The sequence below is a fragment of the Anabrus simplex genome, chromosome 1 (genome assembly GCF_040414725.1).
Source record: "Anabrus simplex isolate iqAnaSimp1 chromosome 1, ASM4041472v1, whole genome shotgun sequence".
Taxonomy (NCBI): Eukaryota; Metazoa; Arthropoda; class Insecta; order Orthoptera; family Tettigoniidae; genus Anabrus; species Anabrus simplex.
The window spans coordinates 256862188-257427035 of record NC_090265.1 but is presented as its reverse complement, the minus strand read 5'-3'; the positions used below and the strand labels follow the sequence as shown (position 1 = coordinate 257427035).

Here is a 564848-nt window from a genome sequence, read left to right as displayed (position 1 = left end):
CAGTCAAAAAAATAGTATTAATCGGTTCTGTCGGTCGGTTCTTTCACCAGCCTATCGAAGAAGATTCCAGAAAGGGTGTAAGGAAGACTTTTAGGTTGAAGTGAGGTAAATAAAACCGTAGTATATCTTCAAAGTCTGAATGTTGTGAAGTGTCATACGTTCTGGTAGTGCTGAATTGAAATTATTTGAGTTAGCGTTTGTTACGAATTAAAAATCAGTATTAAAATTGTGAAGATTTTTTATAAGGTCCATTTTAAGGGTCTAAATTTCGATCGGTCCGAAATAAATTGTTCGCAAAGCGAAGTCAACGGTATTACCCAACGAGCTAGAAAGAGGACTATAGAGTGGCTATTGGACCACCATATTTGAATCTACTTGAAAGCCACGTCCGCCATATTGTAAGCGATCAAATCGAGTGGGCTTGTGATGAAGCAAGTACAGAGGCTGCGGGAATAAATACCGTTTCACAGTTTTCTTTATTAGGGAAGCACTCAAAGATGCGCAATGTCTGTTTAAAAGGACATTAAAAATACAAGATACAGGCTACGCACTTACATATTGTATAAAGAAAGAAAATTAGCGCATTTCCAGTAGTCCGAATTACAATACAAATCACAAGACATTGCCAAAAATTTAGACCCACTTACAGGGAATGAAAATATAGAACAGAAAACCTTGAGCAAAGTAATATAACAACATCGAGAAATAATTAATATAACTTTAATAATAATAATAATAATAATAATAATAAATTCTAATATCTTTCCATTTACCTGGAATTGGAATTTTGTATGGATTTAGCCTAATTTTACGACCGGATGCCCTTCCTGACGACGCCAAACCTAAGTGGAGTGATGTATTTACTATTGCGTGTTTCTGTAGTGGTTTGTAGTATGTTCTGTTGTGTGTAGATGAAGGTTATCCAGTCCCGGATCCAGAGTAATGAATTGTCGACTACCCGGTTAAAATCCTCAACCCGGTCGAATCCGGTGCCCTCTGAACCAAAGGCCAGCACGCTGATCATTCTCTCAAGGAGCCGACACTAAACAACTTGGCAGGTTCGATCCTGGCTCAGTACGATAGTATTTGAAGGTGCTCATATCCCTCAGAACTCCTGCGGGACAACATTCCGGCACCTCGGCTTATCCGAAAAAGTAGTTAATAGGACGTAAAACTAATAATAATTTACGAAAAATAAGTATTCTAGAGCCGTGGGGTACAAGGTATGAAGTGAACAATGGTGTAATAATAATAATAATAATAATAATAATAATAATAATAATAATAATAATAATAAAATAACAAGAATTTGTAGGATAAACAATTTGAAATAATTGTTGAAAAAGAGAACAGTTCTTCTTGTGATAATGTTCTTAAATCACATAACTTTACTGAATAATTCACTTCGATTATCTTTGGAAGAAGATTATGGTAACGCCGATTTTTATTTGCCTTATGTAACACCCACTCAGACACGCCTTACAGCTACGATGCTAGGACTGCGAAGGAAGTGTCAGTGGCATTAAGGCACAGCAGCCCCCGTTTTTGCCTGATGTGAAAATGGGAACCATGGAAAACCAGCTATCAGTGCTGTCGGCAGTGGAATTAGAACTCACTATATCTCGAATGCAAGCTAAGAGCTATATACCGCGAAGCACGTAGCCAACTCGCTCAGTAGTAGTGGTGATGTAGGACTGAAAGTCCTCATATTACTCCGTATCGTTGGCAGAGGGGATGGGCTGACTAGGAAATTCTAAATATTGTAGGTGTGGCGTTGGACAGCAGGCGTCTTGTAACACCGTTGTTCACTTTATATTTATTTTCAAAATGCTGGGGAAATGTGCTCTGTAGGATACAATGTAATAATAAATAGTGGTCTTGGTTTTTCGTCGTACCGACTACTTAGTACGGTTTTCGGAGAAGCTGAAGTGCCGGAGTTTTGCCCCGGCGGAGTTCCCTTACTGGCTGGTAAATCTACTGACACAAAGGTGACCTATCTGAGCACCTTCAAATACCAAATATGGCAACTTGGCAATTTGAGCCACTTAGTCAGGCAGGATACATTTTTATCGTGTTTGGCTGCCAGTTCCTACAAGAAAATAAAAGTAGGCCTGATGTACACGTGCTGGATTGTGCTACACAGGCAACGTAATTCTGCTAATCGCCCAAAACTGTGTACTTTAGTAAAAAAAAATCTTATCTGAAATATGATATTTATTCTTCGTGTTTTCTCTACAATTTATGCAATTGCATGCCACACACGTAGAGAGCATAATTTCTTCGATCTAATCTGTTAAAAAGTATCGCACCGTATGCGGAAGAAATTATATGAATGGCGCTTAAACTATGGAGTCGCTATTTCGTCTTGGCACCACCCAGAGCGCTGTAGCAGCCATGTTAGCCACTCTATAGCCCTCTTTCTAGCTCGTTGGTATTACCCGAACAAGGCGAGTGGAGTCTGCACAGTACAACTACAGCGCCACCGCGCCACCCACTAGTAACGACAAATGCAGTAAAGACAATACGCGACACTTCCGGATTTAGCCTTGTTAATATGGGAGGCACTTCACAAGTGGCTCTCCTAGTGGCGTGACCTGGAAATTCGCGCTAAATTCAAATAGCAATGGAAAAACATATACGGAAATGGATAAATAAATTACGTCTAGAAATAAAGTGTTGCCAAAATATTAACTTCAAAGTTGGTAAAGCAATTCTGGATAAAGGAATGAAGAATTACTTAACAGGTTATTATTTAACGACTGAAATTATACATATAATCAAGATGGGAAATGGACTGGCGTGGAAGGGGTTGGTTTTTCATTTATGCATTCCTTTTTTTAGCTTTCGTATTCCTGTCTGAACTTTTACGGCTAGATTTGTCTTTTTTTCTCATTTAAAAAATATTGTATCATCACATTAAAATACTCGTCAATATAAATATCGGCACATTCCTTACAAACATGATTAAATGAATTAACATTTAAGAGTTGGACAATTTTCCTCTTAACTTGAAGCCTACTAAAACAAAAAATATATAAATTTAGCCTCAAAAAATTCAAAATTTCCCTGTAAGATATACTTGCCATTACATTAGGATAGAGCAAATTTGGATCATCATTTTGTATCAACAAAATATGGACATTTCTTAAGTCACCCATATTTTCTTCAGTGCTTGACAACGCATTACGGCATTCCAAATGGGATAACACTGAACAAAGGCAGCCACACACACATATGCACATGCATTATCCTGAATTAAATCAAAACCCACAGATCGCACCTACAACAACACGTCGGTATTGAAGGTTAACTGCAGCACTATACAATAAAATAAGCTTATCATATTTTAAGCCAGTTAAAATATGGGTCGCGCAGGTCAGAAGTTTAGGAAGTACTATAAAAATCTCGTGTCACTTGAAGAATACGTATGCAAACACAATATTTACTTACATTTTCTTCTCACAAGGAAAAAGGAAGAAATACCGCGAATCCTTCTGCAATTCATCATAGTTACTGTAGCCAAACACAACACATATCTTTCCACACATGTTGAGAGGAGATATAAAGGAATAACACACGCTTCGATTTACTTATGTCAACTTATTGTAAACGCATAAATATCGCCAAAAACTTCACAAACAAATAAACGTGCTCTTATGACAGAATCATTGGGTGATATGAATAAACCGGAGACGTAACTCTTGTCTCACAAATATTAAGACATGTCTCAAATGTATATGAATAAAAAAGCGATGTCTCAGCAGTGACCTTTGCTCCTTGAGACACAGCTCGTTAGCGGATTCTCTCGGAGACAAGTCTCCAAATGTATATGAATAAACTGGGGCTTAGTCTCTCTGAATGGAGACTAATCTCAGAATTTCTTGAGACTGCCCAGAAGGTGACTCAAGGCGATAGAATCAGGCTGAAAACGTGATGGCGGAGTTTATGATGGTTTTACAACGGAGAAGAAAAATGTACGAAGAGAGTCTCTCAAACTTGATTATAAAGATCTCTACTGTTTCCGGAAAGAAAATGTGGAATGGTTAGCACAACATTTTCTGGAGCCAATACACGAGAAATTCATATAACAATAATGATAAAGATGATAATGATAGCCATTAGCGATAGGATTTACATGCATCATAAAGTCTAAAAGTCCGCCTCTGTGGTGTAGTGGTTAGCGTGATTAGCTGCCACCCCCGGAGGTCCGGGTTCGATTCCCGACTCTGCCACGAAATTTGAAAAGTGGTACGAGGATTGGAACGGGGTCAACTCAGCCTCGCGATCAATTGAGTAGAGATGGGTTCGATTTCCATCTCAGCCATCCTGGAAGTGGTTTTCCGTGGTTTCCCACTTCTCCTCCAGGCAAATGCCGGGATGGTACCTCACTTAAGGCCACGGCCGCTTCCTTCCCTCTTCCCTGCTTGTCCCATCCAATCTTCCCATCCCTCTACAAGGCCCCTGTTCAGCATAGCAGGTGAGGCCACCTGGGTGAGGTACTGGTCATTCTCTCCAGTTGTATCCCCCGATCCAAAGTCTGAAACTCCAGGACACTGCCCTTGAGGCGGTAGAGGTGGGATCCCTCGCTGAGTCCGAGGGAAAAACCGACCCTGGAAGGTAAACAGATTAAGAAGAAGAAGAAGAAGATAAAGTCTAAAATGTTCAAAATCAAACCAGAAATATGCAAAATCATACAACATACAAATCTGAAAATTTTCTAAGTAATTATTAAATTAATTTAATTATTCTTAATCTATTCCACATTTGTGATTTTTTCTGTACGTTGAAATTTTTCCATTCACAAAATACGACTAACATTTTATAAATAAAACTAATTCACAATCACGGAACAGACCGAAACATAGGCTAGCTATGTTTAAGATATGACTTAAAATTACACAAGGCTTTCATTATTCACTTTGTCCTGCTCCTTAGCTGAATGGTCAGCGTAGTACTCATCGGTTCAGGGGCTCCCGGGTTCGATTCGCGGTCGGGTCAGAGATTTTAACCTTAAATCCTCAACATACATTCCTGCAACTCACACACAACACTATCCTCCACTACAATAATACGGCAGATGACACCCATCCTCTCAGAGGGTCTGCCTTACAAGGGCTGTACCAGGCTAGAAATTGTCACACGAAATTATTACCTTCTTCTTCTTCTTGCGTTCCGGCCTTCTAAGGACCACGTTACAATTTCAATTGTTCCTCCTTAGTTGTTCTTTCCTTTTCTTCCAGTATTCTTTCATTGTTTCACTGTGTTTCTTTTTCCTGTCTTCAGTCCACTTTGTGCCTGTTTTCTTTTCCTTCCTCCCTTGGAATCCTTCCATTTGTAAGACTTTCTTCCTAAAAATCTTTCTTTCCAATAATTCTTCTTCTCGTATGTTGTTCCTTTCCAGGTCTTTCTTGACTTCTTGAATCCAGGTGGTAGTTGATTTCTTTTCCCAAAGGTACTTGAAGATTCGTTTAGTTAGTCTATTGTCATCCATTCTGTAAATGTGTCCAAGAAATAGCAATCTCCTTTTTCTTATTGTTTCTGATATGTTTTCTACGTTCTGGTAAATTTCATTGTTACTTCTTAATTTCCAAAACTCTGCAATTCTTGGAGGACCTAATATTTTCCTTATAATTCTTCTTTCTAATATTTCTAATTTATCAAGCTTGTAGTTCAGTGCTAGACATTCGCTGGCATAAAGGCATTCTGGTTTCACTACTGTGTTGTAGTGCTTTATTTTAAGTTTCCTTGATAAGCACTTTTTGTTGTAAGTATTCTTAGTTATACCGTATGCTCTTTCCATCTTTTGTATCCTCTCCTCTATAGCAGATTTTTCTAAACCATTTTCTTGAATTGTCTCACCCAAATATTTGAATTTCTTTACCTTTTCTATTCGACCAATATCCGTTGCTAAAAACTTTGGGGCACTTTTTATATTCGTCAAAAATTTTGTTTTCTCGGCAGAGATTCTCAAGCCTGTCATGTTGGCTGTCTTTTCAAGGAGATTGACTTGCATTGCTGCATCTGTAAGGCTTTCTGAAAGTATGGCAAAGTCATCTGCAAATGCTAGGCAATTTATTGCAACACCCTTGTTCTTCTTCCCCAGCATGAGTGGCAATATTTTAGATTCTTTCACTTTTTCATTCCAAATTCTTACAATTTTCTCCATGACACAATTGAAAAGGAGTGGAGATAGACCATCGCCCTGCCTGACACCTGTATTTATTTTGAAAGGTCGAGATACTTCACCCATAAATTTTACTTTCGAGATAGTGTCTGTAAGTGTTTCACGAATTAGGTTTGCCAATTTAGTTTTAACTCCAAATTCACGGATTACTTTATCTAGGGTTTCCCTATCAACAGAGTCAAAGGCTTTTTTAAAGTCAATAAATGTTACAACTATGTCTTTGGAGTTTATTAATCTGTGTCGAATTATAGATTTCAGGTTGAAAATCTGTTCGGAGCAAGATCTTCCTTCTCTAAATCCACCTTGATATTCACCCAATTGACTGTCCAGTGTCGATTTTACTCTATTTAGTAGTATTGTTGAGAATATCTTGTAAGCAACTGGCAACTCTGCAGTTGTTGACATCCTGCTTGTTACCCTTCTTGTGTAATGGGTGTATTAGAGCCACTTTCCAATCCTCTGGGATCTTTTCTGTTTCCCAAATTTCTTCAAAGATTGTTTGTAGATCTTCTATAATTTTTGGTTCAGCCCATTTTAATAGTTCAGCTGTTATGGAGTCTTCCCCACTAGCTTTGTTATTTTTAAGATTTTTTATTGCTTCCTTTATTTCTTCCGCTCATGGAGGTGAATCAGCTTCTAGATTTTCCTGAATTTCTGAAAATTCTAATTTATTATTTGGCTCAGGGCAGTTCAGCAGGTGTTCGAAGTGTTTTGCCAGAATCTCACAATTCTCGGCATTGTTAAGGCCAATATTACCATTTGCATCTCTGAAGCAAATGCTCCGGGATTGATAACCTTTCAGGTTATTCTTAAAGGTCTGATAGAAATTTCGGGAGTTATTTCTTACAAAATTATTCTCAATTTCTAATAGCTGCGATTTTTCAAAAGATCTTTTAACCTGCCTTATTATTCTTGTTGTTTCCTTTCTTTGTTGTTTAAATAGCTCATAGTGTTCATTCTTTCCAGAACATTTCCATTTTTTCCACTTTTTCACTCTTTCCATAAGTGCTTCCTCACATACGTTATTCCACCATACTTTCTTTTTAGTTTTAACTAATCCAAATACTTTCTTCGCTGCACTATTAATCTGTTTAGATAATTCTGGCCATTTGCCATGCTGAGTTATTTTAATTTCTTCCTGAAAGTTTTCTATAGTTGCTTGTGTAATGTTGAGCCTATCTATGTTGTATTTCATTAATTTTCTCGGCCTTCTTTGATTCCTGCGAGGTAGAAGCTTTAGCTTAATTTTAGAGAGGTAATGATCGGAGTCAAACTCCCCACTTCTTATTACTTTAACATTCATAATTTCCTTAATACTTTCTTGAGAAATAGCTACATGGTCCAACTGAAACTCACCTAACATCGGATTTGGGGACACCCATGTTTTAGCCTTTCTTGGAAGTTTCTTAAAGAAGGTCGACATTAATTTTAGGTGAAAGGATTTACAGAGATTAATTAGTCTCATGCCATTTTTGTTTGTTCTTTTGTGTGCCGGATATGCCCCTACTGTTTTGCTGAAAACTTTTTCTTTGCCTACCTGTGCATTAAAATCACCGAGTAGAATAACAACATTTGATTTTGGAATTTTTGACATTTCATCATCTAGAAGACTCCAGAATTCTTCAGTTTTACTTGGGTTCTTGCTATTATCTTCATTTATTGGTGCATGACAGTTAACAAATGTATACTTTTTGTTCTTGCATTTAAGTGTGAGAAGAGATAACCTTTCTGAACTAGATTTAAATTCCATAACATTATCAACTATTGCTTTATGGACATAAAAGGCGGTACCTAGTAGTGGCATTCCTTTCATAATTTTGACTGCTGGTTTACCTTTAAAGATTCTATAATTTTTGGTTTCTGTTACATTCTCATCCATAAACCGTGTCTCTTGAGCTGCTAAGATCTGGATTTCATGTCTATCTAAGAAAATTTCCAGTTCTTTCTGTTTGCCGGTTTTTAGCAAGGAATTTACATTAAGAGTGCCTGCAAAGAATTTCCTCTTAAATTTAAGTCTGAAAGGATTCCAAGGATGCTCCGACTCACCCTTATTGCAGATGTTGGGACTCCCCAGAACCCTAGGTCCCGATGCATTGCATAACGCAATGGTGGATTTCTCTTCCGAGCTACCACCTGGGGTAGTGCTTTCATTCAGCGGACTTTCCATTCTGCAATTGAAATTGTACATTGTACAAGGTAGGAAATTAATTCCAAGATAAGATCGGATTGTTAGTCCGAAATGATTTTTTATTCGTGCTTTACTCCACTAGGTTCTTCCGCTCTCTCCGCCGTTGGGACATTAAATTCCTCATCCGCCTTCGAGACCGTTGACCAGGTTTCACCTGTAACCCTAGGCAGGGGCCCTTACAGGGTGCTACCATCCGGAGCCAGATGGACCCAGGTTTTTTTACGAGGTTGTTACTCCTCCCCCTCCTCCTTCCCCATCACTTGCAAGATGGGGCCCCGGGCTTGGGACCGGCAATGGCGGAGTTGAAATTATTACCTATTATTATTATTATTATTATTATTATTATTATTATTATTATTATTATTATTATTATTATTATTATTATTATTATTATTATTATTATTATTATTATTCACATTTTGATATCTGGAAGGATATTTATTCAAGTCTGAAAATTATCGCTCTCTATCACATGTAGGCCATATGGTACTGAACGAATGTGCAAGTATCTTTGGTCCTCGTGTAAGCTATCCCATTTATGTTTACTTCAAGTGCCGTAAAATTCCCTGCCCATGCCTTTTTCGATTGCACTGTTTCTAAGTTTATTTAAATGTTTCAACCGGCGGCTCGTGCCCTTGAAAAAACTATGCTGTAACTTGTTTCACAACATTTAACAGATTCGCATAATGACATTATTCGGCCAATGATTTGCTGCCTCTATGAATGCTGCTCTTTCTCAACCATCGCAGCAAAATCTCACTTGCGCCCAATACTACAAGGGAAGCTTTTGGTTTGGATCAGACAGATTTCGATGAAACTTCGACGAATTGTCAATCCACCTGTCTTAAATTTATTGATGATATTCACTTTGTCATTAAATCAATGACATTGTTATAATTAATTGCTAAAGAACAGCTGGGTGGTTTGCAGCTGTATTGACCTCGCGTATGCACTGTAGAAATGCACTGATAGTTCTATTTTAAAGTTACATTAAACAGTGCGCTTTAGAGTAAAAATTAGGTTTTGACAACGTGAACAGAATGTTTTGCTCGTCAAACCCATTTTACTAACATGCACAGTATATGAATATTTCAAAATATCAGGCTTTTAATACTTCTCTGTCGTTTACAATTGAAGCTAAAATATGTAATATGAAATCCTTGTCATTTGTATATAAACTTGCACGCTATGAATAGCCTTAAACTTTCGCATTCTTGCTTGAGAGTCATTCATTTTGTCACACTGCGAGTACTGTATATAACAACGTCAATCATGCAGCGATGTTCTGATGTCTTAATTGATCATCCTACCATATTTCATTGAAATCGCTGCCATCTACACACCACGTTCCATTTAAAACTGGAGCAAGAATCTACTGTCAATAAATACTGGTAGGAAAATATTATTTCACGGCAGAACAGTTATCACCATTGAGTTCCGGATATCTTAGCTCATCATGTTACTAAGTTTCATTGCAATTTGTCCGGTCCAAATCAATTAACTCCCTTGTTAGTTATATTCGTTTATGAATATGGATAGCATTTTGTATTATTTCTATGTTTTTAAAGTTTGAAATTTAGACAGTTTATGCAACAGTATATAGGTACTGGTTGTATACTACATACCAGGTGAGTTGGCCGTGCGGTTAGGGGCGCGCGGCTGTGAGTTTACATCCGGCAGGTAGTGGATTCAAGCCCCACTGTCGGCAACACTGAATATCGTTTTCTGTGGTTTCCCATTTTCACACCAGGCAAATGCTGGGACTGTACCTTAAGTAAGGCCACGGTCGCTTCCATCCCACTCCTAAACCTATACCATCGTCGCCGTAAGACCTATCTGTGTCGGTGCGACGTAAAACAATTGTAGAAAAAAGTACATTATATGCAGAAACACCCCTAGCTATGCACAAGTGTGATCAATAAACTCTTCGTATTCGTGAATAATGAAATACGAAGCGTGTTTAAAAAGTGTTTGAGTGACATTCAATGAGCGCAGAAAATTATGCATTTGAATGTGGATCCTAAATGTGATGATAAATACAATGTAACTTCTTACACAATATCTTGAAGGAAACTTACAAAAAAGAGAAACCTTAAATCAGTCGTTCCCAAGCTGGGGTCCAAGTATACCAAGTGTACGAGCCACTACGTTTACGTAAGGCTGGAAAGAATTGAAATAATAACTATAGTGATTATTGAATATTGATTAATACGAAAGGTGTAGTTAGCAGAATAGGCTCCCAAGTGAAACACAACTGAAGAAGAAAAGGCTGTCAAGAACTATTCTAAATGAAAAAAATATCGGTGGGTGTTCCATTTCGGTTGTACTTGTTTGTTCTGCTCTTTTCTCCCTTTCATGTAAAAGATTTTCCATTTGCAGTTGCAAAACCTGTTTTTTTCACTGAAATTTCTTCTGCTTGTTTCGAGAACACGCTGTCGCTTTTCAATCTTTTTCGCTTGTAAGTCTAACACTTTCATCTGTTCCAACAAAACCACTCTTTATAACTCTCCAGTAAATTGTTAATTCACTCGTCAGCTGACAGATACCACAGCCAGTGAGCGAGACTCGTCTCAAGCGGAAGGAGACAAGTCTCGTTAGCGAGAAACAAACTTTATTCATATACATGACGAGTTCTGTCTCGCAAGTGACTTCCGTCTCAATCCTCCTTTGAGACTTGTCTCCGAGTTACATCTCATTTTAATTCATATCACCCATTAACTCCAGGTCACTCCTCTGGACAGAGCTCTAAACGCTGTCCCTCGATATCTCGCAGAGTGTCGCGTATTGTCTCTACTGTATTTGGTAACGAGTAAGGCTAGTCTTAAGCGGTCCATAGACGTACAATATTATTGTGCAAAATGGATTGTACAATATGTTTTAGCTGCCCAAACACGTACAATATTATTGCATAACAACCGGGTTTGTGCAATGAATAGAATCGTGTGGAGATAATATTGATGGTTGTGCAATATACTGGGCAAAGCTGTCATAGACGTACAATATGCGTGGCAATATATAGTCAATCCACGCCAGTATTTTGCTTGGTGAACACTCTTTTGTGTATCACGAAGCCGCTTCACTTCCTTCCGGAAGAGAACTGATTTTAAAAAGAACTTGTTGCTTGTCGGTGTTCGGGTATTTCTTGGATATTTCCATAGAGCCGGAAGGCCATGGTACACTTCCATAAACTCCAAAATAAACATTTTCATCCCCTGTTTGTCTGCCATCACGATACGTTCTCCCACTCATGTTGACACCAACTGGCCGGAGGACGGGATATTGCACAATATAGCCAACACGCAACACAGTATTTTGCGATTTGCGCAATATAGTTCAAACGTTTTTGATTTCGTACAATATATTGCACAACCCTTCAATATTAAATACACACTATCAATAGTTTTGCATAAACCCCGATAATGCGCAATAATATTGCACGTCTATAGACCCCTTTAGAGAGCCCTAGTAACGAGCATGACGTCATCGCAGTACAGTCAGCCAAGGAGAACAACTGGAGCACTAACCAAGAGCGACTACAATACTCAGAACTTCAGGCAGGTTTCCATTAGCGGCAATATGGCCGCGAACGCGGGCCATGCATAGGTTGGTTGTATGTGATCGCGGTTACGTGTTTAAAGTAATCATTGTGAAACCATTCTTTCGAGTCTGCTTATGATCTACTTCGTATTACTTTTTTCGGTTTACGCTCCATCACTAGCCGATAACAGAACTTAACCGGAATGTTAGGACAGAAACAAAACTACCGGTTTAATTTTTCTTTATTCAAACACTACATAATTATATATCATATGCCTGGTCTTACAGTTAAAGAGATTCACAGGGGTTGAGCTAAATCAGTTTCAATGTTCTCCAAAGTTCTCAAGTTTTCCGAACAAACACAGCATATCAAAGACCGTCACAATGTAAATGTTGAGGCAACATATTGTAACGAGTTGGCGGGGTAGTAGGATCAAGTAACACTAGACTGGTAGCTTAAATACTAAGATTTATGAGCTACGCACTAAACTACACAAGACTACACACAATTTTTGCTCATAACACACACTTACACAGTTTGCGCGCGCTCTCTCCCTTAGTTTCTCGCTTGTTCTCACACTACACAGTTTTACACTCACACACAAAGTCCCACGTCGCACGGCTACACGTTCTCTCCTTCGCCGACAGTCCGCACTGTAGCACACTAGTCCGATAATCACGGAAGGTCACACATTTCACTACACTGGCAGTCACTCACGACTGAACCACACCAACTTCTAACCCAGTCTAACTCTCACTAACTCCAGGCAGGTCGTTCCTCTCTTATATACCTGCGCTGGCCCTTCTAGAATTGCCCGGATGCTCGATGGATCCAGGAACATCGCGAGATGGAAGACTCCATATTAATCGCGGAGTTATTTCCATACTCCTCTGCTACGGGACCGAGGGCGGAAGCGCGTGGGGCTGGCCTAGCACTTAAGCGCTGCTTGTGATTGACGCGGTTGAAGCGTAAGGGGTGGGCCTATACGGTGCCGGGCCGGGCCCATAGCCAGTTATCATGGCGGACGCTATATTCATTACAATATCATCCAACCGGACCTACGATCTAACGGTCTTTAATTTTGTACCAGTGATTCTATAATGCGCATTTCCCACATCAAACTATGAATCACTACTGACATGCATTTAGGGCAGTCGCCCAGGTGGCTGATTCCCTATCTGTTGTTTTCCTAGTATTTTCTTATATGATCGCAAATGTATTGGATATGTATTGAACATCTCCATTGGTAAGTCATTCCAATCTCTAACTCTCCAACCTATAAACGAATATTTGCCCCAATTTGTCCTCTTGAATTCCAGCTTTATCTTCATATTGTGATCTTTCATACTTTTAAAGACATTACACAAATATATTCGACTACTGATATCATTCCACGCCATCTCTCAATTGACAGCTCGGAACATACCACTTAGTCGAGAAGCTCGTTTCCTTTCTCTCAAGTCTTCCCACCCCAAACTTTGCAACATTTTTGTAACGCTACTCTTTTGTCGGAAATCTCCCAGAACAAATCGAGCTGCTTTTCTTTCGATTTTTTTTCATTTCTTGAATCAAGTAACCCTGGTGAGGGTTCCATACACTGGAACCATACTCTGTTTGGGGTCTTACCAGAGACTTATATGCCTTCTTCTTTACATCCTTACTACAACCTCTAAACACCATCATAACCATGTGCAGAAATCTGTACCCTTTATTAACAATCATATTTATGTGATTGCCCCAATGAAGATCTTTCCTTATATTAATACCTAGGTATTTACAATGATCCCCGAAGGGAACCTTCACCCCAGCACCGCAGTAATTAAAACTGAGAGGACTTTTCCTATTTATGAAACTCACAACCTTTCTTTTATCCCCGTTTATCATCATACCATTGCCTACAGTCCATCTCACAACATTATCGAGGTCATTTTGCAGTAGCTCACAATCGTGTAACTTTTTTATTACTCTGTACAGAATACTATCATCTGCGAAAAGCCTTATTTCTGATTCCACTTCTTTACACATATCATCTATATATATAAAATAAGAGTTTTGTCTGTACATTGCTCAGAATTTGAAAAGAATGGTATTTCTGTATCGATCATGTCCACACTAATAAGAAAATGAAGTTTTTACTTTTCCATAAATTCTGTCTGTCTGTCTGTCTGTCTGTCTGTCTGTCTGTCTGTCTGTCTGTCCGTGTGTATGTATGTACACGCATCACGAGAAAACGGCTGAAGAGAATTTAATAAAAATCGGTATGTAGAGTCAGGGGGTGAGCCGCTACAATCTAGGCTATAAATTATTTTATTCACGCTGAGTGAAATGGTAGTTTAGGGGAAGGCCTAAAAGTCAATTCTTAACTATTTATATTATTAGTGGTCATATCGGTAAATACTACGTAACTAAAGTTATATAGAATTCATTTTCTGATCATTTAAGTCTTATGCATTTTTACCGTACCGGCTATGATAACATAGATATTCATGAATTTGGATTTTTGTTGCTAAGTCCATATCAACGCCGAACCCCGACAAAATGGGTAAACAGAATTTAATGAAAATCGGTATATAGAGTCGGGGAATAAGAAACTACAGTTTAAGCTATAAATAATGTTATTCACCCTGGGTGAAATGGTAGTTTAGGGGAAGGCACCTAAAATTTAATTTTTAAATACCTATGTTCTTGGTCCTATGGAAAAGTATTACATAACAAAAGTTATAGAGAATATAATTTCCGATCATTTATGTTTTATTCAGTTTTATCGTACCGAGTATGATAAGAGTGGTATTTCAGAACCGGAAGACAATTAATAATGTGAAGGCCTACAATATCGAAAGCGCGTAACATAGATCAACAATAACATTACACTGACCGTTGTTTGTTGTAATGTTGTTTGTCTCTTATGCTGACATTCAACTCCGATAGATGGAATTACTGCTGCGTACCCAGTATAACAGCCTAACTGAATATTGGCGGGAAATAGCTGAGGAGTTAGATAACTTTCTTCTTTAGCATGCCGATCCTCTGGTTCATACATTTTCTGATACTGCTGGTACGTAACGCACTGCTTCGTCATAGTATGCCAGCTAATCGATACCTACTCTGACGCGCTGTTTTGAATGAGCAGTGTGCGCACTTAAGTCAGAGGCTCAGTTAGTAGTAGTAGGAGTAGTAGTATGAACTGGTCTGGAATTACAATTTAGCCCTATTCCAAATTACAGTACCACAATTCACTAAATAACTCAAAATTCAACCTTGAAAAGAGCCGTTTCTTAGGAAAAGCTTCTTCCTCTTCATTTTCATTAAATTTACATGAATTTTATTCCAAATTAGCAGCGAAGATGTGGTTTCTTCTCTGGCTTGGAGGAGAAATTGCCTCCACGTCAGAAAGTTCTTTCCCCGCCAGTGTGATGAATTGAGATTTTCCGACTCATCGGGTACTCCCAGGAAACAGATAAGTAAGCGGCATATATTTTGCCCTGGGACTATCCACTATTTGAAACCCCCATCTCCCCCGCCGAAAAAAGGACGAAGATTGTTCACGGATCACGGATGTCTGCGTCTTGGTCATTCCAGCTCTGTAGCTTTGGACTGTTAGTTCGGCAGCATAGTACTGTTCGTTAAAAGTGAGAAAACGTGTGGTTTTTCATTTGATCGAGTATTTCATATGAAGGCATTGCTTTTAATGGCGCCATTCCTACTGACGTCATTGTAATGACCCATGTTCATTTCAGTTGGGAAAACCACTAAGAGAGTCTTTCTGAGAATCTATGAAGGCAGGCGGAGAGTGAGTGTCTGCCATTATAATGAAAACTCCCCAACCTGATTGTGACTGACGGTAGACAAGCTGGACTACCATTACAATGAAAATTCCCTAACCCAGTCTTCATATGAGAAAAGACGTTGGTGACTTGCCCGTCGTGCTTCTAGGGCAACTTTAAGAGCTATGCAACTTAATACAATTTTGCTCACAACGCTTATACCACCTAACCTAGAATTCTGCATAAAATTTAGAATTCCGTAGCGAAGCACGGGTACATCAGCTTGTTGATATATATAAGAAAACATAAAGGTCCAATAATATTGCCTTGCGGAATTCCGCTCTTAATTGTTACAGGGTCAGATAAAACTTCACCTACTCTAATTCTCTGAGTTCTACTTTCTAGAAACAGAGACACCCATTCAGTCACCCTTTTGTCAAGTCCAATTGCACTCATTTTTGCCAGTAGTCTCCCATGATCTACCGTATGAAATGCCTTAGACAGGTCAATCGCGATACAGTTCAATTGACCTCATGAATCCAGGATATCTGCTATATCTTGCTGGAATCCTACAAGTTGGGCTTCAGTGAAATAACCTATCCTAAACCCAAACTGCCTTCTATCAAACCAGTTATTAATTTCGCAATCATGTCTTATATACTCAGAAATATTGTTTTCCCAAAGCTTACATACAATGCATGTCAAACAGACTGGCCTGTAATTTTCAGCTTTATGTCTATCACCCTTTCCTTTATATACAGGGGCTACTGTAGCAACTCTCCATTCATTTGGTAAAGTTCCTTCATGCAAACAATAATCAAACAAGTACTTCATATATGGTACTATATCCCAACCCATTATCTTTATTATATCCCCCGAAACCTTATCAATCCAGCTGCTTTTCTAGTTTTCAACTTTTGTATCTTGCTGTAAATGTCATTGCTGTCATAGGTAAGTTTCAATACTTCGTTAGTACTAGTCACCTCCTCTATCTGGACATTACCCTTGTAACCAACAATCTTTACATACTGCTGACTGAATACTTCGGCTTTTTGAAGATCCTCGCATACACACTGCCCTAGTTCATTAATGAATCCTGGAATGTCCTTCTTGGAACCTGTTTTAAATTTATTGAACATCTCCCTTGGTAAGTTATTCCAATACATAACTCCCCATCTTATAAAAGAATATCTGCCCCAATTTGTCCTCTTGAATTTCAACTTTATCTTCATTACCTTTCTTTCTGTTAAAGACGCCACTCAAACTTATTCGTCTACTAATGTCATTCCACGTCATCTCTCTGCTGACATGTCAGAACATACCACTTATATTAGCAGCTTTTCTTCTTTCTCTCAGTTCTTCCCAGCATCGCAACATTTTTGTAACGCCAGTCTTTTGTTGGAAATGACCCTGGACAAATCGAGCTGCTTTTCTTTGGATTTATCCAGTTCTTGAATCAAGTAATCCTGGCGAGAGTCCCATACACTGAAACCATACTCTAGTTGGGTTCTTACCATATGCCCACTTCTTTACATCCTTACTACGATCCCTAAACACCCGCATAACCATGTGCAGAGATCTGTACCCTTTATTTACAATCCCATTTATGTGAATACCCCAAAGAAGGTCTTTCCTTATACTAATATCTGAGTACTTACAATGATCCCCAAAAGGAACTTTCACCCCATCAACGCAGTAATTAAAACTGAGAGGACTTTTCGTATTTGTGAAACTCACAACCTGACTTTTAACCCCGTTTATCAACATACCATTTCTTGCTGTCCATCTCACAACATTATCGAGGTCACGTTGCAGTTGCTCACAATCTTGTAACTTATTTATTAATATATACAGAATAACATCATCCGCAAAAACCTCACCTCTGATTCCACTTGTTTACTCATATCTTTTATATATAATTATAAAAGCAAAGCAAAGTCATCTCCGTACAGACCATGAAGGCCCTTGGAGGGGTGGTACGTAAAGGCTTCCACTATCCGTAACTTCGGCACTTGATGGGGTAGAGCGGTTAGCTCTACGCCCGGCCGCCTAGTCCCCAGGAATTAACCTGGTACTCATTTTTTTGTGTAGGCTGAGTGAACTTCAGGGCCATGTGCACCTCATTTATACACTGACTGACAGAGCAAATGCAACACCAAGAAGGAGTGGTCAGAACTTTATGCCAATTGCAGGGTAGACTGACGTCACTGAGGTATGCTCATGATATGAAATGCGCCGCTGTGCTGCGCACGTAGCGAACGATAAATGGGACACGGCGTTGGCGAATGGCCCACTTCGTACCGTGATTTCTCAGCCAACAGTCATTGTAGAACGTGTTGTCGTGTGCCACAGGACACGTGTATAGCTAAGAATGCCAGGCCGCCGTCAACGGAGGCATTTCCAGCAGACAGACGACTTTACGAGGGGTATGGTGATCGGGCTGAGAAGGGCAGGTTGGTCGCTTCGTCAGATCGCAGCCGATGCCCATAGGGATGTGTCCACGGTGCAGCGCCTGTGGCGAAGATGGTTGGCGCAGGGACATGTGGCACGTGCGAGGGGTCCAGGCGCAGCCCGAGTGACGTCAGCACGCGAGGATCGGCGCATCCGCCGCCAAGCGGTGGCAGCCCCGCACGCCACGTCAACCGCCATTCTTCAGCATGTGCAAGACACCCTGGCTGTTCCAATATCGACCAGAACAATTTCCCGTCGATTGGTTGAAGGAGGCCTGCACTCCCGGCGTCCGCTCAGAAGACTGCCATTGACTCCACAGCATAGACGTGCACGCCTGGCATGGTGCCGGGCTAGAGCGACTTGGATGAGGGAATGGAGGAACGTCGTGTTCTTCGATGAGTCACGCTTCTGTTCTGTCAGTGATAGTCACCGCAGACGAGTGTGGCGTCGGCGTGGAGAAAGGTCAAATCCGGCAGTAACTGTGGAGCGCCCTACCGCTAGACAACGCGGCATCATGGTTTGGGGCGCTATTGCGTATGATTCCACGTCACCTCTAGTGCGTATTCAAGGCACGTTAAATGCCCACCGCTACGTGCAGCATGTGCTGCGGCCGGTGGCACTCCCGTACCCGTACCTTCAGGGGCTGCCCAATGCTCTGTTTCAGCAGGATAATGCCCGCCCACACACTGCTCGCATCTCCCAACAGGCTCTACGAGGTGTACAGATGCTTCCGTAGCCAGCGTACTCTCCGGATCTCTCACCAATCGAACACGTGTGGGATCTCATTGGACGCCGTTTGCAAACTCTGCCCCAGCCTCGTACGGACGACCAACTGTGGCAAATGGTTGACAGAGAATGGAGAACCATCCCTCAGGACACCATCCGCACTCTTATTGACTCTGTAGCTCGACGTGTTTCTGCGTGCATCGCCGCTCGCGGTGGTCCTACATCCTACTGAGTCGATGCCGTGCGGATTGTGTAACCTGCATATCGGTTTGAAATAAACATCAATTATTCGTCCGTGCCGTCTCTGTTTTTTCCCCAACTTTCATCCCTTTCGAACCACTCCTTCTTGGTGTTGCATTTGCTCTGTCAGTCAGTGTATATATAAGAAAATATAAAGGTCCAATAATACTGTCTTGAGGAATTCCCCGCTTAATTATTACAGGATCAGATAAAGCTTCACCTACTCTAATTTACTAAGATCAATTTTCTATAAATATAGCAACCCATTCATTCGCTCTTTTGTCTAGTCCAATTGGACTCATTTTTGCCAGTAGTCTCCCATGATCCACCCTATCAAATGCTTTAGACAAGTCAATCGGGATGCAGTTCATTTGACCTCCTGAATCGAAGATATCTGATATATCATGCTGGAATCCTGCAAGTTGAACTTCAGTGGAATAACCTTTCCTAAAACCGAACTGTCTTCTATCGAAACAGTTATTAATTTCGCAGACATGTCTAAAATAATCAGAAAGAATGCCTTCCTAAAGATTACATGCAACACATGTAACTTACTGGCCAGTAAATTTCGGCTTTATGTCTATCACCCTTTCCTCTATACACAGGGGCTACTATAGCAACTATCCATTCATTTGGTACAGCTCCTTTAACCAAACAATAATCAAATAAGTACTTCAGATATGTACAATATCCCAACCAATAGTCTTTAGTATATCCCAAGAAATCTTATCAATTCCGGCCGCTTTTCTAGTTTTCATCTTTTGTATCTTATTGTAAATGTCTTTGTTATCATATGTAAATTTTAATACTACTTTAGCATTAGTCTCCCCCTATATCTGGACATTATCCTTGTAACCAACACTCTTTACATACTACTGACTGTATACTTCTGCCTTTTGAATATCCTCACATACACACTCCCCTTGTTTATTAATAATTCCTTGAATGCCTTTCTTGGAACTTGATTCTGCCTTAAAATACCTATACATACCCTTCCATTTTTCACTAATATGTGTATGACTGCCAATTATGCTTGCCATCATGTTATCCTTAGCTGCCTTCTTTGCTAGATTCAATTTCCTAGTAAGTTCCTTCAATATCTCCTTCCACAGCCATTTATAACTCTATTTCTTTGCAATCTGCACCTCCTTCTTAGCCTCTTTATTTCTCTATTATAATAAGGTGCGTCTTTACCATCCCCTACTACCTTTAAATGTACAAACCTGTTTTCAAATTCCTCAAAAAATGCTTAAAACCCATCCCAGAGTCTGCTTACATTTTTATTTACGGTTTTCCACCGATCATAGTAACTTTTTAGAAACTGCCTCATGCCTGCTTTATCAGCCATATGGTACTGCCTAATAGTCCTACATTTAAGATCTTCCTTTCTATCACATTTATTTTTGACTACGACAAAAACAGCTTCATGATCACTAATGCCATCTATTACTGCCGTTTCTCCACAGAGCTCATCTGGTTTTACCAGTACCACATCCAGGATATTTTCCCCTCTAGTTGGTTCTATCACTTTATGAATCAGCTGTCCTTCCCATATTAGCTTATTTTCCATTTGTTGGTCATGTTTCGTGTCGTTCGCATTTCCTTCCCAATTTACATTTGGTAAATTCAGATCTCCCGCTACAATATAATTTCTTTCAATGTCGTTTCCCACATAGCTGAGTATCTTATCATATAATTCCGAATCCGTGTCAGCGATACCCTTTTCCGGTCTGTACACTCCAAAGACATCAAATTGCCTATTATCTTTAGAAATGAGCCTTGCACCTAGAATTTCATGTTTCTCATCTTTAACTTTTTCGTAGCTTACGAATTCTTCTTTCACCAGAATGAATACCCCCTCCCACCATTCCTATTCTATCTCTACGATACACTCCCCAGTTCCATGAGAAAATTTCTGCATCCATTATATCATTTCTCAGCCATGATTCAACTCCTATTACAATATCTGGTAAATACATATCTATTAAATTACTTAATTCTATTCCTTTCTTTACAATACTTCTACAGTTCAACACCAGCATTTTTATGTCATCCCTACTTGATTTCGAGATCTCTGTACCCTTATCACCGCTCCTTAGGCAACCCCGTTTCCCTGAATATACCTCCCTATTACCCTTCCGAACAAATTTCCTAACATACGTGCCACTGCGGTTTAAGTGAAGGCCATCTGAGCGCAGATCCCTTCTACCCACACATTAGGATCTAGAAATTTAATTCCCAGTTCCCACATACTCGATAGTCTCATTTAAATCCCCAATCACCCTCCAGTCAGTATCCCTCCTACACAGTATTCCACTGATAGCCTTCTCCGCTTCCTTAAACTTGCCCGTGCTGCATTTACCAGATCCCACACATCCTCAACTATGTTGGTACTTATATCAGCTTGCCTTACGTTATTGGTACCAACGTGAAACACTACCACCTTCTCCTTCCCCTCCTCCATCTCTTCTACTTTCCTCAACATCTGCCTCAACCTAATTCCTGGATAACACTTTAACCTGGTTCCCTTTCCTCCACACACTTTCCCCACATGTCTAATGATGGATTCCCCCATGACCAGAGCCTCAACCCTACCCAATTCATTTGATCCCCTCCCCTCCTGGTCAGCCCTATCTTTCCTGATATGTACAGGAGCTACTTCTTCCTCCCTTTTCTCCTTCCAATGACCCTGTTCCACCTGTCTTTTCCTATCCTCTACTCTACATTTCTCTTTCCTACCTTTTCCCTTCCTCCTACTTCCACACATCTCAGCAACAGTTCCCTGTTCCTCATCTTCGCTCTGTTGTTCTTCCAGGAGTGATTCGTACTGATTTCGCACAGACACCTGTCCTGAATTCTGATACTGAATAGAGCTCTTAGCCTGCAATCTCCTTCCCTTTAGAACATTAGACCACCTGTCTTCTACAACTCCCCTCTTTCCTTCCTCTCCCTCTTGTACACCTACTGTAACCTGTACATTGTTTGAGGGAGGCCTATCTTCCTTTCTGTCTTCTGTGAGAACCCTAATTATCTCCCTCAAAATCTCCAACTCCTCCCTCATATCCCTCAATGCCTCGCCAAACCCACAGTTCCTACACTTACACTCCTTATCCATTATTTACCGAAAAAAATTAAAAGAAAAAGAAAAATAACTTATGTGCACAAAAAAATGAATGGAGGGATATATGTCTGGAATAATACTCAAAGATCACACGACAGTAAGGTTATTAATATACGACTACACTAAAATACTACATAGACGAACTCTAATTTTATCCTACAACACCGTAACAGGATAAAAACTGCTGTTAATTACTGAATACCGAAAGGAATACACAAGAATTACACATTTCTAAACTGCAATTAAGCCAATCCTAATTACAACAACTGAATTTTAGTAAGAGAGTTTCTACGGGTACCTCTACTATACCGGTACTACACAATATTTTACAATAATAAAATAAGCACGCTAAATTCTAGTAAGATATTATTGTATCCTAACCTGAAGATAGAAACCACAATAAATTTGCAAGGTCATATGTTGTACCATACAGGATATTGGAAGACTTGGCGAATGGACCGCATAAATGAGTCAATTTGAATGGAAGAGAAGAAGGAATTTATCATGGTTCTAATCTCAAACTTTATTATCGGCAGAGAAGAGGAAACTCTTGGGGATGATTAAGAGTAAATTTTAATCATATCTGATTAATTCCGACGAAAGCGGCTATGTACCTAAAATGGTTACATGTATGAATCCATTCCAACGAGCTAGAAAGAGGACTATAGAGTGGCTATTAGACCGGCATATTTGGATCTACTTGAGTGCCACGTCCGCCATATTTTAAGCGATCAAATCAAGTGGGCGTGGCGATGAAGCAATTATAGAGGCTGCGAGAATAAATACCATTTCCCAGTGTTGGTAATTAAGAAATTTTACAGTCTTGTTTAATAGGGAAGCACTCAAAGATGCATAGGCTTAATGTCTGTTTAAAAGGACATTACAAATACAAGATACAGGATACAGGCTAGATACTTACATGTTGTATAAAGAAAGAAAATTAACGCATTTCCAGTTATTACAAAAGAAACACAAGACATTGCCATTAAACTAATTTAACCCTACTTACACAGAATGAATATATATAACAGCAAACCTTGAAAAAATAATATAACAAAACAACAACAACGACATAATAATAATAATAATAATAATAATAATAATAATAATAATAATAATAATAATAATAATAATAATAATAATAATAATAATTGTACCGGTTGGTACACCTATACGCCGCACATTTGAATTTCCACCTTAAGTAATCCCCTACAGGAGAAACTCTGAACTTTAAAATCTGAATCAATTCTACTGTTTCTTAAAATATGTCACTACTGTAAATTGTGTAATGTTGAAGTTTTCTGAACTGTGGCAATTGCGGCGTGTTTTTGTTTGCTATCTAGCAAAAAGTGTGGACATCCTCTTCTAGATGTCACTGCCTAAGAACTATAGTTGTGCACCCTGGTGCGAAGTGAAGGAACTGTATTTGAAGAAATTTGGTATTCATAAGTTTGTCCTTTGTTAAATTTCTTTCATTCATTTCTTGGGTTGGCAATATAACCCTTCTCTTTCCGCCAGTTTTGAATTTTACCAATCATAAATTTAGTTAATTTTTAACCAATGCTGTATGTCTTCTCCAATTTTGGATGTAACTTTTCCATCCACCAATAAACCGAGTGGGTGTGGCTGATTTCTTTCACGGAAGGTTTCGAATCTTCCACGACGGTATAAAACTGCTGACGTTCATGGCTCTTCGCCACTTCTTCGACATCTAGTTTAGTGTGTGAATATGTAGCAGGAGGCGGGATGCGCCTCTTTTCTTCAGTCACCAGCTCTACAAGGTAATGGCCGTTTAATTCCTTAATATTGCTAGCTCGGCAGTTTAACCCGCGGGGCAGGTTCGAACCTTTCTCATGTAACCTACCTTTCAAAATGTAAAATCACTTTGTAAAAACTCCCTATCTTTAACTGCAAATTGGGACAGAGAGTGCTTAACCCTCTCGAGCTCCCACGCATATTGGTTTGAGGTGACTACGTTTTCATAACCGTTTTTCTTCTCTCCTTAATGAAGTAAAGTTTTCTTATACGAGTCACCTCGCTAGTATGGGATTAGCCCCTGTGTAATAGGCCTAGTGCCACCTAGGTTTTAAGAAGTTACATTCGGGAGTGCAAGTATTCGCCTCCATTCATTTGGTATTTTGGGCCATTTAAATTAACTTATAATTTTTCTATTCAGGCTCCAGTAGGTTGGGTACAAGATACCCCTGTTCCTTTGAAAATGTGCCTTGAGAGGCAGTTGAAGGGAAAGTTTGTTGTAGCCTTTTGATAGGCGGGGAAAATTGAGAGCAGGTCAGCTCTTTTTCGAAAATTGTAAAATTGCCTTCGGAAGGTGATGATGTTAACTGGGAGCAATAGCTCCAGGTATGAAGGGATATCTGCCTTTCTAATACTTATGTCTTTTGTACAGCTCGAGGTTTAAACCAACCAAAAATTTGTAAAATTTGGGGCTGATAGCCCAAGTGTGTAAAAATCCCTAAAATTGGGATCCCTCTAGTCTTGCTTCTAATTTGGCATTGTACCTGATTTCATTGTTATTTCACCTAGTGAAAAGTTGTTAAATTGTCTCTAAATCTTGACCTTCCTGGTCTTGAACCTTATTGTTGTTTATTGGTTGACTTGTTAAAGTATAAAATGTTCAATCTTGTTAATTTTTGGCACTTTTGAAAAATATAACCTTTAGCAAAATTTTAATTCATATTTCGTCTTGGTAGTTAGACCCATTCCAGCCCGCACCTTCTTTCACCTCTGCTGTTCCACAGATACCTCGGAACAATAATAATAATAATAATAATAATAATAATAATAATAATAATAATAATAATAATAATAATAATAATAATAATAATAATAATAATAATAATTGTACTTGGAGGTTTACCTCAACCCCGCACATTTAAAAGAAGCGCCTTAAGAAACACTATCTATCGAACAACTCTTGAAAAATCTAATACATGAAGTTGGAACATTAATCAGAAGATGTCAGTACTGAATAACTGAGTAATATGTTGTTTTAAAGTTTCCTAAACTGATTGGATTTATTTATTTTGTTTTGGTGTACATCAAGTAGTTTGAACTTTTTTCCATTGATGTCTCTACAAAAAAAAAGCTGAGGTCATGCACTCTGGTACAAGGTGGAATAATTAGTGATTGGAAGAATTTTTGTGTTTATAGGTTTTCTCAACAGACTTGACTTTCATTTATTTTGGTACTTCAAGGTTTGCAACACTCCCTTCTCATCCCGCCAGCTTTCGAATCTGGCCAATAACAATTTTCTGTAATTATTTTTCAGCCAATCACAGGCTTCTTGTAGGTTTTTGGTTTATCCAATAGAAATGAAAGGGTGTGTCCGGATTTTGTCAAGAGCCTTCTTGAACCCTCCCCCCGGGTATATAATCTGCGACTTTTCCAAGTTACCTTGTATTATTGATCATCGTAGTTCTGAGAGTGTGCGTTAATACTGGAGGGGGGTGCCTCATTCTTGGGCAGGCAGAACATCAGCCCAGGTAATGGGCACCAATTTTATATCTCTGTAGCTATCTCCGCAGACTTACCCGAGGGGAAGATTCTAATTTCTAACTATGTAACCATCCGTTTCCTAAGAATGTAAACTACTTCTTCTCATGTAAAATTTCATAAAGACTTAAACTCTAAATTGGAGATAGAGAGTGCGTTACCCTCTCGAGTTCCCCTTCAATTTATCTTGAGGTGACTACGATTTTGTAACTGTTTCTCTTTCTGTGAAGCATCAAATAACCCTTCTTTCTAGTCACATCAGTAAGTTGGGATTAGCCTCTGTATCATCGGGCCGCGAGCCTAAGTAAGATTTATTCTTGGTTTTCTAGGAGCACAAGTATACGCCTCCATACATTTTGAGTTTGGGCCAGTAATGTTAACCCGTTCTTTTTTTTTCACGAAGGCCCAGTAGTATGGGTACTAGATACCCCTGTATTAACTGTATTAAGATTTTTGTAAAGTTGCCTTGCGTAGGCGGTAAGAAATTGGGAGCCAGTCTCCTTTGAATTCGGAGAGCATGTAATCTCTTTTCTGGTTTTAGTGTAATATTGTGTGGTGCCTTTGGAAGGCCGTAAATTGTATCGGTTGGAGCAATGTGCTCTGGATTTTTTTTGGCTAATTAAACGCTACTTGGCGACATTGTAAACTTGTAAATTTGCGGCTTGAAGCCCAAAACTGTTAAATTCCCTATTCTGGGGTTTTCTATTCTGGTATCAAAATTTTCATTTTATCTGATACATTAGTTTCTCTGCACTAAAGGGAAAATATTGTTAAGTTTGAGATTAAAAGGATATATAACCTTTATTTAAAGTTTTAAATTCATTTTTGATATCGTAGTTAGACCAATCCAAGCCCACACCTTCTTTCATCTCTCTGCGTTCCGCAGATACCCCGGAATAATAATAATAATAATAATAATAATAATAATAATAATAATAATAATAATAATAATAATAATAATAATAATAATAATGAAATCAGAACAAGAAGTTTCAGGATAAACAATTACAAACATATTTTTTAAAAGAGGACAGTCCTTGTGATGTTCTTAAATCACATAAGTTTACTTTCCTGAATAATTCGCTTCGATAATTTTGGACGAAGATTATGATAATGCCGATTTTTTATTTGCCTTATGTTGCAACCACTCAGACGCGTCTTATCGCTAGGATGGGACAAGACAAGGCTAGGACTGCGAAGGAAGTGGCAGTGACATAAATTAAGGCACAGCAGTCCCCTATTTGCTTAATGTGAAGGTGGGAACCGTGGAAAACCAGCTATCAGAGCTGTCGGCAGTGGGATTAAAATTCACTATATCCCGAATGCAAGCTAAGAACTACATGCCGCGAACCACGTAGCCACTCGCTCAGTAGTAGTGGTGATGCAGGACTGAAAATTCTCATATTACTCCGTATCGTTGCAAGGCGATGAGGTGACTAAGACATTCAAAACACTGTAGGTGTGGCCAGTGGTGGCTGGTGCAGAAAATCAGTTGTGTACTGTAACCCATCCCCATTCCAAAAAATATTTAGAAACATACAGGTATGTGGTTTTCAAGACGCTCTCCACTGTGTTTTCCACACTGAACGAACACGCAAACAACCCAACACATATACACATTCCTCATAAAAACTATAAAAGTATATAATAAATTAAACACACAATAACAATTGCAATGGTAAAATATTCACGAATTGAAACACTTGGTGTGAGCGCGCAAAAACAGAACTTCCCAATGTCACCAACATCATTGAAATAAAACCAGCAATGTCGAAATGCAAAATTATATGTTATGTTTTTATAGTATTATAAACTAGATATTTTTAATTAAAGAAAATCACAAAATCATGTCCTTATTTTGACAAAATAAAAAGTACAATTTTTATAGTTCATCGATTTACAAATGTCGCTATGGAATAGGCAAGTTGGTAGTATACTATCCTCTTTGGTATTAGAAGTCCTGGGGCGAACAGCTATGTAGTATTTTGTTCTCCCGTTTGCTTTGAGCGATCCGCTCTTAAATACTACCTCTGAGTCAATAGGGTGCCAGCTGCCACGTTCTCATATCGTTCGTAATGCAAGTGTGACTAGTGCAAGTGCTGCTTTTCTGTGGTCGAACGAAGAGTCGCTGTGAAGTGATGTCTTGGCTGTTGTTTCCACAGCCTATCGGAACACATTCTCTTTGTATCGGAAAAGTTTGGCACGCATGCGCAAAAGGCCGAGTTCCTGGTTTCTGGCTAAAACTCGCTGAGCTGTGATCGCACAGCACCCGGCGTGGAGCGCACCAGTAGTTACCTGGTTGTGAGGGGAGTTGAATAATTTCCTATTCGTTGGCTGACGTCTTTCTCAATGCATTGTATTTGATTGCAGATACTATTTTTTAAACTAATTTATTTTCCCAATAGACAATGTGCTGCAGCACTTCAGCATATAAGGTACGGCCGCCCCTGAGTGTGGCGTTGGACAGTAAGCGTGTTGTATCGTTGTTGTTCTCCATATATTTTTCAAAATGTCGGGGAACTGTGTTCTGTAGGATGTAATTTAATAATAAATAGTGTTATCGGTTTTTCTGCCTACCAACTACTTGTACGGTTTTCGGGGAAGCTGAGGTTACGGAGTTTTGTCTCTCCAGAGTTCCTTTACGGGCCGGTAAATCTTCTGACACAAGAGTGACGTATTTCAGCATCTTCAAATACCAAATATGCCAACTTGGGCTCAGAAAGCCAGCGCTCTACGATCTGAGCCACTCAACCAGGCAGGATACTGTTAATCGTGTTTCGCTGTTTGGTCAGATCCTACAAGAAAATAAAGGTAGGCCTACTCTACACGTGCTGGATTGTGCTACACAGGCAACGTAATTCTGATAATCACCCGGAATTGTGTACTTTAGTAAAATAAACTTATTTTAAATATGATGTAGTATCGTTCATGTTTTTTCTACTATTTATGCAAATGCATGCCGCACAAGTAGAGAACATAATTCGATCTAATCTATTAAAATTACGCACTGTAAGAGGAAGAAATGATATGGACGGCGCTTAAACTATGGAATCGCTATTTCGTCTTGGCACCACCCAGATCGCTGTAGCAGCAATTTTAGCCACTCAATAGTCTTCTTTCTAGCTCGCTGATCCACCCCGATGTTTTCCGGGCACATGTGTACCATCTTCATGACATGTTCTTTGGACCACACGGTATTACTGGAAAGTGATACATCTTTCCGCCTGACGTCTTTGGACAAGATTGTAGCACTTAGCGCAATTAATTACCCAATTACTCTAAGTGACAGCACAAATTCTCGCACCATACCTAAAAGGTACGGATCCGAGTTGTGGAAACGTGCAAAACCAAACAAAATCAAAGAGAAAAATGAACTAGAACTCACTGTTTAATGAACCGGTGACACCAGTGGGGTGGATTAAATGGAGACCTGGTCATCTAAAAATGTTTACCTTTTACAAATGAACACAACCACAACTTGGAAACAAAGATAGACTTAATGATAAAACGTAAGAACTTACGCATTTATTGAAAAATCCTCGCTGGAAATAAAAAATAAAACTTAGCACTTAAAAGTTGATTCAAGAAAAACCTACGGTCGACCGATTTGTTAGAAATCAATGGGATCAATAAATGAATAATTTTATTTAAAAAATAATTAATTAAGGCCATATGCCATATTAAAACACTTCTTTCATCTTTTACATATAGTGTAAAACCAATACACCTCACTCCAAATTTGATATAGCCCTAAATAACTTGTTTTGAAATTTTAAGAATCGAGTTCACTTAATTGCCTTTTCTTTTTTAGCAAAAATGATACTTAAGGTACATCCCAAGCAGTTCCTACAAGGAAAGGAGTAATGTCACAATCGAATGTCAAGCAAAGTTTTTCCACAAAATAATAATAATAATAATAATAATAATAATAATAATAATAATAATAATAATAATAATAATAATAATAATAATAATAATCAGGTCAGCGATACGGGGTGGGAACACATGCCAACCGGGAGAGTAAAGTGCCAAAATATAATTAAAGTGAACAGGTAGAACCACCCACAAAAACAATTTTATAACAGGAACATCAGTTCATTTCCATCAACATTAATCAACAATCAGGCCCCAGGGGCTCTGAACTTTGGAGCGTGGGTTGGCGACCACGGGGCCCTTAGCTGAGTCCTGGCATTGCTTCCACTTACTTGTGCCAGGCTCCTCACTTTCATTTATCCTATCTGACCTCTATTGATCAACCCTTGTTCTTTTCCGACCTCGACGGCATTACGTATGGAGTCCTAGGGAGTCTTTCATTTTCACGCCCTTCGTGGCCCTTGTCTTCCTTTGGCTGATATCTTCATTTTTCGAAGTTTCGGACCCCTTCCATTTTTTCTCTCTGATTAGTGTTATGTAGAGAATGGCTGCCCAGTTGTACTTCCTCTTAAAAGTAATCACCACCGCCACATCATCAACAATCAGTATTTTTCATAAGAACATTAGCGTTCCCATAGCAACGAACACACGCATTTCAGGGAAAGGGCCAATCACAGCCCACCAATCAACAATGGGTCAAAAATATCTTTAGAGACAAGATAAAATGCGACCCAAATAAATAATAATATTAGGTTAAGAAGCCAAAAAAGAAATTAGAAAGAAAATAGAAAACGAACGTAAACCCCATGTCCTTGTAGTAACTCGCTCGGTTAGTAACTTTGCCAAAACATTGCGTTAATCACTACCTATCGGGCCTAGAAAGGCCACCACGAAACGTTAAATATTAAATTTACAATTTAAGACGCAAGTCCTCAGTGAACATAACTAGTTGACACACAATTACTTCTTCTTTTTTTGGAACCAATAAAGGAAAAGTGTTCGAAAACCAATAAGGTTAATTTACAGAATTTATATGATGCAAAGCTTCATTATGTTCCGGAGTGCACTACATTTTCCGAAATTTTCAGTTCACCACACGGAATCAGGTAAAATGAGCGTAGTAAAACACTTACATAGTATTAGCTTGCTGCAGTAGAGAAGTTGTTCCAACCTCCAATCTTTACTCACATATGGCAGAGGGTATCTTTAAAAGCACACAGAATTTCCAGAGGAGGAAGATAATTAAAATAAAATCATGAGAAAAAACTTGAAGTTCATTAGGGCATAAGCCCAATCGAATTCACTTTAATCCGGTTCCATTTTAAAGATCGAACACATGCCGGCAGGCAGAGAGGCACGCCACTCAAGCATCCTGCTTCCCTCTCAGAACAATAATGGCGATTACCAAGGAGCCTTCAGTCAGTGCACAACCAATGATGGCGCGCACACACACGCCCAGTAGAGGGAGGCATGTAGCGAGGTAGTTCATAACTTCGACACTAGAATGCAGGAGAATACAGGGAAAAGGCACCGTCACGGCATACACAACAGATGGGTATCTTAACCTTTTAAGCCAGTCGAAGTTTCAGTTTATTAACTTTGAAAATCATGGTATCAGCAACCATGAATTATTTGTTGAATACGCAGCGGCGAACCCCTATAAGAACACAAATTTCAATAGCCATGAAGCCAGTCCGAAAATTTTTACGGAGAGGGTATAAATTATTACGCCTTTAATAGTCTCCCTCCCCGAAGTTTGACATACACAAATCATGATAACCTTCATAAGGCGGTGGTCTTGTAGCAAGCTAAGATTTTGGCGGAATAGTCCGGATAAGAAATGACCACCAGTCACAAGTCCCAGTTTTATGCACCATCAACGCGTTGAATCAAACAGTCATTAAGAACCAAAACAATGAATTGAGTAAAGAAACAATTGAGTTCACTCAGACGACACTAGTTGTCTAGTCACTTTCAACCATGTAACTTAATAATGTTCCTGAACAAAGATGGCACACATCCTCAAGATCACATGCTGAGTTTTAATTCCAATAAACCTGTCCTGCAAGTTCATATTCATCGACTTCTAAAAAATTACGTTACCTCTTGGTACACACCATTAGAACCATTTCTCAAATATTCACATGTAGAAGCTTATACCTTTTTGGTCTTAACTGCACGCGAACACCTACGTAGACTAAGACTCTTACATGTTAGACAAATAAGTATTATTTATCGGATTTGCTTTAGGTAAGAAACGCTTTCTTTTGGTTTCCACTTAATTTTTTTGATGCCAACAACAACATTTAAAAAGGAAAGACGCCCAGGAGGTAAAAAAGAGGTAAACAAAATTGGTGAGCATACAACAAGTTTACATAGCCCAACAGGAGATTACTTACTATTAACTTAAACTAGATTAACATGACTTAAGACTACGGTAATGCACAGGATAAAACTACAAGAGAAGGCGAAGAAGAACAGGATAACAATATCAAACATTAATTACTTAAACAAACCATGACCAGGTACAAGGATATACCTTACCATAGATATATCATGCCCAAAATTAAATATATGGGCAGAGATACTATGCACAACATATAAGGAAAACGATAAACTTGGAAAGATAGTCATCCCATCAAATTAGTTTTCTATACATATAACCAACCCTATCAGAATGCCACATAATAACGGCACCACCAACAAACGGAAAACAGGAAACTACCATTGCATAGACACAATATTTCAAACATACACCATACACCAAAATAAATTAAGCTTAGGAATAAGAATACTAACAGAATACAACAAACCGCAAGCAGGGTAAGTTTAATAAGCCCAGGCATTAACTAAGCAAGAACTAGTTGCGGACCATAATACCTGATTTAGCAATGCAAGATAACAACCCTGCAAGAAACACATCCATTAATGAACACAGCTAGACCGTAAGTACCCAACCAAAAGATGACCTACCCACAGATGGCGACAGGTTTCCAGAACCGAAAAACAGAGAGAGCACCAATCCACACATAACAATTTCAAAATAACTAGACGTTGACCAAGGGAGAACATGTTGCGAAGCAAAAACTCGTTACATAAAAATACAAGTTAATTAAAATCCCAATTTCCTCCTTTTTAAAAAATTTAGCGGATTTGAACTATTAATAAGTGAGCCAATAAATAAAATTTGTAAACCCTTAAATACACGTCTAAAATCTAGAAATAAATTTTGCAATTAATCAGTTTTAACAATACGTGTACTCTCCATGCATAACCCGGCCAAACAAGAAATAGGATCATGCATAGTCATACTCACAAATAAGGGAAACACCAAGAAAATGAACATAAGATACAGCTCAAAATCCATGGGTTACTATAAATAATTACGCAAGACAAGATGAATACATTAGCTGCAGTTGGAGACTTCAAGATCTTTCAGATGGTGGGTGCGCATATAGTTGGTCATCAGCAACGAGCTACACGCAACATCATGCCAAGAGTAATACTAATATCGAACTCAAAATAACACAATGGCAGAAAGAAAAAAGAAGTGTCACCCAATTTTAAATCATATTCCTCACAACTTTACCGAATTTTCAAAAATATACATCAACAACGGACTACTAAGTTAAATAAAAGGTTCAGTAAAACACCTCAATTGAGCAGTCACTTTGGATAAGTTAGAGCAGAGACGTGACAATGTTTACTACCGGATATCCACAAGAGATCTCGGACAAATCCGGACTAGAAATAAGTGATATCCGCAGACTCACACTGCAGCCACAGAGCCACGGGTACCTGACCAAATAAATATAGAACAAGGTAAATAAAATATAAATGGTAGCTCACAAACCAGGTCGATGGAAAACGCTCAAAATAACAGAGAAGAAGGAGGAAACTTCACTAAACGACCACTTTCATCGAATAGTGGGAGGCTGCAGTACCGCCTATGAAGCACTAGTTAATCCCATACTCAACTGGCGCACCGTAGAACGGCAAGATGACAAAACCAATAGCAATGGACAGTCACACTCCAGAGAGAAAAGGAGCCAATATGCTGGCAGGTTAATCCGAAATGAACTTTATAGTACAGGATAAATACATGATGACGTCAGATCACCAGGGTATGCAGGGAATTAAAACATAAGGACAGAGCAGGACATTCAGGAATGCCAAATTACATGCGAGCAGACAAGGTTATTCAAGAATGGGGGGAGAGAGAGAGATAGAGAGAGAGTTATTGCCCCATGCTAGAGTATAATTCCCAATCTACAGGACACAGGGGTAAATTAAAGGCAACACCGCCCATACCGAAGCGTCACAGCAATAAACGTTTACCATATGATAACAATACAATCATAATGGACCTCAACGAACATGCGTTAGCCCAAAGGAGAAAGTAGCACCAATTACCTTCAACGACATGCCGCGAAGTCATCATGCCACCTCACAAAGTAAGCCTAAAACCAAACCACGGTACCATTTACAACATTACTAACTCAGGACCAAAACCAATACCTACTAGGTTCGAAAGGAGATCGTGCTCCTCAGGTTGAGGACCCATAAGTGCAACTTGAGCCAAACAACACCACGATAACAAGTAGACTGGGGTAGGACGACATGGAACTACAGCTCAATAAAATAACACATTATAATAATAACACACTAAATTAGAGACAGAAGCCTGGCAAGAAAGGCCAGTAGAAGAGTGCAGAATAAACATCACATGCAACCCCCAAAATAATACAATTAGTAACCACCTAATTAACCACTACTACCAGGAAGGAAAACCGAGATGCAATTCGCGAAAGGTAGATGGGCAGGATTTTACTCGCCAGAAAATCAACAGGACAAGACTGATAAGGAATAGACTACTCAGTAAATGGGTAATTCACAACTGATTACAGAAATGACCCGAAGGAGGGCATCAGAACGATTGGAAATTAGGGAAGCGTGCCACCAGAAGTAGGAGACCGAAAGCACTGAAGACGTTTAAGTCCATGCCTTAAAGGCAAACAGCCAACCACCACCAGTTCTGATCGACAGGGTTCGGCAATAGCCAACATCTACAGGCGAAATCAAAACTTACCAAACAGAACCTAAGACCGGGTAATATTCAGTTCCAAGACAACCCACCCAAACAAAGTAATCTATAAGATAACTCGGTTCGTTTAATGCACACCTAACAACATCGCAATCGGAATAGTCAGTAAATATATTACCCCACTAGTGTCGGGTAATTAGGCTGAAAAAATACAAGAATTGTTAAGATAAATATAAGCTAGAACACCGTGACAGTTTTCATACCAGTTAACGACAGTGTACAGAGAAGAAATTGCATAAAGTTTTTCCAAAATGACAAGACCAGGGTTACTACAGCACAAAGCCAACAAATAAAGTTATGATCAAAATTTTCAATTATCAATGATCAAGATACAATCAATTTATGACGGACAGAGCAGGCATGCACCTAGACCAAGGAGCGGTGATATATTAACAATTAAATAATTAGGCGCTAATAGCGCAAGTGAAAGTACACACACTTCCCACGAACCACAATCACATTTTTAAAATACGATGCTAACAACAAGTACACTGTAGTAAGTTACTACACAGACATATTAAGATTCACCGGAGGCATGAATGCAGATTAGGTGCAGGTCTTAACACGTGGTAAATAATTCGCACCCTACTAAGCAACCTCTTTTTTGGGACAGAAAAGGTAGCTAAGGTCAAGAAGCAATGCCCAAAACACCCTAAAACAAATACAGTACATGAGGGAAAAATTACTAGATTAAATTCACACCCTACCAGAATAGTTACATAATAACCTAAAGGTAACCAAACAAATTTGCTCACTGAAATGCAGTTCTCATACGCTGATCCACATCCGTCTAATCCTCTTGGCGATGGGGTAACTCACCAGCACCGACACTGGAGATAAAAACTGTAAAATTGTACAGGGACCTTGGTAACTAGGAGTAAGTTTAGCAGAAAATGTGTTAATGGCCTTTGCTAATGGGATACTACCTGACAAAAACTTGATCACCAACCTTCAACCTAGGTGACTTTCTACCCTTGTTATACTTAACTCTGCCTCTCTCGTAGGATACAGACAGTTTCTTCTTGGCTTCGTCCCAGATTTTCTGAATGTCATTGGGCTTAGCCAAGTCTGGCAGAAGATCATCAATACCCAGTACGTTGGACATAGGAGAATACGGGGTGTAACGGAACATAAGAGACATGGGGGTTTTACCATGGGATTCGTGTGTTGCAGAATTGAAGGCGTGGGCCAATCAGTGTAGACCAGAATCCCATTTGGATTGGTTATTGTGATCATAAGCAATTAGAGCGGATTTTAGGTTCCTGTTCATTCTTTCGGCGTAAGAAGTGTTTGGATAGTATGGAGTAGTGGTGACATGGGAAATTCTCAACTCGAATACGTACTTCTTAAACAAGTGGCTAGTGAATGCACTGGCATTGTCAGAAACCACAAACTTGGGGGCCAAAGGATGCAAAGATAGAATTAAGGCAACTTATAGACGTACGAGAAGTCGTAGATCTAGTGGGAATAATCCAGGAAAACCGAGAAAACCCATCAATACCAACAAAGGTATGAGTATTCCCCAGGGTAGAGCGATGAATAACCGTTCCACCGGGCGAGAGGCTTGTGAAGATGATAATAAACCCACACGATTGTTCAAGTTAGGTTTGCTGATAGCACAAGTTTTACAGGACTTAACCTTGTTTCGAATATCACCATCCATTCTTTTCCAAATGAAGAATTGTCTAAATTTCTGCCTAGTTTTAAAGGTGCCTAAATGACCACCAATTTTACAAGAGTGACAGTACTTGAAGATGACTGGCACTAGGACCTTGGGAACAACAATTTTGAAATTAGCACCACTTCGGGCCTTACAACATAGGACACCCTTCACCAGAGAATAAGGTTTTACTACCATACCATCACTAATTTTGTCGATAATTTCTTTCAACTCAAGATCAGCTTTTTGATGATCACGTAACTCATGGTATAACAAAGACAGATCTGAACGAATGGCACCTACTCTAACAACATGGGTTTCATCAATTTCTTCGACCTCAGATTTTGCATCAGTACCGATACTCCCGTCAAACATTCTACTCAAGCTGTCAGCGATGGCATTCTCCGAACCTCTGGCATACTTAACTTGAAAACTGAAAGCGGAGATCCTAAGCGTCCATGTAGTGATTCTGCCCATTCTTTTGGGTCGGTTTAAGCCCCATGAGAGAGCCAATTATCTGTCTCAAGGTCGAAGTTTATATGTTCAATGAAAGGTCTGAATTTTTCGAGTGCAAACAGCACGGCCAAACATTCCAACTCATAGATGGAGTACTTACTCTCCAGCTTATTGAGGATCCTAGACACATAGGCAACGGGTCTACGACCGTCCTCATGTTCCTGTAAGAGTACACCGGCAACAGCTTTTCCTGAGGCATCAGTTTGTACAATGAAACGTTTACTAAAGTCGGGTATGGCCAACACAGGAGCATTCGACAAGGCAAGTTTCAGGGTTTCAAAGGCTTCTTGCAGGGAGGGGCCCCAGATGAACTTGACATCCTTACGCCTCAGATAGTTAAGTGGTGCAGCTGCCTCCGCAAAGTTTGGGATAGATTTGCGGAAGAAGTTCACCATGCCCTCAAAGCGAGCAACCCCTTCTACGTCCTTAGGTGGTTGGAATTCCCTGATAGCCTGTGTTCTTGAATGATCAACCGAGACTCCGTCAGGCGACACGACATGGCCAAGAAAGGACATACTCGGTTTGGCGAAGGTTACCTTGGATAGTTTCACAGTGAGACCGGCCCTTTTCAAACGCTCTAGGACTTCCCGGACATGATCCATATGTTCTTCAAAGGTGCTCGAGAAGATCACGAGGTCATCGAGATAGTTGAAAACGAACATAAATTTTATATCCCCAAGAATAGAATTCAGTAATCTGATCAAAACAGCTGCTCAACACAACAAACCGAACGGCAAATGGAGGAACTCGTAAAGATTCCAGTCCGTGATGAAGGCAGTCAGGGGAATAGAAACTTTAGAGAGCGGAATCTGATAATAGGCTTGATTGAGATCTAACACAGTTAAAATCTGGCTCCGGAGAACCACCCAAAACAAGTATGTAAATCAGGCAAGGGAATAGATTGCAACATGGTCTTGCGGTTAAGGGATCTGTAATCGATAACGGCACGATATCCTCCAGAGGGTTTAGGTACCAGAAAGACCGGAGATGCGTAAGGAGAAGTGGACGGTCTGATGACCCCATCGGCAAGCACCTGGTCGATAATCCTTTTGAGTTCTAACATCTTAGGAGGTTAAAGACGGTAAGGAGGGGATCTAACAGGTTGGTTGTCAGATAGTTCCATCTCGTACTCCAATACATCCGTCAGACCTAACTTGTTGGTGAACACCTCAGGAAATTGATGGCACAAGTTACGCACTTGATTAGCTTGCTGTAGTTCAAATGATTAAGATCCAACTGATCTATCTCATTGTTCTCCCCTGGTAACGACCTACCTGCACAAGAAACTCTGAAGGTACCAGAGGGAGCATCGACAATATCAAATTTTGAAGATGGGGAAATTTAAAGTAGAATTTTCTAGCCCGAAGATCTAAAATCAATCCGGTCCTTGTCAAGAAGTCAGTGCCCATAATCATACTACAAGATAGGTTCGGAGTTACCAAGCAATAAACCTTCCAAGTAAAATTACCAATACTCAATTTCACGTCAACAGATCCTAAAATTTCCATATTATGTTTATTAGCAGTGACACATGCAACTTTAACTTTCTGCAACTCAGGCAGTTTACAAGGGGACCTCATTTCATTATACCAACTGGCATCAATTAACGTGACGATACTACCCGAGTCAATTAGGGCAACAATCGGTTAATTATTCAGCTCGGCCTTCGCGAAAGTGCTTTTAGACCCAACCAAAGCAGATATTTTATTACATTCTTGCGGACAAATAACTCTTTCAGAGTTTACCAAAATTTCAGGGGCAAGAGATTCGCAAGTTGTGTTATTAACCTTTAATCATTGATTGCGTTTTTGGAAAGATGTTGGGCAATTATTCTTAAGATGCTGCCTTGACCCACACAAATAACAGCAAGGACCGGTACCACGGTTAACTGATGGGCACGCATTCCTAACATGATCAAGTGACCCACAATTGTAACATTTTTTAGAGTACCACTATCCCTAGGTTGAGCCGAAACTGGGTTCACAGGAGGAAGAGGATGGCAGATAGGTCTAGCAGCATCCCCGTGCTTCACATCTTCAGCAAAGGTACAAGTGACCTCTAATTCAACAAAATTAGTCGGACTCTTCGTGAGGGAGAGGTAGGACCGGTAGGCAGGGGAAATACTTTTCAAAATTCGAGAAACCATTTCTTCTTCCGACACAGAAATCCGAAATACTTTGCAATGAAACCTCAAATCTAAAATATAGTTTAAAACATTTTCGTTGAGAAGTTGAGTCCTAAAACAATATTGAGGAATATAAATTTGCAATGCCAAAGAAGGGATAAACTTCGATAATACAAGCACATGAAATTCCGTAATATTTAAGTTTCTTGAAATAGCTTAAGAAATTTCACGTTTCAAAATCCCTTCACATTGGGAGAACAATGCACGGAAAATTCCCAAGTCATCGGTGGAATAAACACTACCAGACTCGGTCATTTCTACCAAGAACCTCAGAACCCTGGTCCTTTCTTCGATTGAATTGACTGAAATTTTTTAATTCCATTTAAGAGGTCCTTTAATGAGGAGTGAGAAGGAGTGGAATTTAAACGGGCTAACAGATTCTCTAAAACTGGGGAGACTGAACAACATGCACCTTGATAATTAGAGGAGGCATCAACAGGATTAGCAGCATTACTAGAGGGAGGAAAGGAGCAGCTTCTCCTTTCAACAACCGATAAGTTCTCCATGTCGTTACTTGCTAACATTACGTTTAGTTCAGCAGAAATACTAAAAGCAACGGTCAACAGTTTAGTACATTTAGAAATAAAACTAGGTTCAAGACTCATAGTAATTAAATCTTGGATGCGACCTAAAAATGTCACACCCTAGACTTAAGCCGGTTAATCTGCCCCTTTGTGGGGAAGTTTCAGTGAATTCTTCACGAATTATCTCCATGTTAATTAAGGCATCAATAATAAAATTAAGTGACTCACCAAAGTTGCTCTTTTGACAAAATTGAAATTAATAGGAACCTGGACATGCAAGGTCAATAAAGTAGCACACCCCGCGACTGTATTAGCAGGTTTGACGCCTCGGATAGTTAGTTCGTAAACTAACTCGGATTTCCTGAGCTGATGAGGATACACAACCGCCCTCGACATTGTTGTGGCACATGAAACAACAAGTTAGCACATTAATCCAAATAAAAGCGTTCCTTTCATAGGAAGATACATTACAAGATTCAATTCTTACTCTCTTTGAATCCCTAACCAATTTAAAATTACACACGACCAGGTTTTTAAAGGCACAATGCAATTAACACACTGGTAGTCAGCACAAACAGAAAAGATAACAAGTTTAAAGAAAGGGTTATTAAAGCATATAGCACGCAGTTAGCTACGAGCACTGTAAAAACAAATGAATAAACCAGAGCTCGGCTACCACTGACTGTAGCACTTAGCGCAATTAATTACTCAATTACTGTAAGTTACAGCACAAATTCTCGGGCCATACCTAAAAGGTACGGATCCGAGTTGTGGAAACGTGCAAAACCAAAGAAAACCAAAGAGAAAAATGTACTAGAATTCACCGTTTAATGAACCGGTGACACCAGAGGGGTGGATTAAATGGAGACCTGGTCATCTAAAAATTTTTACGTTTTACAAATGAACACAACCACAACTTCGAAACAAAGATAGAATTATGATAAAGCGTAAGAAATTACACATTAATTGAAAAATCCTCGCTGGAAATAAAAAATAGAACTTAGCACTTAAATGTTCTTTTAAGAAAAACCTACGGTCAACCGATTTGTTAGAAATCAATAGGATAAATGAATTAGTCAATTAATTTAAAAAAATAATTAATTAAGGCCATATTAAAACACTTCTTCCATCTTTTACATATAGTGTAAAACCAATACACCTCACTCTAAATTTGATATAGCCCTAAATTACTTGTTTTGAAATTTTAAGAATCGAGTTCACTTAATTGCCTTTTCTCTTTTTTAGCAAAAATGTTTCTTAAGGTACATCCCAAGCAGTTCCTACCAGGAAAGGAGTAATGTCACAATCGAATGTCAAGAAAAGTTTTCCACAAAACAATAATATAATAATAATAATAATAATAATAATAATAATAATAATAATAATAATAATAATAATTGTACCGGGTGGTACACCTCCACGCCGCTAATTCAAATATTGCGCCAGTGGAAACACCTCTACAGGAGAAAGCCTGAACTTTAACAAACTGAATTAACTCAACGGTTTTTCGGAAGATGTCACTACTGTAAATTTGGTAATTTTGAAGTGTTCTGAAATGTGTCTATTTTGATTTGTGTTTGTTTGCTCCGTATCAAGAAGTTTGGACATTCTCTAACAGATGTCTCTACCAAAACTTTGATAACGCACTCTGGTGTAAAGGAATGAACTTTCGTGAAGAAATTTAGAATTTATAAGTTTTGTTTTTACTAAATTTTGTTCTGTGTTTTGGGGGTTGGCAACAGTTATCCTTCTTTCCGCCTGTTTTGAATTTAACCAATAACTAAATTTTGTAATTATTTTCTGACCAATAGTGTCTTTCCTTCTCCATGTTGATATGTAACTTTTATCCACCCAGTAAAATTGAGTGGGTGTGTCTACTCATTCTTGAGAGGTCTCAAATTCTCCACGAGGATATAAAAAACTGCTGATTTTCTTGTCTCGGGGCCACTTCAGTAACATTTTTCTTAGTGTGTGGATAGGTAGCAGGGGGCGGGAAGCGCCTCTTTCTCCAATGCAGCAGTTCATCTACAAGGTAATGGCCTGTTAACATTTTCATTTCTTGCTAGCTCAGCAGTTTAACTCTCGGGGAGGGTTCGAAACCTTTAGTATGTAACCTACCCTTTTAAAATATAAATACGTTTCTGTCTATCTACAAATTACAAATCTGTAAAGCGGGGATAGAGAGTGCTTCACCCTCTCGAACTCCCCTTCATTTTGAATTTGAGGTGATTATGTTTTCGTAACCGTTTTTCTCTTCCTTCTTAAAGTCTTAAACTTATTTTGCCGACTAGTCACCTCCATAGATTGGGATTAGCCCCTGTATCATCGGCCTAGCGCCACATAGGTTTTTAGACAAAACGTGGTGTAGGAGTGCAAGTTATCGCCTCCATTCATTTTGTATATTTTGCGCCATTTTTCTTAACCTGTTTGATTTCTTCATGCGAAGGCTCCGTTGGTTGGGTGTTAATTACCCCTGTTTCCTTGTGTGCCTTAAAGGCAGATAGAAATGTTTGTTGTAGCCTTTGATAGGCTTGTAAAATCGAGAGCCGGACAGCTCTTTATAGTGTTGTGGTAAAAGTGCCTTAGAGAGGCTTGAGATTTAAAATTGGGAGCTAATACTCCATGTAATTAAGGGTGTTCTGCCCTTTGGTATCTTGTTATTGTGAGCTGAGAGCTCAGAAATTATTTTTGGGGCTCGAAGCCCAGATCTTGTCATAACCCCCTAAATCTGGTGATTTCTTGGTATCTAATTTTGGCTTGTTGTTGACTAGTTTTTACAAATTCTATGTCATCATTGTTAAGTTTTGAAAATATAACCTTTGTTAAAGTTTTAAATTAACTTTAATTTTGTAGTTGAGACCTATTCCCGCCCGCACCTTCTTTCACCTCTAACTACCACGGATAACTCCGTAACAACAACAACAACAATAATAATAATAATAATAATAATAATAATAATAATAATAATAATAATAATAATCAGGTCAGCGATACGGGGTGGGAACACATGCCAACCGGGAGAGTAAAGTGCCAAAACATAATTAAAGGAAACGGGTAGAACCACCCACAAAACCAATTTTATAACAGGAACATCAATTCATTTCCATCAACATTCATCAACAATCAGCATTTGTCATAATAACATTAGCGTTCCCATAGCAACGAACACACGCTAGGTCAGTTCAGGGAAGGGGACAATCACAGGCCATCAATCAACAATGGGCCAAAAATATTTTTAGAGACAAGAGAAAATGCGACCCAAATAAAATAATATTAGGTTAAGAACCCGGAAAAGAAATTAGAAAGAAATTAGAAAACGAACGTAAACCCCATGTCCTTGTAGTAACTCGCTCGGTTAGTAACTTTGCCAAAACATTGCGTTAATCACTACCAATCGGGCCTGGAAAGGCCACCACCAAACGTTAAATATTGAATTTACTATTTAAGACGCAAGTCCTCAGTGAACATAACTAGTTGACACACAATTACTTCTTTTTTTTGGAACCAAAAAAGGAAAGGTGTTCGAAAACCAATAAGGTTAATTTACAGAATTTATATGATGCAAAGCTTCATTATGTTCCGGAGTGCACTACATTTTCCGAAATTTTCAGTTCATCACACGGAATCAGGTAAAATGAGCGTATCATAGTATCAGCTTGCTGCGGTAGAGAAGTTGTTCCAACCTCCAATCTTTACTACATATGGCAGAGGGTGTCGTTTAAAGCACACAGAATTTCCAGACGAGGAAGATAATTAAAATAAAATCATGAGAAAAAACTTGAAGTTCACTAGGGCGTAAGTCCAATCGATTTCACTTCAACCAGGTTCCATTTTAAAGATCAAACCCATGCCGACAGGCAGAGAGGCACGCCACTCAAGCATCCTGCTTCCCTTTCAGAACAATAATGGCGATTACCCAGGAGCCTTCAGTTAGTGCACAGCCGCAATGATGGCGCGCGCATACACGCCCAGTGGAGGGGGGCATGTGGAGAGGTAGTTCATACCTTCGACACTAGAATGCAGGAGAATACAGGGAAGAGGCACCGTCACGGCATACACAACAGATGGGTATCTTAACCTTTTAAGCCAGTCGAAGTTTCAGTTTATTAACTTTGAAAACTATGGTATCAGCAACCATGAATTAGTTGTTCATTACGCAGCGGCGAACCAAAATAAGAACACAAATTTCAATAGCCATGAAGGCAGTCCAAAAATGCTTACGGAGAGGGTATAAATTATTACGCCGGTAATAAAAATGGAGGGGAATAGAACGGACGCAGAGAAGAACTTTGTTCTCTTTACAATAAAGAACACCTTTTTTACAACAGCGAAGTGTCAGTTGTTCGAAGATTTAATTATGTGTTCGTGAAATTTACTTTGTTCGATATAGTACCAGCTGTCACGTCGAATTGGGCGCTTGGTTTTGAACACTTACCCACAATAATACGAGCATGCAAGCGCTATAGTTATAGTGTATAAATGTGTTGAAAATTTGTTCAATTGTTATGTTAAACAGTATTATTAAGTATGACAGTATAAGCCAACGCGCAATCGGTAGGACATCTTGGAACATTAATGCGAGTTATTTTGGAATGAACTGCCAAACGCAGAGAAATAACACAAAATTTGTGCAAATATCCGGTGATTTTGTTAGCAAAACAATATTCTGATGTTTCACAAACTGTGACATGTGCACATCAGTCCTTGTCACATGGTCAAGCTACATTTTCTTTAATGTGCAGTTCTACAAAGTGTGACATGTGCATGTCAATCCTTGACATATAGACAAGTTACATTTTCTTTTATGTGGTTCATCATGTTGAACTTGAGTGTGTTTAAACATGAATAGTTTATAATGCCAAGTGAAAATCAGATGTACATAATTATTTCAACGAAGAGGTTATCTTGTGTTAAAGTACAAACTCCAGGTTGACGGCTTACCGACTTAACCGTGGTGATAATATTTATTTTTTATTTCGATTTAATACTATACATTAAAACGTTCACCACCGGAGGAACGATAATTACACACACATATATATAATGAGAGTTTTGTCTGTACATTGCTCAGAATTTAAAAAGGATGGTATTTCTGTATCAGTCATGTCCATAGTAACAAGGAAATGCACTTTTTAATTTTCCGTAATTTCTGTCTGTCTGTCTGTCTGTATGTATGTATGCACACGCATCACGAGAAAACGGCTGAAGAGAATTTAATGAAAATCGGTACGTAAAGTCCGAGAATAAGTCGATACAATCTAGGCCATAAATAATATTATTCACGCTGAGATAAATGGTAGTTTAGGGTGAGGACTAAACTTAAATTCTCAATTATTAATTGTCCTATCTTAATCAAAATCAGTATGCAAAGTCCTGGAAATAAGTCCCTGCAAACTAGGCCATAAATAATTTTATTCACGCTGAGTGGAATGGTAGTTTAGGGGAAGGCTTAACATTTAATTCTCAAATATTTGTCTTATGAGTGGTTCTGTCGACAAATAGTAAATTGCTAAAGTTATATAGTATTAAATTTTTGATCGTTTATGTCTTATACATTTTTACCGTACCGGCTATGATAACAGAGATATTAATGAATTTGGATTTTTGTTGCTAAGTCCATATCAGCTCCAAGACACGAGAAAATGGGTAAACGGAATTTAATGAATATCGTTATGTAAAGTCGGGGAATAAGGAACTACAGTCTACGGTATACATAATTTTGTAAGATGCCCTAATATCACAGATGTAACTTTCCTAAATTGTCTCACTATTTTACAAACATATAAAACTGCATTTAAAATGGGAAATCTGAAAATTAATATTCATTAAATAAAATACACAGTCGTCGAACCTTGTACTCACACTTACTTGTTACCTGCTTACTTACACATACGTTATTTGAAGGGCGCCAGCTGCCACTCAGTGCAGCAATAATACAATGAGACTCTTGACTATCTCTAGGGTGTGGGGTAATAAGCTTACTTTTGACAACATACCATATAAGTTCTGGGAAAAGGAGATTGGCGTTCGGTTTCCCCATTAATTTTGAGGTTAAGATATTTTACTGTCAATGAAATGAAACTATGAATTCGTTTGATAGAACAATATATATTCTTTAAATAATATATCAAAAATAGTGAGTCTTGTTGCGATAAAACAGATGAGAATATGAAATTATGACATTGCAACTGAAAGAAACTAGGCATGAATTTGAATTCTTCTTGACCGGACATTTAACAATTTATACGAAATATTTCCCTCACTGATTCACTTGACTGTACCTTCAACACTTTGAGTGTAATTACGACGTATTCCTTTGATCTGGTGTTTACTGTAGATGTGTCACGCCTAACTTGGTGATACACCCTTGTGACTGCTTCCTCTCCATATCATCTGACTTCTTTGTAAGTCAATATGGTATTACCTCTTGGCAGGTCCAGGGTTGCCCTCTCTGACTCCATGGTAAGCCCTTGCGTCCGTGTCTTCCAGTAAGTGACGGACCAACCTTTTGGTCTCACTCTCTCAATGACCAATAATTAATGGCTCACTGAGTCTTCACCATCTCTCGTTCACACTCGTTGACTGACCAACTAAGGCCTCTTGATCTAGTAGACTTATTCACTGTACTGCTTCCGTTTAAGTAATGACTGACGCTACAATATGCACCCACCTTTTATAGACGTTGCTTGACACAGCTACGTAATCTCCAGAAATAACAATGACATACTCCCACCTACGCGACAGATATTACATCCAGTGGTGAAATAGCCCGGGGCGGCCGACTCTCTGAGCGCATATTCTAAAAGCTCACGATGAAGTAGCCATAAAGTGGCGATGACTTGGCAGAATCGCCACCAATCTTGCACAATGTACCAACGTCACATCCAATCTCTGATATATACAACAATTCTCACTGTACAGGTATTGAGTGTTATTCTACACATACGTATATATGCATACATCTAAATACAATCTTGCAAGCAACAGGCATTGCAAAATCGAATTGAATAAAACTGATAATTACAATAATAGTAACAATATCACAGATAACATAGTAATAATACGGACATAATAATAATTGTACCGGCCGGTACACCTCCACGCCGCTAATTTAAAATTTGCGCTAATTGAAACTCCTCTGCTGGAGGAAGTCTGAACTTTATCTACGGAATTAATTTTCAAGTTTCTCTGAAGATGTCACTACTGGGAAATGTTGTAGTTTCTGAACTGGGTCGTTTTCGACGCATTTTTGTTTCCCTATTGTAAGAAGTGTGAACTTTCTCTTCTAGAGGACACTACTGAAGATCAACAATAGTGCACCCTAGTGCGAAGTGAAAGAACTGTTTTTTGGAGAACATTTTATTTCAAAAGTTTGTTTCTTGTTAAATTTCTTTCTGTTATTGTTTAAGTTGGCTGTATACCCCTTTCTTTCCCCTTGTTTTGTATTTAGCCAATCCCGAATTTTTAAAATTAATTTCTAACCAATCAGGTGTATCTTCTCCAAAGGGGATATGTTGTTGTACCCTAGCCAATAAAGTGATTGTGGGCGGGTGTTTTCTTACCTGAAACGCCTCGAACTTTCCGCGAGAGTATATAAACTGCTGATTTTAGGGTCTCTGGGCCACTTCAGTACCATCTTTCAGTGGGTAAAGTACATAGCAGGGGGCGGGAAGCGCCTCTTTCTTCGGGGAGCAGTTCTACACCAAGGTAATGGCCTTTTAATAACTTCTTTTCTTGCTAGCTCAGCAGTTTAACTCTCGGGGCGGGTCCGAAGCGTTTCTACCATGTAACCTTTTCCTAAATGTAACTACTCTTAGCATCTATTATCTTTTAAAGCTACATATTGGGATAGAGAGTGCTTATCCCTCTCGAGCTCCCACTCATTTTGTTTTGAGGTGAACTTATTTCTCACAACCGATTCTTCCTTAATGTAAAGTAAATTGTTCTTTTCTAAAGTCACCTCTGTAGTATGGGATTAGCCCTTGCATTAGTGGCCTAGAGCCAGATTAGGTTTTAAAACAAATGCATTAGGAGTGCAGATCGCCTCCTCTCAAATTGTTATTTTAGAGGTCATGTTATTAACCTTCTTCTCATTTAATAGACCTCAGTAGGTTGGGTATTTTACCCCTGTGTTTACGTCCTTAGAGGACAGCTTGAAGGTGGAGTTTGGTGTGGCCTTTGATAGGCTTAAAGTTGAGAGCGAGTGGCTCTTTTTCGAAAACTGAGTGTTGTATGCCTCGAGGAGGCTTTACTGTGTAATTTGGAGCAAGTGCTCCTGGGCTTGATTGGGATCTTCTGCCCCTTTGTTGAATTCTGTATATCGTAAAGTTGGGCTAATTGCTCAGAATTGTGTGTCTGGCTCTCGGAGCCCAAATCCTGTAATTGTACATTCTCGATTAGTGGTTTTGCTACTCTGTCCCTGCCATTATCGTTATTTCTTGTTTTTTGCTAAGAAAATATAACCTTGTTAAATTTTTACATTAACTTTAATTTCGTAGTTTGAGACCCGTTCAAGCCCGCACCTTCTTTCACCTCTACCTACCGCAAAAACACGGTAACAAGTGGTAGCAGAGCGTGGTTGAATGGGTCTCAATTTAGCCCCTTTTGACGGCTAAATATTGCTTTGTTCCAAACTCTAACAATTTCCTCAGTTGCTGGAATTTTCTGATTTTTTCTAAATTGTTCTGTCATCATGCCCGGCCCTCGCGATGTTCTCCATCTTAACTATTTGCGCAAGGAGGAGTTATTCTATGAATTAACTATTAGAAATGTGCAATCTGGAGGCACGGTTGCGGTAGACACAAACAAGCTTAGAGAGTCCCTTGATTTGCCCATTTCCATCCCCACTTTGGGAGAGAAAGAAATTGACGACTCTCTTTCCACGATCACCGAGAATACTACTGGGCTAGCATCGGTAGTTAGTTTTTTTGATGAAAATGATCCTTCTCCTAATCAAATTAAGCGTGTGCAAGCCAGGGTATATCATTTTTCAAATAGAGTTAACGATCTGTTGTCTCTGAAGTTGAATGACGTTCAGAGGAAGGAAGCTAGTATGTTGCTTGAAAATATTTCTGAATTATCCAGTAAGGTTACCCAAATGTTAACTGGGGAAGTTCCTCCCAAAATCGATCAACCCACCACGATGAATGCAGGTAGCGAGGAAGAGCCTCCTAAGGGAGAAGTCAATAGGATAACCGTTGGAGCTCAAACGATCTCTGCCCCATTGGACAACGAGTCTGAACGCCGTAACTCATTGAATAATGTACGTTCTGAATTAACTTCTTTGCCACTTAAACCCTTACCGACTATGTCACCTGGGTTCAGCAGTTTGCCTCATCCATTGGCAATGTTGCTCAGAGGTATCTCGAAGTTTTCTGTCAACACCACCAGTGAAGTTATTTCCTTCTTAAGGTTTTTAGTTGAATTTCAGGATCATGCCCTGGTTTTTTCTCTTTCTCCATGTCAAATTTTGCAAATCATCTATCCTTATGCAATTGGTATTCTCTCTGACAAAATAGTAAGAGCCATAGCTGAACAGTCATCTATTGAAGATTTTCATGCACACTTGCTTGCAAATTTTATTCCGGCCCGCGCGAGGTCATCTCTGATTCAGAAGTACTATTATCGAGTACAGAGATTGGATGAATATCTGGCTGATTTCATACAAGACATTAAGTTTTATACTAGGGTGTTTGCTCTTCATTTTCCTGAAGATCAGATTGTACAGGCTATTGTAGAAGGAATTTCACCATCCTATAGGTCATATTTGTGTTTCGCGGCGTGCCCGCAAACCTTCTCTGAACTTGAAGTATTGGCCGTCTCAGCGGAAGGAGTTAGATACGCCGATTCCTTGCGTGTCGCGAAAGAACCCCTGCCTTCTTTTAGTAATACTCGGCCTCCACCTCGCCGATCAGCCACACCCCGTAAATGTTACGCTTGCGGGTCGCCTGACCATCTTCGGAACAAGTGTCCATTGATCAAATCTAGTAGGGCAAATAATGGAGCTGGCTCATCACAAGGCTGTTTTAAATTTGGGGCTTTCTCACATATCGTCAAAAATTGCCCAAATTCAAATAGCACCCCCTCCTGCTCAACTTCTGGTGCAAATTCCACCAATGCCAATAATAAAAAATGACTAGTGTTTTCGGCTGAGTCGACTAATCCATCTTTCCGAGGCTCAGCCCCTGGTAAACAGATCGAAAATTCAGGGAACGTTCAATCTGAAAATCCATCTTTTGAATGCCCCAAAGAGTGTCTTAGGATCGCGGCGGATTCCCCCGCACCTGTTCCTTTTCTTAAGATTGAGTTAAATAACGAGCCTATAACAGCTCTATTAGATTCAGGCAGTGTTTGTTCAATTATTTCGGACCAATGGTATTCAAAATTGAAATCTGTTTGTAAACTACCTGACTATGGCTCATCTCCTGTTCAATATGTTTCCGATAATTCATCTCCATTAGAAATTCTAGGTTCTTTACAGGTCAAAATTCGTATTTTTAAATTTACATGGAAAATCAAATTGTTTGTTGCCAAGCACTTGTCTTGCCCCATTATATTGGGAGCTGACTTTATTTCCCACACTGGTCTTGTGCTCGATCTTCAGAGTAAGTCGTGCACATTCAAATTTGCTTCCAATTGTAAAATCCCGTTGTTAAAATGTAATTCTGCATCATGTTCATCTATTTCGCCTACCCAGGATGAGATGTTGTTAGACCTTAGACATCTACCTGAGGAGCAGGCTGATAGTATTCGTAAGTTGTGTCAGTCGTTTCCAGAGGTGTTCTCTGATACTCTTGGTGTTTCTGACCTTATTGAATACAAAATTGAGGTCACGGATTCGATTCCTGTCCGTTTTCCACCTTATAGGCACTCTCCACCAAAAATGAAGGCTCTGAAAGAAATCATCGATCAGATGTTGAAGGATGGTATTATTAGGCCCTCGAAGTCGGCGTATTCTTCGCCTATTTTTCTAGTCCCGAAACCCCAAGGGGGCTTCAGGCCTGTCATTGATTATAGGGCTCTCAATCGGAAGGTGGTGTTACAATCTGTGCCCCTTCCTGACCTTCATTCTTGTTTTTCATGGTTTCGTAAGGCCAAGTTCTTTACTATCTTGGACCTGAATCAGGCCTACAACCAAATTCCCCTTGCGGAAGAGTCTAAACATCTTACAGCTTTTGCCACGGACTGGAATTTATACGAATACAACCGCGTGCCTTTCGGGCTCCCCACGGGAGCAGCTGTACTCACTAGGCTGCTAGATAGGGTCTTCTCCGACATCAAATTTGAGTACTTATATCACTACTTGGATGATGTCGTCGTATTTTCGGAGACCTTTGAAGAACATCTAGGTCATCTGCGAGAAGTTCTCAATCGCCTTCGTAAGGCGGGGTTAACTGTCAAGTTGTCCAAGGTTGCCTTTGCTAAGCCCTCTATGTCATTCCTAGGGCATATTGTGTCACCTGATGGTGTTGCCGTCGATCATTCTAGAACACAGGCCATCCGTGATTTTAAACCTCCCAAGGACATTAAAGGTATCGCCAGGTTCATTGGTATGGTGAATTTCTTCAGGAAGTTTATTCCTAACTTCGCTAATAGAGCGGCGCCCTTAAACCTTCTTCGTAGGAAAGGCATCAAATTCGAGTGGGGACCTTCTCAACAAGCCGCTTTTGAAGATCTTAAATTAGCTCTCTGTAATGCCCCTGTCCTTGCTATGCCTGATTTCTCAAAGAAATTCATCGTCCAAACCGACGCGTCGTCGTCAGCAGTAGCTGCAGTCCTTCTTCAAGAGACTGAACTAGGGAGGCGACCCATCGCCTATGCATCTAGGACCTTGTCGGCTCAAGAAGCCAAGTATTCCATCTATGAGCTCGAAGGGTTGGCAGTCTTATTTGCCTTAGAAAAGTTCCGTCTCTATCTGGAACATGTCAAATTCGACCTGGAGACAGATAATCAAGCCTTAAGCTGGGTCTTAGGTAGGCCGCGTCGTACTGGTCGTATAGCCCGTTGGGCCATCCGTATTTCTACCTTCCAATTTGATGTTAGGCATATCCGAGGTACCGAAAATGTTGTCGCTGATGGACTCAGCCGTATGTTTTCCAACGACGTCGAGACCCATGAACCGGTCGACAGTTCATCACCTCCCGAGTCCATACTATCTGATGTTAATGCCATCTTAACAGATGCTCCCATGCTCTTTCGGGATATCGAGAAATACCAACGTGAAGATCCGACGCTGGCTCCGATAATGGAAACCCTTTCTTCTGGGGAACATGTCGTCCCTTATGTTTTGAGGAATGGTGTTTTATGTTGCCCATCGAGGCATGATAAGATGATGAAAGTTGTCGTTCCAGCTGTTCTTGTACCTATGATCTTCAAGTATTATCATAAGACCCCATTAGGAGGGCATCTAGGCATCTTTAAAACTCGTGAGAAGATTCGTGAAAGGTTCATCTGGATGGGTATGGACGGTGAAATCCGTGAACTAGTAAAAGCTTGTAAATCTTGTTTGCTTAGTAAACCCACCATGTCCACCAAGGTAGGCCTTTTGTCTTCCCATCAAGCGTCGCGCCCCATGGAACGCCTGTATATTGATTATGTAGGACCCTTCCCCCAGTCGAAGGGAAATGCCAACAAGTTCATCTTTGTATGCGTAGATGGTTTTACAAGATTTTCCTGGTTATTTCCGACTAAGCTGGCTACCGCTCAGTCCACCATTACTTGCCTAAATTCTATTTTTGCGTCTTTTGGTCCGTGCCAATATATTGTGTCTGATAATGCTAAGGCGTTCACATCAAATCTTTTTCGTAAATTCTGTTTTGACTTGTCCATCTCTCATGTAACTACTTCTGCTTATTATCCTCAACCATCTCTGGCTGAACGGGTTAACCGTAATCTCAGGTCCGCGCTTATTGCCTATCATCATGAAGATCATTCCAGGTGGGACACGTCCCTGCATTGGTTAGCTTTTGCTTTGAATTCGGCGGTTCATGAATCACATAAATTTACTCCAGCCTCTTTGATGTTCAAGTTTGTTCCCAACACGCCGCTCTCTAACCTCTGGTCTCTGAGTGACATTCTACCTGAGACAATAGATCCGGATAATATCAAAGATCTTTGGAAGAAAGCTAAAGCCAATCTTAAGGTGTCTCATGAAAAGGTTAGGGAAAGATATGATCGTGGACGGAGACCCACCAATTTGAAGGCAGGTGACCAGGTGATGGTCAAGAACTTTGTTCCCGCGGGCAAGCTTGCCCCCAGATTTCATGGGCCGTGTATCATTCTCGATTTCCTTACGCCGGTTACGTTGTTATTAAGTAATCCAGCCACCGAGAATATATTTAGGGTTCACCTGTCACAGGTGAAACCGGTGTAATTTCTGTGTTAATTTGCTTCATATTATTTTGAAAGAAGTCGGAAGGTTATATTTTTTTTCCTCTTTCTCTGCCCTTGCAATCTGTTTCCCTTATGCGTAATTATTTTTGTAAACCTCCCCCGATCTGTTGAACTGCCATCCTGTCCTTGCCACGGCCATTACCACGCTCCCGTCCCCTGTTCCACTATACACAGTGGCTTGCTTATATTAAATGCCATGGATATCTGCACGCCGCTGGCCCCTCAACCTCTCCACAAAGCCTGTGCCCTCAAAAAAGATGATGGTCCAACAAAATTCTGCCGCCTAGCTTTAATGTTTCAGTGCCCCCGCAGCCGCGCGGCGCCGTACAGCTACTGGAATAGAGGAAGGGCTCCCTCTCCTCCAGCGAGGTCGACCAGTGTACGGCGAGCCGGAGCCCTCCTCCCGGCCAAGGCTGATGTGCGGCGCACGACCTGCTACTTGCCCGCAGCCTGTATATGTTCACCGCGGGCGCGGCGTGCTTCAACACTACTGCTCCCCTCATAGTGCGGGCGAGCGGTATCTCAGGGTACTTGAGGGGTCCGAGCGGCCACGTTTGGACGCGACTGCAACGGCCGGTCTGGCCATCCAACTTAATCAACACCGAAATATTTAATCAACTACTTGAACATTTACTATCAGCAATTACTACACTTGGGAATTCAACAGCAATATTTGGTGGACTTTGAAAATTTTTCTTCACCTTCAAGTATTAAAAGTTTTCTTCTGAATTCAATTCCTACATAAAGACATTACTTCCACAGTTACTACAAGTATTTTGGAAATGGATCAAATCATATCTCAACAATTTTGATAAATGCTTCTGCAATTAATCTCCATATCAACATCATAACTTGGACCTGGTTTTCAAACAAAAGGTTATGTTCTGTGTTACCCCTTGGAGGAACTTTTGGGGGGGGGGAGGTCTGTACCGGGCGGTACACCTCCACGCCGCTAATTTAAAATTTGCGCCAATTGAAACTCGTCTGCTGGAGGAAGTCTGAACTTTATCTACGGAATTAATTTTCAAGTTTCTCTGAAGATGTCACTACTGGGAAATGTTGTAGTTTCTGAACTGGGTCGTTTTCGACGCATTTTTGTTTCCCTATTGTAAGAAGTGTGAACTTTCTCTTCTAGAGGACACTACTGAAGATCAACAATAGTGCACCCTAGTGCGAAGTGAAAGAACTGTTTTTTGGAGAAAATTTTATTTCAAAAGTTTGTTTCTTGTTAAATTTCTTTCTGTTATTGTTTAAGTTGGCTGTATACCCCTTTCTTTCCCCTTGTTTTGTATTTAGCCAATCCCGAATTTTTAAAATTAATTTCTAACCAATCAGGTGTATCTTCTCCAAAGGGGATATGTTGCTGTACCCTAGCCAATAAAGTGATTGTGGGCGGGTGTTTTCTTACCTGAAACGCCTCGAACTTTCCGCGAGAGTATATAAACTGCTGATTTTAGGGTCTCTGGGCCACTTCAGTACCATCTTTCAGTGGGTAAAGTACATAGCAGGGGGCGGGAAGCGCCTCTTTCTTCGGGGAGCAGTTCTACACCAAGGTAATGGCCTTTTAATAACTTCTTTTCTTGCTAGCTCAGCAGTTTAACTCTCGGGGCGGGTCCGAAGCGTTTCTACCATGTAACCTTTTCCTAAATGTAACTACTCTTAGTATCTATTATCTTTTAAAGCTACATATTGGGATAGAGAGTGCTTATCCCTCTCGAGCTCCCACTCATTTTGTTTTGAGGTGAACTTATTTCACACAACCGATTCTTCCTTAATGTAAAGTAAATTATTCTTTTCTAAAGTCACCTCTGTAGTATGGGATTAGCCCTTGCATTAGTGGCCTAGAGCCAGATTAGGTTTTAAAACAAATGCATTAGGAGTGCAGATCGCCTCCCCTCAAATTGTTATTTTAGAGGTCATGTAATTAACCTTCTTCTCATTTAATAGACCTCAGTAGGTTGGGTATTTTACCCCTGTGTTTACGTCCTTAGAGGACAGCTTGAAGGTGGAGTTTGGTGTGGCCTTTGATAGGCTTAAAGTTGAGAGCGAGTGGCTCTTTTTCGAAAACTGAGTGTTGTATGCCTCGAGGAGGCTTTACTGTGTAATTTGGAGCAAGTGCTCCTGGGCTTGATTGGGATCTTCTGCCCCTTTGTTGAATTCTGTATATCGTAAAGTTGGGCTAATTGCTCAGAATTGTGTGTCTGGCTCTCGGAGCCCAAATCCTGTAATTGTACATTCTCGATTAGTGGTTTTGCTACTCTGTCCCTGCCATTATTGTTATTTCTTGTTTTTTGCTAAGAACATATAACCTTGTTAAATTTTTACATTAACTTTAATTTCGTAGTTTGAGACCCGTTCAAGCCCGCACCTTCTTTCACCTCTACCTACCGCAAAACACGGTAACAAATGGTAGCAGAGCGTGGTTGAATGGGTCTCAATTTAGCCCCTTTTGACGGCTAAATATTGTTTTGTTCCGAACTCTAACAATTTTCTCAGTTGCTGGAATTTTCTGATTTTTTCCAAATTGTTCTGTCATCATGCCCGGCCCTCGCGATGTTCTCCATCTTAACTATTTGCGCAAGGAGGAGTTAGTCTATGAGCTAGGAGTTGAAAGGAAGCGGCCCTGACGTTAATTATGGTAAAGCTCTAGCATTTGCCTGGTGTGAAAATGGGTGACCACGGAAAACCATTTTCAGGGTTATCGACAGTTATTTTCGAACCCACTACCTCCCAAATGCAAACTCACAGCTGCGCGCCCCTAACCGCGCGGCCAACTCGCCCGGTCGTACCGAGTATAACAGCCTGCCTGAATATTGGCGGGAAGTAGCTGGGGAGTTGGATAACTTCTTCTTAAGCATGCCATTCCTCTGGTTCTTAAATTTCCTGATACTACTGGCACGTAACACACTGGTTCATCATAGCATTCGAGCTAGGCAATCCCTACTCTGAGGCACTGATTGGAATGAGCAGTGTGTATATTTAACGGAACAATGGCAGAGGAGTGTTCATGGCTGTCTGCGGCCTGGTAATTCCAACACTGGAACTTTGGACTGTTAGATCCGCATCGTAGTACTGTTCGTTAAAAATTAGAAAATGTGCGGTTTTCCATTTGAGCGAGTGTTTTATAACATTGCTTTTAATCCCTATATTCCTACTGACGTTTTTGTAATGGCCTAAGTTAACTGTAGTTAGGAAAATCACAAAGATAGTCTTTCTGAGAATCCCGTGGCGAAGGACGGGTACATCAGCTAGTTATATGTATAAAATGAGATTTTTGTCTATACATCGCTCAGAATTTAAAGTTGTGTCCATATTAACAAGGGAATGCACTTTTTAATTTTCCGCAATTTCTGTCTGTCTCTCTATATGTATGTATTCTGCCCGCTTAAGCCCCGACTAACATATTAGAGGCATGAGACCCCCTCAGGGGTGCTCAGTAAGGGACTGACATGTTCCATAAAAATGGTGTGGATCGAGGAAATGGGCAGATATCCGTAAATAATGAACCATCGAAATACAAATTAATGGTGGATAATTTATTCCAAAATAATTCCGTCCTAAAATTATGATTGTGTGAGTTGATCACTAAAAGTTTAATCTTACGTTAAGTCTTGCTGTACATCCAATAATGAAAGCAAATGGGATGGGACAAGTTAATGAACTCTTATTAATTCTGACAAAAATTTGTTTTCATAAAAGTAACATTTTATCGAATATTATTTTGAATGTTATATTTGATTTTGCTTAGAGAATGATGCTCGTGCGCATGTCAAATCATGCCGGAAAATCTGGAACAAGATTTTAAATGCTTAAATTATATGACTGGTCAAAAGATGAAAATACAAGGAAAAATTTAATAAAATTATTTTTTAAAAAGAACTTATTTTCAGTTGCTAATTATTTCTCCAATTTAACTCGACCTTTCAGTGATTATCTGTTCAGCGTAACAGCATACACGTGACATTACGTGATAAAAGTAAGCAAGAAAGAGGAATGAAAAAATAATTTAAATTAAATCTTCAACCATGTGTCATGACCTTAACACAACGCCGAAAATCAAAACAACGATGGTAACACACACATCAATAATTCACAATAAAAGTAAAATCACTCAACCTGTGGAAAGAACAAAATAAAAATGCACGAAATAAGTCCCCCGTTACCATCATCCACCAAGGAAAGAATTGTAACCAACTACAATTAAGTATACTATTTTACAAATATACACACACGTCCACACGTTAGCCGTTCATTTCATGGGAATGGGAGACTCCCATAAATAATGATTTGCACCTATAAGTAATCCATCCGGTAAAAATAGTCTGGGTATTGATAACTAAAAATATCGCCAATATTTGCATCGAACTCAGGACGTCGCCAAAATTTAGCATATATCGAGGAGTTGAGTAATATTATACAGCTACGATTTGTTATTATTGCGATGGCGCTCATCCAATATGACAAAAATTCTCTAACAATCTCATACAATCAATTTAATTTTGTAGGAAGACATATTGTTTACCTCGTGGTTCAGTATTTTGTGAAGACGCTATCACCTATAGTTCTCTCACGAAAACAACAACTCGCACATACATCAAAATGACGATAAATTATTCCTAAATATCCATTCATCATAGCACGCAACATCGCAGAAAATAGATTACATGTGCTTCTGTTAGTAGTATCATACAGGGATTCTGGCGCCGCCACCGCCACCGGGCTCCCAGAGACCACCTCCACCACCACCACCACAGCCAGAGGCCTCCCAGAGGCCTCCTCCACCACCACCACAGCCAGAGGCCTCCCAGAGGCCTCCTTCACCACCCGCGGGAAATTTGAATTTGTAAACAAAGCCACGTGCTTTTTGACAGCTGTCATCGACAACAACGCATCGCTAACCTCAGTACTGCCATCTTGACGGACCTAAACCTCAGTAGTGCCCACTTAACCTAACTAGCGCGAGATAAACAAAGCCACGTGTTTTTTGTCATCCACGTGCTTTATGACAGACAACAACGCATCGCTAACCTCAGTACTGCCATCTTGACGGGCCTAAACCTCAGTAGTACCAACTTAACCTAACTAGCGCGTGGTAAACAAAGCCACGTGCTTTTTGACAGCCACGTGCTTTTTTGACAGCTGTCATCCGCCATCTTTAAACTACAGAGCACTGTGCTGCCCTCTTTATCGTAGTAGATGTAAAATTCGTCACCTGTCATCGGCAGTGCTGCCATCTTGGCGGGCCTAAACCTTAGTGCTACCAACTTAACCTCACTAGCGTGAGATAAACAAATCCACGTGCAGCTGTCATCCGCCATCTATAATCCATAGAGCACAGTGCTGCCCTCTTTAGCTACTTACCTTTGAAATGTGGTACGTCACAGCTGTCATCCGCCATCTTGCATCCGAAACGTCAGTGCTGCACTCTTTAGCTAGATACCTTTGAAATGTAGTGGTGGAAAATTCTTTATGATCTTGTTTGGAAACAAAGCCACGTGCTTTTTTGACAGCTGTCATCCGCCATCTTTAATCCAGAGAGCACCGTGCTGCCCTCTTTACCTACTTACCTTTGAAATGTGGTACGTCACAGCAGTCATCCGTCATCTTGCATCCGAAACCTCAGTGCTGCACTCTTTAGCTAGATACCTTTGAAATGTAGTGGCGGCAAATTCTTTATGCTCTTGTTTGGAAACAAAGCCACGTGCTTTTTTGACAGCTGTCATCCGCCATCTTTAATCCATAGAGCACCGTGCTGCCCTCTTTAGCTACTTACCTTTGAAATGTGGTACGTCACAGCTGTCATCCGCCATCTTGCATCGCAAACCTCAATGCTGCACTCTTTAGCTAGATACCTTTGAAATGTAGTGGCGGCAAATTCTACGTGCCCTTGTTTGGAAACAAAGCCACGTGCAGCTGTCAACCGCTATCTTTAATCCAGAGAGCACCGTGCTGCCCTCTTTAGCTACTTACCTTTGAAATGTGGTACGTCACAGCTGTCATCCGCCATCTTGCATCGCAAACCTCAGTGCTGCAGTCTTTAGCTAGATACCTTTGAAATGTAGTGGCGGCAATTTGAAAAATTCTTTATGCTCCTGTTTGGAAACAAACCTATGCGCTTTTTTGACATCTATCATCCGCCATCTTTAATCCAGAGAGCACCGTGCTGCCTCTATGTGGGGGTGGTAAACTTTACGCGCTCTTGTTTGGAAACAAACCCATGTGCTTTTCTGACAGCTGTCAACCGCCAGAGAGCACCGTGCTGCCCTCTTTATGCCGGTGGCAAATTCTACGTGCTTTTTGACAGCTGTCATCCGCCATCTTTAATCAAGAGAGCATCGTGCTGCCATCTTTAGCTAGATACCTTTGAAATGTGGTGGCGGCAAATTCCACGTGCTCTTGTTTAGTAAACAAAGCCACGTGCTTTTTTGACAGCTATCATCCGCCATCTTTAATCAATAGAGCACTGTGCTGCTATCATGCGGGTAATTTCGTCAGCTGTCATCCACCATCTTTAATCTACAGAGCGCCGTGCTGCTCTCTGTAGTAGCGGGCAATTTGAAAAGTTCTGTTACTTATCATCCGTCATCTTTAATCAACAAAGCTTCGTACTTCTATCTTTAGCTACATACATTTAACATGTGGTGGTGGATAATTTGAAAATAAATAAACCTTCCGTTAGCTATCATCCGCCATCTTTATTCAACAGAGCATCGTGCTACCATCTCTAGCTACATACATTTAACATGTGGTGACGGCAATTTGAAATTCTATCTAGATGCCATCTTTAATCAACAGAGCACCGTGCTGCTATCCCTTTGAATTGTGGTGACGGATAATTTGAAATTCCGTTAGCTATCATCATTAAACATTAGTGCATTCGCTAACCTAACCTCTCATCTACTATCTTGAAGGAGATTATACGACACCTCCTCTATCTCCTGCTCTTCCTCCTCCTCCTCCTCCTCCCCTACCACCTCCGCCTCCTCCTCCTCCTCTGTCAAGGCATAACTTTATCGAACACGCATCGCGAAGGCAAGAGTGTGCAGCGATATGCATGTTTAGACTTGCGGATTACGAAAGAAACATAACAAGACTTGAATCGAACACTGCACTCGATGTCGTTAACTTCAACATGTGATTAAAACATTGTCTGGTGTGTTCAGAACACTACATAAGTAGAATCGAACGCTGTACAACATGTTAGGGGATACCTTTGTTCTAAGAAGATCAGATTGAAACATAACAAGACTAGAATCGAACACTGCACTCGATGTCGTTAACCTTAACATGTGATCAGAACATTGATTGATGTGTTCAGATCACTAAACAAGTAGAACCGAACACTGTACAACATGTTAGGGGATACCTTTGTTCTAAGAAAATTAGATTGCAAAATAACAAGACTAGAATCGAACACTACACTCGATGTCGTTAACCTTAACATGTGATCAGAACATTGATCGATGTTTTCAGATCACTAAACAAGTAGAACCGAACACTGTACAACATGTCAGGGGATACCTTTGTTCTAAGAAAATTAGATTGAAACATAACAAGACTAGAACCGAACACTGTACAACATGTTAGGATATATATTTTTTCTAAGAAGATCAGATTGAAACATAACAAGACTAGAATTGAACACTGCACTCGATACAACATGTGATCAGAACATTGATTGATGTGTTCAGATCACTAAACAAGTAGAACCGAACACTGTACAACATGTTAGGGGATATCTTTGTTCTAAGAAGATCAGATTGAAACATAACAAGACTAGAATCGAACACTGTACTCGATGTCGTTAACCTTAACATGTGATCTGATACAACATGTTAGGGGATACCTTTGTTCTAAGAGAATTAGATTGAAACATAGCAAGACTAGAAGTGAACACTGTAAGAACATTGTTTGATGTGTTCAGAGCAAAAGTACAACTTCAATGATTTACCTAGTGTAAAAATCAAAAACACACACTGTGCACATATCGCATAGCTATCTCGCCTATCACTTACCTAGTATGAAAATCAAAAACACACTGTGCACATATCGCATAGCTAACTCGGCAACACTTCAAATGATTTGCTTAGTACGAAAATAAACAAATCTGTACCGCGTAGCTAACTCGTTCATCACACTGCTAAGACGCTTAGTAATTGCAAATACACTGATATATGTCATACGAAAATCAAGAAAGCACACTGCGTAGCCAACTCGCTCGGGTCACTCGCTTAGTAATTGCAACACGACTAGAACACTGATACACGTTACTCTTTTTTCTCGAAACACACACACACACGGATAAGAATGTTTCGAGATACTACATACTTACATGTTTTTTTAAAAAAAATAGGGGGATGAAAGATCATAAATTATATGTACACATGTTGTCTCCTCCAAGTTTTAAGACGAAATAGACGCAGTACTGCGAGTTTCCGCTCTAGCTGGCGAACGGAAGTAGCATGATATCTCAGCAAAAAAATACGCGTGAGCTTGCATACACGCAAGTCAGACACAATGATGGATACCGCGATTCAAATCCTGGCAACTTATGCCGTCAGGAAGGGCATCCGGCTAGATCATGTTATGACGATCGCGCAGGTCGCTCGCCTAGCATTTGCTATTTTTTTACGGCTTCCGACAGTAGGAGTTCGAACCTGCTATCTCCCGAAGTAGCGGGAATGATTGCGGGTACAAGAGTGTTGAGGGTGATTCATTTGTCGGATGGAGGCGTTAAGCTGTGTGCAGGCTTCTTCGGTAGGAGTAGGCTATGTGCCGGCACTGGGATATCTAGTTATAAAACCCGCTACAAAAAATTTATCGCGTATACTGCGATTTAAAATCCTAGTCAGGAAGGGTAACCGGTCGTAAAACTATGGTGTATGATCTAAGAGGCGGGGTGTGCAAAAAGCCAGCATTAAGTAAGGGCTGTTGATAGGGGGCGTTAAACCTTGTGCAGACTCCTTCGAAAATGATTTTGAGTACAAGACGTTGATGGTGATTCATCTGTGGGATGGAGGCAATAAGCCTTGTGCAGGCTTCTTCGGTAGGAGTAGGCTATGTGCTGGTACCGGTATATCTAGTTATAAAACCCGCTATAACAAATTTATCGCGTATACTGCGATTTAAATTCCTAGTCAGGAAGGGTAACCGGTCGTAAAACTATGGTGTATGATCTAAGAGGCGGGGTGTGCAAAAAAGCTAGCATTAAGTAAGGGCTGTTGATGGGGAATTTAAACCTTATGCAGACTCCTTCGAAAATGATTGTGAGTACAAGAGTGTTGAGGGTGATTCATTTGTCAGATGGAGGCGTTAAGCTGTGTGCAGGCTTCTTCGGTAGGAGTAGGCTATGTGCCGGCACCGGGTTTTACCCTCTCCCTACTGTTGTATATTACATTCTTAGGTAGTTTCAAGGGCGTGCAAAAAGCCAGCATTAAGTAAGGGCTGTTGATGGAGGGGTGTTAAACCTTGTACAGGCTCCTTCAACAGGAGTAGCCTACATGCCGGCGCCGTGCAGTCTCTTTCGATAGGAGTGAGCTATATGCTGGCTCTGTGTTTTAACCTCTCCGTACAATCATGATATTTTATGTTAGGAGCTTACACGGGCTGAATGCTACTCAGCTAAGAAGACGTTCCGTGAGTTACAAGTAGCTTATCACCACGCAGTGTCTTCGTTCAAGGTTACTACAGCCGGAAGATGCGTGTACAATTTCAGCCAACACATGCATTCCGTACCTCGCTCTGAATTACTGCGCCGATACAACTTCAAAGACTGTGGAAAAAAAATGTAACCTATAGCCTACAGTTTGGTTTAGTGTGCATGCCTCTCACCCGGCAGTCTCGGGTTCGATTCTCTTGGGAATAAAAATGTGTTTTACATATTTTAAATCGCAAGAATTTGTTTTAAGACTAGTTGCCCTTCCTGACGCAAAACTGGCAGTATCTAGCCTCTTACATCATACACTATTGTTTTCGACCCGTTGCCCTTCCTGACGTCAAGGAACTCGGATTAAGAATCTGTTTTACAACTAGATGATCTTTTTAACACGAGAATCGGCGTTTTACAGCTAGATGCTCTTCTTAGATTTTAAATCGCTGTATATCGAACTATTGTTTTACAGCCGGATGCCCTTCCTGACGCAAAACTAAGATTTTAAATCACAAGAATTTGTTTTAAGACTAGTTACCCTTCCTGACACAAAACTAGCAGTATCTAGCCTCTTACATCATATACTATTGTTTTCGACCGGTTGCCCTTCCTGACGTCAAAGAACTAGGATTAAGAATCTGTTTTGTTTTAAGACTAGTTGCCCTTCCTGACGCAAAACTGGCAGTATCTAGCCTCTTACATCATACACTATTGTTTTCGACCGGTTGCCCTTCCTGACGTCAAAGAACTAGGATTAAGAATCTGTTTTGTTTTAAGACTAGTTGCCCTTCCTGACGCGAAACTGGCAGTATCTAGCCTCTTACATCATACACTATTGTTTTCGACCAGTTGCCCTTCCTGACGTCAAAGAACTCGGATTAAGAATCTGTTTTACAACTACTTGCACTTTCTAACACGAGAATCGGGGATTTACAGCTAGTTGCACTTCTTAGATTTTAAATCGCTGTATCACGAACTATTGTTTTACAGCCGGATGCCCTTCCTGACGCAAAACTAAGATTTTAAATCGCAAGAATTTGTTTTAAGACTAGTTACCCTTCCTGACGCAAAACTGGCTGTATCTAGCCTCTTACATCATACACTATTGTTTTCGACCGGTTACCCTTCCTGACGTCAAAGAACTCGGATTAAGAATCTGTTTTACAACTAGATGCTCTTTTTAACGCGAGAATCGGGGTTTTACAGCTAGATGCACTTCTTAGATTTTAATTCGCTGTATCACGAACTATTGTTTTACAGCCGGATGCCCTTCCTGACGCAAAACTAAGATTTTTAAATCGCAAGAATTTGTTTTAAGACTAGTTGCCCTTCCTAACGCAAAAGTGGCAGTATCTAGCCTCTTACATCATACACTATTGTTTTCGACCGGTTGCCCTTCCTGACGCAAAACTGGCAGTATCTAGCCTCTTACATCATACACTGTTGTTTTCGACCGGTTGCCCTTCCTGACGTCAAAGAACTCCGATTAAGAATCTGTTTTACAACTACTTGAACTTTCTAACACGAGAATCGGGGATTTACAGCTAGTTGCACTTCTTAGATTTTTAATCGCTGTATCACGAACTATTGTTTTACAGCCGGATGCCCTTCCTGACGGAAAATAAGATTTTAAATCGCAAGAATTTGTTTTAAGACTAGTTACCCTTCCTGACGCAAAACTGGCAGCATCTAGCCTCTTACATCATACACTATTGTTTTCGACCGGTTACCCTTCCTGACGTCAAAGAACTCGGATTAAGAATCTGTTTTACAACTAGATGCTCTTTTTAACACGAGAATCGGGGTTTTACAGCTAGATGCACTTCTTAGATTTTAAATCGCTGTATCACGAACTATTGTTTTACAGCAGGATGCCCTTCCTGACGCAAAACTAAGATGTTTAAATCGCAAGAACGTGTTTTAAGACTAGTTGCCCTTCCTGACGCAAAACTGGCAGTATCTAGCCTCTTACATCATACACTATTGTTTTCGACCGGTTCCCCCTCCGGACGTCAAAGAACTAGGATTAAGAATCTGTTTTACAACTAGATGCTCTTTTTAATACGAGAATCGGGGTTTTGCAGCTAGACGCACTTCTTAGATTTTAAATCGCTGTATCACGAACTATTGTTTTACAGCCGGATGCCCTTCCTGACGCAAAACTAAGATTTTAAATCACAAGAATTTGTTTTAAGACTAGTTGCCCTTCCTGACGCAAAACTGGCAGTATCTAGCCTCTTACATCATACACTATTGTTTTCGACCGTTTGCCCTTGCTGACGTCAAAGAACTAGGATTAAGAATCTGTTTTGTTTTAAGACTAGTTGTCCTTCCTGACGCAAAACTGGCAGTATCTAGCCTCTTACATCATACACTATTGTTTTCGGCCTGTTGCCCTTCCTGACGTCAAGGGACTCGGATTAAGAATCTGTTTTACAACTACTTGCACTTTCTAACACGAGAATCGGGGATTTACAGCTATATGCACTTCTTAGATTTTAAATCGCTGTATCACGAACTATTGTTTTACAGCTGGATGCCCTTCCTGACGCAAAACTAAGATTTTAAATCGCAATATTTGTTTTAAGACTAGTTACCCTTCCTGACGCAAAACTGGCAGTATCTAGCCTCTTACATCATACACTATTGTTTTCGACCGGTTGCCCTTCCTGACGTCAAAGAACTAGGATTAAGAATCTGTTTTACAACTAGATGCTCTTTTTAACACGAGAATCGGGGTTTTACAGCTAGATGCACTTCTTAGATTTTAAATCGCTGTAGCACGAACTATTGTTTTACAGCCGGATGCCCTTCCTGACGCAAAACTAAGATTTTAAATCACAAGAATTTGTTTTAAGACTCGTTGCCCTTCCTGACGCAAAACTGGCAGTATCTAGCCTCTTACATCATACACTATTGTTTTCGGCCGGTTGCCCTTCCTGACGTCAAAGAACTCGGATTAAGAATCTGTTTTACAACTAGATGCTCTTTTTAACACGAGAATCGGGGATCTACAGCTAGATGCTCGCCGGATGCCCTTCCTGACGGCATAAGTTGCCAGGATTTGAATCGCGGTATCCATCATTGTGTCTGACTTGCGTGTATGCAAGCTCACGCGTATTTTTTTGCTGAGATATCATGTTACTTCCGTTCGCCAGCTAGAGCGGAAACTCGCAGAACTGCGTCTATTTCGTCTTACAACTTGGAGGAGACAACATGTGTACATATAATTTATGATCTTTCATCCCCCTATTTTTTTTTTAAAACATGTAAGTATGTAGTATCTCGGAACATTCTTATCCGTGTGTGTGTGTGTGTTTCGAGAAAAAAGAGTAACGTGTATCAGTGTTCTAGTCGTGTTGCAATTACTAAGCGAGTGACCCGAGCGAGTTGGCTACGCAGTGTGCTTTCTTGATTTTCGTATGACATATATCAGTGTATTTGCAATTACTAAGCGTCTTAGCAGTGTGATGAACGAGTTAGCTACGCGGTATAAATTTTTTATTTTCGTACTAAGCAAATCATTTGAAGTGTTGCCGAGTTAGCTATGCGATATGTGCACAGTGTGTTTTTGATTTTCATACTAGGTAAGTGATAGGCGAGATAGCTATGCGATATGTGCACAGTGTGTGTTTTTGATTTTTACACTAGGTAAATCATTGAAGTTGTACTTTTGCTCTGAACACATCAAACAATGTTCTTACAGTGTTCGATTCTAGTCTTGCTATGTTTCAATCTAATTTTCTTAGAACAAAGGTATCCCCTAACATGTTGTATCGGATCACATGTTAAGGTTAACGACATCGAGTGCAGTGTTCGATTCTAGTCTTGTTATGTTTCAATCTGATCTTCTTAGAACAAAGTATCCCCTAACATGTTGTACAGTGTTCGGTTCTACTTGTTTAGTGATCTGAACACATCAATCAATGTTCTGATCACATGTTGTATCGAGTGCAGTGTTCAATTCTAGTCTTGTTATGTTTCAATCTGATCTTCTTAGAACAAAGGTATCCCCTAACATGTTGTACAGTGTTCGGTTCTAGTCTTGTTATGTTTCAATCTAATTTTCTTAGAACAAAGGTATCCCCTGACATGTTGTACAGTGTTCGGTTCTACTTGTTTAGTGATCTGAACACATCAATCAATGTTCTGATCACATGTTGTATCGAGTGCAGTGTTCAATTCTAGTCTTGTTATATTTCAATCTGATCTTCTTAGAACAAAGGTATCCCCTAACATGTTGTACAGTGTTCGGTTCTAGTCTTGTTATGTTTCAATCTAATTTTCTTAGAACAAAGGTATCCCCTGACATGTTGTACAGTGTTCGGTTCTACTTGTTTAGTGATCTGAACACATCGATCAATGTTCTGATCACATGTTAAGGTTAACGACATCGAGTGTAGTGTTCGATTCTAGTCTTGTTATTTTGCAATCTAATTTTCTTAGAACAAAGGTATCCCCTAACATGTTGTACAGTGTTCGGTTCTACTTGTTTAGTGATCTGAACACATCAATCAATGTTCTGATCACATGTTAAGGTTAACGACATCGAGTGCAGTGTTCGATTCTAGTCTTGTTATGTTTCAATCTGATCTTCTTAGAACAAAGGTATCCCCTAACATGTTGTACAGCGTTCGATTCTACTTATGTAGTGTTCTGAACACACCAGACAATGTTTTAATCACATGTTGAAGTTAACGACATCGAGTGCAGTGTTCGATTCAAGTCTTGTTATGTTTCTTTCGTAATCCGCAAGTCTAAACATGCATATAGCTGCACACTCTTGCCTTCGCGATGCGTGTTCGATAAAGTTATGCCTTGACAGAGGAGGAGGAGGAGGCGGAGGTGGTAGGGGAGGAGGAGGAGGAGGAGGAAGAGCAGGAGGTAGAGGAGGTGTCGTATAATCTCCTTCAAGATAGTAGATGAGAGGTTAGGTTAGCGAATGCACTAATGTTTAATGATGATAGCTAACGGAATTTCAAATTATCCGTCACCACAATTCAAAGGGATAGCAGCACGGTGCTCTGTTGATTAAAGATGGCATCTAGATAGAATTTCAAATTGCCGTCACCACATGTTAAATGTATGTAGCTAGAGATAGTAGCACGATGCTCTGTTGAATAAAGATGGCGGATGATAGCTAACGGAAGGTTTTTTATTTTCAAATTATCCGCCACCACATGTTAAATGTATGTAGCTAAAGATAGCGGTACGAAGCTTTGTTGATTAAAGATGACGGATGATAAGTAACAGAACTTTCCAAATTGCCCGCTACTACAGAGAGCAGCACGGCGCTCTGTAGATTAAAGATGGTGGATGACAGCTGACGAAATTACCCGCATGATAGCAGCACAGTGCTCTATTGATTAAAGATGGCGGATGATAGCTGTCAAAAAAGCACGTGGCTTTGTTTACTAAACAAGAGCACGTGGAATTTGCCGCCACCACATTTCATAGGTATCTAGCTAAAGATGGCAGCACGGTGCTCTCTTGATTAAAGATGGCGGATGACAGCTGTCAAAAAGCACGTAGAATTTGCCACCGGCATAAAGAGGGCAGCACGGTGCTCTCTGGCGGTTGACAGCTGTCAGAAAAGCACATGGGTTTGTTTCCAAACAAGAGCGCGTAAAGTTTACCACCCCCACATAGAGGCAGCACGGTGCTCTCTGGATTAAAGATGGCGGATGATAGATGTCAAAAAAAGCGCATAGGTTTGTTTCCAAACAGGAGCATAAAGAATTTTTCAAATTGCCGCCACTACATTTCAAAGGTATCTAGCTAAAGAGTGCAGCACTGAGGTTTGCGATGCAAGATGGCGGATGACAGCTGTGACGTACCACATTTCAAAGGTAAGTAGCTAAAGAGGGCAGCAGGGTGCTCTCTGGATTAAAGATAGCCGTTGACAGCTGCACGTGGCTTTGTTTCCAAACAAGAGCACGTGGAATTTGCCGCCACTACATTTCAAAGGTATCTAGCTAAATAGTGCAGCACTGAGTTTAGCGATGCAAGATGGCGGATGACAGCTGTGACGTACCACATTTCAAAGGTAAGTAGCTAAAGAGGGCAGCACGGTGCTCTATGGATTAAAGATGGCGGATGACAGCTGTCAAAAAAGCACGTGGCTTTGTTTCCAAACAAGAGCATAAAGAATTTGCCGCCACTACATTTCAAAGGCATCTAGCTAAAGAGTGCAGCACTGAGGTTTCGGATGCAAGATGGCGGATGACTTCTGTGACGTACCACATTTCAAAGGTAAGTAGGTAAAGAGGGCAGCACGGTGCTCTCTGGATTAAAGATGGCGGATGACAGCTGTCAAAAAAGCACGTGGCTTTGTTTCCAAACAAGAGCATAAAGAATTTGCCACCACTACATTCAAAGGTATCTAGCTAAAGAGTGCAGCACTGAGGTTTCGGATGCAAGGTGGCGGATGACAGCTGTGACGTACCACATTTCAAAGGTAAGTAGCTAAAGAGGGCAGCACTGTGCTCTATGGATTAAAGATGGCGGATGACAGCTGCACGTGGATTTGTTTATCTCACGCTAGTGAAGTTAAGTTGGTAGCACTAAGGTTTAGGCCCGCCAAGATGGCAGCACTGCCGATGACAGGTGACGAATTTTACATCTACTACGATAAAGAGGGCAGCACAGTGCTCTGTAGTTTAAAGATGGCGGATGACAGCTGTCAAAAAAGCACGTGGCTGTCAAAAAGCACGTGGCTTTGTTTACCACGCGCTAGTTAGGTTAAGTTGGTACTACTGAGGTTTAGGCCCGTCAAGATGGCAGTACTGAGGTTAGCGATGCGTTGTTGTCTGTCAAAAAGCACGTGGCTGTCAAAAAACACGTGGCTTTGTTTATCTCGCGCTAGTTAGGTTAAGTTTACACTACTGAGGTTTAGGCCCGTCAAGATGGCAGTACTGAGGTTAGCGATGCGTTGTTGTCGATGACAGCTGTCAAAAAGCACGTGGCTTTGTTTACAAATTCAAATTTCCCGCGGGTGGTGGAGGAGGCCTCTGGGAGGCCTCTGGCTTTGGTGGTGGTGGAGGAGGCCTCTGGGAGGCCTCTGGCTGTGGTGGTGGTGGTGGAGGTGGCCTCTGGGAGCCCGGTGGCGGTGGCGGCGCCAGAATCCCTGTATTATACTACTTCTGTTCATAGAGACGCAAAAATTCGCCTCCAAATAGCACATGAATTCACCATAATCCCTACCACATTTCTCCACATGGCACAATGTGAGAGGTACAATAGCGGAAATAATTCGCAACATCCATCCAAAATAACACGGGAAAATTCTCATAAATGACTGGAACCACTTGTAAATATAATAATCAGACAATGTCCTCCCTTGAAAGTATGAAGTCGGATCCAAAAGAAAGCTATCCGTATCGTTAGCGTAGCGTTAATATATCAGATGAGTCTGCTCCCTCGTGCAAAATATAGCAAACACTTTTGGCAAAATATAATAGAAATACATTCCGAAAAATGAAAATATCACGCGCACACAATCCTCAATATTATAGTAATTGAATGTAAACGTAAATTCCTTAAAGGTTAGCTGATGACTGATATTTAAACTAGATACTTGTCTGATGACATGACTTATTGAATCCCGCGTGGTCGATGATATCGACATACAGTCATCACGCACCTTAAAATCACATAGTTCGTCGCCATAAGACCTATCTGTGTCGGTGCGACGTAAAGCCCCTAGCAAAAAAAAAATCACATAGTAAGAGAAACTACAAATCCAACGTCGTATAACACAAGAAATAACATGGTAAAGATACTAGAAATCTACTCAAACTACTGTCTAAGCAATAATCCCTTCAAGAAGAAAGTTAACTACATATTACAGCTACATAGAACAGATAATACCCAGTATAAATGAAATGTCGACTTAACTTGGATGTCTTGATGACCATGGTAGTCTTCTAGTCAGGATTCATGGCATTAGGACGCTGTTGGCCTTGGATCTCGCTTTTAGTACTGCATCCTGATCCAGGCGATGTCTCCAGGGCACACGAACAGCTTACTCTAGGTCTTCATAGTCTTGGCTGGTATCGAACTTGTATTGCTTGAGGTGCACTGAAACTTTCACAAAATTGTTAGTAGAAATTCCCCACTCGTGGTTTCACAATTGACATGTAATGATACATACTTTCTTCCCAGACACTATTGACGTCTGTTATGATTTTTAGATGGTCTGTTAAACTGCACAGAAATGACACTGATCTCCTCGTGGTGCGAGTAACAGCTGTCCAGGTCTGTAGACGACCTCCTTGCGTAGTAGTTCCCGAGCAACTCGCGCAGCCAGCAAAAACAAGAGAGAGTGAGAATATTCTAGTGCAGGTTCGCCACTTATCTTCTGAGCTCTGACGTCACACCTCGTGATTCATTTGACGTCCTGAATTCCTCGATGTTGTAATTAACATGTGCCCAATTTCTTGTTAATTAATTATATAATTAATTCCATAATTCATTTAATTACCAAATTTTATTATTCAGGCCTTCTTGAAATGGGATATCACAGCTTTTACGCACACTTGTTAGAGAATGTTTATTAGGACGTCGAATCTGAAGTTGTAATATGACGAAAGATTTTGAATGCAATACTTGTCGTGGGTGAAAAGTTCAACCGGATTAAAATTTTTCCCGTCTTCTCTTGCGGTGATAATATTGTCTCTCACCCCTCAACAGGTTACACAAAAGATAAACAAAAAAATCATCCCTTTGAATTCCCCTGCTGACACTCCGCGCGGGACACCTGGGGTACAGTCTGGTCTTATAAAATTCACTGCCAATTACAATAGACCTAAAATGTCACAGTATGTATGTATGTATGTATGTATGTATGTATGTATGTATGTATGTATGTATGTATGTATGTATGTATGTATGTATGTATGTATGCACACGCATCACGAGAAAAGGGGGTGAAGAGAATTTAATGAAAATCGGTATGTAAAGTCCGGCCATAAGTCGCTACAATCTAGGCCACAAATAATCATATTCACGCTGAGAGAAATGGTAGTTTAGGGGAGGCCTAACATTTAATTCTCAAATATTTATTTTATTAATGGCCCTGCTTTATTGAAAATCGGCATTAAAAGTCGGAGAATAAGTCGCTACAATTCAGGCTATAAAAATCATATTCACGCTGAGTGAAATGGCCGTTTAGGGGAAGGGCTAAAATTTAATTCCCAAATATTTGTGTTATTAATGGTCCTATCGACAAATAGTACATTGCTAAAGTTATATAGTATTAAATTTTCGATCATTTATGTCTTATACATTTTTACCGTACCGGCTATGATAACAGAGATATTAATGAATTTGGATTTTTGTTGCTAAGTCCATATCAGCTGCAAGTCACGAGAAAATGAGTAAACGGAATTTAATGAATATCGTTATGTAAGGTCGGGAAATAAGGATCTACGTTATAATTAATTTAGTAAGACGACCTAATATTACAGAGTCGAAAGAAAACAATGCCTACAACACAGAAAGTTCTTAACATTGATCAACTATAACATTATATTGACCATTGTTTGTTGCGATGTGATTTGTGTCTCTGTTGCCACTTATCTCCGATAGATTGGATTACTGCTGTATACCGATTTTTAAAAATTTATTTTACGTCGCACCGACACAGACGGGACACATGGCAACGATGGCATAGGAAAGGGCTAGGAGTGGGAAGGAAGCGACCTTTGCCTTAATTGCAGCACAAACCTAAGCATTTGCCCGGTGGGAGAACACGGAAAGCCATCTTTAGGGCTGTAGACAGTGGGATTCGAACCTACTACCTTCTGGATGCAAGCTCAGAGCGGGGCGCCCCTAACCGCATGGCCAACTCGCCCGGTCGTACCGAGTATACCAGCCTGCCTGAATGTTGGCGGGAAGTAGCTGGGGAGTTAAATAACGTTCTTCCTTAGCATGGCGTTCCTCTGGTTCATAAAATTACTGATACTACTGTTACGTAATAAACTGGTTCATCATAGTATTAGAGCTATTCAATCTCTACTCTTAAGCCCTGATTGGAATGAGCAGTGTGCATATTTAACGGGATAATGGCAGAGGGGTGTTCACGGTTCTATGCGGCCTGGTCATTCTAGCTCTGGAACTTCGGACTGTTAGATCGGCACCGTAGTACTGTTCGTTAAAAGTGAGAAAAAGTGCGGTTGATTATTTGATCGAGCATTTTATGTGATAACATTGCTTCTAATCGCTAATTTCCTACTGACGTTTTTGTAATGGCCTAAGTTGACTTCAGTTAGGAAAACCACAAAGACAGTCTTTCTGAGAATACCGTAGCGAAGCTCGGGTACATCAGCTAGTTATTAAATAGAAGTACGGCGTGATTATACAATTTAAAATCATTTAATATTTTAATGCACACTTAGAAACTAAAAAAAAACTAACAGACACTGAAGAGACTGCCAAACTAACAAATGTGCGCGGAAAGCAGGTGAATCATGCCGAAAGGTATAGAATCATCATAGGATCATACCTCACTGTCCATGACCTTGGAAAAAATATACCCGTGCTAGCTGTCCTGCAAATTTTCCACAACTTGCTGTGGCGCTGTGGTGCTATACAAATCAGTTGGCCACATGAACGATTTTTTTGCGTATTTCAGCTGATAATTTCGTTGGTAATAAAATAAAATAAAGGAAATAATTAGCTGATGAGACAACAGGGCTTGCACGAATTGCTTGTTTTAATAATTTCCATAGTTCCTTGTTTCAGCCAGCTAAAATGGAGTACAAAAGTAATTTTCTCCACAAAATGGGGAGTGGGAAATTGCCTCCCTCGCCTCCTTAATCGCCGCTACTGTATGGAACCCAGGAACGAAAGAAGAACAATACTTTTATATGTGGAGTAGAAGAAGCTATGAAAGAAATTAAAGTGACACTGGTGGTGGAGATGGTACAGAATAGAATTAAATTATACTTAAGTGAGGCGGATATTGATGAGGCCCAGAGAGTGGGAAGAGCGGAACGGAGTAGCGGTCTTAGGCCAATTAAGGAATGCAGGGAAGCTAAAAGAAGAGAAGATCTGGATGAAAGAAGATATAATGTAAGCATGGAAGCGAGTAGAGATTTTAAAGTATTGAGAAGACACATGGTGAGAGGGAGGCATCAAGGGCTGAGGGCGCTCATTAGAGGCCAACAGCTGGTGGTGGGGAACGGCAGATGGTCAAGAGAATGGTCGGTTGATAAGCTACAGGAAATAGACAAAAACTATCTACAGACTGTCATGCAAACGATAGCGAAAGGTGTAAGAAGAGACGTGGAGGGTCCGGCTGGTGATGACGGGGCAAAGGCTGAAGGTGATGAGAGGAGTAATGTCCAGGGCGAGGTAAGAAGTGTCAACAAAGAAGAACGGGACGACGTGGAAGCGGCAAGAGGAGGTGGCAGTGAAGCGACACTGGTGAGTGCTGTGAAGGTGGAGGAGGAGAGAAGCCGGAGAGACGTAATGAGCAGTGCTAGGAGCTTAACTCTAAAATATTTGAACGGGAAGACAAGCAACGGGCAGGAGGAGGGGCTAAATAATTGGCTAAGACTTCCCAAAAGGTAGAGAGCAGTGAGGAAAAAGAAGGAATGCGAAGAACTAGAAGCAAAATTTCAAATACAGGGGGGGGGGAATAAATAGAAGTAAGGGAGAAAAAGGGGGGACAAAAAGGGCAGCAGATAACTAGGGTGGAAGGTAGGCTTTGTAAATATTGAAGGGGTAGTAAGCAAGCTGGGTAATCAAGATGTAGGTAAGCTGGTCGACAGTTTCGATATAGTGACCCTCGTAGAGACATGACTCGAAGAGGGGCAAAATTTAACATGGAAGCGATTAGTGATAAGGAATACAAGGAGGAAGAAACAGGGAAGCAGGGGAAGAATTCCTGGGGTATATTGATACTTGTAAAGGAAGGAATAAGTTATATAATAGTAGATAATAGAAAATAAGATGGAAGAGGTGATGTGGGTTAGGTTTCTGATGGAGGGAGCAAAGGGGAAGATGGTGTGCCTAGGTTTTGTACACAACCATCCGAGGGTCTCGATATATGCGATTGTATATTTTTTGAAAAAAATGATGGAGGAAATAAATATGATTAGCGGGAAGTATGAAGAGGATGGATTAATTTAGTTTAGGGGATTGGAACTCGAGAATAGGGAGCTCTAGGCCAGTGTATAGCAAAGAGGGGTCGGATTTAAAGATGGATAGCAGGATAAGTGAAGACAAAGGGAGAAAAGGCTACGGTCAGAAGTTGCTAGAAGTATGTGGGGTGAGCATCTTCTACATTTTGAACGGGTGGTGGAAGGGTGTAGGTAAGGGAAGATGACATACATTACGAAAGAGGGAGGAAGTGTTATTGATTTGGTAATTAGCTCGGAAGATATGTCAGATAGAGTAAGCGAGGTTGATGTTTTTGACTGGGTGGAATCACACCATTCCCTAGTATATGTAATCGTGAACAGGAGAGGGACAGTAGAGGAGAGGGGAATAGGAGAAGAACGAAGGAGATAAGGGGAAGAATTTCCAAGCATGTATGAACAGAGGAGGTTAAATCAAAGTTAAATAACTGCTTTGACGTTACAGAATTTCAGATGTTTAGTATAGGGTTCGATGTAGCGTTAGATAGGACGTTAGAGCTACTGGAATATCCTTGCAGGAGTGTGGCGATGGAAAAAGCATGAAGGAAGACGATGAGATAAGAGGGAGAGGGCCAGTACAATAAAGAGTGTAGGAATAAGAGGAAACTAGTGATGAGAACTCTAGGTGAGTACAGGAAATATGGAGGGAGGGGTTTAAGGGAACAGTTTTTCAGGTCGAGAAAATAATTTAAGAAAATGCTAGTAGAGTAAAAAAGGCTTGGAAAAATGTCCAAACGGAAGCGATAAACAGGTAGTGTAAAGACAAGGAAGGAGATAAGGTGTGGTGAGAGTAACTAGAATTAATAGGGGTACTAGTAGAGCTTCAAAGTCAAAAATTGAGTTTGGAACATGGATGAAGTATTTCCAGAAACTCTTAGGGGAGGAGGAGGGGTGGGTAAGAGCAGAAGGAAGATATGAGGTTGAAAGGGGGTTAGAGGTGGGTAGTCCTGAATTCGATAAAGGAATAGAAGACGATAAGTTAGTGGAAGTGATAAGTAAATCAAAGAACAGGACAGCGGAAGGGGAAATGGGATAACTAAGTAATAAAGATTAGTCAGATGAGGGAGAGTTTGATTACATTTCTAAATAAGGTATTCGATGGAGCAAATTTCCCGAAAGAATGACAGAAGGGAATCTATGTCCTATTTATAAAAACAAAGGAGAGCGGGCCAATCCCAGCAATTATAGAGGTATGACCTTGCTGGACTCCCTGAGCAAGGTATTCACGGGTATTTTGGCAAATAGGGTGAGGAAGTGGGCGGAAGACTACTCTATTTTATCGATATTCCAGTGTGGTTTTAGAACAGGGAGGAGGACGACGGATAACTTAATGATAGAGCAATAATAGATAAATAGGTGAGTAAAGAGGATGCCACAGTCTTTATAGCATCTTTAGACTTTCAGAATGCGTTTGATAAGGTGAGCAGGGAGGCCTAGTTTGAAAGACTGGGGAGGGTAGGGGCGGGATAGAAGATGAGAAGAGCGATTCAACGCATTTATAAAAAAGTCTATTGCAGCATTATGGTAGAGAATGTGGTGGTTAATGGATTGATTGAATCGAAATTTGGGCTGAAGCAGGGGAGTAAATTGTCACCATTTCTTTTCTTGTTGTTCATAAACGATTTATTATGTGGCCATGGGTAGATAAAATGGGCCTGTCCAGTTGTAGGGGCACAGGAAATTCCAGCGTTGATTTTTGCTGATGATGTATTATTGATGACGTTGACAGCCAGGGGCTTGCAAAGGAGCTTAAATTAGGTTTGAAATTTTTCGAAGAAATGGTCCTAGAAGATAAACAGTAGCAAGACAAAGGTGTTGGTTTGTACGAAAGGTAACAGAAAGAAACCTTGGGAAAAAGTGGATAATAAATGGGGAGAATTTAGAGGTGGTGGATAAGATGGAGTAACTGGGGCTGATGACGAGTAGAAATGGTAGTTGGGCTGAACACATTAGGCGTGCCAAATGGGAAGGCCAAGCAGCACTCTCAGAAAGTAGGATATTAGAAAATAGATTTCATGGTGTAGATTATGGCATACAAAGAATAGTGTTCAAGTCAGTGGTGAAGAATCGAATGCTGTACGGTTCTGAATTTTTTGCCGGGGGAGGGGTTTAAGAAAGAATGCGGGATGTTAGAACAGTCAGGGAGTTAGTTTAGCAAGATTTTTATGGGGTTGCTGTTTTGCGCCGCGAACGCAGGAACAAGTGTTATGTGTAATGAGTATATAAAGATATATATTTTAAAAGGGTGCTTGGTTACTGGTGTAGATTGAGAAAATGTGAAGGGGGCCTAATTCTGCAGTCGGCGTACTAGTATCAAATAAAGAGCAATTATGGCAATTACTGGGTAGACAAGGTAAAAATACTTTAGATAGAATAGATTTAGGAGATTATTACGATACAGAATGGGAGAGGAGAAGAAATGTTTAATGGAAATATGTAATTAGGAGGGCAAGATAAATTGCAGAACAAGATCTATTGGCCGCATACAGAATGGGAGCTATCCTAAATATGTTTATGAGGCAAATCAGGTATTGAATTTTAAAGTGAAAAATGTGAATAGGAAGGTGAGAAGAGGCTTAATATGGTGGATGCATATGAATAGAGGATGGATGAAGTTAAATGAAAAACGATGTGTTTATTACGTGGTGATATGAGAGGGGATCTTATTTTATTGATAGTGTGTAAGGAAACGGTTGAAGAGAGACACATTTATGACGGAGGAGCAATTGAAGATGATCGCTCAACCGTGTAATGGAGATAAGCTTTTAAAGTGGTTAGTGGCAGAATTGAAGTGTGCGGGAAATTTATGAAAGTTTTTGAGCAGAATTAGGAGTAATTTTACAGTCGCGTTAAATAAAGCTAAATCTCTGGCATGTCTAGTGGAGAGAGACAACGAACTAGGGAGTGGGAAATCCTAACCCATGTAAGGTGAAGAAGATGACTCGACTCACTGCTTGAGAAGGAGGTCTTCCCCACTAGTGGCTATCAGTGGGAAGGGGAGGGGTGTGGTGAGCTCATGTGTTCCAATAGAGGGGGACTTAGCATACACGAGAAAGATTATCCTAGGTCAGGAGAGGGTAACACGTGTGACCACTCACCCAGGAAGTAGCTTAGAGTTGTCGTTAATCTTGTGTTGCTTTGTTTGCTATGTTGCCACTGTCCGACTCGTTGGCTGAATGGTCAGCGTACTGCCCTTCGTTTCATAGGGTCCCGAGTTCGATTCCCGGCCGCCTCAGGGATTTTAACCTTCATTGGTTAATTCCAATGGCTCGGTGGCTGGGTGTTTGTGCTGTCCCCAACATCCCTGAAACTCACACACCACAAATAATGTGATCCTCCACCACAATAACACGCAGTTACCTAGACATGGCAGATGCCGTCCACCCTCATCGGAGGGTCTGCCTTACAAGGGCTGCAGCCGGCTAGAAATAGCCACACGAAATAATATAATAATTATTATATTGCCATATTTTTGTTTTTGTGTTTTAGTTTTGTTTTTATTTGTAGAATATATGTATTTTCTCCGTAGAGATCATTAGGTTCAGTAACTGTACGGGTCTGAAGAAAATGAAAGTTATTATATTGTATAATAACTCTATCAACCTTCAGATATTGTAGCTCATGCAGTGTCAGATCTGCGATGAAAATATATTTAGGCTACATTTAGGGCATTAGCAATTAAACAAATTTTCGGACAAACATGAAAATGAGTAAATTGCATTGTAAATATACCACTTAAATCTGTTAGCATAAGTTATAAGCTTGTAGCTCGTGCAGAGAAAGAAAAACAGCGTCATTTGTGCTAAAAGAAAGACACAGGTTACATTTAAGCCCTAGAATTTAAACAAATTATCGTATAAACATGAAAGTTGATAATTCAGGTCGTAAACTCATCACTTGAAATTGTTGACATCGTTTCTAAGCTTGTAGCTCATGCGGAAAAGAAAAAGGTGGTATTAGTTCTGCCATAAGAAATACATAGGCTACATTTAAGCCCATGGCACATTTTCGGACAAAAATGTAAGTGAATAAATTGGATCGGAAACTCACCACTTGAATCTGTTTGCTTACGTTCTAAGCTTGGCTGACGCGGAACAGGAAAATAATCAGCGTCAGTTCTGCTACAAGGAGATCCATCAACCAAAGGTCTTAGATGTTGTAAATTAAGCTGTTACTCAATTCATTTGAAAGCTAACTAAACCCCAGAGCCAAAAGTTACTTCCTAACAGACAATCGAACTCACATCATTTCAAGTACTGTATACCGAGCTGTTAAACTTCATTCAGATTAAAAATAAATGCCTTCATTCTGATAACAATTCCAACCGCTATTAAATATCGAATTATGAATTTTCGAGATAAGAGAAAGAGTCTTGAAGCCCGTTCTATGTAAGCTGTGTATGTCTTACTTTGAGAATAATAATTCAGAATGCTGGCGATGTGGAAATTACGTATGTCCGCCGTTGTCACCTCTAGACTCGCGAAACCGTAAGTCAGCTATTTCTTAAGACAGGCGTATAGACTTTGGTAACTCGTTTCAAAACGACTTTGCAGTGCTGGCAATTATCCTCTTTACTAGTTCTCTTCTCCTGATACTAACTAATACGAACTTCCTTTGCGTTACACTTCCAACAATTCAAGCAGAACTGCATCCCCTCACCGTAGCACACTATACTCGAGAGAAGTGCCTAGTCCCCGAGAACGCTCTCTCTGTGTGGTTAGTCAGCATCTGCTTTGTATGGGAAACTGCTTGTTATTGTAGTAGAAAATTGTTCTCGAGCCAGAAGAGTTAAAATATACCACCCAACAGAACCCTAAAAGTAATGCCAGACTCACCTAAGGGTCCTGTAGCCGCCAACCCATGCTCCGAAGAGGAAAGTATTCTATTTTAGTCGCCTGTTGCCTACAGAGAAAGAAAGTGCTACAATTATTACACCATTCCACCAAGGACTTATGTTGGGAAGAACAGCTGATTAGGAAAATATGGCTGAGTAGGGACTCTTTCAAACTGATACAGTTAAGACAAAATGCCTGGGTGAAAGCAGACGGAATATAAGACGTGATGCTTTTGTCTGAGGAGTCCTGCCACGCCCTCTTGCTGATTAGCCCTGTGCCAGTACATACTATTTTACCCTACTAGTATACTTATAAGAATAAGAGTTCGTCAATTAAAATGTTGAATAAGAGAGAGAAACGCGAAGGACCAAGAGGAGGCGGGCTTGCTTGATAAGATAAGAAGTTAGGTACTTTGCCAACGCTTTTATCGCTTAATAAGAGGTAAGGATGATGATCTATTACTGATGAAAACATTTTAAATATTTTATTTATTTATAAAAATGGTTGAAATTGTTCACTAGCAATGTTCAGGGTTTTTATCTTTCTGTCTGCCCCAATGTTATGGGGTTGTCTTATTTATTTATTAGCTTATTTATTAGTATGTAAATCTGTCTTTGACATACAAAATTAGTATACAAAATATAATTGGCATATTGAAATGTACCTGGTAATGGTTGTATATCGTATGATATAAGTTACACTTTCCATGTTACATACATGCCTATTGTTCAAATTAATGACAGGTACCTGCTGTGAAATATTCTTATGGACTATGTTATTGTAATAGAAGTTGGTTTTTGACCACTGTGGATCTGAGAACTCTTGCGAAAGCTACACATAATAAATTGTTCATGACAAAACACCGGAATGGAGAGATTTATCTCAACTATACGAACATTTATCCCCGTGGCTTGTCGATTGTGACAGAAAAGGCTGAATTAAGAGGAAATTACCTCCGTTTAAGAACGAATGATATGTTAGAATTTCCAAACTTATCTGTAATGGAGTAAAACATGTTACGTTCTTCCTAAAGTTGAGTCCATCGCAATTTTTTCATGAACAATATTTTTGTCTAGATTTATCTCAGTCAATGTCGTTCTGTTGCACAAACCAGTATTAGTATTTAGATTTTGAAGAAGAATACTATGACGCACCCAAATTGTGTCTAATTTGTTCGATGACAAAGCTGAAGGTTGAAGAATGTTAAGAAATTTGATAGATTAATGTAAGTTACTACATCCTACACGTCTTCACATTCTATGGAGTCAATTGTAATATATAGCCACTCAAAATACAAGAGTGCGCTGTACTGCATGTTCCTCGCATTTAACAATCACAATTTTAATTACTATCAAAATATAACTTACATCCCACGTAGATGCAAACTCTGTGTATACCGACAACAAACATTATATCTATAAGTTCAGTTGTTTCTGAGAAAATTACCTGCGAGGAACTTATACATTTCCATGCATTATATTTTTATTTATATTTTTATTTTATTTTTATTATTTTATCACTTTTCAAAATGTTCAGAACATTTTGGTTGATGGTGTTAACTTGTTCTGTTATTTCCACACAAAATAACTTTATTCTCAATAGGATCTGTAGTAAACCCAAGCAAATATTCTTTACTAATTTTTGAAACCTAGTTTTGTGAAAACTGAATAATACCATTTGTCCTCAAGCAGAACTTCATCCTCTCACCGTAGCACACTATACTCGAGAGAAGTGCCTAGTCCCCGAGAACGCTCTCACCCAGGCATTTTGTCTTAACTGTATCAGTTTGAAGGAGTCCCTACTCAGCCATATTTTCCTAATCGGCTGTTCTTCCCAACATAAGTCCTTGGAGTTGGAAACTACAGTAATTTAAATTCTTCATTAGTTTAAAAATCTTTATTTTGGTCCACAGAGTAGAATATTTAAAAATTGACAGAACAGCGTTTGGGAACAGTGTAGTTATAAAGTTCTGCTGGCACTGACATTTGAAGTCGTTTGAAGTGGTTCAAAACATCTGTGTGAATTTGTATATGATGATGCTGTATTTAGAATGTTAAGCTAGTAGTATTTCTTGTAATATTTTCTTTCCATGGAATTGCTTGTTGTACTTTTGTCTTCGTAGTAGTTGTTGTTGTTATGTGATTATGTTTTAACTTTATTATGACTTGTAATGTTAAGCTAGCAGTAAGCTCAATCAATAGTATTGTAAGCCAAAGTGTTAAGCACTCGAAATACTTAAGTTGTGTGCGAATTTGTATAAGATGATGCTGGATTTAGAATGTTAAACTATTAGTAGTGTTTCTTGTAATAATTCCTTTCCATGGATTTGCATGTAATACTCTTGTTGTTGTTGTTGTTGTTGCGTAATTAAGTTTTACTTTAGTTTATTGTCACACCACTATAATTGACCATTGCCACCGGGATATTTCCCAATTGTGATGTATTTGTTAACAATAAAATAAATAATAAATGTAATTTTGTCTCTGTAGCTAACTTGACTGTCATTTACAATTTCCTGTCCTTCATATGTGCATTTCTGATTGCATTTCCTAAGTGCATATCTTCCTTTTTGTTGCAAGTCCTTTGAACACCTCAATAAATTCAAATCATAACACAGAATTCTTGTATTTGCTTTAAACGTTGTAAATTGATAACCGGTCTATAATGTTTCTGCTCAAACAATATGGCGGCCACACGAGTCCTTTTGCTTCAATTCTGGCAGCACATTGGTGATGTGTTGTATCTTGTTCTGTGACCGTTGATCGTTTTGCTGGCATGGTGATGGGAAAAAACTCGTCTTCTGCGAGCGAATTTACTGCAGAATGTGTCGTCTCTCTATGTTGTTCGGTGCTCATTGGGACCCACTTTCAACGAAACTTCATCCCGCATTTCTTAGATATCGCACTCCGTGTGTGATAATTTCAAAGCAGAAACTAGGACTTAGTTCAGTCTTATATCCGTAGATGATGTTAATACTGCTATGAGTAACAAAATAAAATGGTGTAAAATTTCCCTATGGGGAAATCAAATGATTATAAAGATAAGTACCTGTACCTCTTATATGTCTCTCGGTCAAGGCTGTCCATCAACGGTTGCTACTTTCAGGTGGTCGCCAGCAATGGCATCACGTGCTTAAAATCTTTTTGTTCACACAGAGCTGTCAGTCGGTCAGTACGTTAACAGGAGTTCAGTTAGCCTATATTATGTCGCGTCTTTAGTTCATTAAGCAATATTATGTTACACGTTCGACTGACAACAGCGCCATGCGGTTAGTCAGTTAACCACTCTGTGATAACAACTCTGTGCATTAACCACTGCCACGGACTACACGATACGTGCTGCCATCTTTGGGATTTTAAAATAAATTGTAGAGAAGGCATTGAAACCGGGTGAGAGGTCCGTAATCCACTGCCTGCTTGATATGAAGCAGCAATCGGATGCATAGGCTACGGAGCAGGCAGTGCCGTGATCACACAGTGTGATCATATTCGCCACACCCGCAGTCATTTCCCCTTCAAACTCTAGCTATGCAACACGCCGACATTTATAGTTCAAAACGAGGTTGTGATCGGCTGGGGTGGCCCGTGATTAGGGAATTCGATCCCGGCCCTTATTTCTAATCCCTGGATTTCGGGATTACACTTGGTCAGTCCCGGGATCCCGGGATTCTCCCGGGATTGAAAGTTACAAATAAAAAAAAACAAGATATTGTCACAGAAATCAGCTGTTTAATCAGAAAATCGAAATTTAGACAAAATAAACATATTTTACGGTATACACCTAGCTAATCTAATCACTCTAACTAATCAGACTTAGAGTCAGACTCACCAGATTTAAAGTCACTCAGTCTCTATGTTATAATTATTATTTTCCAAGAATCAATGAGATCTCTTTAAACTTAAAAGTTAAAAACCCCTATGTAACAAACTATGCAAATAAACTTTAGAAATTAACAACAATCTCTCTGAACATAGACTACTTTCATGTAACAACATAATAAGTAGGTAGAAAGTTTCTTAGCAAAAAGTATTTAAAAATATCATTAACCAGTCACATTTCAAATTTCTCGTAAATATAAAGAAAATTAATTTAATAGCAACATTCTAGTTTGAATTGCAAAAATATGATCTGAGAAATAACAATGCGTCCAGTGTCTCATCACCAAACCTGCTTCTCAATTTGTTGCACATATATTCAACTGCTGAGAAAGTGCGTTCAGGTTCGATGGAAGTTGGAGGAATCGTTAGTAATACTTATAAGCCTGCTCTAGGTTATAGCTCCGAGTAGAATTTGAAGACTCGTATAGGTTCATTTCTTTCTTAAGAATTCTGGAAAATTCATTTTCATTTAAGGCCTCAGGAGACATAATTTTCATGCTGTTTTCTATTTCCAACTGAAGTTTTTCTTTGAGCATCAAATCACTTTTTTCTGTATTTGTAGGCTCGACTTGCATATTTTTTCTTCCTCTTCGTCTTTTTTTAACCATTTAATCTCTGAATTAAAAAATGTGTTTTTTATCATCAGTGCGACAGAGTGCTTCTACAGTTAATTTGACTGGAGCCAAGACTTTAATTATTTCATCGATGAGCTCGAAATCGGACTCTTCCAACTGCACTGGATTATTCAAAGCTATAAGCGCCTTTTTGACGCAAAATTTCAAGAAGGCACTCACTCATCTCACTCACACGGGAGAGGTAATGTACCAATGCACGCAATTTTGGTCAGACTTTCACGCACAAAGGGGATGAACTCATGCGCTAAACGAGAACAGGCATTTACACACCGAAAAGACGCATAAATAACGCACTGAGAGTTTCGCTTCACGCAGTCTATTTTTCAAATTTTTAAAATGATGTCAATCCCGAAAATCCCGGGATCCTGAAAACGTAATCCCGAAATCTACGGGATTGAAAAGCGGTCGGGATCCGGGAATCGAATCCTCTACCCGTGATTCAAAGGGTAACGGAAAGAGAATCGGCATTTACAACTTCGTAAATACGTTCTCAACGTACAAAAAACTTATTCTCATCGTACAATATCGTGTAAATCTCAAGAGTTTTGGGAATACCAGGGCGTTCACGTGCTCGTGTGATCTTTAAGATGAGGCATCCCTGCTCGCCAGCCTGCGCTGTTGCTAAGCAACATTGTCTGGCCATTCATCCATACATTACATCACAGCCTGCACGGTTGCTAAGTTATACTTCCGCCACACATTTTGTTACATGACACTATTTCGTTACACATATTTTCGGATGACCCCCTGCTCTAAGACATATTTATGTCAAAATGAAACATTCGCCTCACTTGCCTATAACGGAGTAGCCACGATACAATATTTGTTAGTTTTGACTCCCCAATCTCGGCTGTAAGAGTTATATCTCGTGCTTGTAGATGGATGTTAGTATCGTTGCATACGGAAAAATGGTGGTGATGATTCATTTGCTTCACTGAAAAAAGGTACTCGGCGGTTCAGATGGTCTTCATTGTATTGTTTTCGTAACCTGTAAGGCCAGTAGCGGCGATTAGGTGCGGGTGAGGGGGGCAGTTGCCCCTCACTTTTCGGAGAACATATTACATATTTATTCGCATTTTTGCGGGCTGAAACTAGGAATTATAGGAATTATTTTAAAAAGCAATTTGTACAAGCTCTGTTCGTCTTATCAGTTACTTCTTTGCTTTATTTTCTTTAATCATTAAAAAAATTACTAGCAGAAATACGCACAAAATGTCGTTCGTCGCGGCTAACCGATTTGTATAGCGCCACAGCAGGTAGTGGAGACTTTGCACGTGCTGTAAAGGTAGCAGGGGTGTGTGTATATATATATATTTTTTTTTACCGAGGTCATGGGCACTGAGGAATAATTCATTCGCTTGCCGCGAGCATTCGTCAATCTGGCATTCTCTTCAGTCTTTGCTAGTTTCTTAGTGTGTAGTCAAATACTAATTGATTTTAATTGTATAATCATGTCGTACATCTATTTAATTGTAATAAATGTGTAATATTATTCCTTTAGTGAAAGTTTTATTGTACCGGTGTAGTATTGGATCAAAATCTTGAAAAAAAACCCAGACTATTATTACCGCACTTAAATTGGTAAACGCTCAACCTTTGCCCCACTCTCGAAATTCGCTCAGAGAGCATAAAAATTACCATTTTGTAGCTTGTTTCTTCAGTTTTGATGAACATAACCCCACCCCTACCCCCGTCCGCTATATCCCACAAACTGTTTGTTGTCTGTATATTTCCCCCCCCCCCTTTTAATCCCCAGTCGCCGCTACTGCCTGTATCCTAGGCCAGCTTCAACCTTCCAGACGTTCTTTTTTCTCATAATCGCAGTGGAGGGCGACAGAGCTCAAAGATGAACGTACTTTGACCTCATGTCGATAGGTGATGATGTGCCAGTCAACAAGGCGAATATGGCACAATCACTTCACTCAAGGAAACGTAATTGTCTTCAAAATACACTGACTGACAGAGCAAATGCAACACCAAGAAGGAGTGGTCAGAACTTTATGCCAATTGCAGGGTAGACTGACGTCACTGAGGTATGCTCATGATGTGAAATGCGCCGCTGTGCTGCGCACGTAGCGAACGATAAATGGGAGACGGCGTTGGCGAATGGCCCACTTCGTACCGTGATTTCTCAGCCGACAGTCATTGTAGAACGTGTTGTCGTGTGCCACAGGACACGTGTATAGCTAAGAACGCCAGGCCGCCGTCAACGGAGGCATTTCCAGCAGACAGACGACTTTACGAGGGGTATGGTGATCGGGCTGAGAAGGGCAGGTTGGTCGCTTCGTCAAATCGCAGCCGATACCCATAGGGATGTGTCCACGGTGCAGCGCCTGTGGCGAAGATGGTTGGCGCAGGGACATGTGGCACGTGCGAGGGGTCCAGGCGCAGCCCGAGTGACGTCAGCACGCGAGGATCGGCGCATCCGCCGCCAAGCGGTGGCAGCCCCGCACGCCACGTCAACCGCCATTCTTCAGCATGTGCAAGACACCCTGGCTGTTCCAATATCGACCAGAACAATTTCCCGTCGATTGGTTGAAGGAGGCCTGCACTCCCGACGTCCGCTCAGAAGACTACCATTGACTCCACAGCATAGACGTGCACGCCTGGCATGGTGCCGGGCTAGAGCGACTTGGATGAGGGAATGGCGGAACGTCGTGTTCTCCGATGAGTCACGTTTCTGTTCTGTCAGTGATAGTCACCGCAGACGAGTGTGGCGTCGGCGTGGAGAAAGGTCAAATCCGGCAGTAACTGTGGAGCGCCCTACCGCTAGACAACGCGGCATCATGGTTTGGGGCGCTATTGCGTATGATTCCACGTCACCTCTAGTGCGTATTCAAGGCACGTTAAATGCCCACCGCTACGTGCAGCATGTGCTGCGGCCGGTGGCACTCCCGTACCTTCAGGGGCTGCCCAATGCTCTGTTTCAGCAGGATAATGCCCGCCCACACACCGCTCGCATCTCCCAACAGGCTCCACGAGGTGTACAGATGCTTCCGTGGCCAGCGTACTCTCCGGATCTCTCACCAATCGAACACGTGTGGGATCTCATTGGACGCCGTTTGCAAACTCTGCCCCAGCCTCGTACGGACGACCAACTGTGGCAAATGGTTGACAGAGAATGGAGAACCATCCCTCAGGACACCATCCGCACTCTTATTGACTCTGTACCTCGACGTGTTTCTGCGTGCATTGCCGCTCGCGGTGGTCCTACATCCTACTGAGTCGATGCCGTGCGCATTGTGTAACCTGCATATCGGTTTGAAATAAACATCAATTATTCGTCCGTGCCGTCTCTGTTTTTTCCCCAACTTTCATCCCTTTCGAACCACTCCTTCTTGGTGTTGCATTTGCTCTGTCAGTCAGTGTATACAATTTGTGGTTTGAGAATTTAATTGTATTTGTCCTGTAAGATAAAATTATATATATTGACCGGGGTGTGTGCCATTCAGATAGTTGCGAACAACTACTAACGTGTGCGGTGGAGCTCCATCGTGTTAGTAACACGAGGTTACACTCGTCTAGGGGCATAATCATCTAACAACATTGCTAGGTGATCGCGAGAAACTGCAGATAGAGGGCTCCTGTCAAATGGCTCTCACAGAAACCTTCGCCAATTAGGTGGTCACCCAATATACCAGACCTGAAATTTACTCCGTATCGTCTGAAATGCTGCCACCCTTTTCAAAACTCCTGTAGTATATGTTACAGCATTCATTGGCCATTGTTATGAATTCGTAACTCATCCGAAAACAAGATTTTCGACACGAACGTTCGATCATTTGTAACCAACCAACCATCCAACCAACCAACCAACCAACCAACCAACCAACCAACCAACCAACCAACCAACCAACCAACCAACCAACCAACCAACCAACCAACCAACCAACCAACCAACCAACCAACCAACCAACCAACCAACCAACCAACCAACCAACCAACCAACCAACCAACCAACCAACCAACCAACCAACCAACCAACCAACCAACCAACCAACCAACCAACCAACCAACCAACCAACCAACCAACCGACTGACCGACCGACCAATCATATATTTAATTGAACCCATTTACGACTTTCGTATACCTAATCCGAGGTAAAAATGAAGTATTAGTGAAAAAATCGAGTGTATATTTTTGATGTAATTTTGAGATAATCCGTTCAAAATTTCAAAAGTTCTTTGCAGTTAGGTGTGTAGTGCAACGTGCATTAGATACATGACTACAGGTGCCTTACAAAAGCGCCAAATTTGGCATAATTTCGTTGAGAAAAGAAAGAATTTCATACAATTTTAAACTGAGTTTTTAACCACATACCATTTATCATCATCATCATCTGTTTACCCTCCAGGTTCGGTTTTTCCCTCGGACTTAGCGAGAGATCCCACCTCCACCGCCTCAACGGCAGTGTCCTGGAGCTTCAGACTCTTGGTCGGGGATACAACTGGGGAGTATGACCAGTACCTCGCCCAGGCGGCCTCACCTGCTATGCTGAACAGGGGCCTTGTGGAGGGATGGGAAGATTGGAAGGGATAGGCAAGGAAGAGGGAAGGAAGCGGCCGTGGCCTTAAGTCAGGTACCATCCCGGCATTCGCCTGGAGGAGAAGTGGGAAACCACGGAAAACCACTTCCAGGATGGCTGAGGTGGGAATCGAACCCACCTCTACTCAGTTGACCTCCCGAGGCTGAGTGGACCCCGTTCCAGCCCTCGTACCACTTTTCAAATTTCGTGGCAGAGCCGGGAATCGAACCCGGGCCTCCGGGGGTGGCAGCTAATCACGCTAACCACTACACCACAGAGGCGGACACATACCATTTATAGTGAAATAAAATTGAAATGGCGTATGGCTTTTAGTGCCGGGAGTGTCCGATGACAAGTTCGGCTCGCTAGATGCAGGTCTTTTGATTTGACCCCCGTAGGTGACCTGCACGTCGTGATGAGGATGAAATGATGAAGACGACACATACACCCAGCCCCCGTGTCAGCGAAATTAACCAATTAAGGTTAAAATTCTCGACCCTGCTGGGAATCGAACCTGGGACCCCTGTGGCCAAAGGCCAGCACGCTAACCTTTTAGCCATGGAGCCGGACACCATTTGTAGTGACTGTACACATATCTATTAGTCACAAAAATGGTATCTCTTAACCACCACCATCTGCATCTACATTCGGGACTGTCGCCCATGTGACAGATCAGTTCTTTACCTATTCTGTTCTTAAATGATTTCAAAGAAGTTGGAAAATTATCAAACACCTCCTCTGATAAATTATTCCAGTCCCTAATTTCTCTTCCTATGAACCAATAATTGCCCCAATTTGTCCTCTTGCACTGCAACTTTATCTTCATTTTATATTTCCTACTTTTAAAAACTTCACTCAAACTTATTCGTGTACTAATGTCATTCCAATCTATCTCTCCACTGACAGCTCGAAATATTCCGCGTAGTCGAACAACTCGTTCCTTTACTTCCAAGTCTTCCTAGCTCAAAGTTTGCAAACTTTTCGTAACACTACTCCTTTCTTTGAAATAATCCAGAACAAACCGTGCTGTTTTTCTTTGAATCATTTCCAGTTTTCGTATCAATTAATCCTGGTGAGTGTTCCATACACTACTCTAATTGGGGTCTTACGAATCACTTATATGCACTCTCCTTCACATCCTTACTACAACTATTAAATACCCTTTTAACCATATGAAAAGATCCGTAAACCTTATTTACAATCCCGTGTATGTGATTACCCCAATGAAGATCTTTCCCTGTATTAACCCCTAGAACCTTACAATGATCCGCCTGAGATACTGTCATGCCTTCAATACAGTAATTAAAATTGAGAGGACATCTTCTCTTTGTGAAACAGCCTGACTTTTCACCCTGTCGACCATCTTACCATTGTCTGCTCTCCAACTCACAACTTTGTCAACATCTTTTTCTAGTCGCTCACATTCGTAGAACTCCTCATTCTGAAGTGAAACTTTTGCCGATTTCTCTTACTATTGACCAATATATAGCGGCATTATATAACCGGAGATTCTCGTGAAGTACGAAAGTTGTAAAAATGAAAATTATTTGTACCGTTATTATTATTATTATTATTAATTAATGAAATCTATATATAAATAAAAGTCATTGTATACGTATGTATGCGGGTGGGTGGGTTTGTACCACATCTCCTCCTCAACCATTAGAGCGATTTTAACCAAATTTCGTACACTTATGACTTAGTATCAGGAGACAAACCGCGGTGGGGGTTAGACACCCCAAACACTCTCAGCGGCGAGGGAGGCGAGGGGGGTCATACATAAAAATAAACGAAAATAGTGTCGAATCTATACTTTTTGGGGTCTCTGAGATGTATAGTGACAGTCAGAATTTTTTAAAAGTCCAAGTTCAGCCCCCTTTGGGGTGGGTGGCGAGGGGCAGTGATATATAAAAATAATCGAAAATAGTGTCAAATATATAGTTTTCGGGGTCGCCAAAGTGAATAGTGACACTCCGGATTTTTAGTATCAGGAGACAAACCACGTAGGGATAAGACACCCCAAGAAACCTTAGAGGTGGGGGACGAGGGAGGTCATATATAAAAATAAACGAAAATAGTGTCGAATCCATATTTTTCGGGGTCGCCGAGATGGACAGTGACACTCCGAAATATTTTACAGTCCAAGTCAGCCCCCTTTGGGGTGGGGGGCGAGGGGAGAGTGATATATAAACATAATCAAAAATAGTGTCGGTATAGTTTTCGGGGTCGCCAAAGTGAATAGTGACACTCTGGGTTTTTAGTATCAGGAGACAAACCACGTAGGGGTAAGACACCCCAGGCACCCTTCGGGGGGGGGCGAGGGGGTGAGATATAAAAATCATCGAAAGTATTGTCGAATCCATACTTTTCGGGGTCACTGAGATGAACAGTGACACTTTGGAATTTTTTAAACGAAGTTCAGCCCCTTCGGGGTGGGGGGCGAAAGGGGAGTGATATATGAAAATAATCGAAAATAGTATCGAATCCATAGTTTTCGGGTCGCTGAGATGAATAGTGACACTCCGGATGTTTTGAAAGTCGAAGTTCAGCCCCCTTTGGGGTGGGGGACGAGGGGTGATAGGAATGCGTCACTCCGGATTTTTTAAAGTCCAAATTCAGGCCCTTTGTGGCGGGCGGTGAAGGGAGTTTAAGGTATAAAAATGAATCGAAAACAGTGTCGAATCCATAGTTTTCGGGGTAGCTGAGGTGAATTGAGACACTCCAGATTTTTTATAAGTCCAAGTTCAGCGCCCTTTGTGGTGGGGTGCTTGGGGGAGTGAAATATTAAAAATGATCGAAAATAATGTCGAATCCATACTCTTCGGGGTCGCTGAGTCTAATTTCACCCCTTTCGTGGTGGGGTGTGAGCGGGGAATTATATATAAAAATAATCGAAAATAGAGTCGAATCCATAGTTTTCGGGGTCGCCAAGATGAATATTAACAATGCCTATTTTAAAGTCTAAGATCATCCCCCTTTGTGGTGGTGGTTGAAGAGGGGTGACATATAAAAATAATCGAAAATAGTGTCGAATCCATAATTTTCGGGGTCACTGAGGTGAATAGTGACACTCTGCATTTTTTAAAGTCCAAGTTCAGCCCCCTTCGAGGTGGGGGGGGGGGTGATTGGAGAGTGATATATAAAAGTAATCGAAAATAGTGTTGTATCGGTAGTTTTCGGAGACACTGAGATAATTAGTTTCATTCCGAATATTGTATAAGTCCAAGTCCAGTCCCCATTGGGGTGGGCGGGGGGCGCCGGGGCATTGATAAATAAAAATAATCGAAAATAGTTAATGAACGTAGGTTTTCGTGGCTCATTGTATTAAAGAAATAAATGAACTGGATTAAAGCCACTATATATATATTTAGTAATAAAGCCAAGCTTTCAGCCAAATTGCATTGGCCTTCATCAGGGCATGTGAAGTTTTGCCTCCGACAGTGAGCAAAGAAATTCTCCGAAGGAACATGGAAGTCATGCCCGTACTATCCACGGCCTACCCCACTAACTGCACTCAAGGATCGTGGCGCTGTGCTGTGGTGGTTGGGAGGGAAGTTACTGATTCACCGCCCTCTGTAGACAGTTTGAGTGCGTCCCGCTGTGCCATGGTGGTGTTATGCATGAATTTCTGCAGTACAGGTCTCCATGTATTTGATAAGTTGAAGCCGTCTTCCCTGTTGATGTTATTGGGCGCAGCTCTATCTCTATGGCTTCCCTCACAAGACGAGGCGCGATTAACTTCGCCTGGTCAAAGAGGATTTCATGGTCTGTACTGTGAAACAGGGATTTGAGCTTCCGGTCTGCGGTGAAAACTGGAATTATATTGTACTTCTTAAGAATGCGCCTTATTCTGTCAGTTATACCTGCCGCGTAAGGAAGGAATACTTTTTTTGTTGTAGTCCTGGTTGGTACTATAACACGAGCTATGAAGATCAAAGAGCCTAACTTGGATAGCGGGATGCACTCAAACTGTTGACAGAGGGCGGTGAATCAGTAACTTCCCTCCCAACCACCACAGCACAGCACAACGATCCTCGAGTCCAGTTAGTGGGGGTAGGCCGTGGATAGTATGGGCATGACTTCCGCGTTCCTTCAGATAATTTCTTTGCTCACTGTCGGAGGCAAAACTTCACATGCCCTGATGAAGGCCAATGAAATTTGGCTGAAAGCTTGGCTTTATTATGAAATATATATATATATATAGTGGCTTTAATCCAGTTCATTTATTTCTTTATGTTAAACGAAAATCGTGTCGAATCCATAATTTTCGGGGTCGCTGAGATTAATAATGACACTCCGCATTTCTTATAAGGCCAATTTCATCCCCCTTTGACATGGGGGAGGTGGGGTAAAATAGAAATTATAAAAAATGACCGAGATAATGGACGTAGCCTATGTAAGTTCCAGCGTAGCTTTCAACCAAAATTGATACAAGTATGACTTACTATCTGGAGAAAGTACTTTCTAGGATAAGACACCCCCTAGAATCTCTAGAGGAGGGGTGATTTATATACGTAACTAAAAGCGAACAATAATAGTTTTCCGGACTAATGGAGCGATTCAAACAAAACCTGGTTCCTCTTATGACTTACTATCAAGAGATAAACTGCGTGGGGTATGACAAATTATCACCCCTAGAGGTAGGTGTTGGAGAGGGTGAGATAAAAAAAAATCGAAAATAGGGTCACATCCAAAATACCTCCTGTGGGTAGGGGACGCAGACGAGGAACACACCCACGGTATACGCTGCCTGTCGTAGGAGGCGACTAAAAGGGATGATTGAATTAGAATAATGAAACTACTCATGATTAGTTCAATTACGCGGGGAAAGACATGGGTCACCTTTACTTGCGAGTAGTACCACTATGTTAGGTACACAATAGGTTTGTGATTAGTAGCAGGAGAGAGCGGTTTACTGTGGGCTTCCAGTACCTGTGATTAATACCACTATATGCGGAACATCACGGGGTTACGTTGCCTGTGATTTGTACCATTATGTGAGAAACATCACGGGTCTGGGCGTTGCCTGTGATTAGTACCACTATATGAGCGACACTGTTGGTCTGCGTTGCCTGTGATTTGTACCCACTATGTGAGCGACACTGTTGGTCTGCGTTGCCTGTGATTTATACCCACTATGTGAGCGACACTGTTGGTCTGCGTTGCCTGTGATTAGTACCACTATATGAGCGACACTGTTGGTCTGCGTTGCCTGTGATTAGTACCACTATATGAGCGACACTGTTGGTCTGCGTTGCCTGTGATTTGTACCCACTATGTGAGCGACACTGTTGGTCTGCTTCCCTGTGATTTGTACCCACTATATGAGCGACACTGTTGGTCTGCTTCCCTGTGATTTGTACCCACTATGTGAGCGACACTGTTGGTCTGCTTCCCTGTGATTTGTACCCACTATATGAGCGACACTGTTGGTCTGCGTTGCCTGTGATTAGTACCACTATATGAGCGACACTGGTGGCCTGCGTTGCCTGTGATTAGTACCACTATATGAGCGACACTGGTGGTCTGCGTTGCCTGTGATTAGTACCACTATGTGAGCGACACTGTTGGTCTGCGTTGCCTGTGATTTGTACCCACTATATGAGCGACGCTGTTGGTCTGCTTCCCTGTGATTTGTACCCACTATGTGAGCGACACTGTTGGTCTGCGTTGCCTGTGATTTGTACCCACTATGTGAGCGACACTGTTGGTCTGCGTTGCCTGTGATTTGTACCCACTATATGAGCGACACTGTTGGTCTGCGTTGCCTGTGATTAGTACCACTATATGAGCGACACTGTTGGTCTGCGTTGCCTGTGATTTGTACCACTATGTGAGCGACACTGTTGGTCTGCGTTGCCTGTGATTTGTACCACTATATGAGCGACACTGTTGGTCTGCGTTGCCTGTGATTTGTACCCACTATGTGAGCGACACTGTTGGTCTGCGTTGCCTGTGATTAGTACCCACTATGTGAGCGACACTGTTGGTCTGCGTTGCCTGTGATTTGTACCACTATGTGAGCGACACTGTTGGTCTGCGTTGCCTGTGATTTGTACCCACTATATGAGCGACACTGTTGGTCTGCGTTGCCTGTGATTAGTACCCACTATGTGAGCGACACTGTTGGTCTGCGTTGCCTGTGATTTGTACCACTATATGAGCGACACTGTTGGTCTGCGTTGCCTGTGATTTGTACCCACTATGTGAGCGACACTGTTGGTCTGCGTTGCCTGTGATTTGTACCACTATATGAGCGACACTGTTGGTCTGCGTTGCCTGTGATTTGTACCCACTATGTGAGCGACACTGTTGGTCTGCGTTGCCTGTGATTTGTACCCACTATATGAGCGACACTGTTGGTCTGCGTTGCCTGTGATTTGTACCACTATGTGAGCGACACTGTTGGTCTGCGTTGCCTGTGATTTGTACCCACTATATGAGCGACACTGTTGGTCTGCGTTGCCTGTGATTTGTACCCACTATGTGAGCGACACTGTTGGTCTGCGTTGCCTGTGATTTGTACCCACTATGTGAGCGACACTGTTGGTCTGCGTTGCCTGTGATTTGTACCACTATATGAGCGACACTGTTGGTCTGCGTTGCCTGTGATTAGTACCACTATATGAGCGACACTGTTGGTCTGCTTCCCTGTGATTTGTACCCACTATGTGAGCGACACTGTTGGTCTGCGTTGCTTGTGATTTGTACCACTATGTGAGCGACACTGTTGGTCTGCTTCCCTGTGATTTGTACCCACTATGTGAGCGACACTGTTGGTCTGCGTTGCCTGTGATTTGTACCCACTATGTGAGCGACACTGTTGGTCTGCGTTGCCTGTGATTTGTACCCACTATGTGAGCGACACTGTTGGTCTGCGTTGCCTGTGATTAGTACCACTATATGAGCGACACTGTTGGTCTGCTTCCCTGTGATTTGTACCACTATATGAGCGACACTGTTGGTCTGCGTTGCTTGTGATTAGTACCACTATATGAGCGACACTGTTGGTCTGCGTTGCCTGTGATTTGTACCACTATATGAGCGACACTGTTGGTCTGCGTTGCCTGTGATTAGTACCACTATATGAGCGACACTGTTGGTCTGCGTTGCCTGTGATTAGTACCCACTATGTGAGCGACACTGTTGGTCTGCGTTGCCTGTGATTTGTACCCACTATATGAGCGACACTGTTGGTCTGCGTTGCCTGTGATTTGTACCCACTATGTGAGCGACACTGTTGGTCTGCGTTGCCTGTGATTTGTACCCACTATATGAGCGACACTGTTGGTCTGCGTTGCCTGTGATTAGTACCACTATATGAGCGACACTGTTGATCTGCGTTGCCTGTGATTAGTACCACTATATGAGCGACACTGTTGGTCTGCGTTGCCTGTGATTAGTACCACTATATGAGCGATACTGTTGGTCTGCGTTGCCTGTGATTTGTACCCACTATGTGAGCGACACTGTTGGTCTGCGTTGCCTGTGATTTGTACCCACTATATGAGCGACACTGTTGGTCTGCGTTGCCTGTTATTTGTACCACTATATGAGCGACATTGGTCTGCGTTGCCTGTGATTAGTACCACTATATGAGCGACACTGTTGGTCTGCGTTGCCTGTGATTTGTACCACTATATGAGCGACACTGTTGGTCTGCGTTGCCTGTGATTAGTACCACTATATGAGCGACACTGTTGGTCTGCGTTGCCTGTGATTTGTACCCACTATATGAGCGACACTGTTGGTCTGCGTTGCCTGTGATTTGTACCCACTATGTGAGCGACACTGTTGGTCTGCGTTGCCTGTGATTTGTACCCACTATATGAGCGACACTGTTGGTCTGCGTTGCCTGTGATTAGTACCACTATATGAGCGACACTGTTGGTCTGCGTTGCCTGTGATTAGTACCACTATATGAGCGACACTGTTGGTCTGCGTTGCCTGTGATTAGTACCACTATATGAGCGACACTGTTGGTCTGCGTTGCCTGTGATTTGTACCCACTATATGAGCGACACTGTTGGTCTGCGTTGCCTGTGATTAGTACCACTATATGAGCGACACTGTTGGTCTGCGTTGCCTGTGATTAGTACCACTATATGAGCGACACTGTTGGTCTGCGTTGCCTGTGATTTGTACCCACTATGTGAGCGACACTGTTGGTCTGCGTTGCCTGTGATTTGTACCCACTATATGAGCGACACTGTTGGTCTGCGTTGCCTGTTATTTGTACCACTATATGAGCGACATTGGTCTGCGTTGCCTGTGATTAGTACCACTATATGAGCGACACTGTTGGTCTGCGTTGCCTGTGATTAGTACCCACTATGTGAGCGACACTGTTGGTCTGCGTTGCCTGTGATTTGTACCCACTATATGAGCGACACTGTTGGTCTGCGTTGCCTGTGATTAGTACCACTATATGAGCGACACTGTTGGTCTGCGTTGCCTGTGATTTGTACCCACTATGTGAGCGACACTGTTGGTCTGCGTTGCCTGTGATTAGTACCCACTATATGAGCGACACTGTTGGTCTGCGTTGCCTGTGATTAGTACCACTATATGAGCGACACTGTTGGTCTGCGTTGCCTGTGATTAGTACCCACTATATGAGCGACACTGTTGGTCTGCGTTGCCTGTGATTTGTACCCACTATGTGAGCGACACTGTTGGTCTGCGTTGCCTGTGATTTGTACCCACTATATGAGCGACACTGTTGGTCTGCGTTGCCTGTGATTTGTACCCACTACAGGAGGAACAGAACGAGATAGTACGAGTCCCTGTGATTAGTACACCTATGTGAAGTGCACCATGGGTTTGCGTTGCCTAAGAGTGGCGAAATTAGTGAGAAACACCATAGGACCAGTACGACGTCCAATACTTGTGAGTAGTACCATAATGTTTGGAACACCGTGAGTTTACGCTACCTTTGATTAGTACTGCAACTTGAGAAATTCCTTGGTTCTACTTTACTAGCGATAAGTGTCATTATGAGAGACCGTTGACCTGGATATTGAACCCTTTTAGACAACAAGCATCATCGATTCAGGATTGTGCTTTGGAAGCGGTCCCTTGGTAAGTAATATAGTTTCTGGGAAGGTGAGAAATTGCGGGGTGGGATCCACTGATTGTTTTAAATTCATATTCATCCATTCATTCTTCATCATCATGTTGTGAATTTGTACTTTTAAACTGCCAATGCATTTCGTCTCATTTTGTACAATTAGGGGCCGATGACCTACATGTTAGGCCCTTTTAAACAACAAGCATCATCATCATCATCATCATCATCATCATCATTAACGTCCGACTCGTTGGCTGAATGGTCAGCGTACTGGCCTTCGGTTCAGGGGATATCGGGTTCGATTCCCGGCCGGGTCGGGGATTTTAACCTTCATTGGTCAATTCCAATGGCCCAGGGGCTGGGTGTTAGTGCTGTCCCCAACATCCCTGCAACTCACACACCACACACAACACTATCCTCCACCACAATAACACGCAGTTGCCTATATGTGGCAGATGCCGCCCACCCTCATCGGAGGGTCTGCATTGCAAGGGCTGCACTGGGCTAGAAATAGCCACACGAAATTATTATTATCATCATCATTAACATCCAAAGTTTTCGGGGTCGCTGAAATAAATAGTGACACTCTGGTTGTCGTTTAAGTTCAAGTTGATCCCCAATTGCCAGGCGGGTGAGGAGTGAAGAAAAGGAAATATCCAAATGGCCGAGATTAAGGATGTTTTTGTGTACGTTCCAGTATAACTGTCAGCTGAACTTGGTACAAATATTACCTACTATCTTAAAAAATACTGTGGGGGAAAGACACCCCTAGAAGCCTTAGATAAGGGGACAAATATAATTATGACTAAAAGCAACCGATATTAGTGTTGAGTCCATACTTTTCGAGCCTACAGGAACGATTTCAAAGAAACTTGGTCACTTATGACATATTACCAGGCAAGAAAACTGCGTGGAGGTATGACACCCCTAGCAAATCTACGAGGGAATGAGATGTAGAAATAATCTAAAATAGTGTCGAATCCATTCTTTTCGGGGTCGCTGAGATGAATAGTAACGCTCCAAACTTTTTAGAAGTCCAAGTTCTGCCTCCTTTCGCATAGCGGTGAGAAAAAGCGAAAAACAAAATTTCCAAAATGACCGTAATAATGGATGTATATGTGTGTATTCCAGCATAGCTCTCAACCCAATTGGACCTACTGTATGGATAAAATACCTTAGAGGTAAGAGAAGCCTAGCCTCTAAAGTAGGGGCGAAAACGACCGATATTTGTGTCTAATCCATAGTTTTCGGGGTCGCTGAGATGAACTGTGACACTATGGATGCCGTTTAAGGTAAAGTTCAATCCTATTCGGCAGGCGGGTGAGAAGTTGTAAAGAAAATAAAATGTTCAAAGGGACAGAGTTTAAGGACGTATGTGTGTATGTTCTAGCATACCTCTCAACCAAACTTGGTATACATATGACTTACTATATAGGAAACATTGCTGTCGGCGTCAGATACACCTAGGACCCCTAGGGGCGAGGGTGAATTATAAAAAGCACAGAAAGGCGGGTGAAATATAAAAAAAAAATAGACAACGACAAATATTCATGTACAGTCCATAGTTTTTGAGGTCGCTGAAGTGAATAATGACACACCGGATGTCGTTGTTCAGGCCTCATCGGCATGGATATGAGAAGGGATGGAAAAGAAAATCTTCAATATGACCGAAATTACGGATGTACAGTATGTGTTTTTCTTCCAGCAGAGCCCTCATATAAAATTGGTTCACGTATAACTTACTATCTGAAAAAGTACTGTTGGGGTAAAACATCCCTAGCACTCTTAGGGGGGATGGTGAAATATAAAAAGAAACGAAAATGACTGATATTAATGTCGAATACATTCTTTAAGAGGTCACTGAGTTGAACTGTGACACTCTGGATGAGTGAAAATGAATGTAAATATAATGGATGTATGTGGGTTTGTTCCAGAATAGCTCTCAACAAAACTTGGTACTCATGTGACTTACCATCTGAAAAATAATGCTATGGAGATCAAAAATCACAGCCCCCGACGGGAGTGGGGAATACGAGGGACTGACGTGTAAGAAATAATGGAAAATAACCGATATTATTGTCGAAATCCATTGTTTATGTGTCTCTGATACGAACTGTGACGCTCTGGATACCGTTTAAGTCCACGTACAGCCTCTATTGAGACAGGAGCTCAGAAGGGATTAAAACTAAATAATATAAAATGACCAAGATGGTATTGAATCCACTGCGTTTGGGGGTCACAAGGCTGTTTGTGACAGTCTCAAAGACAGCTGAAATCGTGTGCATCATATGGATAGTGCGACGGGTAAATACATTTCGTAGTTATCACTTATTATTTGTTTGAAATAATCAAGCACATTCCAGTAATTTCTAGCTTCCACAAGGACACAGTTTTACTCGAAAATTAAATAATAAAACATTTGAAATCAGATACATCTAAATAACTCTAAAACTACATAATAGGTCCCAAAATCAACACCCCAGAAAGAAGTCTATAAGCATTACTTCACACTTATCTAACTGATAATACAAATATTAAAGGTAAACATTCAAAAATTATCCGGGCAACGCCGGGTACTACAGCTAGTCAATGTAATAAAATAATATTGCACTTCGTATTGCGATAGTATTTTGTAGCAAACATCGAAAAAAATAATGTAACGAAGTCATTCAGATTTCACAGTGTTTGGTTACACAGAATTTAATAAAACACAACTCTCCACAAGTAACAATCACTTCAAAATCAGTTATTCCTGTCTGATTATTACACGCCAACATTTATAGTTGGGGCGCAACCCTGAATTTCGGAAGAACATTCTGATAATACGAAACTTTACCAATCTCAACATACTCCTGTCACAATTAGTTCAGATTAACTGGACTCTGCTGTAATTATTATTCTATAAGTTCGGTTTTCCGAGTACGACGCCTCCAGACACGGCAACCCGCCATACAACTTATGTGTCGAAGCTGCAGAGCGCAACCGACAACCCATTCTTCTCACATTTGTTGTGGTTGCTGCTGCCATTTTTGCTGTTTATTATTCGTGCAGGGAGCACAAGAAGTTTTTTGTTAATATCTTCGTGTGTATAATAATAATAATAATTTGTGTCCACTAGTGTGGTGTAATTTATTAGAGATAGGGTACAGAAAGAATGTTTTGTGGCCTTAAAACATTCAGAAGTCCCCTGTTAGATGGTTGAAGGTGGGATTTCAACTCAATTTTTATTTTTTTACAAATTGCTTTACGTTGTACTGAAACAGATATGTCTTATAGTGACGATGGGATAGAAAAGGACTTTTTTTTTTGCTAGTTGCTTTAAGTCGCACCGACACAGATAGGTCTTATGGCGACGATGGGATAGGAAAGGGCTAGGAATGGGAAAGAAGCGACCGCGGCCTTAATTATGGTAAAGTCCCGACATTCGTCTGGTGTGCAAAAGGAAAACCACTGAAAACTATCTCCAGGGCTGCCGACAGCGGGCTACGAATCCACCATCTCCGGAATGCAAGCTCACAGCTGCCCCTAACCGCAGGGCCTACTCGCTTGGTATTTTCATTCCTATCCAGGCATGTAAACAGTGCTAAATTCATGAAAGTGCTGAGATTATAACCTCTTTTATCCCAGCAATAGTTTGACATTTTAGAGAAAAAAGTTTTCTCAGAGGACATACTTGGTCAAAGGCGACAAATAGACAACTTCTTCAACAGCCGTATCACACATGCGGTATTTTGCTGTGGTCAACGGGGCAAAGGCAGCCAGGCGTAGAGCTAACCACTCTACCCAACCATGTGCCGAATTTCCGGATAATTCCCCTCCGAGGGCCTTCACGGTCTGTATGGAGATAACTTTTCTTTAATTTTTAAATAGGTTCATTTCATTTTGACTAACTTCACTTATTTCTCCTAAAATGTAAATGCTATCGAAATAGGGTGAATTTATCTGTACCTGAGAGCTAAACCAATGTAAGTCACATTTGATGAAAATTAGAGCCATATAAACGTAGGTCTACTGTCATTTTATTTATATGGAAATAAAATAATAATTAAGCATGTTAAGTGTAAATTATATTAGCGAATGTGTTTAGTGATTAAAAATAAAAAAATATCAAGAATAATGAAGAACATTTATTGCCTAAGTCACAATGCAGCAAAAATGCTCTTCATTTGACGTTTTTCCTCTCTCCTGTAAAATTACTATTTAGTTTCTATCTTCAATAATAATAATAATAATAATAATAATAATAATAATAATAATAATAATAATAATAATAATAATAATAATAATAATATTTGGGTCACGTAGCTGTCAGCTTGCATTCCGGAGATAGTTGATTCGAATCCCACTGTCGGCAGATCTGTATATTCTGTATCCGAGAGCTAAACCAACGTAAGTCACATTTTAGTCATTTTGCAGGAGGGAGGAAAAAGGGCAGTTGTAAAGCATTTTTGCTGCATTGTGCCTAGGCAATAAATTTTCATCATTGTTCTTTACAAGTTTTGTGTAATTTTCATCACTGAACACATTCATTAATTTACATTTAAATTTGTTAATTATTATTTCATTGCCATAAAAATAAAATACCAGTGGACTTACGTTCATATGGCTGTAAGTTTCATGAAATGACTAAAATGTTTTCTCAGGTACAAATATTAAAATTACACATTAAATATGTTGTTTAAGCACCTATGGTTTACGGCTAAATCTTATCGGGATCCCGGGTTCGATGCCTGATCCTAACCAAGATCTAAGATTGATATGTGGACTCGAACGGGATTGGCTCAGTCTCATATGGACGATAGGAAGCTGCATTACACAAGACGCAATACTCCAAGTTGAGAATATGATGAAGTACTGAGAAGTGATTGCGATCTCCAGTACATCTCACAATTCGACTGGGTGGGAGGTGACGCCGGTGATGACCTGCATAAGTCACAGTTTAAATTTCATACACTCTGTCCCGTGGTGCTAAATGTGTGATAACGGCTGCTACGTACTGAGGGTAATCTCATATACAACTGGTACATCAACAGAGAAATAAATCGTGCCCTTCCTTCAGAGCATTCCCGAAGCTCTATTCCAGAAAGACAACACTTGTTGCCAGGAATATACAACAAGCAAAGGTGTAGTTTAAGACTAGAGAAGAGTCATCACCGTCCAATTTCTACCATGCATCGTTATCGAAAAGTGCTACGAGAGGAATAGATAGTGTACCTGTGCCTCATATAAATCTGAAGAAAGGCGTGTAATAGTGTACGAAGAGAAATGTTGTGGGCCATACTGAGACGATACTGCTGTGCTACATACGGTACTGGCCTGCTAGGAGGAATACTGCCCTAGCAGATGACCACAAAATTTTGAGAGCGTCACGGGGTCAGGGTGAGAAGTTCCTCATCCTCTCCTCACGAGCGGTAGGAGCCGAACACTCCATGTCGTACGATGTCGACATGTAAAAGATCTCTGGTGATGCGATTGGTGTTTATATGACAGAATTAGTTACCCACCCCTCGGTCGTCCAAAGAGTTCTGATTCTTTGTCATGTTGAGGTGGTGCGTTACCGGGCAAGACTTCTTATTTCAAAATTAATCCAGTAAGTTCCCTCTACAACCCCCAGAACAGGAATTCAGAATCATCCGTTCAAATTAAATGAGAAAATATCTTGTGCTGGATAATCGGGCTCGTTGAGTGAATGGCCATTATACTGATCTGCGGTTCAGAGGGAGCCGGGTTAGAATCCGGATATTCATTGCGTGTGATTAATTCCTCTGACTCAGGGAATGCGTTTTAATGTTTGTTTTAATGCACGTTTATTCATTCACACACAACACATTTCTAACTAGCATAGAAACCCGCAATAGTGAATACATACCTCCACTTAGGGTTGACGCCAGGACGAGCATACGACCGCAAAACTGGGGCAAATATAGATCAGATGACTACAAAAACAACAACAACAATTATTATTATTATTATTATTATTATTATTATTATTATTATTATTATTAATCTGTTTACCCTCCAGGGTCGGTTTTTCCCTCGGACTCAGCGAGGGATCCCACCTCTACTGCCTCACGGGCAGTGTCCTGGAGCTTCAGACTTTGGGACGGCGGATACAACTGGGGAGAATGACCAGTACCTCGCCCAGGCGGCCTCACCTGCTATGCTGAACAGGGGCCTTGGTGGGGGATGGGAAGATCGGAAAGGATAGGCAAGGAAGAGGGAAGGAAGCGGCCATTGCCTTAAGTTAGGTGCCATCCCGGCATTTGCCTGGAGGAGAAGTGGGAAACCACGGAAAACCACTTCCAGGTTGGCTGAGGTGGGAATCGAACCCACCTCTACTCAGTTGACCTCCCGAGGCTGAGTGGACCCCGTTGCAGCCCTCATACCACTTTTCAAATTTCGTGGCAGAGCCGGAAATCAAACCCGGACCTCCGCGGGTGGCAGCTAATCACGCTAACCACTACACCACACAGGCGGACATTATTATTATTATTATTATTATTATTATTATTATTATTATTATTATAATATTGTACTAGATCTATTAGAATCTAGCTTGCTTGGAGAAGTGCTGGTTGGTGAAAAGAATACTTCATTTCCGCTTGTGCGTACGACGCACGTAGCTGGAACCTCGTTTTCCCAATAAGCCTCGTTTCCTTACGTAAGCGATGTGTAGAGATAAGTGGGATAAGACAGTTGGACTGATGAGCAGCATCAGCACTCGGTGCTGTGAGCTGAGTGCAATAGGACGTCGTCAGCCGCGTCTCACATATGTAGCCTACTCTACATTTTATCGTTACTGTTCACTTGTTTAGCTCCAACAGGTAAGTTCGTAATTTTCCTTGCCTCTTACAAGAGGTAATAGCTTTTTTTTACAAGTTGCTTTACGTCGCACCGACACAGATAAGTCTTATGGCGACGATGGGACAGGGAAGGGCTAGGAGTGTGAACGAAGCAGCTGTGGCCTTAATTAAGGTACATATCCAGCATTTGCCTGGTGTGAAAATGGGAAACCACGGAAAACCATGTTCAGGGCTGCCGACAGTGTGGTTCGAAGCCACTATCTCCAGAATACTGGATAATGGCCGCACTTAAGCGACTGCAGCTATCGAGCTCGGTGGGGATAATCACATATGGAGTCACTTCATAGGGTAGATGAGCAAAAAAAAGCTATTATAGTGTAATATGATACAATAGGTTGAGTTCTTCCATATATTTTTTCTTTTCCACTTTAATCTAATGTAGGAAATTAGTTTCTCCCACTACTCCAAAGGATGTGCATGTATTTGAATTTTTTAAAATATGAAAATGCTATTTCTTCGGGGCATCGACCTATAGAGATCTTTTGCCCCTACTTGCACCATGTGATATGAACCTGCGTGTAATTGAAATGGAGGACGTGTAGAGTGTTGAATGTGAGGAAAGAGACGTTAAGGGCGACACAAACACCCAGTCCCCAGGCCAGGGATATTAATCATTTACAATTAAAAGCCCCTGACCCAGCCGGGAATCGAACCCGGGGCGTCGGGTGACAGGCAGACGCGTTGCCCCCTACACTGCGAGGCCGGATTTGTAATTGACTTACTACGTCCCTCTGTGTCATATCGTCGTTGCGCCTGCGAAAACCGCTATGTGATAATACAGTGGGAGAAATACTGACCCGCTGCACATATATTACTCACCCACTATTGAACCTTATGTGACAGAGCTTTACCGGTCAAACTTCTAATTTGAAATGCAGTATTTCACACAACGATTTTCGCAGGCGCAACAACGATATGTTTGTTGTTCATTCTCGATAACATTCAATTTAATACAATTTTATCATAATTCTAAAACATTATTTCATTCTTAATCCGTTTACCCTCCAGGGTTGGTTTTCCCTCGGACCTTTGCACCCAGGAATTAACCTGGTACTCATTTTTGGTGTAGGCTGAGTGAACCTCAGGACAATGTGCACCTCCGAAAATGGAAATCTCGTTTATTAAATTTTATGACTTCCTGACGGGGAATTGAACCCACGTCCTTCCGATTGCACCGAGCACGGCTTTATCGCACGGCCAGGCAGCCCATTAATTTAGGCAGGCCTAGTAATATAAAAAAAATAAGTGTAACAAACCATGAATGCATCAAATCATTCGGATTGCTATCTGGCGGTGAGATGGCGGCCCCAGTCTCAAAAGCCCAGAATAACGGCTAAGAGGATGCGTCGTGCTGACCACACAACCGCTCGTAATCTGCAGGCCTTCGGGCTGAGCAGCGGTCGCTGGGCAGGCCTAGGCCCTTTCAAGGGCGTTAAGTGCCGTGGGTTTTTTTAGTGGTCTTGAAACCATACACTCCTAAGGGTTTTTAACTTTAGGGCGGTGGGTGGGGGTGGGGTGTGAGGCCTGATGACAATATAAATTTCTCTTAAAGCGTTTGACATACGATGTTAAAATTTCCCATGATGGTTGTTTTTCTATATTTTAGATTTTAAGCAAGTTGTGGTCTTAAAAATAGACATCCTTAAGGGATTTTGACTGGAGGGTGAATACTGATGACAAAATTATTCATTCTTCCAAACTCTTCGATATAATACGTTGTAATTTTACAAGAAGGTTGTTCTTTCATGTTGTAGGCGTCAAATATGTTATAATTCAAATTATTTCATGTATATAAGGATTGCAATCATGCGGAGGTTGTCGAAGTTCTAAAACTAAACATGGCTTCACAAAAGCCAAGACAATGGATCGAATTTCCGACTCTTTTTCTCCACTGCCAACAAAATCTTTTTGCTTAACTGAAATAAGCATAGTATACGAGTGGAGGAAAATTTATTGAGACTCTATATCATTAATTGCCCCTAAATATTCTTGCCCACATGAAATGTCCATATAATGAAAGATTCAAAACTCTCAAATTACTAATCAATTTGCCGCAAACTTAATGCATATAGTAATTATTAAAGGAGGTTCATCCCGATTTTTATCAGAGTAATTGGTGCTGGGGTACTGCCTCCTATAAACATAAACGTCTATGTCTTAGATTTTAAATACGAATTGGTCTTATAACAATACACACCTGAGCGGTTTTGGCGGGGGTGGGGAGGCCTGGTGAAAAAAGTATTCATTTCTCTAAACTTACGAAGTTAAAGTTTCAAATGATATCCTAAGCGATAAATAACAGAAGGTTTGAATAAATTAACCCCTCATGAAGTTAAATGGGTGTTTAGATCTGAAAACACAAATATTAATTCCTCCGAAACCGTTAATGTACGAAGACAATATTCCATATGGCGGTATATATTTTAAATCCTAGTTGTTAAATAGGAAATATTTTTAAACATTCCACCCTTAATGGGATATATGGGGTTAGCTCCGGAAACGAAATTTTTGATCCACCCAAAACCGTTAGACGTACGAAGTTATAATATTATGGGAAGGTTATTCTTTTATGTTCTAGGTATCAAATGTCATATACTTAAAAATCTCTTATCTAACAGATTATTCCCAGTTGTTCTCAACCTTTCGTAACATCCCGATCAGAGCTGCAGCTGACGTAACCCTCAAAATACTAAATCACAGATCCACCCTCCACAATAATTCTTTTGTAGTTAGTATAATTCCAACATGGTTGCCCAATGACCTAAGGGACACCCTATCTGAACCGGTACTTGAAAAGAAATGTTGGTAATCGTAATTGGACGGATCAAGTTGAGTGTAAATATATGAATTCTGCTTTCCTGTTTTGTTATTTTATTCTGTGGGTCACGTTTACTAAATTTGTTTTTATTGATGTATTAGGACAATTTTATTTGTCCTGGTTTATTTTACATACGTTTTATTTTTCTTCCCTTTAATGTTATTTTGTACCTATGTGTCAAGTTTGGTATTTCAGTGTGTGTGTTTGTGTGTGAAATATATTGTTGAACTATATGCTCATTATAAGACGTGGTCTGGCAGAATAACAGGCTTCATAACCTGAGTCACGCCATGTAAATAAATAAATAAATAAATAAATAAATAAATAAATAAATAAATAAATAAATAAATAAATAAATAAATAAATAAATAAATAAATAAATACATAAATAAATAAATAAATAAATAAATAAATAAATAAATAAATACATTTTTCTTCCCTAAGGGTGTAGATGGGGTTTGACTCTGAAAATCACAATATTAAATGTTCCTAAACCGTGCCACGTAAGAACTTAAAATTTACATGAAGGTTGGTCTTCTATGTCCTAGATGTTAAATAAGATATATTTTTAAAACATTCTATTCTTGAAAAGGAAACATCCATTCCTCCATTACTGTTCGACGTACGAAGTCAAAATTTCACAGGCTGGTCGCTTCTAAGTACTAGATGTTAAATAAGACAGGGGTTTGAAACATTCCAATCTTATGGGGTTCAAATGAGTGTTAGATCTGGAAGTAAATAATCTTTCTTACAAAATCATTTGGCGTACTAGCTGAGGGTATATTTTACAGGCTCAGCCGACAGTGGATTCTCCAAACTTTACAACATTGAAAGATAAATTTGTATCTTGTTAGTTATTTATAAATTGATTTTACTGTATAGGCTATCCAAGTGTACATGGAACTCGAGTTTGGAACTCTGGCACTGTGTGGATCCCGCACTGTATTTTTGTTCTTATTGCACTTAAATGTTGCAAATATACCGTATTTATTGACCCAGAGCTCGTTTAATAAACCAATTCAATTAAAAACTTCAACCACACCACATCAAAATATGCATGTAACAATACTGTAAAATTTATGAGAGAAGATTCACAAATTCGACAGATGGAACTCATAATGTACATATTCATAGGTAATAAGTCATTTATTTATTTATTTATTTATTTATTTATTTATTTATTTATTGATTGATTGATTGATTGATTGACTGATTGATTGATTGATTGATTGATTGATTGATTGATTGGGTGGTTGGTTGACTTAAATGTATTTATTTACGATTCAGTTCAAGAAAACTTAAAATATAAGATATTAACAAAGTTCATATAGGCTATGAAGTAGCAACATCAGTAAAATCCTCGAACCTTCAGTCTCTGAACAGTGTAAGTTTCAAAACATGAAAAAATGATCAGAGACCTTGGAGTTCAGTGCAAAACTTATCTCTCCCTTGTTTGTGACAGCCTCCCCTCAGTTGTTCTTCAGCTTCATTAGGTTAAATCTTGCTTTCTTTGAGTTCCACGGTACTAGATTCTCTAGGGCTAGAGTGCCATTCGTGTCCTCATTAAGCCTTTCATATCCTTGCATGCCTTCTATTTCGATAGCTACAAGTTCTAATTATTCTTATTATATCGCTGATGCCGGCCCCGCGGTGTAGGGGTACCGTGCCTGCCTCTTACCCGGAGAGCCCACGTTCGATTTCCGGCCAGGTCAAGGATTTTTACCTGGATCTGGCGGCTGGTTCTAGGTCCACTCAGCCTACGCGATTACAATTGAGGAGCTATCTGACGGTGAGATAGTGACCCCGGTCTATATAGTCATGAATAAAGGCCGAGAGGATTCGTCGTGCTGAGCAAACGACATCTCATAATTTGCAAGCCTTGGCCCTTGGGGGCTGTTGCACCTTGGGGTATGGTTTTTCGTTTCCTTAGGCCTATATCGCTGATAAGATGGTTGTTGGTAAGACCAGACATTGTCAAAATATTAACAGATTCATAAGTAAGTGCGATGTGACTCTATGTTACTTCGTATGCTTCTGGTAATAGCTCAGCCCATGGAAATGTTAACGTAATAAAATTCATTATTTGAATTTAGGACATGTTCAGTAATTAAACATGTGTGACTTCACGTGAAGAAACTGTCTGGTAACCTGCATTTTATGCGGACTTCAACAGTTTTAAATTAATTATTTAACTCTAGTAGTGGAGTAGCTGGACCTAGACTTGTAATGGGTGGAGGAAACAAATAATTTTATCTGCAGTGAAAAGTAATTAGTGTAATGAATTTTAATTTATTTGGCGTGACATATTAATTTCGTTGTTAAATTAGAAATAATATTCAGAACTAAATCCTGATCTTTCACATACCCCCTCCTTTATTGGTGCTTTGTATAGATTACTCTAATTAAAATTGGAAAGTATGAAATGTACTGTAATACTTAGTGTATTCGAAGTGAAATTAATCATCAAGTAACTCAGTGCTGGGATGCTTCCACTGCATCGAAGTAGAGCTGAGGCACAGACTGAAAAATGCCAGTGGCGGCTGGTGGTATCTGAAACTGGGTGTTGCACAAAATTTTCTATGTTGCATTTTTATATGAGAAGCTTACATAAATAACAAGAAGCCCTAGTATCCTTAAATAATGAAGTGCATTTCTATTAAAACTGAAATATATCCAGCAATTAAAACACAGGAAATAAGAGGCTAATTATACAGTATAACTACAGTTATTCTTACCTTACTTGAATTAAAAATTTGCCCTCCTGTTTTTCATCGATGCAAACTTGTCAGTCACCCGTTGATTGAAGTCTGGGATTTCCACCACCAGATCTATTTCTATAGAAAGCATTGCCAAGGCTCACAATCTTTCCTAGGTCGTAGAGTTCCTTAAGAAAGTGTTTATTCTCTTAAAAGTAGAAAAAAAACTTTCTGCTTCGACAGACGTCATAGAGATTGTAAGAATTAACTTCAACAGTTTCGAGCACTCGGTGAACGTCCTCTCTAGGTTGTTAGTTATTATATACTCCGATAGACTAGGAGCACCCGACAATGAACATAATTCTTGTGCTAAACAGATGAAAATTAATGGCGTTGTTTCAGTTTGGTCAAAAACGTATACACTGAACATACTGTCTGTAAGGAACCTCCAGGGAACTTAAAACAGTACAAGGAGAACTTCTCTGGAAGAAAGAATGATGAAGTTACAAGATGACCTGAGAAGCTAAAACAATTTTTTAGCCTGGAAATTATCATATCGCACACTTCTTTTGCTTCTCTTGTCCAATTTCTTTTTCTTCAATCTTCAATTGTCACCTGACAATATAACTTCGATTTGACATACGCTGAGTAGCTAAGGTCTCAAGGTATGCTGTACGACCATTGGAACAGCATCTACTAAATTAACGTTCACATACTAGACGTTACAAGACATGTTCTCTAATTTTTGAACTGTGTATTTTTCAGATAATAAGTTACATGTGTGCCAAATTCGGTTGAGAGCTATGCTGGAACATACACACATACATCCATAATCTCAGTCATTCTGGACACATTCCTTTTCACTCCCTCTAACTCCCATGCTAATGGATACTGAACTTGTATTTAAACGGCATCCAGGGTATCACTAATCATTTCAGCGACCCCGAAAACTATGGATTCAACACTATTTTCGGTTATTTCTAGATGTCACTCCTCGTAATACCCATCCCTAAGAGGTACTAGGGGTGTCTTACCCCTACATTATATTTTTCCAGATAGTAAGTCATATGTGCACCAAGTTTGGGCAAAATCGATCCAAACATTGACCTATCATAAAACGTATGTGGCGGAAAGCCACTTTCAGAACGGCTGAGGTGGGAATCGAACCCACCTCTACTCAGTTGACCTCCCGAGGCTGAGTGGACCCCATTCCAGCCCTCGTACCACTTTTCAAATTTCGTGGCAGAGCCGGGAATCGAATCTGGGCCTAACCACTCGGCCTAACACTAACCACTACACCACAGAGGCTGACTGCTATTTGTTTCACATCCAAAATATAGCACCTCGCAGCGCTCTTTTATGAACCAGCGATTAGGCATCCCGTTCATCATTACTGCATGTGGGACACTTATAAGTAGAACGTACGGGGCTGGAGGGCCACCTGGTATATTATAATTATATCTAGGGCTTAAAAATCTACTAATGTGTAATATGGGTATAAAGCAATCCATTAATAGATTTAATTATAATGTTTGATGCAGTTACAGGAAAACTGACTGTAATCTGTATCAAACTATTTGGTTTACAATACACGAATACTCTTTCCTTAGTTTCAGATGATCCGTAACTGGGGGAAGAGAGTATTGTGTTTTTCTTATCTACTTCTTGATGTAAAAACGCGCGTGTGTGTGTGTTTTTTTGTTTGGTCCAGTTTTACGAAAGGGCGCCCTTCCTGACGCCAATTCTATATGAAGGGTTGTAATCACTTTTGGGTTTTTCTTTGGTGGTTGGTAGTGTGGTGTCTTCCGTGTAGATGAATGTATGTATTAAGACGATCAAGAACACCCAGGCCCTAGCCATACGAACTAACGATACACATTTAAAATCACCGACCTGATCAAGAATCCAACCCGGGGACCTATGAAACAAAGGCTATTACGCTGACTATTCAGCCAAGGAGCCAGTCAAGTGAGTATTCTGTTCTATTCTTGACGAAAAATGCATTTCATTATCCACCCTTAAGTAAATTAAATTTAAATTAAATTTGTTTGCGACAGTTTACCTCGTCTAAGTAACTAAGCCTTGGCCCACTTTGATCTACCCCTATTCTTTCTTAACATTTGTCTGATAACAAAATGGAAATTCTGTGCCCTCTTCCACGTTCAGCCTTACCTGTCATCTTCGAACTGTGCAGGAAAAATGAACGCTAACCCGGAGGGGCTCTTTGGTAGTGATCTCGGCAACTTCTCTGTTCGGCTGTAACGTGAGTGTACAAATTCGTCGGACGAATATTCGTAGCTGCGTGTAATGAACTTACTTCTCCACCCAATATCTACGGCAAGATTGAAACGTAAGAAAATGCAAGCCATTCATAAAACCTAGTTTGGCATATGCAGGAGAAACAAGGAAATAAAACACACTCATTACCAGCTGGAATTTGTCGAAATATCTTGAGGAAAGTCAGTAATCCCTCCAAATTAAGCCAATCACGGAATATGTTCCTTCACGTAGAGAAAGTGTAATGCGTGTTCAATAGAATGAACAAGGAATGAATTCTAATAATAGCAATAGATAAAAGACCAAGAGGGAAGGGAAGGACTGGAGGACCGAAGTGAAAATGGAAGAATATTCCTTAAATTATTGAGGACAAACAGATGTATCGTTTACAGCAAAGAAGCTGATGATGATGCTTGTTGTTTTAAGGGGCCTAACATCGAAGGTCATCGGCCCCACAGCAAAGAAGAAGAAGGCATCAGATATTACGGATTGCGAATGTAAATGCTTAACGAAATCCTCAAGACGACCAATGGAAAATAAATTGACCGTTTAGGAAGGTGGGTCAAATACATTTTTTTTACTCTCGGCCATTACTATATCTATTTAAACAATTATTTACATATGCTAATTCAACGAATGCAACGAATTTGATGCCAATGTGGTGGCTATATTGAAAAATTGAATTCTTAACGTTTACTAAATTATGTAGCATTGGATGCAGTAATCATTTTTTGCCATTCAGCAGAGGGGGAGCAGAAAGGATGTAGCCGCCCTACAGTAGAGACCTACGCGGATCTGCAAAGTATTATTGCGATTAATTGCGGGCAGGAGCCAGTTAGGCTACGGTCAGATTTACGGCTTTATGATCTCAAGGCTGTTTATACATCACCATTTTCCCATACCACTGTCAAGGGTCTAATAACCACAAGCGAAAATAGGAGAATAATTGTGTGAAAATTAATAAACATTATTTAGAAATTATCAGCAAAATTGTCCGCAATTCTATTCAGTTTGCATCTGCCAAAACAATAAATCCTTGGATATCCGTATTCTTGCAGGGCTCTACCCCACAGTAAGTCATTTCTGAGTGAAAGTGACCGATCTTCTAGGCCACCTCGTCGAAGTTTAGATTAATGCAGTAGCTTTGGCTTTCTTAGCAGCATTGGAGAAGAATGCTTCGTGCATATCACAATCATTCTTTTGCATATTATTTAATATAGTTTCATATGGACACCAGTGGAGCCTCCGTGGCTCAGACGGCAGCGCGTCGGCCTCTCACCGCTGGATATCGTGGTTCAAATCCCGGTCACTCCACGTGAGCTTTGTGCTGGACAGAGCGGAGGCGGGACAGGTTTTTCTCCGGGTACTCCGGTTTTCCCTGTCATCTTTAATTCCAGCAACACTGTCCATTCTAATTTCATAGCAATTATCACTCATTAATAAATCACTTTGGGAGTGGCGACCCCATCGTACTAATAGCCTATATCTGCTTCATTCGTTACATCCCTGACCCGGTCATTGACTGGAAAACAGGTTGTAGGTTTTCATTTTTTCAAGGACACCAGTATAAACATTTTGTTCAAAATCACACTTTAATTATGTTTATTAAGTCATCAGTTTGGCTGGTGGCTGGATCCTCAAACAGCACCACTCAAGGTATGATATGCATCATAGAAACACGTGAAACATAAACATACCTGACAGCTATTAAACGACTTTTTCGCATGCACTCCTCATGGACACTTCCAGTAACAATGAGATGCGGTATATTATTGCAATGTAATATTACAGGTATTAACGAATGCAGACCAGATGGGACTTCCATTTTATAGTGACGTGCTTGGAGGCAATGTATACTGATTACCTGCATCTACCTATATGTCTCGGATACCATCCAGCAACGTCTGCAAAAATCGCAGTCAACATGCAGATTAACATCCTATTCATTGCTAGAAAACTAGACTGTTCGTATGTCCCATATGATTTTCTTGCTCTAACACAGCAAAGGTTTCCGTCGACGCAAGGGGAGAGAATTAATAGAACTGGGAAGGAAGCGGCCGTGGCTTAATTAAGGTACAATCCCAGGACTTACCTGGTGTGTCAATGGGAAACCGCGGAAACCCATCTTCAGAGCTGTCGACGATGGGATTTAACCCATCATCACCTCAATGCAAGCTCACAGCTACGATGGGATTTAACCCATCATCACCTCAATGCAAGCTCACAGCTATGCGACCCTAACCGTGCAGGCACTCGCTCGGTATTTCATGTATGTACTGTACCTTTATCATTTTTATAACCGTTTATATGTCTTCCGCATTATAAACATCAATATTTTAACATTCATCCACAAGAGTACATATCTTTCGTTACAATGTGTGCGTGATATGATGCTACACAAACATAAACCAAATGAAATGAAATGAAATGGCGTATGGCTTTTAGTGCCGGGATGTGTCCGAGGACTTCGGCTCACCAGGTGAAGGCCTTTTTGATTTGACTTCCGTAGGCGACCTGCGTGTCGTCATAAGGATGAAATGATGATGAAGACGACAAATGCACCCAGTCTACGTGCCATGGGAATTAACCAATTATGGTTAAAATTCCAGACCCTGCCGGGAATCGAACCCGGGACCCCTGTGTCCAAAGGCCAGCACCCTAACCATTTAGCCTTGGAGTCGGACATAAAACAAATGACTCTAGCTTGGTTTAAATCCGGGATCCTCCACTTTCTAGTCCCACGCCTTACGCACTCGATCGCGGTGCGGGACGTTTAGCTTTGTGCATAGAGCAGTATAGGTTGTGGTCACCGTTTGTATGACGTACCGGTATCTTCATTTCTTGAACTATGGTGTAGTGACCAGACTTCAGGGTCATTTGATACCTTTGTCCATTACTTGATGCGAGTTTCGTCACATTTCATGCTATCTACGTGATGGCCTCCTCTTGTTAGTATACTATAAGGCGTGATCAAGAAGTTTCCATTTGAGGGCGTTCCTACAGCGTACATGCAACGTAGCGCGACTTCGATGCGGGTACATAAGCACGGGCATGTAGGCAAAGGGATTAATGTGGCAGTTGTGTCGTTCTGAGGTGCGTGCGTTAAATGCAGCCACGTGAACTATGGCGATGTTTTTACCAAATACGTCCAAACAGGACCAACGTGCTGTTATTCTGTTCTTGACTGCCAAAGGACAAACACTGGTGGACATCCATCGGAGAACGAAGCCTGTGTATGGGGCAGCATGTCTGTCGAAACCACCGTTGTGGAATGATGCACCAAGTTCCGTGCGGGTCGCGTTTCGACACAACGTGCCGGTCGATCTGGGAGGCCAGCCTCATCAACAAGAAGCGGGCGGTGTATTAAGTGATTAGGACCCTATAGTCCTGACCTCTCCCCATGCGATTATCTTGCCTTCGGTCCCTTCAGAAAAGGTCCTCAAGGGTCGACGCTTCCTGTCGTACGAAGATGTGCAGCAGAAGGTTACGGACTTCTCACAGCAGGGCACGGTGTTTACCACACGGAGATCTTCAACCGGTACATCGGTGGGATGAGTGCCTCTATGCTCACGGCAATTTTGCCTGATTTGCATCCCGATTCAGGACTGTAAGGCCGTCGAACGGAAACTTTTTGATCACTCATTATACTACCATGAGAAAATACATATCCTAATTACCGGTACCTGAAATGATCCACCTGTTCCAATTTTGTATTCACTGCATGGAATTTATCCTCCTAAGTGTTCCCCTTCTGAGTTCATTGTAATCTTGGAAATGATTTTCAAATCACATTCGGTGAACCGTTTCTTGAAAAAGTGAAAATAAAGTTGTAGCTTCGAGTATCTGTTGATGTCATCATCATAGCCATGGGAATGCAAACCACAGGGACATGCCTTTTCATTTGCAAAGAGAAGCTATTCGGATATCACGTCCTTAATCTTATAATTCACGAGCTAGAATTCTAAGCTTGGTGATACTAGAAGGCGCTAGACGGTGTTGTAATGTCATGTTAATCTAGTAGTAAGTTCCACCTATAGTATTGTAAGCCGTAGTGTTGAGGATTAGGAATAGTTAAGTTGTGTGTGAATTTGTGTACGATGATGATGGATTTAGAATGTTAAACTAGTAGTATTTCTTGTAATATTTTCTCTCCATGGAATTGCTTGTTGTACTCTTGTAGTAGTAGTAGTAATTGTTGTTGTTGTTGGGTAATTATGTGTTAATTTACTTTATTGTCATACTACTAAAAGAGATCATTTCCATCGGGATATTTCCCAATTGCGATGTATATGTTAATAATAATAATAATAATAATAATAATAATAATAATAATAATAATAATAATAATAATAATGAAAATGAAAACCGACAACCTGTTTTCCAGTCATTGACCGGGTCAGGGATGTAATGAATGAAACATACATAGGCTGTTATTACAGTGGGGTAGCCACTCCCAAGGTGATTTATTAATGAGTGATAATTATTATGAAATGAGAATGGAGAGTGTTGCTGGAATGAAAGATGACAGGGAAAACCGGAGTACCCGGAGAAAAACTGCCCCGCCTTCGCTTTGTCCAGCAAGAATCTCACATGGAGTCACTGGGATTTGAACCACGGTATCCAGCGATAAGAGGCCGACGCGCTGCCGTCTGAGCAACGGAGAACTCAATAATAATAATATTAATAATAATTAATAAAAAATAATAATCATATCTTAGTACAAATGGCTGAATATAATCCCTGAGATCTTCATTTTCACTCTCAACAGTTTTAATCTAGTGACTACGGCGTGACTGACTAAGCTGTTTGTGTCACTTGCATTGGGGAGATAGTGGGTTAGAATTCTACTATCGGCAGCCTTGAAAATGTTTTTTTTACCGAGCTCGATAGCTGCAGTCGCTTAAGTGCGGCCAGTATCCAGTATTCGGGAGATAGTAGGTTCGAACCCCACTGTCGGCAGCCCTGAAGATGGTTTTCCGTGGTTTCCCATTTTCACACCAGGAAAATGCTGGGGCTGTACCTTAATTAAGGCCATGGCTGCTCCTAGCCCGTTCCTGTCCCATCGTCGCCATAAGACCTATCTATGTTGGTGCGACGTAAAGCAAATAGAAAAAAAAAAAAGAAGATGGTTTTAGCGGTTTCCCATTTTCACAGAAAAGGAATATGGGGTTGTATTTTAATTAAGGCTATAAACTCCTCCTCTACAGTTCTAGAGTTTTGCTATCGAGTCGTCGCCATAACATCTGTCCGTGTCGGTGAGACGTAGAACAAACAGTAATCTTGGGAAGCGGTTTGGTTCCCACTGGTGTCCGATTGGCCATTTTCGTTCTGTATTTAACATCTCTTCGGCATGTGCTATATGTAGTCAACATTTACATCACTTGAAATGGTCAACAGCAGGTGACAAGTGCGCACTCCACGTTTGTGCTGTTACTCATATCCTTTCCAACAGACTAAATATAACCTGGGCCACAATTTCTCAGTTGGTAAAGCATCCGATATGAAACCAGAATATTTTGGGTTCGATTCCCACTGGTGTCCGTTTGGCTATATTTATTCTGTACGTTAATCTTCCTGGGCATACATTATATGTACGTAATGCAACCGAATAAGCTGAAAGTTTATTTCTGGTACAATGCGAATAAATACTCACTTTACCAAGCCTGTCTAAGGCGTAACATAGAACACTTCCAGTTTAAAATAACAGATTGTTTCTTCAGAAAAGAGTTAGTCGCCTTGTAGAGGAAAGAAATGGTTTGCGGATTCGTGAATATAAATCAGTTTCAAGAAGCATAGTTGGTTTACACAAGTGGTCTCCAGGAGAGATTTTAATATAGTCTACTTGCTCTATCCGTTTAAATAAATATGAAATAACACTAAGTGCTGTATACTAATTTCGAATATATTTCTAATACGATGGATACAGCTTCATTTAGTAAATAAGTCGTCAAGGAACGTGCAGGTTGCAGAAAGTAAAGGAGCCGTTGTTCTAGGTAATTCCTCTTGTTCCGTTGAATCACGAAACCGGATCAATTAAACCGAATCATACACAAACGTCAAATGTAAAAGTTAAACACACACACACACACACACAGAGAGAGAGAGAGAGAGAGAGAGAGAGAGAGAGAGAGAGAGAGAGAGAGAGAGAAAGAAATTATAAGTCTGCCTGAACAGACTTGTCACAGACAATGGTGGGCTTCTCAAAAATTTCAAACCCAGGATATTCGGTTATATGAAAATAAAATACTGAAGGCTAAATATATCTTACTAACTAGTGCGCAAGCAAATAGATTGAAAACATTTTCATTACCTAGGAAGTAACAATTAATGGCATTTTTAATATAAAGGTTGACGTAAGACATGCACATGTAGCATATCCATTGGTCTCTAGTAGATAAGAACAGAATGTTCGTTTCTCAGTATACGTTGTGCTTACGGAGTTCAGAATATTTAATACCAGGCATTTCGTCATGTTTTATCTTTCTTGACATCCAGCAACCTACGAAATATGTATGGATACTCCAAACTGAATAATCTAATAGGACGTCTAACTTGATTTGATCGATCCCAGGCATATTCAATAGGTTTCGTATCTGGAGGCCAATCCTTGAGTTTGCCATAAATAACTTGGAGTGGAGTGCGGTAACTGCACATGGTGTCACCTAAAAATATCACATACAACTTGCTTAGCTCAAGGTACCGGGTGCTTGGGATACATACTCCGTAGTAGAGTGGGTGACATATCTGGTCCGTAGTAGTGAGGCAGGAGCACTCATTATCATTCGCAAAATGGCTACACGCGACAACGTGAAATAAGGCCTCTCGTCCTTTGGATGCGTAATCATGCGACACGTAGCGATGAAGTGTCGTCTGTATACGCACGACAACGCAGGACTGTTCCAAACAGATGGAGAGGGGTGGGAAGCGGGTTGGTAGTACGTACACGTGCGACGCCGCTTGTCATCCAGTCCAGTTTGGATTTTCTGTGCGACAACACACGACAGCAATGGATTGTGAGAAACTCATTAATTTAATTCAAGAAAGGAAATGTCTGTGGGACCAGAAGGAGCCTCAGTATCACATGAGGAATGTGCAATTGAAGTTGTGGAAGGAAGTTGCACTTGAAATGGAAGAATCAGGTACATTATATTATGTAATTACCATGTTATTAATTTCATATTTATATTTATTTACATTATTACGTTTGTATTTAACAACTCTGATTCAAGTAGGCTTACAGTTGCGATCATATATTTACGACCTCAGATTAACAGTTTTTGTTAACATTCATGATCATTATGGGTTATTAGCAAAATCGGTCTTTAATTTTTCCCTCACATCAGTAGCTGCAGGACTGCTCCTATTGTCACCCCTGCTAGCAAACCTAGAGTGGTTGTTAGTCGATTTTGTTGAAGGATGTATTTCTGGTGAGCCTTCTCTGTCTATTATCACATTGTGTAATAAACAAATACATTTCACAATGTTTTCTGCTCTCTCGGGGGTAACTTCTATTGCTTTCATTAATATGCGCCATTTATTGCTTATTATACCGAAGGCACACTCGACCACTTGTCTTGCATGCGATAAACGTTTATTAAACATGTCTTGTTCGGGTGTTAAATGTCTCATAGGATAAGGGCGCATCAAATAGGGCTTCAGGGGATATCCTCCTTCCCCTATCAGAAGATGTGGTACAGTTACATCACTACCAGGAAGTTCTTTCAAGCATTTCACCTTTAACACACCATGATCCAGCTGTTTATTCAAGTTTGAGTACCCGAAAATCCCACTATCACTCTGTTTCCCATAGGCCCCTATATCAATACAAATGAATTTGTAGTCTGCTCCTACCACTGCTTGCAGTACGATAGAGAAAAATGTTTTGTAGTTGTAATACATACTTCCAGATTGCTTCGGACACTTAATTCTTACGTGTTTACCGTCTATACACCCAAAACAATTAGGACATTTCCATTTTTTCCAAAACTGTGATTCAATCTCATCAATTTGCTCGCCAGAAGGGAATGGGATATGGTCACTGTGTAATGTTTCCCATAACACAGAACACGTTTCGTGAATAATTCTTCCGACTGTAGCATCTGATATCCGATAAGAATAACCCAGTGCTTTGAAAGATGAACCAGTTGCTAAGTACCTGCAAAATACAAAGCACGTGGTTATGTTGTAACAAAATGCATCCACAGTGAACTAGTTACAACATAATTTAATTAAAAACTTAACGGCTATTATTTAAAAATTAGTATGTTCAATGTTTTCATTAGTTTTTCTTGTGATTCAATGAAATCAATAGATTTGATTTTATTTCTGTCGATGATTAGCATAGAAGTTTGAATTGTAATAAAGTAAATTTCAGGACCTCAAAGGATCTGTTACAACAGTTCCTTTATCTTTTCACTTGACTGTTGTATAATTTCGCTGCGTTTTCCTTTCTATTGCAGTTGACGAACTTAAGAAAAGATGGAGGAATCTCAGGGATTCGTTTAGGAGAGAATTGAAAAAAAATGAACGAAACAAAATCTGGCAGTGGTAGAGAATCGTCATATACATGGGCTTTCTTCAACCAAATGAGTTTTCTTACTGATACTATGCAACCAAAAAGCATGCAAAGCAGCGTTCCTGATATTACAAACAACACAATAAATGAAATGTTCGACGGTCCTAGTATCTCCAATACAGCCCATACAGACTCAAATCAGGAGGATAATGCACAACCGGATGCCAATGATCGCGAAGGAGAATGTTCAAAATCGAGTAAAGAAACAACCAAAATTACAGGAAATAGAACATTTCAGAGCCCTCGTAAGAAGAAGAATAAAAAATTAATTACGACGAAAAACTTCTTGAGATTGAAAACAAGAAACTGTCTTTCTTTCAGACAAGAGCACAAAATGATGGAGACAGTGACTACCAGTTTTTGGTTAGTCTTCTCCCACATTTACGTGAAGTACCACCGGAAAACAAGTTACGTATACGGATGGAATTAATGAATATTCTCTTAATAATAATAATAATAATGTTATTTATTTTACGTCCCACTAACTACTTTTTAAGGTCTTCGGAGACGCCGAGGTGCCGGAATTTAGTCCCGCAGGAGTTCTTTTACGTGCCAGTAAATCTACCGACACGGGGCTGTTGTATTTGAGCACCTTCAAATACCACCGGACTGAGCCAGGATCGAACCTGCCAAGTTGGGGTTAGAAGGCCAGCGCCTTAACCGTCTGAGCCACTCAGCCCGGCGAATGTTCTCTTGGTAGAACAGGCAGAAAGACAGACACGTAATCAATCTTCAACAGGTTCATCATCTCAATCTTCATATTGTCAAATTAATGATTTCACTTTCACTGATTCTAGCACTGCTTCGTACTATGAGAATTTTGATCCTCGGCAATAGGGCATAGGTTGTTTCAACTGTTTATTTTTCAGTGACATGCTTTCTTAATTAATGTATTAGTTATCGCATTAATTGCATCTTGTAATGATTTATTGTATGATTCCGATTTGTAATACAGGTACTTACTTTTCTCCTGTCTTGTATAAATACTTTTAAATTATCCCTACCTTAATGTTAGTGCTAGACGCTCTGCGGGTGCAATGGTGTCCCTGAAATTACTGTGCTTCTGCAGACGATCCTCCACCTTGGATAATATGTACTGAAAAGTTTCTTTCCTCATCCGAAAATAACCAAAATGTTGAGCTTCATTAACTTGAAGATCGTCATATAAGTGGGAAAATTCGCCAAATCGACTCATTTTGCTTAAAATTTCATTTACCCCCTTCTTTTTCCTCTTTCGGGCTCTTCGCCTCGCAAGCAAAGGCATCTCCAAAGCATACAGTAAAAATGCATCATCATGGAAGGCCATGATCACATCACAGAGCTATGACTGACTCCGCTGCTATCAGGCGAAAAACGCGTGCAAAGGACGATGCACTGTCGTACGACACTGGACTGCTTTACGTCGCGCGTACACGCTCAACGTCGCAGTCGCAGATATACGCATCCAGTGGACGAGAAGCCTGACAGAAGTTGCCGGGTGTTGTAGGGACTGGAGGCTCAGCGGAGGTCACACACCGAATAATCGTTCAGAGTACAATCAGCTCTAGCAGGTAAACAGTCTAGTTAAATGCATGGCAATGTAACGGACATGTTATACGAGAAACGAATTTGTGGGTATGCTGCTTATGCATCGCCGTTACGCCTCAAAATACTGCCATGTGACTATGTATAGGGGAGAAATACTAACACGCAGCACATGTTACACTTAGATCGAAAATTCGTTGATATAGTTCGTGCAATACTGAACCTTAGATGACATAACCTTTCTGTTCAGAATTCTAAGTTGAAATATTATCACATAGCGGTTTTTCTAGGAGCAACGACGATATGTAGAAAGCCATCGCAATGTACGACAAGCAGCTGCGCATTATGCACAGCAATATCCAAACAGACGACATCCAAATCATACTATGTAAAGAAGAGACTACTCCAGAACGCTTCATATGACAATTCAACCATCGAGGACACTACAAAGGTATACGGCGAGAGAAACGGTTGCTGCGAAACGTCATACAAGTAGTATTCTAGAGTTGTGGCCTACACACTGGGATTACGCCATGTTTAAGTGCAGATAATTATGAATAATACTCTACGCTGGCATCCATTCAAACGGCACACAACTCAGCTCGTCGCGACTCTTTCTGCGAGTGGATCGCTGAGCAAGCGGGAGGGCCGAGCATAAATGTAGATTTGTAGTGTCTCGCATTTTTTTGGAAAAGGTTACGTCTCTAAGATTGCCCGATTTAATCCTACGGACACTTTTGAAGGGCTATTTGCGCGATCAAATTTCTGCTACATTGCCTAAGCTTATATCAAGGCTGACCTTGTGTGTTAATTTCGAACAAGAGCAGTTCATTTTATACCTGAAATGTTAGAAAGAGTGCGGGAAAGCATAATAAGAAAAGTAGCATTGTATGTGGGGGGATTTATTTTGAACATTTGTAGTGATAAAACGTGTAAAATGTTTCACACATACTGCTATTTTTCTTTCGTCCGGTTCCTTAGATGCTAGCGTACTGGCCTTCGGTTCAGAGGGCCTCTGGTTAATTCCTTTGGTTCGGGGACTGGGTGTTCATGTTCTTCTTAATACACTTCTCTTCATCTACATACAGCACACCACACTGCCAACCATCACAGTGAAAACATCCCATCAAATAAGGTTAGCATCTGGCCTTAAAACTGGGCCAATTCCACAAGACGTGTTGACCACAATCAATTTTTGAAAAGGCCAGGAAGACTAGAAGATGATTGTTAATTTATTTTCACTTTCCCTTCCATACGAATGTGCCTACCATGTGCGACAATCCAACACACTCTGAAGTACGTACCTGTCAGGTACAACAACCCAACATACTGCGGAGTATGTATCTGAAACGCTCGGTACAATGCCCAGAGACTAGCGGCAATCCGGATACCGAAAAATGAACACCTTCTGCCTGTTCTCAATAATTCGACCCGATCAGGAATGGAATGAATGAAGCCTCCATCTAGCGGCGAGGATAGGAAATGTGCCGGCTGCCGAAGCCTGTCGCACTCCTCTGGGGTAATGATTAATGACTGACAGATGAATATATATATATAAATCCAAAGCCTGTTTCCAGTCGTTTGACCGCGTGAGGAATGGAATGAATGAAGCCCCCATCTAGCGGCTAGGCTAGGAAATGTGTCGGCTGCCGAAGCCTCTCGCATTCCTCTGGAGCAATGATAAATGACTGACAGATGAAATGAAATATTAGTGGAGAGTGTCGCTGGAATTAAAATGACAGGGTAAACCGGAGTAGCCGGAGAGAAACCTATCCCGCCTCCGCTTTGTCCAGCACAAATCTTACCTAGAGTGACCGGGATATGAACCACGGAACCCAGTGGTGAGAGATCGGCACGCAGTCCGGATACCGACGTTTGTCATAAAATATATTCTACATTCATTGGTAAACAATCCTTACATGACATCGTTTAACGCAACTAATGATATCGAGGAGTGAGAAGTGGATCTCGAGAGTACTGGAGATTTCGGCATCATGCAGTCGCTTATTAGTTCCAGTAGACACACAACGTCCTTTGGTTGCAAAGAAATAATTATATAGCAGAGTTGCTTCTGCCTCGTAGTTACTTCAAGCCGAAAGTCACAAATACTTAGTTCACAATTAATTCTGTCGTGGTATACGTTTCAGTTCACCTGTTTACGGAAAATGTAAACTATAATTTTGACTCGCTTGATGTATGTGAGTGGCTGGGGAATTGAATTCAAACTTTGGGAATCCTTACTGCAACCAGCCCGAAAACAGAGTAAGTTCATATGACCCACTACCACCTTTCTCCTGGAGGGCAATGACTGGCTGGTCATAGGTAATTAACATTGTCACTAGGATTAGCATCATTTGTTTTAGCTTATCAGTTTTCCTCATGAAGAATTTGAACTCGAGGTTATCTGGAAAGCTGTAAATGCTGGGCGGTCGTCGTAATTCAATTATAAGAAAAATGTTATCTATTGCGGTCATCCTGATAGTGAAATGGGCTATAGATTTTGACCTTGTCTGTTTTCACGAACCTAGATCATATGAAAGTCAACATTCCTGGCACTATTAGCACTTCCCGTGGAGACCGGCTCTTGGCTGCCCCTGTATGAAGAAACGAGACTAAGAGGTAGACATGCATATAGCGGTAATGCTATCTAGCCGAGATAGTGGCAGCAGAAGAGGAAAGAACACATCTGAGTTAACAACAGTCAGTAAATGCTATTGTAGGTCAGTTTTATAGGGCATTGTAGGCCATTGCATTCTTCCGGCTTGAAACCAAGTGAGTCTTTCAGTTCCTTCTACTTTCATAACTCCTTTTTCTCGTATTATCATTTTCATTTCAATATTTACCTTCATTCATTTTCAATAGTATTTCTTTTTTGCTATCTACTTAACGTCGTACCGACACATATAGGTCTTATGGCGACGACGGGAAAGAAAAGGCCTACGAATGGGAAGGAAGCGGCCGTGGCCTTAATTGAGGTGCAGCCCCAGCATTTGCCTGGTGTGAAAATGGAAAACCACGGAAAACCATCTTCAGGGATGCCGACAGTTGGATTCGAACCCACTATCTCCCGAATGCGAGCTCACAGCTGCGCGCCCCTAACCGCACGGCCAACTCGCCCGATTTTCAATAGTAAGAGAACAATAATAACTGAGATATTAATGATTATTACTTTTTCACAAACTTCTGAGTTACCTAGTGATGGTAAAGAACAATTGTTTTAAATTGACTGGCGATAATTAGCTGAGATATTCTCTATTTCTAGCAGTAGAAGAGACAGAGAATATTTTAGCTACTGTAACTATTGTCAGTCAATCGCTTCCGCTGGATGACGTTACAGCTGAAGGGATGCTAAAGATGAGTTTTCTGTAAACTAATTCGGTTTCTGGAGTCACTCTTGTGCTACTGTGGTGCATTTTAGGTTTCAGTCGAGGGTTTAAGACCAGAGCTATTTCCAAATGACCGACCGGGAATCGAAACTCGTACCGGTACATCTGAATGGAAAACCAGCAGCAAAATTACTGCGTAATTCATGAGCCTCTCACCTCATTCAATAATTCTTTGATTTCACCTCAACCTTTCCAGCCAGATTTGTAATTGTGAACTTTCACAACGCGGCTTTTACAGGCACAACTCCGACTTATCGACCAATATAGCTAGGGAAAATGTTACTGAACTATCGTATCCGGAAATAATATCAACTCAGCATTTGCCTGGAATTGACATCGTGAAACTTCAATAACCCGTTTAAAGGAGGGCCTACGAATACTCCAGAGTCCGCGAATAACAGAGTTCATCTCACGCTGACAGCAGACCATGATACTATCAGCTAGTGCACTACACCATCTCATACCCTAACATCTGATTAGGAATGGTCAAAACCACTCCTGAAAACTTTCATTGATTGAATCGATAAGCTATACAAATGTGATCGTCGTGGATTGTCTACCACACAGGAAGAGTTCGCTGTTGATATATCTGGTGCGGACAAAAATTTGACGTATCACAATTTAAAACGCCTGGAAGATATGCATATCCACTTAACGGCGTAATTGACAAGTTGCTGGCTTAACTCCTAGACATTCCGTGCAGAGACACCTGTGTTATCGCTTCTGTAGAGCGGGTTGTGTCCTCTCCAGGCTGAATATTCCTGCTGGATGGATTCATGCGAACGGATAGATAGAGTGAACTTTTCATATTACTGCAGTGACCCGTTGTCAATTCACCGCTCATGGCTCCTTTAGGCATTTTGTGAGCTGTAACGATGACTACTTTGTGAAATACAATTTTAAAACTTTTCAGTCTGTCGGAACACTATTGCATACCTGTAAAAAAACACACTTATTTTGTGTTCTTTATTTATTTTCCAGGATCCTCCATGGCTCAGGTGGCATCGCGCCGGCCTGCCACCGCTGGGTTCAGTGGTTCAAATTCCGGTCACTCCATGTGAGATTTGTGCCGTACAAAGCGGAGACGGGACAGGATTTTCTCCGGGTACTCCGGTTTTCCATATTAGCTTTTAATCCAGTATCACTCTCAAATACCATTTCATTTCATCTCTCAGTCATTAATCATTGCCTCAGAGTAGTGCGACAGGCTTCGGCAGTTGGCACAATTTCTATCCTCGCGCTAAATAGGGGCTTTATTCATTCCATTCCTGACCCGGTCGAATGACTGGAAACAGGCTGTGGATTTTTTAAATTTAATTTACAGCTACCTACCTTATAGTGTTATGTGTGTTATTTTCAATACACTGAAAATCTTTAAAGTGAATTAAATGAATAGACACTGAAAAAGTATGGCTTTCTTCTTAAGAAAGTACTTTATGAAATGTTATGCCTATCTTCCTGTGGATGAGTGGTGGAATGTCGGCCTCATGATCCCCAGAACCCGGCAGAGGTTGTTGAATTTATGAAGGTTCATTAGACACACTACGGCGTACGATGTCGGATGTAAAATATTTATGATACATACGGTGTTTGCCGAACAGAATTGATTGAAACAACAATAGATCATACGGCATATGAATGGAGACAATATAATAAAAATTAATGTAATCTCCCGACAAATAGTCACCAGATTCTGGTTCAATCATTAAATCTGCCATTATAGTGCGAGCAAATTTAGATGATGTCTACAACTCAGACACTTAAATGCAAAGAACACAAATATATTAAATACTTAATTATTGCCATTAGTTAAGATCGCTGTATGTAATGCGAAGACATCAAAGCAGAAGGACTTGGTCCAGTCTTATGACATTTGATGATGCTAATGTTGCTACTTGCCTTAAAATGACAACATCACTGCACTGAATGAGAAGCATCAACGATTGCTATCTGTTATCGCACTGAATACGCAAAAATGTCAAAGCAGAGCGCAGAAATTGGTTCAATCTTATGCAAATATGCCAATAGATGACGTTAGTGTTATTTTGTGCAACAAAATATCAATCTCACCTCGTTGAATGAGGGGAATTTTGTCGAGAAATAACCAACCATACGATATTCCATCTCAATCGAATCATGTCTCCACCATAGAAACACATAAAACGAAAAGTTCAAGATCACAATTTGTTAAGATGCTATTCCTCACACTTAGCGTAAAGCGTTATATCTCGTGCTTGTATGCCTAACACTTGTTCCGCTTCTCTACGGGGCGGGGGATGAAGTGAGGTAAATATTCTTAGCGAGGTTTTACGGCCGGATGCCCTTCCTGACGTCAACTTCCTCAGAGGTGTTTATGAGGTGAAATAAATGACGTGATATAAGACAGTAGGAGGGGAGAGGGTGAATCCCGGTGCCGGGCACATAGCCTACTCCTGTCGAATAGTGCAAAGGGGTCTGCTCAAGGCTTCACTTTCCCATTCGACGGTCGAATCGCCATCTACAACGTCATATGGCCTCGCTCCCTATGATCACTGTGGGGAGATTTTGAATTTGATCTAGTCTTTTTGCACGCATTATAGTGATTAGATATTGTAAAACACTACCTCCCTTACCCTGCCGGCCAACATTCTGATGGTAGAAATATTTTCAGAGAAAATGAAACGCACCGGCTGAGCCCGGTGTTAGACCATATAGACTTCATGCTTTAACGATCATGGCCACCAGGCGGGCTGTTCTATCTCGTGTTTACCGAGAGAGATAAACCCCAGAATGAAAAAAAATCATTCATTTGTTTCACTGAAATAGAGTATGTGTCACTGAAGAGTTCAAGTATGATGGTCGTCATTGCATTTTGCTTGTAACCCATATTTGGTACAAGTGTAAGTCTCTCAAACGTTCCCGCACCGATCTCGATAGCTGCAGTCGCTTAAGTGCGGCCAGTATCCAGTATTCGGGAGATAGTAGGTTCGAATCCCACTGTCGGCAGCCCTGAAAATGGTTTTCCGTGGTTTCCCATTTTCACACCAGTCAAATGCTGGGGCTGTACCTTAATTAAGGCCACGGCCGCTTCCTTCCCATTCCTAGGCCTTTCCTGTCCCATCGTCGCCATAAGACCTATCTGTGTCGGTGCGACGTAAAGCAACTAGCAAAAAACAAAAAAAAACCGTTCCCGCTTTCTAAATATGTCTATGGAGGGCAACAGAAGCCTGGATGTACGTACTTCGGACTCATGCTGATAGATATCTGTGTGCCTATGTCGTTATGGTGAATATGAGACAATAACTTCGCTGATAGAAACGCATTTTCTAAAAAAAAAGTACAAACGTCGTGGTCGTGAGAGGTTCATTTTATTTTTCTTGTAAAGTGTAACTGGGACTAATTTCAGCTGTTGAAACACTCTCGCGTTCTCAATATCACTGTGAATAACAGAATAATTTTATTGTTTTAACGTGCAGTAACTATTTTTGAAGGTTTTCGGAGACATCGAGGTGCCAGAATTTTGTCGCGCGGGAGTTCTTTTACGTGCCAGTAAATATATTGTCACGAGGCTGGCGTATTTGAGAACCTTCAAAGCCACTAAGCCCGGTGTGAATGGCATACATAATATAGTGAAAAAATAATATAATCTCCCGATAAATATCCACCAGATTCTGGTTCAGTCATTAAATCTGATGTTATAGTGACAGCAAATTTAGATGGTGTCTAGTACTCAGACATTTAAATGCACAGAACATAAATATATAAACTATTGAATTATTGCCATTCGTTAATATCATTGTCTGTAATGTGAACACATCAAAGCAGGACTTGGTCCAGTCTAATGGCATTGTTAATGTTGCTACTTGCGTTAAAATGACAACCTCACTGCACTGAATGAGAAGCATCAACGATTGCTATCTGTTATCGCATTGCATACACAAAACCTTCAAAACAGAGCGTAGAACTTGGTTCAGTCCCGTTTTCTCAATATGTCAATATGAAACGAATGTGTTGAAATCGAGGAACATCACTTCAGTTATGTAGCTATCGGAGCTGTCGGAACCTGGTATCTGAATATGAATGGAGATACAGTGGAACCCAGGATTGCGAGTAACTTGGTCTACGAGTGTTTTGTAAGACGAGAAAATATTTTAAATAAATTGTGACTTGATAAGCGAGTGAGATTTCGCAATACGAGCGTCACGTCTACGTACGTTTCCACCTCCCCTGTGCCTTTGTTTTCCCCTCCCCCTGCCACTCTCTTTCCTGGGAAGGTGTGTGTAATCATTTCACGCGCTGGACTTCAGTTGGCGTGCCTCGCTCGCATAGTCAACACCGTACGAGTGTACATGTTTTGTTTCTGTCATCTGTGATATAACTGTTCTGCAACGATGGGCCCTGTGAACGAAAAGAAGGCTAAAAAGGAATTCTGTCGGAAGAAGGAGATGATTACAGTGGATGAATCTGTTCAATGACAATGCAATGTCACATTTTCGTGAAATCCTCAAAAAGAGGCAAAAACAACGGTCATTGGACAGGTTCCTCGTTAAAGTTTCACGAAAAGAAAACACTTCCAATGAGCCAACCGGTAGCAGTGATTCCGTTAGTGAAATTCGTGCTACACAGTAACTCTTCTCATGTCATCTCTCGTCTCCCTCTCACCAACAATGATTCTATTGTAAGATAAAGTGCAGTTTAATTGTTTTACGTTATATTTTGTTTTAGAAATGTTATGCGAATAAATTTTTTTGTGTTGTGGACGAATCATCCGAGTTTCAATAGTTTCTTATGAGAAAATTTGCTTTGATATACGAGCGATTTGGATTACGAGCATGTTGCCGGAACGAATTATGTTTGCAATCCAAGGTTCTACTGTATTAAAGTTTAATAGTCTATCAACCTTATGAAAGGTATTCCTAACTGTCTTTTTCTCTTTGTAGAAACTAGTGATATAGTGTACCGTTCACGTCTAAAATACAGTCTACCTGCGCCATTCGGAGAGCTGCGTGTACGGTTCGAAAAAAAATATGATCGGGGCAAAAATAAATTTAAGATCTCAGGAAAAAATATACCATGGGTCTGTGAACGGGAAACAGTAACATAATTCCGAGATAAAATTCAAAATAAGGGGTAAGATGAATTTATTATCAGAAAAAGCATTATTGAAAATCGAAATAAACAAATTAATATGAAAACGATAAAACAATAATGGCTCAAATAAATGCCAGAAATTTCAATATGTGCCGTGCACATAATTTGCACAAATATTGTTACATGTTACAAAAGGACGGGCAATTTCCCGTTTTTTAAAACGTTATTTACAAAATATAAAAACGACCTGGAGAAGAAATACACACTTCGCATCGATTCAAAGCAGTTAAGTTCATCTTATCGAATCCTGACGGATATCGTTCAATTTACTATTATAGAACATACCGCGACAGAATAAAATTATGCTAAATCCAATCCAGAATTAAAAATTATATGTACAGCATTTATCAACAAATCAATGTTTCAGGGTACCTAACTTATATCTACACTGAATTTACTAACATACCGCTCTGTTACAAATTGGATGGCTTAAAAGCCTACTTCCCAATAAAATGAGCACGGCCTCATATTTAAGAACAAGTCTTTATCAACGATAACAATGACATGATAAGCAATAAAACATGTATCACAGTTCAATAAAAACAAAACACTTCAAAGAAACCTGTAAAATTCATGCAAATAAAACAAAGAAAAATCTGTGTATCCGTTATCTGAAATACGAGCAATAAGATGCTAAACTCCTTCATATTAAAAAGAACACGGAACTCCTGGCTCAGCTGTCCATATGTTGGTCTCCACTTGACACGCCATATTATAACTCAAGTAACACTTCTGACCCAGCTATGAAGCATCCTGCTTCGCAAGAAAAATAAACTAACTAATTGGATTGGTAATTCCTGCCTGAGAGATTTTAATATATCAGGGAATATAAATTAACGCTACCATTCACTTCTCTGTTCATTAAACTAACACAAGGCCTTGAACTCAACTTAAGGCACCACAATTCACATTCATATGGCCTTAAATACATATTCCAATTTAACACAGCTATCAGATACACGACACATCTGGCCTAACACTTCGAAGTCCATGAGTTCGACTCTCATAATAATAATAATGAACACTCAAGGAAAATCAAGCCTCTCTCTCTTATCGTGCAGCTAACACCATGATATTTTCCCCTATACATTACTAGGCACTTCCGTCCTGTATTAACACACATTGTAATCCCAGTATCTGGCTAATCTTGCCTTTTTCTCGTATATTCATAACACAATACCAATTAGCTAGTCTTCTTTGTCGATCTAAAAGATACTAGTTCAACGGTGCATTTTAATGCTGGTTACAACTGCCATCCACTCCTATAAACATGCTACATGCTCTTAAAAAGAAATGTTCCCTACTGAAATTTATCCCAAAATAAGCTTTAGGCTATGCAGCCTTCTTAATAAACGAGTCTAGATCTTGTTACAAAAAAATGGAATACACAGTTACCTCTTGACATACATATCCTCATCTACATCTAATTAATTCCTTCTTTCCCATATAATAAAAGGAAATAAAATAAAATATAAAACTCAGGGTTAAAACATGCATCTTCCCTGAAACATAACATTAATGTATAAAAAGAAATTATGGCTCAGCCACTAAAGGACTGGCATTTATAGCTAAATTACTATAGGATCGAATTAGCCTAATTTCTTCTATCTAAACATGCCCAGAAGGTTTGAAAATGAACTTATCTGTTTGTCTCAGCTTCTTCATGACTCCAGGCCGCTTGTGTCTACAAAATTACGCCATTATAGAAACAAACTGCATGGCGTTACCAAATACACTGCAGGTCCTTACTTCTTCCATCATCTTTGAAATGTGGTGCTTCGCACACACCATTAAATTGAACCGAAACGATAACGACGATTCGCACACGTTCTTTGCGTTACCGGACGCGTACCGATCACGGTATTTGCACAATCCAAATGCAAATTACATATACGGGTTCGGAAATATCGATAGTAACTATCGTCTTAGTTATATTCAATCCCGTGCCACACCCGCACTATGGCACATATTATCATCATACGTGATCTTATATGTAAATAGCAAAGGTAATTGCTTTGTTACTGTACAATACACTTTCATAATTACATTATAATCACTTGCATTTAGGTAATGTATTCTCATGAAATAACATTTCAGCTTTCACAAAAATATATGTATACTTGTTTGATTAAGAATCGTCACTGAAAAAGGTTACTTTTATACAACAGTGGCTGAATGTAAAGAACACCGACCCGCACGGTTATCACCTTCAAGATAGGGTGAGATTCCCATCTCCAGAAGCTACTACGTTCACCAAAATTTCGGTATTAGTCGTATCATCGGGGATTCCACTGATGCGATGACGCCATGGTTCGTCCATTTGCTCTGCAAAAGCGCTGATTCAATAGAAATGCATCCAGGAAACCAAGTGGAAAGGTTCAAAGGCAAAAGAAATCGGAGATGGCTACAAACTCATCTATCATGGTACCAGTACACGAAATGGTGTAGCAATAGTCGTCGACCAGAACTACTGCAACAATGTCACCAGTGTCAACAGGGTGTCAGATAGGCTTATGTCTATCAAGATTGACTCAACTTCCATCACTGCCCACATTGTATCTTGCTATGCACCTCAAACTGGATGCACTGAGGATGAGAAGGATGAATTTTGGAACAGTCTGGATGCCCTCCTTCGAGCAATTCCCCAGGATGAGTCCATTATTCTTGGAGGAGATTTAAATGGACATGTCGGGTCTCACAAAGAAGGATATATGCGATGCCATGGAGGACATGGGTTTGGTGTGCGAAACGATGACGGATGTCGGATACTCGATTGCGCAGAGGCTCATGATCTGATTGTTACCAACACATATTTTAAAAAGAGGCCAACACATCTGGCTACTTATACAAGCGGTGGTCATGCTACTCAGATTGATTATTGGCTAATCCGTAAACAAGATTTTAAGCTGGTAACGGACACTAAAGTAATTCCGTATGACAGCATTGCCCCTCAACACCGATTGCTTGTCCTCGATATTCATAGCAATGTTACACAACCCAAACCTAAACCTAAGACTGGGCCTGACCGAATTAAGTGGTGGCGGATGAATGCCCAACGAAACGAGTTGATGACAGCCTTGGCAAACTTCTCCGTGAAGTCCGATCAATCGGTTCAAGACATGTGGAAAGATGCTGTGGAACAAATACATCAGGCGGCGACAAAAACGTTGGGAAAAACCATACCCGGACGAAAATATATTGATAAACAAACCTGGTGGTGGACAGACGAAGTCAAGCAAGCAATCAAGGAGAAAAAGATAGCCTACAAGACTTGGTGGAACTCACGTCTTGATACTGATCTTCAGCAATATCGCGACCTGAAATCTGCAGCAAAAAGAGCTGTAGCTGCAGCAAAGGACCATTATTACCAGTCACTATACGACCAGCTTGACACACCATCAGGAGAAAACAATATATATCGTCTTGCTAAGTCCCGTCACCGTTCAACTCAGGACATTGGACACGTAATGCACATCAAGGGAGCCGACGCCAAACTGCTACGAGATCAACAATCCATTCTCCAGCGTTGGGCAGATTACTTTAATAACATCAGCAACAAAGAATTTACGCATCCACCAATTTCTAGTCCTGATCCTATCGTAGGCCCTGTTCCCTCAATTACATCCGAGGAAGTAATGCTTGCCATTAGCAAAATGAAAAATGGAAAAGCAACTGGTCCAGATGACTTACCAGCGGAAATCTGGAAAATGCTCGGAAAGCCTGCTTCAGAGTTCCTTGTCTCACTCTTCAACCGAATCATCGCCGAGAAACAGCTTCCACACACATGGACAACTAGCATAACAGTTCCAATCTGGAAGGGAAAAGGAGATGTGAGTGATTGCTCGACCTATCGCCCTATACGACTCCTCTGTCACACTTTCAAGATCTTTGAACGTGTACTTGACAGCAGACTCAGATGTATTGTCTCTGTAACACCAAACCAGTGTGGATTTATTAAGGGATGCAGTACCATCGATGCAATCCATGCCACACGCCTCTTGATGGAAAAGCACAGAGAGAGACAGAAGAGTGTACACATGGCATTTCTAGACCTAGAAAAGGCTTTTGACCGTATCCCACACGAACTTATTTGGCGAGCTCTTCGCTGTCATGGCGTCCCTGAAGAGTATGTAAGCTGGGTGCAACTTCTGTATCGCAATTCCACTAGTGTTGTCCGGAGTCCTGCTGGAATCTCTCCGCCTTTCGATATCACTGTGGGTGTTCATCAAGGTTCTGCCCTTTCACCATTGCTATTCATCCTCTGCATGGATACGGCAACAGCTGACATACAGACTTCACATCCCTGGACCCTTCTTTATGCCGATGATGTGGTACTTGCACAAGAAACCCGTCCTGAACTCCAGCATCAGGTTCAAACGTGGAAGGACAGACTGGCTGAAAATGGACTGCACCTCAATATCCAGAAGACAGAATACCTGGAATGTGGCCCCCAAACCAGAGGTACCATAAGTATCAGTGAAGAAGACCTGCAGAAGACCATGCAATTTAAGTACTTAGGATCCGTCGTCACCTCAAACTGTGACACCACTCCTGATACTCGGATGAGGGTAAATGCAGCTTGGCTCAAGTGGAGACAGGTCACTGGAGTCCTCTGTGATAAAAAGATGCCTCAATATCTAAAGGCAAAAGTTTATAAGAGTGTAGTACGGCCAGCAGCGATCTATGGGACTGAATGTCGCCCCATGACGAAACAACAGGAGCAAATGTTGACAACCATGGAGATGAAGATGCTTCGATGGTCCATGGGGCTGACCCGATGTGACCACATAAGGAACACGGACGTCCGGCAAAGGTTTGGTGTCGCGCCCATCATAGACAAAGTGAGGGAAGCCCGTCTCCGCTGGTACGGCCACGTCATGAGAAAACAGGACGACTCAGTTGCCAAAACAGCGCTCCACATCAACCCAGAGGGAACAAGACCACGAGGAAGACCGGCAAAGAGATGGACTGACAACATCAGGGCAGACATGCACAGTGTTGGCTTAACACCAGAAGATGTCAACGACAGACAGAAATGGAGGAGATGTAGCAAAGCAGCAGACCCTGCAAGTCGGGATTAATGCTAAGAAAGAGAGAGATATTTATAACTTTATTAATCCAGAATTAAGAACTGTAACTGTCTACAGGTAGTTTTTAACGGCTAATTTGCATCTATTTCATATCAAAAACGTGGAGTATGGCTTTATAACAGATTGCCTAATAAAATTAAGAGTAGTGCAGCACTATAAATCTCAAAGTTGGTAAGACTGACTTCATTAGTTTTGTAGATCCCTTCATTCCACAATATCGCTTCCAGGGCTGTGATTGATCTTTTTGAATCGGCCGCTCTCAAACGCTTTCGTAAATTCCCCGATTGAATCATACGGAATCCCCAAGATGCTCGCTGTTGCTACGAAAGATAAGAAGTTATTTCTAAAGCCACGCGCTGCCGAGATACTGTATTACGCAACTTCTATATTGCACCATGACTCCTTGTATTAAATGCACAATATTACACCATATTACATAATTACTATTTGGGGCATATATGATATGGCACAATAGGAATAGTGTTTTGTCGCCTAGCAAAGGCGCGTTGATCAGATTACTGTTGACAGAGGAAAATATACTAAAAGCCTTCTACCACTTTTTTCACAATTGGCGAGATGGCGGATGCATCCTGTGTCACATGTGTGATACCCCAACCTGATCTAGAGGAATGTATTCACTATTACCTAGCTAGTGGCTGCGTGGTTTTGGTCACGTAGCTGTCAGCTTGCATATCGGAGGTAGTGGTTTCGAACCCCACTGTCGGCAGCCCTGAAGATGACTTTCCGTGGTGTACCACTTTCACACCAGGCAAATGCTGTAGACTGTGCATTAACCAAGGCCACGGTTGATTCTTTCTCACTCCTAGCCCTTTCCTATCCCGTCATCGCCATAAAACCTGTCTGTGTCGGTGTAACGTAAAGCAAATTGTAAAAAATTAAAATAAATAAATCACTGTTGCGTGTTTCTGTAGTGGCTAGTTGTGTGTTGTGTTGTGTGTATGAAGAGGAGTGTTTTGGATAAAACACAGACATCTTGTCCTCGAGCCAGAGGAATTAACCAGACATGGTTAAAATTTCCATTCAATCGAGGATCACACCTGGGACTCTATGAACCAAAGGCCTTGACGTGATTATTTAGACAAGGGCCGGTCGAAATATTACTCTTCAAAGAATGGTATTCATATCAATAATTTGATTTGAAATCAAACTCTTGAGCCAAAAAGTGAGGAACCGCTTTAAAGAATAAGGATACAGTTACTCAATATTCAGCTAGCTTTTCATCCGCACCTTCACCCACATTACCAGGTTTTGCGAGTCCAAACGATTGTGTCCTTCGAGATTGGTAGAAAAAAGTGACAAGTGGAAAACAGTGGTGTACCAATTTTAGTTAATACAGTGGAATGGATTTGAATAAAAGTTAAGCAAACCTTAAGTGTCAGGGGTTAGATTAAAAACTTCTGGGCCGTAACACCTCCAGTGCTGACTAATGTTATCACTACGGCTCGGATGTTTAGGGTCATATTTTTTCTCTATCTCTATTTTCTTGTATGATTGGATTGTGGTGCAAACCAGGTGATTATCGTCAGAATTAAGTGATTGTTATTTGTCATATAAATGCATATTTTAGTTATATTTTGTCATAAGGTCATATTTTGATCTATTTTCGTAGAAGCATCATATTTCGTACATATCGGCGGTCTGGTGACAGCTATAGCTGTGCAAAATCGTCAACTTTCCGAATGGCAACTAGTATTCACAAAACTGCTTTTCCGTATCACATCTGTAGTTAATCCAAGTGGAATACTCTGCCTCTTCTATCAAAATTGCACAAGAATTGTTTTTCAACAGTTTGTCAGAAAGTCTGGCACATATTAAGTCGAACTTTCGAATTATATCGAGTGCAATTACTCCTTTACAAGCTGCTAGCTTAGAAATAAAATTCATGCAAGTATTGAAATTGTGAGAACTGTTGAACATTCAGCGCAACAATCACATGGAATAGTTGGCGTCAGGGTAAAATGAAAACTTCAAAACGTGCTTAATCGAAGTGACGGTTTTCGCTGTGAGTGCAAGATAAATGATGTTCTTAGAGGAGAAACTAAACTAGATAAAACTACACAATAATACATAGCAGTCATACACTCACTACAGACTGACAGAGGAGCGCGGAATAGCGCACCGTTATCGGTACGTCCAGAGATATAGGTGGAACATACAGATCACCAGGGTAAGGTAGGCCTTCCAGTACATTTCAAGATGAGTGCATACTCGACAACAGTGATTTAATATTATTTAAATATGCACCAATAACGTCTTGTGACGTAGAATGGAGCTTCTCTTCTTACAATGATGTGTTAAGTGATAATTGGAGATCTTTCGCGCCTAATGCTTTGAAGATGAATCTTGACACACACATCAATACCATCCACGGAGGAGAATGAAAAATGTATGTGAGTTTGCACTATTTGCCCTGCCACCCTACCATAATGTATCAAAGACATCTACTTAATTCGTTTCGTGGTGCTCAATTTAAACTTTAACGCGTTTGAGTACTATTAATGTAATCTTGGCTTAAACGCTCCAAAATATTTAAAAAAAAGATTGATTTCCAGTATTCTCACATTTCAAACCACCGTATGAAGGGTGCAGACATGTTTTTCATTTTAAAATGTTGTGTGATCTGATAATCTTAGTGAACTTAGTACTTTATAGGTATGGATTCACAAATGTTTGATAAGAGAATCGAGGACAATAGACTGTGAATAACTGCTAAACATGTATATTTAGAAAATTAATATGAGCGTAAGAATAAAGAATTTAGTTAACAAACATGTATTAAAGGAATTACCGTTTCGATTTATAACTTATGTTATAATGGCCATATTTAGATCAATAATCATTTAATCATATTTTGTAAGTTTTACGTCATATTTCGTCACTTTTGAGGTCATATTTCGTCACTTTTGAGGTAATATTTGCTTGCTTATTTGGGATATTTTTAGGTCTTAAACACCCGAGCCTTAGTTATCACATTCGCTCGCATATCCGATCATGCTCGAATTAGGTTTCTTCTTATTATTATTAATCGGTTTACCCTCCAGGGTTGGATTTTCTCTCGGACTCAGCGAGGGAACCCACCTCTACCGCCTCAAGGGCAGTGTCCTGGAGCGTGAGGCATTAGGTCGGGGGATACAACTGGCGAGAATGACCAGTACCTCGCTCAGGCGGCCTCACATGCTATGCTCAACAGGGGCCTTGGGGTGGGTGGGGAGATTGGAAGGGATAGACAAGGAAGAGGGATGGAAGCGGCCGTGGCCTTAAGTTAGGTTCCATCCCGCCCTTTGCCTGGAGAAGTGGGAAACCACGGAAAACCACTTGCAGGATGGCTGAGGTGGGAATAGAACCGACCTCTAGTCAGTTGACCTCCCGAGGTTGCGTGGACCCCGTTCCAGTCCTCGTACCACTTTTCAAATTTCGTGGCAGAGCCGGGAATCGAACCCGGGCCTCTGAGGGTGGCAGCTAACCACACTAACCACTACACCACAGAGGCGGCCAGAATTAGGTTTCACGTGTCTAAAATACCGTATTCGATCTTAGTCGGATTTGAATTCGCGCCAACATTTTTGCGTTCAAATGTACTTTAGATGGCACAGTATACCACTTTTGCGCTAGATAGCGGGTAGATGAACAATTTGGCTACAGCTTGGGGTAATTACCCGTATTGTGGGATGTGTGATGTAAATGAACGCGTGCCAGTCCCGCGGTCTCTGAAGTGAGCAGTTAGAATTCAAGTGGCGCCGAGTGATGAAACGGACATCGTACTATGTAGTCTTGTGAAGGTAGGTACAAAGGTTAAAGCCATGCATTACATGTTACCTAGCGAATCAGGGTGGGATTGAAAGTTCGCTGAGCTGCATGGTTAAATACCTGCGGATGGGGCTTGGAGTGAATGTGTTAAATACGAGTTTTCGCAGCTGGTTTTGTTTGTGCATATTTATTTTACACTCAGTGATGTATTGCTATATTTCCAAAAAATATAGAAGTTGAAGTGGTATTAATTTCAGTTTATTAATATTAGATTCAGACCTCGTCTCCGTTTGCATGGAGAAAATAATCCTTCTCCCATCATGGTTTTAAAACAGAGATTCGCAAACCAATTTAGTTCACATTGGCGAAGACGTTGAGAAATGTAGCTACGGTCTATAGTCGAGGGCCTCACGTGGTATCATGGGCTTGCTCGTTGAACTTTTTACACTCGACAATTTTTATAGGTATAGTCTGAGGATATCTTTAGCGGAATAGGCAAGAGTGCTCTTCCGGTACCTAGTGGAGGAATTATATTGTTATATAAAACTGTTAGAGTCGGCGACATTTTGAAGATAGCTAGGCGGCCCAATTTTTTTTGTAGAAGTCGTTATGCTCTACAGTTCTTTCTATTAATAATAATAATAATAATAATAATAATAATAATAATAATAATAATAATAATAATAATAATAATAATAATAATAATGCTATTTGCTTTACGTCCCACTAACTACTTTTACGGTTTTTGGAGTCGCCGAGGTGCCGGAATTTAGTACCGCAGGAGTTCTTTTACGTGCCAGTAAATCTACCGACACGAGGCTGACGTATTTGAGCACCTTCAAATACCACCAGACTGATCGAGGATCGAACCTGCCAAGTTGGGGTCACAAGGCCAGCGCCTCAACCGTCTGAGCCACTCAGCCCGGCGGTTCTTTCTTTGTTTCTTAATCTGTTTACCCTCCGGGGTCGGTTTTTCCCTCGGACTCAACTAGGGCAGTGTCCTGGAGCGTGAGACTTTGGGTCGGAGGATACAACTGGGGAGGAGGGCCAGTACCTCTCCCAGGTGGCCTTACCTGTTATGCTGAACAGGGGCCTTGTGGGGGGATGGGAAGATTGGAAGAGATAGAAAAACAAGAAGAGGGTAGGAAGCGGCCGTGGGCTTAAGTTAGATTCCATCCCGGTATTTGCTGGAGGAGAAGTGGGAAACCACGGAAAACTTCCAAGATGGCTGAGATGGGAATCGAACTCTACTCAGTTGACCTTCCGAGTCTGAGTGGACTCCGTTCCAGCCATCGTACAACTTTTCAAATTTCGTGCCAGTGTCAGGAATCGAACCCGAGCCTCTGGGGTTGGCAGCCTAATACGCTAACTACTATGCCACAGAGACGGACCTCTACAGTTCTTACGTGCATAATTTAGTATACAGCGTGATCCAGCCGCCCCTTCTAATGTAATTTTATGCAACTCACTTTATTCATTCCGTCCTGAAAAAATGTGCACTGCAGGTATGCTGAGACAACACAGATGGATTTCTTGGTATTGACCACCTCACCATGACAGAACGCCCTAATGTTATACTCGTATTTCTTTTTTTTTTCTTTGCTAGTTGCTTTACGTCGCATCGACACAGACAGGTCTCATGGCGACGATGGGACAGGGAAGGCCTAGAAATGGGAAGGAAGCGGCCGTGGCCTTAATTAAGGTACAGCCCCAGTATTTGCCTGGTGTGAAAATAGGAAACCACGGAAGACCATTTTCAGGGCTGCCGACAGTGGGGTTCGAACCCACTATCTCCCGGATCCGAGCTCACAGCCGCGCTCTCCTAACCGCACGCCAACTCGCCCGGTTATACTCGTATTAAACACTGGAAGACATGCATGTGCCTTCTAGATCATATGAACCTGACACGCCGGCGAAACACTAAATTGATGTTGTGACCGCAGTAAACCTAATACTTTCTATAACCTGCCCAATGCGCCGTGCGGGAACCGTAGTGTAGTTGGTAAGGACGTGGCGGATCGGGCTTGCATTTCAGGTGGGATGTTCGAGTCCGGGGCGAAGATTACAAATATTTAAAATATTTGTTTAATACGTACCGCACGCAATGCAAGTTCAATACCTGCTTTCATGCAAATTGTGTGTGAATGAATGTGTTTGTGGCCATAAGAAGGGCCGAATAGTTAGCAGGCTGGACACATACAGACCGCAAATAGTAGGAACATAACTGTCCTGACAATGTTTTATCGCAGCAAATGCTCGATGGGATGATCGTTTTGGTTTATGCACATTCAGGCCCGGTGTTCAATAGATCGTCTTGCGCGCTAAAGCATTCCAGGTGTAATTGCTCTGCAGGCGTCCATGATGAGATGCCGGTGCTGGTCGGGGTTTTCCGACCCTTGAGTGTAAACGACGTTCTTCTAATGTCCCCTCAAGGACTAGTCTAACGGCGTTGAATCCGGTGATCTGGCGGGCGAAAAAACAGGGCTTCTTCGTCCTATCCATTTCCCTGGCAGTTCCTCGTTCAGATTGTTACGCAGATGGTTACGAACGGGCAAAGTTGACTGTGGTGGAGCTCCATCCTGTTGCCACAACATCGTCAAACGATCGTGCAAGGGCACCTCCTCCAGCAGCAGTGGGAGTTCCTGACGCATAAAGTGCAGGTAGCGTGGGCCCGTTTAATGGCCCTCAAAGAAATAGGGTTCAATCAGGCGATCTCCCAAGAATCCACACCAAACATTCACTCCCCATCGTACTTGATGGGCCGCCTGTCGCACCCAGTGAGAATTGTCCGGACTCTAATAGTGCATGTTGTGGCGATTGACGTTCCCATTATTGTGGAAGCGCGATTCATCCGAGAACAAGATATGCGATACGAAATGCTGCATCATTATCCAGCCTGCCTAATAGCCACCGACATAATTCCATTCGAGCTTCGAAATTCCGCTCATGGTGCTCTTGGTGTAGCTCAAGATGGTATGGGTGAAATTTATTTTCATACAGTATTCGCCAGACGGACGGCTGGCTGGTGTTCACCTGTCGTGCAGTCGCCCTTGTACTGATGTATGGCTTATTACGAGCTGCCTCCAGAACGGCCTCTTCTGTTTCACCCGAAGTAACGGGTCTTTCACGGACTGGTGGCTGGTTGGAAATCACGCCTGTTGTCCTTAGGCGTCTTTCAACACGGCGGAATGTCGTAGCAGCCGGGTGTCGCCTGTCGGGATACGGTTCCTGGTACAGACGTAGTGTCTCGCACGCGTTTATTCATGCTTTCCCATAAATGAGCAGCATGTCAACGCATTTCTTAGTGGAAAACATGCCGAATGACAGCGGAAATTACAGTAAATTCAGGCCCTAACCACCAGAGTATGGCGCAGGACACAAGATAAATAACAACGTCATACTACTGTTTGAATGTGGCGAACGTGGGTCTGTGTTTACGTATTCAAATATCATACCGATGCAAATATACTTGAACGATGCAGGATTCGAACCTCCGCTGGCACATTCCGTCGAATACTAGGCGAACCCCTATCCACATCCGTTACGCTATACTGCTGGAAACATGCTGGTGGTACGACGAGAGCTGCGTACATACGCCATCCGGTTCGGTTTTTAAGACATTAATTACTGCACTTTTACCTAGTTTTCTGCATTGATTCCTCTCTTCGTTACACCCGGTCACGAGGCACGACACATTAACACAGTTACATGGTAAAAGGACGTTGCTGCATGATTTCAAGGCGTCATGTTTTGCGAATGGATGATATAACATTTCGATAGGGTTCAGAATCGTGTGCAAAATGTGCTCACTGAACATTAGTTACACCTGCAGGGGAATAGCGCCCCTATAACCATGTGCACGTTTGTTGGGCTGCAGCCAATGATATTGGAAGGGGCTGCTGAATCACACTGTATATTGAACAGTTGGGCAGCACAAGCCGAGAAACTGGTCCCGTGTCAAGATTTTCTTCGAGGTTTTTACACACATCGTTACTGATCCGCTTTATTTCATCAGATTTCAACATTTAATACATGAAAACCTTACTCTGTACAACCGTTAGGTAACAGCGAAAACCGCACAGAAATCTGTCTTGCAGTTATCGAGTTATAACACAGACAGACAGACAGACAGACAGACAGACAGACAGACAGACAGACAGACAGACAGACAGACAGACAGACAGACAGACAGACAGACAGACAGACAGACAGACATCGTTCCGTTTCATAAATGCAGAGACTACTATAACAGTATTAGTGCGATAAACTGTCTCCTAAAACAGAAACTACCGAGCTCGATAGCTGCAGTCACTTAAGTGCGGCCAGTATCCAGTAATCGGGAGATAGTGGGTTCGAGCCCCACTGTCGGCAGCCCTGAAGATGGTTTTCCGTGGTTTCCCATTTTCACACCAGGCAAATGCCGGGGCTGTACCTTAATTAAGGCCACGGCCGCTTCCTTCCAATTCCTAGGCCTTTCCTATCCCATCGTCGCCATAAGACATATCTGTGTCGGTGCGACGTAAAGCAAATAGGAAAAAAAACAGAAACTGTAATAAGTTTAGAAATAATTAAAACATATATTAATGAACGGGATATTAACTCAAGAACTCAGAGTAATAATTCCGAATATCATTCAAAGTTCATCTTGTGATTTTTCAGTTAACGTAAATAAGAGGTCACAACTTGGCCACATTTTATTTGGCATACGACTGTTCACTGTTAAATACGGCACCAAGGTCGTGCTGTAACTTGTTAAAGAAACCTTAGGATGGTTCGAGATAAACAGTAATCTTTGCATTGTGGAAAAGCATTGTGTAGTCACCGTGACTGGCTTCTCGGTTCAAATCCCAGTAATTGCATTTGAAATTTTTGAAATGTGAAGTTACGTTCCTGTGGTTCGGATTCCACGTAAAACTGGAGGTTTTGTGGCTATGATCACGACATCCTTCATATGTGCACCAGGCACTACGATGTCTCTTCAACAATAACAGGAGGAGTTATTATACGAGTACATGACATCACCCACTCGTGACCAGGAGAACCTCCAGGCACACGTACGGGTGGTCATCATACGTTGACCTTCCAGACACTTTAATAAATTGAATTTCCGCGTCCCATCAAACAGTTAGACGGCAGAAATGCACTGTCTTGGTCCAAGAAGCGCTTAAGACACTGTGTCTTTGCAGCAAGGTCATCATATCATTGCTATGCTACCGTGTTCACATCAGTCCACACTCTTCTTATTCCTCCTGACCAGCAGTTCGTGCGGATTAAACCGATTATTATTATTATTATTATTATTATTATTATTATTATTATTATTATTATCATCTTCTTCTTAATCTGTTTACCATCCAGGGTTGGTTTTTCCCTCGGACTCAGTGAGGGATCTCACCTCTACCGCCTCAAGGGCAGTGTCCTGGAGCTTGAGACTTTGGGTCGGGCAATACAACTGGGGAGGACGACCAGTACCTCGCCCAGGCGGCCTCACATGGTATGTTGAACAGGGGCCTTGTCGGGGGATGGGAAGAATAGAAGGGATATACAAGAAAGAGGGAAGGAAGCGGCCGTGGTTTTAAGTTAGATACCATCCCGGCATTTGCCTGGAGGATAAGTGGGAAACCACGGAAAAACACTTGGAGGATGGATGAGGAGGGAATAGAACTCCCCTCCACTCAGCTGACCTCCCGAGGCTGAGTGGACCTCGTTACAGCCCTCATACCACATTTCAAATTTCTTGGCAGAGCCGAGAATCGAACCCGAACCTCCGGGGGTGGCAGATAATCACACTAACCACTAAACCACACAGGCGGACATTATTATTGTTATTATTATTATTATTATTATTATTATTATTATTATTATTATTATTATTATTATCATTGAGTTCGGTGGAAGTAAAGGGGAAGAAGTAGGCAGGGCCGTGTGATATGGAATAATGACCACACAAAACTGTGTATATAGAATGTGTTCCCAACATTATCTTTCTTTTCTTTTTTAAAGCAAAAACAAAAATGTATAGAGTGAATAAGGTATTAAAAAGATAAAGCTGCTGCACTGGCTCGCTGTAGTTAAAACTACCTCGAGGGAATCCCTTTTTCCAACTCCGTTGTCCCGAGTGTGACGATATTTCAATATGTTTCCCTGCAGTCTAAAAAGTTCCTACCTAGCAAGTGCATGTGCGGTTTGGGTCACGTAGCTACCAGCTTGTATTCGGGAGATAGTGAGTTCGAACCCCACTGTTGGCAGCCCTGAAGATTATTTTCCGTATTTTCTAATTTGCACACCAGGCAAATGCAGGAGCTGTACCTTAATTAAGGCCACGGTCGGTTCTTTCCACCTGCTAGCCCTTCCCTATTCCATCGTCGCCATAAGAGCCATATGTGTCGGTGCGACGTAAAGCAGATTGTATATTTAAGAAAAAAGCCTATAAATGTTTTAGGACAAATGTCGTCCAATAGCCACACGTGCTCATAGAGAGCATCAGAGCAATTCAAATGAGGTTAGGAATCAAACTTTTGACTCACCATTTTCATCCAGGGTCAACTGAGGGACAGTAACGTTATGTAGTTTTGTAATCATTTCTTATCAGGTCTCTGCAGTCATTCGTCTTGACAACAGTTCCATTTCTTTACTTCAGAACGCTTATTGTATACTTACGAGATAGTTATCCTCAGTAGCCTCGTATGTTGTGAAAAAAAATGAATAGGAAGTGTTGAATAAAGGTGTTTCTTTCTTTCTTAATTCGTTTGCACTCTAGGGTTGGTTTTTCCCTTGTACTCACCGAGGGAATCCACTCTTGCCGGCTCAAGGTCAGTGTCCTGGAGCGTGAAACGTTTGGTCGGGAGGATACAACTGGGGGGAAACCAGTACTTCGCTCAGGCGGACTCACCTTCTTGGGGATGGGAAGATCGGAAGGGATAGACGAGGAAGAGGGCAGGAAGCGACCGTGGTCTTCAGTTAGGTACCATCCCGGCATTTGCCTGGAGGAAAACCACTTCGAGGATGGCTGAGGTGGGAATCGAAGCCCCCCCCTCGCCACAACTCAGTTGACCTCCCGAGGCTGAGTGGACTCCGTTCCAGCCCTCATACCACTTTTCAAATTTCGTGGCAGAGTCGAGAATCGAATCCGGTCTTCAGGGGTGGTAGCTAATCACACTGACAAATACACCACATAGGCGGAAACTGGAACTTAGAGATAGTTATGCTCAGTAGCCTGGTATGTTGAGAATAACAAGAACATGAAGTGATAAATACGGCTAACACGTCTTATTAATAGCCGGTAAGTGTTGGAAGCAGTGATATTTGGACGATGCAAACATCCTGTATTCTGATAAAATAGAGTATATTTGGATTCCATGGAACTGCGTTTGCAGCGGGGCTTCGATTTGAATAAGAAGTAAGGGTGCGGGAATCTCTATGCTATAGTTTCGTATTTTTGATATAAATATATCTTATGACTGGGTGTCGTCTGAAATTAGCGATACACAATGTGTGACGGGATGTTACCGAGCATGCTGTGATGTGAAGTATTCATGGATGACCATGACTGATGTATATATAGGATGATCTTTTATCAAAGAGGACTTATCTCCTTATGCTCCATGGAATTGATTATTTCATTGGAGGTAGTTTCATAGGTTCTGAGTCGGTTTCCCCTGGTCGTCTCTTGTCGACACTTGTCGTCTCCAAATTCCATACAGATATCTCTCTAAAACGATTCGAAAGATGCAAATAAACGAATCCTCATCAATTTGAGTTTAATTTACTGAAAGATGTATTATGATCACCTGATTTTCTCCGAGGGAAATTCGACACCATTTTCACTTTGGACTTAGTTAGTATATCACTTTTAAGTTTTCCAGTTCGTCGTAACTTCTGCAAAATTAAAAAGTAATTGACCACCTCTGGGGTGTAGTGGTTAGCGTGATTAGCTGCCAACCCCAGAGGCCGGAGTTCGATTCCCGGCTCTGTCACGAAATTTGAAAAGTGGTACGAGAGCTGGAATGGGGTCCACTCAGCCTCGGGAGGTCAACTGAGTAGAAGGGGTTCGATTCCCATCTCAGCCATCCTCGAAGTGGTTTTCCGTGGTTTCCCACTTCTCCTCCAAGCAAATGCCGGGAGGTACCTAATTTAAGGCAACGGTCGCTTCCTTCCCTTTTCCTAATGTATCCCTTCCAATCTTCTCATCTCCCACTAGGACCCTGTTCAGCATAACAGGTGAGGCTGCCTGGGCGAGGTACTGGTCATACTCCCCAGTTGTATCCCCAACCCAAAGTCTGAAGCTCCAGGACACTACCCTTGAGGCGGTAGAGGTGGGATCCCTGGCTGAGTCCGAGGGAAAAACCAACCCTGGAGGATAAACAGATTAAGAAAGAAAGAATAAATATTTGAAAAACCTGAAAAAGAAAAAGAAATATTTAATAAGAGACTGATATATTTCTTTCTTGAAAGCACGTCATATTCTATACTCGTGGTCCCGTGTTCGATTCCCGATACTGTCAAAAAGTGAAGAATTGCAGGAGGGCTGGTATTTGGTTAAAATAGTACATGCAGCTCGCCTCCATTGGGGGTGCGCACCGCCTCGGGCTGAGGACAATAGTCTACTTTGGTTGTTTTGTTTCCGAATGTGGCCAACTAGCCTATGGACCGCATGAAACTTAAGGACCCTTGCCCTTACTTTTCTTATCTTCCCAAAAACCTCTTCAGTTTTTTTTTCGCTTTATCGTCGCCATAAGACCTACCTGTGTCGGTGTGACGTAAAGCCCCTAGCAAAAAAAAAAGTTTTTCGCTTTTTATCTTTCCCTCTTCGGAAATGATCTGTTTTTTAAAAGTGGCATCTCTTCAAATCATTTTATACTGTCGATTCTTCTTCTGAACTCTTTTCTATTGTGGATCATCGGCAGTGTGATTCCAACTTCTTCTACATACCTCATGACATCTACTACCCACTTGATGTACCTCATGATGTATTTGAAGATCTGTTTTGGTCAGTCGATTCTTACTAGGTGTCCGTAGATTTTCAACCTTCGTTTCCACATTGTGCTCGTCGTGATCTTTTCAATGTACTTCCAGAGCTCCACATTTATCCTTTTCTTTGAAGTCCCATTAGTAGTCTGCGTTCCCAGAATTTACCTCAGAATCTTCCTGACCTTCTTCTCGAGTTCTTGCAACTCCCCTATTTTAAAATTTAAAATAAAGTACTTTGAAGCTTGCGTTCCTTCCGGTTTTATTCATCTTTCTTTCTTTCTTTCTTTCTTTCTTTCTTTCTTTCTTTCTTTCTTTCTTTCTTTCTTTCTTAAACTGTTTACCCTTCAGGGTTGGTTGGACTCAGCGAGGGATCCCACCTCTATCGCCTCAAGGGAACCGTCCTAGAGCGTCATACATCGGGTCGTGAATACAACTGGAGAGGAGGACCAGTACCTCGCCCAGGTGGCCTCACCTGTTATACTGAACAGGTGTCTAGTGGTGGATGGTAAGATTGGAAAGGATAGACAAGGAAGAGGATAAGAAGTGGCCGTGGCCCTAAGTTAGGTACCATCCCGGCATTTGCCTGGAGGAGAAGTGGGAAAGCACGGAAAACCACTTCGAGGATGGCTGAGGTGGGAATCGAATCTACCTCTACTCGGTTGACCTCCCGAGGCTGAGTGGATCCCGTTCCAGCCCTCGTACCACTTTTTCAAATTTCGGGGGCAGAGCCGGAAATCGAACCCGGGCCTCCGGGGGTGGCAGCTAATCACGCTAACCAATACACCACAGAGGTGCGGATTTTGGCCTTATAGGTTATTGCCCGTTTGTTTTACCTGTTCTGTGTTAGCTTGTAGGCCAGATCTAATTTTTAGTTACAATTTCCTTCACGTTGCACTTTCACAGGCGGGTCTTATGACGACGATGTGATAGGAAAGGGGTAGGAGTGGGAATAATGAGGCAGTGGCCTTAATTAAGGCACGGTCCCAGCATTTTCCTGGTGTGAAAATGGGAAACCACGGAAAACCATCTTCAGGGCTGCCGACAGTGGGGTTCGAAATCACTGTCTCCTGGATGCAAGCTCACAGCTGCGCGCCCCTAACCGCACGGTCAACTCGCCCGGTGATCTGATTTTCTGGCTCTTGCCTTTTTTCTCTCTTTATCCAGACGGTTGGGATAGATCCATTCACCCAGGTATTTGAAAGGTTTTGGTCCTTTAAATGTTGGTGCTTGTACTCCATATATTCCGCCTTTTCATAAGAGAATTTAAGACCACTTTTGTCGGCCATTTCACGCAGGCTCTCCAGTATTTTTGGAGCGTCTTCTCGGTTTTTGGCTAAGATGGCAAGACCATCTTCAGAAAGCTAAACACTTGATCTATAGGTTCTGTCCTTTATTTTCCACGTGTATTTCACTTATTCCCTCCAATTTCAGAGCTTCTTCCCAGGTTTTTATTATTTTCCCCAGTACGATGAAAAGTCGTATGGCTTTCAGTGCCGGGATATCCCAGGACGGGTTCGGCTCGCCAGGTGCAGGTCTTTTTTATTTGACTCCCTGAGGAGACCTGCGCGTCGTGATGAGGATGAAATGATGATGAAGACAACACATACACCCAGCCCCCATGCCATTGGAATTAACCAATTAAGGTTAAAATCCCCGACCCGACCGAGAATCGAACCCGGGAACCTCTGAACCGAAGGCCAGTACCGTTCAGTCGGACGCCAGTACGATGTGGAAGAGGATCGGGAATAGTCCGTCTCGTTGTCTGACCCCTATAGTTATTTTAAATGGAGCAGAGTTTTCTCCTAAGAACTTTACTTTCGAGATGGTGTCCGTAAGCGTTAGTTTTATAATTTCGTTTTCTTGTCAATTCAGAATTCTTTTAAGATACTAAAAAAAAGTCTATCAATCGAGTCGTATGCTTTTTGAAGTCCACAAAGATGAGCACGGTGTTCTGGGTCCTTATCGCTCTTGTTCTCAGAATGCTTTTAAGGTCACGAGTTTACTTTTACACTTCTTACTTTTTTAAAGAATGTGTGAATATTATGAACAGGTGCAAACATATTTATGTTAAAATTATGTCTTCGTTGTCTTACTGGTCTGTGCAGTCCGTTTATTGTATTTCCACTCCTCTCAGCAGCCAGTATGATTTGATAGAATCTGGTGATATTCTGTCAAGAACTAAACATGTGTATCTATTAATTAAATGTTCCATTTGCAGGTATTTATTTATCTTGCATTAGTTTCAACCGACTGGAAAACTTAAGGTTGTATAAGAAGTATCGTGTTCATTCAAATATTTTATCTTAGATTTTTGACAGCTCTTGACGTTTCATGGACCCCCTCCCACACACACACAACTGGAGGAGGGGTTGAGACATCACTTGATCTCCTTTTGAGGCATTTTAAGGGTCATTTTGTTCATAGACCTCGTATAAAGCGACATTATATTACTCATCTCAGTTGCTACTTTTGTTTTGGAGAACTGGAATACGCCATCAAGATGTGAAAGAACAGAAAATCGCCTGGTCTAGACGACATTTTTATAGAGAAAATTAAACATTTTGGAAATGCTACCAAAGAATGGATACTCCAACTCTTCGATAAGTGCTTGGAGCGCTGTCACATTCCAAAAATCTGGAGGAAGGCCAGAGTAGTTGCTATCCTTAAACCCGGCAAGGACCCCAATGACCCAAAGAACTTTCATTCGATCTCCCTTTTGTGTCAACTCTACAAGATTTTTGAAAGTATGCTTCTTAACTGTCTTGCACCACCTGTGGAGCCTTTGTTAATCCCAGAGAAAGCTGGTTTTAGGCCAGGCATGAACTGTACCTGCACAAGTAGTAAACCTAACACAGTATATAGAAGATGGCTTTCAATCCCGAAAAGTCACAGGAGTAGTGTTTGTAGATCCTTCTTTTGCCTATGACACCATACAACATCAAATCATGTTACAAAAACAGTGCAGCCTTACAAAGGATTTGAAGCTTACCAGAATTGTTGCTGGTATTTTACAGAAGTGACGATTCTTTGTTGACTTTCAGGGTCAGCGAAGTCGATGGAGGACGCAAAAGAATGATCTTCCACGAGGAAGTGTGCTAGCTCCCTTACTTTTCAATATATACACCAACGACCAGCCAAATTCACCTCATACTAAAAGCTTCCTCTACGCTGATGAACTGGCCCTGGCTACTCAGAGTGAATGCTTTGAAAGAATAGAAAACAAACTGATGATGATGATGCTTGTTGTTTTAAGGGGCCTAACTTCGAAGGTCATCGGCCCCAGACAATCTTACTTCAGCATTCGATATTTCGTCTTACTACTATGAGACCAATAATATCAAACCAAACCCATAAAAAACTCGAGTATGTGCTTTCCATCTGAAGAACAAACAATCCTCAAGAAGCTGCAAGTGAAGTGGAAGTACAAAGTTTTAGAACATAATTACACAACGAAATACTTGGGTGTTAATTTGGATCGTTCTCTAACTTACAGGGAGCACTGTTCAAACATCAAGGCAAAGGTCTCCTCTCGGAACTCCCTGGTCCGTAAAGTGACAGGTTCAAAGCGGGGTGCCCATCCTGCCTTAGCACTTCGTTACTCAGCAGGGGAGTACGATAGTGCAGTTTGGCATAAATCTACACGTACCAAAAAGGTCGATGTCACCCTGAATGAAACATGCAGGCATATTACAGGATGACTGAAACCAACACCAACAGACAAACTGTACTCCCTTGCGAAAATAGCCCCTCCTGAGATCAGATGCGAAGTAACTGCAAGTATTGAGAGGTCAAGGGCTTTTACAGGCTCAGCCCACCCCCTACATGGACGCAAACTGTCACCAACTCGATTGAAGTTCAGGAACAGTTTCATACAATTCCCATCCCCCCTAGTGCAGAGTAAAGAAGACCTGACTTCTACTCTGGAATCAGAAGATCCCTTTTCGTCCAGAACGCTTAAAATTGGAGGAAAATCTTCCCCCTGGTCATGAAGAAACCTGGACTACATGGAAGACACTGAACATATTAAGAGCAGGCGTTGGAAGTTCCAAGGACAATATAAAGAAATGGGGCCTCCTGAATGTGGCCTCCTGAATGGGGGTCAGACCCTATGTCTGAGCTTGTAGAAGCCCTTGTCCTCTCAACACGAATTCACTAATTGTTCACGTTTTCCACCAACGTCGAAGTATTTGTCCCCAACTTATCGAACACTCATTCAAGAAGTCAGGACTTTTAATACTGTCATCAAAGCGGCCTGCCTGATCTCAGCTCTACTAACAATGACCAACAACCGGATCGAGCTTCGTCAAATCCACTCTGCCTTCAAGAAAATGTAACACCCATCCACGATCACTGGGCATTTTCAGGTGATCGACTAAAAGTTTTGCATTCCCTGAATACAAGGATGACCGAAAGAAAGGTGCACGCTATCACAGAGATATCGTGGAGAGGTAATACTCGGAGGTTTATCTGCGCTTTGAAAATTAAAAATGCACTTCTAATATCTCTTATTTTTCTGCAAATAACACCATTCTAGAAGACTGAAAGCAACACTCGCAACTCGTATGTCAATAACTCAAAATGAAATTATTATTATTATTATTATTATTATTATTATTATTATTATTATTATTATTAATTATTATTCGTTTAGGCCTAAGATGGACCACGTTGTTCTTAACTCTGGTGACCTCTTTTCTTCCTCTTAGCTCAGTATTCCTTCATTCTAGCGCTATGGATGTCCTTTCTTTCTCGAGTCCATTTCACTCCTACTCCTGGACGCAGTGATTTAGCTGTTGGTGACGGGAGAGAGTCAGATTTCTTCACTAACTTTCTGAACTTATCTCGGTTGTAAATGTCAATGTGATCAATGTTTAGGTATTTTAGGTCTTTCCGAACTAAATTCGTCCATTTGGCATTTGTTGCTTTCCCTCTAGATACAGTGTTGAAGATCCTTGAAGTGAGTCTCTGGCTGTCCATCCTGACTACCTGACTATAGAACATTAGTCTTCTCTTCCTCATAGCTGTTGTAATGCTCTCTATTTTACTGTACAGTTCCTTGTTGTGCCTGATTCTGTACCCATCTCCTTCTTTAATGGGACCCATAACCCTTCTGAGGATATTTTGCTCTTTCAGTTCCAGTTTTCTGAGTTGTCCTTTCCGGGTCATGTTTAGACATTCTGAGGCGTACAGTACAGGTGGTCTTACTACGGTGTTGTAGTGTCTAAGATTCAAGGAGAGGGATTTGGACTTGTATATGTTCTTACAAAGATGATAAGCTCTTTCTAATTCAGTGCATCTACTCTTCACTGCAAGGTCCTCATTATCATTTGGGGTTATCCATTCTCCAATATACTTGAATGGGTTGGCCTTGTGTATTATTTTGTCCCCCAAAGAAATGAAGTTGGATGCTTCTCTGATGTTGGTCAGAAATTCTGTTTTATTGACAGCGATCTTCAGCCCTACTTTAGCTGTTATGCGTTCTAGGGATAATAGCTGGTACGTAGCTTCTTCCGTGCTTAAAGCTAAGAGTATGAGGTCATCTGCGAAGGCTAAGCAAGTGACTGTTAACTTGTCGTTTGTGTAGCAGATTTTTAATCCAGAGTTGTCAGCTAGTGTGTTCGTCCATTCCCGAATGACCTTCTCTAGCAGATAGTTAAACAGCATGGGGGACAAACCATCTCCTTGCCTAACATCTGTTTTGATCTCGAAGCTTTTTGATAATACCCCTCTGAATTTGACTTTGGACATGGTGTTCGTTAGAGTAGCCTTCACCAATTCAAAGTCTTCTTATCCATAATGATAATTATTTGGGGATATTAGGTCGTGTAATATTCAATACCAGCTGACGCGTTTCGATCCTGCGACCGGGATCGTCTTCAGAGCAATAATAATGCGAAATGGCAACTGTCACTCCATAGTAACCAGACTCAAAATAGAGAGACCCTGTTAGAAATATAGTTCATTCCAGGGCCTCCAGAGTCACGGAGAAAGATGTTGACGAGTTAACTATTGAGGGTAGCCATGATCTACTCAGTATATCCACTCGGCTCGGCTCGGACCAACGCTTCGTCTCTGGGATACTGGGCTAAGCTCGGCTCAACTCGGCTCAACTCGGCTGGGATTTGGAGCGCTAAGGAGCAAGTGAGGAAGAGGGAGACAGGGGGAGCGAGCGAGACAGGCGTGGGGAAAGAGAGAGACAGCGCTATTGCTCCAAATCGAGGAGTGGGGGTCTGCACTCTGGGCAACCAAGCGAAGTCGTCTTTTGCACCGTGCACAGTGCATGGACCAGGCGCATGCGCCCTGAGAGGCTCTGCTCTAAGCCTCCACCGCGCTAAGTTCAATTTATAACGTAACATGTACTCACTGTTAGCATTACATTACAATGCCCAGCTCCAGTCAGACACCGCGTTCGATTTTTATGATCAAGGTCGTGTAATCGAATCCCAGTGCATTCGGTTGCATTTGAGAGTGACACCATATCAGTAGATTTACCGTCATATTAAATCAAGATGTGACAATTACAGAGTAATCTAATTAATTTGTAAATTAATTAAGAACTGTGAAGGAATTATAGGCCAACAGGCATTCCTTTTCGAATATTGCGATACAAATTAAATCAAGCCGGGGGGTTTGAGTCTGCCTCGTACCCTGAGGCATCGCGTTTGATTCCCGGACTGGTCACAGATTTTTACCTGATTCTGAGAGCTGCTTCGAGGTCCACTCAGTCTACATCATTATTGCACCCCTCACGGACGGGTCATCGCTTGGGGCATCACAAGCTCCAGTACTATCAGAAACTACATTGCTGATAAAAGGCTGCTGATTGCCACTTCTATTCGAATCGAAGACACAGAATCTTCCACCTGACAAGTGCATGCACTGTACATGCCCTCGATGTGGTTAATTATATTCTTTAAAGTGGAGGTTATATACGAATGTAAACACATAATATAGGAAAGAGAAAATACAGTAATGAAGTACAATACAATTTAACAAGTTCTAAATAATCCAAAAAATGAATCAAGGTGTAGTAAAGCTAACGCAGTGAGCTCGCAGGTGCGATCAACAGTGTTCTGTAAGAAGAAAGTCAGCTCCCAGACGAAACTATCTTTACATCGGTCTGTTTTCAGACCAACTTTGCTTTACGGAAGCAAAAGCTGGGTGGACTCAGGATATCTTATTCATAAGTTAGAAGTAACAGACATGAAAGTAGCAAGAATGATTGCTGGTACAAACAGGTGGGAACAATGGCAGGAGGGTACTCGGAATGAGGAGATAAAGGCTAATTTAGGAATGAACTCGATGGATGAAGCTGTACGCGTAAACCGGCTTCCGTGGTGGGGTCATGTGAGGCGAATGGAGGGGGATAGGTTACCTAGGAGAATAATGGACTCTGTCATGGAGGGTAAGATAAGTAGAGGGAGACCAAGACGACGATGGTTAGACTCGGTTTCTAACGATTTAAAGATAAGAGGTATAGAACTAAATGAGGCCACAACACTAGTTGCAAATCGAGGATTGTGGCGAAGTTTAGTAAATTCTCAGAGGCTTGCAGACTGAACGCTGAAAGGCGTAACAGTCTATAATGATAATGTATGTATGTAAATAATCCAATGGCATTACAGTTCTCTTTCGGGACAATCACGCTTCCGCTCACTTTTTAACTTATTATATGGATGAGAAATTATGTTTGCTTCGTTGTGGTAGACAATATGATGAAATACCTGGCGCGCACAGTAATCATATTTGAAACGTAAATAAAACTTCGCGCGCTCTGTTTGGTAGCAATCTATCTCAATGATTGCGTCGGATTACTTATCTTATCGCAACACTACTTTGATAACTGACTTCATCGGGATCATCTTCTCATGCAGAGAACAATGACGAGATAATTTATCGGTCCTTATGGAGCTTGTTTGTAAATACTTACCCCAAAGTGCGTAATCTCTCTTCACACAGTTAAGTTCATACGAACAGATTTTTAGATGAATAGAGAGAGAACCTCATGCACAGAATGCACCTGGCGATACGACACAAGAAGACTTAAATAACGTTTTTGGATTAAAACTAAGTAGAACCCGCAAGAGACTTTCATGACAACAGACGTGTCTCGTACGTATAAGACCTTGTCTTCCCTTACATGTAGTATTTGATTGTTCATGCCGTCCGCTTAAAGAAATTCAACATATTTCTCAACAAATTTACTAAACTTACCTCAGTGATGTTGACAGTTAACGTTCTGTTTTCACGATAGCGTGTCTGATAATGGCCGAAGTTGGCAGCACTTAAGGACGTTTACTTGTAACAGCTACACGTTGCTAACTTTCGGTACTTGAATGAACTCCTGACGGACAAAATCAGTCATACTGCAGCATAAATTTTTTGTTTGTAACATTAGTTACTTTCAATATGAGTTTTTAAATCAGACACTTTTATAAATGTAAATAATAGGACATGGAAATTATATGGTAAACTTTTATCTGTCATTATGTACATGTATAATGGTTTTTGATTTTAATATTTGAGCTGAAGATGACTCCATGCTGAGATGAAACTGGTCCTCTAGTGTAATAAAACTAGTTCAGTACATAACAAGTGTTGATTTGGTAGAACATATTTTTTTATGGTAGTGAAGTAAGTTAACATCAGCACGGACATGAAAATTATTCATCAACGTTATCAGGATGTTATTTTCTTTGACTCCCTCCCACGGCGTTAAATGCCTTGGAGACTACCTGTTCGATGTATGTATAGTATTGTATGTTCCTCGCATTTAATATTTGATTAGACTTCATTTTAATTTTTATCGAAGTATAATTCACCTGTCATAAAGGTAAAAACTCGTGGATACTCACAGTAAACATGATTGTTTCTGAGGAAAGTATATCTGCGAGGAATTTATCAAATATCATGCGTTTATTCTCTTTTACGAGCGACTATACAGTATGTATGTACGTATAGATAGATACGACAATCACATGAAAACTACCGGGAAATTTTTTTTTGAAGTTCGGAATATATTTTACAATTGCGTTGATTTAGATTTTAGCCTCGCAGTATAGGGGTAGTGAGCCTGCCTTTTATACAGGAGTCCTGGGTCGATTCCAGGCCAAGTATGGAATTTTAAGTCGATCTGTGAGCTGTTTTGAGGTCTACTCAGCCTGTCTGAGAACAATTGAAGAAGTACCTGATGGCGATGTAGTGGCCCCGGACTAAAAAGCCAAGATATATCGGTTGAGAAGAACCGTCACCCTAATCACGCATCACCTCGTAATCTGCAGGCATTTGGGCTGAAAAGCGGCCGTTTGGTAGGCCAAGGCCCATCAAGGCTGTAACGTCATGGCGTTTGGTTTGATTTGATTAATTGAAATACTGGGATAATTAGCATTATCATATACAAATGAGGAAGAAGTAAGATGGAAATGAAGTGCTGTTTGCTCACAGTTTACGAACGGTTGATTTTATTTAGGAAAATTTCTTACAAAAGTTAACTTTAGAACAGTTTATATTATTGCAACTTTTTTGATAGAATCACCCTGGCAGTTGTTTGGGTATAACTGTCTGGATCAAAAGAGAGGAAAATTTCTAAGTTTTTCCAAGATCTACCCGTAACTATACCTAAAAGCGGTCTGTAAAACAAGACATTTCATATAAATAAAATATTTATTTCAGTCATGTCCATGAAAAGTGCTTCTTTGGCAAATGAAACTTAAAATACTCAACTATTCTTGTGGCAGGAGTCGAAAAGTCAATCCGAAGGAAACTGCAACCCGTCCAGTTTGTTTTGACATTGCTAGTAAACAAATTCCAACAATCTTACCACGGCCGGCTCCACAGCTAAATGGTTAGCGTGCTAATGTTTGGTCACAGGGGACCCGGGTTCGATTGCCGGCAGGGTCGGGAATTTCAACCATAATTGGTTAATTTCGCTGGCAGGGGGGCTGGATTTATATGTCGTCGTCATCATCATTTCATCCCCATCACGACGAGCAGGTCGCCTACGAGAGTCAAATCCAAGACCTGCATCTGGCGAGCCGAACTTGTCCTCGGACACTCCAGGCACTAAAAGCCATACGCCATTTAATTTCAAATTTACCATGAAACCGAGCAACTTTATGTGATAATAGCAGTTACCCGCGACTTCGCTCGAGTGGATTTCGCAGTTTTTACATATCGTCGTTGCCGGGACAAAACCTCCTCTGTGATAATATTTTTGGAGATATACTGACCCGCAGCACATATATTATGTAGAGCGAAAATGCCTTGACCATATTCACACAATATTGCACCTTAGATGACAGAACCTTACCGGCCAATGTTCTAAGCTAAAATATTTCACATAGGAGGTTTTGTACCGGCAGCGACGATATACTGTATATATACCGATACTCATTTTAAAAATTCGCCCACTTTTTCAATTCCTTTCAGACTCGGTCTTGTACTAAAACATTATCTGAAAATTCCTAAGTATGAAAACTCACCGGAAATTGAGTTTCATTTACCCCAGAAAATCTTTGTAAACCACGTTTGTAGTTTTGCCTTTCGGGGCTAAGGTGACCATGCAACATAGAACTGTACATGTGAGAAACTGCCGAAAAAATAACTGTTTCTTTTTTTAAAATGATATTCAAGAAACCTATTTCCACGTCTGTAATCTCTTCAATTTTTTAGATATATGTATCCTCTTAAACAGAATTCAATTCCATCTTTACTTATTTTAAACCCCATCCAAATCGATTTTCCGAAAAAGTATGTGTTACTTCATTTTGAGAGGAGATTCCACATACCAATTTTCACGTCTGTAACATCTTTTGATTTTCTAGATATAAGTATCCTCATACCAATAATTCAACTATTTTTCAATTATTTCACCCCTTAAGTGGATTTTTCGAAAACAAAAGAAATGTTTCTTAATTTTAAAGGAGATTCCAAGTACCAATTTTCATCTTTAGTTTTTGAGATATACCTATCCTTACACAAAGAATTCAAGTAACTTTTCAATTCATTCACCCTGCTTAAGTGGATTTTCCGAAAACAAAAGAATACCTACATGTTTCTTTACTTTGAAAGAAAATTCCAAAAACAAATTTTCATGTATGTAATATCTTCAGGTTTTAGATATGAATATCCTCATAAAAATAAATCAACTGTCTTTTCACCCCACGCCCGTTAAGTTGATCCGCCACCCCAAAAATTGTGTGTTCCTTTACTTTTAAAGGAGATTCCAAATGCCATTTTTCACGTTTGTAACCTTCACTTTTTGAGATGTAATTATCCCCATAAAAAGAATTCACCTTTTTCACTTTCTTTCACCCTCCCCCTTAAGTGAATTTTCCAAAAAAAAAAAAAACACGCGTTTCTTATTTATAAAGGAGCTTCCCAATACCAGTTATCATGGCTGTAATATCTTCAGTTTTTGAGATTTATGTGTCCTCATGAAAAGAATTCAACTCCTATTTAACCCCCTCCCCAAGCTGATTTTCCCCACAACAATGCATGTTTCTTTATTTTTAGAGGAGATTGCAAATGCCAATTTTCACGTATATAACAACTTAAGTTTTTATTAAATATAAGTATCCTCATATAAATAGTTCGATTAATTGTTCAAATATTTCACCCGCACACTGGATTTTCCGAAATCAAAGAAATACGTGTTTCGTTACGTTGAAAGGAGATCCAAATACCAATTTTCACGTCTGCAGCATCTTTAGTTTTTGAAATATAAGTATCCACTCGCAAATAATTCAACTGTTTTTTCATTCCTTTCATCCACCTTAACTGGATTTTTCCAAAAACAAGTATTTCTTTATTTTTAAAAGAGTTTCCAAATACCAATTTTCACGCCTGTAATATCTTCAGGTTTTGAGATATCAGTACTCTAATAAAAAGAAAACAAACCCTTTTCAGTCATTCCCCCAAGTGGTTTTTCCGAAAACAAAAAATGCATGTATTTATTTTTAAAAGAGATTAAAAATACCAGTTTTCAGTTCTGTAACAAATGCATTTATTTATTTTTAAAAGAGATTAAAAATACCAATTTTCAGTTCTGTAACATGTTAAGTTGTGAGATATATTGCAGGTATGCTTATTTAAAAATTCACCCCCTTTTTTAAATCCCAGTAAGTGGATTTTCTGAAAACAAATTATCTTTCTTTAATTTTACAGGAGATTCCAAATACTAATTTTTACGTCTGTAACATGTTGAAAATCGGAGATATACTGTAGATATAATCCTTCTAAAAATTCACCCTATTTTTCACTACTGTTCACCCCCATTAATTGGATTTTCCAAAAACAAAAGTACGTGTTTCTTTATTTTTACAGGAGATTCCAAATACCAATTTTTACTCCTATTATGCCTCCCTTAGTGATCACCTACACTATATTATAAATGCATTCCCAAAATTTCCTTTCTTTACGTCCAGTAGTTTTAGCTCGGCGATGATGAGTCAGTCAGTCAGTCAGTCAGTCAGTCAGTCAGTCAGTCAGTCAGTCAGTCAGTCAGGACATGTTATTTTATATATGTAGATTAATCTGTCAGTAGGAATGTGAACTCACAAACGACGTGGCTACTTCAGTAAATCAAGCTCACATTTTTTCACCTTAAAACGTCCCTCTCAGTTTTAACTTTTCTGAAGTTTTCCAGAAATGTTACGTTCTTCCTGAACAAACAACTTAAAACAGTGCAACCTGTAGCAGCTACATTCTTAACATAGAACACTGTTAAAAGCGTGCAGGTTCAGTTCTAAATAATTTGCTTGATACGAATCAATCATAATATTTTCTGCTTGTTGTATAGGCTATTATAATGAGGTTGGAATTACGTTTCGACCGTTTCGTATAGGCCTACTTAATGCCTATGAAATCTGTCCTATAACCTGCATGACCGTGGAAACTTTACTGGAATGGATATTTGCCATTAGTTGGTGCAAGAACTGGGAAGAAGGAGGTCGTAGCTTGTGTGTTAGGCACTAATCCGATATTCAACTGGAGCTGGAGATGAAAGAAATTGAAAAATACTTTAAAGATTTTGGATATAAAAAATCTCAAAAGATTTGATTCTGTAAGTGACCACTTTGCATCCAGAGAAAATAATTTTCATTTGTTTTGTACTTTACTACAGACGAAGACATTGCCCGGTAATTCTGAAACCTTCGTTTTACGAATATGAGTTCAAAAACGCACTCACATAATTACAGAAAGTCATATTCGAATGGCATGTGCATACGTATACAGGGTGTAAAAATTCAGGGATGCACTTCGTGTTATGTTAAGAACGATGGTGCAATCGGATTGGTGGAGAAAATCTTTCTTTTTGTGAAAGTGAGGTTATTTTTTTATTTCCAGGCGCGCGATTCAAATTGACGAATTTGCCGTGTTTGCTGTGTCAGAGCACAAGCCGCTGCCTGTTGCTGTGCGTCAGGGGAGGGAAGGAAAGCGATCGTAAGTGGGAAGGGAAAAACAGAGGCAATGCTCTTTGCGAATGCATAAGTTTATCTTTCGTTTCGCATAGTCGCTTCCGATCTCCAGTAAGCAGTGTACAGTTTGTTCTGCACAGTTGAATATGCGAACCCCGTAGGAAGAGAAGAACAAGTTGTTCTAAGAATACAGGCAGCTTTTCAGGTCATTAGCGACACACCACACATCCTGAACAGAGTCCAAAGGTCACTACACCGTTGTGAACTGTGCATCAAAGTAGGAGGGGAGAGGGAGCATATTGAATATATACTGTAATCAAACCATTGGGCGTATAGTTTCTTTCGTTCAGCATGTCATTCCATTTATTTACAATATTGTGAGTGAAGGAATACACAATCGTAGAGTGGCAGCGTTACATATCTCGCTCGCTTTCATTCCCCACACTTCTACAGGAAGTTTATTTGATTTTATTGATTGGCCACAGAGTGTACCGTGGAGTTCTTTAATATATCAAAAATATAATTGTGACAGAATGCCAAGATTTTTGTACGCCCTAAAAATATGGGCAACTTCAGCAGAGAGTGATCCTGAGATCACGCGTTGGACACACTATCTGAGGTCCAGTGAGGCAACTGATCGGAAGTGGTCGGATGTGAAGGAGACGAACAGCGTTTACTAAACCTGGAAACGTCCTCTCATTTCTGATTGCGTTTAATTACTGAAAAAACACTACCATAAACTTCGCAAGCGAATGTTGTTGGTAGTATTGCATCTGATTTGCCGAACAAATCACATAGCTCATTCAGTACTTCTATGTGAATAAAGTGCACTTACATCACTGGACTGACACCGGTAAACAGAACATCTTAAGCTCCAGGTGCTTGAGCTTGAGAAAGCTTGAGGACAGATTAATTATCAAGAATGCAAACAGCGCTATTCTTACGTAAAATTTAAACCACGTGTGAAGAATATTTTCCATTCGACACAGATATAAAGATAAGGCACGGGATTTAAGACAGAAATGTTGAAACAGTGCCTGAAAGAAATATAATGGGCTTTATTGCCTTTACAGTATTCCATCTTCTTCCCAGGCATAAGAATAACCTGCGTTACATAATAATACAACGTCCGATATATAATAAAGACAGTCCTTTCTCAGATCTTGCAACATTACTAGCTAATATTATATCATCATCAGTCAGTGAAGTATTAGACCAGGTGACCTTTTACTGTCTCAGTTCATTTTTTAGCTGGACGTCCCCCTAGGGTGGTATTGTACGATCTACTTTGAGAATCATTCACGAAGCTTTATGCTGACGTGATCTCCCCGTTGTTTCCCCAGATTCCTATGTACTTTAATACAGATTCTGTCTTTAGTTATTTCATCACATCTAATACTATATGACAATGCAATGACCGAGAGAGTTGGCTACGCGGTTTGGGTGACGTAGCTGTGAGCTTGCATTAGGGAGATAGTGAATTCGAATCCCACATCATCTTAATTAAGGCCTCGGGCGCTTCCTTACCGATCCTAGCCCTTTCCTATCCCATCGTCGCCATAAAACCTATCTGTGTCGGTGTGACGTAAAGAGAATGCCAGCTTATTCCAGTTATTTATGGGCTTGCTGGAGCCACCAGGCTCATCTCGGTTTAGGCCGGAGGTTTAAGGCCGCATGCCCTTCTTGACGCCAGGTGATATTTTAGTGAAATTAAAATCCAGGATCGACATAGATCCGACCTTCGGCCTTGGGTGTTAAGCCAGCAGGTAAGCCACTGTACACAGCACTCACAAAACGAATTTCATTCTCTAAGTAAAATAAATAGAAACAAATTCTTAGGTGAAATCCACATTGGAATCAGTGAACATTGATCAGTTTATTACTGTGAGTTATCAAAACAAATTGAACCCTGGCGGTAGAACTTTTTCTTCAAACTAGGAACAGTGAGAGGACGGAATCCTTGAATTTTAAACATCAGTTAAGATTCAGTGTTGTACATATATATTGGGTTATCTAGTCGAAACAGTACAGACGTGTCTGACTCCATGGCTAAGTGGGCAGCGTCTTGAATTTCGGTCCTCGGAGCACCGAATTTAACTTTAAGCTTAAACGGTCAATTCCCTTTGCTTGGGGTTGGGTGTTTGTGTTGTCCCCAACATTCCTGCAACTCATTCTGAGCCTACAGCACTATCATCGACCCTACCACAATGCAGTTTCCCTTACACAGCAGACGCAGCCCACGCTCGTCGGAGGGTCAGACTTACAAGGACGACACCAGGTTAAAAATATCCACACGAAGTTAAAAAAAAGCAAAGTCGTGCTTGGATATGAGTTCAATTCTTGATCAGAAAAGGTGATCAAAAAGTTGAGACTTCCACTTCTGAAAAGTGCCATGGGCCTGGGGCTCACTCAGCCTACAACAGAAATGAGATTTACCTAAAAACTACCACGTTAATTCTTGAAGTCCTGGGGGCAAAGTCGGGGTGTAGAGCTAACCACTCAATCCCGTCAATGCATAAATGCCTCGCCAAGATAAAGCGCAAACTTACCAAAGGTTTCAAGGAGTCGGCAAAAAACAGGGTAAAAGAAATCAGCATTCTTTAAAGAAAGTACGAAGAGTATATGAGAAGAGAAATTAACGGAGTGAAATTTATGGCCTTTAGTGCCGGGATATCCCAGGATGGGTTCGGCTCGCCAGGTGTAGGTCTTTCTATTTGACTCTCGTAGGCGACCTGCGCGTCGTTATGAGGATAAAATGATGATGAAGACAACACATACACCCAGCCCACGAGCCATTGGAATTAACCAATTAAGGTTATTAAAATCCCCGACCCGGCCGGGAATCGAACCCGTGACCCTCTGAAGCGAAGGCCAGTACGCTGACCGTTCAGCCAACGAGTCGGACAATTAACAGAGTGATGTTTCTAAATGAGGTCGATTTGCCCAACTTACCTAAACAGTGATATCACTAACAATAGTCAAATTAAATTTTTGCTAGTGGTTTAACGTCGCACAAACACAAAGGTTTTCAGTGGCGTAAGGATGGAAAAGCTAGTTGCTCTGCCTTTAATTGAGGTACACCTCCATCATTTGGCTGACCTCCATCATTTGGCTGTTCTGAAGATGGGAAACCAGGAAAAACCATCTTAAGCGATGCCAACGGTGCGATTCGAACCCACCACCTCCCGCAAATGCAAGCTTACAGCTTGCTACTTTCACCGCACGGCCAAATAGCTCGACTTTTCAACTTATATTACAAATTATAATATTGAGAAACTCTAATACAAGAGAGTTAAAAGAGCGTTCACAATTTTTTAACCACTCGTATTGGCAACTACACTTCGTAAATACGTACGTAAGCAGCAATAGACAACCCTAAGTCCGTAGAAGTGGCAAGAAAATTTCGTATGTGCTTTTCATATAGCCTATTGAGAGGGACACTTATTTTATATTGTTTGGCTTTACATGATGAGCGTTTTTGTAACAGAAAGAAGGACCAATCTGCGCTTTTGATGATTACTATCACCCTAGCGTTCGCCCGCAGATGAGATGGGGAACAACGGGAAGAGGTTCACATAAAGCAATAGTAAACATCACAATAGTTACACATACACCAGGCGAGTTGGCCGTCCGGTTAGGAGCGCACAGCTGTGAGCTCGCATCCGGGAGATAGTGCGTTCGAACCCCACTGTCGGCAGCCCCGAAGATGGTTTTCCGTGGTTTCCCATTTTCACACCAGGCAAATGCAGGGGCTGTACCTTAATTAAGGCCACGGCCACTTCCTTCCCATTCCTACGCCTTTCCTGTCCCATCGTCGCCATAAGACCTATCTGTGTCGGTGCGACGTAAAGCAACTAGCAAAAAAAAAAAGTTACAGGTTTCAAACAACATGGCTTCTTAGATTGATATTTTAATCCATTTTCTTTGTTTCGCTTCCGAAGTCCAGTGTTACAAATTTAAAATCTTCAAGCGAATTAAAAATTTGTGACAGAGCCGGATAATGGAATTCGGGCCAGCTGAGTCAGAATCGAACTCAAGGTCTCTTTGTAGAGTCTGACGAAGGGGGGGGGGGTCGTAAATGTTTTAATTATAATTTATAAACATTCTATTTTTGTCAATATTCACTCTGCTTCATTAGTAGTGCATGGAATGTCAGCGATAGGAAGAGACCACTGTACACCGAGCTCGATAGCTGCAGTCGCTTAATTGCGGCCAGTATCCAGTATTCGGGAGACAGTAGGTTCGAACCCCACTATCGGCAGCCCTGAAAATGGTTTTCCGTGGTTTCCCATTTTCACACCAGGCAAATGCTGGGGCTGTACCTTAATTAAGGCCACGGCCGATTCCTTCCCACTCCTAGCCCTATCCTGTCCCATCGTCGCCATAAGACCTATCTGAGTCGGTACGACGTAAAGCAACTAGCAAAAAAAAAAAAAAAAAAAAAAAAAGACCACTGTACAGGAGAATGGAAGTATTTTAGGCCACGTAAGATTCCGAAAGATTATCACCGAATTTTTCCGTTTCTGGGGCAACACTAGTAAGTTCCACAAGCATTCTTCGAATAAATTTGACATCAAATAATGCAATCATGCAATCCATAGAACGATTTCGACCATTCACTGATCTCACCTTCACTCTCATAGAGATAAGCAAATCTTGCACCAATAAATCTGTGTGCTGATAAAAGTGATTCACTTTTGTGCAGTTTCAGAACGTTATGAAACAGTTGAAATACCAAGCTTTTGTGCTCGCGGTAACGAATCCGATGTGGTACGTAGTATGTAGACTACAGCTGCTTCATTCTACACCCTAGCGTCAATTAATTATGAATAAAGAAACCAGTATAGACACAATGGCTATATAAGGTATCAGAGCGACTTCTCACTTGTTTTGTACGTACAATGGGAAGGGCTGGTATTTTCATAGTGTTGACCTTGAAAGCAGCACGGGTTGGTGATCGATATCTCAAACCCCAGAATTGAAGCAACGAATAGATTGTAATTATCAGACTGAACGATTTGGCCGCGTGGTTAGGGGCGCGCAGCAGTCAGCTTGCATTCGAGGGATAGTGGGTTCGAACTACACTGTCGGCAGCCCTGAAGATGGTTTTCAGTGGTTTCCCATTTTCACACCAGGCAAATGCTTGGGCTGTACCTTAATTAAGGTCACGACCGCTTTTTTTCACTCCTAGCCCTCATCGTCGCCACAAGACCTATCTGTATCGGTGCGACGTAAAGCAACTTGGAATAAAATAGTTATTATTTCACTCGGGCACACTTCAGTAACCTCCGAAGTGTGGCTATGTTTATTACAATTTTAACAATTTTGCTACTGGAGTTCTAAAGGTTTATATAACGCAAAATTGAAGTCTTGTAGAAAGTAATTATACCTATGTCTAAATATGTCTTACGCACGGTTCCCGAGAAATAATTTCTCTTTATAATCGGAAAGTCCGGTTCTATTCAGGTCTCATATATCGATCCTCGTCATGGACTAAGGGCTGAAACGCAATACATTGAATTTTGTAAGGTCAACTGAGCAGTTGTTGATAGGAAATGCAATGGGCCTGGTCAGAAACCCAATCAGTTAGCTGACCATGTGTCACTAAAATATCCCCATGCCTTGTATCTGGCCAATAGTCGTCATGGCTAGCCAAGGCCCTCAGTGGGGACTGCCGAGTCGGGATGGTAGAAGCGTGGCCGACTCGCCTTTAAGGACGTTTGTCCTTTTTCCTGAGATTTCCATTTTTGGAGAGGCACGTGGCCCTGTAGTTCACTGAGTCTACAGTGGGAACTGAGAACCAAGTTAATTTCTTAGGGGAAAGTTGACCGGGCATACAGCTAACTACTCTATCTCACTTAGCGGCTAGGTTAATTCCCTCTCCTCCGTAGAGGCGATCAGGACTGGTACGAAAATTGTTTTCCTGAGTTGTATTTCTCATTAATTTAATTTTCTTTAGAGTTTTCTTGGCGGCCTTGCCGATTTTCTCTTGAATGTGTTAGGTCACACTGGGTTCTTCTGGTGAAGTCACGGGAGCCTTGTACTCTTAAACCTTTTCTCGCCATTTTGATTTCTGTTGTCATTATACTGGATGAATATGTGAAAAACACTTATCTAATTTGTAACAAATGAGTTAAACTTCTTGAAATAAAATGTGGTTTAATATGCAGTTGCTCGGTGGCAATTCCATCATACGCTTTATACCGTAAAGTAATATAGTCGTTGCGCCTGAGAAAACCGCTGTGTGATTATGTTGTGGGAGAAATACTGTCCCGCAACACATATACCTCCAAAAGCGAGAATTCGCAGGATATTGAACTTTAGATGATAGAACTTTACCGGCCAAAGTTCTAAGCTGAAATATTTCACATAGAGGATTTCGCTGGCGGAACGTTGATATACTTCTTTACACCTTCATTTTTCATGCTTTATGTCAACCCCCATATATTGCAGGTGTTGCTGACAACTGAAGTGAGGCACGATGACAGTCCCCGATGAGGAGGAGGCGCTGTTCGACGAGTTGATGAAGCACGTCGGGACGCGTGGCAAGTTTCAGACGCGGTTCAACCTGACGTTCAACCTCGTTTTCACCACTCTTGTCGCCATGCCCTTCCTCAACTTCGTGCTTGCCATGGCCGTCCCCAACCACTGGTGCCATGTGCCTGGAAGAGAGAAGACTAATTATACACATGAACGATGGTTGGAGCTCAATATACCCAGGTACACTTACAATGGAGTGCCATGTTGTCTAAACTTTGAGCGTATAACAGTAATGAGGCCAAAGTACAATGCAACATGTACAATCTCTTTATTCACTTGACGTCTAGATAGAGAGATAGGATAGATGGACAGATTGATATATGATGTTTATTTCTGTCAAACTTAGGGATATAAGCCCTCTGTTACCCTTTGCCATTACGATGTACAGTGTTAGAATTATTAAATAATATAATAATGGTAAAAATAAAAATGAACGTGCACAACTGTAGCAATGTATATCATGAGTAAATGAAAAATAATATAGAGATGTTATAGCAATAAAATAGACTGAATTTAAACTATTAATAATAATTAAAAGCCGCTAGGTATATTAAATTAACATAATACAAATAACAATAGCGGTAATAACATTATACTGGATTACTGAAGTTAAAAACACATTTATAATATTTAAAATAAATACGTTCATTCACTCGTCATTAAAGACAACTGGCTGCATTCAGTGTGTGTTTTCGCCAATCCGTTTTATATTTCCGCAAATCTCACATTATGAAGTTTAGTTTACATATTTACTTTCCTTCTAAAGTTGTCATTTGAACTAATTCGATTTTATATTCATATTTCTGCAATTCGTTCAGAGCGCCAAGAGGGTCTGATAATGCTGGTTGTTCCCCCTCCCACCTTTACGTAACGATCATCACAATAGGTGTAAAATTCTAGAATTAAAAAAAGACTTAGCCCGTGATGCAAAGATCAGAAGTTTAGCGAGAGGCGTTTATGACGCATAAAACGAATCCTCCAAAGAAACTATTTACAGCACATGTTTTATAATGGTTGGAAAGGTACATCGACGGTTCAGAGCAATTCTATCGTAACTAGCATTTTTAGATGTTACATAAAAGCAAATTCAATGTTCGTGTATGCCAGAAATCACCATGGAGACTTGTGGCTGATGATGTTCTAGGCAACACTGACAGGTGTTTGAAATAGAGATTTTATTATCATACACCTAAGAATGAACTTATTAGCAAAAGGAGTTTCAAGAACTCAGAAGATCTTTAATCACTGAATTCTTTCTCTCATTTTAGTTTCGTTTTCAATATACTTTACTTCACTTGAGGTAATGCAGTGTAAATATACAACGGAAATATTTGCTCACAAGTTTACTTAGTGTCCTAAATTTCAAGTCAGTTTTAGTACATCGTTTCACAACAATTTTAAAAGATGACAGGTACCAAAACAATTTTACAGGACGGACAAGAAACTCCCCTTTATAAGTTGCATATTTATGTTTTTACATTAGTCAGTTAATCCCAAAGTTTACAATGCGGTCTTTGCTATTAACTCTACTGCCTGAAGTTTTCAAGAGTTAGCAAGTACCTTATGATCGCATGCAGGCGTCACATACTAAATGAAGTCCTTCCAAGCAAAAACGAGTTGCAAGAACTCGTAAGGTCTTATAATCACTGAATTCTTTCTCTAATTCTATATTCATTTATTTCGATATACTTTATTCTAAGTGATTCTACGGATTCTTGACAAATTGCCTATTTCACTGTTTCTCTGGACAAAAAAGTAACGATTCTTGTCACGTTTCCAAGATCCATAAAAGGATGTCCACAATAACATACGGTCCCATCAAAATCGTCCATATGCTAAACTGTCCAACATTTAATGGTCTACGTACAATTGGTTCACAATATGAAAAGCTCGACAAGGAAGTTATCTGCCAGACAATAATGTCCAGCATATGAAAATATCCAGAATGTAAAAATGTCCAATAAACTAAAATGGTCCAACAATAATTTATCGTTACTCTGCAATATTATGAAATATAATACAATTATTTATGAAATGGATGTAATGCCCCAAGTGATCTAAAGCCAGAAGAACAAGCCCATATTGTTACATGGAGATACCATTATGGAATCCGTGGGGTGGAGGGTGGTGGTGGGGAAATGTCGGCAATATTCTGACCGGAAGACCTGTATACAAGATGTACAGCGAATGCTGACTTCAAAAAGTTTAGAATTATGACTAGTGGTATAGGGAAAGATTTTAATTGTCCAAACGTAAAAGAAACAAAGGGTTAGAGGAATAGTGAACAGAATAAGAAATAAGGCAAGGGAAGATCCATTCGAACCACCAAGCACCGTTGTAAGACAAGTACTTACCGGAGTTAGTAATGAAGACATTTTAGTAAGTATTCTGCAACGAGATGCAGTATCAGAATGGTTTCTTTAGCAGCAAAATCAAAATAGCCCTCCACTTCCGCACTTAAGGAAGGGCATTGTGATTATTGAACTTAACAACAAGACATTGACAGGATAAAATTTTCTGTGGTTTGATTCAGGTATAAACGATAAGTCAGGAGTGCTATTTTTTTTTCCACCGATATAAACATATAACACATGGTTGAAAGTGACAATATTCAGTAATGGAACGTTTTAAACAGTTCCAAATCAATTATTTCAATTTTTCACAGTACATGGGAACGTTTTTGGATTTGGATTTTCTTTGGTGTTTTGTTTGACAGTTTGTAAGAATGAAGTGGTTAAAAATTACTCGGTACATCTAAATCGCACATGTAATTTTACTTATGTAATGCGCGATTTTGAACTCATCAATATGAACGCTTTTCGATTGGCATACCCTCAGGTATTAGCCAGTGGGCGTCTCTTCCACTTTAATAAAGGCATATGGAGAAAATGTATTCAACAGAGGTTTGAGGGTACATTATTTGGACAGTGACCACCCTGAAATAAGAAACCAAGTACAGGACATTACTGGACTGTCGGTCATTCCACTAAATGACTTGCAAATGGTTTGGGATTTATTAAATGACATATTTATTGAAGATGTCTTGCAACTTACATCTTATGCTAAAGTGAAATCTATTAATGGCCGTATATAACGAGGACAAAGGCGAGCAGTTCCTCCTGGATTCCCTCCTGAGGTAAGGGAGGTATATCATTTAGTACTAAATGAATGGCAGCGCACCAATAATATGGTGAAAGGACTTCACCCTCAGTTTAAGAGACTTCTCGTCTCACATCACGTAAACATTTGGCGATGCATTATACACCGTCAGGAACAACAGTTGAAAACAAAACAATTAATCATTCAAGTCTTGGCCTGCTAACCAAAAATCAAGCAGCCTATAAATCTACGGTACGTGAATAACTAAAATAGGATATTTTAACAATAACGGAAATTACCAGTATTACAAAGGTGGCAAATGAAAAACTACAAGTCAACTGGGTCGGATGAATTTAATTTCGAGATAATCAATGCACTTGGAGAGGTTGGACAACAGAGGACGTACAGAATACTGCACAGAATTTGAAAAGAGAATGTAATACCCAACGACTGGAAGCAGGGAGTCATCATCCCATTGTCGAAACAAAGGTGATAGAAAGAAATGTACCAACTACAGAGGTGTAAATCTAGTCACATGGCCTCAAAATCTACGAATCCATTCTTGAGAGCAGGATTAAAAAATGCTTTGAATGTACGTTGAAGAGGAGCAACATGGATTTAGACCTCACAGATCAACTATAGACTTCATTTTTGCCAACAGAATGCTTTATGATAAGTATTGGGAGAAAGGTAAAACACGTATAACTGTTTTTCTGAACATCGGGTAAGCATATGATCCTGGACCACGCAGGCGCATGCCTGGGAATGTTTGAGACCTGGGGAGTGCCTGACGACATTGTTGCACGAGTACAACCATTATATGATAAAACCAAGAGCTGCGTCCAGGCCCAGGATGGAGCGGCAGCGAAGAGTGGAGTCCAGCAAGGACTCCTCTTCATAATCATAATGGATGAAGTTTTAAAAGCGGTTAGAAAGGATCCAACAACTATTTTCCTGATTTTTTCTGATTATAAATTAACTAATAATTGTATGGGGTGAGACTGGAGCGGAAGTACAAGCTAGACTAGATCTTTGGCATGAAGCGTTTACAACCTCAGGTCTTAAAATCAACAAATCCAAGACAGTTTGCTTGGTGATAAGTAGAAACTCTCCAACTGTTCATCTAAGAATTTGAGATGAGGAGATATATATTGTAGATAACTTCCAGTACTTAGGTAATATTTTTTATTCAGACAACACACGTCAAGAGATTAGCAACAGAATACAGAAAGCTTCCAATCATGCTGTACGTCAAATAATTTGGGATAAAACAATTCCGTTAGTCTAGAAAGATCAGCTCGTATAAATTATACCTGGTATCTATACAGTCGTACAGTCTGGAAGTAGCTACACTTATTGGATTAAAAAGAGTCGTCTTCAGGCAACAGAAATAAAGTTCCGCCGTTCTTGTCTACAAAAACAGCAATGGACAAAATAAAGAATGTGGATATGCGACAACAGCTTGGATTGAATAAAAAGCCTGCTGGATACCCTAATACTGAAAAGATTACAGTGGTACGGTCACATGAAAAGAATGGATCCCTGCAGAATTTCTCGAGCATACTTCGACCGCAGTTTTCCTGGGACGAGACCAAGAGAAGAAGATTTTCAAGGACATTCAAATTAGAGATATAAAATTGGGTCGCATATATGAACAACATCTGTGGATGTAGAGGGCAAACTGCAGGGGGCTTTTACACAACCGCACCCGGCTTGCTGGAGCGAAGAAATAAAGATCATGACGATAACAAAGATGATATCCCTGGCGATCTTGGAGCCATATCATATCATGACCTTTAAAAAGACGATCCACAAGATGACCAATAGACAATTGCGTTGTATTAAAGTTTAATATCATAATACCTTTCATAAGAAGTTTCCAGGAGTTCCTCTGTATTTTAATTTCGTTTAGGGTAGACATTTTCTTAAGAACCATGGATGTGGACATTTTGTTTCATGGACGTTCAACTGAATGGACCTTGTAAGGTTGAGGATGTTTGGACATTTCTGAACAAGGACATTTGAGAGAAATGGGCTTTTTCATAGGTAGACGTTATCGAACGTTGAATGCTTTCGTATTGTGGACCTTTTAAATGTGGACCATATCTGTATATCCCTTATCGTTCACTCTTTGACCATTATTCTTGTGTAAACCTATTAACTATCACACTATGCGCTTACTTCTCTATTTGCCTTTCTTTCTTCCTTTTTTCATAATTTTGTTATTTCTGAGAATTGTACATTATATTCTGATGTAATCATCTGTTTTTCAATCTTTTTCAGTTACCTTTTCAATCACTGGATGTACTATATCTGTTTTGATGGACGAAACGCGAGTTCATTTATACATCCAATACTTATGATATCGTCGCTTCACCGGTAAAACGTTGTATCCCACAATACTCTTCCTATCCATTATACTCCTTATGACTGGTCACGCCTCCCAGCCATATATGGATCCGCAGTCCATCAGAACAATGTCCGTTGTGTTCGTTTTCCTATGTCGACGATTAAACGAAAATGAACCTTACACTAGGAGTGCGTAAATACGTAATGCAAACGTACATTCCTACAGTACGGTACTGTAAGGTTCATTTTCCTTCACACATGGGCATAGGAAAATGAACACAACAAAATTTGTTCTGATGGACTGCATATCCATACGTGGCTGGGAGGCGTGACCACTCTTAAGGAGAATAATTGATAGGAAGAGCTTTGTGGAATACAACCTTTTACCGGTCGAGCGACGATATATTTAGGGGGTTCAAAATGATTGGCACTCCCTCCATAATTCTGGAAAAGTAGCAGTTTGAAATACGTGCCTAGTGTATGCGGGAAGACATAGTTTAGAGTAGAACTATGTTAAACGACGTTTAGACTCGCTCAAACGCATTTGCAAGAAATGAGTCCTACTCAGTCTAGACTGATTCAAAACTTCCTGCTCGAGCACTCAGTTCAACGAGTCTTTGGACGGACTCATCTCGAAAAGGTGTTCAACTTCACCGAACAAATGAGTCTACCGAACTCTCCGTGCTGTCTTATCACAATGAGTGGAAATGAGTCTAGACATATCTAGCAGCACGGAAACTCGGAAGGTCAAGTGACTCCCTCATTAGTACATTGTTGCCACATGTATTGGTTCTCCGAACATCTTTCTCGTACAGCCACTCGTAACGCTCTCTCACATGTGAAGCAAAAACAAGACAACAACTCACAGTTTGATCACTCATATCAACTGAGTAGTCTGGTATACCAAGCCTGTTATCCACTTTTGAGTTTAGTTTGATTCACGCAGTTGACTCTTCAAATATAGCCTACGTTGACTGAGCAGCAATGAGTCTAGTTCGAGTCTGTCCAGACTCGTTCATTTATGAATTTTCTCTGTTCTTTCTACCAGTAGGCTCGTTCTCTGACCAAACGAGCAGAGTAGGGGTACAACCTGATAGATTCGCTCATTGTACGGCTCTGGTATGGAGCTCTATGGCGATCAGATGACGTTTCTACTGCACGCAAGTAGGTGCTGTGTCATTCATGTCGGTACGCGGGTGCATCCCTGTAAACGCTCAGACAACATAGAAACAGAGAATCACGGGCGATAGTGAACTATGTGGTGCCTCGGGAGGGAAGGGGAGGCTGCTTCACACACTCACACTAGATTAGAAGTCGTATGTTGGGGAGCAGCACCAAGTCGCAGAACAGTGACAATACGTGGCCACATAGCTGTCGGCAGATTACTGCTTGTTCTAGGATACACCGTGCTGCCTCATCCTCCATACTCGCCAGACCTTGCCCCTAGTCTTGTGAGATAAGAAGTTTACCTCCCACAATGAGCTTCAGATGGTTGTCTAGCAGTGGCGCCGGGATGCATCCAAAGAATGATTTTCTGGGCACCGAGCTCGATAGCTGCAGTCGCTTAATGCGGCCAGTATCCAGTATTCGGGTGATAGTAGGTTCGAACCCCACTGTCGGCAGCCCTGAAAATGGTTTTCCGTGATTTTCCATTTTCACACCAGGCAAATGCTGGGGCTGTACCTTAATTAAGGCCACGGCCGCTTCCTTCCCACTCCTAGCCCTTCCCTGTCCCATCGTCGCCATAACACCTATCTGTGCCGGTGCGACGTAAAGTAACTAGCAAAAAAAAAAAAATTCTGGGCCAAATACGGAAACTGATGGAATGATGGCAAAGGTGCATAGACATTGGTGGGGAATATCTCTGGTGTAAACTATATTTATTCTATTTAAATAAATGGTTACTGTAAAGGAAAAGTATTTTGTATCATTCTTGTATTGACATATATTTCTATTTGTGTTTAGAGAGGAGGGAAATATGGAGGTGCCCACGTTCAGCAAGTGTCATATGTACAACAGAACATGGCTGGATGACGGTCTCAACACTACTGAAGGTGGATGGGAAAAAGTTAGTAAGTAAAAGCAGTTATATATCAGCCAGTAAAGAAAAATGTCATAAGAGAAAACATTCCTCAAGTAAGTCCCATCACTTGACTGAATATTCTTCATCATCATTATATTCTTCCACCAATTCTTCCCACACCCTGAAGGGATCACGGTTTCCATATCACACATGTGACTTGGCCCAGTTTGCCCATCCTGACGCCAACCCCATTTAGAGGGATTCTAATGTTGGATATTTTTGTAATGGTTGACAATGTGATATACCATAATATGTAATGAAAAGGTATGTATTAGGATAAGCGCATTCACTCAGGCTTGTAGTTAGAGGCATTAATAAGACGTAGATAAAATTCCCGACTAAGCCGGGAATCGGACCCGGAACCTTGTGAACCGAAGGGAACTGCGCTAACAATTTAGTGAAGGAGGCGGAACCAGCATTTGACTGAATGATATATAAATTCTATTACTTGGGTAATATTCAATAGCTGATCGTTATGTCTATGTACAAAAGAAGTAGGAAGCATGATATAGGCTTTTGGGCTTTCTCTGCGAAACGTGAAGAATTTCACCTTACCTTCTTGACACGGCATACGGCCAGAAAGCCTGTATCATGTCTGTAAGTATGGGCCTTAAAAGCATCAATGGTAACAAGTAGGAACCAGATTGCTGCCTTTGATGTACATGAACGAACTAGTGTATCCTCGCCTAGGATATCTACGCGCTCTGTGTTATACGATTAGGAAATGAAGTACATAACATTAACCAAGTAGGTAGTAAATTTTACTATAAGATTCTAACTTTTGTCTTATTCCCTTTGAAGATGCAAACAACGTTTGAAACTTGACTTACAATCACATTCCGTCCTAGCAATGTTCAGTTAATATTTTTTAACTCCAAAATCACCAATCCTCTGCATTGCTGGGAGATTGTTGCTAGTTCGGTCTACTATCATTATTTCTTTCCAGCATTCATTTATACTTAGGCCCAAGATTTCACTTGTTGTACTTCCTCTTAAAACATCACCACTAACATTAGTATGTTTTGAAAACAAAAGAAAGAAAAAGAGTACAATTTCAATTTTGTTTCAGCGTGCCAGCACGGCTGGGAGTACGACCAGACTTGGTACAGGATGACAGCACCTACCCAGGAGGACTGGGTGTGTGACAAGGAGCTGTACGTCACCAACGTCTTTGTCTTTGGTCAGGTCGGGGAGGTGGTCGGTACCTTCATCTTCGGACAGCTTGGAGATGTGTAAGAATCAACACCAACAAAGTATCTTAAGTGATTTAACCACATTGCTTGCTTATGACAGTAAGTATGTGATGAAATTCGTATTCCCAATTCTTCTCCTTCCTTCAAGGATTAGAGGATATCTGTTCCGTTACTGTGGAGCCCGCGCTTGTGGGGACTTCGAATCTCAATTTCTTTTAGATTTATAGAACATGATTTGTTTTGGAAGTCTTCCTTCTTTCATTATATCTACCAGCTACTTACATTTTCCTGATATTCTACACAGTGTAAGTATTCTGAATGTTCTGTATCAACTGTGGACAAACGTAGACTTGTAAACAGTGGTGTTGATGTGCTTGTGTCACCGGAGCGGTACCATACGGTGTCATCCCCCGCAAAAAGAAAATAAGTTTTTCTAATTCCTGTCAAATTGTTAAAATGTTTAATGTGTTTACCAAATGCATAACATAAAACGAAATGGTTACAGTTCCATTTCAATGAAAATCATCAAATCTTTACATCATTTTTTAATCCTAAATACATTCAGAAACACATGAACAGATATACACATAGCGACGCAAACACTCAGATATTCTCTAGCTGGACTTCCTGATCCTTTCCCCTGTTGTTTAATCCACAGTGAAATATTACAAATACATATGATTGTTGGATCGTCATAACAGTCAAGGGACGTCCATTTTTACGTGGAATCTGTACCATTACGATGCTACTTTTCATTTCGAAATTTCTACATGCGTTGGCCGGAATTCAAATCACGGCTCTCTTGATAAGATGCCAGTGACTATACCACTCGGCTATCTCGCCCCCAGTTTGTAATTCTGAACGAATACTACTGGGATAGCTTGTCTCAACGAAGAAGGTAGGATATAAACTAACATTTCTACTTCATGAAATGTACCATGCTATTCTTGGTAGATATGATGACAGTTGTTGTGTTGAGCAACAATTATTACAACAGTATTCTTGGTTTTAGGTCCCACTAAGGTGCCAAAGTGGCGAAGTTTTGTCCTTCCGGATTTCCTTTGCCTGTCAGTAAATTTACCGATTGGAGGCAGGCTATTTCAGCAGCCTCAAACATCAGTGGATCGGAGCCGGAATTGAAACCATCAACTAAGGCTTAGAAGGCCAGCGCTCTATCTCATGAGCCACTCCGCCCGTACCGAGAAACAGATATACAATAAAACTTTTTTTTGCAAGTTGCTTTACGTCGCACCGACACAGACAGGTCTCATGGCGGCGATGGGAGAGGAAAGGGCTAGGAGTGTGAAGGAAGCGGCCGTAGCCTTAATTAAGGTACAGCCCCAGCATTTGCTTGGTGTGAAAATGGGGAAACCACGGAAAACCATCTTGAGGGCTACCGACAGTGGGGTTCGAACCCATCTCCCGAATACTGGACACTGGCCGCACTTAAACGACTGCAGCTATCGAGCTCGGTACATAAAAATAAAATAAAAAACTAGTCACTATCTTATAAACATTGCAATGTAGACTGTATACAATAATGCAGAAAATCCTGTCTAAAATGGACCCTACATAGACTGGAATCCTGTCTTAATTCTTTTTTTTTTTACAGTTTCATGCGGGCACTTCCATACAGCCAAACAAGCTCAATACCGTAAAGGAACTGTATTTACAGGCCCGTGGAAGAAAAAAATTAATAAAGTACAGTAGAACCAGTAAAAAATATAATTATTGATTTAAAAAAAATATATGGTATATGTTCGTGGCGTCGATCTCTATAGATCTTTTGCCACTACTTTCACCATATGATAGGAGCCTGTGTAAGTGGAATTGCAGAAGTATAGTGTGTTGAATGTGAGGAAAGGAACGTTAAGGACAACACAAACACCTAGTCCCCAGGACAGGGATATTAATCATTTACAATTAAACACCCCTGACCCGGCCGGAAATCGAACCTAGGGCCGCCGGGTGACAGGAGGACGCGTTGCCCCCTTCACCGCGGGGCCGGACTAATTATTGGTTACTTAAAAAGGAAACTGCAGGCAAGGAATGGTATCATACATTCGATTTTTGTTCTTGTTGTTCTTGTTAACCAATTTAGGGACATGGACCACCTTCGGTCATATGCCTCCTATAATGAAAACTGTCTGACAATCTGTGTTATTTTGAGGTCTGTAATAGAAGAATGTGATCAACATTTACTTGGATTTACTCTGTATTACATTTACATTTTCGGTAAGCATAGAATTGTTTTTTAACTTTTATTTATATCGTGTCAGAAGCATACATGCGTTTTAAATTAAATAGGAGGAAAGATCATAAAACATAATATAAATTCTTCAGTGACGAAGAACCACATTAAACTATGTGAGCCCAAAACTTTGCGACATCAAGTACATTTGGCTTCACTTTAACCAGGTTTTTTGTTGTGCAACTGAATGGGCATGAACTGCTTTGCAGCAAATGGGCCGTGGTCTGCTCTTCTCCACATACACACAAGGTACTGTCCACTTCGAAACCCCATTTCTTCTGGTTGACCCTGCACCGCGTAACACCAGAGCGCAGTGTATTCAGTGCTCTTCAATTCATCCAATCTGTAACATGGCCGGAAGGGAGTTCCTCTTTTGGGGTCATGCATTGAATGATACTCATATGTTGACTCCTGGCGCGCCATTCTTGAATTCTTTCTTGCTGCGCTGTTCCTGCAAGTGTTTCGGTTAGTCTCAAGAAGCTTTTCCTAGACTTAAGGCGCTGGCGTGGTGGCTCATATCCGAACAAAGGGTGGGCTTCAGGTATCAACGTCTTTCTCTTTTCTTTCTTGGCTGCCACTTCACGGCGGATATCGGGAGGTGCTGTCCCTGCAAGGCAATACACTTTTTCAAAAGATGTAGGTCTGAAACATCTAGTAATAATACGGCAGGTCTCGTTGTGTGCTATATTAACTGCTTTGGCATGGCAAGATTTGTACCACACCCGGCATGCGTGTTCAGCTGCGGAATAGCAGAGCGAAAGGGCAGATGTCCTCACTGTGTCTAGTTGTGCTCCCCAAGATGTTCCAGTTAGCTTCCGCACAATATTGTTTCTAGCAGCCACTTTCTGCTTGATGTTCAAACAATGCTTTCTGTAGGTTAAGGCACGATCCAGAGTGACTCCGAGGTACTTCGGGGTAGGACAGTGTTGTAATGCTATGCCTTGCCAAGTGACCTTCCGAATTCGGGAAGCTTCTCTGTTTTTTAGATGGAAAACACAGGTTTGCGTCTTGGTTGGGTTTGGTGTTAGTTGATTCTTCTTGTAATAGCCAGCGAGAATGTCTAGAGATTTTGGCAATGTTTGTTCAGTCGTCTCAAAGTTATCCCCCTGAGAAGTGATGACACAGTCATCAGCATAGATGAAACTGTTCGTTCCGGCGGGAAGAGGCTGATCATTGGTGTAAATATTGAAAAGCATTGGTGCCAACACGCTTTCCTGAGGTAGTCCGTTCTTCTGTATCCTCCACCTACTTCTTTCTCCATGAAACTCAACGAAGAATTTTGAAGTAGGTCTCTAATGGTACAAGTCAGGTGAAGGTCCTTTGTCACGCTATATACCTTTCCTAGGATAATTTGGTGATTAACAGTATCATATGCTGCCCAAAAAGATCTATAAATGCAGCTCCTGTGATTTTCCGGCTTTCAAAACCATCTTCTATGTGTTGACAATTTTAACACTTGCGATGTGCAGCTTTTCCCTCTCCTGAAACCAGCTTGCTGTGGAATTAAAAGTGGCTCGATTTTATCAGTCAACCTATTGAGGATAAGTCTCTCCAGAATCTTAAAAAGTTGACACAATAAGGAGATTGGTCTGTAACTTCTAGGGTCATTTTTATCTTTGCCTGGCTTTAGAAAGGTTGTGACCCTAGCCTTCCTCCATATTTTAGGTATGATGGTAGACTCAACGCAGTTGTTCATGAGTTCTACCATCCAACACATCGCAGTAGGACCGAAGTTAAGTTGTTCCATTCGATTGTCGTAAGTCCTGTTGACTTCCCAAAAAATATTTCTTCATCTTTTCCTGGCTGTTGGCTACTGTCTCTCTCTTCAATTTAAACACATCCTCTTCCAAATTTTTGACCTTCTCTCTTAACACCTGCATCTCTTTCTCGTTACTTCCCATCTTTGTCTCAACCTCCACCTTATTCTCTTTAATCCAATCTCTCAGATCCCCTTGCTCTTGTGCATAGCGTCCATTCTCTCTGTGAACTTATCAAAAGGGCAGAGTTCTTTTACCACTTCTTTCACCACCTCCCGAATCTTCCCCATATCTTCCCAACTCATGTTTCCGCTGGCGTTCGGGCCGGGGTTCAATTCCACCCTCCGCTCCCCGATCACCAGTAGCACAGTTATCACCGCCGCCACCAGTAGCACCTCGCCCGTCTTCCCCTTCACATATTTTCTTGCCGTCTGCTTCGTAGTCATCCTCCACCTCCTCAGCCAGCTCCCGATAGCCGCCCGGTACTGTTCCACTCCCACCATGACTCTCCGCACTCACTACTCCACACGTCTGCACCTGTCGCTTGCTTACATTGGACTGAAAACACACAGTAACAGAATGCAGCAGCATATCACATGAAACTCTTTCTTACATGAAATGTTAAAAATGTGCTCTGTTAGCATGGATACTTGCATCAACCCGCCGCCGCATTAATAATTAATTAATATTTACCAAACATATGTAAGAGATATTATAATTAATTATGATCAACAAAGAAAAGAATTCGGCGCAGATCCAGTCCGATGTTCTCGTTAAAAAGCAGAGAAAAATTTAATATAATTTTGAAATATATTAGCCTATGAGGACAACAATAAAGTATTTTCCACGGTAGAAATAAAAAATATGAAATAAAACTGCTTTAAGTATTTTGTGTCAATTAACAGAAACAGAATTATTTTGAGGGAATAGAGTATGTGTATACATTTTAAGGCAATATGTTGAAATTTTTTTATAATAGAAGCAAGGATTGTATTTTTCTATTTAATTCCATAAAATCATTCAAATTTCCAGCCAAAATTTAATTTTTAATATCTGAATTTCAATTCTAATATTTTCAATACATGAGTTGTTTTATTCATTAACATACAGCATATAAAAATTCCATGTAGTTACATGATTAATAAGTTTATAAAAAGTTAGGAGATTTTCAATTTTTTCAGTATGTCCCACCACTTCAAAAATTCTGAAATAATCAGGATTATAGGGCATTTATATTTTTCAATCTGAGATTTCTTCAATTGAGCAACGTTGTTATAACTATGCTAAAAATACACTTTTTCGGAAAATCATTAGAAAGTCATTTTAATTTTAATTTGCGCCAAAAATGTTGAAAACATATTTTTGAGTAAAAACTGATAACTTTTCAACTTTCAGATGAAAGAAGGCCTCTTAATCATCATCATCATCATCTGTTTACCCTCTAGGTTCGGCTTTTCCCTCGGACTCAGCGAGGGATTCCACCTTTACCGCCTCAAGCATGCTCTTGGTCGGGGGATACAACTGGGGAGAATGACCAGTACCTCGCCAAAGCGGCCTCACCTGCTATGCTGAACAGGGGCCTTGTGGAGGGATGGCAAGATTGGGAGGGATAGGCAAGGAAGAGGGAAGGAAACGGCCGTGGCCTTAAGTTAGGTACCATCCCGGCATTCGCCTGGAGGAGAAGTGGGAAACCACGGAAAACCACTTCCAGGATGGCTGAGGTGGGAATTGAACCCACCGCTTCTCAGTTGACCTCCCGAGGCTGAGTGGACCCCGTTCCAGCCCTTGTACCACTTTTCAAATTTCGTGGCAGAGCCGAGAATCGAACCCGGACCTCCGGGGTGGCAGCTAATCACGCTAACCACTACACCACAGAGGCGGACAGGCCTCTTAATAGCAACATATAAGCATAGAAAACTATTTTTTGCAAAAATTAACTTTTTGAAGATAGAGCGGTCGGGCGAGGGAACCTTCTTCTTCTTCTTCTTCTTCTTCTTCTTCTTCTAAGTGTTTGAAACAATATTCAAGTACCTAGGCGCAGGGCACTTTTAACCACTTTACCCGACTAGAGCCTTTGTGTTCATCCAGACTTTTAGAGTAGCTGTTCCACTCGTTGCCGGCCCCGTGGTGTAGGGTTAGCGTGCCTGCCTCTTACCTGGAGGCCCCGGGTTCGATTCCCGGGCAGATCAGGGATTTTTACCTGGACCTGAGTGCTAGTTCAAGGTTCACTCAGCCTACGTGATTAGAATTGAGGAGCTATCTGACGGTGAGATAGCGGTCCCGGTCTAGAAAGTCAAGAATAACGGCCGAGAGGATTCGTCGTGCTGACCACACGAGACCTCGTAATCTGCAGGCCTTTGGGCTGAGCAGCGGTCGCTTGGTAGGCCAAGGCCCTTCAAGGGCTGTAGTGCCATGGGGTTTGGAGTTTTCTGTTCCACTCGTCGTTGACGGGTTAACTTCAGTAAAATGCAGCGGTATTCTCATGTAGTGGAGATAATAATAATAATTTCGTGTGGCTATTTCTAACCGAGTGCAGCCCTTCTAAGGCAGACCCTCCGATTGAGGGTGGGCGGCATGATGATGATTAAGAGGCCTTCTTTCATCTGAAAGTTGAAAAGTTAACAGTTTTTACTCAAAAATATGTTTTCAACATTTTTGGCGCAAATTAAAATTGAAATGACTTTCTAATGATTTTCCGAAAAAGTGTATTTTTAGCATAGTTATAACAACGTTGCTCAATTGAAGAAATCTCAGATAGAAAAATATAAATGCCCTATAATCCTGATTATTTCAGAATTTTTGGAGTGGTGGGACATACTGAAAAAATTGAAAATCTCCTAACTTTTTATAAAAACTGCGTGTTATTGTGGTGGAGGATAGTATTATGTGTGGTGTGTGAGTAGCAGGGATGTTGGGAACAGCACAAACACCCAGCCCCCGGGCCATTGGCATTAACCAATGAAGGTTAAAACCCCCGACTGGGTCGAGAATTGAACCTGGGACCCTCTGAACCGAAGGCCAGTACGCTGAACATTTAGTCAACGGCTCGGATCTAGTGGAGATGAGTGGGAGCAGAAGAGATAGAGGCAGACTAACAATAGCTTGTCAGGGTAACGTTAGAGGCTTACGACACTATCGATCATCACAGTATTTTCTTGTGATCGGATAATATTAGGGTATCAGAGACTTAGGGAATCTTTTCTTCTCCCAATTCCTTTTCTTACTCATTATTCTAGTTAACTTGTTACCATGACAACTAAACAATATTCCTATGTCAGTGATGCTCGCTGTTGATGGACTTGGCAAGAACAATCTACTGTAAATTCATTAATAACTTATCTCCGATATCATGCCTGGCACGGTAAAAATGAATGATAAAATATCGGGAATGGCATTTTCTACAACGTTAGTTATTTCGAACCCACTATCTTCCGAGTTGCAAGCTGACAGCTACGTGATTCAAACCGTACCGCCATTCGCTGCGTATTTCCCATTTGACCACTTTAATATAGCTATGCTACTGTATACTAATGAGATAACATAAAGCCTAGTACGCATGGTGGCTATTTCTGAACTTAACAAAACTGAGAGTCGAGAAATTCTATCAACGCGTTTTCTGTTATGTCGCAACAAACAAACAGAAAAAATTAACTGAACGTAATTTCGAATGAAGACTTCACATGAGGAAGAAAAGTACGAAACATGAGGCAGCAATTTGATATTTACGGCCAAAACTCTAATTGTATTTGTGTTTGAAGTATTACTTTTAATTGTATAGATGTGCCTGAAGTATTAATTGCTTTGTAAAAAGAAAATATTTTTGTTTCTCTTTCAGCATCGGACGACGTCCTAATTTCTTCATCTCGATCGTTGTGACGTCCATCGGACGATGCTTGCTTGTTGTCAGTGCATCCATCTACCCCGTCTTCCTAACAATATCCATCTTGGGCAGCTCGGCCGTTGCCGCTGCCTTCCAGTCTCCTCTCGCACTCAGTGAGTATTTCTACTTGTTTACTGATTAGACTTCTACTCCCTCCTAACGAACACGCAAATGGCGTGCGTGAGGATTCAGCGCTGCATCCGAATGGCTTCACCTTCTACTGTTAGACCTCCCTACCTTTTGCAGTCCTTCAGTTCAACGATACTAACATTTTCAATATAAATCGATACTTTCTACGTATACGTTTAAATACTTTATATATTTTAAAACTTTTTTTTTTGCTAGGGGCTTTACGTGGCACCGAAACAGATAGGTATTATGGCGACGATGGGATAGGAAAGGCCTAGGAGTTGGAAGGAAGCGGCCGTGGCCTTAATTAAGGTACAGCCCCAGCATTTGCCTGGTGTGAAAATGGGAAACCACGGAAAACCATTTTCAGGGCTGCCGATAGTGGGATTCGAACCTACTATCTCCCGAATGCAAGCTCACAGCCGCGCGCCTTTACACGCACGGCCAACTCGCCCGGTATATTAAAAAAAAACTAGGATCCTACGAGGCTTAGATCTCTGCTTCCTGTGTTTAAATCAAATGGAATTTTTGCCACGCGACAAGTTCTTTTTCCTGGATCACTTGATAACATTCTCAATGACATTCAATTAACCTCATAGTTATTACCGGATTATCCCTCAATAATAATAATAATAATAATAATAATAATAATAATAATAATAACAATAATAATAATAATAATAATAGTTATTTATTTTTTATTAATTAATTAATTATTTTATTTATTTATAACTTATCTAAAATACATTTGCAAATGTGTAGTAGGATATTATACATCATCTTTGCAATTATTTAAATCTGCCAGTGAAATTGTGTTGCAATCCTTACTGTTTACAACATTAATAGGGTTTGTACTTTCACATTGGCATAATTAGCATGGACATTTTGTCCTGTGGTGTGGGTTTCTCTCAATCCGTGAAAGTATAATTCAAAATAGATAAATCTGTGGTACATTTTTCATACATGAGCAAATATTTAAACTGAAATTTTATTTCCTACAATCCATAGTTTAACATGTTTCTTTATAGTTCATATGTTACCGAGCTCGATAGCTGCAGTCGCTTAAGTGCGGCCAGTATCCAGTATTCGGAAGATAGTAGGTTCGAACCCCACTGTCGGCAGCCCTGAAGATGGTTTTCCGTGGTTTCCCATTTTCACACCAGGCAAATCCTGGGGCTGTACCTTAATTAAGGGCACGGCCGCTTCCTTCCTACTCCTAGCCCTTTCCTGTCCCATCGTCGCCATAAGACCTATCTGTGTCGGTGCGACGTAAAGCAACTTGCAAAATGTTGGTTTCAAGTGTATCAATTCTGAGGGAAACTTGTTAAAAAATTAGGAACCACAACTTGTAGTGTTATGGATCCAAATTTGTTGTAGTACCTGATGATCTGAAAATAACTTCTGTGCCTCAGTCTTGTTCCATATGTATGTTCATTTATTTCTTCGGTTAGAGATCATTCAAATCCCTATTCAGCATTTTGCTCATAATGCTGCTCTTTTCTTCTGAAGCTTAATGTCGGTGTTCTGCGTAGTGCATCGTATAGCCGGTGGGGAATCTGTGGTAGTGCTTCCATTACTAATGTAACAACAAATGTATCCTGATCTCTTTTATTTCACTTGTCAGAGGCAGGTACTTATATGTCTTTTCGCCTGAGTTTCTTTTGGATGTTCTCAGGATCTAGGATTGTAAAATCGATCAGATATATGACCTTTGACTCCCTATGTGTCATTACAATAGGCTGTCAGGTTGGTTGTGACTCTTTGCTCTGTTTGTCTATCTCTGTATTTTCTGGTTCCAGTACACTTTCCACTCCTAGTTATCGTAAACTGATTGCGGATGGTATTCATAGTTCCCAGTAGGATGTATGCTCCATGATAAGACCTTTGTCTGAACATACCCGGTGAAAATGAAATGGTTATTAGAGCTAGGAGTGTCCGAGGTCATGCTCGGCTCGCCAGGTGCAAGTCTTTTGATTTGACGCGCGTAGGTGACCTACGCGTCGTGTTGAGGGATAATAATAATAACAATAATAATAGTAATAATAATAATGTCGGTTTAGAACTGCAACGTTACTTCCCTGCAATATTGGTTTTAAGATAACCCGGAGGATTCCCTAAACTTGTCCCTAAATCTATTGGGCGATGTTCGGGATATGATGATAATAATGATGAAGATGGTGATACGATGGCCTGAATAGCTCAGAAGGTAGAAAGCTGGCCTTCTGAGCTCAAGTTGGCGAGTTCGACTGCGGCTCAGTCTGGTGCTGTTTGCAGGTGTTCAAATACGTCAGCTCCGTGTGGGCGGATTTATCTGCTCGTAAAAGAATTTCTGACGGAAAAACTCTGGCACCACGGCATATCCAAAAGCTGTAAAAAGTTGGTTTGTGGGACATAACTTATTATTATTATTATTATTATTATTATTATTATTATTATTATTATTTCTTAATCAATTTAGCCTCCAGGGTTGATTTTCCTTCGGACTTAGTGAGGGATCACACTCCTGCAGCCTCAAGGGCAGTGTCCTGGAGTGTGAGGCTTTGAGTCGGGGGATACAACTGGGAAGGATGACCAGTACCTCGCCCAGGCAGCCTCACCTGCTATGCTGAATAGGGGCCTTATGGGGAATGTGAGGATTAGAAGTGATAGGCATGGAAGAGGGAATAAAATGGCCGTGGCCTTAGGTACCATGCCGACATTTGCCTGGGGGAGAAGTGGGAAACCACGGAAAACCACCTCCAGGATGGCTGAGGTGGGAATCGAAACCCCCTCTACTCAGTTGATCTCCCGAGGCTGAGTGGACCCCGCTCCAGCCCTCGTACCACTTTTCAAATTTCGTGGCAGAGCCGGTAATCGAACCCGGGACTCCGGGGGGTTGCAGCTAATCACACTAACCACTACACCACAGAGGCGGATTATTATTATTATTATTATTATTATTATTATTATTATTATTATTATTATTATTATTATTATTATTATTATAGCAGTGGTTTAGGTGCCTGTTTTCCACTCGGATGGGCGAGATTCGGGTTAGAATTTCCACCTCATCTAGTCCTGAAACCTCAGACTAAGAAACAACATGTACTCTAATAGACAAAGAATGACATTACAACATTTGAAACAGTGCTTTGTCAATAGGAAAACTTGAACTAGTTGAGACAGAATCCTCATATGTACTCCGTTAGAATATACCATATGTATGATATTTGACGACTTTAGTGAAACGCGTCTGGCTCTTTAGTTGAATGGTCAGCGTAGTGGCCTTCGGTTTATAGGGCTACGGGTTCGATTCTTTTCAGGGCCGGGGGATTTTAGCCTCGTTTGGTTAATTCCTAGAAATTCTTTGAGCTCGGGAAATGGATGTTTGTGATCATTTCGATACGCATATCCATTTACACACAACATATCACACTATTAACCACCACAGATAGTGAACACATTCCTTCACATCAGGTTAGCATCGGGAAGGGCATCTAGGCGTAAAAGCAAGTTTATTTCACATTAGTTACGACCCATATATTAATGGGTATACGTCCATTTTAAGAGGTTACAATATAATACGCAAAGAATGACATTTTAACATCTGAAACAGTGCTTTGGCGATAGGTGATAACTTCAATCACATGAGTACGTATGATGATTGTAACTGGTAAAATGGACAGGTAAGTGGGAGACGATTTTAGTATTGTTGCCTTGTTCAGCTAAATCTTAACGTGACTGTTCCAGGCATGGAGGTATCAGACAGCAACCAAAGGGCCCATATTGCCATGCTTCAATGCTTGGGCTGGACGACAGGGATGTGTATCATGCCCATGATCGCCTGGGCTACTGGAGAGTGGAGAGCCTTCATCTTGATAACATCCATACCCTGCGCATTATTCATTTTCCTTCACCGGTATGTTCCTGAATATTCTACTGTTATTGCTAACCCCATTGCTACTGTAGATTTAGTGGCTAAGTTTGACACATCACCAATTCCATGCTTTCAATCCAGTTTGCCTTAGAATTTAGCAACAGTTTTTTATGTAATCCAGTTGTTAAAATTTGTTTGGGTGAAGATAATAATAATAATAATAATAATAATAATAATAATAATAATAATAATAATAATAATAATAATAATAATACAGTAAAGAAGATCACGGGGAAAGAGTGACAGGGGTTGGTATGGATAAGCAAACGGGACCATCAAGTCAATAAATATTTATTTGAAATAAACCACCACAGTGAAACAGTCCCTGATTGATGGATTAATGGACAGCTCATAAGTCCGCCTTTTAATTGGAATTTGTAATTAAACTTAGAACGGCCTTATTTTATCCGTTTAGTGATCTATACTGTCTTTTATGCAACTTCCGGTTATTTCTGATGTAACTTTTTGGTTTTAAGTCTATGCTACACAATTTTACAAGTTGGAATTTAACATTACTGAATGGTCATTTATGTTGTCCACTTAATCAACAGCTAATCACATGCTACACAATATTTTAAGCTAAATAGACAACAAAAAGAAAATATACAAGACTGAAATTCAGTTGAATATTAAGGCAATGCTTAATTTTATAAACGAAAAAAAAAATACAATATTGGAGAAACACTGAACTTAGTTTACATGGTTTCGTTAACTTCTAACTCCCCTATTCCCCTTGGATATGGTGTGAATAGGAAATGTATAAAGTAAGTTCAGCTGCCTAAAAGGCCTAAAATATCGCCTCGAATCTGTCTGCTTTGCTTCCATTGGACAAATATGCGGCCAAGCAAACTCCTGCAGTAGGCGAGTGGCGAAGGAGGTGGGAACAAGGGGAAAATAACATAATCAGCAACTTGTCTACTTGGCTACTAATCTACCCTTACTACATTAAAGACATTTAGTTGAACAGAGGAGAAATGCTGGGTTCAGTGAGTTCTAGAAGTCACCGTACGATGTCAGCATGGTGGTAGAACATAAGATCATGGCGGCACTAACAAGTTCACCGGTCCTTTGACAGGCCGGGAGAAATTCAATTTACACTTTTCGTAATTCACCTCACAGTTTATTGTTTTCGTATTTCCTTGTCCTAAAGTATGTACGATGCAATATTGTATCAGTGAAAAGGTAAGGGTGTGCCACGTTCACCCAAGACTGTGGATTATATTTCGCTTTAGTAATCTGAGAAATTTAGATGTAAAACTTCCACTTCCGAAGAAACACATGGGTTTGAAATTCACTTAACTGTCAACAGAAATGGGTACCAGGTACTTAATATTAAATTATTAATTTGACCGTGTTCATGTAATGTAACTGAGAAATCCTTACTCTGAGATAAGTCAAAACATATTTACAGCATTCTTCTATATTTTGATTAAAGTGTAGTCTACAGCATACTTGGCGTTGTTCATGGTTTCGAGATAATCATTCGCTACCAGGTGACTCTGAACACTGCAAGGTAAACTGCTATAATACCTCACGACATTCTAGAGAAAGTTTAGTTCTATGAAAAATACTAAGATCTTTATGCAATATGTCATAACTGGACTGAAAAGGGTTAATATTGTCTGATTAATTAATTATGTTACCTTGTCGTTGTGTTATGTAAATTATTGCAAATTTTGAATAATTTATGGCCTGTATCATATTGATGTATTCCATACGAGTTCACACACTAAAGGCACTTTTTAATTGTCACCAGATTCTCATCTAGGTGAGAGCGGTTTGAATCCAGGCCAATGCAAACACATTTCTTCTCCTTGTTATACAGAGCATGATCTCTCTCAAATCGAATGCTCTTCAAAACCTCATTGCTTTTAATCATATTCCTTCAGTTTATTTTTAACAGTTGCCTGTAGTACCAGAATTCAAACTGTCTCCCTTCCTGTACGAGAATTAGCCACGTTTCGAGCCCGTACAGTGTCACACTCCACACGCAGGAACTTAAAAATTTGCTTCTGAATTTCCTCGAATATGTCTTCTGATATTAAAAAGGACTGCCATTTATTGAAAGCCACTTTGTATCCATGATCTCATTTCTCTCGATTATCTGTCACTCTTTGGTATTGCTCTCTAGATAGCTGAATTTCATCTAATGTTTGATTTCCTAGTTAAATGCTTGTTCGTTGTTTCTCTTCTTTGAAACATACCACACTCACTAACATTCGTTTCATTGGTTTTCATTCCATGCGTTCCATCTGTTTCATGGAATTTTAATTTTCTTTCTACAATTTTCTTTACGTCACACCGACACAGAGAGGACTTTTGGCGACGATGGGATGGGAGACGGCTAGAAGGGGGAAAGAAGCAGCCATGGCCTTAGTTAAGGTACAGCCCCAGCATTTTTCTGGTGTGAAAATGGGGAACCATGGAAAACCACCTTCAGGGCTGCTGATAGAGGGGTTTGAACCCACTTTCTCTCGAATGCAAGTTGGCAGCTTTGTGTGACACAATCCATGCAGCCACTCGCTCGGTTTTTGAGTTTCTATCAATACAAGAATATCTATATTAAGAACACTATTTTTTAAATGGGTAGACAATTTTTTTTGTTGATTTTATTTATGGTAACTTGAAAAGTAAATACTGTAAAATATAGCAGTGCAAAGCAACTGAATTGGAATTATTGAAGCTACAGCAGGTTACCACAAAGACAATAATCTGCTAATTAGTTGACGATAAGAGATGGTTTCAGGCTTACACTTCTTCTTCTTATTCTTTTTTTGCAAGTTGCTTGACGTCGCACGGACACAGACAGGTCTTACGGCGACGATGGACAAGAAAGGGCTAGGAGTTGGAAGGAAGCGGCCATGGCCTTAATTAAGGTACAGCCCCAGCATTTGCCTGGTGTGAAAATGGGAAACCACGGAAAACCATCTTCAGGTCTGCCGACAGTGGGATTCGAACCTACTATCTCCCGAATAATGGATTCTGGCCGCAATTAAGCGACTGCAGGTATCGAGCTCGGTGGCTTACACTTCATGAATGATAGCTTACAGTTACACGATCCATACTACATAGTCATTTTGGCAATATTTTGGAGGTTCCTAATGCATATTTTCATCTTTTGAAAGTAATATTTACCCGAATTTTGCGGGCATTTTTTTTGTGGTGGTGGTGTGAGGCGTGGATTGCCTTGTACTGAGTCTGAAGTAAATGGCATGTATCTAAGCGTCTCAGGTGTGAAGTTTTACCTATTCATCACAGGTTTGGATCCCTCCTCACAAGAATTTGTTGCAGAGAAAGCACGGGGGAGTAACATCAGTTCAGTTATTTCCCTGTATAAACATGACCAAATTTTGCGTTGTATCTTCGCATTGTTAATTTATTTCCTCGCCCTCTCCGTAAAAAACACATCAAATAGGTGTACTAAACAGATTTCGTATCCATATTAATCGGGCCACAAGCTTGATTTCTCATGCAGCCAGTTGTCCTACTGCATATCCTAAAGAGGAGACTGGAAAGAAAGGTAAATGATTTCATCACAAAAACGCAGTTTGCCTTCCGCAGGGGAGTGGGCACACAGGACACTACAGGCTGACTAAGAATCATCGCTGAACTCAACATGACAGGAAAAGGAGTTTGTATGTCAATTTTTTAGACTAAGAAAAGCCTTGCGATAGGTATCTTGGCACAAACCTTTACATCTTCGCGAGATAGGCGTAGGAGAACAGCTATGATTCTAATCAGGGACTTGTGCGATGACCATAAGACTGTTTTTTCAATTAAGCAAGGTCACTCGAACCCAGTAACCAACATGAAATGTGTAAGACAGGGATGTTACTTCTCACTAGCCCTCTTCAATTCTTTTGGAGATCTGGTGATGGAAGAACCATTAAAAGGTACGAAGATGGGTGTGAAAGTGAATAGAATAATGGTCAGAATAATTAAGTTTGCCAATGATCACGATATATCGGGAGGAAGTCTATCTTGTATACAGTTCATGATTTCCATAATGGCATCTATAGTGGAAAAAATTGGAATGAGGATTAAGATCCCAAAGACCCAATGCATTATCATCTCACAATCTCCAAAAATTCTGCACCTAACAATACAGGGTACGACATTCGAACAAGTCAAAACATTCACCTACTTAGGTCAGAAGGTATTTGACGGAAATCAAGAGCCGATTTGCTTTAAAGGAAGGTTCATTTTTATACAGGGGACTGTGTGTACCAACAAGTTCCATGTTCGTGTAAGGATCCCATACATATCGTCTGGATCGTAATACTATTTGCCTCAGAAACATGAACGGCAAATAAAAGTGATAAAACGTGCATTGACGCTTTTGAAATGTGGTTTCTGCGGAAAATGTTTAAAGATGAGGGAGAGATGAGATGACAAATGTGGAGGTTTTGAGTACAGTTAGGCAATAATGATCTCTGCTAAAATGAATTCGCAAACGATGCCTTCCCTGGAGTATAAGGCTTATATTTCTGGAAAGAGGCCTCGGGAACTACCTAGAATATCATTCATAAAACGGATCTTGGAAGACATCGGATCGGAAATGTATGTAGGAACAATCATAAGTTGGGCATGGAACTTTTTCGTGGCAAGAGACCAGTCCACGGAGCGAATACTTGATAATGATGATTCACTGGACCGAGCTAAGTGAAGTACGCGCTTCCCTTAGAACTCATCTTCTTTATCGTGCGTACGTACCAGATGAGTCTGTGTAAGTTCTTACTGTTATGTCAAGAAGAGAATAAACACCAGGGCCTGTATTTAGATAATGTGTTTACAAACCCTCACCGTATCAGAGGCCGCCGGCGCGGCAGGCCGCGTGGGCCACAATCACCGTCGCACTATCTTCAGTTTCAGACACTGTATATTTTCTTACAGATCTGTTTCACTGGAGATTAACGATTTCGTGGTAGAATGTTTACAGAGTGCGTTTCCTGCTTAGACTTCAGTCCTATGAAAGTCCCACCATGTTTCATATTATACATTCTAGCCAGATTCAACATCCCTTTTCATTTTGTTTAAAACAGTCAGCGGTGTACTTGATGGCCCCTAATTTCTTGGAAAATTCAGTTTTAACATAAAGAAATCTAATTTAGGAGTGCATCAATTATTGCATTGCCAACAGTGAAATTCCATGTTTTAAAAGAAATTATCGTTGATTGGAATGTGCAGAACCTATAACATTCAATGTTTGACAAGGAATGCACTCACTTGATAGCATTTACTAAGAAAAATATGGTTAAGTGAGATCATTTGATAAAGTAATAGTATTATTACTCGAGTTATATTAGTATTATATGTACCGAAGAGCTTCTTGTTTAATCCTTTAAGTATATAAAATTATGCTCTGTTTGAAAGTTTAATTATTGTTTAGTTTAATCATTTAATGCAATGTTTGTATGAAAATGCCTTTGCACATGGTATGATTTATTTTTAATTTATTTTCAACCTTTTCCTTGCTATTTTATCAGTTCTTTTGTTGCTAGTTTTACCAGTTTTTCTCATTTGTGAACTGCATGTTTGAATGTAATGGTACGTCTATCATGATTGGAGCTGGTCTCTGTTAGAGAATAAATAAATAAATAAAAAAACAAACAAACAAACAAATAAATAAATAAATAAATAAATAAATAAATAAATAAATAAATAAATAAATAAACGAAACGTAGAAACTAGTGATTCATATTTTACTATCTGTTCCTGACTTCAAAGAGTCGGCGTCGCCGAAAACCGTAAAACGTACTTAGTGAGACGTAAAGCAAATAACATTATTATTAGAAAGACTAACAATTTCTCTCTTCATTTCTTTATTAATTTGCCTGAAATTACAGGTGACCATGAGGATCCGGAATACTATAACAAGTTAATGAAAATAGCCTACAGCAGGTACGACCAAAGGAAATGAAATGCAAATACCAAAAAGGAAATTTGTGTTTTGTGGCGCACTGAGTTCGTTAGCATGAGGACGAATTGTAAATGGCGTACCAATACCCCGATGGATCCTTTCAGTGCTACGAGGCATAGATAACATTCTCAGTGTGTTGCAGAAGTCGACAAAGGTGGATGCTTCTGGGTCGGACTATAAGTCCCACGACTTCAAAGTTCTTTAGTTATTAAGATAGTAGAGGATGCACAGGTAGTGTTTATCCTTTCTCTCTTCTACTGGCTGTGTTGAATCAGTTTCGAATCTGATGGTTGGGTCAATTATAAACCCGCTTCTAGTTTGTTCATCAAAGGTGGTGTCTGTTCAACAAGTGCTACCAGTAGTAGAAACGCCGTGAACTTCTTCATGGATAACCATACTTTAATCCTTCAAACCCTTGGTCAGGATGGAACGAATGCTGTTTCATATGACCTAAGAGGTGAGGGAGAGTTTTGATTTCGTTGTGACAACATTGTCATAGATCCGGTGTGGAACAATTCGTACTACTTCTACGTTGCCAACACTTTTGAGGCCTTCACACCATTCGCTCCTATTGAATCCTTGGTCGGTAGATGTAGAGTGGGTTGTTGTCCAATAAGCTCTGTACTCTGACCGGCCAACCGAGCAGAGGAGAGGTGGTCACGGCTCTACCGTGGCTCTACGCCTCTGCATTCGGGAGACGGATCTGGGGCACAGTGCTGCATTTCTCGCCTGGCCTCGCCCGTCGGCTGTCCTGAGAATGGTTTTCCGTGGTTTTCCATTCTCCTGCACTAAGGAGAATGCGGGGACAGTTCCTAGTACAGGCCACGGCCACAAATCCCCTCACCTTCTCCGCACATCTCATTCACCGTAACAAATCTCCCGGCCTGAGAGACGGCGTCACCGTCTTAGAGGCCCGCCTCCCCCTTCAGGGGAGGAATGAAAACGTTTCGTAGTAGTAGTAGTAGTAGTAGTAGTAGTAGTAGTAGTTGAATCCTTGGTGGTTTCGAACTATCTTGTTAACTTGGATGTTTTGCTTAAAATACTAAACCCTTTACCTTTTAGAGGGAGATGGTACCACTCTTCATACTCCACAGCTCTCAGTGCTTTGAGTACTGTACTAGCATAAAGGGAGTTTATTTTCTTATAATGAAAATTTTCAATGTGTTGTACCTGTATATTCAGTTCCTAGAGGTAATTAAAGCCTTCCTCGTTAAGTCGACTTGTGTTGCTAACGGAAGCGTTATTGGCTGTGTGAAATATTTGAGTGAATTTATCTGTTTTAGGATGCTATTGTAGTTACCTTTCATGAATAGCTGAAGGGAATATTTTAATAGTTTTCTAAGAGAAACTCGAATTAAAGCAATGTTTCTTTTTTTTTTTTTCAGAATGTTCCCGGAGTCTCCACGGTGGTTGGCTGCAATGGGAAAACCAGAAAAATGTCTCAAAGTCCTTCGTTATATTGCCAGTGTGAACGGAACATCGCTGCCACACGACACTATGTCCATTCTCAAAAGACTAGCTTCACGGAAGGAGCAGGTGTATGGAATAGCGTCCCTCTTCACAGGATGGAGGCTCGTCATGAACACCTTCTTCCTCGCCACCTGCAGGTTACTATATACTTCTTACTTCTTCTCATTATTATTATTATTATAATTATTATTATTATTATTATTATTATTATTTACTTACTCCAAATCTTATTCGGATTATTCTTATCACCAAGAGTTTACATTTTTAGGGACAAACCATTTTTTAGTTAACAAGTTTGTTCGGCCTCAGTAAGGTACCATAAATATGTCTTAATTTATCAGATTAATACGAGCTAATGTGAATTTGAATGTGTTACATTCCGCTACTCCATCGCCAAGAATAATCGAATACTACACGGTCAAGGGGACTAAACCCCTCCTATATTTCGAATGTTAAATTGCTGAATTTCTAGTATGCTCAGCTCCTGAAATACCGAAGCCAGACGAAAGGTTTATGTTCTGTTGTTTGTATAACTTACATATTAAACTTAATGAAGAACGTTTTAGAACTTTTTGTAAACGTTCAGAATATTTTTCTTATTTACATTTACAACAACATGAAGAACAGAGACGTGATATCTATGTGCTGAAAATTTGAAGGTTTTACCACCGTATGAGTTGAGCGTATCAAACTAAACCTGAAAATTACAGACTGAAAGAAATAAGCTTAAAATGAAGGCACACAGAAACGTACACCGTATGTTGATCGGAATTCTCATTCAAATTACGTTGTTTAATCTTTCGTCTGAGTTCTGCAAGTACTTGACAGTGCAGCCAACGGGATGAATGGAGTTTCCATTCATATGGCTACTAGTGCTACTAATAATCATGTTTTCATTCTTTACCTTGATGGGATACGGTGGGCCATCTCTCAGGCCAGGAGATGTGTTGCGGTGATTTGGGGTGCGAACAAGGTGAGAGGGGAGGGGCCATGGCCTACAAAATATACTGTCCCGGCGTTCACCCTAATGAAGGGAATGGAAAACCATTCTCAGGGCAGCCGACAGTGGCGCCATCCCACCGCCTCCCGAACGCAGAATTGTAAGGCTACAGTAAAGCCGTGGCCACTGTTAGTCGAAGCTTTCCTGCTCGGCCTTTCAAATGATTATTACTCGGGTTTCCATTCCGTCCCTGGTGGGGATCGCGGTGTCTCCTAGACGATAACGCCATCTTCCGCGTCAGCAATGCTCGCAGTTGATCAACTAGGCAATAAAAGCTTAAATTCGTGGAATATCTCCATTATTATAGCTTGGACGGTAAAATATTATCAGATATTATTAGATTTACCATACTACAATTTTTGTTATGTACTCTTTTAAATAGAACAAATATTTATGGAGATATTTAGAAGTTCGTGAAAATGTAATAATAATAATAATAATAATAATAATAATAATAATAATAATAATAATAATAATAATAATAATAATAATAATATAGACTAGAATGGACTAGAATAGAATATGGAATATAGAATCTTGGATACCTTTTTTAGGCTTGGAGGACTTGATATTTTTTTACAATTTGTTTTACGTCATACCTTATGGCGATGATGGGATAGGGAAGGCTTGGGAATGGGAAGGAAGCGGCCGTGGGCTTAATTAAGGTGCGTCTCAGCATTTGCCTGGTGTGAAAATGGGAAGCCACGAAAAACCATCTTCAGGGCTGTCACAGTGGGGTTCGAACCCAATATCTCCCGGATGCTAGCTCACAGCTGTGCGCCCCTATCCGCACGGCCAACTCGCGCGGTATAAGATTTCACAGCGAGTATGGTTGTTCTCTTCGTGACCGGGCGAGTTGGCCGTGCGTGTAGAGGCGCGCGGCTGTGAGCTTGCATCCGGGAGATAGTAGGTTCGAATCCCACTATCGGCAGCCCTGAAAATGGTTTTCCGTGGTTTCCCATTTTCACACCAGGCAAATGCTGGGGCTGTACCTTAATTAAGGCCACGGCCGCTTCCTTCCAACTCCTAGGCCTTTCCTATCCCATCGTCGCCATAAGACCTATCTGTGTCGGTGCGACGTAAAGCCCCTAGCAAAAAAAAAAAAAAAAAAAAAAAGGTTCTCTTCGTGCCGCTTACGACATGCTGCAGGGGTAGAGATAATGAATGCATCATTTTTCTTTTTCTTTTCTTTGCAAGTTGCTTTACGTCGCATCGACACAGTTAGGTCTTATGGCGACAATGGGACAGGAAACGGCTAGAAGTGGGAAGGAAGCGACCGTGACCTTATTTAAGGTACAGCCCCAGCATTTTCCTGGTGTAAATATGGGAAACCACGGAAAACCATCTTCAGGCCTGCCGACAGTGGGGCTCGAACCCACTATCTGCTGAATAATGGATACTGGCCGGACGTTAGCGACTGCAGCTATCGAGCTCGGTATGCCCCCTTTCATTCCACCCACAGGGGACATGAAGAGTTCCAAGAAATCGAAATAAATAAATCATTCTCTCTCTTCCTTCCACAGTGTTCAGCATTTTAATTGATGTTTTCCCGTGAAAACTATTCACCATTGCTAAACCGTCCGTCATGAACATCGTCCAAGAAAGATGCCTTTCTGACCAAAATGGAGTCGTTCTTCCATTTATATGACGTACAGTGGTTACCTGATTACGGTGTTTTTTTTTTTTTTTTTTGCCAACGCTAAATAATTACTTAGGCCAATTCTATATAGACCCCCCTGTGCCAAAAACATGTATAGAATTTGTTTCACGTCCCTCCGACACAAATAGGTCCTACGGCGACCATGGCATAATAAAAATGCTAGGAGTGGGAAGGAAGCGACCGTGGCCTTAATTAGAGCCCCAGTATTTGCAAAATGGGAAACCACGGGAAACCATCTTCAGAGCTGCCGACAATGGGGAGATCGAACACACTATCTCCCGAATGCAAGCTGACAGGCATAGTTCCATAGGCGATATTAGGGCATTTTGAGTTCAACGGAGTTTCCTTTCCACTTCCCTTCATGTCTCGCTCTTCTCGTATTCATCTCGTCTGTATTTTCTATCTCGTGGTTATATTAATTTTATTTCTGATCAATCTGGGGTGATGATCACGAAATTTTGAAAAAAAGAAAATGAAATAAGAAAGGCAACGTCATCTCCGAACAGGCCATGAAACCATTGAAAGAGTGGAAGGTAAATGTTTCCACTATCCGTAATCTGGGCACTAAATGGGATAGAGTGGTCAGCTCTACATCCGGCCGCCTCCGCCCCCAGGAATTAACTGGTACTCAGTTTTGGTGTAGGCTGAGTGAACCTTACGGTCATATGCACATCCGAAAGTAGAAATCTCATTTCTGAAATTTTCCGACTTGTCGACGGGGAAGCGAACCCACGTCCTCCCGGGCGAACCGAGAACGCATTTGCCACCTCGGCTAGGCATCCCAATTGTTGTTATGTACACTGGTTAGATATAATTACTATTTTCGGATATTTCTGGAAGTTTGTGAATATGTATGAATCGCATATACTCTACCTCCGTTATTATTATTATTATTATTATTATTATTATTATTATTATTATTATTATTATTATTATTATTACTACGGAGATCTCCGTGGTAGTTAGAGGTGAAAGAAGGTGCGGGCTGGAATAGGTCTCAACTACAAAATTAAAGTTAATTTAAAACTTTATTTTTTTGCTAGGGGCTTTACGTCGCACCACACAGATAGGTCTTATGGCGACGATGGGATAGGAAAGGCCTAGGAGTTGGAAGGAAGCAGCCGTGGCCTTAATTAAGGTACAGCCCCAGCATTTGCCTGGTGTGAAAATGGGAAACCACGGAAAACCATCTTCAGGGCTGCCGATAGTGGGATTCGAACCTACTATCTCCCGGATGCAAGCTCACAGCCGCGCGCCTCTACGCGCACGGCCAACTCGCCCGGTAATTTAAAACTTTAACAAAGGTTATATTTTCTTTTCAAAATCAACAAATAACAGAGTATAACAGGTACCAAGTAGCAGATGAACAATTAACAAATTACAGCTCATTACAAAATTTGGGCTTCGAGCCCCAAGTTTACTTTCTGAGCTCTCAGCTCACGATCACAATTGCTAAAGGGCAGAAAACCCCTAAGTACAAGGAGCACTTGCTCCTAATTACAATGTTAAGGAAAAGAGCAGACCCGCTCTCAATATGACAAGCCTCTCAAAGGCCGCAACAACTTTCACTTCAGACTGTCCTCAAGGCACACCAGGAAACAGGGGTATTAGATACCCAACCTACAGGGCCTTTACATGAGGAAAATAAACATCAGGTTAAGTTACTGGCCCATTATGCAAAATAGAATGGAGGCGATAACTTGCACACCTACACAACGTTTTTGTCTAAAAACCTATGTGGCGCTAGGCCGATAATACAGGGGCTAATCCCAATCTATGGAGGTGACTAGTCGGCAAAATAAGTTTAAGACTTTAAGAAGGAAGAGAAAAACGGTTACGAAAACATAGTCACCTCAAATTCACAATGAAGGGGAGTTCGAGAGGGTGAAGCACTCTCTATCCCCGCTTTATAGTAAAAGAGATTTGAAGTTTTTACATACACAGAAAGGAAATTTACATTTTAAAGGAATAGGTTACATATTAAAAGCTTCGAACCCTCCCCGAGAGTTAAACTGCTGAGCTAGCGAGAAATAAAGATGTTAACAGGCCATTACCTTGTTGAAGAACTTCTGCTTGAAGAAAGAGGCGCTTACTGAAGTGGCACCGAGACAAGAAAATCAGCAGTTTTTCAACCCTCGTGGAGAATTCGAGGCCTTTCAGGAATAAGTAGACACACCCACACGATTTTATTGGGTAGCTAATAGCAGCATATTCATATCGACGAAGACATACATGATTGGCTGAAAATTAATTAAAGAATTTCGGGAATGGCTGAGTTCAAAACTGGCGGACAGAAGGATTAATATTGCCAACCCAAAGAATAAAAGAAAGAAATTTAACAAAGAACAACTTATGAATACAAAGTTTCTTCAAGAACAGTCCCTTCACTTCGCACCAGAGTGCACAATCGTACTCTTTTCTCTGTAGAGACATCTAGAGGAGAATGTCCACACTTCTTGATACGGAATAAACAAACACAAATCGAAATAGACACAGTTCAGAACACTTCAAAATTACCAAATTTACAATAGTGACATCTTCCGAGAAACCGTTGAGTTAATACAGTTTGTTAAAGTTCAGGCTTTCTCCTGTAGAGGAGTTTTTCAACTGGCGCAATATTTAAATTTGCGGGGTCGGGGTGTACCAACCGGTACAATTATTATTATTATTATTATTATTATTATTATTATTATTATTAATCGTAACGTAAACGTGCGTAACACATAAAAGGTAGAAATGTGTATTTTATACAACTTTTATAATTTACAATATTTCGATAATGCTAATATTAACGGAAATTTTTTTATATTTCCTGTTTTGTTGTCGCTAATATTGCTACGCCAATGTATACAAATCGAACAATATACAGCCTAGAGCACTCTACGGATATTTCTGAACTTAAATGGAGAGTTTCAAGAAATTCTGTCCAGCGGTTTTCTTGTGATGTTGAGACAAACATCCAGACGGACAAAAACTGAACTGAACCTATTTTCACCTTTTGTATACCTAATCCGAGATAAATACAAAGTAAGCAACCGCAGAATATATCAAACTCTTGTTCCGTTTCTCTTCGTAGCAAGTTTGTACGGCCGGATGCCCTTCCTGATGTCATCCTCGTCAGAGGAGTTCATGAGATGACGTGATATATTATAGTAAGAAGGGAGAGGGTGAAACCCAGTGCCGCCACATAGTCTACTTCGGTCGAATAGCAGTAAGGAGTCTGCTCAAGGCTTAACGTCTCCATCCGACGGACGAATCATCAACAGCGTCATATGCCCTCACTCCACATGGGCACTGCGGAGAGGTTTGGAATGAAATCCAAGCTTTTGGCACGCAATCTAGTCCCCTTAAGGTTTTTTTTTAACTATTTGTTTACGTACCACCGACACAGACAGGTCTTATGGGGATGGGGTAGAAAAGGGTTAGAAATGGGAAGGAAGCGGCCGTGGCCTTAATTAAGGTACAGGTGATTAAGGCGATTTGCCATTGATCAGTAGCCGTGGAACTAGACCAAAGGCATTTCTAAATCTCTGCAAGTTATTTTCGATTTCTAAGCAATTAAGCCAAGAAGTGGCTGTTCTCTCACTGAAAACTTCAATACAAATTCTTTGGAGTCTGTATATTATTTATGAACATAACTAGGTGTCGATACAGAAAACTTCATTTTATCAAACAGTTTATGATGTAAATTATGTTATAACTTCTTGTTTTGCAAATACTGTAGTATTCTTTGTTTTACGGCAATCTACAGCGGTGTAAATAAATAAATAAATAAATAAATAAATAAATAAATAAATAAATAAATAAATAAATAAATAAATAAATAAAAAAGTACAAATCAATAATGCAAGTTGACAAATCTTTCGAGAAAATAAAGTGCATGGCAAACATTATGTTACAATTAGTGGAAGGCTTTGCCTTGCTCTCTTTCATAATCTGTAATAAGATGACTTAGTTTTTGTGTATATCTCTATTAAGAAACCTAGAATTAATTAGCCATATATTACAGTTCAGCCTATCTGACAGCCACGATGTTCCTCATAAAAGTTGTAAAGTAATGAACATACAATTTGCATAGAGGTTTCAATGGTACTGATAGGTCTAGTTTCAAATATAACTTAATGGTAAAAAATTGAAGTATTTTACAAATTTAAACAAGCCATTTTCTGTAAAGTATTGACAATGAATGAGAGTAATATTGTGATCCTTCTGCTTAAATCTTGTTAATATGAAACGCAATTTTTCTTTAACAGCTCAATCGCTACTGCTAATAATTACATTTTGAACGGTTTTACTTTAAAAATATGTGTATACACTTAAATATTTATTTATTAGGAAGTGCTGAAGTTCTCTTTAGCATTTTATATGTATAAGTGGTAGCAGGATGATTATTGGTTCTTTCAACTTAGTGTGTAATTTTGCAGGACCATCGGTGTGCTGACCTACTATACTCTTGTTCTCAATGTCAGCAACATGTCAGGAAATCCTTTCCTCAACTTCTTATGGCAGTCCATGGTGGAGCTGCCGGGTTTTGTACTTGGTCGTTACTTAGGCGATAAACTTGGACGTCGGTGGACTCAAACTGGAGTGCTACTGGTCGTATCTGCCGCCAACTTCGTTATTGTGGCAACCGTAACCGGTAAGTATTGTACCGCAATGGCTTTAATGACAGTTCACTCTAGAATTCAGCTCCATTTCAAATAATTTCAATCTCAAAAGACTTGAAGTAGAAAGGTACATAGTATCAAAATGAAACATTTAAGATAGTGTTAAATAATTGTACTTTAAGAATAGTTTTACTTAGATTGGATTGGTATACTAGGGTCGCCCAAATAAAACAGACTTTAGCACGAGCGTTGTTATTCGAAGAAAGTCAATTGCGCACCCGTACATGGATGGCTACGTATCTCAGGAAGAAGTGGAACATGCTAGCGTACTGTTTGTACGTGAGGAAGCAACATGACTCGGTGCTGTTTTACCATGAATTCATCCAGAATTGCTCAGAGTCGGCTATTCGGCTTGTGGTGGCAGGTGTTAGCGGAGCTGACTTTTACCGTCGTATGAAGGATGTGTATGGGAATGAAAGTGTATCGAGCTGTAGAGTGTTCAGATAGTGCTGGGAATTTCATCATGGACGAATAAGGACGTGCAAAAGCCAGTTCAGACGCAATGGGCAGCCTAGAGAGAAACAAAATCAAGGGGGGCCGGTTCGAATGCAATGGTGAGTCCGAGACGCCGTTGAAGAATGGTTCCACCGCCAGTCATGCAAGTTGTTCGCTCGGGGTATACGTCATCAAGTGGAACGCTGGTTACACGTATTCCAAAATAAACCCTTACAGAAACCAACAAAGGTCTCAGCTTCATTGGGCAGCCTTTATATAAGTTACTTTATATAAGTTACTGATAGACTGATAGACACAGATATATGTAGCTGATCTTTGTTTAGACCCGTTTATATGACACAACTTGTGAAAAGAGAAATTACGGGGACTGTTACAGTCCAATGGTGCTAAGCTCATAAGCCCCGATGCACTGCTTACTCTTACAGATCTGCCAATGGAACTGCCTGTACGCATCATTTGACTGCAAGGAATCAATGTCAGTAAATACCTCTCGGCTTTTTGTTTTGTTGCAGTGATTGCAATTTGTGATGTTGAACTTCCAGAGATGTAGACTGCACATCGTCCATTGTTCAACATTTTTTCAGTACCACGCTGGTAGAGTCCTTACTTCAAGGTCATTATTCTCGTGTTTCACATCAATATTGCCTGAATTATTACAGTATTAATATAATAGTGAATGCAACACGGTTTAGACATTTATTTAATTAATTAATTAATTAATTTATTTATTTATTTATTTAACGTGTGGCTACATCACTAAAATAATATTTACAATTATCTCATAATGAAATTACAAACTAATATCCAGGCCACGAATAGTCTATTGATCTCTCCGTCATAACTAGGAACTCTGTTGGATCGCCAGGGAAAGCTCTCAGATGATATTCTTGGACTATATGATGAACAGTCTGCTTTTCAGCGCCACGGTCAAAACTTGGAGAAGTTATTTTCTTACACTTATGCAGGAGATCGGTACAACTGCCAGTGTTGCTTCCTATTCGGTTAAGAACCGACAAGATCTTGCGTGGCAATTCAAAACCAGGTGGTTAGGGCAATATGCACACCATCTTACGTAGTTCCTCCATTCTACTAATCTGCCATGTCTGTCTCAAGCAGTCATTAATATTAAACCCGTTGTCAACTAACATTCTTCGAGTTTCCAGGGGTGAGTGACGAAAGCGAAGTCTTCCTTTACTGATGGTTGGGATGTCTGAGTGAGCAGGGATCTGTAGTTTTTTATATTCCCGTACAAGTGCCCTTTCCCGCCGCATAGAAGGTGGTGGTGTATGCGTATCCAGAAAGTAGGTGTAGTTCTGAATGTGGTCAGTTATAAGGTGCATTAGTATGGTTGAGCTGTATGTCAACAAATCTTGTGTGAGTATTATTCACCCAAGCTGGAGAGCAATATTCCGCAACAAGGTAAACCAACTCCAGGACCCCCATGATGCGCCACTGAGTGTCTGGAGAATGTTATTTCGAGTTTTTATTTTGGAAGCTGTTCTTAATAAGTATTGTTTGTAGCTGAGTGTTATATCAAACGTAACCCCTAGATATTTAGGGTTTGTGTTATGTCTAAAAGTAGCCTTCCTTCAAAGTAGACCGTGAGCTTTTTGTTGGCCAACTTGTTATTTAGCAGAAACTATGAGTCCTCTGTCTTAGCAACCCTTGGCTGCAATCTATATTTGCAGAAATCTTTATCAATAATTGTTAAACCATTTGTCAATATGAACTCGGTAACTTCAAGATATCTATTCTTCACTGCGAGTACCCAGGTGTCAGCATACCCAAACTTTCTCGTTGTGGTTTCAGGCATATCTTATATGTACAAACTGAACAGGAAAGGGTCCAGGACATATCCTTGTGGCAGTCAGTTGTTTAGCTTCATCTGTGAACTCATCTCGTTGCCATTAGTACTTGGAAATAACCGTTACTGAGAATTTAACTGATGAGATTGCGCAGTTTTAGGCGTGGGGGATGACTTACGAAAGTTTCAGTGTGACTCCTTGCCTCCAGACAGTATGATATGCAGCTGTCAGATCAATGAATACGACATTCGAGAAATCCGAGATGACCTTAATGGACGACATAAAAGTGTTGGAACAGTACTTTAAATTGTGGAGACTTACACTTAATGCCAATAAAACAGAAGTATGCTGTTTCCATCTAAACAGCAAGATGGCTAACAAACAATTGCAGGTGTACATTGGAAATCAGTTATTGAGACATAATAGATTCCCTAAATACCTAGGAGTTACCTTAGATAGAACACTCTCCTTTAGACAACACCTTCGTAACGTCCAATCCAAAGTAAGAACTCGCAACAACGTAATTCAAAAATTATGTGGTACAACTTGGGGTTCAACAGCAACTTTACTCCGATGCACCGCCTTGGGACTTGTGTTCTCGGCTGCTGAGTACTGCGCTCCTGTTTGGCTGAATAGCCCTCACACCAACCTCATAGATACGCAGCTCAACACCACGATGCGACTTGTCACTGGCACAATAAGGTCTACACCCACATATTGTCTACCTATTCTCAGCCATATCTCCCCACCAGACCTTCGACGTAAAAACGCTCTCTTCAGTAAATTTAAGAAACTAATAAATAATCCCCAATTACCAATACATGACGACATCGCCGATGTTCATCTGAATCGTTTAAGGTCCCGATATCTACCAATAAGAATTGCAATAGAACTGAAAAATACCAACTTCAATATTAATAAGGAATGCCAGAGAAGACAAGATACTAGGCCTGAATCAACTTTGCCACACATAGGATCGCCACTACCACCTAGATTTGAGCTTCCTCGGAAAACCTGGTCTACTCTTAACAGGATACGATCGGCCATGGTAACTGCGCAGATTTCCACTACAAGTGGAAAATAATTCCTACGCCTAACTGCGACTGTGGTGACTCCAAACAGACCATCCTGCACATTATCAGCGAATGTCCAAAAAGAAAGTACAGTGGTGATATCAGTGACTTTGCCCATGCGCTTCCAGAGACAGTTAGCTATATAAATAACCTGGATATAAATATATAGTTTGTCTTTCAAAATCATTGTGTGTTGTATCTGTAAAGCCATACGCTAAATAAATAAATAAATAAATAAATAAATAAATAAATAAATAAATAAATAAATAAATAAATAAATAAATAAATAAATAAATAAATAAATACGACTGATGATTTCTCTTGATTCTGGAAACCAGCTTCTATGAAGGTTATTAGGGAGAGAACTTTATCTGTGCAGCTTTGATTAGGTCTGAATCGTGCCTGTTCGACCGGTATATTTTCAAAGATCTTAGGATATATTCTATTGTACACAATTCTTTCCAGTTTATATAAAATACTAAGTAAAGCTATGGGTCAATAACTTTCTGGCCTGTCATTATTTACCTGGTTTTAGTAAGGTTATGATTTTTTCTCGCTTCATTTCATATGGTATGTTTCCCGTTTGCAGAATGTTTGTGAAGAACTTTTTCACATACTTGTCACAGTGAAAAAGGAATTCTGCGTTAATGCCATCAAAGCCCGGGGATTTCCCTGGTTTCATACCTTTTACGGCAGTTTTTACTTCTAAAATGCTGAATGGTAGGGAATATTCAATTTCAAGCTATTTTAGTGCCTTTAATTCCTTCCTAGCCACAATAGTACGTTCTCAGACTTGTGGAGATCTGGAAGTGTTCATGATGTTGGCTGCAACTCATCTGCTATTTCATGAACGTTACTTTCAGAGAATTCTTTCTATAGGTTCCGACACTCTTCTGTCCAGTCAGGAATATATATCTTACGGGATCTTCTTGGAATACCCTTATTTGTTGCACTAACTACAGCTTCGGCAAACCGCTTGTAGTTTGAACTTGGTGGTGGGATCCATCCTATACATTTATCCCGATTTTCTGAGAAGGTATCCCAATCGGCCTGTCGGAATTCCATCTGGGCCTAGGAAATGCTCATATTAAAGGGGTACTAGTCCCAAATTCAAGAAAAATTGGACGGTGTTGACTGTGTGGGAAGTCTCCAACGACTTTCTTTGATGGTGGAAGTGGCTGGTTTCTACTATCAGATGAGACAAAGCAAAGATAAGGATTGCGGTCTGTTTTCCAGGTGCCAGATCTGAAAATGTCCCCATCCTTAGTATCAAAGATAAGATGAATATCATATTCTTCGGCCTAGTCCACCAAATCGTATCCACTTTCATTACTGTGCCTGTATTTCTACAGTTCATGATGGCTACTGAATTCCACCAGATACCCTGTAGGGTGATGGTGAGTAGATAGAAGGCAAATTGATCCGTGGAGGCTTATAAATATTAACTACAGTCATTTCGCCTACTCTTGTGACATCTTCATGAATATCATCAGCATAGCTTATATAAATAAGGCATGCGTTTTCTATATTTTGTCTCATGTACTGTATGTTGCCATATCATAAACACCATAAGTAGCACCCCGTAAGTCATACTCAGGTATTTTTCTTCTTGAAGTAAGTTGAGCTTCGTTTGTTGCGTGGGTTTCCTGGATTGAAACTAAATACATTTTGTTGTCGACTAAGATCTTATGCAGCGGTAGGCATTTTTCTCTACTAATGCCTTCGATATTCAACTGACAAACTATTACACATTTTCCTACACTCGTTTTTCTCATTGTGATCACTGTTCATGCAGCATGGACTGTTCGGTGAAGTTCGTCTTTTTGAGTTTGGTTCTTCCAAGCACTCATCGAAAAGAGTGCTTGAGCAGGAAGCTTTGAACGAGTCTAAAAAGAACGAGACCCATATCTTTAAATGAGTTTGAACGAGTCAACATGTCGCTCTGCCCAGCTATAATGCCTATCTTTATACATCGTTACATATATTAGTGTTGATTGTTGACGTTGTTTTCTGATTTTTACTATCATATTCCAGTACCAGGCATCGAGAACTTCACAATCGCCGCAGTGGTGTTCATCCGCTTCTGCACCACGATCGTCAACTACATTGGCTACTTGCAGAGCATGGAGATGTATCCTACTTGTATCCGTCAGACTGGTACTGCTGTGGGGAACGTTGCGGCAGGTGGACTGGCTATTGTAGGGCCTTACATCGTCTACTTGGTACAGTATCATTCAAGTATAATTAATATGGATAACCTTAGTATAAGAGTAGGTTCCGTGTTAAAGAGAACATCTATTTATGGACCCTAGATTGTACTCGCAAACTCTGATGCAAGTCATTACTTAAGACTGAACAACTAGAACATTTTCAGCCCCGTGGTGTAGGGCTTGCGTGCCTCCTCTTACATGGAGGTCCCGGTTTCGAGTCCTATAGAGTTGAAGGATTTCAGTTCTGAGATACTGAAGAGATGTCAGATTTGATAAGCAGTGAACCTGATTACGAATGACAAGCAATTGAGAATGTTCACAGGTCGACCACGTGACAGTCCAATACCTGCAGGGTATCCGCCAGGGCAGATGTCGTTTACTAAGTCAATGACTATAGTAGGCTGTATGTGCCACACGTTGTTCTTTTTAAATATAAATTTAAACTAAACGTCTTGCATCATACCACCAATTACTGGCTTTGAGCCTACCGAGACGAATGTTGTCCATATCGGATGAGGCCTGCTACATGGTCACCGTGACCACACTATCAGCATATTATTTTGTTTACTTAACCAGTTCTGTTTCTCATATCAGATACGTCCCCAGTTGGCCACACAGGAATATTATCGTTGGCATAAATTGAAGGGCCCGCTGCAAAAACGTAAAGTCTAGGCTCCTAAGGCAACAAACCCTAACTCTAGTCTCACATGTTATTTCTTCACTCACACTCATTATCACTCTCGGATGTTGCGTCATTTGTGTCTTCTACTGAAGTAAGCGCCCTGTAGAAAGGAAATTCATTTGGCGATAAATATTTGTTTGCCAGCTTAAGGACACCGTTAAGTTTTACAGGAGCTATTGGCAGAGGTACTTAGCACAGTCTCAATTTCGGAAGCGTTGTGTTGTCCGGACGTTCTAAATGGAATGGTTGGTAGACAAGACACGATAGAGTTGTGGCTTGCACTGTATTCAAAGTTACGGTATGTGTTACTTTGAAGCGCTCCTTGGACTTGTTCTTAACAATTGTTAGGAAATATAGTGATCCTTACAATTGAGAAACCTATCTTGAGTTACAGTGATTACATTGCATTTTATGGACGTATTAGCTACTTGGAAGTTCATCCACAGCAAAAACGACGTAGCTCCAGGAGCCACATCCCTTTTGCACTAAACATACCAGTGGGTTAGGCCCCATCACATAATAACGCACGAACGAATAGTCGGAGCGACACAGTTTTTGCACCAAAAAGTCCGGGGAAGTTTATAGTACACGAAAGCATTAAAATATTATTTTGTCCAAAAAGTGGTTTTTGCAGCGGACCCTGCAATTATTGAACATATTCCATTACCTTCAATAACAAACTATTCCCTTGAATGCCGTTATTTATAACTCTAGGATTCAGAGGTCCATACTATTAGATATTTTTGTAAAAGTTCACATACATAATGTTTGTCAATTGTTATGCCTTTTCAGCCATTTTATAACTTTAGATATCGAATGTGCACAAAAGCAAAGGCCCGTCTGCTTGTCATTTTGTAGGTTTATGACTCGAGAACAGCTCGGCGGACTGAGTTATTTAGGAACTATTCAAATCATACACACATACATACATACCTACCTACATACATACATACATACATACATACATACATACATACATACATACATACATACATACATACATACATACATACATACATACATACATACATACATACATACATTATCATTATAGACCGTTATGCCTTTCAGCGTTCATTCTGCAAGCCTCTGTGAATTTACTATACGTCGCCACAATCCTCTATTTGTAACTAGTGCTGTGGCCTCATTTAGTTCTATACCTCTTATATTTAAATCATTAGAAACTGAGTCAACCCATCGTCGTCTTGGTATCCCTCTACTCATCTTACCCTCCATAACAGAGTCCATTATCATCCTAGGTAATCTATCCTCCTCCATTCGTCTCACACGACCCCACCACCGAAGCCGGTTTATGTGTACAGATTCATCCATCGAGTTCATTCCTAACTTAGCCTTTATCTCCTCGGTCCGAGTACCCTCCTGCCATTGTTCCCACCTATGTGTACCAGCAATCATTCTCGCTACTTTCATATCTGTTACTTCTAACTTATGAATAAGATATCCTGAGTCCACCAAGCTTTCGCACCCGTAAAGCAAAGTTGGTCTGAAAACAGACCGATGTAAAGATAGTTTCGTCCGGGAGCTGACTTTCTTCTTACAGAACACTGTTGATCGCACCTGCGAACTCACTGCATTAGCTTTACTACACTTTGACTCAAACTCACTTACTCTATTACCATCCTGGGAGAATACACAACCTAAATACTTAAAATTTTCTACCTATTCAAGCTGTGTATCACCAATCTGATATTCAATTCTGCTGAATTTCTTGCCTACTGACATCAATTTTGTCTTCGAGAGGCTAATTTTCATACCATACTCATTGAACCTATTTTCAAGTTCCAAGATATTAGACTGCAGGCTTTTGGCACAATCTGCTATTAAGACCAAGTCGTCAGCATAGGCCAGACTGCTTACTACATTTCCACCTAACTGAATTCCTCCCTGCCACTTTATACCTTTCAGCAGATGATCCATGTAAACTACGAACAGCAAAGGTGAAATATGACAGCCTTTTCTAAACCCTGTAAGTACGCTGAACCAAGAACTCATTCTACCATCAATTCTCACACCAGCCCAATTGTCAACATAAATGTCTTTCATTGATTTTAATAATCCACCCTTAATTCCATTGTCCCCCAGTATGGCGAACATCTTTTCCCTTGGTACCCTGTCATATGCTTTCTCTAGACCTACGAAACATAAACAAAACATTTTTCACTTACCTGGCGCATACCGAAAATCTGATCATGACAGCCCCTCTGTGGTCTGAAGCCACACTGATTTTCATCCAACATCCTCTCAACTACTGATCGCACCCTTCCTTCCAACATGCCACTGAATACTTTTCCCGGTACACTAGTCAGTGAGATACCTCGATATATTGTTGCAATCCTTCCTGTTACCTTGCTTATAGATAGGTGCAATTACTGCTTTTGTCCAATCTGAAGGTACCTTACCAAAACTCCATGGTAATCTTACTACTCTATGAAGCTATTTCATCCCTACGTTCCCACTATACTTCACCATTTCAGGTCTAATTTCATCTATTCCTGCTGCTTTATGACAATGGGGTTTATTAACCATCCTTCCCACTTCCTCAAGCGTAATTTCACCAACATCATTTTATTCCTCCCCATGAGGTTGGTTGTTCGTGACACCACCAGGAAGATTTCCTTTTACGTTGAGAAGATTTTCAAAATATTTCCCCCACCTGTCGAGTTATTTCCTGGGATCTACTATGAGATCATTTGAATTATTCAAAACACTGTCCATTTCCTTTTTCCGTCCCTCCATAAGATTCTTTTTTACTGTCCAGAGAGGTTTCCCTGCTGCTTGACCTAGCGTTTCCAGGTTATTACCAAAATCTTCCCGCGAGTTCTTTTTGGATTCAACAAGTATTTGTTTTGCTCTGTTCCTTTCGTCTACGTACAATTCCCTGTTTGCATCGGCCCTTGTTTGGAGCCATTTCTGATGAGCGTTCTTTTTACGTTTACAAGCTGCTCTCACTTCATTCCACCAAGATGTTCGCTTTTTTTTCCGTCTTTACACACAGTAGTTCCTAGGAATTCCCTTGCTGTTCTACTACAGTATCCCTGTATACCACCCATTCTCTTTCTATATCCTGTACCTGCTTACTGGCACTGTTAGAAACTTTTCACTAATCATATCCATGTGCTTCTGTCTAATTTCTTCATCCTGGAGATTTTCTACCTTTATTCGTTTGCAGACAGATTTCACTTCCTCAATCCTAGGCCTAGAGATACTTAGTTCAATACATTCCTAACAATTTCCTGAATTCGAACTCGGTTAAGATGTAGTCTATTATGGATCTGGTACCCCTGTGTAATGGTGAATATTCTTAGGCTTGAAGTATGTCTTCGTAACTGCTAAACCCATACTAGCACAGAATTCCAGCAAACGATTCCCATTCCCATTAGCTTCCATATCTTCCCCGCGTTTACCATCACCCTTTCGTATCCTTCAGTTCTATTTTCAACTGTCACATTGAAATCGTCCATTAGCACTGCCCTATCCTTGCTGTTCACCCTGACTACGATGTTACTCAATGCTTCATAAAACTTGTCAACTTCATCCTCATCTGCACCCCCGTATGGTGAATACACTGAGGCAATTCTCGTCCTAATTCCTACAACTGACAAATCTACTCACATCATTCGCTCATTTACATGCCTAACAGAAACTATGTTGCGTGCAATAGCATTCCTGATGAACAGTCCTACCTCGTACTCCGCCCTTCCCTTTTTAACACCCGTCAAGTACACTTTATAATCTCCTATCTCTTCCTCGTTATCTCCCCTTACCCGAATATCACTTACTCCTTGTACATCCAGATGCATCCTCTTTGCTGACTCAGCCAGTTCTACATTCTTTCTTCCACAAACCCCATTAATATTGATAGCTCCCCATCGAATTCCATTTCGCTCGTCAAGTTGTTTCCAAGGAATCCCTCGCCTGTCAAATGGGAGTGGGACTCCGTTACTCCCGTAGGTCCGAGGCTTGCCTAGAATGTTCTGAGCTCGTTAAATTCATGAAGCAGGATGATACTCTGCTTGCACATAGTCCAAGTGGGGGTCTCTCCTCTAACGGGTTAGGGACCATCGGTGGATTGTATAGCCCTAGCCGCCTGAGCACAAGCAAGGCTACGACTCAGAATATGTCCCAGATGCCCACTCCCATTCCATAGCAACTGGTATCCCGACTCTCAGGACCACTTACTAAGCCACTCTGCCGTTGCCCATGATTCACGAACTAGGACGTGACTACGGTAACCCACACCATGAACCAAATCATAGTTATATAGTTGGGACAAATCATGGCGACCTCGCCTCACACGACTACTTTCCAGCGGCAGCTCGGTGTCTATTAGCGACTTATAGGATTTACTACCTCTACTGCATCCAGAGTTGCCAAATCGGCTACTGCACTCTACACGAAGAAAGGGTGATTACTACAGATAGTGAGGAAGAAAGTGGTTTGGAAGCCTCTCCAAAACAAACAAGGATCACTTAGAATTCGTTAACTCAGCAGGGTGCAGGGTGTGATTGACTACTGGCATCCAGCTCGCTTCTAGGAACTGAGGCCGTCATGTTTTGTCCCCAATTATACAAGCTCTTTAGGCTCCAACGTGGCAACAGGCTAGTCACATGGGTCGCACATCCTTCCTGAACGAGAGATGCGTACCTGAACCAACACCACCTATAGAGAAGGCCTCGCAATAAGATTCGTGACGTCACAGCTCTAAGGCCGAGAACGGGCCTTGGGCGTATGTCATGATATTCGCAACTTAAACACTTAGACCGCATTATTTCAATTCGAATCTACAGTTCAGTCTTTATTTCTACCGAGCAGTTACCATACCAAAACATGTAAGATGTATTACTGATCATTTCTAACGTAAGGATTATTCGGCAAAAAACAACCAATGTTTAAATAACGAAATTTTACGCAAATAGTATCAGGCTATCCCTATACTTCGTTTGGTAGTTTCCAAAATATTCATACTCTGTTCAAGAGAAAAGTGAAATAATTAGTAACACACAGATTCTGCAGTAGGTACAGATGAATTCATAGGCTAAGATATTTTATAAAGCAATTTCCAAACAAGAGCAGCATCATCTTAAAACACACCAACTATAAGAATGGTATGCACACTCAATGACTCCACCTTATTTGACGTAATAACAAAATACAGTACATGACACACAAGCTTACCACTAAAACATGAACAATTTAAAACACACCAACTAAAAACATTTACTATGTCCCACCACGTAGAGATTATTTCTATAAAATTTGCTGTACTTTCCCAGCATTCCAAGTTCTTCTTAGGTCCTATTTCCTTCAGGACAATAGCTAATGGATGATTAAACATTTTTAATGCCAAAGAAACATTTTGACGTTCCAAATTTGTTGGATACCAAGCTTTAAGTGTCAGGGAGAACCCATGTTTTAGAAGATTCTTCTTTTCTAATGAATGCAGACGTTTCAACACACTAAAACATGCAACATGCATCTTCTCATAGTCAGTTATGTCTGGGAAATAGAGTTGCTGGTCCTTTACATTTAACCAGTTATTTCGAACACATTTTAAAATGTGGACGGTGTCTATGATAAAGAAGAGCTTTCTGTTCTTGTCACTGGAATGGTTGTAAACATGCTTCAATTCAGGGGGATCACTAAGAAGAGAGACTGCTCTCCTGTTCAGAGCACTGTTCTCTGCAATAACTGCTACTACTTCAAAGCCTATTTCTTCCAAACCAAGGATTATTGTTTTCATAATGTTAAATAGTTCCTCACCATGAATATTAGTGACAGGTACAATCTGAGCAACATCTTTATAATGTGAAAGTACAGTATGGACCATGAAAACATATGCACTTGTGGCACATTCATCCCTGTTCATCGCAGTACCTACTACCCTGCCCTGTTTGAAATATAACTGGGGTTTGATATGAACCTCATCCATTGACAATAGAACTAATTTGTCTTCTGCAGAGAGTAAAGGAAATTTACTCTTCATATATAGCAGATAATTGTCATTCTTTTCCTGCAGAGGGTTTGTTACAAGCTTTGAGCATATTATTTGCAACGTACGTGGAGCAGGAAGAGTTAAGTTAGCAGATCCTCGAATAGATTTGTAACAATGGGGAGAAATTGAATGAGCTAATGAAGAAAATACCATTAACTCCCAGGAATAATTCTTCACCCTTTTCTTAGATAAGAAGAATAACTGTTCTTTTAAGAAATTCAACATATTTTTCTTCTCAGGAAACTTATTTTCTAAGTGTTGCAATAAACCATCAAGAACAGTCAAAGTTTCTTCTATATCCTGGCTGCTAGACATAGTAGAAGATACATACGGAGAATGCGCATTCTGTACTAATGTTCAATTTCTGTAAGATTCTTAACATGCTTGGGCAATGACACCTCTTTACAGCGTTTAACTTCTACATTATTGACAAATAATGAAGCATGTAAATCTTGTGTTATTTTAACACAACAACAAATATGAGGGAAGGGTTCTTCTTTCATTAAAATGAAATATAAACCTGATTCTATCTTGAGGAAGTCCTACAGTATTAAATGTAATGTCATTCACTTTCAGCGTTAATTTCTCAAAGTCTTTAAATGTTACTGCTTCAGCATGTTCACTATATGTACGTAAACTGACAGTAATAGCATTTTCTAAACACTGGTTTTCCACTCTACGCCGCCTGTTTTCTGGATCTTCACGGGAGGCAGTAGTGGTTCCTGAGAGATATTGAAGGCAGTTTGGAAACTGTGATGGAACTGCATAAAAAATTTTAAAATTAGTTGTTACACAGTTGTACTGAAACTGGCATTCTATTAAGAAACAAAGCATAAGACTGAAACATCATTGTGTTCTATCTAGGAATGATGAACTAACCTTTCACCAATCTGGGATTTGACAAAGGAGCAGTCAGTAACCTCCCGCTCTTTTTATCGACCATGCTCGTGGATCTTTCAATCTCGTCATCTTTAAAATGAAGTTCGCATACACATGTTCGTAAACTGTGCTGTTCGTAATTTCTTAATGTAATTTCCGTGCCAAAGGGATTTAGTAAACAAAAACTGTACATACCCCAGAGTGTTTCGTAGGAATAAAATACTCCGATGAATAGCTCTTATCCATTTTAACCTCAATTCCTCATTAGCAGGGAAAGAGAACACACTCACTTTTGGACCGTTTAAATAATTGCCTTTACAATTTGGCACACTGCACTTATGAGGCATTATGCCTTTTACTATGATAGGTAAGCCTACCACCATGTAAAGTACATAAATTCACATGCACTAGTCAAAAACTACACTTGTTCACACATCCAACAAAAATAGCATTCAAAACACGCTGCCAGCTGTTTACAGCTCGGATAGGACGTAGCAGCATGATGTCACACGAGGACCGTATTTGTATTGCTAGGCCTTCTCTATAGGTGGTGTTGCCTGAACTTGTATAAATGCCTACATTTGGCTTTTATGGGGGCTTCCAGTGATGTATCACCGAGCGAGTTGGCCGTGCGGCTAGGGGAGCGCAACGGTTAGCTTGTATGCGGGATATATTGGGTTCAAATCCCACCGTCGGCAACCCTGAAGGTGGTTTTCCGTGGTTCCCTATTTTCATTCCAGGAAAATGCTGAGGTTTCACCTTCATTGAGGCCACGGTCGCTACCTTTTCAGTCCTAGCCCTTTCCCAACTTTTCGTCACCGAAAACCTTGATAAGTCAGTGCGACGTTAAAAAAAAGTAAAGGAAAAGGTGGTCTTGGAGCTGTTTGGCAATCTAACTGATAATCCCGCAATTACATTAGGGCGAAACCCGGTAATTTCTCAATTGAGAAGGTCTAGAGAGCGTGTATAGTTTAATATTCACAATAGGTGGAACTAAAATCATGTTTATAGTTTGTGGAATAATGTTAAGAGGTTGTGGTTGTGGTGATTATTGTTTTAAGAGGAAGAACAACTGGACAACCATCCTTTATATAACACTCATCAGAGAGGAAAATGGAAGGGATCCGACACTTCGAAAAACGAAGGTATAGGCCAAAGAAAGACAAGGTCCACGAAGGGAGTGAAAATGAAAGACTCCCTCGTCCTCGAATGCTCTAGTACCGTCGGGATCGGAAAAGAACAAGAGTTGTCCAAGGGAGATCGGTTACAATAGGTGAAATTGAGGAGTCTGGCATAAGTAAGTAGAAGCAATTCCAGGACTCAGCTATGGGTCCCGTGGTTGCAAACCCACACTACCAAGTTAAGAGACCCTGAGGACCCTTTTAGTTACGTCTTACGACATGCAGGAGATATTGTGGGTGTTATTCTACCGCCCCCACTCCGCCCTCACTCCGTGAAAATAATGTGTACAATGGGCGTAATCGAGGGGTTGCCACATCTAGGTGGCAAAGGAAGGACGTGGATTTGATTCCCGACACGACGTCGAAAAGTTTAGAAACGAGACTTCCATTTCTGGAGGGACCTATGGCTCTTGGATTCACTCAGCCAACAGCAGAAACGAGTATCTGATTAATTCTTGTGGTAGAGATGACTGGCATAGGGGTACCATTCTGTCCAACTTAGCACCGAATTTATGGTTTGTGGAAACTTTCCCTACCTTCCACTCCCCCAAGAAATGTAGAGATGCCTTTGTTTGACTGTCAGTATTTTACGAAACCTTTTACATACACAACCACATGATTATATTACTTAAAAGGTAGTAGTAAAAAAAAACCCGAATCATTTGAAAGAACCTATGGTTGATTGGACGCAAAATTAGGAATTCCTACTGACATATCACTGTGCTTTTATATCAAGGTCACTAAGTTAAAAAATAATGGCGAATCGCTTCCAGTGCCGGGAGTGTCCGAGGGCAAGTTCGGCTCGCCAGATGAAGGTCTTTTGATCTGATGCCCGAAGGTGACCTGCGCGTGGTGATGAGGATGAAATGATGATGAAGACGACACATACACCCCCGTGCCAGTGGAATGAACCAATTATGATTAAAATTTCCTACCCTGCCGGGAATCGAACTCGCGACCCCTGGGACCAAAGGCCAGCATGATAACCATGGAGCCATGGAGCCGGACAAGGTCGCTAAGTGACGTTGAATCATAGACCTATGCACTTCATCTGACTCCATTCTAAATGTGTAAATGTAGAGCCTGGTAAAACAATCACGTTATTTGCTCCATGTCATCCATCCCATTTATAGTATCATCAGTTTATTCTGCTCAAATGACTGAAAATACGTTCCTGATGAAACGTAGTATGAAAATCTATACTTTACATACATAAATGTATTGCACCCGTCTCTCTTTTTCTTCTTCCCCTCCTCGGCTGGTTATGGGTAAATAACTTGACAGTAATCTCAAGGTGTGCAGTATCGGACGGGTTCTGACGGGTAGATTCTTTTCTTCTAGATGTAGACCCTTAAATAAGTATGAAAGCATGGTTTACCTGCTTGGCGTCCCACAACTGCGGAGAACATGAGCAGGCTGCAGAGAGTACAGCGCCGCGCTGAAAGGCTAATTAACCATCACTCCCCTCGCATCCAATAAGGTTACCTTCCATTGAGACAACAGCCAAACAAACTGACCTGATCTTTCTCCTGAAATCCCTCTCTACTTCTATAGAAATCGATCCCATCAAACGTCTTTCGCTTGTTAATCGCTCAGCTCAGAGAGGCGAAGGAGTTAACCCTTTGTCCGCCTTACGCCCGTGCCTCTGCCTTTCAGAGGGGTTTCTATTGACGTTCTGCAAAGCTGTAGAACTCATGGTCAGGAATTATCAAGAACTTGCCACTTCCGAAATTTCAGATGTACTATAAAGAAAAACGTAATTTAATTGAATTTCTGCATGCGTCTGTGAGTGTATGAGTGAATAATAGTTTGGTAGAGTGTCAGGATGCCTTTGCTGGCAGGACCTAGTGTTTACAGTGCACTATGTCTTCTGGTATGGGCTAGAGCAATTATGTTACTTTCATTGATCTGTCTCTGTCTTATCCTAGGCTTTGACAATATGAATGTGACTGAGGTATGAGTGATGCTAGTAATGCCATTCCTTGTGTAGCCAGTCCCTGCTATGAATGGTATGAAAACGTTGCTCATAGGGTCAGTTGGTGCATGCATTTCAGTGGGCCTGACATTATAATGATAACGGCACAACTCAATTTCGACTGTTAGTAGGGTAGTTGTCTGCCATTATAATAAATCTCCTCAACTGTTATCTTTCTGAAAGTAGGAAAGGGGGTTGCCATTGTAACGAAAACTCCCCAAATCGATTGAGACCGCGCAGTAGGCAATGGGGCCTGCAATTATAATGTAAACTTCCCAACTCGATTGTGAATGGCAGTAGGCAAGTTAGCCTGCCGTTATATCTCAACAAACACTTTACATTGGAAACAACGTATGGGGCCTCCCCATGCTGTTTCTCGGATAACGCTAAGAGACATGGAATTTTAAAACAATATTATTTACTGCATGTAGAGTATTTACTTCTATATTTGAATACAATGTAGAATACCGTAGCGAAGCATGGGTACATTTGCTAGTTAATAATAATTATATGTAATGAGAATCTAAATACTCCCAGAGGTGGGGTGACGGAACACTGACTATTAAGTACGCACTAACTTGGAAATTAAGGATCGTTAATAATAATTTCTGCAATAACCAATTAAATAACTATTTATCAGGATGTAAAACTTGACGGCGCATATACGAACTCTGAACTTACGGAAGCAAAATAAAAACTGAATGAAATGAAATTTAATAAACTGAACTGTTGCGCAGAGACTTTCAGTAATTTATGCCATTAGCTCACCATTTGTAGACTCTGTTATCTGGACACGATCTATGTAGCAGCTGATGTTTGATGGACCTCTCGTGCTGGCTTTGTTATCTCTCGTTGTAGAAACGAGTCCTATTTCTGATTCGTGTATAGCTCACTCACTGAACAATGACTTTCCTGACTTTTACACATCCTACAGTACTCCTTACATTAAAAATATAATGAGTCCTAATTTTAATAGAAAATCCACCTTGGGTTATGTTCATGGAGAGAGAACACTTGTATTCTTCCGTATTACAGAACTGTAGCGTAACTAAATACATAACAACATTTGTCCTATCCTATACCAGTCAAAACCGGTCTCCCGTTGACTTTAACTCTCGTCATCGAGATAATCAGGTCTTAATGAGAGTAATTTTGAGTAGTGCTCTACTCAGATGTGAAGTGAACTAAGTTAAGATCTTCAGCAATTAAGACTTTCTCCGATGTCAAGACGCACAGCCCTCCTCCTATGTAATGATAGAATAGATTAAAATTGACCGACAGACCCTCTCCAGCTCTTGTCGTTGATGTATATAGGCTCCAAAGTCGCCTTCCATCTACCATATCACATGTTCCAGTAAGATCTGATGTACTATACCTTCTCCTATCCATCGTTGTATATCCATAATCTTGTTCCATAACGTCCATTCACATAGGTTGAAATTTTCCGGGCAATCAAAGCGTCATGTAGCGAACTTCAAAAAGTAGGCGTTAACAAGTCTTTAACTGTCTCTTCAGAGTATGGAATGGGTAAAGACTCTTGCAAGCTTGATAACGTCTTTTTCATGATAAAGGGCTAAAATGATCATGGTGAGTCTGGTCACCTGACCTCGGTTACTGGAAATTTACTCCAAGCTATAAAAACGATCGATCTTGTAATACCTTACTCAAGAAGTCGTTCGTTCAGAATACGTTATAGCCGTGATACAAAGAAATGAAATGTTGATGTGAAATGAATGACTAAAAACTCTATATATAAACATAATAATAAAAATGACCTACCACTAGTTAAATATATACACCGTTCCAATTAATTACACAGTTCGGTAATTTTGTACATGCTGTAATGTTCCAAACATCACAGCCTTTTGAGAAATGATAAGCGAAAGAGTAGAACGTTTCCGCCAGAGAAGGTCAGTGAGTGTGCGTGTAATCACGAGTCAACATTTGTCCTTTTCTGTAGTAGATAATATATATAAATTAATGAAAGAAGTTTGTTCAAGAAAAACTTATATCTGTCGTTATAGAAATAGGAAAATATTCCTCACTTTTATAGGAAACGTAATTTTAATCCTTATATGTTTCAGGGCACTTCTCAGGATGTCAGGTATCCCTATGCCATTTTGGGTGGCATAACGCTAATGGGCAGCATTATGGCCTCCTTCCTACCAGAAACACTCTACGAGAAACTTCCAGAAACTCTGCACGAAGCTCAGCACTTCGGAAGGAATCAGAGGTTTTGGAGTCGAATACATAAGCCGGTGGAAGATAAGGTCCCGCAAAATGGAGTAAACTCGTAGCGAAGGCTGCACTTATCAGAACATTTTAATGTGAATATTTGGAGTGTTATGGCACAGTTATATTGTGCTCACAGTTAGGATATCTAAAATGTACCATATATGACGAGTTGAGCGCGTAATTATGTTTCTGTTCTACAACGTGCGGGTTCTCGAAGTTACATCGTGTTGGATCTCGAAAATAAATCTCATATTACTGGTATTGTTATATAAATGTTATAAATCTCTGTTAAAGTGAAAAATATTGGAGGAGGGAAGAAGGAAAAGAAGAGAGTGCAAGAAAGGAAGAAAGAAAAGAGTAATTCACTCCTTCAAAATTGATTATTACGGTGTAGAATCCTTCAATAAATTAACGTTAAAAATGCATAATTGTGTTACTTTTCACATTACCTATCCTTGTGTACATTATATAATGGGGAATATACAATGTATTGTAAGTCTGGAGTGGTTATTACAGTTTTAACAATGTCTTCAGTATTGTATTTAATATGGATTCTATACACTTTGTAATTAACTTTTCTGCAACCAGAAGTTTATAGATAACCTAAAAATATCGGTCCCTGTTTGTATTCATAATTAGTACCACAATACGTTGGGTTTAAGTTGGACAATTCAGACGAAATTATTAGCGCCAATGGTAACTGAGTGGGAGAAACTGTAATGAACGCATGAAACGATGACAGCTGCGAGTAACACTCTCTTTTAGAACAGGAAGCGTACGTTAAACATATAAGTACCATCTGGAGAATGAGTTCCTGATGAATGCTGGGCCTCGTCTAAGTTAAGGTGGCAAAGCAAGCACCTCACTGGTTAAGAAACCAGGCCGTGCAGAAATAGGTTCAAATCCCAGCCAGTACCTATTTTTACTATCTACTAATACTACTCTTAAGGCCTCAGGTACCATGTGCAGACACTTTTATTTGACACTCTCTAGGCTGCCTCCGCGTCAATTTTCACGTTCAGATTTATCATACAACAGAGTAAATCGGATCTCTTTGCGGCGATCTATGGCTGCATTTTCATTAATTTTATCAGTGAACAACAAGTTCTAAATAATCCAATGGCATTTCAGTTCTCTTTCTGTACAATCGGGCTCCTGCTCACTTTTTAACTTATTTTATGGATGAGAAATTGTCTTTGCTTCATTGTGGTAGACAATATGATGAAATACCTGGCGATCACAGTAATCATATTTGAAACGTAAGTAAAACTTCGCGCGCTCTGTTTGGTAGCAATCTATCTCAATGATTGTGTCGGATTACTTATCTTATCGCAACATTACTTTGATATGTGACTTTATCGGGATCATCTTCTCATCCAGAGAACAATGACGAGATAATTTATCGGTCCTTGTGGAGCTTGTTTGTAAATACTTACCCCAAATTGCGTAATCTCTCTTCACACAGTTAAGTTTATACGAACAGATTTTTAGATGAATAGAGAGGGAACCTCATGCGCAGAATGAACATGGCGATACGACACTAGAAGACTTAAATAATGTTTTTGGATTAAAACTAAGTAGAGCACGCAAGAGACTTTCATGACAACAGACGTGTCTGGTACGTATAACATCTTGTCTTCCGTTACATATAGTATTTGATTGTTCATGATGTCCGCTTAAAGAAATTCAACATATTTCTTAACAAATTTACTAAACTTACCTCAGTGACGACGACAGCGGACGTTCTGTTTCCATGATAGCGTGTCTGATAATGGCTGAAGTTGGCAGTACTTAAGGACGTTTACATGTAACAGCTACACCCTGCTAACTTTCGGTACTTGAATGAACTCCTGACGGACAAAATCAGTCATACTGCAACATAACTTTATTGTTTGTAATATTAGTTGCTTTCAATATGAGTTTTTTTAATCAGACACTTTTACAAATGTAAATAATAGGACATGGAGGAATAATTTTCCAGAACCCTCGACGGTTTGATATTACGTAACATATGGCATTTTATGATTACTTTTTATCTGTAATTATGTACATGTATAGTGGTTTTTTATTTTAATATTTGAGCTGAAGATGACTCCATGATGAGTTGAAACTGGTCCTCTAGTGTAATAAAACTAGTTCAGTACATAACAAGTGTTGATTTGGTGGAACATATTTTTATAGTATTGAAGTAAGTTAACATCAACACAGAAATGAACATTATTTATCAACGTTATCGAGATGTTATTTTCTTTGACTACATATCTCTTCCACGGCGTTAAATGCCTTGGAGACTACCGGTTCGATGTATGTATAGTATTGTATGTTCCTCGCATTTAATATTTGATTAGACTTCATTTTAATTTTTATCGAAGTATAATTCACCTCTCATAAAGGTAATTCCAATAAAAGAGATAGTTGACCCTAGGCTTGAAACAATATTTCAAGATGTGTAACTGTCTGGATAATCAGAGTATCGACGTGGTATGCCAGCTAGTCCCGTGGATACTCACCGTAAACATGATTGTTTCTGAGGAAAGTGTATCTGCGAGGAATTTATCAATCATCGTGTGTTTATTCTTTTTTACGAGCGACAGTACAGTATGTATGTACTGTACCGGTTACGACCTGTACATGCCGTATTTTTTTACTATTAATTGTACTTCTTCGTCACGCATGACGTTCAGAGCGAACTTGATTTGTTTACTTTCGGAGGAGCGAGGAGGCGAGTCAGCGACAGCTGTGTGTGTGACGTAGCTGCAGGGACAGTTAGACCACCCGCCTGACACAACGTGTAGCCTGCATGGCCTGGTATATTCTGGACTAGCGAATGTACACGTGCTTCGCTACGGTATTCTACATTGTATTCGAATATCGAAGTAAAAAGTGTGCATGCAGTAAATAAGATTGTTTTAAAATTGCATGTCTCTTAGCGTTATCCGAGAAAGAGCATGGGGAGGTCCCCGTACGTTGTTTCCAATGTAAAGTGTTTGTTACGGATTTGTGATATAACGGCAGGCTCACTTGCCTACTGCCATTCACAATCGAGTTGGGAAGTTTACATTATAATTGCAGGCCCCATTGCCTACTATGCGGACAGAATCGATTTGGGGAGTTTTCGTTAAAATGGCAGCCCCCCTTTCCTACTTCCAGACAGATTACAGTTTTTATTATAATGGCAGGCAATTACCCTACTATCACTCGAAATTGAGTTGTGCAGTTATCATTATAATGCCAGGCCCATTTTCCTACTTCCAGCCAGCTTACTGCCAGTCACACCAAATTGGTGAGTTTCCATCAAAATAGCAGGCCACTATGCCTAATGCCAGTCACATTTTAGATGAGGACATTTCTTTATAATGGCGGGCACCCTTGCCTACTGCCAAACGCAATCGGGTAGGGGAGTTTTAAACAAAACTGCATGCTCACTTGCCTTCTGCAAGTCAAATCGAGAAGTGAACTATTCATTACAATTGTAGACCTTCCTTACTAATGACAGTTACACAGGAGGTGGAGAAGGAACCCTTTCATACTGCCAGTCAAAGTCGGTGTGGGGAGTACTGATTACAATAGCAGACCCACCCTTTCTCGATCGCTACAAATCGACATCAGTGAATATATATAGATCGACATACGAAAGTATATGCGTGTTTACAATATTGAAGACCTTCATTTACAGATTAACTGCTACTAAACGTACGTCATATCGACAAAGGATTATACCATAAGACACGCCGGATTTAGTGGCCTAAATGGCTGGTCCTATGATATGTCATCTATTCTTGGGTCAGATTGAGTTAGAAACGTGGAACAGGGTAAAAGTTTTGTAAGATTATCTCACATTACATTACTTTTCGGATAATTATGTGACAGCTACATACATAGCATTTGGCTCATATATGGCTACTGGGTGGGCCAATTTTCGTGAAGAGTTTGATGATTCTGTATTTCATATAAGTAATCGAAGGTATGAATTATGCATGTGAAAATTCCAAATTGACTTAACATCCATTAATAGAGAAAAATCAAACGTAAAAGGGATACAGATACGGCAAAAAGTCATAAGACCAAGGTTGTAGATCATTCCAAATTGAACGGAGATTGTGCAATCTGTTATGTGATAGGAATTTCCGAAGGTCTGCACCATCATTAAAATTGCCTGCATATTTCGATATTCTTCAGGGATAAAAAGTGAAAAATTTAATGATCTTGGAGGTCTTCCGTTCGTTACAGGCTAAAACGTATAATTTTGTCAAATTTCAATTATCTTCTTTTTCTTCTGGCAGATTAAGCCGAAATCTGGATTTCGGGCGAGGCGGGTAAAAATTAGGACTTTCAGGAAACTAAACCAAAAATTATGCAGATGGTCATTATTACCCTTAAACGGAAAGCTGTACGAAAATTTCGCCAAAATAGTCAGTGTAGAGGCACACAGTCGTTACGATTTGATTTATATAGATAAGGAATCTGCTCCATGTAAAACACCCTTTTGGCTATGTCCGCTGGACTTAACCTGCAAAAGTGACCATTCATGATATCTCCCTTATTAATCCTCCTGACGAAAAAATGCACATGAAAAAAAGGTTTAGAGGTGGAATTCCATCACGTTTGGTCGATTTCCAGTCAGGTTGGTCTTGTTCTGTATATATTGTGGAAGAGTAAAATCACCATTTCGGTTCCCTATAAACCGCCAGTCCATTCCCGAACATGAAATGTTATTTACGTTTAAAACCTACCTTTGGACAGGTGGATGCTAAATATGAATTTTGGTTCGAATGTCTTCAGTAGTTTTCAAGTTGTAAGGAATACGCTTTACACGCACCCGCTCGTGAGTTAAGTCCGATGGGACTTGTACAAAAAAACGGTCCGTTCATAATATTTCCCTTATTAATCCTCGTATCGAAATGATGCACATGAGAAAAAAAGTTTAGAAATTAATTTCTACCAAGGCAGGTAGATTTAAATTAACGTTGGTTGTGTATATTTTGTGGAAGTGAAAAATCACTGTTTCGGTTTCGTATAAATCCCCAGTAAGTTCAGGGATTTAGAAACAATATTTGCCCTAAAACCTATCAAGGACAGGTGTATTCTAAATATGAGTATTGGTGGAAATACATCCAGTAGTTTGTAGCACTCGCGTACATACGGCGTAATTAAGGAAGAAATTAATACAGTTAAGAAAGTTGAAAGTAATAGAAAATGGATTATAACTGAGGACAGCCGGATAACGACAAATATGTAAATGCCAAGTTAATGTATTGGAAAATCAAATGCCCCTCAATAAATTATGCTAGTGTGAGTTATGGATATAATAAAGCGGTAACAGAGGAGAAATTTAGGTGCATTGATTCCTAGGTAAACAAATAATAAGATGACTAATGGTGTTATTACTTAATCTATTCGAAGGCGGTTATAACATCCAACGATATTCCGCCAATATCCTGCAGATAGGCCGATTGACGCCTCTCTTGTCTTCTACCCAAGGAACAACCACGAATTTAAAAGCATGATGAGGAAAATGGCAATACGTTACTTCCCTGCTGGCATGCAGTCAGAGACGTTGCCATGGTAACCTGTAGGTTCGTTGTCGGTCTGTCGGTCACTCAATGCAGAGCATGGTACCAGCAGAAAATTGTAAATTTCTTCGTCATGTAAAGAGTAAGGTAAATTATGAACATAACGAAAGTTGTTTATAATGAAGAGACGTTTCACGTACGGTAAACGAAGTTTACAGAAAATCAATAGTATAAGAGAAAATGGAGGAAAACCATTCTGGATTTCCTATAAACCCCCCGTGTATTCAAAGATTTTAAAATGATATGCATATCGAAACCTTCCCCGGGATGAGTATACTCTAAATATGAAGTTTAGTTGAGATCTATCGAGCCGTTTCGACGTGATGGTGCAACAACCATTCTGGTTTTCCTATAAACCCCCGTGTATTCAAAGATTTTAAAATGATATGCATATCGAAACCTTCCCCGGGATGAGTATACTCTAAATATGAAATTTGGTTGAGATCTATCCAGCCGTTTCGACGTCATGGTGGAAAAACCATTCTGGTTTTCCTATAAACCCCCGTGTATTCAAAGATTTTAAAATGGTATGCATATCGAAACCTTCCCCGGGAGGAGTATACTCTAAATATGATGTTTGGTTGAGATCTATCCAGCCGTTTCGACGTGATGGTGCAAAAACCATTCTGGTTTTCCTATATACCCCCGTGTATTCAAAGATTTTAAAATGATATGCATATCGAAACCTTCCCCGGGAGGAGTACACTCTAAATATGAAGTTTAGTTGAGATCTATCGAGCCGTTTCGACGTGATGGTGGAAAAACCATTCTGGTTTTCCTATAAACCCCCCGTGTATTCAAAGATTTTAAAATGATATGCATATCGAAACCTTCCCCGGGAGGAGTATACTCTAAATATGAAGTTTGGTTGAGATCTATCCAGCCGTTTCGACGTGATGGTGGAAAACCCACTCTGGTTTTCCTATAAACCCGCCGTGTATTCAAAGATTTTAAAATGATATGCATATCGAAACCTTCCCCGGGATGAGTATACTCTAAATATGAAGTTTGGTTGAGATCTATCCAGCCGTTTCGACGTGATGGTGGAACAGACAAACAGACACACAAACAGACACAAACAATTTTATTGATATAGATATGAACATCACGCCTTCGCGAACATTCCATTGAAAAAAAATTCAAAACTTTTCTAATAGTAATCGCAGCGACTAGAGCGATACGTCATTTTGAAGAGGATAACATAAACGTCTCAAATTTCGAACTTCAAGGAAATCCGTCGAGGGATTCGCGAGATAATCAGCCTCAAAAAGATCACGTTATATATGATGACGTAGGAGCCCAAAATGAATGAGCTCACTAGACCCGATCTCACAGTCATAGTTGGGTGTCCAGCCTGACTCTCAACGCTGCAGTGTTCGTCGAAGTGCTGACAGAGACTATCTTCGAATATTCAAAGTCTTCATGTGGGACTTAAACTCTGACAGGCGTGTTAAACTTACAATTTGTGCGCGTGTTAAACTACAAAAAGTAACAAAGACTTTATGATGGACATTGAGTCTATTAGTCGAAGCTGAATATAGAATTTGGCGTGTGTTGAAGTTCTAATTATTCAAAGTCTTTTTATAGTAGACTTGGATTATATCCGTCAAGTTGAACTTATCATCCGTGCGCGTGTTTGAACTCTGATTATGACAAGTCATGTATTGGACTTAGGTGACAACAGTTAAATTGAACTTATATTCTGTGCGCTTGTAGAAACGTCTCGATATAACTTACTTTCGTTCTTGTAGAACTGAGTTTATTACCACGTTACCTGTGTGAAATTTAGTTTCAGAATCAATATTAATTTCAATTTGTCACTACTGCTATATACTAGGAACTATGATATTTCTTTTTAAATATCAGTCAGCAGAACTTAATCTCTGAACAAACATATCATTAATTTCAGTGTGACAATACTACGTTATACTATTAACTGTGACATTTTGTTAAATCTCAGTCAGCATAATTTTAGTTATAAACAAGGGTGTTTATGATAGTGTTCGAAATTTCACATGAACGTTAACGCAAGCGATTACCATAATCTTGTGCTACGACACCAATGTTTCACTCCGAACTTAAACTGTGTTCTTTATCCAATTCTAACAAAATTGTGTATTATTTCTTCTGAACAGCGTGTAAATCATTTGTGTGTGACTGAAAGCAGTATCTTTGATAAACTCTCGAACAGTCACCTATTTTTTATGTCAAGTGCACCTAACAACGAACTGTACTTTTCATTTCAACCTTAGCTCTTCGTCAAACTGTTTAGTATTATTTCATGACTGACAGCAGTGTCTTTGATAAACTCTAGAGCAGTCATATATTTCTTTCAATGTCAAGTGCTACTTTATTTAGTGGAAAATCACCACGAACTGTGCCAAGTGCGTGAATAATTTTCAGTTTCGTTATTTCTATTCATGAACTTTGCTTTATTTTCTTCTAATCTCGATGCTACTCGCATCTACATCGTTAGTGAACTTATAAATTCTATCTGCAAGATTAAGAGTGAATTCGACGGCATATTTCAACCATATTAAATGAAACAATGCTATTAAACCAAAGTGTCGGGGGACTGTGTAATTCTGGACACTCGTATAAGTTATGCGACGAGTGATTACCCCGCAACATCGTTGGAGATCGTCGGAGATCGTCGGAGAACGTCGGAGATCGTCCAGAACGTTGAAGGTTCGAGACTCGAACCCATATAAAACCAACCTTGTTGTTTCGGCCTTATCTCAGCGTAATATTGGCAACTTCCAGAACGTGTTCCAGCCCCATTCAGCCTGGTGAACTGGGAGCACGGGTCATGAAAAGGCGATGTTGAAGACAGCGACTATCAACAGTAAGGTGATGTGCACTTTGAAATGCATTTTGTGAATAAAAACTATTATTCAATCTAATTAAAAAATTTCTCGTAGATAGGACCCTGCCTACTGTACTAAACCCTAGTTAGAAATCACCCAGTTGCCCTGAGAACTACTTCGTGCTAACTTTAAAATTAATTCATAAAGTCGGGCTACTTTACTGGTACAGTACGTACAGATGGATACGACAATCACATGAAAACGACTAGGGAAAATTCTTTTTGAAGTTCGGAATATATTTTACAATTGCGTTGATTTAGATTTTAGCCTCGCAGTCTAGGGGTACTGAGCCTGCCTTTTATCCAGGAGTCCTGGGTCGATTCCCGGTCAAGTATGGAATTTTACGTAGATCTGTGAGCTGTTGTAAGGTCCACTCAGCCTGCCTGAGAACAATTGAAGATGGCGATGTAGCGACTCCGGACTAAAAAGCCAAGAAATATCGGTGGAGAAGATCCGTCACCCTAATCACGCATCACCTCGTAATCTGCAGGCATTTGGGCTCGAAAGCGGTCGTTTGGTAGGTCAAGGCCTATCAAGGCTGTAGCGTCATGGGATTTGGTTTGAATTGATTAATTGAAATACTGGGATAATTAGCATTATCATATTCAAATGAGGAAGGAGTAGGATGGAAATGAAGTGCGGTTTGCTCACAGTTTAAAACCGGTTGATTTAATTTAGGAACATTTCTTACAAAAATTAACTTCAAAACAGTTTATGTTATTGCAACCTTTTTGATAGAATCACCCTGACAGTTGTTTGGGTATAACCGTCTGGATCAAAAGAGAGGAAAATTTCTAAGTTTTTCCAAGATCTACCAGTAACTATATCAAAAAGAGGTCTGTAAAACAAGACATTTGTTTGTTTGTCCAACCCTTGTCCCGTTTCCCTACGGGGTCGGGTATGAGGTGAGATGAATTTGTCGTGGCGGTTTTTTATGACCGGATGCCCTTCCTGACGTCAACCTCATCAGAGGAGTTAATGAGAGATGAAATGAATGACGTGATATATGATAGTAGGGAGAGGGTGAAACCCGGTGCCGGCACATAGCCTACTCCTGTCGAATAGCACCAAGGGGTCTGCTCAAGGCTTAACGTCCCCATCCGACGGACGAATCACCATCAACAGCGTCATATGCCCTCACTCCATATGAGCACTGCGGAGAGGTTTGGAATTTAATCCAGGCTTTTGGCACGCAATCTAGTGATTAGAAATTGTATACCACCACCTCCCCTACCCTGCCGGCCAACATTCTGATGGTGAAAATTTTTTCGACCAACGGGACTCGAACCGGCTAACCTCGGTGTTAGACCGTTTTAGACTTCAGCGCCTTAACGATCATGGCCACCAGGCGGGCTAAAACAAGACATTTCATATAAATAAAATATTTATTTCAATCATGTCCATGAAAAGTGCTCCTGTGGCAAATGAAACCTAAAGTACTCAACTACTCTTGTGGCAGGATTCGAGAAGTCAATCCGAAGGAAACTACAACCCGTCCAGTTTGTTTTGACATTGCTAGTAAACAAATTCCCTATGTTAGATACACAATATTACCATGGCCGGTTCCACGGCAAAATGGTTAGCGTGCTGGTGTTTGGTCACAGGGGACCCTGGTTCGATTCCCGGCAAGGTCGGGAATTTCAACAATAATTGGTTAATTTCGCTGGCAAGGCGGCTGGGTTTATATATCGTCGTCATCATCATTTCATCCCCATCACGACGAGCAGGTCGCCTACGGGAGTCAAATCAAAAGACCTGCATCTGGCGAGCCGAACTTGTCCTCGCACACTCCAAGCACTAAAAGCCATACGCCATTTAATTTCAAATTTACCATGAAACCGAGCAACTTTATGTGATAATAGCAGTTACCCGCGGCTTCGCTCGAGTGGATTTCGCAGTTTTTACATATACTGTATATATACCGATACTCATTTTAAAAATTCGCCCACTTTTTCAATTCCTTTTAGTCTCGGTCCTGTACTAAAACGTTATCTGAAAATTCCTAAGTATGAAAACTCACCGGAAAATTGAGTTTCATTTACCCCAGAAACTCTTTGTAAACCACGTTTGCGGTGTTGCCTTTCGGAGCTAAGGTGACCATGCAACATAGAACTGTACCTGTGAGAAACAGCCGAAAAAGTAACTTTGTTTCTTTTTTAAAATGAGATTCCAAAAACCTATTCCTACGTCTGTATCATCTTCAGTTTTAGAAAGATAAGCATCCTCATAAAAATTATTCAACTACTTTTTCACTTCTTTTCACCCCCGTTAAAGTGCCTTTTTCGAAAACAAAAAGTACATGTTCCTGTATTTTTAATGGACTTTCCAAATACAAAGTAACCTGTTACGTTTTTGACATATAATGTATATATACCGATACTCATTTTAAAAATTCACCCACATTTTCAATTCTTTTCAGCCCCTTAAGTGGATTTTCCGAAAACAAAAAATACATGTTTCTTTATTTTTGGAGGAGATTCAAAATACTAAGTTTCACGTCTGTAACATCTTCACTTATTTAGATATAAGTATCCTCTTAAACAGAATTCAATTCCATCTTTAGTTATTTTCAACCCCCTCCAAATCGATTTTCCGAAAACAAAAAAGTATGTGTTCATTTATTTTGAAAGGAGATTCCAAATACCAATTTTCACGTCTGTAAAATCTTTAGCTTGTCTAGATATAAGTATCCTCATACCAATAATTCAACTATTTTTTCAATTCTTTCAACCCTTAAGTAGATTTTTCGAAAACAAAAGAAATGTTTCTTAATTTTAAAGAAGATTCCAAGTACCAATTTTCATCTTTAGTTTTGAGATATACCTATCCTTATACAAAGAATTCAACTAACTTTTCAATTCATTCACCCCGCTTAAGTAGATTTTCCGAAAACGAAAGAATTCATGTTTCTTTACATTGAAAGAAAATTCCAAAAACAAATTTTCATGTATGTAACCTTCAGTTTTTGAGATATAACTATCCTCATAAAATAATTCAACAGTTTTTTTCACCCCACCCCCGTTAAGTTGATCCTCCTCCCCAAAAAATTGTGTCTCTCTTTATTTTTAAAGGAGATTCCAAATGCCATTTTTCACGTTTGTAACCTTAATTTTTTGAGATGTAATTATCCACATAAAAGTAATTCAATTCTTTCACTTTCTTTCACCCTCCCGATTAAGTGAATTTTCCGAAAACAAAAAACACGAGTTTCTTATTTATAAAGGAGCTTCCCAATACCAGTCATCATGACTGTAACATCTTCAGTTTTTGAGATATATGTGTCCTCATAAACGGAATTCAACTCCTATTTAACCCCCCCCCCAAGCTGGTTTTCCCCACAAAAAGCATGCTTCTTTATTTTTAGAGGACCGAACTCGATAGCTGCAGTCGCTTAAGTGCGGGCAGTATCCAGTATTCGGGAGATAGTAGGTTCGAACCCCACTGTCGGCAGCCCTGAAAAAGGTTTTCCGTGGTTTCCCATTTTCACACCAGGCAAATGCTGGGGCTGTACCTTAATTAAGGCCACGGCCGCTTTCTTCCCACTCCTAGCCCTTTCCCGTCCCATCGTCGCCATAAGACCTATCTGTGTCGGTGCGACGTAAAGCAAATAGCAAAAAAAAAAAAAAAAAAAAAAAAAAAATTTAGAGGAGGTTGCAAATGCCAATTTTCACGTCTATAACAACTTTAATTTTTATTAAATATACGTATCCTCATACAAATAGTTCAATTAATTGTTCAAACCTTTCAAACCCACACTGGATTTTTCGAAATCAAAGAAATACGTGTTTCTTTACGTTGAAAGGAGATCCGAATACCAATTTTCATGTCTGCAGCATCTTTAGTTTTTGAAATATAAGTATCCACTTGCAAATAATTCAACTAATTTTTCAATTCTTTCATCCACCTTAAGTGGATTTTTCAAAAAAAATACGGATTTCTTTATTTTTAAAGGGGATTCCTAATATCAATTTTCACGCCTGTAACATCTTCAGTTTTTGAGATATCAGTACTCTAATAAAAAGAAAACAAACCCTTTCCAGTCATTTTTAACCCCCCAAGTGGTTTTTCCGAAAACAAAAAATGCAGTTATTATTTTTAAAAGAGATTAAAACTCCCAATTTCACTATCCTGCAAAAAGAATTTTTTGTGCGGTAAAAACGAAAATAGGTGGGTTTTATGAATTTCTTAACGCAGAATTCGAGAAAAAAATTAGTTTTTGCGTATCACGTCTGGTTTAGTGTCAATTTTATAAAATGTTATTTTGTTCTTACGTAAATTTGTTGATATTTAGTATTGATTAAATTTGAGGTATTAATGTAAATTTCAGCTTGCAAAACGTAATCATATTTTGCATGCGTTAAATACATATAAATGCTGCTTTGTAAGTAAGTAGATGGTTTGTATTATATTTTTAATGTATATTGAAATTCGTAAAACTGAAGCATAAAGCGCCTTTTTAGTTTCGGCTGTACAGTTTCTTTTAAATTAATATAGCCGTGCCTTGAATAAAAATTACATGGTTAAACATACACAGTTTTTTACTTACATTATGTGCAGGTTAGATTCACAACTCCGTCTTTTCCCGTTTTCCGTGGAATTTCCGAGTTTTTGAAGTTCCTGAATGATCTCTACAAGGGTCATCTCGTGCAATCGACCAACAGTAATCGGCCATCATATTCACATCCCAACGTCCCTGATAGCGTCGTTCTGCATCTTTGAGGTCCTGGTGAAACCTTTCACCTTGATTTTCACTGACAGCTCCTAAATTTGGAGAGAAATAATCCAGATGCGAAGCTAAGAAATGAAGCTTAAGGCTCATATTACAACTGAGTTCCTTAAACATTACCAACATTTTCCTTACAATTTCTTTGTATTGACGGTCCTTAATGTTGCCAAGGAATTTAGTTACTACATCTTTGAATGCGTTCCATGCCTCTTTCTCGATTTTGGTCATCGTGTCCGTGAAATTGTTTTCCTTCATCAGTCTACGAATCTGTGGTTCATCAAATACGCTTTCTTTGATTTTTGCATCTGATAATGAGGGTAATTTAGTGGATAAATATTGGAAGCATAGGCTACTTTTATCTAATGCCTTGACATACTGTTTCATCAATCCTTATTTGATGTGCAAGGGTGAAAGTAGAATTTTTTCACGGTCAATAAGACTTACATTTAAGACATTTTTGGATCCTGGTTGTAGTTGTTTCCTTTCTGGCCAATTCACTATATCCCAATGTTTATCCCATGCTTTGATATTCCATTCGCTTAGGAAACAGGCAAATTTTGTATAGCCTTTTTGTTGTCCCAGCAAAAATCCAATGATCTTCAAATCACCGCAAATTTGCCACCCTTGCTCGTGATATTTAATTTTTTCAAGCACCAACTTTAAGGTCTCGTGTGTTTCAGACATTTTTGTGGAGTGTGCAAGTGATACGGATGCCAGAACATTTGTATTATAAGGCAAAACAGCCTTTAAACTTCTTCTGGAAGAGTCAATAAAACCACACCAGTTACTGGGATCATACTCTTTCACTCCCAGTTGACGTAGAAGATTTGAAACATCCGTACAAAATACAAGTTCGTCCTCGTGAGTATAATACTTTTCGACTGTTATCTTTGCAAGGAAACTGCTTTATCAGTCCATCATAAACATTACATAAGGGCTGGGGCTTTTAACACGTCTGTTCATTCAAGTGGTCTAAGATGAAAGACAAACGCTCAACTGTCTTATCTTCAATCCTACATACCTCGCGGTCTATTACGTATCTGGGGGAGTTTGTTATGAATTTACCAGGAAACCCCCAACTACAAAATGAAAATTTACACAGCAATAAACCTATAATAAAATGCTAACAATAACAAATCAAATGACATCATTGTATTCTAAAAAAATCGTTGCGCGACATCTCTCAACATTACATCTTAACGAATTCATGCAGATACTAAAACACTGAATTGCGTCAAAACTAGACGTGATAGAAACAATACAGCATCATTTTCGGAATCAGGGCAGCGATTTCTATAAGAATTACATATTTTCTATTTTACCGCAAAATCATGTTGGCTAGTGTTTTCAGTTCTGTAACATGTTAAGTTATGAGATATGCTGCAGATATGCTTATGTCAAAATTAACCCCCTTTTAAATCCCCGTAAGTGGATTTTCTGAAAACAAATTATCTTTCTTTACATTTACAGGAGATTCCAAATACTTTTTTTTTACGTCTGTAACATGTTACGAGTCGGAGATATACTGCAGATATAATTCTTCAAAAAAATTCATCCTATTTGTCACTACTGTTACCGAGCTCGATAGCTTCAGTCGCTTAAGTGCGGCCAGTATCCAGTATTCGAGAGATAGTAGGTTCGAATCCCACTGTCGGCAGCCCTGAAGATGGTTTTCCGTGGTTTCCCATTTTCACACCAGGCAAATGCTGGAGCTGTACCTTAATTAAGGCCACGGCCGCTTCCTTCCCACTCCTAGCACTTCCCTGTCCCATCGTCGCCATAAGACCTATCTGTGTCGGTGCGACGTAAAGCAACTAGCCAAAAAAAAAAAAAAAAGTCGCTACTGTTCACCCCCCATTAATTGGATTTTCCAAAACAAAAGTACGTGTTTTTTTTTTAAAGGAGATTCCAAATACCAATTTTAACGGATATTATGCCTACCCTAGTGAGCACCTACACTCTATTATAAATGCATTCCCAAAATTTCCTTTCTATATGTCCAGTAGTTTTAGCTCGGCGATGATGGGTCCGTCAGTCAGTCAGTCAGTCAGTCAGTCAGTCAGTCAGTCAGTGAGGACATGTTATTTTATATATGTAGATTAATCTGTCAGTAGGGAGGTGAAATCACAAACGACGTGCCTACTTCAGTAAATCAAGCTGACATTTTTTTCACCTTAAAACATCCCTCTCGATTTTAACTTTTCTAAAGTTCTCCATAAATGTTTCTTTTTTTCTGAACAAACAACTTAAAACAGTGCAGCCTTTAACAGCTACTTTCTTAACATAGAACACTGTTAAAAGCGTGGAGGTCCAGTTGTAAATGATTTACTTGATACGAATCAATCGTCATATTTTGTGCTTGTTGTATAGGCTACTATAATGCGCTTGGAATTACATGTTCGACAGTTTCGAATACTTAATGCTTGTTAAATCTGTTCTATAACTGTGTGACTGTCGAAACTGTACTGGAATGGATATTTGCCATCAATTGGTGCAAGGATTGGCAAGAAGGAGGTAAGGAGGTCATAGCTTGTGCTTTAGGCACTAATCCTATATTCAACTGGAGCTGGAGCTGAAAGGAATTGAAAAATACTTTGATAAACATTTTGGATATAAAAAAATCTCAAGATATTCGATTCTGTAAGTGACCACTTTGCAACCAGAGAAAGTAATTTTCATTTGTTTTGTACTGTACTACAGACGAAGACATATACCACTTATTCTGCCACCTTCGTTTTTGAATATGAGTTCAAAAACCCACTCACATAATTACAGAAAGTCATATTCGAATGGCATGTTCATACGTATACAGGGTGTAAAAAATCAGGGATGCACTTCGTGTTATGTTAAGAACGATGGTGCCATCGGATTGGCGGAGAAAATCTGTATTTTTGTGAAAGTGAGGTTATTTTGTTACTTCCGGCGCGGGATTCAAATGTACGAACTAGTGTTTGCGTATTGTTTACTTCGTTCAGCATGCCATTCCATTTACAAGGTTGTGAGTGAAGGAATGCACAATCGTGGAGCGGCAGCGTTGCATCTCTCGCTCGCTCGCTTTCATTCCCCACCCTGAAGGGGTGGGGCGGGCCACCTAGAGGGTGTCGCCTTCTCCCTGGCCAGGGATCTGGACGGGGTTGTTTTGGATTGGAGGAAGAGGGAGATGGGGAATAAAAGGAATAGTGGTTTTGAGGTTGCATCTTCCAGCATGTTAAATAATAAAGAACGTTACTGCGACCAACAGACGGGAGGAGAAACGATCTGCTACATTCCTTGACTGATACGTGTGCCTTAGTTACAATGTGTCCTTGTACTGTGTGTACAGTGACATCTGTTTAGTAAACAAATTGTGGATATTGCCTGTAAGATACAAGGACAATCCAGTGCGAGGTGAGCGAGGAAACTAGGGCATACGCGCGGAACTTTATCTCTGTCTCCATCATACACTCCACTTCCCTCCTTCCCTTTCTCTTCCCGGAAGCACAGCAGCGGCTTGTGCTCTGGCATAGCAAATACGGCAAGTTCGTTAATTTGAATTGCGCGCTCGGAAGGAACAAATTAACCTCATGTTCTCGGAAGGAAACATGTTCTCCGCCAATCCGATTGCACCATCTTTCTTAACACAACACGAAGAGCATCCCTGATTTCTTTTGTCGGTATAGTTTAGATAGATCCTCTATAATCTGCTTCATTATTGATTGTGGGTGGGCGGCATCTGCCATGTGTAGGTAATTGCGTGTTATTGTGGTGGAGGATTGTGTTATGTGTGGTGTGTGAGTTACAGGGATGTTGGGGACAGCACAAACACCCAGCACCCGGGGCGTTGGAATTAACCAAGGAAGGTTAAAATCCCCGACCCGGCCGGGAATCGAACTCGGGACCCTCTGAACCCGAGGCCAGTACGCTGACCATTCAGCCAATGAGTTGGACAGTCAGGCGATGCAGGAAAGATTAAATTAGGAAATGAAGTCTTAAAGGAAGTAGATGTACAAATATTGTTACTTGGGTAGTAAAATGAACGGCCCCGAGGTGTAGGGGGCAACGCATCCTCCTGTCACCCGGCGGCCCAGGGTTCGATTCCCGGCCGGGCCAGGGGTTTTTAATTGTAAGTGATTAATATCCCGTTCCTTTCCTCACATTCAACACTGCACTTCCGCAATTCCAATTACGCGCAGTCTCACATCGTATGGTGCAAGTAGGGGCAAAAGATCTCTATAGGTCGACGCCTCGAACAAATAGTATTTTAATGAAAAGAAAATGAAATGGATAGTAAAATAACTAACGATGGCAGAAGTAAGGGGGACGTAAAATGCAGACTAGCGCAAGCAAGGTAGACCTTTCTTAATAAAAGAAATCTGCTCACTTCGAACATTGATATAGGAATTAGAAAAAAAAGTTTTTGAAGACTTTCGTCTGGAGCGTGGCATTGTATGGAAGTGAAACATGGACAATAAAGTAGCTCAGACAGGAAGAGGGTAGAAGCTTTCGAAATGTGGTGTTACAGAAGAATGCTGTCGGTGAGATGGGTAGATCGAATCACGAATGAAGAGATACTGAATCGAATTGGTGAGAAGAGATTGTTGAGGCTAAATTTGAAATCTTAAGACACCCAGGACTAGTTCAGTTGGTTTTTGAGGGACGTATAGAGGGTGTTAGGGATTGAGACACCCTCTATGTCCTCTATCGGTTTATCATTATGTGATCGAGACTATCAGATACTTATATATCTGTAAAACCAGTGAGTATGTACTAACAATAATAAAAGGATTTATTTATCGCTTGTAAAAGTTCGTTACTCCCGTGGAACAAAATATAATACTGGTGGCGAAAACATCGGGAAAGAAAAACCATCAACACTACCTTTAAAGAAGATCACACTGAACGGATATCTCCGAGAGATTTTTCTTTTTTTTCTTCACGCCGCGAGTATCCACATCACAAGAGAGTATCAACATCACGACAAACGGTAGATGAGTAGATCATATTATATTTATTCTGAAATAGTTAATTAGGAAGGTTGTTGTAAAAGAAAGAATGTTGAATGAAAATGACAGGGAAACAGAAAAACAAAACAAGTGTACTTAGAGTTAGTTGGGATAAACCGATAGTGGGCATAGAGGGCATATAGGGCGTCTGAATCCTTAACAGGGCGTAAGAACGGTAGCGGTAGACCAAGGTATGAATATGACAAGCAGATTAAAGCACATGTAGGATGCAGCAGTTATGTAGAAATGAAAAGGTTAGCACAGGATAGGGTGACATGGAGAGCTGAATCAAACCAGTCTATGGACTGATGAGCCAGACAACAACGGGCAGAATTATTCTTCTTCATACGATATGTTTATTATTAAGAAATAATATCGTGATATTTAGCCTGCTGAAATACTTTCTCAATAGCTCAACAAAATTATATGTTATACATAGGTACTTTAATGCTAAACACATTCATTTTTATGCTGGTGATTCACTTAACACCAACCATTTCATAGAAAGCCGCTACATAGGCGTTCCTATTCATGTTCGACTTCCTTTCTAATACTGTTCAGAGAGCTAAGATGGCTTCCCTTTTTTTCCCATCCATGTCCTAAAGTCGAACTGGTCCTGATCAATTTGTAAATTGAATTTGTTATTTATCCTATTTGTTATTAGCGAATGTACCCGTGCTTCGCTACGGTATTCTACATTGTATTCGAATATCGAAGTAAATAGTGTACATGCAGTAAATAAGATCGTTTTAAAATTGCATGTCTCTTAGCGTCATCCGAGAAAAGTCATGGGGAGGTCCCCGTACGTTGTTTCCAATGTAAAGTGTTTGTTACGGATTTGTGATATAACGGCAGGCTCACTTGCCTACTGCCATTCACAATCGAGTTGGGAAGTTTACATTATAATTGCAGGCCCCATTGCCTACTACGCGGACAGAATGATTTGGGGAGTTTTCGTTAAAATGGCAGCCCCCCTTTCCTACTTCCAGACAGATTACAGTTGAGAGTTTCTATTATAATGGCAGGCAATTACCCTACTATCACTCGAAATTGAGTTGTGCAGTTATCATTATAATGCCAGGTCTATTTTCCTACTTCCAGCCAGCTTATTGCCAGTCACACCAAGTTGGTGAGTTTCCATCAAAATAGCAGGCCACTATGCCTAATACCAGTCACATTTTAGATGAGGACATTTCTTTATGATGGCGGGCACCCTTGCCTACTGCCAAACACAATCGGGTAGGGGAGTTTTAAACAAAACTGCATGCTCACTTGCCTTCTGCAAGTCAAATCGAGAAGTGAACTATTCATTACAATTGTAGGCCTTCCTTACTAATGACAGTTACACAGGAGTTGGAGAAGGAACCCTTTCCTACTGCCAGTCAAAGTCGGTGTGGGGAGTACTGATTACAATAGCAGACCCACCCTTTCTCGATCGCTACAAATCGACATCAGTGAATATATATAGATCGACATACGAAAGTATATGCGTGTTTACAATATTGAATACCTTTATTTACAGATTAACTGCTACTAAACGTACGTCATATCGACAAAGGATTATACCATAAGACACGCCACATTTAGTGGCCTAAATGGCTGGTCCTATGATATGTCATCTATTCTTGGGTCAGATTGAGTTAGAAACGTGGAACAGGGTAAAAGTTTTGTAAGATTATCTCACATTACATTACTTTTCGGATAATTATGTGACAGCTACATACATAGCATTTGGCTCACATATGGCTACTGGGTGGGCCAATTTCCGTGAAGAGTTTGATGATTCTGTATTTGATATAAGTAAATGAAAGTATGAATTATGCATGTGGAAATTCCAAATCGACTTAACATCGATTAATAGAGAAAAATCAAACGTAAAAGGGATACAGATACGGCAAAAGTCATAAGACCAAGGTTGTAGATCATTCCAAATTGAACGGAGATTGTGCAATCCGTTATGTGATAGGAATTTCCGAAGGTCTGCACCATCATTAAAATTGCCTGCATATTTCGATATTCTTCGCGGATAAAAAGTGAAAAATTTAATGATCTTGGATGTTTTCCGTTCGTTACAGGCTAAAACGTATAATTTTGTCAAATTTCAATTATCTTCTTTTTCTTTTGGCAGATTATGCCGCAATCTGGATTTTGGGCGAGGCGGGTAAAAATTAGGACTTTCAGGAAACTAAACCAAGAATTATGGAGATGGTCATTATTACCCCTTAAACGGAAAGCTCTACGAAAATTTCGCCTAAATTGTCAGTGTAGAGGCACACAGTCGTTACGATTTGATTTATATACATAAGAAATCTGCTCCATGTAAAACACCTTTTGGGCTATGTCCGCTGGACTTAACCTGCAAAAGTGACCATTCATGATATCTCCCTTATTAATCCTCCTGACGAAAAAATGCACATGAAAAAAAGTTTAGAGGTGGAATTCCATCACGTTTGGTCGATTTCCAGTCAGGTTGGTCTTGTTCTGTATATATTGTGGAAGAGTAAAATCACCATTTCGGTTCCCTATAAACCGCCAGCCCATTCCGGAACATGAAATGTTATTTACGTTTAAAACCTACCTTTGGACAGGTGGATGCTAAATATAAATTTTGGTTCAAATGTCTTCAGTAGTTTTCGAGTTGTAAGGAATACGCTTTACACGCACCCGCTCGTGAGTTAAGTCTCCCTTATTAATCCTCGTATCGAAATGTTGCACATGAGAAAAAAGGTTTAGAAATTAATTTCTACCAAGGTAGGTAGATTTCCATTAAGTTTGGTTGTGTATATTTTGTGGAAGTGCAAAATCACTGTTTCGGTTTCGTATAAACCCCCAGTAAGTTCAGGGATTTAGAAACAATATTTGCCCTAAAACCTATCAGGGACAGGAGTATTCTAAATATGAATCTTGGTGGAAATACATCCAATAGTTTCAAGCACTTGCGTACATACGGCGTTATTAAGGAAGAAAATAATACAGTTAAGAAAGTCGAAAGTAATAGAAAATGGATTATAACTGAGGACAGCCGGATAACGACAAATATGTAAATGCCAAGTGAATGTATTGAAAAATCAAATGCCCCTCAATAAATTATGCTAGTGTGAGTTATGAATATAATAAAGCGGTAACAGAGGAGAAATTTAGGTCCAGTGATTCTTAGGTAAACAAATAATAATAAGATGACTAATAGTGTTATTACTTAATCTACTCGAGGGCGGTTATAACCTCCAACGATATCCCGCCAATATCCCGCAGATAGGCCGATTGACGCCTCTATTGCCTTCTACCCAAGGAACAACCACAAATTTAAAAGCATGATGAGGAAAATGGCAATACGTTACTTCCCTGCTGGCATGCCATGGCAACCTGTAGGTTCGTTGTCGGTCTGTCGGTCACTCAATGCAGAGCATGGTACCAGCAGAAAATTGTAAATTTCTCCGTCATGTGAAGAGTAAGGTAAATTATGAACAAAACAAAAGTTGTTTATAATGAAGAGACGTTTCGCGTACGGTAAACGAAGTTTACAGAAAATCAATAGTCTATTCAAAGATTTTAAAATGATATGTATATAGAAACCTTCCACGGGTTGAGTATACTCTAAATATGAAGCTTGGTTGAGATCTATCCAGTCGTTTCGACGTGATGGTGGAAAAACCATTCTGGTTTTCTTATAAACCACCCGTCTATTCCAAGATTTTAAAATAATATGCATATCGAAACCTTCCCCGGGATGAGTATACTCTAAATATGAAGTCAGGTTGAGATCTATCCAGCCGTTTCGACGTGATGGTGGAACAGACAAACAGACACGAAAAGTAAAAACCACCGATTCGGTCTTGAGTTGACCTAAAACGGATAAATATCTGAAAAATTGGCAAAACAAACGAATTACAGACAGCGGACCCCCTACAATTTTATTTATATAGATTATTGATAGTATTTTGGATGTGTGAGAGAGCAGAGTTATGGTTCTGCGATCGAAACATTCTATACTACATCCCTTCTTTGGTATCATAACCATTTTGCTGTTGATGAAGTCTTATGGAATTTCACTATCATCATGGCATCTGTATATCATGGCATATAGAAGTTCTTTCAATTTCTCTCCCATATTCTTTAGCAGTTCTCCGAGTACGTTATCTGGACCGGTAGCTTTATTTTCATGTAATCGCTGAAGCGCTGATTCAAACCCCCTCCTTATTATCTTCCTCTGCTTCATACTATGGTTCATTACACCTTAGATCATTCAGAATATTTCTTCCTTCATACAGTTGTTCAAAGTATTCCTTCCACTGTACACTAATGCCATCTTTGTCTATTAATATTTTCCCATTTTTATCTCTTACTACGCAGCCTTTTCGCTTTGGGTTCCGGTTTAACATTTTAATGCTCCTATTTGCTCTGTCCGTCCTTCCTTCAGCCATATATTTCCTGCTATTCTCAGTTACGTCGACCATCCACGCTTCTTTCGCTTTTCTACGTAGAGTTGTAATTTGATTGTTGACTCGTCTGTGTTGTTCTTGGCTTTCTATCGTGTACCTTCTCCTGTACTGATTTCTCTTCACTATCAGATCCAATATTTTTCTGGTAATCCACAGTTTTCTTGATTCCGGTCTTCTTGTTCCCAATGTTTAATAATAATAATAATAATAATAATAATAATAATAATAATAATAATAATAATAATAATAATAATAATAATAATAATAATAATAATAATAATAACAATAATAATAATAATAATAACAATAATAATAATAATAATAATAATAATAATAATAATAATAATAATAATAATATCTATTGCCCCAGTTACTGACTACCACGTGTTCCAAAGTAGTACCGTTTACAAAGCCTTTTTCACTAATATGCCAACGACCGTAGCCATGTTGAAACACCGGATCCCGTGAGATCTCCGAAGTTAAGCAACATTGGGCGTGGTCAGGAGTTTACGGGTTGCCACGCGGTGTTGGCGGGGGGGGGGTGTAAGGGAATGGGGGAGCGGAAAGGAACTGGCCACCCTACCGCACGTAAACTCCGGCTCAGGAACACCTCTGCGGAGGTTCGGACCTGCCTTCGGGCAGAATAACCCTTACCTACCTACCTACCTTTCACCAATATCAATGATCCGATTTCGTTACCATATAGCAGCGAATTATTTTCGAAGTATGAGGAAATTTACTTGCTTTTATTGATTGGCCAGAGAGTGTACCCCCGGAGTTCTTTAATACACTGACTGACAGAGCAAATGCAACACCAAGAAGGAGTGGTTCGAAAGGGATGAAAGTTAGGGAAAAAACAGAGACGGCACGGACGAATAATTGATGTTTATTTCAAACCGATATGCAGGTTACACAATGCGCACGGCATCGACTCAGTAGGGTGTAGGACCACCGCGAGCGGCGATGCACGCAGAAACACGTCGAGGTACAGAGTCAATAAGAGTGCGGATGGTGTCCTGAGGGATGGTTCTCCATTCTCTGTCAACCATTTGCCACAGTTGGTCGTCCGTACGAGGCTGGGGCAGAGTTTGCAAACGGCGTCCAATGAGATTCCACACGTGTTCGATTGGTGAGAGATCCGGAGAGTACGCTGGCCACAGAAGTATCTGTACACCTCGTAGAGCCTGTTGGGAGATGCGAGCAGTGTGTGGGCGGGCATTATCCTGCTGAAACAGAGCATTGGGCAGCCCCTGAAGGTACGGGAGTGCCACCGGCCGCAGCACATGCTGCACGTAGCGGTGGGCATTTAACGTGCCTTGAATACGCACTAGTGACGTGGAATCATACGCAATAGCGCCCCAAACCATGATGCCGCGTTGTCTAGCGGTAGGGCGCTCCACAGTTACTGCCGGATTTGACCTTTCTCCACGCCGACGCCACACTCGTCTGCGGTGACTATCACTGACAGAACAGAAGCGTGACTCATCGGAGAACACGACGTTCCGCCATTCCCTCATCCAAGTCGCTCTAGCCCGGCACCATGCCAGGCGTGCACGTCTATGCTGTGGAGTCAATGGTAGTCTTCTGAGCGGACGCCGGGAGTGCAGGCCTCCTTCAACCAATCGACGGGAAATTGTTCTGGTCGATATTGGAACAGCCAGGGTGTCTTGCACATGCTGAAGAATGGCGGTTGACGTGGCGTGCGGGGCTGCCACCGCTTGGCGGCGGATGCGCCGATCCTCGCGTGCTGACGTCACTCGGGCTGCGCCTGGACCCCTCGCACGTGCCACATGTCCCTGCGCCAACCATCTTCGCCACAGGCGCTGCACCGTGGACACATCCCTATGGGTATCGGCTGCGATTTGACGAAGCGACAAACCTGCTCTTCTCAGCCCGATCACCATACCCCTCGTAAAGTCGTCTGTCTGCTGGAAATGCCTCCGTTGACGGCGGCCTGGCATTCTTAGCTATACACGTGTCCTGTGGCACACGACAACACGTTCTACAATGACTGTCGGCTGAGAAATCACGGTACGAAGTGGGCCATTCGCCAACGCCGTGTCCCATTTATCGTTCGCTACGTGCGCAGCACAGCGGCGCATTTCACATCATGAGCATACCTCAGTGACGTCAGTCTACCCTGCAATTGGCATAAAGTTCTGACCACTCCTTCTTGGTGTTGCATTTGCTCTGTCAGTCAGTGTATATCAAAAATATAATTGTAACAGGATGTCAAGATTTTTGTACGCTCTAAAATTATGGGCAACCTCGGCCGAGATTGATCCTGAGACCAAGCGTCGGACACACTATCTCAGGTCCAGTGAGGCAACTGATCGGAAGTGATCGGATGTGAAGGCGATAAACAGCGCTTACTAAACTTGGAAACGTCCTCTCATTTCTGATTGCGTTTAATTACTGAAAAAGCACTACCATAAATTTTGCAAGCGAATGTTGCTAGTAGTATTGTATCTGAATTGCCAAGCAAATCGCATAGCTCATTCAGCCCTTCTGTGTGAGTAAAGTCTACTTACGTCACTGGATTGATACCGATAAACACAACATCGCAGGATTGAGGTGCTTGAGCTTCAGGAAGCTTGAGGATAGAGTAATTATCAGGAATGCAAACAGTGCTATTCTTACGTAAAATTTAAACCACGTGTGAAGAATATTTCCCATTCCACACAGATATACATATAAGGCACGGGATTTAAGACAGAAATGTTGAAACAATGTCTGAAAGAAATATAATGGGCTTTATTGCTTTTACAGAGTTCCATCTTCTTCCCAGGTATAAGTTTAACCTGCGTTACATAATAATACAACGTCCGATATATAATAAAGACAGTCCTTTCTGAGATCTTGCAACATTACTAGCTAATATTATATGATCATCAGTCAGTGAAGTATTAGACCAGGTGACCTTTTACTGTCTCAGCCCATCTTTTAGCTGGACGTCCCCCTAGGGTGGTATTGTACGATCTACTTTGAGACTCATTCACGAAGCTTTATGCTGACGTGATCTCCCCGTTGTTTCCCCAGATTCCTATGTACTTTAATACAGATTCTGTCTTTAGTTATTCCATCACATCTAATACTATATGACAATGCAATGACCGAGAGAGTTGGCTACGCGGTTTGGGTGACGTATCTGTGAGCTTGCATTAGGGAGATAGTGAATTCGAATCCCACATCATCTTAATTAAGACCACGGCCGCTTCCATACCTATCCTAGCCCTTTCCTATCCCATCGTCGCCATAAGACCTCTGTGTCGGTGTGACGTAAAGCGAATGCCAGCTTATTTCAGTTACTTCTGGGCTCGCTGGAGCCACCAGGCTCATCTCGGTTTAGGCCGGAGGTTTAAGGCCGCATGCCCTTCATGATGCCACCTGATATTTTAGTGAAATTAAAATCCAGGATCGACATAGGTCCGAACTTCGGCCTTCCTGGTGTTAAACCGGCAGGTAAGCCACTGGACACGGCACTCACAAAACGAATTTCATTCTCTAAGTAAAATAAATAGAAACAAATTCTTAGATGCAATCCACATCGGAATCTGTGAACATTGATCAGTTTATTACTGTGAGTTATCCATACAAATTGAACCCTGGCTGTAGAACTTATTCTTCAAACTATGAATAGTGAGAGGACGGAATCCTTGAATTTTAAACTTCAGTTGTACATATAAACTGGATTATCTAGTCGAGACAATACAGACGTGTCTGGCTTCATGACTAAGTGGACAGCGTTTTGACTTTCGGTCCTCGGAGCACCGGATCCTATTTTAAGCTTAAACGGTCAATTCCCGTTGCTTGGGGGTTGGGTGTTTGTGTTGTCCCCAACATTCCTGCAAGTTATTCTGAGCCTACAGCACTATCATCGACCCTACCACCATGCAGTTTCCCTTACACAGCAGACGCAGCCCACCCTCGTCGGAGGGTCAGCCTTACAAGGACGACACCATGTTAAAATATCCACACTAAATTAAAAAAGTAAAGTCGTGCTTGGATATGTGTTCAATTCTTGATCAGAAAAGCTGATCAAAAAGTAGAGACTTCCACTTTTGAAAAGTGCCATGGGCCTGGGGCTCACTCAGCCTACAAAAGAAATGAGATTAACCTCAAAACTACCACGCTAATTCCTGAACTCCTGGGGGTTGGGCAAAATCGGGGCGTAGAGCTAACCCCTCAATCCCGTCAATGCTTAAAGCGCAAACTTACCAAAAGTTTCAAGGAGTCGGCAAAGAACATAGTAAAAGAAATCAGGAGATAACACACGCATTCTTTAAAGATAGTAGGAAGAGTATATGAGAAGAGAAATAAACAGAGTGATGTTTCTAAAGAGGTCGATTTGCCCAACTTACCTAAACACTGATATCACTAACAAGAAATAGTCAAATTATATTTTTGCTAGTGGTTTAAAGTCACACTAACACAAAGGTTTTTGGTGACGTATAAGGATGGAAAAGCTAGTGGCCGTGCCTTTAATTGAGTTACACCCCCAGCATATGGCTGGTCTGAAAATGGGAAACCAGCAAAATCCATCTTAAGCTATGCCAACGGCGCGATTCGAACCCACCATCTCCCGGGAATGCAAGCTTATTTCTACGCTACCCTCACCGCACGGCCAACTAGCTCGGTTTTATATTACAAATTATAATATTAAGAAACTCTAATACAAGAGAGTTAAAAGAGCGTTCACAATTTTTTAACCACTCCTGTTGGGAACTAAACTTCGTAAATACGTACGTAAGCGGCAATAGACAACCCCAAGTCCGTAGAAGTGGCAAGGAAATTTCGTATGAGCTTTTCATATAGCCTATTGAGAGGGACGCTTATTTTATATTGTTTGGCTTTACATGATGAGCGCTTTTGTAATAAAAAGAAGGAATAATGTGCACTTTTGATGATTACTATCACCCTGGCGTTCGCCCGTAGATAAGATGGGGAACGACGGGAAGAGATTTACATAAAGCAATAATAAACATCAAAGTAGTTACAGGTATCGCTTCCGAAGTCCAGTGTTATAAATTTAAAATCTTCACGCTAATTAAAACTTTGTGACAGAGCCGGATAGTGGAATTCGGGCCAGCGGGGTCAGAACCGAACTCAAGGTCTCTTGGTAGAGTCTGCAGAGTGGAGGTAAATGTTTTAACTATAATTTATAAACATTCTATTTATGATGTTTGAGCCATGCCTGCATGGCAAATTCATAAATGCAACTATCCTGTTATTGCTAATGGCCTCTTCCGGCCTCACCTTGAGTGACTTAACTATTTCCATGATTGTACTAGAGAGGGCAGCTCCCTCGATGGTGAACACGGATGGTCGATCTTTCCGACGAGATACTAATTTTATCTTTTTGACTCGAATCTTTGTTTTGGTTTAGAGAGAAGAATCAAAATGGACCCCACGCAGATCGGAGTAGCGTTTTTGACTTGCAAAAGGGTTTTTGAACGATTCAAACTTAGCCTATACTACCATACTTCTTCTTACTTTGCTGGTTAATATATTCCAGGTATGGTAATTCTTTCATATTATTATTTGTTCGACTGTTCTTTCGTAATATTTATTCTATTATTCATAGCTGATTGATATGCGTCTTGTCGCTCCGCAGTATAAATGGGCTGCATGTTTTCTTGTGGTTATTGAGATTATGAGATATTGATACTTGGGTCTCATATTACTTCTTTTCAGGTGCACTGCATTCTAATGTAATTCGCCATCTAATGACTGTTTGCCCTTCGTGTCAGCGCGAGCTTCCACTCGTGTCGTACGAAGTGCGAACCCTGATGGGTTTGTGCATGACTACGGGATTTCTCTGATCCCACTGCTAAATTCCTTTGTGCCGTGCACGCGACTTATGATATTAAAGCGACCTCGTTTGTTACCTTGGAGTCATGCTTTATGAAATTGAGTTCGCCGTTTAACTGGCGGTGGTGCTCATATTGGTTGCCGATCCCGGCTGTGTCTGAATGTGTGCACGTATGTTGGTATGAGAGGGGAGTGAAAGAATGACGTATCGGTCAGCTAAATTTACATTTTAATCTTGTTTCTGTACCTTATTTTTGTATTTACGTACGGTGCTATTTCTCTTGCCTCCGCACCTGTCTTGGCCGCTCGCTTACCCATGGGGCCGCCATGTTTATGTTTCTTATATTTAGGCTATGCGCTTGCCTGGAATTTTCCCTTTGGTTATTTATATTGTTTCCGTGGTCCAGAGATGTTTCTCTTGGTGCCATGCTGATATCTTACGTATTTTTATTTTTTCCTGCTGGATGCGTGGCATTTTGACGATCTATGGTGATTGTTGGTATGAGGGTGGAGTTGAAACGATGTGTGTGATAAATGATACGTGGAAAGAACGATCTGCTTGACCTACGACACTAATATTAATACTGGCATATTCAATAATGATATTGTATTTAACTGAGTGAGCTCGCCGAAAGTTTAATTTTACCTTGGGGTTTGATAACGTTATGCTCACATAACAATGTTATGCCATCAACTGGACCAAGTTTACTCGTGTATGTACCCGTTCTTATCCTTGTAATTGATTTCCTTTGTTCATTCCTTCTATCTTTATGATATTAATAAACCCTCATTAAGTGTACTTGAATTTTATTACTTGTAGTATTAGTCTCTTACTACTTTTAATGGGTAATGAGGCTCCTTTCCAGTTCAAGGCTGTTTTTCTTTGGCCTTTCCTAGTCGCGATCTACGCCTCAAAACTTTCTCGGTATTTATTTGTGCTGGGAATGTTTCCGCGATGGGAGGGGGTGTGGCTCATGTTTGTCAATATTCACTCTGCTTCATTACCAATGCATGGAATGTCAGCGATAGGAAGATACAACTGTACAGGGGAATGGAACTGTCTTAGGCCACGAAGCTTCCAAAAGATTATCACATAACTTTTCCGTTTCTGGGGCAACACTAGTAAGTTCCACAAGCATTCTTCGATTAAATTTGACATCAAATAATGCAATCATGCAACCCATAGAACGATTTCGACCATTCACTGATCTCACCTTCACTCTCGTATAGATAAGCAAATCTTGCACCAATAAATCTGTGTGCTGATAAAAGTGATCCACTTTTGTGCAATTTCAGAACGTTATGAAATGGCTGAAATACCAAGCTTTTGTGCTCGGGGTAACGAATCCTATGTGGTACGTAGTATGTAGACTACAGCAGCTTCATTCTTTACCCTAGCGTCAATTAATTATGAATAAATGTACCAGTATAGACACAATGGCTATACAAGTTATCAGACCGACTTTTCACTTGCTTTGTAGGTATACATACATTGGGGAGGGCTGGTATTCTCATAGTGTTGACCTTGAAAGCAGCACGGGTTGCTGATCGATATCTCAAACCGCAGAAATGAAGCAACGAATAGATTGTAATTATCAGACCGAGCGAGTTGGCCGTGTGGTTAGGGGCGCGCAGCAGTGAACTTGCATTCGGGGGATAGTGGGCTCAAACTCCACTGTCGGCAGCCCTGAAGATGGTTTTCCGTAGTTTTCCATTTTCACACCAGGCAAATGCTGGGGCTGTACCTTAATTAAAGCCACGACCGCTTCCTTTCCACTCCTAGCCCCTTCTTATCTCATCGTCGCCATAAGACCTAGCTGTATCGGTTCGACGTAAAGCAACTTGGAATAAAATAGTAATTATTAGTTCAATTTCACTTGGGCACACTTCAGTAGCCTCCGAAGTGTTGCAATGTTCATCACAATTTTAACTGTTTCTATTTTGCTACTGGAGTTATAAAGGTTTACGTAACGCAACATTGAAGTCTTGTAGAAATTAATTATACCTATATCTAAATATGTCTTACGCACGGTTCCCGAGAAACAGTTTCTCTTCATAATCGGAGTCCGGTTCGATTCAGGTCTCATATATTGATGTTCATCATGGACTAAGGGATGAAACACAATACAGTGAACTTTGTAAGGTCAACTGTGCAGTTGTTGATAGGTAAGGCAATGCGCCTAGTCAGGAAACCCAATCAGTTAGCTGACCATGTGACACTAAAATATCCCCATGCCTTGTATCTGGCCAATATTCGTCATGGCTAGCCAAGGCCCTCAATGGGGACTGCCGAATCGGGATGGTAGAAGCGTGGCCGACTCGCCTTTAAGGACGTTTGTCCTCTTTCCTGAGATTTCCATTTTTGGAGGGGCACGTGGCCCTGTAGTACAAGGAGTCTACAGTGGGAACTGAGAACCAAGTCAGTTTCTTAGGGGAAAGTTGACCGAGCATACAGCTAACTACTCTATCTCACTTAGTGGCTAGGTTAATTCCCTCTCCTCCGTATAGGCGATCAGGACTGGTACGAAAATTGTTTTCCAGAGTTGTACTTCTCAGTAATTTAATTCTCTTTAGATTTTTCTTGGCGGCCTTGCCGATTTTCTTTTGAATGTGTTAGGTCACACTGGGTTTTGGTGAAGTAACAGGAGCCTTGTACTCTTAAAACTTTTCTCGCCATTTTGGTTTCTGTGGTCATTATACTGGATGATTATGTGAAAAACACTTATCTAATTTGTAACAAATGAGTTAAACTTCTCGAAATAAAATGTGGTTTTATATGCAGTTGCTCGGTGGCAATTCCACCATGTACACGCTTTATACCGTAAAGTAATATCGCCGTTACGCCTGCGAAAACCGCTGTGTGATTATGTTGTGGGAGAAATACTGTCCCGCAACACATATACCTCCAAGAGCGAGAATTCGCAGGATATTGAACTTTAGATGATAGAACTTTACCGGCCAAAGTTCTAAGCTGAAATATTTCACATAGAGGATTTCGCTGGCGGAACGTTGATATACTTCTTTACACCTTCATTTTTCATGCTTTATGTCAACCCCCATATATTGCAGGTGTTGCTGACAACTGAAGTGAGGCACGATGACAGTCCCCGATGAGGAGGAGGCGCTGTTCGACGAGCTGATGAAGCACGTCGGGACGCGTGGCAAGTTTCAGAAGCGGTTCAACCTGACGTTCAACCTCGTTTTCAGCACTCTTGTCGCCATGCCCTTCCTCAACTTCGTGCTAGCCATGGCCGTCCCCAACCACTGGTGCCATGTGCCTGGAAGAGAGAAGACCAACTATACACATGAACGATGGTTGGAGCTCAATATACCCAGGTACACTTACAATGGAGTGCCATGTTGTATAAACTTTCAGCGTATAACAGTAATGAGGCCAAAGTACAATGCAACATGTACAGTCTCTTTATTCACTAACCGGGCGAGTTGGCCGTGCGCGTACAGGCGCGCGGCTGTGAGCTTGCATCCGGGAGATAGTAGGTTCCAATCCCACTATCGGCAGCCCTGAAGATGGTTTTCCGTGGTTTCCCATTTTCACACCAGGCAAATGCTGGGGATGTACCTTAATTAAGGCCACGGCCGCTTCCTTCCAACTCCTAGGCCTTTCCTATCCCATCGTCGCCATAAGACCTATCTGTGTTGGTGCGACGTAAAGCCCATAGCAAACAAAAAATCTTTATTCACTTGACGTGTAGATAGAGAGATAGGATAGATGGACAGATTGATAGATGATGTTTATTTCTGTCAAAATTAGGGATCTAAGCCCTCTGTTACACTTGACCACTGCCATTACGACGTACGGCGTTAGAATTATTAGATAATATAATAATGGTAAAAATAAAAAATTACTTGTACAATTGTAGCAATGTATATTGTTACGGAGTTTGCCGTGGTAGTTAGAGGTGAAAGAAGGTGCAGGGATGAACAGGTGTCAACTTACGAAATTAAAGTTAATTTAAAATTTAACAAGGTTATATTTTCTTTTCAAGATCAAGAAATAACAAATATAACAGGTACTCAGTAGCCTGACAACAAATCGAGAGTGTACAATTACAGTGATACAGGATTTGGGCTCCGAGAGCCAGACACATAATTCTTGAGCAATTAGCCCAACTTTTGCCAGATACCAGGTTTGACAAAGGGGCAGAAAACCCCAATCATTCCCAGGAGCTCTTGCTCCCTATTACTCAGTAAAGCCTGCTCGAGGCACACAGAAATCAAAATTTTAAGAAAGAGCAACCCGCTCTTAAAGTTCAAGCCTATCAAAGGCCACACCAAACTCCACTTTCAAGCTGACCTCCAAGCACATGAAAACAGAGGTAAAAATACCCAACCTACTGAGGCCTATTCAATAAAGAAACAGGACAATTACAATGGCCTCCAAAATACCAAGTTGAGAGGAGGAGAAACTGCACTCCTAATACATTTCTGTAAAACCTATTTGGCACTAGGCCGCCTATGCAAGGGCTAATCCCATACTAAAGAGGTGACTTATATAAGAAAATAATTTATATTACATTAAGAAGGGAAGAAACGGCTGTGAAAATAAGTTCACCTCAAAGCAATAGGAGTGGGAGCTCGAGAGGGTGAAGCACTCTCTATCCCAATATGTAGTTTAAAGAGATAGAATCTATACCAAGTGTCTTTTACATTTTAGAGGAAAGTTACATGGTAAAAGGTATCGAACCTGCCCCGAGAGGTAAACTGCTGAGCTAGCAAGAAAATAAGTTATTAAAAGGCCATTACCTTATTGAAGAACTGCTGCCCGACGAAAGAGGCGCTTCCCGCCCCCTGCTACATAATTTACACTATGATAGGTGTTACTGAAGTGGCGCAGAGACCCGAAAATCAGCAGTTTATATACCCTCGCGGAACATTCGAGACCTTTCATGAATGAGAACACCCGCCCACAAGCTTTTTATTGGACGACCAAAAGAGTACATGTCCAAGCTGAAGAAGAAAAAAAAGGATTGGTGGAAAATTAATTACAGAAAATTATGATTGGCCAGTTTCAAAACTGGCGGAAAGAAAGGGTTAACATTGCCAACTTAAACAAAAGCTGAAAGGAATTTAATAAGGAACAAACTTATAAATACTAAATTTCTTCAAAAAAGGTTTCCCTCACTTCGCACTAGGGTGGACAATTGTAGTTCGTAAGTAGTGTCATCTAGAAGAGAATGTTCACACTTCTTGCTACAGAGAAAACAACATTGAATCGAAATTGACATAGTTCAGAACACTTCAAAATTTACAAGTAGTGACATCTTCTGATAAACTTGAGAATTAACCTGGTAGTTAAAGTTCAAGCTTCCTCCAGTAGAGGAGTTTCAACTGGCGCAAGTTTTGAATTAGCGGCGTGGAGGTGTACCACCCGGTACATATATCATGACTAAATTAAAATCAATACAGAAATGTTATAGCAATAAAATAGAACTAATAATAATAATAATAATAATAAAGCCGCTACGTATATTAAGTTAAAATAATACAAATAACAATAGCGGTAATAAAATGATACTGAAGTACGTACGTTCATTCACTCATTCAAACTTCACTCGTCATAAAAGACAACTGGCTGCATTCAGTGTGTATGTTTTTGCCAATCTGTTTTATATTTCCGCAAATATCACATTATGAAGTTTAGTTTGCATATTTACTTTTCTTCTAAAGTTGTCCTTTGAATTTCGATTTTATATTCATATTTCTGTAATTCGTTCAGAGCGTCAAGAGAGTCTGATAATGCCGGTTATCTCCCCCCTCACACACACAACTTTACGCAAGAATCATCACAATAGGTGTAAAGTTCTGGACTTAAAACCCCGGTGGCCCCTGATTCAAAGATCAGAAGTTGAGTGAGAGCCGTTTATGATGCATGAAACAACCCTCCAAAGAAACTATTTCGAGCAAATATTTTATAATGGCTGGAAAAATACATCGACGGTTCAGAGCAATACTATCGTGACTAGCATTTTTCAGATGTTATATAAAAGCAAATTGAAAGTTCGTATATGTCAGAAATCACCATGGAGACTTATACCTGTCAGTGTTGCCTAGAACGCCGTCTGCCATAAGTCTCCATGGTGATTTCTGGCATACACGAACTTTGAATTTGCTTTTATGTAACACCTAAACAATGCTAGTTACGATAGCATTGCTCTGAAGCGTGTCTGTTTGAAATAGAGATGTTATTATCATTCGCCGAAGAATGAACTTATTAGCAGAACGAGTTTCAAGAACTCAGAAGACCTTTAATCACTGAATTCTTTCTCTCATTCTATTTTAGATTCGTTTTCAATATTCTTTAAGCCAATTGGGGTAATGCAGTGTAAATATACAATGGAAATATGTGATCACAAGTTTCCTTAGTGTCCTAAATGTCAAGTCCATTTTAGTACATCGTTTCACAGCAATTTTAAAAGATGACACGTACCAAAACAATTTTACAGGAAGGACAAGGAACTCCCCTTTATAAGTCGTACACTTAGGTTTTTATATTAGACAGTCAATGCCAAAGTTTACAATACGTTATTTGTTATTAACACTACTGCCTGAAGCTTTAAAGAATTAGCAGGTACATTATGATCGCATGCAGGCGTCACATACTAAATGAAGTAGTTCCAAGCAAAATCGAGTTGCAAGAACTCGTAAGTCCTTATAATCACTGAATTCTTTCTCTAATTCTATATTAATCTTTTCAATATAAAAGTGATTCTACGGATTATTGACAAATTGCCTATTTCACTGCTTCTCTGCACAAAATAGTAACGATTCTTGTCATGTTTCCAAGATCCATAAAAGGATGTCCACAGTAACAAAAGGTCACATCAAAATCGTCCACATGCTAAACTGTTCAACATTTAATGCTCTACGTACAATTGGTTCACAATATGAAAAACTCGACAAGGAAGTTATCTGCCAGACAATAACGTCCAGCATGTAAAAATGTCTAATAAACGAAAATGGTCCAACAATAATTTATCTTTACTCTGCAATATTATGAAATATAATACAATTATTTATGAAATGGATGCAATGCCTCTAGTGATCTATAGCCAGAAGAACAAGCCCATTTTGTTACATGGAGATACCATTCTGGAATCTGTGGGGTGAAGGGTGGTGGGTGGGAAATATTGGCAATATTTTGACCGGAAGACCTGTACACAAGATGTACAGCGAATGCTAACTTCAAAAATTTTAGAATTATGACTGGTGGTATAGGGAACGATTTTAATTGTACAAATGTAAAAGAAACAAAGGGTTAGATGGATAGTGAACAGAATAAGAAATAAGGCAAGGGAAGATCCAACCGAACCACCAAGCACTGTTGTAAGACAAGTACTTACCGGAGTTAGTAATGAAGACATTTTAGTAAGTATTCTGCAACGAGATGCAGTATCAGAATGGTTTCTTTAGCAGCAAAATCAAAATAGCCCTCCACTTCCGCACTTAAGGAAGGGCATTGTGATTATTGAACCAAACAACAAGACATTGACAGAAGAAAATTTTCTGTGGTTTGATTCAGGTATAAACGATAAGTCAGGAGTGCTAATTTTTTTCCACCGATATTAACATATAACGCATGGTTGAAAGTGACAATATTCAGTAAAGGAACATTTTAAACAGTTCCAAATCAATTATTTCAATTTTTCACAGTACATGGGAACGTTTTTGGATTTGGATTTCCTCTTTTTTTTGCTATGGGCTTTACGTCGCACCGACACAGATAGGTCTTATGGCGACGATGGGATAGGAAAGGCCTAGGAGTTGGAAGGAAGCGGCCGTGGCCTTAATAAAGGTACAGCCCCAGCATTTGCCTGGTGTGAAAATGGGAAACCACGGAAAACTATTTTCAGGACTGCCGATAGTGGGATTCGAACCTACTATCTCCCGGATGCAAGCTCACAGCCGCGCTCCTCTACGCGCACGGCCAACTCGCCCGGTGGGATTTCCTCTGGTGTTTTGTTTGACAGTTCGGAAGAACTTATTGGATAATATATAATGAAATTAAAAATTGCATCTAAATCTCACATGTAATTTTACTCTTGCAATGTGCAATTTTGAGCTGATCAATATGAAAGTTTTTCGAGTGGCATTCCCTCAGTCATTAGTCAGTGGGCGTCTCTTCATCATTAATAAATAAATCCATATGGAGGAAAATGTATTCAATAGAGGTTTGAGGGCACATTATTTGGACACTGATGACCCTGAAACAAGAAACCAAATACAGGAAGTTATTGGGCTGCCGGTCTTTCCACTAAATGACTTGCAAATGGTATGGAATTTATTAAATGACATATTTTTTGAAGATGTCTTGCAACTTACATTTTATGCTAAAGTGAAATGTATTAATGGCCGTGCAGAATCAGGACAAAGGCGGGCAGTTACTCCTAGATTCCCTCCTGAGGATTTCAGAGACTTTTCGTCTCACATCACGTAAACATTTGGCGATGCATTATCCACCTTCAAGTACAACAGTCGTAAACAAAACAATCACTCAAGTCTTGGCCTGGCATCCAAAAATTAAGCAGCCTGTAAATGAACGGTACCTGAATAACTAAAGTAGGATATTTTTAACATTAACGGAAATTACCAGTATTACAAAGACGGCAAATGAAAAACTACAAGACAATTGGATCAGATGCATTTAATATCGAGATGATAAAAGCACTTGGAGAGGTTGGACAACATTGAACGTACACAATACTGAACGGAATTTGGGAAGAGAATGTAATACCCAACGGCTGGAAGCAGGGTGTCATTATCCCATTGTCGAAAAGAAAAGTGATAGGAAGAGATGTACCAACTACAGAGGTGTAACTCTATTGTCACATGCTCTCAAAATCTACGAATCCATTCTTGAGAGCAGGATGCTGAACCTACGTTGAAGGGCAACAACATGGACTCAGACCTCAGAGATCAACTATAGACCTCATTTCTGCCACCACAGTGATCTATGAGAAGTATTGTGAGAAAGGTAAAACACTTATAACTGTTTTTCTGGATATCGGGAAAGCATATGGCCCTGGACCATGCAGGCATATATGGGAATGTTTGAGACATAGGAAAGTGCCTGACGACATCATAGCATAAGTACAATGATTATATGATGAAACCAAGAGCTGCATTCAGGTCCAGGATGGAGAGTCAGGGTCGTTCGAGGCGAAGAGTGGAGTACAGCAAGGAAGTTGTCTTTCACCACCATTCTTCATAATCATAATGGATGAAGTTTTAAATGCGGTTAGAAAGGATCCAGCAACTAATTCCCTGATTTTTGCTGATGGTATAATTTACAAATAATGGTATGGGGTGAGACTGAAGCAGAAGTACAAGCTAGATTAGATCTTTGGCATGAAGCTTTTACAACCTCAGGTCTTAAAACCAGCAAAACCAAGACAGTTGGCTTGGTGATGAGTAGAAACTCTCCAACTGTTCATCTAAGAATTGGAGATGAGGAGATATATATTGTAGAAAACTTCCAGTACTTAGGTAGTGTTCTGTACTCAGACAATATCATACGTCAAGAGATTAGCAACAGAATTCAGAAAGATTCCAAATTATATCATGCTGTACGTCAAATACTTTGGATGAAACTTTTCCGTTGGTCTCCAAAGATCAGCTCGTATAAAATACATCTGGTACCTATACTGACGCATGGTCTGGAAGTAGCTACACTTACTGGATCAACAAAGAGTCGTCTTCAGGCAACAGAATTGAAGTTGCTTCGTTCTTGTCTACAAAACACAAACGGATAAAATAAAGAATGTGGATATCCGACAGCAGGTTGGATTGGAAAGAAGCCTGCTGGAGATCTTAAACTGAAGGTATTGCAATGGTACGGTCACATGAAAATAATGGATTCCCACAGGACTCCTCGAGCATCCTTCGAACGCAGTGTTCCTGGGATGAGGCCAAGAGGAAGACCTCTTAATGTTTTTGAGAAGAAGATTTTTAAGGACATTGAAATTGGATATATAAACTGGCGTCGCATATATGAACAACATCTGTGTATTGACAGGGCAAACTGGAGGAGGCTTGTACACAACCGCACCCGACTTGCTGGAGCGAAGAAATAATGACGATGACGATGACAGAGATGATATCCCTCGCCATCTTGGAACCATATCATATCATGACCCTTAAAAAGACAACCCACAAGATGATCAAGAGACAATTGCGCTGTATTAAAGTTTAATATCAGAATTCCTTTCATAGGAAGTTTCCAAGAGTTCCTCTGCATTTTCATTTCGTTCAGGTTGGTCATTCTCTTAAGAACCATGGATGTGGGCGTTTTGTTTCATGGACGTTTCAATTGGATGGACCTTATATGATTGAGGATGTTTTAAATATGGACATTTATGAACAAGGTCATTTCAGAGAAATGGGCTTTTTCCTAGGTGGACGTCATCGAACCTTGAATATTTTCGTATTGTGAACCTTTTGAATATGGACCATATCTCCGTAACACTTATCGTTCACTCTTTGACCTTTATTCTTGTGTAAACTTATTATCTACCACACTAAACGCTTACTTCTCTGTTTGTCTTTCTTCCTTTCTTCATTTTTCATCTTTTTGTTATTTCTCAGAATTCTAGTTAATGTTCTTATAGTTTTACATTATATTCTGACGTAATCATCTGTTTTTCAACTTCTTTCATTTATCTATTCAATCACTGAATGTAGTATATCTGTACTGATAGATGAAACGCGAGTATATATACATCCAGTATTTGTGATATATTTAGGGCGTTCAAAAGTGATTGGCACTCCCTCCATAACTCTGGAAAAGTAGCAGTTTGAAATACGTGCTTAGTGTGCGCGGGAAGACATGGTATGGAGTAGAACTATGCTAAACGACGTGTAGACTCTCTCAAACGTATTTGTAAGAAATAGGTCCTACTCAGTTTAGACTCGTTCAGAACTTCCTGGTCGAGCACTCATTTCAACGAGTGTTTGGAAGGACCCAACTCGAAAAGGTGTTCAACTTCACTGAACAAATGAGTCTACCGAACTCTCCATGCTGTCTGATCTCAACGAGTAGAAATGAGTCTGGACATATCGAGCAGCTCGGGAATTTGGAAGGTCAAGTGACTATCGCATTGGTGTATTGTTGGTTCTCCGAACATCTTTCTCGTACAGCCGCTGCAGATAACACTCGTAACGCTTAATCACATGTGAAGCAAAAACAAGACAACAACTCACAGTTTGATCACTCATAGTGTGACTGTATAACTGAGTGGTCTGGTACACCAAGCCTGTTATCAACTTTTGAGTTTAGGTTGATTCACACAGTTCACTCTTTAAATATAGCCTATGTTGACTGAACAGCAATGAGTCTAGTTCGAGTCTGTCCAGACTCGTTCATTTATGAGTCTTCTCTGTTCGTTCTAGCAGCAAGCTCGTTCTTTGACCAAACGAGCAGAGTAGGGGTACAGCCTGATAGATTCGCTCATTGCACGGCTCTGGTATAGATCCCTATGGCGATCAGATGACGTTTTTACTGGACGCAAGTACAGTAGAACAGTTCTGCGTCATTCATGTCGGTACGCGGGTGCATCCCTGTAAACGCTCAGAAAACATAGAAACAGAGAACCATGGGCGATATTGGACTATGTGGTGCCTCGGGAGGGAAGGAGAGGCTGCTTCACACACTCACACTAGATTAGAAGTCGTATGTTGGGGAGCAGCACCAAGTCGCAGAACAGTGACAATACGTGGCCACATAGCTGTCGGCAGATTACTGCTTGTTCTAGAATACACCGTGCTGCCTCATCCTCCATACTCGCCAGATCTTGCCCCTAGTCATGTGAGGTAAGACGTTTACTTCCCACGATGAGCTTCAGATGGTTGTCTAGCAGTGGCGCCGGGATGCATCCAAAGAATGATTTGCTGGAAACTGATGGGATGATGGCAAAGGTGCATAGACATTGGTGGAGAATATCTCCAATGTAAACTGTATTTACTCTCTTTAAATAAATGATTACTGTGAAGGAAAAGTATTTTGTGTCATTTTTGTATTAACATGTATTTCTGTTTGTGTTCAGGGAGGAGGGAAATATGGAGGTGCCCACGTTCAGCAAGTGTCATATGTACAATAGAACATGGCTAGATGACGGTCTCAACACTACTGAAGGTGGATGGGAAAAAGTTGGTAAGTAAAAGCAGTTTTATATCAGCCAGTAAAGAAATGTCATAAGAGAAAACATTCCTCAATTAAGTCTCATTATTTGACTGAATATTCTTTATTATCATCATATTCTTCCTTCGATTCTTTCCACACCCTGAAGGTATCACAGTTGCCATGTCACACATGTGGACTTGACCAAGTTTGCCCATCCTGACGCCAACCCCATTTAGAGGGATGTATTCTAATGTTGGAATATTTTGTAATGGTTGACATTGTGATATATCGTATGTAATGAAAAGGTATGTATTAGGATGAGCGTATTCACTCAGGCTTACAGTTAGAGGTATTAATAAGACGTAGATAAAATCCCCGACTCGGCCGGGAATCGAAACCGGAACCTTCTGAACCGAATGCAGTTACGCTGACCATTTAGTGAAGGAGGTGGACCATCATTTTACTGAATTATTAAACATACCTATATAAATTCGATTAATGGCATAATATTCAATAGATGATCCTTATGTCTATATACAAAAGAAGTAGGAAGCGTGATATAGGCTTTTTGGGCTTTCTCTGCAAAACGTAAAGAATTTCACCTTATTTTCTTGGCACGGCATAAGCCCAAAAATGTCTATAAGTACGGGCCTTAACCCTGTGCCCGTTCGCATCTCGTAGACCATTTACAAAATGGCGGCGTAGGAAGATATGGCCCATGCGATCTATTAAGGCAGTGAACTTCTCATTAATACGGTATATAGGAGACCATGCACGTCACGGAACGGACTGTTTTGGAAGACACTGCAGGACAGTAGAGGCTCAGTTGAATTGTTTTATAAAAAATATAGCAGCGGACTAATTGTTAAAAAAATATACTCTAAAAATTTCAACGGCAGAAGAAAGACGCAAGTACAAGCTAAGCTTTACATCTGAAGATTATCCTAAACTTCTGAAGAAGATATTGACTATTTTACGATCGACGATCAAATCTGACAAAATAATTCACCGGCGTACATTATAAAAGAGACGAGATATTATAAAAATAAGTAAATCGCGGTGAGATACATCTGACTTGGATCCGGTGAGCAACCACTCTGCGATTGGCGAAGAAGGACTCACTATATCGGAGGACCGATAATTTCGTATGGGAAGAAAGTTACCCCTGTTGTTATAAATTAATATATATATATACGGAGAACTTATCCCAACTGAAGAAAATTTCGTCATTAAGAATAAGCAGTAGAACAATGGAATATATCATGACTGATTGCCCCGCAAAAGGAACTTTCTACGCTGTCTGCAGATTTGGAATGATGACTGCTTGCTAAATCTACATGATGGACTGAACTGGGGATAGGCACCGGCCAGCCAGGTGACCAGCCGATGAGGAATGGACCGGCCAGCCAGATGACAAGCCGATGAGGAATGGACCGGCCAGCCAGATGACCAGCCGATGAGGAATGGACCGGCCAGCCAGATGACCAGCCGATGAGGAATGGACCAGCCAGCCATATGACCAGTCGATGACCGGGAAGACGTTGTCCAACCGGAGATCCAGATCCTAACAGAGGGTCTAAGCACAACCAAGGAATGGAGCGACAACCAGACCAAACATAACATCTGATGAGCTAAGTTTTTACATTTTTAGTAGAGTAGTTTCTTGTAATCTACACCCTCACTCTAACTTCGGTATGTGCGGATTAATTGGTGATATTTATGAATTAGTTAAGAACGTGTGTGAATCATAAAGTGAAGTGTGAGATATTTAAGGCTATAAGATAAGATGGCAGTGTAGAATTAGAATTCTATTATATCATATACATGCTACCGCACTTGCATACATGCAGTAGAAACTAGCATGAGTAAATGAAAGAAGTGTTACTTGTGAAGATCTAATAGCAATGAGTCTATACAACTAGTGAAACTTCGATTAATCTCGTATTACTTGTACAATGATTACGTCACGAATTTACCTGCGCGACACAGATGAATATAGTTAAGTTTCGTATTCCTTTCTTTATAGAAAGAGGGCATTGAACTCCAACTGCTGTTAAAAGATAAGAGATTATTAAAATGCGTTTATAATAAGGCAATTCTAAAATGTTTGGCATATAGCTTTAAGAGTAATCGGCGATATGCGTACGGCAATAAGTATGCCAGTGGAATGATAATGTATATTGGAATGGTGTTAAAATATGGTTATTTCTCGGAGTATATTAAGGAATATTTGAAATGAAGATGTTTGTTTATGTTCTGCGGTATGAGAAAGAATTGCTATTCGCCGAGGAAACGTTGTGTTAGATTAACATGAGGTGAGTTTCTGTGTCATATGGAAAGAGTATGTCAAAAGAGTGAACATCGCGCAGATGACCCATTTTAAGGTAAGATTGACATGTATTATGGTAGAATTGTGAATCGTGACAGTTTTTATCTGACATTGGTAAATGGTATGTAGCGAATACAAGAGAGTTCTTTAACATACGGTTTAACTAGGCTCATGACTAAGTACACATGTGATATTCTTTGGTGCGGTGACATTTCAATATAATACGTATTAATTTCATTCTGTACTGACCATACGAGTTGAGTAGCTCGTACACATGAGAGATATTGAGTAATAGGAGATAGCTAAAGCACATTGAGCCGTTGGTGGAGGAGTGTGTGGATCGGAAACTACCTAAACAGTTAGATAGATATTCATTTCTTTTCACGCAGTTATGATTTGAGTTGAAGTGTATAAAATATAAAGAATAGGAAAATGGTTAGTTAGGAGCCATATGTCGTAGGCTCTAGGGAGGTATTGTCTTAGCCCGTGAGTTGTTATTTATGCGTATTCTAGATGAAGGACCAAATAATCAGAGTTCAGATTTATGAATGGAAAATTTGGAGAGCAGTTTTACGATTTCATACTCACGCAAGAGTTTGTTTGGGAGATACATACGCAAAGATATGATCAGATTTACATTCGCAATCTGACTTTATCCCATTTAATTTTTATTATGTTTCAATTTAGCAAACCATCCATTTTTATCACAGTGAATTGACTTAAATGTGGTGAGAATAATTAATATAATTATCGTGACAGTATTCACATCGAGTATTTATATGGAGACCGTGATTGCTCAGTGATCTCTTAAATATAATTAGAGTAAATCAAATACACTTCGGAACATGGCTACGAATATAGAAGTAAATAACTAATATGAACTTGAACATTGAATGAGAATGAGTGTAAATAATTTAAAATCTTAATTATTTTACTTTATTTGAGCCAGCGCTGACTCTAATCCTTTATACATAAATGTTATTAAGATAATACTACCCAGAATTCACATTTAACTTTACATTGAACATGATTTATTCCAATAAATTTTCTTATACTATTCTTTTAGAAATTGTCTGTGTTATGAATTCCTTTTGGGTAACAGCTAGTTTGTAAGTTAGCTAATAAGTTTAGTAGATATAAGTAACTGATGAATTTGACAAAAGAGAGAGATTCTTTTTGAGGTTTTCGGCCGCAGGTCCTTACTTGAGTGAATAGGTTCCCCCATGATGCGTGTCTCAGCAGACCGAGTCTCTTCCGAAACCACGTTAAAAACAAACACATATAAAATCTCAGATTTTAAGAGCGATAGATAGAATACCCTGAGAAGAAACCGAGTTACCGGGAGAACATTGCACTGACCGCTCGACTGTCGGGTGCAACCCTTTGTAGGGAAAAACCCTGGGGAACGAAATATATTACTTATTTGATTAAATGCCATGTCATTGGGGTCTACTGTTTAGGTTTTGACCAAAATCTGAGTCAATACATTGTTTGATTATGCAATATGGGGTTGTAAGTATTTTTACCAGAGAGCATTTAGGATTTTTTCCCACTGACTGTGCACTGGTAAATATATTTACCACTTTGCTTATATGACTACTTTCTACTGTGTTTTGCAAATAATAGGTGGAAAATGCAGATGGAAAGCATGGAACAAGAAGTACATATAATTATAAATGTCACACTGGCTCTGAAAATTGCACTAGAAACATGGGTCATGGAGTCTGTGATGAAATTGATGATAGCCTCTTCTGAGAGGCCTTTGCTTATAATAGACATTGCTGGAACAATATCACAGATATAGAACTAAGGCATATAGTTCTCCTTACAAACTATACGATTCAAACCAAGTCATCGTCTAAAATTAATTTCTAAGATCGTATAAGAATATCTTACAAAATAGCATAAATATCCGTTCAGGCAGGCAAGTGCCTAGGGGACCGAGGGAAATTTTGGGATATATATACCCCCAATATACGTCTGATTTGTCAACCCCTCCCCTGTGGGAAATCCTGATGTTAGTCACTGCATGAGGTAGCCTATTCTTACATTCCTAATTACCCTGAAAATGTATTTATTATTATTATTATTATTATTATTATTATTATTATTATTATTATTATTATTATTATTATTATTATTATTATTATTATTATTATTATTATTATTATTATCTTCTATATACGCCCCTGAACTCAGAGGAACTGAATACCATAAAGATGGACTAAATTTATGTTTTTCCGAAATAAACTTGAAGTGTTGTTTGGATATCAATCCATTTGTCATAATTTGGGATCCTAATACATCTTGTGACTGATAAAACGTACATCCATATACTTACATTCTTGCTGCATGTTTTCATATTAGTGAATATAACTTGTTGACCAGAATATTGTAGGAAAGAGCATATGCAAAGCATGTAACTAGAAGCTATGAAGTCTATTATCTGATATTTATATTACCAATTGCATTGAAAATGAGTACGTTATCAATATGCAAAACGAGCACACTATTTCGCCTTTCTTGGTACTTTTATGTGTAGACCAATGACAATTTGGATAAAATCTTTCAAAGTTAACCGCAAAAGATGCAATCTATGTTCACAAAATAATCAAAATATTCAAAAATATATATTGTTGCCTTATATAAATCAGGGAAATCCAGTATCTCGCTTAAAATGAGCTGTATTTTACGGTCAACACAATGCTTACACGAGTGAAGTTCAAGTGGCGCTCTCTGGTAAACATATGTACCACTTCCCGAAGTGGAACGATTCAAATAGCTGTGAAGCGCGAGTTTCGGAAAAAGTGGTAAATATTCTTACCAGAGAGCGTTACTAGACTAGAAAGCAGACAGTTACGGCCACTTAGGGTATTACCATCTGAACAGTTTCTATGGAAACCCAAGTGGTAAATATATTTACCAGCAACCTATAAAGGGTTAAAAGCACCAATGGTAACAAGTAGGAGCAGATTGCTGCCTTTGATGTACATGAACGAACTAGTGTATCCTCGCCTAGGATATCTACGCGCTATGTGTTATACGATTAGGAAATGAAGTTCCAAAGGAAGCACATAACATTACCTAAATAGGTAGTAAATGTTCCTATAAGAGATTCTAACTTTTGTCTTCTTATTCCCTTTGAAGATGCAAACAACGTTTGAAGCAATCCTAGCAATTTTCAGTTAATATATTTTAACACCAAAATCACCAACTCTCTGTATTGTTGGGAGGTTGTCACTAGTTCGGTCTACTATAATTGTTTCGTTCCAACATTCATTTATACAAAATACAGTAGAGACAACACGCGAGACACTGCGAGATATCGAGGGACAGTGATTAGAGCTCTCTCTCTAGCGGAACGACTTGAGAGTTACTGATTCTGTCATAAGAGCACGTGTATTTGTTTGTGAAGTTTTTGGCGTTATTTATGCGTTTGCATTAAATTGACATAAGTAAATAGTAGCGTGTGTCATTCCTTTACATCTCCTCTCAACATGAGTGGAAAGATATGTGCTGTGTTTGGCTGCAATAACTCTGAAGTGCAGAAGGATTCGCGGTCTTTCTTCCGTTTCCCTCGTGACAAAAAAATGTAAGTAAATATTGTGTTTGCATATATATTCTTCCAGTTATAAAGATATTTTTTGTACTTCCTAAACTTCTGACCTGCGCGACCCACATTTTAACTGTCTTAAAATATAATAAGCTTATTTTATTGTATAGTGCAGCAGTTAGCCTTCAGTACCGATGTGTTGTTGTAGGTGTGATCTGTGGGTTTGATTTAATTCAGGAAAATACACATGCATATGTGTGTGGCTGGTTGTGTTCCAAGTTACCCCATTTGGAATGCCGTAATGCGTTGTCAAGCACTGAAGAAAATATGGCTGATTTAAAAAATGTACATATTTTGTTGAAACAATATGATGATGCAAATTTGCTTTACCCTAATGTAATATCATTATGGCAAGTATTGCTTATAGGGAAAGTTCGAATGTTTTTGAGGCTAAATTTATAGATTTTCTTTCTGTTAGGAGGCTTCAAGTTAAAAGGGAAATTGTCCAGCTCTTAAATGTAAATTCAATGAATCGTGTGTAAGGAATGTGCCGATATTTTTGTTGACAAGTGTTTTAATGTGATGATACAATGCTTTCAAAGAGTAAAAATACAAACCTTGCCGTGAACGTTCAGGCAGGAATTCTAAAGCTAAAAAAATAATGCATAAATGAAAGATCAAGCCCTTTCACAGCAGTCCATTTCACATCTTGATTATGTGTCTATTTTCAATCTTTAAATAATAACCTGTTCATTAATTCTTCATTCGTTTATCCAGAATTACCTTAGCAACTTTGAAGTTAATATCTTAGTAACACTTTCTTTCTAGACGTAGTTTATTTAACCATTTCCGTATATACATTTCCATTGATATTTGGATTTAGCGCGAATTTTCAGATCACGCCACTAGGAGCGCCACTTGCGACTTGTCTCGCATTTTAACAAGGCTAAATCCGGAAGAGTCGCGTATTGTCTCTACTGTATTTGTTTATACTTAAACCCAAGATTTCACTTGTTGTACTTCCTCTTAAAACATCACCACTAACATTAGTATGTTTTGAAAACAAAAGAAAGAAAAAGAGTACAATTTCAATTTTGTTTCAGCGTGCCAGCACGGCTGGGAGTACGACCAGACTTGGTACAGGATGACAGCACCTACCCAGGAGGACTGGGTGTGTGACAAGGAGCTGTACGTCACCAACGTCTTTGTTTTTGGTCAGGTCGGGGACGTGGTCGGTACCTTCATCTTCGGACAGCTTGGAGATATGTAAGAATCAACACCAACAAAGTATCTTAAAGTGATTTAACCGCATTGCTTGCTTATGACAGTAAGTATTCGTATTCCAAATTCTTCTTCTTCCTTCAAGGATTAGAGGATATCTGTTCCGTTACTGTGGAGCCGGCGCTTGTGGGGACTTCGAATCTCAATTTATTTTAGGTTTATAGAACAGGATTTGTTTTGGAAGTCTCCCTTCTTTCATTCTATCTACCAGCTACTTACATTTTCCTGATATTCTACACAGTGTAAGTATTCTGAATGTTCTGTATCAACTGTGGACAAACGTTGACTTGTAAACAGTGGTTTCGATGTGCTTGCGTCAATGGAGCGGTACCATACGGTGTCATCCTCCCACCCTCCCACCCTCCCACCCCAAAAATGTTTTTACTAATTTCTGTCAAATTTTTAAAATGTCTAATGTGTTTACCAAATACATAACATAAAACGAAAGGGTTACAGTTTCATTTAAATTAAAATCATCAAATTAATTATGATCAGCAAAGAAAAGAATTCGGCGCAGATCCAGTCCGAATTTCTCGTTAAAAAGCAGAGAAAAAATGTAAATATAATTTTGAAATATATTAGCCTATGAGGACAACAATTGAAAATCTCCTAACTTTTTATGAGATTATTAATCATGCAACTACGTGAAATGTTGATATACTGTACATTAATGAATACAACAAATCATGTATTGAAAATAATAGAATTATAGTTCAGATATTAAAAATTAAATTTTGGCTGGAAATTTGAACAATTTTACGCAGTTAAATAAAAAAATACAACCTTTGTTTTTATTCCGAAAATGTTTCAACATATCGCCTTAAAATGTATACACATACTCTATTCCCTCAAAATGTTTCTGTTCCTTTTAATTGACACAAAATACTTAAAGCATTTTAATCTCAGATTTTTTTTTCTACTGTTGAAAAACTTTATTGTTGTCCAAAGAATCTGAAAAAATCAGGAGTATAGAGCATTTATATCTTTCAATCTGAAATTCCTTCAATTGAGAAACGTTGTTATAACTATACTAAAAATATAATTTTTCGGAAAATCATTAAAAAGTCATTTTAATTTGAATTTGCGCCAAAAATATTGAAAACATATTTTTGAGTAAAAACTGTTATTTTTAACTTGCAGATGAAAGAAGGTCTTTTAATACCAACATATAAGTATAGAGAACTATTTTTCGCAAAAATTAAGTTTTTGAAGATTGAGCGGTTGGACGAGGGGACCTAGGGCCTACTTCTTTTTCTTCTTTTGTAAATGTTTCAAACAATATTCAAGTACCTAGACAGTATTACACGCGGGACACTTTTGACCACTTTATCCGGCTAGAGCCTCTGTGTTCAGCCGTACTTTACTCTTATATTATAGAATAGCTGTTGCACTCAGTGTTGACGGGTTCATTTTTGTAAAATCTACTGGAGATGAGTGGGAGCAGACGAGATAGAGAAAGACTAACAAGAGCTGGTCAGTGTAACGTTAGAGCCTTAGGACATTGCCGGTCATCACAATATTTTCTTGTAGTCTGGTAATATTAAGATATCGGAGACCTAGCGAGTCTTTTCTTCCCCAAATTCCTTTTCTTCCTCGTTATTCTCGTTAACTTGTTACCATAACAACTGAATAATATCAGTCATGCTCACCGTTGATGGACTTGGCAAGAAGAATTTAAAACCATTCATATCTCTGATATCATGCCTGGCACGGTAAAAATGAATGATAACATATCGGAAATTGCATTTTCTACAATGTTAGTTATTCTGAACCCAGTATCTTCCGAGTGCAAGCTGACAGCTACGTGAATCAAACCGCGCCACCACTCGCTCGCTATTTCCCATTTATCCACTTTAATATAGCTATGCTACTGTATACTAATGAGATAATATAAAGCCTAGTACACATGGTGACTATTCCTGAACTTAATAATACTGAGAGTCGAGACATTCTATCAACGCGTTTTCTGTTATGTCGTAACAAACAGGAAAAAAAATTAACGTAATTTCGAATAAACACCCCACCTGAAGAAGAAATGAACGAAATATGAGGCAAAAATTTTATGTCTACGACAAAATTCTATTTGTATTTGTGCCTGGAGTATTACTTTCAATTATATAGATGTGCCTGAAGTATTCATTGTTTTGTAAAAGAAAATATTTTCATTTCTCTTTCAGCATCGGACGACGTCCTAATTTCTTCATCTCGATCATAGTGACGTCCATCGGACATTGCTTGCTTGTTGTCAGTGCATCCATCTACCCCGTCTTCCTAACAATATACATCTTGGGCAGCTCGGCCGGCGCCGCTGCCTTCCAGTCTCCTCTCGCACTCAGTGAGTATTTCTACTTGTTTATTGATTAGAGAGACTTATACTCCCTCCTAAGGAATACGCAAATGGCGTGCGTGAGGATCCAGGAGGGGAAGGGATTAAATGAGATGGGTAGGGTTGAGACTGTGGTCATGGAGGACTCCATTGTCGGACATATCGCTAAAGAGTTTGGGACCGGGCGAGTTGGCCGTGCGCGTAGAGGCGCGCGGCTGTGAGCTTGCATCCGGGAGATAGAAGGTTCGAATCCCACTATCGGCAGCCCTGAAGATGGTTTTCCGTGGTTTCCCATTTTCACACCAGGAAAATGCTGGGGCTGTACCTTAATTAAGGCCACGGCCGCTTCCTTCCAACTCCTAGGCCTTTCCTATCCCATCGTCGCCATAAGACCTATCTGTGTCGGTGTGACGTAAAGCCCCTAGCAAAAAAAAAAAAGAGTTTGGAGGAAAGGGTACCAGACTAGAGTGTTATCCAGGAATTAGGTTAAGGCAGATGTTGAGGAAAGTAGAAGATAAGGAGGAGAGAAAGGAGAAGGTGGTAGTGTTTCACGTCGGTACCAACAACGTAAGATAAGCAGGTAAAAATACCAACATAGTTGGGCTGTGTGGGATCTGGTAAACGCAGCACGGGTGAAGTTTTAGGAAGCGGAGATTGTTGTCAGTGGAATACTGTGTAGGAGAGACACTGACTGGAAGGTGATTGGGGATTTAAATGAGACTATGGAGTGGGTATGTGGGGAACTGGGAGTGAGATTTCTAGATCCTAATGGGTAGGTAGGAGATAGGGATCTGTCCTCAGATGGCCTTTACTTAAACCGCAGTGGTACATATAAGTTAGGAAATTTGTTTAGAAGGGTTAGAGGGAGGTCCATTCAGGGAAACGGGGTGGCCAAGGGAGCGGTGATAAGGGAACAGGAAACTGGAAATCAAGTAGGGATGACATAAAATTGTTAGTGTTGAACTGTAGAAGTATTGTAAAGAAAGGAATAGAATTAAGTAACTTAATAGATATACATTTACCAGATATTGTAATAGGAGTTGAATCATGGCTGAGAAATGATATAATGGATGCAGAAATTTTCTCATGGAACTGGAGTATGTATCGTAGAGATAGGATAGGAATGGTAGGAGGGGAAGTATTCATTCTGGTGAAAGAAGAATTTGTAAGCTACGAAAAAGTTAAAGATATGACACATGAAATTCTAGGTGTAAGGCTCATATCTAAAGATAATAGGCAACTTGATGTCTTTGGAGTGTACAGACCGGGAAAGGGTAGCGCAGGCGCTGATTCATAATTATTTGATAAGATAATCAGCTATGTGGAAAACGATAAGGAAAGGAACGTCATTGTAGTGGGTGATCTCAATTTACCAAATGCCAATTGGGAAGGTAATGCGAACGACAGGAAGCATGAACAACAAATGGCAAATAAGCTAGTATGGGAAGGGCAGCTGATTCAGAAAGTGATGGAACCAACTAGAGGGAAGAATATTCTGGGTGTGTTGCTGGTAAAACCAGATGAGCTCTATAGAGAAACCGAAGTAATAGATGGTATTAGTGATCACGAAGCTGTTTTTGTTTTAGTTAAAAATAAATGTGTAAGAAAGGAAGATATTAAAATGAGGACTATTAGGCAGTACCATATGGTTGATAAAACGAGCATGAGGGAGTTTAAAAAAGTAACTATAATGGGCGAGAAACGGTAAATAAAGATGTAAACAGACTCTGGGATGGGTTTAAAGTAATTGTTGAGGAATGTGAAAATAGGTTTGTACCTTTAAAGGTAGTAAGGAATGGTAAAGATCCACTATATTATAACAGAGAAGTAAAGAGACTAAGAAGGAGGTGCAGGTTGGAAAGAAATAGAGTTAGAAATGACTATGGAAGTAAGGAGAAATTGAAGGAACTTACTTGGAAACTGAATCTAGCATAGAAGTCAGCTAAGGATAACAGGATGGCAAGCATAATTGGCGGTCATACAAATTTTAGTGAAAAATGGAAGAGTATGTATAGGTAGGTTACTTTAAGGCAGAAACAGGCTCCAAGAAGGACATTCCAGGAATAATTAACGAACAAGGGGAGTGTGCATGCGAAGATATTCAAAAGGCAGAAGTATTCAGTCAGGAGTATATAAAGATTGTTGGTTACAAGGGTAATGTCCAGAAAGAGGAGGAGACTAGTGCTAAAGAAGTATTAAAATTTACATATGATAACAATGACATTTACAATAAGATACAAAAGTTGAAATCTGGAAAAGCGGCTGGAATTGATAAGATTTCTGGGGATATACTAAAGACAATGGGTTGGGATATAGTACCATATCTGAAGTACTTATTTGATTATTGTTTGATGAAGGAGCTATACCAAATGACTGGAGATTTGCTATAGTAGCCCCTGTGTATAAAGGATAGGGTGATAGATATAAAGCTGAAAATTACAGGCCAGTCAGTTTGACATGCATTGCATGTAAGCTTTGGGAAAGCATTCTTTCTGATTATATTAGACATGTTTGCGAAATTAATAACTGGTTTGATAGAAGGCAGTTTGGGTTTAGGAAAGGTTATGCCACTGAAGCTCAACTTGTAGGATTCCAGCAAGATATAGCAGATATCCTGGATTCAGGAGGTCAAATGGACTGTAGCGCTCCCTAAACTAGTCCCTAAATATTTGGGCGATGTTTGGGATATGATGATGATACGCTGGCCTGAATAGCTCAGAAGGTAGAAAACTGGCCTTCTGAGCTCAAGTTGGCGAGTTCGACTGCGGCTCAGTCCGGTGCTGTTTGCAGGTGTTCAAATACGGCAGATTTACCAGCTCGTAAAAGAATTTCTGAAGGACAAAATTCTGGCACCTCGGCATATACGAAAACAGTAAAAAGGTGGTTGGTGTGAGTAAATTATTATTATTATTATTATTATTATTATTATTATTATTATTATTATTATTATTATTATTTACCCTCCAGTTTTGGTTTTCACTCGGACTCAGCGAGGGAACACACCCCTGCAGCCTCAAGGGCAGTGTCCTGGAGCGTGAGAAATTTGGTCGGGGATACAAATGGGAAGAAGGACCAGTACCTCTCCCAGACAGCCTCACCTGCTATGCTGAATAGGGGCCTTGTGGGGGACGGGAAGATTAGAATGGTTAGGCAAGGAAGAGAGAAGGAAGCGGCCGTGGACTTAAGTTAGGTACCACGCCAACATTTGCCTGGGGGAGAAGTGGAAAACCACGGAAAACCACTTCCATTATGGCTGAGGTGGGAATCGAACTCCCATCTACTCAGCTGATCTTTCGAGGCTGAGTGGACCCCGTTCCAGCCCTCGTACCACTTTTCAAATTGCGTGGCAGAGGCGGGAATCCAACCCGTGCCTCCGGGGGTGGCAGCTGATCACACTAACCACTACACCACAGAGGCGGATTATTATTATTATTATTATTATTATTATTATTATTATTATTATTATTATTATTATTATTATTATTATTATTATTATTATAGCAGTAGTTTAGCTGCCTGTTTTCCACTCTAATGGGCGAGATCCGGGTTAGAATGTCCACCTTAAAAGTCACATGGCAACAGGAAGAACATCTATTCTCAAACCCCGGACTAAGAAACAGAATATACTGTAATATGCAAAGAATGACATTTCAACATTTGAAACAATGCTTTGTCAATAGGAGAAAACTTGAACTTGTTGAGACAGAATCTTCATGTGTACTCCGTTCGAATATACCATCTGTATGATATTTGACGATTTCAGTGAAACGCGCCTGGCTCTTTAGCAGAATGGTTAGCGTAGTGGCTTCGATTTATAGGGCTACGGTTCCATTCCTTGAGCTCGGAAAGTGGATATTTGTGATCATTTCGATACACATCTCAATTTACACACAACATATCACACTATTAACCACCACAGATAGTGAATAAATTCCTTCACATAAGGTTGGCGTCGGGAAGGGCATCTAGGCGTAAATCTAAGCTTATTTCATATTAGTTACGACCCAGATATTAATGGGTGTACGCGCATTTTAAGAGGATAAAATATAATAGGCAAAGTGACATTTCAACATCTGAAACAGTGCTTTGGCGATAGGTGAAAACTTGAATCACATGAGTACGTTTGATGATTGTAACTGGTAAAATGGACAGGTAAAAGGGAGACGATTTTAGTTCTGTTGCCTTGTTCAGCTAAATCTTGACCTGACTGTCCGGCTCCATGGCTAAATGGTTAGCGTGCTGGCCTTTGGCCACAGGGGTCCCGGGTTCGATTCCCGGTAGGGTCAGGAATTTTAACCATCATGGTTAATTTCGCTGGCACGAGGGCTGGGTGTATGTGTCGTCTTCATCATCATTTCATCTTCATCACGACGCGCAGGTCGCCTACGGGTGTCAAATCAAAAGACCTGCACTTGGCGAGCCGGACATATCCTCGGACACTCCCGGCACTAAAAGCCATACGCCATTTCATTTCATTTGACGTGACTGTTCCAGGCATGGAGGTATCAGACAGCAACCAAAGCGCCCATATTGCCATGCTTCAATGCTTGGGCTGGACGACAGGGATGTGTATCATGCCCATGATCGCCTGGGCCACTGGAGAGTGGAGAACCTTCATCTTGATAACATCCATACCCTGCGCATTATTCATTTTCCTACACCGGTATGTTCTTGGATATTCTACTGTTATTGCTAACCTCATTGCTACTGTAGATTTAGTGGCTAGGCTCGACATATCACCAGTTCCATGCTTTTAATCTAGTTTGACTTAGCATTTAGCAACCGTTTTTTTATGTAATCCAGTGGTCAAAATATGTTTGGGTGAAGATGATAATAATAATAATAATAATAATAATAATAATAATAATAATAATAATAATAATAATAATAATAATAATAATAATAATAATAATAATAATAATAATAATACAGTAAGGAAGATCGTGAAGAAAGAGTGCCAGGGGTTGGTATGGATAACCAAATAGGACCAACAAGTCAATAAATATTAATTTTAAATTAAATATATTGAAAAGAAAAAAGTTACATCAGAAATAAACAGAAGTTGCATAAATGACAGTATAGATCACTAAACGGCTGAAATAACGCTGTGCGAATTACAAATTCCGATTAAAAGGCGGACATATGAACTGTCCATTAAGCCATTAATCAGGGACTAAAGTCCATGCTACATAATTTTACATGTTGGAATTAAACATTACTGGATGGTCATTTAAGTTGTTCACTTAATCAAGAGCTAATCACATCCTACACAATATTTTAAGCTAAATAGACAACGAAAAGAAAGAAAAACTGTACAAGACTGAAATTCAGTTGAATATTAAGGCATTACTTAATTTTATAAACGAATAAAATTACAGTATTGGGGAAACCCTGAACTTAGTTTACATGGTTTCGTTAACTTCTAACTCCCCTATTCCCCTTCGACATGGCGTGAATAGGAAATTTATAAAGGAAGTACAGCTGCCTAAAAGGCCGAAAATATCGCCTCGAATCTGTCTGCCTCGGTTTCATTGGACAAATACCCAAGCATGCTTCTGCAGTAGGCGAGTGGCGAAGGAGGTGGGGGAAGGGGTGAATAACATAATCAGCAACTTGTCATATCAAAGTACAATCATTGGCTACTAATCTACCCTAACTACATTAAAGACATCTAGTTGAGCAGAGGAGAAATGCTGGGTTCAGTGAGTTCTAGAAGTCACCGTACGATGTCAGCATGGTGGTAGAGCAGAAAATCACGGCGCGACTAACAAGTTCACCGGTAGTTTGACAGGCCGGGAGAAATTCAATTTACAGTTTTCGTAATTTATCTCACAGTTTATTGTTTTCGTATTTCCTTGTCCTAAGGTATATGTGATACCACATGGTATCAATGAAACAGTGAGGGTATGCTCCGTTCACCCAAGTCTGTGGGTTACCGGGCGAGTTGGCCGTGCGTTTAGGAGCGCGCAGCTGTGAGCTTGCATCCGGGAGATAGTGGGTTCGAACCCCCTTTGTCGGCAGCCCTGAAGATTGTTTTCTCTGTTTTCCCATTTTGATACCAGGCAAATGCTGGGGCTGTACCTTAATTAAAGCCACGGCCGCTTCTTTCCCATTCGTAGGCCTTTCCTATCCCCTCGTCGCCATAAGACCTGTCTGTGTCGGTGCGACGTAAAACAAATAGCAAGAGTGTGGGTTACATTTCGCTTTAGTAATCTGATACATTTAGATGTAAAACTTCCACTTCTGAAGAAACGCATGGGTTTGGAATTCCCTTAACTTTCAACAGAAATGGGTACCAGGTACTTAATTCTTTCTTAATCTGCTTACCTTCCAGGGTTGGTTTTTCCATCGGACTCAGCGAGGGATCCCACCTCTACCGCCTCAAGGGCAGTGTCCTGGAGCTTCAGACTCTGGGTCGGGGGATACAACTGGGGAGAATGACCAGTAACTCGCCCAGGCGGCCTCACCTGCTAATCTGAACAGGGGCCTTGGTGGGGGATGGGAAGATTGGAAGGGATAGACAAGGAAGAGGGAAGGAAGCGGCCATGGCCTTAGTTAAGGTACAGCTCCAGCATTTTCCTGGTGTAAAGTTGGGGAACCACGGAAAACCATCTTCAGGGCTGCCGATAGAGAGGTTTGAACCCACTTTCTCCCGGATGCAAGTTGACAGCTTCGTTACCCAATCCATGCAGCCACTCGCTCGGTTTTTGAGTTTTTACTAATACCAGAATATCTATATGAAGAACACTATTTTTCAAATGGGGAGTTTTTTTGCTGTTTTTGTTTATATGGTAACTTCGTTCGTTTGTAATCTGTTTACCCTCCACGGTCGTTTTTTCCCTCGGACTCAGCGAGGGATCCCACCTCTACCGCTTCAAGGGCAGTGTCCTGGAGATTCAGACTTTGGGTCATGGATACAACTGGGGAGAATGACCAGTACCTCGCCCAGGCGGCCTCGCCTGCTATGTTGAACACCGGCCTTGTGGAGAGATGGGAAATTTGGATGGGACAGGCAAGGAAGAGGGAAGGAAGCGGCCGTGGCCTTAAGTTAGGTACCATCCCGGCATTTGCCTGGAGGAGAAGTGGGAAACCACGGAAAACCACTTCTAGGATGGCCGAGGTGGGAATCGAACCCACCTCTACTCAGTTGACCTCCCGAGGCTTAGTGGACCCCGTTCCAGCCCTCGTACCACTTTTTCAAGTTTCGTGGCACAGTCTAGCTCGAACAGCTGAGGAGCGAGGTCGTGTGGTGAAGTGTGTGCCGCGAACATGGTCGGTATTGAGCAGTACCGGGCCGCGATTGGGAGATAGCAGGTGAAGAAGAAGGAGACCAAGAATGGACGGGTGCTTAGAAAAGAAGGAGTAATAATGAGTGAAGCGGTGCTGGTAGTGACGGTGATAGCGGTGTTGCTGGTTATTGGGTGGGGTGGAATTAAACCCAGGCCCAAATACCAGCGGAAAATTTAGCATGGAGGACTTGGCAGCACTCAAGGTGGTAGTGAGTGAGGTAATTCAGGAAAAGTGTCAATGGGATAAGGTGCAGGAAATAATGGACTTGATGGAGGAGCAGAGAAAGGAGTTAGGGGACATGAAGAAATGGCTTGAAACGAAGACAGGGGAATCGAGCAGGAGAGTGGATAATAATGAGAAGGAAATCGAGTTATTGAGAGGGGAAGTGAAACATTTGAAAGATGAGGTGATGAAGATGAAGAAAGAAGTGGAGGGGAACAGGCAGGAGAGATTGAAGAAAGCCATATTTATATATGGAGTTGAGGAAGGTGGGAGGGAGGACAAGGTTGACCTGATATCCAAGGTGGTGGAAGTCATACGAGACAGAATGAAGATAAACTTCAGTGAAGTAGACATTGATGATGTAGAGAGAGTTGGAAAAACCAGAGGTCGGAGGCCTATTAGGGTAACATTTTTTTCAACCTTAATGGCAGATATTGTGTCATGTAATAGTAATAATTTACAGGGACAGAAAGTAGGAGTGAAAAGAGACTTAGCAAGGGAAGGAAGTGAAAATATGAAGATCCTGAACAGGCACTTATGGAGAGCGAGGAATCAGGGGCTAAAGGCCCGAATAAGAGGTCAGAGGTTGGTGGTGACAAACGGACGATGGATAAGGGAGCATTCAGTGGCGAAACTAAAGGAGATGGACGATAGCGCTACTTCCGAGGGAGGAGAGATGACAAGGCAAGATGGAAAGAAGAAGGAAGTAACAAAGAGGAGGGGAGACGTGGAAGGAGAGGAGATCAGCGCAGACGAGAACGGACAGTGCAGTGTGGATTCAGAAGACCAAAATAGTGATGGGGTGAGTGGGGGTGAGCAGCAAGAATCGGTGAGAGCTGAGTGCAGTGGTGTAGTGAGCAAGAAAGGACACGAGGAGACTGATCGACAGGAAGGTAAAAAATTATGAGTAAAGGAAAAAGTAGGAGTTTAAAAGACATCTGGGGAAAAGTACTGAAAGGGTTGGAAGATACAGAGGACATGGAACGGAATAGGGTGGTTAAAAAAGGAGGATTGGAGATAAGGGATGAGAGGTCGATAACTACAAGAAGTAAGAATAGATGGGGAGACTTAGAAGGGAGGGAGGGAAAGTTATAACTATATTGGAAAATAGGATGTGTGAATATTGAGGGACTAAGGAACAAATTAGGAAATAAGAAAGTTCGGGAAGTAATAGAAAGTTTCGATGTTGTGGCACTCTTAAAGACGTGGCTGGAAACAGGGAGGGAGATATCATGGAAGGGGTTTGTGATAAAATATAAATATAGAGGAAAAGAGAAGAATAAGGGACGAGCTCCAGGAGGGATGATAGTTCTAATTAGGGCAGAAATTAGGGAAATGGTAGAAGATATAGAGACCGATATGAAAGAAACCATGTGGTTCAGATTGAATATGGGAGGGGATGAGGGAAGGAGGAAGAAAATAAATCTAGCTTTTGTTTACTGCCATCCGAGCAATTCAGCTTATGCAAATAAATATTTTTTGAAGAGTTATTGGTAGATATTGGTAGGATAAGAGGAATGTTTCCAGGGGAAGAGGATATGCTGTTATTCGGGGATTGGAACGCGAGAATAGGGGAACAGAGCCCAGTATATAGTAGGGAGGATGGAATGTGTTTGTTGAAAAGTAGAAGGAGTGAGGACAAAATTATCAACAGTTATGGAGAGAAGCTCCTAGAGATGTGTGCTGTGGGAAATTTGTATATTCTGAATGGGTGGATAGAAGGTGAAAGGAAATTGACATATGTTACTGAGAAGGGTGGTAGTGTGATAGATATGGTTTTGAGTTCGGAAGGGGTGATTGAGAATATTGTAAGAATGGAAATAATAGATTGGATTGAATCACACCATTTCCCGGTGAGGGTTATGCTGAAAAGAGGGGTAGAGAAGTGTACAAGGAAGGAGGATGAGACGAATGATAAACGAGGGGGTAGTTACAATAAGTATAAATGGTCAGAGAAGGTGGGCCGGGATTGGAATAGGGTAGTAAAAGAGGAGTTACAACTTCTGAAATATGGGTGGGAAGGGGCGTTAGAAGAGAATGATACTGATAAAGCCTTGGAATTGCTGCTACATCCAATAAAGATAATAGCGCAGAAGGCGAAAGCTAGAAAGAGAAATAAGAAAGAGGGAGAAGAATGGTTTAATAGGGAGTGCGAAAGAATGCAGGGGAAGGTGATGGACGCGTTAGGAGAATATAGAAGGAAAGGTGGGGGCCAAGAAAGGGAGATTTTCTGTGAATTGAGGAAGGAGTATAAAAAGAAAATTCGTGAGACAAAAAAGGCGTGGCTAGAGGAACAAATTGAAGCCATAAATAATGATTGCAAGGCAAATAATTTTGAGAGAGTTTGGGACAAGATTAATAAAATTATTAAGGGTGGGAGGAATATAGAGAAAACGAGTATTGAGGAAGTGCAATGGGTCAGACACTTTGATGAATTACTAGGGGAAAAGGGGGAAGAAGGATGGAGAGGGATGGGGAAAGAGGTAATTTGGAGGAATAGGAGAGTGGCAATTTATGGTCTGGACAAAGAAATCACAAGAGAGGAAATCATGAGAGTGATAAGCAGAGTCAGAGCGAAGTCGGCCGGGGGATGTAATGGTATAAATAACAAGTTTTGGAAGGAAATTAGCAAAAATGAGATAATGATAGGGGGCATAGTTAAACTATTCAATAAGATATTTGAGGGAGGTACGTACCCGAAGGAATGGGAAACAGGAATTATATGCCCTATATACAAGGGGAAGGGTAGCAGGAACAGTGTGAACAGTTATAGAGGTATATCGCTGTTGGATTCCTTGAGTAAAATATACACTGGAGTGTTAGCGAACATATTAAGCGGGTGGGCGGAAGAGAGTAAATAAGGATAAGTTGCAACATGAGAGGTATTAATGTGTTGAAAGAAAAGTGGTATTTAAGGTAAGTGTGGAGGGAGACCAGTGTTGAAATTTGATTGTAAGTTATTATTATTTTCTACTGTGTTATGATTGTGTTATTTATTGTTGTGAACGTGGAGGACTTTTGTTTCTGTTATGGCTGGTTAGAATGTAAGTGCTGACTGTCGATGTTTTGGTATTGATCGGGAATAGGTCAGGGAAAATGAATGTGACGAAAGTTGCTGTAGGCATAAGGACAAGTGATGAGTTTGCTGGATCCTCGAGCCGATGACTGCTACAGAATTGCTATCATTTTTGTTATTATTTACTCCTATTATCTCTATTATTATTATTATTATTATATTATTATGTATTTAGTTAAATATAATAATAATAATTATTATTATTATATTATTATCATTATTTTATTATTAATTTTATTATTATTTTTTATTATAATTATTAATATTGTGTCTTATTGCTTTGTGAACATGTAATGGGGCGGAAAGCCTGTTTGTTCATAAATAAATACTATACTATACTAAATTTCGTGGCAGAGCCGGGAATCGAATCCGGATCTCCGGGGGTGGTAGCTAATCACACTAACCATTACACCACAGAGGCGGACTATATGGTAACTTGAAAAGTAAAGACTGTAAAATACACCAGTACACAATAACTGAACTGGAATTATTGAAGCTATAGCAGGTTATCAAAAAGACAATAATCTGTTGATTAGATGACTATAAGAGATGGGTTCAGACGTACACTTCATGAATGAAAGCTTACAGTTACACGATCCATACTACATAGTTATTTTGGTAATATTTTGGAGGTTTCTAATGCATATTTTCATCTTTGAAAATAATATTTACCCGAATTTTGTAGGTATTTTTGATGGTGGTGGTGTGAGGCGTGGATTGCCTTGTACTGTGTCTGAAGTAAATGACATGTATCTAATCGTCTCAGGTGTGAAGTTTTACCTATTCATCAGAGGTTTGGATCCCTCCTCACAAGAATTTGTTGCAGAGAAAGGACGGGGGTTTAACATCAGTTCAATTATTTCCCTGTATAAACATGACCAAGTTTTGCGTTGCATCTCCGCACTGTTAATTTATTTCCTCACCCCTCCGAAAAAACATCAAATAGCTGTACTAAACAGATTTCGTATCCCATATTAATCGGGCCACAAGCTTGATTTCTCATGCACCCAGTTGTCCTATTGCATATCCTAAAGAGGAGACGGGCAAGAAAGGTAAATGGTTACATCACAGAAACGCAGTTTGGCTTCCGCAGGGGAGTGGGCACACAAGATACTATAGACTGACTAAGAATCCTCGCTGAACTCAACATTACAGTAAAAGGAGTTTGTATGTCAATTTCGTAGACTAAGAAAACCTTTCGATAGGTATCCTGGCACAAACCTTTACCACATCCTCGCGATATAGGCGAAGGAGAACAGCTATGATTCTAATCAGGGACCTGTGCGATGACCATAAGACTGTTGTTTCAATTAAGCAAGGTCACTCGAGCCCAGTAACCATCATGACATGTGTAAGACAGGGATGTTTCCTCTCACCAACGCTCTTCAATTCTTTTGGAGATCTGGTGATGGAAGAACCACTAAGAAATACAGTGGCTCAAAAAAGTATTGGTCTGCCCATAGCCGTGGTATGAACGGAACTGTATGGTACAAATAATGGTTCATATAATGGAATTATACTGTACATATGCAGATATGTAAGGCAGTCAAGTACATCAGTAGGTTGAATATAGAGCCAAGAAGATTCACGCTGTTTGCAAACTGACTAGTAATACAAAGGCGTGCGTCATTACACGCCAAACAAGTATTGGTCTAATACACAATATCATCGTGACATCGTACTGTCTGCCGCATCTGGCTCATTGTGTCTGTGCCGACACGTTGGAAAGTAATATTCAGCACTGTTTCCGTGCTCAGCTAGCAATGGGAAGGAAAATGAAAGAAACAACCGTGGAAGAAAGGAGGATTGTAGTGCGACAATTTCAGGAAGGTATATCTTTCAAGGGCATAAGTGAAATTATTGGAAGAGCTGTTACAACTGTTAAAAATATTGTGTACAGGTACAAACGGACAAAGACAATGGAAAATAGACCAAGAAGTGGCCGTCCCTCAAAGTTATCAGTACAAGACAAACGGCAAATTGTGCGTAAAGTGGCCCAAAATCCTCCGCTAAGTGCGCCGAAGATAGCAGCTACGTTACAACAAGATGCAGGAGTTCAAGTGTCATCTGAAACCATCCGAAATATGCTACGCGAAAGAGGATATTCTGGCAGAACAGCCCGTAGAAAGCCGTACATCAGAAAGGCTAACAGAAAGAAGAGACTTGCATACGCTAACGAGCACATAAATGACAGCTATGAGGATTGGAAGACAGCCGTTTTTACTGACGAGAGTAAATTTACTCTCTTCAGGTCAGACAGACGAGTGACTGCGTGGAGGAAAACGAATTCTGAACTTGAAGAGAAGAACCTGACAGCTACTGTGAAACATGGAGGTGGTTGCCTTATGGTGTAGGGTTGCATGAGTGCGAATGGTGTAGGTGAATTAGCCTTTATTGAAGGAACTATGGATCACAAAGCATACATTAACATCCTCAAGATACATCTTCCATCAAGTGTACAAAAAACGGGACTCTCAGCAAAGTGTACGTTTACGCAAGATAACGACCCCAAACAGACAGCTCTGAACACGAAGTCATGGCTGTTTTATAATACACCGTGTTGGATGAAAACTCCACCACAGTCTTCCGACATCAATCCCATCGAGAATTTGTGGCACTATTTGGAGCAAAATGTGAGAAAGTATGCAATATCAAACAAAGCTGACCTGAAAGAAGCCTTAGGGCCTACTCACCGAATGGAATAACATACCAACGAAAACTACGGAAACCTTGGTCCGATCGATGACAAATAGGTTAGCGGAGATTATAAAGAGGAAAGAAGGACCTACCAAGTACTGAAACTCTCAAGAAGGATCAAGAAATTGCGTTATGTTAATTCAGACCAATACATTTTTGGTGGCAAGTGAAAATGAATGTTTTAAGTCATGGCTTTTTAGTTATATGGGCATGGAAGAATTATGTTTTTCTTACAATGTACATGTTATACAAGATGATAAATAATCAGGGATTCTAGTATATGTGAATTTTCATCATCATTCCCTTAGATTCCTCGTCCTCATATGGAGCATATCTCGACAGACCAATACTTTTTTGAGCCACTGTACGAAGATGGGTGTGAAAGTGAATAGAACAATGGTCAGAATAATTAAGTTTGCCAATGATCACGGTATATTGGGAGGAAATCTATCTTCTATACAGTTCATGATTTCCATAATAGCATCTACAGGGTGAACAAAAAATGCCGCACTTGGAGGTTGGCATGCGATTCCTCATCACATTGCAAAACAAAAGTTTCTATAGCCAAAACGGATCTGGTGCTGTTGGAAAACAAGTCGAAAACGAGAAGCTGGCAACACTGTCACATCCTGCAGCGCATCGGAATGTAATAGAGAAACGTGCATCATCCCGCTCTACCGTACCCGCCGTCGCAGCTCACTGAGTAGACTGCTGGGTTATTAAACCCACATGCACCATGGAGCTACGGCTCGAATCTACGTCAGGTTTCCTTTTTCCTTTTGTTTGTGTGACGTCAGGTCCCTAGTTCCGTCGTGTAACTGCGTTTATTAGCAAGACATCCTGTTGTCACATGACAATCGTCGAACACATGCCAGTGTTATCCATTGAATTGAATGCATGAATCGACTAACCACGCAGAACACAACCATAACTGGTCCTGTCAAGTGCATGTAGGGCGGCATGGAGTACACAAATGGCGAATACGTCGATATGCTTCTAGTGTAGGGTGCATCCGATAACCAAGCTTCTGCTGCTGCTTGTAAGTATGCAGCACGGTATCCTCAAAGGCGCCATCCCGGTAAGAATGTTTTTCGTCGCCTTGAGTAACGCCTGCGGGAAACCGGTAATCTTCGTCCACAAGCAGTGGGCAGAGGTTGTCCAAGGACTAGACGTACTCCACAAACAGAGGACGACATTCTTAACGCCGTTCACCAATCACCTCTGTCAAGTAGGTAATTCCAGGTATCTCAAACACTGGTCGTTGACGTGTTGCACGACAAAAAACTGTATCCATATCATTACACGTTAACTCAACACCAGCGGCCAGAAGACCGCATTCAACGAGTACAGTTCTATGAATGGTTTTTGCAAAAAGTTAAAGATAACGAACATTTTATAAAGAATGTGATATGGAGTGACGAATGTAGCTTCACTCGGGAAGGTATTTTCAACCATCACAACAGCCATTATTGGTCTGACCACAACCCACATGTCACCCGTGAACGTGGCTTTCAGGCACGCTTTGGCATAAACCTGTGGGATGGAATCGTAGGAGGAGTGCTTTTAGGCTCTTACCTATTGCAGAACAAGTTGAATGCGCCACGCCATCGTACGTTTCTGCGCATTACTTTGCCTGACTCTTTAGAAAACGTTCCACTTGGTGTTCGGCGACAGCTATGGTTTCTGCATGATGGTGCACCGCCATACTTTGGAATGACTGTGCGTAAGTGGTTAAATGAAGCGTTTTCCGGGAAATGGATTGGTGGTGGAGGTCCAATGTTCTGGCCTCCACGTTCGCCGGACCTTAATCCACTAGATTTTTATTTGTGGGGACACTCAAAGGAACATGTTTATAGTACTCTACCCATGGATGTACAAGGCCTAATAGTTCGCATGCGTGCTGCATCGGCAATGGTGTATGCAGGTGTGTTGCGTAGGTTCCGCTAAAGTATGCTCCAGCGAGTGGCGAAGTGTTTGCAAATGCAAGGTGGTCGCTTTGAACATCTGCTGTAAAGTGAACGTACCGGCTCTGTGAAAATAAGACTGGACGCCACACTTACACTATGATATCGTTGTGCGTAGCATAATGGGCAATCCAGTGTAGCCTACCTACTGTACTCTATTGTGTTTCCTTGTACCGCATTGGATAGAGACGATGTTACTGTATCCTCTAATATGTTCTACGTATTGGCTTCATTTGTGCCATGGACGAAACAAAGTTGTCGTTTGCGTCTGTAAGAAATTCATGTTATGTTTGAATGTTTAAATAAAGATAACTGTAACGGTAAGACAGGTTGTAGTGTATTGCATAGTGGAGGTGTACATTGGATACAATTTGATACATTAACTGAAAAAACTGGCGCGAACGCGACTCGAACTTCGGCACGTCCGTACAACCGCAATTTATGGCATTACCTCGTCTCACTGAGCTAATGAGACAGCTCCGGCAGAGCGCCGAGTTCATGCGACCTCTGCTTGGCCACGCTGCACGTCGTTACAGCGTTGCCAGAGCCTCGTTTCTTAACTCGCATTTCTGTTAAACCTATTGGTGGGACTAGGTTTTGCAAGATAAACTTTTGTCGTGAATTTCGACGAGGAACTAAATGCTGACCTCCACGTGCGACATTTTTTGTTCACCCTGTATAGTGGAAAAAAATTGTAATGAAGATTAAGATGCCAAAGACCCAATGCATTATCATCTCACAATCTCCAAAGATTCTGCTGCTAACAATACAGGTTACCACATTTGAACAAGTCAAAACATTCACCTACTTAGGTCAGAAGAAGGTATTTGACGGAAATCAAGAGCCGGATTGCTTTAAAGCAAGATTCGCTTTTTATACAGGGACTGTGTGTACCAACAGTTCAAGCTCCATGTTCGTGTAAGGATCCCATATATATATCGTCCGGATCGTAATACTATTTGCCTCAAAAACATGAACGGCAAATAAAAGAGATAAAATTGCAGGGAGGCTTTTGAAATGTGGTGTCTGCGCAAAATGTTTAAATATGCGGGAGAGATGAGGTGATAAATGTGGAGGATTTGAGTACAGTTAGGCAATAGTGATCTCCACTGAAATGAATACGCAAACGGCGCCTTTCTGGTGTAGAAGGCTTATATATCTGGAAAGAGGCCTCGGGAACTACCCAGGATATCATTCATAAAACAGATCTTGGAAGACATCGGATCGGAAATGTATGTAGGAACAACCATAAGTCGGGTGGCATGGAACTTTTTCGTGGCAAGAGACCAGTCCACGGAGCGAATACTTGATAATGATGATTCACCGTACCGAGCTAAGTGAAGTACGCGCTTCCCTTAGAACTCATCTTCTTTATCGTGCGTACCAGAGGAGTCCGTGTAAGTTCTTACTGTTATGTCAAGAAGAGAATAAACACCAGGGCCTGTATTTAGATAATGTGTTTACTAACGCTCCCCGTATCAGAGGCCGCCGGCGCATCGGGTTGCGTGAGCCACAATCACCGTCGCACTATCTTCAATCTCAGACACTGTATATTTTCTTACTGTTCTGTTCCACTGGAGATAAACGATTTCGTGGTAGCATGTTTACAAAGTGTGTTTCCTGCCTTAGATTTCAGTCCTTTGAAAGTTCCAACATGTTTCATATTATACATTCTAGCCAGATTCAATATGTCTTTTGATTTTGTTTAAAACAGTCAGCGGTGTATTGATGTCTCAACATTTCTTGGATAATTCAGTTTTAACATAAAGAAATCTAATTTACGAGTGCATCAATTATTGTATTGCCAACAGTGAAATTCCATGTTTTAAAAGAAATTATCGCTGATTAGAATGTGCAGAATCTATAACATTCAATGTTTGACAAGGAATGCACTTGACTTGACGATAGCATTTACTAACAAAAATATGGTTAAGTGAGATCATTTGATAAAGTAATAGTATTAGTCGACTTACATTAGTATTAGTCACAGTGTTAGTATTATAGTTATGAATAGTAAGAATATTAGTATTATATTTATCGAAGAGCTTCCTGTTTAATCCCTTAAGTATATAAAATTATGCTCTGTTTGAAAGTTTAATTATTGTTTAGTCTAATCATTTAATGCAATGTTTGTATGAAAATGCCTTTGCACATGGTATGATTTATTTTTAAATTTATTTTCAACCTTTCCCTTGCTATTTTATCCGTTCTTTTGTTGCTAGTTTTTCCAGTTTTCTCATTTGTAAACTGCATATTTGAATGTAATGGTACGTCAGCCGTGATTGGAGCTAGTCTCTGACATAGAAGAGGAAACCAAAGTCATCTCCGTACAGGCCATGAAGGCCCCTGGAGAGGTGGAAGGTAAAGGCTTCTACTATCCCTAACCTCGGCATTTGGTGGGGTACGGTGGTTAGCTCTACGCCCGGCCGCCTTTGCCCCGAGGAATTAACCTAGTACTCATTTTTGGTGTAGGCTGAGTGAACCTCAGGGCCATATGCACCTCCGTAAGTGGAAATCTCGTTTCTTAAATTTTACGACTTCCTGACAGGGAATGGATCCTACGTCCTTTCGGGTGAACCGAGCACGCCTTTACCGCCTCGGCCAGACAGTCCCTAGTCCCTGTTAGAGAAGAATAAATAAATAAATAAATAAATAAATAAATAAATAAATAAATAAATAAATAAATGAAACGTATAGGCTAGTGATTCCAGACTGCAAAGTGTCGGTGTCTCCGAAAACCGTAAAAAGTAGTCAGTGACACGTAAAGCCAATGACATTATTATTAGAAATCACTAATAATACTCGTTGGCTGATTGGTAAGCGTACTGGCCTTCGGTTCAGAGGGTCCAGGGTTCGATTCCCGGCCGGGTCGGGGATTTTAATCGCTTCTGATTAATTCTTCTGGTTCGGGGACTAGGTGTATGTGTCCGTCCCAACACTCCCCTCATCATATTCAGACAACATACCACACTACCAATCACCACAGAAACATGCAATAGTGATTACATCCCATACAGGGACAAATCCACATGTGCGACGCAGTTCGCACCCGCGAACCCACTGGTGTGGGGAAAAAGCGGTAGCAAAACAAGAAGAATAAAATAATAATTTCTCTCTTCATTTCTTTATTAATATGCCTGAAATTACAGGTGACCATGAGTATCCGGAATACTATAACAAGTTAATGAAATAATAGCCTACAGCAGGTATGACCAAAGGAAATGAAATGCAAACACCAAAAAGGATATTTGTGTTTTGTGGCGCACTGACTTTGTTAGCATGAGGACGAATTGTAAATGGCGTCCCAATACCCTAATGGATATTTTCTGTGCTACGAGGCATAGATGACTAAGGCTAATACTTACTCCTTGACGCTACGGTCCTTGCAGTACCTTGGTCTCCGTAACAATCTTCTTCCAAAGCTCTCTGTCGATTGCCTTGGTCCTCCATCTCCGGACTCCCATGGTACGTAGATCAGCCTCAACCTCTTCTATCCATCACTTTCTTGGTCTACCTCTACATCGTCTTCCACCTGGATGCCCCTTCAGTACTTTCTTAGGTTCTCTTGTAGTCTCCATTCGATGGACATGTCCTAGCCAACGCACTCTAGCAGTCTTCATCAAAGATACTATATCCTGCTCTTGGTACAGGTCTCTAAGCTCCTGATTAGATCTAATACACCATCCAAGTTCAGTTTTAACTGGCCCAAAAATCTTCCCCAATACCTTTCTTTCCCATGCCATGAAGTGAACTCGTGTCCTCGCCCCGAGGAGGTGCAGCTCGTTTTAGGCACACCCCCATTGGAGGTGAGCTGCATGTACCATTTTCACCACATACCAGCCCTTCTGCCACTTAAATTTCTGGCAGTACCGGGAATCGAACCCGGGCCCCCGAGGACGGCAGCTAATAGTGCTAACCGTTACGCTACGGAGGCGGACTTCCCATGCCATTAACCTACAGTATATTCTTCTGTTTTATTTAATATCCAGGTCTCAGCTCCATATGTAACCACTGGTCTAATGAAAGTCGTATAAATGGTCAACTTAGCTTTCCTGGATATTTGTTTGGACTTAAGGCAGCATAGCATCGCTTTCCTGCAGCCAGTCCAGAGCTTATTTCCTTTTTTGTTTTATTTTGTGAAGTAATCAGAGAGCCTAGATATCTAAATTCCTGTACCCCTTCAAAACACTTTTCTCCACACCTAAGTGCATTTGGAGGTTGACTAGATCTGGAACTCACTAGGAACTTAGTTTTGTCGTTATTCACTACCAGTCCAATTTGCTGTGCTCCCCTTTCCAATTCTTCATAGGTTTCAAGAAGTACATTCGTTGTACGAGAAATTATGGCCACATCATTTGAATATGCCAATATTTGAATTAATCTATGACATATGTTCCTTTCACGATTTGCAGTGATGGTACGCACAGCTGTTTCTAAAGCAATATTGAAGAGGACAGCAGACATTGGATCTCCTTGCCTCAAACCCACTTTTACATCGAAGGTTCGCGATACTTTCCCTTGTACGCATACCTTAGATTTACTTCCGCTCGAAGCTGTTTTTACCAACCTAATCAGCTTCCCAGGATAACTAAGGGCTTTCATTTCGATGAGTAGTTTTCCTCTTTGCACTGAATCGTACGCTTGTTTAAAATCAACGTACAGTTGATACAGTGGTATATTATATTCATAGCACCTCTCCAGGATGATCCTCATTGTAAAGATATGATCTATTGTTGAACGGTTTGCACGAAATCCACACTGATATTCTCCAAGATCCTGTTCTGCTTTGTGTGTTAGACGCTTAGCTATTATTATGGTAAAGATCTTGTACCCTATGCAACGCAGAGATATCCCTCTGTAATTTTCACATTTCAATTTATTTCCCTTCTTAAGAATTGGATACACCAAAGCTGTTTCCCATTCTTCTGGTAATTTCTCTGTTCGTTAGATTTCCAGTATCAACTTATACAATGTTTGTATCAATACCGTTCCACCATATTTTAGCAACTCAGCTGTTATTCCATCGTCTCCTGGTGAATTATTATTCTTCATCGATAAGAGGACACATTTTACTTCTTCCAAAGTGGGTGGTTCACTATTCCATTCCTCAGATTCATCTTCATTAGATTCACTATTTGGCAATTCTAATTCATATTCTTCATTTTGTATTTTAACTGGATTCAAAACCTCCTCAAAATATTCTGCCCATCTATATAATATTTCCTGGGTATTTCCAAGTAGTTGCCCGTTCTTATTTTGTATGCAGCTTACTCTTGGTTGAAATCCACTTTTTCTCTGCTTTACGTTTCTATAAAACTTTCTACTTCTCTTATGCTCATAATCTTGTTGCATCCCTTTTATCAGATGTTTTTTCCATTTCTCTTTTCTTTTTTCTACAAAGATTCTTGGCTTCCTTTCTGCATTCCACATATGTTTGGTGAGTAGTTCTTGTTGCCCGTTGCATTGTATATCATCCTTGCTTTATTTCTTTTCTCCAAGGCTAGCTTTACTTCCTCATATACCAATTTTTCTTTGGCTGTTTCTTTCTTTCTCCTAGTTACTCCTGGGCTGCATTCGTGATGGCTTCTTTAATCACCCGCCATGATTCATCCACTGTTACTGCATTTTTATGGTTTTTCAAACCTTCTTCAACCTGTCTTTCATACTCCTTCCTCCTTTCATCATCATTAAGTTGTTCTTGGTTAAATCATTTCCTCCTTTCTGCTTTACCTCTGACTCTTACCGCAAGCTTTTGTTTCAATTTAGCTTTCACCAAATAGGGTCTGAATCTATATCCGCACCTCTATAAGTACGCACATCCTGTACATCTGACGCATATCTTTTATCAATTAGTATGTGGTCGATTTGATTCTTGGTGTTCCCATCTAGTGCCTCCCAAGTTTCTTTACGAATTCTCTTGTGTTCAAATGTAGTGCTACTGATTACCATATCCTTCGCTGTAGTGAAGTCAATAAGCCGTAACCCATTGTTGTTACTTTCCAAATGTAAACACTGTGCTCCTATTGTGGGTCTAAATTCTTCCTCTTATCCCATTTTTGCGTTGAAGTCCCAAATTACTATTTTAATATCATGTCTAGGTGCCTCATCGTACTGTTTCCCTAGTTCTTCATAAAACTTATCCTTTAGTTCATCCTCCTTTTCTTCCGTAGGTGCATGTACGCTTATAAGTGTATAATTGAAGAAACGGGCCCTGATTCTCATGATACAGATTCTTTCATTTACTGCCTTGTAAGACATTAAGGTATGCTTCAGTTGTTTAGATATCATAAAGCCTGTTCCACAGATGTTCTCGCTATTACCACTATTGATTAAAGTATAATCCTGTAAATCGAACATCTCAATTTCCCGCCATCTAATTTCTTGTAGAGCAGCGATTTCAACATTATACATTCTTAGTTCCTCTTCTAGTTTTCTGCTTTTCCCTGGCTGGAGTAGGCTTCTCACATTCCAAGTCGCTAATAATAATCCATAACCATTTCCTCACCAAGGTCGTTTTTCAATTTTATCCGTCCGGTTTGTTCTTACTCTTTGCGGCTTCTCAACAGTTTTTTAACGGAATACAGTTGTCAACCCTATGCCCAACCCCCAACCTGGAAGACCAGGGTATCCCTTTTAGTCTGGATCATCACCTTCGACCTACCGCCGGCATAGCTCTCAGGATCTTTTGACCACACAAGCCTCACCACCACGACAAGGTAAAGATACCATCGATAGAGGGCATAGATGACATCTTTCCTTATTCTCACTCTGTTGCAGAAGTCGCCAAAGAAAGATGCTTCTGGGTCCGACTACAAGTCCCACGACTTCAAAGTTCTTTAGGTGATATTTATTAAGACAGTAGAGGATGCACAGGTAGATTCTATCCTTTCTCTCTTACCGATTTCTACTGGCTGTGTTGAATCAGTTTCGAATCTGATGGTTGGATCAACTTATAAACCCGCTTCTCGTTTCTTCATCGAAGACGATGGTGTCTGTTCGAGAAGTGCTACCAGTAGTAGAGACGCCGTGAACTTCTTCATGTACAACCATACTTTAATCCTTCAAACCCTTTGTCAGGATGGATTGAATACTGTGATGTCTGTTTCATTTTACGAGCACTGACCTAAGAGGTGAGGGAGCGTTTTGATTTCGTTGTGACAACATTGACAACGGTTACTGTCATAGATCCGGTGTGGAATAATTGGCACTACTTCTACCTTGCCAACAATTTTGAGGCCTTCACACAATTCGCTGCTATTTAATCCTCGGCGGTTTAGAAACACCTTATTAACTTGGGTGTTTTGCTTAAAAATAAAAACCCCTTTCCCTTTTGGAGGGAGACGGCATTCTCAGCGCATTGAGTATTGTACTAACATCAAGGGAGTTTTCTTATAATGAAGATTTTCATTGTGTTGTACCTATATATTCAGTTCCTAGATGGAATTGATGCTTTCCTCGTTAAGTCGACTTGTGTTGCTGAAGTAAACGTTTTTGGCTGTGTGAAAATATTTGAGTGAATGTATCTGTTTTAGGATGCTATTGTAGTTACCTTTCATGAATAGCTGAAGGAAATATTTTAATAGTTTGCTAAGAGAAACTCGCATTAAAGCAATGTTTCTTTTTTTTTTCAGAATGTTCCCGGAGTCCCCACGGTGGTTGGCTGCAATGGGAAAACCAGAAGAATGTCTCAAAGTCCTTCGTTATATTGCCAGTGTGAACGGAACATCGCTGCCACACGACACTATGTCCATTCTCAAAAGACTAGCGTCACGGAAGGAGCAAGTGTATGGAATAGCGTCCCTCTTCACAGGTTGGAGGCTCGTCATGAACACCTTCTTCCTCGCCACCTGCAGGTTACTATATACTTCTTATTCTTATTCTTATTTACTTACTTCAAATCTTATTCGGATTATTCTTATCCCCAACATTTTACATTTTTAGGAACAAATTATTTTTTAGTTAACAAGTTTGTTCGGCCTCAGTAAGGAACATATTTGTATATGTCTTTGTTTATATATGTCTTAATTTATCAGATTAGTACGAGCTAATGTGAATTTGAATGTGTTATATTCCGCCACTCCATCGCCAAGAATAATCGAATACTACACGGTCATGGGGACTAAAACCCCCTATATTTCGAATGTTAAATTGGTGAATTTCTGGTACGCTCAGCTCCTGAGCTACTGAAGACAGACGAAAGGTTTATGTTCTGTTGTTTGTATAAATTACATGTTAAACTTAATGAAGAACTTTTCAGAACTTTTTGTAAACATTCAGAATATTTTTTGTTATTTACAACCAACATTTACAACAACATGATGAACAGAGACTGGAATATATATATGCTGAAAATTTGAAGGTTATACCACCGTATGAGTTGAGCGTATCAACCAAACCTGAAAATTACAGACTGAGAGAAATAAGCTTAAAATGAAGGCACACAGAAACACACATCGTATGTTGATCGGAATTCTCATCCAAATCACGTTGTTTAATCTTTCGTCTGGGTTCTACAAATGTTTGATAGTGCTGCCAACGGGAAGAATGGAGCTTGTCTTTCATATCGCTACTACTGCTACTAATAGCAGTGTTTTCATTCTTTATCTTGATGGGGTACGGCGGGCCTCCTAGAGGGTAACGCCATCTCTCTGGCCAGGAGATGTGTTGCGGTGATTTGGGGTGCGAACAAGGTGAGAGGGGAGGGGCTATGGCCTACAAAATGTAATGTCCTGGCATTCACCTTGGTGAAGGAAATGGAAAACCATTCTCAGGGCAGCCGACAGTGGCACCGTCCCACCACCTCCTGAATGCAGAATTGTAAGGCTACAGTAAAGCCGTGGCCACTGTTAGTCGAAGCTTTTCTGCTCGGCCTTTCAAATGATTATTACTCGGGTTTCTATTCCGTCCCTGATGGGGATGGCGGGCCTCCTACACGATAACGCCATCTTCCGCGTCAGCAATGCTCGCAGTTGATCAACTAGACAATAAAAGCTGAAATTCGTGGAATATCTCCATTATTATAGGTTGGGCGGTAAAATATTATCACCGGGCGAGTTGGCCGTGCGCGTAGAGGCGCGCGGCTGTGAGCTTGCATCCGGGAGATAGTAGGTTCGAATCGCACTATCGGCAGCCCTGAAAATGGTTTTCCGTGGTTTCCCATTTTCACACCAGGCAAATGCTGGGGATGTACCTTACTTAAGGCCACGGCCGCTTCCTTCCAACTCCTAAGCCTTTCCTATCCCATCGTCGCCATAAGACCTATTTGTGTCGGTGCGACGTAAAGCCAATAGCAAAAAAAAAAATATTATCAGACTTAAAATTTTGAAAACCAGATTTACCATACTATATATTTTGTTATGTACTCTTTTAAATAGACCTAATATTTATGGAGATATTTGGAAGTTCGTGAAAATGTAATTATTATTATTATTATTATTATTATTATTATTATTATTATTATTATTATTATTATTATTATTATTATTATTATTATTTCCATATAGAATAGAATAGAATAGAATAGACTAGAATAGAATACAGAATCCTGGATATGTTTTTTGGGCTTTGAATACTTTATTTTTTATTTTTTACAATTTGCTTTACTTCGAACCGACACAGATAGGTCTTATGGCGATGTTGGGATATGGAAGGCTTGAGAATGGGAAGGAAGCAGCCGTAGCCTTAATTAAGGTACAGCTCAGCATATTCCTGGTGTGAAAATGGGAAGCCACGGAAAACCGTCTTCAGGGCTGCCACAGTGGTATTCGAACCCACTATCTCCTGGATGACAGCTCACAGCTGTGCGCCCCTATCGTCAAGGCAAACTCGCGCGGTACAAGACTTCAGAGCGAGTACAGATTCTTTGGTTGTTCTCTTAGTAGCCACTTACGACATGCAAGGGTACAAATAATGAATACACCTTTTCACTCCACCCAGTGGGGAGATGAAGAGTTCCAATAAATCGAAATAAATAAATCATTTTCTCTCTTCCATCCACAGAGTTCAGCATTTTAATTGATGATTTCCCGTTAAAATTATTCACCATTGCTTTGTTCACGGCCTCTCTTTATAGGTCTAAAACGTCCATCATGAACATCTTCCAAGAAAGACGCCTTTCCGTCAACCAAAATGGAGTCGTTCTAACATCTACATGACGTACACTGGTTGCCTGATCACGGTGTTTGCTTTTCCTTTTCGTAGACGCTAAATAATTGCATACGCTAATTCTATATACACCCCCCAGCCCACAAACGTCTTGTACCCTTTTCGTGGTATAACTACATCAATTAGATTTAAACAGTCCTGCAACATGACACTGGAATGGAGTAGCTAGGATGAGATCTTCGAACTAGGCCCGGGATCGAAATCTCATCTCCCCTACTGGAATAACACGCTAGCTGTATCGGTAGAGCAAACGGGTCAGTGAAACGTGCTGAAGGGTAGTAAACTATTTATACAGTAGGGGAACCTTAACTATGAGAGGAATGTTATTTACCTATGAAATGAGAAGAATGAATAATTTTTTTTTTTTTAATTTTAATGCCTGAGAAAGCACACGGATAATTTATGCATGGATATGACACCATATTAAACCTATAAATTAGACACTGTAAATTTTCTTGAGTGTGTGACTGTCCTCTTTAGTCCTTTCCCTAGATTTGCAATTCACTCTGAAGATATTCAAAACACTTTATGCACTAGTACCGTTGTACACAGAAATAACTGGATGATGGCATATCTTGTATTACTCGCCTTATTTACACGATTAAATCATATATTCAATTAACAAGTCGTCGTCCTATCGGCGAGAATTTACATTAGCTGTCGAATGAACCAGGTGAGACATATTTTAATATATGAGCTTGTTTAAAATATCTGAAAGTCGTATCACTTATTAGAAAAACCTATCTCGCTATCTCATGAAATGAGCAAACATTATACATCGTATGTTCCAATGGGATATCACTTCAATATACACATGAATTGGACATTTGTACAACGATGGTCCCTGTAACGAATCATATTTAACGAACCAAAGACCAACACAGTATTCGAATAAATATCACTGCTGTAAATATAAGACAATAAATACACTCGACATTCACAAGATAGATCATGGACGCAGGCATCCGCCCGTAGTTGGTGGCAGCAGCATAACCGCCTGTGGTGCTGCTGAGACACGAACTCGTGTCCTGTGACAATAGTGAAGCGTGACGTCAGTCCTGAAATCCCTAGTCGTTTCAATTAACATAAAGATATGGGGGGGAGTTCACTCATTGATTGGAATTTTAGATTTACACAACGGTGTTTATTTCTGACTGGATGCATGTAATATCGATGCCGGAGAAGAGGAATGAGCCCCCCCACAGCGGCGATAGTATTCCACACCCCTCCATACCTGGCTGGGTTTTAGATCTCACCGGCCAGCTGTTTACACTGTCCTCGTCTTGCACTCTCAATTTCAACACAAGGGAACTCTGTCAGTCACGTTTTCTAGCCATCTCGGCGCTTCGCTTTAAATCTCATTATTCCTTGGATGCCATTCGCATCGATTAAACACATCGGCTTACATCTAGCCTAATTTATACCATTAGCGCGGAATAAACAACCTCGCCCATATCATTTACTCATGTGGGGAGAGGCTCATATTTCATCAACACCGCACTCGATCTATTCCTCATCTGCCTGAGTAGCTCGGTCCCCCTTCTCGGCATAATCAATACACGCATATTATAGAAGAAAGAAAAGCCCTATCACTCGGGACAAAATGTGTTAACACTTATGTTCTAAATAAATTCAAACATTATCACACTTCACTTGTCACATCGAGGTTTCTTCTTCACCATACTTAATTTATACAAGGGAATGACCTAACACATTACGTGAAGCATCTACTACAGAAAACGTTGAAATTTATAGATGACTCCTATTACTCGTATTTATTATCGATGATACATTGAGTGATTTTACGTGAATATTTAAAATCCCTTTAATTCCCAGAATGCTTCAAATTAATCAATCTAGGGTCTTAAATGTATCATGCACTAATCCCCATTATAACTAAAGAAATACGGTCACTGACCGCGAAGAAAAATCAGTACTAACCTATCAAGTAACTACTACCATCCCTTTGAGAACAACGAAATCCTACCCTACATTTCTAAAGAATTGGCATGCATTAAATATTTACATTTTTAGAGGAAATAGACTTTCAAATATTTTTACAGTACTCATCTGTCTGGATCACCCCACAGCTCACCCAAGAAGGCACATCTAGTCACTTAGCCGCACATCACGACCGCATTAGCAACCTGAAGTCCTGTGTTCGGCTGCCGTTGGGTTGATGGCATGATGTCTTGACCTCTTATACAATGTAGGACGTTCTCGATGTTCGACGGCGTCTTGACTGGATACAGGCCTTCCGTTCGATCCTCTTCTTCCTCGGGGAATGATACCACTGGCGCACAACACAGTGAGGGAATCTGACTTAATTATCATTGTGATAAATGGCAACACATTATAATTTCTACGATCAGAGAGACTCATAAGCTTGAGCCCTCCAATCAAGCATCGGTAATGTCTTGTAGCCCGCTGCTTTTCCTATTGGCTTTCTATTCCACTGTCGGCAGTGTAGGCCCTAATTATAGACGTCGGCGCGTTCACTGTTATTAGAAACCTGAAGCTGTCCTCACGAACGTGGTTTGACTTTGTCTAATTCGGCACTAATTTATGTTGGAGTACATATTAGCTACTGCGTCTGGGATTTCTTAGCCGATATCGCCCTGAGTTTATACATCGCCACTGAGCCGCACTTTCTGCTACAACTGATCATTCATGATTACACGGTTATTTGAGCTCCCATGTTATTTCATCGGCAGTTAATACGCTCGTGAACTTACTTACACAATTGCACAGCCTACTAGCGTTTGATTTTACGTTCTGTTTACTCACATATTTGTGCACTTAAGCATTCCGCATAACATATGACCATCATAGTTAGGATTAAATGCCGTGCTCCGTTAATATCAATAAACTTTCACTCCACTGTTACATAATCATATCACTGATAGAACTTCAGCTATGTAAACACTATTTAAACGATTACTGACTGGTCACACTTTGTAATATTGAAACAAAGAATACTGAAGAGTCACTCACATTAGGTACCACCTCACCATGCAACTGGTAGAATCGAACAAGATGCTTACCTCAGTTCGCACCCCCTTTTTATAATGAAAACGTGTCAGACTCGAGAGTGAGAGAGAGAGAGAGAGAGGGTAATACTCCTCCTACCTGCAGAAATCGCTCCGGTAGCACGTAGTTCGCGGGATCGATCAATGCATCAAATTAAAGCTTGATAACCCAAGTTTCCACTGATCGATTATCATTTTGCTCGCTTTACGCATTTTGCTCTAATATTGAAAGCGTCCTTTGATATCCCAATGAGGGAGGGTCTTGTGATTTGGCGGTTCTGTGGCTTCGTTCTCGATGACAGCTTTCTCCAGGTGGTGAACGCCTGTAGGATGTCCGTGAACTGCGTAGATTATCCCATTAGAATCATGTAAAGAACTTCTTGGTGTTAAAATTCTGATGGTGAATGGTTTTTTTCGACCAACGGGACTTGAACCGACTATCCACGGTGTCATTCTATATAGACTTGACTCCTTAACGATCATGGCCACAAGGCCGGCTCAACAACAACAACACCACCACCACCACCAACAACAACAATAACAAAATGCGAAAATTTTATTCCTGCCTTGATTTGGTCCCCTTAAGGTTTTCTTTCTTTCTTTTTTACTATTTGCTTTACGTCGCTCCGATACAGACAGGTCTTATGGCGGCGATGGGATAGAAAAGGGCTAGGAGTGGGAAGGAAGCGGCCGTGGCCTTAATTAACGTACAAGTGATTAAGGTGATTTGCCAATGATCGGTAGCCGTGGAACTAGACCAAAGACATTTCTAAACCTCTGCAAGTTATTTTCAATTTCTAAGCAATTAAGCCTGAAAACAATACAAATTCTTTGGAGTCATTTATATTATTTATGAACATTACTAGGTGTCGATACAGAAAACCTCAATTTGTCAAACAGTTTCTTATGTAAATTATATTATAACTTCTAGTTTTGCAAATACTGTAGTATACTTTGTCTTACGGCAATCTGCAGCGGCATAAATAAATAAATAAATAAATAAATAAATAAATAAATAAATAAATAAATAAATAAAAGTACAAGTCAATAATGCAAGTTTACAAATCTTTTGAGAAAATAAAGTGCATGGCAAACATTATGTTACAATTAGTGGAAGGCTTTGCCTTGCTCTCTTTCATAATCTGTAATAAGATGACTTTGCTTTTAGTGTACCGTATATTTCTCCTAAGAATTCTAGAATGAATTAACCACATATTACAGTGTAGCCTATCTGACAGCCACGATGTTCCTAATAAAAATTGTAAATTAATGAACATAAAATTTGCATAGAGGTTTCAATGGTACTGATAGGTCTAGTTTTATATATAACTTCATGCTAAAAAATGAAGTATTTTACAAATTTAAAAAGCCATTTTCTGTAAAGTGTTGTCAATGAACGTGGAAACTTACTAAAATTAATATAGTGATCCTTCTGCTTAAATCTTGTTAATATGAAACGCAATTTTCCTTTAACAGCTCAATCGGTACTGCTACCAATTACATTTTGAATGTTTTTATTTTTAAAATATGTGTATACACTGTAATATTTATTTATTAGGAAGTGATGAAGATCTCTTTAGCATTTTGTATGTATAAGTGGTAGCAGGATCTTTCAACTTAGTGTGTAATTTTGCAGGACCATCGGTGTGCTGACCTACTATACTCTTGTTCTCAATGTTAGCAACATGTCAGGAAATCCTTTCCTCAACTTCTTATGGCAGTCCATGGTGGAGCTGCCGGGTTTTGTACTTGGTCGTTACTTAGGCGATAAACTTGGGCGTCGGTGGACTCAAGCTGGAGTGCTACTGGTCGTATCTGTCGCCAACTTCGTTATTGTGGCAACCGTAACCGGTAAGTATTGTACCGCAATGGCCTAAACGGCGGTTCACTTCAGAATTCAGTTCCATTTCAAATAATTTCAATCTCAAAAACTTGAAGTAGAAAGGTACAAAGTGTAAAAATGAAACATTTAAGACAGTGTAAAAAAATGTTTACTTTAAGAACACATTTACTTAGATTGGATTGATATACGAGGGTCGCCCAAGTGAAACAGACTTTAGCACGAACGTTGTTATTCGAAGAAAGCCCATTGCGCATCCGTCCATGGATGGCTACGTATCTCAGGAATAAATCTGGTATCGTCGGAAAATGTTAGCGTACTGTTTGTACGTGAGGAAGCAACATTACTCGGTGTTGTCTTACCATGAATGCGTCCAGAAGTGCTCAGCGTCGGCTATTCGGTTTATGGTGGCGGGTGTTACCGTAGTATGAAGGATGTGTATGGGAACGAGAGTGTATCGCGCTGAACGGTGTTCAAGATAGTGTTGGGAATTTCATCATGGGCAAGTAAGGACATGAAAAAGCCGGGCCAAGCACAATGAGCAGCCTAGGGAGAAACCAAATCAAGGGATATCGATTCGAAAGCAATGGCGAGTCCGAGACGCCGTTGAAGAATGGTTCCACCGCCAGCCATGGACGTTGTTCGCTTGGGGTATACGTCAACAAGTGGAACTTGTTTGAACCACCAAGGCGACTGTACTTACACGTATTCCAAAAAATAAACCGTTACAGAAACCAACAAAAGTCTCAGCTTCATTGGGCATGTTATTGATAGACAACAGCACGTGTACACGAGCAATGCTTTAATAACACAGATATATGGAGCTAATCTTTGTTTAGACCCGTTTATACGACACAACTTGTGAAAAGAGAAATTACGGGGACTGTTACAGTTCAATGGTGCTAAGCTCATACGCCCCGATGCACTGCTCACTCTTACAGTTCTGCCTGTACACATAATTTGACTGCAAGAAATCAATGTCAGTATATACCTCTTCATTTTTGTTTTGTTGCAGTGATTACAATTTGTGAAGTTGAACCTCCAGAAATGTAGACAGCACATCGTCCATTGTTCAACCTTTTTTTCAACACCACAATGGTAGAGTCCCTACTTCAAGGTTATTATACTCGTGCTTCACATCAACATTGTCTGAATTATTACAGTATTAATATAATAGTGAATCCAACATGCTTTAGAGATGTATTTATTTATTTATGTATTTATTTATTTAATTTATTTATTTATTTCTTTATTTATTTAGTTAACGTATGGCTACGTTCACTAAAAATAATATTTACAATTATCTCATATTAAAACTACAAACTAATATCCAGGCCACGAATGCAGTCTATTGATCTCTCCGTCATAAATAGGAGCGCTGTTGGATCGCCAGGGAAAGCTCTCAGAGGACATTCTTGGACTATATGATGAACAGTCTGCCTTTCAGAGCCACTGTCACAACTTGGAGAATTTATTTTCTTCCACTTATGCAGGAGATCGGTACAACTGCCAGATTTGCTTTCTATTCGGTTAAGAACCGACAAGATCTTGCGTGGCAATTCAAAACCAGGTGGTTAGGGCAATATGCACACCATCTTACGTAGTTCTTTCCATTCCATTAATCTGCCATGTCTGTCTCAAGCAGTCATTAATATTAAACCCGTTGTCAACTAACATCCTTGGAGTTTCCAGGGGTGGGTGACGAGAGCGAAGCCTTCCTTTACTGATGGTTGCGATGTCTGCGTGAGCAGGGATCTGTAGTTTTTTTATATTCCCGTACAAGTGTCCTTTCCCGTGGTGGTGTATGGCTAAATATGGAGAGCCAGAAAGTAGGCGTAGGTCTGATTGTGCCATTTATAAGGCGCATAATATGCTGTAGCTGTATGTCAAGTCTTGTGGGAGTATTATTCATGCAAGCTGGAGAGCAATATTCCGCAACTGGGTAAACCAACGCCAGGATCCTTATGATGTGCCACAGAGTGTCTGGAGAATTTTATTTCGAGCTTTTAATTTTGCAGCTGTTCGTAATAAGTGTTGTTTGTAACTGAGCGTTGTATTAAGCGTGATTCCTAGATATTTCGGGTTTGTGTTATGTCTGAGTAGCCTTTCTTCAAAGTAGACTGTGAGCTCTTTGTTGGCCAACTTGTTATTTAGGTGAAACATTGAGTCCCTTGTCTTAGCGACACTTGGCTGCAATCTCTATTTGCAGAAATATTCATCAATAATAGTTAAAACATTGGTCAATATAGACTCGGTAACTTCGAGATACATATGCCGCACTGCGAGTGCCCAGGCATCAGCATACCCAAACTTTCTTGTTGTGGTTTCAGGTGTATCTGATATGTACAAACTGAACAGGAGAGGGCCCAGGACAGATCCTTGTGACAGTCCGTTGTTTAGCTTCATCTGTGAACTCATCTTGTTGCCCATTAGTACTTGAAAACAACTGTTAATGAGCATTTCACTTATGAGATTGTCAATTTTTAGGCTCGGGGGATGACTTATGAAAGTGTCAGTATGACACCTTACCTCCAGACAGTATCATATGCAGCTGTCAGATCAATGAATACGACTGATGACTCCTCTTGAATCTGGAAGCCAGCTTCTATGAAGGTTGTTAGGGAGATGACTTGATCTGTGCAGCTGCGATTAGGTCTGGATCGTGCCTGTTCGACCAGTATAATTCCAAAGATCTTGTGACATATTTTATTGTACATCATTCTTTCCAGTGGTTTATATAAGATACTAAGTAAAGCTATGGGTCGGTAACTTTCTGGCTTATTATTTCCTTTACCTGGTTTCAGTAAGGTTATGATTTTTGCTAGTTTCATTTCATGTGATATGTTGCCCGTTTACAGAATGGTTGTGAAGAACTCAGCCAGCTACTTTTTCACATACTTGCCACAGTGCAAAAGGAATTCTGCGTTAATGCCATCAAAGCACGGGACTTACCCTGATTTCATATCTTTTATGGCAGCTGTTACTTCCACAATGCTAAATGGTAGAGAATATTCAATTTCAGCTTTGCAAGCTGTTTTGAGTGCCTTTAATTTCTTCTTAGCCGCAGTAGTATGTGCTCGGACTTGTGGAGTTCTTGAAATGGTCGTGATGTTGGCTGCAACTCATCTGCTATTTCATAAACGTTACTTTCACAGAATTTTTAATAAGTTTTCACACTCTTCTGTCCAGCGAGGAATATATATCTTACGGGATCTTCTTGGAATACCCTTATTTGTTGTACTAACTACAGCTTCGACAAATCGCTTGTAGTTTGAACTTGGTGGTGGGATCCATCCTATACATTTATCCCCATTTTCTGAGAAGGTATCCCAATCGGCTTGTTGGAATTCCATCTGGGCCTAGGAAATGCTCATATTAAAGGGGTACTAGTCCCTAATTCAAGAAAAATTGGACGGTGTTGACTGTGTGGGAAGTCTCCAACGACTTTCTTTGATGGTGGAAGTGGTTGGTTTCTACTATCAGATGAGACAAAGCAAAGATAAGGATTGCGGTCTGTTTTCCATGTGCCAGATCTGAAAATGTCCCTATCTTTAGTATCAAAGATACGATGAATATCATGTTCTTCGGCCTAGTCCACCAAAGCGTATCCACTTTCTTTACTGTGCCTGTATTTCCGCAGTTCATTATGGCTACTGAAGTCCACCAGATACGCTGTAGGGTGACGGTGCGTAGTTAGAAGGCAAATTGATTCGTGGAGGCTTATAAATATTAACTACAGTCATTTCGCATACTCTTGTGACATCTTCATGAATATCATCAGCATAGCTTATATAAATAAGGCATGCGTTTTCTATGTTTTGTCTCATGAATGTTGTCATATCATGAACACCATAAGTAGCACCCACTAAGTCATACTCAGGTATTTATCTTCTTGAAGTAAGTTGAGCTTCGTTTGTTGCGTGGGTTTCCTGGATTGAAACTAAATAAATTTTGTTGTCGACTAAGATCTTATGCAGCGGTAGGCATTTTTCTCTACTAATGTCTTCGATATTCAACTGACAAACTATTACACATTGTCCTACACTCGTTTTTCTCATTGTGATCACTGTTCATACAGCATGGACTGTTCGGTGAAGTTCGTCTTTTTGAGTTTGGTTCTTCCAAGCACTCATTGAAAAGAGTGCTTGAGCAGGAAGCTTTGAACGAGTCTAAAAAGAACGAGACCCATATCTTTAAATGAGTTTGAACGAGTCAACATGTCACTCTGCCGAGCTATAATGCCTATCTTTATACATCGTTACATATATTTGTGTTGATTGTTGGCGTTGTTTTCTGATTTTTACTATCATATTCCAGTACCAGGCATCGAGAACTTCACAATCGCCGCAGTGGTGTTCATCCGCTTCTGCACCACGATCGTCAACTACATTGGCTACTTGCAGAGCATGGAGATGTATCCTACTTGTATCCGGCAGACTGGTACTGCTGTGGGGAACGTTGCGGCAGGTGGACTGGCTATTATAGGGCCTTACATCGTCTACTTGGTACAGTATCATTCAAGTATAATTAATATGGATAAGCTTAGTATAAGAGTAGGTTCCGTATTAAAGAGAACATCTATTTATGGTCACTAGATTGTACTCCCAAACTCTGATGCAAGTCATTACTTAAGACTGAACAACTAGAACATTTTCAGTCCCGTGGTGTAGGGCTTGCGTGCCTCCTCGTACATGGAGGCCCCGGTTTCGAGTCCTATAGAGTTGAAGGATTTCAGTTCTGAGATACTGAAGAGATGTCAGATTTGATAAGCAGTGAACCTGATTACGAATGACAAGCAATTGAGAATGTCCACAGGTCGACCACGTGACAGTCCAATACCTGCAGGGTATCCGCCAGGGCAGATGTCGTTTACTAAGTCAATGACTATAGTAGGCTGTATGTGCCACACGTTGTTCTTTTTAAATATAAATTTAAACTAAACGTCTTGCATCATACCACCAATTACTGGCTTTGAGCCTACCGAGACGAATGTTGTCCATATCGGATGAGACCTGCTACATGGTCACCGTGACCACACTATCAGCATATTATTTTGTTTCCTTAACCAGTTCTGTTTCTCATATCAGACACGTCCCCAGTTGGCCACACGGGAATATTATCGTTGGCATAAATTGAAGGGCCCGCTGCAAAAACGGGGTGGTTCCATTTTCGTAAAGTTGTGGAAAACAACAAAAAAACCTGCCCAAAACTCCGAATGCTAACCAAACGTTCCTTTAATTTTTTTACAGCACATAGTACCTACGTAGACCTTTTATTTCAGAAACATACTAATTTATGACAACATAGATGTAATTGTTATAATAGAAAATAAATGTCGGAGCTGCATCCTTTTTGCACTAACAAGGGCGAGATCTGAGAATATATAAAATGAATACAGATATAGTATACTCGATTGTGATAGTCATATTCTATAAACTCCAGGTGGGGATAATGACCATTATTATTTACAGTCTAGGCTCCTAAGGCAACAAACCCCAACTTCCTAGTCTCACATGTTATTTCTTCACTCACACTCATTGTCACTCTCGGATGTTGCGTCATTTGGGTCTTCTACTGAAGTAAGCGCCCTGTAGAAAGGAAATTCATTTGGCGATAAATATTTGTTTGCCAGCTTAAGGACACCGTTAAGTTTTGCAGGAGCTATTGGCAGAGGTACTTAGCACAGTCTCAATTTCGGAAGTGTTAAGTTGTCCGAACGTTCTAAATGGAATGGTTGGTAGACAAGACACGATACAGTTGTGGCTTGCACTGTATTCTTAGTTACGGTATGTGTTACTTTGAAGCGCTCCTTGGACTTGTTCTTAACAATTGTTAGGTATAGTGATCCTTACAACTGAGAAACGTATCTCGAGTTACAGTGATTGCAATGCAATTTATGGAAGTATTAGCTACTTGGAAGTTCATCCACAGCAAAAACGACGTAGCTCCAGAAGCCACATCCCTTTTGCACTAAACCTATCAGTCGGTTAGATCCCATCACATAATAACGCACGAACAAACAGTCGGAGCGACACAGTTTTTGCACCAAAAAGTCCGGGGAAGTTTATAGTACACGAAAGCATTAAAACATGATTTTGTCCAAAAAGTGGTTTTTGCTGCGGACCCTGCAATTATTGAACATATTCTATTACCTTCAATAACAAACTATTCCCTTGAATGCCGTTATTTATAACTCTAGGATTCAGAGGTCCCTACTATTAGATATTCTTCTAAAAGTTCACATACATAATGTTTGTCAATTGGTTTGCCTTTTCAGCCGTTTCAGGACTTTAGATATCGAATGTGCACAAAAGCAAAGGCCCGTCTGTTTGTCGTTTTGTAGGTTTATGACTCGAGAACAGCTCGACGGACTGAGTTATTTAGGAACTATTCAAATCATACATACATACATACATACATACATACATTACCATTATAGACCGTTATGTCTTTCAGCGTTCAATCTGCAAGCCTCTGTGAATTTAATGAACGTCGCCATAATCCTCTATATGTAACTAGTGCTGTGGCCTCATTTAGTTCTATACCTCTTATATTTAAATCGTTAGAAACTGAATCTAACTATCGTCGTCTTGGTCTCCCTCTACTTACCCTCCAGAACAGAGCCCATTATCATCCTAGGAAACCTATCCTCCTCCATTCGTCTCACATGACCCCACCACCGAAGCCAGTTTATGTATACAGCTTCATCCATCGAGTTCATTCCTAACTTAGCCTTTATCTCCTCGTTCCGAGTACCCTCCTGCCATTGTTCCCACCTGTTTGTACCAGCAATCATTCTCGATAATTTCATGTCTGTTACTTCTAACTTATGAATATCTTAAGTCCACCCAGCTTTCGCACCCGTAAAGCAAAGTTGGTCTGAAAACAGACCGATGTAAAGATAGTTTCGTCTGGGAGCTGACTTCCTTCTTACAGAATACTGCTGATCGCAACTGCGAACTCACTGCCTTAGCTTTACTACATCTTGATTCAAACTCACGTACTCTATTATCATCCTGGGAGAATACCCAACCTAAATACTTAAAATTTTCTACCTATTCAAGCTTTGTATCACCAATCTGACATCCAATTCTGCTGAATTTCCTGCCTACTGACATCAATTTAGTCTTCGAGAGGCTAATTTTCATACCATACTCATTGAACTTATTTTCAAGTACCAAGATATTAGACTGCAGACTTTCGGCACAATCTGCCATTAAGACCAAGTCGTCTGCATAGGCCAGGCTGCTTACTACATTTCCACCTAACTAAATCCGTCCCTGCCACTTTATACCTTTCAGCAGATGATCCATGTAAACTACGAACAGCAGAGGTGAAAGATTACAGCCTTTTCTAAACCCTGTAAGTATCCTAAACAAAGAACTCATTCTACCATCAATTCTCACTGCAGCCCAATTGTCAACATAAATGTCTTTGATTGATTTTAATAATCTACCCTTAATTCCATAGTCCCGCAGTATGGCGGACATCTTTTCCCTCGGTACCCTGTCATATGCTTTCTCTAGATCTACGAAACATAAACACAACTGTATATTCCTCTCATAACATTTTTCAATTACCTGGCGCATACCGAAAATCTGATCCTGACAGCCTCTCTGTGGTCTGAAAACACACTGGTTTTCATCCAACTTCCTCTCAACTACTGATCGCACCCTTCCTTCCAACATGCCAGTGAATACTTTGCCTGGTATACAATCAGTGAGATACCTCGATATATTGTTGCAATCCTTCCTGTTATCTTGCTTATAGATAGGTGCAATTACTGCTTTTGTCCAATCTGAAGGTACCTTACCAACACTCCATGCTAATCTTACTACTCTATGAAGCTATTTCTTCCCTACCTTCCCACTATACTTCACCATTGCAGGTCTAATTTCATCTATTTCTGCTGCTTTATAAAAATGGAGTTTATTAACCATCCTTTCTACTTCCTCAAGCGTAATTTCTCCAACATAATTTTCTTCCTCCCCATGAGCATGGTTGTTCGAGACACCACCAGGGAGATTTCCTTGTACGTTGAGAAGATTTTCAAAATATTTCCCCTACCTCTCCAGTGATTCCCTGGGATCTATTATCATCTGAATTATTCAAAACACTGTCCATTTCCCTTTTCCCTCCCTTCCTAATATTCTTTATTACTGTCCAGAAAGGTTTCCCTGCTGCTTGACCTAGCCTCTCCAGGTTATTACCAAAGTCTTCCCACGACTTCTTTTTGGATTCAACAAGCATTTGTTTCGCTCTGCTTGTTTCATCTACGTACAATTCCCTGTTTGCATCGGCCCTTGTTTGGAACCATTTCTGATAAGCCTTCTTTTTACGTTTACAAGCTGCTCTCACTTTATCATTCCACTAAGATATTCGCTTTTTTCCGTCTTTACACACAGTAGTTACTAGACATTCGCTTGCTGTTTCTACTACAGTATCCATGTATACGACCCAATCTCTTTCTATATCCTGTACCTGCTTACTGCCACTGTTAGAAACTTCTCACTAATCATATCCATGTACTTCTGTCTAATTACTTCATTCTGGAGATTTCCTACCCTTATTCGTTTGCAGACAGATTTCACTTTCTCTTTCCTAGGCCTAGTGATACTTAGTTCATTGCATTCCTAACAGACTTCCTGAATTCGAAGTCGGTTAAGATATAGTCTGTTATGGATCTGATACCCCTGGCCTCCAATGTGTAGTGGTGAATATTCGTAGGCTTGAAGAATGTATTCGTAACTGCTAAACCCATACTAGCACAGAATTCCAGCAAACGATTCCCATTCCCATTAGTTTACATATCTCCCCACATTTACCATCACCCTTTCGTATCCTTCAGTTCTATTTCCAACTCTCACATTGAAATCGTCCATTAGCACTGTCCTATCCTTGCTGTTCACCCTGACTACGATGTCACTCAATGCTTCATAAAAACTTGTCAACTTCATCCTCATCTGCACCCCCACATGGTGAATACACTGAGGCAATTCTAGTCCCAATTGCTCCAACTGACAAATCTACCAACATCATTCGCTCATTTATGTGCCTAACAGAAACTATGTTGCGTGCAATAGCATTCCTGATGAACAGTCCTACCCCAGACTCTGCCCTTCCCGTTTTAACACCCGTCAAGTACACTTTATAATCTCCTATCTCTTGGTCGTTATCTCCCCTTACCCGAATATCACTTACTCCTTGTACATCCACCCAGTTCTACTTTCTTTCTTCCACAAGCCCCATTAATATTGATAGCTCCCAATCGAATTCCATTTCGCTCATCAAGTTGTTTCCAAGGAATCCCTCGCCTATCAAATGAGAGTGGAACTCCTTTACTCCCGTAGGTCCGAGGCTTGCTTAAAATGTTCTGAGCTCGGCAAATTCATGAAGCGGGTTGCTACTCTGCTTGCACATAGTCCAAGTGAGGGTCTCTCCTCTAACGGGTTAGGGACCATCGGTGGATTGTATAGCCCTAGCCGCCTGAGCACAAGGATGGCCACGACTCAGAATATGTCCGAGATGCCCACTTCCATTCCATAGCAACTGGTATCCCGACTCTCAGGTCCACTTACTAAGACACTCAGCCGTTACCCATGGTTCACGAACTAGGACGTGACTACTGTAACCCACACCACGAACCAAATCATAGTTATACAAGCTCTTTAGGCTCCAACGTGGCAACAGGCTCGTCACATGTGTCACACATCCTTCCTGAACGAGAGATGCGTACCTGAACTTGTATAAATGCCTGCATTTGGCTTTTATGGGGGCTTCTAGTGATGTATCACCGAGCGAGTTGGCCGTGCGATCAGGGGCGCGCAACTTTAGCTTCTATTCGAGAGATAGTGGGTTCGAATCCCACCGTTGGCAACCCTGAAGATGATTTTCCGTGGTTCCTTATTTTCACTCCAGGAAAATGCTAAGGTTGTACCTTCATTGAGGCCACGGCCGCTACTTTTTCAATCACAGCCCTTTCCCATCCTTTGGTCACCGAAAACCCAGATATGTTCGTGCGACGTTGGAAAGAAAAGTAAAGGAAAACAGTGATCTTGGAGTTGTTTGGCAATCTAACTGATGATTCCGAAATTACATTAGGGCGAAACCCGGTAATTTCTCGATTGAGAAGGTCTAGAGAGCTTGTATAGTTTAATATTCACAATAGGTGGAACTAAATTAAATCATGTTTATAGTTTGTGGAATAATGTTAAGAGGTCGTGGTGGTGGTTAATATTGTTTTAAGAGGAAGTACAACTGGACAACCATCCTTTATATAACACTCATCAGAGAGGAAAATGGAAGGGATCCGACACTTCTCAAAGAGAAGGTATTAGCCAAAGAAAGACAAGGTCCACGAAGGCGTGAAAATGAAAGACCTCGAGTGCTCTAGTACCGTCAGGATATGAAAAGAACAAGAGTTGGCCAAGGGAGATCGGATAGAATAGATGAAAGTGAAGAGTTTGGCACAAGTAAGTGGCAGCAATGCCAGGACTCAGCTAAGAGTCCCGTGGTCGCCAACCCACACTTCCAAGTTAAGAGTCCCTGAGGACCCTTTTAGTCGCGTCTTACGACATGCAGGAGATATCGTGGGTGTTATTCTTCCCCCCCCCCCCTCACTGTCAATACATCCTTCCCGTTCCTGCGCCTGTTCTATTTCCCCCTCTACATGTCCTACGGCACCCTCACATTTTCCCAGGGTTACCTGACCAACGCCCTCAACGACAAGCCTTGCAACCTCTGCCAGGGTGAATGTTTTCTTGTTGCTGGCAACATAATTTTTTACTTGAGCCGATATCAGTTCTATGGGACTGAAGTGGCAGTGGTAAGGTGGTAGCTTAATGACTTCGTGGCCATGCTTCCTAGCAAGTTCTTCCACATAATACCGAAGAAGCCTGGGTTTAACGTTATAAATGATACTCAAAAGAATTCCCTTCCTCATAATGCCATGCCTAACGAGCCACTCGATCATTTCATCCTTTCTACACGACAATGAACAGAGTGATATGGGGCATTGTTCATTATAATGACACTGTTGGACTTCATGTTTGGCAGTAAACACCTTAAAACGTATCGTGGTCCATCTCTTCATGGTAATCTGCAGTACTTTTCGATTTAAATAGAAGGAGAACGTTGGTTACAAAACCGTCAGATGTTCCTCAATGCATCATTATAAATCTTCCTCCTTTCCGGGAAGCACCAACTATAGTCCCTAGCAACGTGCCATCAGTCCATCCCTTTGACTTCGTGTGTCCAGCATTCACCCAAGTTTCGTCTAGCCATACGATATGCCTAAAATTTTTGCCCCGAATTTTCTTTAAAAATTCACATCGTTTGGAAACAATGTCGCCTATTTCGATTAAACTAATCCTTCCATTAATTCACCTGTACTCGAAACCAATTTTGTGTAATAAACTCTGCAGAGACGTTCTTCTTCTACGAAATAACTTGCTCCGTTTCAGAGAGAAAATAAATTTCCTAACAGTGGGATGCTCCCGCCTAATATAATCATAAACATAGCGACGAATATCATCCTCCTGGAATGAATCAATGCTCGTAATATTCGCGCACCTAGGCCTAATTTTAGCTGGAGTTGTTAACTTCTCTTCTGGGGTAGTGAATTTCTCCTTTGAGACCCTCCAAACAGTACTTTTGGTAACTCCCATGGCTCTAGCAGTACGCTCCTGAACTTCGTTGAAAGTTATTAGAGGAGATCCTGTTTCCTTAATACTGTCTGCTTCCCCTTCAAAGAAATCACGCACTGACACAATAATTTCTCTTCCTTGGCTTCGAACAGACACACCTCGGCCAGTTGTATTTTTCAGCTTTTCTCTTGACTTAGAAGTCATTGTTAAACACTCAAAACAACAGATAAAATAAAACTACACGAATTCTTAATGAATAATGGAGCACTTAAAACTAACACTATAGTCACACTATAAGACCGCTAAAATCTACAGATGAACAAAACTATGAAAATGAACAACTGGCCACTGACAAACTTAAAAAAATAAACTAACACCTAAAATAATACTCAGAAAACAAACACGTAAATACATTAAGCAGCAACAACTAGCACAGATAACACAGTACCACTCCGAATAACACAAAAGCGACTGAGAGTGAACCAACCCACATTGTGATAGCGTCCTAAAATATTGCAACTCTGTTATCGTTGCCATAGTAACAGGCCATTTTCGAGCAGCGTTAGTCAACGTTTTCTCGCCGGTGGCGCCAAACGTTCGACCGTGGGCCCAACTACAGTATGATACTACTCGGAAATAAAGAATTAAATGAAAACTTCATAAATATAAATTAATATCAACTATCGACTGAGATACTATTGAATCATGTTAGCAAACCCCTTTCTACAGTACATTTAAGCGTGTATTACTGGTGCACTATCAAGCTTTCCAGGTTCGCGTCACCGTGCTATTTTTTTCTTTATTTTGAGGCCTCGGTTAGATTCAGAAAGTCTGGGGTTTGATTCCCGGCCGGGTCGGAGATTTGAATCGCGTCATTAATTTTTCTGTGTCGGGGACTGGGTGTTAGTCCCAACACTTTCGTATTCATATTCGCACAAGACACTACACCACCAAACACCACAGAAACACGCAATGGTGAATACATCCCTCCATATAGGGTTGGCGTCAGGAAGGGCATCCGGTCGTGAAACAGGGCAAAATACACTTGTGTTACACAGGTCGCGTCCACGACCCTACAGACGTGGGTAAAGCGGCGGAGACGATTTTATAGAGTCGGTTTAGCAGTGATGTTTCGTTTGGGGATGTCCTAGTTATTTCGTTTTCGTATGTGACGTGTTTCTTGAATTGAATCCCTGTACATGAGCATGAGCAAATGAACGCAAGTATTCTTGTTCTTAGATTGTGGTGTATTTCTGACAACGAATTCCTATGTTTCATATTTATCACCTGCAAGTTTACATAGTTTTGAAATGAGTCACTTGAAACTGACATCACTCGACCCAACATAATTCGGTATAGGGGAGGAGGGAGGAACCTACCTCACGCACTTCCACTGCCTCTTTTCGAAGATTGACGTTAAAGACCAGGGTCATTAGTGAAGCTTGGGCGCTGGCCTTCTAACCCCAACTTGGCAGGTTCGATCCTGGCTCAGTCCGCTGGTATTTGAAAGTGCTCAAATACGTCAGCTTCGTGTCGGTAGATTTACTGGCACATAGAATAACTCCTGCGGGACAAAATTTCGGCACCTCCGCGTCTCCGAAAGTAGTTAGTGAAAGGTAAAGTCAATGTCATTGTTATTGAAACTGATAAACATATGTAAACAGATGCACCTTTTCAAGTGTATTATGCTCTCTTCAATTTAAGATCAACAGAGCGAGTTGGCCGTGCGGTTAGGGTCGCGTAGCTCTGAGCTTGCATTCGGGAGATGGTGGGTTCGAATCGTACCATCATCAAACCCGAGGATGCTTTTCCGTGGTTTCCCATTTCAACACCAGGCTGTACCTTAAAATTAAGCCCATGGCCGCTGACTTTTGAATTCTAGCCCTTTTCCATTCTTGCGTCACAGAAAACCTTCGATGTGTTGGTGCGACGTTAAACCACTAGCAAAAATTTAAGATAACTCCCCTCACGCGTCTGTTTCTCATACCATTTGCAAGCATATCATTAAAATGTACTGCTCCATTAAGCAAGTATCGTTTTGCACGCTCATGCTAATACTTCATTACTATTTGCGTTGAGATACACCGTCTATTCTTCAGTTACTATATCAGTGTAGCGTTGAGCAGCTCATTTCATTTTGTGACAATTGAAATAGATTCTCATCCCTAGGTGATATTCCGAAACTTCTTTACCATAATACGTTATTCTTCCTGCCTCATTAAATTCGAAGGCTAGTGCTGCCGTTTTCAAACATATAAATAGCCCAGATTATTTTGTGTAATATATATTTTCATTATCGATTGTTATGCCTTTCAGAGTTCAGTCTAAAAGCCCCTCTGATTTTACTAAACTCCGCCACAATCCTCTATTCGTAACTAAGGAAAATCACGTCGTCAGCATGATCGGTAAGACGACCAAAATTGCTGCCCTCCTAACGTGAAAGACTACTAGTAAATTCGCAGGGAGCACAGTTATTCCGCTAAGACAGTTCAGAACGAGACGAGTGATAACAGAGGGGGAGGTTCAACAGATATTGCCTGCGAGGCAGTTTGCAGCTATAAGGAAACCCTTCCTTCTGTAAGTCTCCGATCTGATTAACATTTGTTACAACGACTTCATTAGGAATGCTTTATTCAGCCATATCAAAATTTGATGCTCAGTCGTATATTTAGCGCCTTTTTAAGGCGTCAAAATGTGCTCATTTAACCACCGCATAGACTGGAATGAGCGGCGGGAAGCAGGTCGAGGTGGGGCAGCCGGCCAGTTCATGTGTCTCTCGCACACACACATTACATCTCCACCTATACCTCCTTCACGCCGCTCACTGCTGTCTACGTGGTGCTTAAATGAGGAAACTTTGACGCCCCAAAACAGGTGCTAAACATACGAGCGGGCATCTAATTTTGATATGGTTGAATAAAGCATCCCTACCGAAGTCTTTGTACCAAATCGCGATCAATTCGGAGACTTACAGTTGGAAGGGTTTCCTTGTAAACCATAGAGGAGCTGCGAAGATGAAGAGCGAACTCAACATGGGAAAATTTCTTATTTAACTTTTAAAATTAGAAATCATGGAGAACAATAATGTGAATGAACCTTATTGAATTCGCACTTCTTTCCTTTTTGTTGAAGAAAGCCGAGCAAAGATTTTGAGAGTTGTGGCTGCGAGTACGAAGAGTGGACTCACCAGCACTCCTTGTTTACGTAAGTGTCTATTCGTTCCCAAGTGAACCCATCCCTGATCAAGCCAGCATATGCCAACGAATATCATTTCTCTATGTCCCGTTACAGAGGAGAAAGGTTTTAACACAGGAACAAGAGAATGACAATAGTCACAACGGCGTGACTGACTACGATAGAGACATCATTTCAGTTTTCTTTTCTTTCTTGCAATAGAAGATCTGGCTGGAGAAAATATGTGTTGAAGCTTCCTGATTTGTTCATTGTAGATGTTCAGATATTGAAAATATAAAAACATGTAGAAAAGAGACCACAAAAAATTTCAGTTGTACGTTTTCTGAATAAGTATTTGTATCCGAAAAAGAACCAAAACATTCATTATTTTCGTTGAGTTCACCCGAATGGAATGATTTTTTTTCTCATAAAGTAAATTTGGTGAGTTCACCCTTTGTATTCGCAAAGCACTGAGTGTGTGTGTGTGATGTCGCTCAAAATAGAATTCGCGCATGGTACCGTATAAGTTCCTCTCAGGTACACTTCTCCCCAGAAACCATTGTACATATAGATATAATGTCGGTGAATGCATAGAAGTTGTATCCACATGGGACGTGAATTATAACTTGATAATAATTAAAATGAAGTCTGAAATAATATAACATGCAAGGAACATTTAAAACCACGACCTCATCCTTTTCTTGAACTACTGTGTATTATATGCGTATATTTTCTTCACCTTTTGAGAAGTGATAAGGGAAAGAGTAGGGCATTTCAGCCAGAAAAGGTCAGTGAGTGTGCATGTAATCACGAGTGGTAGATAATAAATGGAAATTCATGAAAGACGTTTGTTCAAGAAAAACTTGTATCTGTCGTTATAGAAATAGGAAAATATTCCTCACTTTTATAGGAAAAGTAATTTTAATCCTTATATGTTTCAGGGCACTTCTCAGGACGTCAGGTATCCCTATGCCATTTTGGGTGGCATAACGCTAATGGGCAGCATTATGGCCTCCTTCCTACCAGAAACACTCTACGAGAAACTTCCAGAAACTCTGCACGAAGCTCAGCAGTTCGGAAGGAATCAGAGGTTTTGGAGTCGAATACATAAGCCAGTGGAAGACAAGGTCTCACAAAATGGAGTAAACTCGTAGCGAAGGCTGCACTTATCAGAACATTCTAATGTGAAAATTTGGAGTGTTATGGCACAGTTATATTGTGCCCACAGTTAGGATATCTAAAATGTACCATATATAACGCGTTGAGCGCGTAGTTATGTTTCTGTTCTACAACGTGCGGGTTCTCGAAGTTACAGCGTGTTATTTCTCGAAAATAAATCTCATATTTCTGGTATTACTATATAAATGTTATAAATCTCTGTTTAAGAGAAAAATATTGGAAGAGGGAAGAAGGAAAGAAAGAGAGAGCAAGAAAGGAAGAAAGAAAAGAGTAATTTACTCCTCAAAATTGATTATTACGGTGTAGAATCCTTCAATAAATTCACGTTTCAAAAATGCATAATTGTGTTACTTTTCACATAACCTCTCCCTGTGTAAATTATATGATGGGGAGAATATCCAAAGTACTGTAGGTCTGGAGTGGTTATTGAAATTTGAACAATATCTTCTGTATTATATTGAGTATAGATTGGATTCTATACACTTTTCTGCAACCCGAATTTTATAGACAACCTAAAATCGGCCCCTGTTTGTATTCATAATTAGTACAACAATACGTTGGGTTCAAGTTCGACAATTCAGACGGAATTGTTAGCGCCTATGGTAACTTAGTGGGAGAAACTATATTGAACGCATGAAACGATGACAGCTGCAACACTCTCTCTTAGAACAGGAAGCGTACATTAAACATATAAACAAGTACCATCTGGAGAATGAGTTTCTTATGAATGCTAGCCTCATCTAAGTCAAGGTGGCAAAGCATGCACCTCATTGTTTAAGAACCAGGCTGTACAGAAGTAGGTTCAAATCCTAGCCAGCGCCTATTTTTACTATCTACTAATACTACGCTTATGGCCTCAGGTACCGTGTGCAGACACTTTTACTTGACATTATCTAGGCTGCCTCGGCGTCAATTTTTACGTTCAGCTTTATCATACAACAGAGTAAATCGGATCTCTTTGTGGCGATCTATGGCTGCGTTTTCATTAATTTTATCAGGTAGACACCAAGCGGCCCGCCTCTGTGGTGTAGTGGTTAGTGTGATTAGCTGCCATCCCCAAAGGCTCGGGTTCGATTCCCGGCTCTGCCATAAAATTTGAAAAGTGGCACGAGGGCTGGAACGGGGTCCACTTAGCCTCTGGAGGTCAAATGAGTGGAGGTGGGTTCGATTCCCACCTCAGCCATCCTGAAAGTTGTGTTCCGTGGTTTCCCACTTCTCCTCCAGGTAAATGCCGGATTGGTACCTAACTTAAGGCCACGGCCGCTTCCTTGTCTATACCTTCCAATCTTCTCACCCCCCCCCCACATGGCCCCTATTCAGCATAGCAGGTGAGGCCGTCTGGGCGAGGTACTGGTCATTCTCCCCAGTTGTATTTCCCGACCCAATGTCTCACGCTCCAGGACACTGCCCTTGAGGCGGTAGAGGTGGGATCCCTCGCTGAATCCGAGGGGAAAACCAGCCCTGGAGGGTAAACAGATTAAGAAAGAAAGAAAGAAAGAAAGAAAGAAAGAAACACCAAGCGTATCTCCAGAGATCTTCTATACGCCAACATTGTCGAATGGACTTCAAGCATTTGACCACCTCTTCCGGGTTTGAACGCGCAATCTTGGGAACTGGTGATCGAGACTCTACCACTGATCCTTAGAGAGAGAGAGAGAGAGTACCTCTTACTGAGGACATGGTATGGGGCGCATTTCCACAGAATGTTGTTTAATTTGGCCCTGAAAAGGTCTGTTTGTATTGAATGTTACGTAGCATATTTTCTGATATAGTAATTCATCCGAAAAAGAGAAACACTAAGGAAAAGGTTGGTTTACTGCTCATTCTGTGTAATACCCATTGACAAAATATTCTTCAAGCGTCGAAGTCAGATCATGAAGTTTCCGATGTAATTGGAGAAGATGGGGCTGGAACTTATTGTTAGGTAATACTCACACAACAGATGACTGGCTGATGCTGGTCTGCTGTACAGGTGCCTGCACCAAAATGAGGAACATTCCAGACAGCGTCGGAAAGAACCTCTTCATTACGAATAGACTTTATAGGAATAACCCAAGTTGAACACAAACATCGTTCAAGGCTCCAGACTGTCGGTTTTCTTATGACAGGATATCGCTTCTAATATTGGCGTTGCGACTATGGTGACTTCTATCACGTATCCCCATAGTTGGTTAACAAATCGACGTATCCAGCACTGGAATACGCTTTGTGTTGTGACTCTTTTGTTTGCTGTGAAGTTCAGGCAGCACTCATGCTTAACATAACACTGTGTTATCTTATTGTACCTATTCTGCCATAAATAGGTACAATGAAGAAGTAAATATCTTCAACACTATCTGCATAGACAAGGATTCGGACCGTGGATCTATTTTCAGGTTTCGAAGGCCTTACCGTTTCAGCCACAGTGACAATACATTTCTTGTTTGCAGGAAGCATGTTATTTACGCTTTCTCTCTTGATTTGGACATTTAATTTTCGTGTCATATCTCCGATTCGTCTTTTACAGTGTTTATCTAGGTGCTATCACAACAGATCATTTTGCACATCCTATTAACTCGATCGTATTAATAGTACTTGTACTGTAACAGCTCTCAATAAACAGCCTTTTTGGACTAGTACTTTCAACTTGGTGCGAATATCGCCCCGTAGTCGTTTTTTCTGTGCAAGGATGGCTCGTTTTATGGTGCTGGTAAATGTAGATAGCAAGTAGAACAATATCAACCCAGTGTTCGATAGGCTGCAAATCTTTATGAATTATAAGGGGCTGGTGGACCTCTCTGTGAATCTAAACCTACCTTTACACATAGTTTCTAACGTTATCAAGACCCCTATAAGAATATAGACACAGGCTTTATATGTTTACGAGTAAAAAATGTCGTCAAATTGTTTGGTGGGGACGTAAGTCCGTTCGCATTGTAATCCATACAGCAGGAATGTTCAGCCTAGAAAGGCCACAACCCGCTCTGCAGCAGCGATAGAGAATAGGGAACATGCATGATTCGGAGTTTTAATTAAAAATATGCTAATCTGATTCAAAATTGCATGCAGAATTCAAAAATGTGATCAGAATGTACAAATAATAACTCCAAACATGATAAAAATCTACGAAAATGTCACGTCACGCAAGTACGCGATCTCATTGGCCTGACGTCATCGTACAGGTTGGCTGAATTAGCAGACGAAATAACACATAGTGTGCTGTGAGAAGCAGGATACACTTCGCGTATTTCTACTTAACGTTAGTGTCTAGTATGGTTAAATTCGAGGTCTATACATTGGATAATAATCTGAGTGGTATATTTTAGACTTAAAATGAAACCTGCGCAGACAGTGAGGCAGAAAACTTATAAATGGTGTAGAGTTCCGATGTGCAATAGCACATCGCATACCATAAACAAATTGTTTATAAACGTTCCAAAGACGATAAAACTAGGGAGAAATGGATTTTGGCGAGCTGGAGAAATGCTGGTGATATATCGGAAAAGTCTACAGTTTATTTTTTTTGAAGATTTTAACGTAAGATGAATTTGTTTGAATTTTCAAACCACTTTTCTATGTCAGGTGTTCCAGTGGTAAAACTTTAAATTTTAATGTATGATGATTTATTTAAATGCTTCAATTACATCTTGGAATATGAAAGTAACAAACAGTGCATTAAATAATGCTGATTATTAAAGTATTCTCCAAACCTAACCTATGTTTTGGTGATCCATATCAAGATAATAAATCAAAGGGGTTATGAACCATTTGACAGCTCTAATTCTACCAATATATCTTGGCATGGGACAGTTGTGTATGTCTTTATTGAAGAGCTTAATTGGTAAAGAAATTTAGGCTATATCTAAATACTCTATAATGTAACAAAGAATAGGCGTGTACATCATTAAAGGAAACAACGTGAATTTAACAAATGTATAACTCTACACAAAACCAATGCTTCTCTGTTGGGGCCTTATAAGTTAACAATGCTCAATTATAATAATTATCATAATATTAATGAAATAAATAACATAATTGCACACAGGTGAAAATAGTGATGTAGGTGTTTAAAATATTATCCAACTTAGCCTAAGTTTTAGGTTATACAAGCCAAGTCATAAACCGAAGGGTAAAAATACCGCGCGAGTTGGCCGTGCGGTTAGGAGCGCGCAGCTGTGAGCTCGCATCCGGGAGATAGTGGATTGTGAACCCCACTGCCGGCAGCCCTGAAGATGGTTTTCCGTGGTTTCCCATTTTCACATCAGGCAAATGCTGAGGCTGTACCTAAGGCCACGGCCGCTTTGTTCCCATTCCTAGGCCTTTCCTGTCCCGTCGTCGCCATAAGACCTATATGTGACGGTGTGACGTAAAGCAAAAAAAAAAAAGTAAAAGTCGCAGCACCCAAAGACATTCCTGTATTGAGCGACTAAAATGTCACCAGGACACTTTTCTTTCCTGATATGCTCAACTTGTTAAAAGCCAAATGTAATTAATGTTATTGGTTTCACGCCCCGCTAACTACTTCTACGATTTTCGGAGACGCCGATGTGCAGGAATTTAGTCCTGCAGGAGTTATTTTACGTGCCAGTAAATCTACCGACACGAGGCTGACGTATTTGAGCACCTTCAACTACCACCGGACTGAACCAGGATCGAACCTGCCAAGTTGGGGTCAGAAGGCCAGCACCTCAACAGTCTGAACCACTCAGCCCGACTTGTGAAAACTAGATGAAGTCATATTTATCTTTATCATGTTTAACTTTTTCCCTCCACAAAGATATTTAATTCTATTTCATGGGCCCTGGAAGACGGTAGGCCAGTTGTCCCAACCATAAATATATATTTTTTGGGGAATGATAGATTATAGCCCTATAGTACTATGATCTTTCTTTCTTTCCTTATTTCTTTCTTTCTTAATCAGTTTATCCTTCAGGGTTGGTTTTCTCTCGGACTCAGCGAGGGATTTCACCTCTACCACTTCAAGGGCAGTGTCCTGGAACGTGAGACTTTGAGTATGGTGATGAAACTGGTGAGGAGGGCCATTACCTCGCCCAGGCGGCCTCACCTGTTATGCTCAACAGGGGCCTTGTTGGAGGATGGGAGGATCGGAAGGGATAGACAAGGAAGAGGGAAGGAAACGGCCGTGGCCTTAGGTGCCTGGAGGAGAAGTAGGAAAATACGAAAAACCACTTCGAGGATGGCTGAGGTGGGATTCGAAACCCTTCTACTCAGTTGACCTCCCGAGGCTGAATAGACCCCGTTCCAGCCCTCGTACTATTTGTTTTCAACTTTCATGGTAGAGCCGGGAATCGAAACCGGGCCTCCACTACACCACAGAAGCGGACTAGTACTATAATACAACCTATATGTTTATGTTAGTGCTGAAATCCGATTTCTTACTTTACTAATACTGAAAGCCCGAAAATGTAATGTTATTCTTTAATAGGGGAATCAGTCTAGAAGGAAATGTTGAAAGTGATGCGATACCTATCCAGGTTCGTTGTTATCCTAATACTATGGGTTACAGTACATTGCACGTATATAAAAGACGCCACTTACAAACTTGCTTGTTATCCGCGAATTTCTGCGGCCACAAAAGTCACTATTTTTCAAGATAGATTGTCTGATTGTGCTGTTTTGAACCTTTCTTCTGTCATTTTGAAGTTATTCGCGATCATGAATAATAAACAATCGGCTTTTAGCAACTGCTGATGCACAACGGCTGGTAGAGATCCATGCGGTACTGGATCGTGACGTCACAGCGCGCCGCTTACGTCAGAGGCCGTTTCACTCGCCTTGCGGAAAGGCACTATTAAATATTTTTTTAATGGTAGAAAACAAGACAACATACCACAATGTAATACGTTTACGTACTATTTCATTGGTGTACTTTTCAAAAAACATATTTTTGAAAATGATGCATGTTCCCAATTGCCGCATCACGCATTCACGTAGGTGTTCAGTGTGTACCTGGCTGTCGGTCACCTCACTAGTATCTGCTGCAGTTTGTGTGAGCTAGGATTTATTTTCATGGAAAATTTTAATAAGCACTTCACACACCTAATGCTCTTTTATTATCGAAAAGGAAAAATGGTTTCACAAACTTGCAGGAAGATTTGTGCTGTTTACGGTGGAGATGCGGTAACAGATCGGAAATGCCAGAAATGGTTTTCTAGCTTTCAATCTGGAATTCGCTCCTTAAAGGACAAACCTCGTACCGGAAGATTCATTATTACAGACAAAGAAAGACTCAAGTACAGTAGTTGGTTCAAACTAACTCAAGGGTGACAGCGGGAGAGATGCTGAATATATCATCCAGTAATGAGAGGAAACTCCTGAAGAGGCTTGGTTACATACTTCGTTGCGATGTTTGGGTGACATATGAACTCAGTGAACGGAATTTGGTACAGCGCATGTCGATTTCTGATTCCTTACACCGGAAACCGTAAAAGTAGTTAGTGGGACGTTAAGCCAATAACATTATTATTGTGATTCCTTAGTAAGTTGCTATGAACATGATGCATTGCTGAAACGTTTGGTGTCGGGTGATGAGAAGAGGATTATATATGACAACATTGTAAGGAAAAAGTAATGGCGAAAAAGAAGCGAAGCTCCACTCACAGTTGTCAAATCAAATCTCCGTTACGGAAAAGTACTGTATTGCATTTGGTGGGATTAGAAAGGGATTCTCTACTACGAATTTCTTCCTAATGGACAGACCATCAACTCAGTGAGATATTGTTCTCAACTGGGCGTCCTGAAAGAAACCATTGAAGAGAAACGTCCAGAATTAACAAACAGTGAAGTGGTGTTCCATCATGACAACGTGCGACAACACGTGCCTGCTGCGACTCGTCAGAAGTTGTGGCCTTTTGGCTAGAAAGTGTTACCTCACCCGCCCTACTGCCCTGATACCGCTCCATCAGATTACTGTCTATTTCATTCTCTGCAATATTTTCTGAATGGCTGCTTCGTTAGAGTACTACAGAAGGATCATCGAGCAGTTCATCCAACAAAAATGTTCAACATTTAGCGAAAGTGGTATTTTTAAGCTACCGGGAAATGGCAAAAAGTCATTGATAATAATGGAAAGTACTGTACAAAATGAGATTTGGGCGATGAATTAATGCAGGTTTAGAGAATTAGAAGTAATTTTGATTACATCCTTATGTAGATGTCAACAAATGCATTTATGTTTCATTTTACCAGCTTCCCTGACAATCGATTGAAATAAAGTTTACTTTGGTAGATATCAATGTTTTCCATTGCACCGATGGTGTTGCGCTACTAACCTACTTCCTTATATCCTATTAACATAGAGAAAATGTAAACATACACAAGTACTTGTACTTGGTTACATACTTCGTTGCGATGTTTGGGTGACATATGAACTCAGTGAACGGAATTTGGTACAGCGCATGTCGATGGCTGGTAGTTACGTCAGCCACTTGTCTCTACACGCTGTTAAGTGGGCATGCATACCTTTCAGGCGTACTAAATGGTGATACGAACGGACTTAAGTTGGCATTCTGGTCTTCATGGACACGGCGCCGCCACCAAGACACACCGGAACGAATGAGTTTCACTTGACGGTAAGTCTGGTCCTCGGAGGGCAGAAAGGGAAGGGAGAGGGAATGGCAGATGCTGAATTCCTTCCTAGTCTAATTTCTTGAGGAGGATGTTGTGGCAGTGCACAGCTGCAGACTACGCATTGTTTGATAAGTAAGCCACATTTGCATTTGTTGATTTCACGATGCAGTTCTTTTGTGTTGCGATTGATAGCCTGTGGGTAAGTATTTAACAAGTTAAACAAACTGTTTTGTCCAGTATGATCTTGTGGGTAGATGTGATAAACCCGAATTTATTTTTCTTGGTGATAACACGTTTTATCAGACCATGGACTGCTACTCTGATTTCAAGAGTCATAAATGGCACCCATATTTAGTCGCTTGAAGCGATATGAATAAAATTCATATCTTCGTATATCTTACCAAGATTATTTGATCGATTTAATAATGTTATTTGCTTTACGTTCCACTAACTACTTTTACGGTTTCGGAGACGCCGAGGTGCCGGAATTTAGTCCCGCTGGAGTTCTTTTACGTGCCAGTAAATCTACCGACACGAGGCTGACGTATTTGAGCACCTTCAAATACCACCGGACTGAGCCAGAATCGAACCTGCCAAGTTGGGGTCAGAAGGCCAGCGCTTCAACCGTCTGAGCCCCTCAGCCCGGCGTTTGAACGATTTTAGGGGGAGACCCAGCTTAACAAAGGAAAAAATGGTTAATATTCATTCGATTGTTAAATATGCTACAATTGTTGTTGACAATTGCTGCACATATCCCAGTATTGGCATGCTTCCTGGCAACCAGAAGCAACTTTAATCATGTCAGAGTTTTAATAATTTTAATATTTTAAAATAAAATGTTCAAAATTTCTCGCCTTTTTAACAATATATCACCGTTTCCCTTATAAATTCCAAGTTTATAAGAATTTTCGTGTGTATCAAAACTCCAGCTACAAAATGAACCTCAATCATTAACATAGACTGTGTTTGGATTTTTTGTCACGTTTTCATTCCGAGCACCAGGAAATATTCATAGTTTTTTAAATAAGAATGTTATATAAAATCTAATTTAAATCCTATTGATCTGAACGAGGTACAGATTGTAGTACAACACTATGGGAGGAAACTCTGAAAAATTCATAATTATCCGTGAATCAGTAAGAGGATTATGAAGGAAACCGTGATATATTGTTAAAAAGGCGGGAAATTTTGAACATTTTATTTGAAAATGCTATAATTAGAATTTTGACATTATTGAAGTTGCTTCTGATTGCTCTTAAACAAGCCAATACTGGGATATGTGCAGCATTTGTCAACAACGTTTGTAGCATATATAACAATCGAATGAATATTGGCCTATCTTCCCCGTGTTAAACTAGGTCTCCCCCCTTGAACTTGTCACTGTAGTACAGAAGGTACAAACGGTCAGATCATTAATTTGGGCAGGACATATTATGGAAGGTAATTTCTTGTATATATTCTTTCTTTCTTCCTTAGGCCTAATCTTTTTACCCTTCAGGGTTGGTTTTTCCCTCGGGATCAGCGACGGGTCCCAACTCTACCACCTTAAGGGCAGTGTCCTGAAGCACGGGACGTTTGGATTGTGGATACAATTGAGAAGGAGGACCAGTATCTCGCTCAGGTAACCTCACCTGCTATGCTGAACAAGGGTCTTGTGGGAGATGGGAAGATCAGAAGGGATAAACAAGGAAGCGGGAAGGAAGCGGCCGTAGTCTTAAGTTAGGTTACATCCCGGCATTTGCCTGGAGAAGAAGTGGGAAACCACAGAAAACCACTTCGAAGATGGATGAGGTGGAAATCGACACCCCCTCCCCTATACTCAGTTTACCTTCCGAGGCTGAGTGGACCCAGTTCCAGTCCTTGTACCACTTTTCAAATTTCGTAGCAGGGCCAAGAACCGAACCCTCGCCTACAGGGGTGGCAGCTAATCACACTAACCACTAGATCACAGAGGTGGACTATTTTCTTTGTTACCAAGCCAAATTGCCGTGATCACTTATTGTATTTTCTGCACACCACCGCAAAGTTGACGACGATGAATGCCTTTCAGCTTCACATTTTAGGCTACCAAGATCCATATCAAAGATGGTGATTGATAGTTTGTCTTGAACTGTTAATACTTGGAACGATGCTTGAACATGACAGAATCATCTACAGGGTGCACTTATTACAAGTTGTCCATTTCATGACCGTATCGATGAATATAATCAAGAAGTTAGTAAAATAACCACCTAATCGATACTTTATTATTGCCTCAGGTAAAACTGAATATAAATTAGCACTTACAGGACATGTTTCGACCAATTAGTGGTCCTCTTCAGCTGTATAAAGAAAGAATTGAGAAGAAAAAACATTAGGGCAATAAGCACAAATAATAAAAGTTCTTTGGAGACTCCTTTGTTAAAAAATGGAGGTCATCAGAACAGGACATCTTGCCTCTCGTTCTTGTTTGGAAAAGATGTTTATTCTGCGCTGTCTAGATGGTTTGTCTTTGAGCGCGACCTGGTGAAGTAACGATGTGACACAGTCTGACAGATCTCTGGAGAGAAGGGAAGTAGAGTTTTGTCGTCATCTAAAATATCATGTGAGGGAGGAGGGAGATTGGGCTGTGCTTCTGCGATGTCGTGTTTGATTATATCTCTTGTCCGTCTTGTCTGTTTTAAGTCTACCCATTCCAAGTATTTACTAATGTTCTCGTATAAGATGTCTTTTTGTTCGTTGTTTTCGTTAAGATTCTCCTCACCGTTTTCTAATTTATCAAGAACGATGTGGATGTTTTCAAGGTTGTTCATTAGATTTCCTTTATTTATCATACAGATAATTTGAAGGTCCTGTCTGATATTGGTGAATTTGTGGTTGGACCCTTTCATATGGGATCCCATGGCAGAGAATCTTTTGTATTTTTAAGTATTGACGTGTTCTTAATATCTAATTAAGAAGTTCCTTCCAGATTGTCCCACGTAAGTTTTTTTTTTTACATTGAGTACAAGTTAGCTTATAAATACCAGATTCCTGGAATTCGTCTTCTTTAAGTTTATTAGCTTTATTGTGACTAAAGAACCTATGTTTCGTGTTGTTGTTGGTTGAGAAGGCTACTTTGGTGTTGTGTTTCTTGAATAAGTTGGTGATTTCGTAAATCTTTGGGTTATTAAAGGTGAATTTGACATATCCTTTTTCTTTTTCTGAATGCTGTTTAAGTTGTTATTGGTATTTGCATTTAGTAATGATTTTATTGATGACTTTTAAACTGAAACCGTTATGTAGAGCTTGCTGACGAATGAAAGATAGTTCCTTCTTTCTGTCTGTTTCTGCTAGCGGAATTTCAAAGGCTATGTTGACGAAACTATAATAAGCAGATTTCTTTTGTGAGATGGGATGTAAAGAATCACTTTTGATTGTGGTCGGTGTAAAAGTGGGTTTCCTGTATATTTTAAATTGGAAATGGTTGTGTTTCCGAATTGTTTGGATATCTAGAAAATTGAGTATGCCAATCTCTTCTTCTTCAGCTGTAAATTTTATGTTTGGGTCTAAATTATTCAAAGTATCTAGAATACTGTGACTGTCGTTATTATAGTTTCGTGCACTTATGTTTGGAGTACCTACAATAATTGATTTCAGCAAGGTTTATTATTTATCAGATCAATTTCTCTAATGTATATATGCGTGTGAGGAAGGTGAGAAAGTCGAATTTTAAAATAATAACAACTGCATGTCACTGGAACTGAAAAATCCCTTATGGAACGCCTACATAGGGTAACATACAGTGTTAATCCGGGCCTAACTACTCAGTGTCTTGGCCTCCGAGTCCCAGGTTCGATTCCCAGTGTGGTCTCTGTATTCTAATCGTGAACGGTTCGTTCTCATGACTCGAGAGTTGTACCCAACACATCTACTACTCGCATACGACACCATCTCTAAGATACAGTTTCTTTTAGGTACACTGAAGACGCCGCACACGATTGTCGAAGGGTCTGTATTATCATTATTATTATTATTATTATTATTATTATTATTATTATTATTATTATTATTTTGCCCGACTCCTTGACTGAATGGTCAGCGTACTGGCCTTCGGTTCTGAGGGTCACGGGTTCGATTCCCGACCAGGTCGGGGATTTTTATCGCTTCTGCTTAATACTTCTGGCTCGGGGACAGGGTGTTTGTGTCCTCCCACACTACTAACCACCACAGAAACACGCAATAGTGATTACATCCCTCCATGTATGGTTGGGGTCAGGAATGGCATCCGGCCGTAAAACAGGGCCAGATCCACATGTGCGACGCAGTTCGCACCCGCGATCCCACGGGTGTGGGAAAAAGCAGTAGGAAAAGAAGATTATTATAATATTATAATTATAATTTTATTATTATTACAGATCTAAACATATGTTTTCAACAATATTAACTAAATCAACACACTGACCACATGCTGGTCGAATATCGGCAGGGCATTAAGTTGGGCAGCAGTCGTTTTGGTAGACTGTATGATAAAAAATCAAAGTTAAAGTAGGTCGTTATTAGCATTGTTCTTCTATTAATACCAATTAAACTTGAATAAGAACGTAATTTCTTCAGTAAGCTGAAAATAAGATCATGACTACAATTTCCTTTGAGGTACAAGGACTTATCACAGTATTAATAAAAATGATTTTTTTAAATATCCGAATATTTGATTGTGAAATCTCGCTGTGAGTTTCTCCAGAAATAAATAAATTAACCTTCAATGCTCAATTTATTATTTCCTTCAAATATTAACTAATTTTCCAAGAGGTAATGCATATTCACCCCCCCCCCCCCCATGGCGTAACAGCCCAAAGGGCCATGGCCTACCAAGCGACCGATGCTCAGCCCGAAGGCCTGCAGATTACGAGGTGTTGTGTGGTCAGCACAACGGATCCTTGCGGCCGTTATTCTTAGCTTTCTAGAACAGAGCCGCTATCTCACCGTCATATAGCTTCTCAACTGTAATCACGTAGGCTGAGTGGACCTTGAACCAGCCCTCAGATGCAGGTAAAAATCCCTGACCTGGTCGGGAATCGAACCCGGGGCCTCCGAGTAAGAGGCAGGCACGCTACCCCTACACCGCGGGACCAGCGATGCATATTCATTAGGGAAGTATTTTTAAACTCATTTGTCATATTAAAGTCAAAACATGATGGACATTCAATGTATTGCATATATCCGAAGTTGTTCAGTTAACTACGGAAGCTACTACCATACTTCAGCCGTAGCGAATGTCCATGGTTTAAGAGACAACATTTTAGTGTTGATTTTTACTTTCAATGATCAAAATTTACACTTTACTCCAACTGATTAGAATGAACAATCTTAAGAAAAAAACAGTCTATTGTTGCTACAATTGCGGCACCTGACGAGAACATCGGCAAGGTAGAAGTAAATACACACTTTTGCAAACTTGTGAAGCAGAAATAGCCACACTCAACTATCTAACAGAATATACTGGGAGCAGGTCAATTCTGCTGCGCATTTAAGGTTTAAGGGGTGATTTTGAAGAGGACAATTCACACTATTCATGAAAAGATTGAAGTTGGAGCCGTTCAAGATGAAAGAGAATGTGAATATTAATTTCGTCACTGTTCTAATCTTGTTAAAAAAACCTGGTATGTTGGAAGTATTGCTTCCAGACATTTGACTTCTTTCCTTCTCACTTAGTCCAGTGCTGCTGGCTGCAAATAATAAGCGATTTTCCTTTCCTTTTTCAGATGTTATCAGTGGGATACTGAGCAGAAAGTTGATTGTGGATTTACATAAGACTGGACTAGTATGCCCAGACATGAATCAGTGGTATTCTCAAAATGATTTGTAGGTTGCCAGTACCAGACATGTTCTCGCTGCTGAGTTCTGGAAGAATTGCGTTTGATCCGGACAACTTTCGATCGTGAGAGATTAGAGTGTCGTCCGCACAATGGATATGTGAGTCGGTTAGTTACAAAACTCAACATGTCCATATTAAAGAGGATTGAGAAGAAATGAAGAAATTTTTATTAATATTAATATCGAGATGAAAACGATGAGAATGTGTATTGTACAGTGAAATGCACTCATATCCAAAAAAACTAGAACACCTCGAAGGACTAGAGATAGGAAGTTCATATTCACATAACATGTGCACTAGTATGTTCAGAAGAAATGATTAGCATTTGAAGCATATCGGTCCTCAGGTTCAAGGTCCATATTTCGGTGCACCACCACCGACTAGTAAAATGTGCTTGCGGATCTCGTTGTCGGTATAACCTCAAGGTAATGGATCAATGTGACTTGAAAAGACGTGCAGGATGCCTCGCAGACGTATGCGAGAACCGTACCGTCAAATGAGTGAGTTTGAAAGAGGGCGCATTATTGGCATAAGAGAACGTGATGCATCCATCCGGCAAATTGCTGCTTGTGTGGGACGTAGTGTGTCGGCAGTGCATCGGGTGTGTACAGAATTGTTTACAAAAGGCCGTAGAACACGAAGAGATGGGTCTGGTAGCACCATCCAGACCACCCCTCGAGAAGATCGACACCTCACCCGAGTGACATTGCAGGGCAGATCTGCGTCCTCCTCGGCTCTTGCGGAACAGTGGAACCATGTAACACATTGTACACTATCAGGAGTGACAGCCCGTCGCCGATTATTATGGTCTGTGTTATCGGCGCTTCGTCTACTTCTCCATCTACCTTTAACTAATGTGCATAAACATGCTAGACTGCAATGGTGTATGGAACGACGTCACTAGGCACAGGAATGGCAGCAGATAGTGTTTTCGGGCGAATCCAGGTTCTGTTTGTTTGAAAATGATGGTCGCATTTTAGTTCGACGCAGACAGGGGTAGATGCATCACTTTGACTGCATTCGCACAAGACATACAGCGCCAACGCAGGCCTTAAGGTGTGGGGTACTATGGGGTACAACAACAAATCACAGTTGGTGTATGTCAGGGCACTGTGACCAGTTTGACCTACGTGAATGGCATCCTGTAACCCGTAGCCATACCCTTTCTCCACGACACCCCAGATGCCATATTTGAGCGGAACAATGCGCGACCACATGTTGTTGCACGAACACGTGCCTTCTTGTCGTCACAGGCTGTCAGCCTGTTGCCCTGGCCCGCCCGATCACCGGACTTGTCGCCAATCGAAAATGTGTGGGATATGGTGAAATGACGGGTGCGGCGCTGTGACACAATGCCAACCACCAAAAATGAACTGTGGAATCAGGTGAATGCAGCGTGAATGGTTATACCCCAGGATGCCCTTCGCCGAGGTCTGGATTAAATTCCCATGCTTTTTGAGTTGATTTAGTCCGTCATTGACTTTTCTAACTTTAGGTAAAACACCATGCTGTATTGGTTCACTAAATATTTGGTTTATGTTCTTGCCTCTTCTGCAAACACTTTGTGAAATATGTTGCTTCACCCCGAAGCAAGCCTGTTCAGTCTTTTTCCTTTGTCTAATGAATCTTTTCGTGGGTGCAAATTTGAAATGCCAGTTAGTAGGAGGTTTTAAAACTTCACTGACTGTTTTTTTAATTTAAAAAAAAATGTTATCAGGACGGCGTAATTTCCAAATTTCTGAAAAATGTCTTTCTAATCTTTCTCCGAATTTACTTTTCACGCGACTAAATCTCTGTCTGGGGTATAAAAGAATGCCCTGCTACTGAAAAACTACATGTACTGTTTTTATTTGATTTGGAGTGCTACTTTTCAACCACTTAATTAACATACCCATCATAATTTGACGTGGTTTGCTGTAGGCCCGATATATCTATGCTGATGTACAGACATCTCTTGATCCTTTCTTACTACGTCCTGGGTCGGCAGCTATAATGCTGTTTACACAGACTCTAATCTCTTGTTTTCACTAATAAAAAGTACGTGTGTATGCACACTGGCTTCTCTCTAGAAAGTAGTCACTGCCGATACATTGAACTACATTATAAACAACAAACCTTTCTTACAACAATAAGTTTACTTCTCTTACCAGGTTACTTAGGACATGCCAAGTTATGGAACAGAACATGTTGCGGACATTAATTTAAGGTTTAATATCTAAGGAATAAGAAGTGTTAGGAAACAAAACATTATCACATATTAAATAGAGAGCTGAAGATTATGAGGAATAAAATATCTCATTTTTTCATTTTTGTGGATATGTTGAGTTTTTGAACTACCCGACTCATATCACATTATGTCATAAAAGGTATCCCTCCTTCTTGCATTTCTTTAAAATTTCTTTAGTCACATCTCCAACATTGTAAATCACTACTTCCCCACTTTAAATTTTTGGTCGCAACGGGCGTGAAGTTACATCTGGTTTCCGATTCAGAGAGTATTTCCATTTGCAAAGATTTCTTGCTTTTCTGATTGGTCGGACTATTACCAAAACTTCTCTCTGCCTCTTCTTCACTTCTAGGAAGCCTAATGTTACACTGTGCTACACTGATTTCACAATAACTAGCCCTAAATGTTTTTTATTATCATAGTTCACGCCTATCCGTATCTCATCGCCTAGCAATGCTTCTCCATGGCCAGCGATTTGTGTCTTTGAAATGTTATTAAGGGTTTCACCAACATCTTGAAAAACAGAATTTTCGTCAGACAACTCGTGCTAATCTAGAGATTCTATGTACAGTTTGTCCAAGTCCAGCTCGTTTCTTCTAAAAGTGTTGCTATTTCCGCTACTGCCAACGTATGATAAAAAGAGTAAAGGTAGATGCCGTAACAAAAATGTAAGATCACTACATTATATGATTTGGTGTTGTGTATTATGATGTTAACATTCGTAAATATTTGGATTTATGTTCATGCCCGGTTAATCCTTCATAATTACCGAATGAAGGTTAAATTAGAAATAAATTAGGCAATGACAGGTCTTTTCAATGTCTTATGTTAGGGAAACAATGCTGTGAAACAATAGAGCATAATTATGTTACTCTAGCTCAGGGCCTCTCAGAGTGCATGCGCCCGTGCACTGCACGGCGCAAGGTGCAGGAGACGACTTCACTAGGTTGACCAGAGTGCAAACTCCTACTCCACTTCCCTTACACATGTCTCACCCGTTCCACCTTCCCTGCTGTTTCTCCCCTCACTGCGAAATATTTATGTGCGGTGAGCGGTGACACTGTTGTGTGGGGCAATGTTACCCGTATTAAAACACTCTTCTTTCAATTTGATTTAAGCAGACAATAATTTATCTTCTCTAGCTCTTCTTTTCCTTTATCTTTGCAAAGATAGCAGTTATGCCTGGAACAAGGGACCGGCTGACAGCAATTCTGAGAGCCTTCTTTAAATTACAATCAAATATAGGCCTACTCGCACGCAATCTAGTTTACGTACAAGTCAAAACAGGAAAAAATAGCCTTTCACCTATGCATGTGGAACTAAACATAGAAATAATCTTAGCTGCTTCTCGATGCAGCTTAGGAAAATCTTCCTTCGACAAATTCTCGTAGAAATTGAGCAAAGCCTTTGTATTGGAAAATAGATCTTTTTGATTAACTTATCACCTAATTATTATCCCACGGATTAAGCATTTGAGGTCCGCCTCTGTGGTGTAGTGGTTAGCGTGATTAGCTGCCACCCCTGGAGGCCCGGGTTCGATTCCCGGCTCTGCCACGAAATTTGAAAAGTGGTACGAGGGCTGGAACGGGGTCCACTCAGCCTCAGGAGGTCAACTGAGTAGAGGTGGGTTCGATTCCCACCTCAGCCATCCTGGAAGTGGTTTTCCGTGGTTTCCCACTTCTCCTCCAGGCGAATGCCGGGATGGTACCTAACTTAAAGCCACGGCCGCTTCCTTCCCTCTTCCTTGCCTATCCCTTCCAATCTTCCCATCCCTCCACAAGGCCCCTGTTCAGCATAGCAGGTGAGGCCGCCTGGGCGAGGTACTGGTCATACTCCCCAGTTGTATCCCCCGACCAAGAGTCTGAAGCTCCAGGACACTGCCCTTGAGGCGGTAGAGGTGGGATCCCTCGCTGAGTCCGAGGGAAAAACCGAACCTGGAGGGTAAACAGATGATGATGATGATGATGATTAAGCATTTGGCTTTATCGTCACGACCGACAAAAAAATACGAAAGTTCCCAGTTCGATTGAAATGGACTTTCGGAAGTCTTTGTTTTCTTCGAAACACGTTGCTCGATTATTATGTTGTTGTCTTGCGCTTATCTATTTCACTGATAAACAAGCCGTCTATCAGTGAACGCTTCGTCGCTCTGAGCACACTACACCATCCGAGTCAAGCCGGGTTGAGCCGAGTAGGACCGATGCACAGTGCACGGAGTCTCAGCACCTCGATTTGCACGCGTGAAATTTTGGGCGTTTGAGAGGCCCTGCTCTAGCTGGAAAGCCTAATGGTTCAACAAGGTACCACTAACGTTCAGTATGATTTCTTAACAATATCAAGTTCAAATGATTAAAAATTGCGTTCATTGCATGTTTTGTGGACACATTAGGTGGATGGATTATATTTATGGCAGAAAAATGTGAAGACGTAATACCTACCAGTGCATTTATGCACCAATGGACTTCAAGTTCCTTACAGCATTCAGCATTCGGGAGATAGTGGGTTCGAACCCCACTGTCGGCAGCCCTGAAGATGGTTTTCCATGGTTTCCCATTTTCACACCAGGCAAATTAATTAATTAATTAATTAATTTAATGCCACGGCTGTTTCCTTCCCACTCCTAGCCCTTTCCTATCCCATCGTCGCCATAAGACCTATCTCTGTCGGTGTGACGTAAAGCAACTTGCATTGCATGTTCCTTAATTTTCTCTAGTGTGTTATTCCATAGGATTGTTTTAAAATTTGCTTTATTCGTACCGACACATTTTACGAGGTGATGGGATAAGAAATGGCTAGGAGTGGGAAGGAAGCGGTTGCGGCCTTAATTGAGGTACAGCCTCAGCATTTGCCTGGTGTGAAAATGGGAAACGGCGGAAAACCATCTTCAGAGCTGCCAACAGTGGGGTTCGAGCTACTATTTCCCGAATGCAAGCTCACAGCTGAGCGCCCCTAATCGCACGGCCAACTCACTCGGTAGGAATGTTCTGTTTAGGAGCAGACAGCCACGATTTCTTCACATAACTGAGTCTGCTGCTGTTGGGGGACCAATAACGGAGAACGGACAAAATCAGTGTCTTTTTATAAGACACGGTTTTCTCAAAACCCTAGATTTATTTGTTTGATGAAATGAACAGGTAACGAGATTATAGCATCAACATTAAAACAAATGCATCGGCCGGGAATCGAACCCGGGCCGCCCGCGTGGCAGGCGAGCATTCTACCACTGAACCACCGATGCTTATAACAACTGACTGTATTTAACCAAGAAGTAGGACATGAAGACGTTTCGTTCGAGAAAGTGCTTACTCGGCTGGCTGGATTCCTGCAGCAACAGGCGAGCTGTGCAGGAAATTCGGTAGATGGCAGAGAGAGAACAGAGAAGCACCTATACCATCCATTCAGTAGGTTGGCGAAATTAAGCACTGAGAGAGGTATGTCTCCCGCAATCGGGTGAAGATGTATTATTTTCTAGTGGTTTAACGTCACGTCCGCCTCTGTGGTGTAGTGGTTAATATGATTAGCTGCCACCCCCGGAGGCCCGGTTTCGATTCCCGGCTCTGCCACGAAATTTGAAAAGAGTAATACGAGGCCTCGGGAGGTCAAATGAGTAGAGGTGTGTTCGATTCCCACCTCAGCCATCCTCAAAGTGTTTTCCCGTGGTTTCTCACTTCTCCTCCAGGCAAATGCCGGGATTGTACCTAACTTAAGGCCACGGCCGCTTCCTTCTCTTTTCCTTGTCTATGCCTTCCAATCTTCCCATCCCCCACAAGGCCCCTGTTCAGCATAGCAGGTGAGGCCGCCTGGACGAGGTACTGGTCATACTTCCCAGTTGAATCCCCAAACCCAAAGTCTCACGCTTCAGTACTCTGCCCGTGAGGCGGTCGAGGTGGGATACCTCGTTGAGTCCGAGGGAGAAACCAACCCTAGAGGGTAAACATTAAGAAAGAAAGATGGGAAGAAATTGTAAAATGTTTTTTAAAAATTCCTGTTTCATGGTTTCCTTTACCTCGCACCGTCACAGGGAGGTCATACGGCGACGATAGAATAGAAAATGGCTAGAGGTGGGAAGTAAGGTACAACCCGAGCATTTGCCCGGTGTGAAAATGGGAAACCACGGAATACCATCTTCAGGCCTGCCGACAGTGGGGTTCGAACGCACGCCTCCCGAATGCAAGCTGACAGCTACGTGACCCAAACCGTGAAGACACTCGTTCGGTAAAGTGTAAAGGTATTGCACATTTTACTTACTTCTTTTTCTCCGCCCCTGAGCAAAACTTCATCATTCCTAGCGTGCTTCTTTTTGAAAAAAACTTTTTCTTTCTTTCTTTCTTTCTTTCTTTCTTAATCTGCTTTCCCTCCTGGGTTGGTTTTTCCCTCGGACACAGCGTGGGATCCCACCTCTACCGCCTCAAGGGCAGTGTCCTGTAATGTCGGGATACAACTGGGGAGGATGACCAGTACCTCGCCCAGGCGGCCTCAACTGCTATGCTGAACAGGGGCCTTGGAGGGGGATGAAAGATTGGAAGGCATAGACAAGGAAGAGGGAAGGAATTGGCCGTGGCCTTAAGTATCATCCCGACATTTGCCTGGAGGAGAAGTGGTAAACCACGGAAAACCACTTCTAGGATGGCTGAGGAGGGAATCGAACCCCCTCTCTACTCAGTTGACCTCCCGAGGCTGAGTGGATCCCGTTCTAGCCCTCGTACCACTTTTCAAATTCGTAGCTGAGCCGAGAATCGAACCCCGGTCTCCAGAGTTGGCAGCTAATCACTCTAACCACTACACCACAGAGGTGGACTGATAAAATTCTGTATGTTATATTTTCCCAACTCCTGCAATATTATGAGATGACCATTCAAATCGCCTCTGTCTTGAGATATACTGTAGTTGCTGTTTCTTATCAAATCTCCTCCATACTGGAATGCAGTTCCATTTTCTTGTTCAATCTCCTCCACTTTGGGATGTAGTTATATTCACTTTCTAAACCTTCTCTCTCTTGGGATGTAATCCATTCACCTATAAAGAAAAGAAGAACATGTAAGTTCGTTCCAAGAATGAAGGCATCAGTTTAAGGAGGGGAAGGACCATAAGAAGACAATGAAATTTTCCTCGCGTCTCACCAACGCATTATCATCAGGATGGGAAGAAAGCATGAGTTGGCCGACGAGGGCCAAATAGGAAAACGTATGATTTGTGGAACCTAGTGGAAGTAAGTGGAAGTAATGTCAGCGTCTGTTAACATCCCGTAGTCAGTAGATGTAGTAAAAATGTGTAGATAAATGCAATGATTTTTGTTGCTAATTGCAGAATGACAGGTTACATTCAATGAACTGGATATCATCAGTTTCCTCGAATCATGTCAATATATATATCAAAATACATTGAGACTAGTTTGCCACTGTAGCGTAACGGTTAGTGCTATTCGCTGCCGTCCTCGGTGGCCCGGGTTTGATTCCCGGTACTTTCAGAGGTTTAAGAATGGCTGGAGGGCTGTATGTTGTCAAAAAGGCACATACAGTTCACTTCCATTGGGGGTGTGCCTGAAAACAGCTGCGCCACCTCGGGACGCGGACAGGAGTGTACTTTACCTTGAGATTATAACAAATACGTCAACGGTAGCAGAGTAGGTTTCGGCCTACAAGTGCCATGGCTCGTCCGTGGCCCGACATTTCTGCCGAGTAGGCTTCGGCCTACAAGTGACCATGGCTGGTCCGTGGTCCGACAGCTCTGCAGAGTAGGCTTCGGCCTACAAGTGACCATGGCTGGTCCGTGGTCCGACAGCTCTGCAGAGTAGGCTTCGGCCTAAAATTGGCCATGGCTGGCCCGTGATCCGACAGCTCTGCAGAGTAGGCTTCGGCCTACAAGTGGCCATGGGTGGTCCGTGGTCCGACAGCTCTACAGAGTAGGCTTCGGCCTACAAGTGACCACTGCTGGTCCGTGGTCCAGCAGCTCTGCAGAGTAGGCTTCGGGCTACAAGTGGCCATGGCTGGTCCGTGGTCCGGCAGCTCTGCAGAGTAGGCTTCGGCCTACAAGTGACCACTGCTGGTCCGTGGTCCGACAGGTCTGCAGAGTAGGCTTCGGCCTACAAGTGGCCATGGCTGGTCCGTGGTCCGACAGCTCTGCAGAGTAGGCTTCGGCCTACAAGTGGCCATGGCTGGTCGGTGGTCCGACAGCTCTGCAGAGTAGGCTTCGGCCTACAAGTTGCCATGGCTGGTCCGTGGTCCGGCAGCTCTGCAGAGTAGGCTTCGTTCTACAAGTGGCCATGGCTGGTCCGTGGTCTTACAGCTCTGCAGAGTAGGCTTCGTTCTACAAGTGGCCATGGCTGGTCCGTGGTCTTACAGCTCTGCAGAGTAGGCTTCGGCCTACAAGTGGCCATGGCTGGTCCGTGGTCCGACAGCTCTGCAGAGTAGGCTTCGGTCTACAAGTGGCCATGGCTGGTCCGTGGTCCGACAGCTCTGCAGAGTAGGCTTCGGTCTACAAGTGGCCATGGCTGGTACGTGGTCCGACAGCTCTGCAGAGTACACTTCGGCCTACAAGTTGCCATGGCTGGTCCGTGGTCCGACAGCTCTGCAGAGTAGGCTTAGATCTACAAGTGGCCATGGCTGGTCCGTGGTCCGGCAGCTCTGCAGAGTAGGCTTCGGTCTACAAGTGACCACGGCTCGTACGTGGCCCGACAGCTCTGCAGAGTAGGCTTCGGCCTACAAGTGGCCATGGCTGGTCCGTGGTCTGACAGCTCTGCAGAGTAGGCTTCGGTCTACAAGTGACCACTGCTGGTCCCTGGTCCGACAGGTCTGCAGAGTAGGCTTCGGCCTACAAGTAGCCATGGCTGGTCCGTGGTCCGGCAGCTCTGCACGGTAGGCTTCGGCCTACAAGTGGCCATGGCTGGTCCGTGGTCCGGCAGCTCTGCAGAGTAGGCTTCGATCTACAAGTGACCACTGCTGGTCCCTGGTCCGGCAGCTCTGCAGAGTAGGCTTCGGCCTACAAGTGGCCATGGCTGGTCCGTGGTCCGGCAGTTCTGCAGAGTAGGCTTCGGTCTACAAGTGGCCATGGCTGGTCCGTGGTCCGACTGCTCTGCAGAGTAGGCTTCGGCCTACAAGTGGCCATTGCTGGTTCGTGGTCCGGCAGCTCTGCAGAGTAGGCTTCGGCCTACAAGTGGCCATGGCTGGTCCGTGGTCCGGCAGCTCTGCAGAGTAGGCTTCGGCCTACAAGTGACCACTGCTGGTCCCTGCTCCGACAGCTCTGCAGAGTAGGCTTCGGCCTACAAGTGGTCACGGCTGGTCGGTGGCCCGACAGTTCTGCAGAGTAGGCTTCGGTCTACAAGTGACCATGGCCGGTCCGTGGTCCGACAGCTCTGCAGAGTAGGTTTCGGTCTACAAGTGACCATTGCTGGCCCCTGGTCCGACAGCTCTGCAGAATAGGCTTCGGTCTACAAGTGGTCACGGCTGGTCGGTGGCCCGACAGCTCTGCAGAGTAGGCTTTGGCCTACAAGTGGTCACGGCTGTTTGGTGGGCCAACAGCTCTGCAGAGTAGGCTTCGACCTACAAGTGGTCACGGCTGCCCCATGGTCCGAGAGCTCTACACTCCGATCGACCAACCGAGCAGATCAAGGATGGCCGTGGCTCTACGGCATTGCATTCGGGAGACGGAGATGGGCTGGTACTCACCGTCGGATATCCTGAGAATGATTTTCCCTGGTTTTCCAATGTCCGGCATTGAAGTGAACGCCGGGACCGTTCCTAGTATAGGCCACGGCCGCCAACCCCCTCACCTCCACCGAACATCTCATTCACCGTATCACATTTCCCTGTTTTGAGAGACGGCATTACCGATTAGGAGGCCCGCCATTCCCTTCAGGGATGTTTTTAGTAATAGTAGTAATCCATATCATTCTCTTTCTTGCTAGCTGTTGAACACCTCATTTTTATAAAATTGCAGCAGTTACGGCATCTGGTGGAGATGAATGGTAACGGAAATGTCATAACGTACCGCAATTATCAAGTAAGAGAAATGCTATTGTTAATTGTTGTTATTGTTGATTAAGCCATCACATTTAACTTTTATTTGCTTCGGGCTGATATGAAAGCATCTTTCATTCCCCCTCACACTCTCGTATCCAGTTTTCTTCTCCATCTTATTCCCTTCTCATTTCGATGGTCATCTCCATCAAACTCCAATTCAATGTGGGCTGATGACCACACAGTTTTGCACTTTATAAAAGCAATCACGACAACAGCGACCGTCATCGCCATTTAACTTAGCATGAAGATTGAACAATATTTCCATATCAGCGATATTCGGCGTTGATGTACTTAAAATTATATCTTGAATATACCCGTTATTATAACCAATGCCGTAAAAACGTATGAGAAATGGTTGGAAATTGTAGTTCTGTAACTTCTATTATTCTCAGGTTTTATATGAGCAAACATTTCTGAAGATATTTGTAAGTTTGTGAAAATGTAATAATCGCGAATATCTCCGTTATTAATTCGAAAAGAAAAAGTGAATTATATTTCACAAAACTTTTATAATCTACAGTTTTTCGATACAACTAATATAAACGAAGAAGTCTGAAATTTATTGTCCTGGTCCTCTTAATATTCCTACGCCACTGACTACTAATCAAATAGAATATAGCCTAGTGTATTCTCTGGATATCTTACATACTTACTTTCTTACTTACTTAATCTGTTTACCCTCCAGGGTTGGTTTTTCCCTCGGACTCAGCGAGGGATCCCACATCTACCGCCTCAAGGGCAGTGTCCTGGAGCTTCTGACCTTGGATCTGGGATACAACTGGGGAGGATGACCAGTACCTCGCCCAGGCTGCCTCACCTGCTCTGCTGAACAGGGGATGGGAAGTTTGGAAAGGAAGGAGGCGGCCGTGGCCTTAAGTTAGGTACCATCCCGGCATTTGCCTGGAGGAGAAGTGGTAAACCACGGAAAACCACTTCCAGGATGGCTGAGGTGGGAATCGAACCCACCTCTAATCAGTTGACCTCCCGAGGATGAGTGGACCCCGTTCCAGCCCTCGTAGCACTTTTCAAATTTTCGTGGCAGAGCCGGAAATCGAACCTGGACCTCCGGGGGTGGCAGCTAATCACACTAACCACTACACCATTGAGGCGGACATTCTCTGGATATCTCTAAATTAAATACCGAATTTCAAAGCAGCCGCTTTTCCGAGATGTTCACAAAAACATCTAGACAGACAGACAGACAGACAGACAGACAGACAGACAGACAGACAGACAGACAGACAGACAGACATTTAACTGAAACCACTTTCGACTTTTTTTATGCTTAATAATACAAGCTAAAAGAAAAGTGTGAGGAAAAAATTGAAGTGTACAGAAACTGAATATCCAGAGCCTGTTTCCGGTCAGGAATGGAAGAATGAACCCCAATGTAGCGGCGAGTATAGGAATTATGCTGGCTGTCGAAGCCTGCCGCACCCCCTTGGGGTAATGATTAATGAATGACAGATAAAAAGAAACATCTGCCGTCTGTCACAGAAATGGGGGTCGTATGAGAGACCATGAAGGCTGCTATAATAATTATTAGTCTTACTCTTATCGATGGGAGGTAGAACTGTGAAGAAAATGACCATAGCTTATGCATGACCATGTATTCCCAGGACTTGAAAGTAAAATGCCTCATGAGCACAACAGAAACCAGGTGAGTTGAAAAATACCAATCCTCGACCATCTTCAGAGTTGATTTGTGTGGTTTCTGTGTTCAAACTTAATACAAATGTTGGAATGGTGCCTAATTTAGGGCCAAGACCGCTTCCTTACAAATTTCAGCCTATTCCCTCATAATTCTGAAGTTAAACGAATACTCGATTTGTTAAAGAATATTAAACATTCTTACCGAATTGTGACATTTTATAACTTCTAAACTTCTGAATTTGTGAAGAATTAGGGACACTGGCTACAATAAATGAGAAGTAGATGTTCTTCTTGTTATCATTCCGTTCACCATCAAGAGTTGTTTTTCCCTCGGACTCACCTTTACCGCCTCAAGGGCAATGTCCTGTAGTGTGAGACTTTGGGTCAGTGGAATACAGCTGAGAAGGAGGACCAGTATCTTGCCCTGGCGGCTTCACCTGCGATGCTAAACAGGGGCCTTGTGAAGGGAAGGAAAGATTGGAAGGGATAGACAAGGAAGAGGGAAGGAAGCGGCCTTGTCCTTAAGTTAGGTACCATCGCAGCATTTGCCTGGAGGAGAAGTGGGAAACCACAGAAAACCCCTTCGAGGAAGGCTGAGGTTGGAATAGAACACCCCCTCTACTCAGTTTACCTTCCGAGGCTAAGTGAAACCCTTTCCAGCCCTCGTACCACTTTTCAAATTTCGTGGCAGAGCCGGGAAACGAACAAGGGCCTCCGGGGTTGGCAGCTGAGCAGGTTTATTAAGGAAGATTAAACATTCTTGTCGACTTCTGTTATTTTATCACTTGTAAATTTGTTGGCGTGAAGAATCAGGGACACTGGAAACAATAAATTGAAAGTAGATACAATTGGTATTATTATTTGTGCAGCCATAGTAGAACTAAAAATGCATATTTTTTTAAACATCGAATTCTCGATAACTCGAAGCAATTTATGCCTCCTAAAACATTTCGAGATATCGAAGTTTGACTGTTATTGAGGTCACTCCTCGAGAGTCTAATTGTTTATATACAGCACCGGAGCGATCTGAAGAGCACAGACCCACTTTCTCGAAACTTCAGGACTGGTTATCATTCGCTTTCTCTGCTAAGAATCATGTTGCTTTACACCACCACTGTTTGTGCCAGCTTCGGGAAGCATCGGTGGTTCAGTGGTAGAATGCTCGCCTGCCACGCGGGCGGCCCGGGTTCGATTCCCGGCCGATGCAACCAAATTTTATTCTTACCTGTGCCTCACCCTGAGTATAAATTTCAAAAGACATTACATTTCAATTAACTGTGATGTGTCTTAAAATACTAATATGGTATTCAATAGTGTAAAATTTTTAAGTAACTTTATAATCGTTCGACTGAATTCACCCCGATCCTGAACGCAAGCCAGATTTTAGATATCTGGAGGAGTCTAGAATCGAACCTGTAACTTGTGGGATACGTGCCACGAGCCAAGGAGCTAAATTCATCATTCTTAGTCAGATTTTGTATTGTATGACCCATTGAAGTCCGCCTCTGTGGTGTAGTGGTTAGGGTGATTAGTTGCCACCCCCGGAGGCCCGGGTTGGATTCCCAGCTCTGCCACGAAATTTGAAAAGGTGTACGAGGGCTGGAACGGGGTCCACTCGGCCTCGGGAGGTCAACTGACTAGAGGGGGGTTCGATTCCCTCCTCAGCCATCCTCGAAGTGGTTTTCCGTGGTTTCGCAATTCTCCTCCAGGCAAACGCCAGGATAGTACCTAACTTAAAGCCACGGCCGCTTCCTTACCTCTTCCTTGTCTATCCCTTCCGATCTTTCCACCCCCTCCCCTCGCAAGCCCCCTGTTCGGCATAGCAAGTGAGGCCACCTGGACGAAGTACTGGCACACCTCCCCAGCTGTATCCGCCGACCCAATGTCTCAGGCTCCAGGACACTGCCCTTGAGGTAGAGGTGGGATCCCTCGCTGAGTCCGAGGGAAAAGACAACCCTGGAAGGTAAACAGATTAAGAAAGAAAGAAAGGAAGAAGGAAAGAAAGAAAGAAAGAAAGAAATGAAGGAAGATGGCCCATTGAATATTTAATACGGAAAAGGAATGCAATGAATTCTTAGTCTTGCCGAGCGAGTTGGTACACAGTTCGAGGCGTGCTGCTAAGAGCTTACATTCGGAGTTGGAGTCCCACAATACATACGAGGCAAATTTTGGGTATGTACCTTATTTAAGGCCACGGTCACTTAATAAACTCGCCCTATCCCATCGTCACAGTAAGACCTCTCTGAGCGACGTAAAATACAAGATAAAATATAAAAAATTGCTTGCCTCTGTGGTGTAGTGGTAAGTGAGATTAGCTGCCACCCCCTGAGACCCGGGTTCGATTTCCGGCTCTGCCACTCAGCCTCAGGAGGTCAACGGAGTAGAGGGGGTTCAATTCTCGCCTGAGCTGTCCTCGAAGTGGTTTTCCGTGGTTTCCCACTTCTCCTCCAGGCAAATGCCGGGATGTTAACTAACTTAAGGCCACGGCCGCTTCCTTCCCTCTTCCTTGTCTATCCCTTCCTGTCTTCCCATCCCCGCCACAAGGTCCCTGATCAGCATATTAGGCAGGCGAGGCCGTCTGGGCAAGACACTGGTCCTCCTTCCCAGTTGTATAGCCCCGACCCAGATTCTCACGCTCTAAGACACTGCCCTTGAGGCAGTAGAGGCGGGATCCCTCGCTGAGTCCGCGGGAAAAACCAACGCTGGAAGGTAAACGGATTAAGGAAGAAAAAAGAAAGAAAGAAAGAAAGAAAGAAAGAAAAATACACTGACTGACAGAGCAAATGCAACACCAAGAAGGAGTGTTCAGAACTTTATGCCAATTGCAGGGTAGACTGACGTCACTGAGGTATGCTCATGATGTGAAATGCGCCGCTGTGTTGCGCACGTAGCGAACGATAAATGGGACACGGCGTTGGCGAATGGCCCACTTCGTACCGTGATTTCTCAGCCGACTGTCATTGTAGAACGTGTTGTCGTGTGCCACAGGACACGTGTATAGCTAAGAATGCCAGGCCGCCGTCAACGGAGGCATTTCCAGCAGACAGACGACTTTACGAGGGGTATGGTGATCGGGCTGAGAAGGGCAGGTTGGTCGCTTCGTCAAATCGCAGCCGATACCCATAGGGATGTGTCCACGGTGCAGCGCCTGTGGCGAAGATGGTTGGCGCAGGGACATGTGGCACGTGCGAGGGGTCCAGGCGCAGCCCGAGTGACGTCAGCACGCGAGAATCGGCGCATCCGCCGCCAAGCGGTGGCAGCCCCGCACGCCACGCACGCCACGTCAACCGCCATTCTTCAGCATGTGCAAGATACCCTGGCTGTTCCAATATCGACCAGAACAATTTCCCGTCGATTGGTTGAAGGAGGCCTGCACTCCCGGCGTCCGCTCAGAAGACTACCATCGACTCCACAGCATAGACGTGCACGCCTGGCATGGTGCCGGGCTAGAACGACGTGGATGAGGGTGGCGGAACGTCGTGTTCTCCGATGAGTCACGCTTCTGTTCTGTCAGTGATAGTCACCGCAGACGAGTGTGGCGTCGGCGTGGAGAAAGGTCAAATCCGGCAGTAACTGTGGAGCGCCCTACCGCTAGACAACGCGGCATCATGGTTTGGGGCGCTATTGCGTATGATTCCACGTCACCTCTAGTGCGTATTCAAGGCACGTTAAATGCCCACCGCTACGTGCAGCATGTGCTGCGGCCGGTGGCACTCCCGTACCCTCAGGGGCTGCCCAGTGCTCTGTTTCAGCAGGATAATGCCCGCCCACACACTGCTCGCATCTCCCAACAGGCTCTACGAGGTGTACAGATGCTTCCGTGGCCAGCGTACTCTCCGGATCTCTCACCAATCGAACACGTGTGGGATCTCATTGGACGCCGTTTGCAAACTCTGCCCCAGCCTCGTACGGACGACCAACTGTGGCAAATGGTTGACAGAGAATGGAGAACCATCCCTCAGGACACCATCCGCACTCTTATTGACTCTGTACCTCGACGTGTTTCTGCGTGCATCGCCGCTCGCGGTGGTCCTACATCCTACTGAGTCGATGCCGTGCGCATTGTGTAACCTGCATATCGGTTTGAAATAAACATCAATTATTCGTCCGTGCCGTCTCTGTTTTTTCCCCAACTTTCATCCCTTTCGAACCACTCCTTCTTGGTGTTGCATTTGCTCTGTCAGTCAGTGTACAAAATTCATAGATATTCGTAAACACTGTGAACAGTTTTCCGATCACTGTCCTACTGACTCGCTTAGACACAGAACCTCGTTTCTAGACTCGGGAAACGGCAAGGAACGTCGGCTGTCTTTCAAATATTATTTTCTTTCCTCCAAATATTATTTTATTTTTCTTTGAGTTTAAGAAGTGTTAAAAACTTCATAATTGGTCCGTATTGAAAAAACATTTACAATTAAGAGATGAAAGTATATGATTTTCCACCTGTTCAATACAAATTCAAATGTGACATACAATGAAATGTCACATTTTATTCATAAATATTAGGGACCGGTTTCGGCATGTCTATGCCATCATCAGCCTAAAGGTAGATACACAAGGACACAAGTAAATTACACGTGTCAATACACAAATAAATTTTCTAACATATTGGCGATTCATAATAGCGTTGATACATACACAATTTTGAATGTAAAAAAACTCTCAATTATACCTCTTATAAAATTTACGATAAAGGGAAAAGGATCTATTTACAATTCTGTGATATCTATTACCTAGCGATGTTTTGTGTTACAACTGTGTGTTAAATAACAAAAGATGTCTTAAAACCTTTCTGTTGAACAGCTTATACACCTAATAAAAATTTGGGGTATTGACATTCCTATAGTATTAAAATTTAAGACGTTCTATCACGTAAAAATACTCATGTAAATAAAATTAGTAACGGTGTCCAGTATTGTTACATTGTAAAAGAGAATAGCTGTTCGTTATTTAATGTTTGTTAAAATAGTTCCTCATTAGAATATAGGCGGTAAGCCAAGTTAAATTGAGCGGCTTTAAAAATCAAATAATCTTGTTTGAAATAGCTGTAGCTTAGTTGTCAGATTGCCAGATGGTTTTAAGTTTCTAAATCTCAGAAGTACAAAGAACATTTGAGTGGCTGAGGCCGTAGTTGACGAGTATGAGTTCACAAAGCACTATGTCATCAGGTGGTGAAATGCAATTCTAGAGATCTTGTTTCAAAGACACAACACAGTACATTTCAATACTTTGTATGAAGTCCCTGTTGCTTTATTACTTGCTCCAAGCGCTTAGACATGCTGTGCGTTTTCTCGTGTAATCTGGACTTATTTGTCTCCATTCTTTCATTAATCTATCCTTTAAAGCTTGCCTTGATGTCACTGGCGTTTGTCTTAACTTTTCTCTTCAGTTCATCCCATAGATTTTCAATACGGTTTAAGTTCGGACTCTGAGAAAGTGTATCCAACCCTTTTAGGGCCATTATACAGCGTCCATACCCTCACAATATCCGATTTATGTTTCGGGTCATTGTCGTGATATAATTTGACCTTGCCCGAAAGCCCTAAATTGTCATCACGTTTCGGTCAGTTCTCCTTTAGAATATTCAGGTACTTATGCTTGTCCAGTTTACATTCATTGAATACTAATTCGCCCACCCCAGATGAAAACATGGCGCTGCAAATCATGATATCTAATCTAATCTAATTGAACTTTCATTCCTCCCCTGAGGGGGGAGGCGGGCCACCTAGTAGGGAACACCTACTCTCTGACCAAGAATCATGCATGACACCTCCACCTCCGTGTTTAACTGTAGGTTGCAGATTCTTCATTCGAAGCTCTTCATTTGGTTTCTTCCAAACCATAGTTCTTCTGTTTGAAGAGAACGTCTGCACTTGACTTTAATCTACAAAACTTACTTCGTCCCACCAACCGACAGGTTTATTTATGTGCTGATTTACGAAGTCCAATCTATTTCTCTCATTTATCATGGGTTTCTTTCTGCTCACTCTGCCACCATACCCTTCTCTTCTGATAATTCTCCTTACAGTTTCGGATGAACTTCCTTCCCATATTCCTGCAGCAGAAAATTTCGTTGCTGGTAACTTTGGATTTTTCTTCATCATCATCATCATCATCATCATCATCTGTTTACCCTCCAGGTTCGGTTTTCCCTCGGACTTGGCGAGGGATCCCACCTCTACCGCCTCAAGGGCAGTGTCCTGGAGCTTCAGACTCTTGGTCGGGGGATACAACTGGGGAGTATGACCAGTACCTCGCCCAGGCGGCCTCACCAGCTATGCTGAACAGGGGCCTTTTGGAGGGATGGGAAGATTGGAAGGGATAGGCAAGGAAGAGGGAAGGAAGCGGCCGTGGCCTTAAGTTAGGTACTATCCCGTAATTCGCCTGGAGGAGAAGTGGGAAACCACGGAAAACCACTTCCAGGATGGCTGAGGCGGGAATCGAACTCTCCTCTACTCAGTTGACCTCCCGAGGCTGAGCGGACACCGTTCCAGCCCTCGTACCACTTTTCAAATTTCGTGGCAGAGCCGGGAATCGAACCCGGGCCTCCGGGGGTGGCAGCTAATCACGCTAACCACTACACCACAGAGGCGGTGGATTTTTCTTAATTTTTCTTATTACTCCAGTTTCCTCTCTTCTACTCAGCTTCCTTGATCGCCCTGTTTAGGTTTGTCTTTAATTCTATCATCTCTGTTGAATCTTCTTATATCACCTACAGTACTCTTACTTATTTGTAACAATGCGGCAATATCTCTTTCTGTGCTATTGGCTTTACGTCGCACCGACACAGATATGTTTTATGGCGACGATGGGATAGGAAGGCCTAGGAATTGGAAGGAAGCGGCCGTGGCCTTAATTAAGGTACAGCCCCGGCATTTGCCTGGTGTGAAAATAGGAAACCACGGAAAACCATCTTCAGGGCTGCCGACAGTGGGGCTCGAACCCACTATCTCCCGGTTACTGGATACTGGCCGCACTTTATATCTCTTTCAGAACGCCCTTTAGCATGATGGAGAATAACAAGTTATCTCCTTTCAAATGATGTATTTCTTTTTCTTTTCCGGCCTATCGCACTGTAAAACGCTCGTGTTTATAGAATAGGAACGAAGAACATAATGAGCTTGTTCTGCGTACTATTACCCCTCACTCCCACCTGTTCCTGTCTGCGCGACAAGTGTCCGAATATTTACGTGGCTGCATAGTGTGGTGTCTTATAACTAAAATTAAAATTGCATACAGTTAATTACATGCTACGGGTACTTGTGTGTGCTACATTTTAAATCAATATTCACATTACTAAATGGCCTGGCAATTGTTTCTTTTCGACTTCAAATGTTGGAAGAGTACTTCAAATTTAAAACAAAGACATAATAGGGTGGTCGAGTACTTTTGTAATTCAGTGTACCTAGAATAATGAACTTAGCTATGGAGGATAAGAGAAGCAGAGGGGAACCAAGATGACGATTGCTAAACTATATTTTTCATACTTGAAGTTAAGAAGTGTAGAACAAAATAAGGCGACAGAGTCAATTGCAAATAGAGGATTGTGGAGGCACGAACAATAGTTCACTCACAGAAATTTGCAAACTGAACATGCCAGTCTAATGATGATGTATGAACGGTACTGGTTTAACGCCGCAACAACACGTACAGGTTTTCGGCGGCGGTGGAATGGGGAAGGTTTAGGACTGTGAAAGTAATGGTTGTGATCTTAACTAAGATACATGCAGACCACTGCATTTGCATGATGTGCAAATGGGAAGCCATGAAAAACCACCTTCAAGCTTGCCGACAGTAGAATTCATCCCACCATTTCCGGTTCCACAAGACCGCACAAGTTCGCACTGTCTTGAATGCTGTCTATCTGTCGTATTCTGAGACGCCCTCTTCTCCATTTTCTTCGGTGACAACATTTCGGCATCATCCTAACAGTCTCGGTGGATCAGTAGTAGAGTGCTGAACCCATGATCCCAAGCTTGCGAGTTCGATCCCAGCTGAGGTAGTTCAGGGACGGTCAAAAATCTTGGCACTCCATGCCATTGTTCCTGGCATGTTAAAGACCTCTGGTGGCGCACTCAGTGTCACCCGACACAATTAAATTAACTCAGCCACAGTACCCAGTTCATTGCTAGATAGCAGCTCATTAGAGTGTCGAAGATGCTAGTAAGGCTACTTAGATGGCACTAATTCGGAAAGTCTGCACCTCGTCGCTGATGCCATACGATTATTATTCACCTTTGTTGTAGTTTTCATAGAACATTTACTAAAAGATGTAAAATGGCAGGAAGGGATTCAATTAGGTGGAAATGTAGTAAGAAGTTTGGAGTCTGTCTTAATTGTAGACTGTACTGAAAACCTGCAGTTTAATATATTGGAACTTGAAAAATAACAAATGATAATGTTATTGTTTTTAGTCCGCCTCTGTGGTGTAGTGGTCAGTGTGATTAGCTGCAACCCCCGGAGGCCCGGTTTCGATTCCCCGCTGTGCCACGAAATTTGAAAAGTGATACGAGGGCTGGAACGGGGTCCACTGAGCCTTGGAAGGTCAACTGAGTAGAGGTGGGTTCTATTCCCACCTCAGCCATCCTGGAAGTGGTTTTCTGTGGTTTCCCACTTTTCCTCCAGGTAAATGCCCGGATGGTACCTAACTTAAGACCACGGCCGCTTCCTTCCCTCTTCCTTGTCTATCCCTTCCAATCTTTCCATCCCGCCGCAAGGCCCCTGTTCAGCATAGCAGGTGAGGCCGTCTGGGCGAGGTTCTGGTCATCCTCACCAGTTGTATCCTCAACCCAGAGTCTGAAGCTCCAGGACACTGCCCTTGAGGTGGTAGAGGTGGGATCCTTCGCTGAGTCCGAGGGAGAAACCGACCCTGGAGGGTAAAGAGATAAAGAGAAGAAAAATAAAAATAACAAATGATAATGTTATTGTTTTTATGTCCCACTAACTACTTTGACGGTTTTCAGAGACATCGATGTGCCAGAATTTTGTCTCACAGGAATTCTTTCACGTACCACGAGGCTGACGTACTGTATTTTGAGCAACTTCAAGTCAAATTGGAGTCAAAAGGCCAGCGCCTCAACTGTCTGAGCCACTCAGCCTGGCAGGAATTTGAAAATAGGTGCAACAGATATAATAAGAAAATTATAATTACCAAGACTAAAGTTATGTCAATAGGTAAGAAACCTAAGAGAACTGAATGCCAGATTGAGAATACCGAGCGGGAACAGATAGCCCATTTAAAATATATAGGATGTGTATTCTCCCAGGTATAGTGAGACTGGATTAAGGTGCAGCAAAGCTGATGCAGTGAACTCGCAGTTGCGATTAACAGTGTTCTGTAAGAAGGAAGTCAGCTCCCAGACGAAACTATCTTTACACCGGTCTGTTTTCAAACCAACTCTGCTTTACGGGAGTGAAAGGTGGGTGGACACACGGTATCTTATTCACAAGTTAAAAGTAACTGACATGAAAGTAGTGAGAATGATCGTAGGTACAAACAGGTGGGAATAATGGTAGGAAGGTACTAGGAATGAAGAGATAACGGCTAAGTTAGGAGTGAACTCGGTTGATGAAGTTGTATGCATAAACCGGCTTCGGTGGTGCGAATGGAGGAGGATAGGTTATAGAGGAATAATGGACTCTGTTATGGAGGATAGGTAGGACACCAAGACGACGATGGTTAGACTCACTTTATAATGATTCAAAGATAAGAATTATGGAACAACGAGTCCACAGAGTTTGTTACAAATAGAGGATTGTGGCGACGTTTAGTAAATTCACGGAGCCTTATAAACTGAGCGCTGAAAGGCGTAACAGTCTATAATGAAAATGTATGAATTGCACTCATATGCTTAAGTTGTGAGGTTACAGTAAGTATGTTTATGTATGATTAATATTATTATTGCTGTTTAAGCAACCTCCTTCCAGAACTTTTGCTTAATTTCTTAATGACTAATGATCTAATTATTAACTCTCCTTAGCCAGAATCAACCTGTCAACTAATCAATCAATTGGCCGATCAGTGAAGTCCACTAAATTGATTGGATATCAGAGCCCACTTAGGTATTACTGGTTGATATTTCTGGGAACTTCTTTTAAGGTCTGTCCAAATGGCTGGGTAGTGTTCGCCTTCTTGTGCTGGGTTGTTGATGAGTTTATCAGATCATTTAAAAATAATTTAAAATCAAGCAACAACAAGCCACAGCTAATCCGCTTTACTCCTTGTTATAGCCTACAGCAGGGCCTCTCAGGGTGCATGCACTGTGCACGGTGCAAAAGACGACTTGGCTTGGTTGACCAGAGTGCAGACCCCCCACTCCTCGATTTGGAGCAATAGCGCTAACTCTCTCTTTCCTCACGCCTCTCTCGCTCGCTCAGCCTGTCTCCCTCTCCCCCACTTGCGCCGTAGCGCTCCAAATCCGGGCTGAGTTGAGCCGAGTATAGCCGAGTAGAGCCGAGCATAGCCGAGTAGCCCAGAGACGAAGCGTTGATCCGAGCCATACCGAGCGGCACCGAGCGACACCGATGCACAGTGCACGAAGCTCTTGCGCCTCGCTCTGCACGCGTGAGATTTTGGGCGTTTGAGAGGCCCTGGCCTACAGTATCTCGAATGTTTCTGAAGCATACTTCTCTTAAAACATAATAGAAAAATTGTAATTCATTGTGTAGGATACAAAAATATTTTGAGGGTCCGGTAAACTCTTTATTTATACGTAACCAGAACACAAAAAGAAACTAATTTCTTACAGCGTAGTTATATTGAAAATTACTTGGATTACTGTTCACTGGAAATAAAATGAATAACACTCTTCCCTAATTACTCAAATGAACATTCAGCGTGCACTGATCTTCACGGCATGTGACGTAATCACAACGTTGGTGTCGCTGAAGCGCACACACAGATCGCTCGTCCGCTCGCCCGCCCACTTATTACATGGTGTCGGCCCAGGAGGCTCTCTATAACATCATCTGCAGAAAGCCTTACATGTGATTCCAGGTCTTTACTCATATCATTTGTACATATAAGTAAACATAAAGGCCCAGTACCACTTCCCTGCGGAAACCCTTCTAATCGTTCTAGGATCAGTAATGGTTCACTTACTCTAATTCTCTGAATTCTGTTTTCTAGAAATTTAGTCACCCATTCAACTACTCTTCTGTCTAGTTCAATAGCCCTCGTTTTAGTCAGTAGTCTCCCATGATCCACCCTATCAAAAAAGTTGGATAAGTCAATAGCGACACAGTCTATTTGACTTCTTGAATCTATATCTGCTATATCTTTGTGGAATCCTACAAGTTGAACCTCACTGGAATAACCTTTCCTAAATACTAACTGGCTTCTATCAAACCAGTTAGTAATTTCTCACCCGTATCTAATATACTGTAAGAAGCATTCGTCATGAAGAGGAGGATGGAAGTGGAGTGCCAATATTAAGGTATTGTTACTAGGTTTGACATAAGCATGTCTTAGAGCTGGGGTCAGGCGAAAATGTGTGTAATGAATTGTGTCATGCAATAAATTGCGATGTTACCTAGCAACAGTATCTTGAAAGCTGCATAGGCTATGGATCTGTATAAGAGGAGAGCTGGACAGGCCGTGGATCCATATGTCATGGCCATCCATCAATACTTCACATCAGATCCTGCACGGTTGCTGCATATTTTATTGAGAGACATATTTTATTTTCCTAGAGGGAAATATAATATTATTTTTTCAGTTAATGTTTGTTAGTTATAACAATGAAGTCTCATATTTTGTAATATTTATACAATGTGTAATATAATACTAACATAAATAATACCAGATAAATTGTAATCCAGCATCAACTTTGAAACAAAGATAGTAATGATACAGCTTATCTTCGAATTTTTTGGCAAGCATATCAGGTATTAGCTGAAAACCCATGACAAATAACGACAACGTGCTCGAGTAAAAATATTTGTTACAAAATGTAGATTATATTCAACATTTCAAGAAACTACGATAATGACAAATTGCAAAACGAATGGTGCTGATTTTTTCTAGTACACAGTTTTAAGCTTTTCTTTTGCGTAGCGAAGTCTTCCTACTATGGCACTGCACATTCACCAGCGAAGTAAGTGAGATATCTAATTGCAATTTTCTTTAGCTGTCAAATAAGGAGCTTGACGTGCATTTCATCTCATTTTCTAGCCAATTAGTATTTGACTTTGTTTGATGAGAAGTCACATTCTCAGAATCACAGATGTTATCCGAAATATAACATACTCTTTTACGCATAGAAAAGTTAAGTAGTACACAAAAAGCCATCACAGAGTTGTGAATCTTTTCAGCGGCTATGTTTGTAGCAGTATGCAATCTGGCTGCAATCAAACCAAATACATTCTCAACTACGTTCCGTCCTTTCGATTATCTGTAGTTTTATTTGCGTTCTGTGGTTATATATGCGCCATTCATGCGTAAGTATTCTTTGGGATAAAGGTTTTTAACACTTAATCGTGAAAATAAAATACTTCATCGCCTAATAAACACGAAACTTAACTCTGCAATGTTATCATCACTTTTATACAAGTGAAGTTGATGCGATATTAAAAGCAGGAAAAAAATGTGTTGTGCAGGTGATCCACTACTCCACCATATCATAATCTGCCGTTTTTCACCATATCGACATACATGATCTTATAGTAAGCCTTCGCGACAGGAAAAACTATATTGAGAAGTTCTTATCATTGTAATACAGTACTTCTTTATGTGGTAATCGTACGATGCAAATATATTTCCATCAATGGCACATTTAGGCACTTGTCAGAGTACATTGAAGCGTTCAGCAACAACTTTCCATTCTTCTTCATTTGACGTGTGTGTCCCTTTTCTCTACGGGATCGGTTATGAAGTGAGAAGAATCTTCGTAGCGTGTTTTTATCATCAGACGCCCTTCCTGAGTTAATGAGATTGAATTAATGATATCAGGAAAGGAAAGGGTGAAACCAACGTTCCCTGCTAAAACCCGGTGTTAGCACTTAGCCTGTACGTATGTTGGGTATTCAGTCCGAAAGCTGGTTTGATCCCCCACAGTTCCGCCAACAACTGTCATAGATAGCCTAGGTGTCACTGAAGAGGCATACTAGGGAAATGAGGTGTGAGGTAGTTTTCCGTTGCTTTCCTCACAGAGCCAGAAGTTGCTATTACCTATCAGTCTTCCAAGCTCACTGTAATGCATGCACCAACCGACACTATGAGCATAGCAGGGACTGGCTGCGTAAGGAATAGAGATTTGGAATTGAATCCAGGCTTTTGGCACGCAGTCTAGTGACTATGAATTGTATACCACTACCTGTCCTGTCCTGCTTGCCAACATTTTGACGGTGAAAAGTTTATTCAACCAACGGGACTCGAACCGGCTAACCACGGTGTCACACCATATAGACTTGACGCCTGAATTATCATATCCACCAAGTGGGCTATTCTTCTTCTTTTTCTTTATCTGTTTACCCTCCAGGGTCGGTTTTTCTCTCAGACTCAGCGAGGGATCCCACCTCTACCGCCTCAAGGGCAGTGTCCTGGAGCTTCAGACTCTGGGTAAGGCTATACAACTGGGGAGGAGGACCAGTACCTCGTCCATGCAGCCTCACCTGCTATGCTGAACAGGGGCCTTGCGGGGAGATGAGAAGATTGGAAGGGATACACCCCATATCAGCTTTAGCGTCTGTACTCCAGAGGAGCGGCTACAAAAGGCGTCTGTTCTCTACGTTGGGAGCGGCCCACAAGTTTCGGCTGGCAGTAGCTCTAAAATCCCTTTGGGAGTGGCAAACCCATCGCAATAAAAGCCTATGTGAAGACAAGTGTACTGAAGCCTCGCAAAATGCTAGGGCGTTCACCACAACGACGTGAAAATGCTAGGGCGTTCCCCACAAGTGACGTGAAATTCTTGTGATGCTGGGAGAAATATGAGAAATGGGCGACCAGCAACCAAATACATCAAGATAAACACTAACAGGGAAAGTGGGAGAAATTGTAGATTTTATGGTTGACAAAGATATAGCATTGCTGGAATCGGTGAGACCAAATGGAAAGGAAGAGGTGAGAGGAAACTAAAGAAAGAATACGGCTTATACTATAATGGAGGAAGAGAAGTAAAAAATGGTGTAGGTCTCATAATTAGAAAAGACCTAAAGGAATACCTAGAATATGTGGAAAATATAAATGACAGGTTGATTAAGGTCAGATTGGGACTTGAAACTGGTGTTGTAGATATAATTCAAGGGTATACTCCACAAACAGGAAATACAGATACGGATCTAGAGGTATACCTTGAATATTTGGAAGACCATATACGGGACAAACAGGTTGTGATCATAGGAGACATGAATGCCCAAGTTGGTCAGGAAATAAAAGGAGATGAAGAGATTATAGGTCTATTTGGTTATGGGAAGAGAAACATGGCTGGATATATTTTGGTAGACTTTTGTAGAAGAAATGAGCTGACCATTGGTAACACTTGGTTTCGAAAGAGAAACAATCAAAAGATAACAAGATATAGTTGGGATAACAAAATCAAAACTCTGATAGATTACATTTTGGTCAAGAAATGTAACAGGAAAATGTTGGTAGACGTAACAGCCCTCCCAAGTGAATCTTTCGAAGAAGATCACAGAGTTGTGATAGCAAAGTTGAAGATGGGAAAGATACAAAAGATGACTGAGATTAGGCAGAGAAAGCTAAGGGTGTGGAAATTGTAGGAGAAGAAAATAAATGAAGTGTTCCAGACACACACTAAAACAAGTATACCTAAGGAAGACATCGGAAGGGTCGAAGAAGAATGGGCATACTTTAAACCAGTCATGGTCGAGTCTGCAGAAAAGACCTGTGGAAGAGTATCAGCAAGGAAGAAAGTTCAAAAACGCCCTGGTGGAATGACAGGGTAAAAGATATAGTTCAAAGGAAGAAACAAGCTTGCAAAAGATGGCTGAGGAACGGAGTAACAGAATGTAAAACAGAATACAGGCACTGCAAGAACGAGTGCTCCAAGGTGGTTCAAGAAGAGAAAAAGAAATGCTGGCAAAAAGTCACTGAATCTCTGCAAGAAGACACACCCGGAAACAAAAAGATCTTATTCCAATGGGTTACAATGAAGATAAACACAGGTGAAGGTGCTAACTTCATTAAAAATGAACAGGAGGAACTGATGATACAGAAGCAGGATATATTGCAGAGATGGGGAAAATACAATGACTTAGCAAATGCCATGGGATAGTCACCTAATAGCGTGTGGGGCCTCCTCTGGCCCTGCGAACTTCAGCGAGACGCCGTGGAAGTGAGTCGACAAGTCCCTGGTAGTCCTCTGGACGCAGCTGACACCAAATCGTTTGCAGAGCGGACGCCAATGCTGGTCTATTCGTGGGTGTAGGATCTATGGCACGGAGCCTGCGTTCCAGGACATACCAGATATGATCGATAGGGTTCATATCGGGGCTCTTTGGTGGTCATGGCAGTCGTTGGACCTCCGCTGCATGTTCCTGGAACCATTCCCGGCCGACGTGGGAGCGATGTGTCGGCGCGTTATCATTTCGAAACACCGCAGAACTGTCTGGGCGCTGGAAGGCCAAAAATGGGTGGAGATCGTCTCCAAGCAGCTCAACATACCGCGTACCATTCAAAGTCTCTTCCAGAACAACTAGGGGGCCCATTCCATACCAGAAAATGCACCCCAAACCATAACAGAGACACCAGCGCCCAGGACCACACCTTCGAGGCAGGCGGGATCCATCGCTTCATGTGGTCTGCGCCATACATGGTGCCTCCTATCGGCATGGTGCAGTTGAAATCGTGATTCGTCCGACCATATCGCGTTACGCCATTGTTCCAGTGTCCATCCCTGGTGACTGGCGATAAATGCGCGTCGTTGTGCCCGATGACGTTGGGTTAATAGTGGCACCCGTGTGCGGCGCTGGCTCCCATACCCCCATAGAACCCATGTTCCTACGGATTGTCCACTGGGAGACGTGTCTAGCACGGCCTGTGTTGAACTGAGCCGTGATTTGTTGCACGGTTGCCCGTCTGTCACTATTGACAATCCGTCTCAGATGTCGCCGGTCACGGTCATCGGGGGTGGCTGGACGGCCGGTCGTTCGTCTGTTGTGGACGGTGACACCCGCATTCAAGCATTCATGATACACCCCGGACATGGTTGATCGTGTGAAGCCGAATTCCCGCACCACTTCCGAAATAGCACTTCTCATCCGTCGGGCACCGACCATCATACCCCGTTCGAACGGTGTCAGCCCACGACGACGTTCCATGTTACACCTGTCACATGCACAGAAACTGCTCACAAGGTCTCCTATACAACTGCCGCTGGCACAGGGGGCATGTGGTGCAGAAAACACAGTGTACTTTGAACAGCTTTACAACGTGCAAAATACCTCGGTACAAGGAGAAATCGAAGAACCAGATTTAGTGCAGATGGAAGACAAGGAAAACGAGGTGTCCATGACAAAGATTGAGTGGGCCACTAAAAGAATGAAACGAGGCAAGGCAGCTGGAACTGACGAGGTCACCATAGAAATAATACTAGCAGCAAGAGTAGTTCTTCTACAGTGGTTGTATAGACTCTTGAGAGTGATATGGACAGAAAAGACTGTTCCAAAAGAGTGGACTAAAGGGGTAATTATACCGATTTTCAAGATAATAATAATAATAATAATAATAATAATAATAATAATAATAATAATAATAATAATAATAATAATAATAATAATAATAATAATAATATTTTCGTGTGGCTATTTCTAGCAGAGTAAAGCCCTTGTAAGGCAGACCCTCCGATGAGGGTGGGCGGCATCTGCCATGTGTAAGTAACTGCGTGTTATTGTGGTGGAGGATAGTGTTATGTGTGGTGTGGGAGTTACAGGGATGTTGGGGATAGCACAAACACCCAGCCCCCGGGCATTGGAATTAACCAATGAAGGTTAAAATCCCCTACCCGGCCGGGAATCGAATCCGAGACCCTTAGAACCGAAGGCCAGTACGCTGATCATTCAGCCAACGAGTCGGACGACTTTCAAGAAAGCAGACAGGAAGCAATGTGGGAATTACAGGGGAGTGACACTGATACCTCATACAGCTAAGATCCTTGAAATAATCTTGGATAAACAAATAAGAGACAGAGTAGAGGGAAAATTGCGTCAAATGATGGAAAAGGTATTGGGAATATGGAAAGGACATGGTAGTAACGTTGCTAGATATAGAAAAGGTATATGACAGTGTCCCAAGGAATTTGGTATGGAAAACATTGACAGAGGCACAATTCGGAATGAGATGGTAATAGCATTGTATCAAAATTGCAAAAGCTGTTTTAGAACCAAAGTGGATCAAACTGAATGGTTCAGAGTTGAGACAGGCTTAAGACAGGGAAGTCTCTCTTACACTTCATTATCATCATGGATAGAATTCTACATAATGTCAAGGAAAAGATGATGGGTGAGCCAGTAAAGTATATTTTCTTTGCTGATGACATATTACTGTAGTTTGGTGCGATAATGAAGAAGAAGTACAGACACATTTATGGAATGAGGAGACAAGAAATTTTGGAATGAAAATTAGTACTGCGAAAAGTAAGACTTTGATAATGATCAAGAGATAACAGAAAATCCATGGGAGTGACAAAAATAGAAAATGAACCTCTTGAAGTAGTGAAAATTTTAAAATATTTCGGCAGCGTGATATCACAAAATGGAAATTTGGATGGAGAAATTGATTTAAGAATACAGCAGTCTGCAAGTTTCTACCAGTGTGTGAGAGACATGTGCCAATGAACTGCAAGAAGGCTTTATACTTGTTCTATTATAAATCTATACTGACCTATGCTTCAGCAGCCTGGACATTAACTAAGCGGAACCAAAGTAAGATACAAGCAGCTGAAATGAGGTTCTTGAGGAGCATACAGGGAAAGACAAGACGAGATATAATACCAAATGAGAAAATAAGGGGAAGCGTGGGAGTGTGTAAACTTCAAGAACAAATTGATATAGCAAAGCTAAAATGGTTTGGACATATGATGAGAATGCCAGGAGAGAGAACACCAACGAGAACATTCATGGATACAGAGACTGGAAAGAGGCCTAGGAGACGTCCTAGAATGAGATGGAGCTCTGTTGTGGACTGTATTGTAAATAGAGGAGTCAATAGCAATAAAGTACTAGAAGAGGAATGGTGGAAAGGTGGAGTCGGGTGGAGGGCTTTGGTACACTACCCTACCCAGAGAGAATATGGAAAAGGGAATGGATGAAGAAGAAGAAGACAAGGAAGAGGGAAAGAAGCGGCTGTGGCCTTAAGTTAGGTACTATCTCGGCATTTGCCTGGAGGAGAAGTGGGAAACCACGGAAAACCACTTCGAGGATGGCTGAGGTGGGAATAGAACCCACCTCTACTCAGCTGACCTCCCGGGACTGAGTGGACCCCGTTGCAGCCCTCGTACCACTTTTCAAATTTCGTGGCAGAGCCGGAAATCGAACCCGCGCCTCCGGGGGTGGCAGCTAATCACACTAACCACTCACCATAAAGGCGGACCTATTCTTCTTTACTTAAAACAGTGTTTTATTTGGAGTTGTTCGTTTTCAAATCATATTTATCAATAATACTATTTTGTTATTGAAAATAAAATGAAAATTTAGCATGAATCCGTATGTTAAATACATTTCTAAAGGATTACATGCTTCTAGAGCGGGCTGTAATTAATGTAATAAGTGTCTTACTGGTCTACGTTCAATGATAGAAGTAACTGCCTCAGGATCCCAAAACCGTGGGTTCGAACCCTTCTGAGGTAGTCGGATTTCTTTAAGAGTGGAAAAGAACCTCTGGACGTTCCATCTCGTACGATGCGGCATGCAAAGGATCTCCTGTAACACAGTTGGTATTTGTGTGACCAAATTAACTAAAACTAAGCCATAGGTCGCCCAGTAGAGTTCTGGCTATTCTGCCGTTCAGTAGAATGAAATAGAAAGAATAACACTGACAACACAGGCAGGCTAAATGGCGTCAAATCAAAATGCATGTACAGAGTAGCTGAAGCCAAATAATTCGAACAGGATAGTTTGACTTGTCTGATGATCCACGTTCTGGAAGACCTTCAGATTTTGACGAAAATAGCTTGAAGGGGTTGCTTCATGAGAATTCTCGTCAAACAACGCGGGAAATGCCGCAAGGTTTCGAATGAGATCAGTCAACTATTGTACGCCATTTCCATTTAATGGGTAAGGTACAGAAATTGGGTATATGGGTACCACATGTGCTAAGGCGTATGGCTTTTAGCGCCGAGGACAAGTTCGGCTCGCCAGATGCAGGTCTTTTGATTTGACTCCCGTAGGCGACCTGCGCGTCTTGATGGGGATGAAATGATGATGAAGACGACACATACACCCAGCCCCCGTGCCAGCGAAATTAACCAATTATGGTTAAAATTCCCGACCCTGCCTGGAATCGAACCCGGGACCCCTGTGACCAAAGGCCAGCACGCTAACCATTTAGCCATGGAGCCGGACACCACATGTGCTAAGTGACAGTAAATAAATCAACAATTAAACGTCTGTTCGTCATTGCTTGTCCTGCACCGGTTGGCTTGTGATAGGAACAAAGCATTCCTTTCGAACATTGTCACCGGTGACGAGAGTTGGTGATTGTATGTCAACATGAAGAAGAGGAAACAGTGGCTAAGTCCATCAAGAAAAGCAACTCCCCGTGCCAAGGATAGTGCCCATCCACAGAAAATCATGTAGTGTGTTTGGTGGAACAAAGATGGCATTCTTCACCATGAACTTCTTCCGAAAAACATAACGATTACCTCTGCTGTGTATAGTGACCAGCTAAGACGGCTTACCGTTGCTATTGACAACAAAAGACAAAGACAACAACCAGTCTTATTGCTCCCTGACAACGCTCGTCCTCATACAGTGCAATTGACGAAAGGTTTGGCTGGGAGCCTCATCCTCATCCTCCGTATTACCCTGACCTTTCCCCCTCAGATTTCCATCGTTTACGCTCTCTTTCTAACCACATTCAGGGGCAAGTGTTTCCTGACGAAGCTTCTATTGACCAATGGCTAACAGATTTCTTCCAGTCAAAACCAAAACAGTTCTAGAAGCGAGGCATTCAACTGGTACCTGAACGTTGACAGAAGGTCATAGAGAGTGGAGGTGAATACAGCACTGAGTGATTGTGAGTTACATTGCGTGACAGTGCCAGTAAAATAAAATAATGTAAAATATAAGAACCTCATGAACTTATGCATCGACCCAATAATAATAATAATAATAATAATAATAATAATAATAATAATAATAATAATAATAATAATAATAATAATAATAATAATAATAATAAGGGTACGAAGGATGGAACGGGATCCACTCAACCTCGGAAGGTCAACTGAGTAGATGGGGTTTCGATTCCCACCTCAGCCATTCTCGAAGTGGTTTTCCGTGGTTCCCCACTTCTCCTGCAGGCAAATGCCGGGATGGTACCTAACTTAAGGCCACGGACGCTTCCTTCCCTCTTCCTTGTCTATCCATTCCAATCTTCCCATCCCCCCTAAGGTCCCTGTTCAGTATAGCAGGTGAGGCCGCCTGGGCGATGTACTGGTCCTTCTCCCCATCTGTATGCCACGACCCAAGTCTCACGCTCCAGGATATTGCGTTTGAGGCGGTAGAGGTAGGATCCCTCGCTGAGTCAGAGGGAAAACCAACCCGGGAGGGTAAACGGATTAAGGAAGAAAGAGAGTAATAATAATAATAATAATAATAATAATCATAATCATAATAATAATAATAATACATTCCAATTCTGGCTGTCCAAATTCCTTGTATTGAGAAACTGTTATACAGAGCAAGTTGGCCGTACGGTTAGGGGCGCGCAACTATGAACTTGCATTTGAGATACAGCGGGCTCGAACTCCACTGTCGGCAGCGCTGAAGATGATTTTCCGTGGTTTTCCATTTTCACACTAGACAAATGCTGGGGCTGCACCTTAATTAAGGCCACGGCCACTTCCTTCCCACTCCTAGCTCTTTTCTGTCCCATCGTCCTATAAGACCTATCTGTGTCTGTGTGACGTAAAGCCAATTTAAAAAAAAAAATCGAAACTGTTATGATCTAAATATTTAAAATTAGAGGAGTAATTCCTTGTAAGAGAAAATGTATACGTTGGTGCTAAGAGAGGTCTCAAGAAGTGAGCGGGTATTTTTTTAATCCATGCCTCTAGGACTTGGGAAACAATTGCGTACACTGTATTATGTTGATGGACATTATGATGATGCTTGAGGTCACTTCCTAAGGATGTGTTTGTGAGTCACGTAGCTTGTGTGTAAATCGCCTTTGAGCGCAATCATCCTGTTACACGCAACTGCTTTAAATGAACGTAACGTACTCCCAGCCAAAAGTCTGGAGACAGCCGTAGATGGTATGTGAGAAACCATCAGACTAGAGTGGAGAGGCATGTACTGGATAAAACAGTTCCAACCATTATGTGCAGAAAATCGTTGTATAAGAGCCTCCGTGGCTCAGACGGCAGCGCGTCGGCCTCTCACCGCTGGATACCATGGTTCAAATCCCGGTTACTCCATGTGAGATTTGTGCTGGACAAAGCGGAGGCGGGATAGGTTTTTCTCCGGGTACTCCGGTTTTTCCTGTCATATTTCATTCCAGCAACATTGTCCATTATCGTTTCATAGCATTTTATCATCCGTTTACCCTCCAGGGTTGGTTTTTCCCTCGGACTTTGCGAGGGATCCCACCTCTACCGCCTCAAGGGCAGTGTCCTGGAGCTTCAGACTCTTTGTCGGGGGATACAACTGGGGAGTATGACCAGTACCTCGCCCAGGCGGCCTCACCTGCTATGCTGAACAGGGACCTTGTGGAGGGATGGGAAGATTGGAAGGGATAGGCAAGGAAGAGGGAAGGAAGCGGCCGTGGCCTTAAGTTAGGTACCATCCCGGCATTCGCCTGGAGGAGAAGTGGGAAACCACGGAAAACCACTTCGAGGATGGCTGAGATGGGAATCGAACCCACCTCTACTCAGTTGACCTCCCGAGGCTGAGTGGACCCCGTTCCAGCCCTCGTACCACTTTTCAAATTTCGTGGCAGAGCCGGGAATCGAACCCGGGCCTCCGGGGGTGGCAGCTAATCACGCTAACCACTACATCACAGAGGCGGACTCATAGCATTTTATCACTCATTAATACCTCACGTTGGGAGTGGCGACCCCATTGTAATAACAGCCTATATATGTTTCATTCATTACATCCCTGACCCGGTCAATGACTGGAAAACAGGTTGTAGGTTTTCATTTTCAATCGTTGTATAAAAAGGTTGCAAAATAACGCACTTCTACCGGAGTGTATACAAACGAGGTAGTGCTTGAACCGCGGCGACGTCTCACGTCCTTCCTTGTGACGCCAGTGACGCATCCAATATAAATACAAACTGATATAATAGTACTCACCGAGCTTGATAGCTGCAGTCGCTTAAGTGCGGCCAGTATCCAGTAATCGGAAGATAGTGGGTTCGAGCCCTACTGTCGGCAGCGCTGAAGATGGTTTTCCGTGGTTTTCCATTTTCACACTAGACAAATGCTGGGGCTGTACCTTAATTAAGGCCACGGCCGATTCCTTCCCATTCCTAGGGCTTTCCTCTCCCGTCGTCGCCAAAAGACCTATCTGTGTCGGTGCGACGTAAAGCAAATAGCAAAAAAAAGAAGTACTGAATTCATTTATGAACTTCAGAGTCATACAGCATAACCATTGGATATATAAAGATTACTACGCGACCACGAATGGTATTTTCCAACCATCCTGAGCAGAGAAACAAGTTTTCTTACAAAACTGATAACAGATTCTTTTTCTTGGGAACATAACATTCTGAAATTTATGAACAACATATAAAACACTCCATTGTATATTGTGCTAAAATTTGAATTCGATCAGGTAATTTTTTGAGAAATACTGTTTTCAACTTGACATATGGTTGAAACACATTTAAAAACGGGAACTTCCTGCGTTCCACCTGCCATAAAAAAATTAAAGTATACATTTAAAATTTCACACCTACATGACTAACGTGAAATAAAACCAATTAATACAACAATGGTGTTATTGGATATTCTATAGGCCTATAAGTTCTTTCCTAAACAACCTCCAAACTCGAATGAATATAATAGTTTGTGGTGGACAGTAGTGATGTAACTTTATTCCCCGATCACGTGGCTATATGGCTTGAGTCATCTAGGCATCAGCTTGCATTCGAAAGATAGTGGGTTCGAACCCTACTGTCGGCAGAAGTGAAGATGATTTTCCGTAGTTTTGCATTTTAACAACAGGCAAATACTCCGGTTGTACCTTAAATAAGACTACAGCCACTTCCTTTCCACTCCTCGTACTTTCGTATCCCATCGCCGCTGTAAGACCTATATGTGTCGGTGCGATGTAAACCAGATTATAAAAACTTATAATAATAACTTGCAGGTGACATAGCATACCGGTAACTTCAGTGATAGTTTATCCAGAGAACGCGAGAACTATCGATCTGTTTACATTTAAACGATGTAACATGAAGACGAATTAATTTCATATCTACTCCCCAATGGAATGTCTTAAACATCTACTATAAAACATAGAAATTACAAATATGTAGATCTGAATATCTACATAATTTTCAAATTCATAACAAAATAATCTTAAATTACTGTACTCTCTGCGACCTACAAGTGGAATAAGGCTCGTATTTCTCTTCTATCTTCCCCCTGTGGGTGGGGGTGGAAGAATAACACCCACGGTATCACTGCCTGTCGTAAGAGGTGACTAAAAGGTGACCCAGGGGCTCTGAACTTTGGAGCATGGGTTAGCGACCACGGGTCCCTTATCATAGTCCTGGCATTAACTTCCACTTACTTGTGCCAGGCTCCTCATTTTCATCTGTCCTATCAGACCTCCCTTGTTCAACTCTTGTTCTTTTCCGACCCCGACGGTATTAGAGCATTCGAGGCCTAGGGAGTCTTTCATTTTCACGCCCTTCGCGACCCTCGTCGTCCTTTGGCCGATACCTTCATTTTTCGAAGTGTCAGATCCCTTCCAAATTTTCTCTCTGATTAGTGTTGCGTATATAGAGGATGGTTGCCTAGTTGTCCTTTCTCTTAAAACAGTAATCAACATCTCTGCATTCTTTAAACTGTTCTTAGTTGTTCGTAAAACTTCACGGTCGCCTTTGTGTCTGGCATTACAGAGTCGGATTTTAAGTCAGAAATAGATTTTCGTATTAGTTTTAAATGATAAGTGTCACGGCATTTAAAGATCCACTAGTTTTGTATTTCATGATTGAGTGGAGTGTAATTAGAATAACAAACAAGACGAATTCAAAAAATACTCGACTAACCGTACCGTACCTTACCTTACAACACTCAAGCCATTGAATCTGGGGTAGCACTGTACAGTATCGCTCTCGGTGACGTCAGGCGCTTCAGCCAATAGCAGGGCAGCTCTCCGGAATGGCCTACCTGGTCTGTGAGTTACATTGGAAAACTCCAGTGTTAAGAAATGCAACGATTGCGAACGGCAGTTTTGTATACGTGCCGATTGTGAAACTTGAAACACCACCTGGTCACTCATTCTCTTTGATCAGTGCTGGTGAAGAACGCAACAGCAGAGCCCCACTGCAACTGCAAGTGGTATATTCTTGCAACGGTTGCGTTGTATCTGACCCAGCTCTAGCACTTACCGGTAAAATGTTACGGACGCGTGGCAGAGTTGCGATTTAAACTGAGCACAAAATATACACTCATGTTCAGAAAAATCAGAACACCTTGAAACACTACAGATAGGAAGTTTGACAGACTGAAAAGCCTTTGTTACATTTAACTAAGTCAACACTGGAAAACATGGCTTCATTCTTAATCAAATTATTCGGCCAGTCAGGCAAATTACGAAGCCAAAAAGCTCAAATCACTTAAAATTAAGGTAACACAACAATCATAATGAAGAAAGACGAATACATAGAAAAAACAATAGAATTTATCAACAACAACGGTATTCGAGAATTGCAACGCAAATACTTGTACATATTTTATTTTTGTCATTACTGTTTCATGTTTTCACTAAACTCTCTATCATTGACAAGTTTACGCTACGTAAACAATACTGTACATATATATGATTGTTTTTAAAGTGATTTGATATAATCTGAGGATGTTCTTGTAGAACGAAACATGTCATTCTTTGTATGTTAGTGTTTTTACAGGTATGTTGATAGTGTTATAATTTACATTGTATTTGCTGTGTGTGTGACAGACTGAAAAGCCTTTGTTACATTTAACTTTTTGAAAACTACCGATTACTATCGATAGTAGAGCTCAAACAATCGGTTAATATCGATGGCGATTACTATCGATAGTTTGCCGCCTCTACTCAAAATGAAACTCATGCATTCCTACATGGGCAGATAAGAGGGCAGTGCAAATGCTGTTTGTGTTTATTGTATTTATTGTAAAACATTCAGTTTATTGGAGTTGTGAAGTACAGACAGTTCCGGTGCTATCATGGGGCGCCAAAGAGGACAATCTTCGAAAGAAGAAAGATAAGTGATGATTTTTCACTATAAGAGAGGAAAATCGCTCCGAGAAATTTTAAACTTGTAAACAGGAGCCATGCAACTGTACAGTGCGTTATAAATATATATAAAAGTACACGCAGCATTGAAAATAAAGACAACCGGGCGAGTTGGCCGTGCGGTTAGAGTCACGCAGTTGTGAACTTGCATCCGGGAGATAGTGGGTTCGAATCCCACTGTCGGTAGCCCTGAAGATGGTTTTCCGTGGTTTCCCGTTCTCACACCAGGCAAATTCTGGGGCTGTACCTTAATTAAGGCCACAACCGCTTCCTTCCCACTCCTAGGCCTTCCCTATCCCATCATCGCCATAAGACCTATCTGTGTCGGTGCAACGTACAGAAAATAGCAAAAAAAATAATTTTAAAAATAAAATAAAGACAAATGGAGTGGGAGGAAAATTTTCAACCTCAGGGAGGAATGCTGGCTAGCAAGAAAAGTGCAGAAATATCCAGCGATTAGTGCTCCGAAAATGGCTGTGATGGCTGAGGAATATACTAACAAGAGTGCACATCCAGAAACTATTCGACTAAGGAAAAGTAACAGTAAGGGCGAATAGCTAGGAAAACACATTTGTTAGCAAGATTAATAGAAAGAAAAGGTCGAGCTTCGTTAAAGAGTATATAGAAAGACCGTTATTTTTTCAGATGAAAGCAAATACAATCTCTTCGGATCAGATGGAAAGGTTTATGTCTGGAGGAAAACAAATGAGGAGTTGAAACCTAGCAAGCTACGTCTAAGTGTCAAACATGGTGGAGGTGTAACTTTCTGGGGGTGCATGTCGGCTAGTGGACCAAGAGAATTGACATTTATTGATGGGACCATGGATCAACATGTGTATCTAAATATACTGAAATAATATTTACGACCTAGTGCTCAAAAGCTTGGAATACTTTACCGATTTAAGTATTACCAAGATAACGACCCGAAGCACAAAGCTCATAGAGTACGGATGTGGCTGCTGTATAATTGCCCGAAAGTACTCGAGACAGTTCCACAGACACCAGACTTAAATGTGATAGAAAGTCTATGGCATTACTTGGAATTAGCGATAACAAAACACCAGATTTCGAACAAAGATGATCTTAAAATGGCTTGATGTGAAGAATGGAAGAAAATTGATCCATCTTATTGCGAAAAGTTGTTTATTATTATCTGTCTTATGTACTATATATTTTCTCTACGTAAAATAATAAAATATAAGATTTAGTTTAAATTAAATACGGTTGACATTTTATTGACGGAATAGCGAAATCCCCGTATTCCCTAAAAGCTTAAGTGAATGAAGCAGGTCTTTACCAGTAAAAAGATTCATCTAAGAATACGCCTACATTTAAAAAAAAATTAAGATCTTTTCATGCCGTTGATTAGGCTGAACATCGCATACATACACACAGACAAACACTTCCAGATATTGCGAACTGCATAGGGCTTCTCGTGGCGGGGACAGACAATGGCTTCCTATCCCATGGACTTAAAATGGTTCCATTACTTGTATTAACTATCCTGACTTATCTTATGAACGTAGTTTAGCGACAGTGAATCTATGCATTGAATCCTGTTAACAGTACGTTGTCATATCCCAGCACGCGTTTTCCATAGGTTTTTCGTTCATAACTCACACACGAACTCGAAAATTAAAAATCCGGCTTTGAGATGCATTTGAACCCCCTTCCGTCTACCTATGTTAAGAATTTCAGGTATCTGCGGGCCGTAGATTTGGTTGGGCATATCACACACACACACACACACACACACACACACACACACATACATACATACATACATACATACATACATACATACATACATACATACATACATACATACATACATACATTCTCTCTCTTCCTTTCATTATAGATTCAAATTGATTAAAATAACAAACATACACGTACCAAAGTCCAAATACAGAATACGATAGGGCCTAGTGTAAATTGGTGGTGGACTTTCAAGGCACCGGATGACCGCTACGTCGTCACGTTCATCTAGATTTAAAACTGGAGCAGGAAGAATCCATTAACTCGTCAGGCGGACGACAATGTTAACAACTGCTGTATAAACTTATGACTGGAATGGAACAAAGAAATGAATGAGTAGGCTAAACCACGCATCAAGTATCTTTCCAAAATCATCCATTAACCAAGAAGGGCGTATGATTATGGTGATGATAATGTTGGTAATAATAATAATAATAATAATAATAATAATAATAATAATAATAATAATAATAATAATAATAACAATAATAATAATAATAATAATAATAATAATAATAATATCTATGGACATGTTACGAGGATGAACCCAACTAGGATGAGCTACCGACTTCTCAACTACTGGAAGAACAGGAAGATAGGGACATTATGGCTAACAGAAGTGAAGAAAGACATACAGGAACTGGGAGTAACTGAAAACATCAGAAACCAAACATCTCTCAGAAGAATAATCAAATAAGGGAAGTATCAGGACAGACCACCTTGTAAGAAAACAGGCGCCGTCTGGACAAAGGAAAGAAGGGAGAATCATACCCAGAGAATGCTCGAGTAGTGGGCAAAAATCAAGTCCCTCTCTAAGCGGAAAGCTGAACATCGTCGTCCTCAGGTGGCTCATTCGAAATCATAATAATCATAATAATAATAATAATAATAATAATAATAATAATAATAATAATAATAATAATAATAATAATAATATACATCATTATAGACTGTTTCGCCCAAGGCCTCTTTCTTGTTGGCCTTGGTTACGCCTTGCAGCGTTCAGTCTGCAGCCTCTGTGAATTTACTAAACACCACCAACAATCTGTGGCCTCGTTTATTTCTACACCTCTTATTTTAAATCGTTAGAAACCGAGTCTAACCATAGTCGTCTGGGTCTCCCTCTAATTCTCTTACCCTCCATGACCGAGTCCATTATTCTCCTTGGTAACCTATCCTCCTCCATTCGCCTCACATGACCCCAACACCGAAGCCGGTTTATGCGTACAGTTTCATCAGTCGAGTTCATTCCTCACTTGGTATTCATCTCCTCATTCCGAATACCCTCCTGCCATTGTTCCCAACCGATTGTATAGTTTCAGTTAAACTCTTTTTTTCTATGATTTTAAAATTGGGATACGCCTAAGTAGAACTTTAGTGCAGTTAATTTATTAATTAGTATCTTGCTTCTTGTCGTGTAATTTTTGTGTAGTATACAGCCTTTCTTTATTCACAGAATACGTTATTTTATTTTTGTTGATATTTTCATAATGTTTCATACTTTTGTGAACAAGATTTAAGTATGGCTGAGGAATGCAGGTTTAGGGACTGCAGGTGTGAACAGGCATTGAGGGAAATGAGGGATGAAATAGAGAGTTTGGGGGATAATTAGGCTCAAAAGAGGCACAGGAATGAAGGCAGGTCTCCCTCAATCAAAGTCGAGGGTACGGTAGGTAGACACAAGGGAGGGGAAGGAAAGATCATGTGAAGGAAACTCACGGCTAAGGGGTCTAATGAGGGGCAGAGTTCAGGAGATGTATCGGTGAGGAATGGGTATGATTCACTGCTGGTAGGATAACAACGGGAATATGGAGAACGAGGAACTGTACAGAGGGGGAATTTAAGAGGAAAATGAAACGTAGAGTAAAGGATAGGAAGATGGAGGTGGAACAGTGTCACGAGAGTGGAGGAGGAGAAGTAAGTACGTTCTGCATCCATCAGGGGTGATAAGGAAGACCGGGAGGGGATCTAATGAGGAAAGTGAGGTTGAGTTCAGGGGGCTCCGTTGTTAGGCATGTGGGGAAATGTGTGGAGGAAATAGGGCCGGGGTAGAGTGTTTCCCAGGAATTAGGTTAAGGCAGATGTTGAAGAAAGTAAAAGGGAAGGAGTAGGGTAAGGAGAAGATGGTACTTTTTAACGTTAGTACCAACAACATAAAGCAAGCAGGAATAGGTACTAACGTAGTTGGGGATATATATGATCTGATTATGACAGCGCGGGATTTGAGGATGATCGTGGATTTAAATGAGACTATGGAGAGGGTATGCGATAAACTGGGAATGCGATTTGTAGGTTCTGATGGGTGGGTAGGAGTCAGGTATCTGTGTTCAGATGGTCTTCACTTGAACCACATGGGTACGTGTTAAGTTAGCGAATTTATTTACAAGGGTGTTAGGGAGGTACATTCAGGGAAACAGGGTGGACTAGGGATTGGTGATGAGAGTACTGAAAGTTGGAAGTCAAATAAGGTTGACATAAAGTTATTACTGATAAACTGTAGAAGTACAGTAAGGAACAGAATTAAGTAATTTAATAAATACACATAAATATTTACAAGATATTGTAATAGGTGCGATGGATCTATATTTGCCGCGATAGTCAGGCTACACCACCTAAGACGAAAGATCAATGAATATGACTGTACATAAAGTGTTTATTTAATATCGTATACTATAACAACCATAAAGCATAATTCTCTTCCGCATAAATACCACTTTAAGTGATGAAAATTCGCATTTGTCACATGATAAAGATATGCCGACTGTGCGCTCTGTTTGCCGAGGCGAACACGAGAAGTTTGAATTCAGTCGGGGCGCGCTTGACCATTCGATGCACTCGGAAACACTACATAGAGATGGCCATGCTGGCAACTAGGCTGGCGTGTTTGCCTCAGTCGAGAGGCTAACTTAACAGTAATCATATGCAGTGTTTAGTGGTGATCGTTAGGAGCCTGGCTTGTGCTTTCTATGGCTTTCTCGTCGTCGTTGTTGTTGTTGTTGTTTGACTTGTTTGAAACATACATGGACTCTTTTCCTGCTCGGCCATTCGAGTTCCTGGTTAAATCATGTGGTAGCTAATTCAACGTCCTCGTACTCAAAATCGAGTTGTCTACCATCTACCCATGAACAGAATTTAAGAAGTCCTGCGTACTAGAACCTTATACATATTTAACACTAGCTGATGTACCCGTGCTTCGCTACGGGATTGGATTCTCAGAGAGACTGACCTTGGGGTTTTCCTAACTGAAGTCAACATAGGTCATTACAAAAACGTCGGTAGGAAAGTAGCGATTAAAAGCAATGATATCATATAAAATACTCGATCAAACGAAAAACCGCACATTTTCTCACTTTTAACGAACAGGACTACACTGCCGATTTAACAGTCCAAAGTTCCAGAGCTGGAATGATCAAAGCCGCAGATAGCCGTGATCCGTGAACACCCTTCGTCTTTTTTCGGCAGGGAGGGGGTCGAATAGTAGAGACGCCCACGGCATAAACTATGCCGTTCTACTAATCTTTTTCCTAGGAGTACCCGATGAGTCGGAAAATCTTAATTCACTACACTGGCGGCGGAAAATCTATCAGACTTGGAGACAAATTTTTCCTCCAAGCAAGAGGAGAAACCCACTCTTCACTGCTAATTTGGAATAAAATGAATGTAGAATTTAATAAAAGTAAAGAGGAAGAGGCTTTAATTAAGAAATGGCTCTTTTCAGGGTCGAATTTTGAGTTATTTAGTGAACTGTGGTGCTATAATTTGGAAGAGGACTAAATTGTTATTCTATACCAGGCCATACTACTACTACTACTACTACTACTACTAAGTGAGCCTCTGCCTTAAGTATGCATGCTGCTCATTCAAAACAGCGCGTCAGATTAGGGATCGCATAGCTGGAATACTATGATGAACCTGTGTGTTACGTACCATTTGTATCAGAAAGTGTATGAACCAGAGGAATGGCATGCTAAAGAAGAAAGTTTTCTATCTTCCCAGCTATTTTCCACTAATATCCAGTCAGGCTGTTATACTCGGTACTCAGCAGTACTCCCATCTATTGGAGTTGAGAGGCAGCATAAGAGACAAAGAACATCACATCAAACAATGGTCAATGTAATGTCACTGTTAATCATTGTTATGCGCTTTTGATATTGTAGGTCTTCACATTTAGTTTTCTTCCGACTCTGAAATACCACTCTTACGGTAAAACTGATTAAAACATAAATGATCGGAAATTGTATTCAATATAACTTTTGTTATGTAATACTTTTCGATAGCACCAATAACATAGGTATTTAAAAATTACATTTTAGGCGCCTACCCCTAAACTGCAATTCCATGCAGGGTGAATAAATTTGTTTATAGCTTAGACTGTTGTTTCTCATTCCCCGACTCTATATAACGATTTTCATTAAATTCTGTTAACCCAGTTTCTCGTGGCTCGGTGTTGATGTGGATTTAGCAACAAAATTACAATTTCATGAATATCTGTTTTATCACAGTCGGTACGGTAAAATGTATAAGACATAAATGGTCGGAAATGTAATTCTACATAACTTTGGTTATGTAGTATTTATCGATACGACCATTAATAATTTAAATATTTGAGAATTTAATTTTAGGCCTTCCCCCAAACTACCATTTCACTCAGTGTGAATAGAATGATTCATAACCTCTGATTATAATGGCCTATTCTCCGACTACGCATGCCAATTTTCATTGAGATAGGACCACTCATGACGTAAATATTCAAGAATTAAATTTTTCACCTTCCCCTAAAGTACCATTTCACTCAGCGTGAATAAAATTATTTATAATCTAGATTGTAGCGACTCATTCCTCGGCTTTGAATACCAATTTTCATTACGATAGGACCACTAATAACATAAATATTTGAAAATTAAATTTTAGGCCTTCCCCTAAACTACCATTTCTGTCAGCGTAAATAAAATTATTTATAGCCTATATTGTAGCGACTTATTCTCCGACTTTGCATACCGATTTTCATTAAGTTCTCTTTAGCCGTTTTCTAGTGATGCGTGTACATACATGCATACAGACAGACAGACAGACAGACAGACAGACTGTGACGATTTATAGCAACAACGTATAGGTTGATTAAGATTCTTTGACAAGACGTTCAAGGAGAAAAGAGCTGGGACCAATTGGAGGTTAGTGGATGTAATAAGAAGAAGAAAAAAAAGTTAATCAAAACAGTATATTGTTTCTACAAAGGAAATCAATTTTAAATTTTACAACTCAATTTTGTAACCTGACACACACAAAAGAAAACACTCATCGTGAATGACGTACATTAGAATAGAATCCCTAGACCATTTACAAATTATAATATTTGACTAATCAAATGAACGCGGTAACCTATAAAGCCTCGGAAAATATGGACACAAATTTCCAAAAAGGTAAACAAAGAGAGAAGAAAGGCACGGGAAGGACCAAGGACGGGGATCACAATAATGGGAGTCGCCTGAGTATAAACATTGCCAAATGCAGGAACAGTTTTATGTGATAAGTTGTACCGTCCAGGCCACAAGTTCAATCACTCACCAACTCTTGAAATTGGATATTACTCAATGTTCATTTGTTAAGAAAAAATATCACTCATATCATACTTAAAAGAAAACCGGCCACAACAATGAAGATAACTCCAAAATCCATAGGAGGAGAATAATAGTGGTAATTATAAAATAAATACTCTGTTGCTCACCCAATGTAGCAAATAAAAGAAGTGGAGCTTCCCAGCAAATACTGGGAAGTCCTCAGACGACCCTCCAACCACACTCGGAATCAGTGCTGGACTGAAGACCGAGTATGTGGGGGAAGCCTTTATACCGCTGCAGAAAGTTCCGGAAAAAAGTACACAAAACGTCGAGAAATATCGGACACTGACGTAGCAGATGACGTAACGCAGAGGAGACTCAGTGTGTAATTAGCAGTTCACCAGGACGGATGCACGGCGCGGCAGCAGAGAAGGTCCAAGGCCGGTTAGATGAATGAAGTATCGGCGAGTATATGAACATAGATGAAGTTCCAGATGATGGTAGCCGAAAATAGGTGAGTGATCGTTACATATTCCCCCGCCGGCCAGGAATCCGAAGGATTCCGGAAATCAAGATGGACCCGACGAATGGCGACGGGCGAAGAGGAAGGAAGAAAAAGAGGAGCTGGAACAAAAGCAGACTCGGCAAGAAACAAAGTTTAAATAAACATAATAAAGGCACAAGGAAGGGAAGGGGGGGGGGGTATTAAAAATTTACAATAAACAAACACAGTATGGTCTAGGGTATTTAACATACATAATATATAAAAAAAATAAAACAAAAGAAGGGGAACATTCCCCAATGTTCACCAAGATGGGAGAGTCCAGTTGACCCGGGTGGGGTTGAAGGGTCACTGGGTAGAGCAAAAGAGAAAAGAAAAAGAAAGAAATTACTGAAAATACTGTTTCAACTGCGAAACATGGGCCTTTTTAACAATGGAAGGATCATTTGCATCCTGTAATAAAACAGAAACCGGAGTAGAGAAGTGAATGATTGAAAAAGGGCCTGTCCAACGAGGGCAAAGTTTAGCAGATATATGATCATTCGCGGAACTTTGAGGATGATTCTTTAACAGTACTTTATCTAAAAGTTTAAATTTTGATGGACGGTGCCCACGGTCGTGAACCCGTCGATGGACCTCCCGTGCCTGGTGCAATTTAGTTAAGGCCCTTTTCCACTCCGCTTGAGTGACTTGATTAGGGGGGCAAAGGAGCAAAGAAGGTAGATCCCATGTTAAATCCAAAGGAGTTTGCAAATCTCTACCCAAAAACAATTTCGCCGGGGAAAAAGAGGTGGAGTTATTGATGGCAGAATTAAGTGCTAGGGCAAAGGCAGGTAATTCAGAATCCCAATGGCGTTGATCTTCGGAATGAAAAATGGACAATAGAACTTTCAAATTTCTATGATATCGTTCGACGAGATTGGCTTGAGGATGGTAGGGGGAGGTAAAGACCTTGTTAATACCATTCATAAAGCAAAAGTTGTAAAAGGATTGTGAGGTAAAAATGGTAGCGTTATCCGAAACTAGGTATTTCGGTAGACCAATAATAGGGAAAATTTGGTCATTCAAAAGCCGAATAATAGTCTGAGCAGAAAGCGTACGCAACGGACGCAAAATCAAAAATTTAGAGAAACCATCAAGCAGAGTAAAAATATATGCATTGCCGTGGGAGGATTTAGTGATAGGTCCGACAACATCAATATAATACCTCTCAGCAGGATAAGTAGAAGGTGTGGCGGAATGAGCACCAAAGGACAATGCGTTCCGGGGTTTGTGTTTTTGGCATAAAGTACAAGATTTAACCCAAGTGAAGACATCCTTACGCATATTGGGCCAAAAGAATTGAGATGCCAACCGAGAATAAGTTTTAGCGCGCCCAAAGTGTCCCCCTGTAAGAGATCCATGATAATACTGAAACAGCATCGAACGTAAAGGGGAAGGAATGACTACTCTAGGGGTTGATTTAGGAGTTGGTTTAAAAACCAGCAATTCATTATGGATCCGGAAAGGTCCGTCATAGTTAGTAGCAGAAAGAGAAATCTTAATATCTTTACAGTAAGAATCGGTAGATTGATGCTGATGACACGAGTCAAAATATAATGGAAAATCAATAAGAGAAGAAATCGCATTGATTTCATAAGAAGGAAGTTGATCTAAAGTTGAAGAGGGAGATTGGTCAAAAAGGCGAGAAAGAGCATCAGCGACTGAATTTTGATAACCTGAAACGAATTTTACAGAAAACTTAAAACGAGAAAGGCGGAGCAGCCATCGACCGGTCCTGCCTATTTTAGGGGCATTGTTGAGTAGCCAGGATAAGGCCTGATTATCAGTTTGAACAAGAAATTGCCGATGGTCAAGGTATTCCGAAAAATGCTCAATAGTGAGGATTAACGCTAATGCTTCCCTTTCATAAACAGAATACTTACGTTCAGTAGGCGAGAGCAAGCGACTAAAATAAGCAATAGGAAGAAGTTTACCGTCTCGGTTTTGATGTAAGACTCCTCCAACCGCAACGTCAGAGGCGTCCGTAAAAACTTCAAAGGGTAAATCAAAGTCAGGTATTTGAAGAACAGGGGCTTTGGTTAAGGCAAATTTGAGAGAAATAAATGCAGTTTGTTGCTGTTCTCCCCAGTGAAATTTCATGCCTTTTCGTTTAAGTAAATTAAGTGGCTCAGATATGCGAGAATAGTGAGGGATAAATTTACTATAAAAACCAACCATACCTAAGAATGTTCGCAAGTGCTTCAAATTTTTCGGTGGAGGAATGGGATCAACTGCAGAAACCCGATCCGGATCAACAGAAATGCCATTATTGGACAGAATATGGCCCAAAAATTTAATGGAAGTCTGTGCTAAAATAATTTTAGAAGGATTGACGGTAAGATTAACAGAACGTAACCGAGAGAGTACTTCACGAAGATGTTTAATATGAGTGTCAAAATCAGGACTATAAATCAAAAGATCATCCACATATGGAAATAGATACTGATATTTTATATCAGAAAAAAGATTGTCAACAAATCTTTGCATGATTTGTGAGCCAAGGTTTAATCCGAAAGGTACTTTCGTGAATTGATACAGCCCAGTAGGAGTAATAAAGGCAGTATACTTAGAGCTACTATCATCTAAGGGTATCTGATTATAGGCCGAATTGAAATCTAAAAGGGAAAAATACTGTGCATTGGAAAAATGTTGAAACGCAGTTTGAACTTTAGGCATGGGGTAAGCATCGTAGAGTGTCTTAGAATTAATTTTACGATAATCAACTACAAAACGAAAGGACCCATCAGGTTTATCAACAACGAACGCGGGAGAGGCGTAGTCCGAAGTGGAAGGTACGATGGTATTATCAACCAGCATTTTCTCTACAAGTTGATTAAGAATTTTCATTCTGGGCGGACTCAAATGATACGGGGGAGATCGAACAGGCGTGGTATCAGTGAGATCAATATGAGCTTGAAGATTGGAAACTGTTCCAAGTTTAGAGGTGACAACATCAGAAAATTCAACTAACAAATTATCAAGTTGGGCAGATTGAGAACGATTACAATACACATGGTCCTTACGAACCGAAGGAAAATGTGAAAGAGGGAAATCAGAACAATTCACTAATGGAATCCTAATATCCGAAAAGGTGAAACGAATAGAGGAAGAAAATGAATCAAGTACCAAACCAGTATGACGAAAAAAATCATATCCTAGAATTAATGGATGTGATAAATTTTCTACAACATTAAAAGAATAGGTCCACGAAAAATGTTGAATTTTTAAGTTGAGCTTGACTTGACCAAGAGTCTGAAGTAGATTATTTGATGCAGAAGTACAACGAAGGGAAGACTGAGAAAGTTGAAGACGAGAAAAAATAGTCTGAAGAGATTGGAAGAGTTCTAAACTAATTAACGAAGTCGTTGAACCAGAATCTAAAAGTGCAATAGTAGGAATATTGTGGAGCAAGACTACAATATGTGAAGTTTTGGGTAATGAGCAAAAAATGTGAGAATCATATTTGACGCTCGGTTGAGTGTAAGAAGATCGAAAAGGTTGCCGAGTGGTAAAGGTGTGATGAAAAGCAGGTATTTGATCAGGCAGATTTGCCCCGTGAACGCGTCCACTGCCTACGGACGAGGGTTGGGGGCGTTTCCCGAGATGGGGGAGGCACAAAATTTAGCTATATGTCCTGTACCTCTACAGCGGTAACAGATAATAGGTTTACTGACTGTAACAGAACGAGATATTGGTAATGATAATGACACCGGGGGAGAGGTAGTAGCAGAAGGTAAGACTGGTGGTGGTGGTGGGACACGAGCATAGTAGGAAATATCTGCATACGAGTAAGTCGTATGAGCTTGTGCTGCGGTATACAATTGTAGCAAAGAGGTAGGGGGGAATGTATCTGAAGAAGTTGTCGGAAAGAAGGTACAGCATAAAATGTAACAATTGAAATTAATTCCGATGGATTATTAGCGATATTAAGAACATCACTAAAAGTAAGAAGTGAGTCTAAATAATCATGTACAGGTTCGTCAGAACGTTGATGACGGCGGACAAATTCCAAACTCAATGTATGACGTACCTCATAAGGTAAAAAGTAATTATGGAGACATGTGCGAAATTGAGCCCAATCCTGAAAATGTGCCATATTTTCAAGCCAAAAATTCGTTAAATGTCCAGTAGTTTTAGACGTTAATAAACTAATGAGTTGGGAAAATGGGGCAAGGTTAATTTTAAGAAATTTACGGACAAAAAATAGCCATATAGTTAAATTTCGAGGATTTGTATCAGTTAAATGAGGCACTTGTGTTAATGACTGTTTAATAATCTCTAAATTTAATGTAGAAATGAGTGGATTTGGGGAGATAGGCGATGAGGTGAGTGGCCTAAAAAATTCAGGATGTAAATGATAAGCGGTACTTGGAAGGTTTGGTTTTAGGTCTTGATCAGATAAGTCTGAAGTGGAAGAATGCGAAGACGAAGAAATGGTGGATGAAGGTTCTGAGGACGAAGTGTCATCAAAAGTAATTAAATCCGTATGAGGTGGATTAGGTAGAGACCGGGAAAACGGGGGTAAATATAAAGAATTATCAGAAGAGTTTAATGGAAAATTATCGGAAAAAGTTGCCATGTTGAAAAAGAGAGCACAGTAACAAAGAGTAAAAAAAGAGAAAAATTGAAAAAAAGACAACAGTAAATAAATCGGGTGAGTTACTCTGCTACCATTTTGTGACGATTTATAGCAACAACGTATAGGTTGATTAAGATTCTTTGACAAGACGTTCAAGGAGAAAAGAGCTGGGACCAATTGGAGGTTAGTGGATGTAATAATAAGAAGAAGAAAAAGTTAATCAAAACAGTATATTGTTTCTACAAAGGAAATCAATTTTAAATTTTACAACTCAATTTTGTAACCTGACACACACAAAAGAAAACACTCATCGTGAATGACGTACATTAGAATAGAATCCCTAGACCATTTACAAATCATAATATTTGACTAATCAAATGAACGCGGTAACCTATAAAGCCTCGGAAAATATGGACACAAATTTCCAAAAAGGTAAACAAAGAGAGAAGAAAGGCACCGGAAGGACCAAGGACGGGGATCACAATAATGGGAGTCGCCTGAGTATAAACATTGCCAAATGCAGGAACAGTTTTATGTGATAAGTTGTACCGTCCAGGCCACAAGTTCAATCACTCACCAACTCTTGAAATTGGATATTACTCAATGTTCATTTGTTAAGAAAAAATATCACTCATATCATACTTAAAAGAAAACCGGCCACAACAATGAAGATAACTCCAAAATCCATAGGAGGAGAATAATAGTGGTAATTATAAAATAAATACTCTGTTGCTCACCCAATGTAGCAAATAAAAGAAGTGGAGCTTCCCAGCAAATACTGGGAAGTCCTCAGACGACCCTCCAACCACACTCGGAATCAGTGCTGGACTGAAGACCGAGTATGTGGGGGAAGCCTTTATACCGCTGCAGAAAGTTCCGGAAAAAAGTACACAAAACGTCGAGAAATATCGGACACTGACGTAGCAGATGACGTAACGCAGAGGAGACTCAGTGTGTAATTAGCAGTTCACCAGGACGGATGCACGGCGCGGCAGCAGAGAAGGTCCAAGGCCGGTTAGATGAATGAAGTATCGGCGAGTATATGAACATAGATGAAGTTCCAGATGACGGTAGCCGAAAATAGGTGAGTGATCGTTACAAGACAGACAGACAGACAGACAGACAGACAGACAGACAGACAGACAGACAGACAGACAGACAGACAGACAGACAGACAGAAATTACGGAAAAGTAAATAAAGTGCATTTCCATTCTTTTCAAATTCTGAGCAATGTACAGACAAAACTCTTAATTTATATATATGTAGATGGTCAGGACTAAACGTGGCATTACCTGAAGTAACCAAACTCTGTTCTTTAACTTTGACTATTCCTGCTACCAACGCCTATTTTAAACGATCTGTGTCGGCAATGAAGCGGATAAAAACTTATTTAAGAAGTACGCACGTACAAGAAAGACGATTAAAATTGTCGTTAATTTCAATTCAGAACAAACTCCTGAAAAGCCGTAGGAAGGATCCGGGGTTCCATGATTCTGTTATAGACATTTTTGCTGCCAAAAATCCCCGGATAGAGCTGTGTTACAATATGTAATATATGCAGATGTACGGAGAGGATTGATTCGCGTACGTTTAAAATGCATTATTCTATTTGAGCGTTAATATCCATATATTGTTTTTATCTATGTTTCTACAAACTCGTGTGCTAACACTTTGATAAGAGTCACACGCCACCACTGCTGAGAAGTGAACTTGGAGTTTTTATCGTAGAGACAGGATCGAATTGAAAGGACATGGAGATTTCATAATGGTGAAATTTGTAAGTTATGTAAAAGTTAAGGACGAGAAACATGAAAGATAATAGGCAACTTGATGTTTTGGAGTATACAGACCTCGAAGGCGTGCTGCAGACGCTGACGCGGAATTATTTGAAAAGATAATCAGTTATGTCGGAAACGACACAGAAAGATATTATTATTGTAGTGGGTGATCTCAATTTACTAAATGTTAGCTGAGAAGGTAGTGTGAATGACATAAAGAGAAAGAATACCAATAAATAGTAACTAAGTTAATCTGGGAAGGCACCTGATATGAACTTTTAACCGTCGAAATACCAAACTTCAGCTTTTCATAAATGTAGGGCCCATTTGATTACGTTAACCTATGTAACTTGTTTAGTCATCTGTCATCAACATTCTCGGCGTTTTCTAGTAATAATTTCAACTTACGTTAAGAAGCTTTAATTTGGGATACAATAAAGCGTTATTTATATCATGCTGTAAACATGACCATCAAAAATTGTGAGAAGTGAAAGCTGACTCCCTTCTGTAAGTAAAGAATTTCTACAGGTTATCAAGTCAAAATAGTTCTCTAGAAAAAAGGTCATCCAGTAAGCAGTCGCAGTTCATATGCATTTACATGCTAAAATCATGCCTTTTTAAATTCGCACAAAACGGGATGATCGCGTTTATGGTAACACAGATTTTCGTCCTTAACGGTATATTTTTTTAATAAAGCACAAATCACTACTCTGAAAATGTTTCTCACACCCCGCTGATCTGTTCGCTGAAATCAGCCTGTGAGTAGGACCGAACGAATCTATATACTACGAAGATCAGGATCCTTAGACAATCAAAAACAACTTATGTATCTTTCTAATTTTACTGACACATCGCTGTTTCTTACACACCCACACACTACACATCTATCTGGCATGATTATAAAATTTTCACATCACCATAATAGTGCAAATATCGGTACAAATACACAAGCGTGGAAGGTGTCTTACTTACAGTCATACGGCAATATAGTCTGCTGAATGGACGAGCTGCAGCGTTGCCACCTTTAGCACAGCCCGGCCATGACTAAAGACAGCCTTAATAATAGGCAACAATACCGGTAATTCCCAGCTGATTGCCGAGTGAGTCGTATGTTCCAGATGTTTCAAGATGCCCCGCCCAGCCTTAAAACATCATGAAGGAGAGGAGCCTATTAAAGTGAGACACAGCAACAATTTTCGTAGTTGATTTTAGCCGACTGACTATCTCGTATCGAATAGGGGTACAACAGTCGCCTTGATAAAGAATACTGCAACGCATTCGAAATGTCGGCAAGGCAGATAAAACAAGGACACAGTTCGACGCAGAAGAACTAAATTTTAACTGTCTTACTGGTAAAAAGTCCTTATACAGCTGTTTAACAGTTTTATGGTTATACATTCAATAAACCCTATATAAATGTTGCACATTTTTCTTACTAATAAACGTGGTATATGCATTGTATTACTATACTGCACGTATACACTCGTTCCAAGCCGTAGGAATACCTTCTTGCAGTTCACTGACGTATTTCGCACGTTCACCGCCTTTATGCTAGCTTTATTTGGTTATCCACGAGCAAAACGTCCCGAAAAGTCACGTGGTAGCACGAAAACTTAGTATATCGAGAAGGCCGTGAAGACCAGCCGATTTATCTTGTACCGTATCTCTCGACAAAGAAAGAAAAGTTATGATAGAATGTTCGAATAGTAATAAACATATTTTAGCGGCACATTATTCTCATTAGTAATAATGAGGTCACTAATAATTAATACTAACATCATTCCGCGCCCATGTACAATGTGCTGTGAGAACTTGAAGCTCGTACGATATAGAGCCACCTCTTGGATCTTTCATAAAGTCATTTCTGACTGTATTAATAATTCGAGCACACCCCTTCGTAAATAGATATTTAATTTTAAAACTTTCATTATCCAGGAAAAATGAGTCATTCCGTATCTTAACGTGTTTTATTTTACGAAGGTTTCTAGCCTCCATAACCTCAAAATGGCCTATGTCATCTACGTTCAAAATATCGTGGAAACCATCAACGTTGTTGTCCATTCTTTCAATGTGTGTTCAATGTCCAATGGATAAATCTCACATTTTACCACGATTACGTTACTACGGACAGTAAATACCACGAAAATAAACTGCTCACTCGGTTCTTTTTCGTCACTCGCTGCTATACAACACTTATAAAAGGGTCCTGGTCTGTAAAAGTAATTCAGTGAATAACTATAACAGATGTATACATAAGAGTCTTATACACGATGTATTAGTAACAAATTGTACATAAATGGTGTATAAACCTGGTATAAAAGTTTATTAGTAAGACATGAATAACCATAACAGATGTATACACAGGAGGATTATACACGGTTTATTAGTAACAAATTTCACATAAAGGATGTATAAACCTTGTAAAATGTTATACACTGTTTATTAGTAAGACCATCAAACATCGGCACTTGGGAGTATGTAGAGTCCGATCGACCAATGTGACGACGTACTGTCCATGAAGGCCCACAACATTTTGAACAACAGCGATGAAGGTACGAGACCGATAAAAGAGTTCGCAGAAGAACATCAGGTTCTACGACAGCAAGGATTTGGCCGTTTCGATGTGCCAACATTGCGCAGCGCTAGCGGTTCTAGAATTGTCTTCAGCCGTCTAAGAACCCATAATCGGTCACCTTGATAAATCACCGGTGTGTAAATGGTTACGATGATGAATAAGTCCCAGTGTCGCTGTGTTCTGAAATCCGGAGGAGACTTAAGGATGACCCTATATTCTTCCTGATTCGTTGTGCCCAACTAAGGAGCACGTTTGAACTTATTAGCACTTTTTGTTTTTCTGCTTCTTTCCCCTATATGTCTTCTTCCTCTCGCTGTGTTACGTCGTTCAGTCCATCTTTTATTTGGTCGGGTGGGCTTTAAAGAAAATCTGTGTTTGTGAATTAAGGTTTTGAATTTTATTCTATCTTGAATGGTTTCTTCTTTAATGCCAATTTCATTTCAGTCTTCACTGATTTCTTTCAGCCAATTATTGTGATTTTTCACTGATAATGCTGTAGTGCCATAGGGTTTGGATTATTTCTTTCTTTCTTAATCTGTTTACTTTCCGTGTTCGGTTTTTCCCTCGGACTCAGCGAGGGATCCCACCTCTGCCACCTCAAGGGCAGTATCCTATAGCACCAGACTTTGGATCGGGGGATACAACTGGGGAGAATGACCAGTACCTCGCCCAGGTGGGCTCACCTGCTATGCTGAACAGGGGCCTTGTGGGGGAGGGGGGAGATTAGAAGGGATAGACAAGGAAGGGCGAAGAAAGTGGCCGTGGCCTTGAGTTGGGTACCATCCCGGCATTTGCCTAGTTGAGAAGTGGGAAACCACGGAAAACCACTTCAAGGATGGCTGAGGTTGGAATCAAACCCACCTCTACTCAGTTGACCTCCCGAGGCTGAGAGGACCCCGTTCCAGCCATCGTACCACTCTTCAAATTTCGTGGCAGAGCCGGAAATCGAAACCGGACCTCCGGGGTTGGCAGCTGATCACTCTAACCACTACACCACAGAGGCGGACTTCGATTATTATTATTATTATTATTATTATTATTATTATTATTATTATTATTATTATTATTAATTATTACACCAGCTTATGACGAAATATCCTGAAGATCCTATATAGCACAAAAAGACAACAACAACAACAACAAAACGTTTAGCATGAGAACAGCCGTTGGTGAATCTGTGAATGAAAGGCAGCTTAATAGCACCTCTAGGACTGTATTTATGCCAATTGAGATAGGGCCTAGCCGCACTCTGTTCACATAATTATATAACAACTCAGCGTTGTTGGACACCGTGCAGCGAGCTCAATCTTCCAGTTCTTAGTCCAACTCAAGCAATAATGCATCACTGAACGCAATGCAGACTACTTCACCACTGTAAGTGGAGACTGAGGAACAACTGATGCCAGTTTATTAAACATTAACAAGTATGCAGTAGGTGTTCTTGCGATGGGTGAAACAAAAAAGTCCACAGGTAAGTCTACATATACTTGAATATCGCGCAAGATTACGTAGGATTTAGTTTCAAGTCTGATACAAAAATAACAGTTTATCAGTAACCTAATTCTTATTATCTTCACCAGTTTGTGTTTCTGACTTCTGAAGATCGATAGTATTAAATTCATACAGGAAGTAAATACATAATGCATGAAAATAGATTACTAAATCCATCAAATAATGTTTAAGAATTGTTGCCTCGCGTAACTCTAAACACTTCTCTAAATATACACCGAAAATGTCTTATTTTAAACTAGAAACAGCAAATAAAATTGTTGCTTTGTTTTCTAAAGGTCGCTCTTACTTTTAGAAAATGAAATACATTCAATCATTCTTCAGCTTGTGAGAAATTCACACAACTAGATTTTTGCATATTTTACAAGAGAAACCAAAACACAACTATTTTCGGAAGTATGTTGTTTTCTTGATATAACATTTATTTTACCACAACATAACTATTTTTATGCAACTTAAACATTTTAAAATGATTTATTATATTTATTAGGGTTACGTTGTTTTCTCAGTTCTATTTTAACCTGAAATATTGTACAAGGCTTTCATAAATTAATATAAATGCAGTACATTTCAGTTATTACAGTATTATTTTTCTCCAATATTAGCTATGTTATGCGTGAATCAAATTACATCATTCGTCAACATTTTTATTAATCATTCCTTTATCTCACTTTACTTCAACAATAAACTCCGAAGAAAGTATTCTCGAATAGTGAAATGGTGAACACAATTTTACTGAAGGGTATAATAAACGAAAAATATTTTACTATTGTACTATTGGAAAATTATCTCAATCACGTAACATTTTATTAAGGTAACTTTATCTCACATACCGGTACTTTCAAATATTTAAACAATATTAAACTCTGGTGAAAATGAAAACTATTCAACTGGAGGCACAATGATAGTCAAATTCTTATATATCTAATATAGAAAATCTGAACATTTAATTTTTCTGGTGAGGCAAATCATAAACTGTTGGTAATCTTGAAGCAATGCCATTTTCCTTGCTTGAAAATGTTCATAATAAGTCTGTCCAAGTAGAGTCTTGGAAAATAAAGAAATATCTGAGCAGGAATATTTCCTTTCTTACGTAAGGAAGTTCACTCCACTCATCAGAGAACTGAAGTTTAGAATATAATTCCTTCTTTGGTATACTTCAAAGCTACAATATCGGTAACACACGGGCCACCACTTGTTTTCCCTGGGTGTATATTAGGATGCCCACCTCTGTGGTGTAGTGATTATTGTGATCAGCTGCCACCCCCCGGAGGCCCGGATTCGATTCTGGCTCTGCCACGAAATTTGAAAAGTGGTACGAGGGCAGGAACGGGGTCCACTCAGCCTCGGGAGGTCAACTGAGTAGAGGGGGTTCGATTCCCACCTCAGCCATCCTCGAAGTCGTTTTCCGTGGTTTCTCACTTCTCCAGGCGAATGCCGGCATGGTACCTAACTTAAGGCCACGGCCGCTTCCTTCCCTCTTCCTTGTCTATCACTTCCAATCGTCCCCTCCCCCACAAGGCCCCTGTTCAGCATAGGAGGTGAGGCCGCCTGGGTGAGGTACTGGTCATCCACCCCAGTTGTATCCTCCAACCCAAAGTCTGAAGCTCCAGGACACTGCCCTTGAGGTGGCAGAGGTGGGATCCCTCGCTGAGTCCGAGGGAAAAACCAACCCTGGAGGATAAACAGATTAAGATAGGTACAACTATATTAGGATACACGACGAATTGAAAATTAAGTTTTCTGAAAAATTAAGTCTAGATAGCTAACATAATGAGGTTTTGGAACTTTTATGGCTTCCTTAAAAATCTGAACATAACCTGCAGGTACATTGATATCCCTAGTTCTCACAACATGTTCAATCTTAGAATGCATAGAGTCTACCTCCATTCAAGTATGCCCTTTCACAAGGTATAGGTACTTTTATTCGATGGATATTCCTTTGGTCATTGTGACATGCAGAAAAAAATTGACAAGGTCGTATTCCGATTTAGGTCGCAACATCCGTCACTATACCGGGCGAGTTAGCCGCGTCTGACGTTTTATGCTGTTAGGCATCCCACCGAACGTCACTGGTGTCGTTATGGTGTATTCTCCCTTGCCGTATACCAAGCAATAATTGCCTTTAATCACTCACTGCACCATTACCTTTTGCAAAAACACGTACCGTGTGCGACAGGCAATCATACAATGCATCAAACTGTCATACGGTTGTGTAAAAATTACGTGCCAATTATGAGCTTTCAGTGGGATATAAAATGAACGGTAAAGGCGATGGCATACTGATAGAAAACGTGTGTGTATTTGTGAAGTGGAAGTTGTAGTCCATCCAGTAGGCTTTCTGAATACCTAACCGCTGGAGTCGCCGTGGTAACATAGTTTAAGTGCGGTGCTGTTAATACAGCTGCGTTTGGTAGGTTGGCTCGAATCCCACGTGAGCCTGTATGTTTTATTCGCATTTTGTACTTCGATAATCATCCACAGAGCCAATGTACCCGAATGCCCTCACGTCATGGGCTATTTAATTAATTCATCATCATCATCTGTTTACCCTCCAGGGTCGGCTTTTCCCTCGGACTCAGAGAGGGATCCCACCTCTACCGCCTCAAGGGCAGTGTCCTGGAGCTTCAGACTCTTGGTCCGTGGATACAACTGGGGAGAATGACCAGTACCTCGCCCAGGCGTCCTCACCTGCTATGCTGAACAGGGCCCTTGTGGAGGGATAGGCATATTTAATAAATAAATTTATTTATTTATTTTAGCACTGCTCTGGGCCATTAGGTCTGCGTATGTGGATGCTTTATAAGCAGGGATGGACGAAGATAGAATGGTTCAGGGTTTGGATGCGCTTGACTGAGCAACAGCCTTTTAGCGCAGTAAGTGTTCGAATAGATGGCCTTCTGCGGTAATGCACGTTCTAGCACGTCGTTGAACTGCCGTTCGGGCTCTTTGTAGCACTGTAGGTGTCACGAATTCACAGGCTTCCGTAATAAGGTTTCGAAGGCTTTCAGGATTTTCCGGCCCCATAGAAAGAAGTCCAGTGGCGTCAAGTCGTGCGATCTAGCAGGCAAGGTGACAGGTCCTCCCCTTCCTATCAATCTACCCGGATGTGTAACATTCAGGTAGTTGCGAACATCTGCTGACATGTGAGGGGGAGCTCCGTCGTGTTGACACTACATGGCTACACGCTCACCCAGTGGCACATCGTCTAGCAGCAATCGTAGTTGGTCTTGAAGAAACGGTAGATACCGGGCTCGTATCAAATGATCCTCAAAGAATTATGGTCCAATTAGGTGATCACTCGGTATACCATGCCAGACATTTACTCCCCATCGTGCCTGAAATGCTGCCAGCGGGCGAGTTGGCCGTGCGGTTAGGGGCGCGCGGCTGTGAGCTTGCATCAGCGAGATAGTGAGCTCGAATCCCACTGTCGGCAGCCCTGAAGATGGTTTTCAGTGGATTCCCATTTTCACACCAGGCAAATGCTGGGACTGTACATTAATTAAGGTCACGGCCGCTTCCTTCCCACTCCTAGGCTTTCTCTATCCCATCGTCGTCGTAAGACCTATCTGTGTCGGTGCGATGTAAAGCCACTAGCAAATAAATGCTGCCTGCCTTACCCAGTGGGGATTTTCATCACTCCAATAGTGCATATTATGACGATTCACAGAGACATTATTATGAAATCGTGCCTCGTCCGAAAATAAAATGTGAGATACAAACGCTGGACCATTTGCTACTAGCGTCAGTATCCACGCACAGAATTCAACACGAGATTCGAAATCTCGTCCGTGGAGTTCTTGATGTAGTTGAAGGTGATAGGCCGAAAAAAAACAGGAACGCAATATCCTTAAAACAGACGACTGGCCGATGTTGGCCTGTTGTGCTACTGCCCGGGTACTCGTGTGAGGATTCTCCCGTAAAGTGTCCAAAATCATCTCAGCAGTTTCACCGGACGTAACTGGTCTCTCTCTAACAGGACCTGTTCGTGAAAGTGACGAAGTTATTCGCGAAACGTCACTCCACCCTCCTAAACGTATTTGCGTTTGGTTCTTGTCTGTATGGAAATCTTTCCTGGTACACGCGCTGTGCTTCCTGTGCGTTCTGTCTTGCTTCACCGTATATGAGGAGAATGTCAACATACTCATCTGTTGAATACACAGCGAAGAAATGACCAGGACTGCTAGGCTACATCAAGTGTCAGGCCACTACACATTCAGCATGCATGCTGTTGATCGAATGTGGCACGAATGGCCTCTTATTTGTTCCTCAAAGTTTAAAATGTGAATTAAAATGTTAAACGCTCGTGGTAATCGAACCCACCTATCAACGTTATATGCTTCAACACGTCCGTGGTTAGCCCACTACACCCCGGTGAGTGTTGCTTTCGGTTCGTCAGAAAGCTTACTTGGTGTAAAACTGCGTCTCGCTTCACAAAAAACACGTTTTTTTATCAGTATGCCATCGCTATTAGTGATAACTTCATAACCAATCGAAAGTTTATAATTGGCACGCACATTTTACATAACCGTATGACAGTTTGTTTTATTGTGTAAATACTTGTCGCATATGTGTTTTTGCGAAAGTCGTCCAGTGATGACGCAGTATGTGCTTTAAAGGCGACTGTATCTTGGTATACAGCAAAGAAAAATCGACCATCACTCCATTGACGTTCGTTGGGATGCCTAAAAGCAGGAACGTGAGGCGCAGCTGACTCACCCGGTATAGCATCAAATTAGTGCCATCTTGAGAAAGGTCGGTCTTGATGAAATGGCAAATGATTGAAGAAAACTTATCTGCAGTCAATTCGCCCCCGCATTCTTTCCGCAAGTATCACGAGTTTTTAAAATTGAAAACAATGGATTTGCGCAAGTTTTGTTTTATAATACGTGCTGGAATAGTTTGACGTGGGGCTCCTTATTGAACACTCTTTCCTCATTTGTTTTACCATTTCTTTTTCTTTCCTTGCAAGCTTTTTCATTATTTGATGCCTCATATACTCATCTTCACTAATGTTTTCGTATTTATAAGCCGTACACGTCTCGTCTTAAAGAAACTAAAACCATTCTTTTTAAAGAATCTGGTAGAGCATAGTTTAATCATTCTTATAGGCTTGATAAATCTCATGCTTTGATGTCCAAATCAGATCAAGGTGAAGTTAACTGGTCTTAGGCCCACAGTAATGTAATTTTACCAAGAGTAAATTAGAGATACTTTTCAAAAAGTATTTGTGGGCTTCAGAATAGATGCCTTGCCTAGCTAGAGGTACATCAGATATTGTTTCAGTTTTTCTATAGTTTTTCTCTGAACTACATTATTTGTTTTACACCCAGTTCCAAATAGCCCATTCTCTTATGCTGTGAGTACTTAAAAACATAGTTTTACACACTCTTAGTCGATCTTTTACTTCCTTTTTAGTAGTAGCTGTGTGATACATTTCGTCTAGACACACCATCATCTTTTCCGCCTCGATAGTTGGGAATGGATTTCATATCAGTAAGCTTTCCCACGTACAACTGTTTTTTAAGCCATGTTATACATCTGAAATATTTAAAAATTTGTTCCCTTATTCATCTTTGATTAAATACACTGTTTTGTATTTTTACTTTTACACTGCCACCTTACTTTCGTGTCTCTGTCACTCTCCTGGATATCATATTTCCAACAACCATCTTCCAATTTCTTCTGGTAAATATTTCCCTTTTCTTTGTTCATTTTACTTTTGTTATATAACCTAGATGTTTCCCACATCTGTTGTCTTTTTGCATTTTCCGTTGTCTTTATGGAATAATTTCTCCTTTGTCATTATCATTATCCTCATAGCCATCATCATGAAGTTGTTCAAAGTATATTCTTCTTGTGGATTTACTGAACGCTCATGAACTTATTGGCGGTACTGGCATCTTGTGTGTCTGTCTGCATTGAATTCCCTTTAGGAATCAATTGCAACATTCATTTCAAAAGGTTGCTAGAGATTGTTGTCACAAACATCGAAATAAGTAGGCCTATTGCCTGGCTCAGAACTAAGCTCAGAAATAATAAACTCATTTGCAGAGAATGAAATATACTGTGCCGGGCTGAGTGGCTCAGACGGTTGAGGCGCTGGCCTTCCGACCTCAACTTGGCAGGTTCGATCCTGGCTCAGTCCGGTGGTATTTGAAGGTGCTCAAATACGTCAGCCCTTCGTGTCGGTAGATTTACTGGCACGTAAAAGAATTCCTGCGAGACTAAATTTCGGCACCTCGGCGTCTCCGAAGACCGTAAAAGTAGTTAGTGGGACGTAAAGCCAATAAAATTATTATTATTATTATTATTATTATTATTATTATTATTATTATTATTGTTACCGAGTTTTAGTGGTAGGTAGAGGTGAAAGAAGGTGCGGGCGTGAACGGGTCTCAAACTACGGAATCAAAGTTAATGTAAAATTTAACGAGGTTATATTTTCTTTTAAAATGACGAAATAACAAGCATTGCAGGTACAGAGTAGCAAGTCAACAAAATGTATGTACAATATTTACTAGATTTGGGCTCAGCGCCCTTGCTTCACAATTCGTGGGCAATCAGCCCAACCTTACTTCAAAATAAGTTTTACCAGAGGGGCAGAAAACCCCATTCATGTTCAGGAACATTTGCTCCAAATTACACTGAAAAGCCTCCACGAGGCATACAACACTCAATTTTCGAAAAAAGAGCCACTCGCTCTCAACTCTAAGCCTCTCAAAGGCCACACCAAACTCCACCTTCAAGTTGTCCTCTCTGGACATAGACACAGGGGTAAAATACCCAACCTACTGAGGTCTATTAAATGAAAAGGGGTAATTACATGACCTCCAAAATAACAATTTGAGAGGAGGCGATCTGCACTCCTAATACACTTTGTTTTTAAAAACCTAATCTGGCTCTAGGCCACTAATGCAAGGGCTAATCCCATACTACAGAGGTGACTTTTAGAAAAGAACAATTTATTTTACGTTAACTAAGAATAGGTTGAGAAAAATAAGTTCACCTCAAAACAATATGATTGGGAACTCGAGAGGGTTAAGCACTCTCTACCCCGATATGCAGTTTAAAAGATGGAATAGATACAAGTTCCTTTACATTTTAGGGAAGGTTACATAATGGAAAAACTTCGGACCCGCCCCGAGAGTTAAACTGCTGAGCTAGCAAAGAAAGAAGTTATTAATTGGCCATTACCTGGTTGTTGACCGCTGCCGGAGAAAGAGGCGCTTCCCGCCCCCTGCTATGTACTATACACACTGAAAGATGGAACAGAAGTGGCCCGGAGACCCTAAAATCAGCAGTTTATATCCTCTCGCGGAAGGTTCGAGGCGTTAGGGGAATGAAAACACCCTCCCACAAACACTTTATTGGGTAGGATACAGCAACATATTCAAGTTGGGGGAAGATACCTCGGATTGGTCAGAAATTAATAAAAGAAATTCGGGATTGGTTAAGTACAAAACAAGGGGAAGGAGAGGGGTATACAGCCAACTTAAACAGTAACAGAAAGAAATTTAACAAGAAACAAACTTTTGAAATAAAAATTTCTCCAAAAAAAAAACAGTTCTTTCACTCCGCACTAGGGTGCACTATTGTTGATCTTCAGTAGTGTCCTCTAGAAGAGAAAGTTAACACTTCTTACTACAAGCAAAACAAAATACGTCGAAAATGACACAGTTCAAAAACTCTAAAATTTCCAGGTAGTGACATCTTCTGAGAAACTTGAAAATTAATACCGTCAATAAAGTTCAGACTTCCTCCAGCAGAGGAGTTTCAACTGGCGCAACTTTTAAATTAGCGGCGTGGAGGTGTACCGCCCGGTACAATTATTATTATTATTATTATTATTATTATTATTATTATTATTATTATTATTATTATTATTGTTGAAATATACTATATATTCAAGTTAGCATAGAGTTCCGCATCTGTTGCTGAGGGAGTATCAGACAACACTGTATAATGTGGTTTCATGCTGAGAAATGGAGCCAAAGCCCCATTATTCTCAACACAGTACTCTCCTGAAACAATATTTTTCCGTATTGTCCATTGGTGGTAACATTTCAGGAAATTGTAAATGTTCTTCTGTCTTCTGGTCCTGGACGAGATGCTTCGTGAGAATTTAATTCGTGCGCTGTATGTGTGGAAAGACTTAGTTGCACAAGCTGTTTTCCTCTCCACATTTTACGTGCTAAAAATCAATACTTGTCTTTAGTATCAAAAGAGAAGTGAAACTGGGATTATTAATATCATAAAATTTCCTAGGAGAGCTGAGGTTTAAATCCCAGCACTCTGGGTTGAATTTACACTTATTGACCACTCTAATTCAGATTAAATTATATAAATATGCTACAGAACTCATAAAAATTACATTGTGTGTATTTGCTTCGATAATAAGATTGCAAAAAGTGTTATCACAATAGAAAAACTCGCAACTCCTATGTCTGGATTAAAGTATTCAGTTTTACGTAACAATTTACGTTTATATATCATCTTACCAGATAAATGAAAACGAAACATACCTGAATCTCTTCAAATGTTTAATTTCACAATAATGGCTAATTACTGCCAAAAAATGGCATTTTTAATTTAACTGCACTGTTCCTTCTATAAACAGAATGTACATACGAGGTTTTCAATCGTATAATTCAAGTGTGGAGGTTTGCTGTTTTGCTTCTAGAGAGGTCATTAATGTTTATTTATCTTTCTTTCTTTCTTAATCCGCTTACCCTCCAGGGTTGGTTTTTCCTTCGGACTCAGAGTGGGATTCCACCTATATCGCCTCAAGGGCAGTGCCTTGGAGCTTCAGACTCTGGGTCTGGGGATACAACTGGGGAGGATGACCAGTACCTCGCCCAGGCGGCCTCACCTGCTATGCTGAACAGGGGCCTTGGCCTAATCATAGTCACAGTACATATTGTAAGGAAGAGGGAAGGAAGTGGCCGTGGCCTTAAGTTGGGTACCATCCCGGCATTTGCCTGGAGGAGAAGTGGGAAACCACGGAAAACGACTTCGAGGATGGCTGAGGTGGGAATCGAACCCACCTCTACTCAGTTGACCTCCCGAGGCTGAGTGGATCCCGTTCCAGCCCTTGTACCACTTTTCAAATTTCGTGGCAGAGCCGGGAATCGAACCCGGGCCTCCGGGGTTCGCAGCTAATCACACTCACTACACCACAGAGGCAGACACATTTTTGATGTACGAGGTATAATAAACTAATGATAGACTAGTGCAGATATTTTTTGAATTTAGATTCTTATTGGCAAGCCCATGAGCAGCAAGCATCGCTAATGAGGAAAAATGTTCAGTCATCAAGGTTACGAACTAACGAAGGAGGATAATGAAGGCATCTATCGAAATAAGAAAAAGCGTTTCCCAATTACTTGGGGGCACCACTATATTTGTATTTAAATTAGTTGTAGGGGGGAGGGGGTAAGGGAAATAAAATCATAAGGAGCTGGGAGAAAATATGAAGACCTAACATGACCTAAATCCCTAAAACAACTCGGCAGTAACTGACTGACGAGTGTTGTTAGTTGAACCGTGCTCTATCTCTTCTGATGCAATTGTACTCCAATAGAAGGCATTAATTACTGCTGCAATTACAAAACATTAAACCTTTATTGACGGGTACACAACAGTTAGTATATTAATAGGGACGACCACAAGAGGTCACGTACAGGCAGTGTTCGTGGCTCCATTCTAATAGACGCGCAGTTCACTCACGGGCGTGAGCTCAAAAGACCTGCACCGGGCCTCTCCTGAGGCCATAAAGCAAAGCAAAAAGCAAACTCATCTCCGTACAGGCCATGAAGGCCCTTGGAGGGGTGGAAGGTAAAGGCTGCAACTATCCGTAAACTCGGCAGGTGGTGGGGTAGAGTGGTTAGCTCTACGCCCGGCCGCCTTTGCCCCCAGGATTTAACCCGGTACTCATTTTGGGTATAGGCTGAGTGAACCTCAGGGCCATGTGCACGTCCGGAAGTGGAAATTCCCGTTTCTTAAATTCTACGACTTCCTGACGTGGATTCGAACCCACGTCCTTCCGGGCGAACCCAGCACGCCTTTACCGCCTCGGCCAGGCAGCTCCTGAGGCCATACTCATACCTAATCATAGTCACAGTACAGCCAACGTGTACAAATTCCATTTATAGTATCTCCCTCTCCGTCCTAGCCGTATCCCCATTACTTGGGGTCGCCACTATGTCTGGATTTAGATCAACTTTACGGCCATTACTGACACCTACCCTATGTGGAGGAATGTATTTACTATTAAGTGTTTTTAGTGTAATCTGTTTTATGCAGGTGAATATGTATATTAAAAAGAACAAAGACACCAAGCCCCGTGCTAGAGGAATTAATCATACGCGGCTAAATTCCCGGTCCGGCCGGAAATCGAACACGGGGCACTCCGGACCGAAGCCCAGTACACTAATCATGCGGGCAAGAGGGCGGATATATCGTTTTAAAAATATTTCGAAGTACTCTTACAGTGAACAACTACATTAATTGTATGACTCACATTCCAATTCTTTTTTGTCCTTCGTAGGATCCAGTGAGAAAGTCATTATGGCTGATGAAAAGAACCACACGGACAGTTTGAAAGCCATCCTCGCCGTAGACGACCTAGTGGATGAGGACGCAATCTTCGATTACTTGCTACGAGAAGTAGGGATGAAGGGTCGTTTCCAGACGATATTCAATCTGAGCTTTAACCTGGTGTTCAGTGTCCTTATAGCCATGCCTTACTTGAACATAGTCCTGGCTCTGTCTGTGCCAGACCACTGGTGTTACGTTCCTGGGAGAGAGGAAACCAACTTTACCATTGCTGAATGGAAGGAGCTTACTATACCCAGGTAATTGTACAAAGTATTGAACACAGTATTATCTGCGCACTTTTTAGCGATAGATTTGTGTACGGGTTTGAGGAGTAAGGAGGGAGCTCTCCTGGTTCTGTTAGTACTGCCAACTGAATGGAAATGAAATCTGAATTGAATCGATAATATGATCGATCGATATGAATTTTCTAAACCATTGTTATCTTAAGCCAACAACTGTGTTGCACCCACATTATATAACATTATATAACATTTCTCGATTGAACCTTATTCCTGGAGTGAATTCTATAGTTTGGCTTTGCTGTGTAAATAACAACAGTACTAGTGCGTGAACTGCACGCCAGATGTCGCACAGCGATGCATAAGCGATTCATAGTTTTTGTTTCAGAGGTTGCCAGTACGAATCTCGAAGATTGCCGAGGTCGAGCGATTCAGCACTAGGGTGTAAATCTATCGCTAGAAAGTGCGCAGGTAAAAGGAAGACACGAATACAAAGCGAATTTTATAGTAATACTTTAATACGAACAAAAATACTGTAAACAGAATAATACTGTATCTGGAATTTTGGGTATTATTTCGCTTTATATAGTTCATAAAGGCCAATATTTCACCTACTCTTTGACGCAATTTAGGTTATGTGTATAGCCGAAAACAATCTTTCATGTATTATAGGTTACGTTATGTATTTGCATTTATTTGTGTGTATATAACTCAGGTATTATAAGTTAAGCTACATTTATTGGTTACAGTATAAATAACCCTTGATCTATTCTGTCATTCAGTAAAGTTCTGGATATATGTTTATCACTCAAGGGGAGTTAGGTTGAAGTTACACCATGTTTATCACTTGTAAATAACCGTCCGTGTTTACCACGTTGGTCAGAAAAATCCCCTAGGGTGTGTGTGTGTTAATGTAAGTGTTCTCTGGAATCTTCATGTGCGAAGGACATGTTGTATAATATTCTAGATGTTTGTAGATAACTTTAGATTATGTGCAATAGTGATAAGCTTGTTTCAAGACAATTCTGGAAAAGGTACTTACGAAGGTCTTCCTGATGTTATTATAGTATCTTCCAGGCATCTTGTAGTAATACTATTGTTGTTAGAAAGCAGAACAGAATATCTAGAATCCTTGCCGGTATATACCGTGTGATTTTCTTGCGCCTACTCACTTTGTTTTATGCAACCTAACAAACGTGTGTAAACGTCGTAAGGTCGATATTTCTACACTCGCATACTTTGTGAAACTAATGCCCCTATGCTCAGAATGCACGCGATTATGACTACGCCCGACAGTTGCTATAGTTCGTGCGAAAAACATTACATCATTTAAATCATTTATCTACGTCAGTCTACCATGTTACTATGTTAATATGTCGTGCCTAGAGACCGAGTGTAACAAAGCGCGAAATTAATTCTTAAAACGAGGTTATAGTGACGTGAAAAGCGTATGAAGCAGTGAAATGACAGAGTAATGTACACTAATCTATTCTTAATACAAGCACACACTCGCCGTGCCACGGTAGCGCATGTCATTATAGTTGCTAGCCTAGCAGTTAACGGAATATAGCATTGATGGTTTGAATCCTACGTCTTTTTTGCATCGATAGAATCTTTTAATAGTTAGACACAAACCAGTGTGTGTCATATCCAAACAGTAGAACACCACTGTTATTGATAATGTGCGGTGCACTGCTATGCGGCTTGAATGAGTCCCTTCAGTAATTCGTCATGTTTTCCACGGATGAATACGTCAACATACTCCTTATCTATGGGGAAGCAAGGAAAAATGCGTATCAGGCATCTATCTGTACCAGGGAAGGTATCCAGACAGGCGACATCAGACTGCAATTACTTACAGCAGGGCCTCTCAAACGCCCAAAATCTCACGCGTGCAGATAGAGGCGCAAGCTCCGTGCACTGTGCATCGCAGCCGCTCGGCATGGCTCGGATCAACGCTTCGTCTCTTGGCTACTCGGCTAAGCTCGGCTCAACTCGCCTATGCTCGGCTCAAGTCAGTCTGGATTTGGAGCGCTACGGCGCAAGTGGGGCAGAGGGAGACAGGCGGAGCGAGCGAGACAGGCGTGAGGAAAGAGAGAGTAAGCGCTATTGCCCCAAATCGAGGAGTGGGGGGTCTGCACTCTGTTCAACCAAGCCAAGTCGTCTCTTGCACCGTGCACAGTGCATGCACCACGCGCAGGCACCCTGAGAGGCCCTGACTTACAGCAATGTTGAAAGGCATGTACGGACAACAGGCGTGATTCAAAGACTCCGAGAGGAAACTGTAACATCTGGTGAGAATGAGGAGGCAGTCCTGGACACAGCACGAGAGTATATGAGCAATTGCACAACAGTTGAACATCCCATCCGTGTGGAATACTGCATGTACATAAATATAACCTTTACCATCTACAGCTACACCAAGAGCTGCACGGGCGAGATTTCGAAGCTTGAATGAATTTCTGTGAGTGGCTATTAGGAAATGTGGAAAACTATGCAGCATTCCTGTCGGAAATCTTGTTCGCGGAAGACTTCCGATTCCACAATAATGGAACCATCAACAGCCACAACATGCACTACTGGAGTGCTGACAATCCTGAATGAATGCGACAGGCAACCTAACAAGTACAATGGGGAGCGAATGTATGGTTTGGAGTCTTGGGTAATCGCCTCATCGGACCGGATTTCTTCGAGGGTCATTTAACAGGCACACGCTACCTGCACATTCTCTGCCATGAACTCCCACTTCTGCTGGAGGATGTGCCACTTAGGGATCGTTCAACGATGAGGTTTTAACAGGATGGAGCTCCACCACATTTGATGGTAGCCGTCCGTCGCCATCTGAATTTACACTCAAGCGCTAGAAAATTCCGAGCACCTTCAGCAACTCATCACTGAAGGTTTCAGATCAATAACACCGGTGCTTCGGCGAGCTAGAAGATCTATTCAACAGCTGGCCGAGGTGTGCATAAACCAAGCAGGTCATCACTTCGAGCATTTGATACCGTAGCTAAACATTGTTAGGGAAGTTTGGTTCCCCCTACTTCTTATTCCGTATTTATCCAGCCCTGATGTCAGATCGTTCCGTCATAGGGACACACACACTCTCATTCACTGAAAATAGGCGTAAAAGAGGATACTTCACGTACATTGATTTAAAAATCACAAAAACAAAAATAAGAAAAGTATCCTCGGCCCGGATTCGAACTTTCCACCTAACACGCAACACCCACCCGATGTCCTTGCAGTTGGCGAATACGCCTTAGTGTACTGCGACGGGACACAATGTGTGCATATTATATGGCCCATGTGATAATTTTAACGCTGCCACAATATCCGCTTCGTGTTTCGCAGATAATAATAATAATAATAATAATAATAATAATAATAATAATAATAATAATAATAATAATAATAATTTCGTATGGCTATTTCTAGCCGAGTGCAGCCCTTGTAAGGCAGACCCTCCGATGAGGGTGGGCGGCATCTGCCATGTGTAGGTAACTGCGTGTTATTGTGATGGAGGATAGTGTTATGTGTGGTGTGTGAGTTGCAGGGATGTTGGGGACAGCGCAAACACCCGGCCCCCGAGCCGCTGGAATTAACCAATGAAGGTTAAAATCCCCGACCCGACCGGGAATCGAACCCGGGACCCTCTGAACTGAAGGTCAGTACGCTGACCATTCAGCCAACGAGTCGGACGTTTCGCAGATGTTTCATTTTCGTATTATTATTTAGAGAGTGCACTCGTGATTGCCACTGTATATATCATGTTACAGCATAACGTCTTCCTATTATGGTTAGGCGGTAAATACAAATATATTTGTTTGATTTTTCTGTGCATATCAGAAATGGAGATGTTTTTTATGACATACATAAAACCGAAGGTTTTAGTTAGGCTGCATAAAACAAAATTAGTGTGTGCTATTTGCTTTACGTCGCACCGACGATGGGATAGGAAAGGCCTAGGAAGTGGAAGGAAGCGGCCGTGGCCTTAATTAAGGTACAGCCCCGGCATTTGCCTGGTGTGAAAATGTGAAACCACGGAAAACCATCTTCAGGGCTGCCGACAGTGGGGCTCGAACCCACTATCTCCCGATTACTGGATACTGGCCGCACTTAAGCGACTGCAGCTATCGAGCTCGGTATTCGTGGGTGCAAGAGAATTACCCGATATATATATCTTCCACTCCCAGAGGCCCGGGTTCGATTCCCGGCTCTGCCACGAAATTTGAAATGTGGTACGAGGGCTGGAACGGGGTCCACTCAGCCTCGGAAGGTCAACTGAGTAGAGGTGGGTTCGATTCCCCCCCCCCCCCCCAGCCATCCTCGAAGTAGTTTTTCGTGCTTCCCATTTCTCCTCCAAGCAAATGCCGGGATGTTACCTAACTTAAGGCTACGGCCGCTTCCTTCCCTCTTCCTTGTCTATCCCTTCCAATCTTCCCATTCCCCCACGAAGGCCCCTGTTCAACATAGCAGGTGAGGCCGCCTGGGCGAAGTACTGGTCACCCTCCCCAGTTGTATTCCTCAGTCCAGAGTCTGAAGCTCCAGGACACTGCCCTTGAGGTGGTAGAGGTGGGATTCCTCGCTGAGTCCGAGGGAAAAGCCAACCCTGGAGGGCAAGCAGATTAAGAAACATATATATGTATATGGCTGCCTTTAAATATGTTGGCATTATGATTTTATATTTTTAAATCATATCACGAGTATCAGTATCAAATAATGAAAATGAACGGAGTGAGTTGGCTTCACAGTTTGGGTCACGTAGCTGTGCGTTTGCATTAGGAAGATGGTAGGTTCAAACCCCGCTTGGGCAGCCTTGAAGATGATTTTTCGCGGTTTGCTTTTCTTCACACCAGGCACATTCTGGGGCTGTACTTTAATTAAAGCCACGGTCGCTTCCTTCCCAGTCTATCCCATATTCGTTGTCATAAGACCTGTCTGATTTTGTGTGGCAGTGAATGAGTACAGACGTGTTATTGATGTGTGCCAGTTTTTACCTAAATAAACATACTTCAAGTCCTTTCTCAATGCAAATGCTGGACTAAATGTGAGTATTACTACTCAGTGTAAACTTCGAGGACTTGACTCGACATAATTTTATTTAATTAGAGTGAAATTGATTTTTTTTTCTGTTCTACGTGTAAAAAACCGTTAGGATATCAATAACCAACAGTTGAACATCGTAATTCAGGGAGGCTTCAAAGCCTTCCACCCTCAAAGAAATGGCTTCTTACCAAGGAAATCAGACCGTACATAACCCTACCGACAGTTCTATCCATAATGTTCCTAAACAGTCTCAGAAGAGTTATGCTTCTGTAATGCAGTTAACACCAAAAAGAAGAACAGGCTATTATTATTGATGCTCACGACGGAATCCCAATAAGAGACTACGTCCTTGCTGTAGGAAAAATAACAGATCCAGCTAACATACGTTATCTCGTATTTCAAACTCTTTGCATATTCCTATCGAACACAAAAATTGTTCAGGAATTGTCACTCAGTCACCCTGTAATTAGAATCAATAATATTGATCTTACACTCAGACCGTTAATTGTCGCAAACAAGAGAGTGATATTATCCAATGTATGTCCTATTTTACCCAACACAGTCATTGAAGAACACTTACAACAACTGGGTATCAAACCAATGTCATCTATATCCAACCTAAAGGCTGGAATTAATATTCCGGAATCCACACACATTCCTAGCTTCCACCGACAACTATATGTTAAACCCGACGATTTCAATAAACTACTGAATGCACTACAAATATGTTTTGAAGGAACCAGTTATTGGATTTACACTTCGTCAGACGCTCCCACCTGTTTTATTTGCAAAGAAGAAGGCCACCTGGTCCGAGTATGTCCCTCACCACCTGAGACTTTAAAAGAAAACAACCAGCCACCTGATCAACATTCAATTTCCTCCAAGGAGGACACCTCCAACCCAGCAAATGCAGCTGTGAATCCTCAGCCAACTACTGACCCTCAGCAAATTATTGAACATTCTAATGACACATCATCTTCCTCTAGAAACCTCCCTCAACAGGGCGTCTCCTTGAACTTGAACACTTCAGTCCCAATATATGAAGCAAATAAAGAATCACTCATAACTAAACCTCAAGGAATAAAACGAACCCTTCCTTTCAAGTGACTCTTCAAATAACACTTCCAAGGCTTATAGTAATTCCTTCTTAGATAACTCTTCTGTCTCGGGACATGATAAAACAGATGATGAATTTCCTGTTCTAGGATCACATAAAACCCAAGACATTAAACAGCCTAAGAAGAAACTAATGGTATTAAATCCCCTCAGTCTTGAAGAACAACTACTTCCTGTTAAGGAAGTAATAGAAGCTAATCCCTCCAATTTTATTTTGAATTCCATACAACTCAAAAGTTTATCTGAAAATACTAAAGGAACATCAGCAACAAATATCTTACCTATTGCATTATCTTACACTTCCCATGTTGAAGATCTCATCGAGACCCTGCATAAACTATACCCCTACTATCAGGACAAAAAAATTAAAAACCAGAGTACCAGACTTGTTAAGAAACTATTTACTGCCATAAACATCACCAATGATATCCAGCCTGCCCTAGATCAGAAAATCCCAATAACTGATAAGGATCAAATCTAGTAAATACAGCTTTAAAAAAGCCATCATGAATTCTTGGATACTGCAGTGGAATATGAACGGATTTTACCCTCAATACGAATATCTACAACAATTTATTAATGAACAACCCGAAACTACAGAAACTAATTTTCGAGATAACTACGTAGCTAATATGAGACAATTCACAGCATATCACAAAAACCGCAACAATCCCATTCATGCAAGTGGAGGGGTTGCTACTTACATACATGACAATGTTCCTCAAAAAGAAATACCACTAAAAACCAATTTGGAAGCAGTAGCAGTTACAGTCTTTCTAACATTTTCCCTATGCATCTGTAATATTTATTTGCCCAGCAGCCAGAACATGGATTTAAATGAATTAGTAGATCTGATAAATCAACATCCTAAACCATTCCTCCTCTTAGGGGATTTCAACTCCCATAACACCCTATGGAACTGTCTCTACACTAACACAAGAGGAAGAATAATTGAATCGTTGCTAGATTCTGAAAATTTGATCCTAATAGCCTCGAATGGTCCTACTCATTATGATATCCAGCACGGAACTTTTAGTACTATAGATCTGTGTCTGAGCACTCCAGATGCAGCAACGATATATACATCATCAGCTAGCAAAACCCTTTTCGGAAGTGATCATTTTCCTATCATAATAAATGGAAACAACAAGCCCCACCCAAGTGTATGCCCAAATAAATGGAATACTAAACATGCTAATTGGCAAGAATACAAAGAAAATATTAAGGCAGAGTTATACAGATTACCACCACCTACCCATTTCAAAAATTACAACATTGACTATATTGTAAGAGAATTCACTAATATCATACTTAAAGCCGCAGAAAATTCTGTTCCAAGGACCAACAATACAACTTACAGAAAATAAGTTCCTTGGTGGAATGATTCCTGTAAAGTTGCAGTTAAAAAGAAAAACTAAGCATTCTACAAGTATAAATGCCATCTCACTTTACAAAACAAATTACGGTTCCAGGAAAGTCGTGCTGCAGCCCGAAAAGGCATAAAAGAGAGTAAACGAGCATCTTGGCTGAAGTATGTGTCATCTCTTTCTCATCAGACCCACAAAACACAATTTGGAAACACCTACGAAAAATAAGAGGGTTTAAGAAACCCTCAGTATCATAGCCCTCAATAAAACGACTGGATCGGTTAGAACTACACATCACGATATTGCAAATGCATTAGCACAGAACTTTGCAAAAATTTCAAGTGATTCCAACTATGAACAAGAATTTTTATCCTCTCGTAAAGATTGTCCTGATTTACAGTCACACATCCACCTCAGTGCTGACCAGTGCTACAACGATAATATCAGTATTACTGAAGTACTACTTGAACTAAGTAGCTGCCGAAGTACAAGCCCAGGTCCTGACGATATTATATATGACTTCTTGAAAGAACTTCCTCCTGAAGGCCTAGCATTCCTCACTGAAATATTTAATTTCATTTGGTCACAGAAAGTCTTTCCTGTAGCTTGGAGGGAAGCTATAGTAATTACAATACCTAAGCCTGGCTGCGACCACATGTTACCAGGTAACTATCGACCAATACCTCTAACCTGCACTATGTGCAGATTAATGGAAAAGTAATAAATAAAAGACTAAAATGGGTTCTGGAACAACAGAATTTCTTCACTGCAGAACAGTGTGGCTTCCGACAGTTTCACTCAACAGCTGAGACCTTAGTAGTGTTAAGAGTCAGAAATCCTCGATGCCTTTCATTACGGACAACATCTCCTTGCAGTCTGCCTAGATATTCATAAAGCATATGATATGGTGCGGAAAACTCATGTTATTAAAACTCTACTGCAATATAACATTAAGGGAAACATGATCACTTTTATCTATAACTTCCTGCAAGACCGACGCATTCAAGTTCGAGCTAATGGTGTCCTGTCCCAAGAAGTCAGTTTAGAAAATGGTGTCCCACAAGGCTCAGTTCTGAGTGTAATACTATTCTTAGTAGCTATAAATGGCATCACGTCATGCGTTAACCCTCCTGTAAAGACCTGCCTCTTTGCTGATGACATGACTATTTTTTGTAGAGGTCGCAACCTGTCAACCACCCAAAAAATTATACAAAATTCTCTTGAAGATATTGCCAAATGGGGAAAACACACAGGCTTTACATTTTCTTCAACCAAAACTAAATGCATCTTATTTTCCAAACAAAAGAGTGATAGTAACTGCCCAGCATTGTACCTCAAGGCAAATAAAATTGAGATCGTAAATGAAATAAAAATACTAGGAATGACCTTTGACAGAAAATTGACGTGGAACTCTCATCTAAAAACTGTAAAAAAGATTGCCTACATCGAATTAATGTACTCACATCATTGGCAGGTAACAACTGGGGAGCAGATCTTCATGTATTAATGTGCACTTGTTCTATTATATATATAATTCAGCTACCGCATCCTCACTGAAAACGCTTGACCCGATTCAAAACACGTCTCTCCGGATTGCCTTGGGAGCATTCGAAACTAGACCGATCTCAAGTTTATTAATTGAAGCTAATGAACCTCCGCTTCGGACTCGCAGAAAACAACTGACTATCAACTAAGCAGTCAAGATAGCGGCCTCTCCTCACTCCAGAGCACATGCTTATATTTACCCACGCTATCAGCCTCAACGCTATTCCTCGCAACAAAAGAGACATATACCTTTCTACATTAGGTTTACGCAATACTTACAGGAAATTAATTCTTCAGTTCCCCCGATTGCTTCAAGAACTAAAAAAGACATCACATTCCCTCCATGGAAAGCTGAACCACCACCAATAATATTAGATTTAAGTGAATTCAATAAAGAAACAACAGACAGTACCGTATATAACAAATGCTATCTGAAAAGTGTGAAAGTCTGCCCAGACACACTCCTATATACATTGATGGCTCAAAAACCGAATATGGTAGTGGCTGTGCTGTTGTCCACCCCGATCACACAATGAAGTATGCACTACCAGCTACATGCTCCATATTCACATGTGTATGCTATCCTAAAAGCTATGTAATCCATAAAGAGTTCCCCCAAGAAAGAACCTTTTCTAATCCGTAGTGATTCTTTATCAACAGTAAAACTCATTCAAAATGCATCATCCTCAAATACATTAGCCCAAGACATACTGCAGACTTACAATACTGTGAAAAATAAAGGACAGTAAGTTACCATAATATGGATTCCCTAACACAAGGGAATAAAAGGCAATGAACAAGCCGACATATCAGCTAAAGAAGCAACTCGTCTTCCTGTACATGATCCAAACTTTCTAATCCCCTACACCGATGTTGCTCCTTTTCTTACTACAAAGATCCGAAAACAGTGGTTAACTGAGTGGACAAGGGAACAACCCGCAAGACTCCGTGATATCAGGCGTGGGTCTACAGATAAATTTGATGTTTCATTCCTTCAGCGTCGAGAACAAGTGCTCATTACTAGAATACGTATAGGCCATAGCAAACTGACTCATGCACATATCTTCTCTAAGAAACCTCCACCAATACGTGACGCCTGTCAAGAAAAGAAGACTGTCGACCACATTTTACTAGAATGTCATCTATACGATCAACAAAGACAACTGTGTAATTTAAACCAGAATAATAGTGTATGTGACATCTTCAACAAAGATACTCAGTGTAAAAACATCATTAAGTTTGCTAGACAAACAAATCTATTCAATGACAAATAATCACTATCTGATCAATATGTACTGTTGTTATTTTTATAATTGTAACTCTATGTAATCAATGTAATAATCCTGTATGTATAATTATGAATGTCGCGATATGACTTTCTAAGTTAAAGCGACAATAAATAAACTTAAAAAAGACCTGTCTGTGTCTGTGCGATGTAAAACAAAATAATAGACAAACACAACAGCAACTTATAAGTAATAGGAGAATTTTACATATTGCTCTTACTGCATTCAATAAGATTTTCAGAACGCAACGAGTTATTGATAATAATGATACATATACCACATGAAATAAATTTTATTTTTGGACATTTGGTTGATAGTATTTCTTTTCCATGCCTATTACTACTGTAAATCGTCTACTGTTTCCAGGGATCCAGAATCCCGAGATGGTTTCTGCAAATGCAAGATGTACAACATAAGTGGACCTGTGGATCCAGCATTCCTGAATAATCATTCTGAACGGACACAGCAAGAAGTAGGTGAGAAAATATGGAATAATAAACGGAATTGGTGTTATTACATTACCTGATTTTATATACAATATTTTGTGCAATTCGTGAATACAATAATTTAGTTTGGTAATCGGTGGCGTATACTGCGATCAACACTTGGGCTAACACTAAACTTAGATTACCTCTTTCCGATAGTTGGTTTTGTGAGCGTCAAGCCTAGAATTTTGAGCTTCAGGCAATAGCCACCGGAGTAGCCTGTTGTCTTGTCAAGACTGTTTCACAAGCTACTACCCTGGCCTCTGCCACTGCCAATACTCAACACATGATCGGTGGAAATGGTAGCCTAGGATTTAGCAAAGTACTTAGAAACTTGAAGTCCGGCTTTGTGGATAAATGGATAGAATGCTCGCCTTTGGTCCGATGGCTCCGGTTCAATTCTCAGAATCAACCTCCTCGTACTCTTAATTCCCCTGGCTTGGGGACTGGGTATTTATGACGTCTTCGCCATTCATTTCGTCCTCATTAGGTCGCCACCAAGCCTTTCTAGAGGCTATGCATTATTATTATTATTATTATTATTATTATTATTATTATTATTATTATCATTATTATTATTATTATTATTATTATTATTATTATTATTATTATTATTATTATTATTTCCTTTCTTCTTAATCCGTTTACCCTCCAGGATTTGGTTTCCTCCCGGACTCAGCGAGGGATCCCACCTCTATCGCCTCAAGGGCGGTAATTTAGTCATAAGTATGAGTTGAGAAAGAATATACGATGAGCAACGCATGGATGTTTGGAATGGAACCCTTGATCATGGGTCAGACACCACCACTCATCTACCGAGAAAGCTAATAAACCAACGAACGATGGGTACGACTGTAGGCAATGCTGTAAATTATATTTTAATTTAATAATACTAGTAGTAATAATAATAATAATAACACCTTGTAGAAGAAGATGCTTGGGTGCAGGCAAGATTCGAAGGGACATGCACGCTGTACTTGCTGCCAACAAATTCACTCTTCACTGGATCCGATGACATTTCGGACATTATGGAAATGAACGAGCTAATTTCCTAGTTAACATGGATTCAACAAGACAGAACATTAGTACATACGGTAAGCTTCTATCTCTATGCGAGCAGAAACAAAGACACTTCTACACACAAATCTGGAATAGATTGAACATAGTTATCCTGTCCAAAAGCCTCATACACACAACTGTTCTTCCGAAATGTATATTGCCGAGAGCACACCAATATTCTCCCCCTTCAGTACTTTCACAGAATTGGTAAAACCACGTGACCCATGTGCCCATACGGAAAAGAAACCGAGGTAGCAGTGTATCTTCTCAGCCGATGCAAACATGTAGCTATAAAGCGGCCCACGGCAGCCACGTGTCCAGATATGCAAAGTTATTTTCGACCCTAGACTATTAAGTATATGAATGAAGTGCACCAGATCTTAAGGCAGTGGGAATTAGCCTACCAGACAAACTCAATAGCTATAACTACAGCTTTCATAGACACTCTAGATACTGAATATCTTGCGACATACCCAAAGGGTGAAACGCGGATTGTAACTGTTGCTTGAATACAAAATATAAAACCAAAACAAATGTAGACAACATGGTAAATATTTTATTCGAAACAGCAATAACAAAAACTGGAAAAGACGAACAGCAATATAAATACATCCAAACCAAACCAAACCCCATGGCACTACAGCCCTTGAAGGGCCTTGGCCTACCAAGCGACCGCTGCTCATCCCGAAGGCCTGCCGTTTACGAGGTGTCGTGTGGTCAGCACGACGAATACTCTCGGCCGTTATTCTTGGCTTTCTAGACCGGGGCCGCTATCTCACCGTCAGATAGCTCCTCAATTCTAATCACGTAGGCTGAGTGGACCTCGAAACAGCCCTCAGGTCCAGGTAAAAATCCCTGACCTGGCCAGGAATCGAACCCGTGACCTCCGGGTAAGAGGCAGGCACGCTAGCCCTACACCACGGGGCCGGCATAAATACATCAGTCTCATTAAAATTGAAGTTCCCGCATTCTATTCTATTATAGACTGACTATTTTTATTTTATTTATCTGTACTTCCTACAATGATAGGCTTTCTAAATCTTGCAAAGTATACTTTTTTTTTGCTAGTGGCTTTACGTCGCATCGACACAGATAGGTCTTATAGCGACGGTGGGATGGAAAAGGCCTAGGAGTTGGAAGGAAGCGACCGTGGCTTTAATTAAGGCACAGCACCAGCATTTGCCTGGTGTGAAAATGGGAAATCACGGAAAACCATATTCAGGGCTGTCGACAGTGGGGTTAGAACCCACTATATCCCGGTTGCAAGCTCACAGCCGCGCGCCCCTAACCGCACGGCCAGCTCACCCGGTGCAAAGTATACCATAACACATATTCAATGTACAGTATGTTCAACCATGAAGAGTTTTCCGGAGTTAATCCTTCTCGTATGCAGTACTATAGAAGTGATTTCTAACAATTTGGACGGAGCCTTTAATGGCCAAGACGATTAAATCATAGCATAGATTCTTGGGGATGCCCACAATTTTGAAAGGAAAAAAGTAAGAATTTTGATATGGTTCTTCTTGCTCCGATGAAAAGTCTTACAACGCTTATCCAGGAGATGTTGTATGGTTCTCTGAAGTACAGTAGCTGATGGTTCGTTCATAGATGGCTCGCTTCTCCGCGTCTACCATTGCTGGCTGACTAGAGTCGACCTCACATTTAATGGTGGAGTCCTGAATATATGCAAAGTCCTTTCCTCGGTCAGTTGCGATTATATACATTTTCCGGTTGCTTCCACCGTCAGAAACACATAACACCTCTTCATGTACCTCGTAACGTCTCTGGGAGAATGCTGCTGCAATTCTAGATTGTGCCTAACATTCCCAAACAAGTCCCCTCGTGGACATGAACCAAGAACATGAACTAGGGTTTCAGGCTCACTGGATATACCATGCGAGTCTACAGCCCCTTTAGTTTTAGGCCACCCTCAATTTATGTAAACATTGGGCCCTGCTGGTGCGCGACAGTATGTGTGATGCTACGTACTCTCTCCAGTGGTCTGAAGGCCTCATGCCATGGATTGTGGATTGATATTGCTCCTCAGTGGATGCGATAACCCATCTCTACCGAAAGCGAAACGTTGGCCAATGACTAAGTGCGTTAGATCCACGTACATAGGATAAACTAATACCTACTGACTACGCACCGAGTGCTCAGTTAAAACGGGCACGGAACATGTAACGTGTTAACGTGCATGGAGTCAAATTCAAATCCTCGCTAGGAATAGTTTACTTTTTTGTTTATATGTTTCATGTTTATTCCGTGAGTGGACGCTTATGGCCTTTTAATAAGCAGGGCTGGACGAGGATATAATGGTCAGGTGATTTGAATCTGAGTAACTGAGCACCCAATTTGCTAGCGAAGTACGGTAAGTGGCTAAGTGCTCGAAACAGGTGGCCTTCTTTCTTCATTAACGCACATCTGAGCACGCCGTTGAACTGACATTCAGGCTCATTGAAGCATGCTTGTCGCTAGTCTACCTTGCTCTGCAAGGTACGTCCACAGTGCCTTGGAACAACATCAGATTTAGGCAGAGGACTATCGACCTTCCCATTCTCGGCGTTAGAAGGGTAGCCTAACGTCGAATAAGGGCAGAAGACTCGCCTGGTATAAGGATATGTTAGATTTCAGTTAACATTCCAGAAAATCAACACCAAACAAAACTTTTAGATGAATATTAAAGTACGGTAACTTACAAAGATCAGAATCAACTACTGACATAGCCTTTCATCTTAAATTAATAACATATTTTTGTAAAAATAAGTGTGGGTGGTTCTGTAGCCTTCGTTAAATTTATCGAGAGTCATCAAATAAATACTGAGGATGACATAACCTAGGGTGACCAGACGTCGCGTATTTTACGGAATCGTCCATTATTTCTCTTACGTGTCTCGCTGTCCCTTCAAAATACATAGGGGCGCAAATTGTCCCGTTTTTCATTAATGATCCCGTATATTTTGAGATAAAGTGTTTTTAAGTAAGGTGTAGCACAACCTAGTGGAGAACCACTGTGGTCAAACCCGAAGAATAAAAACTAAACTGAACAAGACACGAATTTTGAAGTTCTTTGGTTAGTAGTACGTAAAGCTTTCACATGACGTGCAGTTCGTCGTTTCCGGTCTCAGCGTGCATTGTCTACTGCTTCAGGTTGTTTGCAGTGTGATTCAAGTTACCAGTTCTGGTTACTTCATGGTTTTATACAAATGTCAAAATGAAAGTGTGTTTTTACTTATGCTTGCTTGCTTCAATGCTTTCATTCCCCACCCTGAAGGGGTGGGGCGGGCCACCTAGAGGGTGTCGCCCTCTCTCTGGCCAGGAGAGATGACGGGGTTGAGGAGGGGTATTAGAAGAAGGAGATGGGAGTAGGTGAGGTAATTAAAGTGTGGAGGTGGCGAAGTGGGGTAATTATACTGGGTTAGATTGAGATTGGATACAAGACATGAATAGATAGGACAGCGATGCTATGTAGCGAAGGTTTAGACAAGGTGGGAGGGAAATAGGTGAAGTGCAACGCTATGATAGAAGGAGGAGAAGTTAACAAGAGAAGTGAGGAGAAGTCGAATGATGTCAAAGGAAGGTGGTGGTGGTGAAAAATAACCGGGTGGAGGTGGGGGTGGATAAGATCGAAGATATGGACTAGGTGGTTGGGGAGGTGGGGCAGGCCGGGGACGGCTACGAGATGTGGTGGGATGAGGCGAAGTTTGGGGAGGTGAACGAGATGGTTCGATCCGATGGTGACGGCCGTTGAGGTGGATCCCAGTGGCGATGAGTCGTGCGGCGTCGTCAGAAGTTGGAAGGAGAAGTCTGACTAGATATGTTGGACCGTCGGCGTTGTAAATGCGGAAAGCTCTTCGCACGGGTAGTCCTGCCTGGCGGAGTTCCTGGGCGATGATTGCAGATGGTATGCTAGGCTCTACACCGCAAACCACGCAGCTATAGGTGTTAGCATAGGCAGAAGGCGGTGGTATCGGTGGAAGATGTACGATGTTTCCAGGAGCATCTGTAGTAGAATTTCCCTCGGCAGGTGACTGAAGAGATGCGCTCTGCGGATGTGTTAGATCAGGGTTGGGAGGGAAGGGAAGAATAGACGTCATAAGAGGGAAGGAATGAGACATGACAGTAGTAGTAATAGGCAGGTGGGCTGAAGTGGTAATGGTGGTGATAGTAGTGGTAGTAGTGGCAGGAGTGGTGTAAATGGAAGACGAAGGTTGTGGTGATGAGGTGGAGGAAGATAGCGTGGTTACGGCGATCAGAGCGGCTGTTGCAGGCTGAGAGGGTTCGTCGTCCTGTAGCTGGAGCTGGACTTGAATATCCTCTGGAGTGGGTTCTGCTGGATAAAGACGACCACGAATACGGGCTCCAGTCATGTAGATGGTGGAGAGGTCTGCTGAAGAGTGAAAATACACAAGTATAGCTGGTGCTGGTTGAGTCCCTTCGTAGAGCCTGGTGACAGAATAGGCGCCGGTGGGATGAAGTTCAGTAAGGAGGTCATCTTCAGAAAGTACAACGGGAACGTCGTGAAGAACACAGGTGAACAGCATGATGGGAAGGCCGACCTCCAACTTGGTGCCAGCCTATGTGCTTTATTGTCTCGGCGGGGTGCTAAATTAAAGATGAGCAGTCACCCGGCCGAAAAAAAAGTTACGTTCCCCCGGAGTTGCAAAAGATTCGAGTATGGAGAGGAGATTACCTATGTTTACTTATGAAATTAAAGCTGAGTTTATATTTCTGCAATCAGAATAGCAAAGCAAGAAATTATTTTTCACGTTGTGTAAAAGCACTTATCTGCTTTGGTGGCCGATCTGATTTTGTACAGCACACTAATGTGAAAAAAAATTAAAGCAATTAAACAAAAACAATGAAATGTAATTATGTTTACATGTGATAACAAGAAAATATTTATGCTCAACGATGCCGAAATATAAGTATTTTATGCCAGAAAACTGAATCTTGATGAGGCTCATTATAGTTCAAGTTGTCCGGCCCCATAGCTAAATGGTTAGCGTGCTGGCCTTTGGTCACAGGGGTCCCGGGTTCGATTCCCGGCAGGGTCGGGAATTTTAACCATCATTGGTTAATTTCACTGGCACTGGGGCTGGGTGTATGTGTCGTCTTCATCATCATTTCATCCTCATCTCGACGCGCAGGTCACCTACGGGTGTCAAATCGAAAGACCTGAACCCGGCGAGCCAAACATGTCCTCGGACACTCCCGGCACTAAAAGCCATATGCCATTTCATTTCATAGTTCAAGTTTCATTATGATACAGGTTCTCCATCAATCAGAGTTCAGATTTTCATTATGATACTGGTTCTCCACCAATCAGAGTTCATATTTTCATTATGGTACAACTGTTGGACCAATTAGATAAGGATAGCAAAATCAAAAATGTCGGACACACACTGCCTTTTGTCATCCTAGTATTTTAAAATACAGAATGTTCAATGAATGCATCCCGTACTGGTTTTACTTAGATCCTTTCATTAGGTTGTCAATACGGCTGGGAGTATGATCGCACGTGGTACACCTTGACAGCGCCCTCACAAGAAGACTGGGTGTGTGACAAGAGTATCTACGTTTCCAACACTTTCGCCTTGAATCGAGCTGGAGATGTGGTTGGTTCTTTTATCTTTGGCCAACTTGGAGATGTGTAAGTATTAGCTATCATTTACAAAATAGTAGAATAATCACGCTATGTTTTCAAAGTCCTTTTTTTTCAAAGTTCTCTTATTATCTTTCTTAAGGTCTGTAGATCCAAATAATTACACACAGGTCTACAATAAATTTTATTTACGTTATATATTTTCTAGGAAAGAGTGCATGTTTATGTTTTACGCAAGTTTGACACATTCAGTTTTTACTTTGGCGTTGCTGTTTCAAACCATGAATTTAAATATTTCGAACTTTCAGCTTTATAGCTACAGTTTCTTACTGTATGTGGTGTCATTTCTTTGTTCGTTGATGTCAAAACGTAATCGGCTGGAGCTCGAGCACTAACTTGCAAGTTCTTGAGCACTTGTTGCACGATTCTCTATATCTTAGAGCTCTAGGTCGTCCAGGTCTCGGCTCATTCGCAAGGGATTCTGCCATTCTGAGCTTATTTATTATCACTGGACAGTCGCATGAGATAAAATCAACTCGGCAGTCATTTTCCGATAACTTTTTAAACAACAAAAATGGTAATACAGTGTCAGTAAAATTTTTCATACAGTCACATTGAATTACCTCCAGGGTATCTGCAAAAGGAGTATACTTTGGAAACTATACCTATAAATACTTAATTTTCCCACGATACCAAAAAATGCTAAACTCTTTGTGTCATGGTCAAGAATTTGAAGAATACGACGAAGAGGAAAGAAAAGAAATAGTGGAAAGATCTACTTAAAAATAAATCAGACGCTCATGCAAGGAAGTAACGTTCAGACTTCAACTTACTTCGTGACGCGAATGTCGCCAGGCTGAGTAGCTTAGGTGGTAGAAGTACTGGTCTTTTGAGCTGGCTCTGCTTCAAAAAACATATAATTAGTTCTTTTCTGAATTTTCATGAGCTCCTAAGGTAGAGAAATCACGTTTTACCAGTACTTTAGTAACTGCTTCTGTGTTCCACTAATAGTTATAATTTCGTGCGGCTATTTCTAGCAGAGTGCAGCTCTTGTAAGGCAGACCCTCCGATGAGGGTGGGCGGCATCTGCCATGTGTAGGTACCGGTAACTGCGTGTTATTGTGGTGGAGGATAGTGTTTCGTGTGGTGTATGAGTTGCAGGGATGTTGGGGACAGCACGAACACCCAGCCCCCGGGCCATTGGCATTAAACATGAAGATTAAACTTCCCGACCCGGTCGGGAATTGAAGCCGGGACTTTCTGAACTGAAGGCCAGTACGCTGACCATTCAGCCAACGAGTCGGACTCTGTGTTCCACTACTGCTTATGAACATTAAGTAGATCTTATGTCATCACTTGCAGTTACTCTTGAAAGTAATTTTGGGCAGTCGTTGATGCTCAGTAAATAAGCTTTCGATTTCACACCACTTCCTCAGTAGTTAGTTATTGCTAGAGTTAGGGAAGCGATCTAGTAGGCTAATGTCACAGGATCCCAGCCCATTTCAAGTTGACAAATTGAAAGAAAGATTTCAAATCTTAAGCACTAGGTTTTAAACTTGAGAGTATTGTGGAATATAAGCCTATGACTTGAAGAATTTTCTCTCAGTATGTTGTTGTTTGAATCGTCAGTCCATAGACTGGCTTGATGTAGCTCTCCATACCACCCTATCCTGTGCTTTTTCATTTCTACATAACTGCTGCATCCTACATCTGCTCTAATCTGCTTGTCATATTCATACCTTGGTCTACCATTACCGTTCTTACCCTCTACACTTCCTTTAAAAACCAACTGCACAAGTCCTGGGTGTCTTAAGATGTGTCGTATCAGTATATCATCATTTAAATCTTGTTGCAACTTGTAAACCGAATTATTCCTTTCAGAGTTGATACGAGCATTGTCTGCACTACAGTATATGACGATTAATCATTTTCACTGAGATTACGCCTATCTTAACTCTGCAACGATATATCAGTTATTATCCTGGGTGTTTCATTAGCACTTTAAATAAAATGCATCAGTTCAGCTTTCATAGTCAAGGGATAGAAATAACGACCTCAGACAGCAAACATTTTCCGATTTTATTCGGTGCGTCTGTAGCTAATGAAAATAATCAGAGCATTTAAAAACATCTAAAAATCGTAAAACAACACATTTTGGAAGTAATCACCGAATATATGATGCTACGTTATTGGCATGGTCTAGACTAGTAGGCCTGTAACTTAGGTTATGTTTCACCGCATGATGTATTGAGACTAACTCGTATGCGGTAATGTTATCATTCCGAATTAACTATTATTTCTCGAAATGACAAGATTGTTTGACAGTTTATTTGCACTTCCCGAATTCGATTTCACCCTTAATTTATGTCCTGCATGTTGTGAATGCTGGCTCAGTTAACTTCATTCACCGTGCGTGATACGTATGTCCTTCTTCCACACCGTTTCAACACTCGATGTATATCCGACAATACGCGACACTTCCGGATTTAGCCTTGTTAAAATGGGAGACAAGTCGCAAGTGGCGCTCCTAGTGGCTTGACCTGAAAAATCGCGCTAAATTCAAATATCAATGGAAATGTATATACGGAAATGGATAAATAAATTACGTCTAGAAAGAAAGTGTTACTAAGATATTAACTTCAAAGTTGCTAAAGCAATTCTGGATAAATGAATGAATAATATTCTTTAACAGGTTATTATTTAAAGGCTGAAATTAGACATATAATCAAGATGTGAAATGGACTGCATTACGTTTCAGCTTTAGAATTCCTGCCTGAACGTTCACGACTAGATTTTTTCTCATTGTTTTTGCTAGTTGCTTTACGTCGCACCGACACAGATAGGTCTTATGGCGACGATGGGACAGAGAAGGGCTAGGAGTGGGAAGGAAGCGGCCGTGGCCTTAATTAAGGTACATCCCCAGCATTTGCCTGGTGTGAAAATGGGAAACCACGGAAAACCATTTTCAGGGCTGCCGACAGTGAGGTTCGAACCTACTATCTCCCGAATACTGGATACTGGCCGCACTTAAGCGACTGCAGCTATCGTTTTCTCATTTAAGAGCATTGTACCATCATATTAAGCCGGCCCCGTGGTGTAGGGGTAGCGTGCCTGCCTCTTACCCGGAGGCCGCGGGTTCGATTCCCGGCCAGGTCAGAGATTTTTATCTGGACCAGACTGGTTCGAGGTCCACTCAGCCTACGTGATTAGAATTGAGGAGCTATCTGACGGTGAGATAGCGGCCCAGGTCTAGGAAGCCAAGAATAACGGCCGAGAGGATTCGTCGTGCTGACCATACGACACCTCGTAACCTGCAGGCCTTCGGGCTGAGCAGCGGTAGCTTGGTAGGCCAAGGCCCTTCAAGGGCTGTAGTGCAATGGGGTTTGGTTTTGATCATCATATTAAAACACTCGTCAACAAAAATATCGGCACATTCCTTACGCACATGATTCAATGAATTTACATTTAAGAGCTGGACAATTTTCCTTTTAACTTGAAGCCTACTAACAGAAAGAAAATATATAAATTTAGCCTCAAAAACATTCAAACTTTCCCTATAAGCAATACTTGCCATAATGCCATTACATTAGGGTAAAGCAAATTTGCATCATTATATTGTTTCAACAAAATATGTACATTTCTTAAATCACCCATATTTTCTTCAGTGCTTGACAACGCATTATGGCAATCCAAATGGGGTAACTTGGAACACAACCAGCCACACACATATGCATGTGTATTTTCCTGAATTAAATCAAAGCCACAGATCACACCTACAACAACACATCGGTATTGAAGGTTAACTGCTGCACTATACAATAAAATATGCGCATTATATTTTAAGCCAGTTAAAATATGGGTCGAACAGGTCAGAAGATTATGAAGTACTATAAAAATCTCTTTGTCTCTGGAAGAATATATATGCAAACACAATATTACTTAAATGTTCATGTCACGAGGGGAACGGAAGAAAGACCGCGCATTCATCCCTACTTCATAGTTACTGCAGCCAAACACAGCACATACCTTTCCCCTCATGTTGAGAGGAGATATCAAGGAATGATACACGTTACTATTTAATTATGTCAACTCACTGAAAACGCATAAATAGCACTAAAAACTTCACACAAAAATACACGTGCTCTTATGACAGAATGAGTAGTTTTCAGGTCTACTCGCTAGAGAGAGCTCCAATAGCTGTCGCGTATTGTCTCTACTGTATTTGACAAGAGTACGAGAAGTTCGACTTTTTAGCGACTCTCGATAGTCAATAAGATGCGATGAGAGACGTGGTGGTTTGTTTTGTTTTGTTTCAGGAAGGCGATTTGAATTTCTAGTTCCAATTTCTGTTTATTTAGTAAACAGTAATGTCGACGGAAGGGAAGTCAGTGTGCGTTGTTGTGCTAGGGGATGTGGGTCGAAGTCCTCGAATGCAGTATCATTCCCTTTCTCAGGTCAATCCGCTAGAGAGAGCTCTAATAGCTGTCCCTCGATATCTCGCTGAGTGTCGCGTATTGTCTCTACAGTATTTGGTATATCCGCCGTTGGTTTTAACTCACTGAATTAAATTCCTACATCTTCACTGATACACTCTTCGATTTTAATTCTTTTATGAGTTTTTGAAGGATCGACCTCAATTTTTACTCATTTTGAAATGTTTGAATTACCGTACTCGTTTCTATTCACTTCGTGGTACTTCATCACATCATCATAGGTTGTTTCACGGTTACTAGACTAGACAGTAGGGGTCATCAACTGGATTCGCAGTAGCAAGCCACGTTTCCTGACGTCACGCAGTACCCAAGTTCGCTACGTCAAGCCGAGCGCTATTAGTTTTTCACACACAACGCAATGTCCTAACCACTAGAATATTGATGGTGTTTACTGTTGCTACAGAGCGGGAGTTTAATTTCTACGCTGTGCTGTGCTCTTGTCGGTTGTTCTAACCACGTTAAACACAAGAAGGACTTAAGACATTACGTTTCATTGACAGAAACACATACTTACAATGGGCCGTGTACCCACAGTGCCAGCCCGGCGGTGGGAGCCAGCCAAAGCGATCCTGCGCGTGATCCCTACCGTCTAGTCTAGTAACCGTGGGTTGTTATCAAGGCCCCACACCGCTGGCTGCGCAGAAGCGTATGACGGGGGAAGTCATGTCCATGCGCGTACCGCCATGTTGCGGGCGCTCCTCAGCTTGACGAGATCGTATAGAATTCATGCATGAACTTTCGCACATATGAAAACACCCACCCTAGTAAATTAATGACAGCCTATACCGACTACCGTGTACACACGCACTAAATATACATATCAAGACTGTGGTAATATTAAAAGGTACTTCTGTGTAAAAAACTGAACAATCTACACAAATCCTATGGATAGCCCATAGGTGGCGCACATAAAAAAATTAAAAAACCTGTAGGAGACTGAATAAGACTGAAAAATACACTACTACAAAAATAAATATATAAATAAACACATATTTGAATTTCAGTCCCCGAAAACAGAAAAAACAGTATACAGGCCTACGGGTACCTCATAAATGATAATGTCGCTCATTTTAATATAAGGGTCATGTTGTAACTGTTTTGTTTGAATATTCGGAACAGATACATGCAATTGAAACCTAGGCTCTATACTTTTGATTTATTGAAAATACGAAGTCATGTTCAAATGACAGCAGTCTACAACTTAAGTACGATTACATATCGTGAGATAAAAATTGCCTGTCTCTTAGCAGACTGGAGGGCACATTAAATACAGTATTTCCGATAGCAATAATCTTCAATATCAGCAAAAAGGAAACCTGTGAAATAAAATCTTTCTATGACAGGCACATAGCTTATGATTCCTCTTTTATAAGTCATTACAGCAAGTTTTACTCAATTCTCTGAACATTTTGTTTAAAAAGTGTACATGACTGCAGAAATATTTCTAAAACGATCAGATACATATCTTATCATTTTACGAATATGAAATGCCGGCTCCGCTGTGTAGGGATAGCATGTCTACCTCTTACCCTGTGGCCCGGGATTCAATCCCCGGTCAGGTCAGAGATTTTTACATGGACCTGAGAGCTGGTTCGAATTCCACTCAGTCTAAGTGATTACAATTGCGGAACTATCTGACGGTGAGATAACGGCCGAGAGGATTCATCGTACTGACCATACAACACCTCGTGCAGGCCTTCAGGCTGAGCAGCGATCGCTTCGTAGGCCATGGGGTTTGGTTTGGATATGAAATAACGTAATTGGATTAGTAGAAGTTAAATTGTCATTTCTATGTTATTTTCACTTAGGTAAATGCTGCCTGACATTCCTTACACTGGCGCTAGTCTGCCTCTATTGTGTATATCTTAAAATTAAGTAAATGTCTAGGGTTAGTCTGAGTTTCTCTGAGTCGTTTAGGCTTAAGTAAGAAAGTTATAATTTAAGATGTGAAACCCTCCTCATAATATTATCTTTCTAAATACCCGCATTACTGTTTTTACAAACTCAACCTGAATTAACATTATCTGAGCACAAATAAATATTGAAAGTGCATTCTAATTTTTCTCGAAGATGGGCACCATGATTTACACCAGAAAAAAATGAAGTTTAATGTAAAACACTTGCAAGAAGATTAATATCACAGTTAAACAGTTGTTTTGATTAGCGTTTTCTAATACAGGCTAGGACTGACAGGTTTATAATGAGCTTTATTTAGACTTTATATTGTCATTCCATTCCTGACCCGGTCGAATGACTGGAAACAGGCTGTGGATTTTCATTTTTATTTTCATTGTCAAATTTTTGTGGAATAGCGTATTAACAATTGTATTCTTTTATTATAAAGCAAGTGTAAAAAAAATTAAGAACTTAAGACGTACGGTACTAATAAATCATTTTTCAGATAATTTGAAGTAGTACTTTACCCTAATATTAAAAGCGTTATATCAAGCTTTATCATTCATGTCTTACATATTCTAGGCCGAAGTTTATCAAATTTGTAATAACGGTAGGTCTACACAGTCTGTATGAAAATCACGTAGTCTTTTCCAGAACAGCTGTTTAGTTCTAAGCAATTATCCCCGATGAATTGGAAAAGGGCAAACAAGAAGAAGCCTAAAATGTATAAATTTCGTGTCCTTCTGCTCTCTGAATCATCCACCCTATAACCTGTTTAGTTCTCGATTATGGTAATTTAAAGTTATTTTATAACAGTTCAATTTCTACTCGCATGCGAAAAGAAACACCAGATACCTTCTGATAACAATCTGTACAAATTAAGGCTGTACACGATTTTACATTCGTGAATACCTTTCTATTCCACACGTAAGGCCTAACTTTATGCCTAATATTGCCGATTAATTTAACTACCGTAATGTATCAGCTCCCACATTTCTTGAAAATATTTGACAATATATTATCACTCCGTCACATATAATACTACAACAGATCCACTAACCATGATTAAAATCGAAAACATACACGGGACTGTAAACATTATCACGTGCTACCCATGCATTCGAAGCTGAAGCGCCCGCAACATGGCGATGCGCGAAAGTGTTAAATATTCCACATAGCATCAGCGCGCTCTGTGAGTCTAGATAAGTAATATTAAAGTCTTTGGTTGTTATGCCTTTCGGCAGGTCGAGTTACGGCTGTGATCTCCGTATCTCTCTCTCTGTGCCCATTTTTTTGTTTTTGCCTCTGCATAAATATCCTACTCCTCCGTTTCTAATGTTGTCTATTTGCTCGTATCTCCTCCTTCCCCTTCCTCGTTTCCCTTTTACCGCCCTTTCTATTGCTCACCCTCCACATCTGCTTCTGCTCTCACCGGTAAGGTTAATTACTCGATAAAACCAGAAATGCACAAATATCAAAACGATATCTAAAACTAAATTTCACTAACATTGTGAATTACAAGGCACGACCACAGTGGGTTCTTTGTTTGGACAGTTTAGCCATCAACAAGACACTTCCGTGCAAACATCCAGAGCATGTCAGAAAACCTATCGATATTTTTAAGCGTCACGAGTAACTTTTGAAAATAAATATAAAATTCCTAGAAAATAAATCACTAACAGCATCCTTTTTTTGTTACTTGATTTACGTCGCACCGACACAGATAGGTCTTATGGCGACGATGGGATAGGAAAGCCTTAGGAATGGGAAGGAAGCGGCCGTGGCCTTAATTAAGGTGCAGCCCCAGCATTTTGCTAGCTGTGAAAATGGGAAACCACGGAAAACCATCTTTAGGGCTGCCGACAGTGGAGTTTGAGACCCACTATCTCCCGGATGCAGGCTCACAGCTGCGCGCCCCTAACTGCACGGCCAATTCGCCCGGTAAGAGTATCTTTAGAGGCATCTTACTTAATTGCGAAAATCTATGACGTGGCACAGTATTGGGTGAGAAATTACTTTTTCCCCCAAAGTTTTCATTCCCCACCCTGAAGGGGTGGGGCGGGCCACCTAGAGGGTTACGCCCTCTCTCTGGCCAAGAGATGCAGGCGGGTCAAGTAGATGTGAGGGAGAAGGGAGGTGGGTAAACGAAGTGAGAAATGATAGGAGATGTGTGTAAGTGGGATGTTTAGTTGAGGGTTCTAGGGCAGAGATGCAAAGTTAGGAGGTGGAGGGTGGCGGTGAGATTACAAAGGGAAGTGGTGAGGATTCGAAGGATATCTGGCGTTGGAAAGGTTTGGGTGAAAATAGTAGTTGAGGAAAGGGGCGGACAGACGGTTTGACGAGGTTGAAAGGTAGGACGAGCTGGCCGGGGGCGACGGTAGGCAGTAGAGGGAGGATGGCGAACAGGTCGGGGTGGGGAACGAGAAGGCTCCACTCTGTAATGATGGCGGTAAATATAGGCGCCGGTGTTGATCAGGTGCTGGACGTCTTCTGCCGTTGGAAGGTGGAGGCGAACCATGTAGGTAGGGCAGGTGCTGTTTGGTATCCGCGACGCACTTCGGGCGGGGATTCCTGTTGTTCGAAGTGCATGAAGTATGTCCTGGTCAGAGACGCCGGGGTCTACGCCACGGAGCACGCAGCTAGGCATACCGTTGAAATATGTAGGTGGCGGCGGTGGTGCTGACGATGTGGCTGCGGCTGCTTCGGCGTTGTCTGATGAGGATTGTAGAGTTGATGGTGGTGCTGCTGCGATCGAATTCAATAGGGTGGCGGAGAATTGTTGAAGACTAGGTAGTGTGGGAGTCGAGGATAGAGGGAGGGATGATGACATTGTAGATGAGGGGTGGCAAGTCGTGATCGTAGTGACGGGAATATAGGAAGGGGTATGGGTGGACGTCGTAGTGGTAGTAGTGGTGGTGGTGGTGGTGGTGGTGGTGGTGGTAGTTGTAGTGGTGAGGTAAACTGAGGGCGATGAAGGTGGTGATGGGGTATGAAGTTGAGTAGAGTTTACGATGGGCAGAGTAGTTTGATCTGCAGCGAGTTGGGCCAAGATGGGTGGAGGAGTAGGCTCCACGAGGTAGAAGCGTTGATGTATACTGACTCCGATGGCGAGGAGGCGCTCCCAGTCGTCCCGCGTTGGTAGGTAGAGGAGAATCTGTGATGACGGTGTTAAGCTGGAGCCATCCAACAGCCGGTAAACATCGTGGACGTCGAAGTTAGCTGATCGGAGTGCAAGGCAAACGTCGTCTTCTGAGATGGTAGGTTCCACATCGGGAATGATGCAGGTGAGCATGGTTGGGGAGGCCGACTTCCTTCCTGGTGTCAGGCCTATATGCTTTACTGGCTCGGCTGGATGGCAGTTAGAGCTGAAGCCATCCGGCCGATCAAAAATGTGAGATGTGTGGCGCTGTGATGCCCCGAGAAGCCGGGGTGTATATCGATGGTGCCGGAAATTACTTCTTCCTGCAACTGTAAAGATGTTTGCGATCGTGCATGGACAAAAGTATGGCGAGAGTCTGAAGACTTGACAAAAATCCACAGTTCTAGTCCTTCAGGCAAGCAACTCGATGTTGAAAATATCCTAGGGATACGAGCTACGAATTTTAGGTAAATGAAATATAAGAAAGTATTAGAATATATTCTTTATGTATTTCTTTTATTTATTCTTAATCATAGTTATCCGGTCGATTAGATTAGCAGTTTCCGTTTTTCTACCACTACGAGTGCTAATGTGAGTCAATGCATTGTTTTACTCAAGCACCACTACGAGCGCTAATGTGAGTCAATGCATTGTTTTACTCAAGTACCACTACGGGCGCCAATGTGAGTCAATGCATTGTTTTACTCAAACACCACTACGAGCGCTAATGTGAGTCAATGCATTGTTTTACTCAAGTACCACTACGGGCGCTAATGTGAGTCAATGCATTGTTTTACTCAAACACCACTACGAGCGCTAATGTGAGTCAATGCATTGTTTTACTCAAGCACCACTACGAGCGCTAATGTGAGTCAATGCATTGTTTTACTCAAGTAGCACTACGGGCGCTAATGTGAGTCAATGCATTGTTTTACTCAAGCACCACTATGAGCGCTAATGTGAGTCAATGCATTGTTTTACTCAAGCACCACTACGGGCGCTAATGTGAGTCAATGCATTGTTTTACTCAAGTACCACTACGGGCACTAATGTGTCAATGCATTGTTTTACTCAAGTACCACTACGGGCGCTAATGTGAGTCAGTGCATTGTTTTACTCAAGCACCACTACGAGCGCTAATGTGAGTCAATGCATTGTTTTACTCAAGTACCACTACGGGCGCTAATGTGAGTCAATGCATTGTTTTACTCAAGTACCACTACGGGCGCTAATGTGAGTCAATGCAGTGTTTTACTCAAGTACCACTACGGGCGCTAATGTGAGTCAATGCATTGTTTTACTCAAGCACCACTACGAGCGCTAATGTGAGTCAATGCATTGTTTTACTCAAGCACCACTACAAGCGCTAATGTGAGTCAATGCATTGTTTTAGTCAAGCACCACTACGGGCGCTAATGTGAGTCAATGCATTGTTTTACTCAAGCACCACTACGAGCGCTAATGTGAGTCAATGCATTGTTTTACTCAAGCACCACTATGAGCGCTAATGTGAGTCAATGCATTGTTTTACTCAAGCACCACTACGGGCGCTAATGTGAGTCAATGCATTGTTTTACTCAAGTACCACTACGGGCGCTAATGTGAGTCAATGCATTGTTTTACTCAAGCACCACTACGAGCGCTAATGTGAGTCAAGGCATTGTTTTACTCAAGTACCACTACGGGCGCTAATGTGAGTCAATGCATTGTTTTACTCAAGTACCACTACGGGCGCTAATGTGAGTCAATGCATTGTTTTACTCAAGTACCACTACGGGCGCTAATGTGAGTCAATGCATTGTTTTACTCAAGCACCACTACGAGCGCTAATGTGAGTCAATGCATTGTTTTACTCAAGCACCACTACAAGCGCTAATGTGAGTCAATGCATTATTTTACTCAAGCACCACTACGGGCGCTAATGTGAGTCAATGCATTGTTTTACTCAAGCACCACTACGAGCGCTAATGTGAGTCAATGCATTGTTTTACTCAAGCACCACTATAAGCGCTAATGTGAGTCAATGCATTGTTTTACTCAAGCACCACGACGGGCGCTAATGTGAGTCAATGCATTGTTTTACTCAAGCACCACTACAAGCGCTAATGTGAGTCAATGCATTGTTTTACTCAAGCACCACTACGAGCGCTAATGTGAGTCAATGCATTGTTTTACTCAAGCACCACTACAAGCGCTATAACTACATTCGGAGTGAACATTTTTCAAAAATTCAAAAAAACGTCCGAGTGTATCGAACCAAGTAACACGTTACAGAATGAATGATGTAAATAAGTTAATATGGCTAGGATTTGAATACAAAATAAAATGAGTAAAGAAACAAGCGATTTAGGCTGTTTTTCCGGAACTGCATTTAGGCCGGAAGTGATTTTCAAAATTTGTTTTTTTTAGTTCGATAGAGTTAACCAAGACAAAAAATTTGAAATCTTTTTGGGCCCTTTAGCCCTTCAACTTTCGGCACAATTGAGGACATCGCTTAATTTTACGTTTTTCATGCTATGGGGACCCTTACTTTGTCTGTTAAGAAATGTGTTCAGCATTAAAACAGAAGTGGACAAATATCAATACCCGATTATCCAAAACTACGTTTCACGGACACTCTTGTGAATAAGTAGGAACGGCCACAGTGTGTTTTTTACTTGGATAGTTTAGTCATTGATAGTTTGAAACCTGTAAAACTTACAAGACTCTTCCGTACAAAACATCCAGATCTGTCCGAAGACACCAATGGTATTTCCGAGTTATCATAGTTGTAATATTAAGTCTTCACTGCCATCTTTAGGTAATAATATTACAGGATCATTTTCCAAAAAGTTATTGAAATTTCGTGTGCTTTAAGTACGCACAATTTAGTTTTACTTTCAGTGAAGTTTCTGAATTTGCTCTTTTCTTCGAAGAATGCTTTATTTTATTTTATGATCACATATAAACGTGCACTTTTTAAGTTGTATTAAATATTAGTTACTTTGCCTTCGCTCGCAGGACCTAGTGTTTGCAGTGCACTATGTCTTCTGGTATGGGCTAGAGTAAACAATTCATAGATCTGTCTCTGTCTTATCCTTGGCTTTGACAATATGAAAGTGACTGAGGTATGAGTGATGCTGGTAATGCCATTCCTTCTGCAGCCAGTCCTCCTATGAATGGTGTGAAAATGTTGCTCATAGGGTCGGTTGGTGTATGCATTTCAGTGGACTTGGCAGACTGATATGTAATAGCAACTTCTGGCTCGGTGAGGAAAGCAACGGGAAACTACATCACTCCTCATTTCCCTAGTACGCCTCTTCAGTGATGCCTAGGTCATCTGTGACAGCTGATGGCAGAGCTGTTGAGGATCCAACCAGCCTTAGGGCTGAAGACTGAACATACACATACAATTTATTATTACCATTTATTAATTTTTAAAAGGTTTTAACTAGATTTATTTGCTTGTACAGGATACTTATTGTTGTTGTTATTATTATTATTATTATTATTATTATTATTATTATTATTATTATTATTATTATTATTATTATTCACAGAAGTTCTCGTGAGCCAGATTTTTGTGCACTGTAATGAGTAGTGAGAAGAAGGGGACGAATTAAGAGTAAAGAGGGACGGCAAGAAATTTTATGCTCCAGAAAAAGTTTGAGAAGGGCTGGTATACAGCTATACTCTTCTATACATGAAAGAGTACCAGTCTCTTCCTCAGACTTTTCTCTAGCGTATCAGGAAACAGCTTTTTCTTCTTGTTGAAGCTTTATTTAGGTATGCCAATTTGGGCTTTTATAGAGTGGAGTTCTGCGGTTATAATGCTTCCAAGGTATTTAAAACTTATCCACTTGCTCAATATTTTCTCCTTCTATTTTGATTGAAACTTTTTTGCCTTTACCTCCATGTATCATGACGTTTTCTTCTATTTATTAGTCATGCTCGTTCCATACTCTTCACACTTGTTTAGTTCTCTAAGCATTTTGTGGAGTGCCTTAGTATTCTCAGCTATTACTGCCATTATCATAAGCGAACCGTTCGGTTCCATGGCTGAATGTTCAGCATAGTGTTCTTTGGTTCAGAGGACCACGGGTTCGATTCCCGGCCGGGAATGGCTTATTCCTTTGTCTCGGGGGCTGGGTGTTTTTATTGTCCCCAATATCCCTGCAACTCACACACAACACTATCCTCCACCACAATAACATGCAGTTTCCTATATACAGCAGATGACTACACATATTCTTCTGTTCTTCTCTATTTACCATTCTTCTATAACTCTCAGTAAACCTATGGCATCCCTTGTGCCTATCCCATGCCGAAATCTACAAATAAAATTAAATGATCATTGGATAAGGAAATACCAGAGGTAGAAATATGTTTCCATGTATAAAAGCCGGTAACAAAAACTTAGGCCTACTATTTCATAACGTAATCAAAGGTTATAGACCAAGGATAACCACTGATTATATAATAATCTTGGACATAGCTGAGCCATGACGGTACTGCCTATTCAAAAAACAGAGAATTCGCTATGTGGTGCAAGCAATAAACAGAGATTAAAATCTATCAAAAACAGGAATAAACCAGGAAAATTGAGTATCTGGCAACCCTATGTAGTATACAATGTGCTTTTCTTTTACATAGTGTGTGCTTGCATTCTCTATGAACCACTTTATACAGTGAGAGGCAGTGAAAAGTTACCGCACCATGCAGGGAACGTCTGGGCAACAGATTAGCCACAATCCATTGCTAGACTCACCGGCAAGTTGTAACAACGCGGGCGGACGTTCAGTGTCATTATGGTAGGCCTAGAGTGTTAGTTAAGGGTTAATAACGGATGCCAATCACTCATTTAATTACCGGTATACATGCTCCCTCCCCAGTTAGTGGCTATCCGTAACTGGGAGAGAGGAGCGCTTAATCATTCAAGCATGCATGAGCAGCTCATCCAGGCATGTAGTCATCTATCTATTCATTCATTCGTACAATCATTCAGTTAATTCACACAAACATCCATAATCTCAGTCATTTGGACATTTTCTTTTCTTCACCCCTTCACACCCCGCTGCCGATTGGTGCTCAACTTAGACTTAAACGACATACGGAGTGTCACTATTCATTTCAGTGACCCGAAAAGTATGAGTTCCAAACTATTTTATATCTCACCCCCTCCAACCCGTACCCCAAGGGGTGCTAAGGTTGTTATACCAAATGCGGTTTGTCTCCTGGTAGTAGGTCGTAAATGTACCGAGTTTGGTTGAAATCGCTCCAGTAGTCCCGAAAACTATTGATTCGACACTGTTATTGGTTGTTTTTAGTTATATATTTCATCCCCTCCCCAAGTGGTTTTAGAGGTGTCTTATGCCAAAGAGTACTTCCTCCAGATAGTATGTCATACTTGTATCAATTTTAGTTGATAACTACACAGGAACATACATAGGCTAAGTCCATTATATTCGTCATTTTGAACAATTTCTTTTTTAACCTTTCTCAATCCAGAGTATCACTATTCATCTCAGTGACCCCGAAAACTGTGGATTCAACACTATTTTGGATTTTTATATCTACCCCCCCCCCCCTAAGGGTTCTAGGGGTGTCTTATCCCCATGTGGTTAGTCTTCTGTTAGTAAGACATATGTGTACCAAGTTTGGTAGAAATCGCTCCTGTTGTCTTGAAAACTATGGTTTGAAACTAATATGGTCCTTTTTAGTTATATCTATATTTCACCCCCTCCCCTGAGGTTTCTAGGGGTGTCTTGCCCCAATAGCATTTTCCACAGACAGTAATAATATTTGCACTGAATTTAGTTGACAGCAATGCTGGAAAATACACACATACATTCATAATGTCGATCATTCTGCTCGCTTTATTTTTTACCCTTTCTCTCCCCTACGCCAAAGAGGGTTAAACTTGGATTTTAAAAAATATCTGGAGTGTCACTGTTCATCCCAGAGACCTCCAAAACGATGGATCCAACACTATTTTCGATCATTTTTATGCCTCACCTCAAGCTTTCGACACTGTAAAGTAACACTGGTGACACGTAATGATGATGTTTGAAGATACTTATTGTTCCATGTCTCTATGTACACTCAACCACATAAAAGTTGGCCAACAGTGAAATATTTATCTTAGAAGTGAAGCTTCCACGGTGTGAAGAATTATTTAATTTAATTTCCGGGTTGAACCATGTTGTACTTGTCTGCACATCACGTACAGTTTGCCGACGTTTCGAATACATTGCAGTATTCTTTGTCAAGCCGACTGGGAGACTGATTACCTGGAGTAGGGGTATTTCAGTCGCCTTGACAAAGAATACTGCAATGTATTCGAAACGTCGGCAAACTGTACGTGATGTGCAGACAAGTACGACACGGTTCAACCCGGAAATTAAATTAAATAAATAAGTGAAATATTTAATTTTATACATTCTCGAAATGCAAGGATATTTGTAGACTGTGGATAGTCGGTGGCCGAAGATATGATACAATATATTTGTCCCATTACAAACAAGATGATTTTGAAGAAAATTCATCATATGCGACGGCCATATTTGTGCGGTTGAGTGTATATGTGATTTGCCTATTACTGATACCAACAGAAGGTTTCCAGTAGCCTTATACCCTGAACTGGATTTTACTATCATAGGGAGATACTAATATGAGACATTATTAATAGAGCTATGTGCTTAACATCCATTCTTTTTCTTCAGATTTTAAGAGTGCAAAAATTTTACACTGAAATGGGGTCCTTTGAAATACCAATAAATCTACTGACATGTGTTCCATATTTGACCATCAGTCTATCAAATCCACCACTGGACAAAAGAATAAAACAGAGATAACTGATAAGTAATTGTAGACATTATAATAAGCTTTAGGGCTTATTTTTTTACATTTTGCAGTGAAGGCTACCGCACACTGAACCATCAAGTGACAAATGAGAGTACCACTTACTACAGACCAACTGTAAAAGCATTCTTAAATTCACACCTTCATTATTAGAGAAGTCTTGCTTATGAACAGACGAGGTTTTCTTCTAAAGATGTAGAGCAACATTTTCTGTGAATCATAGACTTTCAGCTTGTTTTCTGACATGGCAAAAGCTTATTATCTTGTCTACAATTATGGGCTGTAAAAGCATAAATGTAAATATAAGTAATTAATTGGTGTCCTAGGATTGGTCGGCGACCAGTCTTCTTCATAACACTCACAATATTGGTCTTGGGAAGGAGTCTATCTGCCCTCACGGCACATATCTACTGGGTGTTTTTGATTGTCTCCTTCCTTGGAAGTGCGTCCACTTCAGCATCTTTTCAGTCACCTTTAGCTATTGGTAAGTACAGATCAATATCTGTAGAACAGAATCTAAATACATACAGAATGTGGGCTAGATGGTCAGAGGGGAATGTTTTGACCAATGATTTCAGTGGTACCGGTACATTCACATGCTTAAAGACTGACATTTACTTTAAGACAGAAACTAAAGTAAAGATAAAATTGAAAATGCATTCAATCGATCAATCAATCAATACTGATCTGCATTTAGGGCAGTCGCCCAGGTGGCAGATTCCCTATCTGTTGCTTTCCTAGCCTTTTCCGAAATGATTTCAAAGAAATTGGAAATTTATTGAACATCTCCCTTGGTAAGTTATTCCAATCCCTAACTCCCCTTCCTATAAATGAATATTTGCCCCAGTTTGTCCTCTTGAATTCCAACTTTATCTTCATATTGTGATCTTTCCTTATTTGTTTATAGATATACTGTACCTATATTACTTTATGTTATATATATAGTATTTGCTAACCTTAGTGGTGCAGACAATTAGTCATTGTCCTTTTGTTCTTATGATAGTGAGTTTAATCCTGGCTCAGATCAGTCACATTTTAGGGTATTTTAATGCAATAACTCCACATATTTGATTTCAGGTAGTTTAAAGAACTCCTGCAGGAAAAAATTCTGACACCCATGGAAATTTAAGAGACATAAAACAATTGACATTACTACAGCCAGGGCTCCTTTTCCTAATAAAGAAGTTTAGGGATACTCCTGCTTGAGACTCAGCTTAATCAGTGACCATATATTTCAAGTTTTCCTCATAAGAGAGAGGGAGGTAGTGGTAATAATCATAATGTTACTAGCAGGTCTATATTATAAAAATTGTTTTACATCATGGCAGCTTCCAAATTGGCATCAGTTTATTAGTACTTCAGTCATCATGCCTTTCTCTCCTTACTCTTCATGGAAGCTGCAGAAAGTCTTCCTTTCAAAATGCAGGAATTTATACTGTAAAAACAATAGGTTTAAATAACTTTGGTGGAGGATCACCCAACTTCATAAACAGCAAATTGGCGGTAGTAAAGTGCAGTGAAGCTCTAGTAGGTGTGAAAATCAGATTCATTTGGAAAAATCCACACTTACACTCACTGGTGGATGTGGAGATACTCTTCACAGTGTTCACAAATGGAAAAAGAGATAAAGAAACTTCTTTGTCCTTAGAAAACTCCAGAAACCTTAAATGATTTGTCTATCAGGAAGCCCAAATCAACTAAATGACTTTATTTCTGTCTCACCATAAGTAACCCAGAACTCTCTGGCCAAGTAGAACAGTCCAACACTTTGACACATTCTTGAATAGAAATCAATCAATCAATCAATCAATCAATCAATCAATCAATCAATCAATCAATCAATCAATCAATCAATCAATCAATCAATCAATCAATCAATCAATCAATCAATCAATCAATCAATCAATCAATCAATCACCACAAATCTGCATTTAGGGCTGTCATGCAAGTGGCTGAATCCCTATCAGTTGCTTACTTATTTAAAAAAATAATTTTAAAGGAGTTAGAAATATACTGATCATATCCCTTCATAAATTATTACTATTACTATTTCCTTTTCCTATAAACAAGTATTTGCCCCTGTTTGTCCTCTTAAATTTCAACTTTATCTTCATACCATGATCATTCCTAATTTTAAAAACTCCACTCAAGCTCATTCATCTACTGATGTCATTCAAAACCATCTCTCCACTGACAGCTTGGAACATTCCACTTAGACATACTGTTATTCTCCTTACTCTTAAGTCTTCCCAGTCTAAAGTTTGCAACATTTTGTAACACTACTCTTTTGTCGGAAGCCACCCAGAACAAATCGTGCTGCTTTCTTGTAGATCATTACCAGTTCTCGAATAAACAAGGATTCCCATACACTAGAATCATACTGTAAATGGGGTCTTACCAGTGACCTGTATGCCCTCTCCTTTACATCCTTACTACAACCCTGAACACCCTCATAACCATATGAAAAGATCTGTAACCTTATTTAAAATCCTGTTTATGTGATTATCTCAATGAAGTACTGCTACTACTAATATTTTTTCATTCCGCCCCTGAAGGGGGAGGCAGGCCTCTTAGACGGTAACAACGTCTCTCAGGCCGGGAGATTTGTTACGGTGAAGTGATGCTCAGAGAAGGTGGGGGGGGGGGGGGGGTTGGCGGCCGTGGCGTATACTAGGAACTGTCCTGGCATTCACCTTAGTGCAGGAGAATGGAAAACCATTCTCAGGACAGCCAACGGTGGGGTCCAGCCCTTTTCCGTCTCCCGAATACAGAGGCGTAGAGCCATGGTAGAGCCATGGCCATCCCTCCTCTGCTTGGTTGGCCATCATAGAGCAGAGCTGTTGGACCATGGATCAGCTGTGGCCACTTGTGGGCTGAGAGCCACTCTGCATCTGCCAAACAATAAACCTCAATGGTAGCCTTTGTTGTATAGTAACTACTGCTGCACACAAGTGCGTGACTGGTGTTGCTATCTGTTGGTGACTGGTAATAATTCAAACTACAGCACACCATTCTATCGTGGGGATGAGCTACTTAGTCATCAGGTACCTAGCCTCCAGTTGTTACAGCCTTTGTTAAGACCCTTTGTTAGTCCCTTCTGGCTGTTGCTGCTAATTTTGATTCATGGCTGATAAAAGCAAGACAACTCAGCAATCACTACTGCCATGGTGAGCACCAAACAGATGCTCCCTTTCAAAGGAAAATGAAAGATGGAAAGAACAACTATGACCAAATTCAGTACAGCATAAAGAAATAGCATAACATTCATCCCAGTAAATGAATATAAAGTGCATCAGACTTCACAATAGTTTACATCGTCTCACTGCCCTTGATGATGACATACAGGAATTTTTGATGGATGTAAAATATAAGACCATGGTGAGAAGTGTGAAGAATACTTAGACACTGCAAAGAGAGCAATTTTAAAAGCATCACAGGGCATCGAAAAGCAGAAATCTACAAAAATCGCCGGCATGAATATCCATCCATCACATGACATATCTGTCACACCAGCAACTCCAGTTCCAACACCTGTCACACACATGATAAAACTGCCTGCCATAAAATTAGAATAATTTGCATGTAACGTTGAGAAGTGGGCACATTTCTGGGAATAATTCAGTCATCCGTCAATAACAACCAATCCCTTGCTTGCATCATCAAACATGTCTTCCTTCATGGGTGTCTGGAAGATGAGCTGAAAAACCTGGTTAAATGGAACCACATTACTCAACCCCATCTCAATTATCTTGAAAGATTGCAACCACATTCAGATAACATTCCTGTTGCTTTAAACACCATCTACATCAAGTTAGTACAATCAACGTATACAAGCCTTATGAGCTTTAGAAGATCCTTATGGGCAGATGTTAGCCCTGAAAATTCTATGAGCATTCTCTCATGAAATTGTACACAGTTGGATAATTTATTCCAAAAGAGAGAGTATTCTTGAGGATCATATCACCAATAATAGAATTCCCAAGGGAGAAGGTAGAAAATAAGGGGAGATTTCATTCCACCAGATCCTTTCACTACAATGGTCGCAACACTACATGTAAGCACAAATTCGGAATGGATGAAAAGGAGAGCAAAGATGTGGCCCACTGAATTCTGTGTATTTCGAAAGACATGAAGTCACAGGGCCAACTGGTCTTGAAAAACATACTGTACATGCTGCATTTTGGATGCTGGAGTCAATCAAGCTTCAAAAACAGAAACCTGGTAGATGTTGTGGGAAACAAGGATTTGACAGTTGCTGGATTTTAGTCAACTCATCACACATCTTCAGCTTGCAGACTTATTGAGTTCAACATCACTGGAGTATGGATGAAGAACACTCTGCCTATTTCTGCATTCGAGAGCGAATACGTCTACTCACCCCATCTGGATGTTCTGCATGACGTCCAGTCCCTGTCTTGAATTAAGAAAATTTAAGCTTGCTGATTCCAAAGATGACGATAATGATCTTACAATACAACTTTTCGTTGGTGGAGATCAATACTGGAAAGTTATTCTTGATGACTAGGCAATGCGCTTCTCAGACACGGTGATATTCCTCCCTTCTAAGTTGGGTTGGACTCTGAATTGAAACAAGACAGGAACTACAGTCAGAAATGTCAGCATGAACCACATTTGCAAAATAGACAAACAATCTCATGTGAATTTATTATTTAGACATTATGGTTTATTTTGGTTCATATTGACTTTTATTTAATAATCACAACACTGAAAAATCACTGGTAATGTTATGTGTCCACCTTGTCAATAATAATAAAAACATATTGAATCCATATTAATTAACCTGTCATACATGTTTCGAGAACCATATTAATTCTCTTCATCAGCGTGAAAGGTTCACCAAATAATCTGCGGACTTGATTAAATTACAACTAACTACAGTATATACTATCAAATACATTATAAATTAATAATACAAGAATTGTCAATCTTAAATAAAATCTTTGAAATTATATACAAAACATCTCTTCTTCTTAAAATATTCTGAACAGTCTGTGAGTCTCTAAAAACCATCTGTGCACCAAAAAACTTAAAATTTACATTACAGCTTCTTCTGTACTCCTTGTCTGTTGAAATACAAATTTTGAGCCAGGTTGTGCTTAAGCTTTCCATTACATTATTAAAAAAAAAATGAAAATCCAAGTCTTATTTGCAAAATACATGAAACAAAGCTCTTTAAATTGGAGATTAAAGTAAAATTAATAAATGGACTTACCGTACTGTTGTAGCTGCTTGTTTACAAATCAAAACTCAAATACACACAGCCAACCTTGACTCGTGAATTGATGTGATCTTGCTTTTCATTCTCACAGAACATGTGAGCTAGTTTTGTTGTAACTCACTCCTTTGTTACCCTACAAATTCGAAAACCAAATCAGTTCCACAACTATAAGAAAATAAAAAGAAGACTAGACTAAAAATAAAGACAGATTTACTGGGTGGCTTCTTGTATACTTGTCAAACTAGAACCATTTCAACAACAGCTCATCCGTAATTCAAAACAAATATGACCTTGCCTACCTGTAATGGTAGAGAAGGGGAAGAAGGTTGGAAAAGGGGGGGGGGGGCTTTGACCTAACCACTACTGGGTACCAAGGACATGAAGATAGGAGGCAAAAGAGGTGGGGAAGGGCTACAAAAAATGGGACATGGACTAAAATGTTCCTTCATTGTTTAATTTTCTTTCTGCTTTTCTTTCCTATGTATGTACTTGCAAATTTAAATAACAAATTTTCTTCATTCAATGATTAATTTTAATTAATTAATTATTTCATTTCTGCACCCAATAGATCTGCAGCCCTTCTGCGTAAATTATCCATATATTTACCTTTTTGAGCTGTGCAGAGGACACCCATGTCATTTTTTTTATATCTATAAATTTATGATTACTCTCATGCATGAGTTCACTCATTGTTGAGTATCTCCTATGTTTTACCGCATTCATGTGTTCTTTGTAATTGATTTCCAAACTCCTTCTTGATTGTCCAACATACTGTTAGTATACTCTTACAACATCTTCATTATTCAACTGAGAGGCCACCTCCAACGTGCAGATCCACTGAGACAGCAGAAACATCCCCTGCTACTCGACAGCGCACACCACTTCACTAAGCTGCTGATCCTGCAGACCCACATACGGCCACACCACCTTGGAGTCAGTTCTCTTTGTACAACATGAATAATTCAGAGAAGGTCATCGACATGTACCTACTGTCTAAGATCACAAGGAGCCAGCAACGTAACGAGATCAAACTTCCTTTGCCAGCAGTCTGTGTACTATTTGCAGTCATATGTGTGGATTTTGCAGCACCACTACATGTCATTGAGTTGAGGGGAGCCTCATGCAGAAGTCATATATTGTGCTCTTCACAATGCAACTTCACTCAGCAAAATCCTCACTGATCCATGATAGATGGTATTAATGAGTTAATGAATGAATGGATTAATTAATTAATTAATTAATTTAGAAAACCAAAATGGCGAGATGCCAAATTACACAGTTCCCAGCGAGAAATATGTTTACAATAGAGTAGCACAATGCAAACTTTGAAAAAAAATGTAAGAGCAATGAAAAAGTCAACTAATGATAAAAGAAGTGGAAGAAAATTAAAGCTAATAAGATAACTGTAGGTAAACAACAATTAACTATAAAAATAATGCCAAATGAAAAATGAGGAAAATTAATGATTGAAAGTAAAATGAAGAGAATAACTTATAGCTAGGCACAGTAAGATGAATACAGATATGACACATAACCAATGGTATAGTACAGTAATAAATAAAAGAAATATTACATTAAGTACAATAGAGGGGACAATAATGGGAGCAAAAGAAAGGAGCTACATTAAGTTAAGGAAGATTTGAGTAAAGGAGGCATACAAAGAAAAAACATCCAAGTTCCTGTCAGAAGATAAAGAATTTAAGAGGGTTGGATTTTGGATAAGAGAGAGGCAGGATACAGAATATGAAGGGATGGATTTATCCTGGTTTTGAGAGTTGGGACATGTAGGGAAAAGAAGGATAGAGGTTCAGGAGAATGAAATAAACCGTTAACAGCATTATATAGGAATCTAAGGTCAGCTACTTTCCTGTGAGTAGGTAATGGGCAAAATTTTAATTTATCCAATATACGATTGATGTTCAAGTTTTGACAATCAGATACTCTGCCTCTAACAATGCCACAGAAGAATGACTACACACAGTCAATGTGATTAAGACTAGTGGGTGAAGAAGTAGACCAAATGGGAGATGCAAATTCAATAATTGATAGGATGCAAGATACATAGTAGGCTCTGAGGGCATGGATATTGGTGATGTCAGAAAATCTATACAGCAAACCGAGAAGTGACATTGCTTGTGAGGTTATCTTTTGTATGTAGGGGACAAAATAAGAATTTACTGTCAAACAATTTACTGTCCTGTAAGAGTTGGAAATGGGTTACCCAGGTGGGAGTATTTACTAGGAATAGGGAATTTATTTATGAAGTGTAAATGAGATAGAGGTATACTTGACAGCATTAAGCTTAAGATACCATGTAGAGTATGGTAAAATTCAGAGAAAGAGTTAAGCTCATTCTGTAAGGAGTTTATGTCTGATATGGAATAAATTTGTTTGAATATTTTATAATCATCTGCAAATAGTAGAATTTTGCAAGGAAAGGAGGATATAGTATTAATGAGATTGTCAATAAATAGGACAAAAAGAACGGGACCAAGGATACTGTCCTTGGGATGCCAGAATGTACAATAACAAGAGTCAAACATAACCCATCAAGAACTCAAAAATTGAGTTCTGGTATTGAGGAAGCTCTGTAAGAGTGTTAGGAAGCTACCATGGATGTTAAAGCGTTTTGAATATTTGTGGGAAAGAAGTGCGTGGTCTATGATGTCAAAAGCCTTTGTAATATCAATGTAGCACAAGTCCAACTGAGAACCAGAATTAAGAGCAGACCTTGCACGATAGAGGCCATCTGGACCAGTATCTGGCAGGGAGGAAAGTAAAGAACAGACTTCTGGCTCAGAGATGGACAGATTACTGAGACTATGAGGAGAAACACAACCAATACTTGGAAAATTTGGGAACTGAATAGGTGCAACAAAATTATACACAAAGCAATCTATTACTACCATTGGCTAAATCATGATCATGAAACTGTTTTTGTCATAGTTAAAAATAAATATGATAGAAAGGAAGAGAGTAAAAGTAGGACTGTTAGGTAATACCACCATATGGTTGATATGAGAGACGTGGGGAAATGTAAAAAAAAAAAAAAAAAAAGTGATTATGATCAATGGAAAATGGTAAATACAATTTAACCCAATTTTTGAGGTATGTAAAAACAGGCATGTGCCTTTATATTATATTATATTATATTATATTATATTATATTATATTATATTATATTATATTATATTATATTATATTATATTATATTATATTATATTAAAAGAGTTTAACTAAAAGCAGCTTTGGCAAATCTGTCCGTCCGTTCTACTGGACTGATTTGCTTCTTTTTTGTTTTAATTTCTCCGGAATTACCTGCTGGTGAATCACAAGACATTGATAGGTCTCTAAGTTCAGCCAAATTTGAGTAATCATAAAATCAAGTTATGCTTCGCTACGGTATTCTACATTGTATACGGATATCGAAGTAAATACTGTGCGTGCAGTAAATAAGATTGTTTTAAAACTGCATGTCTCTTAGCGTTATCCGAGAAATAGCATAGGGAGGTCCCCATACGTTGTTTCCAATGTAAAGTGTGGGTTGCGGAGTTGTGATGATAACGGCAGGCTCACTTGTCTACTGCCATTCACAATCAATTTGGGAAGTTTACAATATAATTGCAGGCCCTATTGCCTACTGCGCGGTCACAATCGATTTGGGGAGTTTTCGTTAAAACGGCAGGCCCCCTTTCCTACTTCCAGACAGATTTCACTTCAGGAGATTTTATTATAATAGCAGGAAGCTTCCCTACTACCAGTCAAAATTGAGTTGTGCAGTTGTCATTATAATAGCAGGCCCGTTTTCCTTCTGCCAGCCAGCTTATTGCCAGTCACACTGAATTGGTGAGTATCCATTAAAATAGCAGGCCACTATGCCTAATGCTAGTCACATTTTAGATGGGTACATTTGTTTATGATGGTGGGCACCCTTAGCTACAGCCAATCACAATCGGGTAGGGGAGTTTTGAACAAAACTGCATGCTCTCTTGCCTTCTGCAAGTCAAATCGAGAAGTGAATTATTCATTATAATGATAGGCCCTCCTTACTAATGCCAGTTACACAGGAGTTGGAGAAGGACCCCATTGCTACCACAAGTCAAAGTCGGTGTGGGGAGTACTGATTACAATAGCAGACACACCCTTTCTCGATCACTACAAATTGACATCAATGAATATATATAGATCGACATACGAAAGTATATGCATGTTTAAATTATTGGCAGACCTTCATTTACAGATTAACTGCTGCTAAATGGTATGTCTTATTGACAAAGGATTGTACCAGAGGCCTAAATGGCAGATCCTATGATATTTTCTCGTATCTCATCTATTCATGGGTCAGATTGAGTTAGAAACATTGAATACGTTGAAATTTGTGTAAGATTATCTTACATTACTTTTTGGATAATTATGTGACATAGCATTTGGCTCACATATGGGTACTGAGTGGGCCAATGTTCGTGTAGAGTTTGATGATTCTGTCTTTCCTGTAAGTGATTGAAAGTATGAATTATGCATGTTAAATGTCCAAATTTACTTAAAATCGAGAAATATAGACAAACCTAACGTATAAAGTATACAGATACGACAAAAAGTAATAAGACCAAGGTTGAAGATCACTCCAAATTGAACGAAGATTGTGCCATCCATTATGTGAAAGGACTTCCCATTTATCCCACAAAATACCTCGAAACGAAGGCCTGCACCATCATTAAAATTGACTCCATATTTCGATATTCTTCGGGGATAAAAAGTGAAAAATTTAACGATCCGTTCATTACAGTCTAAAACATATAATTTTGCCAAATTTCAATTTTCTTGCTCGCCTGGAAAATTATGCCGCAATCTGAATTTTGGTTGAGGGGAGTAAAAATTAGGACTTACCAAAAATATGCAGATGGTCATTACTACCCCTCAAATGGGTAGCTGTATGAAAATTTCACTAAAATAGTCAATGTACAGACACATACAGTCGTTACAATTTTATTTATATATATAGATAAGGAATCTGCTCCACGTACAACACCTTTTGGGCTATGTCCGCTGGACTTAAGCTGCAAAACCGACCATTCATGATATCTCACTTATTAAACCTCCTATAGAAAAATTCACATGAGAAAAAATGTTTTAGAAATGGATTTCCATTAAGGATTGGAGATTTCCATTAATTTTGGAGTACAAAATCATGGTTTCTGTTTCGAATAAATTAAGGATTGTAGATTTCCATTAATTTTGGAGTGCAAAATCATGGTTTCTGTTTTGAATAAATCCCCAGTAAATTTAGGTATTCAGAAATAATATTGGCCCTAAAACCTACTCAAGGACAGGTGGGTTCTAAATATCAAGTTTGGTAAAATTATATTCAGTAGTTTTCAAGTTATAAGAACTCATACAATCAAACAGACAGACACCAAAGCTAAGAAATTTGCAGATGGTCATTATTACACCTGAAGCAGATAACTGTACGGAAATTTTGCCAAAATAGTCAATGTACAGGCAGACGGTCATTACAATTATATTTAGATAGATGGCAGATAAGCATGGGCACGTTCGTAAGTGCAAACCTTCATTTTGAGATTTAATGCTCCTAAACGGTACATCATACCAACAAACGGTTTGCACCCTCAGACGTCCCTTTTATTGTTCTACATGTTCGGTCTTAAAAATTTTTCTCGTACCTCCCATATTTATGGGTTCGATTGAGTTTCGATATTTGAATGGGTAATTTATAATAATATAAGAAATTTATTTTAACTCAACCTATTCAATACAGTACAAGATGTTAAGATATTAGTTAAACATCGTTAAAAATCGTTGAGACATGTTTCACCCCTTCTGTGGGGCATCATCAGTCATATCAAATACCTTAAAATTCTACCAGACATCTGGTTGGAAATTATAAAAATATGTTAACTGAGTGAATACATTAAAAAACATTTACAAGATCTTATCATTAACAAAATATCAAAATTAATTTAAAAATGTTACACTAGTGAATACATTGGTGAATTTTCACTCAAAACAAGGCCGTCCTATGTACAGTATTGACAACAATGGTAGTTAAAGTCTTATTTGTGCTAAGTTTGAAGACAGTTTAAAATTTATGTACAAATGTTGAGAATGAATGCAGAATACATATAATTGCAATTTACTGTACGTATATTTTACGTTGTAAAATAATATGGAAAAAACATTCCAAATTTGTATTGTATTATCAAAGAGTAAGTTTTGGAATTTATTAATAAACTTTTTTTTTCCAGGTATAGAGGTGTCTGCACATGACAAACAAGCCTACCTAGCTATGTTGCAGTGTCTAGGTTGGACGCTTGGTATCTGTATCATGCCTCTAACGGCTTGGGCTAGTGGCAACTGGGTCATCTTCATGCTTGTTACCACTCTGCCAGCAGGTCTTTTCCTCTTTGTCAGGAAGTAAGTTGTAGTCAAATATCATAGATTAGGTACTGAGTAATTGTGGAAGTTTACAAAAATCTTTCTAAAGAACTAATTCAGCCCTATAATCAAGCTGTATTTTATGTCTTTAGTTAGGTAATTCATTTTTTTCTACCAGTTTGATTTATAGCTTATTTTCTGCCTTTATTTAATAATAATAATAATAATAATAATAATAATAATAATAATAATAATAATAATAATAATAATAATAATAATAATAATTCAGCTTTAATAAATATGATATCAATAGCAGCTGAAGAAAGATTAACTGGAGGATAATCTATTTAATGATTTTGCCACCTCTATACTCTAAATCTTATATTTAGCTCCCTACTTGGAATGTGTCTTGATTCTGTGGGTATAGCACCTGTTAATAATATTGATTGATTGATTGTTTGATTGATTGATTGATCGATCAATCGATTGATTGATTGATTGATTGATTGATTGATTGATTGATTGATTGATTGATTGATTGATTGATTGATTGATTGATTGATTGATTGATTGATTGATTGATTGATTGATTGATTGATTGATTGATTGATTGATTGATTGATTGATTGATTGGACCAAAATATTCAACCCTTGTAAAAAGAATACTGCAAGATACTCATTTACATTTGGTATTACACATGTGAATATGTTCAATTTCAATCTGCGATCAAAGCATTTCTAAGATTTGTCCAGAGTCCATATCCAAAAAGCAGTGGTGTGTACTGAACCCCATCCACCCCAGTGCTACTGGGCCAAATAATTTTGCATTTACATTTTCATATTATTCCTTAGAATGTTCTTAATTAAGTTGTAAAAACCTGCAAACAATTAAGTCAAGATAAGTACAGCTGTTTCGACGATCCGCTCACTCTACAGCAGTCCAGCTCTCTCCAGTGAGCTGGGTTTCCTTGCAGGAGTGAAAGAGAGCTACCCTAGCGGAATTCAAGTTTTAGAGTTGACATATGCCGCTTGTCACCTTGTCCTAGTGAGGCGGGGTGTTGGCTGTGGACTTACCTGGAGATTCACAGCACTGGTGACAGATCAGCTAGCTAGGGTAAAGTACGGTCATGACACAAATTAGTTGTAATAGTTAACACTCAAAGTGTCTAGTGCCACACCAAAGGGGGTACAAGAAAAAAGGTCTATATGTTAACACTATAGCCACTTGTATATCGCCTTGCTAATGAAACATAGAGTTAATTTATGAAATCAATTGTATTATATTTATTTTATTTTTGGATTTCAGCATGTATAAAGTTTTTGGGACCTATTCATTAATTGTACGTGCAGAGGATGTTTTTCAGCACATGAAGAAAAATATTTAGGTTACCCAGTGTGAACACAGAGCCAAGTGCTAAGTACGAGAATTTTGTATCTTGTTGTATACGTGAGGGTTTACCTGTAATGGTGGTAGGGATTATGAAATTTTGTAATGCCCTTTGTGGATTGTAAGTGAAATTTCTGCAAGTTCTGTGGCATTCTTCATGAACATAACAGTGTTATTCATCATTAAGTATATTTTCCTATGTCTGCCACCACTCTAAGCCTACCTACAAGCAGTAAGCGAGTGAAATTGTAAAACTTTGGCTATGGTAAAACACCTGCTCTTTTTTTTCAGTCAGTTTAGGTTAGGTTTTTTAAGTTAAAGAACAAAAAGTAATTCTCATTATATTTCTGTGGAAAGCATGGCGATACAATTACAAAGTCTCACCAGGTGAAACTGTAAGCACATTGCTTAAAATCTGGTGTAGCTTCTGTTATAATGGTGCCATGAATACCAGTTTGGAAAGGGTAATGTGGTGGAACTGCAACTGTTTAATTTTTTGCAGCTGGGGTAATGAACATGTTCGCTCCATGCCACTGCTAAAAAGTGTATGTTACAAACATACTTTCATCATATAATTTTTTGTACCGTAATACCATTCAGTTTGTAGCCTAAATCTCTGTGACTAATGACGTGCTTCCATAATATTCTATTGATAGCTAGAAATATATTTTCTCCAAATAAATTCCTCTTGGTGGTTCAATTTAAAAATAAAAGCAATTCATACTTTGCATTTTAAAATTTAAAGACCATATCTCCACTAGTTTAAAAATATAAATTGATTGAAATTAAACAAACATATTACTTTTTTCTCTCCTTGCTGTCTTTGTTTCTTTATTTCAAGGGAACTAGGCTGGGAAACTGTTTGATTCTTAGCTGACTTCTTTGACGAGAGGGGAAGTCTTCCTCCATTCCCTCTTGTTAATTTGGACCCTGCTGAAACGCCAAGTTTGAATACCGGCAATTACCGGAAGTTACTGATCAGTAACTTCCCTCCCAACCACCACAGCACAGCACAATGATCCTTGAGTCCAGTTAGTGGGGTAGGCCGTGGATAGTACGGGCATGACTTCCATGTTCCTTGGGAGAATTTCTTTGCTCACTGTCGGAGGCAAAATTTCACATGCCTTGATGAAGGCCAATGCAATTTGGCTGAAAGCTTGGCTTTATTATTAAATAAATATATATATATATATAGTGGCTTTAATCCAGTTCATTTATTTCTTTATGTTAATACAATGAGCCATGAAAACCTACGTTCATTAAAGTTCATTATAGTCCAACTTTAATTAAATAATTTTTCTGTAATCCTTTTTTATGCCATCATCATCATCATCATCATCATCATCATCATCATCAATGTCCCACTCCAGTCACCTGGGTGTGGTTAACAAACCTCCTCCACTCCTTTCTCTCCTTCTAATGTCCTTCCAGATCTGATCTATCCACCTTCTTCTCGGTTTTCCAACTGGTCTCTATCCCTTAACTTCTCTTTCCAATTCCCTTCTTGCTACCCGTTCCTTTCTCATTCTTTTTACATGTCCGAACCATCTCAGTCTTGCTTTCTGTATGTTCTGTACCAACGGTTCTATATTTAGCTCTTCTCTGATTTTAATATTTTGAATTCTATCCCTTCTTGTTTTTTTAAAGAAAGATCTTAAAAATTTCATTTCTACTGCTTGGATCTTACTACCTTGTCTCTTATTAGTTACCAGCATTTCTAATCCATATGTTACAATTGGTATGAAATACTGTTTATATAATGTTAATTTTGTTCTCTTGGGTACTTTGTCATCCCATAAAAGCTCTCTGACTTGATGATAAAATGTTGTACCTTTACTTAGTCTGTTATTAATTTCAGGGTTGATTTCATTACTTCCATTAATAATGCTATCCAGGTATGTAAACTGTTCTACATTCTCTAACCATTCTCTGTCTATGTTCACTTGGCTTGTCTTTTTCTCTTTTCCACAGTGCATGACTACAGTTTTCTTTTTACTAATTATACCATTCCAAACTCCTTCAGATTTTCATTCCAAATGTCCAGTTTCCTTTGTACTTCCTTTTCTTCCTTTCCCCAAATCACCACAATATCTGCAAATACCAAAGCATATCACTACTGATACTCTGTTTTACACATTTTATGATTTCATCTATCAATATAATAAACAATAATGGCGACAGTGCACTTCCTTGCTTGAGACCTTTTTTTGTATAAAATGTTTCAGTCACCACTCCCCACTTGTATACTGCTTTTACTCTCATGATACAACATTTTTGTCTTATTAATTAATGATTTTGGTCCATTCCTTTTCAGTAGGCATTCCCATACAGGCATGTTTTCTCTTAACTGTATCATAAGCTTTTTCCAAATCCAAAAATACGAAGATGGTTACCTTGTTCCTTTACAGATGTTTTTCCATTATTGTTCGCATTGTAAATATCACGTCTATTGTTGATCTATTCAGTCTAAAGCTATATTGTTCTTCCTCTAACTGTGTTCCTATTATATCCATCAGTCTTTTGTCTGTGACTTTCTCCATTATTTTTAGCCCATGTGATAACAGGGTTATACCTCTATAATTTTCACATTTCTACCTATTTCCTTTTTTGAACAGTGATACATTGTTTCCTTGTTGCTAATCTTCAGGTATCCTTTCATCCTTCCATATGGCATTGAGGGCTCTGTATAGCCACTGTAGTCCAATGCTTCCTACTGCCTTAATCATATCAGTATTGAATTCGTCTTTTCCACTTGCTTTACCTATGATCATTGCTTTCACTGCTCTTTCAAGTTCCAACCATGTTATTGGGTTCTCTTCTCTTTCTCCACCTATTATTTCCATTTTCTTATCTCCTTCTTCCTCCGAACAGTCTTCATTATAAAGTTTTTCAAAATACTTTGCCATCACCTTCTGAAGACCCTTTTCGTCATGTATAATGGATCCATCTTCTCTCTCTAATGCCTGATTTTTTCTTGATTTATTCTTTTCAAATTTATTACTCTGTAAATTAGTTTCTGATTCCCTCAACTCTCTTGTTCAATTTTGTTCGTAAACTCTCCCCAACATTTCTCATTTTCTTCCTTGAAACTCCTCTTTACTTGTAGTTTCAATCTTTTGTATTCCACATGTAACCTTTCTATCGTATTCTCATCTCTGATATATTTTTTGCTTTTCCTTATCCATTTCGTTTTTCACTTTGTTCCTTTCTTTTGTTTCTTTTTTTAACTTTTGTCTGTCCACCACTGTGTCTCCTTTCCTTTAACCTTTGCTTTTGTTTTCTCGCATACCTCAATTGCTGCTTCCACAAATGTCTGTCTTAAATTTGTCCCATTCTTCTTCTCCACTTCGTATTTCCATGTTAGGCAACTTCCTTTTTATACATACATACATACATACATACATTATCATTATAGACTGTTATGCCTTTCAGCGTTCAGTCTACAAGCCCCTGAGAATTTAATAAACGTCGCCACAATTGTCGATTTGCATCTAGTGTTGTGGCCTCATTTAGTTCTATACCTCTTATCTATAAATCGTTAGAAACCGAGTCTAACCATCGTCGTCTTGGTCTCCCTCTACTTCTCTTACCCTCCATAGCAGAGTCCATTATTCTCCTAGGTAACCTATCCTCCTCTATTCGCCTCACACGACCCCACCACCGAAGCCGATTTATGCATACAGTTTCATCCATCGAGTTCATTCCTAAATTAGCCTTTATCTCCTCATTCCAAGTACCCTCCTGCCATTGTTCCCACCTGTTTGTACCAGCAATCATTCTTGCTACTTTCATGTCTGTTACTTCTAACTTATGAATAAGATATACTGAGTCCACCCAGCTTTCACTCCCGTAAAGCAAAATTGGTCTGAAAACAGACCGATGTAAAGATAGTTTCGTCTGGGAGCTGACTTCCTTCTTACAGAATACTGCTGATCGCAACTGCAAGCTCACTGCATTAGCTTTACTACACCTTGATTCAATCTCACTTACTATATTACCATCCTGGGAGAACACACAACCTAAATACTTAAAATTATCAACCTGTTCTAGCTTTGTATCACCAATCTGACATTCAATTCTGTTGAATTTCTTACCTACTGACATCAATTTAGTCTTCGAGAGGCTAATTTTCATACCATACTCATTGCAACTATTTTCGAGTTCCAAGATATTAGACTGCAGGCTTTCGGCACAGTCTGCCATTAAGACCAAGTCATCAGCATAGGCGAAACTGCTTACTACATTTCCACCTAACTGAATCCCTCCCTGCCATTTTATACCTTTCAGCAGATGATCCATGTAAACTATGAACAGCAAAGGTGAAGGATTACAGCCTTGTCTAACCCCTGTAAGTACCCTGAACCAAGAACTCATTCTACCATCAATTCTCACTGAATCCCAATTGTCAACATAAATGCCTTTGATTGATTTTAATAATCTACCTTTAATTCCATAGTCCCCCAGTATAGTAAACATCTTTTCTCAGTACCCTGTCATATGCTTTCTCTAGATCTATGAAACATAAACACAACTGCCTATTCCTCTCGTAGCATTTTTCAATTACCTGGCGCATACTGAAAATCTGATCCTGACAGCCTCTCTGTGGTCTGAAACCACACTGGTTTTCATCCAACTTCCTCTCAACGACTGATCGTACCCTCCCTTCCAGGATGCCAGTGAATACTTTGCCTGGTATACTAATCAATGAGATACCTCGATAGTTGTTGCAATCCTTCCTGTTCCCTTGCTTATAGATAGGTGCAATTACTGCTTTTGTCCAATCTGAAGGTACCTTACCAACACTCCACGCTAATTTTACTACTCTATGAAGCAATTTCATCCCTGCCTTCCCACTATACTTCACCATTTCAGGTCTAATTTCATCTATTCCTGCTGCATTATGACAATGGAGTTTATTTACCATCCTTTCCACTTCCTCAAGCATAATTTCACCAAAAGTTTCCTCCTCCCCATGAGCTTGGCTGTTTGCAACACCACCAGGATGATTTCCTTTTACATTAAGATGATGTTCAAAATATTCCCTCCACCTCTCCAGTGATTCCCTGGGATCTATTATGAGTTCACCTGAATTACTCAAAACACTGTTCATTTCCTTTTTCCCTCCCTTCCTAAGATTCTTTATTACTGTCCAGAAAGGTTTCCCTGCTGCTTGACCTAGCCTTTCCAGGTTATTACCAAAATCTTCCCATGACTTCTTTTTGGATTCAACAATTATTTGTTTCGCTCTGTTTCTTTCATCTACGTACAAATCCCTGTCTGCCTCAGCCCTTGTTTGGAGCCATTTCTGATAAGCCTTCATTTTACGTTTACAGGCTGCTCTCACTTCATCATTCCACCAAGATGTTTGCCTTTTCCCATCTTTACACACAGTTGTTCCTAGGCATTCCCTTGCTGTTTCTACTACAGTATCCCTGTATGCCACCCATTCACTTTCTATATCTTGAACCTGCTTACTGTCTACTGTTTAAAACTTCTCACTAATCATATCCATGTACTTCTGTCTAATTTCCTAGTCCTGGAGATTTTCTACCCTTATTCGTTTGCAGACAGATTTCACTTTCTTTACCCTAGGCCTAGTGATACTTAGTTCACTACAGATCAGATAGTGGTCTGTATCATTGAAAAATCCGTGAAAAACCCGTGAAAAACCCGTAAATTCCTAAGAGATTTCCTGAATTCAAAGTCTGTTAAGATATAGTTTATTATGGATCTGGTACCCCTAGCCTCCCATGTGTAGTGGTGAATAGCCTTATGCTTGAAGAATGTATTCATAACAGCTAAACCCATACTAGCACAGAAGTCCAGCAAACACTTCCCATTCCCATTAGCTTCCATATCTTCCCCACATTTACCAATCACCCTTTCGTATCCTTCAGTTCTATTCCCAACTCTCGCATTGAAATCACCCATTAGCACTATTCCATCCTTGCTGTTGACCTTGACCACGATGTCACTCAATGCTTCATAAAACTTGTTAACTTCACCCTCATCTGCACCCTCACATGGTGAATACACGGACACAATTCTTGTCCTAATTCCTCCAACTGACAAATCTACCCACATCATTCACTCATTTACGTGCCTAACAGAAACTATGTTGCGTGCAATGGTATTCCTGATAAAGAGCCCTACCCCAGACTCTGCCCTTCCCTTTCTAACACTCGTCAAGTACACTTTATAATCTCCTATCTCTTCCTCATTATCTCCCCTTACCTGAATATCACTTACTCCTAGCACATCCAGATGCATCCTCTTTGCTGACTCAGCCAGTTCTACTTTCTTTCTTCCATAAGCCCCATTAATATTGATAGCTCCCCATCGAATTCCATTTCGTTCGCCAAGTTGTTTCCAAGGAGTCCCTCGCCTGTCAAATGGGAGTGGGACTCCATTACTCCCATAGGTGCAAGGCTTGCTTAAAATGTTCTGAGCTCGGCAAATTCATGGAGCAGGATGCTACCCTACTTGCACATAGTCCAAGTGAGGATCTCTCCTCTAACGGATTATGGACCACCGGTGAATTGTATAGTCCTAGCCGCCTGAGCACAAGGAGGGCCATGACTCAGAATATGTCCGAGATGCCCACTCCGTTTCCATAGCAACTGGTATCCCGACTCTCAGGACCATTTACTAGGCCACTCAGCCGTTGGCCATTGTTCATGAACTAGGACGTGACTACAGTAACCCACAAACATGAACCATTTTTATACAATCTTGGAAATTCTTATCTTTGGTTTCTTCTTCAGTACAATTTTAGGGATTTTTACTTGTTTTAATTCCACAATTAATACACACCTACCATACTTTCACTGGGGATTATCTTCGTATTCATGACGTATCTTCTCCATTCTCGGTCTGTTATTATAAAATCGATGAGTGTTCCAATTGTATGTAATATACCAGTATACTAATATAAAAACACAGTCATCACTTCATATCTAGTTCATACTTCTATTGTAATCAATGGCTGCATACATTCTGGTGTTGTTGGATGGAAGAATTAAATTGCCAGATTAGATAAAGATGGAATTCACTGGAAGGATTTGATATGTCTAGACTTCACTAAAATACAAACCTTCTTTTCTAGTAAGGTATTGGTGTTTAAGAATTTTTTACACTAAATAATGGTTAAAATTTACATTTATTAGATAAATTGTTATAAACACAGTACAAATTTGGAACTGAGGGCCATTCTATTTCAAATCAATCAATCAATCAATCAATCAATCAATCAATCATGATTGATCTGCATTTACGGCATCGCCCAGGTGTCAGATTCCCTATTGGTTGTTTACAGTGTCTTTTCTTAAATAACTGCAAAGAAACTGAAAATTTATTGAATAACTCCCTTTGTAAATTATTCCAATACAATGCTCCCAATTCTACAAACAAATATTTGCCCCAATTTTTTCTCTTGAATTCCAACTTTATGTTCTTACTTTAAAAAACACCACTCATACTTATTCGTTTACTGACATCATTTCATGCCATCTCTCCGCAGAACATAACACTTAGTCAAGAAGCTTGTTTTCTTTCTCCCAAGTCTTCCCAGCCCAAACTGTGCAACATTTTTGTAACACTACTATTTTGTCGGAAATCACCCAGAACAAATCGAGATGTTTTTCTTCGGATTTTTTTCCAGTTCTTGAATCAAGTAATCCTGTTTAGGATCCCAAACAGTGGAACCATACTCTATTTGGGGTTTTACCACAGACTTAATTGCCCTCTCCTCTACATCCTTACTACAACCCCTAAAGATCTTCATAACCATGTGCAGAGATCTGTATCCTATATTTACAATTCCATTTGTGTGATTACCCCAATGAAGATCTTTCCTTATATTAACAAGTAAGTACTTACAGTGATTCCCATAAGGAACTTTCACTCCAACAATGCAGTAATTAAAACTTAGATGACTTTTCCTATTAGTGAAACTCACAACCTGACTTTCAATCCCATTTATCATCATACTATCATTATACCTGCTGTCCATCTCACCACATTGTCAAGGTCTTTTTACAGTTGCTCACAATCTTGTAGCTTATTTATTACTCTATACAAAATAACATCATCTGCAAAAAGCCTTTTCTCTGATTCAACTTCTTTACCCATATTATTTATATTTATTATTCCAATACCCTGGTCCCAATTCTATAAACAAGGTCTGGCTGAAAGGGAAATCTTCAAATAGAGTTGCATTATCTCCCTGCTAGCCTTTTACAAGCTGCGAGAAACTATCATATTCAGTCAAGTATGCGTCACGAGTTTTGAGACTGGCTTTTTGTGATTTATCCTTTTCTTCCTTCTATTGCATATATTTTAAACCAAAGAGTTCATGATCACTTATACCATCTATCGTTTCACTTTCTCTATATAGAGCTCATCTTGTTTTATCAGCACCATATCTAAAATATTTTTCCCTCTAACTGGTTCTATCAATTTCTGGTCACATAAATGTCCAAAAATGCTGCCTTGAGGCCTTCCCCTCTTAATGATTACAGGATCAGATAATACTTCACCTGCTCTAATTCTCTGAGTTCTATTTTCTAATTTTGTCTAGTCTAATTGCATTCATTTTTGCCAGTAGTCTCCCATGATCTACCCTATCAAACACCTTAGATAGGTCATTCACAATATAGTCCATTTGACCTTCTGAATCTAAAATATCTGCTATATGTTGCTGGAATCCTATAAGCGAGCTTCAGCTTTTTTCCTCAATGATGACAATTAAATTTTTTGCAGACATTTGCTGGATAAATTGTTTTTATAAATACAAAGTTTGGAGCTGAAGATCATTCAGTTGGTTTTCCTCAATGATGATAATTTGTTACAGACATTTTCCTGAATCACCACGTTGGCTGGCAAGTTGTGGTAAAATAGAACAGTGTCAAAAGGTCCTATCCTACATAGCTGAGATAAATGGAACTTCATTACCTCCAGACACAAAAGATATCTTAAAGAAAATTGCAGGCCGAAAGGAAAAATTCTATGGTATTGCCAGTCTTTTTACTAGTTGGAGACTGGGAAAAAATGTTGTCCTTATTTGTGGAAGTTGGTAAGTTTAATTTTATATAAAAGGTAATATGAGGGAGACTGGTCACAACCGAGTTTTTACAGAAGACTATTCTATGTTTCACAGCTGTTTGACATTCACTAATTAACAGAGCTATTATTCAATTGTTACATATTATACTGTACTTAAATTAATAAATAATTGCCTTTTAGAAGCTCAGCCATGCCTCTCGTATTGCCTAATAGTCCCAATTTTACATTCTTCCTTCTATTGCATATATTTTAAACCAACAACATGATCACTTATACCATCTATCATTTCAGTTTCTCTATATAGAGCTCATCTTGTTTTATCAGCACCATATCTAAAATATTTTTCCCTCTAACTGGTTTTATCAATTTCTGATTCAGCTTGACAAATTAACTTATTTAACATTTGTTGATCATGCTTTCTGTCATTTGCATTACCTTCCCAGTTACAATTTGGTAAACTGAGGTCACGCGCTATAATAATGTTCCTTTCTGTGTCATTCCACATTGGTGTCAGCGCCATGTTTGCCAGGTCTATACACCCCAGAAACATCAAATTGCCTATTATTTTTAGAGATGAGCCTTCCACCTAAAATTTTATGATTTTCATCCTTAACTCTTAGAGGGTGGAATTAATATATTAAATCCTATAACAAGTTTCCCGTGAGTGGAATTTAATATATTAAATGATCAGAGATTGAACATCACTGGCGGATGCAGTAATTAAAAAACTCAACAGATGGCAGTAAACGACACTTACAGGTCTGGCTGAAAGGGAAATCTTCAAATAGAGTATGGAATTAATTTATTCACACACATTTTTTAATTTACAATAACCTGCACTGGTGGAATGCCCTCTAACACTTCATTTATTTTCTCTGTTGCTGTTTATTCTCTTCTTGAATATCTGTACAGATTTTGGAAAAGGATCAAACACTACCCCTGGTAAACTGTTCCACTCCTTCACACCCTTCCCAATGAATGAAAATTTACCCCAATCGCTTCTGCTAAAATTCCTTCTAATTTTATATTTGTGGTCAGTCCTGCCAATATAATTATTTTCCAACTGAAGCCTCTCACGGATATCTCCCCATGCTTCTTCTCCTGTATAGGCTCTATATAATCCTATAAGTCTAGTTTTCTCCCTTCTCTTACTTAAAGTTTCCCACCCAACATTGTAAGGAAGTAGAAATTATGCAAATCTTCCGTAGAATTTCTTTCAGCAGAGAGATGTGTTCATTGCGATGTCAAAGAACCCAACAGCCCATCTTGCAGAAGTACATTTAATTTTATAACCTAATAAAGAGCATCACACTGCAATGTCCAGGAACCCAACAGCCCATCCTGCGTAAGTACATTTACTTTCATCTATATTATAATAATATACTGTATAACGAGGTAAAGTTTGTTTGTATGTAGTGGCTAATCTCAGGAACTACTGGACCGATCCTAAAAATTCTTTTACTAATGTAAATATTCATTATCCCTGGGGGACATGGGCTGTATTTTATTTTCAAAACAATTCGATGGGGGGTGGCATGAGGGAGAGATATAAATATAATAGGCTAATATAGGCGAGATATCAAATTTGTCATACAAGGACAGGACAAAGCTCAATTTAAGCCCCTTGACGCAAAGAACAAAACTCGGTAAGCCCTATGGGCATAGAATCTCAAGGATAATTTAATAAAACCACCTATTCAATACTTTCCACGTTTAATGTGGTTTGAACCTACGTGAATTTATGTAGACTTATCAGGTCAGGTACATGTTTCACCCATTATTTGGGCATCTTCCACCTGTAGATAACCTTTAGGTGCTCCAGTTAGCGTGCTGGCCTTTGGTCCAGAGAGTCCCGGGTTTGATTCCCAGATGGGTCGGATATTTTAACCTTAAATGGTTAATTCCCTTGGCCCAGGAACTGGATGTTGTGTTGTCCCACATACCTGCAACTTACACACCACACATAACACTATCCTCCACCAATAACACGTAGTTACCTATACATGGCAGATTCCAGCCACCCTCATTGGAGGGTCTGCCTTACAAGGGCTGCACCCCGCTAGAAATAGCCACACAAAATTATTATTACTTCTAATTAACCATCCGTGTTTTGCAAGTTGCTCAGGAAAACCCCCAGTGTGTTTGTGAGCTCTGGAATCTTCATGTACCATGGATATGTATAAAATTCTGGATGTTTGTAGATATCTTTGCGTTATGTGCCGTAGTGGCAAACTTGTTTCAAGACAATTCTAGAACAGGCACTTACCAAGATTTCCGATGTTATTATAGAGTCTCTAAAACTATGTTGTAATAAAGGAGAATTATATAGAATCCTAGCCAGTAAACTTATATATATGGGAGTTGTTCGGAGATGTAAGAGTTAGTGATATTATCATAGCTCAGCTGTTTTGTGGCAGATCAGCAGTGATTTGTTGAAGGTGGAGTGAGTTGTTATGAAATTGTGTTGTTGATACTGTGTTGGCAAATCAGTCATGGTTCAATAGATTAATCTGTTGGTAGTCAGTGTGTTACTGGTGACATGGCGGCTGGAGTTTTGTTCATTGTATTGTGTATTTTATGTGTGTTCAGTTCAGTGAGTAAGATATGAGTGTAGACAGTCAGTAGTTGATGTAGCGACCTGTTGGAGGTCAGTCGTACCATATTGATACTGCTTCGTGTATCGACTCTAAATTATTGAGTATAGATTTCGAGTGTTAACTTATTGTATTAATGTGGAGTGAAAATATATGTGTAAGAGTAGCCAGTGATAGTAGTGGTGTATTTTAAGTATTTTTAACTACATTACTGAAATCTACATCACAAATATGACAAAACATCATCACCCATGTGCAACACATCACACTACTTTTCCAGCCACCACAGGGGAAGGTCCTTGGTCATGCAAATGGAGAAGAGATGACAGAGTCTGTCTTACTCGTTCTCTGACTGGGATGTTACTGGCCCTAAATCCCTTGCCACATGCCGACTGGAGATACGTTTCTATTTGTATTCAGTATTCTCTTGAAATGCTTAAATTTGACATTAATTAATTTTGTGCGGCTATTTCTAGCCAAGTGCAGCACTTCTAAGGCAGACCCTCCGATGAGGGTGGGTGGCATCTGCCATGTATAGGTAACTGCGTGTTATTGTGGTGGAGGATAGTGTTATGTGTGGTGTGCGAGTTGCAGGGATGTTGGGAACAGTACAAACACCCAGCCCCTGGGCTATTGGAATTAACCAATGAAGGTTAAAATCCCCAACCAGGCCGGGAATCGAACCCGGGACCCTCTGAACCGAAGGCCAGTATGCTGACCATTCAGCCAACAAGTCGGACTAATTTGACATGATTATGGTGTTTTAAAATTTTAACAAATAAGGACAAACACAAAGCCTGGTAATGCAGTAAGCATGCGTGTTCAATAAGCATCACGAGTTTTCTTGAAGGCAAGACTGACTGGTTTGAACTCAGTCCATGGTTAACTTCAGTGCTCATTCTGTGTCAGACCTTTTCTAACCTACTTCAGGCAAATGTCAAATTGGTGCCTTAATAATAATAATAATAATAATAATAATAATAATAATAATAATAATAATAATAATAATAATAATAATAATAATAATAATTTTTTTTGGCGAGGGATTGTGGAAAATCTTGCATGAGACGCTTGTGAAGAGTTCGCACTCCACGAGTGTGTAGGATTCTTACTCACTAAAAACCACATGCTCATTTTCCCATGATGTTTGTTTCTACCCCGGAACTGCTCTCGCATTACTTCAGGGTAGTATCGTGCTTTTAGTCATTCAGACTTCTTCTTCCTTCTTTCATCTTTCATTGATGTTCAAAAGCATCCAGATCCCTCTTCTTCTGGCGCAAGATACTTTCCACATACTGTCACCCTATCCCAAGATTCCTGATTTCTCAGCATCACAAGCACAATATTATCTGGCGTCAATACTTCGAGTCCAGCTTCCACAATACTTCTTTCTGTCAACCAGTGATCACGCACAAAGAAAGTATGTAGGACGTCATCTATATCATGACAGTAAATGCATTTTAGGCTGCTGGCTATGTTCAGTTTGTGCAAAAATTTACGGAAGTATCCATGCCCTGTTAGAAGCTGAGTAATATAGTAATTTACCTCACCATGAGTCTGTTCAATCCAATCCTTTAGACATGGTATTATTCGCTTTGTCCATTTCCCTCAAGGATCATCACTTTCTCGTCTCTGTTTCCAGCACTCCATTCGGCGGCTATGGGTTTACTTCTTTGCGCGTTTCTGTCCGAGTTCTCCTTGAGTACACCAGATTTCCTGTCGTTCAAGAGCAAGTAAATCAATAGGCGCTACTCCAGCTATGGTGAGGATTGCAGGTTTGGATACTGTACGATATGCGCATGATATTCGCAATTCTGCTCTTCGTTGTATAGCAGCCATCATTCTCCTATACTTTCCTATCTTCAGTGATTCAGCTCATACCTCGGAGCCATACAGAAGTACTGATTGGACTGTTGACATCAGAAGTCGTCGTCTGCTAGATCTCGGGCCTTTGATATTGCCCATTAGTCGACTAAGTTCGGTCATATATTTCGCTGCCCTTTCTGTCACCCTCCGGATATGATGCCAGAATGTGAGTTTGTTATCCAGCGTAATGCCTAAATATTTCACACTCTTGTTTCAGTGGCTATCTCTCAAGCTTGAAATGACACAATGGTCTCAATTCTTTTTCTTGTCAAAAGAACAATTTCCATTTTGTGATCAACAAGTGTTAGTCTGTGGTTGTTCATCCATCCCTTTACCCGTTGCATCACTTGATTCAGTTTAAGTTGCGCCAATTCCAGATCATGGGTCACTATCAAGACAGCCACATCATCAGCATAACCTATAAGTGTTGTATCTTCAGGCATCTCCAGTCGCAATAAGCCATCATCAGTAAAATTCCAGAGGTCTGGGCCAAGAATGGATCCTTGTGCTGCGCCAGCTGTAATCTGTTTAGTCTTTTGCCCACCCTCTGTATTATAAAGCAGTAAGCAATCCTTCAAATCCTTCTCATGAGATACTCTGGAAGCTGGAATGTTTCTTGAAGTGCTTCCAACATGTCCGTCCATCTTGCTGAGTTAAAAGCATTCTTCACATCCAGGGTCACAAGAAGCGCCACTTTATGAGAATAATGATTGCCCGTTTGTGCTCTTTTGGCAGTGTTCACTACTTCTAGCACTGCATCAACTGTCGAATGTCCTCTCCGAAAGCCATGCTGAAGAGGTGACAAAACCCCAGCTTGCTGATCTGCTGAGAGTAATCTGGGCTGTAGGAGCTTCTCTAAACCTTTTCCTGCAGTATCAAGCATACAAAGAGGTCTATACCCCCCCGACTTCCCTTTGCTGATCAAAACTAATCGTGCCTTTTTCCATCGGTTGCTAAAGATACCTCCCATGAGGTAATTGTTGTACATTTCCAACAGCAACTGTGGACAGAATTCTGCCGTTATCTTCAGTACTTCAGCTGGTATACCGTCTGGCCCTGGGGATTTCTTATTTCTGAGAGAAATAATAATAATAATAATAATAATAATAATAATAATAATAATAATAATAATAATAATAATAATAATAATAATAATAATAATAATAATAATAATAATAATAATAACCAAGCACGGATAAACTTGGATGAAAATGATATTTCATCCTATGTTTATTCCAGACTGTCAGGAAATAATTAAACTAGAAAGTGAAAAGCTAACAGGTAATTCAAAAACAATTACTACAAATTTCAAAAATGAAAACAATGGTCCATATTATCTGGAGACCATCTGAAGTCTAGTGGCAAGTGTATATTAATACTTCAATGTTTTTACATTTTGATATTAAACACAAGTAGCGAAGTGTTGGCTTGCTATCTGGTTTATGTGGTCCTTTAATCACAGCATCTGTTACTCATAAGTAAGGAGAGGATTAGATGGCTCTAAGCATCTCCAAAATAGGGAGGCAAAAAAATCCTTAAAAGGATAAGTAAGAAAAATCAACCAAAAGCTCCAGGTTATAAAGAAACATGACAATCTTGACACCTAACATTCATGTATCAAGGTTTTATTTGAATAAATGAGTGAACAATCCTATTGACAGTTCTCTTCCCACTCCTGAACTTTGGCAACATCGTCCACTGGCCCACCAGCTTCCTTCTCAAGCAGGAAGCAGCTATGCATCTTATCAATTACCTCTCGCACTTGTTTATGCAATACTGCATTCCTTTTACCTTCTTTTGCCATCTCACAGTTGATAAACAATAATGTCACAGCACTCCAAACAACAAAAAATTCATTTAAAACTGACAAAGAGGAGACATATTACTGAAAATTGAACCAGCACCTTACAAAGTGGTCAACAGACTAACACTGAATGTTATTGGATAAAGGTCATGTGATTTGCCAAGGCTCACACCAGGCCAAGGGACTTCCGAAGTGGTGAATGCTATAACTGCTAAAGAAATACGCAATAGTGAACATGTCCCTCCACATAGAGTTGGAGTCGGCACTTAATTCACACTAGTACCTACCCCAGTTGATTGAGAAAAGTCCAGAAGAAGGAGAATAAGATCATTTTCAATTTCAATTAGTCTGTATAAACAAGGTTTTACTGTAACATTATTGCATTAGAAACTATTTCTTGAAAAGACAGGTTGATTGAATAGTAGTCCATCATGAATGAAGTAATTATGAACTGAAGATGATGAGCATGATTTATTTTCATTATACCACAACATTCATAGAAATAATTGATCATCAGGGATGGTGCGTGGTATTGTTGCAGGGTTGTACAACTTCCAATAATTTTGCACTTCATTTGTCATCTTTTCTTCTAATGTTTTAGTTTAATAAACCTAACATGTATTCGAAAACGTGTTAAAACCAACCTTCTTCGCTCGTTCACTGTACTAATGCTTCATAATGGACCAACAAAAGCTGCTGGCTTTGAATCAAACTCAGAGGGTGTGCTTTCCTATGGCAACTCCCTAGTGGACAGCGCGGCGCAATGTACCTCAGCAGGGACGAGCCTAAGCCTGCATAGCATCAGGTAGCATGCTTGCCAATATCGGTCTCAGGGAGTTGCATGAGACTAGCAAGTCCCCTATTGAGAAACAGTTCCAAATGTCCCCGTTAGATTATGTCACTCTGCAGAGATTACTTCATTCCTACTTTCTCTCCTCCCGCGAAGGTAATTCATTTCCATTTTTTTAATTTAAAAATTTAATTTTTGTTGCACTGACACAGATAGGTCTTATGGTGACGTTGGGATAGGGAAGGGCTAGGAGTTGGAAGGAAGCGTCCATGGCTTTAATTAAGGCACAGCCACAGCATTTGCCTGGTGTGAAAATGGAAAACCACGGGAAACCATCTTCAGGGCTTCCGATAGGGTGTTCGAAGCCACTATACCCCGAATACAAGCTCACAGCTACGCAACCCTAACTGCACGGCCAACTTGCTGGGTAATTTCTTTCCCACGCCATACCAGACCACCCACAACATTACCAACATCTTGCTTCAATGAAAAACAGTACAGCAAATTTTCAATTCAAGTGAGGCAAAAGTAACTGTGCCAGGCTGAGTGGCACAGAAAGTTGAGGTGCTGGCCTTCTGACCCCAACGTGGCTGGTTCGATCCTGGCTCTTTTAAAAAAATGCTATTTGTTTGGGGCGTCGACCTATAGAGATCTTTTGCCCCTACTTGCACCATGTGAAATGAACCTGCATGTAGTTGGAATGGAAGAAGTGTAGAGTGTTGAATGTGAGGAAAGGAACATTAAGGATGACACAAACACCCAGCCCCCAGGCCAGGGATATTAATCATTTACAATTAAAAACCCCTGACCCAGTCGGAAATCGAACCCGGGTCCTCCGGGTGACAGGCGGACGCATTACCCCCTACACCACGGGGCCAGACTCGATCCTGGCTCAGTCCGGTGGTATTTGAAGGTGCTCAAATACGTCAGCCTCGTGTCAGTAGATTTACTGTCACGTAAAAGAACTCCAGCACCTCGGTGTCTCCGAAAACAGTAAAAGGTCGTTAGTGGGGCGTAAAGCTAATAACATTATTATTAAGAGTAACATAATTAGAGTAAATAATAATAATAATAATAATAATAATAATAATAATAATAATAATAATAATAATAATAATGAGAGTAACATAATTAGCCTCTTATTTCCTGGGTTGTAATTGCCAGATATTTTACAGTTTTAGTAGGAATGTAGTGCATTACTTAACGATAATAGTTTCTTTCTTACCGAGCTCGATAGTTGCAGTCGCTTAAGTGCGGCCAGTATCCAGTATTCGGGAGATAGTAGGTTCGAACCCCACTGTCGGCAGCCCTGAAAATGGTTTTCTGTGGTTTCCCATTTTCACACCAGGCAAATGCTGGGGCTGTACCTTAATTAAGGCCACGGCCGCTTCCTTCCCACTCCTAGCCCTTTCCTGTCCCATCATCGCCATAAGACCTATCTGTGTTGGTGCAACGTAAAGCAACTAGCAAAAAAAAAAAAAAAAGTTTCTTATTATTTCTGTAAGCTATAAAAATGTTACACTGAAAATGTTGGTGCAACACTGAGTTTCAGATACAACCAGCCACCACTGTTGATCATTATCTTAAACTTTATTGTATCTTGCTGATTTCTCACATTTTTTGAATTTGTGCCAACCTTATCACATGTGTTTGCATGTATACAGCACCTTAAAGTAAGCTTTACTCTTGAGTTCTTTCATAAATAAATTGAATATGAAGAAGAGAATAAGAAGTTTTGGAACACATTTTCAAGTATTTAATGAAAAATTGTTATCTGTAGTTGTGTAGAGAACATGGAGATAAGGGACAACTTGGAAGCTGAGAAACTACAAAATAGAACAGAGACAACAAGGCTGAAATTGTGTCGTCATTTCAGAAAGATGGAAGAAGCAAAAATTCCAAGAACAATGCTCAAACAGAAGGTGACCAAGTGGAAAGCCAAGGAGAAGGTGGATACAGGAAAAAGAAAAGAGGAGTTGAGAAAACAGTTGTTGATGTGCTGAGAGATATCAGACAGATGGAAGAATGGACAGAAATGGTGGCCACTGATCATTTACTGTACTTAAAAGGGAGTTGGATAAAGGGAGTGGTAGGAAACAATTTCTGCTTCAAATATCAATTTGAAATATTTCTTTTGTGAGATTTTAATATCATGCTGACACTACAGATTTTACAAATGGCTAGGATTGTGAAGGAAGCAGCTGTAACCTTAATAAGCTACAGTCCAGCGTTTGTCTGTGTGAAAATGAGAAATTAAGAAAACCATCTTCAGGCTTTCCGACAGTAGAGTATGGACCCATCATTTGTCATATTATCTGGCTCCATGGCTAAATGGTTAGCATGCTGGCCTTTGGTCACTGGGGTCCCAGGTTCGATTCCCAGTAGGGTTGGGAATTTTAACCATTATTGGTTAATTTCGCTGGTACGGGGGCTGGGTGTATGTGTTGTCTTCATCATCATTTCATCCTCATCACGACCTGCTGGTCACCTACAGGCGTCAAATTAACCCTCACGGAGTCGCTCACTCATTTGAAACGTTAGTAGTCGCACACCCCAACTATCATTTCACATTACAACCTACATAAAGACGTTTTCTTCCAAAAATATATTTTATTATGTGTAATATAGATTTACAAATGAGACTAATATATGAAAGTCATAAAATGCATATTATTCATCTAAAAAAATCTCAGCATACGAAAATATTGAAATTATTACTCAATTTCTGCATTTCAGTACAAAACAAATCAATGCAAGAATATTTTTGATTTAAACTCAATGTTTCTGTTATCACATTGAAGTAAAGACATATAAGAAAACATCATAACACAAGGTCAGAAACTTAGTCTGTATCACTTTGTGGTTCACCTGAATCTTGGTAACATTTTTCACACACATTTCTTATACGTTTCAGACACATCACTCTACAACAGCAATCACAATACGAGTTAGTCTTTACATCTTTGTTTCTAGGGCATACTGTGCACTGTGATTGTTTCGGAGCTCGTTCTCGGACCTTTGTCGTCTTACTTGATGTCCACAGCGATAAACACCTGCTAGTGTCAGAATACCAATCACACACTTTATTTCAGATTCATCGGTATGGTTAGCATCGCGATCTCTTGAATAATTTCCGGCATTAGTATCTATGTAAATGTTTGTGCAATTAATAATATTTCTGATCATTGCAACATCCGCGAATAGGGAAAAGCACTCAAACACTGACTTAGCACTATTAGCACGGACCTTGACACCAGGGAGATGTAATACTATGTTTTGTTGACGCGTCCTAATGCTCCTTGAAGGGGGATCTTTCTCCCACTTAGTCTGTTTATCTCTAACGTTTCCCTCCTTCATGGTGAACTGAATCATTATCATTCTGTCCGTCATTATCTTCTTCACTATCAGCCTCTGTATCACTGTCTTGGATAAACTCCTGACAATTGTAGCTTTCTTCTGGATCTGACTCATCGAAATCTTCTTCCCAACTTTAATCTTATTCTAAAAGTTCACGTATTCTAGCCTCCTGTTGTTCATAGCAACACATTTTCAGTGAAAACGAGACTTGCACCACTCAAAGCGAGAACTGAGTACTGAGCCGGAAATGTTACGATAGTGGTCATGCAGGGGTATGATGACACCCCACGTGTGAAGAAAGAGCGCTAACGCCTGTCACAGCAATTCTAATTATAAGCACTCGCTCAACACTTCATGGTCAAGGTCACCTAGATAGGTATAAGAGATTACAGCAAGCTAAATGAATTCGATTGCAAGATTTAGCCTAAAAAATTAACATGGGGTGTTACCAACACCCTGCACGACTCTTTGAGGGTCAAAAGACCTGCACCTGGTGAGCCGAACATGTCCTCGGACACTCCCGGCACTGAAAGCCATACACCATTTCATTTTTTTTATTTCTCAAATTTAAGCTTAAAACTACTCAACCTGCACCACATAACCAACTTGATTGTTATATTTTTATATTCAACAAAAAAGACATTTTAAACATTTTCTTATCAAATATAAGGTCATCATTAATTCTTATGTCGGGAATGGTTTCTACTTTTAACATGTTAGTGTTTATTATCTTTTATTGTCTTCATTTGTGAACTTGAGATTCATATAGGCTACCATTTATATGAATGTGTTCATTTTGCAGGGTTATCTCCTCCTTATCATATTACACGCTCATGCTGAATATCAGCTACTTGTCAGGGAATCCATTTCTTAACTTTTTCTATCAGTCCTTGGTTGAGCTACCTGCCTACCTTGTTGGCAAGGCACTCAGTGATCGGTACGGTAGGCGTTGGACTCAGGTGGGAATATTTCTAACGCTTACAGTCGGCTACATCGTTCTCATCTCTATTATCAAAGGTATAGTAACTATCCATCTATAAAATATGTGTTTTGTCTGTACATTGCTCAGAATTGAGAAATATTGGTATTTCTTTATCGTTCATATCCACAGTAAGAAGGAAATGCAATTTTTAATTTTCTTTCATCTCTGTCTGCCTGTATATACTGCATGTACGTGCATCATGAGAAAATGGCTGAACAGAATTTAATTAAAATCAGCATGTAAATTTGGAGAGTAAGGCATTATACTTTAGGCTATAAATAACTTTATTCACACAGAGTGAAATGATAGTTTACGGAAAGATCTAAAATTTAATTCGATTAGTGGTCCTATTGATAAATACTACACACCAAAAGTGGTGAGTGTTCGTCTGCCTTTCCCCTGCTCCTCATCCCCAAGGACTGAGGAGTAATGCAGGGAAAGGAAACAATCCACAGTAGATGGTCGGAAGCAGAGTGAAATCTATCCACAACAGTCAAGATGATCTTCTAAGTCCATGAAGGGTCGGATGAAGTGGAAGCTAATCATCAGAATGTAACAGCTAAGTTCCCATCTTATCTAATTTAGCATGTAGAATAGTGGCTTCACTGCCTTGTACATTAGTGTATATCACATTAGAGTTAAATGCTGGATCGCAGCTCATGTTTGTTTGATTTTGTAGAAGTGACACCACCAGTAGTGTGTATGCTTGTTTCATTATTGATGCTTGCTTGTTGTTTTAAGGGGTCTAACATCGCAGGTCATTGGCCGTGGTTTTTTTTTTTTTTTTCTTTTCTTTTTTTCTTGAGATTTGTTATGGGTAAATAGTATTTGCAGAGTTTTAGTTATCATGTATAGTTCAGTATTTTCATGTTCCTGAGAGATATGTAAGGGCGACTATTAGCACAGTCATCTGTACTTTGGAAGTGGTAGAGACAGGCAGATAATAATTAAGGGGATGTAAGTTTATATGCATGCACATGAATTTCATAATTGCGTGAAGAATCTGCCATCGACTGCAAATCCGTGACTCCTGACAGGGTATTACATGGAGACTGAGGCCTTGCAGACCACGCTTGAGATCGTTCACTTTGTTGTGTCTTCTCAAGTAGTAGTATTTGTCTACTACCCAAAGCAACGTTAGAGGCACCTATAATGTCAGGAGGGTTCAGAATTATTAAAGTTATGGGACATCTATGAGAGAGAGTAAAGAATGAGATCATTAGATATTCCTGGTAGGTGATGAACTGTGGCTTAAGGTGAAATTTATGCAGATTAGTGGGCAATTTGTATGTGAAGAGGGAGGGAATGATTCCTAGAAGTGGTGAACCAGTAAAGGCTGGTACTATCAGTTGAGAGGTCACAGGTAGTAAAATTGGCTGAGCAAACCTAGAACCACACCATAGGATGGAATGCCTTCCATGGCCAATAGACAGATGCTCATGATGATCTTAAAGTCCCATTAAGGAATTAGACTTCACACATCCAAACTACTCTTTGTAGTAGATAATTGTCATGGTCATCAGTAGCACCTTTATTAAGGCTTTTCTTTCTTTTTGTAAATATCTGAAGCCATCTCTTTTCACTTATGACTCAGTTCATTTATAACTGTTAGGTTCTTCAGTCTGCCAAAACTTAACTTTGAGTTAAGTTGTTTCTTTTTCAGGTGTAATACTATTAACATATTGTTTTCTCTTTCAGGTAGTTCATAAATTTATTTACTCAGAGTTAGTTTTGGCAGAGAAAAGAGCCTAATAGTTATAAATCTATTAGGGCTGGCATAACAGAAAGGAATGGAGCTAGGGTCATAATACCCTGATCCATGTTACCTAATAGCATTACAGATGTCACGCAATGGAAGATGTTCTGATGGAGTGGCAGTTTAAGCCCGGTGCCTCAGTGGAGGGGCATTACCCAGCATTTCTTGAACCTATTTTCCTTCCAGGATTTTTAGCATGTTTGTATTTGTGTATATTGTTCTGTGTACTATGGGTTAACCAAGTCTTTGTGTCTATGATGTCATTATTGTGTACATATTGTTCATGAGTTCTGTATTACTGTATAGGTTGTTGGTTCTATAGAGTTTCACATTATGTTTGTGTGTGTGTATTACAGTTTCATATAGCCTGGATATACGGGATACTAATTCATTATATGCGGTGAGCCACTACTTCTATGTGCTAAAAAATTTAGAGATTAATCAGGGCAACCTGTTCGATAAGATGGGGACTTAGCTTAATAGGTTGTTCCAAAACGATGAATTGTTATGAATTTTTAACAATATTTATCTACATTACAAACTTTTCATAATTTATGAGTGTTAATTATTGAGTCATTGATGTAAACTGGGACATGAATTTCCCATTGCTTATGCAAATTCATTTTTTACTTTTCAAGTTCTGGTACTTGTGGTCATCCTTGTTTGTCTAACAGTATTTTGCCTTTTGGTGAATACATTAAGCATTTACCCCCCTACTCTAGGGTTCTCATTTCATAGAATTATGTACCTTTTTCTACTGTCCAGTTATGTGTACGATTTTTAGATAGAAACCACATTTCCGGATATACCACACCCTGATGAGCTAGCGTGGTGCATTTAGGACAGGGTAGGGTGCAATATCGGCAAGGAAAATTGGGAAGTTATCAAAATGAGAAAAATATCATGAAGGAACAATTGCTTGAAGAGTAAGAAAGGAGGAAGAAGGGCTCCCTTTATAATGGGTGCCCTATTGTCACAGGGTCGGAAGAAAATTAAATGTGAAGACCTATAATATTAAAAGGCCATAAAACTGATTAACAATAACATTACATTGACTATTGTTTTTCTGATGTGCTTTGTCTCTTCTGCTGCCACTCATCTCCAATAGATGGGATGGATGGAATTACAGCAGTATCCCAAGTAGAATAGCCTGCCTGAATATTGGTGAGAAGTAGCTGGGGAGTTAGATAATTTTCTTTTCTTAGCATGCCATGCAACTGAAAAACTCCTACTCGATCCACGGTAATCTGTCCCCCAGGCAGCTAATCAACTACGAGAGTAGTTATTGTGCTTAGCCTTAAATAGGCTTTTCTCTCTGGCTGACATAAGCCCCGCAGAGGCTCACAAAAGGTCTGGAATGTGTGTGTCACTTGCCACGTAGCTGGGGATTGCTGGTGCTATTACATAACAAGGGTTTCATGTTGTGACCTGCATATTGTAATCTACGGGTAATTGGCATTCAAGAATTGCCGATTTTGTATCTTTCCTCTCAATTCATACTGTTTGGGTGTTTCTTAATTCTGATGGCCTCTCAGGATTTTTCTTTGTTTATCTTTCATGGATGTCCTCAAATTATTATTATTATTATTATTATTATTATTATTATTATTATTATTATTATTATTATTATTATTATTATGAAATTGTTCAAATTGGGAGATATCCCTAAGGCAAAAGAAGAGCAATGAAATTAAACAAAACATAAATTACTTAACAACAAACAATTATATAAAAACAAGATATCAGAAGAAATTATATCTAAACAAGAAATGTTATGATAAAGAAAGCTATAATAAATAACAAATATTTATGGAAACAAGAAACAAAAATTTGTGACATTAAAAAGTTGAAATGAAATGAAATGAAATGTCGTATGGCTTTCAGTGCCAGGATATCCCAGGAAGGGTTCGGCTCGCCAGGTGCAGGTCTTTCTATTTGACTTCCGTAGGTGACCTGCGCATCGTGATGAGGATGAAATGATGATGAAGACAACACATACACCCAGCCCCCATGCCATTGGAAGTAACCAATTAAGGTTAAAATTCCCGACCCAGCCGGGAATCGAACCCGGGACCCTTTGAACCGAAGGCCAGTACGCTGACCGTTCAGCCAACGAGTCGGACATTAAAAAGTTACTTATGAACAATATAACTGAACAATAACAACCAAATGCATAATCATGGGATTTTTACAGAAAATACATTAAAATATTACCTTACAAGTAGCGTAACAAATTTACAATGTAGTCACTCAGGAATTCACTCAAAATTTACAAAATATAACACAACAAATTATTCCATTCCATTACATATTACAATGCAACCACATAGAAATTCACAGATAACTTAAATACTTCCAATACATTACGATTTACAGTAGATTTGCTATTTGCTTTATGTCACACCGACACAGATAGGTCTTATGGCGACAATGGGACAGGAAAGGCTCAGGAATGGGAAGGAAGCAGCCATGGCCTTAATTTAGGTACAGCCCCAGCATTCGCCTGGTGTGAAAATGGGAAACCACGCAAAACCATCTTCAGGGCTGCCGACAGTGGGGTTCGAACCCATTATCTCCCGATTACTGGATACTGCCCGCACTTAAGCGACTGCGACTCGGTCAGTAGATTTGCGAGAGAATTGAAATGATAGCTGGAAACACAACATCCAGGAAGAGTAATTCAAGAAAACCAACAAGATAAGGCTGGGTAGAAAGAGGATTGAAGTCACTCGTAGAGTACTTTCTGATAGAGAAAAGGAAAGAGCTACTAGATGTCATTTTAATGCTAGGAGCAGAATTTGATAGTGACCACTGGGTAATGGCTTCAAAGTTAAGGACTGGGAAAATGGCAGTAATAAAGGAGCTTAGAGAAAGAAGAATTACAATGCAGAAACTGAAAGGGGAGGGGAATAAACACACTTATTTGGAAAAGCCCAAGATCAGAAATGGGAGACAGGGAAGAAGAATACAAATTATAATTTTCAGTTTGTCAAAAACAATAAATGTGTTACATTTTATATTTTGGTTATATTTTAGTGTTAAAATTTCATGTTTTTGTCAGGCTGAAAAAAATATAAGTTGTATTAAATGAGTCAACACTGAAAAAGAATGACTTCCTTCTTAACAAAACAGAAGAAGAATGGAAAGATTTTAAGGAAGTCTCTGTAGGAACATTTTTAGAGATCTGTGAAAGGCTTAGCAAGAAGAAGAAAGCAAGAGAAACACAATGTTGGAATAAAAAAACAAGAAATGAAGTGAGAGAAAAGAAGAAATGTTGGAAGGTGTGGCATAAAGATAGGCATGAGAAAAAGGAGAAGTATAATGAAACCAAAAGGATGTGACAGAAAGTAGTGAAGGAAGAGAAATACAAAGAGTGGACTAAGTTTTCACAGGAACTGGAAGAGGAGTCAAATCAGGGTAATAAGAAATTTGTTGAAATTCATTATTCTTCTCCCACCAAGCACTTTTCAACATCATACACACAGCTACATCCATTGGTTGTATTAGATGCGTTGCGTTAGGAAACAGAACAACCAAGATAATACTGTTTTCCTCACAAAACTTGCTCAGGTGCAAGGACATGTGCGGTTTATGTCCATCTACTGAAAACAAAATTGGGAGGGTAATCTCCTCCTTCAGAAACCAAGGATGAAACATATTTATAGCATACCGATACTCAAAAAATGTTTTGCATGTCATCCAATCATTGCTTGATCTTCCAATGGCCTAATCCTCAGGGATACTTGCAGAAATATCTGAAGGTATCCTTTCACATGCATATGGTATCATCGGTGGTGCAATTTTACCCTCTGCACTTGCATTTAAGACTACAGTTAGACATTTCTTTTCATCTGTGTTCACAAGACTGTACACATTTCATTTGCCCATTGGAAAAAGCCCTTTAGAGCCTTTGGGGTTCAGGAAGAATGCTGCCTCATCAGCATTGAAATTTCTCTTCGGGTGGTTGAAAATGGACTCGCACTTTGCACTAATTAAAAACTGAAAGACTTAGGTAAACCTATTTTGAAGCTGTTCTTTGGTTACCTTTGCTTGAGAAATTGTTAAATTTTGGGAAGTTTGTATACTTAATTCCTGGTGTCTCTCCATGAATGCTGTGTACCAGGATTTGCTAGGCTTACCATCAGTAAAAGGATTGTCATGCTTTAATTCATACATTAATCATTGCATGCTCACTAAGAGTTTGCTAGGCTTACCATCAGTAAAAGGATTGTCATGCTTTAAGTCATACATTAATCATTGCATGCTCACTAAGAATTTCTTTTTTTGTTATTGGAATAGCAGCTTTTCCCATTTTCTCTATCCAGTCACTCAGCATGTGTTCTTCTTCTTCATTTTTCTTCTGAAGGGCATATGTTCACTCTTGCAATTTTTGTAAATGTTCATCAAAGTTGCTCATGGATCTCCAAATCTAGTATATAACTTCTGTGGCATATGGTGTGCCCTTCTTAATTGCTTTGATGGCATTTTGCATTGACTCCGAGGAATATTTAAAAAGAGATCCTTTCCCCCTAGCAGTCATGATAAGATAGGTATAGGACTCTGAAAACAATAATAAAAGCAATGTTTAGCTCAGAGGATAACCTGCAACTTGAACTTACCTTCCACAATTTATGGTAACTGAGATATAACATTACTTTATCAGAAATGTATAAAGATAATGCACTTAAACATATATGTAGCTCAATTTGATATTGTTTAAATAACTCTTTTTATTTTGACTGAAGATAAATAAATCAAAATGAGCCATAACCTCTATCCTAAGAGTGTGCTTCTTAAACTATGTTATGATTTATAGGCCTACATAGACTGCTACTTATCATTAATGTAATATTCCATCACCTGTAGGTGTCCCTTTTCCTCTTACAATATAACTGACCAATTAGTGATCAAAATTAACTATATTATTCACCATAATTTGCCATCACTTTGAAGTACCTACCATATACACATTCAGGCTGCCATGTCAACTACTAGACCCATGGGGTTTTAAGGACGGGTTGAGAAGACGGCCATACCCTGCCAACTACTAGTCCACTAGTGATGTTATGGACCAATAAATGACACTAACAATATATTTCTCCATTCCAAGTTATAATTTCTGAATAAGCTAATTTTACCCTTCCCAAACAGTACCAGCATATTTGGTAAAAATAAATCAAATGACCAAGGTAAAACAAAACCCTGCCAAGTAACATACATGTATTATTACCTCCTCGTTAACAGTAACTTAAAGCAGATGCCATTTTTACATCTTAAGTTCATACAGCTATTTCTAAAACCTGTTTGGAAATTGTAGAAGGTACTATTTTATTTCACTTTATGTCATATACTGCACTCTGAAATCATAGTAAGGAATTATTAATTGAAATTAAAATTTCCCTTACAAGCTGAAGAATAATCAGTAGCATAGCCAAGATTTGAGTTTGGGGGAGGGGGGGGGGGGGGCAGTATGGTAGTTCTTCTTCCAGAATTTTATTTTGGTGGATGTCCAAACTTGCAGAGAGGTGGTATGGAATACCTAATAAGGAAAGGAGTGTCCTCGGCTTCTAGCAAAACTGGTGGATTTGTGCAGATTCCAAAAGCTAATAGAAATATATATTACATATAAAATGTTTAATAAAAGAATTTTTTTTTAACTCATGGGGTGTCTGGACTCCATGGACACATCTCCCACCACGGAGCTTTTGCCATTATAACACCTGTTTAAAGGGCCACCTATCCAAGCTGGCATTTGAACCTGCAAACTTAGACTCAGAAGGACAGCAACTCAACCAACCAAGCCACATGAAAAAGAGATATTTATACCGATTGTTATAAGTAGATATAGTTATTTTTACAAAAGTTTTATGAGGAGCATTATTTTGCAATTGTCCTACATGCACGAGACCGAACGGAAGAACTAGCTGGAAGCTAAGGAGCCTTGCTGGGATGTCACTTCCTTTTGTTTACTTTTAGGTCTCATTATTTTAGAATTCGACTTAAGGCACTGGCCTTGAGTCTCCCATAATCGAAATATCTATAACCTAAAAGGTAGTAACCTTCATGGGATGTAATAGCAAAGTGGTTCCTTTTTTTAAGAAGTCAAATAAAATTAAGATTCTATTTCATCACAAAGAAGAATGATATTATTAATTTTATGATCAGTTTCAAGAATGTAACCAGTTTATGTTAACAGTACAGGAGTTATGATTTTGTTTGTTGGATATAATTACATTGTAACAATCAAAAACATCAATATATATTGAAGATCCATACCCGTACTCAGTAGGAGCAGCTTTCTTTTCATATCCCCCTCCCAAGGAAAAGCCGTATCCACGCTACTTGCCTGGACTTACTCCCCACCTACTAAAATTATTTTTGGGTACACCACTGCATCCACACGCCATTTAAGGTACAAGGTAAGCCCGAAGAATGGTTGGATACTCAAAATACACCACCCTAAATGATGCAGTTATGGTTCAAAAGTACTAAAGAAAAGTAAACAAGCTTAGGGTTCGTGGGATTTTAAATCTTATAAGCATTAGCGACAGGATCTACGGTTTTGACTAGAACCTGATTCAATAGAACGTGACTTCCCATTTCAAAAATTTTGCATGCATCGACTGCAATTCAATCCTCGGCCATCTTGATGAGAAGATAGAACCATTGGAACCAAGCTATCACACCCGCCAATTACAAAATAATTACCTGCACTTTTGATGGTGCTATTTGAGGTTCCAATCAGTCCCCTGGCATTTGACAAACAGACAAGCCTACCTATAGAACTTTTGCATGCATCTGTGATCATGTCTTGCTACTACAAGCTAGTGCTGCTGTTAGAATAAAATACATTCTCATAGCTTACTGAGGATTGGCTTCTTTATGACAAAACGATCCATCCTCAAAAAAGTCACTAATATGGCAAAAATGAGTAACTCGCAATCCTGTCACAGTCTTCCCAACACTGCAACTTAAATATCGCGTGTCTCTCAACCACAGTACAACCCAACAATCGCAACCACGCTGTGCCAGGTTCCCTTGGACCTTATCATTTCCAGGAACCAAGGTACGAAAGCTGGCACGATGTTGTAAGCTTGCAACTGCTTCTCGCCTTGGCCCCCATTATCTCGGTGGTCAGGTTATGGCCCCCTACAGAGTAATCCTGTTATAATTTCCCTTCTCCTCATCTCTTGACAACTGTGAACATGCGGTTATATTCCCAATACTAAGGCCTCTACAGGGGAATATCCCCGCGCAACACAATCCCAAGTGCTTTCCTTCCATTCAGGCTCCTCCAAGTAGTACACACATGGAGAACTGTGTACTGTATGGCCCTGCTAAACCTTGCTAGTAGATTCTTTGCTGCTAAGTTAATTTTAATATTTCAGTGTGTGTTATTAATTTGTTCATACTGTACGTAAAACAACGGCTGATCTTTTTTGGGCGGGACGAACCCCCTGCCACACCTCCCCCTGGCTACGCCACTGGAAGAATTGGTTTAAAATCTGTAAGTGCCATCTACTGGTCCACTGTCATCTACTGGTCTCATTACCTTATATATTCCTAAAGAACAGACAACTGACCTACAAAATGAGAGTAAATGTAATGGATGAACAAGATAATTTGATTACTGAAGCTCCTATCATCAAGAGAAGATGTAAAATGTACTTTCAGAGTCTACGGAATGTAGTGTGGGACCTACACAAATCAAATGAGGACTCTGATACCCTGGTAGATGATCCACATAATGATGATGATATCACTCTGTCAAAAGTAAAAGCACTGAAGGAGATGAGAAATGGGTAACCACTAGGAGTGGATGAAATAAGTAAAGAAATGATCTGAGCTGCTTGGAATTTGGCAATATATTGGGTAGGTAGGGTGTTTAAAGCAGCCTGGAGATAAAGGAAAATCCCAGAAGATTGGTAAAAGAGAATTATTGTTGCCATATTTAAGAAAGAAAACTGGAGGGATTGTGGAAACTATAGAGGAATTACCCTGACTCTGCATGTAATGAATGTCTTTGAATGAATTCTAAAAAATGATTAAGGCCATTGGTGTAACCTCAACTGGAAGAGAAACAGCATGCATTTAGGGGTGGAAGATCAACATTGATACTGATTTTTGAAATATAACAGGTTGTGTAAAAAGACTGAGAATGCAACAAAGATCAAATTCTGACCTTCATTAACTTGGAGAAAGCATATGTTTGTAATCTCAGGATTTGGTTTGCCTCGTAGAAGAAAAAAGGTCCTAAATTGAAAATTGATCCAGATATGAGATATGTTCAGCAAATGCACCTGTCAAGTTCAGACTGAAGTAAGAGAGACAGAAGAATTTGAAGTTAGACTGGGACTGAGACAAGACTACTCCTATTCATTATTATGTTGATCCTCAATTAAAAAGAGGACTGGCGCAAGAGCACTAATCGCTTCTCCACGCAAGGTCTCTTTTTGTTCGGCCGGGTGATTCCACACCTCTACTATTTCACCCCGCCGATCCCAAACACGCATAACGGCCTGACACCTAGTTGGAAGTCGGCCTCCCACCATGTATACCTGTGTCATCGAAGAAGTCAGCCTTGCTCTCTCCAACGACGACATCCAGACTGCCCTCCGCGGGACCGGCGTCCATAGCGCCTCACGGCTCTATGATGGCCCCGACCCATCTCCCGATGTACTTCTGTATTTTGCCTTTGAAGACGACCGCAATCGCCTACAAGCAACCGGAGCGCTCCTCCATGGCTACCGATACCGAGCGACCTCTACTCCATCATATATATTAGCCCAGCTGCCAGAAGATGAACCTACTACGCCTGTTACAACTGCTTCGCCCGTCGTAACCTCACCCCCTCCTCCATCGCCACCGTTGTTCCCTAGTCATACCAACCCTGTTACCACCACAACTACTACCACCACCGTCACCACCACCACTGCATCCACCTCCCCAACCCACCCTACCACCACTACAACTCTATCCCATCCTTTACCCCTTATGATGTCTACACTCCCTAACCCTCTCACCACTGATCAACCAAGACCTCAGTGTATAACCTCCCAGCCACCTGCCGAGCGAACAAACACTGGGACTTCAACAAACATGGCCAATTCACCATCACCACCACCGTCGCCCAACCGTACTCATAACTACAGCTGTGTTGCTTGCGGGGTGGACCCAAGTATTCCTACTGACATCATCGCTACTCACCTCCGTCAGCAAGGACTGCCCGTACAACGAGCACTTCGGATACACAACGCTGATGGTCCAACGTTTTTAGTTCGCCTCCACCTGCCGACGCCCGAAGACGTGAACCAACTCATCACTCATGGGATCAAGCTATATGACCGTCACCATCGTGTGGAACCCTCCCGTTCGCCTCCCCAACCTTCGACCCGATTTACCTTTCCTCGTCGCCGACCCCGGCCGGACCCTCCTCCTGTTTACCCATCTCCACCAGTTTGTCCTCCCCTTCCTCCGACTGGTTTCATCCCCCCAACAATCCCAACGTTTGAACTCCTTCGACTTCTCCTCACTTCACTTAATCACATGACAGCCAGCCTTCATCTCTTTACCTTGCACCTTTACCCCAGCACTTCCTTCTACACTTCATCTCTCCCCCTTGCACACCCCCTTATCCCTCACACCCTTTCGTAAATCATATATGTTTTATGTATCATGTACTTATGACTTAAATAAAGCAATTGTGTAATACCCAGGCATAGGCACAATTCCTCTCCCATCTCCTAACTCTCCACATCCTTTACCCACCTCCTTCTTCCATCACATCTCCCCAACCCGCCCGCATCTCTTGGCCAGAGAGAGGGCGACACCCTCTAGGTGGCCCGCCCCACCCCTTCAGGGTGGGGAATGAAAGCATTTGAGCAGCAGCAGCAAGAGCACTAAAAGCCTGTTTATTTCCTGATGTTATTGTGCTGTTAAAGGAAAGGGAAGAGGGAGTTCAAGAATAAACAAGTGACTGAAGAACGGGTAATGAAAATGAAAGAGGAAAAGAACAAAACTCTTGTTCTTACACGAGGATCAAGGAATGGAAATGGTGGTATAACAGACCAGGTAGAACCACTAGTGGTAGTAAGAACATTTCAGTGTTCTATCAGAAGATGAAGGAATGACACAGGAGATAAGCAGAAGAGTGTAGTCAACTGGAAGTTTTTACCAGAAACCGAGATGATTATGGAGTAAGGAAGTGCCAACACAATGCAAGGAAACCAGGTAGAAGAACTGTTTTCTATCAATCTTGACATATGGTACTGAAACTTGGGTAACGACCAAAGCAGAGGAAAGTAAAATCCAGGCAAGTGATATGAAATTCCTAAGAACTACGCTGGCCAAGACAAGACCGAATGAAAGTATGGTAATATTAGAAACACTAAGTATAGGCAGAGTGAGTGAAGAGAGTAAATTGATTGAGACTGAGGTGGTAAAGGCATGTGAAAATGGCAGAAATGAGGATCCCACAGTCAGTGCTTGAACTGGAGGTTAGAAGAAAGAGATCTAGAAGTAAACCCAAGAAACAATGAAGAGAACAAATTAAAGAAGACCTAAAGAAGAAAGTGGCTAACTTTCAAGATGTCTTTGATGAAGGATGGTGGAAAGACAAGCAGAGATGGAGTTCAATGATCCAAAATCCAATCCAAGATCAAATTGGACAAAGAGAATGATGACACGATGATGATGATGATGATTGTAAATACATTATCATCACAAAGAAATTTATGCAAAATTGACAGGATGTTTGAGTCTTTTCTTGAGGCAACTTACATTGTTGGGAAAAGGCTCTAAGACAACTGCAAGTAATATACAGTCGAACCTGCCCTTACGGACACCCTTATTCAGCGGACACCTCCCTATACGGACAATTTTCCTCAGAACCGATTTTATTTTACATAAGACAAGTGTTAAATTGGCCTCATTTAAGCAGACACCTCGAACTCCAGACAGCGGACATCGTAATTTGTCCGGTCCACTTGACTTGAGCGGACACTTCACACACGTTGCTGGACAATTTATTACGCCGGATCACATGTCATCCTTTCTTTTAAAACCATTCTTCAGACATAAGGAAACGCCTTTGGAATGTTTGTACTATTTCTCGAGCAAGGGGAGAGAAGGTACATCGCAATGCAGTTCTACCTTGTGGTGTACAGACCTATTCCAAGAATTCTAATTGCCCAGAAATGCTGCTAGAAACTGATGACTCACAACTTACCTGGAGATTTTCTTCCCTTCTTGCATCATTCTATTCATAACTCGGATTGTCGCTGATAAGGTCGAGCTCAGGTAGTCAACTTGAGAAGGAAAAGACAGTACAGGCGCTAGTTAGTGAGACAGAAATACCATAGCATTTCATTTGTCTGTTAAACATGAGTAACAATGGATTACTTCACGGAGCTGTAATGTTTGTAAATGATGTAAAATCACTTACAATAACTCTCTATAATATATTAACACAGAAATTGCTTAGAATAATAAAAATAAAGATATGTATGTTTATATTTAAGGTGGATGTTCTTTGCCATTAAAAGGTCCGATTTTTACAAACTTGTTTTAGCGGACACCTCTTGTAACAGACATTTTTCCTTGGAACTGACAGTGTCCGCAGAAGGGAGGTTCGACTGTATTACAATTATCATTTCCCCAATTTATGAAATAATATTTACCATAATTAATTTTTTGCGACCTACCTTTCATTTTACACATGATCCACCCAGTATGTTGCAGGGCTTTTCTAGCTGACTGTTCAACTCACCCTATGCTAGCTAATTTGTACAAGTATTGTATATGATGCATAATAGTGTTATTGTCCAGCTTCATGGCTAAATGGACAGCATGCTGGCCTTTGGTCACAGGGGTCCTGGGTTTGATTCCCAGCAGGGTCGGGAATTGTAACCATAATTGGTTAATTCCCCTGGCATGGGGACTGGGTGTATATGCCATCTTCATCATCATTTCATCCTCATCATGATGCACAGGTCACCTACGGGTGTCAAAACAAAAGACCTGCACTAGGCCTCTCCGCAGGCCACATGCTGCTGCTATTATTATTATTATTATTATTATTATTATTATTATTATTATTATTATTATTATTATTATTATTATTATTATTATTATTATTATTATTATTATTATTATTATTATTATTATTATTATTATTATTATTATTATTATTATTATTATTATTATTATTATTATTATTATTATTATTATTATTATTATTATTATTATTATTATTATTATTATTATTATTATTATTATTATTATTATTATTATTATTATTATTATTATTATTATTATTATTATTATTATTATTATTATTATTATTATTATTATTATTATTATTATTATTATTATTATTATTATTATTATTATTATTATTATTATTATTATTATTATTATTATTATTATTATTATTATTATTATTATTATTATTATTATTATTATTATTATTATTATTATTATTATTATTATTATTATTATTATTATTATTATTATTATTATTATTATTATTATTATTATTATTATTATTATTATTATTATTATTATTATTATTATTATTATTATTATTATTATATAATTCGCTGGGGCCATCAAGGACCACGTTAAGTCTTGTTGCATTTGACACTGAACTTGGCCTTCTTTAGAGACCAAATTTCCCTCATTCTTTGTGAGTGGGCCTCTGTCCAAGGGGCACTGTGTCTTCTCTTCGGTTGCTTGTCTTCTTCTTCTTATTATTATAATGTTATCTTACTTTTAGCTTTCAGTGTCTCCCCACACGTATTTTTACTGAAATGTGTAACTCTGGAGCTGAGCTCTGCATTCGGGTGGCAGTGGGTTAAACTCCACCAGAGGCTGTCTGGAGAATAGTTTTCTGTGGTTTCCCATTTTCAGTTCAGGGAAATGCTGGAACAGTTCCTATAATAGCCCATAGTCAATCCCTTTTCACCCTTCACCTCACCTCAAATCAACACCACAAATCTCTTAGCCAGAGAGAGGGCATCACCCTCTAAGTGGCCCAACTTACCCCTTCAGGATTAGGAATAATAGTTCTAAGAAATACTCTTAATCTTAAGGTAGAGAAAAATAATGTAGTCTCTTCTAGAATAAATCGGGGTGAAATGATTAGACATATGTTTATTTAATTTAATGTGATTTCCTTGTGTAGATCCAAATATGAGCTGGTTGGCAACTCTGTTGGTAGTGTTTGCCAAGTTCTGTATTACTGCTACATTCTACATCATCTATCTCCAAAGTATGGAGATCTACCCCACATGTGTAAGACAAACAGGCACGTCACTGGCGTCCGTTGTAGGAAGTGGAGCAGGTATTATTGGACCCTACATTATCTATCTGGTAAGTAATATGTATGATCAGTAAAATGTTTCTTTTTCTGGCTCACAAAGTAAGTTGGCTGTGTGGTTTGTGTCAAGTAGCTATGAGCTTGCATTCAGGTGATGATAGGTTTGAATCTCACCGTCAACAACCCTGTAGATGGTTTTCCTTGGTTCATCAATCAATCAATCAATCAATCAATCAATCAATCAATCAATCAATCAATCAATCAATCAATCAATCAATCAATCAATCAATCAATCAATCAATCAATCAATCAATCAATCAATCAATCAATCAATCAATACTGATCTGCATTTAGGGCAGTCGCCCAGGTGGCAGATTCCCTATCTGTTGCTTCCCTAGCCTTTTCCTAAATGATTTCAAAGAAATTGGAAATTTAATGAACATCTCCCTTGGTAAGTTATTCCAATCCCTAACTCTCCTTCCTATAAATGAATATTTGCCCCAGTTTGTCCTCTTGAATTCCAACTTTATCTTCATATTGTGATCTTTCCTACTTTTATAAACGCCATTCAAACTTATTCGTCTACTAATGTCATTCCACGCCATCTCTCCACTGACAGCCCGGAACATACCACTTATGATGTAGATGTTGGTTCCCATAGGGAACCTAAAATATTTGTCCCGAATGAGTAAATTTATAATACCAATATAATGGTCCGTTATTGGACATTATAAATTTTCCAGCTAACTCATTCTAGGTTGCCTGCGTTTCGCCCTCGTGTGCTAAGCTAGGCTCGTCAGTTGGGACTTAGCACACCACCCAAGACGCAAGGCCAGTGCATACCGTGGAGGCCACTGCATAGGCTATTTGAAGCCACCAGCAGTGCCAATGCCAATGCACTATGAGAGCTGCTTTTCTTTGCATTTTTCCAGTTCTTGAATCAGGTAATCCTGCTGAGGGTCCCATACACTGGAACCATACTCTAGTTGGGGTCTTACCAGAGACTTATATGCACTCTCCTTTACATCCTTACTACAACCCCTAAACACCCTCATAACCTAAACACCCTATGTCTCACGAGACATAGCTCTCATAGTGCATTGGCACTGCTGGTGGCTTCAAATAGCCTATGCAGTGGCCTCCACGGTATGCACTAGCCTTGCGTCTTGGGTGGTGTGCTAAGTCCCAACTGACGAGCCTAACTTAGCACACAAGGGCGAAACGCAGGCAACCTAGAATGAGTTAGCTGGAAAATTTATAATGTCCAATAACGGACCATTATATTGGTATTACATACCACTTAGTCGAGCAGCTCTTCTTCTTTCTCTCAATTCTTCCCAACCCAAACATTGCAACATTTTTGTAACGCTACTCTTTTGTCGGAAATCACCCAGAACAAATTGAGCTGCTTTTCTTTGCATTTTTCCAGTTCTTGAATCAGGTAATCCTGCTGAGGGTCCCATACACTGGAACCATACTCTAGTTGGGGTCTTACCAGAGACTTATATGCACTCTCCTTTACATCCTTACTACAACCCCTAAACACCCTCATAACCATGTGCAGAGATCTGTACCCTTTATTTACAATCCCATTTATGTGATTACCCCAATGAAGATCTTTCCTTATATTCCCCAAAAGGAACTTTCACCCCATCAACACAGTAATTAAAGCTGAGAGGACTTTTCCTATTTGTGAAACTCACAACCTGACTTTTAACCCCGTTTATCAACATACCATTGCCTGCTGTCCGTCTCACAACATTTTCGAGGTCATGTTGCAGTTGCTCACAATCTTGTAACTTATTTATCACTCTATAGAGAATAACATCATCCGCAAAAAGCCTTACCTCCGATTCCACTCCTTTACTCATATCATTTATATATAAGAAAACATAAAGGTCCAATAATACTGCCTTGAGGAATTCCCCTCTTAATTATTACAGGGTCAGATAAAGCTTCACCTACTCTAATTCTCTGAGATCTATCTTCTAGAAATATAGCAACCCATTTAGTCACTCTTTTGTCTAGTCCAATTGCACTCATTTTTGCCAGTAGTCTCCCATGATCCACCCTATCAAATGCTTTAGACAGGTCAATCGCAATACAGTCCATTTGACCTCCAGAATCCAAGATATCTGCTATATCTTGCTGGAATCCTACAAGTTGAGCTTCAGTGGAATAACCTTTCCTAAAACCGAATTGCCTTCTATCGAACCAGTTATTAATTTTACAAACATGTCTAATATAATCAGAAAGAATGCCTTCCCAAAGCTTACATACAATGCATGTCAAACTTACTGGCCTGTAATTTTCAGCTTTATGTCTATCACCCTTTCCTTTATACACAGGGGCTACTATAGCAACTCTCCATTCATCTGGTATAGCTCCTCCGACCAAACAATAATCAAATAAGTACTTCAGATATGGTACTATATCCCAACCCATTGTCTTTAGTATATCCCCAGAAATCTGATCAATTCCAGCCGCTTTTCTAGTTTTCAACTTTTGTATCTTATTGTAAATCTCATTGTTATCATATGTAAATTTTATTACTTCTCTGGCCTTAGTCTCCTCCTCTATCTCGACATTATCCTTGTAACCAACAATCTTTACATACTGCTGACTGAATACTTCTGCCTTTTGAAGATCCTCACATACACACTCCCCTTGTTCATTAATTATTCCTGGAATGTCCTTCTTGGAACCTGTTTCTGCCTTAAAATACCTATACATACCCTTCCATTTTTCACTAAAATTCGTATGACTGCCAATTATGCTTGCCATCATGTTATCCTTAGCTGCCTTCTTTGCTAGATTCAATTTTCTAGTAAGTTCCTTCAATTTCTCCTTACTTCCACAGCCATTTCTAACTCTATTTCTTTCCAGTCTGCACATCCTTCTTAGTCTCTTTATTTCCCTATTATAATAAGGTGGGTCTTTACCATTCCTTACCACCCTTAATGGTACAAACCTGTTTTCGCATTCCTCAACAATTTCTTTAAACCCATCCCAGAGTCTGTTTACATTTTTATTTACCGTTTTCCACCGATCATAGTTACTTTTTAGAAACTGCCTCATGCCTGCTTTATCAGCCATATGGTACTGCCTAACAGTCCTACTTTTAAGACCTTCCTTTCTATCACATTTATTTTTAACTACCACAAAAACAGCTTCATGATCACTAATACCATCTATTACTTCAGTTTCCCTATAGAGCTCATCTGGTTTTATCAGCACCACATCCAGGATATTTTTCCCTCTGGTTAGTTCCATCACTTTCTGAATCAGCTGTCCTTCCCATATTAACTTATTTGCCATTTGTTGGTCATGCTTCCTGTCGTTCTCATTTCCTTCCCAATTGACATCTGGCAAATTCAGATTTCCCGCTACAATCACATTTCTTTCCATGTCGTTTCCCACATAGCTTAAAGCTTCTGATAAGTTCACCTGCATACACCCCAGCGTCAGTGGGTAGGGTCTGACACATCCCACTCTGAAGAGTCTAGTGTCAGACCTAAGACGAAACGCTGGTTAATAGAGCAAACGCCGGAAAAGCCTTCCATCTAATTTTTGATCTGATTTTTGATATGCTCTATTGGTGGAAAAGAATCTAATTCCCTCCATGGGAACTTAGAATTTCCATACACTTCAGTGCCGTGAGAAAATTTCTACATCCATTATATCATTTCTCAGCCATGATTCAACTCCTATCACAATATCTGGTAAATATATATCTATTAAATTACTTAATTCTATTCCTTTCCTTACAATACTTCTACAGTTAAACACTAACAAATTTATGTCATCCCTACTTGATTTCCAGTTCCCTGTTCCCTTATCACCGCTCGCTAGGCCATCCCGTTTCCCTGAATGTACCTCCCTATTACCCTTCCAAACAAATTTCCTAACTTATACGTACCACTGCGGTTTAAATGAAGGCCATCTGAGCGCAGATCCCTATCTCCTACCCACCCATTAGGATCTAGAAATTTCACTCCCAGTTTCCCACATACCCACTCCATAGTCTCATTTAAATCCCCAATCACCCTCCAGTCAGTATCCCTTCTACACAGTATTCCACTAATAACAATCTCCGCTTTCTTAAACTTCACCCGTGCTGCATTTACCAGATCCCACACATCTCCAACTATGTTGGTACTTATATCAGCTTGCCTTACATTGTTGGTACCAAGGTGAAACACTACCACCTTCTCCTTCCCCTCCTCCCTCTCTTCTACTTTCCTCAACATCTGCCTCAACCTAATTCCTGGATAACACTCTACCCTGGTACCCTTTCCTCCACACACTTTCCCCACGTGTCTAACGATGGAATCCCCCATGACCAGAGCCTCAACCCTACCCACCTCATTTGATCCCCTCCCCTCCTGGTCAGCCCTATCTTCCCTCACTGCTGCAGAAGCTACTTCCTCCCCCCTTTTCTCCTTCCCATGACCCTGTTCCACCTGTCTTTTCCTATCCTCTACTCTACATTTTTCTTTCCTACCTTTTCTCTTCCTCCTACTTCCTACTACCATTTTCATGCCAGCAAATCCTGGGGCTGAACCTTAATTAAGGTGATGGTTGATATCTTTCCAATCCTAGCCCTTTTTCATCTTTATGTCTCTGAAAACCTCCTATGTATTAACCTTTTTTACTCCAGTGGACTGCTGTAGCAGTCGTGAGAGAAAGATGCCAAGGCCTGTCGATTGCTTTAGAAGTCACATGTTGTTCGGCTTTTCTGTGCTTTGCTACAATTGAATGCATGCTTGGTGGTGGTGGTGGTAGTAGTGGTAGTGATTACTGTTTTAAGAGGAAATACAATCAGGCAAACTTCCTCTATTGCCACTAATCAGAAGGAAAAAATTGACAGGATCCGACACTTCAATAAATGAAGATATCATCCAAAGAAAAACAAGGGCCACAAAAGGTGTGTAAATGAAATACTCACTAGTCCTTGAATGTTCTAATACTGTTGGGGTCAGAAAAGAACAAGAGTTGACCAAGGGAGGTCAGATAGGATAGATGAAGTAAGGAGCCTGGCACAAGCAAGTGGAAGCAATGCCAGATTCAGCTAAGGGCCCATGAATGCCAACCCATGCTCCCAAGTTAAGAGTTCCTGGGGCCTGATCTTCATGATACCTAGCAGTTGTCTTGTAAGCCTACAGTTAACAGTAGAGTCACAAGATGTCAGGGGCAATCGGTTAGAAAGGGTTCGAATAACATTTGCGCTCATCACTTGCTGCATAATTGCTGTTCACCGGTCGGTCGGTCAGTCGGTCGGTCGGCCGATTGGCCGACCATTGAACCCTCTTTTAAGGGAAACTCCTTTTTAAGAAAAATATAAAATCCCCCTGAAATTCGTTAAAAAGCCTTACAATGTTATGTATTATTATTTATTTGGAATGTAAATATACCAAATAATAAAGTCTTTACAGTGTGTACATATACCAGTACAGATATTTTAGTCAGATAATGTTTTAATTAATGTAGGTCCCTGAACATGACTCATAAGTAGTCAAAACCTATCGGAATAAACTTTACTTCATCGTAAGAGATGAAATAATGTATTGAACAGGAGGATAAATAAGAAACATATCTTACCGGTATTGTGACAGTTGAACCGTCAACACGGAAACATGAAATTTATGATCTGTAATAAATTTACGGTTTTCAGAGAAGCTAAGGTACCTTATCCTGCAGAAGTTACTCCAGCTATGATATAATTTCTGATTTATATTTGCTTTTTCTCGTGTACTGAATCTAATTTGTATGGTATAACAGAAATAGTGAATGTTGATGATAAAATAATTTTGTTTCTTCAACAGGGTGTCTCCAAGAATGTACTGTATCCAAGCATAATTCTTGCTTCATTGGCTCTAATTGGAGCAGTATGCTGTGCTTTCCTGCCAGAAACTTTGAATCAACAACTTCCAGAAACGCTTGCTGATGCTCAGAAATTTGGTTATGACCAGAAGTTTTGGGAAATCAATTACAACAAGAAAAAGAATGTTGCTAATGTAATACTATGAATCTGTACAATAAAAGGACTTACATGATCCAGTACCATTAGAGTTGCCAACTTCATGTTTGTTAAAACAAGAGCCTAAGTGTGCAAGATAATGGCTAATGTAAAAAAGAATAAGAAAAATTCTTAAAACTGGTTACATGAAACAAACGAAATACCTAACAATAACAAAGAACAGGGACTTAAAATTAAAAGTGTTTATCTATATGAGAGCAGCCTGAAGTTTATCATTTAAAAAGTTGTTCTATGTTAGTACTGGATGCTGGGATACTGAGAACTAGCCAATCATTTTATTAATCTCTGAAGTTTTAACATCTTTGACTTTTGCCTCATCCATCACAGATATTCACTTTTCTACAGTATTACCATCAATGAACATTATTTTGTGTACTTTTTAAAATGCTCAGATGGTTTAACTGTTGATCCAGAATTTTTCTGAAATATGGGAGATACGAATTCTTAGACTGAATCAAAATGGAAGATGGGTTATGGTTAAGAAATTCACAAGAATACAGACGTTTTGATATAATATGGGAAAGTTGGCAACTCAATAAGCACCATACTGGACATAACAGGCATCATAGACATGATGGACTTACCGACTCATTGGCTAAATGGTCAGCGTTGATGCCTTCGGTTCAGAGTGTCCCAGGTTCGATCCCCGGCCGGGATGTGGATTTTAATCGCCTTTGATTAATTCTTCTGGCCAGGGGATGGATGTTTGTGTTTACCCCAACACTTTCCTCTTCATATTCAGACAACACGCTACACTACCAACCACCACAGAAACACGCAATAGTGATTACATCCCTCCATATAGGATTGGCGTCAGGAAGGGCATCCGGCCGTAAAACAGGGCCAAACCCACATGTGCCATACAGTTTGTACCCAAGACCCCACAGATGTGGGAAAAACAGTAGAAAAAGAAGAAGTAGAAACACGATGGACTTGATGCTATCAAAGTACTAAAGATATGAGCTGATAAATTCATGCAAAATATGCAATTATAAACATTTTCACATTTCAAATTTTCACATTTTTGTAGGTTAACACTAATATAGCAAATGCCCATACTCACTCACTTCTCTTTTACATCATTTTTTCATTTTATAGTATGGTACTGTACTTTTGTAAATTGTTATGTTGTGACCACCTTTGTTACTGGAAGTAGTAATGTGCATATGTTCAACTAGAAGAAGAAAGAGAACAGTACCCTCAAAACTGAAGAATCACAGAATATTGGAATGAAGCATATGTACAGCAAATAGCGAAGAAATCCAAAACATTTCACTTTGTTACTAATCTTATCAGGAATTTCTACACTTTCTGGATTTGTCATGGGCATAATTTGACAATTTGATCACTACGGTACTGGTATATCTGTATCAAGGAACTCTTAAAGAAAAGAGCAGATTTGAATAGAAACTTCCTTCCATTATTGTAAATCTTTGCATGCAAAAGCTAGAAAATATCCCATGAAAGGACACAAATAATATATACGGTACATAGGCTATGTATTCTAAAATGGCATTTCCCCTAAAAAAAGAAGTATTGGTTAATAGACATACAGTACTTCGATTGAAAATATCTTCACTCATATCCTTTCCCACAACTGCCATATGTTACAGAGCTTTTGAAGAAGAAAGAAAGATATTACTGATACAAAATCATCTATGGCTAGGTACAGTTTTAAAAATGACAATGTGTCTATTCCCCATTAGATAGGTATGTTTTGACTTGAACCCCACTGTTGGCATCCCTGAAGATGGTTTGCCGTGGTTTCCCACTTTCACACCAGGCAAATTTTGGGGCTGTAACTTAATCAATGCCACAGCTGCTTCTTTCCCACACTACTTTACTTTTTGTTGCACTGACACAGATAGGTCTTATTGTACCTGTCCAAGGTTTCAGTACATAAACAAATTACCGTTGTTCACTAATATGACATTAGAATGGAGAACCTTCGGTGAGCCTCGAACTCAGCCCGGTTGTCGAAGTCTAACCCTCCCCTACTAGAATGATTCGCTAGCTGAGTCGGTGGGCATTATCAGGCTGACTGGACCTACGATGGGGCGGTGATCTTCTAATAATTTTTATAGCAGGGGAATATTAATTATGAGAGGAATACTAGTTCATTACTAACGAGAAGAGAAACAATATCTTGTATAACAATTTTACTATACTAGTGAAACACATCTTATTAACATGGATATGCCATACAATGCACTTTACATATGATATTTAAGGTGATCTTGACATTTAAATATTCGGTAGTCTTTCTCTACACTTCATTATACATTCAATTATTCAAACTTAAGAGGCATTCCCTCTTGAACAATTTACACTATCTCAGACTAAGCGAGGCGCTTCCTCATGAATTATTTCACACTACACATACACATATCACTTTACACACATATTTAATCAGTATGGACATACCCTGCTATAATCTTGTTTACCTGCCGAGAATTAATATATTCAAATTATATCAAGCTACGATATAACTCTGCTAAAATCGGATGAACTGAAATAAGCATATGTTTCTAATATGTACACTCCCAATCCTTTGAAAGTCGTAACACAACACTTCCCTAAGTTAAGCATTGTCGAAGAGGCAATATAATAAACACGCTCATTTCATTAGGATTTTTATCACATAACAGTACATTATTTACACAACGTTGCTACCTAGGGACAAGCATAAAGCGACTTCAATAACAAACATCATAAACAGAGTATCATAGCACTTCCTGTAAGGAATAGAAAAGGGTGTCTTGTCTTGCGGATATTTATTTGGGATTCAAAAGACTTTTTCCCAGAATAGAAAAGGGTAAATACACTCCAAACACACATGATGAGGCACAGAATGCACAAGCCACCTGCTGTTGGTAACAGTAAGCTTTCACTGTCTCCTGGAATGAACCCAGGATCTTCTGAGACGGGGTATATATAACCTGGAACTCCCTACACGCTGTAAATAATTAAGAAATAAATTGGAGGGATCCTTCCTTTAATGCACATCGAAATTTATGCGACGTTGGCCATATTCAAATTGATGCACGTAATCGTTGTGCCGAGAGGAATGAAACAGCTACTTGTATGTTGTAGCCTTTCAGTGGAGAAAACACTTTCGTTCGTCCCTATAGACGGCCTCATAAATTACCCAGCTGTTAGCCACCCACAACACACTTCCAAAGAGCGGGGCACTGGGTCTTTTCATACAATAGCTTCACGGCAAATGACCTCGCTTCTTTTCTTCCTGGCCACAATGGCATCACATTTGATATCGGCTCTATATCCGGCCATAATCAACATATTCATAGCGCGGCATCCACTTTGCACTTATTAATAACAGATTCCAGGGGAACTTCACATCCTTACTTCACAATATACCTTAAGGTTACAGCCCGCTTAGCCATTACATTTCACCTCTTGGTACCTCGACTACAATGCTATTCAATGATGAAACCCTGCCACATGGGACCAAATTACCTCACACATTCACGAGCTAAATAATACGACGATATATACCCCATGTCTCCATCCGTTGTTTCACAGCAGCCTTAATTACCAGTTAGGAGGACTCCCTAGGAGCTTGTGAAATGCAAAAAAAAGAAAATCAAATTACTGAGAGATCTTTGATGACTCATATTTGCTATAGAGAAGAAGATAACTGGAGTCATTTTTACAGAATATTTAAGCCCACTTTACTTGACAGCACTTCACCCTTAATTAATCTAAGGACCTTAAAATTACGTCATGCATTACGAAACCCTTATATAAAAATGGAAGTAAAATATGATTATCCCAACCATGATGAAGGTGTTTCATAAAACCCATAAATAAAAATGAAATCATTATTATCCCTCTGAAATGGCATATTGGCGATCTACATTACGCCTGCATGCAAATTTAATCTATATTTACAATAAGACTTTCAAAGTTACTTAATATTTAGGAAATGTACTTAGCCTTCAGGATACCACGTTCACAGCATTACAGGAGGGCACGCCCATGAATTACTCGGACATCAAGACGTCTTCAACGATGAAAAGTTCTTTTGTGATCAACTGGCAAGTCACAAACATGATGGCTTTAACTCGTGCGACGCTCCAGACGGTCTCTGCTACACTAGGCAAAATTCCGGCAGACAGCTAGATGTCTCGTTTGCTCCGACGTTCTTGTAGACTCCTTATGTATATGAGGGGAAGTTATATCATGTGAATGCGTTAGTTTATATTACACATTACAGATTAAATACCTGGTTGGATCTGCTCAATGGCACAAGCATTCCAACTCAATGTCGGTAATGTCACTGAAGCCCGATATTATTCACCTTTCATCTACCTATAATCCTTATAGTCAGCTACTCTAGGCCCTGAAATTCCACTGGGTCACTTAGGAAACGTCACTGGTTAGGCCACTAATGCGTTAGCACTCTCGCACTTCACGACGATAGTTCAGGCTTATTCTATTGCACTTAGTCGTAAGTCGAGCTCTCTACTGCGTTAGAAATTGATTTAACGTGACACTGCCCTTAACCAGGCTGATGATGAGCCGTTCATTCACTTTCCTTGTAATTCGCATTTATATCGAGCACGCTCACTCCACACACTTCGCTAAATACGTGCCTATTTATGTTAATTTGAACGCATTACTTTAGGCATATATGAGGCTCGATGCACGAACTCTTCGACACACGGACAGCGATCATTTCGGTTTCGTGCCGTTCCTACTAGCTATATTTGTTAGCGGCACACTGTACGCGCAAACAGCTTGCTTAGATTGTGGCTATTTCCACATATATTCACAGACTTTAATAAATCACTGCATTACACTGCCTACATTACAAATGATTTCTTCATAAAGGACTCACTCACAAATCACGACGAACTAGTAACGAACTGACGTTGAACTGAAAATAACACTGGTGGTGTCTGCCTCTCAGCTTCTCCCTATATAGGCGAGATGCCCGGATGCCGAGAGTGGTGGAAAAATGCAACGCCTTCTGAAAAGGTGCTCCGGTAATACGCAACATAGAGTGGCGAACAGGATATCAAATTATAGCTCCTGTATTCCCATTTTTACTGAATGAATGTTATTAAAATCGCTTCGTAGATTCTCAAGCAATCTTAAAAGCGTCCATTTGTCGCTGTTGGTGAATGATGACTAACACTAGGGGAATCCTTGAACTCGCTGCCACGGTTCGGGTCCAACATCTGGTAACCATTAAAACGAGCCCTTGTGACGGGGTAGTAACCATTCTTTCAGTTACGTAGAGCACTTCTCGGTCTCATAATTACGCGTGAAATTCCCTGATTAGAATGAATGTTTACACGTGATTATCCGTTGAATATCTTGCGATCTATAAAAATTAACAGGGAAAAAACAATTGAACTCGATGAGTTGGCAGTGGTGAATGAATGAGGGAAATTGGGTATAATGTTTGTTCTCACGTTGGATATACTCCATGGGGTCGGCTAGTGACCTAGATTCTCTGTCACGTGATAACGCGTCTCTTTGTGCCTTGCTCGTAGTTGGAGTGAGAAAACTTCGTGCACAAGCGCTCTTGGACCGCCTTGCTGCTAATTACCAGCAACTAGAGTTGGGTCGCGCGACTCAGGATACTGCAAATCGCATCCAGGAGCGGGTGAAAAATTCTAACTTGGGCAGTTTTTATTGTAGAATGACGCGGAAAACGGCATGTTTCATCTCCTGGGTATCATGACATACTATAGGTGACGTTGTGAACGGTCACATCCCTCCCCTGCTTAAAATAAGAAAAATCACGTGTAGGGATTTTTCTCACCAATCACATGTTTCTCATATTATTAAATGTGAGTGTATCGTAGGATAGAGTTTTCTTGTCTTAATGCGTATCTGGACATACGGATACGCAGGTATTCTTGGGTCATGATATCTCGTCTTTCCGTGCATGCTAGACAATCTTCAGCTCCCGACTCGTCAGTATTATCATCCATCCCATGGTGATCTTCTAGTTCCATGTAGTTTACTCCATCCATTTCTTCTTCAGGATCCTCTTCATCCACGACGTCCACTCCGTCGTCGTCCTCGTCTTCTTCTGCAGGTTGTCCTTCATCTTCTAGGTCATCTGGATCATTTGGATTCTCCTCTGGTAATTGTCCTGGCACATGGTATAGTTTTAGGTTTGATGCGTTACAGATAGCCTCAGTTGTCCCATCCATGGATTGTACCTTGTACGCATTATTCTCTAAATTTTGCATTATTTGATAAGGCCCAATATACAGCTCTGCAAATTTGTGGTAAAATTTCCGTGGTGGATCAGACTTTGCGGGACGTTTGACCAATACGACTTCTTCCACACGTAGAGGTCTATGGAATCGTTTGCGTCGCAATCGTCGTAACCGCTTTTCTGCCTGTTTCTTCAAAGATTCCAACGTATCTCTCAACCTCAACTATACTGATGATCTTGGGTCTTCCGAACATGGCACGACACCTTTCCATGGTCTCTCGGGATGTTCGTTGAAGTGATCAACGCTGGAAATCTGTCCTGTCGATTCGTGTACGGTTGAGTTTATGCATTCCATGATGATTGGAACAACTTCTACCCAACCCCAATGCTGCCTTGGGCAATAGATTCTGCAAAATTTGCCGATCTCCCGCATAATCCTTTCAGACGGGTTCGATTCTGGATGGCGGATCGAACTCATGAGATGTTGAATTCCCATCTGCTCCATGTCTCTACGGAATGCGGCTAATGTAAACTGCGATCCGTGGTCGTTGAAGAGTTTATCGGGTTTACCCATCTTGGGAATGATCTTATTCCTTATCTGGCTGACAACTGTACGTGTATTCGCTTTCTGGACTGGACAAAACATGAAATATTTACTGAAAACGTCCATGCACACCAAAATGAACTGGAGCCCCCTGGTCGCCTTCGGAAGCGGACCATAGAAGTCCATTGAAAAATGTTCACGGGGCTTCTTAGGAATCAACGGCATTGGTGGTTGTTTAAGTAAGTAAGCGTTGGGCTTAATGCGTTGACTGATGTCACAAGTCATTAAAACTGTACGAGTCATCCTCCTCATTCGCGCCCATGTAAAGGTCTCTCTAAGCGTAGCCATAACTTTGTCTACACCAGCGTGTTCTATGGAGTGATGCGTCAGCCATATTAAGTCAACCTGGAGAGCGGGTGGAACGACCACTCTAAGACGGGTATGGGCATCATCCACATATTCGTATAAAATTCCATTTATGTAATTATAGTTTTGCGCGTGTCTCTCAGCGTCTTGATATTCTGGCGTTCCTGGTTGCAACTGTTTTCGCAAATACTGAATCATTCGACGAGTCTCTGGCCAACTTCCTTGTTCTTCAGTAATTTGTCCGAGTCGATCCAAGGTCTCTCGGTCTCCCTCAACTAGCTGTAGATTATGTATAGATTCACCCTCGGAATCAGGATTTCTGCTAAGGGCGTCCGCAATGATATTCTCTTTGCCCGCGCAATGTTCTATCTCCAGATCAAACTGTTGAACGAACAAGGTACAACGATTTACCCTTTCAGAAGCCATGGTTGATTTAAGCACAAATGTCAAAGCTCGATGAACCGTTCGTAACAAAATGGGAAAACCATAGATGTATTTGCGCCAGTGATTTAATGCAGTAACGATCGCAAGCATCTCCAATTCAGTAACAGTGTAATTTTGCTCATGTCCGCGTAGCTTGCGGCTCATGAAGGCCAAGTAATTTATCCGTGGTTCAGCGTCCTTCCTTTCCTGATATAACACTGCGCCGACGCCAATCATGGACGCATCCGTCTGTATTATAAACTTCAGGCTATAATCAGGATATCCTAATTTAACGTTGTTACTCATTAGATCCGTAGTCTTACGGAAAGCTTCCTCACAAGCCGTATCCCACTTCCATCGGTTGTTTTTCTTTAACAACTCTTGTAACGGAGCAACCGTGGTGGTATATGATGGACAGTGGACCGTAAAGAATCCGCATAAGCCTAAGAATTGCCGAACGTGCTTCACTCTGGTTGGCTTCGGGAATTTCTGGATTGCCTTGATTTTCACGGGATTTGGAGAGATACCCTCGGCAACAATGACATGCCTTAGGAATAGGATACTACGCTAACAAAAATGGGATTTTTCGAGATTTATTTTGAAATTGTTTCGGCCTAAATCTTCCAAAACGAGGCGCAAATGTTCCATGTGTTCTTCCAAAGTTTGCGTAGCTATCAAGATATCGTCTACATATTGGACGGTGATTTTCTTCACTTTATCACTTAAGTTGCGATCAAGTGCTCGAATTAGGGCTGATCCAGCGTTTTTGAGTCCGAATGGGAAACGTATATAAACGTATGTCTGCTGGTCAAACAGAAAACCAGTCAAGACCTTTGACTCGGCTGACAACTCTACATGATGATAGGATGCTCGTAAGTCTACACTGGAAAAGAACTGCATATGCTGAAATATCTTTAGGAGCTCTTTGATATTCGGGGCACGATCGTATTCCGGCACGAGCCTCTCGTTAATGCCTCGAACGTCCAAGCAAACCCTCAGAGATCCGTTTGGCTTAGCCACAATGACCAATGGATTCAGAAACGGTGTTCGAGCCTTACAAGTACTGTCATTGTCTTCCATTTCTTTGATGATCTCACGCACCTTAGGGTAGTGCTTCTCTGGTACAGGGTAGGGGTTTTTCTTAAATGGTTCCCAACTAGTTACAACCATGTTATATTTGAAATTTAGAATCTTCCCTGGTTGGGATCCAAAAACATCCTGATAAGTTTCCAATATTTCCTTCAATTTACACTTGTTCTCGTCATCAATCTTCGCCCCGCTTAATTTGACCTGTACAATATCCTCAAACTTCGGTTCTACTTCTTCCATTTTCTCCAGATTAGCAACCATCTCGTCGAATTGTTTTCTAATTTCCTCAACCTTCTGTTCGTCCCAATTCGGGAATTCATGGTAGTCATCCTCTACATCTCGGAACAAGTGGGCTGTCCATATCCGTTCCCCGTCCATGATCTCTGGTTTATCATTCAGTTGCACGTTCTCTTGAATCATGTTTATGTAGAACTTAACATGGTTTTGATCCATGTCGATGATTGCCTTGTATTCACGTAAAAAGTCAGCTTCCAGAATAATGTTGTATTCCATTCGGTCCATGACCAGAAATGGATGTGCGGGTGTGGCGTTGCCTATTTGTAAATCCAAAAAATCTGCGTGTCACATACTGCCGTGCGATCCGGAATGATGCCTCGCACCTTTACCTTGGAAACGGGTAAGGTAGGAATTTTGAACTTTGACTGTATTTCACGCACAAACGTCCTTGAAACTACGCTGACACTAGCTCCCGTGTCTACTATACAGCGTACGCGTATCTCTTGGACACGAATATACATTACTGGAAGCTCTCGGATAATCTTTTTACAACATGGACTTGGATCCTCTAACAAATCTTCGTGTTGGATTTCCCATGAGTCAATCGTGACAATAACTATTTTTAGCTCGCCTCGATGGTTTCTAATGTGCGGAGAAACTATCTCCTCGCTACCTAGTTCTGCTTTTTTTAATAGCTCCGCCCCCTGCGAAGTATTCTGACGCATGGGGGTTCAGCCGGTTTCCTCTGTCTTGCTCCCGTTGAGCTTGAAATTCGATACTCTCAGCTCCTCTAACTTCTTCAGATGACGCCATCTCTTGGATAGGCCTTTGCCATTTGTCAGTACTTGCCGGTTGATTTCGGAGCTGCTCGACGTACCTCTACAATTCAGCTTGTCGATCTCGTATCTGGTTGCCCATATTCCTCGGTCTATCCCATGAACATCTCCTTTCTCCTCTCCATCTATCATATGGCCTTCTGCAATGGTCGACCTGACTATACGTAAACCTATTTCTCCGTTCAGGTCGCCTTTGGTAGTCATAAATCATGGAGTTCCACTGTTCACGGTGTCTATCACTTGGTTCACTCCATCTTGGAGGATTCCTATCACCATCCCTCGTTGAGTAGGTTTCCCTTCTCTCTTCGGTACTCGTACCCTGACTTCGTCGTTTCAGCGATCCTCCTTCTGATTTCACGTCTATCGTATGCACCGTTTCATGGTGTCTCTGTCTAACGTGTCATCCACTTGTCGTTTGATCCAGCTGGCGCGAAATGTGCTCAGCTTCTACGGCGGTCTTAAGATTGGCTGAAATGAGAATCTTTTGGACTTCCGGTGGAAGTTGTTTCCCGACTGCGGAGATCAGCTCTAACTCAGACGGTGGACTGTCTAAATTTTTCATGCGAAGAAGCTGATGAACGAAGTACTCGCAAAACCTCGTTTGTCCCGTTGCTGAGTATCGCCGTGAGTACAGCTCTAGGCGTAACCCTTGCTGAGTTTGGATGCCCCTGTACATCTCTAGAATCCTACGCCGGAATTCCTCATATCCGTCAAAGCGGTATTTAAACGCCTTAAACCATATCAGCGGCTGATCCGCGAGGTATTTTTCAAGTATTCGTAGGCGCCTTTCTGCGGGGACATTGTGGTCGGAGAAATATTGGTCCATCTCATTTAGGAACCCTTTCGGTGTCATATGGGCATTTGACCCGAATTTCTTAGGTTCATCGTGACTGAGGCGCATAAGATTGTAAAAAGGGATCGAACCAAGATCCTGTGGCGTTGAACTGCGCCCTGATATAAAGCGAGTTTGGTTGTTCTCATGGTCTGGGTCTGATTTTTCCGTCAAGTCAGATTCGTTGTGAATTCCTGACTGTTCCTGGTCCTTCTTATCGGACTTGTTCAAGATGGATTTCAACAAGTCGTCTCCTCGAGATTCTTGAGACCTAAGGTTCTCTACTTCTTCTTGGAGTTCCAAGATTAGTCTCTCGTGGACGTCTAATTAATGGTAGCTTTATGAGCTTTCAGCTCAAATTTATCAATCTTTTCCTTCAACTCCTAGACCTTTCCCTGTATTTCCCGTTGTTTTCCATCCACGGTAACATTCAATTCAATCTTCGCTCGATCCATGTGCTGTTCAAAATATTCTTTGCATTTCGTCTCTGTGCCGTCCCGAACCTGCACCATATGTCCTTCCATTTCTTCAGTCCTTAAGGACAAGCCCTCAAATCTGACTTGTAAGTTTATCATGCCTTCCGTACTGGCATTAACCTTTACTTCCATTTCTTCCACTTTGCTTTCCTGAGCTATCATTCTTATTTCTATTTCGTCTGTACGCTCATCCAGACGGCAACCGCTTTGCTCTAGATTCAACGTAAGGGAATCTATGCGTGTCGTCACGTCATCAATGCGGGAGGTAACGTGTTCTTTAAGCTCCGCGGCTTGGGCTTTACACGACGCTTCGTATCCGTCTAACAGTGCAGTGAGCTGACCTACTCGACTATTGTGCTAGTCTATACGTTCTTCAATTTGTGTGGTTGCCTGTCCTAGTTTATTTAATAGTTCTGCCTACCTTTCACTATCGGCCTTTAACTATTCCTTTAAAAGTTCTGCCTGTCTTTCACTATCGGCCTTTAACTGTTCCTTTAAAAGTTCTGCCTGCCTTTCACTATTGTCCGCATTGGCCTGTTCCAATTTTGCAAGACGCTCATCAAACTTCGCACTTTGTTCCCTGAAAAGCTCTGCCTGCTTCTCACTTTTGTCCGGCCAGTAAGGCGGCCATCAACTGCATAATACCTTCCACATCCATAATACTTCGATTCTTGAGAAATTTGTGCCCCCCTGAATTAAGCTGCTCCTGGTATTTCAGTTCATAGGATTCAGTTTCCTAAACTTAGGAAGGTGTGCTAATTTTGAAAATGACCAAGTCGTATTATGCCGAAATTAGCTTCAAAACAGCTGCGCCACACCTCCTAACAATTACGTGTGTTTCCCTAGTATTTTCCTACGTAATTCATAAGCATTATACCGACATATTTTTTTCAAATAAATTTATGTAGCCTTTTATTAAAATAAATATTACCTAAATCCGCAACCTAAATGGGCTCGGTACTTTACGTGTGCCAGAAATATGGTGCACTTAATAAACAGTGGATGTTTTCAGTCTCGAGATTCTGAAGATGCTCTAGCAGACAATTCCCCGTCTCGAAGTGACAACATTGCACTGTTCATTTTGAGAAAATAAGAGTAATGGGATGAGGTTTCCACTCTTGTCCACGATATCGATTCTGTTTACATGGGATGAATTCCCTAAAGTACCAAGGCCTGCTACAAATGCATTGCCTTCGGCATGAACCTCTGACCAGAAGAATTTGAAGAACCCAGTCCAGTCATTTTATCCTCAACAATGGGAAGGCCATTTTATTGCTCCCCTGAAGTTTCGCAACTCCATAATTTTTTCTCAGGTCTGCCATACTTCTGAGTGACCATCGTGTAAATTTCCATCTAATCTAATAAACACGCTCATTTCATTAGGATTTTATCAGTACATATAACAGGACATTATTTACAAAACGTTGCTACCTAGGGACAAGCATAAAGCGACTTCAATACCAAACATCATAAACAGAGTATCATAGCACTTCCTGTAAGAGATAGACAAGGGGAAATACACTCCAAACACACACGATGAGGCACAGAATGCACAAGCCACCCGCTGTTGGTAACAGTAAGCTTTCACTGTCTCCTGGAATGAACCCAGGATCTTCTGAGACGGGGTATATATAACTTGGAACTCCCTACACGCTGTAAATAATTAAGAAATAAATTGGAGGGATCCTTCCTTTAATGCACATCGAAATTTATGCGACGTTGACCATATTCAAATTGATGCACGTAATCGTTGTGCCGAGAGGAATGAAACAGCTACTTGTATGTTGTAGCCTTTCAGTGGAGAAAACACTTTCGTTCGTCCCTATAGACGGGCTCATAAATTACCCAGCTGTTAGCCACCCACGACACACTTCCAAAGAGTGGGGCACTGGGTCTTTTCATACAATAGCTTCACGGCAAATGACCTCGCTCCTTTTCTTCCTGGCCACAATGGCATCACATTTGATATCGGCTCTATATCCGGCCATAATCAACATATTCATAGCGCGGCATCCACTTTGCACTTATTAATAACAGATTCCAGGGGAACTTCACATCCTTACTTCACAATATACCTTAAGGTTACAGCCCGCTTAGCCATTACATTTCACCTCTTGGTACCTCGACTACAAAGCTATTCAATGATGAAACCCTGCCACACGGGACCAAATTACCTCACACATTCACGAGTTAAATAATACGACGATATATACCCCATGTCTCCATCCGTTGTTTCACAGCAGCCTTAATTACCAGTTAGGAGGACTCCCTAGGAGCTTGTGAAATGCAAAAAAAAGAAAATCAATTACTGATAGATCTTTGATGACTCATATTTGCTATAGAGAAGAAGATAACTGGAGTCATTTTTACAGAATATTTAAGCCCACTTTACTTGACAGCACTTCACCCTTAATTAATCTAAGGACCTTAAAATTACGTCATGCATTACGAAACCCTTATATAAAAATGGAAGTAAAATATGATTATCCCAACCATGATGAAGGTGTTTCATAAAACCCATAAATAAAAATGAAATTATTATTATCCCTCTGAAATGGCATATTGGCGATCTACGTTACGTCTGCATGCAAATTTAATCTATATTTACAATAAGACTTTCAAAGTTACTTAATATTTTGGAAATGTACTTAGCCTTCAGGATACCACGTTCACAGCATTACAGGAGGGCACGCCCATGAATTACTCGGACATCAAGACGTCTTCAACGATGTGAAGTACTTGTGTGATCAAATGGCAAGTCACAAACATGATGGCTTCAACTCGTGTGACGTTCCAGACGGTCTCTGCTACACTAGGCAAAATTCCGGCAGACAGCTAGATGTCTCGTTTGCTCCGACGTTCTTGTAGACTCCTTATGTAAATGAGGGGAAGTTATATCATGTGAATGCGTTAGTTTATATTACACATTACAGATTAAATACCTGGTTGGATCTGCTCAATGGCACAAGCATTCCAACTCAATGTCGGTAATGTCACTGAAGCCCAACATTATTCACCTCTCATCTACCTATCATCTTTATAGTCAGCTACTCTAGGCCCTGAAATTCCACTGGGTCACTTAGGAAACGTCATTGGTTAGGCCACTAACGCGTTAGCACTCTCGCATTTCACGACGATAGTTCAGGCATATTCTATTGCACTTAGTCGTAAGTCGAGCTCTCTACTGCGTTAGAAATTGATTTAACGTGACACTGCCCTAAACCATACCGATAATGAGCCTTTCATTCAATTCCTTGTAATTCATATTTATATCGAGCAAACTCGCTCCACACACTTCGCTAAATACGTGCCTATTTATGTTAATTTGGCTGCATTACTTTAGGCAAATATGAGGCTCGATGGACGACCTCTTCGACACACGGACAGCGATCATTTCGGTTTCGTGCCGTTCCTACTAGCTACATTTGTTAGCGGCACACTGTGCGCGCAAACGGCTTGGTTAGATTGTGGTTATTTCCACATATATTCACAGACTTTAATAGATCACTGCATTACACTGCCTACATTACAAATGATTTCTTCATAAAGGACTCACTCACAAATCACGACGAACTAGTAACGAACTGACGTTGAACTGAAAATGCACTGGTGGTGTCTGCCTCTCAGCTTCTTCCTATATAGGCGAGATGCCCGGATGCTGAGAGTGGGGGAAAATGCAACCCCTTCTGAAAATGTCCTCCGGTAATACGCAACGTAGAGTGGCGAACAGGATATCAAATTTTAGCTCCTGTATTCCCATTTTCACTGAATGAATGTTATTAAAATAGCTTCGTAGATTCTCAAGCAATCTTAAAAGCGTCCTTTTGTCTCTGTCGGTGAATGATTACGAACACTAGGGGAATCCTTGAACTCGCTGCCACGGTTGGGGTCCAACATCTGGTAACCATTAAAACGAGCCCTTGTTACGGGGTAGTAACCATTCTGTCAATTACGTAGAGCACTTCTCGGTCTCATAATGACGCGTGAAATTCCCTGATTAGAATGAATGTTTACACGTGATTATCCGTTGAATATCTTGCGATCTATAAAAATTAACAGGGATAAAACAATTGAACTCGATGAGTTGGCAGTGGTGAATGAATGAGGGAAATTGTGTATAATGTTTGTTCTCACGTTGGATATACTCCATGGGGTCGGCTAGTGACCTAGATTCTCTGTCACGTGATAACGCGTATCTTCCTGTCTTGCTCGTGGTTGGAGTGAGAAAACTTTGAGTACAAGCGCTCTTGGACCGCCTTGCTGCTAATTACCAGCAACTAGAGTTGAGTCGCGCGACTCAGTATACTGCAAATCGCATCCCGGACCGGGTGGAAAAATTCTAAACTTGGGCAGTTTTTATCGTAGAATGACGCGAAAAACGGCATATTTCATCTCCTGGGTATCATGACGTACTATAGGTGAAGTTGTGAACGGTCACATCATGGGAACGATAGGATATGAAACGGGAAGGAATGGGAAGGAAGCAGCTATGGCACTGATTAAGGTACATCCCCAGCATTTGCCCGGTGTTAAAGTGGGAAACCAAGGAAAGCTATCTTCAGGGCTGCCAACAATGGGGTTTGAACCCACCATCTCCCATTAGAAATTTTACTAGGATGTCCTGTAACTGTATAAAAGGAAATCCCACCTTGACTTACACTGAATGTAAGTACATTTTACTTACAAGGAAAGTGAGATACCCTTCATGATTAAACCTTTCTTGAAAATTTGTTTGCACAATGTGCTATGAGGTCGCCACATGCAAAATATTAGCTGCCTGTTTCCACTGCATTATCCTTCCCCTCTGAACCTCTGAACCTCTGATCATCAAGACAGTCGTGTACAGCCATAGCCCGCAGTCCATGGCGTTCTGTACCCACCCATCAACAAGTTTTCGGAACTTATTAGTGACATTTTAATTAAAATGATGGGGGAATGTAAAATTGACCAATATTATAAGTTATTTCTATCAACATTATGTAGGTAGCCTAACTTATATAATTTTGTAACAATCATTTTGTTCCATTGAGCTAAAGTAAACAGTAACAAAAAACATACTTGTAAAATATATATTTCTTCTAAGTCTGTAATATTACAAAGATTTGTTTTCCTTCAAAATATTCGGGTGACAACTGCCACTCCTTGCCACCCCCAAATTACGCCTATGGTTATAGTTACAAAATGATGATAGATCATAAGGAAGGTGCTTGTGGGTGTGTGAGGAACACAGCCTAATGTCGTCCGTACATCTGCCCTTGCCTTGTGTTTCTCAGCTGCAGAGTATGCTGCCCCAGTCTGGAGTATTTCCGCTCGTGCAAACCAAGTTGATGTTGACCTCCACGAGACAGATCGCATTGTTACAGGCTGCTTACGACCAACTCCTGTTAACAAGATATTTCCACTTATGGGAGTAGTACGTCCAGATGTTAGGAGACAAGTTGCAGTTGAGATTGAGAAGAAGAAAAAGAAGCAACAAACAGATCCAAGACATCCAATATTTGGACTTCATGCCCACCCATCAACGTTGAAATGAAGGAAGAGCTTCCTACAAACAACAACGTCAATCCCATCAGCCGAATCTGAATCTTGGTGAAAGGAACTTTGGAGAAAGATGTCGTCTGTAGGATTATGGGAAGTGAAAGAGTAGCCAGCTGCAGGACATCATCTTCAATATGGACATTGGAAGACGCTTAACAGATTAAGATCTGGAGTGACACTATGTAAAACCAACCTGAAAAGGTGGGGACACAATCATCAAGATTTGTGTGAGTGTGGTGATGAATATGGATATTTATTTATTTATTGAATAACATTACAGGCTTTCAGCCAAATACATGTTCCCGTTACAAAGAGAAAAAGATATGCACTAAATCTACCATGTGGACGCAAAATAAAAATAAACTAAGTCTACTACGTGGACGCTCACGTGGGCGGAAAACCAGACCACATGCAAGCGCCACCCTTAAAACACCACTAGCCGCTGCCCCCTTATGTGTGCTTTAAGCCCTTGTTGTCTCGCCCTCCAAAGTTGCCTCTTCAGAGTTTTCAAATTTTCACTTCCTTCTTTACCCATATCTTCCTTTACCCAGAATTTCTGTCCTTGTAAATTGGTGTTTCTTAACACTATTTCTGTCATTAAAGTAGACAATAACTTTACTCTAATTGGTCTGCGTCCTTCGGCTTTACCCACTCTTTCCACATCGTCTATATCCACGTCACTAAAATTTATTTTCATCTTGTTCTGTATGACCTCCACCACCTTACAAATTATGTCCACCTTCCCATCCTTCTCATCTTCTTGAACGCCATATACAAATATGGATTTCTTCATCCTCTCCTGATTGCACACTTTTGCTTCCTTCTTCATCTTCAACACCTCCTCTTTTAGACATTTTACTTTCCCTCTTAACAGCTCTACTTCTTTCTCATTACTACACGTTCTGTTAATCGATTCTTCTGTGTTTCTATCCAATTCTTTATATTCCCTATCTCCTTTTATTGCTCTTTTATCATATCCTTAATCTCTTTCATCTGGTCCCAAGGACAGGTTTCTAGTATGATTTTCCTCACTATCTTCTTGATTGCCACCAAATCATCCCAGCTGAAGTTGCCACTGGTATTCGGGCCGTGGTATATCCCCCCCTAATGACCAGAAGCACAGCTATCACTACTGCTACCAGTACCATCTCACCCATCTTTCCCAGCTCTTCTTTTTTCTCCAAACCATTGTTGGAATTCTTTCCTTGCTTCCACTGCCAACTCCCAATCACGGCCCGGTACTGTTCCACTCCCACCATAATTCACGGCACGCACTTCACAACACGTCCGCACTCACCGCTTGCTCAAGCTAGACTGGTGTGAGTGTGGTAAAAAGCAAGATCATGGACACTTTCTCATTTGTAGAAATCTGCCTAAACCATGTAGTATGAAGAATTTAGTGGAAGCCAATGAATGTGCCATCTCAACAACAGTTGAATACTGGAAAAACAAAGTGTAAATAGAGTAGTTGTAAATATATTGTAGTGATTTCGGACAGGGATAAATAAATAAATAAATGCGTGAGTATCAGTATAAAGACACGTACCGGTACATATACAAGTGAATTGTGTTGATATTCAGATTACAGTACAGATACGCTACAAAATCTTACATTAATATACAGAACAAGAAAATGTGATCAAGCTGAACAGTTGTACAGTGAATGGTATGTTCAGATTACAATCTAAAATCCAACTTTCGAGGCTTCTTAGAAAATAGCTTCAAGAGATCTGTTTGTTTTAGGAGTATGTCTCTGTGAATGTTCAAAAGAGCCAACCCATTGAGTCGACTTTCACTTTTTAATTGTCAATTTCTGTTTAGTTTCCTTTGTAAAAATTCCATGGGGAGGAATGGATTCTAGGCTCCAGTACCCACCCCCTCCGGGCTACGCCCTTGGATGTTACCGTTTATTCTGTTCATTCATGTTACATATGATATTGTGATAAGCAGGGCTAGGATTTCTATGTAAACTCAAGCTCGTTTTTACACAAGTGATCAGCAGGTTTTAAACAATGGGCCCGTGTAAACCTGTGCGATCTTATGTGTAACAGCTTTGTAGCTCTGTGTGCAGAAGAAACCGAAACCCCTACTTGTTGTGCTAATTTTGTGAGTGATTTATTCGGTGACCGTTCAAGATTATAAAACTACCGTAAATTCTCCAAATTGTCTTGATTTAAGCTCATTCGTTTATCTGTAGCATATTAAATAGTACAGAAAATGATCGTTCTACGTCACAAGAAGTGACAGGTGCACACTTAAGTGAAGACATTTGGGACAAAGTGAGCTGAAATCGTACGTCTTTTGCATTTTCACCACAATGCATCTTATACAAGCTTGACGAATTCAAAGTCAGGATATGAACGGATCACTTTGTTCGAACTATCTTTAGCTGCCGCAGCTACTTCTGCATGCGATGATTCAGATACTTTTGAACGTCCTCAATAACTGGTAACGATTGCCTGCTGCGATAACGAGTGAGAGTGCCGGGTAGGAAATTCCAGGATAACAACAGAAGAGGGTTCAGTGCAAAACCAAGGTTTGTAAGCTGCTATCTCATTAGCGCGGCGTCACAGAACTGCGATGGTCTACAAGTTTTGTTTTGTTCGTCAAACGTACAGCAACGAATGAGCCGTCAGTGAGTAATGCATAATTTAAGGTTCAATTTATAGCAATAGCACATACCCCGAAGAATTACAGAGATCGACGTGGGAACTTCCGGCTTACGTTCAATGTTTACTCAAGCAACAGATAAGAAAGTGCTTGGATAATTATATTATAGGACCTCTACCGTATGTACTAACTTTGGTTGTAACATAGGATGTCAGGAATACATTCTCTCCGTCCCTCAATAATAGATATACTGAATAACATGGAAAAATGGTCCCAAATTCTGCACACTAACGTTCACAAAAGGGACTATCATATACGTTAACATTATATATGCGCCAAAGTCAGAAGAAAAGTCATATTATCCAATATTAAAAGTTCAGATATTCGCTATTATATCCAAAACCTTCAAAATATGCATTCTGGATGAATTTTCTCCTAAAAGTGCCAAAACATGCAAACATGCAGGGAAAAAGAAAGGTTAAGTGTAATCGTTAAGCCATAAAACGAAGTTTGCAAAATGTAACAAGCTTATTTAAAAACATGAGTTGCCGGGCTGAGTGGCTCAGACGGTTAAGGCGCTGGCCATCTAACCCCAACTTGGCAGGTTCGATCCTGGCTCAGTCCGGTGGTATTTGAAGGTGCTCAAATACGACCAGAGGCATGTCATGAGGTCCACTTAATAATATATGCCGTTTTCTGCGACATTCTGCGACATATAGTGTCATAATGAATATTTTTCACCCAGTTCGGGACACGAATGGCGTCGCGCCAGCTCGGAGAGCAGAGGTCTCATTGCGCGCACCGAGAAAAAAGGGCCATGAATCCCAAACGTCAATACAAATGTTCTTGAAGGAGAGAAAATGGCACCCATATAAGGCGCACGTACATCAGCAACTCTATGGAGATGAGTTTGATCGCCCACGTGGACGAAGAATGGCAACGGCATTACAGCAAGATCCACATTTTATCAGGAATATCCTGTGGAGCGATAAATGTTACTTTTTGAATGATTCAATGATCGACACTCATATTCTCCATTATTGGGCTCCGGCAAACACCAACTGGGTTCGAACACATCATATGCAACACCAGTGAGGGATTAAGATTAGTGTGTGGTGCGGTATTCTGGGCTTGTTTTTATAGCCCGTTGTGTCACCGGCAAGCGTTACTTGAAATTCTTAGAGACCGACTTGTCTCTAGAAAATATTCTAGAAGATCTTCCACTGCAGCTAATACTGCAATATTGGTTCCAGCATGATGGTGCACCACCTCAATACTTTTGAACCGGACCGGGCGAGATGGCCGTGCGGTTAGGGGCGCTAAGCTGTGAGATTGCATCCGGTAGACAGTGGGTTCGAACCCTACTGTCGGCAGCCCTGAAGATGGTTTTCCGTGGTTTCCCATTTTTACACCGGCAAATGCTGGGGTTGTACCTTAATTAAGGCCACGGCCGTTTCCTTCCCACTCCTAGCCCTTTCCTATCCCATCGTCACCGTAAGAACTATCTGTGTCGGTGCGGCGTAAAGCAAATTGTAAAAACCTTCGAGCCATTAGGGAACATCATGATGCACAATATCCTCAACGGTGTAAGGTCATGGTGGATCCTGATAATAGCTACCACGATCGTCTGACCTCACCCGCTCCCCCGCCCCCAACTCAGTGGACTTTTTTCTGTGGAGATATATCAAATGGAAAGTGTACTAAACTGAGCCAGAAAATGCTGAAAAATAATTACAACCACGAATTTCTGAGGCCTTTGCTGCAGTGACTCTTGAAATGCTGAGACATGTCCATGTCTGTGATAACGATATCAACAGTCACGTGACAGTACAGGTTATCTTGATACGGTATCAATATCAACGTGTTCAGCACTGCCTGCGCCATCAGGGACATGTTTTTGAGCATATCGAATACGAGTAGTTTTAGAAGGAAACGTTCTGGTAGATCCATATGTGACATTTTAATTTTCTGAGCTCTGAAGCTATAATAACATGTATTTGTTTTTATTTCTACTAACAACTCTTTTATAGAGTGGAATGTCTGCACGTTTATTGGTAATAAGACTTTTTCTTCTCTCCATCTTTGGCGTATTTACAAATTCACGTGTGCAGTAAATGACTGATATTTGTCTCGCAACATCCGAAATACAGCACGTTGTCGCTCCTTCGAAAACAAGTGATTAGGCATCACATGCATCACTACTGCATGCGGGGCATTTATAAGTAGGAAGTACGGTGCTCGCGAGCCGCCTGGTATACCGGGTGAGTCAACCGCGCCTGACGTTTCTGCTTTTAGGCATCCCAACGAACGTCATTGGGGTGATGGTCGATTTTCCTTTGCCGAATACCAAGCTACAGTCGTCTTTAAAGTACTTAGCGCGTCATCCCTGCACGACTTTTGCAAAAACACGTACGCGACATGTATTTACGCAATACATAAAACTGTTGTAAAATGTATGTGCCAATTATAAGCTTTCGATTGGTTATGAAATTATCGCTAAAAGCGATGGCATACTGATAGAAAACGTGTGTGAACTTGTGAAGCGCGACGTAGTTTTACACCAAGTAAGCTTCCCGATAAATTGGAACAAACAGTCACCGTGGTGTAGTAGACTAACCACAGACGTATTGACGCATGTTGCGTTGGTAGGTGGGTTCGATTCCCACGAGCGATAAATACTTTTTTCACATTTTAAACGAGGATCAAATAAGAGGCCTTTATGCCACATTCGACCAATAGCATGCATGTTGAATGTGTAGTGGCCTGACACTTGGTGTAGCCTAGCAGTCCTGGTCATTTCTTCGATATGTATTTAGCAGATGAGTATGTTGACATGCTCCTCATCTACGGTGAAGCAAGACAGAACGTACAAGAAGCACAGCGAATGTACCAGAGAAGATTTCCACACAGACAAGAACCAAACGTAAATACGTTTAGGAGGGTGGAGCGACGTTTGCGTATAACTTCGTCACTTTCCCGAACAGGTCCTGTTCGAGAGGCACCAGTTACGTCCGGTGAAACTGCTGAGATGGTTTTGGACACTTTCCGAGAGAATCCTCGCACGAGTACCCGGGCAGGAGCACAACAGGCCAACATCAGCCAGTCCGTATCACCTGCAACTACATCGAGAACTCCAAACTCGTGTTGATTACTGTGCATGGATACTGACGCTAGTAGCAAATGGTCCAGCGTTTGTATCTCACATTTTATGTTCGGACGAGGCGCGATTTCATAATAATGGCTCTGCGAATCGTCATAATATGCACTACTGGAGTGTTGAAAATCCCCACTGGGTAAGGCAGGCAGCATTTCAGACAGGTTGGGGAGTAAATGTATGGTGTGGTATACTGGGTGATTACCAAATTGGACCATATTTCTTTGAGAATCATTTGACAGGAGCCCGGTACCTACAGTTCGTTCAAGACCAACGACCATTGTTGCCAGAGGATGTGCCCGTGGGTGAGTGTTTAACCATGTGGTATCAACACGACGGAGCTCCCCCTCACATGTCAGCAGATGTTCGCAACTACCTGAATGTTACACATCCCGGTCGATGGATAGGAAGGGGAGGACCTGTCACCTGAACGGCTAGATTGCCCGATTTGACGCCACTGGGCTTATTTCTATGGGGAATTTGAAGGATGTAGTGTACGCTCAGCAGCCGGAAAATCCTGAATGTCTTCGAAACCTTGTTATGGAAGCATGTGAATCTGCAACACCTACAATGGCAGTTCAACGGCATGCTGAAACGTGCATTACTGCAGAAGGCCATCTATTCGAACACTTAGTGCACTAGCAGGCTGTTGCTCAGTCAACCGGATTTAAACCCCCAACCATTCTATCCTCGTCCAGCCCTGCTTATAAAACATCCACGTATGCAGCTCTAATGGCCTAGAACAGTCCAAAATAAATAAATAAATAAATAAATAAATAAATAAATAAATAAATAAATAAATGAATAAATAAATAAATAAATAAATAAATAAATCGATCAATCGAGCAATCAATAGTCCGCCTCTGTGGTGTAGTGGTTATTGTGATTAGCTACCACATCCGGAGGCCCGGGGTCGATTCCCGGCTCTGCCACGAAATTTGAAAAGTGGTACGAGGGCTGGAACGGGGTCCACTCAGCCTCGGGAGGTTAACTGTGTAGAGGTGGGTTCGATTCCCACCTCAGCCATCCTGGAAGTGGTTTTCCGTGGTTTTCCACTTCTTCTCCAGGCAAATGCTGGGATGGTACTTAACACAGATACGCAACGGCCGCTTCCTTCCCTCTTCCTTGTCTATCCCTTCCAATCTTCCCACCCGCCATCAAAGCCCCTGTTCAGCACAGCAGGTGAGGCGGCCTGGGCGAGGTACTGGTCATAATCCCCAATTGTATCCCCCGACCCAATGTCTGACGCTCCAGGACACTGCCCTTGAGACGGTAGAGGTGGGACCACCCGCTGAGTCCGAGGGAAAGCAAACCCTGGAGGGTAAGCAGATTAAGAAAGAAAGAAAGAAAGAAAGAAAGAAAGAAAGAAAGAAAGAAAGAAAGAATGCCATCGCTTATAGCGTTCATTTCATATCCTAATGAAAGCTCATAATTGGCACGTACTTTTTTTTTGCTAGTTGCTTTACGTCTCACCGACACAGATAGGTCTTATGGCGACGATGGGACAGGGAAGGACTAGGAGTGGGAAGGAAGCGGCCTTGGCCTTAATTAAGGTACAGCCCCAGCATTTGCCTCGTGTGAAAATGGGAAACCACTGAAAACTATTTTCAGTGGCTGCCGTCAGTGGGGTTCGAACCTACTATCCCCCGAATACTGGATACTGGCCGCACTTAAGCGACTGCAGCTATCGAGCTCGGTGCACGTACTTTTTACCTAACCGTATGACATTTTAATGCATTTTGTAAATGCCTGTCGCATACGGTACATGTTTTTGCAAAGGAAACTGTGCAGTGACTGATTAAAGGCGGCTGTTCCTTGGTCGACGGCAAAGGGGAATAGACCATAACAACAGTGATGATCGGTGGAATGCCTAACAGCATAAAATGTCAGGCGGTTGTGGCTTTACGTCGCACCGACACAGATAGGTCTTACGGCGACGATGGGATAGGAAGGTCCTAGGAGTTGGAACGAAGTGGTCGTGGCCTTAATTAAGGTACAGCCCCAGCATTTTACGTGGTGTGAAAATGGGAAACCACGGAAAACCATAACATCAGTCGCGGCTTACTCACTAGGTATATAAAAATGATATGAGTAAGGAACTATAATCAGAGATAAGGTTTTTTGCAGATGATTTTATTCTGTATAGAGTAATAAAGAAGTTAAAATATTGTGAGCAATTGCGAAGAGACCTCGAGACTGTTGTGAGGTGGACAGTAGGCAATAATATGATGTGATGTAAAACGGCTTTAAAAGTGAAGTTGTGAATTTCACAAATAGGAAAAGTCCTCTCAATTTTAATCACTGCATTGATGGGTTGTAAGTTACTAATGGAGATCTCTGTAAGTATTTAGGTGTTAATATAAGGAAGGATCTTCATTGGGGTAAACACATAAATGGAATTGTAAGTAAAGGGTACAAATCTCTGCATGTGGTTATCAGGGTATTTAGGGGTTGTAATAAGGATGTAAGGGAGAGGGCATAGGTTTCTGGTAAGACCCCAAATAGAGTATGGTTCCAGTGTATGAGACCCTCACCAGGATTACTTGATTTAAGAACTGGAAAAAATTCAAATTAAAGCAGCTCGATTTGTTCTGGGTAATTTCCGACAAAAGAGTAGTGTTCCAAAATTGTTGTAATTTATGGGCTGGGAAGACTTGGGAGAAAGGAGAAGAGCTGCTCGACTAAGTGGTATTTCCGAGCTGGCATTGGGGAGATGGCGTGGAATGACATTAGTAGACGAATAAAAATTCAGGTGATTGATTGATTGATTGATTGATTGATTGATTGATTGATTGATTGATTGATTGATTGATTGTTTGATTGTTTGATTGATTGATTGATTGATGTGTTAATGTTCTGAGTGATACAGCTCCGTTAAAGCTGGTGAAGCATTTTTCTAACCAAAGTAGTTCTGTTTCACATGGTCATATATGCGATCTTCAAAGAAAAAAGATGCAAAATACTCAAACGCCTCACCATTGTGATCATTGTTCATACGTTAGTCACTATTACACTGTCAAATTTGAAGATCAGCAGGAGACAAATCTGCAAAAGTCACTAAATTACTCTAGCCGAAACTAAAAGACACTGCATTACAGTATGAACATTAAGCTATATTTCATCAGAAATAGATTTTGATTGAGCTCTTGAAAATATTGACATCACCTGGTACTTCACTGCCGTAATCAAGCAGATAAGGTGTCGTTCGGTAGCGGCAAGTAGGCCCACCGGTACCTTATCTCGCAACATCAACTTCAAGTAGTATGTTTGGAGGACAGACATTCGTCTGACATTGAACACTTGAAACCTCCTTATACGCTGTGTTGATTGATAAGTTGTTGATGTTGCGCTTGAAGATTACAACACTTGTTGGCGACATTGCTCTACGCGGATGCAAATATCCATATATGGATATTCGCGAAGTTAGTATCTTGGCGGACATTAAATGTATGGCAGTGAGGATAATTTTGCTGATCAATTCTAGATAATGATGTTTATTGATTTTCGCTCAGATATACTCCAGAAATCTCGACAAGTCAGTTTTATGTTTGTTTGTGGTGAGGCGACTCTTGACATTGGTATGGAAGAATGGTATAATAACTGCAAGTCGCCTCCGAAAAGGCCTGATGCAGGTCTTTCGAGTTGACGCCGTATAGAAGATCTGCGCGTCTATGAGAATGGGGCCCTGCCTATGATGAATTCTAATGCTTAAGGCGGCACAGACACCCAGCCCCCGAGTATTCAGGATAAACCAGTGAAGGTTAAAATTCCCGACCCGGCCACGAATCGAACCCGGGACCCCCTGGAGCACAGGCCAACACGCTAACCGTTTAGCCGTGGAGCAAGACCGATGGTATATAAAGAGCCATAAACCTGCTCCCGCCCGTAATTGTTGGAAGGAAGGAGTAAAGGTTCCGAAAGAGAGGCGCTCAATACGACGGTACTTGTCATAAGAAGAAATTCCTCATAAACGTGTCACTGTGAGGGGACTAGTGTCAGGTATCAGGCTTCATACTCACGGAGTCGAGACGTCCTACATGACTTTCTTCTGACGTGACTGACTCATATTCATTGGATCTCTCCAGCAACCACTTTTACTGCTGAAATATTCCCTCCTTTTACAAATGTACAATCACTTCAGATACTTTTTTTTCTTGTATCTGCACCTGCATCTGGGACCAACTTTCACTCTATATGTACAGTGTAGCCAAGTCCAGTAAAGCCGCCATGTTTTAGCCAGGTACTCAATCACCATTATAATAGATGAAGGAGAGTGATATTATTATTGTTTCAATAAAGAATAGACTAGTTCAATTTTTTAAGACGTTATTTATTTTGCTCATACTGTGTGTATATACGCCTATCCGTATTATTTTGTTATATTCGGAGTCTGACCACCTGACGTAAAACTTCAAAATTTAGATTTATACTTGGTATACAAGTCACAGTCCGCCTCTGTGGTGTAGTGGTTAGCGTGATTAGCTGCCACCCCCGGAGGTCCGGGTTCGATTCCCGGCTCTGCCACGAAATTTGAAAAGTGGTACGAGGGCTGGAACGGGGTCCACTCAGCCTCGGGAGGTCAACTGAGTAGAGGTGGGTTCGATTCCCACCTCAGCCATCCTGGAAGTGGTTTTCCGTGGTTTCCCACTTCTCCTCCAGGCGAATGCCGGGATGGTACCTAACTTAAGGCCACGGCCGCTTCCTTCCCTCTTCCTTGCCTATCCCTTCCAATCTTCCCATTCCTCCACAAGGCCCCTGTTCAGCATAGCAGGTGAGGCTGCCTGGGCGAGGTACTGGTCATACTCCCCAGCTGTATCCCCCAACCAAGAGTCTGAAGCTCCAGGACACTGCCCTTGAGGCGGTAGAGGTGGGATCCCTCGCTAAGTCCGAGGGAAAAACCTAACCTGGAGGGTAAACGATGATGATGATCATCACAATTAATTATTTATATTATAATACATGTGGCATAAAATAGTATAGTCATTGTATTGAATAATGTACGTGATGACTGTAACGTTAGCCTACATTTACATTTAAAAAATTAACAATACCATATTCCAGGCTACATGGTTTCACATATCAGAATATACATTGCAGTATCATCAGACTATAAGTAAGAAAGCAATTTTTTATGCCGGACTTATTGGTATGTAAAATATATAATCTTAACATACGCAGAAGAAAATAATATGATTAGTTAACCGATGGGTAGACAAAATTGTATTACCTAGCTCCATATTTATGTTAACGTAGCCTAATATAGGCTACTGTACCATTCTACTCGTGGTACGGTACTAATATAAATGATAACGAAATCCTACTACTCTTTAGTGGTGAAAACAAGCAGCTGCCATGGTCCTGGGGTAGTTTTGTATAGTTCACTGTTAATGACGGCTAAGGTTTGATCCCCGAAATGAGCAATTAACAATTACATATCGGTATCACTATACAATATAGTTTGAGAAAATACTACTTGTTTCTCTGTGAAAACAAGCAGTTATCCTGATCCCGGAGTACTTGTATTCAGGACACTGTCACCGAACCCCCGCGGTTCGATCCCCGTGATGTGCGACTAATTCTGTGCCTCGGCTCGGTTAGTACTGGTAGATATCCGTTGAATTTTAAACATTCTATTTGCTACCGTCGGTTTTGCTAATACATTATTATTACTGTTATCATTACCTTATTTTTCTACCACTCTCCCCACAACTGTGGGGTTGTGGGTGCGAACTGCGTCACACATGTGGATTTGGCCCTGTTTAATGGCCTGGTGCCCTTCCTGACGCCGATCCTATGTGGAGGGATGTAATCACTATCGCGTGTTTCTGTGGTGGTTTGTATTGTGGTGTTTTGTTTGAATATGAAGAGGAGAGTATTGGGATAAACACACGCACCCAGTCCCCAAGCTCGAGCTATCAAAATACCCCACTCGGCCGGGAATCGGACCCGGGACCCTCTGAACCGAGGGCAGTACGCTCACCATTCAGTCACGGAGTCGGACTATTATTGTTATAATCATCATGTATGGGAAAAACTCAACTTGATGCTAGGTGGCACTTACAACCACATCCTTTAAGAGATTAATAGCCATAAAAGCTTGAATTCGAGAATATATAAATCATGATATCTCATACGGGTCCGCCTCTGTGATGCAGTGGTTTGTGTGATTAGCTGCCACCCCCGGAGGCCCGGGTTCGATTCCCGGCTCTGCCTCGAAATTTGAAAAGTGGTACGAGGGCTGGAACGGGGTCCACTCAGCCCCGGGAGGTCAACTGAGTAGAGGTGGGTTCGATTCCCACCTCAGCCATCCTGGAAGTGGTTTTCCGTGGTTTCCCATTTCTCTTCCAGACAAATGCCGGGATGGTTCCTAACTTAAAGCCACGGCCGATTCCTTCCCTCTTCATTGTCTATCCCTTCCAATATCCCCCCCCCCAGCAAGGCCCCTGTTCAGCATAGCAGGTGAGACCCCCCTGGGCGAGGTACTGGTCGTCCTCCCCAGTTGTATCCCTGACCCAGAGTCTGAAGCTCCAGGACACTGCCCTTGAGGCGGTCGAGGTGGGATCCCCGCTGAGTCCGAGGGAAAAATCGACCCTGGAGGGTAAACAGATAAAGAAGAAGAAGAAGAGAAGAAGAAGAAATCTCATACGGTGAAAATTAATGAGACATAAATGATCGGGAATGACCTTTCATGTAACTTTTGTTATATAGACGTTTTAGATAAAACATATATTTTCGGTGATATCTGGAAATTTGTGAAAAATAATATAATCTCTGTTATTTTTCCTTTCACGGTAAAATCGCACAAAATGTTAAAGGTCGGAAATTAAATTCTTAACAAGTTTCGTTTTGTAGGTAGAGATTTTTGAAACGGCGATTATCAATGGAGAAATCTGACATTTACTGCCTTGGTCTCCTTAAAATTACTAATTTATTTTCTTATTATTGTTACCATTATCATGGTTGAGACAACTCTGCTCATTGCTTGGAGCGTGTTTTAACGTGCTACTTTCAGAGCTGAAACAGGCAATTGTCCAATTTTATTTTAAACCCTTTCCGGATCTGTTTCTGCATCCACAAGCACAACAGCTTGGCGTAATTTTCTTCAAATCGCAGACCTCATAAATACGTAAGTTCACACACATTTCGAAACTAGTAGTACTAAATAATCCCCCGTGTTTAATAAAAACGTATTTTCGGTAGTATTAAAGTTAAAAAACGTAGCCTGTACTTCGCTGAAATTGTATAAAGAGTGATCTTACCCTGTGCGGAATACGTACGCTTAAATCAGCTGACGGGACATTTGGCTAAAACATGTTGGAACCAATCAGAATGAAGCACTCGTTGGCCACACTGTACATATATAGCCACTGTATAATTAACCACCCGATGTCTAGTTCTTGTGAAGTCTGTATGTTAACTTACGTGACAAACACAGTCAACGTTGCCTAATGGTTTGGTGATAAGTTTTCGCGAGTGTTCAGGGTCAAACCGCACAGTTCCTTATCGATGTAGGAACGAAGTACGGATCAACAACTGATCTGCTTCGAGAAAGCATATAGAAGGAGGTACATACACTAGTATAATGAGTAATATTGTAGAAGGAATGGCATTGTATCTGTGGAGCGATTCATACAATAAAATAAATTACTTGGGCGTGATTATACATTATACTGATGATGGGATACTGGAAGGTCGTGTATTGCATACTAGAGATTCCGACAGTGATACAGAGAAATCTGGAGAACATACCAAATTTGAGCTCGTAAAAATACTATGATCGTTCGATTTATGTACTACTACGGACAATATTGTATTTGTGACCGACATAGGGTCAAATATTATAACAGCTCTTCGTTAGTACGCCTATTCGAGAATTTCATGCTCAGCACACATACTCAGCACTGTGTTGGAGCACACGACACGCGGTGTTGGTGAAGGGGAAGTGGAAACAAATGAACTTATGTACAAGGATTAGTAAGCTCCTGTCCGACTCGTTGGCTGAACGGTCAGCGTACTGGCCTTCGGTTCAGAGGGTCCCGGGTTCGATTCCCGGCCGGGTCGGGGATTTTAACCTTAAATGGTTCATTCCTACGGCACGGGGGGCTGGGTGTATGTGTTGTCTTCATCATCATTTCATCCTCATCACGACGCGCAGGTCGCCTACGGGAATCAAATAGAAAGACCTGCACCTGGCGAGCCGAACCCGTCCTGGGATATCCCGGCACTAAAAGTCATACGACATTTCAGTAAACTCCTGCTGAGCATTCACGGCTTTCTTTAAAATACCTGGTCTTCAGAATCGGTTAGAGAAATCTTTGAAAGGTGACGTAGACACTCTGTGGAATAGCAAACTTTGCATGTTTGACTCCATTAATTCGCAGTGGACTAGAATTCTAGAAATTCTAACCAAAAATAATCAAGGGAAACTGATAGATTCCACTGACAAAAAGTGAGTGGAAGATATCATCGGCTTCCTTAACTCCTTTTGAAAACGCATCTGATTAACTGGAAGCTTCAAGAGTACCAACCCTCCATTTGACTAAATTGCGGAAGCTGAAACGTCCTTTCTAGAAGAAAAGGAGGGTGATCTTGAGTTGATTTGCAGTTTAATTTAAAGCACAGATAAACTTTTTTCACTGGCAAGTAGGAAATAACAGCAGTGCATAAGTCAGCTACCCTAAAAACTCCTCAGTGCAGCGGATAGAGACTTAAGTGAGATCTGAAGCCAGGAAGTTGATTGCAACAAGAAGTAGCCAGTTCCAAGTTGCAGGAAAATCCACCTCAGGGCCTCCAGCGAAGAAGAAGAAACGTACGGGATGTTTCAGTGAATTTGAAAATTCGTTGAAGATGAATCTGCAATAGATATCAGTGCTACAGTAGATTAAATTTTGAAGTACAAAGAACGAAAAGATCAAGTCCACTGAGCTACGTGATTTCATTACTTGGTGGCGTGAAGATGAAAACCAAAATCCTCATCTTTTCAAACTGTTCAATTTCATCCATTCCATTCCATTCCATTCCATTCCATTCCATTCCATTCCATTCCATTCCATTCCAGCATCTCCGTCAGAGAGGAGCTTCTCCGCTGCAGGGCGAATAATGCAAGATCGGCGCATGTCTCTCAAACTGAGATCAGTTGATGACGTCATATTCCTGAACAGTAATCATCCACACTAGCCGGGTAACGGCATACCTAATTCCACTCTTTCCTTCAATAACACTTTCTTTAAATAGCGTACTGTATACAGGTAGACTCATTGCGTTATCTAATAATATATTGTTCTACAATGATGGTGATGGACTGATGGATGCAGTACTAAACTGAATATAAACTACAAAAGAAAAACCCAATCAGTGGAAGTTATTATAGACAGTAAAGCAGATAATTTAAAAGGGGTTGTTTCCAGATATAATTCGACATGACTTCAAAAATATGTTTTTAAATATCTGGAGATGTTCTTTGCAAGCGTCCATGTACAGAGTGACCCAAAAGTCTGTTAACATTCGACGAGGCAATACTTCACGGAATATTGGAGGTAGAGAGGTAATAATTGACACACATATTGGCATGACATGGGGTTTTATTGACACCGAAATAAAGTACACAAAATGACCAACAGATGGCGCTGGACAGCAACACGTCAGTCATGCTGCATGAGACCCGTTTACGGTAGGAAAAGAGCTGTCGTGAGAGAGGGCATCAGATTCGCCTGCAATCGCGGCATATTGACGTTACCAGAAAAGTCACTGTTAATGAAGCTTTAATTACTTTATTTTGGTGTCAATAAAACCCCATGTCATGTCAATGATGTGTGTCAATTATTACCTCTCTACCTCCAATATTCCGTGAAGTATCGCCTCGTCAAAGGTTAACGAATTTTTGGGTAACCCTCTACATAAAAGGCGTTTATATTAATAAAACATACTTCAAAATGTTGTTCTTAAGTTCTGCAACAATTTTTCATCTTATCTTATATGGACGTGGATCCATTCACGGATGCAAATGCGGGTATGGACGCGAATAATATTTTGTATAGCCGCATAGAGCTCTATCTATACCGTAGTATTCTTAGATCCCTATAACGTTGACAACGAAAACGCCCATATACGAATCCGCTGTAGACTTCTACGAACAGAAGTATCACCTTGACGAAATATAACTTTTTGACCTACTAATTGGAGCCGGAGGGACCATCCCAAAATTCTTCGTCAATATCTACAGAAAACTAGGCCTTCCGGTAGACTTTGTAATAGACCCGGAAGGTCGTGGGCTCGATTCCCCGTCACCATGTCTAAGAATTTAAGAAACTATATTTCCACTTCCATAGGTTCTAATGGCTCTGAGGTTCACTCAGCCTACACCAAAAATGAGTATCAGGCTAATTCCTGGGGGTAAAGGCGGCCGGGAGTATAGCTGACCACTCTACCCCACCAGGTGGCGAGGTTACGGATAGTGGAAGCCTTTGTCTTCCACCCCTCCAAGAGCCTTCATGGCCTGTACGGCGTTGACATTCTCTAATAGCTCTTAAAGGCTCCATACATATATTAAGAAGTCATTTTTATGATTCCTTACTTATTTATATATAATATTTCAAATGTCCATGTATCTATAATTATTATTACCCTTTTCACTGGTTTCATTCTTCACATTTTGTTTATATCCATTGTTGATTTAATACTACATGCATAATTGTTTTTGTGCATGCTATTAGTTTTGTATTGGATTGGATAAGCTTTATCGAGTGGTAGCCTTGAATTTTAAAATTCAAAATTAATAATCAATACGGTACATGTATATGATTGACAATATTTTATAACATTTTCGGTACATAAATGTCCAGAAGAAAATCCTCTCATATTAAGTTAGTAATATTTAAACGAATTGGAAGTGCTTATGAAATGAGATTTCTTCATTTTAACTTGGCGGCCTACGTCTAACATCTTTATTAACGGGTTGTATGAGTCAAGTCGAGGAGTTCTGGAATGATCTACAATCCAAGAAAATGAGTTAATCAAGCTGTAAATTGCACTCAAATGCCAAATGTCCGGACCAACCACCTCTAAAATATTCCCAGAATATTTTCCTAAAATGTTTGAATTTCAATTAGAGTACAAAGTAAATTAACATTACAATACTATTACTTTATAGAACAGAAATAAAACAAAGTATTGCCATTTGGCGAACTTTCCCCAGATTTGGCGCCCTCGGTCCGTTTGTAAATTCGGCATTGCCGCCAGTGTCGGAAGAGAACGAAAGTTGACAAAGGGAAGTAGGGTATGATAGCAGAGCTTGCTTGGTACAGGAAAGTGGAGACACTGGCAGGCTCCTCGACTGAGGAGCTCTTCAAAGAACAGTATTTTTTTTTTTTGCTAGGGGCTTTACGTCGCACCGACACAGATAGGTCTTATGGCGACGATGGGATAGGAAAGGCCTAGGAGTTGGAAGGAAGCGGCCGTGGCCTTAATTAAGGTACAGCCCCAGCATTTGCCTGGTGTGGAAATGGGAAACCACGGAAAACCATCTTCAGGGCTGCCGATAGTGAGATTCGAACCTACTATCTCCCGGATGCAAGCTCACAGCAAGAACAGTATTATGACTTTCAGTAGTTTCATTGGTATTTTACCAATTTGCGAAGAGTTGTCAGTCACTTTCAGAGACGTTTTATTTACTATTCCAGTCACGTCCACTGAGTTGATTGTGCTTGTGTTTCTATCAAAGAAAATGGGATCTGAAGGCTCATTCTTACGTAATGAAGTCTTGTTGAACATTGGACTATCTGGCTAAGCTCAAGGGCTTACGTTATCAGAACTTCTACCCGTCGTGCAGGACAGGGAACAATACTCATTAGTCATGCATCACTAAACATCTGCGTTAAAAATAAAAAAAATGTGCTAGGAAGTAAACGAAATGTAATCACTGGTAATTGTAAGTAGTAGCTTAGTCCGGATTAATGTCAGTGTATCGCGTGTGGAGGTGAAGAACTGATGCAGCCGAGGACTCGTAACGAGTGACTCCAATACCAGCACAGGTAAGTCTCCCATCACCAAGTGCATATACATTTTATATAGATTCTGGAATATAATAGGAAGCTTATCATAATTTAAAGGTTCTACTTTAGATGCTATTAAGGACATATATGTCATTTTAAGGACGGCTGGACGTAAAACCTGTATATTTTCAGACCCATTTTGTAGGTTCGTGTCTAAGAAAACTATTTGTTTCAAGGCTACCAAACTTTGCTCACCTTTTAGCATCAACTAGTGTAAGATATATGCTTTGTATCAAATATTTATTTCCTTAGCTCTTCAACAAAGATACAAATTCAATATTTTATTAAACTGTAGGTGAAAATTTCCCCAGAAGATATTATTTTATGAGTCATAATTATTTTTGTCCAGGTGAATAGCACTAGTATCTACATTAAAATGGACTCTCAAAATAACATTCCCACTCCCTCAAACGCTTTTGGAGGTGGTTAGTGTCATTCTACTTATATTTTAGGGAAATTGTTTTTTTTTAAGCCCTCATCGTAGCTTTAAGGTAACTAAGAAGAGTATTGAGTCTGATTTCTCTAGATCTTATGGTTCCTGAGAGAAGTGTACTTAAAGAATAAAACGTATCTCTTTCGGAAATGTAATGTTGGCCGACAGCTGAGAGAGAGTGGCGGTGGTGTAGTCATATTTAAAAAGCCATGTTAAATACACCGTTGTTGCAGGAACATACACATCTAGATTAAGAAAGCTTACCCTAGTCAAAGACGTGAAAATCAAAGATGAATGTTCAATGACATTTCAAGTCCAGGTGTCTTTAATTTATTTATTTTTTACAGTGAAGTTCATATTTACAATCCTCTGTTCCTGTTGCTATCATTGTGTATTGTTTATTTATAGACTGGCTTTAGTTGTTGATGTTTCTTTTATGCGCTTGATGCATCGTAGTCGTTGAACTCGTTCATTCATTACGAGTGTGGTACTATCTGACAGTATCGAGAGAGTTGGTTGTGCGGTTTCTGTCACGTAGCTATCAGTTTGCATTCTACAATAGTGGGTTTGTACCCCACTGTTAGCAGCCTGAAGAGGGTTTTCAGCTGTTTCTCACTTTAATGCCAGGCAAATGCCAGGGCTGTACCGTAATATTTTTTTGCTAGTGGTTTAACGTCGCACTAATGCATCGAAGTTTCTCGGCGACGCAAGGACGGGAAAGAGCTACAGACCCAGTATTTATGCCTGGTTGTACCTTAACTAAGGGGCTGCCTGGTCGAGGCGGTAAAGGCGTGCTTGGTTCGCCCGGAAGGACGTGGGTTCGAATCCCCGTCAGACAGTCGTAAAATTTAAGAACTGAGATCTCCACTTCCGGAGGTTTACATGGTCCTGAGGTTCACTCAGCCTACACCAAAAATGAGTACCAGGTTAATTCCTTGGGCAAAGGCGGCCGGGCGTAGAGCTAACCACTGTTCCCACATCAAGTGCCGAGGTTACGAATACAGCCTGTGTTACTCCAAGGGCCTTCATGGCCTGTACGGAGATGACTTTTTGTACCTTAATGAAGGCCACGGTCACCTCCTTTCCAGACCTAGCCCTATCCTTCCACATCGTCGCCGCAAGACCTCTCTGCGTCAGTGCGACGTAAAAGAATTGCAAAAAGAAAATAAACTGTATTACAGCCTGTGTTACTGTATTTTTTAATCGGTAGCAGCCATATTATTTCAAAATACAGGTTACATTCTAGCATTTGTTTGTGAGTAAAAACGAAAGAAACTATGGAAAAAAACGATTTGAAGGATGAGTGACGGGAGGTTTGGACCCTGCTGTCTCCAGAGTCCATGGGTATTGACACGATCTAGCGCTCTAATACGCTGAGATACTCTGATAAGCCGGGCTTAGTGGCTCGAACGATAGAAGCGCTGACTTTTTGATCCCTAGTTGACGGGTTCTATCCCAGCCTATTCGCATGGTATCTGAAGGTGCTCAAATACGCCATCCTCATGTCGGAAGATTTACCGGCACGTAAAATAACTCGTTATTTACAAAATTCTGACCCCTCGGCGTCTCTCAAAACTGTAACAGTGGTTAGTTGGACGTAAAACGAATGGGATTATTTCTTATTATTTAGAGTTTTAGGGAACGCCAGTGTGTCGGAATAATGGCCCACAAGAGTTATTTGACGTGCCAGAAGCCAATGACACGGAGTTGCCTTATTAAGAATCATGAAATGCCTCCACTGGGCTTTTTACTTTTCTACCGGAACATCACGCTTAATGTTAGATTATATGTTTTATTAGTGTTCGGCGGTGTATGATGATTCATTAACGTGTAACTTATGTTTCATAAGTGTTTATAGGATTATTGTGTTTTGATAATTTACTTGTTTTATTAATATTACGTACACTAGTCAAAAGAGCCTCCTAATGCTAACTATTGAACTATCTTCCTATATTGGGGACAATAATCAGGTAATACTGGAAAGTATGATTTCTAAATATTTTGTCTTGTCTCAGAGCGTAAAGTACAGTACCGGTCAGAAGTTTAGGACCACATAAAAAAATCATGAAATGTCATGTAGAACCTAAAATGGTTCTACTAGACCTCTGCAATTTTTCCCTTATTTCATTGAGTTACGCCAACTATTGTAGAAGTTATACATTTTCAACTGTTGGAAGGTCACACCAGAAAGTCAACATTTTTGGAAATATTGTGCACTATATACTCTAACTGGTTGCAAGTATCAAAACCAAGATTCTTTTGTAGTCTTAGCAATAGGTGGGGGGTCGTTTTAGTATAAATATAAAAATTCCGAAAAAATGCGGTACGAATTTGTGTGCGTCTGATTTTTTCAAACCAGCAATAATATGGGCATTTTTTCCTTGTTCTTGTCATAGGCCTCAGTGTGAACTATGAGCATCAGAAATGTGTTCTCGGATGCCATCTGCAGAGTTCAAATGAAACTATCGGGACAGATAAGTCGGACGCCGACAGCTCGCCCCGACACCTTGGGCCTTACATGACAAAGACAAAGAAAAATCAACCATCTTGGTACATGCTTTCTGTTGTTTGCATTCCATTCCCAGTTAAAATTTGGTAAGTTCAGATCAGCCGCTACAATAACGCTCCTTTCTGTGTCGTTCCCCACATAGCTGATTACCTTATCACACTGGCGTAGCCAAGGGGGGGGGGCAGTGGGGCCGGCCTCCCCCCCAAATGTTTCCTGAAACTAGAGCGAGGATCAGCCGTTGTTTTACGTACGATAAGAACAACTTAAAACTTACGCCGAAATGACGAATTAACGTAGCGACAAAGAATCTACTAGCAGGGCTCAATACGGCCATTCATAATTCTCCATATCTGTACTGCTTGAATGAAAGGAAGACACTTAGGATTGTGATGCGCGGGGATATTTCACTGTAGAGGCCTCAGTATTGGGAATGTGTTGACAAATGCCAAAAGATGAGGAAAGGGGCAATTAGCCAGGGATTACTCAGTAGGGCCGGAACGTGACCACCGAGATAACGGGGTCCACAGCCAGAGACAGTTGAACAACATCGTGTCAGCTTTTGCAGATCAGTTCCAGGAAACTGGGGTTGTACCGTGGTTGAAAGATGTGCTGTGTTTAAGTTGCAGCGTTCGGAAGACTGTGACAGGATTGTGAGCTGCACGTTAGTTTCTCATTTTGTGTCATATAATAACTTTATTTGTCACTAAGGGCAAAATAATGTGCATCCTCGGTAAGTTATGATTTTTTTTAAATTCTAACAGTAGCAAGACAGATCGTAGATGCGCACATTAGTTCTATAGGTAGGTCTATATATTTTGTCAAATGCCCGGGGACTGATTGGAACTTCAAATGGCACCATAAAAAGTGCATGTAACTAGCTTGTAATTAGCGGACGTGATAACTCAGTTCCAATGGTTCTATCTTCTCATCAAGACGGCCGAGGCTTGAGTCGCAGTCGATGCATGAAACATTTTTAAAATGGGAAGTCACGTTCTATTGATACAGATTCTACTTAAAACACTAGGTCGTGTGCCTTACCTTTCTTTAGTACTTTTGAGTAATAACCGCATCATTTATGATGGTGTATTTTGAGTATCAACCATTCTTCGGGCTTACCTTGTACCTTAAATGGGGAGTGGATGCAGTGGCGTACCCACGAAATAATTTCAGTGGCCAAGTCTAGGCCAGTAGCGTGGATACAATTTTTCCTTGGAAGGGGTTGTGAAAAGATGTTTTATTTTGTATTTAGAATTTGATTTACGTCGCACCGTAGGTCTTATGGCAACGATGGGAAAGTAAAGGGATAGGAGTGGGAAGGAAGCGGCCGTAGCCTTAATTGTATGTTGTATGTTCAGTCTTCAGCCCTAAGGCTGGTTGGATCCTCAACAGCTCCGCCATCCGCTCTCATTAGGGTGTGAAAATGGGAAACCACGGAAAACCATCTTTAGGGCTGCCGACAGTGGGGTTCGAAGCGGATGCAAGCACGCAGCTGTGCGCCTTTAACCGCACGGCCAACTCGCCCGGTGGATATGAAAAGAAAGCCGGTCCTACCGAGTGCGGTGATGGATCTTCTGTAGATATTAATGGTTTTGATTGTTACCATGTAATTATATCCAACAATCGAAATCATAGCTTCTGTACTCTAAACCGGCTGTATTATTGAAACTGTTCGTAAAATTGATAATATCGTTCTTCGTTTGTGAGGAAGTAGAATCTGTTGTAACCAAGGTTGAAATTTACAAAATACAACTTTAGTATTCGCTTCAAATGCAAAATACACTATTTACACAAATAAAAATGAAATTTAACTTGAAGCAAAATGAATTAAGAATCTTGAGAAAGAGTCTATCTTTTGTACAGTATATACAGGTTTGTAGTATTTACATCCACTACTATCTCGAAAAGATAGTCCTTGATATATGTAAAGTCGATAGTCGAAAACTATCAGAAGTACTGACATAAATGTTTTGGAAAGTCCTTCCTTGCTGAGTTCATAAAAGCAAGTTCAATGTTGGAAGAATTCTTACTTGGCGAAACCAAGGGAGCTTGCATTAATTAGGGAAATATAACGGTATGTAATAGTATGACTGGATATGGGCAGCGGAATAGGCAGAGGAGCGGTGACCAGAGGTGAGACCTCGTACTGCCAGAAATTCAGTCCACCTGGTCGAAGCACATTTTCAAGAGGAGTAGCCTCCGTGCTCGACGTAGGGTGTATTCTGGAGCTGGACACCGGGGCAAGTGGGCATCTGGACAGGCTGGGAGTTCCTTTTTATAGTACACACACGACGGTCCAGGCACGCGCACTGAGGGCTGCGCGTCGAGGCTAGAAGAATGACACACTGGCGCGCGTGTAGCTGGCTGGCGGAGCGAGAATGGAGCGCCGGACATACAACAGAATCTTCATTTAATTTTTTTCTAAAAAAAAGAACCACTTTTGTACTACGCCCCGTGAAGGTGACTACCTGCCAGGTCGTAGATATTTTGATCACTGGAGACTCATGGCCAACTCTATTGCACCCACAAACAAGGCAGTATCTTCCCGATCCCATGCCTTTCTTAACTATGTCAGTGGCGGGCATCGAATGCAGGATGCCTTAAGTCTAATTCCAAAATAAGGAGACCTAAAAGTAACAAGCTGACCCCGCGGTGTAGGGGTAGCTTGCCTGCCTCTTACCGGAGGCCCCGGGTTCGTTTCCCGGTCAGGTCAGGGTTTTTTAACTGGATCTGAGGACTGGTTCGAGGTACACTGAGCCCACGAGCTTATAATTGAGGAGCTATCTGACGGTGAGATGGCGGCCTCGGTCCAGAAAACCTAGAATAACGGCGGAGAGGATTCGTCGTGCTGACCACAGGACACCTCGTAATTTGCAGGACTTCGGGCTGAACAGCGGTCGCTTGGTAGGCGATGGCCCTTCGGGGCTGTTACTCCATGGAGTTTGGTTTGGAAAAGTGTACAGAGAAAGAAGCGACACCCCTGCAAGGCTCTTTAGCTTCCAGCTAGTTCTTCCGTCCGGTCTCGTGCATTTAGGACAGTTGGAAAACGCACGCCTTAATAAATGCTCTTCATAAAACCTGTGTAAACTTACTAACTGAATCTATTTATAACAATAATCACAAACGCCTCCTTTGAGTCGCTGTCCTTCTGAGTCCGAGTTCGCAGGTTCAAATCCCGACTTTGCTCGGGGGCCCTCAAAACGGTGTTGAAATGGCAACAGCTCCATGTCGTTGGTTTCTGGCACGTTAATAAAAATTATACATACGAATATTAGCGTCATAAAACTGTTATGCTACTATATTCTGCACCCCAAGCTTGCGAGGGAAACGAATAAAAAAATTGCTTTACGTCGCATCGACACTGATAGGCCTTATGGTGACGGTGGGATAGGAAAGGAGTAGGAGTGGGAAGGAAGCGGCCGTGGCCTTAATTAAGATACAGCCCCAGCATTTGCCTGGTGTGAAAATGGGAAACCACGGGAAACCATTTTCAGGGCTGCAGACAGAAAGGTTCGAATCAACTGGCTCCCAGACGCAAGCTCACAACTGCGCTGCCCTAGCCGCTAGAGAAACTAATAGGACAAGGTAAACACTTCCTAGTATATGTTATGGCAATTATTTTTCTTTACCAACTAACAAAATACACTGACTGACAGAGCAAATGCAACACCAAGAAGGAGTGGTCAGAACTTTATGCCAATTGCAGGGTAGACTGACGTCACTGAGGTATGCTCATGATGTGAAATGCGCCGCGGTGCTGCGCACGTAGCGAACGATAAATGGGACACGGCGTTGGCGAATGGCCCACTTCGTACCGTGATTTCTCAGCCGACAGTCATTGTAGAACGTGTTGTCGTGTGCCACAGGACACGTGCATAGCTAAGAATGACAGGCCGCCGTCAACGGAGGCATTTCCAGCAGACAGACGACTTTACGAGGGGTATGGTGATCGGGCTGAGAAGGGCAGGTTGGTCGCTTCGTCAAATCGCAGCCGATACCCATAGGGATGTGTCCACGGTGCAGTGCCTGTGGCGAAGATGGTTGGCGCAGGGACATGTGGCACGTGCGAGGGGTCCAGGCGCAGCCCGAGTGACGTCAGCACGCGAGGATCGGCGCATCCGCCGCCAAGCGGTGGCAGCCCCGCACGCCACGTCAACCGCCATTCTTCAGCATGTGCAAGACACCCTGGCTGTTCCAATATCGACCAGAACAATTTCCCGTCGATTGGTTGAAGGAGGCCTGCACTCCCGGCGTCCGCTCAGAAGACTACCATTGACTCTACAGCATAGACGTGCACGCCTGGCATGGTGCCGGGCTAGAGCGACTTGGATGAGGGAATGGCGGAACGTCGTGTTCTCCGATGAGTCACGCTTCTGTTCTGTCAGTGATAGTCACCGCAGACGAGTGTGGCGTCGGCGTGGAGAAAGGTCAAATCCGGCAGTAACTGTGGAGCGCCCTACCGCTAGACAACGCGGCATCATGGTTTGGGGCGCTATTGCGTATGATTCCACGTCACCTCTAGTGCGTATTCAAGGCACGTTAAATGCCCACCGCTACGTGCAGCATGTGCTGCGGCCGGTGGCACTCCCGTACCTTCAGGGGCTCCTTAGTATGGGATTAGCCCTTGTGTAAGCGGCCTAGTGCCAAGTAGGTTTTAAAAGTGTATTTAGGAGTCAGTGGCGGCGCGTGACTTTTACAGTAAGGGAAGCACATATCATAAGCTAGGAAGATGTATAAAATAACTCACATTATCTTGTGCTATTTGAATGTTAATTCCATCCGCCTCTCCTTCTTGACGAATTCTTCTATGACAAGGCTGTAGAATTCTTCTTCATTCTTTGATGACTTCAATTTTAGTAACGTCTTCTCAATCGACAGTAGAGATAAGTTCGAGAGTCTCTGTTGTCCCTGTGTATTTCTGCAGTAGGTGTGGATTCTCCGAAGTGCCGAAAATGAACGTTCGGCACTAGCACTGGACACTGGGATAGTTGAAATCAACGCACATAACTTAAACAGTTCAGAAGAGGCAGAAGATGACAATCCTCTACTTTTTAAATAAAACAAAAGTTTTAGAACTCCCATCGTAAGATACTCATCGGAGGAATAAGCTACGCTGAGCTCGCTTCTGAGACGGGCGAAGTCAAAATGCTGACCGTAACTTTGTTTCAAAGAACAGAATGCTGCTTCCGGAAAACTTTTCTTCGTGTTCCTTTGATCAACTAACTGTAAAAATGTTAATTTCTCGAGTGCTTGGAATCGAACGTCTAGTTGGGTATGTATATTGTCATATATCTCGCAATATATGCGACGGTAGTTTGAATTTATGTCGCAGGTTTCATTTTGACGTAGCCTCTTCTTTGGCAGCTCGCAGCTCTCTTGACATTTGTTCCATACTCTTTCAAATTCATTTCTCCATTCTCTGTCAACCATTTGCCACAGTTGGTCCGTACGAGGCTGGGGCAGAGTTTGCAAACAGCGTCCAATGAGATCCCACACGTGTTCGATTGGAGAGAGATCCGGAGAGTACGCTGGCCACGGAAGCATCTGTACACCTCGTAGAGCCTGTTGGGAGATGCGAGCCGTGTGTGGGCGGGCATTATCCTGCTGAAACAGAGCATTGGGCAGCCCCTGAAGGTACGGGAGTGCCACCGGCCGCAGCACATGCTGCACGTAGCGGTTGACGTGGCGTGCGGGGCTGCCACCGCTTGGCGGCGGATGCGCCGATCCTCGCGTGCTGACGTCACTCGGGCTGCGCCTGGACCCCTCGCACGTGCCACATGTCCCTGCGCCAACCATCTTCGCCACAGGCTCTGCACCGTGGACACATCCCTATGGGTATCGGCTGCGATTTGACGAAGCGATCAACCTGCCCTTCTCAGCCCGATCACCATACCCCTCGTAAAGTCGTCTGTCTGCTGTAAATGCCTCCGTTGACGGCGGCCGGGCATTCTTAGCTATACACGTATCCTGTGGCACACGATAACACGTTCTACAATGACTGTCGGCTGAGAAATCACGGTACGAAGTGAGCCATTCGCCAACGCCGTGTCCCATTTATCGTTCGCTACGTGCGCAGCACAGCGGCGCATTTCACATCATGAGTATACCTCAGTGACGTCAGTCTACCCTGCAATTGGCATAAAGTTCTGACCACTCCTTCTTGGTGTTGCATTTGCTCTGTCAGTCAGTGTATTAAGGGACATATTGACATTAACTTCCCTTTTTTAAATTACAACTACCGAGCTCGATAGCTGCAGTCGCTTAAGTGCGGCCAGTTTCCAGTATTCGGGAGATAGCGGGTTCGAACCCCACTGTCGGCAGCCCTGAAGATGGTTTTCCGTGGTTTCCCGTTTTCACACCAGGCAAATGCTGCGGCTCTACCTTAATTAAGGCCACGACCGCTTCCTTCCCAGTCCTAGCCCTTTCCTGTCCCAATGTCGCCATAAGACCTATCTGTGTTGGTGCGACGTAAAGCCAATAGCAAGAAAAGAAATACAACTATAGTAATTTCTGCCCCTAGCATAAAAGTTCGAAATGTTACAAAATCAGACATGTAATTACTGAAATATGAAATGGCGTATGGCTTTTAGTGCCGGGAGTGTCCGAGGATATGTTCGGCTCGCCAGGTGCAGGGCAGTGACTTTTAGAAATATCAATAGTACTTCAAGTAGTGTGACTTTTGTGGCTGACAATGAGAACGAGTGCTTGTCTTACCTTATCAGACTGTTCACTGGCACAAAGTCGTGTTGATACATGAGCAGCCTTCTTGTGATTACATTCACATAACTGTTATTGTATCACTAGCATGTCACGTAAATACAGTGTGATATGTCCCTTGGGTTATCAACGTTTTCTCAATTCACATATAGGCCCTACTATATATTCTCAAAACGGCTGTGGCCTTAAATTAGGTACCATCCCGGCATTTTCCTGGAGGAGAAGTGCGAAACCACGGAAAACCACTTCGAGGATGGCTGAGGAGGGAATTGAAACCCCCTCTACTCAGTTGGCCTCCCAAGGCTGAGTGGACTCCGTTCCAGCCCTAGTACCACTGTTCAAATTTTGTGGCAGAGCCGGGAATCGAACCTGGGCCTCCGGGAGTAGCAGCTAATCACACTAACCACTACACCACAGAGGCGGACCATTTTATTTTATTTCATTTTAAAAACACAACCGTCCCTTTTATTTTATTTTTACAAACCCAAGGGACACATCACATTGTGTTTACTTGTACACTCACGATTAGTAACTAGTGGCCAGAAATATTCATTTCAGACAAGGAAATCTGTAGAGTCCTCAGAACCACCCAGTACTGGCTTACAGTTTCTCTCACTGCTCAGAGTCATAGCCGAGCCATGTAGAAGCGTAACACATGCACACAACTGAAGAGTGAAGATAAATACTGTATGTCAAGTAATCTTTGTAATGCATGTGCACCAAGACACAATAGCCCGTTTTAGATGTCAGTCTTGCAATATGGCCACCAATAAAAATGTTACATACGAACATTTTTCACACACAAAATGTCCGGCTCCATGGCTAAATGGTTAGCGTGCTGGCCTTTGGTCCAGAGAGTCCCGAGTTCGTTTCCCGGCCGGGTCAGGGATTTTAACCTTCATTGGTTAATTTCCTTGGCTGGGTGTTTGTGCTGTCCCCAACATCACTGCAACTCACACACCACACATAACACTACCCTCCACCACAATAACACGCAGTTACTTACACATGGCAGATGCCGCCCACCTTCATCGGAGGGTCTGTCTTACAAGGCAGAAATAGGCTAGAAATAGCCACGCGATAAAAAAAACACAAAATACACGTTTCTGTTACCGGATAGGGTTTAATTTTACTTTCTTCTTCCTATAAATGTTGCGAGGTAGTCACTCACTAGCCATCAACGCCGTAAGACTTCTGCGTGTACTATTTTCTTGTGGTACAGAAAACATTGTCTCCCTAGTGTAGTCCGTCGAATATCATAGGAATTGGAGCTTCTGAAGCATTCAGTCGGCCGGATCTTTCAGTATCTATTGCTTCCCTCTTTCTTTCTACATCCCAGCTCTGGAGCTGCGTTGTTTTGAATCTAATTTTAGCAAGCAGCAACTTGAATTACTTCTTTCAAAACCTATTTGTAAAATTGTAGAATTTGTCAGTGCATTTCCATCTGGTCAGAAAATATGTCTGTATAATGCGATGGTTTAGGAACAAGAATAGAGGAATATCAAAAACATTTTGTACTCATATACACATACATTTAAAACAGCATGTAAAATATAACCGTGTTTACAGGTGAGTGCAAATTCAAATGAGACTAGTAAAACAGCCATGCATTTGGCCGTATTGCAAGATGACATGCTTCCGAATAGTTCATAACTTTCATAAGCTAGTTCAGAGTTGGAAGCACCAATTTATGTATGTCCAACCCTTGTCCCGTTTCCCTGCGGGCTCGGGTATGAAGCGAGGTGAGGTTTGCTCAAGGCTTTACGTCTCCATCCGACGGGCGAATCACCATCAGCAACATCATATGCCCTCACTCCATATGAGTACTACGGAGAGTTTTGGAATTGATTTCAGGCTTTTGGCTATATATATATATAATTCGCTGAGGCCATCAAGGACCACGTTAAGTCTTGTTGCATTTGACACTGAACTTGGCCTTCTTTAGAGCCCAAATTTCCCTCATTCTTTGTGAGTGGGCCTGCTTACGCTCCTCTGTCCAAGGGGCACCGTGTCTTCTCTTCGGTTTCTTGTCTCGGTTTAGCCCGTTCGTCAATATTTTCTTGCGGAAGAGATCTCTGTTAAGGGCGTCTTCAACTGAGATATGAAGCATTTTCAGGTCTTCTTTGGTATTTCCAAACCAGGGAATTGTGGTTTTGGGGTTTGAATCAAAAAAGTGAAAGATTTCTTTAGTTAACTTTCTTCCGTCCATTCTTTTCAGATGACCGTAAAATCGTGCCCGTCTTTTTCTGATTGTGTCGGTAATTTTCTCTATTTTGCTGTAGACTTCCTTGTTGGATCTCTTTTGATGGATTCCATGTCGGTACTTTGATCCCAAGATTCCTCTCACAATTTTGCGTTCTCTTTTCTCCAGTTTTTCAAGGAGTCCTTTGTTGGCATTTAGAGACAGGGTTTCGGCTGCATATAGAACTACTGGCTTCAGAACTGTTTCATAGTGACGTATCTTGGTGTTTTGGGAAAGGCATTTTTGTTGTAGATTGTGCGGGATGTTTGGTAGGCTATTTCCAGTTTGCGTACTCGCTCCTGAAGTGCTTCTTTGTCCAGTCCATTTTTCATGATGATCTCACCCAGGTATTTGAATTTGTCTACTCGGGTGATGTCCCCGTATTTTGTATGGAGTTTTGGTGGAGCCTCTTTGATGTTAGTCATTACTTCTGTTTTCTCCAACGATATCTGCAAACCAGTTTGTTCGGCAATTTCCTTTAAAATTTCAACTTGAGCTCTAGCGGTTTCTATGTCGTTTGAGAGAACAGCAATATCATTGGCAAATGCTAAGCAGTCTGTTGCGATCCCCTTGGATTTGGTTCCTATTCTCAATGGACTGTAGTTGGTTTCCTGTAATCTCACCCGCCAGGTTCTGATGATCTTTTCAAGAACACAGTTGAAGAGTATCGGGGATAGCCCATCACCTTGTCGGACTCCTGTTTTGATGTCAAAGGAATGCGAGAGACATCCGTGGAACTTCACCTTGGATTTTGTATCGGTCAGGGTGGCTCTAATTAATGCCAGCAGTTTCAAATCAACTCCAAATTCATTTAAGATGTTTAGCAGGACTTCCCGGTCAATGGAGTCGTACGCTTTCTTAAAGTCCACCTAGGGAAGAAAGCGACCGAGGCCTTAATTAAGGTACAGCCCCAGAATTTTCCTGGTGTGAAAATGGGAAACCACGGAAAACCATCTTCAGGGTTGCCGACAGTGGGGTTCGAACCCACTATCTCCCGGATGCAAGCCCACAGCTGTGCACCCCTAACCGCACGGCCAACTCGTCCGGTACACGCAAACTAGTGATTAGAATTTGTATACGACCTCCTCTCCTACCCTGCCGGCCAACATTCTGATGGTGAAAATATTTTCAACCAACGGGACTCGAACGGGCTAACTTCACGTCTTAACGACCATGCCCACCGAGCGGGCAGTTGGTAGCACCAATCTAACAAACGGAAATACATTCGCCACCCTTAAAGACCAAGTTTTCACTAATGTTATCCGTCTTTTGTAACATAAGCATGGCAGTGACGTAATCAATTATGTTCCGCGCGCTCTAAAAGAGAAAATGGGGTCGTTAGACTTACCTTTCAACATGTGCTGCGATATATTCTCTTATAAAAGTACCCAAAGCAGGCGGAGATTGGTAACACACAAGTCCACACACGTAAAATACTGATATGGTGATGATTTTACAGCCCTCTACCTTTTCAGTCGTCAGCTAGTGGGGTGTTGGCAGATTTGAAACATTTTCTGACCGTTTTACAAGACTGATCATATTACAAGACTTGACCCCATGCTCCATTCAGTTGAAGGAGGAGTTATGCCGTGTTCATGCATGCACCTTTCGTTCGGTCGGTTGTGTCCCCTTCTTCCCACAGCTTTCTCTTAGAGGTGGGGACGGAGCGAGTAGAACTGTAGAGTAACTCGGTTCTTCAGGTTTTCGTGACGTCACAGCGGAGCACCGATTCAACTCGAATACTCCATATAGCGCTGCGGGTGCTTCAGTAAACCTTCAAGCCAGGCTAGACTCGCAACACCACTGTGCTGTTTTTCAGACTCCAGACTGAGACGTCTGTTCTATTTGTGTTTCCTTATACTACATATGTCTTTGTTTAAAGTTGTTGCGCTATATTTTCTACCGATATTTGTAATAAGAAAGAAGCAATAATGCCATGGCAGTCCTCCCAAGCATGGCAGTATTTTACTAGCAGTCCAGGTAGAAAATCCGCTACTTCTAAAATTTGCAATCATATCTATTGTACAGGTGGAGGAACGTCAAATTTATGGAATCACATAAAACGGGCGTATCGTAAGGACATGGTACAAATACAGTTGCACACCGTGAAAGTAATTCCATTCCTACGTATGGATGAGACAGTGCAGGAAAAAAAATAAGTTGCACAAGAGTTTGGCTACTTTTGTATACGAAGACAAGCAGTCACTGAGGGTTGTTACAGGATAGAACGAGACCTGTAGCTTAGATCCTTTCCAACAGAGCAAAAAAATGAACGAGGCCACCATAGCTCAATTGGTAGAGCTACCACCGCGAACACGGGAGGTTGTGGGTTCGGATACCACTGGTGTCCGGTTGGCCTTTTTCTTCTGTACTTAACATCTCTTCGACACGCACTAGATGTATGCAACACGACCTAATAGGTTGAAAGTCGATTTCGATTGCAATGCTGTCGTGAAATTTCAATATTCATTGACCTTAAGTGAACTTGCTCTTGCTTACCTTAGCGTACTTGCTACATCTGTGCCCGCATTGGAGGTGTTTTGCATGTGCTGGACAAATTCGTTCAGACCGAAGGTCGTCGCTTTCTGCAAAACGAGCTGAAACTCTGATATTTCTGAATGGAAATTCCTCCTATATAACACCTGTTCCATGCAATACAGAACACTAACGGTACTTCCCATACTGTCTGTGTACAACGTATTGTGTCTTGATTTTAATGCTTGTCACAAGATGAAGAAGTGAGTTCATTTGTATACTTATTTCCATTACTGATGTTATCTTAACAGATTTTTCATTTAACTCTTTACCACATAGTTATAAATGAAATGTTTGACATTACATGAGTTTAGGCACATTTCAAAGCACTAGATTTCGTTTCGTCAATTATCACATTATGGAATACGGTACGCTTATCCATATGCATTTATATTTATTGTATTTATTTATTCATTTGTATGTTTATTTCTTTATTTACGTCTACTTGATATGCCTCATATTAAGCACAGAGTTGTAATTACACTGTTTGTTGCGTTATCTGTTAAATTTATATTACATTATAAAAATTGTGCAAATAACCAATAACAGATAGTACGGAGCATTGTACCACTGATAATAATTGATAATCTTCTTTATGAATGTAAACTGTAGCTTAGAAGGTCAATATAAATTTTAAATTTACCGCTATGAAGTTGTACTCGGTTTAACCGAGTAATGACGTCACAGTACTTGCTCCGATCCGAACCGCTCCGTCCCCACCACTACTTTCTCCCCTAGCTGATAGCGCCCGTTGAGGCTAGCCCAGTGTGGCCGGGCTGATCTGACGTAAATGCGGGCGGCTTGCGTAACAAGCATACGTCACAGTGAAGAGAGAGGACGAACACACTTGGCAGGGAAGGTAGCAGTGACTTCGATTGTAATTACAGCTGTCTTCCACTACTCGCCGAAATGCCGATTGGGTACAGTATTTAAAATAAAACACTGTAATTGCAAAAGAACTGACCTTTTCAAGATATTCCGGTTTGTTTTATACTGCGCTCAATATTTATCCATTCAAAGAAAACTGACGTTATAATTTTTGTGTTACAATCTACAAAGGTACAGAGTTTAAGAGTACAAGCTACGATTTACAATTCATTGGATGGAAACGGCAGTATTTCCATTTTTAAAAACATTCCTGTTATTCATTCAGCAAAATGTTTCAACAAGTTTACTGCTTGATTTTGCACAGTGTTGTAGTGTTGTGTGACTTTCCCTGTTCACTGAATTACGGCAAATAGTATTTAATACTAGTCCGCCTCTGTGGTGTAGTGGTTAGTGTGATTAGCTGCCACCCCCGGAGGGCCGGGTTCGATTTCCGACTCTGCCACGAAATTTGAAAAGTGGTACGAGGGCTGAAACGGGGTCCATTTAGCCTCGGGAGGTGAACTGAGTAGAGGGGGGTTCGATTCCCACCTCAGCTATCCTGGAAGTGGTTTTCCGTGGTTTCCCACTTCTCCTCCAGGCAAATGCCAGGATGGTACCTAACTTAAGGCCACGGCCACTCCTTCCCTCTTCCTTGTCTATCTATCCCAATCTTCCCATCCCCCCGCAAGGCCCCTGTTCAGCATAGAAGGTGAGGCCGCCTGGGCGAGATACTGGTCACTCTTCCAAGTTGTATCCCCCGATAAGGCGGTAGAGGTGGGGTCCCTCGCTGAGTCCGAGGGAAAAACCGACCCTGGAGGGTAAACAGATTAAGAAGAAGAAGAAGTAGAAGAAGAAGAAGAAGAAGAAGAAGAAGAAGTATTTAATACTTATCATGTGTCCGATGATATCAGCTAGCCTCTAAATGGCTACTATCCAACATTGAAGTACAACAATTTAAATACATCTACCAAATACATATAGAGTATGCCTTCAAATAAACAACCTAATTGATTTTATTCCCGGTAGGCATGATTCGATTGTTGGAGAGTTTATCATGTAATTCAAACCCAAACAACCACAAACCACAGCTTATCCACTGTAACTCAGTATTATCTTAGACATGCTTCTAAAGCATTGAAATGTAATAGTGAAAACTGTATTCATACATACATTATAAAGATAATTTGAGGTTGTAGGACTAATTCATTATTGTATCCTATCAAAATGCATAAACTGCAATAACGTAAATTGAAAATGAAGTGGACTTCTGCTCTCTTTCTTTCATTATTTCATCATCATCATCTGTTTACCCTCCAGGGTCGGCTTTTCCCTCGGACTCAGCGAGGGATCCCACCTCTACCGCCTCAAGGGCAGTGTCCTGGAGCTTCAGATTCTTGGTCGGGGATACAACTGGGGAGAATGACCAGTACCTCGCCCAGGCGGCCTCACCTGCTATGCTGAACAGGGGCCTTGTGGAGGGATGGGAAGATTGGAAGGGATAGGCAAGGAAGAGGGAAGGAAGCGGCCGTGGCCTTAAGCTAGGTACCATCCCGGCATTCGCCTGGAGGAGAAGTGGGAAACCACGGAAAACCACTTCCAGGATGGCTGAGGTGGGAATCGAACCCACCTCTACTCAGTTGACCTCCCGAGGCTGAGTGGACCCCGTTCCAGCCCTCATACCACTTTTCAAATTTCGTGGCAGAGCCGGGAGGCAGCCGGGGGTGGCAGCTAATCACGCTAACCACTACACCACAGAGGCGGACTTCATTATTTTCTGTCTCCAATATGAACTCGAGTATCGCTGCAGTGATCAAGAGTGACTGGGAGAATTTCGCCCAGCCATCATGGCCTGTACTGTAACGTAGTGACAGTGTCACTGGCTGAATAGCATACGCTCATCGCCTGCCTGTCCGACTCGTTGGCTGAATGGTCAGCGTACTGGCCTTCGGTTCAGAGGGTCCCGGGTTCGATTCTCGGCCGGGTCGGGGATTTTAACCTTCATTGGTTAATGACATTGGCCCGGGGGCTGGGTGCTTTTAGCTGTCCCCAACATACCTGCAACTCACACACCACACATAACACTATCCTCCACCACATTAACACACAGTTACCTACACATGGCAGATGCCGCCCACCCTCATCGGAGGGTCTGCCTTACAAGGGCTGCACTCGGCTAGAAATAGCCACACGAAATTGTTTATTTATCGCCTGGAGTAATAGCACTGAAAACCTACAATAGCCGCCGACTACTGAAGCATTTCAACGTCTGTATGCAACTCCGATGGATTAGCAATTTGAAAACACGGAATTACGTTAGATATCCGTATTTATGCCAGACTGTTCATGATTAGTATTCGAATGGGTCGAGGGTTTGTGCTATTGCTATATTGTCTCAAATACATTGCAGTTCTTTACAGGCGAAAACGTGCTAAGTAGATCCGTATTTTCTTTTCTTTTCACGATTTGTCATGTGATACAAAAATATCATTTACTATTACCACCATTTTCCCACTGTTATAACGCCGTTGAATTTTAAACAACTGTTGAGATTATTTCCCAACTGGTGTATTTACTAATTATTGCTATTAATATCATTATGTATATTCAGCAACCAAAGTAAAAATAACTACCGGGCGAGTTGGCCGTGCGGTTAGGGGCGCGCAGCTGTGAACTTGAATCCGGGAGATAGTTGGTTCGAATTCCACTGTCGGCAGCCCTGAAGCTGGTTTTCCGTGATTTCCCACTTTCACACCAGGCAAATCCTGGGGCTGTACCTTAATTAAGGCAACGGCCGCTTCCTTCCCATCCTTAGGCCTTTCCTGTTCCATCGTCGCCTCTTCAGACCCAAGATGAAGGAAGTTGGGTTAAAAATTACTTCTCAGCTTTTTTGACTTAAAAGTGACGTCAGTAAGTCATATTTGGTGGTAAAAAGACATATTTATTTTATTCAGAAAATATACAGAAGATGCACAAATGTGCAGCTCAGGTCACAGTTCAACTTTCATCTGTGACAGTTCTCAAAACAGTTGTTTTTCATTATGCACAAATACACTTTGCACTTCACGCACGTAACTCGTGTTCTTGACTTGCATCTCGGAAAACGGCACTTTGATGCAAAATTATCGTCATTGTAGTGGAGCAGGTATCCAAAACAGTCTGTTCGGACGTCAACATCGGGCTGTGGCACAACTCTTCTTTGCTTCTTTGGTGTTAGGTCAGCCTCTTGGCCCGTGTTGGTCTCCAATACTGATTCTCGACTTGGTGGCTACGCTTATGTACTGATTCAGATTGATGCGGAGTTCCCCCTTCATACTGAATCATCGCTCTTGCAACAGCTAGACGGTAAGTAAGGAGTCCAAGTACGTCTTTCTTCGGAATTTCTTCTTGTGCACAAAAGCGCTTGTACATACGCCAGCAGTTTACAATTACTAGATCAATGAAGTGGCTGTACACCCTTACTGCCCATTTGCAGGTCCGCATATCAGTTCTGTAATAGGCCACAAGCCTATCACACAAGCCTGTTCCTCCCATTGAGAAGTTATAATTTTCAACAATCGCTGGTCGTGGTACATCAAGCTTCTTGTTATCTTTCTTTGACCACCGTAGGCACGTGTCTGCTGGTCTACTTCCCACACTAGTCGACAGTAGCACTACGGACTTCTTGTCTTTCCATTTTAGCACACACACATATTTTCGTCCTGTCGAGCTCTTCCATCCCATTCTCCCCTGTTCATATCTTTGTCGCTCTTCAGTTTCTTCGATACAGGACAATCATTTTTGTCATAACTGTACCTGTGATGTAAATTCCGTCCTGAAGTATTACATCAGCTAACTTTAAGCGCGTAAAAATCTATCGGTGTAAAGGGCACTGTCACTAAACTTAGGAACTGTACGACACAACAACCTAACAATGCTTGCACCAAGGCCAAATTCTTTCAGTTCATTTTCTTCGACCGTATCTTACCCGACAGACAAGTGAAAGTCAAGTACAGCACCATCTCTTGCCGCTAGAACGAAGTTCTTCAGCCCGATAGGGTTTGGTTTTGATGGCGCGAACTGTCTAAATTTGCACCTTCCGAAGAAAGGATTCATCTGCTCATAAATGGAGAGATGGGTTGTTCGAGGTAAGGAATGGCACTTGCCTAGAACATAGCCTCACTTATATAAATGGAACTGCCAGATCTCGTGACCAATACATTCTACCCTGGGGAAACTTCAGTGTTCCCATTAGCACCTGGATTCCAGTCAATTTCACAATCTGCTTCACTGTCTGATCTGCTACTAGTTGCCAGAATTGTAAATTGAAGTATTCAAAAATTGAATACAGCTTTCCCTTTCAAAAATCTGAATCTGGAGGTGACACTTCATCAGTAGTCACTCCACAGGGCGTTTTCTTAGTGACGCAAATCCTGGTAGTACTCTCGAAAATGTGACGAGGTTAGTAGCCGCTACTTCTTAATGTCAACCCACAGCATATTAAGGACTCGAGCGGTGCTTATCGAGTACCGTACGCGCACCTTTTAGCGATACACGGACACCCTAGTGCTGAATAGGTCGACCTCGGGTATCTTCGAGATTCGTATTGGCAACCTCTGAAACACAAACTATGAATCGCTTATGCATCGCTGTGCGACATCTGGCGTACACTTTACGTACTAGTACTGTTGTTGTTTACACAGCAAAGCCAAACTATAGAATTCTGGCTGTGAAGAAGATTCGCATCGAGAAATTTTATATGATGTGTGTATAACACAGTTGTTGGCTTAAGATAATAAAAGTTCATATCGATCGATCATATTATCGATTCAATTCAGATTTCATTTCCATTCAGTTGGGAGTATTACCGGAACCGGGAGAGCTCCCTCCTTACTCCACCAACCCGTACAAAGAAATATCGCTAAAAGGTGTGCGGACTGTAGATGATATCGCATTGCAATCGAGGAGGCAAGTTTTAAGGTTACCTCCGTACTATTGTTTCCTAAATCCAATTGAAAGTGTGTGGAACTAAGTTAACGGCCATGTGGCTAGAAACAACAAAAATTTCACCCTCGCGGAAGTAAGAAAGCTGTTGCCAGAAGAGATTGAACTAGTGACCCATCAACGTTGGGAAATGTGTGTAAAAAACGTCATCGAGACTGAAGACCAGTTAGTAGACGATGTCAACGACTCCGACAATGATTACGGCGACGACCTGAAGGGAATTGAGTAACCTATCTTTCTTCCGAAGACGATATTGGTGAGTACATTAACTTTCATTAGCGTGGTTAGCTGCCACCCCCGGAGGCCCGGGTTCGATTCCCGGCTCTGCCACGAAATTTGAAAAGTGGTACGAGGGCTGGAACGGGGTCCACTCAGCCTCGGGAGGTCAACTGAGTAGAGGTGCGTTCGATTGCCACCTCAGCCATCCTGGAAGTGGTTTTCCGTGGTTTCCCACTTCTCCTCCAGGCAAATGCCGGGATCGTACCTAACTTAAGGCCACGGCCGCTTCCTTCCCTCTTCCTTGCCTGTCCCATCCCATCTTCCCATCCCTCCACTAGGCCCCTGTTCAGCATAGCAGGTGAGGCCGCCTGGGCGAGTTACTGGTCATTCTCCCCAGTTGTATCCCCGACCCAAAGTCTGAATCTCCAGGACACTGCCCTTGAGGCGGTAGAGGTGGGATCCCTCGCTGAGTCCGAGGGAAAAACCGACCCTGGAGGGTAAACAGATTACTAACGAACGAACATTAACCTTCAGAATTGTATTGAATATCATCTTGATTCATTCTGGTGGCTGTACAAATGTTATATTGTTCTACTTATAACATGTTAGTTACAGATTATTTGAACTAGTTATCGATCTCACAGTTTCTTGACTGATGTTTTTATGCGACTAGTACTGCAACGCACACGTGGTCGGACTTGTTTTTCTTATCTCCCAGATAATTTTAGATAGTTCTGTGGATGTGACCACAACAAAGCAGCACGTCGTATATCAACGGGACCTTGTGCCAGCGGGCGGTGTACTACGGTAAGGCCAGTGTCCGCTCTTAGGCACAAAAGTCACAAGTTAAATCATTACTGATATTATATAAAGTAATTGTCCGATGTATGAATTAATTATAAGCAGAACCTCATTAATTCGGTCTAAATAGGGCTCTAGGTTGTCCGAATTAATGAAAGTCCGGATTAAACAAAATAATTTATGAAATGAGCCAAGGTACATATTTGAACACTCTTTTAATTCAGTAAAAGGAAGTCTACAGTACAGTATTTTAAATGTAAGAAATACAAATGTTATTTAGTGTACAATAATGCAATACAGTATTAGTTCAAACAGAATACAGAATAACTAGAGTATGGTAGGAGGGGGAGTATTCATTATGGTGAAAGAAGAATTTCTAAGATACGAAAAAGTTAAAGTTGACAAACATGAAACTCTAGGTGTAAGGCTCACCTCTAAAGGTAATAGGCAAAGTGATGTCTTTAGGGTGTACAGACCGGAAAAGGGAAGGGTTGACGCTGATTCAGAATTATTTGATAAGATAGTCAGCTATGTTGGAAACGATATCGAAAGGAATGTGATAGTAGCAGGAGATCTAAATTTACCAAATGTCAATTGGGAAGGTAATGCGAACGACAGGAAGCATGAACAAATTAGCTAATACGGGAAGGGCATCTGATTCAGAAAGTGATGGAACCAACTAGAGGGAAGACTATTTTGGATGTGGTGCTGGTAGAACCAGATGAGCTCTATAGAGAAACCGAAGTAATAGATGGTATTAGTGATCACGAAGCTGTTTTTGTCGTAGTTAAAAAGGAAGGTATTAAAATTAGGACTATTAGGCAGTACTATATGGCTGAAAAAACAAATATGAGGGAGTTTAAAAAAAAGTAACTATGATCGCTGGAAGATGGTAAATAAAAATGTAAACAGACTCTGGGATGGGTTTAAAGCAATTGTTGAGGAATGTGAAAATAGGTTTGTATCTTTAAAGGTGGTAAGGAATGGTAAAGATCCACTATATTATTACACAAAAGTAAAGAGACTAAGAAGGAGGTGCAGGATGGAAAGAAATAGAGTTAGAAATAGTTATGGAAGTAAGGAGAAAGAAGTTACTAGGAAATTCAATCTAGTAAAGAAGTCAGCTAAGGATAACATGATGGCAAGCATAACTGGTGGTCATGCAAATTTTAGTGAAAAATGGAAGGGTATGTGTTACGGGGTTACCCGTGGACCAACAGAAGTGAAATAAGGTGCCGGGGTGAATGGGTCTAACTACTATGTTTAGAAAGAATTTAAACTGAAATGGAAGGTTATATTTTCAAAAAAACAACAAGTTAACAAATTCTCACTTAGTGAGATAACAATGACATAGCAATTTAGAAACAAGACTTAGAAAAATCCAAGATTTCAAAACTTTAACACACTTGGGTTACAACCCTCTAGTTTTACAATTTCTGAGCTTTCAACTCAAACTTTACAGAAGGTTATAAATTTACACCAGGGCAGAAATCCCTCAATACATGGAGCGCTGGCTTCCAACTCCCAATATCAAGCCTTCAGAAGGCATTCAATAATCTTACTTTGAAAAAGAGCTAACAGGCTCTCAGTTTTCAAGCCAATTTAAGGCAACACCAAAAATATCTTACACCTTTTTGGCCTACTATGGCCCAGCTTACAAACTGAAACAGGGATAATCTCGTACCCAACCTATAGGGCCTTCGTGTAAAAGAAATAACAGTTAAATAAATGGCCCGAACACAAAATGAAAGGAGGCGAATACTTCCACTCCTAGATGTGAATTCTAAAACCTAAAGGGCACTAGGCCGATGAAACAGGGGCTATTCCCTAACTATGGAGGTGACTCGTATAAGAAGAAATTAAAGACATTACGAAAAGGAAGAAAACCAGTTACAAAATGTAGTCACCTCAAACCAATATGAAGGGGATCTCGAGAGGGTATATCACTCTCTATCCCCGATTCACAGTTAAAGATTTATGAAGTTATTACATAAGCCGGCAGAAGTTACATTTACAGAAAAGTAGGTTACATCGTTAAAGTTTCGGACCTATCCCTCTGGTTAAACTGCGGTACTAGCAAGAAATAAAGATGTTAAACGGCCATTACCTTGCTGAAGAACTGCTGTCTGATGAAAGAGGCGCCTCCCGTCTCCTGCTTGACGCACACACTAAGTTAGATGACGATCAAATGGCCAAGAGACGTGAAAATCCACAGTTTATAAACCCTCGGGGAAAGTTCGAGACCTTTCATGAATAATCAAGCCACACCCTCTCACTTTATTGGTTACCTTAAGGTTACAGACAAAATCGAAGAAGCCTGTGATAGGCCGAAAATTAATCACAGCAATTCATGATTGTCTAAATTCAAAACTGGCGGAAAGAAAGATCAATATTGCCAACCCAAAAATGAATGAACATAATTTAGTAAACAAATAACTTACGAATACAAAACTTCTTCAAAAAAGGTTCTTCCACTTCGCACCAGGGTGCATGATCATAGTTTATTAGCAGTGACATCTGTTGAAAAAGTTCCAACTTCTTGATAAAAGGTAAACAAAACACGTAGAATTTCATACAGTACATAAAACTTCAAAATAACAAAATGTCATTAGATTTCTGTAGTGACATCTTCTGGGTAACGGTTTAAGTAGGTGTAGTTTCAAGTTCACTATTTCTCCAGAAGAGGAGTTCTTTTAGGCGCAAGATTTAAATGTGCGGCGTAGAGGTGTACCTCCCGTTACAGTATGTATATGTACTTTAAGGCAGAAACAGGTTCCAAGAAGGACATTCCAGGAATCATTAATGAACAAGGGAAGCGTGTATGCGAGGATCTTCGAAAGGCAGAAGTATTCAGTCTGCGGCATGTAAAGATTGTTGGTTACAAGGATAATGACGAGATAGAGGAGGTGACTAATACTAAAGAAGTATTAAGTATTAAGTATTATTTACTTATGATAACAATGACATTTACAGTAAGACACTTCTTCTCTTCTTCTTCTTTCCCTTTGTGCCGTTAGGCGTCGGGACATTTCAGCCATTTCTTCTATCGTGCGCCATTCTCTGAACCTCACCCAGGGTCTTCCCTCGCTTCCTGATCAGTCCAAAGATGTACTCCTCCCATTCAATCCGTGGCCTCCCTCGTGTTCCTGTTGGTCTGCCTCGCCACACCTGCTTCGCTTTCCTTTCATCTTCCATTCTTTCTAGGTGCCCAATCCTCTCCTCTCAATGACATCCATTATTGGCTCCTGCTGAAGCTCATCTCTTACTGTGGTGTTTCTAATATGGTCTCTTCGAGTTTTCCCGGCAACTTTCCGTAAATATCTCATCTCAGTGGCAACCAGACGGCTCTCCAGTTTTTTATGCACTGTCCAACTCTCTGCACCATATAGGAGGGTTGGCAGGTACACGGCATGATATACCCGCATTTTTGTGTTTCTAATAATTTCTTTCTTCCCTATGATTGTGTTGTTTATACCATAGTAAACATGATTAGCTTTTCTAATTCTGTTGTTTATTTCTGCCTCTAATTTTCCGTCCTCTCTGAAAATGGTGACCAGATACTCAATTTGTTCTACCTGTTCAATATCCTCATTGTTCCACTTGATTTGAAGCTGTACTTTTTCTCCTTTGGTGAACTGCATGACCTTGGTTTTGCTCGCATTCACTTCCATCCCACGGTCCTGGAAGGCATAAGCCCATTCAGTAAGAGCTTGTTGGAGATCCTCCTCTTTCCCAGCCAAAATCAGAATGTCGTCTGCATAGACCAGGGATTGGACATATATTGGTCTCATGTTCCAGTTGCCAACCTTAATTCTTTTAGTTCTTCTTTTACACTGCTTAAGGACTTGGTTCATGAAGATCACAAAGAGAAGAGGACTCAAGCTGTCACCCTGCTTTAATCCCTTCACCATTTCGAATTCCCTAGAGCATTCACCAGCTATTCTCACCACTCCTTGGGCTCTATTGTACATGCTCCTAATGCGGCATAAGAGAGTCTTTGTTACCTTTTCGTCTTCAAGCGCTGCCCAAAGCAGTTCCCTAGGGACCGAGTCAAATGCGGCCTTTAACAGTAAGATACAACAGTTGAAAACTAGAGAAGCAGCTGGAATTGATGAGATTTCTGAGGATATACTAAAGGCAATGGGTTGGGATATAATACCATAACTGAAGTACTTATCTGATTATTGTTTGCATGAAGGAGCTATACCAAATGAATGGAGAGTTGCTGTAGTAGCTCCTGTATATAAAGAAAGGGGTGATAGACATAATGCTGAAAATTACAGGCCAGTCAGTTTGACATACATTGCATATAAGCTTTCAGAAAGCATTCTTTCTGATTATATTAGACATGTTTGCGAAGTTAAAACTTGGTTTGACACAAGGCAATTTGGGTTCAGGAAAGGCTATTCCACTGAAGCTCAACTTGTAGGATTCCAGCAAGATTTGATAGGGCATTTGATAGGGTAGATCATGGGAGACTACTGGCAAAAAACGAGTGGTATTGGACTAGAAAAAAGAGTGTCTGAATGGGTGGCTATATTTCTAGGAAATAGAACTCAGAGTAGGCGAAGCTTTATCTAACCCTTTAATAATTAAGAGGGGAATTCCTCAAGGCAGTATTATTGGATCATTATATTTTCTAATATATATATAAATGATAAAGAAGTGGAATCAGAAATAAGGCTGTTTGCAGATGACGTTATTCTTTACAGAGTAATAAATAAGTTACAATATTGTGAGCAACTGCAAAATGACCTCGATAATGTTGTGAGAAGGACAGTATGCAATGTTATGATGATAAACGGGGTTAAAAGTCAGGTTGTGAGGTTTTTTTGCAAGTTGCTTAACGTCGCACCAACGCAGAGAGAGGTCTTATGGCGACGATGGGACAGGAAAGGGCTAGGAGTGAGAAGGAAGCGTCCGTGGCCTGTGTGAAAAGGGAAACCACAGAAAACCATCTTCAGGGCTGCCAACAGTGGGGTTCGAACCCACTATCTTCCAAATACTGGCAGTGAGTTTCACAAATAGGAAAAGTCCTCTCAGTTTTAATTACTGCGTTGATGGGATGAAAGTTTCTTTTGGGTATCATTGTAAGTACTTAAGTGTTAATATAAGGAAATATCTTCATTGGGGTGATCACATAAATATGATTGTTAATAAAGGGTACAGATCTCTGCACATGGTTATGAGGGCATTAGGGGTTGTGGTAAGGATGTAAAGGAGAGGGCATATAAGTCTCTGGTAAGACCCGAACTAGAGTATGGTTCCAGTGTATGGGACCCTCACCAGGATTACTTGATTCAAGAACTGGAAAGAATCCAAATAAAACCAACTCGATTTGTTCTGGGTGATTTCCGACAAAAGAGTAGCGTTACAAAAATGTTGCAAAGTTTGGGTTGGGAAGACATGGGAGAAAGGAGACAAGCTGCTGGACTAAGTGGTATGTTCCGAACTGTCAGTGGAGAGATGGCGTGGAATGACATCAGTAGACGAATATGTTTGAGTGATGTCTTTAAAAGTAGGAAAGATCACAATATGAAGATAAAGCTGGAATTCAAGAGGACAAATTCGGGCAAGCACTATTCTTTTGTAGGTAGGGGAGTTAGAGATTGGAATAACTTACCAAGGGAGATGTTCAATAAATCTCCAATTTCTTTGCGATCATTTAAGAAAAGGCTAGGAAAACAACAGAGAATCTGCTACATGGGCAACTGCCCTAAATGCAGATCAGTAGTGATTGAATATAGAGTAGAACGCAGCTGGGAAGGCGGTTTCGTATCTTCGACTGTGCGGACAGAGACAGATGCCAATTTGGCTACTCATAACAGTACGAATGTGTGACCCTTTTTTCATGCAGTTATATCTTTAATTCCAAAGCAGTGACCTATATTTTTCGTGGGCTAAAAAGTTTCCTGAAACTTAGAAGATTTAAAGTCCTATTTTATAATATGAAAATATGAAACAATCTAACAATATACCCAGAGTGAAAACAACAGTAAATATTAAAACAAAATTAAATAATAGCACATTAATAAATATAAAATTACCTGGTGACCTGAAAACTGCATTATTTTTATTTCCGTAGCTTGTTATCTCTGCACTGTTCGCAGGCCGATACCAGACGCGAGCGCTGTCTTCTTTTGAGGCGTAGCAAAATCGCGTTCCTTACCTTCCCCACCTCTGAACGCTGCTGCGTGCTTACAAAATACAAATACGCTCTAAATACTATATACGTCGCCTGTCGATGCAATACTTGTCTTTTTGCTTTTCTGGATCCATCTTGCAAACCCACATAATTCCCTAAATCCATTGATTGTGATATTTACAAATAAAACTCGAAACTTTCACGCGTGACGCGCACAAACAGGCACCTCTTACTGGCTAAGCGGAAAACACGTCATACTACAAAGCGCGCAAATTTTACTGCGCAACACTCTTCAAACCGCCTTCCTGGCTGTGTTCTATTCTATTGCAGTACAGAATCAGAGCAAGGTCATCACGGCACACCTTCATTGACCACACTTGACTCGGTTACTGGTTTGAAGAAACTGCTGATCTTTTGTTGTATTCCTTTGACATTAATCAACTCACGCAAATGACTCAAATGTTCCTTAATTAATTTAATTTCGTGTGGCTATTTCTAGCCGGGTGCAGCCATTGTAAGGCAGACCCTCCGATGAGGGTGGGCGGCATCTGCCATGTGAAGATAACTGCGTGTTATTGTGGTGAAGGATAGTGTTATGTGTAGTGTGTGAGTTGCAGGGATGTTGGGGACAGCACAAACACCCAGCCCCAGAGCCATTGGAATTAACCAACGAAGGTTAAAATCCCCGACCCGGCCGGGAATCGAACCCGGGACCCTCTGAACAGAAGGCCAGTACGCTGACCATTCAGCCAACGAGTCGGACTCAAATGTTCCTAATATACATATATGTTTTAATCGTTGTCATTTTCAACGTATTTAATGACAATGTTTAGCTGGTCTTTAATTTCACTACGTTTTGGTTTAGGGTTAAAAATATCACCGCCGGGCTGAGTGGGTCAGACGGTTGAGGTGCTGGCCTTCTGGGCCCAACTTGGCAGGTTCGATCCTGGCTCAGTCCGGTGGTATTTGAAGGTGCTCAAATACGTCAGCCTCGTGTCGGTAGATTTACTGGCACGTAAAAGAACTCCTGCGGGACTAAATTCCGGCACCTCGGCGTCTCCGAAAACCGTAAAAGAGTAGTTAGTGGGACGTAAAGCAAATAACATTATTATTATTAATAAAAATATCACATGCTTCATCCCAGTCACATTCATCCGTTTCAGAGTTTTCTGTAATTGCATTTATGTAGGCCTATTACATATTATTATTAAATGCCTGTCCGGACTAATGCGGTCCGGATTAATGAGGTTCTACTGTGTGTCTGAATGAGCAGCGTAGCCAGAGGTGGGGGATCATAGTTTGAAAAAAATGATGAAAGAACACAATGAAGGTGCGTGTGTGGTGCGCGCAAGCATGGCTTGTCATTTTAAGGACACTGAAGTGAATTATGTTGATATTCAGATTGCATTGCACTATAAAATATTACATTAAAACACGGAACAAGAACAATATGATCAAGGTCAACAGTTTTACAACAAACGCTCAATTTACAATCTAAAATCCAACTTTCGAAGCTTCTTAGAAAATAGATTCTACAGATCTGTTGGTTCTACAATTATTTTTCTGAATGTGCATTTAGTTTCTTGTCAGTTTGTTTTTCTTTTTTGTAAACATTCCATGGGGGTCCTAACCCCCAGTAACTCCCCCCCCCCTCACGGCTACTCCACTGGTCTGAATTCGTAACAGTTCGAACTTTTATACTGTGACCTTTCCCATCAAACCCCGTAGCTTTACGGAACCATATGACGGCATAATCGCCGCGATTGAGTCTTGGTCATATGGGGCCACACGCCACAGAGATCGATAGTCAAGGGACCTTTTTAGTCTAGCCCACCTCATCTGGATTCCCAAAAATGATCCAATTTGATGAGCCAACAAATGCTCTTACGACTGTGCGAGGGTCCACCGCACCTCCTCCGTTCCGAGATATGAACCCCGGCCTCCCAGGGCCGTAGAGCGTCCGCGGCTAAGACTAACTAACTTAAAATCTAACTTATAGGCCTAAATGAACGGAGGAAAAATAGGATGCATTTATCTAGGCAAATTATAAGCATAAAAACTTTTAACAAATTTAATAATTCTTGTTAAAATAAAGCACGATCAAATGCATAAATCAACCCCGAGTAGCAAAAATATAATTAAACAAGGCAAATATCTGGATTGAATAAAGTCTTTGAGATCTCACTCCATTCGTAAATTTTAAAAATAACTTGATCACAGTTTGATCACCAATTGATCATAAATGTCCTTGAATTAGTTTCGATTTGATCAACCCCGCTATTCATAACTTGGCGTTAAGCACAGGATTACCCAATCCACATACACCAATTTGAAACATGGTTAAACACAACACTAAATATTTTGTAAATGCGAAGATATTCCTTATAATCTTCCATCTCTATTTGAAAATGTAACACTTACAATAACTTGGAATTCGCTCCGGAGTGATTACCTCATTATAATCCTAATCCTCATAATTGCAAACGAAATGAGAGAGAAATAAAAAATGAAACACTACCGTATACAATTAAAACACAATAAACAAGCCAATTAACAGATGTCGGGTTTGGAATCGAACTCTCATCTCCATGACCATGAAGACCTACAGCGACACAACTACAGGGGAAGAACCCTCTTCACACAAATCAACAACAATAAGGAAGCTCTCGAAATTACGTTCAAAATAGACACAGTATTTGTACATAACACGGCACTCAAATCAATAAAATCCCTGAAAGAAATGACAAATAAACAAAAACAAACACCTATCATTGGCTGTATTCCTTGAAGCAATCAAGTTTGTGTGTGATAGGAAATCCATAATGTGCACTGGGACTCGAACATGTGGCCTCAATTGCATCATCATCATCAGAGGACTCTGAAAATCTTTATATACGTTTTCCTTAGAATTAATAAAATCTACATATGACGTTCATTTATTCAAATTTTAGTGCAGCAAAAGGGGAAAACAACTATCGATCAATCTTCTAATGCGAATTGTATTTATGTGAGCGCCCAGCATTCATTCCTGGCGTGCAGCCTTCATTCCCCTCGTCTCGAAACACGGTCGTGGCCGCACCCTCTTACGACCATAAATCCTCAAGCGAGTCTCGCTTCTTCTCGGTTAAGAACCTCGTCTTAAAACAAATCTCACAATAGCAAAGCATATTCTCAAGGAACATTTGCGGCAATAATCCAGTTTCAAGTGCACCATTGTATCATATTCAGGGCTCAATTTAATTAATGCGTTCTCTGCACACTTCGATAAAATTATCACGTCAAGCCGTCTCACCGCGTCACAACTCTTATTCCCAAAGATCCGGGTTCGTTCACAGCTCATCGCATAGAAGATCTCCCTACGATTTTCTCCAAGTTCAAACTTCATAAAAAATCCTATAGATATTTTAACGTACCGGTAACAATAACAAAAAAGGACTTTAACTAAAGAAAAGGCAATGAAACTCAAATGGTAATGCGGATTTCACCCTATCTACACGGAAGGCATAGCTTCGAGTCCAGGCACGGCGCATTTTCACACACAATATACAGCCATCACTATTTCCATTCATGCAAAGTAACTACAAAAGAAAAAAAGACCTTATAGACAGAGTGCATTGTTATTCCCACGATTGACATTATTACAACAAGCAATTTTGAAGATCCTGTCATCACGCAGAGTACGCTATGAGTGATTATTTGAATCTTAAGAAATATTATTCATTGGCTTACCAGCAATACATTAACGCTTTGCCTCCATCTAAAGCACTCTCAAAGTTTATTGAAAATTTAACTCCATGCACATGCTTAACCACAGATAAAGTTATGGTGCTTGACATTATATCAGATTCTCTATTCTCCAGTTCCCGTCTAATCTGAACTGACTTAATATAATCCTAAAGACCACTCCAAGCTATTCCCTACTTGAAAATCTAAATTCAACATACTCTTATAACATTATAACATGTATAACATTATCCACATATTTACAGAAAGGAAATACCCCGCATTCACAAATATTTCAAATTAGTGTACTTAACGCCATGGTGGGTTGTCCATCGCTCGAACCTCCGGGAGGTTCCCAGGTGTTGTTTAGTCCGTCTTGATGTTGGTGTAGACCGTTGGTTCACATCGTCTGGCGTCCATTCTGGGTGTCTTCATGATCCTTGGAAACACTGGAAACAAACTAGGAAACACCACGTTCAATGCTAATTCTGGCTTCTTTTGTCACAATTTATTAGGCTTCAATTCTATCGACTTCTACTATAATATCCGTTTCTACAGATTATGGAATGCTCCTTCACGGTAAATTATTTATGCACTCACTAGCACAGTTTCTGCATTACCCGTTTATGAAACATCAATCCTCTGAATTCTACTGATACTTCCACCTCTAGGTTTTTCGCACAATGTTAATTTATCGCGAACAGTCATTAATTTACTACACCAGTTTATGCAATTTTAAATTATGGTGGATTTCTACATTCGCGTCTCCCTCACAGTTTCTGGACTCCTACAGATAGAAAATTTTCTCTGTATCCTGACACAAACACAGTCTATTAAACTTAGAAAATTTTTACATCGGTCTATCCTCTATTAATCTACGTAACCTTCCACACTATCTTATCCAGTTCACTCGGTATCTCCGCCACGGAGCATGTCTTTAACACGACGGTACAACATTAATTTATGCTTTTCACTCCCTAACACCGGCGCGTTCTTACGAGACGATCTCACGGCATGAGATGCCGACACATTCTCATGATAGTTTTTATAACCTCCCGATTGTCCCGTGAATCAAATTTTCACCACTGTCTATAAATGTCACCACAATTACTAATGCACTTTATATAGTCTTTCCTACCGCGTTACCGATAACTTCCGCATTACACGCCCGAACGAAGGCAGGTCAGAGCACTCGCCGACCGTGTGTCTGCCTTGAATACTTCGCGTCAAATGTCCTTCTATCCTAACAAGCAGGCTCTTTTATAATTTCACCCTGGTTTGCAGAGTAGTTAAGGAGTTTTCCCTACTTCATTTCCCATTTCTCACGTTCTATGGGTCCGACAATACTTGCCATGCGATTGATTACGTGGCCCATGGATCAGTATCATTTGATGTGATGCGGAAACCAAATCGATCAGTAGATTAATTATTATCCGCGATCAAAGGTCAGCACTCCCCCTTGGGATTCCCCGTTCGGTGTCTGGGTTCTATGCTAGCTTGGGCACGCTACTGCCGATTACATCATCCTTGGCGGCGTGATTTCATCAACAATGATATATTAAGCCCACTTGTAATTTTGGCAAGGATCTAGTATCCACAGTTTTGACATGTCACTGTTCCCTTATATAATTAAGGCGATTTTCTAGGATTATGCCATCTAAAATCACATTCTCACGTTGGCATTACTGTGATCTGGCCATTGTTTCTCTTATCTGCTATTGGCTTTACGTCGCACCGACACAGATACGTCTTATAGCGACGATGGGACAGGATAGGGCTAGGACTGAGAAGGAAGCGGCCGTGGCCTTAATTAAGGTACAGCCCCAGCATTTTCCTGGTGTGAAAATGGAAAACCACGAAAAACTATCTTCAGGGCTGCCGACAGTGGGATTCGAACCCACTATCTCCCAAATACTGTATACTGGCCGCACTTAAGAGACTGCAGCTATCGAGCTCGGTGCCTATTGTTGTTTGGGGCGGAGCTATCCACACCTATCTTCCTTCCTTGTCCTCCCTTGGCTCACGCTCTCACTTTGGTTTTTTCAAGCCATGAAACTCTTGACTTCAGCGCCAACCAGTCGGGTATGTTGTGCAATATGATACAGCCTCTCTTCCATACGGACAAAAAACTCGAAACATGTCTTCTTCCCTTACATTACTTTTTGAATAAATATCGAAATTACTGATACGGTTACACTACTAGGGGCAGTATTCATCATAATTCCACAGCGTCGTTATCTCCATTATGGGCATGCCAGAGAAGAGAGCACGTAATATTTGCAACACCTTGTTTCTTGTAGGGCTAAGCTGTCCATAGTACACACCAAACAATTGTAATCGTAGGAGCGTAGGAAGGTTTCATAGGTACAGAAACGTCAAACAATGGACGTCTGTAAAACATGTTCACAGCTATGTGACTCATACAGAGTAGCTAACTGACTCGGTGATAACATTTAAAAATATACATCTAACCTATGTATTTTCCACCCTACAGGTGTGCACTCTATCACTCGCAGCACATCAAGTGGTGAATATGACGGCTGAAGACGCGAATCACAGCGACAGTCCGAAGGCTGCACTCACCAAGGGCGATTCAGTGGACGATGCTCCCTTTGACTACCTGCTGAATGAAGTGGGGATGAAGGGGCCTTTCCAGACAAGATTCAACCTCACGTTCAACCTGTTGTTCACCGCGATTGTCTCCATGACTTATGTCAATATAGTGCTGTCTATGTCTGTACCAGACCACTGGTGCCATGTTCCTGGGAGAGAGAAGACCAACTTCACCATAGCTGAATGGAAGGAGCTTACTATACCCAGGTAACTGTACAATATTAGTAATATGTAGTAGACATATATGAGTACTAGACCACTGGTGCCATGTTCCTAGCAGAGAGAAGACCCACTTCACCATAGCTGAACCGAAGGAGCTTACTATACCTGTACAATATTAGTAATGGACATACAGTGGCGGTCAAAATAATAGAGCCACCTCTATTGAGGAGATTAAGAACTAGGATATCTATTAGTTCGCAAAATCTCCACGAGTGCCCTGTTGTCAGTCCCTTTTAGACATCATCAGGGAAGACGTCGCTGCTATCTATAGTTGTGCGAAAGGGAGCGTTTGAGCTAGACGTGCGAAAAGAGGCATAAAGGTAAGAATCTTATGGGTCAAAATAATAGAGCCGTTTTACAGAAGTCCCGTTCAAATTGATTTTTTGCAGTTCTTTTGGAGGCTAGCGATATTATTTGTCAGCAAATCTCCACTCAATATTATTTTGTATGTAAATTGACGTTTGGTTTTATTTACATTCTTCTAGATGGGCGGAGCAAAGCATACGAGTGATGATGAGCGTATAGTAATGTTCCGGATGTTCAAAAGTGGGATGTCCATGAATCAAACAGCCAAAGATTTACACGTTTCGCGAAAACGAGTCCAGAACGCCATTAGACTGGCAAAACAAACAAAGCCCCAGGTGGAGAACAGGGGGCGACCTCGTGTAACTTCTCCTCGCGTAGACAGACTCATCACTAGGGAAGTAAAGAAAGACCCATTTTGTCAACACCACGACTGAAAGCCATTTTGTTTAGCGACAAAAATGATGTTCAACCATCAACCTAAACGATTCAAAGACGACTGAGATCCGCAAAATTGAATGGGCGCATTGTGAGACAGAAGCCACATGTTTCAAAAGCTAATGTTCGGAAAAGGTTGGCCTTCGCCCGGAGAACTGAACAAACATCTAATATTTGGTGGAGGAACATCCTTTGGTCCGATGAATCCAAGTATAATAGGTTTGCCTCAGACGGAAAAGTCTCTGTGCGCTGCCCACCAAAGCAGGAATTAAATCCCACGTACACTTTAAAAACTGTGAAATAAGGTGGCGGAAGTGTTACGGTATGGGAATGCTTTTCATGGTACGGCATTGGTCCAATACACCGTATCAATGGTATAATGAACGCAGAAATGTACAAAGACATCTTGGCAAATGTTATGCTGCCTTATGCTGAAGAGGAAATGCCGCTGAAATGGAAATTTCAGCACGATAACGATCCAAAGCACACTGCAAGGATCATAAGGCAGTTTTTTCAAGACCACCATATCGAAGTATTAGAGTGGCCACCTCAGTCCCCTGACGCATCACCCATTGAGAACTCATGGGAGATCGTAGACAAGAAAATTGACCGCTCAAAAGCTACATCTTTAGATAAACTTTGGGAAGAAATCCAGAGAGCCTGGTATGCGATCAGCAGCGACGAATGCAGGCATCTAGCCAACTCTGTGGGTAAGAGGTGCAGGGCAATCGTCAAAACTACGGGTAACCGCACGGAGTACTAATTTACTCCTATGCAAAAACAACTTTTCCTGTAAATTTCGTAAGACTGAGATCAAGTACAAAATATTTGTGCCAATTGGCTCTATTTTTTTGACCCTGTGGTCTGGTATTCTTTTGAATATTATTGATTAGTTTGAGTTGTGTTATCTATATAACGGACTGTGGTACAATGTGACTCTGTTGTAATGGTTCCTGTACAACGTAAAATTTTGTTTCCATCATAGTACAAACATGTCTAGTAAAAAATTTGTACTTTATTCCAAACCTTTGCCAGGTGGCTCTATTATTTTGACCACCACTGTATATGGGAACCAGACCACTAGTGTTTTCTCTCTGGAGGGGACAAAACCAACTTCACTATAGCTGAGTGGAAAGAGTTTACTATACCTATAGCTCATTCCACGTTAAGAAAACAATATTGCTTTTATTGGCCTACAAGGAGTGAGCACACCCCCCCCCCCCCCCTCTTGAGAGACCCATAATTCCTCGTAATTAAGGGATATTATACTCTACTTTGTAATGTATTATGAAAAACAGATAAAAAGGATGAGGCATTTTTTCCCGTGAGTTATTCAAATAACTACATAACATTTTCTTATTCATAAATATATTCGTAGGGAGGAAGCACAATGGCAGGAACAGCCATCGCTTCGATGCCTTCCTTTACTTTTCTTCTTCTGTATTGCTCTGGTACAAGTATCGTGTAGTCCTCACTATGTGAACCGCCGGCAGCTAACTTCTGTAGTGAAGTCATCTACAGTATTTATTTGTTGCGCGCTTGTGTGTGTTTTAAGCTTTAGGTAAATCAGTGCGTACTTGTCTTGTGTTGAGTAAGAGTTGGTTGTATATTGCATAGTATTTGACCGGGCGAGTTGGCCGTGCGGTAGGGTCACGCAGCTGTGAGCTTGCATCCGGGAGATAGTGGGTTCGAACTCCACTGTCGGCAGCCCTGAAGATGGTTTTCCGTGGTTTCCCATTTTCACACCAGTGAAATGCTGGGGCTGTACCTTAATTAAGGCCATGGCCGCTTCCTTCCCACTCCTAGGCCTTTCCTGTCCCATCGTTGCCATAAGACCTATCTGTGTCAGTGCGACGTAAATCAAGTACCGGTAGCAAAAAGAAAGCATTGTATTTGTATGTGTTCTATTAATTTCGTATTGTACAGAAGTTGTTACTGAAGAATTTTGTGTTGTGGTGTGCAGCGATACGTCATGGCATAACTTCTACTGATAAAAAAAAATGCCGTGTGTTTTATTACTGTAGTCACGTCCTAGTTCGCGAACCATGGGAAACGGCTGAGTGACCTAATAAGTGGTCCTGAGAGTCGGGATACCAGTTGCTATGGAATAGGAGTGGGCGTCTCGGACATATTCTGAGTCATGACCCTCTTTGTGCTCAGGCGGCTAAGACTCTACAATTCACCGATGGTCCGTAACCTATTAGAGGAGAGATCCTTACTTGGACTATGCGTAAGTAGGGTAGCATCCTGCTTCATGAATTTACCAAGCTCAGAAATTTTTGTTTTGCTAGTGGCTTTACGTCACAACGACACAGATAGGTCTTATGGCGACGATGGGAGAGGAAAGGCCTAGGAGTGGGAACGAAGTGGCCATGGCCTTAATTAAGGTACAGCCCCAGCATTTGCCTGGTGTGAAAATGGGAAACCACGGAAAACCATCTTCAGGACTGCCGACAGTGGGATTCGAACCCACTATCTCCCGGATGCAAGCTCACAGCCGCGCGCCTCTAACCGCACGGCCAACTCGCCCGGTGAGAACATTTTAAGCAAGCCTCAGACTTATGGGAGTAACGGAGTCCCACTCCCATTTGAAAGGCCAGGGACTCCTTGGAAACAACTTGACGAACGAAATGCAATTCGATAGGGAGCTGTCAATATTAATGGGGCTTATAGAAGAAAGAAAGTAGAACTGGCTGAGTCAGCAAAGAGGATGCATCTGGTTGTACTAGGAGTAAGTGACATTCGGGTAAAAGGAGATAACGAAGAAGGGATAGGAGATTATAAAGTGTACTTGGCGGGTGTTAAAAAGGGAAGGGCAGAGTGTCGGGTAGGCCTGTTTATAAGGAATACTATTTCACCCAACATAGTTTCTGTTAGGCACGTAAATCAGCAAATGATGTGGATAGATTCGGCAACTAGAGAAATTAGGACGAGAATTGTTTCAGTTTATTCACCATGTGAGGGTGCAGATGAGGATGGATTTGACAAGTTTTTTGAAGCATTGAGTAACATCGTAGTCGGGGTCAACAACAAGGATAGGACAGTGCTAATGGGCGATTTCAATGCGAGAGTTGGAAATAGAACTGAAGGATACGAAGGGTGATTGGTAAATGTGGGGACGATATGGAAGCTAATGGGAATGGGAAGCGTTTGCTGGACGTCTATGCTAGTATGGTTTTAGCAGTTACGAAACATTCTTCAAGCATAAGGCTATTCTCCACTACACATGGGAGGATATATCGACTATATCTTAACCGACTTCGAATTCAGGAAGTCTGTTAGGAATGTACGGGTTATTCTGGGATATATTGATGATACAGACCACTATCTGATCTGTAGTGCGTCCATCCCACGCCCAGGTACGACGCACGTAAAAATATCCCGTTAGCTGGTTGTATTCTCAGAGTAAATCTTCGCGAAATAATTTAGTTTAACGTGAATTCAAAGAAGAGTCAAATCACACGCGACACATTTCATATCCAGATGAACGTCTCCATCCTATTGCATTTTTAATCACTGCAGCTATCATAATAAACCGCAGAAACTCAACTTAAAACTATGTCATCATGCACTCTAATATCTACAAATCACTTACTCACACATTTAAAAAATAAATAATAAGAAAAATTAATTAATCTAAATGAATTAGTAAAGAAAAGAGAAAGTAGCATTTCCCAATATTCGTCCAATATCTCACAAAATAAATTACCATTATACATGCATTTCGTTTAAGTCAGCACTGGCTTAGAAAAGTTGAATTTCAATCCTGACATGAGCTAACATCTTATTTCACATTTCATTTCATATGAAAAATATTCAATTAATCAATTACATCATTAAAATAATCATTACATTGAAAGAAAGTAATTAATCATACCTTTGAATAGCATAACACTCAATTCATTTCTGAATGTTTTCTGAAAAAATCACGCAATCTGAATTATGTTGAAAATATCGCTTTTTATTGATATTTTTGTTGAATGACATGCTAAGGTTACTACTCCCTATTGCCTTCCAAAATCTCGGCACCTATCCTCTTAGTCTATTATATTTACGTATTAAAATATATATAAAAATCATGGAACACTTTTCAAAATATAAAATAATTTATATCACATTTATAACGAAAGTAGTTCTTAATTAGCCTTATTACCTTCCTCTCAATATGCATTTGACCTTTCACATAGCCTTAATAATCATGGCGAGTTTATCTAAGTGAATCCTCTAAATTTTTGTTATGTTAGCTCGATATTATCTATCTATGTTATTCAATATATAGCTATACACTCATTTCATCTTTCATTACGTGCATTACCACAAAATGACACTTGCTATAAGCATTTCCTTATAACACAGCTGTATTTGACATAACAGAAACCATTTATTCTCATATACGCATATGGGTTTGCCATGCATAACTTGTCTCATGTTATTCCCTCGACGTATCTCTTTCAATGTACTTGCTTCACATATTTGATCCATATTCTGAATATAATCATTTAGCATCCCTCATTAAGTCTTCATTGCAACATATCTTCCTAATACATCACTTAAATTGCTTCATATAATTCCATTCTCATCTATATATCGCTCAATCAATTCAATTATATCAACAACAAAACCACTTTTCCTTATATCATAACCTCTTCATAAATAATGCATACATACATACATACATACATACATACATACATACATACATACATACATACATACATACATACATACATACATTATCATTATAGACTGTTATGCCTTTCAGCGTTCAGTCTGCAAGCCTCTGACAATTTACTAAACGTCGCCACAATCCTCGATTTGCAACTAGTGTTATGGCCTCATTTAGTTCTATACCTCTTATCTTTAAATCGTTATAAACCGAGTCTAACCATCGTCGTCTTGGTCTCCCTCTACTTCTCTTACCCTCCATAGCAGAGTCCATTATTCTCCTAGGTAACCTATCCTCCTCCATTCGCCTCACATGACCCCATCACCGAAGCCGGTTAATGCGTACAGCTTCATCCACCGAGTTCATTCCTAAATTAGCCTTTATCTCCTCATTCCGAGTACCCTCTTGCCATTGTTCCCACCTGTTTGTACCCGCAATCATTCTTGCTACTTTCAGGTCTGTTACTTCTAACTTATGAATAAGATATCCTGAGCTCCCGTAAAGCAAAATTGGTCTGAAAACAGACCCATGTAAAGATAGTTTCGTCTGGGAACTGACTTCCTTCTTACAGAATACTGCTGATCGCAACTGCGAGCTCACTGCATTAGCTTTACTACACCTAGATTCAATCTCACTTACTATATTACCATCCTGGGAGAACACACAACCTAAATACTTGAAATTATCGACTTGTTCTAGCTTTGTATCACCAACCTGACATTCAATTCTGTTGAATTTCTTACCTACTGACATCAATTTAGTCTTCGAGAGGCTAATTTTCATACCATACTCATTGCACCTATTTGCAAGTTCTAAGATATTAGACTGCAGGCTTTCGGCACAGTCTGCCATTAAGACCAAGTCGTCAGCATAGGCCAAACTGCTTACTACATTTCCACCTAACTGAATCCCTCCCTGCCATTTTATACCTTTCAGCAGATGATCCATGTAAACTACGAACAGTAAAGGTGAAAGGTTACAGCCTTGTCTAACCCCGGTAAGTACCCTGAACCAAGAACTCATTCTACCAGCAATTCTCACAGCAGGCAATTGTCAACATAAATGACTTTGATTGATTTTAATAATCTACTTTTAATTCCATAGTCCCTCAGTATAGTGAACATCTTTTCCCTCGGTACCCTGTCATATGCTTTCTCTAGATCTACGAAACATAAACACAACTGCCTATTTCTCTCATAGCATTTTTCAATTATCTGACGCATACAGAAAATCTGATCCTGACAGCCTCTCTGTGGTCTGAAACCACACTGGTTTTCATCCAACTTCCTCTCAACGACTGATCGCACCCTCCCTTCCAAGATGCCAGTGAATACTTTGCCTGGTATACTAATCAATGAGATACCTCGATAGTTGTTGCAATCCTTCCTGTTCCCTTGCTTATAGATAGGTGCAATTACTGCTTTTGTCCAATCCGAAGGTACCTTACCAACACTCCACGCTAATTTTACTACTCTATGAAGCCATTTCATCCCTGCCTTCCCACTATACTTCACTATTTCAGGTCTAATTTCATCTCATCCTGCTGCTTTATGACAATGGAGTTTATTTACCATCCTTTCCACTTCCTCAAGCATAATTTCACCAACATCATTTTCCTCCTCCCCGTGAGCTTGGCTGTTTGCAACACCACCAGGATGATTTCCTTTTGCATTGAGAAGATGTTCAAAATATTTCCTCCACCTCTCCATTGATTCCCTGGGATCTATTATGAGTTCACTTGAATTACTCAAAACACTGTTCATTTCCTTTTTCCCTCCCTTCCTAAGATTCTTTATTACTGCCCAGGAAGGTTTCCCTGCTGCTTGACCTTGCCTTTCCAGGTTATTACCAAAATCTTCCCATGACTTCTTTTTGGATTCAACAACTATTTGTTTCGTTCTGTTTCTTTCATCTACGTCGGTCCCTGTCTGCCTCGGCCCTTGTTTGGAGCCATTTCTGATAAGCCTTCATTTTACGTTTACAGGCTGCTCTCACTTCATCATTCCACCAAGATGTTCGCCTTTCCCCATTTTTACACACAGTTGTTCCTAGGCATTCCCTTGCTGTTTCTACTACAGCATCCCTATATGCCACCAATTCACTTTCTATATCCTGAACCTGCTTACTGTCTAATGTTCGAAACTTTTCACTAATCATATCCATGTACTTCTGTCTAATTTCCTCGTCCTGGATATTTCCTACCCTTATTCGTTTGCAGACATATTTCACTTTCTCTACCCTAGGCCTTGAGATACTTAGTTCACTACAGATCAGATAGTGGTCTGTATCATCGAAAAATCCGCGAAAAACTCGTACTTTCCTAACAGATTTCCTGAATTCAAAGTCTGTTAAGATATAGTCTATTATGGATCTGGTACCCCTAGCCTCCCATGTGTAGCGGTGAATAGCCTTATGCTTGAAGAATGTATTCGTAACAGCTAAACCCATACTAGCACAGAAGTCCAGCAAACGCTTCCGATTCCCATTAGCTTCCATATCTTCCCCACATTTACCAATCACCCTTTCGTATCCTTCAGTTCTATTCCCAACTCTCGCATTGAAATCGCCCATTAGCACTATTCTATCCTTGCTGCTGACCCTGACCACGATGTCACTCAATGCTTCATAAAACTTGTCAACTTCATCCTCATCTGCACCCTCACATGGTGAATACACGGATACAATTCTTGTCCTAATTGCTCCAACTGACAAATCTACCCACATCATTCGCTCATTTACATGCCTAACAGAAACTATGTTGCGTGCAATGGTATTTCTGATAAAGAGCCCTCCCCTAGACTCTGCCCTTCCCTTTCTAACACCTGTCAAGTACACTTTATAATCTCCTATCTCTTCCTCATTATCTCCCCTCACCCGAATATCACTTACTCCTAGCACATCCAGATGCATCGTCTTTGCTGACTCAGCCAGTTCTACCTTCTTTCTTCCATAAGCCCCATTAATATTGATAGCTCCCCATCGAATTCCATTTCGTTCGCCAAGTTGTTTCCAAGGAGTCCCTCGCCTGTCAAATGGGAGTGGGACTCCGTTACTCCCATAGGTCCGAGGCTTGCTTAAAGTGTTCTGAGCTCGGTAAATTCATGAAGCAGGATGCTACCCTACTTGCACATAGTCCAAGTGAGGATCTCTCCTCTAACAAGTTATGGATCACTGGTGAATTGTATAGTCCTAGCCACCTGAGCACAAGGAGCGCCATGACCCAAAATATGTCCGAGATGCCCACTCCCATTCCATAGCAACTGGTATCCCGACTCTCAGGACCACTTACTAGGCCACTCAGTCATTGCCCATGGTTCACGAACTAGGACGTGACTACAGTAACCCACAAACAATTATTAAGACGTATAAAACTTCGTTGCAAACTATGTTTACTTATTTGGATCATATTTCTTCTCATAGAATAATGTTTAACCTCTAGCACTTCGTAATTCCATCTGATGACTTAATTCGACAAAGAATAACTCATATAAATTATAATTCCTCTCTATATCATCATATAATGACGCTAACTTAGCATGATTGGCTTCACAAAATCCATTAATGAAATATAATGCACGCAAATACTCTCA

The 564848-nt window shown here is 40.7% G+C and overlaps 3 protein-coding genes and 2 non-coding genes across 9 annotated transcripts in view; 4 read left to right on the top strand and 1 right to left on the bottom strand.

The window, feature by feature from the left end:
- Nucleotides 1-104412: 104412 nt before the first annotated feature.
- Nucleotides 104413-319283, top strand: LOC136864716 (carcinine transporter). 4 transcript variants are annotated; one of them, XM_067142062.2, is made up of 10 exons: nt 104413-104539; nt 168684-168950; nt 176184-176290; nt 177371-177533; nt 185338-185495; nt 189241-189409; nt 196733-196954; nt 203902-204116; nt 209513-209700; nt 222503-223182. In XM_067142062.2, exons 2-10 carry the CDS (start codon nt 168712-168714, stop codon nt 222713-222715), a joined length of 1674 nt encoding a protein of 557 aa, XP_066998163.2. In that variant the 5' UTR covers nt 104413-104539; nt 168684-168711; the 3' UTR covers nt 222716-223182. The 4 variants fall into 4 exon arrangements, with proteins under 4 accessions (XP_066998163.2, XP_068082213.1, XP_066998154.2 ...); XM_068226112.1 differs by lacking the exons at nt 168684-168950; nt 176184-176290; nt 177371-177533; ... (4 more) ...; nt 209513-209700; nt 222503-223182 and adding exons at nt 254121-254387; nt 263111-263217; nt 270173-270335; ... (4 more) ...; nt 307276-307463; nt 318719-319283 and having other exon boundaries at nt 104459-104539; XM_067142053.2 differs by lacking the exon at nt 104413-104539 and adding an exon at nt 156807-156924.
- An 18472-nt stretch (nt 319284-337755) lies between these two features.
- TRNAG-GCC (transfer RNA glycine (anticodon GCC)) lies at nt 337756-337826 on the bottom strand. Its single transcript has one exon. It is a non-coding gene; the product is annotated as a tRNA-Gly (tRNA).
- Nucleotides 337827-345395: 7569 nt separating this feature from the next.
- Nucleotides 345396-345466, top strand: TRNAG-GCC (transfer RNA glycine (anticodon GCC)). Its single transcript has one exon. It is a non-coding gene; the product is annotated as a tRNA-Gly (tRNA).
- Nucleotides 345467-387982: 42516 nt separating this feature from the next.
- On the top strand, nt 387983-487517 carry LOC136886553 (organic cation/carnitine transporter 2). Its single transcript, XM_067159367.2, has 10 exons — nt 387983-388149; nt 398737-399043; nt 409755-409864; nt 416423-416585; nt 433232-433389; nt 444408-444576; nt 454776-454997; nt 466201-466415; nt 481320-481507; nt 487280-487517. The coding sequence occupies exons 1-10, from the start codon at nt 388125-388127 to the stop codon at nt 487481-487483; spliced, it is 1761 nt and encodes a 586-aa protein (XP_067015468.2). The 5' UTR covers nt 387983-388124; the 3' UTR covers nt 487484-487517.
- Nucleotides 487518-521626: 34109 nt separating this feature from the next.
- Nucleotides 521627-564848, top strand: part of LOC136886536 (organic cation/carnitine transporter 2) — a 157231-nt gene continuing 114009 nt past the window's right edge. Inside the window, exons 1-2 of one of the 2 annotated variants that reach the window (XM_067159350.2) lie at nt 521627-521827; nt 555511-555836. In XM_067159350.2, the coding sequence (XP_067015451.2) occupies nt 555550-555836 (287 nt within the window). In that variant the 5' untranslated portion in view covers nt 521627-521827; nt 555511-555549. Of the gene's footprint in view, nt 521828-555510; nt 555837-555945; nt 555958-564848 lie in introns of those variants that run through there. The other variant, XM_067159357.2, reaches the window with a different exon arrangement.

Coding starts and splice junctions, on each gene's coding strand:
- LOC136864716 (XM_068226112.1), top strand. CDS start 254,149: ATGACAGTCCCCGATGAGGAGGAGGCGCTGTTCGACGAGCTGATGAAG. Junction 263,218..270,172: donor AGGTGGATGGGAAAAAGTTG/GTAAGTAAAAGC, acceptor ATTTTGTTTCAG/CGTGCCAGCACGGCTGGGAG. Junction 270,336..272,527: donor TTCGGACAGCTTGGAGATAT/GTAAGAATCAAC, acceptor TTTCTCTTTCAG/CATCGGACGACGTCCTAATT.
- LOC136886553 (XM_067159367.2), top strand. CDS start 388,125: ATGGGTGAAACAAAAAAGTCCACAG. Junction 454,998..466,200: donor GTCCTTATTTGTGGAAGTTG/GTAAGTTTAATT, acceptor TTCATTTTGCAG/GGTTATCTCCTCCTTATCAT. Junction 466,416..481,319: donor TCTCATCTCTATTATCAAAG/GTATAGTAACTA, acceptor TTCCTTGTGTAG/ATCCAAATATGAGCTGGTTG.